Source organism: Sus scrofa, chromosome 2, assembly GCF_054392235.1.
Source record: "Sus scrofa isolate SSC_HxYL_T2T_F1_AM1 chromosome 2, Sscrofa_HxYL_maternal_Yorkshire_Landrace_v2.0, whole genome shotgun sequence".
In the NCBI taxonomy this organism is placed as follows: Eukaryota; Metazoa; Chordata; class Mammalia; order Artiodactyla; family Suidae; genus Sus; species Sus scrofa.
Genome location: NC_139384.1, coordinates 49,456,556 through 49,997,154, shown reverse-complemented (window position 1 = coordinate 49,997,154; position 540,599 = coordinate 49,456,556). Strand labels below are relative to the sequence as shown.

Here is a 540,599-nt window from a genome sequence, read left to right as displayed (position 1 = left end):
TTCATCTGGATCAGCAAGGTACTCCTGGAGAAGGTGGGGCCAACCAGGGCAAAAAATAAGGGGTCTGGACCCAGAGGTGCTCATACAGTTGGTAATGTTTGCCTGAGAAGAGCTAAGAGTCATCAATCCCCCCAGAGTGAGCCATGGTGGGCAGTGGGGTAGCCCAGGAATGCATGTGACAAAAAAAAAAAAAGAATGGAGTCACTCAGAGTTCCCGTGGTGGCTCAGTGGTAGCAAACCTGACTAGAACCCATGAGGATGCAGGTTCGATCCCTGGCCTCACTCAGTGGGTTAAGGCTCTGGCATTGCCATGAGCTGTGGTGTAGGTTGCAAACACAGCTTGGATGGGGCGTTGCTATGGCTGTGGTGTAGGCCAGCAGCTATAGCTCCAGTTGGACCCCTAGCCTGGGGACCACCATATGCCTCAGGTGTGGCCCTAAAAAGACAAAAAAAAAAAAAAAAGGAATGAAGGAATGTATACAAGAGACAAGCTGTAAAGTTGCTCAGTCTTGGACACGGACAAGAGTGTCTGGGCTGCAGAGCAGGGCTGGCCCAGGTAGCACGTGAGGTGCATCCTCAGTCAAGGAGCCCTGGGACTCATGTTCTAGAGCCCGCTCCACCCCTGCAATGCCAAGAGATTTGGGGCAAGTCATGTGGCACCTCCGCTTCTGATGAGTGCCTGCAGGAAATGGATGGGCCGCTCAGGAGTGAGAATTTAATGAAGTCACTGTTTGCAACTCTGGGGACAGGGCCGAGGGAGCTCCAGAGGCAAGGGGAGCCCAGCTGTTGCAGCCTCCTGGGGTACAGAGACAAAGTTTGCAAGCAACCTCCTGGGGTACAGAGACAAAGTTTGCAAGCAGTCCTGGAGGGGTATGCAGGGCCGATTCACTCTGAAAACTTTTCCTCATCCAGAAAAGGAGGAAACGCTATCTGTCCCAGGAGGGTGTGAGGACCAGGCACAAGGGGGACTGGGGAACTTCTGAAAGTCCCTTTCAGCCCTTTGAGCCTAGGATTCTCAGCAAATAAAACCACGACAAGGAGGGACTGAGCAGGGTGCCTGGGACAGAAGAGAAAAGTCTCAGAAGCTTATAGCACTAGTCTGGAGACCCAGCAGAGTTCAAGCTTGAGTTTGTGTGGTTTTTTTTGTTTGTTTGTTTTTTAGCATTTTGTACACAAAGGTTTATTTCTCAATTAAGCATTCCCTTCAAACATAAGGAATTAATTCTAAATCTTCATAAAGATGAATTAAAAATGAAATCCCTCCAGTATAATGCACGTATCACTGTGTTTTTGGTCACTACTGGCGTTTCCTATTTACATCAAAAACAAAGACAGGTTATTTAAAAAATCATGCTACTGGATTTCTAGCTCTTCCTCTATGACCAGTCCACACTGATTGAGTTTGAATTTAAATGGCCACCCCAGATGGCACTAACTTCCGTGGGAGAACAATCAGTATACGGGAAAGGAGCAGTTAAAAGGCCCAGGTTCAAATCTGGCTTTGCTACTTATTAGGTAAGGAACAGTCCTCAAGCCTTCTGGCTTACTATCCTGAACTGTACACATGGGAATAAACTCTCACGACCTTGTTATAAGGATTTCTTTCAAGGAGATGATGTGTCACGGTGCCTGGAACACAGTTTGTTCTCATTAACTAGGAGCTTTTTACTTTCCTTTCTTAAGGACACAGAACCTGGAAGGAAATGACCTGGACTTAGAGTGAAGGAGTGAAAAATGAACGTAAAAAAGCAAGTGAGCTGGGCGCGTCTCAGGAGATGGGTTGCCTATGAAACCGGTTCCCTGAAAGGAGGGCTGGGAAAGATCTGAAAGGAACCGCCCCCCACCCCCCATGCTGTAAGGCAAGTAACATGAGACCACAGAGTGACCTGCTGTGAATGTCCAGAGATGACTCAGCCTCGGAGCAGAACGTGGTCCAAAGCACGTACCAGCCGAAGCCCCAGGTCCCCATGGAGTCCTGGTAACTCGAACTTCTTCAAAGGGCATCCCGTGGCTTCCGGGTGCCCTGTGGTTGGGACAGGCTTGTAGGATAAACCCTGGGGCATGTGCTCTCCTCGGGGTGAGGGGCCAGCTCCTCATTAGTTGAGGGAACGACGTGAACTGGGCGCTGAGGAAGCAGCCCTGGACGCAGAGCTGGCAGTTCTGGATGCAATTCCCCCTCTGCCGCTCTTGTGGCTTCTCCTTGAGTCTCCCTCTCTTATCTGCAGAATGGGAGTGATAATAATCTCCCCTGCACAGAGTTTCCACGAGGACTGCAAAAGACCACATGGAATGTAGAAACGCGCCTGCACCCGAGGGCGCGGCGAGATCAAACGGCAGTGGCCTTGCTCGCTGCTCTTTCCCCGAGGCGACCGTGTGATGGAGAAGTGCCTCTCCCCCATCAAAGGCAGATGAAGGGCTAATTCTTCCGAGCCCCAGGCCAGGAGGGAGCTCACACTGCTTGGGGTGGAGAACACAGACTTCCAGGCCCCAGAACTCTGAGTACCAAGATCACAGGCAGAGAAGCCACTTGGGGACTTGGGGTATTAGCAGGGCAGACCAATTAGACAGAGGTGACCTCCATGGTAACTCAGTCCCCAAGACTGTGCTCCCAGCAAACTGAACCACTGCCAATGCTGAGAATTCCCTGTAGGCCCATGGAAGGGGCAGCCCAGTGAGACTGGGCAGTGAGATCCCAGGCGGGAAATACAGAAGCTGGAAGGAGAGGATGCCTGCCTGAGTCAGAGCAGAAGTAACTCCAGTAATTCTCAGACCTCCACCTAGAATGCACTAGGATGCAGGAGAGACTGGGTAAGGTCCCCATCATAGAGTGTGGGATCAGTCATTCCCAACAAATCCTTCTGTTGGGCTCACAGGAGCTCCAGGTATTGCTGATGAGGAAGCCAACATAGGTAGACTCCACCTATAAGCTTAGTGATGCCAGTTCCCAGGACAGGCAACCAAAGAAGCTCCCCACTTCCTATTCTTTGTTGGGAAGGGAAGATATCTTAGGTAGACTGGCTCCTCTCTGGACATGCTTCCTGAAACACCAGCTCCCAGCACAATTCCTGGCCCCTTGCTGGCACTTGGTAAATGTTCCTGCTTTCATTTCCCTAAGGAATGTACTGCCATCCAGACAGAAAACAATACTCATGGACACTCGTGGGCCCAGTCCACTGGAGAAGAGGTCCTGGAAGCAGTCTGGACCCAATGCCCTAGAAAGCACCAAGGCCCCAGCACAACTTAAATGAGAAAAGGCCAAGCAGCCCAGGCCCAGGATCTCCCGCTGCCTGGACCCAGATAACAAGGGAGACAGCTTTTCCTGTGGTTCCCAAGCATCAAAACTCCTCCAGATGCTGGGCTGGGCTCTAGGGGCCCAAAAAGGTCTAAGACACATCTTTGCCCTCAAAGTCGTTGTCCTGGGACTGGTAAATAGAAGGCACAGAGTAGGGGTAAGTGTTGAAAGAAGGACAGGGGTGGGATCGTGAAGGACCCCAAAAGTCAAGCTATAGGATGGTCCTTGTCCGGCGTTGAGGAACCAGAGAGGGTCTCTAAGTTTCTCTAAGCACAGAAGTGATAAGATCAGACGTGACTGTGCAAGGAGAGGGAAAGAAGGACCCTGCCTGCTCCTGGGCCCACAGTGTGGCCACCAGGGCAGCGCCTATGGGCATGTCAGCTCCTCTGACCCATGCTGTCCAGGTGCCAGGCTGGCTTTGTCCCTGCTGTCTTGCTCACTTGATCCCCAGGCTCCTCACCCTTCTTGCCATCATGATCAGAGGATCTGGATGGTATTTTTGAAGGCCCAGAAGTCTCCAGACTCCACCGTGTAATATAAAAATTAGAGCCTTAGCTTGGAGACAGGCAGGGTTCTAGAACCGAATTTCCTTCTGAATGACCTTGAATAAGACATGATTATATACACAATGGAATACTACCCAGCCATGAAAAAGAACAAAATAATGCCATTTGCAACAAGGAGGATGGAACTAGAGACGCTCATACTGAGTGAAGTAAGTCAAAAAAAGACAAATACCATATGATTATCACTTATATCTGGAATCTAATATATGGCACAAATGAACCTTTCCACAGAAAAGAAAATCATGGACATGGAGAACAGACTTGTGGTTGCCAAGGGGGAGGGGGAGGGAGTGGGATGGACTGGGAATTTGGGGTTAATAGATGCAAACTATTGTTTTTGGAATGGATTAGCAATGAGATCCTGCTGTGTAGCACTGGGAACTATGTCTGGTCACTTATGATGGAGCATGATAATGGGAGAAAAAAGAATGCATACATGTATGTGTACCTGGGTCACCATGCTGTACAGTAGAAAAAAAAAATAATGTACTGGGGGGGAAAAAAAAAACATGATCACTCTCCAAGCTGGGTTCTTTTACTGGAAATCAGCTTTGCTCATTGCTGGGGCGGGGGCGGGGGCTGCCATGAGATCATGGGTGTCGGGGAGCTTGTGTGTGGCCTGAGCACCCAGAAGGAGGTCAATTAACGCTTGCTGGATGTGAACTTCACCAGCAGTTCAGGCTGGGGGCTCTGCAGGAAGAAGCCCAGCCAGGCCCAGCCTTGCAGGAAAAAAGTTCCCTAACTGGGAGAATTCTGGGGATGACCAGTATTCTGAGACCATATCAGGCAGCGCTCTGACCCCTCTGCTGTCCCCGGGGTGGGAGAGGCTGGGGCTCTACTCCAAGTGTTTATAGGCTATTAATAGTTCATAGCAGCAGGGCTGCAGGCCACTGTCCAAGAGACTTCTCTTTTCCCCTCTGCTCTCCGCTGCTCTGCTCTTTAGAACCATTTAGAAAGAGCTCTATTGTTTGGGAAAGAAGCTGGTAGGGGAGAGAGCACGAAACCCTTCCTAGAGAACATCACCACGTTCCCTGAAGTGTGTGTTTCTCAACTCTTGATTTTTTTTTTTTTTTTTTGGTCTTTTTGCCATTTCTTGGGCCGCTCCCTCGGCATATGGAGGTTCCCAGGCAAGGGGTCCAATCGGAGCTGTAACCACCTGCCTACGCCAGAGCCACAGCAACATGGGATCGGAGCCGCGTCTGCAACCTACACCATAGCTCACAGCAACGCTGGATCCTTAACCCACTGAGCAAGGCCAGGGAGCGAACCCGCAACCTCATGGTTCCTAGTCGGATTCGTTAACCACTGCGCCATGACAGGAACTCCTCCCAACTCTTGATGTTTTTATATATATATTTCTAGTCAGATAAATGAAAGCCTTCCTTTTCTGCTCTTTGAGAGGTTTTGTTTGTTTTGAGATTGTCTATAAAGAAGAATTCACGTTGTAAGACACTGCAACATTTTCTCACTTCATCCTTATCCTGGGGGAGGGGCTCCTTTTATCCCCATTTTGCAGCTGAGAAGACTAAGGGTCTGAGAGCTTATGGCATTCAGCCAGAGCTGCAGGGCAGGCAAGGAAGTGCCAGAGACAAGGTCAGGCTTTCTTCCTCCAAGTCCTGCACTCTTTCTAGAGCCCCTCACACCGCCTCTTGCTTCCTTTAGCAATTGCCTTGAATGACTTTTCAGAATTCCTCTCTGAAGAGCGCAGGAGCAGAGAATTCCAGAGTTTGCAAGGACCAGCTGCATTTCCCACACAAGGCAGGAACCCCTGCCACTGTACTCCTGGTGGATGGACGTCCCATTTCTGGGGAGGGGACGGGAGGCGTACCAACACGAACAAGCCACGAAGGAGCGTATCATCTGGGCTTTCTTCACCTAAGAAAACTTAAGTTCTGACTTGTTGAGCCTCAGTCAAAAGGAAAGTTCATCGGAGTTCCCGTCGTGGCACAGTGGTTAACAAATCCGACTAGGAACCATGAGATTGTGGGTTCAATCCCTGGCCGTGCTCAGTGGGTTAAGGATCTGGCGTTGCTGTGAGCTGTGGTGTGGGTCGCAGATGTGGCTCGGATCCCATGTTGCTGTGGCTCTGGCGTAGGCCAGTGGCTACATCTCCAATTAGACCCCCAGCCTGGGAACTCCATAGGCTGCGGGAGTGGCCCTAGAAAAGGCAAAAAGACAAAAAAAAAAAAAAAAAAAAAAAATCATCTATGTAACAAGAATTCCAGGGCAGGTTAATGCAGTGGCTCCATGATGTCATCAAGACCCAGGTTCTTTCTGGCGTTCAGTTCTGCCATCCTCAGGGGTCAGGGTTTCTCCACCTGAGATGAGATGACTTTCTCCGTTCCAGGCCTCTCAGGCAGCTCAACCATAGTCTGTGGAAAAGAGACAGGATTCCCCCCACCGCCGCCCGCCAGGTGTCTTCCTCTTCCTCTTGTTTAAAGCAAAGAAACTTTTCCTGACTTTCCTTAGTGATCTTCCCACACGTCTCCTTGGCCAGGACGGAGCCTCATGGCCACCCTTAAAATGATAACAGGCAAGGAGTTCCCATCGTGGTGCAGTGGAAACGAACCCAACTAGGAACCATGAGGTTGTGGGTTCGATCCCTGGCCTCGATCAGTGAGGTAAGGAACTGGCGATGCTGTGAGCTGTGGTGTAGGTTGCAGAGGCGGCTCGGATCCCGCGTTGCTGTGGCTGTGGTGTAGGCTGGCAGCTGGAGCTCGGATTGGACTCCGAGCTTGGGAACCTCCACATGCTGTGGGTGCAGCCCTAGAAAGACAAAAAAATAATGATCGCAGGCAAAAGGAGTAATATCACCAGAATGACTGGCCTGAATTTGTGAATGTTTATTATGTCTCCCTGAGTCATGGAGAGGAGGCAAGGAGCCCTGAATACAATCCAGGATCTAACAGCAAGGAAAAAGGGGAGAATGATTTGGGGGGAGCTGACCAACCATCTCTGATCTGGGTAGATGCTATTTTCTCTGGCTTTAGGTGAAAAAATTTTTTAAAAATTAAAATTAAAAAAACAACATTGAAAAGAACTCCGTGGCTTGAATCTTGGTCTGTTGGAATGTACCCAGCCTCTCACTCACTTCTGTAACCCCAAGTTTATCTAGAACATAAATGCTTTACACCAACTCACTTTAATGCAACAGGTGTTTGGGGTTACCTACTGCTATGTGCCAAGCAGTTTGTAGGGTGCCGGAGGTACAGAGATAAACGAGGCAGTCTCAACCCTTGAGCTTACAATCAGGTGCCTCTGGGATGTTATTACTTGCATTGTTGTCCTTAGTAACTAACATTTACTTAAGCACATACAATGTACTTTGAATTTTGGAAATACATAACGTGCATGTCAAGATTCAGGGTAATTTTTACCCCGTTTGGCAGATAAGAAAGTGACACTGTGGGACAGGAGGTACCTTGCCTGAGGTCTCAGGGTTTGTGGGCATCAGACCCAAGGACAAACTCAGGCCACCTAACTCAGAGCCCACCCTCCTTCTGTCAGCCACGTTCTCTGTGCCCCTCGCCCTATGAATGTTCTAGCTTACCTGTGGTTAAAAAAAAAAAAAAACTCACGAATAAAAAAATGTATGAAGTTAAACCAGCATGTGGATAGGTAGGTCTCAAAAGTTATTGTCATTGGAATTCCCATCGTGGCGCAGTGGTTAGCGAATCCAACTAGGAACCATGAGGTTTCGGGTTCGGTCCCTGCCCTTGCTCAGTGGGTTAACGATCCGGTGTTGCCGTGAGCTGTGGTGTAGGTTGCAGATGCGGCTCGGATCCTGCATTGCTGTGGCTCTGGCGTAGGCCAGCAGCTATATCTCTGATTAGACCCCTAGCCTGGGAACCTCCCATATGCCGAGTGAGTGGCCCAAGAAATGGCAAAAAGACAAAAAAAAAAAAAAAGTTATTGTCATAAGACCAGTTTTTATTTTGCCTTGTCTTTTTTTCTCTACCTGGTAGGGACTGCCCTTCCCCTTATCAAGAGATGCAAAGTTGAGTGGTTTTGCCATTTTCTTCTTGCTCTTAATGCCTCACATAAAGTCTCCAACAAAATAATTCAAAGACCAAAACATCCCCCCTCCCTCCACCGGAGACCTTGGCCAGGGGAAAATCCACAGTCAGGGACATGGGATGCTTCTCTTTTAGAGAAGAGAGTTTCCTTGGATCAAAATCACTGGTGAGTCATTTCTGGAATCCAGCAGCTCCTTCACTTGAAGGGCAGAGCTTTTTACCACCGGCCTTTTGGTATCTCTGGGCCTTTTGGAGCTGCCTCAGGAAGATCTGAAGGACATGCTCTAAGATGCCACAGGTGACAATGAGAAACATCTGTAGGCCAGCTTTGCTCAGAACTGTCCTTCTTAGGAGCTCCCTTCATGGCCCAGTGGTTAACGAACCTGACTAGGATCCATGAGGATGCAGATTTGATCCCTGGCTTCGCTCAGTGGGTTAAGGATCTGGCGTTGCCATGAGCTGTGGTGTGGGTTGCAGATGCAGCTTGGATCCTGCATTGCCATGGCTATGGTTGTAGGCCAGCAGCTCTAGCTCTGATTCAACCCCTAGCCTGGGAACCTCCATATGCCACAGGTGTAGCTCAAAAAAAATTTTTACCAAATTGATTTTATGTTCATATAATTTAAGTCATTCAGTAGTTGCCCAGGAATCTGACAAAAAAATAAAAAAAAAAAAAAGAACTGTCCTTTTTGACATGTCATGGTTCAGGATCTCACTGGTTCCACTATGAACTCATGCTCCTCTTCTTCACCAGCACACGCTGCTGGATATTACTGAGGTGTACTGTTTACAGTCCGTCTCATTCTCTGGGTTGAGGATGCCTTGGGCCCTAAAACAGATCTGCTGCCATCGTTCTGGGAGCCCAGAATCTGAGGAGGCAATGAGCTACCCATCTAGCCCAGGAAGCCCATTTGAAAGGAATTCTAAGAAACTCCACACACAGGGCTCCCGAAACCCAAGTGCGTCCCACTGCGGGTCTCTCAGCATCCTGGGCCATCATATCTGAAAACTGAACCCCTTAGAGTACATAGATATTTCTATATTGGATGCGCTCAAAAAGATTTTTCCTCTCCCTCCGGGGCAAAGAGGAGTGGGAAACATCTCAGAACACCTCAAGTTCTGTGCCAGTTGCTCAAAGTTCTCCTTCAATAAATGCTTGCTGGGTAAATTTGATTAATATGCATCCACTGGACTCCAAGAGCCAACAAGGTCTTCAGAGTTTGGGCTTGGGGTGAATGTGGACCTGGTGTCTGTCATTTTTATGACACATTCTACCTACCTGCCTCTAACCTTTTCTCATCTGAGTGTCAGTTTTCCCTCTTCTGTTCACCTTAGTTTTTCTTGTCTCAGTCTCTTTTCCTGGAAGCTAAATAAGGAATAAGGCTTTCTTGCTTATGGCCAGTGCTGTAACATAGTGAGAACAAGCAGAGACCTGAGATTCAGACTATAGCCAGGTTCAGATCCAGATACTTCTCCTTACGGCTGTGAGTTCTAAGGTAATGTTCCTGAGACCCAATTTCTTCATTTATAAAATAGGGATGGGCGTTCCCATTGTGGCTCAGCAGGAACAAATCCAACTAGTATCCATGAGGATGCGGGTTCCATCCCCGGCCTCACTCAGTGGGTTAAGGATCTGGCATTGGCGTGAACCATGGTGTAGCTCACAGATGTGGCTCAGATCTGGCGTTGCTATGGCTGTGGTGTAGGCTGGCAGCTGTAGCTCCAATTCAACCCCTAGCCTGGGAACCTCCATATGTCACAGATGCAGCCCCAAAAAGACCAAAAACAAAAACAAACAAACAAACAAAAAAAACAAAAGCAAAAAAAACACAGGTCTGAAAGCCCTAAAAAACAAAAAAATAAAAAATAAAATAGGGATAATAGTTCCTAGCCCAGAGTGCTCTCAATGGATTAAGGGAGATCTTTTGTGTACAGGGTCTGGTACAGAGCCTGGCATGTTGTCAGATACACAGTCCATGTTTGGCAGCCTCACATCATAAGCCCACCTGAAGAGACTCACCAGTGCTCCACACAAGTTTCTTGAACTAACTCGAAATAGACATTTTCCAGATTTCTGGGCTGTCCTGAAAGAGTTTCCTCCACCACCCCATCTCAGTCAAAAAAAAAAAAAAAAAAATCAGAAGCTTGAAAGTTGAGGAGGGACTGGAGAGAGGGCCATGAAGTAAGCAGGATGCTAGAAGCCCAGATTGCCTTTGGCTCAGTCTAGATTTGAGGGAAACCTGGAATTACTGTGATTTCATCACAGCAGCTGGTCCAAGATAAACCTGCCAGCACTGCTCAGAGGCCAGATCTGGATTGCAGTGATAGCTGGGGCCTGCTGAGAAGCAAGGAGAAACTATTTCTCTGACATTTTTTTCCACCCCAACCAAGAATTTTCTTTGGCTCTACATGCCTTCGGGACCGGTTTTCATTTGCATGGAGCTCATTTGAGCATCCGTTGCCTCAGACAGCAGAGACTTCTTAGAAAGACTTCCATTCCCTGGCCTGCCTTCCACATGAGCCTTTCTCCTGATTCAGAAATAATGTTCATCCAGGAAGGTGAACCCCCAGGTCTTATTTGTGCCTGGGTTGTGCCAGAACCTCACAAATAGGTTCTCTCTGATTCGGGTCCACACACAGCCTCTGCAGGCCTGGGCAGCAGCAAGGATGGCCACCAAGGAACATTTGCTCTCCTTCCAAATTGACAGCCTTCGTCTAATTGAACCCATGTTAACCAAAGTGGCACATTTTAATACATTTCACTGTTTCAAGCTGTGGCAGAAAATTAGAGTGTGAATGTTCTTAACAGCTGCTTCTCGAGTGGCTGTCTGCAGTCTCTGCCTCCTTGACTCTCCGGTGCCAACCAAAGAAAGACTAGTCTGTTCATTATCTCTCTTGGAGGTTTTTTAAGACAGTCATGTCTGGATGAAAACGTCACCATTCTTATAATATTATTATGTAGATTCTACACTTTTTCAAATAGGGAGATTTGGGGAGTAGTACAACTATTCCAGGAATAGGCTAGGGAGGTATTTTTTTGAGAAAACAAGCCAGAATGAATCCAATCAGATCAGAGCAGCATTATCTGCTTCCAACCAGTCACTTTATGCCAACAATATTGCCCAGAGCTGCCTTCAGAGCCTAGTGTATGTCTTCAGTTCATTATTATTTGTCAAAGCCGAGTACAAGGATGGTCTTTGCTGCATTGTTGTCACAGTCAAAGATCAGAAACAAAGGTTCCCATGGTGGCTCACTGGTTAACAAACCAGTGAGTTCCCGTTGGAGTTCCCGTTGTGGCGCAGTGGTTAACGAATCTGACTAGGAACCATGAGGTTGTGGGTTCGATCCCTGGCCTTGCTCAATGGGTTAAGGATCCAGCCTTGCTGTGGGCTGTGGTGTGGGTCACAGATGCAGCTCGGATCCTGTGTTGCTGTGGCTCTGGCATAGGCCAGCAGCTACAGCTCCAATTAGACCCCTAGCCTGGGAACCTCCATATGCCAAGGGAGTGGCCCTAGAAAAGGCCAAAAAAAAAAAGACAAAAAACAAACAAACAAACAAAAAACAAACCTGACTATTAACCATGAGGACGTGAGTTTGATCCCTGGCCTTGCTCTGTGGGTAAAGGATCTGGTGTTGCCATGAGCTGTGGTATAGGTTGCAGACGCGGTTTGGAGTCTGAGCTGTTGTGGCTGTGGTGTAGGCTGACAGCTATAGCTCCGATTTGACCCCTAGCCTGGGAACTTCCAAATGCTGCAGGTGTGGCTCTAAAAAGACAAAGACAAAAAAAAAAAAAAAAAAAAAAAGTTCATCGATAGAGGACTGGCTAAATCAATTATGATGCATCCAGTCCATGGAATGCCAAATAATCATTTTAAAAAGGAGTGATATAGTAAGAAAGAACAACAAGTCTTGAAATAGCTGAAATAGATCCTGGCGGTACTGGTTATCTCTGGGGAGGAAGACTAGTGGCAGAGGAGCAAGAGAAGGAGGACGTTTTGTCTTCATCATCTAACCCTTATACACTTTGCATTTTGTTCTTTGTATTACCCATACACACACTAAGAAAAGGATTGATTATTTTCTGAAAGTACCTTTGGCATCTAGTCCAAAACATGGTGATCGAACTAGCTATATAATTCAAAAAATTATAATCACCAGAGTTCTCATTTGCTGAGCACTTAACCTGCATTAGCCTCAATATTAAGGCTCTTTGCAACACGTTTTATCTGATTTTTCTCCTCAGAGCAGCCCTACAAAGTAGATTTTACCATCTTTATTTTAGAAATGAGAACACTATGACTCAAGGAGTTTTTAAAAGATGCCTGAGGTTACACAACCCACACAAGGCAAAACTGGGATTCAAACCTAGCTGGAGCTAACTTTTTCCACCGGGCCCTGGGGGCCTCCTACGATCACTCAGTGCAACTATATCTCCCTCCTCACTCCCATCCCCAGGGCCTGGCAGAATGCTTGGCCCATAGGAGGTGTCTAATACATGCTGAATGAATGACAAACAGAAAGCAAAACGGTGACAGCGAGACTCCACAAGAAATTCCCTAAAAGGAATTTTACACATGTTTGAGCATCTCAGGATCGCAGGATAATATCCCTCTGAGGTTACTTGGAAGACAACAACAACCTTCACTTGGATGGCTCTGCTCTGCTGTGTTTGCTAAAAAAAATAAAAAATAAAAATAAAATAGTCACATTGTGTTTGCTCACACCTCACAAAAGCCTCATTACTTGAAAATGCCTTTCTGGTGGAAGATGATTTCACAACAAGGAGAACCAGAGAATGTGCTTTTCATTAGGTTACTTTTAATAATAACTGCCTGGCAGATGGGATTATGCGAATAAATAGGTATGTCTCTTTTGTTTCTATCTTCTGTTTTTCCTCGTGCGGGTTGGAAAATTCCAACAAGCTCGGCCATTCATTTCAGGGTGAATGTGGGACCCAAACAGTTAAATATCAGCCAAGTTGGCTTCCTTGCTGCCTCCCAGCCAAGGAGATGAATGGAATGCTCATGAGGTCGCTTGGCAGACATCCACATTCCTATGGGAACGTTGCAGCAGGGAGGGCTTTGGGACACGAAGAGGCAAACGTGTGGGAGTTGTGGGGCAAACTGCAAATGATCCGAAGTCTCAGAAAAATGCCTGCAGCGCCCACTGGCAGAAGGATGCTTTGCAGAGGACCAGTGACATCTCCGTCCTTGCTCGAGTCCACGCAGACTCCGTCCTTGCTCGAGTCCACGCAGACAGAAATCGAATGGTACCGCTACTTCCTACAGCCGCCCAGGCGTTGAACCGCCAGGGCCACTTCCCGCATCGCTGCAGCTGAGAGCTCGTTAAAAGAATTTCATCAAGGAGTCCCACTTCTTCAGCGGATCTGTATCCTCATTCCTCTTTCCCTCATCACACTCAAGAAAATGACCTGGGGGCAATGTGCCCAAGCCCCGCTTCCTCACCTTCTCTCGCCTCCACACACAGGGTCTCTGTCCACCTCCAAGAAAGGGACTCAAACCCAGTGCATTGTCATTTTCCTCAAATGCATCCTTGTATCATTTCAAACATACTCTAGGGAGCTCCCGTGGCATCCTAGCAATAACAAATCCGACCAGTTACCCATGAGGACTCGGGTTTGATCCCTGGCCTTGCTCAGTGGGTTAAGGATCCAGCATTGCCGTGAGCTGTGGTGTAGGTTGCAGATGAGGCTCGGATCCCGCATTGCTGTGGCTGTGGCATAGGCCGGGGTCTGCAGCTCTGATTGAACCCCTAGCCTGGGAACCTCCATGTGCGAGGGTACGGCCCTAGAAAAGGCAAAAAGACAAAAAAAAAAAAAAAATAGAAACTATGATATTCATGTTTTCCCCCAAATGGTAGCTCATCAGAAAATGTCTTACCTCACCACAAAAAGGAAGCTTGAGCCCAGAGCTGTGTATTCAGAGACTTCTGCATGTCCCGGCGACATTTCCTGCACCCATCATTCTGAGAAAGGCTCCCCATCCTGAGGAGGGGGCCTTGTGCTCCAATTCTCTGCCCCACTTGGTGGCATTCGTCCCAGGGAGTGGTAAGCACTTGAGAAGAGTTCTCTGTAGTAAGTTGGGGTGTTAAGATAAGACTTTTTTTTTTTTTTTTTTTTAATTCCGGGGCCAACAGGCTAGGATGTGGAGAGAATGGAGACATTCAGAGCTATGGTGTTTATTTATTTATTTTTTCTCTCTGTTCCATCTTATCTCCAGGGTTTGCAAAAGACACCTTTCCAGTTCCTCTGCAAAGGCACAAAGATAAGCCCGTAGGTCCCTGGCTTCATTGCCTGGGCCCTACCTAATTAATGTCCTTGAAGGCAAAATTCTCAGTCTCTCCCAAGGCCAGCAAGCTAGGCTAAAGATTACAAAGAAGGGACTCTGGCAGGGAGAAACAGCAGTTTCTAGGGAGGGAAATAGCATCCTGGCTTTTGGTACCACAGGGCGCCAAAACCTTAGAAGACTTCAGACCCAGAAGAAGAAGAATAAAGGGAATAAAATGGCATGGAAATGACATGAATATAATATAATATTAATGTAATACAATCATCTGCTCAGTTCATAATCCAGCTTTCAGAGAATCTGCATTCCTTTGGTCATAAAAGTAGCCCTTGGCTATAACATTATCTGAACATATGCCCTGCTCCCACCCCCTGGCTAATTAATCAGAGATGGACACCTGACCCAAACCGAACGAATCAGAGTCTCTCTCCAGGAGCTTGGATTTGGGATCCAAAGATGCAAAGTGTCCCAATTTAGTTATTTGAACTGAAGAGATGTCATTTGGTGGCAGTGGGGTAGCCATCTTTCATCCTATAAAAAGCTTAAAAAACTTCTGCAGAGAGAGAAGGAAGGGAATGAACCAACCAGGTAAACAGAAACAGAGACAGACCATGGGGGCGTCGGACAGCCCCTGAAAGACCCTGACCCTGGCTCCTAAGAGCATCTTTGCTCAGGCCTGGTTGCATCCTTGGATTCTACCAAACCCATCTATGCTTACACTAATCCCCCTCCCTCGTTTTCTTTGATTAAGCTGATATGAGTGATTTTCTGTTCCTGATAACCCAAAGGATATTGCCTAAGGCAGAAGCCCAGGATGAAACACAGGCCAAGACAGGAACAGAGGGAATCTAGGTAACATCTGTAAAAAGAAGTGGTAGACCTGGGCATCAGGATGGCACCACAACTGTCCTCACCTCGTCAGGACTGCCCTCGTCCACAAACCTGGAAGGGTTTGTTGTTTTCTTATACAAGTCATATATATATACATATACATATATATACATATTTTTTTTCTCTTATAAAGTTTCAAATAATACAAAAGTCTATAGAGGAGTTCCCGTCGTGGTGCAGTGGAAATAAATCTGACCAGGAATCATGAGGTTGCGGGTTTGATCCCTGGCCTCGCTCAGTGGGTTAAGGATCCGGCATGGCCGTGAGCTGTGGTGTAGGTCACAGATGAGGCTCGGATCTGGCGTTGCTGTGGCATAGGCCGGCGGCAACAGCTCCAATTCGACCCCTAGCCTGGGAACCTCCATATGCCGCGGGTGTGTACCTAAAAGGACAAAAGAGAAAAAAAAAATCCAAAAGTATATAGAATAAATACAGAAGTCTCCATCATGTATTCAATCATAGATCCTACCTGTAAGATTACCTTTGCTTGCGCCTTATTTCATGAAATCTGAAATGCCATCAATTGTCAGATACATGCCCATTACATAGATGTTAAAAGATGAAAGGAGGAATTCCTGCTGTGGCATAGTGGGCTAAGAATCCAAGTGTAGAGGCTCGGATTGCTGCAGAGGCACGGGTTCAATCCCTGGTCCAGCACAGTGGGCTAAAGGATCTGGCGTAGGTTCTGCAGCAGCATAGCTCACAATTATGGCTCAGATTTAGTCCGCAGCTCAGGATGTCATGGGTGTGGCCATAATTTTAATTTTTTAAATTTTTTTTAAAAAAGAATAGAGGGAGTTCCCGTCGTGGTGCAGTGGTTAACAAATCCGACTAGGAACCATGAGGTTGCGGGTTCGGTCCCTGCCCTTGCTCAGTGGGTTAACGATCCGGCGTTGCCGTGAGCTGTGGTGTAGGTTGCAGACTCGGCTCGGATCCCGCGTTGCTGTGACTCTGGCATAGGCCAGTGGCTACAGCTCCGATTCGACCCCTAGCCTGGGAACCTCCATATGCCGCGGCAGTGGCCCAAGAAATAGCAAAAAAAAAAAAAATAAAAAAATAAAAAAATAAAATAAAAAAGAATAGAAATATATTTACCTTACAATTCAATACACATACACACACATCTACTCAAAGCAAGTCTCACTTATCCTTGATATACATGATGCACTCTGATATATTCTATTCCATTTATTTATTTTTTCGAGAGTTGCTCTCACCCCACTAAATTGACTTAACAACCCACTATTAAACTCCTCCCTGTACTATACCAACAACCAGGCATTCCACAGGACACCAGGTAAGTTATGATTTTCTGATTTCACAATAAACTTAGCATTTGTTTTATTTTTAATGGCCACACCCAAAGCATACAGAAGTTCCAGGCCAGGGACAGAATCCAAGCCGTATCTGTGGCAATGCCAGATCCTTTAACCACTGCACCAGGCCAGGGATTGAACCTGCACCTCTTCAGGGACCCAAGCTGCTGCAATCGGATTCTTAACCCACAGCGCCATAGCAGGAACTCCCTGGTTATTAGTTTTTATCATTTATAGATTCATTCTCAGCACATTTTTCTGTAACTGCTTTTTGAATAGTTCTTGGAATATCTTCCTTTTCAGTAAAAGATGTTGTTCTATCCATGACTGTACCTTCAGCTCTAGAACAGTCCCTGAAACATGGTAAGAACTCGAGGAAGAATGAAAGGTTCAAATTGTGAATGATCAGCCTCCTTTGTTCTTCTAATAGCTACACAGTCTTCAATGGTATTTATTCAACTTTTCCCCGTTAAAGTAACCAGGATGGTTATTTTATTCAGAGATGGTTCCTTCTCATTTTTTCGCCTTTACAAATAATGCTACTTACCAATAATACTGAATACCCTGGCTCCACTGTGTTTATATAACAGAAATAATCATCATCATTGAGTTCTCACTATGTCACAGATGCTCTTGTTAGTACTTTACATGCATTAACTTATTTAATATTCTCAACAGCCACCTGAGGTTACTATTATCAGTCCCATTTTTCAGATGGCAAAACTGAGACACAAACAAGTTAGATGACTTGCCCCCAAAATCATTAAGGAATAAGTTAACAGGCAAGGATTTAAGTCCCAGGCAACCTTGCTCCAAAGGCCAGGCTCGTATCACTGAGCTCCGTTGTTTGGATGGTTATCTTGACATTGAATTGTTATGCCTGAAGAAAGAACATTGGAATCCAAAAATGTTGCATCAATTTAATTCCCTCCATCATTGTCTGAGAATACCTGCTTCCCAACACACTTGCCAGTAAGGGACACTATCGGTTTTTAAGTCATTTTAAAAGATAGGTAGGAGTTCCCGTCGTGGCGCAGTGGTCAGCGAATCCGACCAGGAACCATGAGGTTTCGGGTTCGGTCCCTGCCCTTGCTCAGTGGGTTAACGATCCGGTGTTGCCGTGAGCTGTGGTGTAGGTTGCAGATGCGGCTCGGATCCCGCGTTGCTGTGGCTTTGGCGTAGGCCGGTGGCTACAGCTCCGATTCAACCCCTAGCCTGGGAACCTCCATATGCCGTGGGAGCGGCCCAAAGAAATAGCAAAAAAAAAAAAAAAAAAAAGGTAAAAAAATAATATTTCCTCACTCATTTAATTTGTATTTCCAGGTTTTCTGTGACACTGAACTTCTGTCAATTATTGGCCATTTATATTTTTCCTATGAATTGCTTGCTCATTTTCTTCATGTATTTTTCCTATCGGGTTGTCTTTGAGTTACTGATTTTTAGGAACATTGAATATTATTATAAATGTGGCAAAAAGTTTCACCTAGGCTGTTTCTTTGATGTGATACTAGTTTGTCCCACAAAAGTTTTTAAAATCTGATGTCACCAAATGCAATCATTTCTTTCTACATATGGCTTCTGAGTTTCGTGTCCTTTCCCACTCACAATGATAAAGTATTCCATTTTCTTCTTCTAACATTTATTTTTAAGTTTAACTCTATATTCCATCTGGAATCTATTTGGGGATATAACTTGGGCTCTAACTTTTTAAGTGGAGACCCAATGTTCTTATCACTATTCGTTGGTGTGCTATGTTTATCATACATTAAGTTCCATAAATACAAGGGTCTGTTTCTAGACTTTCTGTTTCATTGTTTTATTGGTCTATTCCTAAGCTACAACATACATGTAAAGCACAGAGGCACAGTCAGCACATAATTAATGTCAATTACCTCCTTCAGCTCTTGTTATAGTCCTTCCTGTCCAATATTCTCTTCCTTTCTAGAGTTTATCTATAAATTCATGCCTCTGTTATTTTTAATCTATTTAGAATCTTTCACCCTGAATTTTATACATCTGACTACCCTCATCTCTAATGAAATGAGAGAATGTGGTCCCTTAATCAGATCATTTTTTTTTCTTTTTTAATGATTTTTATTTTTTCCATTATAGTTGATTTACAGTGTTCTGTCCATTTCCACTGTACAGCAAAGTGACCCAGTCATACATATATAATATTCTTTTTCTCACACTATCCTCCATCCAAATCATTCTTACATAGCTTTTAGCTGTAAAGAACGTAGTTTCCTCCCAGTCCTTCATATTAAGCCAACCAATCTCTGCTCATTAATCAGAATAAAAAACTGTTGAATTTCCTCAAGTCGCTTCTTAGAGTTCTTGGAGATGAAGTCATTCACACACAGGCTTGTCAATCATTCTGCTGTTAGGCGAACCTGGGGTTTTGGGAAAGGATCCAGAGAGACAATTCCCCGTCATGGCTGTATGTGCCATTTGTGCCCTTCCTGTTGCAGGGGCAAATGGGATCACTGGATGCTCCTCGTGGCCGTATGACCTGCCACAGAGTCCCACAGGTGTCCTCGCCACCCCCAGGTTCACTGACTCTCACTCCAGCGAGAATCTCACTCTCACATCCTACCCCAAGCCTTTCTCAGAGGGCTGTCTCTGTGAACTGTCACCATTTTCCAGTCCCGCCCCGGTCTCCACAGTGTCAATGCACTGTGAGATCCCTCGCAAACCATGAATAAAAACCTCAATTTTTTTCTGCAAGGTACCTCTTTTCTACACATTGGTGTTTTAATATTTGGAGCCATAATAATCTAATCCCTATTCCAAATTGTTTCTCCATAGAATGCAGCTCAGCATCTAGCTAAGCGCACGACCCCAGAAGCCAGTGGGCTCTGTCTGAAGCCAGCTGCCCCCTCAATCAGCTGTGCAACCTCAAGCCTCTGTCTACCTCAGTTTCCTCATTTATAAAATAGGGGAGATGATGATCATATACCAATCTTATAGAGTTGTTGTGAGACTGAATAAATTAGTGATTTAAAATTACTCAGGAATTCCATTCATGGCTCAGTGGTTAAGCAATCCAACTAGGAACCATTAAGCTGTGGGTTCGATCCCTGGCCTTGCTCAGTGGGTTAGGGATCCATCATTGCCGTGAGTTGTGGTATAGGTCACAGACACAGCTCGGATCCTGCGTTGCTGTGGCTGTAGTGTAGGTGGGCAGCTGTAGCTCTGATCGAACCCCTAGCCTGGGAACCTCTATATGTCGCGGGTGAGCCCCTAGAAAGACAAAAAGACAAAAACAAACAAAACAAACAAAATACTTAAAACAGTGCCTGACATGTAATAAAGCCCTGGAAGTATTTGCTAAAATAAGTTAAATGATCTATAAAGTCTCTCCTACATTTTTATTAATCTCCCCATATCACTCCATCTACTCCATATAAAAATTGGTTTATTTACATTCCTTTCTCCCTAAACATTCATGTGAAAATAGATAATATATATTTTTCCCATCCTCCATACTTGCCCTACAAACTTTTTTCTTTTTCTTTTTTTTTTGGCCATGCCCTTGGCATGCAGAAGTCCCTGGGCCAGGTTTCAAACCCATCCGACAGCAGTGACATCAGGTCCAGGTCCTTAACCTGTTAGGTCATTAGGGAACTCCCCCTACAGATTTCTGAGACTGATAATTGCATAGAAATAATAGCCATAAAAGTAATAACAAAGAAGTTTGCGGAGTTCCCGTCGTGACTCAGCGGTTAATGAATCCGACTAGGAACCACGAGGTTTTGGGTTCGATCCCTGGCCTCACGCATTGGGTTAAGGATCCGGTGTTGCCAAGAACTGTGGTGTAGGTCACAGACGTGGCTCAGATCCCATGTTGCTGTGGCTGTGGTGTAGGCTGGCAGCTACAGCTCCAATTAGACCCCAAGCCTGGAAACCTCCATATGCTGCGGGAGCAGCACTAGAAAAGATAAAAAGACAAAAAAAAAAAAAAAAAAAAAAAAGATTTGCTTGAGTGGGTAGGAAGACTCAGTATCATAAAGCTGTCTATTATCCCTGAGTTAATTTGTGAATTAACAAAAATACCAATGAGTTTTTCAGAACTAGGTAAGGTGATTCTAAAGATTATGTGAATGACGAAAACAAACATACCCTAGAAAATTCTGAAAAAGAAGAGAAATGAAGAGGGAACTGTACTTAGACATTAAAACTTTTTTTTTATAAAGCCTCGTGTGCTCTTGGTGCACGAATTCACAGACTGACCAATAGGACTGACCAATAAGAAATTAGCCTTCAGTGTACAATAAAGAATATATCTCATGTCAGCAGGGAAAGATGAACTATTCAGCAATGGTGCTGGGACAGTCAGTAGCCATCTTGAAAACTGCAGACAGTCAATTCTCATCAGCAGTAGTTATAGTCTATAAAAATGCTGCAAACAATGACAGTGAATGCTGAACCATTTTTGCTAGGAGAAATACAGGGTTAGGGTTCTGCATGCTTTTGGTCACTTTTTCATTAACTGATCAACAGATACCTTGTTTGATGTGTCTTTCTGGTTTTTCTGTTTGTTTGTTTGGGGTGCACTTGCCACATATGGAGGTTCCCATGCTAAGGGTTGGATCAGAGCTACAAGTGCTAGCCTACGTCACAGCCACAGCAACAAGGGCTCTGAGCCGCGTCTGTGACCTACACCACAGCTCACACCAACACCAGATCCTTAACCCACTGATCAAGGCCAGGGATCAAACCCGCATCCTCATGGATCCTATTCCGGTTCGTTAACCACTGAGCCGTGAAGGGAACTCCATTATGTGTCTTTTTGTTTAAAGAAACCTTATTAATATACATTGCTGACTCATTAACATTTAACTGATGACCAACAGTATTATAACTCATGCCTGATCAAAGCTTATCTAACACATGTTTTCTCTGTAAGGCACTATAATTGTAACATTTTGTGCTTGAGAACACGAGACAGTACTTGAGCGCTACAGCTGAGAGTCACTTTGAACAATGAAATTCTCAACAAACAGCATAGAAATGCAAAACGTGGTGCTAAATAGACCTTAAGAGCTGAAACAAGAAGGCAGGTCATCATCACTTTGCTCAACCTCACCTGGGAATGTATGTGGGTCAGGCAATTCAATTTGTCACCACTCTTTGTACGTCCACAAATGACAGCAAAAGCACTGTGAGTAATTTTTTTTGGCCATGCCCATGCATGCAAAAGTTCCTAGGCCAGGGATTGAACCTGTGCCAAAGCCACAACAGTGACAATGCCACATCCATAACCCACTAGGCCACCAGGGAACTCTTTAATTTGGGACTTATAAAGACATTTTAGCAAGTAGGTGAATTTTTAAAGGCAGAATCTGTGAATAATGAGGATAGATATAGTTAGAACCACATCTTACACTGTATACTAGGATAAGTTCTAAAGCATTAAATTTTGAAATGCAGAATAAAATAAAGTATTAGAAAAAATAGCAGATAGTTTTCTTAAAGACTTTTGAATATGGAAGATTCTTCTAATCAAAACACAAATAAAAATCATTAAATTAGAATGTAGTTAAAAAAAACTTTAAGACAAAAATGAACTACTCTAACAGAAGTCAAACTTATTAAACCATCAAAATAGCAAAAGACAAATGACAAATTGGAGAAATATCTGCAATTCTTATAAGAGCTAACTCCCTAGAGTGTAAAATGTCTTAGAGACAAGAAAAAAACTAAATTTAAAAAAAGCTGGAAAAGGAGTTCCCGTCATGGCTCAGTGGTTAACAAACCCGACTAGTACACATGAGGATGTAGGTTCGATCCCTGGCCTCACTCACTGGGTTAAGGATCTGGCATTGCCATGAGCTGTGGTGTAGGTCACAGACACAGCTCAGATCCCGAGTTGCTGTGGCTGTGGCGTAGGCCAGCAGCTGTAGCTTTGATTTGACCCCTAGCCTGGGAAATTCCACATGCCATGGGTGCTGCCCTAAAAAAGCAAAAAACAAAACAAAACACACACAAAAAAAGCTGGAAAAGGATGTGAAAAACTCAAAGAAAAACATATAAACAGCTCATAAAGCATATGAGAAGATGCTCAACTTTATTCCTGATAAAAGAAATGTAAACTAAAGTTATACTTAGATGTTATTTCTCATCAATCAGACTAGCAAAAATCCAAAAGATTTTGGAATGGTGTGATTAAGCTACTTTGAAAAACACGTATTTTCATACACTTACATATTAGGGGTTTTAATGGTATAACATGTATTGAGGGCAAATTGCCAATAATTATTAGAATCCAAATGGATATAACCTCTGACCCAGAAATTCACACTTAAGAATTTATCCTAAACTTAGGCACTTGCAAAATAGCCAATGGACAGGGTTCTTGATTGCAGCATTGCTGGTATTAGCCAAAGATGAGAATGTCAATAAAATAAGGATTAAATACACTATGGTTATTTAAATAATGGAAAACAGCAGCTGTAAAAACACATGGAAAAGCTCTTTACGAATTAATACCAAAAGAGCAAGAAGATATATTGTTAAGTGAAGAGCAAGATGTAGAAAAATATTTATGTTATCCCTTGTGTAAAAAGGAGAAAAGAAAAAAATATGTGCACTGGCTTGCATCTGCATACAAATTCAATGAAAAGATTATTAAGAAACTAATAACAGTGATTACCTACTAAGGGAACTAAACATATACAGGAATAAAGTAGAAAGGAGACTGTTTCAGAATTATTAATATTTGGGCCTTGGAAATGTATACCATATTCAAAAAATTAAATAGAAACTTTTATTTAAAAATGCAAGGTGGATATATTGGATTATAAAATGAAGGCACATTATCCTTTTATTAATACAAAAATAGAATGGCAATTAGAAACTCTGGGAAGAAAACAAACACAAAAGCTATATAAGAAAGTACTGGTCCAAACTGGAAGCAAACAAAATTCACCATGGTTTCTATAAATGATCTGCTATACACAAAATGAGTCCATTTAACCTGGATGCTTGGGACAGTGTCATTCAGGATCTATCAATTCTCTGGATCTCAGAATCGTGAGCAGTGAAATCAGATCAGTGGGTACCAATTTAAATTCAGCCCCACTTGTCATACCCTCAATGAAACTAAGAACAATGACACCCAAAGGAGACATTCTCACGACCAGAAAGTCACTATTTGGCCCAGCTACCTTATTTTTTTGTAAAATTACTAAACTAACCATTAAAATCAACACTAAATCTAACTACTATTTAAAACTTTAAAACTCATACACTTCTCTATTTAAAAAGAAATAATCTAAAAACCCAACTTCACTTTGGTCATTCCACTAGCTCCAACAGGCTCTAGAAAGCAAGATGATTCAAAAAATCATGGATTACATAGCTATAGATTTTCCTCTTGTGATGAGAACTTTTAAGATACACCGTTTTAGCCGCTTTCAAGTACGCAGTAGAGTATTAACTGTAGTTGCCATGTTGTATAGTATATCTTCATGTCTCATTCATTTTATAATTGGAAATTTATACTTTTTGACCACCTTCAATGCTTTCAAAAGAGGTCTGCACCCTGAGGTGTGTGGAATGATTGGCCAATGGGGACCTTCTGGATAGCACAGGGAACTCTACCAGTATTCTGTGATAATCTATGTGGGAAAAGAATCTGAGAATGGATATGTGTATATGTAAGACAGGGTTTCTTCGGTGTACAGCAGAAATAACCACAGCCTTGTAAATTAATTATACTTCAATGAATTTTTTTAAATGGCAAAAAAAAAAAAAAGAATCATGGATTAATATAACTATCTTTGTGAAAACTCCCTGGCCATCACCAGCCCTATTTAGCTTCTCTTTGCAGTCAGGCTATTATATGAAAAGAGTTGTATGCCAGAGAGTGCCATCTCATTTTCTCTCAACTCTTGCTGAAGTTTCAAGAGTTGCCATGCAGACTATGTCTACCTGATTCAGAGAGCTCCTGAGGGATCCATGAGTATAGAGGAAACCTTGGTTTATGGATATAAGTATGTGATGACGTTATTTCATCATGGAATAGACTTAAAAGCAAGGGTCAGCAAACTACAGCTCTCAGACCAAATTTGGCCCACTGCCTTTTTTTTAAAATAAAATTTAATTGGAACATGGCTACACTCATACATTTATGTGTTGTTCATAGCTGCTTTCATGCTACAAGAGCAGACCTGAGTAGTTGCAACAAGAAAACATAAAGCCCACAAGCCAAAAATATTTACTACCTAGCCATTTACAGAAAAATGTCATTGACCCCTGTGCAAGAGTATCTAGGCCTCAGATACTATCAAACTTCCAGGGGAAAACACAGGCAGAAGACTCTTTGGCATAAATCACAGCAACATCTTGTTTGATCCACTTCCTAGAATAATGACAATAAAGACATAAATAAACCTATGGGACCTAATCAAATTCAAAAACTTCTGCACAGCAATAGAAACCATTAAAAAAAACCAAAAAGACCGTCCACAGAATGGGAGAAAATCTTTGCCGATGATGTAATAAACAAGGGCCTAATCTCCAAAAATATACAAACAACTCATGCAACTCAACACCAAAAAACCAAACAACCCAACTGAAAAATGGGCAGGGGACCTAAAGAGACATTTCTCCAAAGAAGACATTTGGATGGCCAACAGGCATACGAAAAAATGCTCTATATCACTAATTATTAGAGAAATGCAAATCAAAACTACAATAAGGTACCACCTCACACCAGTCAGAATGGCCATCATTAATAAGTCAACAAATTACAAATGCTGGAGAGGATGTGGAGAAAAAGGAACCCTCCTCCACTGTTGGTTGGAATGTAAATTGGTACAACCATTATGGAAAACAGTATGGAAGAACCTCAGAAAACTAAATATAGAACTATTATAAGATCCAGCAATTCCACCGCTGGGCACATATCTGGAAAAAATTTTCATTGAAAAAGATACATGCACCCCTATGTTCATAGCAGCACCAGTCACAATAGCCAAGACATGGAAACAACCTAAATGTCCATCGACAGATGAATGGATTAAGAAGATGTGGTGTATATATACACAAAGGAATATTACTCAGCCATAAAAAAACAAAACTAATGCCATTTACAGCAACATGGATGGAACTAGAATCTCTCATACTAATTGAAGTAAGCCAGAAAGAAAAAGACAAATACCATATGGTATCACTTATTTGTGGAATCTAAAATATGACACAGATGATCCTATTTGGTGGGAGCCGGGGGGTGGGGGGCAGAAACAGAACATGGCCAAGGAGAGCAGACTTGGGTTCCCAAGGGGGAAAGGGGAGGGAGGGGGAAGGAGTGGGATGGATGGGCATTTGGGGGGTTTTTTTGGATGCCAACTCTTCTACTGGGAATGGATGAGCAATGAGACCCTACTGTACAGCTCAGGAAAACGTGTGTGATTGGGTCACTTTGCTGTTCAACAGAACTTGACGAAACAGTGTTTATTAACTATACTTTAATTAAGAAAAAAAAGAGCATCTAGGCCTGGCATCCAGCAGATTCCTGCTGACAAAATCAGATGTACATGACAGCACATGAATCGCCTCTAAAAATCTTATTTTGTGAAAGATACATGTACCCCAATGTTCATTGCAGCACTACTTACAATAGCCAAGACATGGAAGCAACCTAAATGTCTATCACCAGACGAATGGATAAAGAAGATGTGGTGTGTATGTGTTGGAGGAGATTACTACTTATCCATAAAAAAATGAAATAATGTCATTTGCAGGAACATGGGTGGACTTCGAGAGTATCATACTAATCAGGGATTGAACCTGATTGAAGTTATCAGAGATAAATTATTATGTGATATTGCTTATATGTTGAGTCTTTAAAACATGATACAAATGAACTTATTTACAAAACAGAAATAGACCCACAGGCATAGAAAGCAAAGTTATGGTTATCAAAGGCGAAAGGGGGTGGAGGAGGGATAAATCAGGAGTTTGAGATTAACGTGCACACTGCTATATGTAAAATAGATAACTAACAAAGACCTACTGTATACACAAAATACTCAATATTTTGTAATAACCTATAAGAGAAAAGAATCTGAAAAAAAAAGCTATACATGTATGTGTACCTAAAAATAACACAATATCATAAATTAAGTGTACTTTAATTATTACAAATCCTGCTTTGGAGATATAGATAAATATCATCATATATAATAAGTATGTATGTATATGTAGACACGTGTATATGTATATATATGTACTTGTGTGTGTGTATATATATATGGTAGCACACTCTCACTCCAAAATAACAGTAAGATCAGGAACAAGATGTTCATTCAAAGCAACTATAATTCTTCTTTCTCACAAGAATCCAGTGTGTTCTACACACCTAAGGGAGGCAGCATAGTTTAATGCAAATAACAGGTGGATCCAGTTAAAATCAACCCTCTTACATTCTGGTACCTTGGGCTCAAACCCTGGGGGTAATATTACCTTCCTTAAAGGGCAGATCAGTGAGACACCACATGTGAAGTGCCTACACACGGTCAACACCCAATAACTGGTGATTATTAGTTTTACTAGATCTATCCTCTTCTAACTGGATCCCAACCTTCTTTTCTAGTTGTTGTTGTTGTTTCATTCCCATTTCCCATGGTCCCATTCATTCCCACGGTCCCATTTCCCCACCACCATTTCCTTTAAGTGCTGACAATATCTTTATCAAAACCCTTTCTCTTATCTGGATTTAGGTACTTATACTTTAACTGCAAATTATTGAAACCTGGAAGCGTCACTAAGTTGCCACTAACTAGTAATCAAAAAGAAGTCATGTAGTTACCTGAAAGATAGGTAAGTGTATATTTTTTAATAGTTAACACTGTGAGAAATAAAGAGAAATCCCCACATCCTAGAAATAAGGAAGAAACTGGAAATCAGAGCAATAAATAGAAGTAACTCTGTGAAGGTCCTTGAGGAAGAAAAGTGATGCTAGTTTCAGTAACCTAGGAATTTGGGTTTCAACACCCATGTAAGGACAGAAAAGCTTTATGCAATGCTCAGAGTTAGAAATGAGATATCTACACAAAGCTTAGCAGGGGGACTATCCATCAGCATGTAAGGATCATAAGAAAGCTTGTCAGTATTTTCTGAGGCTCTGGATTGAAAAAAAAGGGAAAGTATCTTTTGACAATTCAAAATGTGAGCCCGCAATATATATGGGTTTAGACTTTGAATTTACACTTTCCATGTGATCTGAGGACATCAAAGATATCCAATGGCTGAAAACAATTATTTTATATATTTTGTGAGCTTATCTTCTGTGGGTTTTTAATTTGTGGGAATACTGTACAACTGAGAAATTAAGATAATCTGGTAGAAGGAAAAGCAAAACTACCCTGCCTTCAACACTGGCTACCCAGGATTCTGAGAGAAAAAGCCCACTGATGATGAACTCATAATCAAAAACAATGTTAAATATTTGAAAATATAATTCAACATAAGTAAACAAACAGTATGCACCACATAAAATACAACCTGATCATCAAAATCTTAGATACAGTCTGCATCCATAAAATAGATACTTTTGGGGGGGGGGCAGTGGAGGCATATGGAAGTTCCCAGGCTAGGGACTGAATCAGAGCTACTGCTGCCCACCTACACTACAGCCACAGCAATGCAGGATCCAGGCCATCTCTGTGACCTACACCACAGCCCATGGTGATGCCAGGTCCCCTACCCACTGGGAAAGGCCGGGGATCGAACCCACACACATCCTCATGGATACTGGTTGGATTAGTTTCCGTTGTGACGCAATGGGGACTCCCATAAAATAGATACTTTTAAAGTTATTAAAGATAAGAACTTTTACTTTTGGCCAATATGAAGTAATAGAGATGGAATAAGCTCTTCCATCCGAAACAACCTAAAAAAGGACACCATATATGAAACAGACATATGAAAGGACACCACATATGAAACATATATGAAACATATTGGACATCAGGCAGTTCTGGAACAGTCACACTTGGAAGAGAGAGAATATAGAAGATGAGCCAAACAACTGCTTCCACTTACTGCTTAGAGGATATTTCCCTGCCACACAGAGGAAGAGAGAAGGGAAGCAGAGGCTTGCAGTTGCCTTAAGTTGAGAAGAGATATCTGGAAGATAGGGAGGCTAGAGTTCCCCAGGCAGAGACCAAGAGCAGAGAGAGATCAACCAAGACAGAGCTCCTGAGATCATCAGAGCCTCTTGAGTCTTCAGCTGAATACAGATCAGAGCATGCTTGTGAGAAAAGGGGGAGATAATCAATCAAAAAGAGCAAGAGAGACAATCCCCAAAGCTCACATCAAGCCAGGAATAGCTCATTTTCCTGCCTGCCAGCATGAAAAACCTCCTAATTCATGGACTTCAAGTAAATGTCATTCGCAAGGATGTCACTTCATTAGTAAAATCAAGAGTTAGGAGTTCCCGGTCATGGCACAGTAGAAATGAATCCGACTAGGAACCATGAGGAGGCAGGTTCGATCCCTGGCCTCGATCAATGAGGTAAGGAACTGGCGATGCTGTGAGCTGTGGTGTAGGTTGCAGAGGCGGCTCAGATCTGGCGTTGCTGTGGCTGTGGTGTAGGTTGGTTGCTGTACCTCTGATAAGACCCCTAGCCTGGGAACCTCCATATGCCACGGGTGTTGCCCTAAAAAGCAAAAGCAAAACAAAACAAAACAAAACAAAAAAGAGTTAGAACAAAGAATATAGTGCTGGATAAAGAGAGACAATAATAATAAGGGGTCAGTTCATGGAAAGGAAATAATCCTTGACTTGAGGTGTAGCTGAAAGCCCGAGGAGACTGAGGTGACTATCGTTTGCAGGACAGGGTACAAGATAAGACTGAGGATCGTAAAAAGAGAGCTCCAGGATTTGCAGAGTGTCTCCTCGAATATTCAGCTGAGTATAATAAGCACATGTTTGAGAGGAAACTAACCAAGGCTGGGGAAAGAACCACAGAAAATATTTAGAAGTAACAATGCCCAGTGTTCACATAGTTAGGGACGGTGCCTGTTCACATCAAGCAGGCTGGGAAACTTTATGATTCTCAGAGTGGGAGGTAGAATACACAGAAGACTCTTCTATCAATAGCGGGGAATGATTAGTCCTCTACCAAGCACTGTTTTGGTTTTGCCTAATAAATCTTAAAAGCAAATCTCAATAGGCTTCAAGTAACTGGACTGTGTCCCAGATCAAAGGGTGAGAACAAAAATATCCAGTACCCATCAAGGAAAAACTCTCAATGTCAGGGATCCAATCAAAAATTCCCAGATACAAAAAAGGAGGAAAAGATAACCCATAATGAGATAAAAATAAACACATACATTAGAATCAAACCAGAACTGACACAGATATTAGAATCGGCAAACAGTCATTAAAACAGTTACTATAACTATATTTCACATGTTAAAAAATAGTGAAGTGGAGATACTTATGATTTTTAAAAGAGCCAAATAAAATTTCTAGAGAAGAAAATGACAATATGTGAGATTGGGTTAGTGATACTTAACGTTTTGTAGATGAAAAGGTTAATGAACCTGAAGATGGAAAAGTAGAAACTATTCAAAAAAAAAAAGAAAGAAAGAAACATAGAAAGATAATTTTTTGAAAAAAAATTGAGCACAGCATCAGTGAGCTATGGGAAAACTTCAAGTGACCTGATAATATTTGCAACTGGAGTTCCTCAAGGAGAGGACATGTGGGAGCAGAAAAAAATATATCAAGAAATAATGACCATAAGTTTTCAAAATGTGATGAACTCTATAAGCCCACAAGTCCAAGAATCTTAGCAAACCCCAAGCACAACAACTATTAACAAAATTATTCCAATGCCCATCATAACCATTGTTCAAAACCAGTGATTAAAAAAAATTAAAAGTAGCTACTTAAAAAAAAAACCCTAGGAGTTCCCATGGTGGCTCAGTGGTAACAATCTCGACTAGTATCCATGAGGATGTGGGTTAAGGATCCGGTGTTGCCGTGAACTGTGATGTAGGTCACAGATGTGGTTCAGACTCTGCATTGCTGTGGCTGTGGTATAGGCCGGCAGCTGCAGCTCCAGTTAGACCCTTAGCCTGGGAATTTTCATATGCTGTGGGATGGGCTCTAAAAAGACCAAAAAAAAAAAAAACCCAAACCTAAAAAACTAAACTAAGTTTCATCACACTTATGAATTTGAACTTTATTACAAAGCTATAGCCATCAAAAGAGTATGGTACTGGCATAAAAACAGACACATAGGTCAGTGGAACACAATAGAGAGGCCAGAAATAAACCCATGCATATATGGTCAATTTAATTTACAACAAAGGAGCCAATATTAAGGAATGCACAGTCTCTTCAATAAATGCTACTAGGAAAACTAGACGGTCACATGAAAAAAAATAAAACTGGACCACTATCTTACACCACACGCAAATATCAACTCAAAACGGAGAAAGCACTTGAATATAAGACATAAAACCATAAAAGTCCTGAAAATATAGAGAGTAATCTCCTTGACATTGCTCTTGGCAATTATTTTTGGATTTGACACTAAAAGCAAAGGCCGAGTTCCCATTGTAGCTCAGTGGGTCAGGAGCCTGACATAGAGTCCACGAGAATGCAGGTTTGATCCCTAGCCCCACTCATTGGTTTAAGTTTCCGGCATTGCCATGAGCTGTGGTTTGGTTCACAAATGTGGCTCAGATCTGCAGCTGTGGTGTAGGCCAGCAGCTGCAGCTCAATTCGACCCCTCGCCTGGGAACTCCCATATGCTGCAGTTGTGACCCTCAAAAAAAAAGCAAAGGCAATAAAAGCAAAAATAAGTAAGTGGGACTTCATCAAACTAAAAAGCTTTGCACAGCAAAGAAAACCATCAACAAAATGAAAAGTCTACCTCCCTAATGAGAAAAAAAAATTGCAAATTATATATCCAGTAAAAGGTTAATAGCTAAAATACATAAAGAATTCATAAAACTCAACAGAAAAAAAAGCAATCACATAATTTTTTCTGATTAAGAAAAACAATCAGAGGGAAATTCCCATATGGCTCAGTGAGTTAAGTATCCAGCATTGTCACTGCAGTGGCTCCAGGCACTGCTGTGGCAAGGGTTCAATCCCTGACCTGGAATCCTGCAGCCAAAGAGAAAAAAAAAAAAAATCAAACAAACAAACAAAAAACCAGGCAGAGGAAATGAACAGACATTTTTTTTTTCCCCAAGAAGACATACAAATGGCCAACAGGTACATAAAAGGTGTTCCATTATCGCTAATCATCAGAGAAATCCAAGTCAAAACCACAATGATATCACCTCATACCTGTTAGAATCATTATCACCAAAAAGACAAGAGATAACCAGTGTTGGCAAGGATGGGGAGAAAAGGGGACCCTTGTCCACTATTGGTGGGGATGCAAACTGGTGCAGCGACTTTGGAAAACAGTATGGAGTTTTCTCAAAAAATTAAAAATAAAACTAATACAACAATCCCACATCCAGATATATATCCAAAGGAAATGGACCCACACACTTATGGTAAATTAATCTACAACAAGGGAGGCAAAAATATACAGTGGGGAAAAAAATGACACAAATTAACTTGATTACAAAACAGAAACAGACTCACAGACTTCAAAAAAAACTTACAGGAGTTCTCACTGTGGCGCAGAGGAAACCAATGTGACTAGGAACCATGAGGTTCAATCCCTGGTCTTGCTCAGTGGGTTAAGGATCCGGCATTGCCATGAGCTGTGGTGTAGGTCAGAGACATGGCTCAGATCTGGCATTGCTGTGGCTGTGGGGTAGTCTGGCAGCTATAGCTCTGATTCAATCCCTAGCCTGGAACCTCCATATGCCACGGGTGCAGCACTAAAAAGCAAAAAACAAAAACAAAAAACAAACAAAAAAAAAGCCCTTATAGTTACCAAAGGGGAAAGGGAGAAGGAAGGAAGAATTGGGAGAATTGGGAGTTTGGTATGGCATATGCACACTATGATATATGGAATAGATGGTCAATGGGGACCTGCACAGGGAAAACTACTCAATGTTCTGTGATAACCCATATGGAAATGGATATGTGTATGTGTATGGCCGAATCACTTTGCTGTACAGCAGAAATTAATACAATACTGCAAATCAGCTATACTTCAATAAAATTAAACTTAAAAAATACACATTGGAGCAAAGACAGTCTTTTCAATAAATCGTGCTAGGAAAACTGGACTGCTACATGTAAAAGAATGAAATTAGAGTACTTTCTAATACCACATACAAAAATAAACTCAAAATGGGTTAAAGACCTAAATGTAAGACTGAATGCTATAAAACTAGAGGAAAACACAAGAAGAATAGTCTTTGATGAATCACAGCAATATTTTTTTGGATCCTTCTCCAAGTGTATTGGAAATAAAAATGAAAATAAACAAATGGGATCTAATTAAACTCAAAAGCTTTTGCACAGAAAAGAAAACTATTTTTAAAATGAAAAGACAACCTATAGAATGAGAGAAAATATTTGCAAATGATACAAGTGACAAGGGATTAGTTTCCAAAATATACAAACAGTTCATATAGTTCAATATCAAAAAACAAACAACACAATCAAAAAATGGGCAGAAGCTCTAACAGACATTTTCTCCAAAGAGGACATGAAGAGACCAATAGGCACATGAAACAATACTCAACATAGCTAATTATCAGAGAAATGCAAATCAAAACTACAATGAGGTACCACCTCATGTTGTTCAGAATAGCCATCATCAAAAGTCTACAAATAATAAATGCTGGAGAGGGTGTGAAGAAAAAGGAACCCTCCCTACACTGTTGATTGGAATGCAAATTGGTGCAGCCATTATGGAGAACAGCATGGAGGTGCCTTAAAAAATTAAAAATAGGAGTTCCCATGGTGGCATAGTGGTAAGGAACCTGACTAGTAGCCATGAGGATGCAGGTTAGATCCCTGGCCTCACTCAGTGGGTTAAGGATCCAGCACTGCCATGAGCTGTGGTGTAGGTTGCAGATGTGGTTCATATCTGGCCGTCATTGTGGCTGTGATGTAGGCCAGCAGCTACAGCTCAAATTCCACCCCTATCCTGGGAACTTCCATATGCCACAGGTGTAGCCCTGCCCCCCCACCACCCCCGCAAAAAAAAAAAAAAAAAACCTAAAAATAGAATTACCATATTATCCAGCAACCCCCTCCTGGGCATATACCTATTCAACACAATGATTCAAAAGGATACAATGTTCACTGTAGCACTATTTACAAGAGCCAAGACTTGGAAGCAACCTAGGTATCCTTTGACAGATGAATGGATAAAGATGTGGTATAAATACAGAATGGAATTATTACTCAGCCATAAAAAAGAAAGAATGAAATAATGCCATTTGCAGCAACATGGATTGGCCTAGAGATTACCATACTAAGTGACATAAGTCAGACAGAAAGACAAATATTATATATCTCCTATATGTGGAATCTAAAAAAAAAATGATACAAATGAACTTATTTAGAAAACAGAAATATACTCACAGACATAGAAAACAAACTTATGTTTAACAAAGAGGAAAGAGGTGAAGGGATAAACTAGGGGTTCAGGATTAAAATATACACACTACTAGATACAAAAACAGATAACCAACAAAAACTCACTATGTGGCACAGGGAACTCTATTCAGTATTTTGTAATCACCTATAATGGAAAAGAACCTAAAAAAGGATAGATAGATAGATAGAGAGAGAGAGAGAGAGAGAGAGAGAGAGAGAGAGAGAGAGAGAGAGAGAGAGATAAATAGACAGATAAACTGAATCACTTTGCCATATACCTGAAAGTAACATGATATTGTAAGTCAACTACATTTCAATAAACTTTTTAAAAAAAACAAAGGAACTGAAAACAATGTATCAAAGAGATATTGGCACTCCCATATTCATTGCAGCATTATTCAAAATAGCCAAGACACAGAAAAAACCTGTTTCCATCAAGGGTGAATTGGATAAAGACTGATCTATTGTTCAATCAGTAGATGGATGGATGGATAGATACATACATACATACTACATACATACAAACATACATACATACATATATACACTTAATGGAAAATTATTCAATCATAAGAAGGAAATCCTGCCATTTGCAATAATGTAGATAGGACTCAAGGGCATTATGCTAAGTGAAACAAGACAGAAAAAGACAAATACTACATAGCATCATTTATATATATATATTCTTTATTTTTTTGTTTTTTTAAGATTTTTATTTTTCCCATTATAACTGATTTAGTGTTCTGTCAAGTTCTCCTGTACAGCAAAGTGACCCAGTCATACATATTTTTTTTCTCATATTATCCTCCATCATGTTCCATCACAAGTGACTAGATACAGTTCCCTGTGCTTTACAGCAGGATCTCATTGCTTATCCACTCCAAATGCAATAGTTTGCATCTATTAACCCCAAACTCCCAGTCCATTCCACTCCCTCCCCCTCTCCCTTGGCAATCATAAGTCTGTTCTCCAAATCCATGAGTTTCTTTTCTGTAGAAAGGTTGATTTGTGCCATATATTGGATTCCAGATATAAGTGATATCATACGGTATTTGTCTTTCTCTCTCTGACTTATTTCACTTAGTATGAGAGTCTCTAGTTCCATCCCTGTTGCTGCAAATGACATTATTCTGTTCTTTTTTATGGCTGAGTAGATTCCATTGTGTATATATACCACACCTTCCTAATCTATTTATCTGTCAATGGACATTTAGGTTGTTTCCATGGTATCACTTATATGTGTAATCTTAAAAAAAAAAAAAGTCAAAATGATAGAAACAGAGAGTAGGAAAGTGGTTGCCAGGGCTGAGGGTAAGGGAAATATGTAGAGTTTGGTGCATGCATTAAGCTATAAAATGAATAAAGTCTGAAGATCTAATGGCAACTAGATGGTAACTATGGTTGATAACACTGTATTTTATAATCGAATTTTTCTAAAAGAGTAGAATTTAAATGATCTCACCAAAAAAAAAAAGAAAACATGTGAAGCAGTGGATTAATTAACCAGATGGTGAGAATCCCTTCACAATGTATATGTATATCGAATCATCATGATGTACTCTATAAATATCTTACAATTCATTTATCAACTATACCTCAATAAAGCAAAAAAAAAAAAAACTATATGTAACATATGAGGGAACAAAAATAACTTGCCAGAAACAATGCAGATGAGAAGACATCAGACAATTTTAAAATCCTGAAAGAAAATAAACTGTCAGCCTAAAATTCCGTACCCAACAAAAATATCTTTCAAAAACAAAGATGAAATAGACTTTTTTCAGGAGTTCCTGTCATGGCGCAGTGGTTAACGAATCCGACTAGGAACCATGAAGTTGTGGATTTGATCCCTGGCCTCGCTCAGTGGGTTAAGGATCCGGCATTGCCGTGAACTGTGGTGTAGGTCACAGATGCGGCTCAGATCCCATGTTGCTGTGGCTCTGGCGTAGGCCGGTGGCTACAGCTCCAATTAGACCCCTAGCCTGGGAATCTCCATGTGCTGCAGGAGCGGCCCTAGATAAGGCAAAAAGACAAAAAAAAAAAAAAAAAAAAAAAAGAAAAGAAATAGACTTTTTTCAGATACTCAAAAGCTAAAAAATATTTACTACCAGATGACCCACACTACAAGAAATATTAAAAGAGATTTCTCAGGCAGATGCGAAGGGAAATCAGATGATAATATATGGATCTGCACAAAGGAAGAAAGAGTATTGCAAATGGTAATTACATAGGTAAATGTGTAAGATTTCTCTCTTATTATAAAACTTCCTGTAAAGGTAATGACTTTAAAGAAAGACAATAACTGGTTAATGTGGGTTTTATAACATATGCAAAGTGGAACTTATGACAACAACAGCACAAAGTTTAGAAGGAAAGAGATGGAAGCACAATTAACAAGTTCCTATACTGGAGTTCTCATCGTGGTACAGTGGAAACAAATCCGACTAGGAACCATGAGGATGCGGGCTCGATCCCTGGCCTTGCTCGTGGGTTAAGGATCTGGCGTTGCCATGAGCTGTGTGTGGTGTAGGTCACAGGTGCAGCTTGGATCCTGGGTTGCTGTAGCTCTGGTGTAGGCCAGCAGCTGCAGCTCCAATTGGACCCCTAGCCTGGGAATCTCCATGTGCCATTGGGTGTGGCCCTAAAAAGCAAAAAAAAAAAAGTTCCCATACTACACATAAAGTGTTATAATATCACCTGAAGGTGGAATATGATAAGTAAAGACGTACATTATATATCCTAGAGCAACTTTTAAAATAACTTTAAAAAGAGGTAAAAGTAATCATCTAACATAAGATAAAAAATGGAATCACAAAACGTATTCAATTCATCCAGAAAATAGAAAGAGAGGGAAAGGGGAACAGAGGAAGATGGGACAAATAGGAAAAAGAAAAGAAAGATGATAGATTTAAACCTAATTATATCAGTAATCATATTATGTGTAAATGGTCTGATCGCCCCAATCAAAGGCAAAAACTACCAGGTTGAGTTTTTTTTTTTTAACTGAGGCCCAACTGGAGTTCCCGTAGTGGTGCAGTGGTTAACGCATCCGACTAGGAACCATGCGGTTGCGGGTTCGATCCCTGGCCTTGCTCAGTGGGTTAAGGATCCGGCGTTGCCGTGAGCTGTGGTGTAGGTTGCAGACTCGGCTCGGATCCCGTGCTGCTGTGGCTGTGGTGTAGGCCAGCAGCTGTAGCTCCAATTAGACCCCTAGCCTGGGAACCTCCATATTTCGTGGGAAGTGGCCCTAAAAAGGCAAAAAGACAAAAACAAAACAAAACAAAACCTGAGGCCCAACTGTACGCTGCCCATAAGAAACTCATTTCAAATGAAATGAGGTTGACTTTGGTCTTCTTGCCAGAAGGAGAATATTTTCTAGGAGTTTTTGCTGCCCATACCTGTTACAGTTCTACAGCTGGGGCTACCCTGGGGTTAAAGCTGGGAGACAAAGGAGGAAACAAAACCAGGAAATTCATGCCCTTATATTGATGGTTCTTCAAGAGCTGACTTCCCTACCCAATCAGAATATTATTTTTTTATTTTTCAGAGTCTTCAAGTAGTTTTGAAAATTTCTATTCAGAGTTCATCATTGTAATCTGTGGGAAACATCAGCTAGAGTGGACTTTTCATCTTGACAAACATGAGAAGTCTCAGATATCTTTTTAAGGCAGGCAAAGGTTATGAACATAAGTTTCAGCCATTGGTAGAAACCAAAATCTGGAAAACTCATGAAAATATACAGACATTAATTTTATTTATTTATTTATTTATTTATTTATTTATTTTGTCTTTTTGCCATTTCTTGAGCCGCTGCCATGGCATATGGAGGTTCCCAGGTTAGGGGTCTAATTGGAGCTGTAGCCACTGGCCTATGCCACAGCCATAGCAACGCGGGATCTGAGCCGCATCTGCAACCTACAGCACAGCTCACAGCAACGCCGGTTCCTTAACCCACTGAGCAAGACCAGGGATGGAACCTGCAACCTCATGGTTCCTAGTTGGATTCGTTAACCACTGAGCCACGACGGGAACTCCAGATATTAATTTATAATTATGGAAATGAGGGCTAATGTGATACAATTCATACACATCAGTTTGGCAAATTTTTATCATCTGATAATATCAAGAGTGGAAGAAGATTTAAGGAAACAGAAACGCTTTTATATTTTAGGTGGAACTATAAATTGGTAAAAACCAATTTCGTTTTTTAACTTTGATTGAAGGATAGTTAATTTACAAGGTTTTGATAATTTTTGCTGTACAAAAAGTGACCCAGTCATACATATACACATACCCTTCCATATAGCAGAGACCCCTACCCAGTGTTCTGTGATAATCAATGTGGGAAAAGAATCTGAGAGAAATGGATATGTCACACCAATTTCTAACCAAAGACAGAATGGAGATTAAAAGAACTGAGAAAATTACCCATGAAAATGCCATAGGCACAAATTTGAAAATCTATAGATGATAATTTCCTAACAAAATAATAATTGCCAACATTAACCCAAGAAGAAGCAGGAAGTTTGAATAGACCATTATAAAATGACCATTATAAAATGACCACAAAACCTACCACTGAAAATGGCACTAAGCCCAAATGGGTTTAGAATTGAGCTTCATCTAAGCTACAGGACAAATTATCATAATTCTATGAATTATTTCAAGCCACATAAAAATGTAGAAAACTCTAACTTATTTTACTAGCAAACATTTTAATAACCAAAATGGTTAAAGACAGTACAAAATGTATAAGATCAAGGTCACTCATTTACTGAGAAAGAAAAATTTTAAATAAAGTATTAGTAATGCAGCGATGCGGTAAAGATGCAGCAATGTACAATAACACTGTATGACCAACTGAGAGTTATTTATTATTTTTATTTATTTTTATTTTTTTGTCTTTCGAGGGCCACATCTGTGGCCTATGGAGGGAGGTTCCCAGGCTAGGGGTCTAATCAGAGCTGTAGCCACTGCCTACGCCACAGCCACAGCAATATCAGATCCCAGCCACGTCTGCAACCTCCACCACAGCTCAAGGCAACACCAGATCCTTAACCCACTGAGCGAGGCCAGGGATCAAACCCACAACCTCATGGTTCCTAGTCGGATTCGTTAACCACTGAGCCACAATGGGAACTCCATGAGAGTTATTTTAGATATTCAAAGATGATACAATAGGAAAAAATCAACATAATTCATTATATGAAGAAATCAAAGAAAAACTGTATCATCATTGAGTTTAAAGATGTTCAAGACAAGTAAGTATTAAGAAGCAGCGTGGAAAGACAGACCTCCTCATTATCTTTTAGTCTCTAAATTCTGGTTGTGTATGATCAGCACTTCATTTCTCTTTCTCCCTTTAGCTAGTTTGAGTTGGAATGCTGTCACTTACAATTGTGAGTACATATTAATGTAAGCATCCACAGAAAAAGCACTGGGGAGAAAAAGATTATTCAATAAGATAGTCACATACAAAATAAATATTTTAAAGTCAATACAAAACCTTCACACATTGCTGGTGGGAAAGTAAAATAGTGTAGCCATTCTGGAAAATAGTTGGGCAATTTCTCAAAAAGTTAACTATAAAATTACCATACAACCCAATCATTTCATTCCTAAGTATCTACCCAAGAGAAATAAAAATACATCCACCCAAAGATTTCATGCAAATGTTCGTAGCAGCATTATTCATAATGGTCCATAACTGAAAACAATCTAAATGTCCATCGCTGGTGAAGGGAAAAACAAAATGTGCAGTGGAAAAATACTTTTTTTGTGGGGGGGAGGGGTATGGCCGCACCCACAGCATATGGTAGTTCCCAGGCTCAGGGTCAAATCGGAGCTGCAGCTGCTGGCCTACACCATAGCCACAGCAACACGGGATCCGAGCAGCATCTGCACATCTGCGACCTACCCCACAGCTCATGGCAATGCTGGATCCTCAACCCAGTGAGTGAGGCCAGGGATCGAACCCGCATCCTCATGGGTACTAGTCAGGTTCACTGCCCCTGAGCCACGACAGGAACTCCAGTGGAATATTATTTAGCAAAAACAAGAAACAAACTACCAACACAGGCTATGTCATAGATAAACCTCAAAAAAAACACTGTGCTAAATGAAAGATAGACACATGAGACTACATGTTATATGATTTATTTACATGAGTGGTTCAGAAAACTTAGAGAAACAAAATAGATTAGTGTTCACCTGGGGCTTGGGATGAGAACTAGAATTAACTGTAAACAGACATGAAAGATCTTACTGGAGGAAGGAAAATACTCTAAAATTAATTATAGTCACTCAGTAACATTACTAAGAATCACTGAAATGCACACTTGAAATGGGTGAATTCTGTCATACTGTTAAATTTACCTCAATAAAGCTGCTAAAAAAAACCTAAAAATAAAGGTAAGAGATTTCTGATATACAAATAATAATAAAGTAAAATATATGATAGAAGAAACATTCCATTTACAACCTTAGAAAATCATGTTACCTAGTAATAGTATAACAGGAAATGTTTGGGACTTGTTGGAAACCATAAAATTCTACTAAGAGCATTAAATCTTGAAAGAGATATTTTTTAAAAGTAAGTTTCCCTAACATAAATTTTTCCTAACTTAAACTATAAATTCAATATATATGCAATTGAAATCTGAGCATGTTTTTTTAAGAATAAAGAGCTTTTAAAAATAATTCTTAAATTTACCTAAAATTATAAACATGTGAAAATAGCCAGGAGAATCCTTAGACGAAAAGAACAAGAAATGGAAACATGTCACACATTATTATCATAAAGCTACAATCCTTAAAACAGTAAAATAGAATTTATAGATATATCGATGTAATGGAATAAAAGTTAGTAAATCAACAAATAAATATGCAAATTTAATATATTATAAATCAAATTTCAAAGCAAAGGGAGAAATATGGAATATTCAATGCATGGTGTTTGGACTAGTGTCAAGTCACTTGGAAAAACATAAAGTGTGATCCTGACCTCACTTCATATGCCAGAATAAAATCCAGATGGATGCTGTTTCTACAACAGCTGAGTAGAGAAGACGTTTCTAAACGTTTCACAAAAATCACTGTCTATAGAGAAAAGGCTGATAAATTGGATTGCATTTGAGCTAATAGAATTTGAGAGATCACCTTGCACCAGGCACTTTTCTCACCATTTAAAAACCAGTAATGTATTTAATCCACACAACAAACCTATGATAAGGTATCAGTAGTGGCCCTATTAACAATCCTGTTTCATGCATGTCTCCATAGTTTCTCAGCCTCACATCTCCTGGACTCTCAGCCATATGCTCTGCTTCACTCACCACCTCAACCAAACGACTTCATGTAGGCCCTTGTGGTCTTTTTTTTTTTTTCTTTTTTTTATGATTTTTATTTTTTCTATTATAGTTGATTTATAATGTTCTTTTAATTTCTGCTGCATAGCAAAGTGACCCAGTTCTATATATAAAATATATTTTTCCTCACATTATCCTCTATCATGTTCCATCACAAATGACCCAGTTTTATATATATATATATATATATATATATATATATATATATATATATATACTCTTTTTTCTCACATTATCCTCTATCATGTTCCATCACAAACGACTAGATATAGTTCCCTGTGCTCTACAGCAGGACTTCACTGTTTATCCACTCCAAATGCAATAGTTTGCATCTACCAAACCCAAACTTCCGGTCCATTCCACTCCCTCCCCTTGCCCCTCCCCCTTGGCAACCACAAGTCTATACTCTAAGTCCATGAGTTTGTTTCTTTTCTGTAGATAAGTTCATTTGTGCCCTCTGTTAGATTCACTAATTATTAGAGAAATAATCAAAACTCAAAACTACAATGAGGTACCACCTCACACCAGTTGGAATGGCCATCATTAACAAGTCAACAAATAACAAATGCTGGAAAGGATATGGAGAAAAGGGTACCCGCCTTCGCTGTTGGTGGGACTGTAAACTGGTACAACCACAATGGAAAACAGTACGGAGGTACCTCAGAAAACTAAAGATAGAACTATCATGTGATACAGCAATCCCTCTCCTGGGTGTCTATCTTGACAAAACTTTCATTGAAAAAGATACATGCACCCCTACATTCATTGCAGCACTATTCACAATGGCCAATACATGTAAACAACCTAAATATCCATCAACAAATGAATGGATTAAGAAGATGTGGTATATGTATATACAATGGAACACCATTCAGCCATAAAAAAGAACAAAATAATGTCATTTGCAGCAACATGGATGGAACTAGAGACTCTCATACTAAGTGAATAAGTCAGAAAGAGAAAGACAAACGCTGTATGAGGTCCTTGTGGTCTTGATGCCTGAGGCTGGCCAACCACTTACCTGGCATGGATGGCTCCTCCCACAACCTCCAGACTCACAGGAAATGCTGCTCTGCAAGCAGAGTATGGGATATGGCGGCCCACAGCTGCCAAAAAGCCTGGTGATGCAACCCAGAAAAGAGAGAAAATTAACTCCCGGTGGGATAAATGTTGACTCCCAGGGAAAACCAGGAAGCTGAAGGATAGAATCCCTCCCCTTCCTCCTGGCCCCTGACTGTTCTGAGCCACAGGTTGTCATTCAGCCTATCTGGGGGCCTCTTGCAAGGCTGAGTGACTCACCAGCTAAGCCACTGCTTACATCTTTGTAGCTGTCATGAGACAGATGCCAGGGTAGTAAGACACTATCTTGCGTTGCTTCCCATGCTGCCTGGACTCACTTTCCTTTGCATTCCTTCTTATTATCCTGGGGTTACACCTCTCTTATAAAGCCTTAGCACTTAATCCTTGTCCCAGTCTCTGTTGATCAGAGAACCTAGAGAAGGACATCCATCTTTTTCTAATGAGAAAACTCGTAAGAAGGTAAAATTACCTGCCAAAGAACTTCCAGCCAGATATTTACAAAGCTTGGCTTTGAATCCAAGGAAATTCACTAATCTTATAGAGTCTAACTCTAAAGAAAAAAAAAAAAAAAAAGCAGCAAACGCCATCCTTACTGCTGAACTATGGAACACTGTTTTGGGGATTTGGAGTGAGACAAGACACGGCCTTATTCTACTTATTACCCCCTCTGTTCAGCATTACACTGGGAATCCTAGCTAAGCCAAAAAACCAAAAGAAACAGAATTGATATTACTTACAGATGCTATAATTGTATATGTAGAAAAAGTTTGAATCTGTGAATTATTATTTATTTATTTTGCTTTTTAGGGCCACACCCGTGGCATATGGAGGTTCCCAGGCTAGAGCTACAGCTACTGGCCTATGCCACAGCCACAGCCATGCAGGATCTGAGCCATGTCTGTGACCTACATCACAGCTCACAGCAACACCAGATCCTGAGCCCACTGAGCAAGGACAGGGATTGAACCCATAACCTCATGGTTCCTAGTCAGATTCATTTCTGCCACGCCATGACGGGAACTCCTTAATCTACAAATTATTAGAATACACTTGAATTAATAAATTATTGTCCAAGGGCAATATACAAACCTTAATTATGTTTTTTATATCAGCAAAAAACCATAAATACTGCTTTCAATAGCATAAAAAATATCCAGGAATAAGTCTTACAAAAAATGTGCAAGGCACTCTCAAAACCATAAAACATTATCAAGAGAAATTAATAAGAACTCCTGCAAAATGGAGATACATATCACACCAATGAATTATAAGATAATGTTATAATGACGTCATTTCTTCTCAAATTTATTTATAACTTCAATGCGATCTTAAAGTTCTAGCAATGTTTTCATTTTGTAGGTATTTTTGGTGTGTATGATAAATGGATACAAAGGATGAAAAATAACCAAAATGTCTCAAAGATGAATAAATGAAGCAGAACTTGTTCTAACAGAGGCTAAGCTACAGGAATATACTGAATGTGAGTCAATACAGTACTGACACGAAGGTTGACAAATATTGGAAAAGAATAGTACCCCAAATCAAACTCACTCATAAGGAACTATGCCATAATGAATAATATAATCTTGGACTGTTACTTCACACTACACTTAAAATTAATTCTAGGTAGATTAAAGATGTAATGAAAAAGGCAAAACCATATCACTTTTAGAAAATAATATATATCTTCAGGAGTTCCCGTAGTGGTGCAGCAGAAACAAATCTGACTAGGAACCATGAGGTTGCAGGTTCGATCCCTGGCCTCACTCACTCAATGGGTTAAGGATCTGGCATTGCCATGAACTGTGGTGTAGGTGGCAGATGAGCCTTGGATCTGGCGTTGCTATGGCTGTGGTGTTAGCCAGTGGCAACAGCTCCGATTTGACCCCAAGCCTGGGAAGTTCCATATGCTGTGGGTGCTGCCCTAAAAAACAAAATAATAATAATAATAATACAAAAATTTTTTAAAATATCTTCATTATTCCGCAGTAGGAAAGGTTTTCTTATGATGCAAAAAGGAAAAAAAAACATAGAGAAAAAATTAGTCATTTGACTTTATTACAACTTAGAACCTCAGTTATTCAAAGGAATCATAGAGGGGAAAAATCAAGTCAAAAATTGGAAGAAGCTATATGCAGCACATATAACTACCAAAGGTCTTGTACCTAGACTACTGTATTTTTTGTTTTTAAAACATATTCTGTATTTTGCCATCATAGAAATTGGGCACATATCACAGTCAGTGGCAGTTTATAATTTAATTGATAATGTTCTCTTTTTCAATGTAATATGAAATAGCAGTGCATTTTAAAGTCAACAGCATCTTAGGTTTGATGAAAAATCACATTCAAAGAATACTTAACAATCATTAAATATAAGATGAACAACTCAAAAAAAAAAATAGACAGGCATCCCTGGTGGCTCAGTGGGTTAAGGACCACTGTTGCATGCGTTTGATCTCTGGCCGGGGAACTTCTGCATGCCAGGAGCATGGCCCCCTGCAAAAAAAAAAATAGACAAATGACTTGAACAGATATTTTATAAAGAGACAACCAAAATGGTAATTAATTATGTGAAAAACAAACTTAGCCTCATTAGGAATCAGGTAAGTTCAAATTAATACCATGTGAAGAGTTCCTGCTGTTGCTCAGCAGGTTAAGAACCTGACTAGTATTCATGAGGATGCAGTTTCCCTCCCTGGCCTGGCTGTGATATAGGTCAGCAGCTGCAGTTCTGATTTGACCCCTAGCCTGGGAACTCCCATATGCTGCAAGCGCATCCCTAAAAAGCAAAAATAAATAAATAAAAATAAAAAATAAATACCTCAATGAGATTCTACACACAGGCAAAAGTTTTTTAAGTCTAACAAAACCAAGTGTTGGCAAAGAAGTGAAGAAATAGGACAATTTGCAATACTTAATGAAATTAAACATATACAAAAAAATCTATTTCTTAGGTACATATCATAGGAAAACTTTTATACACTTACACCAGGAAATGTATATAAGTTACTTATAATAGCATTATTTATAATATTAAAAAACTAAAAACAAATGTCCACCAACAGTTCAATGGATAAACACATTGACTTACCTCCAGGTAGTGAAATATTATACATCAATGAAAATAAATGAACTCCAGCTACAGGCAACAACACGAATTAATCTAATTAATGAAAGAAAGCAGAATGAAAAAGGCATTCTGTATGATTCCTTCCATATACAGTTCAAAATAGTCAAAAGTAAACAAAATATGCTGTAAAATTTGTTTGTGATGATTGTTGTACACCTATAATTGTAATAAAATACATTAAGTATAAAAAAGTAAACAAAAATGATTTCAGGTTACATAGATATGTGATGCAAGTATGAAGAAAAGCAGGGCAGTAATTGTCACAAAAACCAAGGTCATGGTTTCCTATGGAAGACTGAGACATGCTTGTTATCATGAAGATACACAGCTTCTGAGGTATAAGAAAATTCATATTTAAACCGGGTAGAGGTTGTACTGGTGTACATCTAGTTCTATTTCATTAAAATATTTGGAGTTCCCGTCGTGGCGCAGTGGAAACGAATCCAACGAGGAACCATGAGGTTGAAGGTTCGATCCCTGGCCTCGCTCAGTGGGTTAAGGATCCGGTGTGGTTGTGAGCTGTGGTGTAGGTCGCAGACGCGGCTCAGATCTGGTATTGCTGTGGCTGTGGTGTAGGCCAGCAGCTACAGCTCCAATTAGACCCCAAGCCTGGAACCTCCACATGCTGCAAGTGCGGCCCTAGAAAGACAAAAAATATATATATACATACATAATCATCTGTATGTATGATAACATATCACAATATTTTAAAAAGAAAAAACAAAAAAGCTGATTTTAGAGCAATATGATCTCATTTAATTCTCACTCATACCTGTATATCTTAAGCTCTAATGGATAGAAAAACTCTGGAACACTAATAAACTGCTTCATTTATGAGGTCTGGTCTCTGGGATTCTGGGTTGTAAGTTTCTAAGATAGTCATAGTCTACGTTGTTTGAATTTTTACAATAAGCACATATTACTTTGTCATTAATTATTTTGTAAGTAAAACTATAAAGCAACCAGGAAAAATGTCCCAGGTATTAAGCCGAGCTAACTTTCACCCAAATAACTCAAACTCAAAAGATTGCCACAAGTTGTCATACTCTTTACCACAATGCCTGAGTTGCTAAAAGTCAGATTTCAAAGGTCAATTAAAGCCCTTACAGAAAATTTATTGTACAAGTGCAGCCAAAATTCTGGTGCTAACAATTCTAACTACAATCCCACCATCACATTGTATCACAGCTAGCTTTTTCTGGTATAAATAATACTCAGCTTCTTCAGACACATTCCAGAGCTTTTTCCAAATATAACAAGTGCCAAAGACATTCCAAAATTTACACAAACATCTTGTAGCTTTCCAAAGACGTAGACAGCAGGGCAGTAGCAGGACAGTGGCAGGATGTGGCAAGTGTAACATTTGTAAACATAGATTAAACCTCATGCATCACCTTCAAGTTGTACCAGCTCTAAAATAAAAAAGAATTCCATCGACCCATCTATAACTGTTTAAGATTTTCCAGCCCCTAAAAACTTTTTACCAGTGGAGTTTATTTTAATAGTGTCCAATTTTCACTTCATAACTACATTCTCATCAGTGTTTTCCTTTTTAACTAAAGAACACCTATACTAAACATTGCTATTTGTAAGATACCAAACCCCATTCCTTAGATCCCCTAAGTGTTAGCTATCCCAAACTGCAGTTTTAATCATTACGGTTCTTTTGCTTTTGACCTTGGCTCTGAACCTTGCCCCTTTCCCAGGGATTAAAGCATTGGTGTCCTGATAAATGTTTAGCAACCAGCTTTTGGGAGGGTGGAGGCTGATTTGTAGCATTTGCTGATTTCCATGGTGTAAATACTCCCTGATGGACCATTTCTAACTACACGTGTGATGTCACTAAACAGAGTCAGACAGAGATGCACAGCGGCACACCAGCTACTATCTGGTATTTCTACTATGCAGTGTCAACAGATAGAAACAACTCAAGAGCACAGATAACAGTAAAATGTAGTAAAATAACTAGGAAGTAATCAGTTTCAAGCTTGCAGCATCTTTGGTTTTTGTATAATTTTTTCAATGCATTTTTAGATGTGTAGGTTTCCGTGTAATCACCTCCCAGATCAACATGCAAAACATTTCCTGCAACCCCTGAAAGTTATGTTCATATCATTTCACAGTCAGTTCACCCTCTTAGAGTTAACTAAACTACTATTCTGAGTTTTATCACCATAGATTAGTTTTGTATTCTTGTCCTTTAAATGAAGCGGAATCCTACAATATGAATTGGTTTTAACCTGGTCTCTTTCACTCAATGTAATCTATCTATCTATCTATCATCATTTTTTTTGTGTGCTGCACTCATGGCATATGGAAATTCCTGGGCCGGGGATCCAATCTGAGCCCCAACTGCAACCTATACCACAGCTGCACCAATGATGGAAACTTAACCCACTGTGCCTGACCAGGGATCAAAACCCTGCTGCCACAAAGACAACACTGAATCTAAAGATCCTGCTGTGCCACAGCAGGAACTCCCACAATATAATTTTTTTATCAGAGTATAATTGATTTACAGTGTTGTGTCCATTTCTTCTGTATAGCATAATGACCCAGTAATACATACATCCATATATGTGTGTGTATATATATACATATATATATATATATATATATATTCTTTTTCTCATACCATCTTCCATTGTATTCTACTCTAAGAGATTAGACATAGTTCTCTGTGCTATACAGTAGGACTCCATTGCCTATCCATTCCAAACGTAATAGTTTGCATCTACCAACCCCAAACTCCCCGTCCATCCCACTTCCTACCCTGGCAACCACAAGTCTTCTCTCCCTGTTTGTGATTTGCTTTTGTTTTGTAGATAGGATAATTTGTGCCCTATGTTAGATCCACAAATAAGTGATATCATATGGTATTTGTTTCTCTCTTTCTGACTTAGTATGATAATCTCGAGTTGAATCCATGTTGCTGCAAAGGGCATTACTTTGTCCTTTTTTATGGCTAGGTAGTATTCCATTGTATACATGTACCACATTTTCTTAATCTATTCATCTGTTGATGGACATTTAGGTTGTTTTCATGTCTTGGCTATTGTGAATACTGCTGCATTGAACATAGGGGTGCATGTATCTTTCTTTTTTTTTTTTTTTTTTTGTCTTTTTAGGGCTGCACCTGCAGCACATGAAGGTTTCCAGGCTCAGGGGTTGAATCAGAGCTACAGCTGCTGGCCTACACCATGGCCACAGCAATGCCAGATCTGAGCTGCATCTGCAATCTACATCACAGCTCGTGGCAACACTGGATCCTTTAACCCACTGAGCTAGGCCAAGGATCAAACAAATATCCTCATGATACTAGTCAGATTCTTAATTTACTGAGCCACAAAGGCAACTCCACATGTACCTTTTTGAATGAAAATTTTGTTTGGATATATGCCCGGGAGTGGGATTGCTGGATTGTCTTATAGTTCTACATTTAGTTTTCTTAGCAATCTCCATACTGTTTTCCATAATGGTTGTACCAATTGTTTTCTGCACTATTTTTAATTGTAAGTTTATAAAATTTAATTTTTAATAATGGCTGCATCTAATAACCAGCTCACAGAATTCCTGAAAATTTAATAATCAGCTCTTGTAAGCTGGAACACCACTGGATTCAACCTGTCAAACTTTTTCATGGTTCCAATTTGAACTTAACTTTCCACTGAGACCTCTCTTGGCTCTTTACAGCTGGGAGATGTGCATCCTCCACATTGGACTCCTCAGGGGCTCCCATACCCACACCTTTGCACAGGTACCTGTTTCACTTATCTTTCTTTTTTTTTTTTTTTTTTTCATCTTTTCAGGGCCGCACCCTCAACATTCATAAGTTCCCAGGCCAGAGATCCAATCAGAGCTGTAGCTGCCAGCCTATACCACAGCCACAGCAATGTGGATCCAAGCCGTGTCTGTGACCTACACCACAGCTCATGGCAACAGCGGATCCTCAAGCAAATGAGCGAGGCCAGGGATTGAACCCGCCTCCTCATGGATCCTAGCTGCGTTCATTACCACTGAGCCACAATGGGAACTCCCTGTTTTACTTACCTTTCACCCAGACAGAAAAGTTCCCCAAAGACTTTACACTGTTTACAGCTTTAGTCATTTCCCTCCTTTTCCCTTGAATTAGAAAAAGGGCACAGATGCAGCTCAGATCCCATGTTGCTGTGGCTGTGGTGTAGGCTGGCAGCTGCAGCTATTATTTGACCCCTAGCCTAGGAACTTCCACAAGCCATGGATATGGCCTTAAAAAGCCAAAAAGAAGGAAGGAAGGAAGGAAGGAAGGAAGGAAGGAAGGAAGGAAGGAAGGAAGGAAGGAAGGAAGGGAGGGAGGAAGGAAAAAAGGGAGGGATGCCTACTAAATTAACCCTAAAACTAATTATTTAGAAGATATAAAAATTGGTTATATTGGTTGATAAAAACAGAAATACATGTGTCTTAGTCCTTATTCTACTACTTATAAGCTATAGGATATCATTCAACCTCTTGAGTATCAGTATCCTCCTCAATAACATGGGAATTATAACAACCTCATAGGTGGTTATGAAAATGTAATGAAACAATGTATACAAAACAGCACCATGTCTAGAGTTGAATAAGTGCTCAACACAGAATAACTATTGATATTATCTGTCTTTAAAGGCCAATTTTATTCCAGTACACATGTGATGGAACCTATGAAAGTTTAGAATATCAACTTCTGATTAACTATCTCACTACCATAGTAAAATGCCTTCCAAAAATCACATTATTTCAATAGTCACACTCAAATATTAAAATCAGGAATATATTCATCAGCTACCAAAACATCCAACCTGCTTTTTCATCCTAATGCAATAGAGAGGCACATTCATTCATTAGTCTAGTTTTCTGGGCATGAGAAATACAACATTTAACAAGGTCAATACAATTCTTCCCCCCATGGAATTTAAGGCCTAGTGGGGGACAGGGACATGGAACATAATCACATAAACATATGATTTCACAATGAAATTGAAGATCCAGGAAAAGATGTTATGAGAAATTATTATAATTTGGAGAGTCAGGGGAGCTATCTGTAGAAAAGAGACATTTAAACTAAGATCTAAAGAATGAGTAGGAGTTAACCAGCCCCAGATTAGGGGGAAAAGTTTCATGGTAAGGGATCAGCCTTTGCTGAGGCCTTCAAGTGGGAGAGAGCTTGGCGTGTTCAAGGCACTGAAAGACAGGAGCTACACAGTGTAATAAGCATAAAAGAAAAGTTATATTTGTTATTATTATTATTTGTCTTTATAAGGCCGTAACCATGCCCATGGAGGTTCCCAGGCTAGGGGTCGAATTGGAGCTGTAGCTTCTGGCCTACACCACAGCCACAGCAACACAGGATCCGAGCCATGTCTGCAACCTACACCACAGCTCACAGCAACACATGATCCTAACCCACTGAGCAAGGCCAGGAATCGAAACCACGTCCTCATGGATACTAATGGGGTTTGTTAACAACTGAGCCACAACAGGAACTCCATATTTGCTATTAATATTAACTAAATGTGTTATTTCCCCCTCCCTCACTCTCTACCCCACCACGCCCTCTCTTTCTAAGAGGCTGGATGCTATGCCTAGAGAACTCTGTGTTATATGTTCAACTTTGGAGGTAGAAATTGGAAGCAAGTTGGGATCCAGTTTAGTTGTTCAGCATACGAACAGAATGAGACATTTTAATAGTGATCCAGAGGAAGAACCTGAGAGCCAGCGAGGCAGAATACCATACTGGGGAAGGGGGTTTCAGCTAGTAGGAAAAGCTCACAGAACCAGAGGCTAGAAGGAGGGGAGAAGCCCAGGGTATTGACTCACTATCTTTCTGCCTCCAGCTGGATCTCCAGCAGCAGCAGCTGCACCTTTGCTGTAACTTCAGATCCTGTCAGACAACTCCTTGGTCCCACCTCCCATCAGGAAGGCATGACCATTTCCCTAGGTACCCCCAAGGCACTGAGTTCTAGACTTCAGTAACTCCTCCTCTAGGTGTTCCTTCAACTCCGAGGAAAATTGTGGCTGCCTGCTATTGCTAACATCTGGTTGCCCCTACTTCCTCTATTTCCTTGCTACTCAAAAAGTGGCTCATGGAGTGCCCATCGTGGCACAGCAGAAACGAATCCGACTAGGAGCCATGAGGTTGCAGGTTCGATCCTTGGCCTCGCTCAGTGGGTTAAGGATCCAGTGTTGCTGTGAGCTGTGGTGTAGGTTGCAGACACAGCTTGGATCTGGCATTGCTGTGGCTCTGGCGTAGGTGGCAGCAACAGCTCAAATTCAACCCCTAGCCTGGAAACATCCATATGCCACAGGTGCGGTCCTGAAAAGACAAAACGGAAAAAAAAAAAAAAAAAAAAAAAGTGGCTCATGTACCAGCTGTACTGGCTTTATACGGTTCAGAACATATAACAATTCAGAACATCAGGGAGCTCCCATCATAGCTCAGCAGTAATGAACCCAACTAGGATCCATGAGGATGCAGGCTCAGTCCCTGGCCCTGCTCAGTGGACTAAGGATCTAGCATTGCCACGAGCTGTGGTATAGGTTGCAGACACAGCTCGGATCCCAAGTTGCTGTGACTGGGGTGTAGGCTGGCACCTATAGCTCCGCTTCTACCCCTAGCCCACAAACTTCCATATGCCACAGTAGTGGCCCTAAAAAAAAATCAGAATCTCATTCTCTACCCCAAACCTAATACATTTGAATCCGCATTTTAAAAAGACCCCCAGTGATTTGAACACATTAAAGTTTAAGTAATACCCTTTGTGAGTCTTCAGGAGGACCATTCCCTAAGTAGCAAATAGCCTGTACTAAATTCCCTCTGTTTGAAATGCCTAGATGGTTTCTATTCCTAACATGATCCTCACTGACACAGTTAAGTTTTTACATTCACATGTTTGTCTTCAATGCTGACCACCTATCCTTTTATATTACAATTTAACATTTTGAATTATTTTAGATTCATCGCCCAATTTTTTTTTTTTTTTTTTTTGGCTTTTTGCCATTTCTTGGGCCACTCACTCGGCATATGGAGGTTCCCAGGCTAGGGGTCCAATCGGAGCTGTAGCCGCCGGCCTACGCCAGAGCCACAGCAACGCGGGATCTGAACCGCATCTGCAACCTACACCACAGATCACGGCAACGCCGGATCCTTAACCCACTGAGCAAGGCCAGGGATTGAACCTGAAACTTCACGGTTCCTAGTCGGATTTGTTCCCACTGCACCACGACGGGAACTCCCATTGCTCTCTTAGTTTCTCTGACTGACACTTGTTTCACATTTTTTTTCCCTTCAAAGCTATATAGATATTGCTTTATGGATTTAAGACATTCAATGTTGCCAAAGAGAAGTTTGATTTTTGTTCTTTTGTAGACAAACTGGGTTTTTTGTTTTTGTTTTGGGCATGGATTCTTATTAAAAAAAATTTTTTGTTTGTTTGTTTTTCTTAAAATTTAAAACAAGGTGGAGTTCTCTTTGTGGTGAAGCAGAAACAAATCCAACTAGGAACCATGAGGTGGCCAGTTCGATCCCTGGCCTTGCTCAGTGGGCTAAGGATCCAGCATGGCTGTGGCTGTGGTGTAGGCTGGCAACTATAGCTGGGATTCAACCCCTAGACTGGGAACTTCCATATACCACTAGTGCAGCCCCAAAAAGACAAAACAAGAAAACCCACAAGCCATTGGGAATATATACCAATATCACTTGTGTCAACTAAAAAAATACAACCTGAAATTTGAGAGTTAAGTTTTATTTGGGGTGACATTAGGACTTAAGCCCAAGAGACAGCATCTCAGGTAGCCCTGAGAAACCACTCTGAGCAGGTGAGGTGGGGGGTGCCATGTGAGTTTTGCAACAAAGGGAAGGTAGTAGGAACAAAAGATTTACAGATAACCAGATTGACAGAAAACCAGTTTCTATGGGAAGATGTCAAAGTGTGGGCTTCCTGGAGTTGCTCCTTTGATGTGCACCTCAACTGTGGGCCAGTCTTCTTCGTTTCTTCCCTGAGTTCCCTCAGGGCTCAGTGGCCCGTCCTTGGGAGTGGTTGTGGTTGCAGATGACCATGATATCTTTCGTTTCGTCCTCTAACTACAGCCCATGAGGCAGTATTTCAGATAGGTCTGAAATACCACCCTAAAGAGGAAAGAGGGCTGTATCAATATATAAGTCATAAAGGTGAAGGGGGAGTGCATGCAGCCATGCATATATTTTATAGAAGTCATCATTGAAGGATTTTAGTGTTTTTCTAGATATGCGTAGTGTTTTCCTAGATATACTAGTCACAGACATCAGTCATCATTGAAGGATTTTAGTGTTTTTCTAGATATGAGGAGATGCAAGAATTGGGCTCATAAAAGCTTCTCCAAAAAAATATCTAACTATCTGAAGGCCTGTTCTTCCAGTTTTCCCAGAGCACAGAGAGCCTCACGCCTGGTCTCCACGCTGAGCTCCACTCAGGCAGTGCTGCGGGTCTGCAGCTTCAGTGGCTCATGTTTTACTCCATGCAGAGGCTGATGGCAAGTGCCAGACTTCAGTTCACACCTGGAACATAACAAATAATATTGATCTCTAAACACTGGCCTTTTTTTCCAACTAAAGAATAGTTTCTTCTATTAAAACTTGGATTTGTATCGCTTTTTAAATTTTTTTCTAATTTTTTCTTCAGGAATAACTCAATTTTATAAAATCATATAAAAACAGTGATATAATTAAAAATCTTGTTTTGGGGGTTGACTTGCAAACTCCCTTTTAATATCCAAACCATTGCGGATAAAACTCACTTATCCTTCTTCACAGAGACCATGACTTCTTGCATCTTAACTGGAAATAACAAGCAAATGTCTTCCAAAAACTTTTCTGACTCCTCTCGTAGGTAATTTTTCCTTTTTTGTTTTTCCTTTTTACAATTTTTCCCAGTTTTATTGAAATATAATTGACATGCAGCACTGTATAAATTTAAGGTGGACAACATAATGATTCCACTTACCCACCTCATGAAATGATTACCATGGTAGGTTTAGTGAATACCTATCATCTGATATAGACACAACATTAAATAGAAAAAATATATTTTCTTCATTTTGAAGAGCACACTCTCTTAACAACTTTCATCTATGATAGACACCAGTGTTAATTATCTTTATCATGTTGTACATTCAGCAATTTTTAGACTTAAGATTTTCTTCTGAGCCTAGGGAATAAATTTCCATTCTTCTTATGCTATGGTAATTTTTGCGTGGTTGTTTTTTGGGGTTGTTTTGTTTTGTTTTGTTTGCTTTTGATTATTTTAGGGCCACAGCTGAGGCATATGAAAGTTCCCAGGCTAGGGGTCGAATCAGAGCTACGGTTGCCAGTCTACACCACAGCCACAGCAATGCAGGATCCGAGCCACATCTGTGACCTATACCACAGCTCATAGCAATGCCAGATCCTTAACCCACTGAGCTAGGCCTGGGATTGAACCCACAACCTCATGGTCACTAGTCAGATCTGTTTCCGTTGCGTCACAACAGAAACTCTGTTATGGTAACTTTTAATAGGGTGTCTTTTTTCACTTTTGACTCATCTTTAAACAAAGCTCAACCTTTGCCAACAGGTAGGGCCATGGAATCTCTTTGACTTCTCTCCCTGTGCATTTGGGTGCTGTCATACTCTTCTTTAGGATCTATTTTTAAAGAAGGTGTGGATGTACACGGTCCCTAGTCCTGGGCCAGGCAAGCAATTGACTCCCTTGACTAAGCATGACTGAGGTGAGCTCTCCTCATCCTTTGACTTTGGAGTCACAGATGCACTCAATAGCTCTTTTGTCTAAGTATAAAAGGCTACATCCTTTTTCCTGCTTCTGCCTCCATCAGTGCCTCATCTCTACCGACTACACTATTCCCAGGACTCTATACCGTTTCTGCCAGAATGTTTTTCCTTGGATAGCTACTTATTTCAGGTTGCAAGATATCATGTCCTGAGAATGCTAGCTTCTGTCTGTGTGTGGAATGGAATTTATGGAATTAAGAGGATAGGAGCACTTCTATCAAGTTCAAAAGATAAACCCCAGATGCAGAAGGAATGTAGCTAGCTGCACAGAGTTTGCTCATATTTGGGGTCACTTCAGGCTCCTTCTCCAAAGAGGGTTCCATGCTTTCTAAAAAGAATGAAGTCTAGAATGTTTATCAACAGTACAGCTGCATGAAATTCCCCCTCAGACTTTGGCACATGGCCTTCTTTTTTGCTCCCAGTGTTTGTCTTTTTGCATATCTTCAAGGACATTTTAAAAAGAGGATGTTAGATAGTATACTTGGGTCTAACAATCTGCTGCCATAACAGCAACAACAACAATAAAGACTAACCTTGGTTCAGTGTTTACAATGTGCCAAGCACAGTGCCTAGTATATCGTGTGTGTGACTTCATATTTCATCCTCACAACACTTTGCTGTAGGTATTGGAAGCAACCTCCCTGGCTCTGGCTTCATGTTTCCATGTGGAAGGCTCTCCATTAGAATAAAACTCTTGGCCTCTTGCTCACCTCTTCAGTCTGCATGGGGAGAGTCCCTCACTCCATTGGTTGGTTGGGAAGAAGGAAATAGACATGTTTGCAGCCACATCGAGGACCACTCTTCAAACTGCCTGCTAAAATAAAGGATGTGTTTTGTTTTGCTGAGTCTCTCAATGAGCTCAGTGGAGCAGATCTGCCCCAGGAGAGAGACCTACAGTTTCCATTTCTTCCTGTGCATGGTGCATCTGTTCGATGTTGGGGTCCAGGATTAGGAAGCACATCATTCCTAAAAACGGGTTTTCAAACATGGGCTTATTAATAGCACAGCAACATTTTGATATTCATCCATCTACTTTCTTCCCTTTCAATTATTCAAATCTATATGGGGAAGATGGGAAATTATTTGTCGATCCCTTAAAGTCCCCAAAGTAGGTATTACTAGTATCTCCAATTTAAGTTGTGTAAACACAGCACTGGGCCAGCTTCTCCAAGGTTCTGCAACTCGTCAGTGACAGAGTGTGGATTCCTGCTTAGTTTGGGCTGACTCTAGAGTGGACACTTGACCATCATGCCAAGCTAATCCCCATAACCTCACTGCACCCCACGGCAGATCTTCACAGATCTCATCATATCATAAGACTCCGCGATGGCACCATCTGTGGAAAACCCATCCTGTCCTTCAAGAAACTTCAAAATCGACAGAACATTGTAAATCAACTATAATTTAAAAAAATTTTAAAGAGAAAAGAAGAAAAAAGGAATCTTCTGTAGAGCCTTTCCCAATCCTGGACAGAGTTAGTGAGTCCATTCTCTGTGCTCTTTGTACAGCCTTCTGTGAGAGAGCAGAAGATTCATTCAGTTACTGAATGATTCATTCATTTATCTCTCTAACCTTAGCATCTAGCACAGAGTAACTGCCAATTTGATTTTTGTTAAATGATACTCATAGAAACAGATTAACTAATACCAAATTCTCCAAAGCAACCACTTTAAGCACAAGGTCTCCACAGACTCCAGGATGGATTTAGTTGCACTCTAGCAACATTTCAGTGACAGGGTCTCCCTTTGTTCCATTTAGTGTTGGGGGATGGGTTTTTTTCTTTAATTTCCTTGGACTCTTGCCTTTAGAAATTGTTGGGAGGCGGTAGCCGGCAGCATGGATGATATCCATTAACATTGTTTTACATTTTCTGATTTAATCTCACCCAGAATTACTACAAGAACCCCACATAACTGCGACATTTACAGAACATGAAAGTAATAACTCCCATTTATCAAGCACCTATCATCTGTGAAACACCATGCCACGCAGTTTATACATAGTAGCTCTAACCATCACAAGAAGCCTGTGAGGTAAGAATTATTATTGCCATCTTACAAATGAGCAAACTGAGGCTCAGCCAATGAAGAGATCTGCCCACTGCCATACCCCAGTTAGTGGCAGAGCAGAAATGGAATCAGTGCCGTCTGGCTCCAGAGCTGGATCTCTTTCCCTTTATTCGGTGCCCTCTGGAACATATAGCAGCTGTTGTGATGATTAGAAAAGATAATGGGGAGGAAAGTGCTTGGAAAACTCCACAGAGAACTAAGCATGTAAGAGATTATGAAGACTTGTTGAGAGCTTTGGCAAGGGCACTGTGATAATAGTCCTGGGGAGGGGGAACAAATTGATCTGGCTGGAGTTTAGGGGCATTTCCTATTATGTAATTGCTCTGAAGGCAGTATTTCTGAAGCAGTGGAGAGGCAGACCCTCCTTTCTTTGTGAAACAGTCCTCATCTCTGGGAACAAAGACGGGAGAGGTTAGTTTGGTTTAAACCAGTTATTTTCTTCCAAGACAAATGATAAGGGTGGGGGAGGAGAGGCCATGTTGTCCACTTGCTGTTGGGTCCTAGACATTGATTGGTTCCGGACCCTGCTTTGAGTGAGAGCAGTAACTTACAACACATGCTGAATGTTTTTCCATTTAAAATGCATTTCAAAAACACCATAGGCCTGCGTGTTTATTCTCTGAAATATAGCACAAGAGAACACACAGACTGTTACATATGTTCTCAATGTTTCACCAGACTTCAGAGGCAGAAAAGGGCCTTTTTGTTCTTTCATTCATCCAACAACTATTTATTGAATGATTTCTATGTGTCAGGCATTGTGCTAGGCACTGAGGGCCTAGACAGGGGCCCTGGGGTCACAAAAACTAAGACTAGGGTAGGAGAGAGACACCTATAAAGTAACTTTCAAAATATTGTGCAACAACAGCAGTGCGACAACAGGAGTTCACACAAGATAAGGAAAATATACAACAATGAACAATGTCTGAGCCAACTTTTGATGACGAAAAAGAGGAAGCCCGACCCTATAATGTGCACTGTCCCCCATTATGCATATACATCTGGTGCTTGGAAACACACTAAAATATTTATTATTTTAATAATTACTTTTAAGCACCTAGAACATGCAGAATACTATGTTAATATCTGTGCAGAATGCAAAGAATAAAGTATCATTCTATCTATCTAATCTCTCAAAACAGATTATATTAGAATAGGAAATATAATATACGTTCCAAAACAATAGCAGAATGAACAAGAGTGGGGGAAATATTTGCACAAAGTGGCTACAAAGATCAAGCAGATAAATCACAAATTCTTTTTTTTTTTTTTTTTTTTTGGTCTTTTCAAGGGCTGCTCCCGCGGCATATGGAGGTTCCCAGGCTAGGGGTCTAATGGAGCTGTAGCCACCAGCCTACACCTCAGCCACAGCCATGCCAGATCCGAGCTGTGTCTGCGACCTACACCACAGCTCATGGCAACACTGGATCGTTAACCCGCCTAGCAAGGCCGGGGATCAAACCCACAACCTCATGGTTCGTAGTTGGATTCGTTAACCACTGTGCCACGACGGGAACTCCTAAATTACAAATTCTGAATCAACTCAAAGGCAGAGAATGGAGTCAATGACTTAAGCATAATGAGCAACATAATGTCAACACATTTGATAACTTAGATGAAAAGGACAAATTTCCTGAAAGACTGCAACTTACTCAAACTGCCTCAAGAAGAAATAGAAAATAGACCTTATCTTATGAAAGAGACTGAATTTATACTTAAACACCGCTACGGACAGAATATTTGTCTCTCCCTAAAATTCATAAATTGAAGTCTAACCCCAATGTGATGCTATTTGGAGGTGGGGCCTTTGATGGGGGTGGGGGTGGGGGTGTGATTAGCTCATAAAGTTGAAGCCTTCATGAATGGGATTTGTGTCCTGATAAGGGGTTGAAGAGACCAGAGTTCTCCCTTTCTGCCATGTGAGGACAAAATGTTGACAAGAACTTAAAACAACTGAAACTCCAGAAGTGCTGGCGGGAGTGTAAACTGGTACCATTTTGAAAAACTGCTGGTCAGTTTCTTAAAAAGATAAACGCTTTGCACACAACACAGAAATTCTATTCATAAGGATTTACACAAGAGAAATAAAAACTTATGTCAAACAAAGAAGTGTACAGCAATGGTCACAGCTGCATTTTCCATAATAGATCAAAACTGGAAATCACACAAATGTCTATCAGGAGGAATGGTGGATAAATGAACTGTATACTGACCCAATGGAATACTACTCAGCAATAAAAAGAAGCAAACGCTATCGATATGTAACAACATGGATAACTCTTTTACTTAGCGTAATAAAAAGCATTATGCTAAGTAAAAAAGCCCAAACCCAAAAGTGTACATACTGTATGAGTCCGTTTATATGAAAGTCTAGAGAAGTCCAAACTAATCTATGGTGACAGAAAGCAGGGTAGTGGTTACCTGGGCTGGGGATGGAATTGACCCCAAAGGGGCACAAGGGAACTTTTGAGCATAATGGAAATATTTATACTTTAATTGTGGTGGTGGTTACAAGGGTACATACATTTGTCAAAACTCATCAAACTATACATTCAAAATCAGGGTATTTTATTGTAAATTAATTATATCTAAGTAGCGTTGACTTAGGAAAAAAACAGCATGGAAGTAGATGAAGGAGATAGATTACAGATGGGTGGTCAGACCAATTGGGTTTAAATCTCAGCTCTTGGGCCTCAGAGATGTGACTCTGGACAGATCACTCTACCTCTCAGATCCTCAGTTTCCTCATCTATATAGTGGGAGTACTGACACCTACATCAAATAGTTGTGTTGAGGAATAAGTATATATATGAAGAGTAAGGGTGTGTATATAAAGATACACACACATTAATATATTTATGAATATGGATATTTACATATCGATTCAATATATGATACTTCATAGTGCTCCAAGAATATTAATTCTCTTGTTTTTAACTTCCGGAACCAGAAGGCCATGGTATTTCTTGGAGATATTTAGCCAGCCCTTTGGACCCAAACAGTCCAGAAGAAATTACTGCGCGGAGTCACAGATCAGGCTGGCAGACACTACTCTCTTCCCTGGATAACGAGACAAAGCACAGGAAATTGTGGCTTGGCAGTGGTTCTTAGATAAAAGGAAGGCTTATAGGACAGACCATCCTGAGGGAGGAAGATGGGTAAGAAGCAGGGAAAGTCCAACTGAGGATAATAAGGCTTTTCCTCTCTGCTGCAATTCCAAGCTTTTCTTCAGTTCTATGATTGATGGTGTCTGTAGGTAACAAATAACTACCACGTCCAGTGCAGGGTAGCCTGGTGGAAAGAAACAGGCTTTGAGGTTTTCAGCCCTGAACTTGAGCGCCAACTTTTCCATTCCATGGGTGTGTGATCCTTGGCAGGAGAAGCAGGGTTTCTGAATCGCAGTCTCCTCATATCTATGAGAAGGATAATAAAGGAATCTAGTTCCTAGGCTGTCCTGGATATTAAATACCACAGGCTTCCACTGCAATCTACCAGAGACAGGGTACTCGGAGGCAGGCGTTCTGGAGCAGATTCCCCAGAGGCGGGTCCAGAATGTTCCCTCGGCCTGTTGGTGAAGCACCCTGGCACTGAGGGATGTGAGAGAGCTACTGGAGATTTCGCTGGGTCATGAAAGGCTTTGTCTTCCTCACCGCGTCCTCCCCAAGATCCTCCTGGAGGACCTCGGCTCTGCTCCCTACCACCGTTGAACATCTTGACCCTGAAATCCCCAGAGCAGAATGCTGAGTGTCCTTCCCGTGAGGAAGCACTGCATCACAGCTGCGTTCGGTCTGTGGAGGGTTTGGAAGTGACCCTTCCAAACATCTCCCCGCACCCAAGGCCTCCTTTCCCAGTTGATATGTGCACGTCCCGCCGCAGCCGCTAGGGGGAGCCTGGGCCGGGAGGCTGGGAAGTTGGGCAACTCTACTGAGGTCTTTGTTGCACTAGGAAATCTTTCCGTGCCTACAAGGACCTCACTCTAAATAGACCAGTATTCGCTGAATATTTGAGAAAGGAAAACTGTCCGACACTGAAAGGAAAATATCAGAAAGCCTCCTATTATCTCTGCACTCTCCCTTCACCAGCTTAGAAGCTAGTCTGTGTTTTTCCCATGCATCCTTTCAAAAGTTACTTCAGAAGCCGTTTAGAGAAGTAGGAAGAACAAGGTTCATGGATTCAAGACTGTTCTGGACTCTCACTGGTTATGGGGCCTTGGACATGTCTGTACTTTTCTGAACCTTTTTATTAATACTATTACCATTCATTGGTTCTGTTCCATGGGTCATGCTGCTAAAAAATTACCTCATATCATCCTCACATCAATTATATATGGGAAGTGTTTGTTATCCCCATTTTATGGACTAAGAAACTGAGGCATAAGAAGTCACTTGCCCAAGGTTTTAATCCAGTAGAGTCGTTGAGATCTTTCTGACTCCAGAGTTTATGCTAAAGCACTTTTATCTCCAGTACACACTCTCATTTTTCCAATGAGCCTTAGCAATAATAATTATAAGGTCTTCATCATCTATTTTATCTTCAGACTTTAAAGTTATTCAAATGATTATTTATAGTTGAGATTATATTCAAGGTCACGGAAAGACCCTGTGTTTCAGGGTGAGTAACCTCCACAGAGGGCTGTGTGTGAGTACAAAGAGATCTGTGGAGAGGCCTGAAACTAAGACCATGATCATGAGCACAGCAGAGGCCAGATCAGAGCCGACCTCAGGAACAAATATAATGGCAGTAGGCTTCTCCTTCTGCCTTTGTCTCTGTCTTCATGTACAGGTGCTAAAGCATCTGGAACAGCCTTGTTTCTCCCTGGCCACTCCTTTGCCCCTGGGCAGAGGTCTCCAATCCCCTAATGAAGAGTCTGATGAAACAGCCCCCTCTCCCTGGCGCTGCTATGCGGGCTGACTTTATTCTTCTTTTGAAACCTACTGCATCTCTCTCAAAACATAGCCCTTCCTTCTATCCAAAAGATTCCTCTATTCTCCTTGTCCCCTCAGTCCCTGGTGGCTGCATGGCTTATAATAGCTAAAACCTGGAACAACTTAAATGTCCATTCATAGAAGACTGATAAAATATGTTATGCTACATCCTTATTTTGTTCATTAGTCACCTAAAGTTCAATTGTAGTTGAAATAAACACAACTCAAACTTCCAGAGGCCAAAATCGGGGCTAACTGGCTCATGTAACTAAAAGGCTCAAGGAGATATAGCTTCAGGTCCAGTGGGATCCAGGTATCTGAACAATGTTTCAGGAAACTGCCTCTTTCCATCTCTTATCTCTCCTTTCTTCTTCTGCATATGTTTCATGCTCAGGCAGCAAAGATAGCCAACAGCTGCTCTGGCTTTTACCCCACAAAATTCACTACCCCCAAGGTAAAGAGTATCTCATGCACTAGTTAGAGCTATGGCTGCCCACTTCTGGACTAATCTCTGTGATTCAGACCAAACAAAGTCTTAAGAGATAGATTATATAAAGGTATAGATAAAACATGAAACTTCTAGAAGAAAACATGATAAAATCTTTACAACCTTGGAACAGGCAAAGGTTTTTTTTTTCTTTTTTTTTTTTTAATTACTCAATGAATTTTATTAGGCAAAGGTTTTCTTAAACACCAAAAAAGAACTAGTCATAAAAGGAAAAAAAAAATCATAAATTGGATTTAAGCAAAATTAAAAGCTGTTGTTTGAAAAACACTATTGGAAATTAAAAGGCAAGACTCAAACTGAGAGAGAACAATACATGTCCCTTAAACGTAAAATAATTTTGCTACTGTTAAAAATAAATGATGGAGTTCCTGTCATGGCGCAGCATAGACGAATCCATTAGTAACCATGAGGATGCAGGTTGGATCCCTGGCCTTGCTCAGTGGGTTATGGATCTGGCATTGCCATGAGCTGTGGTGTAGGTAGCAGATGTGGCTCGGATCTGGCATTGCTGTGGCTCTGGTGTAGGCTGGCAGCAACAGCTCGGATTAGACCCCTAGCCTGGGAACCTCCATATGGCATGGGCGCAGCCCTAAAATAAAAGGCCAAAAAAAGACAAAAAAATAAAAATTAAAAAAATTTTAAAAATAATAAAAATAAATGATATATATTTATACGAAAAGATTTTTGGAAATAGAGATTTGCGTTTTGTTCACCACTATGTCTCTAGCATCTAAAATGGTATACAACCAATATTTGTTGAATGAATTAATTGCCAAAATATACCACATAAATGAGATCAGTCAGTACACAGTATTGTTTTTAATTTAGTAATATGTTAAAAAAAATTAAAACCTTCTCAGAGTCACTGAAGAACCCAAAAGTTAGTGAAGAATTGCTGGACCAAGATGCAGGCGAAGACATAACCATGGAGGTATCAGGAACTCAGGTCCCCTTTATTTATTTATTTATTTTTGTTCTTTTTGCTATTTCTTGGGCCGCTTTCACGGCATATGGAGATTCCCAGGCTAGGGGTCCAATCGGAGCTGTAGCCACCGGCCTACACCAGAGCCACAGCAACACGGGATCCAAGCCGCGTCTGCAACCTACACCACAGCTCACGGCAACGCTGGATCTTTAACCCTCTGAGCAAGGGCAGGGACCGAACCCGCAACCTCATGGTTCCTAGTCGGATTCGTTAACCACTGCGCCACGACAGGAACTCCTCAGGGCCCCTTTAACCTGAAGACACTTATCAACTCCAGAAGTGTCTTAGACACCAAAAGCTTCCTCTTTCACAGTTCTGGGAACCCAATTCTGAAGTCAGTTTCACTGGGACAAAAATAAAGATGTCAGCAGGGCCACATTCCTTCCAGAGGCTCTAGGAAAGAAACTGTTCCTGCCTCATCCACCTTCTGGAGGCTGCTAGCATCCCTGGACTAGTGCTAACATCGCTCCAGTCTTCCAGGCCAGCGTTTTCAAACATCTCTCTGCTCCATCTTCATATGCTCTTATCCCGTGTGAGTCTATATCAAATCTCCTCCTGCTTCTGTTATAAGAATTACCTGTGGTGGACTTCCAGATAATCCAGGACAATCCCCTCACCTCTAAATCCCTAACCTAATCATCTTTGCAAAGACACATTCCCAAATTAGATCACATTTACAGGTTTCAGGGATTGGGACCTGACATCATTGAAGGGCCATTTTTTAGCCTTCTAAAAGTAGCATCAAAAACCATCAAGTATCTAGTAATAAATATAGTGAAAGATGTACAACACTTCTATACTGGAAAACCACAAAAGATTACTGAGGGGAATAAAAATAAATCTAAATAAGTGGAAAGATATACCATTTTCATGAATGGAAGACAATATTTTAAAGATATCCATACTCTTCAAATGGATTATAAATTGCATACAATCCTGATCAAAAGGTCAGGAATGTTCTATTGGGAGAAACTGACAAGCTGTTTCTACAATTTACGGGAAAAAGCAAAAGCTGAGATGAGCCAAGACAAACTTGAAAAAGAACAATGCTGGAGGTCTTGAACTACTAGATATCAATAGAAAGTCAACATATAAATGAATTTATATGATGATTGAGTTCTAAATTTTAATGTGTCTAGGGGGACCAGAGAGGCATAACCTTTAAATTACATCTTTCCCACTCACTGACCCCACTTTCCAGAGTAAGCACATCATTGCAGGGAGGGCTTTTGTTTACAATAAACTACTTAGAAGTAGGTACTCAGGAAATAGTCACCGAATTGACTTTCATAACCCAGTTCTCTCTGCAATTTTTAAAATAATACATGTAACATCAGCAAAAGGACTAATATCTTCCCATTCATGTCCATGATTTAGAGAAGTGATAAGTGATATACTAAACTTATATACTGATATTGGATATCAGATGAGTCGGTTTTCTATGAAGGCTTTTTCCCCAATATAATGAGCCACAGACCAAGAGGACAGTGGGACCAGTTCTGTACTTCAGCTGATATCTAGGAAGCACAGGGCTTATTCAGTAATTTCCTCGGGTTAGGTGTGTATTTTGCATCAGTGCCTTTATCTACACAAATGGCCCTGGGACCTCAGCCTATTGTGATTCAGCAAACAGTACCAGGTAGTGATCTGAGATCAGCAGCCTATACCAATAATGGCTCCATTGGACCTTATCTTTCTATTGTGGTTCCTCAAATTAGTATTTCTTTCTGTTATAACAAAAAGAAAAAAAACAACAATAACAACAAAAAAAGAATCTCCATTGATTGCAAAGAGCAATGCCTGATATTATAGCATGATTACTTTCAGAATAAATTGAATCCTATACTTACCAGTAATAATTATCAGGTTAAAGAGACTTCAGTTTGCAAGATAAGAAGAAATCCTGTCAATTAGATAGTAGCCAATAAACCAACACCAAACTGTACTAGTATATTAAACATAATTAGCCTTCGGTTTTTAAAAATATTCAGCGGCAAAGTCAAGCATTTTCTGGGAAGATGTTACAATTGCCAAGGGTGGCTATAATTCACTCCTATATCTGAAGCTTCTGAAGCTGACAGAAGCCCAGAAGAGAGCGTGGTGTTTAAGAATACAGTGTAGGTAACACTTTTACTTTTATTGTTTTATTATTTTATTCATGCTTTATTTTCCTTTGTTCCCACTGTAGCAAGCCTTATTTAGGCCCTTGTCACTAAATATACATATCTTAGCCCATTCAGGCTGCTATAACAAAACACCACAGACCGAGTGACTTACAAATAACAGAAATCTGGAGTTCCCATAGTGGCACAGTGGTTAACAAATCCAACTAGGAACCATGAGGTTTCGCGTTTGATCCCTGGCCTTGCTCAGTGGGTTAAAGATCTGGCATTGCCCGTGAGCTGTGGTGTAGGTCACAGACACGGCTCGGATCCCGAGTTGCTGTGGCTCTGGCGTAGGCCGGCGGCTACAGCTCTGATTAGACCCCTAGCCTGGGAACCTCCATATGCCACGGGAGCGGCCCTAGAAAAGGCAAAAAGACAAAAAAATAAAAAATAACAGAAATCTTATTCTCACAGTTCTGGAGGCAGGATGTTTGGATCAGGGTGTCCACATGGTCAGGCCAGGCTCTAGCGAGCATGGTCTGGCCTCTGCTTCCCAATTCATAAATGGCCATCCTCTCACTGTGTCCTCGTATGATGGAAGGGTCTAAGGAGCTTTGTGGAGGCTCTGTTATAAGAGCACTAATCCCCTTCATGCTGGATCCATCCTCATGACCAGTTCATCTCTAAAAAGCCCCACCACCTAACACCATCACACTAGACATTAGGTTTCAACATATGAATTTTGGGGAGACACAGATATCTAGTCTACAGCAATATGTTTATATCCAGGCTGTGCGTCTACCCCTCTGTGCTGAACATCACAATTAAATCCTCTAAAAAAGCTAAAGCCATCTTTTGCCAACCTGATATTCCTTGCAACAGTAAGGATTGGTTAGGTTATGGTAAGGCAGTACACATCTCCACATTTTAGCTGCTTTATGAAACGAAAGTTTATTTCTTGCTTACAAGGCATGTTCACTGCTGGCTGACAATGGGGCTGTACTCTCTGAAAATTCTCAGATCAGGGCAGAGAAAGGCTGTAATGGGTCATGATCCCCACAGCTGAAGGAAATCACACACTGGCATCTAACTCCTATGCCTAGAAGGGTTATCCATGATGGCCACTCACACTTCTTTGGCCAAGGCAAGACACATGGCTATGTCTAACTTCAAAAGGGGCAGAGAAATGCTATCTGACCATGTGCCTATGGAGAGAAATGGACTATTATGAACAGCCCAAGTAACTCATATGTTTATAATAGGAGAATTTAAATAAAAGAAACATACAACATTATAGGGAAAAGTAAAATGAGGACCACTGAAATTAAAACTTTCAACAAAGAAAACTGATTGCCTCAGCACACCATCAGCATTAGGTTTGTTTCTTGTTTTTTGTTCCTCTGTTTTTTGCTTTTTAGGGCCTGGAAGTTCCCAAGCTAGGGGTTGAACCAGAGCTGCAGCTGCCAGCCTACACCATAGCCACAGTAACACGGGATCCAAGGAATGTCTTATATCTACACCACAGCTCATGGCAACACCAGATCCCTAATCCACTGAGCGAGGCCAGGGATCGAACCCACATCCTCATGGATGCTAGTTGGATTTCACTGCACCACAATATAAGAACTCCAGCATTATTATTATTATTTTTTTAATTTCTTGGGCTGCTGCCATGGCATATGGAGGTTCCCAGGCTAGGGGTCTAATCGGAGCTGTAGCCACTGGCCTATGCCAGAGCCACAGCAACGCTGGATCTGAGCCGCATCTCCTACCTACACCACAGCTCACAGCAACGCCGGATCCTTAACCCACTGAGCAAGGGCAGGGACCGAACCTGCAACCTCATGGTTCCTAGTTGGATTTGTTAACCACTGTGCCACGACAGGAACTCCCAGCATTAGTTTTTTAAGATATGTATTATATTAGCAATAAAGATTCTACATAATTAATTGCCTATTAATATTGTTTTCTCTCTGGAAAATTTAATATTTATCTCCTCAGTAGTTTCAGTACTAGCTGTATATTCATTTTGCTTAGTATATATTATATATGCAGAATATACAAATATACAAATTATATACATATAAGGTATGTGAAAAGGCATTTTTCTACTATTTAGTATTCCATCCAGGTATTCTGTTTTGTCTTATTTTTAACTCCTCATAACAATTGAAAATTCAGATATCTCAATAAGATATATTCATAGTCTAGAATAATATACCTGATTCTATCTTCCACAAGATAGAAAAGATAGTTGAGATAGAAAAAAAAAATCTAGAGTGGTTATTTTCTATTATTTTACCTCTCTGCTCAAAACTTTAAATTTTCCATGTTGTACTTGTTCAAATCCAAATACTAATGTTTAACACGGAATTACTTTAAAAAAAGAAAGAAAGAAACCATACAAAGAGCATGACTGTGTTCCAATAAAAATTTATTTACAAAAAAATTCTAATGTTTGCTTTTGCAGAGATTCCTCTTTCCCCTTTCAGAATGTGGAACTGTCACTGGGAAATAGCTGCCTAGCTCTCCTTGCAGCAGATACAGCTACTGGAATGTGAGCAGGAGTTGTTATTATTATAGATGTTACTATTAGTTAAAAAGCACTTATAAAGTGTATAATACGTACCAGGTATAGATATGTGTTTGTCAAACATTAACTCATTTAATGCACATAACAATCCTACAAAGTAAGTTCTATTATTGCCCCCATTATACAGATGAAGAAACTGAGGTTCAGAGTAGTTGAGTGAGGAACACAGCTAATAAGTCACAGAGATGAAATTCCTGCCCAAGATATCTATTTCCAAAGTCCATTCTCTTAATTAACAATTGCATTATGCTTCCTCTAGGGCCAAGAAGCCTTTTTCTTTTTTCGGGGTCGGGGGGACAGGGTCTCTAAAAGGCAAGTGAGGCTTTCCTATCTATTCTGTGGCCCCAGGGCATGGCAGAGCCACACAATGGAAGGATCCTGGGTTTCTGATGAGCTACAGGGAAGCAAGCTGCCCACTGACCATGAACTCCAACAATGGACTACCATGGGAATAAAAATAAACTTCAACTGAGGCAAGGCACTAAAATTTTGGTTTTGTTTCTTATAGCATCTACTGTTTCCAACTGAAACACATGGCAACCAAGACCCATCACAATGTGTCTTGGTCCAGAGTCAGAGACCTGGATTCCAGCCCCAGCACAGATTCTGACTTACTGTGTGACCTTAAAGAAACATTACTTCTCTCAATGCTACAGTTGAAAGGTAAGAGGGTTGGATTAATTCAAATCTGTGTTTCACTTTCTATCTTAAATATTTGCTTGAATCTTCTTGAAAATAGGATTCCATGGCCAAATAAGGTGGGAAATTTGGGGCTACTACATTCTCCCATTAGAGATACATAAGTATGTACTGAATGAAGGCCTTGAGACATCCTTCTGCAACGACTGTAATAATATTCACTGGATGGAATTAACCACAGAACCTCTTAATTTTTTTTCTTTGGGATAAATTTATTAATATGTTGTAATTACAGTTAATAAAACTGTATTGTATATTTGGAAGTTGCTAAGAGAGCAGATCTTTAAAGTTCTCATCATAAGAAAATGATTTGGGGAGTTCCCACTGCGGCTCAGCGTGTTAAGAACTTGACATAATATTCATGAAGATGCGGGTTCAATCCCTGGCCTCACTCAGTGGGTTAAGGATCTGGCATTGCTTCAAGCTGTGGTGTAGTCTGCAGATGCGGCTCAGATCTGGCATTGCCTTGGCTGTAGCATAGGCCAGCAGCTGTAGCTAGGATCGGACTCCTAGCCTGTGAACTCCCATATGCCACACATGTGGCTATAAAAAGAAAAAATTTTGGGGGTGTCTTTTTAGGGCCAAACCCACAACACATGGAGGTTCCCAGGCTAGAGGTTGAATCTGAGCTGTAGCTGCCAGCCTACGCCACAGCAACAGCAATGCCAGATCCTTAACCCACTGAGCAAGGCCAGGGATCGAACCTGCATCCTCATGGATGCTAGACAGATTCATTTCTGCTGAGTCGCGATGGAAACTCCCAAAAAAAGAAAATAATTTTGTAACTAGGTGTGGTGATAGATATTAATTAGGCTTATTGTGGTAACCATTTTGCAAATGGTACAAATACTGAATCATTAATTTTATATCTGAAACTAATATGTTATATGTTAATTATATCTCAATTAAAACAATACTTAGGAGTTCCCATCGTGGTGCAGCAAGAACAAATCTGACTAGGAACCATGAGGTTGCAGGTTCGATCCCCGGCCTCGCTCAGTGGGTTAAGGATCTGGCGTTGCTGTGAGCTGTGGTGTAGGTCACAGACGAAGCTTGGACCTGATGTTGCTGTGGCTCTGGCGTAGGCCGGCAGCTGTAGCTCCAATTTGACCCCTAGCCTGGGAACCTCCATATGCTGTGGATGCGGCCCTGAAAAGACAAAAGACAAAAAAAAACAAAAAACAAAAAAACCAATACTTAGAGGGAAACTAGTGTAGTAAGAAATGTAGTTTGGAAAATGGTGATGTAAAATTCAAAGTTCTAAAAATGCTCTGCATTTTCAAAGTTCTAAAAATGCTCTGCATGGTTCTCTACCTTACCAAATTAATAGACATGGCTCCAATCAGGTTACCTCCGTATTGCTATACATATGTAGCATACATCTTCACTGAGAGCTGGAACATCTCACATTGTTTCCTGAAGCTGAAATGACCCTTCTCATCTCTCCATCACTCCAAGTCTTTCCTATACTTCAAGGATCAACTTAACACTGTACCTGGTCCATGAAGACCTCACAGTGTGCATCAGCTCATATCTTACTTCTCTCTTACTCAAGACACAATAAACTGTCTGGACCAACCATAGACATTTTTGGCTTGGACTCCCGTAAAATGTTTCTTGAAAGAGGGTGTTTGTAGGGCAAGAAATAACTAAAAGATGAATTCCTCAAACTTTTTTGATGTGCATGGCTTGAACAAAGACAAAAATTAGACTTGAAACATTTACAAACAAGAAACACATGTATTTATTCCTTGGGGGAGAAATGGGAGAACATGCTTCATGGTTCTTAGTCAAGAGAATCTATGAGGATCAAGTGAAGAGTGAGATGCAGTTCTAGTTGGAAATTTCAGATAGTCTGCAGATAAGAGGTTTTGTGTTGGGGTTCTCTACCAAGCTGAACATTGACTGCCTGGGCTTGGCTATATATTCAGTTTGCCTACCCTACATTATGACAGTCTCCTTTGGCACTTTGGAATATCTGATCTATCAGCATAAACACCAGGGTGCCCATTATATTTCATGTATTGCCCCAACACAGTCCAAAATAAAGTTCTGTTTTTAATGAAGTACGGATGCCCAAAATATTAACATATATGAAAGAAAAAACAGACAACTGAAACATAGTAAAAGAGGAAGGAACACTTCTTAACTCATTCTTTGAAGCCAGCATTATCTTGATTCCAAAGCCAGGCAATGAATCCACAAGAAAGGAACTACAGAAAACTATATCCCTTATGAATATAGATGTAAAAATCCTGAACAAGATACCAATAAACCAAATCTAGCAGTGTATAAAAAGGATTATACACCATGACAAAGTAAAATTTATCCCAGTAATTCAAGGGTGATTCAATGGAGGAAAATTAATCAATGTAATACAGCATATTAATAAAATAAAGCACAAAGTCACATTAGCTTCTCAATAGATGCAGAGAAAGTTTAGTCAAAATCCAACACTCTCTTGTGATAAGGACACTTAACAAAGTAGGACTAGATGGGAACTTCCTCCATCTGATTAATGGCATCTATGGAAAAACTCACAGCTAACATCATAGTTAATGAGGAAATACTTTGCCCCTAAGGTCAGGAACAGGACTGGGATATTTATCTCACCACTTCAAATCAACATTGTAGTGGAAGAGCTAGGCAAGGTAAGAAAAAGAAATAAAAGTCATCAGGCTATTGAAACAAAATAGCCTAGAAATAAACCCTCACATATATGGTCAATTAATTTATGACAATAACATACAACATGGAAATGATAGTCTCCTCAATAAATAGGGTTGAGAACACACACACACACACAGAGATGAATATTATACATCCATAAAAAAGAATGAAATTTTGCCATTTACAACATATAGATAGATTTTGAGGGCATTATACTAAGTGAAATAAGTCAGATAAAGACAAATACCAAATGATATCACTTATATGTGGAATCTAAAACAACAACAACAAAAAAAACAAGCTTATAAATAGAAAATAGATTGGTGATTGCCAAAGGTGAGAGGTAGGAGGTGAGAGAAATGAGTGAAGGGGGACAAAAGGTATAAATTTCCAAGAGATTTGGAAATTGCTGAGAGAGTAAATCTTAAAAGTTTGCATCAAAAGAAAAAAATTTTGTAACTATTCATGGTGATGGATATTAACTAGACTTACTGTGGTGATCATTTCACAATGTATACAAATATTAAATCATTATGTTTTAAACTTTAAACTAATATAATACTATATGCCAATTATACATCAACAACAGCAAGAAAAAACAAGTTAAAAAAAGTTTTTATAAGTCATCAGATTGGAAAGGGAAGAGTAAAACTTATCTCTATTCATGGATGACCCACTGAGAAGAAAACTGAACAAAGGAAGACTTGAATATTGAACATCCAACATAGCCAAGAAAAATGAAAGATGGTATAAATAAATGGAAAGACATTCCATGTTCATGGATTGGAAAATTCAACATTATTAAGGCAGGTATACTACCCCAAACTGATCTACATATTCAATACAATCTCTTTCAAAACCAGCTAGTGTAGTTTCAGAAATTGACTATCAGATTCTAAAGTTCATATAGAAATACAAACAATCTTGAAAAAGTAGAACAGCATAAGAAGAATCACACTTCTTCAAAACTTACTAAAAAGTCAGAGATCCTGTTGTGGCTCAGCAATAATAAACCTGACTAGTATCCATGAGGACATGAGTTTGATCCCTGGCCTTGCTCAGTGGGTTAAGTATCAGGCATTGCCATGAGCTGTGGTATATGTTGCAGACCTGGCTAGGATCCTGCATTGCTGTGGCTATGGCATAGGCTGGAATTGCAGCTCCAATTCGAACCCTAGCCTGGGAACTTTCATATGTTGCACATGCAGCCCTAAAAAAAAAGCAAAAAACAAACTTTACTAAAAAGTTACAGTCATTAAAATAGTGTGGTGCTGGCATTAGAATAGACATATAGGAGTTCCCGTTGTGGCGCAGTGGTTAACGAATCCGACTAGGAACCATGAGGTTGCGGGTTCGGTCCCTGCCCTTGCTCAGTGGGTTAAGGATCCGGCGTTGCCGTGAGCTGTGGTGTAGGTTGCAGACGCGGCTCGGATCTCGCATTGCTGTGGCTCTGGCGTAGGCCAGAGACTACAGCTCCGATTGGACCCCTAGCCTGGGAACCTCCATATGCCGCCAGAGCGGCCCAAGAAATAGCAAAAAGACAAAAAAAAAAAAAAAAGAATAGACATATAGATCAATAAAATAGAATTTAAAGTTCAGAAATGAACCCATACATCTATGGTTAATTGATTTTTGACAAGGGCACAAGACCATTTAATGGGAATGGATAATTTCTTTAACAAATAGTGCTCAAACAACTTCATATACAGATGCAAAATAATGAAGCTGGGCCCTTCCCTCACATCATACATAAAAATGAACTCAAAATGGGTCAAAGATCGAAATATCAGAGCTAAAACTGTGAAACTCTTTAAAGAAAATGTAAGGATAAAGCATTATGATCTTATCAGTAGATTCTTAGATATGACACCAAAAGCACAAGTAATAAAAGAAAATACATATATTCTACTTCGTCAAAATTAAAAGCTTTATGTATAAGAGGACATGAAAAGACAAACCACAGAATGGGAGAAAGTATTTTTAAATCGTCTATCTAAGTGTCTAATGTCTAGAATATATAAAGAACACTTACATCCCTACAACAACAAAATAGCAAATAATCCAATTAAAAAGTAGGCAAATAAATTCTTTTCTCAAAAAAAAATTATAAGCATGAAAGACCCAGAACTGCCAAAGCATTTCTGAGGAAAAATAGCAAAGCTGGATCCATAACCCTTCTAGACTTCAGATAATACTACAAAACTACAGTAATGAAAATAGTGTGATATTGGTACAAAAACAGACATATAGATCAACAGAACAGAATAGAGAGCCCAGAAATAAACCCACACAGCTATGGTCAATCTACAACAATGGAGGCAAGAATTTACAGAGAAAAGATAGTCTCTTCAGCAAGTGGTGTTGGGAAAGCTGGACAGCTACATGTAATCTAATTAAATTAGAACATTTCCTCACACTATATACAAAAATGAACTCAAAATGGTTTAAAGACCTAAATATAAGACACAACACCATAAAACTAGAAAAGAAGATAGGCAACTGTCTCAAATATAAATCGTAGCAATATTTTCTTGGGTCAGTTTCCCAAGGCAAAAGAAATAAAAGTAAAAATAAACAAATGGAACCAATTTAAACTTAAAAGCTTTGCACAGCAAAGAAAACAATTAACAAAACAAAAAGACAACAAAATGGGAGGAAATATTTGCAAACTATGTCTGACAAGGGATAAATATCCAAAATTCATAAACAGCTCATAAAATTCAATAACAACAACAAAAATAACCCAATCAAAAATAGGCAGAAGACCTAAACAGACATTTCTCCAAAGAAGACATACAGATGGCCAATAGGCACATAAACAGATGCTTAACATTGCTAATTATTAGAGAAAGGCACCTTCATACCAGTCAGAATGGTTTTCATCAAAAAGTCTACAAACGAATGCTAGAAAGGGTATAGGAAAAGGGGAACCCTCTTACACTCCTGATGGGAATATAAACTAGTACAGTCACTATGGAAAACATGGAGGTCCTAAAAAACCTGAAAATAAAGCTAATGACCTAGCAATCCCACTCCTGAGCACATATCCAGAAAAGATGAAAACCTAATTTAAAAAGATATACATATCAATGTTCATAGCAGCACTATTTACAATAGTCAAGACATGGAAATAGTCCCAAATGCCCATCTACAAATGATTGGTTTAAGATGTGGTATATATAAATGAATCACTTTGCTGTACACCTGAAATTAACAAAATATTATAAATCAACTATACTTCAATTAAAAACCAAGGTAAGTTAGAAAATACTTAGAAAATATTTTGAACTCAATAAAAATAAAAACCTAATACCAAAATTTATGGGATGCAGCTAAAGCAGGGGTTAAGGGGAAAAGGTTACCTCTTAGAGTATTGACAATGAAAACAAAAATAAACAAACGGGACCTAATCAAACTTAAAAAGTTTCTGCACAGAAAAGGAAACCCTAAACAAAACTAAAAGACAACCCACAGAATGGGAGAAAATCTTTGCAAATGAGTCAACTGACAAGGGATTAATCTCCAAAATTTATAAACACCTCTGCAGCTCCATACCAAAAAAACAAACCCCATCAAAAAAATGGGCAGAAGATCTAAACAGACAGTTCTCCAAAGAAGACATACAGACATACAGATGGCCAAAAAACACATGAAAAGATGTTCAACATCACTCATTATTAGAGAAATGCAAATCAAAACCACTATGAGGTATACCACCTTACACCAGCCAGAGTGGCCGTCATCAAAAAGTCTACAAACAATAAGTGCTGGAGAGGGTGTGGAGAAAAAGGAACCCTAGTACACTGTTGGTGGGAATGTAAATTGGTGCAACCATTGTGGAAAGCAGTATGGAGATTCCTCAGAAAACTAAAAATAGAACTACCATTTAATCCAGCAACCCCACTCCTGGGCATCTATCCAGAGAAAACCATGACTCGCAAAGATGCATGTACTCCAATGTTCATTGCAGCACTCTTTTCAACAGCCAAGACATGGAAACAACCTAAATGTTCATTGACAGAGGAGTGGATCCGGAAGATGTGGTACATATACACAATGGAATATTACTCAGCCATTAAAATGAACAAAATACCAGCATTTTTAGCAACATGGATGGACCTAGAAATTATCATGCTAAGTGGAGTCAGCCATACAATGAGACACCAACATCCAATGCTTTCACTGACATGTGGAATCTGAAAAAAGGACAGACTGAACTTCTTTGCAGAACAGATGCTGACTCGCAGACATTGGAAAACTCATGGTCTCCGAAGGAGACAGTTTCGGGGGTGGGAGGGATGTGCTTGGGTTGTGGGACGGAAATCCTGTGAAACTGGACTGTGGTGATCATTATACAACTATAGATGTGATAAATTCATTTGAGTAATAAAAAGAAAAAAGAGGAAAAAAAAGCTGCAGGGACAGCATTAAAAAAGGGGGGAAAGGTTAAAAGGAAAGAATTCAGGTCTGAAAACCATTTGAACTGTATATTTACAATTGGTGAATTTCATGGTATGCAGATTATACCTCAATAAAACTGTTAAAATGTGAAAAAAAAATTATATATACAAGTCACGAACAATCACATGAACAGATGTTCAACATCATTTGTCATTAGAGAAATATAAATCAAATCCACAATTAGATACCACTTCACAACCACTAGGATGACAATCATCAGAAGTCAGATAATAATAAGTGTTGGCAAGGATGTGGAAAAATTGGATTTCTTCTACGTTGCTATTGGGAATGTATAACAGTGCAGCCACTTTGAAAAAGCAATTCCTCAAAAAGTTAACTGTAAACTGATCATATGACTCAGCAATTTTACTCCTAGGTATATATCCAAGAAAATTGAAAACATATATTCACACAAAAATCTGTACACAGACATTCATAAAAATTTTACTCAGCCAAAAAGTGAATCTCCAGCAACTGAAGAATGGATAAACAAAATGTGGTCTGTTCATTCAATGGGTTATTATTGAGTCACAAAAAGAAATTAAATATCAATTTATACTACAACATGAATCAACCTTGATACATCATGTTAAGTGAAAGAACTCAGACACAGAAGGTCATATCCTGTACTGTTCTATTTATACAAAAAAAAATCTAGACAAGGGAAACCCATAAAAATATAAAGCAAATCAGTGATTACCTGGGTCCAAGGGAGGGAGGAATGGGAGTGACTGTTCATGAGTCAGCAGATTCTCTTTGGGGCAATGAAAATTCTCTGGACTTAGACAGTTGCATAGTGGTGATGGTTGCACTTCTCTGTGAATAGAGTAGACTGTATACTTCTAGAGGTGACTTCCATGGTATGTACATTCTTCCTCAAAAAATACATAAATAAATAAATAAAAGCATAACAAGTAGGTTCACTCCTTGGAGAAAATCCCAGCAAAAGGACTTAGGGAAAGGTATTTAGTCTTTTAGGGCACCACTTCTTCATTTGCCAATTAGACACAATACCCTCACCTCCACAAGCTTGTGGCTAAATCAGTCTATGTGTGGTTCTGAGCCCAGTGTCCTTTATCCTGTTTGCATTCTTGAATCTAAGGTGAATCTGAACTTTTCTTCTTTTTTATAGCAATGCCCTCTGTCCAGTCTAGTCAGGTTTTTGGTTTGGTTTGGTTTTTCCTATGTCCTCTCCCCTTCTGAAAGTCCTGGGCAAGGAGAATAAGTAACATTCACTGAGGACCTATTATGCGCCAGACTCTGGTGTGAAATACTACACTTAATTTAGGTCCCCTGACGGTAGCCTGGGTCAGCTGTGTTCATCTCTACTTTAAAGAACAGAAACTGAGGCCTGACTTAAAAATTCTCTCCAAGTCATGCCATTCAGAAGAGTAGAATGTTGGAGTTCCAGTTGTGGCACAGTGGTAATGAACTCGACTAGTATCCATGAGGATGTGGGTTTGATCCCTGGCCCTGATCAATGGGTTAAAGATCTGGCATTGCTGTGAGCTGTGGTGTAAGTCACAAAAGTGGCTAGGATCCTGCATCGCTGTGGCTATGGTGGAGGCTGGCAGCAGTACCTCAAATTCGACCCCTAGCCTGGAAATCTCCATATGCCGCGGTACAGCCCTAAACAGGAAAAAAAAAAAAATAGGAAGAGTAGAATGTTGAATTTAGATGGCCCCCAACTCAAATCTGCCTATATCTTCCATAAATTTTTCCTAGGCCTCCTGATCTTCAGTTTCCTCATCTATAAAACAGGGACCCTGGGAGAATCTCTGCTGTGGAGCGGCTTTGAAAGTTAAATGATATAGAAGATGCACTTAACACAGATCCTGAAATACATGTTAGCTATTGTTCTCTTATGTAAATCTGATTGGTGGCTAAATTTGGATTAGAAACTCTATTTGTGGCATCCAAAGCCTTTTCTCACCCTTCCCCTTCTCTTCTCTATACCTTCCCAGCTACTTACCCTATCAGTTGACAAGCAGAACATGTATGGAAATGTAAGTCAGCAGGGAGCAGGACTAAGAACAAATTATCAAATGGTTAAAAATTATTCAGTTTCCCCCAAACTTGTCAATCACAGTGTTTCTTGCATGGATGTCCCCATGTGCTCATGCTCTCTTTCTCCCTCTTTCTCTCTCTCTCTCACTCAAACACACACACACACACACACACACACAAACACACACACACACAAACACACACACACACACACACACGAGTTCTCTTGCTATTTTTGAGTAGCCAGCCCTAATAGCTTCATGGAAAAACGTATGCAGCTTGATCCAGAATTTCACTGGAACATCCCCAGAAAGTTTCCCATCTTGGCCTTTCACAAAAACTCCAAGACACGATTGAAAATTTGCACCAACCCCTCCACCCCTTTTGTGTCTTCTAGTAAACGAGCTCCTGGCCTCTCACAGCTACATCTGGTCTCAGTGGAATGTACTTATCAATGTTACTACAGGGGAATGAGGCCAACAGCCTGGTGTCCTGGTGACTGAGGAAGCTTGTACAAGCTCGTGACATGTCAGCAACAAGTGGGTTGACATGCGATTTCAATTTTTTATCTTCTTGTAACTTCCATCTGACTCAGAATCCCTCCCCGTATGCACCCACCCTTCCAGATTCATTCTTTTTTTCCGTCTCTCAATCCCACTTGCTTTCCTATTCAGTCTATTAGCATCAGTTGAGTATTAGCTCTTACTATGATCATTATTAACCACTGCTATTGTAGCTTACCGGGGTCACTAGCCCAGTTGGGCTCCCTGGTACAGTACAGCAAAAGGATTTTCCAGTCCCTAGAAGACACCATGGAGTGGGCAGAGGGCTTTGGGTTAGACAGGTCCAGCTTTGCATCCAGCCTTCTTCTGAAAGAACTTGAATACGGTCCTTCTCTTGAACCTGTGTCTTTGTTTGTCAAAGGTACCAATTAATCCCCATCTAGCTAGGTTTTTGCTGGGAAATAAATGAAGAGATGTAACAGGTACCAGACAATTATTAACATTGTCATTGCTGTCACTGTTGTTGCTCTCAGGATTTTTTTTTTTTTTCTTTTTGGCCACACCCAGAGCATATGGAAGTTCCCAGGCTAGGGGTCAAATGGGAGCTACAGCTGAGGCCTCTACCACAGCCACAGCGATGCAGGATCCAAGCCATGTCTGCGACCTACACCACAGCTCATGGCAATGCCAGATCTCCTACCCACTGAGACCAGAGATTGAAGCCACATCTTCATGGACAGTAGTCAGATTCGTTTCCACTGCACCACAACGGAACTCCACTCTCAGGATTCTAAGAACCACCTGACAGGAATCTATTTCAGTTCATACTCTCAGTGCAAACTGTTATGCCACTGTTAAAAAATTAACTGGGAGATGTCTAAACCTCAGGAGTATACATCTCTTTATACCCAGACACCCAACTTCTAGAATTGCGTCTAAAGGAAAAATCGCAGATGTGGGCAGAGATTTAGCTACAAGAATGATCATCACAGAGCGTGCCTATCATGGCTCAGCGGAAACGATTCTAACTAGAAACCATGAGGACTCAGGTTCTATCCCTGGCCTCGGTCAGTGGGTTAAGGATCCGGTGCTGCCATGAGCTGTGGTGTAGGTCGAAAACTTGGCTCAGATCTGGCATTGCTGTGGCTGTGGCGTAGGCCAGCGCCTACAGCACCAATTCGACCCCTAGCCTGAGAACTTCATATGCCATGGGTACAGCCCTGAAAAGACCAAAAAAAAAAAAAAAAAAAAGAATGATCATCACATATTATTGTTTATGACACTGAAAAATCATAAATGATTTTTTGTAACATAAAATGTAAACATGGAAAATGATTTTTCAGCAGGTTCAATGCCTGACCCAGGAACTTCCATATTCTGCTGGTGATGCCAAGAAAGAAAGGAAGGAAAGAAGGAAGGAAGGAAGGGAGGAAGGAAGATAAGAGATGATTTTTTATGTAGATGATGGAACTCCAAGTGGACAGTTAGCAACCCTTTAAATGCAGTAAAAGAATGCTAATGACATGGGAAGGTTGTCGACTGCATAATGGTGAAAGCTGTAAAAAGCAGTTATAAAACAGAATCTAGAATATGGTCCTAATTTTATATGAAGGAAGGGCTAAAAACGACATGAAGAGTGTATAGAGAAAAGGCCAAAAGGATAATGATTAAAATGCTCACAGTGGGTATTCTCTTGCACTACTTATATTTCTATTTTGTATTTTCTTTTTCTTTTTTTTTTGACCACACCCATGACATATGGAAGTTCCTGGGCCAGGGATCCAACCTGATCCTTAGCAGTGACAACACTGAATCCTTAACTGCTAGGCCACCAGAGGATTCTTATTTTGTATTTAAAAATTTTTTTTTTTTTTTTTTTTTTTTTTTTTTTTTTTTTTTTTTTTTTTTTTTTTTGCTTTTTAGGGCCACACCTGCAGCATGTGGAGGTTCCCAGGCTAAGTGTTGCAATGGAGCTACAGCTGCCGGCCACAGCCATAGCCACAGCAATGCAGGATCCAAGCCACATCTGCGACCTACACCACAGCTCACAGTACCGCTGGCTCCTTAACTCTCTGAGCGAGGCCAGGGACTGAACCCACAACCTCGTGGTTCCTAGTTGGAGTCATTTACCACTGCGCCACAATGGGAACTCCGTATTTTCTAAATTTTTGATACTGAAAATATTGAGAAAAAAATAAATTATTTTGGTAAGTTTTATTAAAGCAAATCCATACACACCAAAAACTTGTACAAATCCTAGCACAGCTTGATGGATTTTGATAAAGGAACTCTTCTGTATAATTAGCACCAGCTCATGAAATATAACTTTTACTAGCACCACAGTCATTACTTGACCCCCCAAGGAGAACCACTATTCTGATTTCTAACCATCTAGACCAATTTAGTTTGATTTTAAGTACTTGACAAATGGAATCATTCCATACACTTTCTAAAGTTCAGTTCCTTTCACTTAACATTCTGAGTGTCCATGTTGCTGTATGTAATAGTTCATTCATCCTCAATGCTGTATTCTATTATTTGAACATAAAAACACAATTTAGCTATCTATTCTTCTCTCCATGTACATTTGTATTATGATTTGTTTTGGTACCACGAACAATGCTACTGGGAACTTAGGTACACATGGAATTGCTGGTCAGAGGAAATGTATGTGTATAGTTTAGTAGATACTGTCAAACAGTTTTCCTAAATAGTTATTCTAATATACACTTCCACAAGTGGAGCAAGAAAGTTCTACGTACTCAGCTCGAGTTATGTGTCAACACTTGGTACTGTCTGGTGTTTGCATGAGCCATTTCTTTCTTTTTTTTTTTTTTTTTGCCATGCCTGTGGCACTTGGAAGTCCCCAGTCCCAAGGCCAGGAATCAAATCTGCACCACAGCAGTGACCCAAGCCACTGAAGTGACAATGCCAGATCCTTAACCCACTGAGCCACCAGGCAAGTCCCATTTTAGCCATTTTTAGTGGCATCACTTGAAGCTCTATTTTACATTTTCCAAATAACTAGTGGAATTTAATATTCTTTCAAATATTTATTGCCATGTGGATATTCTCTTTAGTGAAGTACCTGATCAAGTCCTTTGCCTATTTTTCTATTGGGTTATCTGTTTTTTTTCTTATTGACTGGCAAGAATCCGTATGTTCTGCATACAAGTTATAACAGATGCATGTACTGCAAACATCCTTTCCCATTGTGTAGACTTGATTTTTTTTCAATCCCTTAACAGTGTCTTTAATGAAAGTATTAATGCCCTGTAGTTCAGTAGGATCCTTGCTGTGTCTTCTGGCATACGTGAGCCCCTGCTCATCATCCAGAGACAGGAAAGGCAAACCCAGACTCAGAATGTACTATTACCCCACTCGCAGTATTGCTTTTGTTATCTGAGTCCTTGAGAAAGATGCCAAAATGGGATTGAATATGCAATGATTTTCATTTAAGAAATTAGCGAGGGAGCTATAAAAACCTGGGAGGGCCATCAAACCACAAATATAGGAGACTCCAAGTATAGGAGTGAGGGAGGAAAGGTGGGGTGACAGCATCCCAAACTGTCATGGGAGATTTTGCAAGGCTATCAGGAGTCCTTGAGCAGAAGTCAGCTGTCGGACTTCAGAGCTGTCCCCCGTCACCCTGGAATGGGTCTGCCTTCATATCCTCACCATGCTTATTCATTGGCTGACACCAACCAGAGGGAAGCATGGTCTCTGCACAAACACAGTGATGGATTTCAGAGCACAGTGGGCCTTTGGTCAATTACCCTCCCTGTAGTTCGAGTTCTGCTAGGGGTGCTCTCATAGCCACTACACCAAAGGAATATGGAAGAAGTAGTGGTAAGTGGGGAAGGTGACTAATATGTTCATTTTTAAAATACTGAGTTTGGTACATCTTTCTTCTTAGATATTCAGTACTGAATATCTTCAGTAATCTAGGATATTCATCTTAGATATTCTGAATATTCTGAATATACAGAATTCAGCAAGTGGGTCTGGGCTGCTCAGACAGGACCTTAGGGAGTGATGCCTAGAAGAGCTTTGTGAGAAAAGGACTATCAGGTATCTCCTGAAAGGAGATATAACCGCCCAGAGGGAACCCAGGGATTTCCGTGACTTCTCACTCTACCCAAAGCTCTTTCTGCTCAGTTGAGCAGGTGGAGAACAGAGGGGGAAGAAAGAAAAGAGGCCTTGTGTGGTAGGGCCCCTCATTACTAAAACACCTCCCCAAATATGGCAGTCCAAGACTGCTGACATGTTTCTGCTCTGTTTGTTTCAGCAGAGCAAATTGGTTTTTCCTAATTTGAAAGTGAATGTGGCCAAAAGTAATTTGTATCAGTATTTCAATAAGAATTTTAGAGGGAAGCCAATGTGCATTCATTATACGTATGAGTGAGCTTGCACGGATGCTTACACACACACACACACACACACACACATACACATACACGGTGCAAGGAAGTGAGCAGTCGGATGTGGTCAATCACGGAATCTATGGTCTGCAATCTGGGAGAGAGCATGTGGGCCCATGAGTCAGGATTAAACACCATAGCGACCAAGTCACTGAAGCTTGCCGAGTCAGACAGCAATTTCTGCTTAATAGAGCCCTTAGGTCTCAATAATTGCTTTGAAATCCACACATCGGCATGCAATTCTCATACTGGGGAAGCCAGAAATCCAAGTGCGAGGGCAGAACAGACAACCTCTCCTGTGCACATTCAAGATGCTGAAAAGGCCGTTGGTTCTACCTCCTTGTCAGCATCTGTAAGTATGCATCAGAGATTATCATTTTAGTACTGTCCAGTCATCCATGCTCACGTTTGTGAGTTTCACAGCAGATTGAGCTGGTTTGTGGACAAGAGCAAGAAGTGGCCACTGAATTAAAATTCTGTGTTTGCTAACAAAGCTGCCAGTGATCCATACAACCAACAAGAAAAGGACACTCCTTTCTTAAGACAGTATTCTTCTTATGTCTAAAAATTGTCATACTAATTTTGTTAAATGATTTACAGCCACCTCTCAGAAAAATTGTTGTAATCAATATGGAAATTAATGTCTACTTTATGAATGGAAAATGTGGCAGTATACGACATAGACAACAGTACATGGCAGCCGTCTTAGCTTAGTACCCAGAAATTATCCTTCTTCCCTCTGTTTTCACACTGTTGAATTTAACATACTACATTTACATGGCTGCTATTTGTTAGGAAAACAGCTATTCTGGCAGGCTACGTTCTATGCCAGGAATTTCACAGCTGTAGAAACTCATGGTCTATCTGGAATGACAAGCAGATCCTGGGGAGGTGGAGGAGGCAAAGACTTCCAGCATCAGAGCTACTTAAGAAACCTCAACAATCTTGGAGAGCAAGGGAGCCTAGAACACTGTGCTCCAGATGTTTCCAGCCTAGAAGTGCTCTATGCCTGGCTTTCTCCCTTGGCCTTTGTCTTTCTGGCTCTTCCCAACTCTCCCCATTCCAGTTCTCCTCACTCCCGTGGTCCCTGTGCAACATCAAAGGTGGCTGTTTGAACAGAGGAGTCATTGGTTGGGTAGCCAGCACTGAGAAAAGGAGCGCTCTCTCCCCTGCTCTCCTGGACTGGCAACGGTCACTGAGGGCCAAGGCCAACCTGGCCAGAGAGTGTCCAGGGGCAGACACTTTGCAGGACACTGCTCAGGAGCCCCAAGCACAGAGCCTCAGAGCTTTGGAAACTCTGGTCCAGGGTCCTGGAATAAAATTTTAAAATCTTTTCCCCCGATATTTAAAATAATACAAAACTATTATGGAGAAATAACAAAAAGAATAAAGAAGAAAATAACCTTCCCTTAATCTCATTAATCAGAGATAAGTTATCTATTTTTGTTCTGATTACAGAAAGAATATATACAGTTTTTTTGTTTGTTTGTTTGTTTGTTTTGTCTTTTTAGGGCCTCACCTGTGGCATATGGAGGTTCCCAGGCTAGGGGTTGAATCAGAGCTGCAGCTGCTGGCCTACACCACAGCCACAGAAACACGAGATCCGAACCGTGTCTGCAAACTACACCACAGCTCATGGCAATACCAGATCCTTAACTCACTGAGCGAAGCCAGGGATTGAACCTACATCCTCATGGATACTAGTCAGATTTATTTCCACTGAGCCATGATGGGACCTCCATAAATACATATAGTCATTATAGAAAAATATGGGAAAAAAAGAAATAAGGAAAAAACTTTATTGTATGTATCATTCAGTGTCATTTTAGCTTGTTCTTTTCAGTCTTTTCTATGTACATTACTTTAAAAATAAGATGATACCATATATATATATATATATATATTACTGTGAGTTTTTTTCCATTTATTTTTATTCCATAACCTTTTTCCCAGTAATTTTTAAATGTATTTGCCTTTCTTTTTTAATATTGTGTTCACTGTTTTTTTTTGTTTTTGTTTTTTTCTTTTTCAGCTACATTTGTGGCATGTGGAAGTTCCCAGGCAAGGGATCAAATCTCAGCCACAGCTACAATCTATACCACCGCTGTGGCAGTGCCAGTTCCAGCCACAGCTGGAACTCCTCTATCATACATTTAATTTTTTCTTATAAGTTATGAATGGGGTATATATCTACATTGTATAAAATCTGAAAAAATGTGAAAGAACATAAAGTGAACATTCGGTTTCCCCGTCATTCCTATTACCCAAAGAAGTCATTATCATTAACAGTTTTTTATGTCCTTCCTGAGATAGTTTATAGATTTACACACACACATAAACACATGCAGACACACATATTCATAGTGTATTAGTTTCTGCACTACACTTTTTAAATTTCACATACTGAGTTTCCTTTAACACACAGTTCCACAGCAGTCATGAACTAAGTACGCTACCTCATTCTTTTTAACAGCTGCATAGTACACTACTTTTCACAGTTGTGCTATCTTGTATTAACCCAGTGCTCTATTGGCAGACACTTGGGTTGTTTCCAGCTTTTGCCACTAAAACAACACTGTAATAATTCTCCTTGTACATACATCATGAGACACAAATGGAAATGGATTGGCAGGGTAAGTTCCTAAAAGCAGAAGTCCTGGTCCAAAAGTTTGTGCATTTTAATATTTGATAGAAATTGCCAATCATCTTCCAAGAGGGTGTGCAATTTATCTTTCCACCTGAAGAGTCTGTGGGCCTCCTGGATGGCCCCGATAATCCTCATTTGGTATTCATGTCCGAAAGTGTTCTCCTTCCGCATTAAATCAGTTTTTCATGTACTTAAAAGTTTATAGCTACTTCTCTGTGAACTACGTATTTTCCCTAAATACAGTGGACCCTCTGTATCCACTGGGGATTGGTTTCAGGATCCCTATGGAAACCAAAATCCATAAGCGCTCAAGCCTCTTATATAAAATAGGGTAGTATTTCCATATGACCTACACACATCCTCCCGTGCACTGTAAATCATCTTTAAATTATTTAATACAATGTAAATGCTATGTAAATAGTTACAAAAACAACATAAATGCTGTGTAAATGGTTGTAAATACAATATAAATGCTATACAAATAGTTGCAGGTAGATGGCAAACTCAAGTTTAATTTTTTTTCCCCCTTTCCTCTTTTTGGCCATGCTCACAGCATGCAGATGTTTCCAGGCCAGGGACTAAAGCCACACCACATCAGTGACTATGCCAGATCCTTAACCTACCATACCACCATTTTGCTTTTGCTTTTTGGAATTTTCTGGAATTCTTTTTTCACATTTTTTCCATTTGCAGTTGGTTGCAGAACCCACAGACACATGGGGTACAAACTGACTACACGTCATTTTTCACAGAGGCATAATATTCCACTCAATGAGTTTAATGTAACCAACCTAATCATTTGTTTATTATTATTAGACACTGAAGTAAATTTCCATTATTTTTGGTATTCACAATACTGGGATAGGAGTTCCCACTGGGGAGCAATGGGATTGGCAGCATCTCAAGAGCACTGGGACATAGGTTAGATCTCCGCCCAGCACAGTAGGTTAAAAGATCTGGTGATCCTTGGCTCAGGAACTCCATATGACTAGGGGCAGCCAAAACAAACAAACAAATAATAATAATATTGGGATAAATATCACAAATCTGTGTCCATACAGTTGATTATTTCCTGAAAAGAGGTTGTTATAAAGGAACTTACTGGGCCAAAGTGCATTTTCAGACAGTGTAATAGAGCTGTCTTGCAATCTGTCTAGTTTTTAAGCCTCCTTATACAAATTTGGAAACTCCTTCTCATAACAGTACCTGCAGTATCCATCTCATCCGCATCTTTCACCAAAGCCAGTATTTTAAAAAAGGGTTGCTGGAGTTCCCATTGTGGCATAGCAGGTTAAGGATCTGGTGTTTTCTCTGAAGCAGCTCATATCACTTCTGAGACTTGGGTTCCATCCCTGGCCCAGTGCAGCAGGTTAAGGATCCAGCATTACCACATCTATGGCATAGGTAGCAACTGCAGCTCAGATTCAATCCCTGGCCCAGGAACTTCCATATGGAAGTTTTGGTTCTACCAAAACAAACAAACAAACAAACAAACGTTGCTAATCTCAAAGACAAAAAATGCTCTCAACACTGCTTTTGAAAAGCATCCTCTCTGAGAACACTAACTGAAGCTATGGGGGCATCAAGGCATGAGTAGTCAGCAGGGGTGTTTCAGGGCCTCTGGCATCATCACAAATTCCCATTGTCACCTGAATGGCACCTGACATGAACCTACCTTGGACAATAGCTTAAACAAAGGCAACTGTTAGGGTTGTGAGGACCACTGAAGCTGAGATCCTACTGCTTAAAGCTTTGGCCACAATGGATGCCAGATTTCTGGTGCAGCTCTGATTACATACATTCTGGTCATAATCCCACAAGCTCACACATGCTTGTCAGACCTTGTGTCCCCACATGGGGTGTGGAAAATGTGGAAGCAAATCTTATCATATATGCATATCCTTGGCTCACACTCCCCAAGTCCAGAAGAGCCAGGCCAGGCATTTAGGATAATTAGGATGTCCCTAAGAATGAAGTGTGGTTGGAGCCCAGGACCCTGTCAGCTAGCTAAGGGGCAAAGGCTCCCAAAGGGAAAGCCCAGGCCCCCACTGCTGTGAATTTCCCCTTGGTGGAGGTTAAGAATCCTCCAGGACTCAAGAGGTTCTTTGAGAAAACCTCACACCAAGAGAGAGGTCACATGGTAATAGTTAGGCTACAGGCCTCCCTTCCTGCCCAGTGCCAGGCTGTCCCACTGAGCGCTCAGGATCCTTCCCTCTTACCTGACATGCCCCCCCCCCCATCCTGCCCTGAACATTTCCCCAGTCTCACAGCCAGCCCTTGACTTGTTGGCCCTGCTTCCAGCATGTAACAGCCTCCAGTCTCCCTGCCTGCCTTTCTCACTTGAAAACGGTGGATTGCAGGCCTTCCCCAGGACCTTGGGGTAGTAACAGAAGTAGGAAACTAACTGCCTGCTTTCCACACCTGAAGTTAATTCGGACACTTTGGGCCAAGGCACCCAAGAAGTCCCCTAGCAAAGGCTCAGCTTTCCTGAGACACTGGCTGTAAGTCAGGCCCTTCCAGATTCCCATACATGTGGTGACTTTATTATCCAGACGAACTCATCTAACAAAGGACATCTAACAAAGCAGGGTTCTCTCTGATTGTACTACTTCGGAAATTCTCCTAAAGGTAAAAAACTATTTAGTGAGTAGTTTTCAGGTCAAGGAAAGATAGGCTATAAGGGAAAAATTCTCAAAAGGTTAATCTTTGTCTTTTTTTCTTTTGGGGAACTTCCTGAACTTTTATACGATAAGAAAAATCATCCATGTTGGGAAGTTCCCTTGTGGCACAGTGGGTTATGGATCTGGCATTGCCACAGCTGCAGCACAGGTCACAACTGCAGCATAGGTTTGATCCCTGGCCCGGGAGCTTCCGAATGCTGAGGGTATGGCCAAAACAAACAAACAAACAAATCATCCATGTTGTTTTAATAAGTAAAGGTTTTGAGGGGATGGGTTCATAGAGCATTAAATATTAACCCCTATAATTGATGGGGCCAAAAAGCAACTCCATTGTACCCCACCCCAACACACATACACATACACACTAAATACCATTAGCTTTTCCCTCAATCACTCCAAATAAGAACACATTTTAAGTTAAAATTGAACTAATTATGCAAACTCAGCTTCCAGAAAAATTCCCAGTCCCTACTTCCCAGCAAGATTGCTTCCTTTCTAGAAATCCCCTCACTACCCAAGCAGCAAAGCAAGATTGCACAGTTTAGTGAGTTGATTTCCAAAGGGCCAGACATGCACATAGTAGGCCCTCTGCAGTGTTTGTTCTGCCTCATAAACTCATTGAATCTTCCAAGAAACAAAAGGACCTTCAAATATAGGAAGAAACTACCATGTTTTATCTAAATGTTCTCCAGTCTAAATTTCCCAAACCTTTCAACTACATCCATGTGATACCATCTGTTTATTCATTTTTTTATCCATTCATTCATTTGAAAATTGTCTGCCCCAGGCCAAGCACGGGATATCCAACTAACTGAGGTACAGCGTGAATCATGGAATGAGGGAGAAACATGACTTGGTATAGTGGACTTGGCTCCTATATTTCATTAGATAATCACATTGTTTTGCTTTACTTTTTATCTACAACAAATTGAAAGACTGGAACCCTATTTTTGACCTAATGTTTATTATTAGGTTTTTTCCCATATTCCTGGGTTACCTAAGCGGGTCATTAATGAGTTCAAATTCTCTAATATATGACATGTGAAATTATAAATTATTGATCTAACTTTGCCCTGACTCCAGCACATTCCTCAGCTATAATGAAAACCAAAAAAAAAAAAGCCTTGCTTTCTCTTTCTATATATAGATGTTTTCATTTATTTTAAAATTGGTAATAATTTTAAATGGAAATAGAACAAAAAGCTAAAGTAGAGAAATCTCAGGAGTTCCCATCGTAACTCCTCAGAAATGAATCTGACTAGAAACCAAGAGGACTCAGGCTCTATCCCTGGCCTCGCTCAGTGGGTTAAGGATCAGTCGTTGCTGTGAGCTGGGGTGTAGGTCGTAGACATGGCTCAAACGTGGCATTGCTGTGGCTGTGGCATAGGCCAGTGGCTACAGCTCTGATTAGACCCCTAGCCTGGGAACCTCCATATGCCATGGCAGCAGCCCTAGAAAAGGCAAAAAGACCAAAAAAGAAAGAAAGAAAGAAAGAAAGAAAGAAAGAAAGAAAGAAAGAAAGAAAGAACGAAAGAAAGAAAAGAAAGAAAACTCAAAAAGCCCAAAGAAATTACTCCTTTTGGGGCTCTGAGTATTATATAGGCAGTTTTGCAATTCAGAGCAGCATTATTCCAAAATGTCACTTATGGAGTTCCCATTGCGGCTCAGTGGAAACAAATCTGACTAGCATCCATGAGGACACAGGTTTGATCCCTGGCCTTGCTCAGTAGTAGGTTAAGGACCTGGTGTTGCTGAGAGCTATGATGTAGGTTGCAGACCCAGCTCAGATCCCATACTGCTGTGGCTGTGGTATAGGCCAGCAGCTGTAGCTCTGATTTGACCACCAACCTGGGAACCTCCATATGTCGAGGGTGCGGCCCTAAAAAGACAAAAAACAAAAACAAAAAAAACAAAATGCCACTTGTAAATTAGTTGCTTGGAATGCAGATCTTGTTTCCCATAGGCAGAAACAATGGCACACAAAGGGACCCCTCCACCCCTGGAAAATCTAGTGAAGGGAAAAACACAAACTGAAGCCAACATGCTGCACTTTTCCCACTAAATAATGTGAGGAGGCATTCTATGGCTACACACAAAACAGGAAAGCAACAAAATTCATTAAGAAAATTCTTTTTACTGACTGTCTCTTTAGCAAGTGAAAAAGCTAGATAGTCTCATATAAATCCATGAAGTTAGAATATTCCCTTACACTCTACACAAAAATAAATTCAAAATAGCTAAGAGACTTAAACATCAGATACAACAGCATAAAACTCCTGGAAGAGAACATCGGCAAAACAACCTCTGACATAAATTTTAGCAACATTTTCTTAAGTCAGTCTACTGAGGCAATAGAAATACAAGCAAAAATAAACAAATGAGACCTAATCAAACTTAAAGCTTTTGTAATGCAAAGGAAACCATTTAAAAAATGAAAAGACTGGATATGTGCCCAGGAGTGGAACTGCTGGGTCATATGGTAATTCTATATTTAGTTTCCTGAGGAATCTCCATATTGTTTTCCATAGTGGTTGTACCAATTTACATTCAACAGTGAAGGAGGGTATACTTTTCTCCACACCATCTCCAGCACTGGTTATTTGTTGACTTGTTAACGATGGCCATTCTGACTAGTGTGAGGTGGTACCTCATAGTAGTTTTGATTTGCATTTCTCTAAAAATTAGTGATATTGAGCATTTTTTCATGTGCCTGTTGGCCATCTATATGTCTTCTTTGGAGAACTATTTAGGTCTTCTGCCCATTTTTCAATTGGGTTGTATGTTTTCTTATTATTGAGTTGTTTGTGTGTTTTGGAGATTAGGCCCTTGTTTGTTGCATCATTTGCAAAGATTTTCTCCCATTCTGTGGGTCTTCTTCTCATTTTTTCAATGGTTTCCTTTGCTGTGGAAAAGTTTTGAGTTTAATTAGGTCCCACTGGTTTACCTCTGTCTTTTATTGTCATTATTCTAGGAGGTGGATCAAACAAGATATTGCTGTGATTTATGTCAAAAAGCATTCTGCTTATGTTTTTCTCTAGGAGTTTTATATTATCTGGCATTATATTTAGGTCTTTAATCCATTTTGAGTTTATTTTTCAGCAATCCCACTCCTGGGCATATATCTAGACAAAACTTTGATTGAAAAAGATACATCCACCCCTACGTTCATTGCAGAGCTAGTCACAATAGCCAAGACATGGAAACAAACTAAACATCCATCAACAGATGAATAGATCAGTATGTGGTACATATATACAATGGAATACTACTCAGCTATGCAAAAAGATAAACTAATGCCATTTGCAGCAACATGGATGGAACTAAAGATTCACATACAAAGTGAAGTAAGCCAGAAAGAAAAAGACAAATACCATATGATATCACTTATTTGTGGAATATAAAATATGGCACAGATGATCCTATCTACAAAACAGAAACAGATCACAGTAAAGGAGAGCAGACTTCTGGTACCTGGAGGGGGAGGAAGTGGGATGGGTGGGCAATTCGGGGTTTTAGATATAAACTGTTATATTTGGAATGATGGGCAATGGGGCTCTACTATACAGCACAGAGAACTGTGTGTGATTGGGTCACTTTGCTGTACAACAGAAATTGAAGAAACTTTGTAAATCAACTATACTTTCAAAAAATTAAAAATAAAAAATAAATGAAGGAGCTCCCGTCGTGGCTCAGTGGTTAACGAATCCAACTGGGAACCATGAGGTTGCGGGTTCAATCTCTGGCCTTGCTCAGTGAGTTAAGGATATGGCATTGCCGTGAGCTGTGGTGTGTAGGTCACAGAGCAGCTCGGACCTGGCGTTGCTGCGGCTGTGGCATAGGCTGGAGGCTACAGCTCAGATTAGACCCCTAGCCTGGGAACCTCCATATGCCATGGGATATATAAAAGGCAAAAAGACAAAAAAAAAAATTATAATAAAATAAAATAAATGAAAAGACAACCTACAGAATGGGAGAAAATATTTGCAAATGATGCAACCTATAAGAACTTAAATTCCAAAATATACAAAGAGTTCATATAACTGAATATCAAAAAAAAAACCCAAACAACTCAATCCAAAAAATGGGTAGAATGGAGTTCCCACTGTGGCACAACAAGATCAGCAGCATCTTGGGAGTGCTGGATGCAGGTCTGATCCCCTGCCAAGCAAGGTGGGTTAAGGATCTGACATGGCCACAGCTACAACTTGGGCTACAACTATGGCTCAGATCTGATTCCTGGCCTGGAAACTCCATATACTGTAGGGTGGCCAAAAAAGAAGGAAAAAAAAAATGGGTAGAAGGAATTCCCATTGTGGCTCAGTAAGATAAAAACCCAACATAGTGTCCCTGAGGATGCAGGTTTGATAGGTGTCCTTGTTCAGTGGATTAAGGATCTGGTATTGCTGAAAGATACTGCATAGGTCACAGATGAAGCTTGGATCCCACATTGCCATGGCTGTGGTGTAGGCTGGCAGCTGCAGCTCCAATTGGACCCCAGCCTGGGAATTTCCATATGTTGCAGGAGTGGCTCTAAAAAGAGGAGAAAAAAAAAAAAGGCAGAAGATCTAAATAGACATTTCTTCAAAGAAGACATGCAGATGACCAATAGGTGGAAATTCCCATTGTTGCATAGCAGTAACAAGCCTGACTACTATCCAGAAGGTATGTGTTCATCACTGGCCTTGCTCAGTGTGTTAAGGATCTGGCATTGCTGTGAGCTGTGGTGTAGATTGCAGAACTAGCTCAGATCTGGTTTGCTGTGGCTGTGGTGTAGGCTAGCAGCTGTAGCTCAAATTCTACCCCTAGCCTGGGAACTTCCATATGCTGCAGATGAGGCCCTAAAAAAAAAAAAAAAAAGAAAGAAAGAAAAAATCAGGTGACCAATAGGTAAATGAAAAGATCCTCAAGGTCACTAATTATTAGAGAAATGCAAATCAAAACTACTATGAGGTATCGCTTCACACAGGTCAGAATGGCCATCATTAAAAAAGTCTGCAAATAACAAATGCTGGAGCGGGTGTGGAGAAAAGAGAATCCTCCTACACTCTGAATAAGAATATAAATTGCTGTAGTCACTGTGGAAAACAATATAGAGGTTCCTTAAAAAACTGAATATGGAACTACCATATGATCCAGCAATCTCCCTCATTGGCATATATCCAGAGAAAATTCTAATTCAAAAAGATACATATACTCCAAAGTTCAAAGCAACACTATTAACAGTAGCCAAGACATGGAAGCAACCTGAATGTCCATCCACAGAGGAATGGATAAAGATGTGGTACATATATACAATAGAATACTACTCAGGCATAAAAAAGAATGAAATAATGCCATTTGCAGCAAAATGGATGGATCTAGAGATTATCATAATAAGTGAAGTAAGTCAGACAGAGAAAGACAAATATGATACCACTTACATGTGAAATCTAAAACAATGATACGAATGAACTTATTTACAAAACAGAAAAAGACTCACAGACTTTGAAAACAAACTGAGGGTTACCAAAGGGGAAAGGCAGATGAAAGGAAGAAATCAGGAGTTTAACAGATATACACTACTACAATAAAATAATCAACAAGGACATACTGTATAGCACAGGGAACTCTACTCAATATTTATAATAACCTATATAGGAAAAAAAATCTGAAAAAATGATATATATCCAAAGTTCTCATCATGGCTCAGTGGTTAACAAATCTGACTAGCATCCATGAGGATGCAAGTTCAATCCATGGCCTCATTCAGTGAGTTAAGGATCTGGCGTTGCCATGAGCTGTGGTATAGGTCACAGATGTGGCTCGGCCCCTGGATTGCTGTGGAGCAGGCTGGCAGCTACAGCTCCAATTTGACCCCTGGCCTGGGAATCACCATATGCTGCAGGTGAAGCCCTAAAAAGCAAAAAAAGGAATGGATATATATGTGTGTGTGAATATATGTACATATATATGAATAAATGAATTACTTTGCTGTACACCTGAAACTAATACAACATTGTAAATGAACTATAGTCCAATATGAAATAAAAAATAAATTAAGGCGATAGGATTAAGATGGCAGAATAGAAGGGTTAGAGCTCAACTTCTCTCATAAAAACAACAAAATTACAACCAAATGCTGATAAACCTTCAACCAAATGGACTGGAAACTTTCAAAAAGATATCCTACTCCAGAAGACAAAGAGGAAGCCACATCAAGAGGTAGGAGGGGCAATTATGCGATTGATATAAGCAACCCCATACCTGCGGGGTAGGAAGCCCACAGACTGGAAAGTAACTGTATCACAGAGACTCACCTACAGGAGTGAGAGCTCTGAGTCCCATGTCAGGTCTCCATTTCTGGGGATCTGGCATTGGGAGAAAGGGCCCCCAGAGCATCTGGCATTGAAGGCCAGTGGGGCTTGTGCATAGGAGCTCCATGGGATTAGGGGAAACAGAGAACCCATTCTTGAAGGGTGCAGGCAGGATTTTGTGTGCACTGGGTTCTGGGGCAAGGCAGAGGCTCCATGGAAATCTGGGTCGGACCTAACTGCAGTTCTTAGAGGATTTCCTGGGAAAACAGAGGGTGACTGTGGCTTGTGGGGGAAGGACATTGGAAGAAAAGCTCTCGGGAATATTCATCAGCATGTGTTCCTTTGGAGGTGGCCATTTTGGAAAAGTCTGGCCCCACCCATCAGCACTGAGAAACCCCAGGCCAAGCAATGATTGGGATGGGATCACAGCCCTACCCATCAGTAAACAGGTTGCCTAAACACCCCCCAGGCACACAGCACCTCTAATCTCATCCAGAGACAAAGCTCCACCCACCAGAGAGATAGGAATCTGCCCCATCTACCAGTGGGAAGTTCCTCCCATCAGGAAGCCTACAGCAAGCCTCAGTACCAACTTCAGCCACAAGGGGGGCAGACACCAGAAGTAAGAGAAGCTACAACTCGATGGTCTTCAAAAAGGAGACCACACCAAAAACCTAAAAAAAATTGAAAAGGCAGAGAACTATAACTCTAATAAGGGAGCAAGAAAAAAAACCCAGAAAAACAGCTAAGTGATCTGGAGATTATTGGCTTCCAGGAAAAAGACTTTAGATTGATGATGCTGAAGATGATGCAAGACACTGGAAAAAATAAATTAAATTGAAAAAAGTAGATAAACAGCAAGGTCCTACAGTATAGCAATATCATGGAATAAATCACAATTAACAAGAATATGAAAAAGAGTATATATATAATTTACATATAAAATTGAATTACTTTGCTGTATAACATGAACTAACACAACACTGTAAGCTATACATCAATTAAATAAATAATAAAATTATTTTTGCTTGTATTTCTATTCCTTGAGGATAAACATTGTTCATTCATTCCTTCAAAAACCATTTATTAGGATTTATTCAGAAAGATATTTTAAAAACCAGGTTGGTAACATTTGCACAGATTCTAAAAGGAAATTGTGGGCCCTGCAAAGACACTCGGAGAGTTATGCTGCTTCTTTAAATATGACTACTTTCAGAGTTCCCATCATGGGTCAGTGGAAACGAATCTGACTAGCATCCATAGGACACAGGTTCCATCCCTGGCCTTGCTCAGTGGATTAAGGACGCAGTGTTGCCATGAGCTGTGGTATAGGTCATAGACATGGCTCAGATCCCATGTGGCTGTGACTGTGGTGTAGCCTGGCAGCCATAGCTCCAATTCAATCCCTACCCTGGGAACCTCTGTATGCTGTGAGTGTGTCTCTAAAAAGACAAAAGACAAAAAAAAAAAAAAAAAAAAAAAAAAGACTACTTTCATTTTTTTAATGAAACAATGTTTCTCATTCAAACATATTGTTTTTCTTTTTCTTAATATAGGTATACCACTGTCAATATTTATGCACTGACTGCATGAACATGGCCATTTTGGGGGGTTGTCAGGCAAATGGAACCAAGATTATTGTTGAATAGTCCAGAGATAACTAGGCAAGAGCAAGAAAACAATGGGAGGAACTCTAATATCTCACAGGTATGAAACTTAAACTAAAACAATTATAAGTACTGGAAAAGAACTGAAAAGAAGGATATATTAAGTGTCTACTTGTACCAATAAACAAAACAGACATGGTTTTATTTTTTACTTTCTATCTTTTTAGGGTCACACCCGAGGCATATGGAAGTTCCCAGACCAGGGGTCAGATTGGAGCTATAGCTGCTGGCCTTTGCCACAGCCACATCAATGCTGGATCCTTAACCCACTGTATTTGCAGATATATCAATAGAAATTATGCAATCTGAAGAACATAGAAGAAAAACAAAAGAGAAAAAAACAGGGTCTAAAAAATATGAGACATCATTAAATGCACCACCATAATGAGAGTATCAGTGAGGAAGAAAAAAAAATTTCAAAAATTAATGGCTAAAAATTTTCAAACTTTGATAAAAACATTAACCTACACATCAAGAAAGCTCAACAAACTCCAAGATGAACACAAAGAGATACATATCTAGACACATCATAGGCAAAATGTTAAAAGACAAAGAGAAAATCTTGAAAATAGATAGAAGAAAATTGATTGTCATGTATCAGGCAACACCAATGAGATTAACAGTTGACTTCTTATCATGAACAGTGGAGACCATCAAACAATGGAATGATATATTTGAAGTTCTAAAAAAAATGTCAAGAGAAAAAGACTTCTTAATCAAATATCTTATGATTAAAAAACTATCTTTCAAAATTGAAGATGAGGTAGAAAATTCTCATATGAACAAAACCTAAGTATTTTGGTGCTACTAAATATGCCTTACAAGAAATACCAAGGAGAAAGTAAAATTGAAGAAGACTGTCAAATACTATTGTTTCTGGTTTCAGCTTTTCTAAAGGTGAGGCCAGCCCAGATCGGAGTGACTTCATGCAAAATGGTGGAGGAAAAATCTATCAGAGTTGGTCCCTTCACCAATGCAATGGATATGCTGGAAAGAGTTGCTTTAATAAACTATTTTGGAACTCTGAAACCTGACTGGATACTTATACTAACCAGAAGATTGCTTATTTCAGTAAATTAAAAAAAAAAAAAGATACAGTGAACAAGATTATGCTAATGATATTTAAATGAAATTTAAAATACAGCAAACTATATTACCAAAATTGACTCCAAAAGCAATAGAAAACTTGAATAGACTGATGGTTATTTAAGAAATTAAATGAATACGCAAATATCTCTCAAAAAGCACCATGTATTACAAATGAAGTTTACCAAACTTTTAAAAAGGGAGATAACCTTCTTTCATATAAACTTTCAAAAGAAGAGAAAAAGGTGATAAGAACACTCAATTTGTTTTATGAGTCTAATAAAACATTGATACCTAAACTAGACAAGAATGGTACAGGAAAAGAAAATTATGGACATATCTCTTCAAGAAATCTAGATTCCAAAGTCCTAAAAATAATTGGAAAACTGAATACAGATGTTCATAAAAAAATAAATTGTGTAATTTGGATTTATACAAGAAAGCATGATTTCACATCATCAATTAACTTACACCATTAATAGAATTTATAAACCATGTTATTGGCTTCCAATTTAATATATACTAAAAAGCTTCTACCAAGAAAAGTTCAACTTTGTTGCAACAAATACATTAAATAATACCTTTTAATATTTGAAATTTTTATTATTTTAATTGTAAAATATATTCAACATAAAATTTAACATCTTAGCTGTATTTAAATGTAAAGTTCAACAGTGTTAAACACATTTACACTTTGTGCAATCAATCTCCAGAACCCTTTCATCTCTCAAAAATGAAACTCTTTTTATATTTTTGTCTTTTGTCCATTTAGGGCCAAACTCACAGGCTATGGAGGTTCCCAGGCTAGAGGTCTAATGGGAGCTACAGCTGCCAGCCCACACCACAGCCACAGAAACATGGGATCTGAGCCATGTCTGCAACCTACACCACAGTTCATGGCAACACCGGATCCTTAACCCACTGAGCAAGGTCAGGGATTGAACCCAAGTCCTCATGGATACTAGTCATATTTGTTAACCACTGAGCCACAACAGGAACTCCAAAATTGTAACTCTTTATTACACAAGTCTCCACTTCCCACTCCTCTCTCTCTCAGGCCCTGGCAATCACCATTCTACTTTCTGTCTTTATAAATCTGACTATACTAAAGCACTTCATATAAGTACTATGGAATTATACAATATTTGTCTTTTTGTAACTGGCTTATTTCCCACAGCATAATGTCATTAAGGTTTATTTATGTTTTAGCATATGTCAGAATTCCTTTTTAAGGTTGAATATTATTCCATTGTATGCACATAAAACATTTTGTTTTTCTATTCATCTGCTGATGGACACTTGGGTTGCTTTAACCTTTTGGCTATTGTGAATAACACAGCTAGGAATATGGGTGTACAAATATCTCTTTGAGACCTGGCTTTTAATTCTTCTGGATATATACTCAGAAGTAAAACTTCTGGGTTATATGGTAATCCTATGTTCAGTTTTTAGAGTAACCATAATATTGTTTTCCTCAATGGCTGTACAAGTCTATATTTCCATCAACAATGCACAAGAGTTCCAATATCTCTGCATTCTCATCAACATTTGCTATTTTCTGCTTTTTTAATAGTAGCCTTCCTAATGGGTGTGAGATGGTAACTCATTGTGGTTTTTAATTGCATTCTCCTAATGATATCCATGTTGAATATCTTTTCACGTGTTGTTTGGCCATTTATAAATCTTTCAAATTCTATTCGATGATGTCTATTCAAGAAATGTCTATTCCAAGTTCTTTGTTCATTTTCAATCAGGTCGTTTTGTGTTATTGTGAGTTTTAGGAATTCTTTAAATACTCTGGATATCAGATACCCTGTTATCAGATACATGATTTGCAAATGTTTTTCCCATTAGGTTTCTATTACACTGTTGATTGTGTTTTTTGATGCACAGTTTTCAATTTTGGTGTAGTCCATGTAACTACTATTACTTTTGTACCTGCACTGTTGATGTCATTTTAAAAATATATTTAGGGCCACACCCACAGCATATGGAAGTTCCCAGGTTGGAATCTAATCAGAGATACACCTGTTGGCTTATGCCACACCCAGAGGAATGTGGGATCTGAGCTGTGTCTGCAACTTACAACACAGCTCGCAGCAATACCAAATCCTTAACCTATGGAGTGAGGCTAGGGATCAAACCCGCATCCTCATGGATACTAGTTGGGTTCTCAACCCATTGAGCCACAATGGGAACATTGTAAATTTCTTGCATTGTTCAAGAAGTGGCAAAAGTTTTAATTTAAGATAGACCTTAGCAAACAAGGTACATATTGTCATTTATTGTTCTCTGACAACCACTAAATGAATAATAAAAGAACAAATGACTCAAAAGCTGAGAAGAGGGAGTTCCCATAGTGGTGCAGTGGCTAACGAATCTGACTAGGAACCATGAGGTTGCAGGTTCGATCCCTGGCCTTGCTCAGTGGGTTAAGGATCCAGCGTTGCCATGAACTGTGGTGTAGGTTGCAGACATGGCTCGGATCCCGCATTGCTGTGGCTCTGGCATAGGCTGGTGGCTACAGCTCTGATTAGACCCCTAGCCTGGGAACCTCCATATGCCGCAGGTGCAGCCCTAGAAGAGGCAAAAAGACAAAAAAAAAAAAAAGCTGAGAGGGAAAAAAGCAAAAATTAAAAAAAAAATTTGCTAATCCAAAAAAGGGCAAGGAAGGAAAATAAAAGAACAAAGAAATAGAATGAATAAATAGAAAATAAATAAAAGGATGGTAGATTTAAACTCAATTAAATTACTAAGGATATGTTTTATATATAAATGGATGAAAACAGCAATCAAAAGATAAAAACTGGGAGATAGGAGTGAGATGGTGGAGCAGAAGGAATAGAGCTCATCTTCTCTCATAAAAGCAACTAAATTACAACCAAATGCTGAACAATCTTCAACAAAATAGACTGGAAACTATCAAAAAAGATATCCTACTCCAGAGGACGAAAAAGGGGCAACATCAAGATGGCAGGAGGGGCAGTCTCATGATATAAACAATCCCATACCCAACGGGTAGGTGGCCCACAGACTGGAAGTAACTATATTGCAGAGGATTATCCATTGGAGTAAGAGTTCTGAGCCCCATATAATGTTCACATGCCTGAGGATATGGCATTGGGAAGAGGAGCCCCCATAGCATTTGGCATTGAGGGTCAGTGGTGCTTATGCAAAGGAGCTCCACAGGACTGGGGAAATGGAGAGTCCATTCTTGAAAGATTCACACAGGCTTTCATCTGCATGGGGTCCTAGGGCAAAGCAGAGACACCACAGGAATCTGGGTCAGACCTGCCTGAGGTTCTTGGAGGATCTTCTGGGAAAACAGGGGGTGACTGTGGCTCGTTATGAGGGAAAGACATTGGAGCCAAAGGTCACAGGAACAATCAGCAGCATGAACTCCTCTAGAGGTGGCGATTTTTAAAAAATCTGGTCCCACCAATCAGGGCTGAGAAGCCCCACAGCAAACAAAAAATCAGGTGGTAACAGGATGCCTAAAGACCCCTCAGGCACACAGCTGCCTCTAATCACACCCAGAGGCAAAGCCACACCCACCAGAGGGATATGAATCAGTTCCACCTACAAGTGGGCAGGCACTAGGCCCTCCCATCAAGAAGCCTGCAGCAAGGCCCCATACCAACTTCAGCCACAAGGGGGGCAGACATCAGAAGCAAGAGAGGTTACAACACTATTGTCTGTAAAAAGGACACCACACCAAAAATCACACAAAATGAAAAGACAGAGAACTACAACTCAGATAAGGGAACATGAAAAAAAAAAAAAAACAGCTAAGTGATCAGGAGATTACCAACCTCTATGAAAAAGACTTTAGACTAATGATAGCAAAGGTGATTTAAGAACTTGGAAATAAAGTGGAGGCAAAGTTTGATAAATTATAAGAAACACTGAGCAAAGAAATAGAAGATGTAAAGATTAAGCAAGCAGAGATGCAAAACACAATAACTGAAATAAAAAATTCACTAGAGGAGTTCCCATCATGGCACAGCAGAAATGAATCCCCCTAGGAACCATGAGGTTTTGGGTTTGATCCCTGGCCTCGTTCAGTGGGTAAAGGATCCAGCGTTGCCATGAGCTCTGGTGTAGGTTGCAGAAGCGGTTCAGCTCTGGCATTGCTGTGGCTCCAATTATGCCTGGGAACCTCTATATACCACAGGTGCAGCCCTAAAAAGTCAAAAAAAAAATTAATAGAAGGAACCAACAGCAGAACACAGGAAGCAGAAGAACAAATAAGCAAGGTGGAAGACAGACTGGTGGAAATCCCTGATGCAGAACAGAAAAAAAAAAAAGATTGACAAGAAATAAAGACAGTCTAAGAGAACTCTGGGACAATATTAAACACACCAATATAGGTATTATAGGGGTACCAGAGGAGAGGAGAGAGAGAAAGGGCCAGAGAAAATATTTGAAGAGATAATAGCTGAAAACTTCCCAAACATGGGAAAGCAATCATTCACTAAAATCCAGGAAGCACAACAAGTACCATATAAAATACACACAAGGAGGAACACCCCGAGGCACATATTAATCAAACTGACCAAAATCAAATACAAAAGAAAACACTGAAAGCAGCTAGGGAAAAGAAACAAATAATATACAAGAGAAACCTGATAAGGTCATTGGCTGATTTTATGGCAGAAACCCTGCAGGCCAGAAGGGAGTGGCACAATATACTTAAAGTGATGAAAGGAAAATTTAAAAACACCTAGAAGCAAATGACAATGAAGAAGACCCAATAATCCAAAACCTATGGGATGCAGCAAAACAGTTCTAAGAGGGAAGTTTATAGCAATAAAACCTGCCTCAGGAAACAACAAAAAAATCTCAAATAAACAACCTAACCTTTACACCTAAAGCAATTTGAGAAAAAATAACAGACAAGACCTAAAGTTAGCAGAAGGAAAGAAATCATAATGATCAGAGCAGAAATCAATGAAACAGAAACAAAGAAAACCATAGAAAAGATCAATGAAACTAAAAGCTGATTCTTTGAAAAGATCAACAAAATTCATAAACCCTTAGCCAGACTCAACAAGAAAAAAAGGGCTCAAATCGATAAAATTAGAAATGGAGTTCCCATCGTGGCTCAGCAGTTAATGAACCCAACTAGCATCCATGAGGACGTGGGTTCAATCCCTGGCCTCACTCAGTGGGTTAAGGATCCAGCATTGCTATGGCTGTGGTGTAGGCCAGTAGCTACATCTCCGATTGGACCCCTAGCCTGGGAACCTCCATATGCCATGGGTGTGGCCCTAAAAATACAAAAAAATAAAATAAAATAAAAAATAAAACAAATTTAGAAATGAAAAAGGAGCAGTTACAATGGACATTGCAAAAATACAAAGGATCATGAAAGACTACTACAAGCAACTATATGCCAATAAAATGGACAACCCAAAGAAAAGGGACAAATTCTTAGAAAAGTACAATCTTCAAGACTAAACTAAGATGAAATAGAAAAGATGAACAGGGAGTTCCCGTCGTGGCGCAGTGGTTGACGAATCCGACTAGGAACCATGAGGTTGCGGGTTCGGTCCCTGCCCTTGCTCAGTGGGTTAACGATCTGGCGTTGCCCTGAGCTGTGGTGTAGGTTGCAGACGCGGCTCGGATCCCAAGTTGCTGTGGCTCTGGCGTAGGCTGGTAGCTCCAGCTCCGATTTGACCCCTAGCCTGGGAACCTCCATATGCCTCGGGAACGGCCCAAAGAAATAGCAAAAAGACCAAAAAAAAAAAAAAAAAAGAAAAGAAAAGATGAACTGAACAATCACAAGTACTGAAATTTAAAGTGTGATTTTAAAACTTCCAACAAACAAAAGTCCAGGACCAGTTGGCTTCACAGGAGAATTCTATCAAAAATTTAGAGAAGAGATAACACCTATCCTTCTGAAACTATTCCAAAAAATAGCAGAGGAAGGGACACTCCCACATTCTATGAAGCCACCATCACCCTGATACCAAAACCAGAAAAAGACACCACAAAGAAAGAAAATTATAGGCCAATATCACTGATGAACATAGATGCAAATGTCCTGAACAAAATACTCGGTAAACAAATCCAGCAATATATTAAAAGGATTGTACACTGTTATCCAGTGGTATTCATCCCAGGGATGTAAATCAATTGGTGTGATACACCGCATTAACAAACTGAAGAATAAAAACTATATGATCCTCTCAATAGATGCAGAAAAAGCTTTTGATAAAATCTGACACCCATTTCTGATAAAAGCCTTCCAGAAAGTAGGCAGAGAGGGATCCTACCTCAACATAATAAAGGCCATATATGACAAACCCACAGCTAACATCATTCTCAATTGGTGAAAAGCTGAAAGAATTCCCACTAAGATCAGAAACAAGACAAGAATGTCCATTCTCACCACTACTATCCAACATAATTTTGGAAGTCCTAGACATGGCAATCACAGAAGAAAAAGAAATAAAAGGAATCCAAATTGGAAAGGAAGAAGTAAAACCATCACTATTTGAAGATGACATGATACTATACCTAGAAAATCCTAAAGATGCCACCAGAAAACTGTTAAAGCTCATTAATGAATTTGGTAAAGTTGTAGGATACAAAGCTAATACACATAAATTGACTGTTTCTATATATTAACAATGAAATATCAGAAAGAGAAATTAGGGAAACAATCCCATTTACCACTACATCAAATAAATAAATAAATAAATAAATAAACCCTAGAATAAACCTACCTGAAGAGACAAAAGACCTATACTCTGAAAACTGTAAGATGCTGATGAAAGAAATCAAAGATTACACAAACAGATGGAAAGAAACACCATGCTCTTAGATTGCAGGAATCAATATTGTTAAAATGACTGTACCACCCAAAGCAACAAACAGATTCAGTGCAATCCCTATCAAATTACGAATGGCATTCTTCACAGAACTGGAACAAAAAAAAATTTTTAATTTGTATGGAAACACAAAAGACCCAGGATAGTGATAGCCATACTGAGAAAGAAAAAATGGAGCTGGAGGAATCAGGTTCCCTGACTTTGGGCTATACTACAAAGCAACAGTCATCCAAACAGTAAGGTGCTGGCACAAAAACAGAAATACAGATTAGTGGAACAGGCTAGAAGCCCAGAATTAAACCCATACACCTACAGTCTATTAATCTGTAACAAAGAAGGCAAAAATATACAATGGTGAAAAGACAGTCCCTTCAATAAGTGGTGCTGGGAAAATTGGACAGCTACATGTAAAAGAATGAAATTAGACCACTCCCTAACACCATACACAAAAATAAATTCAAAATGGATTAAAGACCTAAATATAAGACCAGATACTATAAAACTCCTAGCGGAAAACATAGGCTGAATGCTCTCTGACATAAACCACAGCAATATCTTCTCAGATCCACATCCTATAGTAATGACAATAAAAATAAAAATAAACAAATGGGACCTAACTAAACTTAAAAGTTTTTTCACAGCAAAGGAAATCCTAAACAAAATGAAAAGAAAACCCACAGAAAGAGAAAATATTTGGAAAGGAAGTGACTGACAAGGGTTAATCTCCAAAAGTTATAAACACCTCCTTAAGCTCAATGCCAAAAAAACAACCCCCCCCCACCAAAAAATAGGCAGAAGGTCTAAACAGACAATTCTCCAAAGAAGACATACAGATGGCCAAAAAACACATGAAAAAATGTTCAACATCACTAATTATTAGAGAAATGCAAGTCCAAACTGTTATGTGGTGCCACCTTACAGCAGCCAGAATGGCCATCATCAACAAGTCTACAAATAATAAATGCTGGAGAGGGTGTGAAGAAAAGGGAACCCTATTACGCTGTTGGTGGGAATGTAAATTGGTGCAACCATTCTGGAAAACAAAATGGAGATTTCTCAAAAAATTAGAAAATATAATTACCATATGATCCAGCAATCCCAGCATCTATCCAGAGAAAACCGTGACTCCAAAAGATACATGTATCCCAATGTTTATTGCAGTACTATATACAATAGCCAAGACATGGAAGCAACCTAAATGTCCATTGACAGAGGACTGGATAAAGAAGAGGTGGTACATATACACAAAATATTAAAAGGAAATATTAAAAGGAAAGAAATAATAGCACTTGCAGCAACATGGATGGACTTAGAAATTATCATGCTAAGTGAAATTAGACAGTGAAACACAAACATCATATACTATCACCTGTATGTGGAATCTTAAAAAAGGATACAATGAACTAATTTGCAGAACAGAAATTGTCCCACAGACTTTGAAAAACTTATGGTTACCAAAGGAGAAAGATTGTGGAGGGTGGGGGTTTGGGATGGAAATGTAAAATTAGGTTGTGGTGATAATTATACAACTATAAATACAATAAAATTCATTGAGTTTTAAAAAGACACTAAAAAAGCAGATATTTTTTAAAAGGCCAATTATAATATGTTTAAACAAAAACAAACACAAAAATATAACATTGAGATAGATTGAGAGAAAAAGAAGGAAAAAGACCTAAGATGCAAGTACTAAGCCAAAGAAAGCATTTATATTTTTGAATCACAGCTGCCTTTTATTGAACACTTTCTCTGTGCCAGGCTTGTGCCACCCTTACCGGTCTCATCTCCAGCATCCCAGAAGGTAGGAACCATCATTATCTCCATTTTACAGGCAGGACGCCAATGCTCCCAGGGTCATGGCACTCAAGGTCATGGCACTCATGGTCATGGCACTGGTGAAAGGTGGTGCTGCACCTGACCTCCACTCCTCTTCTAATACAGACCACTCCCTAACACATATATGGTATAGTGATATGCTCTAATGGTCAGGGGAATACTTGCTGCCTTTATATATCATACCACAAAAGATGCATAAGGACACTCAGGAATCTAAACATAGGATTGGTTAGTTACAAGGTAAAATCTACTGCTCATCTGTGACTGAGATGGCCAGTGTTATAAAGGAGCTCTTTGGACAGAGTTCTAAAAGTTAATTACAATGCTTAGGACAAACAGCGCCATGTCCCCTAGGGGTAGGTAGCACTTATAGCTAATACTGAAAGGACTTCTTCTATCTTACAAAAAACTTTTTTTTTCTACAATTGAAAAATGCAACCTTTAGGACAACAGGGAAAGAACATTTGACATGAAACTTTCTGGATGGCTAAGAAAAATCATTCGGAATAAACAGGAGAAAGGTCCATCTGATGTTGAACTCAAAAGACCAAACAGTTCTTAGTAACCTCCTGTAAGTACTTAAAGTGAAGGAGAAGCATATCCATTCCCAAATCTACCCTTTCATATGGGCCAGCGAGGCCCAATAATCCATATATATATAATCCAGGGGAGGAGGTACTGATATTATTTTCAAGAGGTGAAATGTCCATGGATATGAAGTAAAGCAATGGGGTCTAAATCATGAACCACTTACAACAAAAATATGTAAAATCTTCAGGAGGTAAGGAAATATATCTGAATTCTAAGGAAAATATATTACTAAAGTTTAAAGAGAAAATTTCATGTGATGAAAAGGTAAATAGGAAGATGAAAAATCTCTAAAAATGTATGCACCTAAGAGCATATTTGAAAATATACAAAGCAAAAGTTAATAGAAGTGAAAGAAGAAATACACAAATCCGCAAATATACTTGGAAATTTTAACAGGCCTCTTTCAAGAACTAATAGAATAAGGAGACAAAGACTCAGTAAGAAAATAAAAGCTTTGAAATGTATAATTAACCACATAGACAATATTTATAGGACAGCACACTGAGCCACTGCACAATGTGCACAATTTTCAAATGCAGGTGGAACACCAAAATAGACTATAAGTTGAGTTATAAAGCAAGCCTCAGCACATTTCAAAGGATTGAAATAATATGTAAGTACCTCTTAAACTTTAGTCAGCATAAATATCAACCATGATCTTGACAAAATGTAGATTCTGAATTTTCAACAAGACCCCAAATGATACTGATGTTATTAAGCTCGTGAACCACGTTTTGAATACTAAGAATATAAAATATATTCACTGAACAGAGTTAATTTAAACTAAACATGAATTTTACAAAAGATCATCAGAAAATCTCTAGAGAGTTGGAAGTTAAGCACTCACTTTTTAATAGCCCATGGATCAGAAAAGAGATCACAACGAATGTTAGGAAATATTTTAAATTGAATAATAGCCAAAAATATACTACATATAAAACCTTGTAGGAAACAGCTAAAGCAGTGCTTAGAGAGAAATTTTAAATGTTAAGCATATGTATTACAAAAAAAGAGAGAGTTTGAAAATAAATTATGAAAGCTTCTAATTTTGGAAACTAGAAAAAGAATAGGAAATCAACCTAAATAATATAGAAAATAGGCAATAAAAAGCAGAGATTAATAAAATGGAAAGCCAACATGTAATAGAGAATTATTTTGTAAAAGTCTATGTTTCTTTGAAAAGATTATTAAAATCAAGAAATCCAAAGAAAGAGTGATGGAAAAAAGAGAGACAAAATTATGAATTTCAAGAATTCTATAGATACTGTTACATAAAGATAAGAGGAAATTAGGAATGACTTTACAGCAAAAATTTGATAGCTATAAAACAGACAAATGTTGCACAAACATAAGTTAACAAAATTGAAATAAGAACAAATTGTTTGAATAGTTCCATATGTATAAAAGAAATTCCATTTGTAATTTTTAAATTTTCTCCAGAGAAAATCCCAGGTTAAAATGTTTTCACTCTTGAATTCTTCTAAATGCATAACAAAATATTACCAGTTTTTCCAAAAATTCTTTTTTTTTTTTTTTTGTTTGTCTTTTTGCCTTTTCGAGCTTCCCAGGCTGGGGTCGAATTGGAGCTGTAGCTGCCGGGCGACACCAGAGCCACAGCAACGCCAGATCCAAGCCAAGTCTGTGACCTACACCAGAGCTCACAGCAACGCCAGATCCTTAACCCACTGAGCAAGGCCAGAGATTGAACCCGCAACCTCATGGTTCCTAGTCAGATTCGTTAACCACTGTGCCACGACAGGAACTCCCCAAAAAATTCTTTAAGGTCATAAAAATATGAGAGAACCTTCCAACTCATTTTATGGGTCAGCATAATTTTGATACCAAAACCAGAAGAGGACAAGATAGGAAAAGTATAGCCCACTACCATTCATGAAACTAAATAATAATTCTGTGTAAAATAATAGCAAATTGAATATAGGGGTATGTAAAAAGGATAATCAAGACTCACTGGGCCCGTTTTAGGAATGCAAATATATTAGTTATCAATTGCTGCATTGTGAATTACCTCAGGACTTAATGGCTGAACAAAAAATATTTATTACCTCATAGTATGGATTTGAGAGTTGCTCAGATGGTTCTCAGGGTTTCTCATGAAGTTGAAGTCAAGCTATCAGCTGAGGCTGCAGTCATCTGGAGGTTTGATGGAGACCAGATAATCTGCTTTGAAGATGGCTTACTTACATGGTTGTTGGCAGTAGGCCTCAGTTCTTTGCCATGTGGGAAAGGACACAAAAAGCCACATATTTTATGACTTCATTTTTATAGAATTTCTAGAAATAACAAAATTACACAGACAGAAAGCATTTTAGAGGTTGCCTAGAGTCAGAAATAAGACTAGGAATGAACTGCAAGGGGAAAAATGGAAACATTTGGGGTGAGAGTTTGTTATAGTGGTTGCATAGCAGTGTACATTTCCTAAAACTCATCAAACTGTACATTTAAAACTGATGATTTTAAGTAAATTGTGCTTCACTGAATTTGTTAAAATAGCAACCAAATAATTCACTACACTAACAAAAATAATGAGAATTATGTTTCTCAATAAATGCAGAAAAAGGATTTGATAAAAGGAAACACCTATAAATGACACAATCTTAGCAGATTAGGAATAAAAGAGAACCTCCTTAACCTGATAAAGAGGTTATTTCAAAAAGAAGGAGAAGGAGAGAAGAAAAGGAGGAGGAAGAAAAAGCAAAATTTTAAAAGGCTAGCATCAAATGTTGTGGAGGATACAGAACATTTGGAACTCATATATTACTAGTGGTAATGGAAAACAGCACTACCAGTATGATAAATGGTTTTGAAGTTTCTTACAAAGTTAAACATAGACTTAATCCATTACCCAGCAGTTCCTGTCCTAGGTATTATCCCAACAGAAACTAAAATTTGGGTTCACAAAAGGACTTGAATGAAAATATTTACAGAAGTTTTATTTATAACACCCTCAAACTATAAACAGCTTAAATGTTCATCAAATAGAAGAATAAATACAAATTTATGGCATTTATGGTAAAATGAAAATACTTTGCTGAGCAAGTAAGTCAAATACAAAAGATGTGCTCTAAAATTTCATGTAAGTGAAACGTGAGAACAGACAAAACTAAAACCATGACAGAAATCATAACAATGATTGTCTATATGCTGTATGTAGTGACCAAAGGGGGGCAAGATAAAATTTGGGGGGATTTAAAAAATGTTTTAAATCTTGCAGTTCCTATTGCAACTCAGTGGATTAAGAACCTGACACAGTATCCATGAGGAAGCAGGTTTGATCCCTGTTCTCGCTCAGTGGGTTAAGGATCTTGTGTTGCTGCAAGCTGTGATGTAGGTCAGATGCGGCTCGGATCTGGCATTGCTGTGACTGTGGCACAGGCCAGCAGTTGCAGCTCTGATGTGACCCCTACCCCAGGAACTTGTACATGCTGCAAGTGTAACCAAAAGAAAAAAGAAAAAAAATGTTTTAAATCTTGATTAGGGTACTGGATATATGAGTATATTAAAATTCATTTAATTATATATGACATATGCATTTTTCTCTATACAAATTTTACTTTGATTTAAAACACTTTAAAAACTACAAACATGTGCTACATTCTCAGTCATAAACAATAGTAAATTATTTTACTTGATCATTATTGGTTATTATTTTTAATTGGCCTCTGAGTTTACGATAGCTGATATTAATAACTTTTACAGGCTAAAGGATTTTTTTTTAAGTCATTCTGATTTTTGAATATGTGGGGGACTCCACAAACATCTGTTTTTGAAATTCTACTCATAGGTGAAATATTTAATGCTTTCCCACTGATTTCAGAAATAAATCAAGAATGTCCACTAGCATCACCTTTATTCAGTTTTACACTGGAGATCCTAGAAAATGCAATAAACCAAGAAAAACAAATAAAAATAAATAGTATAAAAGAAGAAAAAAACTAAAATTGTACTTATAGAAACATGATTGAATATATAGGAAATAAAAAAGCATTTACATAAAAACTATTATAATTATTAATGAAATTTAACAAATTGCTGGACATAAAAATCAAAAACATAAAATATATTTCTACATACCAATAACACATTTAGAAAATAAATTAAAGAAGTAATAACACTTACAAATAAAAACATCAAATTCACAAGAATAAATCTAATAATAGTTGTGTATGATCTCTGTGTTGGGAACTATAACACTTCTGAGAGGAATTTAAAACATGTGTAAACGGAGTCAATATTTAAAAAAAAAACAAAATAATCAATGTTTCTAACCACCATATCAACAAGCCCAAGAAGAAAAAAACACATGATGACATCAACTGGTGCAAAAACAAATGTTTGACAAAATCTGTTTCCTGTTTGTAATAAAAACACTGAACAAACTAGGAATAAAGGGGACTTTTCCGATTGTTGACAAAAAGCATCTATGAAAACCTGTCATATTTAACTTTGAAAGACTGAATGCTTTCTCCCTAAATTCAAGAACAAGACAAGAGTATCTATTCTTACCACCCTTGTTCAACAAAGTACTGGAAGGCCTAGCCAACACAATAAGGCAATACAAAAAAATAAAAGGCACACAAATTGGAAAGGAAGAAATAAAACCGTCCCTATTTCCAGATGACATATTATCTATGTAGAAAATTCCAAGGAGGAGTTCCCATCGTGGCGCAGTGGTTAACAAATCCGACTAGCAACAATGAGGTTGCAGGTTCGATTCCCTGCCCTTGCTCAGTGGGTTAACAATCTGGCGTTGCTGTGAGCTGTAGTGTAGGTCACAGACGAGGCTCGGATCCTGCGTTGCTGTGGCTCTGGCGTAGGCCGGTGGCTACAGCTCCGATTCGACCCCTGGCCTGGGAACCTCCATATGCCGTGAGAGAGGCCCAAGAAATAGCAAAAAGACAAAAAAAAAAAAAGACAAAAAAAAGAAAATTCCAAGGAATCTAAAACCAATAACAAAAACAAACAAAAAAAAACTCCTAAATGAATAAGTGATCCAGGAACAAGGCCACAGAAAACAAGATGAAAACACAAAAAGCAATTTTATTTCTAGACACCAGAAATGAACAAGTGGAAAATGAAATTAAAAACACAGTATCAATTACAATCACTCAGAAAGAAAGTATAATAAATTGAAGCTTAAATATTCCCTATCAAAACACAACATTGAGTGAGCAAAAATGCAAGCCAAGAAAATGATCAAGATTATGGAATGAGGACATGAAGCTGACATCCTCCCACAAATACATCAAATATACATCTACATGTGGAACAATTCATACAGAAAATCTACTGAACTCTAGCAAAAGACCTCAAACTTCTGATAGAGCAAGAAAATCTCCATGTAACTGGATAGGACAAAAAAGCAAAGAAAGCAAGAAAGGAATTGGAATAGGACCTGAGCCCCTGGTAGGGAGCTGAGAAAGGAGAAAATTTCCTACAGTCAGAGACGTCCCCCCACAAGTGAGGAGATGGGATGGGACAGAGGGGGAGCTTTAGAGCCTCAGTAGAGAATGAAGCAACTGGTCTGCAGCAGCCACATTGGAGACAGACCTGCACAGTCAGTGCCACTGCCCTGCATTTCCCAGCCTGAGATGCCTGTCCTCTGCTATAGGTGGAAGCTGGGTGCTAAAGCCTGGGCTTTGGAGATCAGATTTGGGGGGATAACTGGGATCAGCTACTTGGAAAGAGCCTGAAGGAATTGGAGTCTAGGGCAACCATATTTGAGGGTGTACACAGAGGAAGCCTGGGCCACCTTGGAGGCCAGGAACCACTGACTGGGGGTGGGTGTGGGAGGGGTGGGTCCTGCCATTACAGCCTGTTCTCTGTGTGTGCTCTCAGGCAGCATGACACTGCCTACACCACCTCCAGGAAAAAAGATAAATTCAAAGTTCTAAAAGGAAAAAACCTCAACCTAGGATACTCTACCCAGCAAAATTATATTTAGAATAGAAGCACAGATAAAGAATATCTCAGACAAGTAAAAATTAAAAGAATATAGCAATACTAAACTATACTAAAGTAAACATTGAAAGGTCTTCTCAAAATAGAAAACAAATATGAATCTATAGGAAAGAAAAAAGTCATAAGTGGAAAGTAAATCACTTATACAAACCAGTACATATATTAAAAAAAAAAAAAAACTTCTGTAAAAGTGATAAGCACAATCAACAGCAAAATGATGAAAATGAAGATATAAAACAGGACATCAAAATCATAAAATGTGAAGGAGGAGTGTAAGAAAATGTAGCTTTTTTTTTCCTAGAATGTGTTTGAAATTATATGACTACCTGTATAAGGCAAGTAGACATAGGAAGGGGTTAAAATACTTGAAAAACAGGGTAACCACAAAATCAAAAACACAAAATAAATTCACAAAAAACAAAAATAAGAAAACATAAGTGTAATACAAGAGAAAATCATCAAACCACAAAAGGAAAACAAAAAGAAAAAGAAAGGGACAAAGAATAAATATAAAACCAATGGAAAAATAAAGTTTAAAATGGCAATAAATACATATCTATCGATAATTACCTTAAATGCCAACAGACTAAATACTCCAATTAAAAAAAAAACAGTGGCAGATTGGATTTAAAAAAAAAGAGCCTACAGGAGTTCCCGCTATGATGCAAAGGGATTGGTGGCATCTCTCGAGCACAGGAACATGTGTTTGATCCCTAACCTGACACCATGGGTTAAACATCTGGTATTGCTGCAGTTGTAGTGTAGGTTGCAACTGTGGCTCAGAACTGATCCATGGCCCAGGAACTCCATATGCCATGGGGTGGCCAAAAAATAGAAAACAAACAAACAAACAAACAAGAGCCTATAATATGCTGCCTTCTAGAGACCCACTTTAGGGCAAAGGATACACACAGACTCAAAGTAAGAAGATGGGAAAATGTATTTCACGCAAATGGAAATGACAAGAAAACAGGGATTGCAATACATGTATCACACAAAACAGACTATAAAGAAAGATTTAAAAGGACACTATATAATGACAAAAGGATCAATATAAAGAAGAGGATTTTATACTCATCAACATATATGCACATACTACAGAAGCACTCAAATACATAAAATAAATACTAACAGAATCAAAGGGAGAAATTGATGGAAACACAATGGTAGATTTAACATCCCACTCACATCACTGGACAGATCTTTTAGACAAAAAAAAAAAAAAAATCAGTAAGGCAACAGAGATCCTAAATGACACAATAGAACAGTTAGACTTTGTTGATATTTTCAGGTTACATCCAAAAGAACAGAATACACATTCTTGTCAAGTGCACATATAACACTCTCTAGGATTGACCTCAGATTAGGGCACCAAACAAGCCTCAACAAATTTAAGAGTATAGAGTTTATCCCAAGCATCTTTCCTGACCACCATGACATAAAACTAGAAATCAACTACAAAAAAAGAAAGGAGAAAAAAATGATTACATGGACACACTAAACATGAAACTAAAAAACCACTGGGTCAATGACAAAATCAAAGACGAAATTTAAAAATACCTTGAGACAAATGACCATGAAAATACAACCATTCAAAATCTATGGGATGCTGCAAAAGCAGTTCTCAGAAGGAAGTTCATAGTGATACACATCTTCCTCAAGAAACAAGAAAAATCTCAATTAAACAATCTAACCTACCACCTAAAAGAATTAGAAAAAGAAGAACAAACAAAACCTAAAGTCAGCAGAAGGAAGGAAATAAAGATCAGAGAGGAAATAAATAGAGATTAAAAAACAATAGAAAAATCAATAAAACCAAGAGTTGGTTTTTCAAAAGGGTAAACAAGATTGCCAAACTATCCAGGCTCACCAAGAAGAAAAGAGAGAGAACGCAAATAAACAAAATAAGAAATAAATAGGAGACATAACAACCAACATCACAGAAATACGAAAAATTATAAGGGAACATTATGAACAATTATACGCCTACAAATTTGACAACCTAGAAAAAAATGGACAGGTTTATAGAAACATACAGCCAACCAAAACTTAATCAGGAAGAAATAGATAATTTGACAGATTGATCACTAGAAGTGAAATAGAATCTCTAATTTAAAACTCCCTACAGAGAGTTCCCTTGTGGTGGAGTAGGTTAAAGATCCAGCATTGTCACTGCAGTGGCTTGGGTCACTACTGTGGCACAGGTTTGACTGTACTGGGAACTTCCACATGCAATGTGTACAGAAAAAACAAACAAACAAACAAACAAAAACTCTGTACAGAGTCCAGGCCCAGATGGCTTCAGAGGTGAATTCTACCAAACATACACAGAATACACTGATTATACCAACCCTTCTCAAATTATTCCAAAAAAACTGAAGAGGAGGGAACACTCCCAAAAACATTCCATGAATCCACCATCACACCAATACCAAAACTAGACAAAGACATCACCAAAAAAGAAAATTACAGGCCAATATCTTTGATGAATATAGATGCAAAAATTCTCAACAAAATATTAGCAAACCAAATCCAACAACACATAAAATATATCATACACCACAACCAATTGGGATTCATCTCAAGTTCACAAGGATGATACAACATACACAAATCAATCAATGTGATACACTACATCAATAAAAGAAAAGACAAAAACAATATGATCATCTCAATAGATGCAGAAAAAGCATTTGACAAAATTCAAATTCCATTCAAATTTTATCATTCATGATAAAAACTCTTACCAAAGTGGGTGTAGTAGAAACATATCTCAACATAATAAAAGCTTTCTATGACAAACCCACAGAAATACATTACTCAATGGTAAAAAACTGCCTTCCTACTAAAATCTTGAACAAGACAAATATGTCCACTCTCACCTTTTCTATTCAACATAGTACTGGAAGTCTTAGCCACAGCAATCAGACAAGAAGAAGTATCCAAATTGCAAAGGGAAGAGGCAAAATTGTCATGATATACAGATGACATGATATTATATATAGAAAATGCTAAAGACCCCCACAAAAACTACTAGAACTGATAAATGAATTTAGCAAGGTAGCAAGATACAAGATTAACATACAGAAATCAGTTGCACTCCTTTACACTCACAATAAAATATCAGAAATGGAATGTAAAAAACCAGTATCTTTTAAATTCCACTGTCCAAAATAAAATACTTAGGAATAAACCTGAGCAAGGATGTGAAAGACTTATACACTGAAAACTATAAAACATTAATAAAGGAAACTGAAGATGACTTAAATAAATGGAAAGATACATCTCATGCTCCTTGATTGGAAGAATAAATGTTGTTAAAATGGCCATACTACCCAAAACAATCTACAGATTTAATGTGATCCCTATCAAATTACCTATGACATTTTTCACAGAACTAGAATAAATAATCCTAAAATTTATAGAGAACCATAAAAGACCCAGAATTGCCAAAGAAATCCTGAGGAAAAACAAAGCAGGAGGCATAAACCTCCCAGAGTTCAGACAATACTACAAAACCACAGTAATCAAAATAGCATGATATTGCCAAGAACAAATATATGGATCAATGGAAGAGAATAGAGAGCCCAGAAATAACCCACATACCTATGGTCAATAATCTTCAACAAAAGAGGCAAGAATATACAGTGGGAAAAAGTCTCTTCAGCAAGTGATACTGGGAAAGTTGGACAGCTGCTTGTAAATCAATGAAGTTAGAACACACCCTCTCACCATACACAAAAATAAACTCAAAATTGCTTAAAGACTTAAGCTTAAGACATAATACCATAAAATTCCCAGAAGAGATCATAGGCAAAACATTTTCTGACATAAATTGTACCAATTTTTTCTTAGGTCAGTTTCCCAAGGCAACAGAAATACAAGCAAAAATAAACAAATGGGACCTAATCAAACTTAAAAGCTTTTGTACAGCAAAGGAAACCATAAATAAAACAAAAAGACAACATATAGAATAGAAGAAAATATTTGCAAACTATGTGACTGACAAGGGATTAATACTCAAAATATACAAACAGTTCATACAGCTCAACAACAAAAAAACCAAACAACCCAATCGACAAACGGGCAGAAGACCTAAATGGACATTTTCCAGAGATGACATACAGGTGGTCAACAAGAACATGAAAAGTATTCAACAGCACTAACCATTAGAGAAACGGAAATCAAAAATACAATGAGGAGGAGTTCCTGTTCTGGCTCAGCGGAAACGAATCCGACTAGGAACCATGAGGTTGCGGTTCAATCCCTGGCCTCTCTCAGTGGGTTGAGGATCCAGCGTTACCGTGAGCTGTGGTGTAGGTCGCAGATGCAGCTCAGATCCTGTGTTGCTGTGGCTCTGGTGTAGGCCAGTGGCTATGGCTCCGATTGTTCCCCTAGCCTGGGAACCTCCATATGCCGTGGGTGCGGCCCTAAAAAAGGACAAAAGACAAAAAAAAAAAAAAAATACAATGAGGAGTTCCGCTTGTGACTCAGTGGTTTGAGAACCTGACATAGTGCATGTCTTACAGCTACAGCTGCCGGCCTCATTTAGTGGGTTAAGGATCTGGTGTTGCCACAGGCTGTAGGTCACAGATGTGGCTCAGATCCAGTGTTGCTGTGGCTATAGCATAGTCTGGCAGCTGCAGCTCTGATTCAACCCCCTAGCCTGGGAACTTCCATGTGCTGCAGGTGTTAAATAAAATAAAACAACAACATTAAAAAATTAAAGTCCAAAGATTAAAAAAATAATAATAATTTTTAAAAATCTACAATGAGGCATCACCTCGCACTGGTGGAATTGCCATCACTAAAAAGTCTACAAATAACAAATGCTGGAGAGGATGTGGAGAAAAGGGAACCCTCCTAAACTCTTGGTAGGAATGTAAGTTGGTACAGCCACTATGGAAAACAGAATGGAGGTTCCTCAGAAAACTAAGGATAGAGTTGCCATACAGCCCAGTAATCCTGCTCCTGGGCATATATCCAAACAAAACTATAACTCAAAAAGATAATGCACCCCAATGTTCATAGCAGCACTATTCACAATAACCAAGACATAGAAATAACCTAAATGTCCATCAGCAAATGAATGGATACAGAAGAAATGGTACGTATATACAATGGGGCATTACTCAGCCATTTAAAAAAGAATGAAATAATGCCATTTGCAGCAACATGGATGGGACCTAGAGTTTATCACACTAAGTGAAGTTAAGTCAGACAAAGACAAATAACATATGATGTTACTTATATGTGGAATCTAAAATATGATACAAATGAACATATCCAAGACAAGGAAAACAGACTTGTGGTTGCCAAGGAGGAGGGGTTTGGGTGAGGGACGGATTGGGAGGTTTGCAGTCAGCAGATGTACGTTATTATACACAGAGGGGATAAACGACAAGGTCCCACTGATAGCACAGAGAACTCTATTCAATGTCCTATGATAAACCATAAGGAAAAAGAATATTTTAAAAAGAGAGTGTGTGTGTGTGTGTGTGTGTGTGTGTGTGTGTGTGTGTGTGTATAGATAAATATATCTGAATCACTTTGCTGTACAGCAGAAATTAACAAAACATTGTGGAATCTAATACATGGCACAAATGAACCTATCTACAGAAAAGAAACAAATTCATGGAGACTTGTGCTTGCCAAGGGGGAGGGAGTGGGATTAGTAGATGCAAACTATTGCATTTGGAGAGGATAAGCAATGAGGTCCTGCTGTACAGCACAGGGAATTATATCCAATCACTTGGGACAGAACATGATGGAAGATAATATGAGAAGAAGGATGTATGTATATGAATATATGTGTGTGTGTGTGTGTGTGTGTGTGTGTGTGTCACTTTGCTGTATGGTGGAAATTGGTGGATCACTGTAAATCAACTTTAATAAAAAATTTTTTAGGAGTTCCCATCATGGCACAGTGGAAACGAATCTGACTAGGAACCATGAGATTGTGGGTTTGATCCCTGGCCTCGCTCAGTGGGTTAAGGATCCGGCATTGCCATGAGCTGTGGTGTAGGTCACAGATGCAGCTCAGATCTGGTGCTGCTGTCGCTGTGATGTAGGCCAGCAGCTGTAGCTCTAATTAGACTCCTAGCCTCGGAACCAACAAATGCCGTGGGTACAGCCCTAAAAAGACAAAAGACAAAAAATTTTTTTTAGAACCACACAACATTGTAAATCAACTATACTTCAATTTTTTAAAAAAAGACAAAAAGTAATGCAAGTCAAAGCCACAGGAAAGATATTTGCAGTGTACATCTCCATCAAATGTCTTATACAGTCATATACTATGTTCCAGCAAATCACTAAATAAAATGAAGATTTCCATAAAAAAGGACCTAAAATTTAAACAAGCATATGACAAAAGAGGATGGCCAAATCACTAATTAAATGGAAGAAAAATTGTACAGTATTATCAATAACCTGGGAAACACAAAACCATAATGAGGAGTCCTATTGTGGCTCAGTGGGTTGAGGCCCTACTGGTGTCTCTGTGAGGATGCATGTTCGATCCCTGGCCTCCATCAGTGGTTTAAGTATCTGGCATTGCTTCAAGCTGCATTGTGGTTCACAGGTGCTGCTCAGTTCCAGTGTTGCTATAACTGTAGAGTAGGCTAGCAACTACAGCTTTGATTGGACCCCTAGCTTGGGAATTTCCATGTGCTGCAGGTGTGTGGCCATTAAAAAAAGGAAAAACACACACACACACACATAATGAGATACTACAACACCCTCATCCTAAAAGACAGAGAATATCAAGTGTTGATGCCATGGTGGAGCAATTGGAATGCTCACACATTTTTGAGGAAGTTTAAATTCTTATAGCCACTATAGAAAACTGTTTGAAAGTGCCTTTTAAATCTGAATAAACTTATACTCAAAGACCTAGCGATTCAATTCCTGAGTATGTACCCAACATAAATAATTGCTTATGTCCATCAAAAACACATCCAGAAATAGTCAAAGCTAGATGACTCACAATGTCCCCAAACTGGAAAGCATACTAATGTGTATCAACAGAAAATAGATCAATAGATTGTGGATTTTCATACAATAGAATTCTGCATGGCAATGAGAAAGCAGTAAATGCAATGAAATGGATACATTTTCAAGACACAATGCTGAGCAGAGACACAGAAGATAAAGTACTGACTGTGATATCCATATATGTGAAACACAGAATAGGAAAAAAATAATGATTGATATCAGTATAGGGTTGCATTTTGAGGGTATTGACAGGGGAGGAGCATAAGATACTCCTCTGGAGTACTGGAAATATTCCATATCCTGGTCTGAGTAGTGGTTAGACAATTTTTATATATAGATCAAACTTAATTTTAGCTGTAAAACTAAGATTTGCATATTTTATGGTATGTAAGTTATAATATGATAGGAAAAAACTATCACACAAATCTATATAAATCTTTAGAAATTTAAACAATTTAGCATTTGTGTGTAATACACAAATAGATCAATGTCCTATGATAAAGAACTCAGAAACAGATTCACAAATATGAAAATTCCTATTACGAAGTGATAGAGACAGGATTAAGATTGTGGCATAGAAGGACTGGAGCTCAACTTCTCTCATAAAAACAACAAAATTACAACCAAATGATGAACAACCTTTAACCAAATGGACTGGAAACTTTCAAAAAGATTCTACTCCAGAAGACAATGAGGAGGCCACAAAAAGAGGTAGGAGGGGTGTTTATGTGATATAAGCAACCCCATACCTGCAGGGTGGGAAGCCCACAGATGAGAAGGTAACTGCATCACAAAGACTCACCTACAGGAGTGAGAGCTTTGAGCTCCACATCAAATCCCCATGCCTGGGGACCTGGCACTGGGAGAAAGAGCCCCCAGAGCATCTGGCATTGAAGGCCAGTGGGCTTGTGCATAGGAGCTCCATAGGACTTGGGGAAACAGAGACCCCATTCTTAAAAGGCGGACACAGACTTTCATGTGCACTGGGTCCCAGGGCAAAGCAAAGGCTCCATAGGAATCCATGTTGGATCTGACTGCAATTCTTGGAGGATCTCCTGGGAAAACAAGGGGTGACTGTGGCTCATTGTGGGGGAAGAACATTGGAGGCAAAGCTCTAGGGAATATTCATCAGCATGCATTTCTCTGGAGGTGGCCATATTGGGAAAATCTGACCCCACCCATCAGATCTGAGAAGCCCCAAGCCAAACAATAATCTAGGTGGGATCACAGCCCCACCCATCAGTAAACAGGCTGCCTAAAGATCCCCCAGGCACACAGCGCCTCTAATCTCACCCAGAGACAAAACTCCCCAACAGAAGGATAGGAATCAGCCCCACCTACAAGTGGGCAGGTACCAGTCCCTCCCATCAGGAAGCCTACAGCAAGCCCCCGAGCCAACTTCAGCCACAAGGGGGGCAGATATCAGAAGTAAGGAGGCTGCAACTCTTTTGTCTGCAAAAAGGTCACCACATCAAAAACCTATAAAAATGAAAAAACAGATAACTTTAACTCAGATGAGGGAGAAAGAAAAAAACCCAGAAAAACAGCTAAGTGATCTGGATATTACCAGGCTCCAGGAAAAAGACTTTACACTGTTGATGCTGAAGATGATGCAAGACATTGGAAATAAACTGAAAGAAAAGATTGATAATTTATAGGAAACAATGAGCAAAAAAATACAAGATTTAAACCTTAAGCAAGCAGAGATGCAAAATACAATTAACTAAAATAAAAAATTCATTAGAAGCAACCAATAGCAGAATACAGGAGGCAGAAAAATGAATAAGTGAGGTGGAGGACAAACTAGTAGAAATCACTGATGCAGAACAGAAAAGAGAAAAAAGATTGAAAAGAAATGAAGAGAGTCTCAGAGAACTCTGGGACAACATTAAACACACCAACATCCATATTATAGGGGTGCTAGAAGGAGAAGAGAGAGAGAGAGAAAAGGGACATATTATAAAGTGATAATTATACATCAGTAAGTTAAGAAATATTTAACTATGTGTTAATGGGATGACAAAGTAGTCATCTAGGCAAAGGATATAAACAATTTTAAGAAAAAGAAATATAGTTAGCTCTAAAACATATCTTTTGCCTATTGTTCTATTGGGTTGTTGGGTTTATATTCTAGTTAACTTGTAGGAGCTTATTATATGTTAGGGAAATTAACCCTTTGTAACAGGATTTGCAAATACATAAGATATTAAGAATTTTGCTGATAAATCCAGTTGATACTGTCTTAGATGAAACAAGTTGCCTAAACTGAAATAAACAAAGAAAATTAAGAACCTCAATGACTGAAGAAAAGATATCAAATTTGGCATAATGATCAATAGAAAACAAAGCATTTGAAAATCTTGATTGTGATACCTTTTAAAATTGTACCACACAAAATCAAATACCTCAGAATACACCTGACCAAAGAGGTAAAGGACCTATATGCCGAGAACTATAAAACCTTAATCAAAGAAACCAAAGAAGATGTAAAGAAATGGAAAGATATTCCATGTTCCTGGATTGGAAAAATCAATATTGTGAAAATGGCCATCCTACCCAAAGCAATCTACAGATTCAATGCAATCCCTATCAAATTACCCATGACATTGTTCACAGAACTAGAACAAACAATCCAAACATTTATATGGAACAACAAAAGACCCAGAATCGCCAAAGCAATCCTGAGAAACAAAAACCAAGCAGGAGGCATCACTCTCCCAGACTTCAAGAAATACTACAAAGCCACAGTCATCAAAACAGTGTGGTACTGGTATCAAAACAGACAGACAGACCAATGGAACAGAATAGAGAATCCGGAAATTAACCCTGACACCTATGGTCAATTCATCTTTGACAAGGGAGGCAAGAACATAAAATGGGAAAAAGAAAGTCTATTCAGCAAGCATTGCTGGGAAACCTGGACAGCTGCATGCAAAGCAATGAAACGAGAACACACCCTCACACCATGCACAAAAATAAACTCCAAATGGCTGAAAGACTTAAATATACGACAGGACACCATCAAACTCCTAGAAGAAAACATAGGCAAAACACTCTCTGACATCAACATCCTGAATATTTTCTCAGGTCAGTCTCCCAAAGCAATAGAAATTAGAGCAAAAATAAACCCATGGGACCTCATCAAACTGAAAAGCTTTTGCACAGCAAAGGAAACCCAAAAGAAAACAAAAAGACAACTTACAGAATGGGAGAAAATAGTTTCAAATGATGCAACTGACAAGGGCTTAATCTCTAGAATATATAAGCAACTTATACAACTCAACAGCAAAAAAACCAATCAATCAATGGAAAAATGGGCAAAAGACCTGAATAGACATTTCTCCAAGGAAGATATACAGATGGCCAACAAACACATGAAAAAATGCTCCACATCGCTGATTATAAGAGAAATGCAAATCAAAACTACCATGAGATACCACCTCACACCAGTCAGAATGGCTATCATTAATAAATCCACAAATAACAAGTGCTGGAGGGGCTGTGGAGAAAAGGGAACCCTCCTGCACTGTTGGTGGGAATGTAAACTGGTACAGCCACTATGGAGAACAGTTTGGAGATACCTTAGAAATCTATACATAGACCTTCCATATGACCCTGCAATCCCACTCCTGGGCATCTATCCGGACAAAGCTCTACTTAAAAGAGACACATGCACCCGCATGTTCATTGCAGCACTATTCACAATAGCCAGGACATGGAAACAATCCAACTGTCCATCGACAGAGGATTGGATTCGGAAGATGTGGTATATATACACGATGGAATACTACTCAGCCATAAAAAAGGATGACATCATGCCATTTGCAGCAACATGGATGGAACTAGAGAATCTCATCCTGAGTGAAATGAGCCAGAAAGACAAAGACAAATACCATATGATATCACTTATAACTGGAATCTAATATCCAGCACAAATGAACATCTCAGAAAAGAAAATCATGGACTTGGAGAAGAGACTTGTGGTTGCCTGATGGGAGGGGGAGGGAGTGGGAGGGATCGGGAGCTTGGGCTTATCAGTCACAACCTAGAATAGATTTACAAGGAGATCCCGCTGAATAGCATTGAGAACTATGTCTAGATAATCATGTTGCAACAGAAGAAATGGTGGGGGAAAAACTGTAATTGTAATGTATACATGTAAGGATAACCTGACCCCCTTGCTGTACAGTGGGAAAATAAAAAAATAAAATTAAAAAAAAAATAAAATAAAATAAAACAGAAAAAAAAAAAAAAGAAAATCTTGATTGTGATAATATTATTAGTGATTTGCTGAAAAGGAGGCAAGAACAAAATATTGTGAAAAATATATAATTATTCATAAGTTGTATATATTTTAGTTTACTAATAAACTAAATATTACAAGCCTGTCAACCAGCTCCCATATATGCACAGCAATAATTAAAATTAAACAATATTTGCTATTTACTGACTTTTTAGTATCAAAAAAGTATAGCTTTATAATTTTTTTTTAGGGCCACACCTGCGGCATATGGAGGTTCCCAGGCTATGAGTAAAATCAGAGCTGTAACTGCTGGCCTACACCACAGCCACAGCAATGAGGGATCTGAGCTGGATCTGCAATCTACACCAAAGCTCACAGCAATGCCAGATCCTTAACCCACTGCACAACGTCAGGGATAGAACCTGTGTCCTTATGATACTAGTCAGATTTGTTTTCTCTGAGCCATGACGGGAACTCTGCTTTATAATTTTTTATAATGAAAATTATTTGTCAGTGTAAGAGGGTAAAACATAGTTTAATAATTTGTTGTCTTGATCTAGATCTTAAATATTTAGACATAAAATGTGTGGGCCTCCATTTGTAATCTATCCCAGGCTATGAAAATGTAAGGAACTGTCTATAAATAAATATGACAAAGTGTTAGCGATTTTCAGTTTTGAGTGGTGGAAACAAAACTATTTGTTACATTAACCTATTTGTTGTATTTTACAGTTTAAAAGTTTTTTTTTTTTCCTCCTCCTGTTTGCCTTTTCTAGGGCCACTCCCGCAGCATATCGAGGTTTCCAGGCTAGGGGTCTAATCAGAGCTATAGTCACCGGCCGACACCACAGCCACAGCAATGCCAGATCTGAGCCACGTCTGCAACCTACACCACAACTCACAGCCAACGCTGGATCCTTAATCCACTGAGCGAGGCCAGGGATGGAACCCGCAACCTCATGGTTCCCAGTTGGATTCATTAACCACTGAGCCACAATGGGAACTCCCAGTTTAAAAGTTTTAAAAAATATCTTTAATTTTATGATTTGGTTCAATGGGTGATACTTATTTTCTTCTTTATATTATTCTTAATTTTCTAAATTTTAATACAATTAATATGTTGTATTTTTGAATCAAAACAAGAAAAAGGTATTCTAAAATCTCAGACTTCCCATTGTGACTTAGCGGGTTAAGAACCCAACTAGGGAGTTCCCGTCGTGGCGCAGTGGTTAACGAATCCGACTAGGAACCATGAGGTTGCGGGTTCGGTCCCTGCCCTTGCTCAGTGGGTTAACGATCCGGCGTTGCTGTGAGCTGTGGTGTAGGTTGCAGACGCGGCTTGGATCCCGCGTTGCTGTGGCTCTGGCGTAGGCCGGTGGCTACAGCTCCGATTCAACCCCTAGCCTGGGAACCTCCATATGCCGAGGGAGCGGCCCAAGAAATAGCAACAACAACAACAACAACAAAAAAAAAAAAAAAAAAAAAAAAAGAACCCAACTAGTATCCATGAAGGCACAGGTTTGATCCCTGGCCTTGCTGAGTGGGTTAAGGATCTGGCATTGCTGCAAGCTGCAGTGTCGGTCACAGACACGCCTAGGATCCCGTGTTGCTGTGGCTGTGGCGTAGGCCAGCAGCTGCAGCTCTGATTTGACCCCTAGCCTGGGAACCTCCAAATGCCATGGGTGTGGCCCTAAACAGAAAAAAAATAAATTTCTATAATCTAAAAGAATAGTAGGGAATGAAGACGATTTTAAGAACACAATACTTGCATGGGCCTATTTATTTTATGCTTTTTAATATCAAAGGAAAAACTGTTCCAACAGGCCTAGTCAGTCATTCACTGACATGCACCAGTAGCAATTAGGACAGGAGCTTGGAATTAAAAGGAGAGAGTTAGTATGGGCCAGGTCAAATCACTGGCCTTATTGGAAAACAACTGTGGTACGATCTAATAGGGATGGAAAGTGGAAGCAATGAGTTAGTTCTTGGGAGACCCATCAAGGATCTTAGGGCATGTGAACGCATCCCCCACCTTATATGATACTATTGTCAAGTACTTTAATTCTAGCCTTATTCCTCACAAACTGGACATTTTAAAAAAATTTTATACAATGTTTACTTAGAGCAACTGACATATTTATAAATATGTTCATCATTCCTTCACGCTCCTCCGATTTCCATATGTGTTCATTTTCCTTTTGGCTGAAGTACAGCCCTTAAAATTTCCTTTAGTGAAGGTCTGTGGGTGGTGTAATCTCTCATATTTGTATCTGTCTGAAGTTCTTTTTATTTCTCAGCCATTCTTGAAATATATGTGTATTATACACAGTTGTATATGGTTTAGAATTGCAGTTTCTTTTCTCTCAGTACAATGAAGACGTGGTGCTAGCTGCCACCAGATCCACTCTTCGGAGGTCAGACATCAATCAATATTGTTCCTCTGTAGGTGATGTGTCATTTGTATCTGGATGCTTTTCAAAATTTTTTTAGTTTTGGTGTTCATCAGTTATCTGATGATGTGTCTAGAGATGTGTTTTGTTTGTATTCGCCTTGTTCAGGATCCATTGGATTTCCTGCACTTAAAAGATGTGTGTATTCCGGGAACTATTTGCCTAACAGTGAATGTGAAGTGTTAATTTGCTACAATTCATAGCATTTGTTGTTCTTTACATGTTGGAAAGAAAAATGTATACAAGTGGTAATTTTATAGCTGAAAGAAGTTGCAAAATATTTGTGGGATATATAATACAACTGAAATAAAAGATATATTTAGAAAAAAAAAGGTGTGTTTTCGACTCTTCTAGAAAATTATCAGTTGTTATATATTTGCTTATTGGCTTTTTCCTATGTATTACTTCTTTTTAAAAAATTCTTTATTGGAGTTCCCATCGAGGCTCAGTGGTTAACAAATCCGACTAGGAACCACAGGGTTGCGGGTCTGATCTCTGGCCTCACTCAGTGGGTTAAGGATCCAGCACTGCTGTGAGCTGTAGTGTAGGTGGCAGATGCAGCTCAGATCCCGCATTGCTACAGGTGTGGTGTAGGCTGGCAGCTGTAGCTCCAATTAGACCCCTAGCCTGGAAACCTTCATATGCTGTGGGTGCAGCCCTAGAAAAGAAAAGGAAAAAAAAGAAAAAGAAAAGAAAAGAAAAAAAAAGAAATAAAAACATCTATATTAAAACATATAATTTCTATACCACAAAATTTACCTGTTTAAAGTGTATGGCTCCTTGGTTTTCAGTATATTTAGAGTTGTGCATCAATACCATAATCTAATTTTAGAACACTTTACCCCCCAAATAATTTTTGTACTTGGAGTTTCTATCGTGGCTCAGTAGAAACGAACCCAACTGGCATCCATGAGGACAGATTCAGTCCCTGGCCTTGCTCAGTAGGTTAAAGATGCAGTGTTGCCGTGAGTTGTGGTGTAGGTCACAGGTGCAGCTTGGATCCCACATTGCTGTGGCTGTGGCATAGGTTGAAGCTGTAGCTCCAATTTGATCCCTAGCCTAGAAATTCCCATATGCCAAAAGTGTGGCCCTAAAAAGCAAAAAAAAAAAAAAAAAAAAAAAAGAAAGAATTCTTGCACTTGTTAACAGTCACTCCCCATCCCTACCCAACCTGCTCCTGCCCAATCCTAGGAAAACACAAATCTGCTTTCTTTTCCTACAGATCTGCCTACTCTGGACATTTCATATATTGGCCTATTCTCAAAATTTCATATAAATAGAATTCTTCAATATGTGATCATTTGTGAGTGCCTTGTTCACTTCCTGTAATGTTTTTGAGATTCATTCATGTTTGGAGTTTATATTTGTATCTCATTCCTTTTTAATGACAAATAATACTGTTTATAGATATACCACATTTGTTTATCCATTCAGCATTTGGGTTGTTTCCACTTTTTGACTATTGTGAATACGCAGCTATGAACATTTGTATCTACGTTTTTGTATGGATGTATGTTTTCATTTCTCCTGTGTAAAATATCTAGCAGTGGAATTTCCAGGTCATATGTTAACTCTACATATAGGATTCTGAAGAACTGCCAAACTATTTTCTAAAGGGGCTGCACCCACCAGCAATGTATGAGGATTCCAATTTTTCCTTCCCCACTTTCTCTTTTTGGAAATATGACTAGACATATGCTAGACCTTCTCACTATATCCACAATTTCTCATTTCCTCTTATATTTTCAATCTTATATTCCATATAAATTTATTCAATTCTATCTTTGGTACCTTCAGTGGTGGAACCCACTTTTCAAGTGGATTACTTTCAATTATTAAATTTTTAATTTTGAGAATTTCTATGTGAACTTTCCTCAAATCTAGCAAGTATTTCATGGTTTTGTTTTGTTTTGTTTTGTTTTGTTTTTGCCTTTTAGGGCCATACCAGAAACATATGGAAGTTCCCAGGCTAGAGTCTAAACAGAGGTGCAGCTGCTGCCCTACACCACAACCACAGCAATGCAGGATCTGAGCCAGGTCTGTGACCTACACCACGGCTCACGGCAATGCTGGGTCCTTAACCCACTGAGCAAGGCCAGGGATTGAACCTGTGTCCTCATGGATACTAGTCAGGTCCACTGCCACTGAGCCACAACAAGAATTCCTCGTGCTCATATTCTAAGCTTATTTTATATTTATATAAACGTATTATATCAGTCAACTTGGGCTGCCATAAAAACCCCATAGGCTGGGTGACTTAAATAACAGAATATTATTTTCTCACAGCCTAGAGGCTAGACATCTGGGATCAGGATACCAGCATGGTCAGGTTCCTGATAAAAGCTCTCTTCCTGGCTTCTGAATGGCACCAAGTCCTCAGACACTGAAAGAGAGCAAGTTTTCTGATGTCTGTTCTTATGAAGACACTAATCCTGTCAGGGATCCACCCTCAGGATCTCGTTGGACCTTAACCATGTCCTTACTCCAAATATTTTCATGTTGGGAATTAGGACTTCCACATATGAATTTTAGGGGGACATGATTTGGTCCATATCACCTATTAAAGTCAAGTTACTTCGAAGTTTATGTCTAGTGTCTATTGCTGTTTCTGTTTCTTCTGCTGGTTCCCATAGATGATACCTTGTTTCTTAGTATGTTTTGTGATTTTGTTTTACAATACATTTCTCATTTGTGTTAGAACTTCATCTGTAGAAATTCTTGGAGACCTGGACCAAGTCTGAATTTTTCCAGGGAGCATTCACATTTGTACCTCTCAGTCAACTACGAACCCAGCAACAGGGCATCACTTTGAATACCATCATCAGCTTGCAGTGCATTTTTCTTTTCTTAAAACTCTGTTAACCCATGGGATGGTCAGTTTGGGGTTAGAAATTTTCAGTTGATTTTTATTTTTTTCCACACTATCCAGCACCAAGGACAAGTATACGAGTTTTTCTTGCTGTCTCCTTTTTTTTTGGTCTTTTTTAGGGCTGCACCCACAGCATATGGAAGTTCCCAGGTTAGGGGTCGAATCAGAGCTGCAGCTGCTGGCCTATACCACAGCCATGGCAACATGGGATCCAAGCCGTGTCTGCAATCCACACCACAGCTCACAGTGATGCCAAATCCCTAACCTACTGAGCGAGGCCAGGGATCAAATCCCCATCCTCATGGATAATAGGTTTGTTCCTGCTGAGCCACGACAGGCACTCCTGATTTCCTTATTTTTGAAACCCTTAGCTTTGCCTTGTATTTTTCATGCACCACGTAACTATTAAAATTGGAGCTCAAGTTCTCCAGTGATGGCAAAAATCTCAGGGAAAAAGACAAAGCTGGGAGTAGCTTGTCTCCCAAGTTTCCTGCTTTTACTTTGTTTAGGGGTCTGTAGATTTTTTAATATTTTTTCCAGTTCAGAGAAACATTTAAATTATGGTTTTAAAAAATATTTTAACTGACATTTTAAGGATCTAATTAGGAAAGTGTGCCAACTTGTCACACTAATGGCCACCAGTGGATTATGTCTCCCTGTGTCGGTGCCCTGCCGCAGTGTACCTTTGTTGCTCTAGATCCTGCCATCAAGAAGTGAGGTCTGTTTCCCTCTCATGGGTCTGGGCTGTCCTGTGAGTTTTCTCTGACTAATAGAATGTGGTGTAATTGATGTTGTATGACTCAAGAGGCCTTTCAGCCTTTTGCTTTCCTGGAACCCTTCCAGAATCATGTAACAGAATCCTAAGTAAAGAACCACATGAGGAGAGACCAAGCCACACCAGCCATCTCAGCTAAGACCTCTGAAATGGGAGTGAGGACGTTTGGGAATAGCCATTGTCCACACAACCCACTAACTGAATGTAGCCACAGGAGCGCGCTCAGGTGAGATAAGCAGAACCTCCCAGTCAATCCAAGAATTGTGAAAGATAATAAATTGTTTTTGTTTTAAAAGCCAGGAAGTTTTGGGGTGGTTTGCCACACATCCATAGGAAACTGATACAATAGGTCACTGGATATCTAATTCACCATCTTGCTGTAACAGGATGTCTCCAGTGCGAAGTATGGGAACTTAAGAAGAGCAAATAAGGGGGAAGGGAGGCAGGAAGTGGTGAAGAGAAATTGTTTACAATAAGGGATTAATCAAGCCATATATTAAGAATAATGGGAGCCAGTTTTCTCACTGTTGGAGAAGGAAGTTACAAATACTGAAAAGAAAACTGGAGGAGTTTCTGTCATGGCGCAGTGGAAATGAATCCAACCAGGAACCATGAGATTGCGGGTTCGATCCCTGGCCTCACTCAGTGGGTTAAGGATCCGGCATTGCTGTGAGCTGTGGTGTAGGTCACAGACGTGGCTTGGATCTGGCATTGCTGTGGCTGTGGCGTAGGTCAGCAGCTATAGCTCTGATTAGACCCCTAGCCTGGGAACCTCCATATGCCTTGGGTGCGGCCCTAAAAACACAAAAGCCAAAAAAAGAAAGAAAAAACTGGAGTGAATTCAAGGGTATTTGACTGGAATTGGAGGTACCAATATAAACTTAAGGTTGTAGATGATAGACAGATAGATAATAGATGTTAAGTATATGTATGAATACATACATGTATTACCTAACTCTGTCCATTAAGATGCACTGAGAGAATTAGCCTCCCAAGAACAATGAGCATACCCAGCTCTCAGATCTTGACATCTAAAAATCATTCTACACTGAAAGGAATCACATGTCTTTGGTGAAATGGCTAATTTGAGAGATAGCCAAGGAAAGTATTAGATGTGTTTGGAACATTTTTTGGGTGCCAGAAAGTTACAAAGTGCTAACAAAAAAAAATGGAGACATGTCAAAAAGACATAGAAGCCAGTTAAAAGGACCCTGACTGACTAAAAATGGAACGATATAATCATCAAAATAAATACTGAGGAGTTCCCGTCGTGGCGCAGTGGTTAATGAATCCGACTAGGAACCATGAGGTTGCGGGTTCGATCCCTGCCCTTGCTCAGTGGGTTAACGATCTGGCGTTGCCGTGAGCTGTGGTGTAGACTGCAGACGCGCCTCGGATCCCGCGTTGCTGTGGCTCTGGCGTAGGCCGGTGGCTACAGCTCCGATTCGACCCCTAGCCTGGGAACCTCCATATGCCGCAGGAGCGGCCCAAGAAATAGCAACAATAACAACAACAACCACCAAAAAGACAAAAGACAAAATAAATAAATAAATAAATAAATACTGATAGTAATGGCTTATAACCAATTGAATAAAATGAGTCCATGCATCTATACATATATAACAAAAATTAATGAATAAAGTGGAAATTTGGTTAGAACAGTAAGTTACCTGATATCAAAGTATCTCCCCACAAATTACTTACTAATTACACCCCCCAAAATAGAGTGGAGAATCCACTCCTAAAAGGGTTTGTTTCCTAAAGAAACATGACAACTAAATGCAATACATAATTTGAAACTGAATCCTTTACCACTAAAGAACACTATTAAATAATTGGGAAAACCTGAATGAGGTTGAGGATTTAGAGGTCAGTGTTAATGTCCTAATTTAGATGCTTGTATAATGTTATATACTGAACGTGTTTTGTTTGGAGGAAAGACACACTGAAGAATTTGGGGGTGATGGGGAATCCTGCCAGCAGTTTTTGCTCATCTTTTCTGAACATTTGAGATTGTTGAAAGAAAAACACATACCTTTTAACACAGAGAAATGATTCAAACTACTTAAAACACAGAGAATTTTATTTATTTATTTTTTGTCTTTTGTCTTTTTTAGGGCAGCACCTGCTACATGTGGAGGTTCTCAGGCTAGGGGTAGAATCAGAGCTGTAGCTGCTGGCCTATACCACAGCCACAGCAACACAGGATCAGAGCCAGATCTGTGACCTACACCACAGCTCTCGGCAACACTGTATCCTTAACCCACTGAGCAAGGCCAGGGATCGAACCTGCGTCCTCATGGATACTAATCGGATTTGTTAACCACTGAGCCACGATGGGAACTCCCCAGATAGAGAATTTTATATCTCAATTCTTTAACTCAGATAATTTTTAGCCCACCTACTTTATAAGAGTCAAAGGGCTTTACACTTGAGGAACACAGAAAATATCAAAAAGAAAAAAATCACCTATAATCTGTAATATTTTGGCATGTAGCTTTCCAGTCCTTTTCTGTGCATACGTGTATACATATACCTTTTATTCTTCCTCTTGTATGTGTGTGTATGTGTGCGGCTGCACCTGTGGCATAGGGAAGTTCCCAAGCCAGGGGTCAAGCCACAGCCACTGTAGAAGCAACACTGTGTAGTTGTGAGCCACAAGGGAAGTCCTACATATACTTTCTGAAAACAAATTATAAACATATCATAACTGTTCATATTTTTATCATGAACTTTTCCTCAGGCCAATAATATTCTTCTACAATATAAAAAGGAGATTACTTACCTTTGCACATCAAGTCAGCAATGAGGCTAAAATCCAGGCCAAGTTTTCCTCCCCCCAAAACCCATACTCTTTCTCCTTGCACCCACTCCCAACCTTCTGACCCCAAACTGGAAAAAAACAGCACAGATTTTCTTCCTACCAAAATGTGTCAATAATGGCATTGCCAGCTGTGCAGCTCTTTGCCGTTCCCAGCACCCCTTCACACCAGTGGTCCCAGAATCTTCCAAAGAGGTGTATTATTTTTAAATTAAAATTTTTATTGAAGTATAAATGTTGTACAATAGTATATACAGGTGTACAACATAGTGAGTCACAATTTTTAAAGGTTACATTCCAATTATAGTTATTATAAAATATGGCTATTTTCCCTGTTGTACAATATATCCTTATAGCTTAGTTTATACATAACAGTTTGTATGTCTTAATTCCCTATCCCTATCTTATCCCTCTGCCCTTCCCACTGCCCACTGGTAACCACTAGTTTGTCCTCTATGAGTACCAGGAAATGAGAATATAGTTCTCTATATCTGTGAGTCTCTTCCTTTTTTGTTATATTCACTAGTTTGGTCTATTTTTTTATGCCACATATAAGTGATATCATATAGTATTTGTCTTCCTCTGACTTGTTTCACTTAGCATAATAGAAGTGTACTATATTTAATGCACCACTGTCAGGGCATTTACATAGCTAATAGCCATCAGTCATCATTTCACAATATTCCCTTCAGAAGATTTACTTAAAATAGTGCTTCATGGTTTACCACTGGCCCCTTTTGAGGTGATGATAGATATGCCAGTATATGAGTCAATCAACCAATATTTGAATATCCACTATGTATAAGACTTTTGGGAGTGCAAAGATGTAAAGGCTAATTCCTTGCTAGAAAGCACACTGAAATTCAACTAGGGAAAGAAAATAAACACACGTACAACAATACACGGTAGCACCAGGCAGTTCTGAGCTCAGTGGTGGGAGTCAGTGAAGCAGATGGGTTTTTATTATCTGAAAGACTTCATTGAGAAGGAAGGACTTGAGCTCAGCCTCCAATAATGGAAGGATGTACATGGAGCGAGTATTTCTGCCAAGACAGATAGTACTAATAAAGCTATAGTTTGGAATGGATAAGGAATGAGATCCTGCTGTATAGTGCTGGGAACTATATCTGGTCACTTGTGATGGAGCATGATGGAGGATAATGTAAGAAAAAGAATGCATGTGTGTGTGTGTGACTGGGTCACTTTGCTGTACAGGAGAAAATTGACAGAACCCTGTAAAGCAACTATAGTGGAAAAAATAAAATCATTTTTTAAAAATTAAAAAAATAAAGATATAGGGGCAGGAATGTTTTAGACCTGTGTGGTGGATGGTGAAGAGATGACTGTGCCTAAAAGGTGACAAAGAGAACAGTGGGTAAAATAAATGAGCCAGGGACTGATGGCAGGGGCAGAGGAGGCTTGAAGGCCATATCCAGAATAAATTGTATTAAATAGGAAGCAGCTGACTTAGATGAAAGCTAGGCTTCAGGTAGGAAATGAAGACATAGAGTCTTTTTGCAGATGGCTCCCAAGAGCCAACTGGCAGGGAAAAGATGATGGGACAGTGGCCTAAAGGGTCAATTAAAGTTAACAATATTGGGTAAGCTGTGCACACTTGGTGAAGAGGGAAAGACAAAGATGGTGGAGAGAGAGAATAATTAGCAAAGCAAGTTCCCCAGCGAGGTGTAGGGCAGAGTACACAATACTTCTGTTGATGGAGAGGTTGACTGAGAGGCTATCTCTAAGAAAGCGAGAATTACATACTCTGAGACAGAAGGGAAGAGACTGGCCTATGTAGAGAGATGGAATGGTTTGAAGCAGAGAGAAGGATAAAGATGTGTTGTCTCAGCAGAATAGCTGCCTAGAGTAGGCTTAGGCTCAGTGGGTTCAGGGCAGCAGATAAGGACTAGTCTGGTTTGGACAGTGCTGGTGATTATTTAAAGTGTAATGGATAGATATCTCAGAGGATAGCTGGAGAAGAGACATAGAGACTGGTGAGAGATCACAGACCTGCAGATGCAAATCCACACCCAGAGCCCCATGATTAAGGGCCATTTCCCTCAGATGAGCTGCAGCCTTCTTTGGGATGGATAAATTCCTCAAGCCTTTGGTTTCATCTTTTCCCAGGGCCTAGGAATTCTCTGGGGCTAGGATTACCCATGTTCTCTGGCAGCTCTGTTCAGTAGAATTTTCTGTGATAATACAAATGTTCTATTATTTGCACATTCCAGTATGATAGTCTTTGGCCACATGTGGCTTCTGAGCTCTTAAAAGGTGGTTAGTGCAACTGAGGAACTGAATTTTAAAACTTGATCTAATTTTAACTAATTTAAAATACTGCAAATGACTAATGGCCACTTCTTGGACAGAGATGTTGCCAAATGTCTCCTTTCTCCTTGGTAAAGAAGGAGAGAAGACCTCACACGGGAGTGGAGGGATGCAGGAGATCAGATAGGAGATTCTGCTATTGAGAGCCACTATTTCTCCCAGTGACTTCTCCATGTGACTCTCCCAAGAGTGGATTCGTAGTTTTAGAAAGTCCAAATTCTCTTATTTTTGCTTATGACAAGCAAACTTAAAATTTTCAATTATTGTGATCAATTATTTTGATCCTTGACTGGATTCTGCATATTTTCTCACTTTAAGCACAATCTGTCCTTAAATTCTTATACCCAGGAAGCTGAATTAGCTCTCCCAAGGCTTCTTGATGAGAAAATGGAGGAACAGAGGAGATAATTTCACTCAGGCCAGAGTAATTTCTTTGCCTCTTTTGTGGTCATAGGGAGAAATTCTGGAGTCCCAGAAGTAGTTCTGGCTTACCAGCAGAGAGATGTGGATTCGAACTTTGGTACTTGAACAAACTATCCAATCATTTTGACTCCACATCTTTAAAGTGGAAAGAATGATACCTACCTAAAAGAACAGTTGCAGGTATTAACATAAATCAATAAATTAACTCATATTTATTCCACATTGATTGCCAGAAAATGTGCTAGGTGCTAGGAATAGAATCAATGTGAAGTAGATACAATTCTTGTTTCACTAGCTTATTCCACTAACTTGTTTTAGGTGGGAAGATAGGCGTTAATCAAATAGTCACTGTATATACACAGACTGTGGCAAGTCCAGGAAGGAAGAGTATACATGAGGTGATTTTAAAAATATGTCTGCAGATTTTTTTTTTTTTTTTTTTTTTTTACATTTTCCCTCCCAATGGAGAATCTAATTCTCCTCTCATTGGATATGGGCCAATCACGGTGACTCACTTCCAACAAACAGAACATGGCAGAAGCGATATTGTGTGGCTTCCGAAGTTAGTCATAAAAAGCAGCTTTTTGCTTGCACAAGCTCCCTCCCTCTCTCTTTCTCTCACTCCTTTAATCCCTCCTCCTCTTCAATTCCCTCTTTCTTCTTCTCTCCCTGTCTTCTTCTCAATACCTACCTCTGAGTTCAAGCCACCATCTTGTGAGGAAACCCAAGAAATACGAAGAGATCCATGTAAAGAGAAAGTGAGTCTGTTTGCCAAGAGCCAACACCAATTTGGCAGCCACATGAGTGAACAATCTAAAGTGGAAACTCTAATCCCAGCAAACCTTCAGATAACTGCATTCCTAACTCACATCTGACTACAATCTCATGACAGATCACAAGCCATTCCCAAGTATCTGGCCCAGAGAAAGCATGAAATAAATGATTATTACTGTTTTAATACATTGTTTTAGAGAGATCTGTACCCAGCATTAGATAAATAATACAATAGGAAACTATGTGATAAAGCCTAGAGGATCATGAAAGACTCACTTGATGAAATAACATTTGAGCAAAAAACAGGAGAGGGATGAATTAGATAAAGAGGAAGGAAAAATGCTCCAAAGAGCTGTACTAACACAAACAAGGACCCTGCTGGGCAAAGGATAAATTTGAGGAACTTAAAGGTTTTCCAGTGTGCCCACGGATACACAGTTGGGAGCAAGAGATTCAAGATGCTTGAAAAAGTAGGGAGAGGCTGGATCATGCAGGGCCTTAGAATGACTTTTCTTAAATGTGGAAGAACACTCACAAAGGGGATTCAGCAGGTAGGAATGTATCAAGCCCACCATCTATATTTCTGATGTTTTTCCCAGAGATGCGAAACACCTGATCAGGACCATATTCATAGTGGAAGATCATAATTTTGGAAAGGTTGTTTGACCAATTTTTGAGATGCCCAGATGATGTTGTTGGGCAGAAAAATGTGTGTATGCATATATACAAATACACATACATCTAAGAGTTCCAAGGAGACATGTGGATATGCATGTTTGAAAGACTACAGCAAATAAATAGTAACTGAAACCAATTCCAGCTGGACTCAGCTGGAGACAGAATATAAAGTGAAAATAAAAGAAAAGCTAGAACCCAGAACTATAAGATTTAATAGCTAGAGGAGAATAGATCAGCAAAGGAAAATGAGAAAGGGCAACCTGATAAGCAGGAGGAAATCTAGGAGATCGTGCCAGAGAGAGAGAGCAATTGTTTCAGAGAGGTGACGGTGGATCAATAATGTCAAATGATCCAAGATGGGCAGATGAAAGGTCCATTGAGCTAGCTACACTGAATCATGAGGGCTAGTAGGATACTTGTTTTGATGGAGTAAGTAATGAAGGCAGAAGCCCAACTGGAGAGAATAGAGGAGTAGTAGGGGGTAAAGAAAGGGAGGTGATGAGGTCAGATAATTCCTTTTGGGTGTTTAGCTGTGAAAGTGAGGAGAGAGGTCAGTAGGAGGGGATGAGGTTAGAGCAATAGGTTATTGTCTGTTGTTTTTAAGATGGGAGGGAGCTTAGTGTACATTTAAATGCTGATGGAAAGGATAGAGGGAAGCTGAAAGTCTGAAAGACAGGGAATTAAGTATTCTGAAAGGATTATGGGAATGTGAGAAGGGATAGGATTCAGAACAAAGCCAAGCCTTGGACACAAGGGAGGTATTTGAATATTGACAGGACTCTAACTTTTTTCTTTCTTTCTTTCTTTTTTTTTCTTTTTAGGGACACACCTGCAGCATATGGAAATCCCCAGGCTAGGGGTCCAACTGGAGCTGCAGCTGTCGGCCTATGCCACAGCCACAGCAATGCCAGATCCGAGCCTCACCACAGCTCACCACAATGCCAGATCCTTAACCCACTGAGCGAGGCCAGGGATCGAACCCAGGTCCTTCTGGATGCTAGTCAGGTTCCTTTCCACTGTACCACAATAAGAACTCCTCTAACTTTCATTGTTAATGTTTAGATACTGTGAAATATGGTCACCAAGATGGTGACACAGGTTGTTTGTGACTTGCTCTCTATCATGAGAGGAACAACTAACAACTTTTCCAAAACAAGACACAACTGAGAGAATCCCAGAACACAGGGGTAAGGCTAAAGCACCTCCTGCAACACAGTAGATGTCATTAGAAGGTAGGAGAAACAGCTACATCTTAGCTGCACTGCACACCTCCTCCTCCAGACCAGCACCAGCACCATGAACAAAGGTCTCCCCTGAGCCTCTGGTTTTCTCATTGGGAAAAGAGAAATCCAGAGAGAGCAACCATGATCCCCCAGCATTGTGGGTTGCTCTGTGGGAACCCCTGTTCTCTCATTCCCTAGAACTACAGGACATCTGACTGTGAAGAGAAGAGGGGAGGGGCTTGCAACAACCAGCAAATGGATCTGGGTAGATTGAGTTTATACTGTGCAGTGCCCAGATAGTAATCCCAACTAGAGCTTTGATCATCTGCAGAACTGACATGGGTGGCACCCTCTCACTAGGGAACTCGGCGTAGTGCAGATCTGTCTGATATAGTCTTCAAACAAGGAGTTTTGCTGGCCCTAGACCCTGGTATGCCCAGGTAAGCAGCTGAATCACAGTCCTACCCCTGGCCCCACTGCTGTAGAGGAGTGTCTTCTGGCCCCATCTGACCAGAATGGCTGGCAACAACTCTTGAAAGCAAAGTGGCCCAGCAGTGCTCAAGCCAAGAGGTGGGCAGGCAGAGGTTATTGCTCCCAGAGCAAAGCCAGTAGGGAACATGGAATGTTCCATGCTACACACAAGCAAGAGAATTAACTGACAGCCAAGGATGCTGGTACCTCCCAGCCCTTCCCCGAAGAGAGGGAAGTTGAAAATTACCTAGAGCAGTCTCTCTCCCTCTTGTCAAGGGAAGGAAGCTATTACATAACTCCACCCACTGTGGAGAGTGCCTTTCAGCCTTATCTGACCAGAAGGGCTATACGAAACTCCTGGAAACTAGCACAGCCCTACTTAAACAGAGAGGCTGATGGGCAGACTTGACAGTTTGCAGAACATAGCCAGTGGCCTTATTCAGTCAAGGAACTTGGGGTGCGGATCAGCTTGAGTTAAGAGAACAAACATAGAATTTTACCAGCTTTAGAACTGTTTCTCCCACTGTGCCTGGGCAGGAAATCTAATTTGTAGTTCTGCTCATCGCAGAACACAGCTGTCAGCCTGTCTGACCAGGAACCTAACCAGAATATATGGGAAATGTGCCCATTCAACAGTGGTACGTGAACAGAGAGCACAGCCTCTGGCTTTTCCCTTTTGCAGAGTAAAACTGGTGGCCCCACTTGGCCAGGGAATCCAGCGCATAGTCTGTCCTGATTCAGGTCCCCAAATAGCAAATGTACAAGCAGGGGTCCTGTCTCACTGCCCTGCCAGGGCAGGGATGCTAATTCATAGTCCGATCTACTACTGAATATAGCACCCAGTCCCGATCAGAGAACCATGGGGAGGCAACCATGGACCCCATCCTAGAGCCTCATGTGGGTAGGGAACAATGCCAGCAGTCCTATCCAACTGTTCTCAGCCAGTGGGACATGCTCTCCACCCATGTCCTCACAGCTTAAACAGTTGCCTTGCCCTAAAATAAACCATAATTCCAGGCCCCACCTGCTGAAGGACATTACCAGCAGACACACCCAGAAACCCAACTAAACTGACTGGTGAACAACTGTTTCCCCCAAAGAAAACCTGTAAAATCTGGAAGAGAAACCCTATTTCTCAAATGTGCAAATGCCAACATAAAGAATCAAGGATTATGAAAATCAGGTAAAGGAGTTCCTGTTGTGGCACAGTGGTTAATGAATCCAACTAGGAACCATGAGGTTGCGGGTTCGATCCCTGGCCTTGCTCAGTGGGTTAAGGATCCAGCGTTGCCGTGAGCTGTGGTGTAGGTTGCAGACACAGCTCGGATCCCGCGTTGCTGTGGCTCTGGCATAGGCCAGTGGCTAAGCTCCGATTAGTCCCCTAGCCTGGGAACCTCCATGTGCCAAGGGAGTGGACCCAGAAAAGGCAAAAAAACAAAAAACAAACAAACAAAAAGTTGCTTCAGGAACAAAGGAGGGATACAGACTTTCCGAAACAGACAAAAGCTGAGAAAGTTCATTACCACCAGACCCGCCTTATGGGAAATGTTAAAGAGTTCTTTGAGTAGAACTAAAATAATGATAACTAATATTATAAAAACATTAAAAAAAGTAGTGTAAAACTCACTGGTAATGGTAAATATATAGTCACAGTTAGATTCTGCAAAATGGTAATAGCAGTGCATAATTCACTTACAACTCCAGTTAAAAATTTTTTAAAGTAATAAAAATAGCCATGACTACTCAGCCATAAAAAGGAAAAAAAATAATGCCATTCACAGCAACATGGATGCAACTAGAGATTATCATACTAAGTGAAGTAAGTCAGAAAGAAAAGGAAAAATGCTAATGATATTGTTTATATGTGGAATCTAAAATACGGCACAAATGAACCTGTCTATAAAACAGAGAATAGAGAATAGACTTGTGGCTGCCAAGGGGAAGGAGGGAGGGAGTGACATGGACTAGAAGTTTGGGGTTAGTAGATGCAAATTATTATATTTAGAATGGATAAACAGCAAGGTTTGAACTGCCTAGGATAGAACATGATGGAAAATAATATTTTAAAAAATGAATATATATATATATGTCAATTTGCTGTACAGTAGAAATTAGCACAACATTGTAAATCAACTATAATTTTTTATATGCCATAATTACAATAATTTGTTATTAGTTACATAATATCGAAAATATGTAAACTGAAACAGCAAAAACCTAAAATGTGCAAAAGTTTATAAATTCTATTGAAGCTAGGTTGGTATCAGTTTAAAATACAGTGTAATAAGTTTAAGATTATTTTGGAGCTCCCTTATGGTGCAGTGGGTTAAGGATCCAGTGCTGTCACTATGGCAGCTTGGGTCACTGCTGTGGTGTGGGTTCTATCCTTGCCTGGGAATTTCCACATGCCACAGGCACAGCCAAAAAAAAAAGATATTTTATATAAGCCTCATGGTATCTACAAGGGAAAATCTTCTAGTAATTACACAAAAGCACATGATAAAGAAATTAAAGCATCCTGATACCAAAAGACATCAAAACCCCGAAAAACCCACACCAGCTTAAAAAAACCAGGAACAACAGATCTATAAAACATCCAGAAAACAATTTAAAAAATGGTAATAATAAGCCCTTATCAGTAAATACTTTACATATACATAGATTAATTTTTTAAAAGATTTAGAATGGATAAATCAATAAAAAACAAACCATGATCCAACAATATGCTGCCTGTAAGAGACTCACTTTAGCCTTAAAGATACACATAAACCAAGAATGAAGGGGTAGAAAAAGACATTTCAAGTAAATGGTAACTAAAGAAAGCAGGGATAGCTATACTTATATCAGTCAAAATTGGCTTAAAACTAAAAATAGTGAAAAGATACAAAGAAAGTCATTAAATAATGATAAAGGGGGTGTTCCCTTGATGGCTCAGAGGATTAAGGATCTGGTGTTGTGGTATTGTCACTGCTGGGGTTCTGGTTACACTGTGGTGTGGGTTCAATCACTGGTCCAAGAACTTTCGCATGCTGTGTGTGGCCAATAAAAAGGGGGTAGGGAGGCAATACATGAGGAAGATATAACAATTGAAATTATTTATACAACCACTAAATATATAAAGCAAAAACTAACAGAACTAAAAGGAGAAATAAACAGTAATACAATAATAGTTGGGGACTTTAATACCCCACTCTCAACAATGGATAGATCATCCAGAGAATACATAAGGAAACTATTTGAACCAAACAGACGTAACAGGTATGTACAGAATATCCTATAAAACAATAGCAGAATATTTTCTTCTCAAGTGCATTTGGAACATTTTCTAGGGTAGATCATATGGTAGGCCATAAAACAAGTCTTAGCTGATTTAAGAAGACTGAATCATACCACGTATTTTCTCTGACCATAATCTCATGAAACTAGAAATCAGTAACACTACTCAAAGCAATCTACAGATTCAATGCAATCCCTATCAAATTACCCATGACATTTTTCACAGAACTAGAACAAACAATCCAAACATTTATATGGAACAACAAAAGACCCAGAATCGCCAAAGCAATCCTGAGAAACAAAAACCAAGCAGGAGGCATCACTCTCCCAGACTTCAAGAAATACTACAAAGCCACAGTCATCAAAACAGTGTGGTACTGGTATCAAAACAGACAGACAGACCAATGGAACAGAATAGAGAATCCGGAAATTAACCCTGACACCTATGGTCAATTAATCTTTGACAAGGGAGGCAAGAACATAAAATGGGAAAAAGAAAGTCTATTCAGCAAGCATTGCTGGGAAACCTGGACAGCTGCATGCAAAGCAATGAAACGAGAACACACCCTCACACCATGCACAAAAATCAACTCCAAATGGCTGAAAGACTTAAATATATGACAGGACACCATCAAACTCCTAGAAGAAAACATAGGCAAAACACTCTCTGACATCAGCATCACGAATATTTTCTCAGGTCAGTCTCCGAAAGCAATAGAAATTAGAGCAAAAATAAACCCATGGGACCTCATCAAACTGACAAGCTTTTGCACAGCAAAGGAAACCCAAAAGAAAACAAAAAGAAAACTTACAGAATGGGAGAAAATAGTTTCAAATGATGCAACCGACAAGGGCTTAATCTCTAGAATATATAAACAACTTATACAATCTAACAGCAAAAAAGCCAATCAAGCAATGGAAAAATGGGCAAAAGACCTGAATAGATATTTCTCCAAAGAAGATATACAGATGGCCAGCAAACACATGAAAAAATGCTCAACATCACTGATTATAAGAGAAATGAAAATCAAAACTACCATGAGATACCACCTCACACCAGTCAGAATGGCCATCATTAATAAGTCCACAAATAACAAGTGCTGGAGGGGCTGTGGAGAAAAGGGAACCCTCCTGCACTGTTGGTGGGAATGTAAACTGGTACAGCCACTATGGAGAACAGTTTGGAGATACCTTAGAAATCTGTACATAGAACTTCCATATGACCCTGCAATCCCACTCTTGGGCATCTATCCGGACAAAACTCTACTTAAAAGAGACACATGCACCCGCATGTTCATTGCAGCACTATTCACAATAGCCAAGACATGGAAACAACCCAAATGTCCATCGACAGATGATTGGATTCGGAAGAGGTGGTATATATACACAATGGAATACTACTCAGCCATAAAAAAGGATGACATAATGCCATTTACAGCAACATGGATGGAACTAGAGAATCTCATCCTGAGTGAAATGAGCCAGAAAGACAAAGACAAATACCATATGATATCACTTATAACTGGAATCTAATATCCAGCACAAATGAACATCTCCTCAGAAAAGAATCATGGACTTGGAGAAGAGACTTGTGGCTGCCAGATGGGAGGGGGAGGGAGTGGGAGGGATTGGGAGCTTGGGCTTATCAGACACAACTTAGAATAGATTTACAAGATCCTGCTGAATAGCATTGAGAACTATGTCTAGATAATCATGTTGCAACAGAACAAAGGGTGGGGGGAAAAATGTAATTGTAGTGTATACATGTAAGGATAACTTGATCCCCTTGCTGTACAGTGGGAAAATAAAAAAAAAAAATCAGTAACAGAAGAAAAACTGGACAATTCATAACCATCAGAAATTAAATACTCTCCAGAACAAGTGGATCAAAGAAGAAATTAAAGGGGAAATAAAAACGTTTCTTGAGAAAAAAAATGGAAAATCAACACATCAGAACTTGTGAAATGCAGCAAAAGCAGTTTTAAGAAGAAATTCATAGAAATAAACACTTACATGAAAAAGCAAGAATGATCCCAAATAAACAACCTAACTCTTTACTTTAAGGAACTAGTAAAAGAGAAACAAATCTGAGCCCAAACTTAGTAGAAGAAAGAAAACAGTAAAGATTAGACTGGAAATAAAAAGAGAACAGAAAAATAATAGAAATGATTAACCAAACTAAGAGTTGGTTCTTTGAGTAGATAAACAAAATTGACAAACCCTCAGCTAGACTAACCAAGGAAAAAAGAGAAAGGACCCAAGTCAACAAAATTATAGCTGAAAAAGAAAACATTACAATTGATACCACAGAAATTCAAAGGATCACAGACAGCTACTATAAACAACTAAATACCAACAAACCAGACAACCTAAAAAAAAATGTAAAGATTCTTAGAAATATATAACTAACTTAAACTGAATCAGGAAGAAATAGAAAATCTGAAGACCAACTGCTAGAAAGGAGATTGAATCAGAAATCAAAAATCTCCAAATAATGAAAAGCCCAGGAACAGATGGCTTCAGTAGTAAATTTTTACCAAACATTTAAAGATGACACCAGTTCTCAAACTCTTCCAACAAAATCAAAGAGAGCCAAAACCATCTTGAGATAGAAAAGTGAAACTGGAGGAAGCAGGCTTCCTGGATTCAGACTATGCTACAAAGCTACAGTCATCAAAACAATATGGTACTGGCACCAAAACAGAAATAAAGATCAACAGAACCAGATAGAAAGTCCAGAAATAAACCCACAGACCTATGGTCAACTACTCTGTGATAAAGAAGGCAAGAATATACAATGAAGAAAAGAGTCTCTTCAATAAGTGGTGCTGGGAAAACTGCACAGCTCCAAATAAAAGAATGAAATTTGAACATTCTTTAACACCATGCACAAAAATAAACTCAAAATGGCTTACAGATCTAAATGTACAAAACTCTTAGAGGAAAACATAGTCAGAACATGCTCTGACATAAATTGCAGCAATATATTTTTTGATCCACGTTAGAGTAATGAAAATAAAAAGAAAAATAAACAAATCATATCTAATTAAACTTAAAATCTTTTGCACAGCAAGGGAAACCATAAACAAAATAAAAATACAACCCATGGAATGGGAGAAAATATTTGCAAAGTGACCAATAAAGGATTGATCTTCAAAATATACAAACAACTTATGTAGCTCAATATTAAAAAAACAATCAACCCAATCAAAAAATGGGCAGAAGATTTAAACAGACATTCTCCAAAGAAGACAGATGGATGAAAAGATGCTCATCATTACTAATTATTTGAGAAATGCAAATCAAAACTACAATGAGGTATCACCTCCCTTTGGTCAGAAAGGCCATCATCCCAAAGTCTACAAACAATAAATGCTGGAGAGGGTGTGGAGAAAAGGGCACCCTCTTACACTGTTGGTGGGCATGTAAGCTGGTGCAACCACTATCAAGAACAGTATGGAAGTTCCTCAAAAAACTAAATATAGAACTATCATATGATCCAGCAAACCCACTCCTGAACATCTATCTGGAGAAAACCATAATTCGAAAATACATGCACCCAATGTTCACTGTAGTACTATTTACTATAGCCAAGGCAAGAAACAACATAAATGTCCATTGACAGAGGGATGGATAAAGACGATGTGGTATATATATGCTATGGAATATTACTCAGCCATTAAAAAGACGGAAATAATGCTGTTTGCAGCAACATGAATGGACATAGAGATCATCATACTAAGTGAAGTAAGTCAAACAGAGAAAGACAAATACTATATAATATCATTTTTTATGTGGACTCTAAAAAAAAAAATACAGAAGTTCCTGTCATGGTTCAGAAGATTAAGAACACGACATAGTATCTGTAAGGATGCAGGTTCAGTGTCTGGCACTCAGTGGGTTGAGGATCCAGCATTGCCACAAGCTGTGGTGTAGGTCGCAGGTGTGGCTTGGATCCCAGTATTGCTGTGGCTGTGGTGTAGGACAGCAGCTGTAACTCCAACTCAATCCCCAGCCTGGGAACATCCATATGCCACAGGTGTGGCTTTAAAAAATAAAATAAACAAATGAACTTATTTACAAAACAGAAATAGACTTATAGACTTATGGGGGAAAGATAAGGGGTAGGGGTGGATTGGGGGTTTGGGACTGGCATATGCACACTATTACATAAGGAATTGATGTTGAATAGGGACCTGCTGTATAGTACAGGTAACTCTACTCAATATTGATAACCTATATGGAAAAAAATCTGAAAAAGAATGGATATGTGTATAAGTATAATTGAATCACTTTATGGTGTAGCAGAAATTAATACAACATTGTAAATCGACTATACTTCAATAAAACTTTATAAAATGGGGAGTTCCCGTCGTGGCACAGTGGTTAACGAATCCGACTAAGAACCATGAGGTTGCGGGTTCGGTCCCTGCCCCTTGCTCAGTGGGTTAACGATCCGGCGTTGCCGTGAGCTGTGGTGTAGGTTGCAGACGCGGCTCGGATCCCGCGTTGCTGTGGCTCTGGCGTAGGCCGGTGGCTATGGCTCTGATTCGACCCCTAGCCTGGGAACCTCCATATGCCGCGGGAGCGGCCCAAGAAATAGCAACAATAACAACAACAACAACAAAAAAAGACAAAAGACAAAAAAAAAAAAAAAACTTTATAAAATGAAAAAAAGTCAAATAGTAGGAAGCACTCCCAAACTCAATTTTACTAGCCATTATTATCATGATACCAAAGCTAGAAAAGGACACTACTAGAAAACTATAGGCCAATATCCCTGGTGAACACTGATACAAAATTTTTCTATAAAATTGCAGAAACTGAATTCAGCAGCACCATATACCATGATGAATGGGATTTAACCCTGGGATGCAATGATGGCTCAACATGGGCAAATCAATGTGATACATCACATTCATAGAATAAAGGAATTATATGATCATCTCAATATATTCAGGAAAAGCATTTGACAAATTTCAACATCCATTCATGATAAATACCCCTAATACATTAAGCATAGAAAGAATATATCTTAACATAATAAAGGCCATATATGACAAACCCATGGGTAACATCATTTTCAAAGGTTAAAGATTGAAAGATTTTTCTCCAAGATCAGAAAGAAGACACAAGAGTGCCCACTCTCATCGCTCCTATTCAGTATATTGGTAGAAGTCCTAGCTAGAGCAATCAGGCAAGAAAAAAATAAATGGTATTAGAATTGGAACCGAAGAAGTAAAATTGTCTCTATTTGCAAATGACATGATTTTATATATAGATAATCCTAAAGGCTCAATCGAAAAACTGTTAGATCTATGTAACAAATTCAGTAAAGTAGCGGGATATAAAATTAGCATACAATAATCAGTAGTGTTTCTATACACTATTAATGAATTTTCTGAAAAGGAAACAAATTGATTCCATTTACAATAGCATTTGTAAATAAAATATTTACAAATAAATTTAGGTAAGAGAGTGAAAGATCTTTACTCTGAAAACTATAACACCTTGAGCAAAGAAAGCAAAGAAGATACAAATAAATGGAAAGGTATCCCATGTACATCAATTGGAAGAATTATCATTGTTAAAATGTTAATAATACCACCAAAAGCCATCTATAAACTCAATGCAACCGCTACCGAGATGCCAATGGCACATTTTTTTTAACAAAAATAGAAAGAAAAAAAAATACCTAAAATTTATATGAAACCATAAGACTTCAAATCGGCCAAAGAAATCCTGATAGAGAAGAACAACGCAGGAGGTATCAAGCTATACTGTGCAGCTATGGGCTTGAAAACGATACAGTATTGGCATAAAAACAGACAAATAAACCAATAGAAGAGAACCTAGAGCTCAGAAATACAATCAAGCATATATGATCACCAATATTTGATAAGGGAGCCAAGAATACTCAGTACAGAAAAGACACCTTTCAGTGTTGTTGGGATAATTAGATATTCACAGGTAAAGTAATAAAAATGAACCCATATACCACCCATTTAAAGTAACTTAAAATGGGTTAATGACTTAAATTTAAGACCTGAAACCATGAAACTCCTAGAAGAAAACATAGGAAGAGAGGTCCTTCACATGGGTCTTGGTATTGATTTTTTGGGTATGACACCTAAAATACATGCAGCAAAATTAAAAATAAACAGCTGGAACTACATCAAACTAAGAAGTTTCTTCACAGCAAGAGAAACCATCAATAAAGTGAAAAGATAAAATATAGAATGGGAAAAAATATTTGCAAACCATATGTCTAAGGAGTGGATATTTAAAATACACAAAAAACTCATAACTCAATAGCAACAACCCAAATAACCCAATTAACCAAATGAGCAAAGGACCTGAACAGACCCTTCGCTGGAGACCACAGGTACACGAAAAGATCCTCAATGTCATTAGTCTTAGGGAACTGCAAATTAAAGCCACAATGAGATCTCACTTCATGTCTGTCAGAATGTGCACAATCAAAAAGATAAGAGAAAACAAATACTGTCATGGCTGTGGAGAATAGGGAAACCTGTGCACTGTTGGTGGGATTGTAAATTAATATAAACACTATAGAAAATGGTATGGAGGATCATCAAAAAATTAAACATAGAACTACCATATGATCCAGCAATTCCACTTCTGGCAATACATCTCAAGGAATCAAAAACACTAACTTGAAACGTTATCTGCACCCCCATGTTCACAACAGCATTATTTATAATAGCCAAGACATGGAAGCAAACTAAGAGTCCATCAGTGGATGAACAGATAAAGAGGTTGTGATATACACACACAGAGGACTATCATGCAGCCATAAAAGTGGAAATTCTACCATTTGTTACAATGTGAATTATGCTAAGTGAAATATGTCACACAGAGAAAGACAAATACTATGTGATCTCACTTATATGTGGAATCTTAAACAAACAAATGAACTCAATAGCCATAGAAAGAGAGATCAGAATTGTGGCTACCAAAATTGTAGGAAATGAGAGGAAAGTGATCAAAAGGTACAAACTTTAAGTAATGAGATAAATATTAGGAATGTAACATAACATTAGGAATGTAGTATAGCTAACACTACTGTATGTTATAAAGGAAAGAACACTAAAAGAGCAAATCCTAGGAGTTATCACAAGGAAAAAATTGCTTCCTTCTTTCTTTTCTGTTTATTCTATCTATAGGAGAAGATGGATGTTAGCTGAACCTATTTATATAAGTCAAATCATCATGCTGTGTGCCTTAAACTTACACAGGGATGCATGTCAATTATTTCTCAATAAAACTTGAACCAAATTATGAAATGCAACAGATAAGTAGAAAAAGTGCTTAAAATAAATACATAGCTTAATAAATCATTGTAACAAATATCCACATAACCAGACAATAATATAACATTGCTGTACTCCAGAAGCCTCCTTTCCCATGATTTCTCTTTGTCCCAACATCATATCATCAGTGATAACTGCTACCCCAGATTTATTGGTAATTACTTCATGTTCTTCTATCTAGAACCCCACTTCTAGTTCTGTTACATAATTTTATACCTCTAATCAATGCTGTTAAATTTTGCGTATTTTTGAACTTTATGTAAACACAATTGTACTGCATGGATTCTTTCATTTCACACCTCACTCAATATTACATTTTTAGCATTTATCCATGTTGTTGCATATAGCTGAACTTCATTCATTTCAACCCTGTATAGTATTCCATTGTATGATTATATCACGATTCATTTATCCTTTCTACTATTAGTGGGCATTTGGGTTGTTTCTTGTTTGAGGTTATTACAAAAATGCCCAAAGAACATTCTTATACATGTGTCCTGGTGCACACGTACCTGAGTTTCTCTTGGCTGTATTCCTAAGGGGAACTTCTGGCTCGTAGAGTATGTATAACTTCAACTCTAATAGCTGATACCAAACTTCTCCAACAAAGTTGTACAAATTTATACTCCTATAAGAATAGCGGGTCAATGTCATTAGAAATGAGACAAATTGTATCATTACCATTAATCATACATTTTTATTTTTCTTCCATAGCAATATCTTCCCGAGCCGGGTGCTTGCTTAGGGTAAATTCTAATTCAGTGACTTTCCTTTTTATTTTCAGGCTACTCAGAGTTTCTGCCTCAGCAGAATTGTTACCACTAAGTGGATCCCTGTTTCTCTCATACCTTACCAGTTAGATTCTTCAAAGGTAAAACCTAAAGGTAACAAATTCTTTTATCATAGGTGATATATATAATTGTTACATTTTAGGGTGGGTCATTCTCTGCAGGTGGTTGATCCTTTGTGTTCAGTATTCTACTGCCTTTGAGCTGTTGAGTGGAAGGTTAAGAGCTGGACTGCCTAAGTTTGAATCCTCACTTTGTACTTTCTAGCTGTACATTATTTCACCTCTTTGTCTCCCAGTTTGCTCATTTATAAAAAGAGAATAAATAAAAACACCTACCTCATAGGGTGACTACAGGGATTAAATGAGGTAATACATAGGAAGTACTCAGAACATTATTCTATTGTTTTGACATATACCATTTCAGTTTTGCGAGCAGTAGAGGAGTTATGAACATGGGCTGAAGTCAGAAGGTATTCAGGCTCTGGCTCTATACTTTGCTGATAGTGGGACTGTAATCAAGTCGTATAACCTCCCTCTACCCCATTTCCTCCCCTGTATAAACTTAGCTAATAATCGCTAAATTGCTGCCTTGTCTGGGTGCCATGAGGATAAACTGAGATGGCAAATGCAAAATACCAAGGGTTAAGTATTAGTGTAGAACATGGTAGTTGCCATCATTTTAGCAGGTGGCAACTACTTTTCCTGCCTTCAGATACTGGGGATGAAGAGCTCCTGGGCCCTAAATCCTTAGCTCCTCTGCACTGATCAATGAGTGGCTAAAAATAATGAGAACATGTGGAAGTTAGGGTGGAGAGACCATGAAAGTGACTGCTATTTATGTGTAGGTCCTGGGCAGTGTACACTTAGCTAAATGATACCCAGTCCACTTTCTAGAGGCTCAGATATGGGGCATCCCCTCCACCCCAAGCTGGAAACTAATATGATACAAGTGTTTGGAGCAAGGAGTTTTGCAGGTCCTAGGGAGGAAATCTATGCAAGCAGTCTTTATGGAAGAAAAGGTTTTTGATATGAGTCTCAAAAAAATGCATGTAGATGGGTGAAACTGGAGAAACTTCCGGTCAGGAAGTATGTCATGAAGAGCTGAATCCCAGGCCAAAGAATTTTTCCTTAATTCAGTAAGGATTGGGAGACCTTGCATTGCCAGGTGGCTGTGAGATGAGAGCTAGTATTTGAAAGGCACACAGGTGTACTGGGCTAATAAACAGTAGTTTAGAAACCCTACTGCCTGACACTGCCGTCAGATCCTAGCTGACATATTTAGGAGAGATATGCCTAGTACAGTTTTAATACCAAATTTGGTGTTTTCCTAACAAATTTCCAAAAACCAGAGTTAAGGGAGCTCATCATTATTGTAAGTCTCATTGTATCACCTTATTATCGGAAATTAGTTAAAACACATCAGTACTGACTGTGGTGGTGGATACCTATACAGGTGAGGAAATTGTATAAAACGAAATACAGGTGCACACAAATGAGTACAAATAACACTTGGGAAATTTGAATAAGATGTGGTGGATTGTATCAATGTCAATATCCCGACTGTGATATTATAGTTAGGACATTACCATTGGTGAGAAATAGGCAAAGTGAACAAAAGATTTCTCTGCATCATTTTTTTTACAACTGCATGTGAATATTCAATTTTTTCAACACAAATTTCAATTAAAATGCATTAGTTAAAGCTATTCTTTGTAGAAAACGTGCCATCACATTCCATTTCCTTCATATTTAGGGGATTCCTGGGTCACACAAAACAGGAGGCTGAAAAAAGGCGGCATTATTGATCCTGGGGTCCCAACTGGAAAGGAGAGCAAAATGCCCCAAGGAAAGGGGTTAACAGCACAGGGATCGCTTTGCTACTTGGATCTAAGTGAAACTGCCAGTTACAATTACTCCAAACCTAGTTGCTTTCTGATTTACCCACAGTGTCTACTATGTCACTTTACTGTCACTACCTCCAAAGATACAGTTAAAGTTAGTCTAGGTGTAAGCGAAGTTTACCCACAAAGCAAAAAGAAAAAAAAAAAAAAAGAAAAAGAAAAAAAAGTGACGTGAAGGTGCAGGATGCAGCATTAAAGAGTTAGGGATTTTTACCTGACTCATTGCTTTCGAAAAGCACAATTCGCAGGGATTAGTCAACTTGATTTCTTGAGCGACTTGGAGGAGACCGTGTTAGCGGGGCAGGATTATTACAAACCCAGCAATTATCTTTTCCCCCCCGCTATGCTAAAGGTTTCCCTTCTCAACAGTAGGGCTGACTTCGACTTGAGCGAGAGCCCTGAACTTTTATAAAGTGAAAAAGAGGGAAAGCAATTGCAGGCTGGGAATCCGGCCCCGGGAAGGCGTCCACCGTGCTAGAGAACAACGTAAATTTCCAGAAGAGAAACTTCTCTTCCCCACCCTTGCAGACTTCCGCGAGACCAGGAGCGCTGTAGGCAGCAGCCCAACCTTCCGCGTCCCGGAGGAGGGAAACTGAGGCACTGCAGGAGCTTCGAGCGCAGCTCGGACCTCATCGCCCGCCCCACGGAGGGAACCTAGGTTTCCACAGTTTTCCGCGCAGCGCTGGCACAGCCAAGGCGCCCTCCCCCAGTCCGCCCCGCCCAGCTCGGGACAAAGCCCGGAGCCCGCTCCCGGAGGGGGCAGGGCGGCTCCCGCGCGCGCCCGGCTCCCCCGTGGGCGCGAGACTCCGCCCCGCCGCTCCTCCGGGGGGAGCCCGCGCCCCAACGGCTAGGCGGCGGAGCCGGGCCCGCCCCGAATCCCCATGACGTCACCGGCGGCGGCAGGCCCCGCCCCCGGCCCCGGGCGGCAGGCCGCATGACGTCACCGAGGCCCCACCCCTCCGGAGCGAGTTCGGTCCTGGCGTTCATTTCATTCCTGTCCTCATTCCGAACATTCTTAGCATCGCTCGCGCCTTGCCGCGCCGCCCGAGCCGAGCCGAGCCTCTGCAGCCGCCGCCGCGGCCCCGCCGCCCGCCGCGGGCGCCCACCAAGCACTTTGCAGACTCGCTTCCACCCTGCGGGCCAGTCCGCGCGGCGGGGCCCGGGCCCGGGGCGGCCGCGTCCGGGGACAGGCCATGCAGTGAAGCCCCCCCACCCCGTCCACCTTTGCCCGGAGCCGCGGGCAGCAGCCCCGTACGCCCAGCCGGCCCCGGGGCAGGAGCAGTGCTAACAGGGGTGGGGTGGCCCAGCCCGGGGACTGGGAGCCGGGGAGGGAGCCGGGCTCCGAGCTGAAAGCGAGGGAAGCAGCGCCGAAGTTTGCCTCGGACTCGCCGGGCGCTGCGGCGGCTCCCTTCGCCGAGGTAAGTTGGCGCGCGGGGCTGATGCTGGGTGCGGGGGGTGCGCCGGGCGTCGGGGCGGGGGGACGGCGGCGTCCGGCTCGGGCCGCTTTTTCTCTCGGGGCTCTGCTTTGTGTGCGGCGGGTGAGCGGGCACGCGGAGGACTGGGGCCGGGCCCCCGCGCCCTCCTCCCCGCGCCCCTTCAAGGTGAGCGGCTCGGCGCCGCGGCGCGAGTTCCCGGGACGCCAAGTTGGGCCGCGCGCTGAGGAACCCGCGCGGCAACAGGCGGCCCCGCCAGCGGCCAGGGAGGCGCCGGGGCGGCCGCGCCGCGCCCCCCGCGCCCCCCTCTCGCGCCTGTCCGCCAGCCCGCGCGCACACGCACACACCCTCGGGCAGTTTACACGTTCTTCTGGGAGAAGTCAGAAGTTCGGAGCGAGCGCGGGCGGGGAGAGCCGCCGGCGCCGCCTGGGAGCCCCAAGCCGGCCCGACTCCCCCCACCGCGTCTCCCTGGCCGCCCCAGGCGCCGGGGCCCCCGAGGCCCGCCCGGGGTCTGAGCCGACTTGCGCTGCTGGCGGAGGTTTCGTTCCTTCTCAAAGATGAAAGGAGGCACGGTCGTCTTTGCCGCTTCTCCAGGACTGTTGCTACCGCCGCCGCTGCTTCATTGCACATTCAAGTGGAAAATTTTCAGGAGTCAGCAGAAACATTGTGTCCAAAAAAGACTGAGTCGCAGTTACCACCAAACCCTGGAGGAGACTCTCCTTGGAAAACTTCCCTTTGGTAGGAAATACTGGGGGATTTGTTTGTTTATTGGAAGAGAAATGATTCCCCAGGAGGGGAGAAAATCAGGGTGCACTTCTAGTCTTTGTTCGTAGCAGCAACATTTGTTTTGTTCAGAAGTGCAGAGGCCCGCTTTAAAGAAAGTTCAACTTGTATGAGTTTCCTTTTTTTTCTTTTAAAATGTGTTTTTTAAAAACCGAAGAAGCATTTTAAATGAGTTGAAAACAATGGAGGGCTCACACCTTCCTTATTTTCCTCCTACGAAAATAAATAAAATCCAGATCATTATTTTCTTTTGCTTTTTAATTCTTTCTTTTTAAAGATTTATTTAAAGTTGAATGGTGTCACTGTATAAAAATATTTATGGAACAATGAAATACCAGCCACCAGCATTTCTCAGGAGGCTTGTTAACGTTTCAGAAGCAAGTGGCTGCCTGTGATTTGCAGAAATGAAAATTGACCTCAGTGAGCACTGGAAACTTAGAGACAGATGATGTTCCAGGAGCGGGTAATGTAAAAGGCCGTGTTTTAAAAACAGTGCCTTGGAGGAAGCCCAGGTCCTGGGACAGAAAGGTCTGCAAAACCTATCAGATTTCAAAACAGTTCAAAAAATATTTGTATTAAAAATGCTACAGACATTGCAAAGTGTCAGCTCAGGACAACGACATGTTTTTTTCTTCTCCACCCTTCATCCTGATTTTTTTCTGGAAGTTTAGGTGGTCTGATCACTTGTGGTGTGGTGGGTACCTGCAGGTGGTTCCCTGAATAGATTCCTGCAGGAAGACTCGGTCTGGATTCATTGTCAGAGCAGGGAGTGGGCTCCCTTCTCTGCTGCTTGCAGTGAATCTTGGCTGGTGTCTCATTCCCCCGGGGGGGGGGGGGGTTTCTCTGCCAGGGTACTGTGAAGTAGTGGTTGGGGAACAGACGTCAGCCTGTCCTTTCACTGTTGGGTTTGTGCCCTTATGTAAATAGCAGGATCTTTGAGCCCAAACATATCTGAATGCCTGTAAGGGCCAAACTTAGATCCAACTTTGGTAAGAATCTTTCCTTTTTAGAAGGAAATAGTAGAACTAATTACAAAGTGACTCAGGAAAGACAAATGGATTAGCTGAACCTTTGTCAGCAGTGAGGTTTTGAATTGTTGATTGTTTTTTTGGGGAAAGGCTTATTTTTCTAATCTCATTATTCCCATAAATGGTCACAGATATTTTTGTTTAGTATTTCTTTGTATGTGCAACTCTCTGTTGGACTCTCAGGTTTCAGGTTTTAAACAGAGTTTACAATTCTTTTATTTGCTCTTGTTGTAAAAAATGAACTGATAAGCTGTATCCATTACCGGTTCTTGCCGATGGTGTAAAAGTGCCAATGCAGACCATTTTATTTTTACTTTAATGATAAGTATTATTTCATTTGCAGTTTTAGGAGAATATCAGACCACCTCTTCCTTTCTTTCTTCCTTTTCTTTCTTTCCTCTTTCTTCAACTTTGAAACAAAACTAATGTGACACTTTGCCCTGACAGTAAGAGTAAAAAAATATTAAAGAATTTTTGTGTAGATTTCTCCTCTGTGTAACCTTTTCTAAAGTAACAAATAGAACTCCATCCAGGGAACATGACTGAGAAAGGTTATTGAAGGTTTTTTGTTTTGTTTTGTTTTTCTTTTTTTCCCCCAAAACATAAGCCAGGACTTACCATGGCATATACTTAATGAAATTTAATTTAAAGGAGGAGGGCATGCTAGCTTAGTTTGAGCCGGACTGAGCTGAATTTCTCACCAAGAGGTGCTTCTTTGCATTGTGGTACTGAGTGTGCCTAGGCCCCAGCAGCAAACTAATTATATATAAGGGCCTGTGGGGTCCGAGCGGACACGGGAGGGTGGGAGGGCGCAAGGGGGTCAGGCTGGGGAAAGTCTGCTTCCTCCTCTCTTCCGCTCTGCCTTTCTCCCTTTCTTTTGCTTTATATGGCAAGAATTATATATTCATATACTTACTTTAGGCACTGGTAACCCCACTTTTTTTTTTTTTTTTTAAGAAAAAAGTCAGGCAAGCCATAAGGAAAAAAAAAGTTCAGGTTTTTTGCTGCTTGAGTTTCAGTCATTTATAAATAATTTTGAATTTTGCTGGCTCTGACAACATAGGACTGCAGGTATAAGAGGGCATTTCTTAATGGGAAGATTTGGAGGAATATGCTTGTAGTCTTATCAGTGAGGGTCTAGATCATATCTGTTGTCACATTTTCAGTAGAAAAATGTGTAACGTGGACAGTTAGAGAATGCAGATCCCAAATGTTAGACAGGTCTTTGAAGGAATGAGCTGTGCCATTTATGGTATTTTAAGGTTTCTTGCTTCAGAAATGGATTGATCTGTCATCCATGGCAGTCAGACAATAGTTTGTGCATCTGTGGGATTACTCTTCTCTCTAATCTCTCGCCTTATTATGTGTTTAATTGTGAATGTAATTATACTGCCTGCAAATGAAAATCGTGGTGTCTCATCACTCAAAATGTTGGTGCAAATAACTGTGACTCTGATCCCATGTACGTAAAGTGACCGGGATCGCATATAGACAGGAGGTAGATAACACTTTGAAGCTTGTATTTTTAGGCACTTTATCTTGTTTCCTATAGAGAGACTGTGAAAGGACGGAAAAATATTGCGGAGTGAAGGTAGTTCTTAGAGGTTGGGTCTGTTGAGGGGTAACACTCTTGGGGGCTATTTTTTCCCAAAGACTGAAGAATACGGGACGGAACAAGTGTTGGGCTCTGTAGACTTGAAGGAAAATCAGAGCCCACCTTTCTGTTAGTAACTGCGGGCATTCCAGCTTCCTGTTTCAAGTTCAGTGACTGGAACTGCAGAGTGCTAATGTCCTACTTCTGAACTCGGCAAGAAAAGTGTATTGTAAGCCTACTGCCCTTTGACAGACTTAGACTGTGCTGCTGGGCTATTGGGGACCGACCAATGACTGGAGTAATCTCTTACAGCTGCGTGGCGCTTTTTCTTATTTTATCTGTAGAAGCCGCAGATTACCCTGTGGTATTTAAATTAGAGCCCAAGTCATGTTTGAACGATATCAGTGATATATTTTATTTTCTAGTTGGTGAAGGTGATACAATCAAATGCTTCAGGTCCACCCTAAGCATTTACTGTTTCAGGGTTGGGCTTTTGGACCAATACCAATTTTGATCCCCTTGTATCGCAATTACTGAATACTTCTGAAATCAGGGGATTTTGGGGTCTTCCCTCTTCTGACATAGTTTATGGCGTGCTATAGTGTTTGGCTCTAAATATCGGGAGTGTTTTTGTGTGGGTTTTCATGTTGTTTTGTTTCAAAGCTGTGAGCAGCTGAGAGTTTGCAGTCTAAGGTTGTCATCCTAAGCTTCTTCGGCACTCTCCCCTGTTTGAACTCAGAGTTGAAATCCATCGACTTCCTCAGCTACATTTGAGCTTTGTGGTGGTGCAGCATAAGAGAATTTTGAAGTAAGTATTTTTATTTTAGAGATGCTCCGAAGAAGAGTGGGTTTTCAGGACAGTGTTTCTTACTGGGTGGGTCGCTTTCAGCTCTGAAGTTCTCCTTTTGTCCACTGGCTTTTTGCATGGTTGGGAGGATTCTCAGAAAATAGTTTCCATAGTCTGGGAGTCCTGCCTGGCTAACTGTGAAACCACTGGTCTCTCTTCTGATTGGGTAAGGGTTGGGGTGGGGGGGCGGTTGTTCCTAAGAGGCTGTCTTTTCTACTTTTGTGGCAGGCCAAAGGAAGAAGGCTCTGTCCTGGCTGTATCCCCACCCCCTGTATTTACTATCCCAATGCAGTGCCTTCTGCGCTTCTCCCATTAGTTTTTAAGGCTCCGTTTTAGGATTTCATCAGCAGTTTTAGTTTGAGGAGCCAGGCGCGGCATTGGAAACAGGGGCTTAAAGGAAAGAGCCAGTTTATTGATGCACAAGTTAAGCACCACCTTTGTCTCCATTGGGAAATTCTAGTTGCTTTGAGGCATCTGACAGGTTTAGATGTGTGTGTAAAGTGACTGAAACACTACTGAAGATACAACAATGGCGAGTGCTGTTGTTTTTACTGATACATAAACTGAAAAACGGCTGCTAATGGTGGGAAATGTTAATTATGTGAGAACATATTGAACTTATATTCTCTGGCATGAACTTTTTAAAAAAAATGCATGAACTGCACTGCTTTTTTATAGGCACAGCTTTCTAATTATCATAATTCAGTTCAGCTCCGCTCTTGGATGGAGTTCAAGTGCAATCTCAATTTAACTTGAAAGGAGATTTTTTTTTTTTTTTTAACTGAGAATGTTTAAGAAAATTTGAAAAGTTCATCCAGGAATGTTGTCTACTTAGGTGTGGTTAATTGGGGGGATGAAATGAGTGACTTTTTGTAATAGTGAACTAGATCTGAATATTGGGAAAGAGACTTTTTTCTTTCTTTTTTTTTTTTTTTTTTTGCTTTGTAGTGTATCCAAACCTACGTCTTGTACATTTTTTTTTTTTTTTGCATAACCAGATGCTGTGTGTTGCTGAGTTCACTTTGAAAACTTGTTTTTTTTCCCTGATAGTAAACTAAATAGATATTTTATTACCATCAATGATACAATCTTCTGCAAAAAAAGGAACCTCTTTTAAGAGAGTAGAAAGAAAGAAATGCAGAAATCTTGTGAATTCATTTGACAAAAATCACTATTACTCTTTTATACTGACCAAGCCTGTAGAAGGTACTGTCTTATCTGGTCATACTTGATGGCATTTTGTGAAGGGAATTATCTTTGTCAGCATTCATTCCAGTGTTCAGTGTCCCTTACATTTTCTGTGACCTTAGTGTCTCTCCCCCCCCCATCCCTCCCCCCAAAATAATGAAGCCCGGGCGCCAAATCCTCTGTGGAATCAATTTTAATTGGAAGAAAGAATAACTTCAGCTGGACTTTCCGACTTTCGTCCAGTCTGACTTCTGCTGCTAAAATGCAAAGGGAGCCCGCGGAAACCAAATGACTTCATTTGCTCTGGCACTTAAGAGCTGAATTCACTTCCATGGTGGTGAAATAAAAGGAGCCAAGTGTTTTAAATAGCCACTCCCCGAGGCCCGCCCGCCTGAGTGTTTTGAGAAAAGCGCATTGTCTGCTTGCAGCTCTAGCTGGGAGCCTGCCTGGCTCTCCCTCCCCCACCAGGCAGCTCTGTTTCTGAAGTTGACATCTGGTTTTCTCTCCATTCACCTGATGTATACCCACACACGCGCACACATGCAGCGTGCACGCATGTGTCCTGCAGGTAACTTGGTTCTTTGACATTGAATGTGTGTGTGTTTCAAGTCACTCCTGGGACAGGGGAAGGCACACAGCTAATAGCACAAAATAAAATGTAAACACAGTAGCTGCCGCACATGCCGCTGCTGCTGGGTTTCTGTCCGATGGTGTTTTCTGGGTAGGCGTGCCTATTGTTGTGGCAGCAACAGGCGGCAGAAGTTGGGGCAGCATATGGCGGATGTGGGCCTCAGATAAGCTGTCTGGTAATTTAGCTCATCAATAGCATTTTGATATGCTTCATTTTCAGATCACCCATCACTGGCCGGGGGTGTCTTGAGGGCTAACTGATTCTGAAACCATTGAAACCTCTGTGTGCTGATGCTTCCTTTGGTGGAATCTCTTTCAACCCTTTCTTCCTTGCTGCCTCTTTTTTTTCAAAGCTTTTGGGAGACAATGGTGGTTAGAGTTAGAATGCCACATCAGCTGAGGGAACCGTCAACCCTGTCTTGAAATCTGGGATGCTTAGAAGACTTCATCAGGTATTTTCACTGACAGAAAAACGGAAAACAAGTTATTGAATAGCATTTGTCCTGGAAGAGCCAAGAAATTCTCATACTTCAAAATTTGCTTTTGTTTTAAATACTGGGGGAAAATAAGGCCAATATGGTTCTTAATTTTGATAAAATGTTTCTAGTTTTGTTGCATTAAAAATACCTCCTTAATTTTCTTCCACCTTTGAGTCTTACCTTAATCATCAAGAGCAAAAATGATTAGCATGTATATAACTGGAAATCAAAGGAAGTGTTATCTGTGATTTGGAGGCAGAAAGCTTCCTTTATGGACTAATTCTTGAAGAGGGAAATGCTTCAAGAACATCTGTACTCAGACATCTGAGTAGATGTCCAATGAAGTTGAAACAAAACTAAAATCTCTGCCCCTGGTAAATTGATAGGGGGACTCCTACCAACTCAGGGATTCTGCATTCAGTGGGTGGCTCAGTGGAGATTTCATGATGTGCACGACCACATGCTCATCAGCCACGTGACTCTCATTCTTCGGCAGACCTTCTGTCCCCCCCACCCCCTGCACACTCCTCTTTTTCTCCTTTTCAGGCCCCTTACCTTTCCCCACCTTTTGACTTTCGGGCTTCTAATTCTCAGCTCACAGATCTGTTTCATCACTAGCTAATTCCAAATGGTTCTCACTCAAACCCAGAGCAGCCTCCTTCCACTCCTGCCTGTCTCAGGGAGCCTCTGCCTCACCAGTGGATCCCCCCTGAGCATGTGCTTCATAGCCTCTATAGAGCTTTCCACAGACTGGATATCAGCCCCGAAGGAGGGCTGGCGTAGGTGCGGTGTTTCTAAGAGGTCCCATAGTGGTGTCCACCTCTTATTGGGAATTATTGCTCTAGGCATTCTAACTTTTAACCTCAGATGGAGTCAGACTAGATTTGGCCATCCCTCCTACCTCTAAATGGGATTTTTCCTATATTTGTGAGGTGATGTACCTAGGAACATATAGCAACTAAGAAATTCACTGAGATGTTTTTGGTTGGTTTTGAAGATACGCAGCACAAAAACAGGTTGTACTGTTCTGTGCAGGAGAAGCAATTCGATGAACAGAACCACCTTCTCTGTGCTCAGGACACATCTGTTACCTTTTGGGAAGATGGAGGTAGTTTGTTTCCAGAGAGGCAAGCATCAGGCTTGCTGGTGAGGGTTTTGAGGCCTGATTCTTGCCTCGCTGCCTGCAGAGGTAGTTTTACTTTTTGAGTTCATAGGGGTTCTCATGTCCTACACCTTGATATTACAGTGTGAGGGTTAAGAAGGATGATCTGACAGCATCTTGAAGATGAGCATGATTTTGCTGCGGATAAACCACGTTTGGGGGAGTTCTAGTTGTGGCTCAGCAAAAACTAATCTGACTAGTATACATGAGGATGCAGGTTTGATCCCTGGCCTCGCTCGGTAGGTTAAGGATCCATAGTTGCCATGAGCTGTGGTGTAGGTTGAAGACGTGGCTCAGATCCAGAGTTGCTGTGACTGTGGCGTAGGCTGGCAGCTGTATTCCGATTTGACCCCTAGTCTGGTAACCTCCATATGCAGCGGGCGTGGCCCTGAAAAGACAAAAAACCCATGTTTGGCTTTTCATTCTTTCCTTTCTTCTCCCTTCCCCCCATCTTGGACTCTTTGAAATCCATATGTCTCAGTTTTACATAGAATTGCTGCCTTCCTCTGGATATTTGAACATTTGCAAGTGCTACTGTGTGTCAGGGATTTTGGGATCAGCCAGAGGTGGTCAATGACTGGCCATCAGTAAAACATCGTGCAGAGTTCCCAGTTTAGCAAGGAAAAGAGGCACGTAAAGAGATCATCACTATCCGTGGGGAAGCCGTGCATTTCGTATTTCATGATTTCCAAGATGCAGGGTTTTTTTTTTTCCATATTTGAGCATTTTCAAAATTGGGATGTGTCCTGCAGTTATGGCTGACCGGGTGGTGTTTATGACCCAACGATGTGGTTGTGTTCACTCAACCTGCAGAACAAATGCAGTGGAGAGGAGGAAGATCCTGGAGGCAGTCACCACGCATTCCTAAGAATGCTCTTGATGTTGCCAGTGTACCTGTTGGCACGGAGGGCCATGGTGTGTGGAAAAGCATGGATATTGATCTCTTTGAGTAGTTTTAGATCTTACCCAGTTTTGTTTGCTTATAGTTTCCTTTTTTTTTGTATGCATAAGATTGACATTTGATACAGTTTCAATATGTATAAAATATGATTTCTAAGTGATGAGGCAGTGTTCTGGCATGGTGTTTTGCAACAGTGTATTTGTTAAAAATAAAATCATGCTGCATTTTACAATCACTGGTGTCTTAGGGTTGATGAAATGTTGATGAAATGTGTTTGCATCTCTACCCAAAAGGATCTGAGAGATTATACATTATTAACAGGGTTGCTTTGAGGGAGTGGATTGGGAAGGGGGAGGGGCTTTCATTTTTTACACATTTGTAATTTTTGGGAGCACGAATTTTGTCATGTAATGTCAGAACAAAAGAATAAAAAAACATCAGTGGGGGCAAGTGTTTGTGATATATTCAAAGAGCTGTCTGACCCAGTGGTGGGGATGGAGGAGACCTTTGCAGAGAAGGTGATATTGGAATTGGCCCTTGAAGGGAAAAGCGTTTTTATAATTTTACTGTTGTTTTTTTTTTTTTTTTTTTTTTTTTTCCGGATGCCATTTTGGAATTAGAGTGGGACTAAGTTGTTAAACAAATGAACAACCCCTCCCCCCGTGAAATACCCTCCAGAGTAATGAACTGGACCTTCAAATAGCCATAAAGAAGATTCATTGCCAGTCTTGAGCTGCTATAGATCTAAAACTTGGCTATGAGCAATTAATGAAAGAAGCAAAAGGGAGGGATGGGACTGGTTGTAGAGAGCTGGAAGCTTCCTGATTCTGGTTTGGAAAATGGCCGGATAGTAACACAGGTTTATAGACACAGGTTGGGAGTTGGGCACACCTTAGTTGGCTCTTGGCTCAGCCACATTTGTTCTGTGTCCTTGGACAAATTACTTCCTCTCCAAGCCTTGGTATACCCATCTGTACATTTTAATAGAATGCCTCCTGTGTGTCTGACACATAATAAATGCTCAGTAAACAGCAACTTCACATGCTATCTTGTACACCAGGTCTTTCCGGATTTCCTGCCAGGTCAGCCTGGACATTGACTCTTAAAAGAGCACCCAAGCCAAGGCTAAAGCAGCTGCTTAGAAGAGACAGACTTCTGGTCTCAGGCAAATGGATTGAAATCTAGGAGGGGCTGAGGCATCCCATAAAGTCTGAGATCATTAATCTCTTTGAACCACACTTCCCCTATTCATAAAGTAGAGGAAATCAATCAGTAAACACAGCATTTGAGGTCATTCCTTGCCAAATGGTAAGTGCAAGTTAGATGGAAATGCTTCCCAAGGTGGGTAGCGTAGTGCTCCTTCATCCTCTTGAAAGGAAACCGCTCTCTTAGGTTCTTGCTTGGATGCCACTCTCCTAATTTTAGGATTGAGTTCTAAAAGTTCTTCTCCAAAGTGGGTGTATGGAACTCATCTCTTCATAGAGAAGCTGTGTTTAAGGCCCTGGACCTGCTGGCAAAGCCATTGAGGGCATCACCTCTGGGTGTGAGAGAAAAAAAAAAAAAAAAGGCACAGAGGTAACTTCCTCTACCTTTGCTGCCCTCATTGCACCTCTTAACCTCTTCAGAGGCAGGCTGCTTATCTTCTCTGTGCCCTCAGTTTCCTCATCTGAAAGATGGGCTGATGTTACCTAGTTTGAAGGGCTGTGGTAATAATGTAGATAAGAGCTAGCTCAGTAGGCTAGAGCTGCAGGTGTGACTGCTGTCAGACTTGTCCTTTTCCTCTGCATACTCCAAGCTCTTGAGTTAAATCTGCTCCTCTCATCAGATTCCTTTCTCTGGGCCTTAGATATAAATCAAATAATAATTTATACTCATTTGTGAATGACAGCCCCTCCCTTTGCCAGTATAGTTGTATATTTAAGAGAATGTTAATCCAGAATGCTTCCTGGGTAGGTGAGCAGAATCCTTTCTGGGAGCTGGTGGGGAGAAACCTGTGGTTTTTTTTTTTTTTTTTTCTTAACGGCTGTGCCCAAAGCACACATAGAAGTTCCCAGGCTAGGGTCGAATCGAGCTGCAGTTTGCCAGCTTACACCACAGCCACAGCAATGCCAGATCTGAGCGGCACCTGTGACCTGCACCACAGCTTGCGGCAATGACAGATCTTAACCCACTGAGTGACCAGGGATTGAACCCGCATCCTCATGGATACTCATGAGATTCTTAACCTGCTGAGCCACAATGGGAACTCTGAAACCTGTGTTTTCAAAGCCAGATGCCCGAAGCTCCACTTGATACCCAGCTACACTTCGGGGTGTGTCAGTGTCTCCATGTTTTCACACTGGGCCACTCCCAGTGACTGGGAGCAGTTAAGATGGCTTTGTGTGAACCTGGCCTGAGGACCACCTGCATTTTTACTGGTGTCTTCTCCTGTGGCTTCTTAACCAGGGTATATAGAACTGTGTGCTTTAAAAGTTTAAAGTTAAAAATTAAGAGTTGGCCCAACGTTGTAAATTAACTATACTTTAATAAAAAAAATTTTTTAAATTAATGGAGATGAGTAGACTTGTTGAGAAAAAAGGTTTTCAGAGGCAGGCAGACTGACAGTTGAAGAGGGGAGAAAGGTAGATTTAAAAGCAATGATTCACAACCTGTGAATCTACTAAAAGTCACTGAATTATAAAGTGTGAATTTTATGGGTTGTGAATTTATTTATCATTGAAGAAACAAAGCACAGTACTCCTGTTATTCCTCACAATGTGTTTTGCTGGTCAAGTGATTAAGATTGATATTTAGAGCAATGACTTAATGAGAGTTTATATCTCTGCTAGTTTACTGGTTTTAGTGAGGAGCCTACAGGTATCCATTAGAAGTATCTACAGTGAAAGTTTTCTTAAGAAAGAATAACTTCAGTAATGTGAGATGACTTATTTTTTTGTTCTCCTTTTTTGTTTGTTTTTTGTTTTTTGTTTTGTTTTGTTTTGTTTTTGTTTTTGTTTTTTAGGGCCCAACCCACAGCATATGGAGGTTCCCAGGCTAGGGGTTGAATCAGAGCTGCAGCTACTGGCCTACCACAGCCACAGCAGATCCGGGCCGCGTCTGAAACCTACACCATAGTTCATGGTAACGCTGGATCCTTAGCCCGCTGAGTGAGGCCAGGGAATGAACCTGCATACTCATGGATGCTAGTCAGGTTCGTTAGCACGGAGCCATAAACTCCAGTGACTTCCTTTTTAGTGATAAATGTTGACCGCCTTAACTACCCATACGGTTTACACTTTAAACAGTCCATGAACTAAATCATAAAGGATAAGTAAACCAGGAGATCATGTGGGAGAGAGACCTGGAAGACACACGATGCCACAAATCAAGTAACGAATTTGATTTGTAAGTAATTTAAGAGAGGAAAAATTGACCCCAGCATAGGTTAATTTATACTTTGAGTTTCAGGCTCTGCTCTCCCCATTTTTTAAATTTTAACTTGGGCTTTCGCGTTCCTGTGTCCTCCTACGAGATGCTCACTGTCTTCCTCATAATAACTGTTTGTGGTAGTTTTTATCCATTTTTAAAGGATTATTCTCTACTGTTCCTTGTGGCTGTGTAACTCCTTGCTTGGTGCAGTCCTGGTTTGTGGTTGTCATGGTGCAATCCTTAAAAATACCTTCTTTTACTCTCAAAATATCCTAGTTTGGACAATACACCTGTATGGTCATCCTACTAATAGGAACTGTTGAGGAAACTGGCTGACTCCCTTTAAATCAAGCAGAATAGAGAGAAAAATCTCCAGTGAGAGAATTTGGGGGTGGCCTAGTGTAGCATGTGTAGCAGTGTTATTCATGAAGGAGTGTCTCAGGCTGTTTCTGAGGCCAGAGTTTCAATAGGGGAAATTCAGAGAACGACTTTTCCTATAAACCTGTGCTAGTTTCACCCAAAGTATTTCAAACCTTCTGCTGTTCTGTGGATCAATTCATAATGAATTTTTTTGAAGTGTCTCATCATTCATTAGAATGATTCAGCATTGGTTCATTTCCTTTTAGACTTGCACATTTAATTTAGAAGTTTTTCCTAGTGGAATTCTGAAAGGTGTGTATTGTGTGAAGTTTGGGGATTTCAGATTACGGATTTTAGAGCCTGTAGTCTTGACATTCTTAGGTTTCAAACTTGCTTATCCTTGTTCTTTGGGAGACTGTATAAATATGTCCTATGATGTATGGAAATACAGTGGACCTTGTATCCACAGGGAGTCGGTTCCAGCACCTCTGCAGATGACAAAATCCTCAGATGCACAAGTCTCTTATTTAAAATGGTGTAGTATTTGCACATAAGCTACACACATCCTCCAGTATACTTTAACTATCTCTATAGATTACTTGCAAAACTAAATACAATGTAAATGCTGCGTAAATAGTTGTAACTGTGGGGTAAATACTGGATGTGGATAGTTACCATCTTGCAGCAAATACAAGTTTTGGTTACTTTTGAACTTTCTGGAATTTTTTTTGCAAGTATTTTTGATTTGAGGTTGGTTGAATTTGGATTTGGGACCTGCAGATGCAGAGGGAATGTGGAATGGAATCTCAGAAATTTAAGAAATTTTAGTACTTTGCCTAAAACCAAAAATAACTGTAATGACACTTCTCAATTCCAGGTGGTTATTTTAACACCATTGTTCATGTAGTTATTTTATCATGTGCTTTAGGCAGTAAACTTGGGCAGGTGTTCAGTTGGAAAGAATGGCTCTGGCCTTTGCTTTTGAGAATTGGGAGAGCTGTTCGGGGCAGTTTCTCAGGAGAAGGTATTTGAGGGTCCTCTCCAGGGCTGGGAATTTTGGCCCTTCCACTTCCAGCTGTATCAAAGGATGGCTTGGTTGGAGAGCCTCTGCTACTGGTTCTCTCTGTGACCTTGGGCAAAGTCTCTTAAAAATCCTTGCTTTCTCTTTTTGGGAAGATGCTCTAGGCTGCTTTCAAGCTGAGCTTTAGAGTAAGGAGATAAAATGTGAGAGCTTTAGGCAGAAGGGTCCTAGAGAGCTGTATTATCCGAGTCATCTTGTCTTCAGCCCCACACTTTCTTCCCAAAGCTCGAATTAGTAGAGGAGGAACCATACTGAGTTCACTCCATAACTTAACTTTCAGTTTGTGCTGATTTCCAGACCACTCCAGGAGAATTTGGATAAGAAAGGAAGCCTGGGAGCTCCCATCATGGCTCATCCATGACTAGTATCCATGTTAGATCCCTGTCCTTGCTCAGCGGGTTAAGGATCTGGCATTGTGGTGAGCTGTGGTGTAGGTTGCAGACGTGGCTCAGATCCTGTGTTGCTGTGGCTCTGTCTCTGGCCGGCAGCTGTAGCTCCAGTTCGACGCCTAGCCTGGGAACTTACATATGCTTTGGGTGTGGCCCTAAAAAAGACCAAAAAAAAAAAAAAAAAGAAAGAAGAAAGGAAGCCTGACAAGCCAGTTTCTGTCTTTAAGCCCATTCTTCAGTGTTACCTCATTTAAACCTGAGAGCTTTATTTGTGGTTGAAGAAAGTGAATCTCTTTCAGAGAGGTTTAGTAACCTGCCCAAGGTCACACAGCCAGTGTAAAAAGGCCAAAATTTGAAGCCAGTTCCTACATCTGTGTGCCTCTTTTGGTGTAGAAAAGGCAAAGTACTTACTACTTTGTTTTCAAAACAAGCATGTAGCTAAGGTCCTAAAATGTTGAGTTTGCCCAAGTCATTCTTCTAAAGAGGGGGCAAGATTCACTTCTCCGTTTTGGTATCAGTCTTCAAAGAGGGGACCCAGTATCCCTCACCTCTCAGACTGGTTATACTAGCGAGAGTAAGGCTACCTGGGGGCTGGGTTGATCTAAACTGCGCCATAGGTATGTGTTGGAGGAGGGGGGTTGCTGATCTGGTTTGGAAGCCTGGAACCGGACCTGCCAGTTTATCTGGTTTTTCTTTGGAATGTGCTTCTGTTAGCCAGCTGAGTGAGTTAGACCCCTCTACCACCCTAAAGGCCTGGATGTGGAAATGGTCGCCTGCTGTAGGAGGGTAGGGTTTAGGCAGATGACCTTAACTTCACTCCTTGATGGTGGGAGTGTTTGGGAACTTGAGAGATGGTGTGGATTTCTCCCCTCCGCACCCAGGTGACCAGCTGGAAAATATATCTTAAGCTGCAATATGTGATGAGCAGGGGCAGAGGGGACAAAGGAGTTAACTGTGCTCTGTTCAGTGCCCTTAATAATCAGGCTGCTGAGTTAACCTGACTAGCATCCGTGAGGACGTGGGTTTGATGCCTGGCCTCACTCAGTGGGTTAAGGATCTGGCATTGCTGTGAGCTGTGATGTGATCGCAAACACACCTTGGATCTTGCGTTGCTGTGGCTGTGGCATAGCGCAGTGGCTACAGCTCCGATTAGATCCCTAGCCTGAGAACTTCCATATGCCTCAGGTGCGGTCCTAAAAAGACAAAATAAAATAAAATAAAATAAAATCAGCCTGCTGAAAAAGACATTAGGGACTTCGAAATAGGATTGCTAATGAGGTTACTACCCATCTTTGATGGCTTGGTTGGTTTTTGGTGAAAGGTTGTGGGCTGGTTGATACTGTCTGCTCCTGTTCAGCTGATTCTGGTGACTGTGCTAAAAGAGTTTGGGGCCACTGATGGCCAGTTTCTAGGACTAGTGCTCCTGTCTTCCCCTCATTCCTTGTACTGGCTTGCCTCCTTCTTAGAGCCTTCATACATTTCCCAGTGCTTTTTGGGTACTTTGCTGTTGGCCATTTTGGTGTTGCTCCAACTTTGTGTAGATTTCTCTAGTGCTCTTTTTCCCATTTTATTTATTTATTATTATTATTTATTTATTTTTTTTGGTCTTTTTTTTTGCTATTTCTTGGGCTGCTCCCGCGGCATATGGAGGTTCCCAGGCTAGGGGTTGAATCAGAGCTGCAGCCACTGGCCTACGCCATAGCCACAGCAACGCTGGATCCAAGCCATGTCTGCAACCTACACCACAGCTCATGGCAACGCCGGATCGTTAACCCACTGAGCAAGGGCAGGGACCGAACTTGCAACCTCATGGTTCCTAGTCGGATTCGTTAACCACTGCGCCACGATGGGAACTCCCCCATTTTATTTTTTAAAGGTCTATAATGATTTTTATTTTTTCCATCATAGCTGGTTTACAGTGTGTACAGCAGGGTGACCCAGTCACACATACATGTATACATTCTTTTTTCTCACATTATCAGGCTCCATCATGAGTGACTAGTTATAGTTCCCAGTGCTGTACAGCAGGATCTCATTGCTTATCCATTCCAAAGACAATAGTTTGCATCTGTTAACCCCAAATTCCCAGTGATCTCTCTAGTGCTTTATATATTTAGTGGAGCAGCCTCAAAACATGGCTTTGAAGTCAGGCTCAGGTTCTCCTTACTGGCTGTGAGGTCTTAGGGAAAATTAATCTCTCTGGGCTTCCATCTCCTCATCTGAAAAATGAAAATAATAAGATAAAGTGAAATATGATGGAACATGGTGAATAGCCCCATAGTAAGCTTCTCTGTTGGTTCCCTCAACCCATTCTGAAGTCTCCTGCTTCTTCTGTCCTGTTCTCTGTCCAAGATCCTGAGGGTTTTGTCCCAACCAGAGTGGACCAGTCTGACAGGCACTCATTTATTTGCTTTTCCATCTTCCTCCTTTGGGTTTTAGTTTTAAGCTTTTTTCCAGCTTCCTCTCTTGCTGGATTTCCTGCTCTGTTGTTTTTCTCTCTTCAGACAATTTCCCTTTTGCTTTCATATTTTCTCACAGACACACACACCATCCACTTTTCACCCTTTCTCCTCTGCTCTTATCATTTGAGATCTTAAAGAGACTTTTGAAGTTTCCCATGTTTCATCAAACATGTTCATCAGCAACACACCACTTCTCAGTTCTGCTGTCTCTCATTCTGGAGCACATTGAATCTCTTGGCTTGGGGGTTACGGGCACTCTTTAAAAGTTACTCTTTTGAAAAGACATAAATCGTTCTGATTCCCATTATGTTTATGAATTTGTGGAATTACACACATTTCTTCTACATATCTATTTGACCTTGGGCCATGTCTTTATTCTTTTTGAACCCCAGATTTTCACCTGTAAAATGGACATAGTAGTGCCTTCCTCGTGGGTTATCACAGCTGATTATAATTATGACTATGATAACCATCACCCAGTGGCCATGAATTAGAGTGCCAAGTATCTGTTTAGCACCTTTCTCTCTTTTTGAGGGAGGGGGACAGAAACAGTGTCTTATTTTAGATTTTTAAAAATTTTTTATCATGAACAGTTCAGTGTAGTTGAGGGTAGTGAATCTCGCTATACATACTATCGTCACTTAGCAACAGTCATCAATCCACAGCCATCCTTGTTTCTTCTAAATTCCTAGTTCCTTTACCACTAGATTATTTTGAAGTAATCCCAGATGTCATTACCATTTCATCTGTAAAGTTTCAAGTATGTATTTTAAAAATAGGACCCTTTTAAAAAACACCAACTGTAATATCACACAGTTGTGATATTACACAGCTTAATAATAATTCCTTAGTATGAAACATCTAGTTAGCGGTAGATTTCTTTAATTGTCTTATCAGTGTTTTCCCATAATTGGTTTGTTTAAATCAGATCAAAAGTTATCTTTGGTTGTTGTGTTTCTTAAAATTCTTTAAACATCTCTTCCCTCCATCCCCCGCCTTGCAATTGATTTGTGATGAAAGCCTTGTTTCTCCTGTAGAGTTCCCCTCATTCTGGATTTTGCTGTTGTATTCTCTTAGTGCTGTTTATCATGTGCTCCTGTCCTCTGGATCTCTTATAAATGCGAATTTAGGTCTGGAAGCTTGACCTGATACAGGTGTAATTTTTTTTTTATGTAAACAGGAATATTTCATAACTTGTATACCACCACGAGGCATGTGATGTCCACTTGCCTCTTTCTTTGTCATGTAAGTTATTCATTTATGATCTCTGCCTATATCTGTTACCTGTGGGTTTTGTAAACTGGTCATATTCCATCCTCTCACTGCTGCTTCATTTGTTAGCCAGAATACTTTTATAGAAACTTTCTCTTGTCAATTATTTGGTTAACCTGGCATAGAGTTGTACAGAAAAGCCGGGTTTATGGTCATTTTTTTCTTGAATATTGCTATGCATTTGTCGTTTTAAAATTATCAGATGCTTTTGAATCTGTTGTAGCTTCCTCTTATTGATGCTCAAATTGTACCATCTTTGGTCATTGGGAGTTTCTTTAGTTGGCCCCTGTGTCCTTTTGATGTGACCCTAATAGTTTTTGATAGCTTCCTTGCTATCCTATCTTTTTTGTGTATTCTTGGGTTTAGAATGAATCATTGCTGCAGAGTTTTGGTTGCTTTTAGTGGGAAATGGTATTTCAGAGCTAAACTTGGATACTTGGGTCTCTTTCTCCCACCTCCCCCTTCAGAAATGGATCCTACCTACCATGTCAACTTTTTCATCCATGAGTAAAAACTTTTCCTTCCACACTTGTCTCACGCGTGGCCGCTTTGGTTCTGATTTTGCTACTTCCATGCTTGTGTTTGTCATCTTGTCCTTTTCTCTTTCGAGGAAAAGTCCAGACTGAAGAATTCCCCTAGGACAGTTCATGGTTTGAGTCTCATCTTGCAGGCCAGAGCTCACATTAATTTAGGTTTCAGAAAAAACTTTAATCATTGCCTTCAGTCCTGTCTCCCTGATGGTTTGTTCTGTGTCTTGTTTAAATAAGCGGAAGGTGAGAGATTCCTTATCTTATTACCACTCTGAGCCATTCAGACCTCAAGCTGTATTTTGATGATATTGTTGGGGTCAATTTACACACATCTGTTTGAATAAAATACTCGTTGAATTAAGTTTTGTACCTTCCTCTCTCAAAGTGTTTAAAACAGAGTACATTTAATCTACCAGTCATTTAAAGAATTTATCACTAATACTTTATTTTTTAGAAGGTAAAAAATGTTAAGCTCTGTGGTTGTAGGCAGGTTTATGCATTGGAGTCCTATGCATTGGTTGTGGGAACACAACAGTAAGCCTCTAAGTCTAAAATGAATGTTTTTTTGTTTAATAGGTCTTGTATTAGATTTAATTTTGGTAATTTCTATTTTTGCTTTTTGGAAATTGTTTTATGCCATTGTTGGTGAATCACAGAATATGCACTTAGGCCAAAAAAAACAAAACGAAACAAAACAAAAACACCTCATTTTAAACATATCTACAGTGTTCTCTTCAGAGGTTCCCGTCAGGTCTGGAGTTTCAGCTTCAGTAATACTTTTTTGTTTTGTTGGTGAAACAAAGCCGAATGCGTTCACAGTCCAGCCAACACAGCCTCACACCAGAATGAATGAATAGTCCTGAAATTATCATCATCCAAGACATCCCTGAGAAATTAACTAGCATCCTGGCCTTTGAAATTTTGGATACTCATTTAACATACCCCCCCACTCCCGCCTTTTCTCTCTCCCTCTCTTTTCCCCTCTTTTTTTAAAGGCAGCAAGCTTCATGTAATGATTCCTCTGCATTAAGAAAAGTACAGTAGACCAGGGGTTTATTCCCTTCCCTTTCCTCCAGGGGCACAGGGAGAGGTTAAGGAACCCTGTAATTCACAGGCAGGCCTCTTGCCCTGAAGTTAAACTCATTTCATAAAGGGAATTTTCCTTGTGGTCCTGTGGCTCCCTAACACAGTAGAGGCTTCAGGAGGCAAGTGGTAAAAGCTACCAAAGAAAAAGCTGGACTGGAGCCACTGACGTCATGTCAGTAAATCTGCTGGAGGAACCCAGCCGGGCAGTGCCTGCCAGGCAGCCCTTGCACTTTGGCCTTGCCTGGTCAACTGGTCTTTCTGCTTCCTCCATCCCCCTTCTCTCTCCAGACCAGCCTGCCACTTTTGTTTTCTCTTCCCCCTTTCCCTCTGTGTGACTGAACTTGTATTAAAACTGGTAAACACTTTGAAGCCACCTCTGAAACTGGTTCTGTGCTTAATAGCCTGTATTGGGGGGAGGAGGCAGGGAAAACCCAGGGAATGGGGGGCCAGGGAGGCTTGAAAATTTCCCTAGTGGGATTTTTTTTTTTCTTCTTCTTTAGGGCCACATTCATGGCATATGGAGGTTCCTAGGCTAAGGGTCGAATCGGAGCTACAGCTTCCAGCCTACACCACAGCCACAGCAACACCAGATCTGAGCCTCATCTGGGACATACACCACAGCTCACAGCAACGCTGGATCCTTAACCCACTGAGTGAGCCCAGAAATCGAACCCACATCCTCATGGATACTAGTCAAGTTTGTAACCCTCTGAGCCACAACAGGAACTCCCCTAATGGGACTTCTTGGTGATGAATGAATCTATGAGGACAATATGGGGAGCAGCCAGAGGTGCCAGCGCCAGTCTCTGAACTTTTATTTAGAGGTTTGCTTTTCAGGACTGGGTGTGTGTGTGTGTATGGTGGGGGAAAGAGAAGACTGGTCAGAAGATGGGTGGAAATACTGGATTGCGTTTTTCTCATAGAGGGTGATTTAAGAAAACGAGTTCCATGAGTCTTTTATTACCCATTAGTCATTGGTCAGCTAACCCTGAACTCTCCCTGGTTTGCAACTGTAGCAGTTAAATCTAGAGCTGCATGCTACTTTCTGTCTTAGGTATTTAGAGTCACAACCCCACATGCGCCTGAATTAAAATATTACTGTGCTAAATCTATTTTTACATGGAGGGGAATGACATCTAAAAATAAACTTATCCCACCTGTTACTCACTTTTGGGAAATTTGGGACGCTGTCAAGTCACAGCCCATGGATTAAGCTCTTGATCATGTCTTCAAATGTGATATCCACATTCTACTTTTCCTGCTTTTGGTGTGATGTTTTCATTGTTTCATTAACCATTGTCCTCCTGTGTATTTTGCTGTGAATATTCTTTTGCAAATAAGAGGGAAGCATGGGTTCAGATTGGTTTTGAAGTTCCTGAGTCTTAGGGTCAGAAACTTATTCAAAGCAGTATCTTATCCATGAATCATTAGATGAGTCAGTTCCTGAAACCACTACAACCCTCATAGTTCTTGGCTACAAGCAAAAGCAGGAAATCCAGGCTTCAATAACTTCCTTTCCCAGTCCTGGCTATAGTCGAGTTGGTGGTTAGGTTCTGCTGCCTGCCTTTGTAAGCCGTAAGAAGATGTATGTCTGAGGAACAAAGGCACTCGAGTCAATTTATTGAAACTGTTTATAATTTGTGGCCTTGATCCGAATATTAGGCTGCATTGGCATACCCTGCTTTGCTGTCCAGTCCCGCACAACTCAGCCAGGAAAGGCGGCTGGTTGAGTCGCCGCTGAGATGCCCCTGCAAGTGCATGGGAAGTTTTTCACGGAGCTTTGAGTTCGGTTCCAGTGAATCCTAAAACTTGAGGGTGTGCACACAGACCTTAGGGGCAGAAAGCTCTGGAGTCCATATGTACAGCTAAAGTATCAACTTCTTTTGTTTTGTTTGCCCAGTGGAGAGAGAAAGAAAGACAGGGAGGGAGGGGAGGAGGGAGGGAGGGGAGGGAGGACACAGGAGTGCCAGCCCGCCGAGCTCTGGCCTGTGTCTTGCTCTTGCTTTTGCTTGTGTTTTACTTCCTTATACACAGGCTCTTTTTGTTGTTCCTTTTGCACTGTTATCAGGCCAGTCTTACTGATGTCAAAATCAGTTTGATAATTTTTATTAAATATTTTTAAAAGTGAGGGAAAAATGTGAAGTGCTTTCTCCTGAAGTCATGGGTCTCTGCACCCTGTGTGTGTGTGTGTGTGTGTATTCTTTCTTATGAGCTGTCTCCCCTCACCTGCTCCTAAGTCGACTTGGTTTCTCCACCTGTATGGAGTTGGTGCTCTGCTGCTTTCACACTTTGCTTGTGAATGTATGGACTTTTTCGATCTTGAAAAAAAATTAAAATTGAGTGTGATACGTTTTCATTTATCAGCTCTAATGTTCTTCTCTGACTCTAATTGGTGTTGGCTAGCTGGGGGATTTGAGAACGTGGGACTGAAGCTAGACTTTTTTTCCACTAGGTTTATATGGTGTCATTAGAAGTTCTGATAGGAGTCTAAAGATAGAGGGGATAGACAGACCCCGTGAAAAAGATGAGGAAAGAGAAGGAAAAAAAATGAAATGATGAGCAGTTGCATATTGATGCCTTTTAAATTGAGCTTGTTTCCGATTCATAGCTGGCTCAGAAAGGTCCAATTCTATTTCAGCCTTTGTAAAGGATAAAATAAAAGCAAATGCAAAAGTTTGCCTGCCTTCTTAATGAAGCCTGGCTGATTCAGAGCACGGCCAGGCTGGTGGGTGCCACTTTGTTCTTCCTTGTCATTTGTACTTGTATTTGGGTAATTCTGTGTTCAACTTCAGTCTGAGCTAAGAGGTTCTGACGAGCTTTTGAGAAAGTTAGACTCATTTTGATTTCAGAGGTTGGACTGAGAGTCACAATATCTGACATTTGGTTTTCCAGATGTCAGGTTTGTCAAAAAAAAAAAAAAAAACCTCTTTGTCCTAGGTGAGTTTGTTAGGAAATCACTGAAAAGATATTTCTATTATTAATGTGTGAAAAGTAACTCTCTAAACTTGGGAAAGATTTTGTCTTATGTGGTGAGAGATGACAAACCCAATTATTTTTATTTGTCCTGCATTGATCTAAGAGTTAACTTCTTTTTAATGCAGCTTTCAGGCTAGGAGTGCAGACTGAATCTTGAATTGCTTACGGTCTCTGGACTGAGTTGTTCGGGGCCAGGGATTGATTCATTAATTAAAATCAATGTAAATGGATTTGTAAAGCCTCCTGTAACAGATTATCTTATTAGCAACCACACAGAGCAGCCCATGATCTGGGAGGAATGTGTTTGTTGCTCTAGGTGAAACAGACCCCCACTGATGGACTCTTTGGGGCTACTTTATGAAAAACCCAGTGGCTTTTGTACGGAAAGAGCCTTACTTAACCTTTACACTGAACAGATTCTTTCTACAGAAAAATATTTTTAGTACACCTGCCCTAGAAGGCTTTAGTTCTGTGTGTTTGTGTGTGTGTGCGTGTGTCTACCTTGACTGTATCTCTCTCCCACCTTTGCATTCATGATTCAAGGACATTTTCCTGTGTTGGCCAGGTTCTGCCTGTTTCTAGGCAAGATTCCCACCGAAAACCCTTCTGTAAAGAGAAAGGAGGAACCAGAAATAAATTCCTGTTTGATAACAACAAAATGGTTTTTTTCGCTGACCCAAGCAACCAACAGGCAAACTACAAAGAAGACATTTATCTGTTATTTGAGGATCTGGCTGTACAGCTGTGCTTCCTTGGAGTGATGATAAGAAAAGACGGTACCTTTTGAAAACCTTGTGGCTTTAACAAAGGTCAGAGTTCATTAAGCTGCTGTCATGTTGTTGTTTTTTGCAATTGTGCTGGACAGGTAGATATCTTCTACAGTCAGACCACCTCACCCACCTCCTCTCTGATGTTTGGATCAAAGGGGGGCATCTGACCCAAGCTGAGTTGAATGTTCTCTCCTGAATATTTTGGGATTGAGACAGCAATCCTAATTGGTCTTTGATGTTCATGCTGCAGTTTAGGGAAAAGCTAACTGGGGGAGTAGCTGTTTGACCTGTGGGTAGAGAGGAGCAAAGAATGAAAACTGCTTTGCAGGGAGAAAAGAACAAAGCAGTTGTGCAGAGGAGGAGATGGGAGACCTTGGGAATAGTCTCATTTCCGGATGGTTTTCCATTTCCGGGTTTCCGTTTCCCATAAGGGCAGGCTGCGTTGCGGTTCCTGATTCGGGGTCATCTGATAGACCCCTTGGCCTTATAATGAACCCATGTTCCCCTCCTCTTCTTTTTTTTCCCTTAGGTTAGTGGGAGTGGGTTTTTGTTAATTGAAACCAAATGATCTTTGGCTGACGAGTTTGCTGGGAAAGAAGCTGTGTGGTGTTCTGGAGAGGCCCTCTTCCGTGGGTTCACACACGGCCTCTGCTTGGTCTGCAAGGCAGGGCTGCTCTCCTGGACCTTGTTCTCCAGTGTGGATTCAGTCTGAGGGAACAAACTAGGTAGTAATAATAAGTGTTACTCCCCTAGCCTGTGTTTCAGGCTGGCACATTTCAAGACTTGAGGTGGGCCTTTCTGCTACCTGATTTCCCTTTGTGGATTTAGGTCCCGTGGTGGCTTCATTCAAACATGGCAGGTGAGGAATTTTCCCAGTCCTACCCTGGGGCACAGAGGAGTTCTGGTTGGCTGAGCACCTGGGAAGAGGCAAGTCAGGTGTGTCATTAGATCTGGGTGTCCTGCCTGTTGGCGCCACTCCTCACTTCCTCCTCTCCCTTCTCTGATCAATGCGGAAAGCATGCTCCCAGTGGCCTTTGGCAAATGCTTGCTGATGATAAATCCAGTGTGTATATTGTGCATGTGCTTTCAGTTTCAATTGATTTTTATTAGCAAATGGATTAAATAGCAAATGCTTCTCTTGAGGAGACCGATAAGATGTGTGTGTGCCCCTGGGTATGGTGTCAACAACAAAAGGCCTGCTTCATCCACTGCTCTCCACATTGGGGGGTGAAGGGGGTGGCAGTGTAAATGAGCAGGGAGGAGGATTTAGATGAGACTTAACATTTAGAAATAACTGAGTAGAAGTTGTTAAAGAAGATGAAATTTGTTTTGGAAAACCCTTACCATGTGTATTGGGAGACATATGCAGTATTTGTTGGTTGGCATTTTTTATGTGTTTTGAAGCCATTTTTAGTTTAGGCTTGATATGACATGTTCTACCTGTTTTTGTTTCTTTAATGAGAAAGTTGGAGAATTTTTTTTCCTCTTTTGATTGATGTGTAGTTGATGTGCAGTATTATATAAGTTACAGGTATACAGTACAGTGATTCACAATTTTTAAACATTATACTCCATTTATTTATATTATATAAAATGTATATATTCTATATACTCCATTTTTGTACAAATCTTAATAGCTTATTTTATATATAATAGGTTGTACCTCTTCATTTCCTACCCTATATTGTTCCTTTCCCTGCCTTCATCCCCACTGGTAACCACTAGTTTTTCTCTGTATCTGTGAGTCTCTTCTCTATTAGTCACTAGTTTGTTATATTTTTTAGATTCCACATATAAGTGATATCATACAGTATTTGTCTTACTCTGTCTGACTTATTTTACTTAGCATAATACCCTCTAAGTATGTTATTGTCCGTGGCAAAATTTTCGTTCTTTTTTATGGCTGAGTAGTATTCCACTGTGTGTGTATATGTGTGTGTGTGTGGTATATATGTATATATACATGTATATATATGCGTGTGTGTGTTTACCACATCTTTATCCAGTCACTTTTTTTTTTTTTTTTTTTTTTTTGGTCTTTTTAAGGCTACACCACGGCATATGGAAGTTCCCAGGCTAGGGGTAGAATTGGAACTCTAGCTGCTGACCTATACCACAGCTACAGCAACTTGGGATCTGAGCCTCATCTGTGACCTATACCATAGCTCGTGGCAATGCGAGATCCTTAACTCCCTGAGTAAGGCCAGGGATTGAACCATCCTCATGGATACTCTTCGGATTTGTTACTGCTGAGCCACGACAAGAACTCCCAGCCATCTGTTGATAGATACTTAGGTTGCTTCCATATGTTGGCAGTTGTAAATAGTGCTGCTATGAACATCAGGGTTTGTGTAACATTGGGGTGCATGTATCTTTTCCAGTTAGTCTTTTTATGTTTTTTGGATACACACCCCAGGGTGGATGTTGCTGGGTCATATAGTAGTTCTGTTTTTAGTTTTATGTTCTGCCTGTTTAGTTTGTATATTTAGAAAATGGAAACCTGGAGAGTTTTTCCCCTTAAATTGAGAATGGATAGGAAAGAGGGACAATATAGAAATTTACTGGGACGTGGGTGTGAGGTATTCAGACCCAGATGTCACAGATCTATTAAAAAACAACTAATGTATACATGACGCTTTTTACAATTTACTTAGTACTTCAGTAGGTTAGCTCATTTAAAGCCTCACAACAACTTGGTTTGTGTAAGTGAGGAAATGGAGATTAGGAGGCTTGCCCAGAATCACACAGCCAATATGTGGTTAAACAGTGACCAGGTAAACCATCCCAGAGTTGCCACTTAAGCATGCTTGTGGGCCTCCTTTGCTGTGGTCCCTCAATTTCGTCAGCCTTTGTTGTGAAAGGAAATGTGTTAGGACAAGGCTGCAGAAAGGTGGGAGAGGGAGTTCTGGGGGTGGGAAAGGAATGGTTTTTTAAAACTTCCAGCTCAGACAGGTCTCTGCATTATTCAGAGCACAGACAGAGTAGGAAGGGACTCAGATGATCTTGTCCATTGGATTTCAAACCAGGCTGAATAGCTTTGCCACCCAAGGAGTTAAATAAAACCAAAAATACTGATGTTCACCTTGGAGCTTCTAAATCAGAATGTCCAGTGATGAAGCTTGGACAAAGGTTCTGCAGCCTTTTTAAGTGATTCTTGCTGAGGTATCTGAGCACCACTCAGTTCTAGCCCCATGTCTCTTTAGGTAGAACAGTTCTGGAAAATGTAGCTACTTGGCATTCCTGGAGGCTTGTTAGAGATGCAGAATCTGAGGGAACCCCCACCCCGACACCCACTCTGCTCCAGGCCTGCCAAGTTGGAGTTCTGATTTTAACTAGACTCCAGGTGAATATTACTCATGTTAAAATTTGAGAAGCACTGCTAATGTCTCAGCAGAACTTCAGCGGACTGTGGGGTGAGGTAATTGCTCATATGTTTTCTTAGTTTGTTCATTTGCCTTTTGACTTTCCCTGTTACATAACTTTCCCAGGTAGAAATTATTTTTACATCAGATTTATCATCTCTTCCTCTATGGTTTCTAAGGTTTTTCATTGGATGCAAAACTCTATCTTACTGTGAAATTGCTGGGAAAAAGTCTTCTGCTTAAAAAAAAGACAAAGTCATAATATACTTTACATAGTTGAATACGTCTGTAATTTGGTACGGTAGAAAGAGTGAGGTGGGGATCCGTCTCTTTTAACTTAATGCTTGGCTTGTCCTAACACAATTCATTGAATCTTTTCTCCATAGACCCATAAACTAAATTCAAAAGTGCTTCATTATTATCCCTGAGGCTTTAATTACCATAGCTCTGTGAGGGGTTTTGCTGTCTAATTCAGCAACTCGTTTTTCCTTGCTTTCCTTTTTAAGACTTTTTCCCCCTGGCTTTTTTCACAAGTTTGTTTGTCTATTTATCCTTTTAGAAACACTTTGTCTAGTTCAAAAAAATTTTCAGAAACTGTCTTTATTGGGGTTCCACTAAGTGAGTTTAGCCTCATTCTAATTTTCTTTTTTTTTTGGCCATGTGGAAGTTCCCGGGCCAGGGATCAAATCTGTGCCACAGCAGTGCCCTGAACCACAGCATTGCCCATGCTGAAAGTGAGAATATCACATCCTTAACCACTTGGCCACAGGGAACTCCAACTTCATTCTATTTTTAAACATTTTCATCTTTTCTAAATTACAGATACTAGTTATCCAGAACATTTTTTCAGTAACAGTCACACCAAGATTTGTAACAGGTGTTTTGAAGGTTATAAGAATGTATCTTCTGTAGGATTTTGTCTTCAGAGAGACTCTAACCAGCCATCCATTCCAGTGGATACCATCCTCTCTTCTCTCCCAGCTGCCTGTTACCTGAATCATGTTCATCTCCCCCAATAGAATTTGTTTGTTAATGTTCTGATTCACCTGCTAGATTGTAAGCCCTGCAAGGGGAGGTTCCATGTCTGTTTTATTTGCCAGAGTAATTGCTCAGTGTTTAGAAAATCCCTGGCAGTTGGTACTCAATAAATATTTCTTAAATGAGTTGGAATGAATGAAATCCCGGTAACCAGAGCTTCTGGCCCTCTAGTTGAAGATTAGCTTCATGGGAGAGTGTCCGGACTTAGATCCCAGTTTGAGTTCAGCCCACAGTTTGAGAAATTATTCCAATGAGTTAAAGTGAATGTGTGGTTTTGGGGAGGGAAGGAAGCAGTAGTTATCTACCAATTGAATCAAGAACTGGCCTGCAGTGTTTTAATCTATGAAAGTTAACAAAGTGATATGAATTCATGGTGAAGTGAGGAGATTGATGCCTATTGATAGCTTGTGCAGGCCTTGTCACCCGGCCGGTCCTTTGGTAAATAATGCTCTGGGTCACATTCTACAACTGTGGGTTTAGCAGCATCTCCCTTTTAGATTATTTTGCTTAGGTTAATTAATTAATTTTGTTAACTAGCGAAAATAAAATATCACTACAAAGAACTTGGGGCCTTTTTTCTATTACTAAAAGTCCCTTATTGAAATTTGCATCGCCTTTTTATTAAACTCTTTCATTTTGGGGATAGATATCCAACTTGTGAGCACCTTATGGACAGGAACAGAATTTTCATTTATTTTTATAACTGTTAAAATTCAGGTGCTTGATAAAAGCTCAAGTAGTGAGAAAAAAATCAAACTCTAAGCCATATATTTTAAAATTGTCCCATCGTGGCTCAGCGGTGAGTGAATCCAGGTTCGATCTCTGGCCTCGTTCAGTGGGTTAAGGATCCGGTGTTGTGGTGAGCTGTGCTGTAGGTCATAGACACGGCTCTGATCCTGTGTTCTGTGGCTGTGGTGTAGGCCGGCGGCTACAGCTCTGATTGGACCCCTAGCCTGGAAACCTCCATTTTCTGCGGGTGTGGCCCTAAAGAGACAAAAAGACCAAAAAAAAAAAAAATTGTTACAAAAGTGATGTTTTATCTGTAGAGTGCAGTAGAAATAAGTTTTGCATAGGTTTTGGTGCTACTAGCTTTTTCTTTGGCCACTCCCAAGGCATGTAGACATTGCTATGCCAGAGATCAAACTTGAGCGGCAATTGTGACCTCTACCATAGCTGCTGCAATGCCGGATCCTTAATCCCTGGCAACTGTTAGCTTTCTTAAAAGTCGCACTGATCTTAAAAACTTCCCTTCATGTGATGGAAGAATTTCTAGAAATTGTGTTTCTTGACCCTTGCTTATTTTCCCCTCGCTCTGAAACGAGAAATGTGGGATATTTGGATGGGAGTTGTTCAGTCATTTAGAACACTGCTGCTTTTGCTCTGGAGTTTGTGATTTCAGGTCTATATTTGGAATAAATTTGAACGACAGTGGTCTTGGAGGCCTTTAACACATCTGGTGCCAAGGGGCTTGGTTTTGTCAATTATAAGTAGTTCAATTGATTGTTTCTTTAATAAAAATTATTTTGAAAATTATTAGAGTAGTTCTAGCACATGATTCTCTGTGGTCTTCCTCTTGAGCTCCCCTTGAAATACCTGGAGAAAGACAGACCAAGTCTGTCTCCAGCACATGCCTGTCTTATAGTTCAGTTTTTGAGCGAAAAATCATAGCAGTCCCCCACTGGTAACCCTGTTGTTCTACCCCCTTTGAATTTGTGTTTGCTTCTTTGTGTGTACAGTGTACACTATTTGAAGAGTATGTGTAAGCCTGTGTGTTTCCCTTAATAAAACTGCATTTATCCTTGTGTAGACAGATTGTGTTCTTTGAGTCTAAATTCTTAGAGAACACTGGGAACTGTTTACTTAGATCTTCTTCTTTATTTCTTTAAATAAAGCTCTTCCTCTAGTTTATCAACTTTAAGATTGTTAAAAGTCAGCTGAAAAAGTTGGTTGAGGGGAGAGGGCGCTCTTCTGGAGCAGCTTGAATGTAGTAACTGTATTTAGGAGCCATAAGGGCTTTTGCTTTTCCGGAACCTGTCTCAAACGAAACGAAACTATGCAATAAAATGCAAGCTAAGATCACAAATCTACATGAGGCCTTTCTTTTGATCTGGGAAATCAGGTTTTTGGAAAATCAGATAGGAGGTTTGAGGACCTGAGGTGCTGCTGCGTTAGAAGTCTTTTTTGAGTAAGGGGCAGAGTGGGGTAATTGAAGCAGATTCTGCTTGTGGGTTCTCACTGCCTCTGGGTTCCAAAAGATGGGGTGAAATTTCAATTCATTATATGCCTGGGTCTCTGTTGGGTGGTGGGGATTCAGAGAAGGATGAGGACTCTGGGCTAGTTGAGGGAACTGCAGGAAACTCCAGGGTGGTGGGAGAGACAGGGTTAAGGAAAACTTTCCAGTCTTCTGTGGTGAGTGATGTGATGGGGAGATGCAGGGTCTGCCAGAGAAGAGACTCAGGGCTAGGGTTCCCGAGTTCCTACCGAAGCCAAAATAAAGAGAATTTACAAAGGGAACACGAGCTGCTGATCTTTCTGGTCTCCTGGACTATATAGGCTGCACTAAACATGAAAAAGAGGAGTTTCGGTCAGAAATCCTATCCTACAAGTGACAAGATAATGCAGGAAATGTAAACAAACACTTGGCTATAATGGAAGGGTAACTGCTGGAGGGCTGCCTGCCGCAGCCATCTCTGGCTGGCTCCAGACCTCTTCTTTTGATCCGCTTACAGGCTTTATAGCTGGAGAGCTGGAGGAGGTAGAGCCAGCTGGTTTTTCTGTCATCTTCTTTTCTTCCTGGTGTGCTCTGGAATGGTGAATCTTGCTGTCAGCAGTGGGGGTCTGTCCCTTGAACCAGGCCTTTTGTGTGTCCTAGTCTCAGTGCTGTGGCAGCCTTGGCTATCACTGGTCCTGGGCTGGTACCAGCCTGTAACTGTGCAGGGCAAGGATGTTGGAATTGACCCTCAATCTTACTATCTGGGAACATCATGGACAAGGTTGAGGAGAGTTTATCTTTCCCTGGGCTCATTCCCCAGACTAGTCCCTCGTCACAGCTCCCTCTTTTGACTCATGCCTCCCATCTGTACAGAGCTTTATGTCTTATTGTCCTGTGGCCAAGTCCACTGTCCTCTTGGCTCCTTATAACAATGCTGAGAGTAGAAAGGATAAGGATTGTTGGCTCTGTTTTAGAGATGGAAGATTTGAGGCTCAGGGGAGTGCACCTGGGGGTGTAAGGATCCGAGTTCAGCAAGGAGTCTTTGCCTAGTGCATTTGTGGCTGAGCAGGCCCTCCAGCAGCACTTTCTCCCACGCTGCAAGCCTCTCTTCCCCTTCCGAATTCTCTCATCTCTCAGATCTTTACTTCTTTCCATTCCTCCTGAAGCTGCTTGTGGGTTCTCACTGCCTCTGGGTTCCAAAAGATGGGGTGAAATTTCAATTCATTATATGCCTGGGTCTCTGTTGGGTGGCATCCTCTCTTGTCTGGATTACTCTAGTCATCTCTTGGATAATCTCCTAACCTCAGGGTGTCTCATCTAATTAATTAAGTGGCTGCTTCATCATCACCATCATTATCCAAAGGCACTTCTGCAGCAGTTATTGTGGGTGGTATTATTCTTATTGTTTTTCAGTTCATTTAGTATTACAGTAATTCTGTGAAGTAGGTAGTATTTTCATCCCTATATGTAGACGAGGAAGTAGAGGCACCCAGAAATTGAAGACTTGTCCAAAGTTACGCACCTAGTAGGCGTCAGATCTGGGACTTAAACCCAGACCTGCTGAGCCCAGTGGCTCTTAGCAGCTCTACCTGAATCTAGACTCTCATTTCTCAAAAGCCTCCTCTTCCCTATGTCCCTTGTCACCCAGTCACAAGTGCATTCTCCTAGGCCTGGTAGATCAGGCCCCTGCCATGTGGTCCCAGTGTATCTTTCTAGCCAGGTGTCCTGCAGGGTGTACTGCCTACAAATTGGATTCTTATCCTATCCCAAATGGTCTGTACTCTTGCCATTCCCTCTATGAGAAAGGCTTCCCTTAGCGGAGAACAAGGGCCTTGATTCTTGGCTCTGTCACTCATGAATCTTGTGGCATTTGCTGGCTGAGTCCGGGTTTCTGTGTCCAGTCCATGGGATAATGGCACCTGGCAGACTGGTTTGTTGTGGGATTGAAGTGATGCATGGCAAGTGCTCAAAAAGAGGGCTACCTTTTCCATTCATTTTGCCTGTCAGAACTTTCTCGATTTCCCTGCTGCCTCCTTCAGGAAGACTCTTCCTTCTTGACCAGAAGGGATCTTCACTTTCTTTGGCCCATCGATATCTTAATGGCACTTTCACCATCCAGCCTGTTGTACTGGTTTTTATAAGTATCCGTCATTCTAAACTGTAAGCTCTTTCAGGGTTCTCCATGGTACTTTACATGTGATAGGCATTTAGAATGTATCTGCGGAGTGGGTGAATTGGGGGCCTCTGGGATTCAGCAACTGCATCTCTTGAGAGCTGGGTGAGCAGTGCCCAGCATGGGTTTACCTGTAAGAGGAGCTTTCAATTGCATGGGCTCTGGCTTCTGCTTTTTATTAAAATTCTCCCCTGGTATAGCTGAGATACCTTTCCTCCATTTCAACCCAGGCTCATGAGACAGAGCAGATTTGCACAGCCATCTTACAAGCAAATTGGCTAATCCCCCAAATCCTCTGGAAGGAGAGTGGCCTTGGACATGCTTTTAAAAAGCTGCATGGATTTTAGAGCATGGAAAGAGTTATGTTAGAGGAACTCAACTGCTGCCAAGTCAGAGACATGTATTATATTTGTCTTCTGTTATGGCTGAGTCAGCATTGTGGTTGGATATTTTAAGGGGGAGCTCCCCTCCATGTACCTAGACCAGAGGAAGATGATGTATGTATTGGACAAGCCTCCTGCCAACCACAGGAAGACTACAGCATGACCACTCAGTTTGGTATGTGGGGTTTGCTGGAGGAGCCACTCTTTCCACTTTACAGATGATTGAGGTGTCTGAGACCAGGCGACTTGAATCATAATAACCCTGCTGATGAGAAAGCCCTTGGTACTCTCTCCCAGCCTCCTGGCCAGCCACTCCCATCCAGTATTCTCTATTTCAGCCACACTCAACTCTCTCTTCTGCATCCATGCCTTGTCTTCCACCTGCATCTACCTCAGATACATTCCTGCTGTTGTTCAGCTCTTGCTTCTCTCTCTAAAGAGAAGAATGTACATCATCTCACAGAAGCCTTCCCAGCTCGTGAAGAATAATATAACTGAGACTTCATCCTTCCCCTAGAACCCCATACTGTTACTCTGCATTAGCATTAATCACATTGTCCTCTATATGTTGGATTTACTCTACTCTCTCCATCCGAGCCCCTTGAGGGCAGGAACTGGGTCTTATCTGTGTCTGCTGCCTGGTACGCAGCAGCTCAAAACATGCTTGCACACGTCAGAGTATTTGGATATGATAGTAATAGTTAACATTTGCAAGTGCCGAAACTGGTTACCAGAAGTGAGTTCTGGTTCAGGTGATGGTCACTTATTTGGGGTATCTTCAGGTTACCTTTAAGGGCTGAGGAACTAGGGGTTCCATCGTGGCTCAGTGGGATCCAGCATGGTCACTGCTGTGGCTCTGGCTTCAGCTGTGGTGCAGGTTCAATCCCTGGCCTGGAAACTTCTGCATGCCATGGGTGTGCCTTGCCCCCTCCCCTGTAGGGTACTGAGGAACTCTCCAAAATAAAATATAATTCAATTTATGTTAATGAACACATACACCATGTATATGCCTTGCGAAGTAGACATCCAGTGGATGTCTGTGGAATGACTAGATTAACCAGTAAGAGGGAGGATGAGTGGAAGGAGAAAAGGTGGGATGGACTGCACGTCTGCACTGCTCTTGAAGCTGCACTTGGGGGTTGCTTAGCTTGAGGGCTGAGGCAGGAGCTGAGCTGGCAGAAGCTCTCTGGGAATCCACATTTCTTCTTCCTAGTCATTTCTCTTTTTGAGAACCAGCAGGTCTTCTGTATCTCCTCACATGTTCCTAGATCCCAAGGTTTTGCCCCATTAGAATTGCATCACCAGGTTTCAACCTGACGTGGAACATGCACTTGTAGCGTCATAGTCCTGACCCCCTCACCCCACCATCCTCTGTGAAAGTAGGTAGTGTCATCATGGTCAGTGCAGTTCAGAGAAGAACCTGTGGTTAATAAAGTTCCAGGGCTGGATTACACATGCTCTTAAGATCCAATCATTGGAGGTGTGGATTGTGTAGTTGTCGTCATTTTGCTTGCATTTGTATGTGTTTATATAGGCAACTGTGAGAAAGACCAATTTTTCAAGTATCTGACACATACAGAAGTGAGGAAAATTTCATCTTATATTGTGAGAACAGTGGCAGCAAAAATTGCCATAATGCTGGTGTATACACCAGCTATTGCCAAATGTTGTGTGTTGTGTATACAAAATTCTACTTATTCAGTAGATAACCTTTTAGAATGATGCTGCATGTGTAATATACAATTTGGACATTATTCTGAGTTATTGTCTTTTCATTTTTAGGAGTGATTTGTAATGACATGGGAGTTTGCTTTTTCATACTACAACAATAATAGGAGCTGCTTTTTCATATTGTAGTTTCTTGACCTCAAGGAAAGGTTGAGCTATGGATATTTCAAATGAGTTGATAAATCACTTTTTTTACATTGGCTGAGAAACTCCATTGCGTAAATCTCTCAAAGATAATTTGATACCCTCACTTGTATATCTTGCTGAAACTTCTGCAATAAATTGAATAAACTCCATTAGGCAATATGGTCTTGTGTTCTCACCACGTGTATTTACAAAGGCTTGGTAGAGTGTCAGTGACGAAACTGAAACTTAGTTTGAACTTGGTGTAAGAAACAAAATAAATTTGACTCTTGAAATTTTGCATAAATATCTGTCAGAGCCTGGTACCGAGTATCTGGGGATTTTTAGAGCTGACCTCATTGGACATTGAATTATGTTTTAAGATACGTTTTAACAGTGCTTTCTTCCACAAATAAAAGCTCAAACCGGCCAGTGAAACCATTCTTCAACTCCTTCTGAACTGAACATTTCCTAGTAAGAAATATTATCCAATTGGAAATAAAAATTTCATATTGTCCTGCATTTAGGTTTCTGGTTAGTTTAATTGAATGGATTCCTGATGCTGCGAAGTAAAAGGTTAAATGGATACTTTTACATGATTTGTGAATCAGGATTTTCTGTACACTATAGAAAAAATAAAAGGGAAATACATTAGATGCTTCATTTGTAATTTTAGGTTTATGAGAACAGCCTTATTGTATTTATAATAAGTAAATACTAAAATTATATAATTAATATATTCAGATACCACTTTTTATCAGTTTTATATATTGGGGTCATATATAAGGTTTCCTTTGACAGAGGGTGATTCTGCTGTTAAAAATCATCGTCAGGATAGCTCTAAAGCTGACAGTGGAGCTTCTGGGCTGCAGCCTGCCGTGCTGAATTGGAAACTTGTCACTGAGCCCCTTTCCTGCTTAGTGTCTTCTAGGACTCTCAAGATCCTCTGATGCATCTGGACCAGATGTGACTCTCTTCATGCACATGTCCTGCAGTTCATGAATGCTCCAGGCTTGAATGGGAGGGACAGTCTGGCTGACCCCATCACAGTACTGGTGGTTGCAGTTTACCTGCTCACACTCTACTCCACCGTGGTCCTTTTTTTTTTTTCCTGGAGAAGAGAAAGTGTCATTCCATTTCACAGTGATGGGAAAACTAAGCTGAGAAAGGGCATGTGATTGGCCCAAAGTCGTCTCTTGACCTTGACCCTTTCACTCTTTTCACCATGCCATGCGACACTAGTAGACCTCAGTGGCTGTGCCTGGGAGGAGAGTTTTGGTTTGTAAAATATGTTGGCTCCACATTGCTGGCTAGTTGGAGACTTTCCAGAAAGCTTAAGTAAGGGAAAGCAATAACGTTTTTGACACTTTTTTTTTTTTTTTTTTTTAAAGCAGAAGCATACCAGAGAAGAGCTGTTTACTTGTGGTGCTGACCTATGTGCCTGGATGTTCCTCTCACTTTGTGTGGAGGAAAGCAGTTGATGTGTTCCTTCAAAAACACTGGACCCATGACCTTAGGATCACCCTTCTTCTCCTCTTCATGCTTTTTCCTTTGGTGGCCAACCAGCTGCCTGCCTCTATGTGTCAAAAACAAGTCCCTCCTCACAAGGACATGATAGAGCTATCCGCAAGCCATTTTTAAGGCACACATTCATTGTAATGATGGCTCTTGAATGAGTTTCCGCAGTCTTTGCGCCAGTCCCTCACTCACGAGGGACTTTCCCAAGCTTAGCTGTATCACTCAGAGGTGATTTCTGTTCTCTCCCTGTTTGTTCTTAATGTATTCACAATTCTAACCTGCTTAATTTCTGCTTCCCACAGCATGAATGGCTGGAGGAAATTATTTATGGCTCTAAAGTAGAGAAGGGGACATCTGCTAGGGAGAGAGACTGATAGCTGATAATATGAAAAGAGACAAACACAGTAGTAGGCACATTGAAAGGGTATATTAAACTGGGGTTCTTTAGCCTTCATTGCCCTGTTGTTTTGAGTGGTCAGCACCCCTGTGGGTGTTCATAATATGGCTGTGATCCTTAAGAAGAAGCATTGCGTCTGTCCAGTGAACTCTTTAAGAAGACAGGGAAGAATTGTAGATATATTCTTCAAAAAATAAAAAGTTGTGATGCTTAAAGTGTTGATCAGTATTCATACTGAAAGTATATTAGCAAGAACAGTTTTTCCTGGGGGATACTGGCTGGCAGCCTAAAACCTTGTGCTATACTGGTTGGTTGCAGTGGGTTTTATTTTGAAGAACTTTCTTTCCTGTTGTTAGAACATGTGCCCTTGGCCCTAGGTCTGCAGTGGCAGTTCCCTGAGTCCCTTAGAGGACAAGAATGATGGGTGGGGATTTTGACACACTTGCTGCATGGACTGCTCCTTCATAGAAGTGTGTCTTGTGGAAGCTACAGGCTCTCTATCTGTTGACAGGGGATCCTACCTGTGATCACTTTGCTTTGTGGTCAGAGCCTGGAGCTAAGGACCTCTCTGGAATAATGGTCTTCACTTGAGGTCTGTGCGGTTATGTGTGCCTCTAGTGCAGCCCAGGGTTGACCTTGCTAAGGTTCTTGAACCCTAGAACCATGCCTGCATTTGTTGAAGAGGCAGAATTAGTGAGGTGACTATGGATTAGTGCCAAGGATCAGAGAATTTATCCTCCTGAAGGTGTTAACCTCATTGATGAAAAACACCCTTGAGGGAGTTCCCATTGTGGTGCAGCAGAAGCGAATCCGACTAGTATCCATGTGGATGTGGGTTCGATCCCTGTCCTTGCTCAGTGTGTTAAGTATCTGGTGTTGTCATGAGCTGTTTTTTTAAGTTCCTCTCCAGCAAGAGGTGGAAACAGACATGTCATGAAGAACATGATCCATGCGATCCATGTGATGATCCATAGGTCACACACACAGCTTGGATCCCACATTTCTGTGGCTGTGGTGTAGGTTGGCAGCTGTAGCTCCAATTCGACCCCTAGCCTGGGAGCTTCCATATGCCACAGGTGTGGCCCTAAAAAGCAAAAAACAGAACAAAACAAAACCAAAAAAACCCATCCTTGAATGAGCTGGGGGTTGGGGGAATTTTATGTATTACTGGCAGGAGTCTACCTTGTGTAGATTTTCTGGAGGGAGTTTTGACCACAGGAATTAAAAGGTCAAATGTGCATGCTCTGTGACCTGGCCATTGAACTTCACAGAAGGTATCCTAAGGAAAGAACTGCATTAAGAATGTTCCTCACCACACAGTTGAATGTACTGTCAAACTAGGACTTTAAAACATTCATTGCTAAAGAATAGTTGAATAAATTCTGGTGAAACCATGTAGTAAATGTTATAAAGCATTTGAAATTATTGAGGTCAGCTTGTGTATTGTTATGGGAAGATGGCAAAGAATGTATGTGAGGAAGTTAGAGGTCGGTATGTACAGTGTGATCCCATTTTCAGTGTGTATATGTGTGTATGTGTATAAAATGAGTGCATATTATATAATTTTATATGCATTAATTTTGGTGGGGGAGATAATATATATCCAGTGCAAATAGTGATCACTTATTTAGGATTTAGAATTATGTAAGGACTCTCGTTTTCTACCTCATATACTTTGTGTTGTTTAAACTCTTAAGTGGAAAGCCAAAAAAATTAGATAATTAATTTTTATTATTTATTTATTTTGTCTTTTGTCTTTTTGAGGGCCACACCCTCGGCACATGGAGGTTCCCAGGGGTCTAATTGGAGCTGCAGCTGCTGGCCAATGCCAGGGCCGCAGCAATGCAGGATCCGAGCCACGTCTGTGACCTACACCACAGCTCACGGCAACGCCGGATCCTCAATCCACTGAGCAGGGCTAGGAATCAAACGTGTACCCTCATGGTTCCTAGTCACATTCGGTTCCTCCGCACCATGATGGGAACTCCTATTATTTATTTATTTATTTATTTATTTATTTTTTCTGTGTTAATATCTTTTTTTTTTTTTTTTTTTTTTTATTTTCCCACTGTACAGCAAGGGGGTCAGGTTATCCTTAGATGTATACATTGCAGTTACAGTTTTTTCCCCCTTGACATATCAACTTATTATATTAGTTTCAGGTATACATCATAGGGATTCAGTATTTTTATGGATTACATTCCATTTAGAGATAGCTAATTTTTAAGAAGCCAACCAGCATGGACCTTTTCTTGAGGTCTTTGAGTTTTTGGATTTCCTGGTTTCCCTTTTGAAAAGTGAGCTTTTTATGCCTTTTTAAGAATCCAACACTACAACACATCTTTTTTTTTTTTTTTTGAGTCCAGTAGTGCAGCACATCTTTCCCTCCCACTTCCTAAATTTGTGCAACAGGAATGAACAAAGAAACAAGTATTAATAATTCTCTAAATGAAAAGGAACAGAATTGTGTCTGTGTCATTTGTGAAAATTATGTGGCAAACAGTGGGTGTCCACTGTGTCATGTGTCTGGAATGCAAAAGGTTGTTCTCTGAAGAGTTGGCATGATTAGAAGTTGGATGGTAGGTGCTATCAGAAAGCATCACGGTGCACACAGTGGGGATGCAGTGTCTAGCAATTCATTTATTAGTAAAGAGTTAGAACCTTGTCTGGTCGGGCGCTGTGGTAGGCACTGAGGACAGAACCAGAGAGAGGCAGGTAGGATCCCATCTCATGGAGTTCCTCTCCAGCAAGAGATGGAAACAGACATGTCATGAAGAGCTTGATCTGTGCGATGACAGAGACAATGACAGGCGAGGCATCATTGTGCCACATGAGTTAGGAATCAGTAGCCCTTAGGGAGGAGGAATGATGGTGAGCCAAGGAGAGGGCTGCTGTTAGCGGCGAGGACGAGTATGGAGGAGATGGGATGGCATTTCAGGGAGAGGTTTGAGCTGGTACAAAGGCACAGAGAGAGGAAAAGCTTTTATTAGGGAAACTGCAGCTATTGCGGATGAACCCCAGGATGGTATCTATTGGGAACTAGCTGGCCTGCAGAATTTAAAGCTGGGAAGAGTTGTGATTGGATTGGAGGTTGAGAAAGTGTCCTCTCACGTTGAGGCTGGATCACAAGGGAAAGAGACACTGGGGTATGATCACTGGGGAGGCCACTGCAGTGGCTTCAGAGGAGGTAGTTTGACTGTGACAGACGGTGGAAGGAAAAGAAAAGTAGTAGACTGTGCAGGACTAGTGATTATAAGCAGCAGGAATCATGAGCAGAACAGGAGTTGGAAGAGATTGCTGTAGTTATGAAATAATCAGTATATGTTCATTTGAGTTTAGCTTTGTCTGAGGCTATCTCAGAAGTCACCAGTTGTTGCCACAGCTGTGGTGTAGGTTGCAACTGTGGCTAGGATCTGATCCTTGGCCCAGGAACTCCATATGCCGTGGGAGATGGCCAAAAAAAAAAAAAGTGCCAGTGACCCCCAAGGCTCACCCCTGCACTTTTCCCCATTTAGCTTCTCCCTGTCCTGTGGGATATTGTATACCATAAACCACCTCAGGACCCAAATAAGTCCCTTGCCCAGGGGCCCAGGCTGGCAGTGCTGAGGCTGAAGGCTACACCAGCCCTCTGCTGATACCCACTTTATTCCTTTAGTGTCCTTCCTCATGTCCAGAAGGGTGTGTGATACAGCTCCTTGCTTCCTCTTTTCCTTGTCCCCTAAAGAGTGCAAACTGGCCCCTTTACTCTCTCAGGCTTTACTGAGAATCGTTATAAGGAAACCGTTGAAGAGGCAAAGGTAACAAAGTTACAAAGGTAAAGTAAAAAAGATGAAAAAAGCAAGGTAACAAATTATCAATAGTAACAATGTAGTGAGCATGGGGTCTGTTTCTACAAAACCATTGTCCCTGACTCCTAGTCAGGCCACATCAGGTTTCCTGGTCTCATCTCTCACTCCCTAGGATTGCCCATGCCAACCTTCCTGTCTTCTCAGCTCCTCTGTCCACATCTTCCCAACGTCTTTCTTCACCAAGCCCCTCAGCCCAATGCTGGGCTACAGGTGTGATTAAGGTGCCCTAGGCTTGACGTTCCCATCGTGGCTCAGCAGTAATGAATGTGATTAGGATCCATGAGGATGCAGGTTCAATCCCTGGCCCTGCTCAGTGGGTCAGGGATCCAGCATTACAATGAGCTGTGGTGTAAGTTGCAGATGCAGCTTGGATCTGGTGTTGCTGTGGCTGTGGTATAGGCTGGCAGCTGTAGCTCTGATTCGACCCCTAACCTGGGAACTTCCATATGCTGCAGGTGTGGCCCTAAAAAGACCAAAAAAAAAAAAAAAAAAAAAAAAAAGACAAGGTGCCCTGGGCTAAATGTGGAGTGTCCATTTTCAGGTCCACTGGGGCTGTTTGCATCTTTTGAGGGAAACTCTGTGTAAAAGCCTTAAACAGGGGAAGTCTTCTTAAATTATTTCTTCGTGGAATCAGCATTGTCCTCAAAAATCATCCTCCCATCCATTTACCCTTTCATTCTTCTCCCGCCCTTTCTCCAATAATTCGAGCTCCTCATTGGAGCAAATCACTTCTAGCCCTCAGATGTAACAATATCAAAGGCCCTCAGATCTGGCCATTTTGCCTCTGGAACTGTTGCTGGCCCTGCCTCCTGCCATGAGGCCCATTCACAGTTGTGCTCCCCACACAGCTTCAGTTGATGCTTATGTGTGGGTGACTCTCATCCCAGCACTGCTCCTTACTTGCCTTGTGGCCTCAGGCAAGTTATCTAAACTCTGTCTCACCATCCACTTTTGGCAAAAAGCGGGAAGATAACGGGAATGATAATATACTTAAATGTTGCTTTGAAGATGAAATTAAAATAATGCATGTAAAAAATACTTTGCACATCAGTTGGAATATATCGTGTGCTGAAATGTTACCCCACCACCACCATTAGTATTGCTGCTGTCACCACTGTCCTTTCTGCCCTTGGGAAAGATATCAATCACACGGGAGTGCTAGGGAAAAAGTAAAAATGAAAAAACAAGGTTTTTATCTGGAAGAGAATAAATCAAATCTATTGTGTTTGGCATTGGCTATGCAAGCAAGCATCAGAAGGCAATTTTGTTGGAGTTTTTTTGTTTTTTTGTTTTTGCCCGTGCTTGTGATATGTGGAAGTTCCCAGGGATTGAACCCATGCCACAACAGTAACCAGAGCCACAGCAGTGACAACTCTGGATCCTTAACCCCGGGAACTCTGAGAGGGAAGTTTTAAAAAAAGTTTTATTGAAGTATAGTTGGCTTATAAGATTGTTAAAATTTCTGCTGTACAACAAAATGAATGAGTCACACATTGATCCATTCTCTTTGTGTACACACATCCATTCTCTTTCAGATTCTTTTCCTACATAGATTATCACAGAATATTGGGTAGAGTTCTCTGTGATATACAGCAGGTTCCCACTGGTCTATCATTCCATATACCTCAATATGCACATGCCAACCCCCAACCCCAGTCCCTCCTTCTCCCTGCCACCTGTCCCCTTTGGTAACCACAAGTGTCTCAAAGTCTGTGAGTCTGTTTCTCTTCTGCAAGTAAGTTCATTTGTGTCTTCTTTTTGGAGTCCGCATATTAGTGATATCATGGTGTTTGTCTAACTTAGTGTGATAGTTTCTGGTCCATCCATGTTGCTGCAAATAGTGTTTGCATTCTTTTTTTTTTACTATGGAGTAATGTTCCATTGTATATGTGTACCACATCTTCTTTATCCATTGCTCTGTCAATAGACACTTAGATTGCTTCCATGTCTTGGCTATTGTAGATAGTGTCGCACTGAACATTGGGGTACATGTATCTTTTTGAATTACGTTTTTTTCTGGGTGGATGCCCAGGAGTGGGATTGCTGGATCGTGTGGTAGTTCTATTTTTCAGCTTTTTAGGAACCTCCATACTATTTTCCATAGCGGTTGCACCAATTTACATTCCTACCAACAACATAAGAGGGTTCCCTTTGAGAGGGCAATTTTGAATTGACCACAATTGAGTGTCCCATTGGGTAGACTTGACTGGAGGAAGTGGATCTTAAATAGTACTTGGACCTGAATTGACAAGGAGAAGCATAAAGTATGGATCCAGACTGAATTGGAAAGGCCTTTGGCCTTCTGTGTAGTTAGGGCATGTGTATACAGGCATAAGTTGGGGGCCAGATATGTCTTAGGGGTGGGTGGAAAGGGCTGTGCAGTTAATGTGATAGTCTTCAAATCCGTTTGCCCAGTAAGACATGTCCACAGGCTCATTTAATGCTATGTATTGTCTAAAATTATGCCTGCGTGTTTTTAGGTATCTTTAGATAGAGTTAGATGTCTAAAATGCAAATTCACTTAAAAACATTACCAGAAGATGCAGTAGTTTACTGGGTCTGAGATATTGGATACTAAAAGTAGGATTGCTGTTAGATCTGTGTTGTGTAGAGTGTTTTGATGTTAAAAGGGATTCCCAAACTTGAAAAAGTCAGGAAGCACAGATTTTTGTCTGATAAAACCAGAAAGTTGATACTGGTAGCATTCTGTCTCATGTAATGCAGCTATAGTCTTTGGACTACAGGTAATAGCCAAAGCAACTCAAAATGGCTTTGTAGTAAGGAGATCTTTAATCTTTAATCTGGACTAGAAGTCCAGAGGTATGGCGATCTTAGGGTGTGTTAGTTCAGCAGTTCAGTGACCTCATCAAAGCTGGTTCTTTGCATTTTTCACTCTTTCATCCTTTGCATGTCAGCTCCTACCTCTTATGTCTGCAGGAGGCTGCAGCAGCTCCAGGCATCACATCACCACACTAATGCCAAGAAGAATCAGTAAAGATAGATGGTACAGAGAGGAAGCCAGTAGAAAGCTCTCAAGCACTCACATCTGAGGGCTGTTCTGTCATTCTCTATGCAAGAGAACAAAATCCTCCTGAGCAGCTGGCCCCAGAGAGGCCCAGGGAGCCAGGAGGAGAAGTGGGAAGGTCTGTCTGGAGAGTGGGATGGCAGAAATCATACCCATGTCCTGGGTCCCAGTCCACCTCCAGACGGTGCTCTGGAGAGAGTGGCTGTGGCTTTAGCGTTTTTTTTTAAAATGCGAGTGTCCTGTGTATACAGGCATAAATACCAGAGATCAAAGGGAGGACAAGACAGGCAGGGACACATCCCTCTTGCATTCACTTGGGTATTCCTTCATCCCCGTGGTGCTTCCTCAGGGCTGCCCTAGCAAAAGACCACAGACTGGGTGGCTTAAATAACAGAAACTTATTTTCTCCTTGTTCTGGAGGCTGGTGGTTCAAGATCAAGGTGTTGGTAGGTTAGGTTCCTTCTGAGGCCTCTCTCCTTGGGTTCTTTTGTCCTTACATGGTCTTTCCTCTGGCTGTGAGCACCCCAGATGTCTCTGTGTATCCAGATCTCCTCATATAAGGACTCCAGTTGTATTATATTAGGGCCCTCCTCATGACCTCATTTTACCTTAATTACCTCATCTCCAAGTACCATCACGTCCTGAGGTACTGGGCTTTAGGGCTTCAGTGTATGAATTTTGAGGAGACACACTTCAGCTGCTAACAGTCTCTGCCATGTGGAGCTTGTCTTGGGATGGGGAACTGAGTAGTTCTCAGTTACTGACTCTGGCTTCTCTTTAATACCATCTAACCCAGTATGATTTCAGCACTTCCCTCGCCCCCAGGCTCCTTTTTTACTGTGAATTCCATATGCCCTGGAGTCATTCTTTCTTCAGAGACACAGGGGTGGGAACACCTTGTGACCTAGTATGACTAGCAGAACAGATGTGAGAGAGAAGACATCTTTTCTGGTTTAAAGGGGCTTCTTGAAGGGTCAGAGGATGGAGTCTGGGCTGGGGGCTTGGGAAGGTGAGGGTGTGGGTGTCGGGTTCAGGTGGTTGTTGGTAAAGGGGAGACGTGGGTGATTGCATTCCCCTCAGTTGGGTGCTGGGCACAGGTGCTCTGCTCCTGGGGAAGCTTGTTTCTGGAAGTTGCAGCAGACCAGCCCCCACACTGGAGATGAAGCAGGGCTCCTGGAGACAGAGCCTGCCACACAGGGCAGAAAGGGCTGGGGACAAGGAGTCACCTCCTCTGAATGTAGGGTTCCTAGATAAAATACAGGGTGCTCTGTTAAATTTGAGTATCAGAAACAGTCAGTACTTACTTAGTAATAAATCTGTCTCATGATTTGAATTTCAGAGAAGCAATATTTGGGACAAAGTTATAATAAAAAAATGACTCGTTGTTTGTCTGAAATTCAAATTTAACTGGGCATCCTGTATTTTATTTCTCAATCTGGCAACCCCATCTCTAAGAGTTATCAGCTCAACAGAGGTGGTGAGAAAGATGGGGGAAGGAGGAGAAGGATAATCCTAACTCAGCCGGTTTCAAACAAACAAACAAAAACCCTTAAAAGCTTGACAAAGGAATACAGTGCCCACTTCCTAGTTCACCCCAAACTGAGACTGTAATTTTCCTCCTTTCCACTAAGAAACATCACAAAGAGGTTATAGCTTAGTGACTTGGGCTGGTTCTCAGCTCCGGTGAGAACTCCAGCTGGTTCCCTCTGCCCTGCCCTTCTTTTCTGGTGCATTGGAGCAGCAGGACAAGCAGAATCACCAGGCCCCCATCCAGCCTCATTTTCTCTCTGAGAAAAAGTGGGTGTCTGAGGGGGTGTGTGTGGGGGAAATGTGGCTGGAAATGCACAGGTTTTTCCAGCTGTCTTTGGGCCACCTGTGTCCTGCTGATGGCCATCCCCTCCCATGGGGGACCATTGGTCTTTGCTGCTCAATCCCTGGACGAGAACCGTTGATGAAGTGACCGACCATTTGTGTTTTCTCCCTGGACTCCTTTTTTTAGGTTTTGTCTTATTCCTAGCAGTGCTTTTATTTAAGTCAGAGGCCAACAGACTTTTTCTGTAAAAGGACAGATAGTAAATATTTTTGACTTTGTAAACTGTATGGTCTGTCTCCACTGCTCAGCAATGCAGTTAGGGCCTGAAAGCAGCCATAGGCAATGTGCAAACCAATGGGTGTGACTGTGTCCCAATGAAATTTGCCTTATAGATGCAGAAATGTGAATGCTATTAGTTTACTCTTCTTTCAATTTTTCTCCAACTATTGAAAATATGAAAAACATTGTTTTTTAAAATTTTATCGGAATATAGTTGACTCAAAAAGTTGTGTTACTCTCAGGTATACAGCAGAGTAAATCAGTTATACATATAATAAACGCATTCCTTTTCAGATTTTTTCCCCACACAAGCTACCACACAGTACTGAGTAAATTTTGCTGTGCTTTTCAGAAGGTCCCCATTCCCCGTCTGTTCCATATATAGCAGTGTGTGTATATCATTCCCAACCTCATAATTTATCCCCCCCACCACCCCCAGCGTGTTTACCCTTTGGTAGACAGAAGTTTGGTTTCGAAATCTTTGGGTCTGTTTCTGTTACAAAAAAAAATTCTTAATGTGCAGGCCGTGCAGCAACAGATGGCAGGCCAGATTTGCCAACCCTGTTCTAAGTCGGCAGCAGAGAACATCACAGATCCGAAGCCTGGCTCTCGTCTTCCACTTACAGGCTGAATGGTTTCTCGCTCTGAGGTTACAGCTGCTGCTGCTGCTGCTGCTACCAAGTGACTGACTGGACCAGGGTCTTAAGCAGTGTGTTTTCCTTTGAGCATTCTGCAATGCAGGTACAGACCCACATCCCATAGTTTGCTGTACGGAAAAGGTTCCTATATGTGTTTGTAAACCTCTTTTAGAGAATAAGCCAGTAATGGTCAAGTCTGGCCATGGAGTCATTATCACAGTGAATGTACAGGCGTACCTCATTTTATGGTGCTTAGCTTTATTGTGCTTTATAGATGCTGCCTTTTTTTTTTTAATGGAAGTTTGTGACAACCCTGCTTTTATTTTTCTCTTGGTGCTGTTCTTCCAACAGCATTTGTTCATTTTGTGTCTGTGTCTCATTTTGATAATTCCTGTGATATTTGAAACTTTTTTATTATTTGCTGTGTTTGCAGTATTTCATTCTGTTTGCTATGGTGATCTAATCAGTGATCTTTGATGTTACTGTTGTGATTGTTTTAGAGCCCCATGGACCATGCCCATTTAAGACAGTGAACTTAATAAATGTGTGTGTTCTGACCGCTCCCCCATTTCTCTCCTCCTCAGGCCTCCCTGTTCCCTGAGACACACCAGTATTGAAATTAGGCCAATTAATAACCCTGCAATGGCCTCTCAGTGTTCAAGTGAAAGGAACAGTCATGTGTCTCTTGCTTTAAATCAAAAACTAGAAATGATTAAGCTTAGTGAGGAAGGCATGTCAAAAACCAAGGTAGGCCCCCAAACTAGGCCTCTTGTGCCAGACAGCTAGCCAAGTTTTGAATGCAAAGGAAAAGTTCTTGAGGGAAATTAAAAGTGCTGCTCCAGTGAGCACACAAATGATAAGAAAGGGATGATATCAGCTTTGTTGCTGATACGGAGAAAGCTTTAGTGGTCTGGATAGAAGATCAAACCAGCCACAAACATTCCCTTCAGCCAAAGCCTAATCCAGAGCAAGACCCTAACTCTCTTCAATTCTGTGAAGGCTGAGAGAGGGGAGGAACCTGCAGAAGAAAGGTCTGAAGCTAGCAGAGATTGGTTCATGAAGTTTAAGGAACAAAGCAGTCTCCATAACATAAAACTACAAAGCGAAGCAGCAAGTGTTGGTGCAGAAGCGTACCAAGTTCTCCAGAAGATCTCGCTGAGATAATTAACGAAGGTGGTTACACCAAACAACAGGTTTTCAGGTAGACAAAACAGCCTTATATTGGAAGAAGGCCACCTAGGTCTTTCATAGCTAGAGAGGAGAAGTCCGTGAATGCATGGCTTCCAAGCTTCAAGGATGGAGCTAATGCAGCTGGTGATTTGAAGTTGAAGCCAATTCCCATTTACTGTTCTGAAAATCCTAGGACCTTTAAGAGTTATGCTAAATCAATTCTGCCTGTGTTCTTTAAATAGACTAGCAAAGCTGGATGACAGCATACCTGGTGACAAGATGGTTTGCTGAATATTTTAAGTCCACTGTTGAGACTTAGTGCTCAGAAAAAAGCTTCTTTTCCAAATATGACTGTCCAATGACAATGCAACTAGCCACCCAAGAGCTCTGAGGGAGGTGTGTAATGAGATTTTCATGCCTGCTAACACACCATCCATTCTGCAGCTTTATGGATCCAGTAATTTTGATTTTCAAGTTTTATTATCTAAGATATGTATTTTGTAAGGTTATAGCTGCATTAAACAGCAATTCCTCTGATGGATCTGGGCAAAGTAATTTGAAAACATTATGAAAAGGATTCACCATTCTAGTTGTCATGAAGAACATTTGTGGTTCATTGGAAGAGGTCAGATATTCACATTAATGGATGACTTTGGGGGGTTCAAAACTTCAGTGGAGGAACCAGCTGCAGATGTAGTGGAATTAGCAAGGGGACTATTATTAGAAGTGGAAGCCGAAGATGTGACTGAATTGCTACAATCTCACGGTAAAACCCCATAGATGAGGAGTTACTTCTTCTGGATGAGCAAAGTGGTTTCTTGAGCTGGAGTCTACTGGTGAAGATGCTGTGAAGATCAATGAAATGACAACAAAGTATTTGGAATTATACAATCTGAGTTGATAAAGCAGTGGCACGGTTGAGAGAAAATAGACTCCAAATTGGAAAGAAGTTCTGCTGTGGGAGAGTGCTGTTACCTAACAGCATTGCATGCTACAGAGAAATTGTTTATGAGGGAGAGAGTCAGTTGACATGGCAGACTTCATTGTCTTATTTTTAAGAAATTGCTTCAGCCACCTCAAGCCTTCAGCGGCCTGATCAGTCAGCAGACATCAATGTTGAAGCAAGAGAAGTTCCCTTTGTGGCTCAGCGGTAATGAACCCGACTAGGACATGAGGATAAGGGTTCAATCCCTGGCCTTGCTCAGTGGGTTGAGCATCCAGCGTTGCCATGAGCTGTTGGTGTAGGTTTCAGACGTGGCTCAGATCCTGAGTTTCTGTGGCTGTGGCATAGGCCAGCAGCTACAGCTCCAATTCGACCCTTAGCCTGGAAACTTCCATGTGCTTTGGGTGTGGCCCTAAAAAGACCCAAAAAAAAAAAAAAAAAAAAAAAAGACAAAAAAGAAAAAAATAGTAAAACAAAAAAAATATTGAAGCAAGATCCTTCATCAGCAAAAAGCTAATGACTTGCTGAAGGCTCAGATAATGGTTAACATTTTTTTAGCTACCAAGTATTTTTAAATTAGGGTATGCATATTGTCTTTAGACATAGTACTATTGTATACTTAATGAACTGCATTCCAGTGTAAGCATTACTTTTTCATGCACCAGGACCCCAAAACATTTGTGTGACTTGCTTTATTTTTTTTTTTATTTTTATTTTTTTTGTTATTGTTGTTGTTTGTTGTTGTTGTTGTTGCTATTTCTTGGGCCGCTCCTGCGGCATATGGAGGTTCCCAGGCTAGGGGTTGAATCGGAGCTGTAGCCACCGGCCTACGCCAGAGCCACAGCAACGCTGGATCCGAGCCACGTCTGCAACCTACACCACAGCTCACGGCAACGCCGGATCGTTAACCCACTGAGCAAGGCCAGGGACTGAACCCGCAACCTCATGGTTCCTAGTCGGATTCGTTAACCACTGCGCCACGATGGGAACTCCTGACTTGCTTTATTGTAATACTTTATTCTGGTGGTCTAGGACTAAACCCTCAATGTCTTCGAGGTATGCCTGTGGTTTATAGTGATCACAGGCTACGATATTGGGAGTAATTTGGGGCTAATAAATAAATAAGCAACAGAATTGAATGTGGAACAATTATATGTCTCTGTTATAATGCTGCCTTCTACATACAGCTGTGTATGTGTTTGGTATTGTGTTTCTAAATGGAAAGATCGCATTAGGTTTGACTTTCTGTCACCAGATGGAGTCTCGCTGTACCTGAAACACAGATTAGGAGGCAGGGCCTTTCATTCCTGGGTGTCCTGACTGATGGAGGTCTCATGTTTTATGGATATAAGATGTGCTGGGTGAGGTGGACAATGGAATTACACTTCCCACAGAAATCACTCCTGGACTGAGAATCAAGTTTGCATGTGTGCCCTGTAGCATTCACTCTTGCCGAATGCTGGGAGATGGGTGGTTATTAGGTTATGTCAAAGTGGTGTTTGCCTTAATACACGATCCTCCTGCAGTAACTCAATAATGGGAGGTTAAAGGAGGGAGGAAGGGAGGGAATGTGGTGACCTGCATATTTCTGAAACATGGAGCATCTGGAAGCTTGGTGTGGTGATGTCAGGGAGCTGTTAGGGACCTGTACCATGGCAGGTCTGAATCCCCTAACACTGGCACCTCTTGTGAGGCAGTATGGCTTGGTGGTCAAAGAACAACATTTGGGTTCAGACTGCCTGGCTCCTGGCCCACCAGTTTCCAGCTTTTTGCCTTTGGGCAAATTACTTAACCTTGCTGTTTATGGAATTATACAATAGGGGTATTAATAGGAGTTCCTACCTCATGGAGCTGTTGTAAGATTAAAATGAGTTAATGTAGGTGAAATGCTTAGAATCGTGCCTGGCTCATGCATAAGATGAAAGAGGATGAAGTGACTTTCTTTCTGTGTAACCTCATGCTGTGAGGTGGGGTAAGTATAGCTTTGGTAGAAAGAGCTCAAAACAGTCTCATAACTCCACTCCTCCTCCCAGCATCTCTCCAGCAGCAATGCATGAACATCCCTGGAAAAGATCCTGGGTGTTCTTTGTGAGTAGTGGTTCATGAATGATGCTTGGCCCTGACATGACCCAAGGCTCACCTGCTAAACCTGTCACTTGCTGGCTCTGGGACCTTCAGCAGATTGCCTCCCTCTCAGAGCATGACACAGAGATAAGTAGGCATCCTTACTGCCCTCACAGGACTGTCTTGGGGGCATTAAAGAAGATAATGAAAAAGAAAGGGCTTTGTAAGCTGTGAAGTTCCTCTTGAGAGGGAAGGCATCATTGCTGTTAGCATCTTTCTTACCATCATCTTGCATACCCCTGGCTTCCCTGTACCCCCCTCACCTGTCCCCTCAACCCTTATGGGGCAGGAACTTTGAGATCATGTTTATATAGAACGATGTGATTCTTCTGTAAGGATTTTTTTTTTTTTTGGTCTTTTTTGTCCTTTTAGGGCTGTACCTGTGGCATAGGGAAGTTCCCAGGCTAGGGGTCAAATCAGAGCTGTAGCCACCAGCCAATGCCAGAGCCACAGCAACGCGGTATCTGAGCCGCATCTGCAACCTACACCACAGCTCACGGCAACGCTGGATCCTTAACCCACTGAGCGAGGCCAGGGATGGAATCCGCAACCTCATGGTTCCTGGTCGGATTCGTTTCCACTGTGCCATGACGGGAACTCCTTCTGTAAGGATTTTGATGTCCCATGCTTTTTTTTTTTTTTTTTTGTGGAATTATTGACATAATTCAAGTTTGAAGTGGTATGAGAATTAACATTGTGATTTTGCGTAAGGGCATTTCTGAATCCAGTTCCTGCCATTCCTTTTCACTTCTTTAAATTATGTTCTTGTCTTATCCCTGCAGGATTCCTGAGTGTAGTCCAAGGCAAGTCTACAGGCAGATAACTTTTTACATTAGTTTTACTGTGATCCAGGCTTTTTTAAAAAGGAGAAATGCCATCAAATTCCAAAAACCTCCATCCTAATGTTACCTTAAGTATCTTCCTCTACCCTAATTTGGGCTGAGTAGTATACATTTCACTCCCATATGCTTTACATGTCTCACTGTATTCATTTAAGGGCAGTTCTTTGAAGCATAGGGAAACTTTGCTCTAGAGTATTCTTATGGGGGAAAAGGGGTGGCGTCCAAGAGTCTTTGAACAACCATGGCTGAATTGTGGTTGCTTTCTGGAATTCCCAGTGCTTGGGAGGGTATCTCTTGGACAGTGACATTTCCAGGAACCAGGAAAGGGCTCCTGTCTTTCCTCAGGGTCTCTGAAAGAACAGCAGCCCCTGTTTGCTCACCCCCAACAGAGTAGAAGGAGAGCAGTTTGAGGAGGTGATAGAAGGTGCCTTGTGTGTGTGGGGGGGTCTTTGACTCTGCCCAGGGGGTCACCATGCTGCACCATGCCCTGGAGGAATGTCCTCGTCCCATGGAGAGAGAAGGAGAGAGCCCCCCACCTACCACTCACATTAGCAAGGGTAGGGTGCAATCCCATGAGTTCCCTGAGACCTGGGAGGAGACACCACTGGTGAGTCAGTCTCATGCCTTGCCGAGTCACCTCATGGTGCTCTGCTCGACCTCTAAGACTCTGCCTTGTGTGCCTGATTTCAGAGGGCTTCTCAGCATGTCTCCATCCCTTTCCCTCCCCCCTTCCACTTTTTTGGTCAAAAGGCCAGGCTAGGGACGAGGATCATTTTGCACTGAAAAGGACAAGCAGTGCTGAGATAAATCTTGGCAGCCTTTGCAGAATTTGATCTGGGAGAAACCCTGGGTTGGAGGTGGGGTGGGGGTAATGGTTTAAAGAGCAAGAGCTTGACCAGCTATGCCAGTCTTGAGCTGTGAGCCCTGAGACTCTGTGACTTGAAAATTATGCTTTGGGGAAGGCTGGGCTGGAAGAACATTTGCCCAATAACACCATCCATAATGAAAATTCGAACCCCTCTGCTCTGCTTTGAAGCTCAGGGTGTTTTGGTGGGTGGAACAGGCTGTGGTTTCCCTAATCTGTGAACTCCTTAAAGCATGAAGAGTCTTTGCTTCCCCTGAGCCTATTGTTGCATAAATAGTTACTGAGGTGATTTGGATTATAGATTTCTTTTCTTTGGGAAGAATGTTTGAGATCTAACTTGTTCATTCTGCAGAGGCCCAGACAGGCTAGGTGACCTTCCAGATCCCAGCCTGTAGCTGACCGAGGTGGAGCTCCATTCCCCAGGCCTCTCTTTCTAGGGAGGGACATATCTCATCATATCATGTTGCTCTTCTAATTAAATTGTGGATAATGTCTATGGCATGCTTAATTTCTAATTAGATGACTTTATGGATCAATTTGCATTTAATGTTAAATCTAATGTGGAAATCATTAAAAAGTTAGCTCCCTGAGGAAAAGAATAGGCACTCCTGTGCCTATTAAAAATAACAAGTATATGTCCTGTGTTAATACGTGAAGCTTTTTATGTGGAATGGGAAAAATTAGCAGAGAATGCAGACTATATAGGTAGTATGTGTGCTTGTGAATTGGGGAAATGTCTAGTGTTCAGATTTTACAGTGCTTGTAGTGACTGTTGTAATAGGTACCACTTACTACAGCTTTACTGCATGCCAGCCCATTAAGGGCATTGTTTTACTTAACCCTCAAAACAACTTTCTGAGGTGAGCATTATTATCTCCCTTTGTATATGAGGAATCCAAGGCTTGAGAGATGATGGTCTTGCCGTCAGTAAGTGGTGAAGGCAGGATTTGAATCCAGGCCAGTTTGATTTCACAGTTGGTCTTGACTCTACACGGGGGAGTGCTCCTGTGGGGGCTCAATGATTAGAACTGACAGAGCCCTGCAAGAGGTCTTGAGTGAAAAGTCCAATGGATTCTAAAATGTTTGCAGCTGATGGTGGTTCGAGGCAGCATCAGTGCTACTACCATTACTGCTTTATGAAAGAGAGATGGGTCCAGCTGAGGCTCTCACAACATCCACAGGCTAAAGAGTTCCTAGCAAGGGGGATGCCCTGTCCACAGCTTGTGAGGTTGGCCTAGGTGCCTCCTCTAGGAAACCTCTCCAAGTTAACGCCACACCTTTGGATGTGTGGGTATAGTGGGTTTCCTTTGGATAATGGGTCCTCTATGGGACATTCTTTTAGACTTCCATATTTTTAAATCTTCTTATTTTTCATTCTTGACTACCATGTATTGAGTTAGAACTGCAGAGAACATGGTTCTGCGTCCAGAGTCTCTTAATGCTAAAGTCTTGGGGGTGAACCACTTAGTCCTACCGAGCTGGTAGTCTCCTTGATGTCTTGCCTTGCGGACATGTGAGTGTGGAAGCACCCAGCCCAGGGCATGGTGTGCACTTGGGAAAGAAGTTCCCTGCTCCCTTCTCTTACAGGAACAGTGTCCATTTATTGATGAGATGACTGGATCCAGGAGCCCTCATGTTTTTTCTGGCTCCTGCTGCTGCCTACTATTCATTTACTCAACCACTATTTATCCCTGTGCATAAGAATTGCCTGGGCGACTGGTTAAATTCAGATTCAGATGCTACATTGATACAGTGTACAACATTCCAGTGCACAGCATTCCAGGCCCTGTCCTAGCAGCTGGGGACCCAGTGCCACTGTGCAGAAAAGGAGGGATGATCTGCACCCCATCCCCATGCCAGGGGCCTTTCCCAGGTGTGGGGCAGACAAGCGAGCAAGCAAAAGAAACACTAAGTCAAGTTGGATGTAGATACTGCCACACTCATAGCTCATTCCTTCATTCATTCCGTTGTGTTCTCAACATGTTTTCTGAACACCTGTTTTGTTCCCAGCACTGTGCTCAATACGGGCATGTGAAATTGGATATCTGGAGCCCAGGAATTATTTCACCAGAAAAAAAGTATCTGAGAAACATGAATCACTCTCTTGGGTTCTTCCATCTCAAACATTTCAACTCTTTGAGGTTAAATGCTCATTTGAGCAAGTTCACATTTCTAAATCCACCCTCCCATCACCCACTTCTAGCAGACTTTCTTGTGTTGGAGGAGAGGGACTCGAGTTTGGGTGTCTGGATTTGGCAGATGTTTGCATTATTCTTAACTAGTGGTCCTCCAATATCCCTGTGTGTAAGAATTGCCTGGGCGGCTGGTTAAATTCAAATTCAGATGCTACACTGATACAGATCTTTTTTGACTTCTGATGGGGTTACATCACTATTCCTTAATTTACACATTCTTTAAATGTAAACATGTACTTTCCTCCTTTTTTTTTTTTTTTTCCAAATCACTCCTTCAGCCAGGTAAAGAAAGTTCTGTAACACTTCCTCCATTTCTGATGAGGTTACATCTGATTAACCCATCCTATATTGAAAGTATTGAAGTTGAAAATTCATTTAATACACCTAATCTACCAAACATTATACGACTTAGCCTAACCTACCTTAAATGTGCTTAGAATACTTATATTAACCTTCAGTTGGGGCAAAATCATCTAACTTAAAGCCTCTTTTATAATAGTGTTGAATGTCTCATGTAGTTGATTGAATACCATGGTAATTGAATCATGAAATAATGAAAGTGAAACAGACTAATTGTATGGATGCATAGGGGTTGTAAGTGTATCAGCCGCTTCTCCTTGTGATTGCTGCTCAGCATCATGAGAAAGTATGGTACCAAATACCACTAGTCCAAGAAGAGATCAAAGTTCAAATTTTGAAGTACAGTTTCTACTGAGTGCATATCACATTTGAACTTTGAAAGTTTGAAAACTCCATTAAGTCAAACCATCGAGTCTGTATTTTGATTTACCAGGTCTGGGTTGGGACCAAGCATCTCAGCTTTAACCTGCTGTGCAGGTGAGCTGGATGCAAGTGTCTGTGAACCACCTGTGGATGGCTCCACACAGTGCTGGAAGAAAGTTTATCCTCGTCATTTTATTAAGGAGGAAATGATTTCCCAGAGATGGAAGGGATCTTGGAACTAGTGGCAGTAGTTCATGGGATGGGCAGGGACTTTGGAGCAGAAGCCATGTGGAGTCTCATTCTGTCTCTGTCATTGGTAGCCTCATACAGCCTTGGGTAGGTCATCCACCTGCCTCACTGGCTGAGAGACCTGATTGGAGGGACCCAGGCAAAGCATTGGGTAGAGACCCCAGTGCCAGGGATTGTACCACACCCCGAATTAGAATATTGTTTCCCAGATTTCTGATTTATCCTTTGAACGTGAGTTGAGCTGCTGCATATACGCCCCGTGATTTCTCTTTATTTCACAAAATAAAATGCTGTAACCACAAAAAAGGAAATGAAACAAGAGAAAAAAAGTTCACCCACAAACTTACTCTCCTCTCACAACTGTTTTCATTTTTCCTTTTAGCCCTTGTCTGTATGCAGACATATTTCTATAAAGCTGTAATCATATATAGACTCAATTTTGTATTCTGCTCTTTTCAGTAAACCTTAAGCAAATGTTTTCCAAATGGTTGCATAGTTGTCAGGATGATTTTTAGTGGTCTTACAGTCTGTCATCCCACAGGCTGAGTTTATTTAATCATTCATCTATTATTGGACATTAGATTTTCTTCCCTATGGTTTTGGGCTATTATAAATAATACTTGGAAATACAGCTTCATCCTTATTGTTCATTAGTTCCTTAGGGTAAATTTCTAAGAGCAGGATTTCTGGGTCAAAGAGCACAAACATTTTTTTGGCTCCCCATGCATATTGCTACATTGCTTTTCAGAGGCTTGTAGCAGTCCTCAGTGCCATCAGCAGTGCAGTAAGGTACCAGTTTCAACATCTTGGCCTGCATTAGATAGGACCTTTTTTTATAAAGGTTTGGCTCAGTGGTGCCTCCTTGTTTACTTGGTATCTCTTTGTTTATGGTAAGGTTGAATATGGCTTTACTACTATTATTATTATCTTTAATTTCTTTGTTTTTGTTGTAGCTAGGGCCTAGCCATGTGAAGTCAGAGTTTTCGTTCAGAATTTTTTAGATTCTTGGATTTTACAGTTAAAAAAAAAAAAAAAAAGAAAAAGAAACCAAACTACCAGTATTCAAACCCAGAGCCCATCTGTCTATTAAATATTTTGGACATATTTCACAGTTGGGTCAGCTGGTGATATTACCGTCCCGGCAGGTCACTGATTAATAGGATGATACCTGGGGAGGACTGGGGCTCTTCCTCTTCTCCCTAGAGTCTGCTCTGTTCTCTCTTTCCACTGTCCCCCTGCTTCTTGTCCCCCTCCTCCCCCTCTAAGCACTATTTTTGTCTCTTCAGAGATAAAACATAAAAGGATCGGCTTTTCGGTCATGCTCCTTCAACTTAGAAAATGCAGGTTGCCTAAATTATGTTGTACAGAGCCAGGATAAAGAAAATCACAGCACTGTAGCAAATTGCCTTTAACTGCACTGCAAAAGCAACCACCTCAGAATTGTAGAAAGGTGTGTTTGAGGGTGTAATCTTAGCTTGTGGTGAAGGGGAGTCTGACTTGTTTTTCAAGTCCATCTTGAATAACTTTGTTCTTTCTGGAATGCTCACCATCCTCAGCGTGACAGAGTTTGCTTGATGACAAACTCTTTCGCCCTGCTGTACATACCAGGGCTGCTGAACTGGTTTGTTTATTTGCCTGGGGTAAATGATTGAAACACCTCCCTTTTGCAGCAGAATAGGAGACTCCCGTCCCCCAGGTGCCCTTCACTGGCCCCAGGAGTCATACCGTTCCCTTCCCCCAAACAAGGACCACTTAAGGGCTAAAGGACACACAGTCCCCTGGGGCAGGAGACAGAGTTTCTCAGCATGTGGATGATCTCCTTGGATAGAGCTGCCCCAGATGGGCGGCAGCCTGATGTTGGCCGAATAGCCGGGCGTCTGTATATACGAGAATGGTCACGGCTCTATTGCAGTTTAATTTGTTAATGAAACAAGACGGAGCACATTTTCCCCTCCCGCACACCTCCCAGGCTGTTTGAGATGAGGCACAATTAATTTATTTGTACTGTCTGTGGAGGCGGATGCCAGCTAATGTAGTGCAAGAGCTTTTATCTTTCTGTTTGTAATGAAGAGGGGCAGGCTGCTGGCAAATTGACAAGGATTACTGATGACTCATTCTCAGACTGCAAAGTGCTTTCTTCTGAAATAATAAAATGCGTGTACACGCCACACACACACACACACACACCCGCGTGTGCGTACACACACATCCATGCAAACCTAGTTCCTGTTTGAAATGGGCAGAACTAGTTTGGGAAAGGTCAGGCGCCCCTGAAATACTGTGGGAGAACCAAAGAAAAAGCCGATGAAGCTCTCTCTCCAGCTCCTTGGCTTGGCCTGACTGAGGAGGATAGGATCCCTTGCTCAGTGGGGTCCCTGCCCTTCTCAGACAGAAACTCCCAGTCCAGCCTCGGAAGGCTGGCTCCTTTGCGCTCCGGTAGACAGCCTTCCCCCATGGCCACCTCCCAGTGGGGCCAGACAGCCATGCCTGGTTTACCTGGGAGAGCCTGTGCTGGGACTGCTTCCTCCCTGACATGCAGGCAGCACCTAGGCAGCTTGGCTTTGCAGGACCATGCGTTCTGGGCCTCTTTGCTGTGAGCCAGGGAGTGTGCTGGGTTCCTTCTGGCCTTTCCCTGTGTTCCTCAGGCCTGGGCCGTGGCCGTGACTGTGTTCGTGGTAGACTGCGCTGTCACCCCACTTTGATGTGCTTCAGAAAAAATAGTTTCTATAGTAGCTTACATTTGCTTGGCCCTTCTCAGTTTGTACATTGTGGTGTTTCAACAGCTCTGTGAGTTGGTTATATAGTTATCCTTGTTTTATGGATAAGGAGATTAAGGTTCAGAGAGCTTAAATAACATGTTCATGACCGAGCGGCTAGCTGATAAAACGGCAGTGGCAATGAAAACCAAGTCGTTGGAGTCCAAAACCTGACCTTGTGATCTTTTAATGACATTCATATTTAAGAACAAAATTAAACATTTTCTGTGTCAGAACTATGTAATGATTGGCCAGGGAGGCTCTTCAAGATTTACATGAGAAAATACAGACATTGCTGTAGTTCTGTGGAATAGCAAGAGGTTCACAGGGTACTTTCCGAAGCCCTGAAAACAATTTATTTTACCCCATTTTGCGCTGGCCCAGAGAAATAACCTCTCAAGTGCAGTCAGCATGTTCCTTCCTGTGTCAGATGGCTGGTTGAGCTGGTTGTGCAATATGGGCTCAGTGTATGTGTCCTATTCAGTCCTGTGACCTGGGGCAAGCAACACAAGTCACTGTATGGCGTTGTTGACTTTCCGAGATGGAAAGAACCATGGAGATTTTACAGACGAGGAAACTATGGCCTAGAGAGAGAGATTCTGTGGTAGGAGGAATTCCATTCATTTATCCAAGCATCCGTCCGTGCATCTGGCAAATATTTATTGAGCCTGTGCTGGGCTGGGAGATAAGGCTTGAGCTATGAATGAAACAGACGTAGTCTTGTTTCAGGGAACATACAATAGTGGGTAACACAGCTGAGCAGGCACTCGCAGTATGGGGTTAGTGCTGTGATGTGTGAAGTCAGGGTGTTCTGTTGGAGGTGATAGTCAGGGGATGCTTCCCTAAAGGAGTGGTACCTACAGTGAGTTTTGAAGGATGAGGGTGAAAGTCATTGAAACCTGGAGAACCTAGGTTGACTGAAAACTGGGCCTTCCAAAATGCAAATCAAATCACAGTCAGTGTCCCTGAAAAGGGTTTATATGCTTGGAAAAGCCTTTCTGTGTAAGGCCCTGTGAGACTCAAGGCTGTGGAAGAAATGCTCTCTCTGAGTATGGTACAGTAGCCTGTATGGTACAGTAGCCTCCAGCCATGTATGCTGTTCACCAGAATAGAGGTGATCCATCAGTGTATAGAGGGCACTGGACTTGGCAGACTTAGTATGAAAAGAGAATGCAAAATACCTCATTGGCAGGTTTTTAATATTGATCACAGGTTGAAATAATATTTGGGTGTGTTGAGTTAATAGCAGTTGTTGTAATTTATGCTTTTTTCTTTTTTTTCTTTTTTTTTTTTGTGAGGCTACTAGGGAAGTGTATGATGACATGTGTGGCTTGTGTTGCATCTGTGTCTGGCCGTGATGCTAGGTGGAGAGAGAGGCCTGGGAGAGGAAGTGGCTTGATGATGAGAACACGGGATCTAGAGTGAAGAGGTGTGAGTTGGGTCCCGGGGCACAGCCTGTGGCAGGCCTGCACATCTCTGCAACTCCCTGCCCTTCTCTCTAATGTGGCACTAAGAGCCTTCCAGCTGGGGCTGAGAATGAAGGCAAGAATGCCTATGAGAAGCACACCCCATTATGAGCTGTGGTTCTCCTTGTAATAAAACAGTTTAGGTTGGAGACAAGATACACCATACAGTTGATACTGTTATTTTAAAAGATGAGAAATTTGACCAAATGCAGAGTAAGAGGTTGGTGTGTGGTAAATGCATTCAACCCACGATGAATTACAGACTGGGGGTGGATCTGTGTGAGATGCCATGGATAAAGAAAATTCCATTTCTGTTGCACTTGGCTTGCTCTACTCCAGGAATTCCCTCACTCCTCACTTCGGAGTTTGGATCCAGACTTCCATAGTCTTTGTTCCCTGTTTGATTTTTGTCTCCGAAGGCCAACCAGGGCTAACCACTTCTTTATTTCTATTTTATCCTCAAGCATTTAGTATTATAATCCTAAAATTCAACGCTCATTAGATACTTGATGAATGATTTGCCGTTCTGTCAGTATTTACTGAAGACCTGGATGTGTCAGGTTATCTGCTGGTCTCCAGAGATGCTGTGCTGCAGGGAGCCCCTGCCCTTAAGATGCTCACTGTGGGGAAGGAGTCGGTTACCTGGTTAAGGTAGAGAAGACTGCAGGGGGTAGGGAAAGCATTCCTAATTGCTAAATCTTGTGACCTAAAGGATAACTTGATTAAGGATAGCAATGGAGAGAGCTTGGAGACAGTCATAGCTGACTAGAGTATACTTTCTTTCTCTTTTCTCTCTCTCTCTTTTTTTCTTTTCTTTTCTTTTTTTTTTTTTTTTTTTTTTTGACTGAACCTGAGGTGTGCGGAGGGATCCCAGGCCAGGGATCGAATGTATACCACAGCAGCAACCTGAGCCACAACAGTGACAACGCCAGATCCTTAACTGCTAGGCCACCAGGGAACTCCACGGAATATACTTCCTTATAATTGCCTTTTGGAGCATGAAATTCAAGAGCTGAGTTTGTCTGGGATCCTAACAGCCCCTGAGGGTTTCCAGCACTGTGGCAATGTTCAGTATTAATGTTGTGTTTGTGTATTAATTACACTTTTACTGTCAGTGTACTGAACCCAAAGATGGTACAGAACACGTGGAGCAAGCAGATACCCCTCCCCATTGGGAGTGACCTGGACTAATTAGAAGCCTGTCACAGGACCGGGGTGGGGCGGGGGGGGTGGGCAGTTTAGCAGGGCCAAGCTGGGGGTATATGGGGGCAGAAGTAGATGTGACCTGGCATGGAGGTGGCAGGCAGGCAGACAGTCATTTCAGTGGGAGATAGCATCTGATCCTCATCCCTTCGGGCTAGTCTTATAATAGCGGCAGATAAATAAGCTGCCTCTAGTATGTTCCCAGAATATCTCTGTCTGCAAAATGTCTTTGAGGGGATGTTTGACTTGTGAGCATGTGGTTGATAAAATAAATACATTAAAAAAATATATAACCCTCTCTGTGAGAGGTTTTAGTCTCTTCTCTCCCCCGGGAAAAATAAGGCCCTTCTTGAACCCTTTTCTTCCCTCACTGTAGAATTCCTGCCATGCTTTATAAGAAGAAATATTTTTGGAATGTAGCACCTGCAGATTTATAAAGGGGCTCTGCCCAAACCACTGGGCTGTGGCTATTGTGTGGGTGGGTTCTTGGTGCATTGTGAAGAGATATCAGCCCTGACACCTGCAAAGCATTTGAGGAGCTGGGCCAGGGTTGGAGAAGCTGGAATTCAGAGGCACTTCAGTTGTTGTTATCTGGCTTTTGTGGGCAGGCAACTGGAATGGGCCCTTCTCCCTAGTGTTAGAGGATCCTTAGCATTCAATTACACCTTGACTAGAACAGGACTTGGTGCCTAGAAAAGTGTCTGGCATGACATAGGAACTTAATATACAGCTGCTGAGTGAGTGAACAGATGAGGCCCTTTTCTGGGCTTTGACAGTCTTGTTGGATGAGTATGCCTCTGGCTCTTGCTTTTCGAGGGTAGTCTGTTGACCAGCAGTAGCAGCCTCACTTTGTTAGCATAGGAATCACTTGGGGATCTTTTTTTTTTCTTTTTCTTTTTTCTTTTTTTTTTTTTTAGGGCTGCACCTGTGGCATATGAAGTTCCCAGGCTAGGGGTCGAATCAGAGCTGCAGTTGTTGGCCTGCACCACAGCCACAGCAACACCAAATCTGAGAGCTGTGTCTGTGACCTACACTGCAGCTTGCAGCAGTACCAGATCCTTAACCCACTGAGTGAGGCCAGGGATGGAACCCACATCCTCGTGGATACTAGTCAGATTCTTAACATGCTGAGGCACAATGGGAGCTCCTCACTTAGGGATCTTTTTAAAATGTAGGTTCTGGAGTTCCCGTTGCGGCTTAGCAGTAACGAACCTGACTAGGATCCATGAAGACACGGTTCGATCCCTGGCCTCACTCAGTGGGTTAAGGATCCGGCACTGCTGTGACTGTGGTGTAGGCTGGCAACTGAAGTTCTGGCCCCTAGCCTGGGAATTTCCATAGGCCACACCTGTGGCCTTAAAAAGGCAACCCCCCCCCCAAAAAAAAACCCAAAAATCAAAAACAGGTTCTGATTTAGTGTAGCTGGGACTTGGCTTGAGGATCTGCATTTTAACCCATTTCCAAATGATGGCAATGGTGCTTTTCCATAGGCTGTACTTTTTTTTTTTTTTTTTTTTTTTTTTTTTTTAAGGCTTTTAACCTTTTAAGTAGGGGTTCTCTTAGGATTCAATGAAATCATCTATATGTCTTTCATGAGTTTGCAGCAACACTAGAGGAAAAGATGGAAGCCTTGGTCCTGGACTCAAAAAAATGTAATCATAGTGAAAAATCAAGACTCATCCTTAGACGCTGAAGAAAAAGGAGAAGTGATCAGGGGAAAGCTGAAAGAGTGAAGGACCTTTTTGTGGAGATGGTATTATCATATGATCTTGGAATTAAAGTTTTCTACTTCCAGTGGAATAGGATCCCTATAATTGCCCATCCGACTTCTGCTTAAATGCTCTCATGACAGGAATATCTCATCTTTTGCTTATGCAGCACTTTGTTGTTTATAAAGCAGCCTCACAGGCTTTATTTTGAAATGTTAGCAGAACCTTGTGAGTTTTACTGCCATTTTACAAATGGGTAAACTGAGGATTCTAGGGATTAAGTGACTTGTCTAAAGTCATATTCTTTGCCACCAGAAAAGAATGCTGGGACTTGAACTTTTTGATTTTCAGTTGAATGTTCCTTTAACTGTAATATGTTTGGGCTCTGATTTGGTGAGAGAGCAGAGTAGATCCTAAAAGCTTGATTGAAGATTTGAACTTAGAGCAAAATGGAAGTATTATGGATTTTGGAGCAGGGATAGCTTGAGCAGTGTTGAAGAGTCTATAGATTTTGGAGAAGCTAATAACCCTGTACTCCATGGGGGATTTTCCTGCAGTAATTCTCTCAGGGCATCCCAGAGGCACACTCTTTTGATGGGGACCTCGCTGCAACAAAAGCTGTTTATTTCACTAACAGACCATTCTCTTTAATTGAGCTCAGATAGAGTCTCCTAGAATCTTTACCCATTAGTCCCAATCCCTCCTTTCCTGCTGAAGGCACAAGCCTATTTCCTCTTTTTCATATGCTAGCCTGTTTAGATATTTTCTTTTGAAAAATCTGAAATAATTTTTCTTCCCAGATTTGCAGCATATGTCCATTATGAACCATTGAGAATTTATGGAGAAGCAAGATATAGAGAAGCAAAAAGGAAAATTTAAAACTGTCAATAATTTTAAAACTGTCAATAACCATTCATAGATAATTAGTTGCGAGCTTCACACCACGTGGTCTCCCAGAGGTTCCTTGGTAGTGCAGCAGGTTAAGGATCCAGCATTGTCACTGCTGTGGCTTGGGTTCGATTTCCTGGTCCAGGATCTTCTGCATGCCATGGGCGTGGCCAAAAAAAGTCTTCCAGACGTTTTTAATGCAGTTTTTGATGTGGGTGTATGTTGTTTTTATTAAACTAATTAAACCCTTTGTGCTCAGGATTTTGTAACTTTCTTTTTCTTAGAATTGTATTACTACCATTTCAATAACTCCTGTTGCAATTGGTAACATTATTTCAAAATGAGATAGGTAGTTTCGTCTGTTTTATCATATATTCTGTCTGTTCCCTCTCATTTTAAACATCTTGCTGTAACACTCTTGTAGGCTGATGTCCGTTCCTTTCTAGTTTAGCTCAACTTCATCTCTGTTATCTATTCCTGGGAGTGGAATGGTAAAGCACAAGACTGGTTTGAAGATGACTCTCCTGGCCCAGTGAGTTGTTCTTTCTCCAGCCTCCTGATCCTCATTCCTGTTTGGATGTGGCTTTGCATTCCTGTCAGCTCTCTGAAATTTGCTCACTTTTTTTTTTTTTTTAACCATTTATCCCTCTGTGGTCACTGCAACCCAGATTTGACTTCGCTCCTTCTTTCCTTCTTCCCTCCCTTCCCTGCCCCCTTTCGTTCTTTCTTTTGCCACTCTTGAAGCATGTAGATGTTCTCAGGCCAGGGCTCGAACCTGCTCCACAGCAGCAACTCAAGCCACTGCAGTGACAATACCAGGTCCTTAACCCTCTGCCACAAGGGAACTCCTGAGATCTCACTTTCCTTATTCTGAAAGCAGCATTCTAATCAGGGCAGCCTGGTTTTGCATTAGCTTTTATAGGAGCCTCATTACACTGAGTCATTGAACTTGTGGGCAACCCAGTCCCTTAAGACTTTCTCATGTGATCTTCTCTCTCCTATACTTGTGAGCTTTTTTTTTTCCTTTGGACCTAAGTGCATGACTTGACATTTATCCTTATTAAATTTCCACCTTGTTAAAGTCAGCCAGTCATCATATCCCTTGCGATAGTATCAGGGGCAGACTCTATCATCCTTCACAGTCACTGTCCTTTCCAACTCCCAGTCATTGGCAAATTCCAGTGTCAAATGATTCAGCAAATCTCAGCAATCATTTATGCTTCTGTCTTCCTCACTGGATTGTGAGTTGTTTGGGGCCAAGACCATGTGGTATTATTTCTCTTAAAAAATCCAATCCTGGAGTTCCTGTCGTGGCACAGAGGAAACGAATCTGACAGGTATCCATGAGGATGCGGGTTCAATCCCTGGCCTCACTCAGCGGGTTGGGGATTTGGCGTTGCTGTGAGCTGTGGTGTAGGTTACAGATGTGGCTCAGATCTGGTGTTGCTGTGGCTGTGGTGTCGGCCAGCAGCTGTAGCTCCGATTTGACCCCTAGCCTGGGAACTACCAGCAAAAAAAGAAAAAAAGTCCAATCCCTACTTCTGTTTTATGTGTTCTAGCAGATACCCAGAAAATGTTGCCATGTGAATATTTGTTTTGATTTCACTGCAGGGATGAAGGCATGGTAGTAGTGGTGGTATCACAGTGGTGAGAGATATAAAGTCTAGGCTGGGTCTCTGGGAGAGGAGCTTACAATGGGTTGAAGAGGCAAAAAGCTGAGTGTCGGCTACAGTAAAGGTAAGTGCAGATACTTCTGAGGTTGGTCACCTCTTGCCTGTTGAGGCTTCAGTTAATTGTTGAGAAGGCTCTTGATGTCTTCCAGGAAGGCAGGCAGTGGAGGGATTCCTCAGGGCACAGTGAGTGAATGCCTAAGGCTGCAGAAACCTAGATTAGGAGCCACAGAAATGGCAGGCGGGTCATGGTATTTGCTGGGAGAGCTGATGATGATGAAAAACTCCCACCCCACCTTTAAGAATTGGGTTGAATGATGATTGTAGAGAGGGTTCTTATCTGGCTCTGTCCTGTGAGATGTAGAACAAAAGCTGGCCTCTCTTTTTCTTTTTAGTCATTGAGGCTTAACGTTCAGGCTCATCACTTAAGCTGAAGGTAAGATCTATTCACCACTGAGAACCTAGGGGCTCAGAGTCTTCTCCCTCAGCCAGTGGTCCTGATGTGATGGCGGCCTGTGGCTCCTCCATTTACCCACTTAAGGGTCTGCCTTTGGTCCCATCACCATTTCTGAATCTCTGACCCTCACCTGTGAAAGGAAGCAACCCCCCCCCCCCACCTTTGGGGTTGTCACAGTCCTGTGACAGGTGAGCTCTGAGTGCTGAGCTTTGGATACACTGCTTCTAAGTTAAAGGCCTCTTGTGTTGGATGGCAGTGAACTTTGCAGCATTTCTTAAGCTCAGGAGACTTAAGGGGTAGCAACCTGATGTGGCGGTGGTCTTTTCCAGGCATGAAGGCAGTTCCTTGCTTTCCACCTCCCAAATATTTCAGCTCTCCTGATAGGAGCAAAAGCCCTTGTTTTTGCTTTCCCCAGGCAGGGGAAGAGGTTCTTTCCCAGCTGGGCCCAGTCACAAGCAGTTCTAGCACTTCCAGGCCTGCCCCAGTGGTCCTCTTGGACATTTCAGGGCTTCTTCATTGCATGGGACTTTAGTTATTGGTGCAGGGTGAGGTTGCAGGAGTCTGGAATAGACACTTGGTTTACCTCGGCTGCTGCCTCTGCCTCTGTGCTGCTGTCTGTCACACTTCCCTCAACTACCAGAAGGTTAATTTCTATTTGTACACAGATGCATACCTACTTAACACACATACATGTGTGGATGTTCTTATGTATATAAACACATAAACAAATGTGCATTCCTCACTCCATGTACCGAAATACACAAGCACATTCCCATTTTTTTGAAAAAAAGATGAAAGATCTAAGATTGTATTTATGCTTGGTTTAGTCTTTCTTTTGTGTTGATCAAAATGTGAATATGCTGCAGTTATTTTAATTTAGTAAAGGAAGTGCAAACAGGGAAATGGGAAGAAAATAACTCCAACTAATTGACAAGAATCTGAGACAGTCCAGAAAAGCATTCTGACCAGAAGAAGTTGAAATGTTTTAGGTATCTAGTTTAGGAGTTTTTTTGATTTTTTTTTTTTTTTTTTTCCCTTTTCCAGTTTAGAACTACTGATGGCTTCCATTCCAAAGGATGGCCATCTTGTTGGTTTTTTTTTTTTTTATAGTTATCCAGAGGGTTCTCTTTCCCTCTCCCTTCCTCCCAATTTTCTCAGAGTCTTGTCTGTGTCGACCTTTGGGAAAGGGGTTTTTGCAGGAAGAATTAGAACAGGGAGAGAAATGGAGTTCCTGTTGTGGCTCAGTGGAAATGAATCTGACTAGCATCCATGAGGATGCAGGTTCCATCCCTGGCCTTGCTCAGTGGGTTAAGAATCCAGCATTGCCATGAGCTGTGGTGTAGGTCACAGATATGGCTCAGATCTGGTGTTGCTGTGGCTGTGGTGTAGGCTGCAGCTACAGCTCCTATTCAGCCCCTAGCCTGGGAATCTTCAAATGCTGTGGGTGCAGCCCTAAAAAGCAAAAAAATAAAAAAAAATTTTAAAAATAAAGAAAAAAGAAAGAAAGAATAGGGAGAGAAAGAACTAGGGAGAAAAAAAAAATCTCCTCCAGCAGTGGTTCTATGCCAGTTCTGGTCCATGCTCCAGACCAGGGGTAGCTGTGGTAAAGATGGGGTTAACCCATTTGCCATTCCAGGCATTTCCATGTATGTTAGCTCATCACTACCCTGGGAGGGAGCACATGAGGACACTGGGGCGTGGCAACGTTAAATGCATCGCCTGGGTACACAGCCGCAGTGGTGGAGTGTGCATTCCAGCCCAGCCCTCCAAGTAAGAGTCAGGCTCCCCACCGAACTCCAGACACCTACCTGAGCAGATCTTTGCCTGCCCTCTGGGGCTCCTTCACGTGCTTTATTTATTTATTTATTTATTGAGCACCTACTATGTGCTACGTGCAAAGCTGATGTGTCTGCCTCTCACTGAACTGTGAGATCTTTGTGGGAGGCATGTGTTTGTTACTCATCTTTCTCTCTTCAGCACAGAGCCTGGTTTAAAGTTGGCTGCATGCCTGTTTAAGGCTAATTGTACAAATGCTTGTGTGTGTTTTATGACACCCAACTAAATTATGAGCAATCCAGGACCTACCACTTCTGTGTCTCAGCCCTGTGGAAGTAGCATATAGTTAGTTAGCCATTCTTCATCCACACATCTAGAGGAGGGAATGAGGCCATCTGAAGCACTTTATTAGTATGTGTGAATTGTGAACAAAAATCTTCTTTAAAATTTGATGTGAGGAGTTCCCGCCCTGGCTCAGCGGAAACAATCTGACTGGCATCCATGAGAACACAGGTTTGATCCCTGGTCTCACTCAGTGGGTTAAGGATCCAGTGTTGCCCTGAACTGTGGTGTAGGTCGCAGATGGGGCTCGGATCCTGCTTTGCTGTGGCTGTGGTGTAGGCCAGCATCTACAGCTCCTATTCGACCCCTAGCCTGGGAACCTCCATATGCTGTGGGTGCGGCCCTAAAAAGACCAAAAAAAAAAAAAAATTTAATATGATATTTGTTCATTCTGGCAAATCGCTTGCTTCTCAGATTTCTCTCTGTGAATCAGCATGTAATTATCTGAAATTCAAAATGTCTTTTTTTCTTTGGTTTTACTATTTTCTTTCAAAACTGGAATGTGTGAACAGTTTTAGCCTATTAAGATCAAAGAGCTAATTTTTTTCTAACCTTTTTTGGTAGGGGGGAGGGTCATTGTCCCACCTAGAACAAACTTTTCAGGGAACACAGGTTTACATGGTAGAAATGTATCTTAAAATAAAAATGAGTTCAGCTCAAATAAGGGATATGGAATTGGAAATATTATTTGCGTTTAGGGTTTTAGATATCTTGTTGAATTCAACAAGTTGTGAAACTGGATAGAAGTGACCTCATCTCACTTTCTTTGAAGATACAATTTATCAATGATTGCTCCTAAACCTAAAAAAAACCTCCGTGTCTATGAATATTCACTGTATGAGTTTCAGATGAAGATATAATCCTCAAAGCTTATTGAATGGTGCTTGAACTTTTTTCTTAAAAGATTTTGAAAAGCTTTTAAAAACAGTCATGCAGAATTATGAACATCATCTTTTATTACTTTGTCAGAAGTAGTCTTCAGAAGCAAAAGCGCTGTCAGAATATGCATATATCCAGCGTTGCCATGAGCTGTGGTGTGGGTCACAGATGCGGTTCGGATCTGGCGTTGCTGTGGCTGTGGGTAGGCTGGCAGCTATAGCTCCGATTCCACCCCTGGCTGGAGACCTCCATGTGCCATGGGTGTGGCCCTAAAAAGACAAAAGACAAAAAAAAAAAAAAAAAGAATGTGCATATATATATATATGTGTATGCACACCTATATACATACATGTACACACACACACACACCCCACACACATCTATAAATGATATGGTCAGTAATATTTTAGGGGACTTTAAAATGATTTAAGTGTTGGACAGTCCAGCAGCATGAAGGCCAGAAGTCTCTCTGTTCTGTGGACAGCTGAGGGGAGTAGAAATAGCACCTGACTTTTGAGAGCTGTTTAAAATCCTGTTTCATTTTCCTTGTTTATAGATGAGGAAACTGAGGCTCAGGTTGGGGAGAAAAAGAAAGAATTGTTAAAGGTTGTATTATTGCTCAGTCGCATCTTATCCAGCAGAATTCAAGCTCCTCAGAGTCAGATGGTGTGTTGACCCATCTCTGTTCTCATAATTCACGTTTTATAATAGGGATGGTTTGACCAAATAGAAGGTTAAGCAAGAAAAGAAAGGGGGAAAAAAAGGAAAAGAATAATCACGTTGTCCATTTGAAAATGTCCTCTAGGAGTTCCCGTCGTGGCACAGTGCAAACGATTCCGACTAGGAACCATGAGGTTTCGGGGTCGATCCCTGGCCTTGCTCAGTGGGCTAAGGATCCAGCATTGCGGTGAGCTATGGTGTAGGTCACAGACGCAGCTGGGATCTGGCATTGCTGTGGCTGTGGTGTGGGCCGGCAGCAACAGCTCCAATTAGACCCCCTAGTCTGGGAACCTCCATGTGCCACGAGTGTGGCCTTAAAAAGACAAAAGACAAAAAAAAAAAGGAAATGTCCTCTGAGTGTCACCTCCTCTATTACAGATCCTCAAATATCCTTTGCCTATGATTTTTTGGTGAATGGGTAAGAATTCAAAACCAAAGGTTTGTGTGAGGACTTTGCTGACTGATTGAGGGTTTCCAGAAACTAACAGGCCAGTGTATGTCTTACCTGGACAGTCTTTCTTTGTCCCCTCAAAGGACCTCTTTGGAGTTGTACGTAACTCAAATGTGTGCCTGTGCTCTAAAGTCAACTCAAGTCCTGTTGAAAGTTATTTGTACCCTTCAGTGGGGTCCTCTGTGCTCTGCATGGTGGGGTTCAGTGTGGGTGAGCCTAGCTTGCCTCTTGCCACCATTCCTACAGTTTGCTCAGTTAAGTAGAGGAGGAATAAAGGAAGCATACTCTGTTCCGTAGCAAATCCAAAAATCTGTTCTCCTCTGTTTCCTCTGTAGCTTTCAGCTACACCAAGAGTTGACTTGGAGGTGTGTGCAGCAGAACAGCTTTGGGGTGACAGTGTAATTATATGGCAGGAACACATCCAAGAGGAAATTCAGTACAGGTACCAGCTGTCCTCAAGAATGGAAAATGGACTAGACAAAGAACAGCAACTGCCAACCCTTCCTGCTGAGCTGACCCCTCAGTATTGATAAAGATTTAGCAGACTTGAAGAATGTTTTCTTATTTCAGCCTGAAGAATAGGTGCCTGACAAAATTGATCAAACTCCAATTTAAACTTTTGTTCCTGCAAAGAGGAAAATTCTCCCTTGACCTCAAGAGATTTTGAAGTGGTGGTGTGTTTAAGCCCCTGTTCTGCGCCTGGCACCTGGGTCTCATCTTGGGTATTGGAAGATGGGCACGGAACTGTAACCCTGGGGAGGGGGGCGGTGTAGATTCTAGAAATCAGCTGTTCACAAAAAATCCCCGTTTTTCTAATAAAGGAAGCAGTGGGACCCTGTCTGAGATTCCTCTGCTGTTAGATCCCCCCTCCCCCACTCCTTTCTGATTAAAGTTTCTATCTTTGGCTTTTCTGTCCCTTGGTATCTGCAGGAGGTGGTTCTGGGAGCCCCTGTGAACACTGAAATCTGTGGATGCTCAGGTCCCTTATGTAACACGGCTGACTGTGTTCAGCCCACTGTGTCAACCGGTTCCATTTCCTAGGGATAACCACTCCTTAAGTGCAGAAGCTGTGACAGTCCGAGCAGTGTTCTAGCCCCTCCTTTCCCCAGCAGTTAATTAATTAGTACTTATTGAGGGAATGTTTGTTGAGCCAGGTCTTGTGGACACATCCAAGCAAGACGAGGGTGCAGCCTTCATAGAGCTTGACACTGTGGGGATAGACCTGTTGACAGGCAGTTAGGAAGGGGCTCTAGTATAAGAGTATGACAGTATGGGGGCATGGAGTGGCCCCTTAAGACTGGACTTGGGGATCCAGGAAGGCTCCCTGGAGGAAGTAATATCCCTGCTGAGAGGGGGAAGAGTCTTGAAAAGATACATGCAACATCTCTATATGCCAGCACTGCTGTGTGGATTCCAGCATAGATATAATTTGATTTGGTCTGATTTCTTTGTTTTTGTGGTCCTGTTTTATGTTTTCATCTATCTACCTATTTATTTATAATTTAAGTAAAATTCTATAATTTAAAATGTACAAACATAAATGTACTATTGTAACCATTTTTAAAAATTTTATTGACGTTTAGTTGATTTACAATGTGTTAATTTCTGCTATATAGCAAAGTGACTCAGTTATACATGTATATTCTTTTTCATTATGGTTTATCACAGGATATTGAATATAGTTTTCTGTGCTATGCAGTGGAACCTTGTTATTTATCTATCTTATATGTAATAGTTTGCATCTGCTAATCCCAAACTTTGAATCCTTTCCTCCCCACCCCCTTGGCAACCACAGATCTGTCCTCTTTATCTATGAGTCTGTTACTGTTTCGTAGATATGTTCATTTGTGTTGTATTTTGGAGTCTGCACATAAATGATATCATACGGTATTTGAATTTTCCTTTTTGACTTACTTTGCTTAGCATGATAATCTCTAAGTCCATCCATGTTGCGGCAAATTACATTTCATCCCTTTTTATGGCTGAGTAGTATTTCTCTGTGTGTGTGTGTGTGTGTGTGTGTGTGTGTGTGTGTGTGTGTGTGTGTGTGTGACCTCATCATCTTTATCCATTCATCTGTTGATGGACATTTAGGTTGCTTACATGGCTTTGTGTAGATAGTGCTTCTGTGAACATAGGAGTGTATGTATCTTTGTGAATTATGGTTTTGACTTTAGGAGTGGGATTGCTGGATTTTATGGTAACTGTTTTTACAGGAACCTCCATACTGTTTTCCATAGTGGCTGCACCAGTTTACATTCCTACTAACAGTGTAGTTGGGTTCCCTTTTCTCCACATCTCCTCCAGCATCTGTTATTTGTAGACTTTTTAATGATGGCCATTCTGACCAGTGTGAGGTGGTACCTCATTATAGCTTTGATTTGCATTTTTTCTAACAATTAGTGATGTTGAATATCTTTTCATATGCCTGTTGACCATCTGTATGTCTTCTTTGGAGAAATATCTATTTAAGTCTTCTGCCCATTTATTTATTTATTTATTTATTTATTTTTTGCTATTGAGTTATATGAGTTGTTTGTACTATCTGAACCTTTTTTTCTTTTTTTTTCTTCTTTTTTTGGTCTTTTGTCTTTTTAGGGCTAAACCCATGGCATATGGAGGTTTCCAGGCTAGGGATCGAATTGGAGCTGTAGCTGCTGGCCTATGCCACAGCCACAGCAACATGGGATCCAAGCCACATCTGTGACCTACACCACAGTTCATGGCGATGCCGGATCCTTGACCCACTGAGCGAGGCCAGGGCTCGAACCCACATCCTCATGGATGCTAGTCAGGTTCGTTAACCATTGAGCCATGATGGGAACTCCTAAACCATTTTTAAGTGTACAGTTCAGTGGCATTTAAATAGCTACATTGTTTTGTACCCATTATCACTATCCATCTCCAGAACTGTTCTCATTGGGAAAACTGAAACTGTGCCCAGTAAACAATAACTTCCCATTTCTTTCTCCCTGAGCCCCTGGTAAGCACCATTCTACTTTCTGTCTCAATGAATGTGATTACTCTAGGGACCTCATATACATCAAACCATACTGTATTTGAACTGTTGTGACCGACTTACTTCACTTAGCATAATGTCCTCAAGGTTTATCCTGGTTGTAGTGGATTTCTGTCCACTGCAGATGGAAAGAGTGAATGCTCTTCAAGGTTCCATTTTATTTTAACCCCAGGCACATGTGAAATACTCACGGCCAATATGTGAATTAGTTCTTTAGTCCCTTTACTGAGAACCCCTTCATGCTTTTGTCCAGCAACTCATCCTTCTTCCCTCCCTTTTCCCTTGATTACATGTTATCTACCAGACAGTGGGCTATTGACTGGATATACAAAGACTGCTTCTATCCCCTCCCCACCCCAAACTTGTGGTCTACTGGGAAGATAAACTCAATTATTAAGCAGTATCAGTGAACCGGTAGCTGTGTGTTTAAAGTTCCTTGAGATGCCAGTGGCAACACAGCGAATCTGCATGAGAGCCAGGGAAGTCTCTGCTGAAGAGGGAGCACTTGAATTGGCCTCTGAAGTATGCATGGCAGCTTTATAGGTGGCTAAGGGGAGGAGAGATTTCACAAAAGAGGATCAGCAGAACAGCTGCTGGGAGACTTGTCTCTACAGCTAGGCGGTCTAGTTGGGTGTTACCAATGTAGACTCAAGTCAGACTGTTCAGATCCTGGCTTTGCAACCTCTCGGAGCCTTGTGGGGAATTTACTTTCTCTTTTTGTGTCTTAGATTCTTTGTTTCTGAATGGGGATAATGATAGTACTTTTCTCATAGGGTTGCTGTGAGGGACATGGTAAGTGCTTAGAATAGGGCCAGGTACAGAGTATACACCCTATAAAGTGTCGGCTGTAATCATTGCTACCAAAATGTTTCAAAGAACCTTAATTTGTTAGGTTTACCTAAAATAGGCTGTCATCTGTGCATGTGTGTCTGCATTTGAAGATTGTGACTGGATATGATGTTGGGGATTGATTGGGTAGATCCTGGTGATAAAGAGGATTAAAGTATCCGCGGATGTCTGACCTCTGAGCTTTTCTGTTGTGTTCAAGGGCTCAGATAACTCACCTTGTATCTGTGTTGACTTAAATGTCTTTTTAAAAAAAAAAGTCAGAATAATTTCTTAAAAATTGCAGAAACAGTGGAACATGAAGTATAAAAGGAAAACCTGTAATGTCACCCCACTAATGGAGTAACTGTTTCCTTCTTTCACTTACTTTATTTCCGTGGAGATACGCATAAAGCCAGTTATAATTATATACATATATACATACAGTATATATTATATACATATATACACATACATTTTATAATATATGCATATATACAAATATGCAATTTCGTATTTTGCTTTTTATTTATTTATTTTTTATTGAATTGTTTTGGTTGTACTCATGGCATGTGGAAGTTCCTGGGCCAGGGATTGAATCCATGCCACAGCTGTGGCATCCTGCTGTGCCACATGGGAACTTCCTGTATTTTGCTTTTTAAAAAATGAATATTTTGGAGAAACTTTCCCTATTTCAGTCTTTTTAATTTTTCTTATAAATGGATGCACTTTGCATTCAAGTATTTCTTATACTTGAAAAAATAGTATTATTTTCTTATACTATACTGTGTTCTATAATGTAGATCTTGGTGCTTCTAATTTTTTTCTATGGGATTCTCTCTCTCTCTGGCCACACCTGCAGCATGCTGAAGTTCCCAGGCCAGGGATTGAACTTGAGCCACAGCAATGACAACAAGTCACAGCAGTCACCATGCTGAATCCTTAATCACTAGGCCACCAGGGAATTCCCAGGATTTTCTCTTTTTGTTAAGTTTCTAGGGTTAGGATCACTAGATCAAAGGATTTCAGCCTTTTGAGACTCTCAGTAAGTCTAGCCATTTGAATCTTCATATCCCCAACACCACTAGCATAGTTCCTGTGTTATATTCACTCCAGATGTTACCATTATCTTTTAAGGTTTGCTGAGTAGGAGGTTTAAAACGACACCTTAAGCTTGCTTGAATTTGCCATTCTTTCCCTCTCCTAGTGAGGATGTGTATTTTGTTGTATGCTTATTCTTCTCTGTGACTTATCTCTTCATTTCCTTTTCTGGTTGTGTTCTTGGTATTTTCCAATACAAGTTTGAATTGGTAATTCACCATAAATATTAGCTTTGTGTTGAAAAAGAAAAATCCCGGTGCAAGGACAAGAACTCTTTCCCTGCCCTGCAGTTGTGAAGCTCTCATCTTTGCTATTGTGTTTCTGGAGAGGGAGAAAGAAGCACCAGAGCCTACCGTGTGCCAGCCCTGCTGGGATCACAGTGGCCAAGAGTCTGGACTCTCCACTGGCATTGCTTTTCAGCTGCCCTTTATTGGGAGCAGAAAAGTAGAACAGCTATCCATTGTCTTAGCTCTAACAATGTGCTCACTTCATACACACGGTCTCTCCTACTCCTCACATCCTATACACGCCTGGTACAATGCCACCATATAGTAGGTGATTTGTTCTCATCTGTCATAGATGAGGGATTGGAATGGACCCTCCCTGGCATTCTTCTCCTTACTCTAGTCCCCTTCATAGAGTCCCTGTTAAGAGTTGGCTCAGCTATTTCTTGATTGCCTCCAGAGATGGGAGGTTCACTATCTTACAAAGACAGACCTTGGCTCAAGCTGAGATAGATTTGGGTTTGAATTTCCATTTGACAAGTGGACAAAAGACTCACTGTTTCTAAACTTTAATTTCTTCATTATCTGAAGAATGGATATAGTAGTATTGAATCTCTACCTAACATAGTTGTAATGAGGATTAGAAGAAATAATACAAGTAGAATCTTGACTCTTGTTCCTCATACACGGTAGTGTTGAATAAATGGTAGCTGTGAATATTTTTTCTATTTACTACTATGAGGTGTTTCCTTAAGCTTTTGCCGTTTGATTTCATGAGTCAAAAAATATTTTTTTATATCCATTAATTGGAATTTTGTTGATTTGACAAAGAAGCTGCAGCTGCTCTAGTGACCTGGAGTTTGGAGTATATTCTTTCATCATGGAGGTGTGGATGGGCATTGTCTTTGAGCTGATTCCATCTTGGGACATGATCCAAGCCACTGGGCTGGACAGTGATGTGATGCATCCAGGCTGACCTTGGTTTTCAGAGTTTGATTTTGCAGACCCCTTCTTTGTTCTTCTTCCTTTTCCTGGCTGGTGTTCCTGCCCTGGCATCCCCAGCAGAGGATGAACAAAAACATTTAGAGGAAATGAAACTCTCTTCCACTTACTAGTTATCTGGTCTCTTCTACAGAAAACAGTTTAGCTTAGCAAAGAGAAGGATAAGGTAGAGGTCATGCTTCCAGGTGCATAGTACTATGCCCAGCCCCAGATGTTGCTTTGTTGGCATTAAAGTGTGAGCCAGTACCAGGTGTGTCTGGGCTGTGCTGACTCTTCTTTCTTATCTCTAGATTTTAGCATTTCAGTATTTTGGCTTTCTCTTGCTGAGACTATAGTTGATCATCTGAGAGCTCCTCAAAGTCTCATGTGATTTAAGCAGATAGCTTTCATCCTTGGGGAACGAGTATCACCAGTGTTCATATCTTATGATTATGAGGTTCTTTTTTGTCTAACCCAACTCACTGTGCTTTGTAGAGAATCGGAACCTCCCCCTGCCCCCGGTCCCCACTGCCACAGGCATCTTGGTAAGTTGTTCCTATTGTTCATTTCAGTTTTTAAAATAAAACATTAGGGAATTTAATGTATTTAAGAAACCGTTCTGATGTGATGGTAATTAAGAGTTTAAACAGTGGTCTGTAAGGAGCTAGTTAAGGGTGAAGATTAACAAAATGTAAAAAAGCAAATCTTGACTTATAAGTTGTATGTAAAGAGGAGTGATATTTAAAATATTTAACAGATAGTGCAGACATCGCATCTAGTGAGCTTGGGCCACTGAGTCTTTGACAGCTTCTATAGGTAAAGAGTGTTTCAGCTTTTTCAACAGTGTGGCTATACCAGTGGAGGGTGGTGGCCGTGTGGGAGATGAGAGCAGCATCAGAATTGCTTTTAGCAGGCGTTCAGGGATGTTAGATCAGTTTCTTGCTTTTCTTCCTTTATCTCCATGCTGGAGGGACTTTGGTGGTGCTGGGCCCAAGGACCTCTTGGTGGGCGGTTGGAAAGTGTCGCATTTGAATTTAGGGTTGTCTGTTTGGAAAGTACCAAGACATGTGCCTTTGTTTAGAAAACATTGTAGTGTGACTGGCACCATCTCTCTCTTCACAGGGTTCCCAGTCTGCACCAGTGGCTTCAAGTTTTTCCTCTTCCCAGACTTAGGGAATCTGTCCATAAGCAGTCATTACAAGGATGTGTGCTCTACAGTGAATAGTTGGGCAAAATCTAAAGGTCCAACTGTAGGGAAATAGTCAAATAACAGTATATCCATGACGTGGATACTGTGCCTTTTAAAATTCATGAAGACACAATATTTCAGGATTCAGGAAAATGCTGAATGTGAAATGTTAGGTGGACAATAAATGAACCCCAAACTATAGGGAAGAGTAATAATAATAGTTATTAGTACAAGAACATACATTAAAAAATATTGTTAGCACTGACTATTGTTTGGTATAGGCCTGTGAGTAAAGTTAATGTTTTCCTATGTATCTTTCCACTCCCTAATACCCACTCATCCGTGCATATTAACTTGATGATTAGAAGTGTTCCGTTTAAGTATTGCATTTCTAAAATCCACTTTAGAATTTAAAAGTTATTTGTATAATCAGCGACTGAGTATGTTGAATTTGAACTTGGAGAAACACTTTTGGCGCTTGTGTTTATTGCCTGTAAAGGAAGCTGCTGACTTGGTGGAATAAAAATAAGAGCCTAGGTCAGCCGCTGATGCCGGTGCCTGGCCTTCAGACTGCAAGGGCTCCCAGAGGCCCTAATGGGCTTGTTGAAAGGCTCTCCTTGGCTTCTTATTAATGCCCCTCGCCGAGCCGGGCTCGGCTGTGCTGGCTAACCTTGTCAGAAGGTTACCGTGGCTCTCCAGGGCTCGGCTAATTTTAAACCTGGTGTGCTGGCCAGTGCAGTGGCGTGGCCCTGCACGGCGGGGACGCAAACGCACCTTGGGAGACACGGCTGAGGAAAGATGAGCCGCGTCCCTGGGTTTTTCTCGTCCTCCTGTAAGTGACCAGGCACGCTGAACAAGCAAAGACAGCTGGGATAATAATGAGAGCTTTTATGGTAAAAATCAGGATTCTTAAAGACCTTTTCGCCATGGCCTTGCTGGTTGATAATTGCACGGTGTGATGTGTCCCGCATGAGCTGTGTGAATTCTGACCGCACAAGCAGGAGTGAGGTGGATAAGGTTCTCTCTTCCGGGAACTAGACTTGGACTGTTTTTTAGAGTAGAATGGAACTGCCTCTCCTTGCACTATTTATATGGAGTTCTAAATTTATAGAGCTCAAAATCTGCTGGTAATTGGTTCCTTCTCTGAAATTTTTATTGATTTGATTGGAAGAGAGCTATTTCTTAAAAGTTGAAAAATAAAGCACACAGAATCTGCCTGTCTGCATGTCTGTCAGCTGCTGTTGGCTGCCACTAAGGTTGTCATTTCAAAGCTCCCTCCATCCCCCTTTCTAAGCATTTGCAAGAGAGTCCTCTTTAGAACACTGCTGTGCTATCTTAATACTCTGATATTTTAATAGGAAACATAAATCAGTAACTATAAAGTAATGTGACATTGGGGAACCTTTCTCCATCAAAATACACTTTTACCAGAAAAAAAAACCAAAAAAACAAAAACATAGAGAATCCCCTCCCTATTTTTTTTTTTTTTTTTTTTTTTTTTGTCTTTTTGCTATTTCTTTGGGCCGCTCCTGCGGCATATGGAGGTTCCCAGGCTAGGGGTCGAATCGGAGCTGTAGCCACCGGCCTACGCCAGAGCCACAGCAACGCGGGATCTGAGCTGCGTCTGCAACCTGCACCACAGCTCACGGCAATGCCGGATCGTCAACCCACTGAGCAAGGGCAGGGACTGAACCCGCAACCTCATGGTTCCTAGTCGGATTCGTTAACCACCGCGCCATGACGGGAACTCCCCCCTGTTTTTTATTTGAGGTTTTTTTTGTTTGTTTTTTTTTTTGGTCTTTTTGTCTATTTGTCTATTTGTCTTTTTAGGGCTGTACCCGCAGCACATGCAGGTTCCCAGGCTAGGAGTCTAATCAGAGCTGTAGCCTCTGGCCTACGCCACAGCCACAGCAATGGCAGATCGGAGCCACATCTGTGACCTACACCACAGCCAACAGCAGTGCCGGATCCTTAACCCACTGAGTGAAGCCAGGGATCGAACCTTTGTCCTCACGAATGCTAGTCAGGTTCGTTAACTGCTGAGCTGCAATGGGAACTCTGAAAAAAAAAATTTTTTTTTTTTTTGTCTTTCTTCCCTTTCAACACCTTCAGGCTGGGAATCTAGGGCATTCACAGCATCTTTCACACATAAAGGATTACAGTGAGAACCCTCACCCACCTGGTACACTGCCTGGCCTGGGGTTTACCTGCCCACTGGAAGAAGGGCATCTTTCCTTGTAGCTGGGTCAGTACTCACCCTCTTTTAAAACAGTTGCAAGGAGCCAATTAAAGAGGCATGGTGTGCAGAGTAAACCAAGATGAAAGCACGGTGGATAGAGATTCAGTAAACCTGCTAACTCCCTGCAGTGATTGAAGTTAACTTTGAAGTCCCCAGGCCAGGTCAGACCACATCAAGCCCGGCAGTGTTCCTGCACGAGGGTAGCGTAGGAGTGAACTGTGATTTTATTTTAGGAAAAGAAAAATGCATAAATGCTTTTTATTGGCCTTTTCTTTTTTGAAAATATGTCCTTCCTTCACTCAGCCTAATGAGCTCTGTCATGTTTGGATTTAGTTTTCAGAAAAATGAAGCTGAGAAATATCAGGAATTTGTTGAATGGGAAGACTTGTTGAAATCTTCATTGACCCACATCTGACTTTTATAAATAGTATTAAATAAGCAAACTTAAAAAAAAAAATTCCATCCTCCTCTTGCCTTAAACTAATGTTTTTAAAAGCATGTTCAAAGTAGTTAAGTATAATATAAATATAAGCTACTCTGAATTGGATACTAAATGAATGAGTTATTGCAGGGGCTGTAGTGGTGATGTTAAGAGTGTACTTATGAATTTAAAGTGCATTTTGTAAAACCCAGTTCCTCTTTGACTCAAACTCAAATGTCTGCTCTTTTCCCCCTGGTTTTCTCTTTCTCACCTTTTCCCTTCTGAGCTTGGCCTGGTGTAGGCCCTCTGTTATTTCTGTGGTAACCTGACACTTTGGCCAGCGACTTGCAGCCCCCAGGCCCCTGGGGGGTGAACTGGCTGTGAGCTGAAAAGGCAGGCTCCAGTCTCAGGCAGAGCAGCTGCTGCAGTAGGGCTAGAGGCCAGCAGGGCTGGGGGGCCGCGGGCTCGGGGCTGGGATGCCACAGTCTGGGGAGGAGGGGTGTGTGTCATCAGTTCAGACCTCAGCGACTGTGGCTTATTAGGTGACAGGCCCTACCCTGAGGTGGGGGCCAGCTGGTCAAGGGTTTTTGAAGACTGGAAGAGGTTTCAAAGCTACCGAGTTTTTAATTTCATTCTGCAGATCTGGTATGCCTGAGGCTGTCTTTGTGATTTCCGAGACAAAGATGAATTTCTTAATAGTCATGAAGATTGTATTAATATTTTATATTAATATTTTAATGTTAAACGAAATCGAACAATTTTATTGAGCTGGGGTGGGAATGAGGCACAGAAATGAATGGGACAGAGCCCCTGTCTTTGAAAATCTTCAGTGTAGCAGGAACAACAGATATATAAGCAGTAGTTATTAAGAGTTGTATATGTTGATTCAACAATTATTTGAGAAGCTGAAGTATGTTAGACACAGTTCTCAGGCATGTGTGTGCACACATACCCACTGATCTGAATCAGTAATGTATATAATGACTGACTACTGATGACTGAGACATCTGTACTTACAGGGATCATCTCATTTAACCTTTCAACAGGTAGATAATATTAACTCCCATTGTGCATGCGTGCATGCACACACACACACACACACACACACACACACACACACACATCTTGAGATGCAGCCAACAAGTGGAGAGCTCAAAATTAAAACCCCTGGGATTCTAAAATCTTATGTACTCTTTATATTTAAACATTTTAAACTGGCCATATAGCTGTGCATCAGATGCACAATGTACTCCCTGGAATTGTAGAGGTCCCCACAAAAGAAAGCATTTAGGCAAATACAAACATTTTTTGAGTTCCAGCAACTTGTGTGATATTGAGAGATGTTAAACATAGGAATGCCAACGAACTTACTGATTAGCTGGGAGACAGTATCTTAAGAGAAATTGCAGTGAAGCCTACCACATATGATGTTAAAGTTTGTTTAAGGTGCTCTGAGGACATAAGAAGTGACTTCTCCTAGCAGAGAAATCTGCCAAGGTTTCCTGGAAGAGAGATTGGTGGCTTTGGCCTTGAAAGGACCAGTAGACATTTATTAGATGGAGTTGGAGGTGAGAAAAGCATCTGTGCAGAGAGTCCCAGGTAGCTGAGGGGGTGAAGCAGGCAGCCTGCTATGTGGGGGCACCTTGGAGTGGTCCCTGGCTGGAATGGAGGGGACTGCACAGGTGCCTGAGAAGCAGGCTGGGGTCAGGTGGTTAAGGCCATGGGCATCTGGGTCCTGGAAGGTGTGGGCCTCTTCTGAAAGATTTTAAATGAGTGTGTTTTGATAAAAACCATATTTGCACTTTAGGGAAACGTCTCTGGCTAAAGAATAGCATGGAAGAAGCTGACTAAAAATATATCTGGGGATTCTAATTCAGTACTTTGGGCATCAAGGCTGAGGTCTGTATTTTTAAGAGGCCAGCTATGTCGTCTGGATGTACATACAGGGTTGACAACCTGGGGCAGGGTCAAGTCCTTGGTAGTGGCATTGTTGTGGGGGCTTAAGGGACAGCCCAGCTCAGAGAGAGGAGCTGAGGTCCTGCCTGAGAGACAGGAGCAAAGTCTTCTTGGTGATTGGAGAAGCTTGAGATGGCCCTCCTTTGGGTGCTGAGTCAGCCAGGTTCTCTGAGTAGCAGAAGCCCTCAGAAGGGGCTGAGGGCTTGGATTTCCTCACCCAAGGCCTGGAACATCCTTTTTGGATTTTCTTGGTGCTTTTAGACACAGATCCTTAATATAGAGAGGATACTTTGAAGGTATCAGTGCCCAGTATGCCAGGTCTGTGTGTATGTGAGGGTTTGGGTGACTTGGCCTCACCCTGTAAGTAGAGTCATCAATAGTCAGTTGGACTAAGGGGAAGTCAGTACCACGAATGTCTGGGAGAGGGAGGGCCTTAGTGGCATTTGGTAGGTATAATCGGAAATGGGTGTATTTTGATTAGAGAGAGGAGAGCCTTGCTCCTTTTCCAGGGTTAACAGAATCTGTAGAAGGAAGAGATCCTGGAGGAAATAAAAATCCCTCCCCTTTATTTTTATTTTTTCTAAAGCGACTCTGTGTGTGTGTGTGTGCGTGTGTGTGTGTGTGTTTTCAAGTGTGTCCAAGGATGCGTAAATGCTACAGGACTTCAGAACTATTGACTGAATCAGGTTGTGGCCTTTTGTCTTTTTTGTGTGATAGAAATAACTGGGGTGGGAGGTGTCTGGGGGAGGGAGGAGGAGTCCGGTGGCTGGTCTTATGGTCAAGGTCAGCTCTCCTTCAGAGCACCTTGGGCCCTAAGGAAATGGAGCAGACCTTAGGCTTGATTTCTGAATTGGATACCTCAGGCTCTCTGTCCATGACTGTCTTTGCCTGGGTGTCTTTGCCCTGCTGTGTGCCCTTGACGTGCTTATGGACTGCTTCGAGCTGGTCTTGTGCACACAGTAGGTGCTCAAGTAATTGTTAATTGGAGTGACTGGTGTATTGTCTAAAGAGGAACAGTACTTATTCTGCCCCAGCCAATTTTCAGCCCAAGTGTTGAGATTCTTTCTCCTGCTGAAGTTGCACTGGGTATAAACCAAGGAGCGAGTTTCAATTTGAAGGAGGGGGATGGGGGCGAGGGTGAGGCCTTAATTGGCTGGTGAATTTACATCTCTCTCAGTGTAAGACCTGTTTTACAGCTGTTCCATCTCTGTGTCATCATTAAATGGCAGATGTATGTCTCATTGGACGGGTGGGGACTTAATTGTTATTAGTGCAGACATTCATGAACAAGCAGTGTCACATATTTTTGGTTCATTTATACACTTGCTCATGTCGGCATTAGCTGGCATTCGCACGTTGGCCCTTTGCACATGTGTGTGTCAGTGTGTGGACATAGCAGTCTGATTCCCATGCTGGGTTCGAGACGACTGCACTGTCAGCTCAGGCCTTTTTAGAGACCAGGGAGATACGTGGAGTGTCCCACCACCAAGTCTGAGAGCCTTTGTTGGAAGAGCTGAGTGACTGGACAACTGAGCAGAGTTAATCCTGTGACCCTGGGCTGTTTACACAAGCACACCTGTATAAACTGTCACTGTCTTTTCATGGATTAAAACGCCTTTACAAATTTGGAATGCTTAAGGGATATGCCACCTTATAACACTTGAATGTGTTTAGAGAACTCTTTTGGCTTTGGACCACACTAAAGTGCTTTTGATGAAAAAATTTGGATTCCAAATGGATAAAATTGCTGTTGTTCATCCTTTATCTCTCCCCACCCCCAAATACACACACTAACACACACACAATCCCTTTAGGAGTTGCTTGCACACTCCTGGTATTGGTGGAGTTCTTGTTGCCTTTATATGAAACAACCCATACTTTTTCTTGCTGTGTGTGTGGCCCCTCATGATCTGGCTCAGCTTATTTATCTTCTGCTCCAACCTTTCTCTTTTCTTGCTTTGTCCTTTCTTGGCCACATCCCCTCCACAGGTACCCTTCTCTGCACAGGCCTCCCTGAGCTTTCTCATAATTGGCCCAGTAAGTTCTATTCAGGCTTTAAGACCAGGCTAAGCATCACCTCCCATGAGGCCCCTGTTGACCCAAGAGACAGAATCAGCCCCTGTTTCTGTGCTCCAACAGTACTTGGTTTATTAGTTTTTGGCATCTTATATTCAAGCACTTGTTCATTCATTTATTCACCGATGGGCTTGTTATTCTAGGCATCTGTTGGGTCATTATTTTTGGGGATCATTGACTGTGTGCCAGACTTTCATTAAATGCCAAGGGTAGGACAGTGACTAGATAATGGCTCTAAGCCTTAAAGATCTCACAAGCCCACAAAGTTGATAGCCGCAGAGACAGATCATTCCTATGCAGTGAGTGAGAGGGTTCATTTGTCCCGGAGAGCGAAAGTGCTCCCTGAAGGAAGGTGGAGGGCCGGCTTCCCATCCTGAAGGATAGTGCACTCACTTCCAGTTTTCCTGCTGGAAGGCTTCTCCTTGAGGGCAGGGAGGGTAGCAGGTTTATTTCCACCTCTCTGGTGCCTGGCACATGGGGAGACATGGGATGGGGAGTTTCAATAAATCTTTTACTGTATTGAATTGAAACGGATAATAAACAGAAAACAGAAATCATTTCCCCTTGGTAATCCTACACTTTTTTCAGAATGAATTAAAGGTAGCTTTAATGAATTAAAGCCTGTGAAATAGCATAAATTTCAAAGTAGGGAAAAGAAGGGGGTTGAGGTAAGGACCTAAAGTGGGTTTGGGAATGAAACCAAACTTACTGAGCACATAAGGTCTGTGCTTTCCCAGCCAGCTCAGTGCTCTTTGGCAGCCTGTGAGGAAGTCCAGTTGGGTGAGCACGAGGTGAGAAGCACGTGGTGTTTTGTTGGTTATCGAACTTTCCTTTGGGACCTTTGTAAAGAGCAGTCTGTGTGATGTGATGAAGGACATACTCGACTTCTTGGAGTACATCCAGTGACTAATTCATGGGATGTTTCTGAATATGCTGATGGCATCACGTAAAAGCATAATTCAATAAAAGCGGTTTGTCCAGAGCTTCTGGAATACACTTTCTTTAAGATGACTGTAGCATCATGAAGGGGCTGGAATAAACGGATAGTTCTACCTGCTGTTCTGTCTCATTCCTCTTTTATCTGGTGTCCTAATGCTACATGCCACTGCCTTCAGTCCTAGAGGTCACACAAGCTCTCTTTTCCCAAGGAGTTTTATGAGCGTGTGTTGGAAATCAAAAAATACGCATGTGTGATACAGGGTCAGGATCTATATGATCAGACCCATTAGAAATGGGTATGTAAAGTAAGAGAGGCCAGACCAACAAAAAATGCCAAGTCCTGATTTGTGATGCTCGAGAGGAAGGAAAGGAACAAAATCTGTTGTTGTGTGTTGTGTTCTTGGTCATCCTAGGTTGGCAGGAAAGAGGAGGGTTTTTTCCTTCTGAGCATGTTGGCACCTAGATTTTGGATCCTGGATGTGGTGCTGATGGTATTCACGTGGATCCACTGGATCTTCAGAGAGCATTTGAATGCCATTGTACCTGCTTGAAGAACTAGAACAGAGCTTGGACTTCACAGCTCGGCACTTTCAAATGTCATCTTGTTCCAGTTTTCCTTTTTGATTGGCTTATGACCCAGTCACAAGTGAACTGTGGATTTATCCGTTGTTGCTGTCCCCCAGCATGCTGTGTAATAATCCAGGGTAGATGAAGGCCTGGCCAGGATGGGAGAAACATCATAAATCATCGAAACTGGAGAAGGCAGCCCAGGACCATTCCTCTTTGTAGAGCAGGAAGTGCGGCTCCTGATGCAGCAGAGTTAGGGTTTCTCATCAGCCAAAGGAACAGCATCTGGGTAGGTCAGTTGCTGGGACTCAGAGTCACTCCAGAGCCAACATGTTATTAAGTTGGCTGGAAATGAGCTGGTGTAAAATTGAGTCTCCACCAGCTGGTGTGAGAAGGATGACACCCCAGGCATGACTTACAGACTCGCCACCCAGGGAACAGCACCTTGATTGCATGGAGGCCCATCTGTAGACATTCTCTGTGGTGTGGGGCTGAGACGGACCCTTTTGAAATGCTTGTCTTAGGGTTTCACCAAAGGCAGCACGTGTATGTATCTGGTTGATATCTTTTAAAATATGAACTGTCTACTTTTGATTTTTAATTTGTACTCATTTAAAATGCTGGGGCATCTTGATAGTCTGATGGTGAATCTTACTAATTAAAGAAGGTAACATTATTACCATAACTTCATGATTACGGAGTATTACTTTCCTGGTATTTGTTTTCTTTGTTTTTAGTAAGCATTAGGATCGGGTGAGTCTCCCTTAAATGTATGTTCCATCCTCAGACCTGTCGGAATTGAGAACTTAGTCTGGAGGTTTTCTTTGACTGTTACTCCTGGGAAAGGGCTCGTGAGTTTTTCTTTTGAATGGCTTACTGACAGCTACTTCCTGCTAACTCTTGTGGCTGTTATTTTTTTGTAACTCTTAGAGCATTAAAAAAGCTTCTGTTTCTGGCTTTGAAAAGTATCTCTCAAGGTTAAACAGCCCACCTTGCAGGGATCCATGCCTCAGGTGGAGATCATGTCATCCAGCTCATGCTCCCCTTGCAAGTGCACTGTGTGGATGGCAGATCTTTGCTTGGAATGGTCAGATGGAATAGGCTGCCTGGACCTGAGTGTGTGGCCTTGGCTTTTTGAAGGAGCCTACTGATGAAGGGGAGCAGTGATTAGCCCGCCTGGTGGTGAAGGGGAAAGGGAGAGGCGGGCATTTGCGTTCTCAGTGGCTAACAGATTCATTAAGGGCATGGGCCAGATGATTCCCTTAAAGGCTGGTAATATAGAACCACATAGCATGAAATCAATCAGAGCCTTTCTTGAGCTGTCACCTGGGCAAGTACTTAGGGCTGATGGAGCGGAGAATTAATCAGGGACTCTCAGGAGGGAAAAGCTAAGCCCTCTAATGGGGTGCTCAGCATCGGGGTCTTAGTGAAGAGGTATCGGCTTGTTGATGGATCCTGTTGATTTAGAAGTGATTTTTTGAAAATGATAAGGAGTAATTACTCCTTCCTGCTGAAATTAGAGGGAACCTATTGGGAACTGGAGCTTATGACACTGAGGCTTACTGGCTGCCACTGGCTACACACAGTGTGGCCTCATTTCTCAAGTGTCAGCAGTCCTTGGAAGTTGTGCTGTCTCTGACAGTGCCTTAATGATCTGTAGTTCCATCTCCGGAGGCAGCCTTCAAAATCCAGCCTGCCGACCTTCACCTGAATTTCTCAGGCCACTTGTGAGCACGTTTGGGTAGTGTCTGGAATGGTGGGAAAATAACTCATCCCATTTGCATATGCAAAAGTGATTAACCAACATTAGTGCCTGACATTCCTCCCAAGTACCCAAGGAGGTGAATCAATGTCATAACTATCCATTAGGCATTAATTAAACTGTGTTTGATTGTGTCAGTCATGGACCAACCTGAGAATTCAGCTCTGCCTACATTCTCTCTTTTGGAATCCAGCCTCCAGTGCACTGTCTCGCGAGGGTGTAGTTTGAGTCTGATATTCCTGTGAAATGTGCATTCTATCTGGAGCAGTGACTCTGCTAAGCATATATGACTTTGGTCTAACTAAATAAGATCCTGCAGGTGAAAGCTTCTAGCCTTGTGCGAAACCTGGTTCATTAAGAGAAGGTTGGCTTTGGATTTGTGGTACCAATTTACTTCAGAAGTGAAGCACCTTCTTTCCTAGCAGAGCAGCTTTTCTCTTTGGAGAGAAATTTGGGCTTTTATTAAGATCACAGTAACCTTCACACCATCAAATACCTGGTTGAGTTGTCTGCTACAAATATTGTTCCCAGTACGTGATTCTTTTTCTAAACCCTAAAATGGCTCTCACCTGTGCTTCCTTCCACATTCTTCTGAGCTCTTAGTAAATTTTTTCTCTCCTCTCAGTTCCACTTCTTATATGTCGCTTTTTTCATTCACTTATTCCCTCGAATTTGCGTTGCTGCCATTTTTTGCCTCTTCAGATTTCTTCCTTGCCCATCTCTTTTCGATTCCGGTCTTTACACCCTCCCTACATTGCCTCCTTTATAGCTTTTTCTTACAGCTGTCACCTTCTGGTTCTCATCTCCTCCAGTGGCCAAACGAAAAGGGACAGAGAGAAAGTGAAATATTTCATCTCAGAAATTACCATACCACTCAAAATCGTGGTACAAGTTTACCTGGAAGAAGCCCCAGACCACATTTGTCCCTTTGACACAGAATGACTCTTGGTAAATTAAAAAAAAGAAAAGAAAAAAAGAAATTGGATCACAGCCAACTCTTGGTTATCCAAGCTATGCCTGGAATAAGTCTGTCCTCTCACATCTTCCTGGTGTGCTGATTTCCTTTGGGGCTCTTAATAATCATTAAAACTTTGGCCAGAGTCAAGAGTGAGGAATGAGAAAGGAGCTGAATCTCTACTCTTCTTGTAGAGAGCTTGGGGATAAATTTAGTCAAAGAATGTTCACGTCATTTGGTTGTTGGTTCATTCTTTCTTTCTTTCTTTGAGTATTTATTATGGCAGGTACGGTGCTAGCACAGGGGATACGGTGGTGACTGCAGCAGCCCCTGCCCTCAAGGACATTGGGAAGTGGCGGGGGTAGGGGGTGGGATCAATAACAAACCACCTTGCACTAAATTCTATTATAGGTAGTCTGTGGGAGCACAGGGTAAAAATGACTGATGAAGTTGGATCTCCTTCAGATGGAAACTATGGCATGTGGGGGGCTGTAAGTCCTATGTCATCCTGGGTTACTCAGGTGAGGACAGAGTCTTCTCATCCAGCTCTTTTCTTGCTGCTTTAAAGAGTATGAAGACATTGACTAAAATAAGCTGTATGGATTTTTTTTTTCTTTTTTCTTTTTGGTCTTTTTAGGGCTGCACCCGGGGCATATGGAGGTTTCCAGGCTAGGGGGCGAATCAGAGCTGTAGCCGCCTACGCCATAGCCACAGCAACTCGGGATCCGAGCCACGTCTGCAACCTACACCATGGCTCATGGCAATGCCAGATCCTTAACCTACTGAGCGAGGCCAGGAATCGAACCCACAAGCTCTTGGTTCCTAGTTGGATTTGTTAACCACTGAGCCACAATGGGAACTCCCAAATGAATTTTTTTTTTTTTTTAGATTCTCACATTCATGACATTTATTAATTATGAGGATTAGTTAAAACGAACCCTTTAATTTAAGAGCTCTTAAATCACCCATAAGTGGGTGAGATGCTTACACAATGAGAGACCCATAGGAATTAAGATGAAGGGAGCAGCTGATTGTTGTCATACCACCTGTGCACACATCCCTTGAATAAAGTTGGTGTCGGAAGCACCTGCATTTGACTGTCTTCCCCGAGACTTTTCTTCTTCCCCTAGACTTTTGTATTAATATATGTACAGGTTGGAAGTTCCTGTTGTGGCTCAGTGGTAACAAACCCCACTAGTATCCGTGAGGATGCGGGTTCCCTCCCTGGCCTCACCAGTGTGTTGAGGATCCAGCGTTGCTGTGAGCTGTGGTGTAGGTTGCAGACTCGGCTCGTATCTGGCGTGGCTGTAGCTGCGGTGTAGGGCAACAGCTGTTGCTTCAATTCCACCCCTAGCCTGGGAACTTTCACATGCCACAGGTGCAGCCCTAGAAAAACCAAATGATAGTAATATTAATAATAAAAATATGCATAGGTTGACTATGTTAATGATGTCATTGCCATGGGCTCATGTTACCCGTCTTGAAGTGTCAATGAGTAATTGTGAGAGAATGATCCTTTTAGGGAGTGTGGCTCTTGGGACAGTTGGCAGGAATATTGGGGTCACTGGTGACATTTATTTTTGGAGTTTATTCTGGTGTGACTGGAAAGAGTTTCAGGGAAAAAAAAAAGCTTTTAGAAAAGTGTTAATGATGGAAACTGAGGCATATGGAGGCTGCTGGAATGATACACAGAATATTTTCAGCAAATAAGAGTTCCTTTCACACTTTGCTTTTAGGCATTCATTTTGGTTTAGGATTATTTCTCTGCGCCAGACCTCCCAGAAGAATATGAAAACTATTGAACATGAGCATTCAAAGTAGAGGTGTTTGTTACCAATTAAAATTTTCCTTTTAGGCCTCTGAATACTTTAAGGAAGAGGATCCTTTAAATTTAAAGTTCTCTAAAAACTTTAAGAAAGACGACCCCTTTGTTTATTTCCCAAGGGAACCATTAGGGAAGCTCCTTCATTTCTTTACCTTCTTATCATCAATGGGTGTTTGGACATCCCCAGGTAGGTAGGTACTGCTCCAGAGATGATAGACTTGAAAACATCATCATTCATGGTTTTACAGATGACAGAGCAGCTTCTCTCAGTATCTCACTGAATGTTCAGGGCAACTCGGTGGGGTAGAGGCCCTCCACCCTATAATGATTTTTCTATATGGGGATTGCATTTAATTTATAATTTCCATTTTATAAATTAAAACCTGAGCTTTTTCAGGCTAATTTAGTCTGGGCTGCCAGACTAAATTAATAGGTGAGCTAAGTTTGGAACCCAGATCAGTTTGACTCTTAATACCACACCCCTATCCCCACCTCCCCAATGTTGTGTTCTTCTTCATTACTGAAGTGAGTGAAAGTTGACTCCCTTGCTTAAAGGATGTATGAGGAGGTAAGAACATCACTTCTCCAGGCACAGATATTCTATGTACAGTTCACTTGATTAGCTCTTGTGGTTGGTTATGATCAGGTGCTTGTTACTATACCTTCTTCAGAAGCTGGGTAGATTAGGTGGTAGTTAACCAATTCTACACATTTTTTAGGATACTCCTAATGTGTGGCTGATTCTCTCAGAGCCACTAGGTTTCCAGGATGAGCTGGATTTTGAGCCGGCCTGTATTGAATGCCAGAATGGTTATTTCGGTATCCAGTATGGGCAACTTTTCTCAGCCAGCCCCAGTCTTGTGATTGGAAAAACTCTGCCCATACAGAGCCTCATCTTACAGTTGGGTTGTAAAACCAAGGGCCTGTATAAATCTGTGGGTTATGTATCTGGTAGCTTCTGGGGTTGTGTCCTGGCCCCTGTCCAGAGTAGGTAATTCCATCCTGCTGAGCTCCAGTAGACCAATCTTAAGAACCTGGACACTCAGTTCTTCCCTTTGCAGTAAATGAAGCAAGACATGAGCATTTAGAATAGCACCTGTGCTTCCTGAGTGAGTGGATCAGTTAATGCTAGTTAACATTGCATTCCCCAAACAATCGAGATTCGACCCTTAGCTTTAGAGGTAACTTGAAGGGGTGGTCTGCAAGATTCCGCTGCCTGTTCTTATAAGGCAGTCTACTACTTGTTGAACAATTCAGCTAGCAGGGAGATTTTCCTCACAGTGAGCCACAATTTTTGAAACGTCCACTGAGCGGGTCTAACGCCCTCTGCATGTGTAACCCCTTCAGAAGTTGGTGTCTGGAGTTCCCGTCGTGGCGCAGTGGTTAACGAATCCGACTAGGAACCATGAGGTTGCGGGTTCGATCCCTGCCCTTGCTCAGTGGGTTAAGGATCCGGTGATGCCGTGAGCTGTGCTGTAGGTTGCAGACGCGGCTCGGATCCTGCGTTGCTGTGCCTGTGGCATAGGCTGGCAGCTACAGCTCCGATTAGACCCCTAGCCTGGGAACCTCCATACGCTGTGGGAGCGGCCCAAGAAATGGCAAAAAGACAAAAAAAGAAAAAAGAAGTTGGTGTCTGAGGACACTAAGCTTGGCAATTATGATTTAGAAAGTTTTTTTTTTTTTTTTTTTAACCAGTTTTGAGCCACAGGCTAAGGCTAAAAATAATGGACTTTAATTGAGTAAATACAAATTCCTGATTTTAGCTTCTAAACCAATTGTTTCAAGAGTTGAAATTCAGAAACAGCACTTGGAAGGTGGGGGCTTAGAGGTTTTGTGGATTATAGTCCACCTCTGAGAGTCATTTGTGGAAGGTTGTGGACACACTGGGCTGGGGAAGAGGGATGATGTGAATTGTGTCTAGTCTGTAACAAGGTCAGGAGACCAGGGGGCTGCTCTGGTCATACCTAAATGGGTGTCTTGGGGAAGATTTGCTTCCCCAAGTGATGGGTAGAACTCAAGGATGGATAGAAGTTAACCGAGAGATGCGTTTTACCTAATAGATGGAAGAATTTAAACATGTTAGTACAAAGGAGGTGGCATTAGGAAGGCAGTGGGTCCTTGTTTGGTGATGTTTAAGCCTTAGGACCAGTTGATGAGAAGTGTCCAGAGGGACTTTTCAGCCATTGGATTCGGGGTGTTTTGGTGTTTTGGTCTCGAGGTGCTGAGGCTTTCAATTACGTGGTAATGTTCTTTTTAGTTGAATAAGGATTCTTGGTACCCTGGATTCCATCCCGCTGCCATAGTGGTTGAGCGCTGGACACATCTGCAGTTTAATCTTAAAAAGTGGCTTCCTGGGCGAGTTCATCCTGCTGTGAGCTGTCGGGAGTTGAAGAACTGCCCTCTGGTTTTGTTTGTTTTGTTTTGTTTAATTTTGGGGTAAAGTGGAGAAGGAGAAGGTGGCCAGCTAGCCACTGCTCAAAGAGTTCACTGGCATTCTCATAATTTCTCTAATAAACTACTTCGGAGCTAGAACAGACTCTACAGTAGCGTACAGTACAGGTCTAATTTTATAAGACTCTTAGATCTCAACAACAACAAAAAAACTGCAATAATTTGAGAATTCAAAAGGCCCACGCTGCAGGCATTGTAGCGTTCATCTTGGGGGTCAGTCACACAACCGTTCCTTGTGGCATAATTTATACCTTTAACATTTGGCAATTTTTAAAGTCCTATGTCATTGTGCATGTGTCAGTAAGAAGCAGTATTTTCTTTGAAAGATGGATCCATGGCAGCGTTTTAAGTCAGACAACCTAAGGGTTTCTTTTATCCAGGTGCTGCCAAATCTAAAAAGCTGTCAGGGTCCAGAGCCAGAAGCACCCACTAGTTATACCATTTATTGTGTAATGTCCTTGTCCTTCATAGTTTCTGCAGCTGGGAATCTGTTGATACAAACAGGTGAGGAAGGGCAGGCGAAAGGGGTGCTGTTGGGAGAGGGAGGGAATGGAGACCGGCCGCTTGCTCTCAGGGGTGACTGCACTGGTGTATGGAACAGTGCCTGGTGCCTAGTGGGGCCACCCGAATCAGCTTCCCTGCTGGCTGCATTGCATGATTTTTTGTAATGTTGCCAGGACTTGAGGAGGCAGGAGGAGGTAGAATGGTGGTTACACCCTGTGCCTTCTGTCTTCCAGTCAGTCCCCAGGAGTAGTTCATATCCCCCTTTTGGGGAAGGCTTTGAATTGGTGATCTGATGCCTTTTCAACAAAGGAATATTGATATGTTAGTGTGCAGACAGCAGGGGGTACTGGATTAGATCATTTTCACATTGGCGTGTGTGTGCCAGTTTGACATTTGTTTGGAGAGCTTATCCTTTTATGACCATAGGTTACATGCATAATTTAAGGAGAATGAATCTTTGAGAAAGATTTCTGTTGATTCTGTAATCTTCAGTGCTGCAGGAAAATAAATGAAAGCCTCCCCCACAGTTTTCATGTGATCAGGAATTCCAAGGAGGCTACCACATGAAGTGCCCCATGTGGGTGTGAAACATTTCTGCACATGTGCTGGCCACTCCTGGGAGTTGTTGCAGGGAAGGCAGGAATGGGGACAGAGGTGGTCCTTGCTTCTAGAAGCTGAGAGTGGCAAAGTGACCTGACTGTTCAGGGTAAAAAGCCCTGAGGATAAATGCTTTAGAACAGCAGGTCCAGGTCAGCTGATATTGCTGTCTGTAGAATGAGTATTTGTCGTAACAAAACAATCTCCCTTCTTCCGCCCTCCATTCTGCCACTGTCTTGCATCTTGGGGATCCCAGTGACAGATTCTGGGGCGGTTTGACATTTCAGAGATATACCAGTTGCCACAGTAAGGCAGACATTTTTTTGTTTTACTCTAGTTGCTTTTAAACAACTTGTTCTGCTCCAGAGATTTGATTATCATCAAGCAAAGTGCTCCTGGAAGATAGTAGGTACTTAGCAAGTGGTTTTGCATGATTCAACTTGCAACTCTGAGTACTATTCTCAGGTGAAAATTTCCTGTCATCTGTAACCCCGCATCTGCCTGCCATTGCACTTCTGTATGAGCATCTAGCGTGACCCATAACAAAAGCCACTTGGACCTCAAAATTCCGTATTCTCTCCTAGGAATTACTCTTCACCTGAAGTTAGCGGCTGAAGACTATGCAGCAGAACCAGCGAGAGCAGTACATTGATGGTATCTTTTGATTTCTCTCTTAGGTTTATTTTCTTGAAAAGGCTCCAGGCTTCGGCTTGGAAAATCCGGCCGCCAAAATTGAGCCCAGCAGCTGGAGCGGCAGTGAGAGCCCTGCCGAAAATATGGAAAGGATGAGTGACTCTGCAGATAAGCCCATTGACAATGATGCAGAAGGGGTCTGGAGCCCCGACATTGAGCAGAGCTTTCAGGAAGCCTTGGCTATCTATCCACCATGTGGGAGGAGGAAAATCATCTTATCAGATGAAGGCAAGATGTATGGTAAGTGATCTGAAATGCTCCCTTGAAATGCTGTGACCTGCTTTTGTGGTAAGGGATCATTGTAGCTAGCCTCCTACTGAGATCCATTCCTTGTATTGGGTTGCATGATCTTGGTAGAATTTTAGTTGGCTGTCCAGGGGACAAATCTCAGCTGAAGAGGAGAGTCAGTAAAGGACCACTGGGAAATCATTCCTTGGTTTTTCTTCTTTACATCAAAAGCTCTCAAGGATTAGGTAGGTCTTTGCAGTGGCGTATGCAGACACCAAACGTGGAGGCTAGTTCTTCCGAGTATAAGCCCTTGCTAGAGGAAGCCCCAGATAACGATGGGGGCTCCATAGAAATGGGGCTTGGTACTGTCAGATCGAGCAAGCTAGATTTTTATATATGAAATCTACTCATGTTTAAAAGCCAGAACATTTTTTTTTTTTTTAATTTTAACCCTGTATAGGCCAGATAAAACATGTCCCATGGACTTGATCAGACCTTGGACCCACCAGTTCACTGCTTTGTTGCCAGTTTGCAGCTGAATGGCCACACAAGGCAGTGACCTCCAGATTATTCTCACCAGTCCCCTCTTTACATGGTGGCCCCTCAAAGTGTGTTCTAAACCCCAAGATTGCCCAAGAGGATGAGACCAGTTGACCAGATGGCTGGGGATTCCAAAGATGGCAGCATGCACCCATCCAATAGCCTGGGGTTTGGCCATTGGGTTTGGATGTGCCCTGCACCTTCTACAAAGGCTTCCAGCTGCTGACCTGTACTTTTTGGCACCTTACCTTTTGGGAGGCAGATGGCAGGTGGTTGTGTGTACATTCTCCTTGTCTAATTGGGCACATTGAGTTGACAGAGTTTGCACTGTGGCTGAGTCTAAAGAGATGCAAACAAATAACCTAAACTCAAAGAGAACTGGCTCAGCAGCCTACCAGAGGTTGTTAACTTATCATGGGAGTGATTTATTTCTAAATAATTTGAAAGCTCTTCCATAATAGGGTGTTGTACCTTTAATACTGCACTTCCTCTACCAGGAGCTGTAGGAGGCTGCAGTGCAAACTAGCACACGCTGCTAAGGGGAAAGCAGATGGTGGTGCAGCTGCCACCAGCTGTGTCCCCCCACCCTGCCCTCCCCCCTCTCCAACTTGGATGATGTAATGGAAACAAGGAAAATTTTGCTTTCTGCAGCATCGGAGTCTCTCTCTCTCTTGGCCAGTTGGTGTCACACACAGGGGAGAGAGAGAGAACCCAAACCTTCAGTATTTGTTTTATGCTCTCATGTGATCCTTTGTAGCCAAAGAAGCTTCTTCGTGTCTAGTAAAATGGACTCAGGATGAAACATCTCAGCTGCTGTGGGTAGAAGGTTTCAGGGCCTTCCATTTTCTGTGTGCTTCTATCTTTCCTGGGCTACCCTTCCTCAGCTTGTCTCTTTGCTTTCAGAGTCTTGGTTTCATACCAAAAAAATACAACATCCTGATTTTAAAGGCAGAGTAAAGCACTTTAATCTTTGAGCCTTCTTTGAAGCTGACTTTACTAGGATTAGTGAAGGTGGCTTCGGGCCACTCTACCTTGTACTCCCTTTTGTTTATCCAGCAATTGTTTTAATCTAAAATACTGCCCTAGTGTTGGACACGCTGGTTGAGAATAACTGATGCCTTTCATTTCTCACTGGGAATACTGGGAAAGGCACTGGCTCTTTAGGAACCAGATTTTCAGACTAATGATAAGAACAGAATTCCAAGCAAAAGTTAATTTTTTTCAACTCCAATTTGGATTTTTTTCTCCGTTGATTTTACTTTTGGGGTAGCAGCCATGGTAGATTGGAGCAGTTTGCCTAGAACTGCATTACAAGAATAATTTGTAAAAGTAGTTGTGTAAGAGCCACTGTTGGTAATTGAGAGTCAGAGGCAGCAGGCTAGGAAGAAGACCTGTGAGAAGGTTTGGATTTGAGTGGTCTACCACCAGTGAACTTGAGCAGTCCTAGCTTCAGTCCGTGTCTGGCTTTTCTCCCCCCTGTACAAAAAGAGGGTAAAAGTAGATGATGTCCATGGTCCTTGGGACGTGCGCACTTTATGATGCTGTGATTTTGTGACTTGTACCTCAGTGAGAATGGTCAATCTGTTGACAAATATGGCTCTAGTTGTAGAGCATGTCTTTAATACCGAGAGTAAGCAGGTCCTGAGACCACACATTCTCAATGTACAAATTCTTCTTTCCCTGAAATCTCCATTATGTTTACTAGCTGTGTTGGTGTCCAGCTTAATTAGGGGCCATTGTTTTGAGCAAGCAGCAATAGGAATTATAATTAGAAGATTGTGTGTCCTGATTGGGATACAGGAGATGCATTTGCTGCAGTGGCACTGAAGCCACCTGCCTCTCCAGGCCTCTTCCGTTCTTTGGTCAGAGTGGTAGAGCTTTGCTTCTGCTGCTGCTTTGGAAAGGAAACATGGTAGTTATCAGGTCTGTGGGTGATGGAGACTAGAACTCTTAAGGGGAGCTGTCCCACATGCCTGGGAACCGTCTGTGACCTGCCTGAAATTTTAAGGACAGAGGGTTGATTTGGGAGCCTCCACAGTGAGATCCTAGGCCTCAGAAAATTGAGTCATGTGAGCAGTGTGGGGCCAGAGCTACTGTTCCTTGGCTTCTGGCCTGTTCCCCATCTTACCACACATGAATCAGGACACAATCCAGACCAGGAGTCATCTCTGAAAGTCCTAAGAGCATGCTTTTTCTCTTAAACATTTTGAAAATGAAAACATAGAAAACATTTTGGGTTCCAAGGAGTAAAATCAAAATAATTTAATACCTTTTAGTGAAATACCAAGTGTATTTGACTTGAGGGGGTTATTCCGATCTTTCTGAGGGCCTGTAGAGTATTGTGATGTCACTAATCCGGAGCCTTTGGAGAAGCAAGGTCAAGTGCAGTGCTGATTTATTTTGGTAATGAAATCTCCTCTGTGGTTGGCAGTAGGGCAAATGCAGTCTTATAGAGGGGAAAAATGGAAAGCCCTCTTTATGATGAGGTTTGGACCTTTAGAAGAGATGGCTTAATTTTCTCTCTGCTATGTGGGTCTTTGGAGAAGCTGAGCCTTTATGTGGTTGGTCTCCATGTGGACAGGTTATTTCTGCCTGCGGCACCCTATGAGCAGGAAGTTGTTCTTAGGGATAATTAGAAAGAGGGGGCAACGTCTTGACTGTTCCTGAGAGTTTGCAAGCTCCCTCCCTCCCTTTCTCAGTGTTTTCTTTTTCCTTTTTCTTATTTTTACATAGCTGTATGTCTCTTTTGTTGGTAGATGGTTGTGGAGGAGATAGTGGGACGACAAGACGGCAGAGAAGTTTTTGATCAGCAAGGTTGCCTGGAATTGAATTTCACAGGAGCAGGCCACAGCTTAAAATAAGACAGAACAAAACAGTGAACCATGGGACTGTCTGAATCTGTTTGTTTCTGTCTGTCTGTCTTTTTAAGGCCATACTCGAGGTATATGGAGATTACCAGGCTAAGGGTCCAATCGGAGCTATAGCCTCTGGCCTACGCCACAGCCACAGCAATGCCAGATCCTTAACCCACTGAGTGAGGCCAGGAATTGAACCTGCGTTCTCATGGATACTGGTCAGATTCGTTTCTGCTGAGCCACAGTGTAAACTCTTGGGTATCTTTCTATTGCACCTGAAAACCCTAGTCTAGTCAAATATCTCCTGTAATCAAATTAAGGAGAGGTTAACTCCCAATTCATTGATTGCTTGCTTTATAGACAAGCAAGTGTGGCACCTAAAATTTGTATCTTCCATCTCATGCTCACAGAACATTTTGAGGTGGATATTGTGATCTGCACTTTGTATATGAGGAAGCTAAGAGGGATAAAGGGGCTTGTGCATGATCACTATAAATGGTATAGCTGGATGTTTTCAAAACCAGGTCTGGGAGTTCCCATCGTGGCTCAGCGGTTAGTGAACCCGACTAGAAACCATGAGGATGCCAGTTCGATCCCTCGCTTTGCTCAGTGGGTTAAGGATCTGGCATTGCCTTGAGCTGTGGTGTAGGTCACAGACTCAGCTTGGATCCCGCATTGCTGTGGCTCTGGCATAGGCCAGCGGCTGCAGCTCCGATTAGACCCCTAGCCTGGGAACCTCTATGTGCTGTGGGTGTGGCCCTAAAAAGACAAAAAACAAAACAAAACAAAACAAAAAACCCATTTCTCCCTGACTCCCAAACCTGGGCTCTTTCCACTACGCTTTCATTCCTTCCTTGCTGGAGGTCATCATAAGTTAATTTAACAAATTGGTATTGAGCACTGCCTACATTCTAGCCCCGTATGAGGGGTTGTCAGGGATATAGCAGTGAGCCAGACAGACATGGTCCCTGCCCGCATGGAGCAAGTTCATTTGCAGGAAACACTGACCTGAGGTCAGGGCTGCGTGCCAGAGCTTTCTGGGAAGTCTGAGAGCCCTTTGAAGATGGTCACCTTCCACTTAGCCTTTTGAAGCCTGTTCTTGGCCACTAGTATCCAGGGCACCTGGCCCAATGCTGGCAGGAAGAAAGTGTCTCAAATATCGCAGTGGGGAGGATCCTAGATCACAAGGCTGGCCTTGGTGGTGGCCAGGAAGATGTCTGGAAGATTCTGGTGCTGTAGGATCCTACAGGCAGCCAGGGCACAGCAATTGCTGGACAATGACTGTCTCTTTATGAGTAGGTGTCTTCAGGGACTTTGGTCAGGTTGGCTCCGGGGCTGCCCCCTTTCTTGTTGGGATGCCATGCCTGCTGGTCAGCTATCACAGAGCTGAGTTGTGTCGAATAGAAAAGATGAGGAGGAAGACATCTCTTGGCCAGGCCTCCCCAATTGCTGACCTGAGCCGTCCTGGCCAGGAGAGCACAGGAGTTGGACTTGCCTCTTTGCTTACTTCATAGAAGCACAAGGCAGAAGAGAGAAGGGGCCCTTTCAGTGAGGTGGTGGCAGAACTGACAAAGGGGCATCAGAAGGAGTGCATGCAAGCAGATAGGAGTGTGCACCAGTTAATCAGAGCAGGCAAACAGGCTGACATCTGAGGTCCCTAGGCTCCTCCTAATTTGGAGGACAGGTCAAGGAAATGCAACGCCATTCCTTTCTAAGACAGTGGGCTTTCTGTGAGCTCCAGGAAGGTGGTCTGTGTCTGTGGAAATGACTATAGAATCGAAGCCTTGTAGTATCCCCAGGCCTTGGAGGAAGGAGCCTTGAGGACTGAGCTGAACCTGTTCTTTCCGGTTCTTAATCTGAGCATCATTTAGCATCTTTGATTTCTTTTTTCTGTCTGACCTGTGATTCAGGATATTATTTCAAGTGAATTAGCTAGGAACGTGCAGTACAAAGAGCTGTGCCCTTAGAACAGGCCAGAAGCTCCATAAGGCTGAGACCCCACCATGACTGTCTTGCTGGACGTAGAAGGTGTCAGTGATGTTTGTTGAATGTACACATATGTGAACTATTGTTTAAAACAAAGAAAGGGGAGTCAATAGGCCTCTGAGCCTTGAGAGGAACTGGCTAGAAAGGAAGGGCGAAAGCAGGAAAAAAAAAAAATGAGAGAGAAAAAGATGTTTGTATATTTAATAGTCTCTTAGTCTGAGAAGGAAGAAATGCTATTTTTTTGTGTGTGATGTGTATTGACAAATGCTAGTTCCAGAGGCAGGAAGGATTTCTGTCCAAATAGGCAGAGTAGTGGAACAAGGGTTAATTCAGGGATCCTCAGAACAGATGAGTAATGGGAGATTTTGAAATAGTTTGGTTCCTGTGAGAGTAGCAAAGTCAGAGTCATCAGTGTTTGGATTGGGAAGCTTAACATATTGGCAGCGGTGGTGGGGGAGGGGGTTGGCAGAGGTTGGGCCTACCAGGGTTTATGCACAAGGTGTGAGCCCTTATGTAATCCAGGTTTAAAAAAAGCTGATTAGGATGGCTCAAGAACTGGTCATAAGCAGAGATAAAAAAGATAATGTTAAATTATCACTGAGTTGGAAAGTTATGCTTTCCAACAGCTTTCCGTGGCAGTGCATGAGCACTGGGATTCAGGAAGACATGGGTTCATAAATTGTTGAGTGAAAGCCTGTACTGTGCTTTGACTGTGAGTGGGGACTATAGGTATAAAGCAATTAAGATAGCTGACCTGTTTGACCACTTACTGTGTGCTAGGCACTTTCTCATTGCTTTAGAATATGTTATCTTGCTTATTCCTCAGAGCAACCCAGTGACAGGGGTTACCATGATTACCCCCAATTTACAGCTGAGGAAGCTGAGGCCCACCAAGGTCAAGTTATTTGCTCAAGGTCACAGTAAATAAGTGGTGGGGTTGACATTTGAAAGTCAGCTTAATACAACAAGCCAGCTAGTATGACTAACTGCAGTATTGATAGGGAAGGAAGTCTATATACTAGGGATATATACAGCTCAGTGGTATGGCAGCAGAAAGTGGGATTACTTATGATTGGGGAATGCATGTGTCCATATTTAAAAATGCAGGGAAGTAGAAGAGTTAGAGTCTGAGAGGCAGACTTAGATGGGCTAGCTTTGTTCAGTGGGAAAAAGGCCACTTAAGTGTTTTTTTGTATTTTTTTTATTTTTAGCGTGTGTTTTTGTTTTTAAACTTACTTTGGATGGCAGACCCCCTTTGAGAATCTATAGAAAGTTGTGGATCTCCAAAAAAAACAAAATGCTTATTTGTGCATAGTTATGGAATTGTTGCATATAACTTCAGATGATTTCTGAAGCCTAGGTCAAACCTGCTACTGTGGGGAGAGAGGGAAAGGAAGGGCACTTAGGCCTAAGGGAACAGCGTGATAAAGGCACAAAGTCCTTAGAGGGCACAGCTCTGGTGCTCTTAGAACTGAAGGTGTGTCCTGGGGGGGTGGTATGGTGAATGAGCCTGGAAATGTGGGCTGGCACTGCATCATGGAGGGCCCTGAGTGCCTGGTGGCCATCCTGGAACAAAGGAAAGCCATTGCATCTTTTTAGGAGAGATGATGTGACTTTGCCTGTGTTTGACAACGCCAACTCTGGAGGTATGAAGACAAATTAGATGGCTATTGCAGTAGGTCAGTCGGAGAGGATGAGCCAAAAGTACCTAATGTCAGTGCTGGCAGAGAAGTTTTGGTGGTAAAACCAATAGGACTGGTTGACAGAATGGGATTTGTGCATGAGAAGGAGGGGTTGAAGATGATTCTAGGATTTGTTGCTGGGTGATGAGGAAGATGGCAGGACTGTGAACTGCATGGGGAGTGGAGATGAAAGAGGCAATTTATAGAGAGGAGAGGGATGGGGAGTTGAATTTTGTCATGTGCTGGAGGCACAGAGTGCCATCCGGATGAAGATGATCTGTGAGGTTTAGAAATTCCTGCCTGGAGGTCAGGCAGGTTGGAGTTGCTGGGACAGTTTCGTGGCTCACATGCAGAGAGGTAATGAGAATAGGGAAAAACCCAGGCTCACGGTGTTATGGTAAAAGTGGCATGGATTTTTTTTTTTTTTTTTTTTTTTTTTTTTGTCTTTTTGCCATTTCTTGGGCTGCTCCCACGGCATATGAAAGTTCCCAGGCTAGGGGTCCAATTGGAGCTGTAGCCACTGGCCTATGCCAGAGCCACAGCAACGGGGGATCCGAGCCGCGTCTGCAGCCTATACCACAGCTCACGGCGACGCCAGATCCTTAACCCACTGAGCAAGGCCAGGGATCGAACCCGCAACCTCATGGTTCCTAGTCAGATTCATTAACCACTGTGCCACAACGGGAACTCCAAAAGTGGCATGGATTTTAAATGGAGTGTCTGTAGTAGTGGGAGAGTAGAGACATTGTCTTTTTAAGAAAAAGGGAAACCCCAACAGTGCTTCCCAAGCCTGACCAGCATCAGCAGAAGCACTTGAGAAGCTTAAAAAAAAGAGACATAATAAAAACTAACTCAATCCAGTTGAATCAGAATCTCTGGGAGTGTGGTCTGGGAATCTGTGCTTTTAAAAGTTCCCTGGGTAATCTGGATGGTCAGCCAGGTTTGAGAACCCTTACAGCCTGGGCCCAAGAGAATGGGGCCACATTTTTAGAGTTGGTAAAAGCAAAGAATGAGCAGAGAATGAGACTAACATTTGCAACAGTCCTTACAAAGTTTGAGTGTGGGAAATGAACCGCATCATTCGGCATATGTTTCCTCTGTATGGAGCGAGAACTTTATCATGGCCCATATTTGCTGTGCACAGAGGAAGGAGCAATGAGATGGTATCTTAAAGGGCATAAAAAGTCAAAGGAACACTTATTTTAGGACAGGCAAGAGACTTGTCCGTTTAGTTAGTAGGGGAGAAAAAAATTATGTCATTAAGGATATATTTGATGGAACACAACCAGGAAGAGAATTTAAAAGGAGTAGGTCCTTTGCCCATCTTTCAATTGGGTTGTTGGCTTTTTTGCTGTTGAGCTGTATAAGTTGATGATGTATTTTAGAGATTAGTCCCTTGTCAGTTGCATCATTTGAAACTATTTTCTCCCATTCTGTTAGTTGTCTTTTTGTTTTCTTTTTGGTTTCCTTTGCTGTGTGAAAGCTTGTCAGTTTGATTAGGTCCCATTGGTTTATTTTTGCTCTTATTTCTGCTGCTTTGGGAGACTGACCTGAGAAAACATTTGTAAGGTCGATGTCAGAGAATGTTTACAGATGGCCAACAAGCACATGAAACAATGCTCAACATCACTGATTATTAGAGAAATGCAAATCAAAACTACCATGAGATACCACCTCACACCAGTCAGAATGGTCATCATTAATAAGTCCACAAATAACAAATGCTGGAGGGGGTTTGGAGAAAAGGGAACCCTCCTGCCCTGTTGGTGGGAATGGAAGCTGGTACAACCACTTTGGAGAACAGTATGGAGATACCTTAGAAAACTATACATAGAAGTACCATATGACCCAGCAATCCCACTCTTGGGCATATATCTGGACAAAACTTTCCTTAAAAAAGACACATGGACTCTCATGTTCATTGCAGCACTATTCACAATAGCCAAGACATGGAATCAACCCAATGTCCACTGATAGATGATTGGATTAGGAAGATGTGGTATATATACACAATGGAATACTACTCGGCCATAAAAAGAACAAAATAATGTCATTTGCAGCAACATGGATGGAACTAGAGACTCTCATTCTGAGTGAAGTAAGTCAGAAAGAGAAAGACAAATACCATATGATATCACTTATATTTGGAATATAATATGTGGCACAAAGGAACCTTTCCACAGAAAAGAAAATCATGGACTTGGAGAACAGACCTGTGGTTGCCAAGGGGGAGGGGGACAGAGCGAGAGGGACTAGGAGCTTGGGGTAAACAGATGCAGAATGTTGCCTTTGGGATGGATTAGCAATGGGATCCTGCTGTGTAGCACTGGAAACTCTGTCTAGTCAATTATGATGGAACATGTAATGTGAGAAAAAAGAATGCATACATGTATGTGTAACTGGGTCACCATGCTGTGCAGTAGAAAAATTATATATAGGAGTTCCCGTCATGGTGCAGTGGTTAACGAATCTGACTAGGAACCATGAGGTTGCGGGTTAGATCCCTGGCCTTGCTCAGCGGGTTAAGGATCCGGGGTTACCGTGAACTGTGGTGTAGGTCACAGACATGGCTCGGATCCCCCGTTGCTGTGGCTCTGTTGTAGGCTGGTGGCTACAGCTCTGATTAGACCCCTAGCCTGGGAACCTCCATATGCCGCGAGTGCAGCCCTAGAAAAGGTAAAAAGTCAAAAAAAAAAAAAAAAAGAAAAGAAAGAATGAAAAAGAAAAATTATATATATAAAGAAATAAAAAATAAAATAAAAGGATGCATAATGGCAAGAGAAGGTCTAGGTAGAGGGTCCAAGGATGGCACGGTGATTGCTTTCTTCAGATGAGGAGTACGGCCTTGCGGGCTGAGGTGGGTTATGTATGTATGGGCTTTTGAAAAATAGAGCAGACTTAGTAGAGGTATTGTGGGGAAACGGGATATAGAGGGACAGGGTTGAGTGAAAGAATTGCTTTGAGCAGTGGAGGGAGGGCCTGAGTGAAGTTGGAGAGCATTGCTTTTTATTGAGATAATTGTGGATTCACATGCAGTTGTAAGTAATGCAAAGATCCTTTGTACACTTTATCCATTTTCTCCCAGTGGTTGAATTTTGCAAAACTGTAGTATACTTTCACAACCAGAATGTTAATGTGGATATAATCCATTGATACTCAGATTTCTCCAATTCTTGCAGTCATTTGTGTTTGTGCGTTTTATTAAGTTCTGTACAATGTTATCACCTGTATGTTTCTGTATCCGCCATCACAGTGATGATAGCCAACCGTCCTAACACCACAAGGATCTCTGGCGTTGCCCTTTTATAACCACGCCTAACTCAGTCCTGCTCCCCCCAACTTTATCCCTAACTCTTGTCAACCATTAGTTATTCTCTATTTCTAAAATGTTGTCATTTCTGGATGTTATCTAGTGGAGTCATGCTGATACTGGATATAACCTTTTGGGACTGACTTTTTCCTCATTCATCAAAATTCCCCAGAGATTCATCTAGGTTGTTTTGTGTATCAGTAGTTGATTCCTTTGTTGAGTGGTGATATTCCCTGGTCTGTATGTACCACAGTGTTTTTTTGGGTTTTTTGTTTGTTTGTTTGTTTGCTTTTTAACATTAGAATCCGAGTTTTTTTATTTTATTTATTTGTTTATTTTTGCTTTTGCTTTTTATTTTTTCCATTATAGTTGGTTTACAGTGTTCTGTTAATTTCTGCCATACAGCAAAGTAACCCAGTCACCCAAACATATATACATTCTTTTTCTCACATTATCCTCCATCATAAGTGACAAGATATAGTTCCCAGTGCTATACAGCAGGATACCATTGCTTATGCATTCCAGAGACAATGGTTTGCATCTGTTAACCCCACATTCCCAATCCATCCCATTCCCTCCTGCCCCTTAGCACCCACAACTCTGTGCTCCATGTCCATGAGATACCACAGTGTGTTTAACCATTCACCTGTTCGGGGGCATCTGGGTTGATTCTAGTTTTTGACTGTTACAAATAAAGCTACTTTGACCATTTATATACAGGTTTTTGTGTGAACGTAAGTTTTCTTCTCTGTGGATTAAAATGCTTTGCTGGATCATACGGCAGATGTTCCTTTATTTTATTTTATTTTATTTGTTTGTTTTTAAACTGTTAACCATCTCCAGAGGAGCTGTACCATTTGACATTCTCACCTGCAAGCCTAGGTTCTCTGCATCCTCTCTAGCATTTGGTGTTATCACTATTGTTTGTTTTAGCCATTCTGATAGGTGTGGGTGATAACTTGCGTGGTTTTAAATTGCATTTCCCTAATGACTAATGATGTGGAACATCTTTTCATGGGCTCATTTGCCATCTGTATATTCTCCTCATTGAAATGTCTGTTAACATCTTTTGTCCCTTTTCTAATTGGATTATTTACATTTATACTGTAGTGTTTTGGGAGTTCTTTACTTTAGATATGAGTCCTTTGTCAGATACATGGTTTGTAAATATAGTCTCCTTGTCTGGGGCATATATTTTCATCTTCTTCTCATGGGCTCCCACAGAGTTAACATTTTTAATTTTGATAGTCTCCCTTTTGTGGACTGGCACTTTTGATGTCAAGTCTCAGAACTCTTGCCTAGCCCTAGATCCTGAAGATTATCTTCTGTATTTTGTTCCAAAAGGTTTATGGCTTTATGTTTTTATATTCAAGTCTGTGACCCTTTTTGGTTTAACTTTTTTGTAAAGTGGAGAATGTTACTTTTGGAGGAACCCACTGGCATGGTGATGTGATGTGTATTTTTTCGCACAGGGGATTATTGATTTATCCATGTTCTGACATTGTCAGGGCTTGGGACCTGAGACACCAAGGTGCTTGTGAGTGCATGGTTGCACCAATCTAGTCAGGGAGAGGGACAAGGGGAAGCTGGAGGGACTGACAGGTCGTGATGGGTGCTGATCAGAGACTCTGCAGATGGTGGGGAAGGTGGCTGGAGAGGAAGCCACTGAGATTAGAGATGGAGCAATTTCAGGTGATGAGTTTCGAGGTGTGGCTGCAAATGTGGTCCACTAATATGACCGTGGGCGATAGCCACTAGAGATGAGGAAGTGAGATGCAGTGAGACTCATCAGCATTGGGTTAGTTAATCATGTTGATGTCAATGTCCACAGCAGTGAAGTGTGAATTTGTAAATCAGCCTCCCAGAGTACCAGGTCTTAGGGGGATTTCTATTCATGAGGAGGACATGAATAGAAATATTGAGATAAATGAATAGCACCTTGTAAAAAGCAAGTGGCAGAACATCAAGGCCGAAAGAACAGTGGACTCACATGAAAATGCTAACATTTTCTGCCTCCCTCCTCCCAAAATCTTTGGCTGCTCTAAAACTATACCTGTTTGTGATGTATCTGTGCCTTGCTGCCATCGTCTGTAGAGTGGGGTGAAGAAATCAACATATTTCTGCCTGTCTCTCAGCAGTGTTGAGAGGCAGTGCAATTATGTAAGAGAAAATATTTTGAACTAAATTCTAAAAATACTGCTTTTCTGAGGTGATGCTGGTTCATGGCCTGTTGGAAAGGTAGGAAAGACTATATTGAAGCAGTCACTAAGGATTGTGCTGCCCAGCCTAGGTAGAGGGGGTTTGGGTTAAGGGAGGAATTGAACTGAGCCTTCCTTTTCAGAGTTTCTGCCAAACTTGGCTAGCTCAGAGTCACAGGTGGGAGCCTGTTGCCTGGCAGAGGCTAGGCAGCCCCATAGCAGTGGTTTCTGCTGCACTGAAGGGGAGAAGGGATTAGACAATCTCCCCACATGCTGGCTCTTAGCTGCATAGCTCCCAGGTCCAAGTTCCGACACCTTCTCTCTGTTCTACCCCGGCTGGCCTCCACTTTAGGAGCTTCATTTTCTCTCTCCTCTGTAGCATTTGACTTGAGGGTTTGTCTTGATTTCTTACTACCGTTGTTATGTGTTCCGTTCGCTGAACAGTGTTTAAATTGGTTATTTTACAAATTATCATTGTTCTTATGATAGTGTTCTGTTGATCTCTGTAGTAAAGGGCCTGTCATAGAGAATACTCAAGTACATTGCAATATGTAAGTGTGTTGTGTGTTTAGAATCATAGAAAAAAATGTGAAGGAATGTACAACATATGAATAGCAGTTGCTGCAGGGGGTGGGATTATAGGGAACTCATTCCTTTTCTATTATATATTTCTATATTAATGGAGTCTTTTTTTTTTAATAGTGAACATATGTTACTTTCTGAATTAGTGGAAAAAATAATTATATCACCCCCCCAACCCGACTCTCTGTTAGAAAAACTCATTAAAGAAAAATGTGGAAAATACCAAGAATTAGAAGCAAACCATCTTGTTGGGGTTGACATTGATGTGATGCTCACCAGCGCAGGGGGAGGGGTGGCGGCGGCACTGCAAGGTCCTGGTGGGCAAGTGAGTGGTATTAAGAGAGGGACTGGTGCCAACAAGCTGTCCCTTCTGTGTGTACATGGCCAAGCCCCTGGTCTCGGGGGGAGAGGTGGTCTGAGAGGGTGGTGCTGAAGCCAGGAAGCAGGAGGGCTATTCTTCTTAGATGTTTTAGGACCATAGGTTCGGGAGTTCAGCAAGTGCCCAGTCAGTTGGATCTGTCAGTCAGCTGTCCAGGCTGACAGAGGCATTATTCTGACATTCATGTTTTATTATAAAATGATGATTGGAGACCAAGAGAAGAGCGTTCTTGCTACACCAGAATGCACAGCATCCACATCTCTGCTGAGCCAGTATTTATCCTTTAGCTTGTACTTTAGAGTGGACGTGCTTTCTTCCTGGAGGGCTGCGGGCCTCTCTTTTAAACATGTCGGTAGTCTTTTTGATGACCATGTTATTCTTTGTAACAGATTCCTGGCAGGTAATCTTGTGCTTGCATTGCCTTTGGGCAGAGGTGGGTGGCTTTTAGAGTATGAAAACACTCTGGAGACTTTACAGAGTGCTGTAAATCCTCATTTGATTCTAATCATTTGATTTAATCGCAAGTATATTTCATTTGTTTGATTTACCTGCTGTGCACTTACTGCAGATTATTCCATCTGCCCACCTTCCCTTCTCTCAAATGCTTCAGTTCTAGGTAAAGAATAAAATCAAATCATTCTTTAAAGCCCATACGGATATTATTTCTTTAAAGCTTCTTCCCATATCAGTAGATACCCCTTTCCTTTTTACCCTTTTAGACCGCAGTCTACAAGGTGTGAGAGTGAAATTTCCTCCCCAGGACATTCAATTTATTTTTTTAAAAAATTATGTAGTGTTGCAGATCCCCCGCTGCCCCCACCAGACATAAATTGGTCATTAGCAGAAACTTTCCATAGACATTGTTCTTTTTGCAAAAGCTGGAACTTTTTAGGTTACTTTAAAAGCTATGCTCTGGGGTTTATGTAATTGATCACCCAAAGCTTTGCAGCATCCAGAGTAATATTGAACATATTCATAAGCTGAGTTGTTTTTGTTTTTTTTCCAGCCATATACGAAGGTCCCAATTACTCACTCTGTGCCTTGCTTCTTCCCTGGGTCTGCCTCTGTGCTCAGTGACTTCCTTGCTATTGTGTTGAGACGGGCTTTGGCAACTGTCTCTTAGATGAATGGATCTATTACAAACACAGTAGCTTCTGTGACAGCTTAAAAGAGATGGCTGTTTATGACTGCTTTTATTGAGAGAGGTTTGGTGCACGTTAATGTCCTGATAAAGACATTTGTATCTATAAAGTAGCCACAGCCTTAAATATATTTGATTGTGAGTAAGGTATTGGGGCTGATGACATGCCAGATGTGAGGTATCGGATTGCATGTTTATTCAACTGTTACTGCAGTCTCTGTACTCTGGATGTGCCTTTGTATTTGCTGTCTCACAGCAACACACAGAATGCGACGGTGATACGATCCTGATTATGGAAGATGCTATTTGGGTTACTTGGATCGTAAGCCTCATGTATTAGGAGGCATTCTCTCAGTCCCCGTGTGTCCTGAGACAGCAGTCAGGAACAGTTGTTAGGGGAAGGGAATTGCCAGGTGAGGTAACCATATGCATTGGGATAGAGGCCTTCCGAGATGGAGAAATCTTGGTCAGGCCTGGACTGACCGGGGCTGGTGTTGTGATGGGAAGTCAAAATTAACAACAATAATAATAGGGATTCAAAACAATAACAGTAGTAGTAGAGGTGATAATAATAATATAGTATTTGTCCAGTGCTTGCAATACTAATAATAATAGTATCCACTGCTTGCAGTGGTGATAATGATGATAGAATATCCAGTGCTTGCATTGTGCCAGGTACTGTTCTAAACACTTAACATTAACTCATTTAAGCCTCATTACAAATCTTAACAGCTGCTATTATTATTCTCATATTGCAGAAGAGGGTCTCAGGGCCTAGAGAGGTTAAGTAAATTGCCCAGGATCATACAACAAGGAACTGTTAGAGCCGAGATATGAAGCCCTATCAGTGTGGCTCTCTTGACCGAGCACTTCACCACTACTTTCTGCTGCCTCTGAGTTGTGACAGGACAGGAACCTAAAATTCCCCAGACTCAGTGTCCCTACCTTGTTGTCTTGCCACGTGGAAGAGGGTTTTGATTCCAAGTAAACAATGAAAAGGGGAGAATGGGCTTTCCTGGTGTCTAGGATATGCTATCCTGTTTTCTGTCTGGTAAACTCCCACTGGTACTTCTAACGTCTATGAAAAATACCCTCTCCTCTCTGAAGCCTTCCTTAATCTCCATGGCAGAGCTAGTTACTCCCTCCTTGGTGTTTCCACAGCATGTTATTTGACTGCCTGACAAAGCACTTTTCAGACTCAGTTTTAATGTGCATGTCTGGAACTCCAGCCCCTAGCATGGTGCCTGGCACACATTAGGCCTTCAGGAGAAATAATTTGAATTAGTGAAAGTTTCCTGTGATAATAATGCCATTTTTTTCTTTATAAGGTGTTATTTGCCATATTCTTATCAAAATTATCCTATTTACAACATTCTAATGAAATAACGAGGGCAAGGGTTATAATTTCACAGATAAGAAACTGAGGCACAGAGGCTGTGATGTTTTCCGTTAGAGCATCTTATCTTGAGGAACCTCTTGGTGAAGAAGAACCAAGAGCACCTCACTCCCCTATTTTTACTCTTCTGTTATAACCTGTGCCTGAGATGCTGCAAATGTGAACAGTTTTAGTTGATATTTTATGTCAGTGTCACAATGGTTTTGTCCAAATGGGACATTCAGTGCCTGTAAAGGATCGCCGAGCTTGGTTTTGCTTATTGCAGTGACTGAATCTACCCACTTCCCATTTTTGATTTTTTTATAGCAGTCAGAAATTATATCCCTAGAAAGCTAGTCTTTGATGGTTATTTTTCTTAGTACATACCTGACACAGTATGTTTGTAGGCTTGTCTAAGATGTCTCCAAATGGTGTGTGTGTGTGTGTGTGTGTGTGCACACGCGCTAATGTATACACACATGCACATTTCTTTTTCCAGGTTGACTCTGGGTTTAGTTTTAGCTGTCTGAACATTACTTCTACCACTGATTATTGTAAGAAGACACTGTTGATCCTGAATGATTCACTGAGTGGAACAATGAACAAAGTAAGCTAAGCGATCACTGCGGAGTTCAGAAGGATGTCAAGTTAAGGCAGGTTACTAGACCTTTGTGACCAGGTCACAAAATCTGGTTAGTGTAGACTTAACCTGCCACTAATCTAGTTAGTGTCTGATTTGTGTGAGGGCTTGTCATTTAGCTCAAGGGAGTAAGTTCTTCATGGTGATTAAGGGCATAGGGTCAGGAATGTAGGCTGTCTGGGTTTAAAACTTGGCTCTGCCACTTCACTGGTTATGTAACCATGGGCAGGTTAATCCTGAACCTCCATTTCCTCATCTGATAAATAGGGCAGAATGCTAGTGCCCATCTCCTATGTTTGATGAGATAATGCATAAATAAGATAATTCATGAAAATGTCTTGCACGCCCAAGTCATTTGAGAGCAGTGCTCATCCTGAGAATAAAACCAAAGGCTTTACAGGAAAACTTTAGACCAAAACCTCTTATGAAAATAGATACAAAAGCTGTCAACAAAATACCCACACACTGTTTCCTGTAACATATAAAAAGGATTACACACCATGACCAATTGTGATGTCTCTCAGGAAGGGAGAGGTTAGTTTAAATAATTGAAATTAGTAAGTGTAATCCATCATATCAATAAAGAACAAAAATCACATTATCATCTCAGTAGGTACAGAAAAACATTTGACAGAAACCTAACTCCTCTTTGTGATATTAACACACAACAAACTAGAAATAAAAGAGAACTTCCTCACCTAATAAAGGTCATTTAGGAAAAACTCACCACTGGCGTACTTAAAAAGACATTCTATGTTCCTGAATTAGAAGACAATATTGTTAAGGTGGCAGTAATCACCAAATTGATCTATAGATTCATCATAATTCCTATCAAAACCCCAACTAACTTTGTACAAATTGACAAGCTGATCCAAAAATTCATATGGAAATTAATGGGGCCCAAAATAGCCAAAGTAATCTTGAAAAAGAAGAAAAAAAAGTTGGAGGGTTCACACTTCTTGGTTTCATAACTTCACAAAGCTACAGTCTTAAGCTGATAGGTTCTGGTATCAAGTTAGGCACACACATCATGGAATAGAATCAAGAGTTCAAAGGAGTTCCTGTTGTGGCTCAGCAGTTAGGAACCTGACTGGTATCCTTGAGGACGCCAGTTCGATCCCTGGCCTCACTCAGTGGGGTAAGGATACAGCATTGCCATGAGCTGCAGTGTCGGTCACAGATGTGGCCCGGATCTGGCATTGCTTTGCTGTGGCATAGGCCAGCAGCTACAACTCTGATTCGACCCCTAGCCTGGGAACTTCTGTGTGCCACAGGTGCAGCCCTAAAAAGAGAGAGAGAAAAATATATAAGAATCAAGAGTCCAGAAATAAACCCTCACACTTATGGTCAGTTGATTTGCAACAACTGTGTCAAGGCAATTTTAAGAGGGGAATAGTAGTCTTTTCATCAAAGGGCCCTAGGACTATTGGAAATCCACATGCAAAGAATGAAATTGGACCCCTTTCTCATATTATACACACTAATTAACTAAAAATCAATCATAGACAGAAATGTGAGAGCTAAAACTGTAAAACTTCAGAAGAAAATATTAGAGTAAGTCTTTTTGATCTTGGGTTCACCTTCTTGGATATGATACCAAAAGCATAGTAATGAAAATAGGTTAACTGATACTTCAAGATTACAAACTTTTGTGCTTCAATAAGACAACCCAGAGAATAGGAGAATGAAGAATGTTTCAATTATAAATCCGATCGGGGATTTGTATCTAGAATATATAAAGAACTCTTAAAATTCTAATAAAGAGACAGTTAACCCGAGTAAAGAACAGGGAGATGATTTAAATAGACATTTCTCAAAGAAGGTGTACACATGGTTAGTAAGCATATGCAAAGATGCTCAACATCATTAGGCATCAGAGAAAAGCAAATCGAAACCACAGTTACCACTTCATGACCACTAGGATGGCTATAGTCAAAAAAGATTGGCAGTAAGTATTGGCAGATGGATGTGAAGAAATGTGAACCCTCAGACGTTACTGGTGAAAATGTGAAATGATACATCACACCACTCTGGAAAACAATCTGGCAGTTCTTCAGAAGGTGCATCATAAAATTGTCATATGACCCAGCAATTCCACTCCAAGGTATGTAACTAAGAGAAGTGAAAACAGATGTCCCTGCAAAACTTGTACCTCAGTACTCATGGCAGTGTTATTTGTAATAGCCAAAAACTGGTGTCCCAAATGTCCATCAGCTGTTGACTACGTAACTAAGATGCGGTATATCCATACAGTGGATTATTATTTGGTAATTAAAAGGAATGAAGTACTAATACATACTGCAATACGAACAACTCTTGAGAACATTATGCTAAGTGAAAGAAGACAGTGGTAAGACTACATATGATGTGATTCCATTATTGTGTGACATGTCCAGAATAGGCCAATCTATAGATAGGAAGTAGTTAAGTTGTTTTTTAGAACTGGGGTTTTGAGAGAAATTGGGAAGTAGCTGCTAATGGGTTTGGGATTTCTTTCTGGGATGATTAATATGTTCTAAATTGCTTGTGGTAATGCTTACACGAGTCTGTGAGTATACCAAAAAATCATTGAATTGTGCACTTTCAGTGAGTGAATTATTTGGTATGTGAATCATATCTCAATAATACTAGCCTGTGTGTATATCTATATGCTTAGCATTGTATGTGGCCCATTGAAAGTGGTCAATACATGTTAGCTATCATTGTAGTAAAACTCGCTTCCTTCACTTTTCTGGTAATAAAGATGGAATGAGAGGAGGATGCTGAAAAAGTAGGTGAACATACCAGCTCATTCAGATAGAAGAAGACTGAATCTGGTAGCATTAGGACAGGAGCCGAACACTGATTCTAGCGAACTAATATACAGGTTAATTGGAGTTATGTGGTACAGGTGCTTGGCACATGGTAGGCACTATGAACTGTTACATTTGAATTTAGCTACCCTCAATATGTGGTTGAACTTGCGTCTCAGGATCCAGAAGTCACAAAACCAGACACTCTTCACAAAAGAATAATCACCATGAGTGTGATAAAGGCCAGGGGTTTTGTGTTCAGGAGTCACTAAACCAGATGTGTGTGTTTTCCTTTTAAATCACAGTGAGTATGACAAAGACCAGGGTTTTAGTTCTGGTGCTCTGTTTTTTTCACAGGCAGTATCTGGGAAAACTCAGTTTCTCGTAGTTGCTCCAAGGTGAACAGCTTTGCTCTTTGTAGGATGCCTTTGGGCTTATGCGTTCAAACCCCTCTAGAAGAGATGGGCAGAAACCCCAGCCCTCACACTCTGAAAGTTAGTTCCTACAGAAGCTTTGCATGAGCACCACAGATGGCTTGTGCTGGTTACCAGGGGTTCCTCTTTTAGAGCTTGGAAAACATGCGCCGGCTCGGCAAGAAGGTTCTCCGCTAAGTTGTATTTGCTAACTCATCTCACAGTATTTTTTCCAAGGATCTGCCTGTGGAGAGAATCTCCTATTTCTGTGTTGGTACAAACTGAGTGAGGTGCTTTTCTGATGTTTGGGCCACACACTGGCACCCAAGGTCACGTGGTTGGGGGATGAGGCCAGGACTGAGAAACCTCCCAGGTCTGTGTGATTGCCAAGATAGTTTGCTCTTCGTCTTAGCTACTAAGCTGGACTGCCTTTCAGGGATGGACTAAGTAGAAGAGGAAGGAAGAGGGTTGAAGGTAGGATGAAAACAAACATTTTCTCAGGAACACTAAGGGATCTGATAGAGCTAGAGTGTGGGGTGCCTAGAAGGATGGATCAAGTGGAGTGGCTTGTGAGCTGGGGAAGGCAGGATGAGAGATAATGGAGTAATGGGCCAGGCAATTGCTTTTGGGCACTGAAATTCAACTTTTCTGCCTAAGCAGCACATTCCTGGATGCATTGGGGGTTAGAAGCCATTGTTGTAGCATATTCAGCTATGTTTCAGGAGAGCTATTCTGGAGGCCTGATGACCCATAAGGAGGCTACTGCTGTACTGGCAGAAGGGCTGAAACTGGGTCAGAGGCTATGGGAGTGACAAGGAGGGCCTAGGGTGGGAAAGGTATTTCAGATCAGTGATTCATATTAGTGATCAGGTACTAGATTAGAGCTATTACAGATCTGAAGGCTCAGTAAGTTTATTGCAAGAGAAGGGATGGTGTTTCATCTGTGTGGGCAGCTGTGCATTTTATAGAGACAGCATGGAAGGACAGTCTTATGGGGTAGAATTGGAGTTAGGACTTTGAATTGAATGGAATTTGCAGGGCTTTGGGGCTCTCCATGGAGAGGGAGCCAGCAGGAAGATATTCTGCATTCTGAGTTGAGAACAGTTTGGAAGCTAACCTCTCATGATTTGGAGCAGAAATTTTGGAGACTCTCTAGGAGACAGAGAAAAGGCAAAGAGGAAGGAAGACTAAGAAGAGAACCCATTTGAAGCATTGAGTCAATATCTCAAGCACCAACTCAGTGCTCCTGTAAACATCTTCGTAAGCGTCTCGCCTGTCAGATGACACCCTGCAAGTGCTGGTACAAGGGAGCCTGAATTCCCACATTTTTACTGTACTAAGTATAAGCCGAAGTATTTAAGTTTGGCATGCTGATGGAAACGCACATGATTTTTTTTGTAGATTAACAGAATGCTGACTGTCTTGGCATGCTCTAGTCAGTGGCTCCCTAGGGTGTTAATGGGGTTGAACCCCAATCCAGCGTGGCTCCTTCCTTTTCCTCATGCCAACTCTGGTCTGGGCCCAAAGTGTTATTTCCTTCCTCCCAGGATGCTTGGGAGTGTTGCTGAGTTTCCTTCGGCAGTGTGCATTGTGAGGCATCAGCCACCCAGTTAACTGCAGCTCCTACCGCTGAGAAGTGCAGACTTGCAGTGTGCTGTGGATAACAATGACAAGCTGCCCAAAGCCCCTGGCAGGCGTTCAGGGTGTAGGGGAGCCTTGGGGGCAGAGGGGACGGGGGTCAGCTCTCTTTCAATATCTGATTCAATTTGCTCTCTTGGGGCCAGCCTGAGGGTCTAGAAGACTGGAGAAAGCCCAGAGGCAGTAGGTGTGACCTGTAAGAAGAAGCAGGGCCTGCCCTCTCTTTGTGTCAGATCAAAGACTGACTTTTCAGTTACTTCACACCTTAATGTGAGGATGCTTCTGAGCCAGTGCTGGGCTCCTGGTGGCCTATGCCTGGGAATTGGGGGGGACGTGTGGGCCTGCATATGTGCTGTGCAGGCCCAGTGTGGGGTGGGTAGGACAAGAGCCTCTCCCAGCTGCTCTTTCAGCATTCAGAGCTGGAGGGATCTGGAGAAATGATCCCTGTCTGCTCAGTTTTCATTTTGGGAGCCTCTGCCCACTGGTGCCCTGTCCCCAGTTCCACTGCTGGGGAAGAGCTGGCCTGGTTTGATCCCAGCTGCTCCTACATGACTCTTCCCTCCTGTCCCATAGATCCTGGGCTTTAGGGCACCAAGGTCATCCCCAGTTTGGCCTGTACCTAGGGTGACCATATAACTTAATGTCTAAATGAAGACACTTAGGAGAATAAAATAGAGCAATGTTAATAATAACCCCAGAAAACAGAAATAAACTGGGATCCTTAACTCACCCAGCGAGGCCATGGATTGAACCTACCACCTCATGGTTCCTTGTCAGATTCCTTTCCCATGCACTACGATGGGAACTCCTGTATTTGCACTTTTGGCTTAGTTCTTATCCCCACCTCAGGTGGTCCTTCCCCACCCCCTTTCCCCAGATCCCATGACCCACCTGACTTTGGATGCCAGAAACTTACAGATCCCATCCCGGTCCTTTGACATTTGGTCTACAGCGTAGAAACCTTGGGGCTGTCCCACGTTGGAAAGCTCAGGAGATGGGAAGCTGGGAAATAACTATGGGACGCATACCTTTGAAAATCCATGACTATTCAGAATGTCAATATGCATAGTATGGGTATTCATAATTTACGAACTTATTTTTATTCTAAGCTCTAAACTGTTTTCACCTAAATTCCACCTTTCTCTCACCTGTTACAGAAAGTGGTGTACAGGTATGTACAGATAACAAGAGAAACATCCTGTTCTGGGACCATATAGCCCTGGATAGAGCTCAGAAACAGGCACAGAGTCTTCTCACCCAGGAGTGTGAGGGGAGCTGGGGAATTAGGGACTTGTTTATGCTCTGGCTGTGTCGTTTCTACGGTCACAGAGGTGGGGGGGGAACTTGAGCATCTGGGCTTCTCTGTGACCAGGCCAAATGGGGATTTAGGAAAAGAAGGTGTTCCTTTTTGAGAGCAGAGGAGGCAGAGATGAGAGCTCTGCCTGGTGGCTCTCTCAGCCTGCACAGGCCCATTTTTCCACCCAGAGCTGGCAGAACCCGGGTCACCAGAGACCCGGATGAAGAGAGTCTGAAGAGAGGAAATGGCTTCTCGCTTGGTCCTTTGTGTGCTCGAACTTCTGCCTTACCCAGTGGCCCGAGTGGCCTGGATTTGACCTTTCTGCAGTGGGACTAAGGGTGTCGGATTTAGGAAATAGAAAATTGAATTGCAGATAAAGAATGATTTTTCATGCACATATCCCATGCCATAGGTGTATTTTTTATGACAACCCTAGTTGGTAGGGCTTGGCCAGATTTTGCTTTCCCCTGGAGCACACTGTAACCAGTCATAGTAGGACTTCACTCAACAGGTATTTATTTATTTATTCATTTATTTTTTTGTCTTCTGTCTTTTTAGGGCCACACCCACTGCATATGGAGGGTCCCAGGCTAGGGGTCCAGTCAGAGCTGTAGCTGCCAGCCTACACCACAGCCACAACAATGCGGGATCCGAGCCACATCTGCGACCTACACCACGGCTCACGGCAACGCCGGATCCTTAACCCGCTGAGCGAGGCCAGGGGTTGAAGCCACGTCCTCCTGGATGCTAGTCGGGTTCATTAACCACTGAGCCACAACAGGGACTCCTCCACAGGTATTTATTGAGTGCCAGCTGTGTACTGCTCTAGGCACTGGGGATAGGGCCGTGAGCAGAATGCAACAGGAGTTCCTGACCTCACATCTCGTGGGTGGGGGTGATAGACAATGAGAGAGATAGTTAGGCTGTGAAAGAGAGAAAAAAGAAATGAAGGCATGAAAAGGAGATGGGAAGTTTCACACCTGAAGGAGGGTAGGGGTCAAGCAGACATTTGGGGAAGAGCATTCTAGGCAGAGGGAGAGTACACACACTGCAAAGCCCTGGCGTGCCTAGTGGGCTTGAGGAGCCTGAGCGCCAGTGTGGCCGGAGTGGTCAGCAAGGGGGAAAGTGTAGGAGATGAGCCAGCGAGGTTATGAGGAAAGCGTTTGTAGAGCCCTGGAGGCCTCTGTAATGATTTTGGCTTTCGTTGTAGGACGGGGTGGGGGTGGAGTGATAATCGGATTAGGAGAGCAGACCCAAAGCCATCTGGGGTCCTGGACCCCCACCCTGTCCTCAGGGGTGAACTTTGGGACCCAACACACCTGCATGTCATTTGGAATAAAGGATATTGCTCCCTGGACACAGCAGCACTTTATAGGATCTTGAATTTCTGCCCTCCTAACTTTCCCAACTTTCCTCCTCATTTGAACGGAATGTTCCTAGTGAAGAAGGGGGGACATGTTATCATTACCTGTCCATTTCTGCCAACCACTGTGTGACATACCTGGTTTGAGAGACAAGTCCTTAATGTCTCCTGTTAAACTGGAGAGGAAGGATTAGTGACATGCTAGGTACATATCTGGAGTTTCCAGAGCCAGAATGATGATTCAGTAAATATCAATTTTTTGTTGGTATGAGAAGATGTTTATCTTTGTACTAATTGTTTAGATTTAAATTGTTTGAGAGCTGAAGGGCTTGAAAGCTTGCCTGTCATTTCCAGTCTTTGAAAAAAAGAAGAGTCAGATGGTCTGACTTAAAAATTTCGAACTTTACGATAGTGCGAAAGGAAGCGATATGCATTCAGTGGAAGCCATTCTTCTAATTTTGAGTTTTGATCTTTTCTTGGGCTTAGCTAGATACAATGCTCTCTCTCCATGCTGGGTAGCAACAGCTGCCACAATTCCGAGGCAGCCACACACCATCACAAGGGTAAACAATCCACACGCTTAGATCCATTCTGCACCTGTGCAACTAGTCTATTTGTCACTTTCAGTGTAGCATTCAATCAGTTACCTGAGCTGTTCAACACTGTTATAAAGGAGGCTTTCTATTAGATGATTTTGTCCAACTGTAGGCTAATGTCAGTGTTTTGAGCGCTTTTAAGGTCGACTTGGCTAAGCTGTGATTCAGTTCAGTAGGTTAGGTGTATTAAATGTATTTTCGACTTAATGATATTTCTAACTTATAATGGGTTTACCAGAAGGTATCTCCACTGTAAGTCAAGGAAGATCTGTGGTATAGAATTTTCTCTGCTTTACCTTGCTGTAGTAGTCTTAATTTTTTTTTTTTCGAAAAGGCAACGTATTTCATATTTCCAGTTAACAAATGTAAAAATTAAGGAATATATGCATTTTATTTTCTAAACTAATTCTTTGGAGAAAGCTACTGAGGCTATGAAAGCTTGGAGTTCTGGTAAATAGGATTATTTTAAATGTCAGCCACATGTGATGATGAGAGTTATAATTTTAAAGGATGTGGCAAATATTTTCCAAATAACCTTTGATAAGACTATTGGCTTAGAGATGGCGTACTGGTAAATTAGCTTGGATGAGTAACAATATTAATGAATATTTAAATTTTCACATATTTCTGTAGAATTTATTTGAGAAAATGCAAAAATGAAACAATTTTTAAAAATATATAGTGCAGACATTGCGCATGTGAAAATGACATATTTCACCAGAGCTATAAAGAATGTAAGACTGAATCAGTATTTAAGCAGAGTTTTTCAAGGGACTCTCCTTTGCTAGTTTATGTGCTGGGCACTAAGAATACAGAATTGCTGGAGTGACTACTGTAAAAAAACAAAACAAAACATCAAACAAAGTGTACTGTGTGCTAAAACACAAGAATATGTTATTAAAGAAGGGGGCATTTTAGATTAAGCCTATTTTAGTAATTTTAGCTGTTTTCTTGAACAGGGGCTAAAATGCACTGAAAACCACTTTAATGTAATTGAGACCCTAGTCAGGATAAATTGAGATTTTTGCCACCTCACTTTGGAATTGCAAGGTAAATGTGCATTCATTTTAGAATTAGAAGGATATAGCATCACCGCTTCTAGCTGGTTGGCCTCAATTTCTCTTAGCTTTGGTTTCTTCTCTGTGAAATGGGGATAATGAAACCTAATTGTGCCAATTAAATGAGGTGACTCCCATTGGGTCCTCAGTGCTGGCACACGGTAAGGTCTCTTTGCCTGGTAATCCAAGTCATTCTTTTTTTTTTTTTTTTTTTTTGTCTTTTTGCTATTTCTTTGGGCCGCTCCTGCGGCATATGGAGGTTCCCAGGCTAGGGGTCCAATCGGAGCTGCAGCCACCGGCCTACGCCAGAGCCACAGCAACATGGGATCCGAGCCGCGTCTGCAACCTACACCACAGCTCACGGCAACGCCGGATCGTTAACCCACTAAGCAAGGGCAGGGACCGAACCCGCAACCTCATGGTTCCTAGTCGGATTCGTTAACCACTGCGCCACGACGGGAACTCCTCCAGTCATTCTTATTTTATTTTTATTTTTATCTTTTGCTTTTTAGGGCTGCGCCTGTGGCATATGGAAGTTCCTAGGCTAGGGGTCTAATTGGAGCTGCAGCTGCCAGCTTACACCACAGCCACAGCAACTCGGGATCCGAGCTGTGTCTGTGACCTACTCCACACCTCACAGCAATGCTGGATCCTTAACCCGCTGATTTGGGCCCGGGATCGAACCCCCCATTCTCATGGATACTGGTCGGGTTCATTACCACTGAGCCACAACTGGAACTCCAAGTCTGAGTCATTCTTATTGGTGCTGTTTTTTGAATTTCCTGATGGAGACAATACAATTTATATTATTTAATGATTTCCAAGGGCACTCAGCTTCAAGTATGCAGCTAGCATCTCTTGAATGCCTTGGGAGAGGGGATGCAGACAGGAGGGAGTTTGGCTCAGGAATAGGTGGGAGGTGGAACCCAGGGTCCTGATGAATGTGCCGTTACACTTGGCATCGCCTTCCAGTTGGCTCTTCATCCAGGTTGATAATTAGCTTCAACAGACGCAAGCTGAGAGTCTCCTGGGCTGCTCTTCTACAATGGGGATGTGTAGCAAGAGGAGGACATGGCATCAGGAGGCCCAAGCCTGGTTGGGGTGTTCAGCCAGGCTCAGCTGGGCCTGGGGAGGCATTGCCGCGAGTTGGGCCCACCTGGGTCTCAGCTGGTGCACAGACACTGCCCTTTGCCCAGCTGACTCAAAGGAGCAGATGTACCCCTGTGTGGCGCTGCAGCTTCCAGCCGCTCTGCTCTCTCTTTGGGGCCAGGGCTCTACAAGCTTCTGCTCTGCTATTTAAATCCATCATCGCTGGTGACTGCCTCCAGCCTAAGCAGAGGCAGTGTGTGCGCGCTACAGGTTTCAGCTTATTACCTCTGCGGGGGTCCTGTCTGGCTACAGGGTGCAGGCAAGGTCAGCACTGTAGCTCCCTGTGCCAGTCCTGATCCCTCAGAGGCAGTTGCTGAGCCCAGGACCAGCGTAGCTCACAGAGGCTCTGTAGTGTCTGCTCTTCCTTTAGTGGACCTTTCTCTGCAGCAGAGCCAGAACCTGGAGTTTTGTTTTCTCCCAGCCTGAAGGGACTGTGTGACACTCGGGCTTGGGCAAGATCTGGACTCTGCAATATCTTTACCTCTTGGGATTTGTTTCTTCTATTAATAGGCAGTAAATTTTTTGAGGGCTAGTCACATGTTTTTTTCACTTCCATGTCCCTTGGTCATACTGGCTTCTCAGTATACAGTAATTTGGGAATACCCATCATGGCTCAGTGGAAACAAATCCGACTAATATCCATGAGGATGCAGCTTCGATCCCTGGCCTCACGCAATGGGTTAAATATCCGGCGTTGTTGTGAGCTGTGGTATAGGTTGTAGACGTGACTTGGATGTGGCGTGGCTGTGGCATGGGCAAGCAGCTGTAGCTCTGATTGGACTCCTAGCCTGGGAACTTCCATATACCTTGGGAGTGGCCCTTAAAAAAAAAAAGTAAACTAGCTTAAATTTGAGAAGTGGAGATGATGTTGCCCACATCCCTGAGTTGTGCTGAGGAGGAGAGACAATTTTTGCAGTTCTGTTAAACTCTGGCAAAGTGGAATTTCCCTGATTATGCTCCTTCCATGTCCCCAAAATCAAAGAACCTCAGACATCCAGAATATACAAAAAATCCCATTTGCGTATCTTCATTTACTGATTCAAACTTGTACTGAATTTGCCAATGGATCATAATAGATGTGTCTTCCGAGAAGGCACATAAATGAGCAAAGAGCACATAAAAAGACCCTCAAAGTCATTAGCCATTAGGGAAGTACAAATTAAAGCCACAATGGGATATCTCTTCACATCTGCTAGGGTGACTCCAGTTGAAATGACAAACACTAACAAGTGTTGCTGAGGATGGGGAACCCTTGGAACCCTCAGACACTGCTGGTGGGAATTTAAAATGGTTCCGTCTCTTTGAAAACAGCCTGGCAGTTCCTCAAAATGTTAAACATAGAATAACCACTTCTAGGTATCTACCCAAGAGAAATGAAAACATGTCTTTACGCAAAGACTTGTATGCAAATATTCCAAGCAGCTTATTCTCATAGACTATTATGAATACCTGGCTTCTGTTATAGGCTGGGTGTTGGGACATCCTATAGCAAAGATTTTCCAGGGATGGCTGCTCTCCTGTTGGGACAGTTTGTGTGTCTCATGCCTAGGAAATCCCTAGCTTTGGCTTTCATCATTTATAACTTTCAGAGAACAGTCCAAGTTTAGTCTGTGTTTAGGAACACACATCCAGAGTCTTTAAGGGCTTCTGTAGAAACCCTTATCAACTGAAGGTATCTCCTATCTCCCAGACTTTGGTCTCCTGAATTCCTTGTAATCAGTATGGGACAACCCCTTCTTATGATGTGAGTTGCTCTCAACACTTTGAAGATGAATTCCTGGTCTGATAGAAGATTCTGGCAGTAATGAGATATCTCTGAAAAGTACTGATAAGAGCCTTGTCAGTTTCAAGAGTGGGCAGGTCTTCTTATAGAGGTTTTTTATGACCCGATCAGCAGGCTCTTTCCTGGCTCCAACCAGTGATGTATTCGAGGTGGGTGGGCGTGGGAGTGGAACATCTTACCTAGGTCTACAGACATATTTAGGAGTCCGTGAGTATCAGCCTGGAGGATTGAGGCAGTTGTCCAGGCAGTTATTTTCTTGCCTTTGAGATAGGTTTTTTTCTTCAATGAAATTGTAATGGAACAGGGGGAAAATGCTTCCTTTATAACAGACAGAATAAAGTTAGATGACTATAGGGCAACCATCAAAAGCACAAGGCAGATGGCCTTATTTATTTGGAGAACATAGGTGAAATATTTATTATAGGCAAAGCAAGTTAAACCAAAACTTTCTCCATGAACCACAGCGTATAATGGCAGAAACCTAAAGATAGATGAATAACAAGAATACCACAGGAACATGTGAGCCAGACATAGACTCTGATGATTCCTGAAACTAAGGATGGGTGGGCACTTTCGAGGTATCCCCCTCAATGAGGGGGTCAGGATGCAGAGTGATAGATGTTGGGCAGGTGCCCATGGCTCTGCTCCATGTGCATGGGGGACACTTTGAGATCACCTTACTGATTGGAAAGATGTTTGGTGAGTACAGAAATAGGACAAAAGTGAGTGAGTGCTTGTGAGGGAGATTTCCACTAAGCTTTGTTTGATAGATAAGGCCCTATCATGCCTCTCTGCTCTGGGGTGTTTTGTCTCTAGGCAACTGCCATTGACCCCTCAAATGCTTGGATGGGGGTGGGGGTTCTAAGGATATCATAAGAGTAACCATAAAAGGAAAATAAGGGGAAAAATATTTAAGTGTACTATATAGTAGTATGGAAAAGTTTTGACCTAGATAAAAATTAGTGGCAAATCTGAAAACTTGTTCTTTCTTTGTTAGTTTGCCTTCTTTGACGTAATTTGGTTTATATTCACGTTCTTGTGGCGGTCCTGAAATGGAAATATAGACTTGTTCTCAAGACCCCCACTGCATCACTCTTTAGACCAATCTCCTGGTTTAGAACAGCCCTGGGGGAGTTCCCATCGTAGCGCAGTGGTTAACAAATCGGAGTAGGAACCACGAGGTTGCAGGTTCGGTCCCTGGCCTTGCTCAGTGGGTTAAGGATCCGTCGTTGCCATGAGCTATGGTGTAGGTTGCAGACGCGGCTTGGATCCCACGTTGCTGTGGCTGTGGCACAGGCTGGTGGCTACAGCTCCGATTATACCCTTAGCCTGGAAACCTCCATATGCCGCAGGAGCGGCCCTAGAAAAAGCAAAAAGACGACAAAAAAAAAAAAAAAAAAAAGGACAGACAGTTTAGCAGCTCTGGGCAAGTTTTGCAGCTTCTCTTTATCTTTAAAGAGGGCCTCCTCTATGGAACACATATGGTTGCTGTGAAGATAAAATAAAACCTATGTAAATCTAGTAAAATGCCAGGAACATGGTAAATGCTCCATGTAGGTTCATTATGTATAATTTATTACAGTGAGTTATTGGGGATAATATTTAGACATAAAGTACATACTCAAATTTATGGTTTTCCCTCTGATTATAACATTAGAAATAATTGAACAATATAAATAAATGAAAATCAAACTCAAATGAAAATTAACTTATTTGGACATTCATCACTTTCATACTTTATGTATTTAGTCAGATTTTTCTCTGCCTAAAAACATTTTACATAATTGAACATTGGAATCACAATTTAGGTTTTTGCAGTATCGTTGAAAATCTATGAAGTTTTTTTTTTTAAAAATTACCTACAGGAGTTCCCATCGTGGCTCAGTGGTTAATGAATCCAACTAGGAACCAAGAGGTTTCAGGTTCGATCCCTGGCCTCGCTCAGTGGGTTAAGGATCTGGCGTTGCCTTGAGCTGTGGTGTAGGTTGCAGACGCGGCTTGGGTTCCATGTTGCTGTGGCTCTGGCATAAGCTGGCAGCTACGGCTCTGATTAGACCCCTAGCCTGGGAACCTCCATATGCCGCAGGAGCGGCCCTAGAAATGGCAAAAAAAGACCAAAAAAAAAAAAAAAAAAAAAAGATGAAGAAGAAAATAAAAAAAAAAAATTACCTACAATTGTAACTGTAGAACCAGTTGCCCTTTTTTAGAGCAATTAAAGCAGTTTTTCTCTTCCACAAGTAACTATAGTGAACACTCTGGAGTGATATACCTTGTTATTTCTTGAGGACAATTCCAAGAGGTGGAATGGCATGGTTAAAGGGTAGATTATTTTCTTTAAAAGCTATGATAATATTGTCAAATTACCCCTGTGCACCCCACTAAAAAAGTAATGAGATTGCTCATTCCTGAGTCCATGATTAACGCTGGGTATTTAATTTTTAAATGTCTTTGTTATTTTAATAGATACAAAATATGATTGTTAATTTGATTTGTATTTCTGTGGTTACGAGTGAGCTTAAATAATTGTATATGTTTATTATGTATTTGTGTCTCTTTCATGAATTATCTACTTAGTCTTTTTCCCAGTTTACCCATTAGAGAATTGTCTGATTAATTGTAAAACGTTGGCCCTCTTCATTTATGTGTACAGAGTTTGGCGTTTCACTCTTCTTTTTTGAAAGTGTTTTAGGTACCCTCTGACATGGTGAGGGAAGACTTTGTTAGGAAAAGGGCATGCAGGACGTGGAACATAAGCCCCAGAGAGCTGTCCTGGGGACTTCCTGATCGTTGGCGCCCAGGCGTGTCTGTGGTGCAGCAGGCCAGGTGGGGTCTTGCTGAGCTGCTGACTTCTAGAGCTCCTGTTCTCATGGTGATATCAGTGCAGCTCTTCAAATGTCCTTCCTCCCTGGGAAAGTCAGGCCCCGGGCTGTTCCTTGAGGACCTCCCAGCGGTATCTGCAGTGCTTTGCTTTGAAGAATCAGTTTTGAATCACTCTAGAGGATAATGAAAGCAGACATTTCATTCTTACGGCTCTGAAATAAAATGACCATGACTTTTGGTCTACCCTAACCCCCTGAAATTTTTTCTTTTGGCTGTGCCCACTGCCTGTGAATGTTCCCGGGCCAGGAATCGAACCATGCTACTGTAGCGCTGGATCTTTAACCTGCTGTACCACAAGAGAACTCCCTAACCCACCTTAAATTTTGTTCACTTGACTAAATAAATCTGTTGGGAAACAGCTGGGGGATGATGAAAAGGGCTTGGAACCAGCAGTTCAAACCCTACCCCTTCTACCAATCACTTCAGAGATGATGCAATGTCACTTAGTCTCAGTTTCCTGGGTTTGCTGTGTTGGTAAAGTGAATGATATATGTGATCCACTTGGCATGGCCTAAGCACCCAGTAAATGCTTGGCAATTATTTTTTCTCTTCCCACTGGACCACGAACTTCTCCAGGCCTGATCTCCACCACATCCATCTCTGTATCCTCTATCCTCGTGCATGTAGTAGTCGCTGTGTGATTATCTGATGGCTGAATGAATGAGGCCGAGGGCAGCGGCTTATATAGGAGCAGGTGCTCTCTGAAAAGTGAGAATCAACTTGAAAACATCTGTGTGTATTACTCTTATATATATACAAAAGAATAAAAAACACTTCATGGTGTGGGTGACTTCTGGGTAATTGGGGTACACTGATTTGGGAGTGTCCTGTATAAATTGGCACTCAGAATCCTCCCTTTAGGACTCGTGATATCCCCTCTCGCGGTTAGGGCCAAGGCTGATGTGAGGTGCTGATTGTTCCTCTCAGGAGGGCCCTTGAACCTTGGGTTTCCCTCTGTGCAGCTGGTAGGCTGCCTGTCAGAACCTACTGGGCCAGAATGGGCCGCCAGGACCCAGCCGGGCTTGTAATTGTTCACACTCATGACAGAGCAGAGCTGCTCCTACGACCCACTGGGAGCACCTGAGTGGGTGTGCAGACACATAATGGGCCTTGCTGCCTTGGCTGCCGCCTTGAACACCCCCTGAGAAGCCAGGTGCCAAAACACCTCTCTGAGCAGTTACTTTTCCTTGAAAGGGGATGCTTATCATCTGTTGCTTTTGCCTAATACTTGTACCAAGGAAAAGAAATTTGTCCTGCACTGATCAGCAGGACTGGCACCATCCCCTTGAGCTGATTCAGTCTTGCAGCAGCCCAGCAAGGGAGGTGTCAGTGCCTTGTCATATCAGCTTACTAGGGCTTAAATCACAGAAATGCATTGTCTCTCACTTCGGAGGCTAGAGTATGAAACTGAGGCATTGGCATGGCCATGCTCTCTCATGGCTCTCGGGGAGCATCTGTTTCATGCCTTCCTTCTAAGCTTCTGGTGTCACCATCAGCCCTTGGCTCTCCTTGTCTCGAAGCTGCATCTCTTCAGTCTTTGCCTCTGTTGTCACATAATGTTCAGTTCCTGTGTGTCTTTGTACTGCCTTCATCCTTTTTTTTTTTTTTTTTTGGCTGTGCCCATGGCATACAGAAGTTCTTGGGCCAGGGATGGAACCCAAGCCACAGCAGTAGCACTGTCGAGTCCTTAACCACTAGGCCACCAGGAAACTCCTGCACTGCCTTCTTTTAAGGATACCCATCATCTTGCCTTCAGGGCTCATGCTACTCCCATATGTCATCGACTAACTTAACTAATTACATCTTAATGATTCTGTTTCTAAACATGGTCAGATTCTGAGGTTCCGAGGGTTAGGATTTCACCGTATCTTTTTTTTTTTTTTTTAATGGGGCGGCACAATTCAGTCTGTCATACTCATGTGGTATACAGGGATGCAGGTTTAGGGAGGATTAGTAATTCAGTCACAGTCACAGCTACAAAGTGGTGGGGCCAGGATTGTAATCCAAGTTTGTCCCCAAAGCCAGTTAATTCTCTTTCTACTAAACTTTGTTGTGTCAGAATCACCTGGAGAGCTAATAAAAAACACAGAAGTCTAGGCTCTACAGCACTGCTCCTCCAACTGAGATCCATGGACCAGGGGCATCCCATCACCTGGGAGCTGGTTGGAAATGCAGGTTGGTGAAGCACCTGCCTTGGGGGTACTGCTTCTCTACCCTGACTGTGTATTACAAGTATTTGAGGAGTTCCCCTTGTGGCTCAGCAGCAATGAGCCCGACTAGTATCCAGGAGGAGGCAGGTTTGATCCCTGACCTTACTCAGTGGGTTAAGGATTCCGGGTTGCTGTGAGCTGAGGTATAGATCACAGATGTGGCTCGGATCCTGTGTTGCTGTGGCTGTGGTGTAGGCCAGTAGTTACAGCTCCAATTTGACCCCTAGCCTGGGAACTTCCATATGCTGCAGGTGGGACCCTAAAAAGCAAAAAAGAAAGGAAGGAAGGAAGGAAGAAAGAAAAGAAAGGACGAAAGAAAGAAAAAGACTTGAGAAACTCTAGAACAAAGAAAAGCAATGGCAGCAGCCTGACCCCGAGCCAGCTGAATCAGATCTCTGACATGGTGGCCAGCATTTTTTTTTTTTTTTTTTCCTAAAGCCTTGACTGCCATTCTGATTCAATGCTGGAGTCTGGAACCACTGGGGGCCTGGGGTGCTCATTTTTGCTGGAGTGTGGAGACTGTTCAGTACCAAGCCTGAGAATTCTGTCTGCACAGGATTGTCTTTTTTATTTCCACAGTAGTTACAGAAACTGGGGTGGTGGGGGGAGTGAGTTTCATGGAGGACGGGATAGCTGAGCAAGGAAAATCACACTACATTTCTTCTCTGACTTTTTATCTCTTACAAATACTAACTGAAGGGTGGCAACCTGTTTATTGAGACTACAGCCTTGTTGGGGAAGATGACAGGTGTTATGGAGATAGCACACAGCAGGCCCTCGGTGTTTATTGCATTAAATTGGGGAACAACAACAACAAAAAAGACAGCGTGGTTTGTCTCACTGAGTTTGTTATTTATGGAGAAACCTTTGTATGACCTTGGGGTATAAGGAAAGGTTGTTATGGGAAGTTTTCTTTTTCAGGGTCTGGGGTTTTATAGCTTATCTTCACTCACGTACTGCATGGCACTGCCTTGCACATAGTAGGAAGTTGGTGCCTTACGGTCAAATAAATGCACGAGGAGAAATGGAACTGTGATGAGTATATTTATTTAAATGTGTAAACTAAGAATGCCTTATGGTGTGTATGCCAAGCTATAACGTTGTCATCTGTAATTACCAATGAAAAACACCTTGTATTTACAGTGGAGGTTGGCACCAGATCAGCACTGGTTTCTCTTTCTTTGGTACAAATGTTGTAAAACCTTGACTGCTCCATTTCTGTGGAGGGAACATGAACATCTCTGGAGGTAGTGATTTCGTGTTGATGTCTGGAGGCAGTGCTATCCCACTTAGGAGGCAGGCGCCAGCCAGTTCGGGTGATCTAGGCTCAGTCTGTGAATTGGTTTTGCCTTTTCTCTCCCTCCCTTGACCTCCCACTCAATAAAGAAGGAAAATGTAGCATTCTGCGTGCTGATACCAGAATAAAACAGGAAGATCGGAGTGTTTGTGTCTGTTCACTTGTTCAGGTGAAGTTTGAGGTGTCAGAATAGGCCTCCCTCGTCTGAAGGGGAGTTAAAATCTGAATGAATAAGTGTCATAGAAAAGAGGAATACAAACTTATCTTCTGTTTCTTTGCTTGTTTATTTACCTACCTACCTACTTAGCCATCAAATTAGAAATGTGCCCGGCACTGATCTAAGTGCTTTGCGAATATGAACTCATTTAAATTTCATAACACCCCCATGACATGGATACTCTCATTATCCTCACTTCGCAGATAAGGAATCTGCGTGGTTTGAGGGACCCACTAACAAGCATACACCTAGATCAGGGCTATTATTTTTTTTTTTTTCACAAGACTCTTAGAAATTACCACTTTTCATATTTCTTGTAACAATTGTTCAGTTAACTAAATGTCTGTTATTCCCAATAAGCTATCTAGTCTTAGGGCTTTTTTTTTTTTTTTTTTTTTTTTTTTTTTTGTCTTTTTGCCTTTTCTAGGGCTGCTCCCATGGCATATGGAGGTTTCCAGGCTAGGGGTCTAATTGAAGCTGTAGCCGCCAGCCACAGCCACAGCAATGTGGGATCTGAGCCACGTCTACAACCTACACCATAGCTCACTGCAACGCCAGATCCTTAACCCATTGAGCAAGGCCAGGGAGCGAACCTGCAACCTCATGGTTCCCAGTCAGATTCGTTAACCACTGAGCCACTATGGGAACTCCGTAGTCTTAGGGCTTTTTATCTCCTTAAGTCATTGTGATTCCTTCTTATGATAATAGCTGTACTTGGTGTTTTCTCTAAGATTGGCAACAGCTGTGTGTGTATCTGTATTTTAACACCTACTGAAAAAAATCTCCTCCAGTGCCTTACAGTTTATAAGTGCTTTTTCAGATGTTATCTCCCTTAGTCCAACAACCCTGGTAAGAGGAGTTATTATTAATTTCCATTTAACAAATGAAATAAGTGGCTTAGGGAGGTTAAGAGACTGGACTGTGGCCTTAACATGATTAGTACATTGGAATTTGAACCCAAGTCCTCTTAATTCTTTGCTCTTCCCACACTAATAATCTTGTAACTTGGAAAGTTCTCTAGTCTCTATTTGTTTTCCTTGACATGCTTTGCTTTTTTAACCTGGATCGAAAATGGTGTTTTTAATCCATATCCGAGGTCTCTATGGCCGAAGGTTGAAAGTAGGGGGATTGAGAATGGATTCTTTCTGAAAGAGAGGAGATTATGAGGTGTCACAAGGAATTTTTGCTGATTTAAGATTGAAAGTTTTGCAGGGTTTTCCTTGATATTTTCGGCACCCCAGGGAATATGTGCATAAATACTAATAATTACATACAGTTTCCACTATGGGAGTGTTCTCATTTCTTCCTGCCCAGGCCTACAAAGTAGGGTGAGAGAACCCATTTGTTATGTAAATACCCAAGTCTGAAGATGATTACTTCTTGTGCTTCTGGCACGAAATAGTCCCCTCTAGGAAGATCCTGCAGTCACCCCCGTGCAGAATGGGTCAGAGCTCTGGGTTCCAATTCAGTTCTACCACTTAGCTCTGTGATCTTGCCTAAATCACTCACATGCTCTCAACCTCAGTTCTGTTGAGTGTGGCCAGCTTTTCCGGAGCAGCTCTATGCCAAGCACCATGGCAAGTGCTTCCAATCAAAGTCTCTACTCTTAGCTTTTAGGCCATTGGGGGAGACTGCCAAGAAACACAGTGATGGCCCTGTTGTTCTAGAGATAGAACAACAGCTAGAGATCGGGCCCAGGGGCTGAGGGGAGGCAGCAAGCCATGCTGTAGAGCTGGGCATCCAATTGGAATGTCCCCTAGTGTGCAACCTTCTTCCTCTCCCCACCCCCACCTCTCCCTTCATTTCCCGACTCCCTGCTCAGCTTAATACAGGACACCAGTGGGTGTGATGAAAGCGAATGGTGGCACAAAGAGGAAGAAGAGCCTCAGGAGCCACATCTGCTCCTCTGGGGATACTGTGATGGGGCATCTGATCTCCCCTTGCCCTCATCTGTGCTCCCAAGGACCACAGGGCAAATCTGTGCTAATCTTGGGTCTAACTGTACTGCACTGGCCTAAGAACGCCCCTCTGATGGAGTCGGTTCCATCTTTGTATCCTGAGCATCAGCAGGCACCTGGCACAAAGGTGGTGGCTGGTAAATTCTGTTGTGTGTGTGTGGATGATGGATGCATGGACGGTGGATGGGGACTGCTGAATGCCAGCCTGGAAGGAACAGAGGAAAGTGACTGAAATGAGAAGAGGTGAGATGCCCTTGGGCAGTGACTGATGACATTTAGCCCAGCCAGGGAGGAATCAGGGCTGGAAGACTTAGGGAAAAACTGCCATCTGCAAAACAAGAATTTAAGTCCTTGGTTTCACAAGAAAGGACTGAGTTTATCCTAGAAACAGGCTGGATTTGTTAGTGAAGCCTGCAGTCTGTGCTGTAGGGAAGACTTGTCAAGTTCTGGCTGGTGATTGGTGTGGATGGGATATTATGGACAGAAGAGGCTTCGTGGTGAGTGGCAGGGGTCCCAACTCAGCCTGCAAGTCCTCTCCTTTTTTCTTATCATGAGTTTGACTGTGCAGGTGAAAAATAGGGCCACCAATAGTTTTGCCCCTTTTTAAAGAAAAGTAGTATATCACTGGAGGCTTTAATATCCACGATACCTCGAGTACCTGCCATAGGCAAGGAACCTGAGTAAACACTTTCACTCGCTGAAATTGTTGCAGTAACTTCCTGAGGTGTGGGTATTAGTGTCCTTGTTTTGCAGACATGTAGTCAGAAGCCCAGAGAGGTCCATATTGCAGCCCTCGTTCAAATCCAGGCCTGTTTGCTTCCAAAGCTCATGCTCTTAAATGAATTTCAGTGCTGCCTCATCATTGGACAGAGTCCAATTGAGAATCACATTGTTATGTTTCATCCAGGATCATAACATGCTTTAATCCAGATTCTGTCTCAATAATGAAGGTGGGTGGCTCACAGGCTATATTGATTACTGCTTCTTAGAATTTTTTTTTTTTTTTTTTAAGTTGTTCTGTGCCAGTAGAAGGGATCACACTGTAGCCTGGTCGGGTTTGACCTTTACTGAATGTGGATATACTTAGCGTAAGCCGAAGCAGGCCCTCTCGGGGTGCTGTGGCGTGAGCAGAGGTAGTTATATGCCCAGCTCTTTTCCCACTTCCCACTTGAGATTAACTGTTTGTGAAGGGAGCAGAGCTCTTTGGTTTTAACTGGATGTAGCTCAAAGGTCAGCCCTTCAGAACAGATCATTTCAGTCTCAGGGCACCGATTTTAACCTCCAGAGATGAGACCATGTTCCAGGCAGCTGGGTCAGCGTGGGCCGGTGTCAGAGGAGAAAATCCATCAGTGATAAGTCAAGAGTACAAGTAGAGTTTTTTGTTATTATTTATCGAGTGTCCACAATGTGTGGGGCTTAGAGATAGGAAATGATTATGAATTTGGTTGTTTGAGAAATAACCAGTTACTTTTTCCCCCACAAGGAAGAATTTGTTCTCCTTTGAGTTTATAAGTTTTATTTTTTTCTTTAAAAATGCATGTCAAAAAAAAAAAAAAGATATCATTTAAAACAGTTATATGTTTCTCCCTCTAACCCTTTCTTTAGATAGTTCGGTTTTGCCTCTGATGGCAAAGAAGATACTATTTATGGAAGTGCCTGGCACACGGTCGATGACATGTGGGTGCCAGTGAATCTTTACTCCCCTGTGCAGCTTGCTTCCCCCCGAGGTACTGGTGGCCAGGTGCCGTTCGCCCAGGTTGGGATAAAGAAAATGCACTCTGGTCATTTCCTCAGGCACGCAGCAGACCCAGCCGGGGCTCAGGTATTCCAGATATGAGCGGTGTGCCGATGGCGCAGGCCTGGGAGCATTGCTCACTCAGAGATACAGAGGCCTGCCTGCCCCGAGCCCTTTGTTCTCCTGGTTGAAAGCAGTTAATTAGCAACTGTCTCCATAGCAACTACCTCGTAGTCCAAAAACATTGTCTAGTTTTTCAGTTTAGCTTATCACACTGTTTACCTGAAGGGCTTTTCACTGCTCTGAGTCTCATTTGAGTTGGCGGCGTGCCTGTCGGGGAAGTGAATTGTCAAGATAGAAAAAACACCATGGTAGCGAGAAGCCGGGCAGCCTTCTCCCTAACAGGACCAGCTCTGGATTCTGCGAAAACAAAAGTTGCAAGGGCCTAACATTTTCACCTTTTTTTTTTTTTTTTTTTTTTTTGGTTGCTGTTGAGCAAAAAACTGCCGTTCTCCCCACCAAGCTCTGAATTATGAGGATTCCACCCGCCCCCTGCCCCTTCCCCTGAGAGGTTTTCTAAGCTCTTCAGTATTCCCTGTTTATGGTACATTTCCATTATTAGTCATCTCGAAATCCCGGGTGTTCTCAGCCACTGTATGTTTGAGGAAATTTCACTTCCCCGAGGGTCTTGGCATTTTTGAAGGCCCTTGGATGAGGGATTTCGGGTTTGCATGTGAATTAGTCAGCATGGCTTTTGTTTTTCCTTATAATGAGGAAGGGTTCTTACCTGTGGCTTAAGTGATTTAGGCTGACTGTGTGTGAGAGAAGGGCAACTTTGGGTGTCTTGTTGATAAATAGAAGTGGAACTATGGCTTTTCATAAGCCATGCAACAAAGATAACAGTTTCCATGGCTTTTGCTGATGGAGTGCCAACTGTGTGTGCCTTTATGCTGGGATTTTTAGGAGCTGCTAGGGAAAGGGGAGGTGGAAGATGAAAGGGAAAGAAGATTGCATTTCCTGACCGCCTACCATGTCCCAGTCACTGAGCCGGGTGTTTCACAGAGTGGGGTCTCCTGGTCCCTTCTCAGCAACCCTGAAAACTGGGCTCTACTATCTGCATTTTAAGGATAGGAAGTTGGTGGTCTAAGGAGTTGCTAGCTGCTCGGGATCTCGGAATGCAGTCCAGGTCTGTTGGTGTACAGGCACAACTCTTGTCCTGCTGTCACGTGGCATGATGGCCTTCGGTCAGGATTTGGTGGCAGGGTTTTGCCATCCCTGGTGAAGGGTTGGGTGAGGAGGTGTGTAGCAGTGCTCTGGGAGGCTTTGGTTCGAGGGGCTACATAGACTTTGGTGGTATACACGTATCATCAGACCCTCAAGTTATATCCAGGAAAATGACAAAGCCTAGGTGTTTTGTGAGGTTTTTTGGGGTGCATTGATAAGGTATTGAAATTTAATTTTGAGGCACACATAGAATTTAGGTATCTAAGTTAATGTTTTTTTCAAGGTATTAACCTGAAAAGACTGTGCCTTGTGATATTTCCGTTCTTCAAAGCTTTAAAGGCTCTCCGTGGGGGGAAGTGCTTTCCAAGTTTGCAACATACAACTTTTCCCCCCCCGCCATGCTCAAGGCATGTACAAGCTTCCAGGCCAGGTATTGAACTCACGCCACAGTAGTGACTGTGACCCAGGCTGCTGCAGTGACAATGCTAGATCCTTAACCCGCTGAGCCACAGGGGAACTCCTGTGACATATGGCTTTAAGTTCAGTTCAGTAGACCATTCTTGGACATTTAACTCCTGTAACTGGGCTGAAAAGTGTGACACTGCCCCAGTGGCAGTCAGTTGGACCTTGCATGGATTCGCACAGAATAGCTTATACCACGTGAGCTTCATTTCTTTCTTTGAAAATTTTATTAGTAGACTCATAGAATAGAAGTGGTTGATGTAGAGGATAAGGTATTTGTTACTTTTTTTTTTTTTTTTTTTTTATTGGCTGCACCTGTGGCATGTAGAAATTCTCGGGCCAGGGGTTGAATTGGAACTGCAGTTGCTAGCCTATGCCGTGGCCACAGCAACACTGGATCCAAGCTGTGTCTGCAACCTACACCACAGCTTGTGGCAACACTGGATCCTTAACCCACTGAGCAAGGCCAGGGATCAAATCCTTATCTTCACAGAGACTACTGTGGGTCCTTAACCTGCTGAGCCACAACAAGAGCTCTGATAGAATTTTTAGTCATATTTACTTTGCCAAAAGTGGAGACATACTCAGCGGCTGAATGCAAAGGACTGTGATTCTGAACTGCAGCTGGTTTAATGCCTGAGGGTGATGAGCAGGTGATAAAATGGGAGATCAGGAGTTCCCGTTGTGGCGCAGTGGTTAACGAATCCGACTAGGAACCATGAGGTTGCGGGTTCGGTCCCTGCCCTTGCTCAGTGGGTTATGGATTCGGCGTTGCCGTGAGCTGTGGTGTAGGTTGCAGACGCAGCTCGGATCCCGTGTTGCTGTGGCTCTGGTGTAGGCCAGCAGCTACGGCTCCAATTAGACCCCTAGCCTGGGAATCTCCATATGCCGTGGGAGCGGCCCAAGAAATAGCAAAAAGACAAAAACCAAACGAACAAAAATAAATAAAAAAATAAAATAAAATTGGAGATCATTTCCTGGTGGCTACCGCGGTATCTTGTGCCCTGGCCAACATCTGTATGGTGTCCTGGTTGAGATAACATGAAGTCTGGAGAAGGTAGGGGCCTGATTGAGAGCCCAAACCTTTGCCCATGCTGGAAGGATGGGTTCATCTGAGGAAGAGGATATTTTAAAGGGATGAAAGTACCCAGAAGACTCACAGTAGATTGTAATGATGTGACTTGGCGGTACTATGTGAGTTTTGTTAAGTGTGAGTTAAGATTATAATTGTGGCTTCTACAGAAATGAATGTCATCTTGGGCTGCTTTGATGAAGAGAGGAGGACGATGGCCATATTAGAACAAGCATGGACGACACAGGTTAAAATTTTAGAAAAAGGCAGAGAAAAGAAAAAGAATCCATTGTAATCCCACTGCTGAAAGAGAACCACCATGAACATTTAGCTTTACATGGTTCTTGACTTGTGCTTACTTTTTTCCCTCTTCAGTATATAAATGTCAGATGCAGCGATGCAGGGGAATGAGCCTTAAGTTAGATGAAGTGGTTCATTTTATACCTTAAAAGGCACAATCTATGATGAAAACAAAATAATTCTTTATATGTTACATAGTCAGATAACAAAGAAAGAAAACTATTACGGACATGGGCATATGAAAAAAATATTTTTCAATTAGCAAGGAAAGCATAGAAATTGGCTATCAATTTTGAGTGGAAAAAAAATAAATTCACCACTTGGGGAAAAAAAAAAGAAATTCAAAAAACCCAAAAAACAAACAAAAAAACCATGCTTAGAGCTGGGTGTTCTGTTTTCTTCCTGTTTTTCTCCCTCCTGCCAATATACTTTGTTTGTGCCAGGTAATTTTCTGTGTGTTAAGGATCCAAGTGTGGTCAGAAGAAAACCCCCTTTAAAGAGAATGTAGCTTTTATGGAGCTTGTTCAGAGGAAAACAACCCAGATGATAAAGAGAACAAGAAACTATGTGCTACACAAAATCACAGAAGGGACTGGGAGACATTTGGCCCAGCTTAGAAAAGGCCCTGCAAAGACATGAGAGTTGTTTTAAAATAAGTATAAGATGCTCATGGCTCAAGAGGAAGCTGATTTGTCCTGTGGGACCTGGGTCTAGTGGAAGCAGTCAAATTTTGGCTTACTTATAAGAGAGATTCTTTCCTTTCCTTTCCTTCTTTCTTTCTTTCTTTCTTTTTTTTTTTTTTTTTTTGACTACTGTGCATGCAGAAATTCCCAGGCCAGAAATCAAACCTGCACTACAGTAGTGACCATGCTGGATAGGGCTTAATTCCCCCACCAGGGAGCTCTGAGACTATTTTCTAGTAGTCCTACAAAGGTGGAGTAGGCTTCTGTTTGGGGATAGAGTGAGAAATGTGTAAGCACGGGGCCAAATGACCATTTGGTGTTGGCTGTGCAGATCAAACCATATAATGAATCTCCTTTAAAATTTCTAGTCATAGAAATTCTATCACCAAGCAGGCACGTATGTCATCTGTCTGGAAGACAAGTGCAAGTCATGAAGGAAGGTGTGTGTCATGATTAACATGACTGCTTTAAAATTATTTATCTCCTGGAGGAGAGAGCTGAATATGATCAATTTAGAGATGTTAGGTCATTTGTAACTGTAGTTTATGAAATGGGCAGTTTTTGCTACAGGAGAATCACAGCACAGGTTCATTTCACTCTAGCTGTCATGGCATAATTACATACTGGGGGTGTCTAATTCCTTTTGAGCCTGGAAGTAAAGATCAAGTCGTAACATATATTCTTGCCCTGGTAAATGCATTATGGTTATTATAAAAACTATCTCTAATGTAGAACCACTCAAGTTGGGATCTTAGGTCTACTCATAAGTACTACCAAAGGAATTTGTCTTTTTTATTTTCAAAATGCTTGATCCTAAAGATGGCACAGATTTCCATGAGTGACGGACGTAATAGTGATCTCTTTGCTTTGGATAGTCCTGTATCATAATTTTAAGACAACTCATGGCATTTTAGAAATTGAGGTCGTCTCTCCAAACTCAGGTATTGAGTGATTAGATAAAGATAAGTAATTACAGAAACTTGGTGTGGTATTGATTGATATGCTTCATACCTTCTGAAGAATTGATTTAAATCAGGTGAGTTTCCCAGCTCTTTTACATTGTGTCTTTAGGTTGATTAGATAATTTTATAAAGTTTCTTTTATTTTTTTTCCCCAGGAGTTTTGCTGAGTGTTTTTTAATGCCAAAATCGACAAGCTGCTTTAAAAATGTTGAAGGTCTGTGTGAGCCTCTCATTTGTCTATTTCAATGGCAGCACCTTCATGTTTGAATATGGCCAGACCTGCCCTTAATATTTATGATGCCTGAAGCAAGGTATCTGTCTAAATATTTTAAAGTCATAGGTCAAGGTAATATTATAAAGCAGGATAACAAAACTGTTGAATAATATTTTCTAACCACCTCCTTTGACAAACCTTCATAATAATCTGGAACCACCTTCAGATTTAGGGGCCTGCCCCCATCTCTTCCCACTCCTGGTTGCATCTCATAACATGTATGTATAGATGTCCCACTTTCCATAAGCAAACTCCTCCTCGACTCCCTACATCCCCAAAGCTGCCCCTTGGTCACTTGTTGCACCTAAGGGTACACACCAGTGACAAAAGTGTCTTTTTGAGAACAGACTCGGGGAAATGACCTCTGCAGGTAGAAATGGAATGAGATTCTTGAGCCGGGAATGTTGAAGCCTCAGGGCCTTGGTTCATGGTCTGAAAGGTAAGGGGGGTCCTTCAGTGGGCTGTCCCCTTGACCTTCAAAGACTCCTCACCAGTAGAGAAGAAGTATGGCCAAAAGAGGACCAGAGCTGGGCCTTCTAAAGCCTAGGGTTCGAGTTGGGCCCTCTGGCCTGGGTCTGAGGACAACATGGGTTAAAAAATAAAAACATGACCAATTTTCTACTAGCTTTCAAGCTTCTGAGATTTCCACTGCCTACGTAACTTTGGTCATGTAACTTTGTAAATTATCCAAATATCATGGTCCGAGTGTTGAGTAAAAAATAGGTGATGATCAGGACAGGTTTGAATCCTCTCATTTTTTAGTGTGTAGACTTGCAGACATGCACTATGAAATCCCTATAACTGTGAAATCGCCTGTAAAAATTGTGGGTTGTGCTGAATGATCAAACAATTGGTAGATTGGCTCCCCTAGGCAAAATCCTGGAGCTGTTTGGGGAAAAAACAATTACAAAATATAACTGGTAATAAGCGGGTCGCAATAAGAATCAAATATAATACACTTTTCTGGGGAAGCAAATTGCATTGTGGGTTGTTTTAAAGAATGATGTGAAAATACTAAGCATAACAGCACAGATAGACGTGTTATGCTGGTTTTCGCAGTAAAATCTGCGAATGTGAAAGCTTTTATTTTCGCAGAGGTATTTGGAAGCAGTAATGTTTTCACGTACAGTTGAGTTGATCACAGTAAGATACCTTTTGGTCCTATGGATTTTTTTTTTCTAAGCAAAGTGCAACTGGTCAACCTTTAGTGTTTGCTTTGCCACAGGTAGATTTCTGTTTCTATAATCTCCACACACAGTCTTTATGAAGACTAATTCCCCATAAGATACTTGAAAATGTCTTTGTGTGTAGCACATGATTGAAAACAGTGTAGCATAATGGCTTGGTATGTTACTGTGAGCTCTGAAATCACAGTCCTGGTCATCATACTCTTGGTTCTGCTGCATTCTGGCTACCTGTGTGACCTTGAGCAAATTACTTAACCTGTCTCCAGGTGTCAGTTTTCCCATCTGTAAAGTGGATTGGATGAGAGCACCTGGGATATATGGTGGCAGTAAGGTGTTTAAAAATACAAGTATAGAGCTTAGCACATAGTAACTGTTGACAACAGTTAATTAACAGATTAACAAATGGAAACAATCATCATTAGCTCACTCATGAAAGAAAAGTCTAAGAGTTTCTGTAAAGGCAGCATTTTAGAATGAAAGGACCTTTCTGTGAGAACCTAGGAAAACGCCAATGGGAGGTGATTGGCCTACTCTTGGAATTTACCTGGTAAGGTGAAGTAAGAGTAGGCTGGGCTTGGAAGTGTTGGCAGTGATCAGTCCTGGACAAATGCTAGAGAGCTTGGTGCTCCCTATAGTTGCAGTGTCCCTACCCCTAAACACACACACACACACACACACACACACTCTCACACTCATTCAGTCACTCACTCCCCTGTCCTGGATGGCAGATTGTAGTTCTTACCCACCCAGGAAGAATCCTAAGTAGCCAGAGCCCTAGATCTATGTGGTTTATTGCTTTTCCACAACGTGGTTTTGAAGAATATGATTTTTCCTCTTTGAATATGAAATGGAAGAGAATGAAGGAAAAGCTAGAGGTTTCTTCTAAGTGAATACAGTACACAGCCTCAGAAAATAGAGGGAAAGGATGAGAAAGAAAATTATTTTTGTTTCTAAATGCACTATTCATCCCACTTCCAAGTAACTTGCGGCTGTCATTATTTTTAGTGATTTATGCTGAAATAGTCTCTCTCGGGAATAATCAAATACTGGCTTCAAATATAGACAAGGAAATTACAGGTCACAGCAGGCTCATAAAATAGTGCCTAGAGTGACCTTGAGATTGGGCGTGGAATGGGCAGCAGACTACTATCATTCCTGTGTCCTCAGCTCTGCAAAGGCTCCTGGAGCCTCCTTCAGTAGAGGCCAGATGGCTCACATGGAGTGTCACCACTTAATTGGTTTTCACCAGCTCCAGTGAATGCACCTCTCTTGCTCCATCCTCTTTTTTAAGCCTCAGTTTTCTCCTTTGTAAGAAGGGAGACAGGTACCCAACTTACCTGTCTCTGAGATTGTGCTCTGAGATTGAAAAAGGTCACCTAGCATGAACTGCCCAGAGTGCTAGCTTAGCTAATTCCTTCTCTTTTGTTTGCGGAAAGCTGTCTGCTTGCACTGGTCACCAAAGCCTCTCTTCTTTGAGATACTAGGGAGAACGCCGCGTGATTCGTGGAATTTCCTGAACAGGCGCAATTGAAAATTTTCTACCCTTACTTGTCTCCACACACATACTTTAAAGTTGTCAGCAACTCTGTTTTCTTGTTCTCTGTTTCTTGATGCACCAAGTTTCATTTTTTTCATCTGTCAAGTGAGGAGTGTCTTCTCACTAAGTGGCTGTGAAGGTGGAACGGTACCGATGAAAGACTGTATGACTCCAATAAATGTGGGCAGCATTGCTAGAAGAGGAGGAAGGGAGCTGTGAAATAATCCTGATTTGAACTGGAGGTTTTAATTCTGAGCCTATGTAATGAAAAGGATCGAGACCCATCCCCAAGTGGAAACCGAAAGCCCTGTTGGATATGGCGTAAGCAGTGGTTTTCCTAATGAGGTGGTAATGACTAGAGTTACATTCTTCCCAGCCCAGCAAGAGCGAATGAATCGGAGGCTCCCAAGGATCCACGAGGGGACAGGCTTAGAAGGCAGAACAGGAGTTCCCGTCGTGGCTCAGTGGTTAACGAATCCGACTAGGAACCATGAGGTTGCGGGTTCGGTCCCTGCCCTTGCTTAGTGGGTTGACGATCCGGCGTTGCCGTGAGCTGTGGTGTAGGTTGCAGACGCGGTTCGGATCCCGCGTTGCTGTGGCTCTGGTGTAGGCTGGTGGCTACGGCTCCAATTAGACCCCTAGCCTGGGAATCTCCATATGCCGCGGGAGCGGCCCAAGAAATAGCAAAAAAAAAAAAAAAAAAAAAGGCAGAACAGTGGACCTCAGTGATGGACCCTCCCACAGTCCAGCCCTGACCCCACCAGATTCCATAGGGCAGTGTAACCTTAGGATATTTATGTCTTCAGTTTGCCGCTTCTGCTGCTGCTTCTTTTTTGGCTGCCCCCACAGTATGTGGAAGTTCTGGGCTAGGGATCAAACTCTCGCCATAGATATAACCACACCCACAGCAGTGACAATGCCAGATCCTTAACCTGATGAGCCACAAGGGAACTCTCCTGCTTCTTCATAGTGAACTCCTAGCCTTTCCCTTTGCTCTGTGGAAGAGCCTTAAATTCCACTCTGCATGGAGGCACATGGAATCTGGAAGATTCGAACCCACCACTCTCCCCACTGACAGGCAGAGTGTCCCACTTACCACCGGCCCAGTTTCTGAACCCAGCCTAGTATCTAGCAGTCGTTCAAGATGTGCCACTGGAGGAGTTTCACCAATGTGGTTGATGTCCTTGTGTTCCTGTCCCCAGCTCTTGATCTGGAAATAGGGACCTTCCCCATCCCCGGCAGCCTTTTTTCACCTCAAGGGATCCCCCCTTCTTTGCAGCAGGCATAAACTGACAGTGCTGCAACTTAATTCTAAGGGGGGGTGCTGCCAGAATCCACCTTCCTATGCTTTACCCTGGGGGTGGGTGGGCAGGGGTGAGACCTGTGGAGACTTCTGTACCCAAGAGAGGTTGAGGAAAACGCTCTGCATCAGCTCTAACTCCAGTTACAGGAACCAGGCTATCCTGTACCGTGTGTACCCTGGGCCCTGTCCTGACCAGCCAGCAATGTCTAAATGCCCCAAAGGCAGAAGGGCTTCTTCAGACTCACAGACAGGGAAGAATAAAGCCAAAAAAAAGTCTTATTAATCCTAAGTAACTAATAACAGGTGAAGGCTTTTTATTAGTAAAGGAGCTGGGCATTTAGAGGCAAGTGTGCAGAAGCTGGAGCATGTTCTCCACTGGGGGTTAAGCCAGGGGAAATGGCCACAGTGTATTAGAGACATTTCCCCATTTTCTCATGTGAAGCTGTGCTGGGAAAACTCCGGGCTCCCTGCTCACAGGATTGCTGAGGACAATTTTGTCCTGACTGCTCTGGCTGAGGCACATTTGCCTCCCTCTTCACGTCCCCTCAGTCTTCTGAGTATCTTTGTAGACTCAGGATTTCTAATGCCTGATGGGCCCCTTGCTTTTTGTGTGACTGGGAGCTGTGCTGCATTTCCTTGGGTCTGGTGGTGTCAGCAGCAGGGGTTGAAGGCTGGCACTGTGCCCTTCAAGTCAGTGTCACCCATCGGGGTTCCTCATGGTGAAGCTTTTGCCATTGCTTTGGCCATGGAGGCTCAGGCTGTTCTGTATCTCTCATGAAGCTCTCTCCTTGTCCTTGCCCCTGAGATAAGTTCTTCCTCACCCCGTTGCCGCCTTGCAGTTAACGCTTCTTTCCCTGGACTGGGCTGCTTTCAGTGCATCCTGTGCAGCACTGGTACTTAACACTCTCCAGCTGTAGGACATTTGGAAGCCCCCTCGGTAACCATTCTCCTCTCCTCATGAAAAGCACACAGGCTAGCCTTCCGCCTTGTCCTCTGGGAGGCGTTGACCTCTCTTACCACCACAGCGGCGGGCCGTGACTATCCAAAGCCAAACAGCTTAAGTCCATGGTGATTGGTTACCCAGTCAGAGCCAGTGAGGTAGAGGAGGTTTTGTTCTGGGGCTTTTGGAAAGTAACACTTTCTTGTGCAGAAGCTTTTGGAAGAGACTCTCACAGCCAGTGGGTGGTGTGGTGTGAGGACATGCGGTTTGTAACTATGGTAGCTGTTTGCTGTTATAAGGAACCTACACAGGTACAGGTTTGGTCACTGTGGAGCCTATAGCTCACCTCGTGGGAAGGCAGATTTGTGATGATGTTATCTGAGCTGCTAGAATAAGACTTCTTATTTAAATGAGCCAGTGAGGCCCCCCTGCCATCCTTCACTTAAAAGCCAGTTTTATTGTTTTGGGAAAGTAGTACTCTGACGTGAAGATGCTCCCCATTCAGAATTTGTTGAGGAACTTGCAACAAGGTCTCCTCCACGTCCTTATCGTGGCTGGGTGTCACCCATGGGGCCTGGTACCTTCCCTCCCTTCAGCTGTGGTGGGTGGGTTCAGAGCACACCTCCCACTTCCTCTCAAGGGGGCCCAGGGCCAGAGAAGGGTGTCCGTGATTCCTGGCGAAAGCCTAGGTGGAACCCAGAAGCCCACAGCACCAGAGAGCAACAGTAGGTTGGGAGAGATCAGTGGAAGGTCTTAGATGGGTAGGAGGGAGTGCCCCCAAATCCACTGAAGATACCAGCATGGATCATTATATAGTATAGTGCCGTTATAAATGTGCACCAGAAGTGAACACTAAGATAAGCTATGGGTGGACCATAATGATGTATCACTCACTGTAGGCTTATTAATTATAGCAAGATGTGCCACTCTGGTGGGGGATATCGATTATGGAGGAGGGTATGCACGTGTGGGGTAGGGGATGTAGGGGAAATCGCTGTACCTTCTGCTTAATACTGCTGTAAACTTATAACTGCTCTTAAAAAAGATCTATTAAAAGAAAGTTCCTAGGATGGAGATATAGGTTCTCAGTTATTATAGACTATGGCATGGGGTGGAGGTGAGAGTGGGTAGAAGTCCGAATCGATCATGCTTAGGAAGTCTGGGGTGTTATAGATGTAACTTCTCCTCACTGAGCTCTGCTTATGTTTATTTTGTGAAGCTCTTGCCCCTATCCTGAAAGAAGACTCTCCAAGCCTATGGTTGGATAGATTATCTTGCACACAGCAGTCATACTCCAGCCAGAGCTAACTAACCACAGGGCCAGGGCCATGCACAGAAATGCTGTCTTTATGATGCACGTGGGCCTTTGAGCTTGTGGCTTTGGGCTTGTGGTTGTGGATTGAGAAAATTGCTTCCTGGGTTTACAGGGAAGGTAGGGGAAATGACCCTCTTGCCACCACTTATTCAGTGATGGCTTCCTGGCGTGAGCACTTGGGATGGATGTGAGTGAAAGACAAGACTTCAAGGTTTTGCAGAGAGGTGCTTGGGTACAGAGTGGAATAGTACACAGGGCTCATCCCTATCTGCTGTTCTCTCATTGTTAGATTTCCAAAGAGGAGCCAGTTAAAAGATGTAATGTCTGCCAGTCCCTGGGAGGATGGAAATAATGAAGGTATTTGTCTCTATCCCAGGGATCTAGTTCTCAGCCTTACCTGGGCAACCGATCTGTAATAAACAGGATCCATGACCATAGAGGAAATTTACCCTGGCACAGGATCTTTTAAAAATTTTTTAAAAATAAAATTCTGAATTACTACTGGTATCCAGTCTTCTTTCCAATGTAGTATCTAATATGAGACTTACTAAATTTATCAAGAGAAAACTTAACATCTTGGAGGTGCTAGGAACCCACGATTTTTCTCGAATTCCTCTTGGTATGCATGAACTTTCTTCATTCAGGGAGTTGCAGGGGGGATCAGCCACATGTCTTCACTGCGTTGGTCCCTTTGGGGAGGTGGTGGCTGAGCCCTCTTCCAGTTCAGGACACTGAGCTAGAGAATCACCCCTAATGAGCTTCAGAGCAGGTCCTCGCTATACCCAGTGAGACAATTCAATAGCATGATGCCTTTTTAAAGGCAATTGGCCTGGCAGGGAAGAAAGGGCAGGTGCCCAGTATAAAGAAAAGGTTAGTGACCGTGATGTTGGGCACCCAGAATCAGGGCACAGGGGCTGTCGGAATGCAGTGTGGATGGGCAGAGTCACTGGTGTTCAAAAGCTGGTCCTGTGTCAGTGGGTCCTGTGGGACAAACAAGACTCAGGAGGAGCAGCTGAGATGGCCAGCTTAGAGCCGGCCTGGAGCTGGAAGGGAGGAGTTCAGTCCTGGTGAGGGCACTCACCGGCCTGAGGGGTTGGAGCTGTAAGGCAGGGAAGGTGAGCAGGGGTCCTTGGGATTCCTGACAGTAGCTTCTACCACTTTGAATGCTTGAGAGATGGAAGGAGACCAGAGGAGGCTGTTAAGTGTTACTTTTCCCTTCTGAAATTATAGAAGTGTCGCCTTTCAATCAACCATTGAGGAAGCCACCTTTAAGAAGGAAAAGAGCTGCTGAGCTGAAACATGCACCGCGGGTCCCATTCTGCCCTTTTGGCAGCCCATACTATACACCCAAATTTGGGCCTGGGAAAATAACATTTCCCATTCTGCCTGTGTGTGTGTGTGTGTGTGTGTGTGTGTGTGTGAGCGTATGCATGTATGCACACACTTCATTCTTTACAGCAGTGCTCTTGATGAGCAGTGTTATGTTAAAGCCAAGGCTTTGGTTTTCATTTCTGGGAATGAAACTTGAGGATCCCCGAGGCCTCCCTAGAAGATAAGAGCTGTGTGACTTTGTGGAAGCTACCTAACGTCTCTGAGCTTCAGTCTTCTCCTTTGTAAGCGTGTGGAAGGACTCAATGCCATGATACCTGGTCCTTCCCTTCTTCAGGGAGGGTAGTGGTGCTGTAGGGCAGCATGCCGAAGTTGCAAGTTCACCTGGAATCTCCACATTTCCATTGGATTTAGCTGGGGTGCTGGTGTCCCCACCTCCTGCAGGCAGCGAGTGTCTTGGTCACTGCCCACAGTGGAGGAGAGAGGGAGGGGTCCAGCCTGAGCCTGGCTCTCTTGGGCACAGCTGGGAGGTGCCAACCACAAGTCTGTGGCCCTGCAGAAGTGCTACAAGGAGGGTGTTTCTTTCCCCATTGGCACAGTGTCCAGGCTCTCGACAGTTGGACACAAACAAACTGTTCTGGTGGCTGCTTCTCGTTCTCCTTTGCCTCCTGCTTGCTGCCCACCACCCTCGCTGGTCACCGGGGCTGACGTGTAGGGAGGAGAGGTAACTGGCCTTGCGGACACTGCCCGCCATTGTTTGCTCCCTGCGCAAAGAGGCCATTTGGCCAAGGCCAGAGACCACACTCTGGCTGTCGAGGCCAGTCCTGAGGCTACAGGGGGGCCCTGGGTACCCCAAGAGTGCGTATGAACTTCTGTCTTCAGAGGACAGTGTTCTGGACCATTGGTCCTGTGTTCAAATGCTGGTTCCGCTTTTGAAGAGAGTCTGTTCCCCTTAGAGACAGATATGTGTGTAGCCAAGGGCACCTCTGGAACTGATGGAAGGCTGTGACCCTAAAGAGGTGGGGTTGAGGTTTGAGGTCTGTGACTGCCCCTTAATCCCCTGCTGTCCTGGCTGGAGAACTTGCCTGGAAGAGGGGGACCTTAGACCTGGGCCAGGAAGGGTACTTTGGGTTTCAGGGAGGGTGAGAGACTTGTCCTTGTCAAGAATGGCAGGGTCTGTAACAGAGGGAAAGTCCAGATCAGAAGTGATTCAGAGGTCAAATAAGTGAATCATATAACACACCTGAGACTCTCTCCTGTGTCATCTCTTGTCCTTCCCCCAACAGCAGGAAGGGTGTGGAGATTTAGACAGGTTAGGACATTTGTCACATAGTGAGGGAGCTGATCTCAAGTCTCGCTACCCTCCAACTGTCCTAAAGCGTCTGCCCACCCATCCGCCCATCAGTGGGTGCTCTTCCACGTGGGCCAGGCACATGCTTTTTCCTTTTATTATTCTCAGGAACAGACGCCCAGTGCAGACGTGGGCCCCGTAATGACGCTGACTAAGTGCTTAATGGAGATGTTGCTGCTGATAAGCCACAGTTGAAAAGGGAAAGAGGCAAGCAAGCTGGCCAACATCAAAGCCCGTTTTTGTTTATAGATAAGAATAGGTTTCACTCTGTGGGCTCCAGAGCTCCTGTCCCTCAGTCCTCAGAGAGGACCAGTTTTAAAATGGAAGCTGTGTTGCTTTCTCCCAGAGCGCTGGAAGACAGGCCTGCCAGGGCCAGGAGGCCTCCCTCCTTTCCTTCCCAGACAAACCAGGCCACTGCCCTCCTTGGCAGCAGAGGCCCCTGGGGACCAGCGAGGGCTCCCAGCTGCCTCTGGGATCAACAGTGCCATCCCCACCCTAGTGGTTTCCATTTGGTTTTGGTTCTTTAAAACTCTTCATTTCTACTTGAACAAAACATTTACAATAATATAGAAAATATGGATAGTGAACAGGAATGTAGAGAAGAGCAAATTAATGGGCTCAAGCTGCAAAAAATGTAAAAAACATACTCTGTGACTGTGTGTGCAGGGACCGTGCTCCTTTTTAAAAACTTAACGTGGCTGTGATGTCATGTCTCTGGTGACAGGTGTTCCAGGCAAAAATTTTAGCCAAATGTAACTAAGTAATCAGTAGTTTCAACAACAAGGTGATGATTGGACTAGATTTTAGTCTAAGCTGAAGCAGGGATTTGACGGTTTTAGGGAGTGTTTGCATTAGGGATGTGTGTCTGTGTTTGTGTGTTGCTTATGTGTTCTTCAGAACATAGATGGAGCCAAAGGAGAAATGGGTGTTTTCAGCATTGGGGCACATAAGAGGGCAGGTGCTGGCCACCCCAACACATGTTAAGGTTCTGCCTGCCTTAGAGGATGATGAATTCCTTTCTCTTACTTCCTTGGCTCAGGGAGAAAAGGAAGGCAGCAAGTCAGGATGATAAATATGGCACAAACCCAATCCTTTTAAATTATTTTTACAGTGCTTCTGTTTTTATTTGACCCTGACTGAAGTCCCTTTCCCTTTTTAGAAGATAGGCCTTTCTTAGGAGCCTAGGGCAGACTTCTTTTAAGGCTGAGTAAGCTGGGGACTGCTCTGCCCTCCCTTAGTTGCGAGCCACTGTCATGCTGATCTGAAGTGTCTCATGAGCCATCCCTTTGGGCACCAGGCCTGCATCTGGGTGGTTTTCTGTCGCATTAGTACCCCTGCACCCGTGGTCCCATCTGGGGCTGGATGGGGATCAGACTGCCTCCCTTGCTGTCACCTTCTCATTCTAGTACCTGTGCGACCGTATTCCCACTAAGCCCTCTAGAAAGCCCCAAAGGGTTTCGGAAAAGCATTCTAGTGGTGGTCCAAGTTTCAGGACCCTGGGAGCCTCTCTTCTCTGCATGTTTGTTTTCCAGGGGACTTCAGGGTTGGTTCAGCAGTTGAACTCACCTCGCCCTTTTCTGGTGTTTCTGGTGGCTTACAAACCCTAAAATAATGGGAAGCATTCGCTGGCTTACTTGGGGTATTTTGCTTTGGACCTTTCTTTTCAAAGATTAGGAAGATGCCCTTTTCGGTGATTTTTTTTTCCCCCTCTTGGTAATGCTATGAATCAGTGCAAGAAAGAGAAAGTGTAGTTTGTACACGAGAGCCAGATGCAGGATTCCCAGAGTGGGAGGGAGTCTATACCCCGTGGCTATTCATTTACCACATCTTTTGTGCAAATCTCTGTTGCTAGGGAAAGGGGTACCAAGAAGAATAAGACCTGGTTTTTCCTCTTGAGAGGCTCACGGTTTAGTGGCAGAGACCTCGTTGGACACAGATCACTACACTGTCATAACGCGAAAGTGGGGGACTGTGAACAGCGGGGTTCCTCCCTGTTCCTCACTGAAGATGCCTTCTCTGGGCAGCATGGCGGGAGGCCTTGCTGGCTTGGAATATTGTTTGTTCCCGTAAGTGAAGAAGGGTTCCTGTCTTTGGTGGTGCAGCCTTTGTGAAGTTTACGCACCCTGCACAACTAATGAGAAAAGTCCCCTGTGCTCACTAGCTGCCAAATCAGCAGAACCTCACACCGTGGACGCAAACAAGCCAGGAGACTCTTGTTTTTTCAGGCCAACTGTTAATGCTCTCGGTTGGAATAAAAGGTGCTTCAGAACAGGGATAGGTTGAAATGATTCTTCTATTATCTAGAAATTAACAAAGTTGACTTTTTGAAAGAGCGGGTGGGGGATAAACGTGGTAGTCCGCCAGAAGAGGTATAAATTGCCAGCATTTGGGGTTTTTCTGTCCTTCTTTACAGAGAGAGAGAGACTGCCGTGGACTTAATTCTCAACGTATTGAAAGGTTGTACCCTGTCGTAATCATTTTGCCAGGTTTAAACATTTTTCTTCTTTTATGAACACAGTGTATTTACTCCCTCGCTCACAATTATTGTATTCTGTGCATGTGAGTGCTGGCCTCTTCAAAACTGTCGACTTCATCATCCATGTGCCTTCTAGAAATGAGATCTTGATGCCCCCCCACCCCATGAATTATGAAAAGCTTTTCATAGTAATATAATTGATCCACTGTTGGCCACACTTATAAAAAAAAATCAATGTAACGTGTTAATATTTCATGAGTGCCCACATTGCCAGCTTCTTGCAATAGGACCAAACTATAAAGAATGAGAATTGTTTCACAATAGCCCAGCACATGGACAGAGTGCCAGGAAAGAGACTTTGGGGTTGACTTGGAAGTTTGAAGTGCAACAGGGCCATTGAAAAACAGTCCTCTGACTCATGTCAGATTGTTATAATTATTTAATGCCCACAATGCAGCCTTGTCCCCACGGATTTATACTGGAGAGGTTTCTTACCCACACATTGTGGTTATTAGCTGCAAAGAAAGCGGCGTTTGTTTATAGTGATATGGGATATATCTTCATGGCAAAGAAAACACTGCAGATTCTGTCTCCTTACAAAGGAGGCAAGAATTTGGCAGACAACCTTTAGGAAATTGGGAGACATGTTCTCATTACTTTTCATATATGTGGGCGGTCGCACCTCATAACCATTAAACACCTTTTATTTTTAACCTTTGTCCTAAACTCTTGAGAGAAGGAAAGCGTGTGTGTACTTTGCATCATAGGATATTTTATAGCTGATGCGCTCCAGACTGTAACTAGACTTATAATTGGTCTGCCTCCATCAAATGTGGGGTCACCAGCATTGTCTGTGGAACCACTATTAACGTTTGTTACAGTGTGGATGGGTTTTGAACAGTCCTCACATGACCAGACCTCATTAAACTCTCTTCCAAAGGACATGGCATTTTTTTTAAGTCAAGAAATAAAAGTTGAGGGAGTAGTGCTTTGGAGCCTCTCTGGGGACATGTTGGTTTGGAGATCAGTGCTGGTGCTAATGACCCAGAGTCAGGGCGCCCGGCTCCTTGGGAGATGAAAGCCCTGTGAGTCCAGCAGGGTCAGTCAAGTCCAGCTCCTCAGAACTGCCCTTCTGTCTGTGCCTTCGTTGGCCCTCCCCTCTCCCCTCACACAAAACTCTCATAATTGCCTTTGCTGTCAAAGGAGATTCAGTATCAATGGGTTTCTCAAGCTTAGAGGGCGGCAGGGAGACACTGAACCAGAGGAGTGTGAAATTGTCCTGAGGCACTCGCAGGCTGGGGTGTGCAGATGCAATTTATAATTGTACCGGAAATGCTTGTAACCTTTATCACGCTTCGTGGTGGAAATGAGAAAAATCTATGTGAGTCAGCTTAGGACTGGCTTGGGACCCATATGAAGTGACTGAATGCTCTTAGGTTTTGCAAGAGAACTAGAAACAGAAAGCAGGAACAGAAAATAGACTAGGATAACAGTAAATAGACTTTTGAACCCCAAACTAGGGCTTGTGGTATGTTCAAGGTTTTTGATGACATGTCTGGCTCAACAGAAGGTCCTGGAGATCTGTAGGAATTTGAGGCGCTTTGGGTGATTTATGGAGGCCAGAGAACCTACATTTTGGAATTGGGATTTTCCTGGAAAATGTAGCGTATATGTTGACTGAAACACAGACGGTAGGGTGTTAAGAGTGATGCCAGTGATGAGTCAATCATAAGAAAGATTTGTAATTCAGCATCTTCCCTTCCTACTGGTGATGGAGGCTGTATGATGGCATCGTCACTGGTAGGAAGCTCTGAGGTGCTCGTGCAGAGATTTTTTTCAGTTAAAAATAATTGCATCGTCTGTATGAGTATTCACTTTGTCATACTCATATCTATGTTGTATGTACTTTTATGTGCGTATCTTATACATTAGGAAAAAATGTATAGGAGCCAATCTTATATTGTAATATATCAGTCCAGTTTTAAACTCTTTGAAATGATGGGTTAAAAACATGTTTTGCAGATAACCAAATGGCTTACTGATTTTCATATGATAAACATATGCTCAAAACCTTTGTTTTCTTACCCTGATGGTGAGCTCTTTGAGGGTAGGGTCCTGCTTGGGGTTGGAGGTGGAGGTCTGAATGAGCAGAGTGGTCAGCTGGGCAAGGACTTGGTGGTTGGAGCTCAGGGCCTGTGTAGGGAGGGGAGGGGAGGAGGGAGAAGGCTGGGGGCGGGCAGAGTGGCAGGTCTTGGAGGGCACTGTGTGCCGTGCCGTGGAGTATAAACTTCTCCATTAGAGCAGAGCCAGATGGCAAAGTGTGACATGATGCGGTTTGAATGGAATACGCTCAGGGCTCTTGCCCTGCAGTAAATTTTCTGCAACCCACCAGGCACTGCTGTTTTGGGGGCTGGAGAGCGGCTTCATCCCTAAGGCAACTCCATGGCCGTAACTCTGGAGCCATAGGCGCCCCCTGTTCCTACTCACCCATGGGGGCGTTTAAAGCCTCCGTCTCTAATAGCACTTTGTCTCCTGAGAAGAAAGGCACAGTTGTTCCTCCCTTCTTCCCTCCTTCCGCCCCCAAAGCGTTCTCCTTCTCACCCAAACCATGATCTCAGACCTTAGGAGTTACAAGTCAGACATGTCACGGAGCTTCTTTGAGATCAGTTGTCTGCACTGGTGATGAAATCAAAGTGCCCTAAAAGGAGCCTTTGGAGTAGGAACTTGCCAGGGTCATTAGACATGCTCGGGTTGAGGGAGGAAATGTGATTGTATGGGGAAAAAAAGTGGAATACAAAGTAGTGCCTGTGCCATGGTCATGGCTACTGTTTCAGGGGATGAGGACCAGAAGGAAACCCAGACAGATGTTGACTTGTGAGGGCTGATTTCCCAAATTAAGTTCATTATTATAATGATTTTGTTGCCACTGATACACATTAATTTAAAGAAGTCAAAATGTGAGCAATGATAAGATGGCAAGAGTGGGTCTGAAAACCAAGCTAGGAACCCAGGAAGATAAACTGGTGTCTATTGGTGTCTATCCAAGGCTGATGGTGGAAAGGGCTCGGAGGTAAGGGAAGTGTTTGCAGCCATTGGGAAGCTTTGTACCTCTCTGCATGCTTTGTTCAGTCTTTGCCTCGGCCTCCCCTATAGCCCAGCTGCCCTCAGCGTGAGGAAGTGAACCACTGCTGGTATCCAGGGCTTCTGGAAGCAGAGCCCCTGTTCTCCAGTTTATTCTCCAGTTCGTCTCTCCTCAAAGCCAAGATCTTTGTGGGAGGACTTTCTTCTAGGCCCAGTGTGATGAGCCATAACACGCAGTCCTTTTGTAGTAGGTGGTATGTTCAGATCAGTGATTTGCCTTCCTTATGTGAAAACAAGGAGTCCAGATAGGAGTTCTAGTCGCAGTTCCTGCACTTTCTTGCCGTGCGACCTAGTCTAATCCTGAAACCTTTCTGAGCCTTAATCTTAGGGGGAAAAAAACCCAAACAAACCTTAATTGGATCATATGAAATGATACATGTGAAAGTATTTAGGGGAAAAAAAAAGTTCCTGTCATGGCTCAGTGGAAATTGAATCTGACTAGCATCCTTGAGGACGCAGGTTCGATCAGTGGGTGAGCTGTGGTGTAGGTCGCAGACGTGGCTCGGATCTGGTGTTGCTGTGGCTGTGGTGTAGGTCAGTGGCTACAGCTCAGATTCGACCCCTGGTCTGGGGACTTCCGTATGCCATGGGTGCAGCCCTAAAAAGACCAAAAATAAAAATAAAAAATAAAAGAAAAATTAGAGATTGTGAAAGTTGTTTGCACCCACAAGGGGATATTTTTATTCATAATTATATCATAACAATAATGATTTACCTCTTCAGTAAAATGGGAAGATAATTGAGGCCTTCTTTGGGAGTTCCCTCCGCAGGCAAATGGGAATTTAGAACTTCATCTATCCAGCTCTGAGGTAGTTAGAATATCTTTGGGATGAAAGTAGGTTGACTTCTGTTTTGTGAGGCATCGAAGGTATATGGGTAGTGATGGGTTTAGAGCAGTCATCTGCCTCCTATGATAGTGTGACCTCTAAAGGGGTTGACCACTGCAGCTCATTCACAGCTTACCTCATTGGATTCCATTTGGCCACGTGGGTTGGAATTGTAGTTATGAGTGAGTAATTTTCCGTGTAGAGTCTAAACTGTGTCACTAAAGACAGAAAGTAAGTAAACAGTGTAGGAATCCCAGCATGTGAGCTGGGGAGCGTTGATACTGCAGATCTCTAGTCAAGGCTGAGTTAGATTCACATAACAGGAAATCCCTGTTTCACGAGGAGCAGAGGTAACACAATGCTGGGGGTGCCGCTCAGGACCCAGAACCCTGGCTCTCATCTGCGTTTCTAAAAAGCTGTACCTTTTTAGACTATCTCTTAAAAATACATTGGAATTTAACACATCGATGTGTGGTTTCATTTAGGATAGGTGCCCTCCAGGTCTCTCCATGTTGCTACAGATGGCAAAATTTCACTCTTTTTTGTGGATGTATAGTATTCCAGAGTAGTGTGTGTGCCTGTGTGTGTGTGTTTGTGTGTGTATTACATATTCTTTATCCATTCATCTGTTGATGGACACTTAGGTTGCTTCCATGTCTTGGCTGTTGTAAATAATGCTGCTGTGAACATTGAGGTGCATATATCTTTTCGAAGTAGAATAACATTTTTATAACTCTTGCTTTATATAGAGAATTTGTCTTAATCCTCATAACTACCTCATAAGATAAGTATTGTCATGTTCCTCTTTAATAGATTGGGGAACCTGAGGGACAATGGTGGTCAAGTCCAAAGCTAGTAAATGAAACACTGGGATTTGATCCTAGGCAGTCTGGCACCTCCTCTTAACTACTATTCCAGCCTGGTTGAAGTTAGCCCCAGATATACTGGGTACGAAATTCTTCCCTTGATTCCCGTTCATTTGGCAACATGCAGAATTTGTATGCTGCAGTGAAAGTAAATGAGGGCCCCAAGTTAAAGAGTTCCATGGTCAGTGGACTCTCTCAGTGCTCTGAGGAGCATGTGTTATTGGCTGTCCTCCTGAGCTCTCCCAAGTGATGTGCTGAGCCTCATGGACTGGATGTTTAGGTACATTCTTGTGGACCTCATGCTCTCTGGGGTTTGAGGAACTGTGTCTTTGTGTACTGGGAGCATCACAGATCGCAGTTAATACTCCTTTGTCTTAACTGAGATGCAGGCTGTCTCCTATTCTAGGCAACATGTAGGTTCTAGCTCCTGGCTCTTCCAGTATATACCTCCTGCTCCACACCCCACCGAAACCTTTCTTGCGAATTACAGCAAATAATCCGTAACCATAAACAGTCCTTCTGGAGGGTCATGACTTTTGGCTTTTGACTTCATGGTGCTAAGGACATTATAGATGCTCAATTGAAGCTTATTGGAAAAGTGCAAAATGGCTTTTTAGAAAATGCCCCAATCCGTTTTCATGTCCTTTTAAACTATTGATCAACCTGTGTGGGACCTGTAGCCAGATACTGATCGGCTGAGCAATGGAAAATGTCGCATGGAGCACACCTGAGTGAGTGCCACCCACTACCTCCCCACCCTCTCCTCCACCTGCTCTGTTGTCTTCCTTCCTTCTTTATACTTCATCCTCCTTTTTCTCTTTCTCTTCTTAACCTCTCTGCCTCACCTATAAGGAATCTAGGTCTCAATTCTTACATTCGGGTCCTCTGTCAATGAAAATATAGAGCAGCCCTCTCAGAAGTGTAGAGCAATTACTGGAGTAATTACTTTGAAGGGACCATTATGTATGTGGTACACACACCCATTACCAGATGTAGTCCAGGGTGAGGGGGAGCAAGTCTATTCTGTCACATCCTCCTAGGCTGAGAGCTCAGATAATTTATCCTAAGCTTTCTGTCCTCAGCTTCTCCACCAGAGTCTGGTGGGAGATGGGGCAGTGGAGGCCTTGCCTGTCAAGTAAACATGGAGCTGGAGAAGGCCAGTGCTTGTTCCAGGGACCACAGCAGATGGCTGTCCTTGTGCTCACCTTCTCTGCCTCTCCCAGCGAAGCCGAGGTCTTGGAGCTCCCCTCAGGCTTGCCGCCTTGCAGAATGGGGTGCAGTGGAGCTCTGCTGAAGGAACCTCCATTTCAGGAGTGCCCGCATTTTGCTATCAGTGTGGTTGCAGAGATAAAATTAACCTCTGTATTAGTAACACCCAACCCCAAGAACCATGCAATTATCTGATGATTTTATTTAATGACTGTGCTCTTTTCAAAGCTTATTGGGGGTAATCTTCAGAGCATGTCCTGATTACATGTTGTGTAGTCTGTATAACAAGTAGACTAAAAACACAATTCAAACCTAGCTCCAATGTAATTTGTAGTTTTTATATTTCAGGACAACATTCTGGAGTTCCTATTGTGGCTCAGTGGTTAACAAATTTGACTAGTATCCATGAGGATGCGGGTTCCATCCCCGGCTTTACTCAGCGGGTTAAGGATCCGGCGTTGCCGTGAGCTGTGGGATAGGTCACTGATGAGACTTGGGTCCCAAGTTGATGTGGCTGTTGTGTAGGCCATCAGCTACAGCTCCAATTAGACCCCTAGCCTGGGAACCTCCATGTGCTGCAGGTGTGCCCTAAAAAAGATCCCCCTCCAAAAAAGACAACATTCTTAGTAGGTAATTTTTCAGCATTTTTTAAATATGTATTTGGATACATCAATTTGTACTTGTTTAACAGTTTCCATTCCCCTTGCACATCTCATCTTTGAGTGACTGTGGAAGAGGAGAGAACAGCTGTCCTGGTTCTCCTTCACCTTGCTGATTTAGTGACTAATAAGACCTTACAGGACTTGTGTGTGGAACCTTGGGGTCTTTTCTAAATGGAAGGCTAAATTGCAGCTGTGTGATCTCGGGCATGTTACTTGACTTCTGAGCTCTGATAACCTTTGCCTGTAAATTGTTTCCAGCCTGCTTCACAAGGTTGTCCATGGAAAGCCTTTAAGTCCTTTCCCAGGAGCAGGGCAGATGCTGATGCTGCCCAGGCTGCTGCCCCGAGAGGGATGCTGGGATCTTCAAGGAGCCCTTGGCTACTTCACCTTTGCAGCCAGAGATGCCTTCTCTAGTTGGGAAATGCAGGAGGGCAGGGAGAGCAGTGCTTCCTTGATAATTTCTTCCTCTGGGATAATTTCTTCTTTCTGCCTGTTCTGATGGTAGACCAAGCTGTGTGTGGAAAGGCATGAGGCGGGCACATGCACATTGTATAATGTGCTAGTGTTATGTGACAAAGTTCTAGCTATGACGGGATCTTTCCAGTATCACATTTTCTGGGCCACAATACCATTACCAGAGGAAGGAGAAGGAAATGTTTATGTGACACCTATTGTATTTCAGGCACAGGGGCTACAAAGGTGAGAGGGATATTTGGGGGTGGAGGGTGGGCAGAGGGTGTGAGGGGGGCGCTAAAGTGTTAATGTGCAGGAAGTGTGCATGTGTAAATGGAGGAGAGCAAAGGGCACCCTAAATGCTGCAAATTTCCCTCTGCTTGCCCCACCCCATATGAATAGTCTGGTCCTTGGAGAAGCTAAGAGATTTTGCCTTTTCACCCCTCTGAGATAACTGGACCATGAGGACGTCTATAAAATTGGAGAAATGACCTCTGGTTCTACCCACACTCTGTTTTTTTCCCCTCTCTCTCTCTGGTTAGATTTTAAATCCTTGCTAGTGGGTCTTCTATTTATTTATTTATTTTTATTTTCTATGAAATCCCCACTTGAAATATATGGTCTATGTACTCATACGTTCGTCCTTCCTTATCAGATTTATCTCAGGGTGTGATAGAACGTGTATATTACAAATAACTACGATATAGTCTGGGCACTGGGTTCTATTACATTAGGTATTACATTAGGTATTCTATTACATTAGGTATTCAGCCACAGTCTGCAGGCTGGTCTGAGAGTGTAAACAGTGGTTACCCTGGGCAGGTGCAGTGATGCAGGCTGGAAGTCATGTGCAGGACAGAGTGAAGGTGTGTCAGAGCCAGCAGTTCAGCCCAGCAGTTGGATTCTGAAGCCCCATCTGTGCCTCTTGCTGGGTCTCCTAAACATTCAGCTTTCAGAGCAAACGAGGTCTTTGGAACCAGTGTGCTCTTTCAGACCGTGCTGCATGGTGCCTGATAGTTTCCATTCCGGAACCAAGTTGCTGTTGTGGTTTTAAGAAATCTGCCTGTTTTGTTAAGAAACTGTTGTGTGAAAAGTGTTGAATGAGAGCTCCCACAGGAGGCTCCCTCTCTTCCAGACCCCTGCCCAGTTCATCCCCAGCTGGCTCACACACGATGGGGAAAGGGTTTGGGCCAGACTGCTAGAGTCCCCTTCCCCTAGGCCCTTCCAGTCCTGGACACCGGGGAGAGTGGGGGGTGGAGAGAGTTGGTGGGACTGGGCCTGCGAGCAATGCTGATCTGGACGCTGTCAGCAGCTGGCAGTGATGGCACCTTCTCCAGACTGGGCTGCCCCCGTGTGCCCTCCCTTAGGTCACCTTCTCTCCATTCACACAGTCATGACAGGAGACTGTGTTGCTTTTTCAGATACTTAGTTGTTAGTAACCATATGTTTTATATACTCGATGACAGTTTTGGTTCTCTGTTCCTAATTTTAAAACACACATTAATTTTTTTTAAGTTTGTATATTTTTCATTTGTGTGCGATCATCGTCAACAGTATAAGAAAATATTTAGCCAGCTCTGTTTCATAAAGTCTTGAGGAAAGACTAGCTCGAGTAGACTATTTTGTGCAAATTATGAATATGGCTTCTTCCTAAGACTGGGAGCAAGGCAGAGATGTCCATTCTTGCCACTTTTATTAAAAAGTATACTGCAGGTTAAGTCATTAAAGACATCCAGATTGTAAAGAAAAAAGCAAAACTCTCTTTATTTGCAGGTGTATAGAGCCCATATGTAGCAAACCTTGAACATACACACAAAGACACACACACATACCACAAACCTATTAGAACTACTAAGTTCGGCAAGCTTATGGGAATCATATAAAAAAATTAGGGCGTTCCCACTGTGGTATAGCAGAAATGACTCCAACTAGTATCCATGAGGATGTGGATTTGATCCCTGGCCTCACTCAGTGGGTCAGGGATCTGGCATTGCCATGACCTGTGGTGTAGGTAGCATACACAGCTTGGATTCCTCATTGCTGTGGCTGTGGCATAGGATGGCAGCTGCAGCTCCAATTTGACTCCTAGCCTGGGAACTTACATATGCTGCAAGTGTGGCCCTAAAAGCAAAAAAAAAAAAAAAAAGAAAAAGAAAAAAAGAAAAAAAATCATTGTATAGTCTAGGAAAAATGTCTGAAAATGAAATTTATAAAACAGTGGGGAGAAAAATTAAAGAAGTGCTAAACAAATTGAGCAATACTTTATGTCCATGGATTGCAAGACTCAATATTTGTTAATTCTCCCCAAATTGGTTTACAGTTTTTATACAATTCCTATAAAAATCCCAGCATGCTTTTTTTTTTGGTAGATATTGCAAGCTGTTTCCTAATTTTTTATAGAAATACAGAGGATCCAGAATAAAGAATACAAGTTTCAAAAGAAGATCATTTGAGGATTATTATATTTTTGGCCTCAAAACTTACTAAAAAGCTGCAGTAATCAAGGCAGTGTGTTATTGGTGTAAGGGTAGATCAATGGTACTGAGTTGAGAGTTTAGAAATAAACCATTATATTTATTGTCAATTGGTTTTTCTACAAAGGCGCCAAAGCAATTTAGTAGCAAAAAAATAGTTTATTTAAGGAATAATGCTAGGACAATTGGACCTTTTTTTTTTTTGCATATAAAAAAAAAGATCAGTTTAAACCCTTACCTCACACCATACACAGAAATTAACTCAAAATGGCTTGTAGACCTAAGTGTAAAAGGCAAATGTAAAAGCTAATATTAAACTTCCAGAATGTAACATAGCAAAAAACTTCATGACCTTAGGTTAGGCAAAGTGTTTTTAAGATATGAAACTAGAGAAAGTTCCTGTTGTGGCTCAGCGGTAATGAGCCCAACTAGTATCCATGAGGATACGAGTTCAATCCCTGGCCTTGCTCAGTGGGTTAAGGGTCCAGTGTTGCCGTGAGCTACGGTGTAGGTTGCAAATGCAGCTCGGATCTGGGGTTGCTGTGGCTGTGCCCGTGGCGTAGACCAGCAGCTGTTGCTCTGATTCGACTCCTTGCCTGGGAACTTCCACATGCTGCACGTACAGCTTTAAAAAAATACATATATGTATTTTATATATATATATATATATATATATATATATATATATATATATATATATAATTAAACTAGAAATACAGCATGCCAGACTACTTTGTAGAAGGTTTGTTAGCAATGCATATGAGATAATCTCAATCAGTATACTTTTGCTAGCATTGAAAATTATCTTTTATAAAATATTTACTCATTTGTTGGGTAAAAAGTGAACACATTACTTAACTATATTCTCTTGTTCATAGTAAGATTGATTTTTTTTAAAAATGTCTATTAACCACTCAAAATTATGAAAACTTTCTGAGCTCTTCTAGATTTCTGCCCTGTCTTTTCCTGACTGACCAGACCTTTCAGGAGAAATATTTCCTTGGAAAAGAACATAAGTTTGTGGGGCCTTTGTACCTTGGATTATACTTTTCCTTGTCAACTGTGGTTCTAATGGGTCTCCAGGGTAGAGTTATAGGGTCTTTTGTCCTTCTGCAAAGAATATAGTGTGAGCAACTTGTTTTCAAGAAAGCAACAACAGAGTGGAAAATGGACCTGCAGTAATCAGGCGTGATGAGGAATGGTATGGGGTTTGAAATCCACGTGCTTGGGTTCAAATCATAGTTTTTACTCCTTACCAGCTGTGCAAACCCTGGGACAGTTCCTTAACCTTATCAAGTCCTTACCTTCATTCACCTGCAAAATGGAGACCTGATAATTATTTCTCTCTTAGAATGCTTTAAGCCTCAAATGCAATTTTTATATATCTAAAGATTTAGCACTGTACCTAGCCTATAGGAACCCATTATTAATGAATATTGCTTGAGTTTAGATTTTTGGTTCCTGGGCTTGGAGCTTCCAGGAGGAGGTCCTTCCAGGATTTCCATGCAGTCTTCAGTTCTTTTTAAAGTACAGTTTAATGGAAAGCCTGGGAGCCGGTCTTTCTCTCACTCTAGAGATTTCCCTTGGGGCCATGCTCCCTATGGTTTGAATTCATAGAGTGACTGAAGGGCAGGAGGGAATTCCTCTCAACTCTGTCTCTGAGAATCCCTCTGAGTGTTGCTGAGATGCTTCTCATCGGTTCTGTTGTTATTGTTTTTAGGGCTCTAAGCCTTCTGGGTAGAACCCAGTGGATTTTCTTGAGTGCAGAAGAATTAAGTCAGATGAGGGGAAAGCATTTAGACTTTATTATCTCCAGTGAACCATGCCTAATCTTGCTTTAGCCCTAAACGTACATATCCTGCCTCTAACTAGCCCGTGAATTCTTCACAGACAGAAAGACTGAACCTTTTAATTCTATGCATCTCCTAGGCACCTGCTTCCATGCTGAGCAAACAGTAAGTTTTCATGTGATGCTGGGATTGTGCCTGGCATTTTCTGAGTTTCCAGATAGACAAAGTTAAGGAATTATATTCACATCAAATTACATTCATCTGCATAATCTCATTTCGTTCTCTTAATAACCCTTCGGGGGAAAGTCATGAGAATGAGAACACTTATATCCTATTTTCCAAACAGAAAAATTAAGAGCCAGATGAGTTAATGACTTGCCAAACCTGATTCAGCTCTTAGGAGGGAGAGCAGAGATTTGAACTCAGACCTACTGACTCCAGGTCTTAAGGTCTTTATGTTGCTTATGCTGAAGACTGTCAGGTGCATTAGATGCTGCCAGATCGGTAGGTTTTGTCTGAGTGACAGACCACACATCCCACTTGCCTATTTTCAGATTTGCAGGAGAAGGAAAACAGTTTTTTGTTTGTTTTTTTTTCCCATTTGGTAAGTCAGGCAATGGGAAAAATCCTGGGACCAAAGGTATTTACTCCAGGTCTCCCCCTTCCCCCAACTCTCTGGATGAATGTTTATGGATTTGATATCATGTTTTGCCCTCTTTGTGTCAGGACAGTGCAAATGGATGCTTTTGTCATCACCCCTCCCTCTTTGGCAGGAGTTATGTATCCCTGGCCAATGAGAAAATGAGTGAGAGAAAATGATATTTCCTGGTAATGGAAAGTAACAGTTGGTGAAACTTTAGAAGTGTGTGTGTGTGTTTGTTTTAGCGAGTAAGAAATGGCCACAGTGGAGCAAGTTGTTGGTTTACTGGGGCTGAAGAATGTATTTGCTTGCATCATGATTGTCAATAACGATCTTTAAAAACCCCAGCTTGGCTCCGGGGGGCCGCGGGTGCTGCCTGCCGCTGCTCCAGGATGGAGATCTCTTCCTGGTGGACACTTGATTCACAAGTACACTAATTATGCCTTCCTCATCATGCAGCCTGCTGAAACAATTGCCCCGCTTGTTTGGTGCACAGTGTGGTGCTGGACAGCAGGCCTTTTTATGGAACTGATGGCCCTGTATGTTCATATTGTTCTTTATGTACTTATTTTATAGCTTAGGCAGCAGACATTCGAGTCAATTAGCTTCTTGTCTTGCAAACTGGGCACTGCTGTTCTAGAAGCAAGTTAGAAGGGTGTGTCGGAGGGCAACCCGGCTGACCTCCCTCCTTTCTTTTTGTGCCTTGTGGGTTGGTTTCAAATTACAGCATTTTTATTGGCTCTTCTGTGCTGAACCTTGGTTTCAAAAGCTGGCGTTTGTGAGTTGAATTTTTTTAAAGGCGTAGCTCTCCTTTTTACAGAGTTGAAGTTGAACAATACACATGGCCCACTCCAGGGCAGGGTGATGAATTTAAAAAAAAGAAAAACAAAAAAAACCCTATATATAAAATACATACTTTATAGTACAAACTAATCAAAAGTATGAGCAGATAGTTTCTGTACTCACAGTTCCTTCACTGGTGTTGGTAGCATCAGCGCAGGCTTCCCTAGATAGAGTCCTTGTTTTTTTCTTGCTTTGCATTTTTTGGTATAATCTTACACCTGTCTTATTTATTTTTTACTCATATGTCCAAATTGTTTTCTTCACCTTATAAGTTTTGGAACCTGCCTCAAACCCTTCTTGAGAACAAGTTGGCGTATAAATTAGATTGTGTTCATGTATGTCCCACAAATAATTTCTGCAGATGATCATGTTTATGGGGCAGAGATTCAGTGTTTTGAGCTGGTGAGGCTTTTTAGATATGGGAAGGAAAACTTACCCTAAAGGAAAGAAAGGGAGAAAAGGAGAAGGAAATTTGTATGCTTCCTCTTTCTGTCTCCTTTTCCATGTTTTAGCTCCCTGACCTGCCTAATGTGTGCAGTGATGGGGGACATGGAGGCATGGTATCTGCGGAACTTCCACTAGACCTGAGTGCAGGAGACAGGATTTATACCCAGTGACTCTGCCCATGTAGACCATACGGTTCTGCATGCAGAGACCCATGTTTATCCCTGAATCTTCTTCCATGTTGCCTAGCCCAAGACAGAACATACACGTGAGAGAATGAACGGGCAAGTGAGCCCACCCACGCAACTGTTCTCTCCCTCTGTGGCCATCCCTTAAGCTTCACCCAAACCAGAGAACCTTCACCCAGCCCATTCGGCTGTGCTGCATAGCTGTGGTCACCAAGAGACCCTGGGGGTGCCTTGGGGAGCAGTTGGATTCTTTGTAGCAGTCAGTGCCAACTGTGATTAAAGCAGGAAACATTGCTTACCCTGACATGTGTCTTTAGAAGAAAAATCTAAGCCAAAGAAAAGGGTCTCGAATTTGTTCCTTATTCTTGCTGACTTTGAACATGGACTGATAATGCTCATACTGACCCTCTAGCCACACAGTTTTCTTCCTTTATCCATGTATTTATTGAGCATCTTTTACATTCGAGGCTCCAGTGTTAGCACAGGAGACAGAGAAACAAGATTGTGGTGTGTCTCAGCTGGCCCCTTCTTACCCAGTTGTAGAGATTATGCATGAACTTGGGGGTTTACAGAAACTTATCACGAAGCTACAAGCATTAAGCATGTATTGAACACATGTTCTATCCTGAAGGCAATGCCTGGTGCCTTACTTTGTAATCTCTTAGGTATTTCTTGAGACAGGACACATGTGTTAGCATCGTGAGCCTGTCGAGGCTGTCAGTATTTCTTCCTAACCCTTTCATGAGACATTATAGGCTTTTTAATAGAAGCGTTAGGAGGGCAAGGGCTCATAGCTGTCTGTAGAACAGGGCAAGGGCATTTCTAATTGAGAGGCTCAGAGAAGTTTGTTGAGGGGAACTTGGGAGAAAAAAAACTGAGGGAGGCCAGGGGCATCAGAGAAAGGACCCGGGGCAAGTGTATGGGAGCAGTGGCTGTGGCATTAAGAAGTAGAGAGGCTTGGGCTTAGTGAAATGGGAGGCGAGAACTGAGAGAGATGTGGTAGTTGAGGGTGATGATGACTGAATAAAGAGAAAGAACATCTGGGAGACCAAAAAGTACCACGCCTCACAGGGCAGGTGAGGGCAGAGGATGGCCTGCCCTGCAGCAATCACAGAAGCTTTCAGAGGACGTTAATATTAACTTCTGAATCCCTGAGTGAAGTCAGTGCTGTTTCTCTATCTGCATCGCATTTATCTTGGCAGAAAGTGGGCAGCCTCCTCTGGGTTGGCTGGCCTACCTTGTTCATTGGGCTGCCTGGGCAGTTTGCTGGTGCCACAGCCCCTGAGTCCTGGGCAAGCCTGGCCACCCGTTCAGGCAGCCTGAGAATTGGCTTCTCCGCACTGCAAGCTCAGTCACCTCCAAGCATGGAGTGCCTTTTACGCAGAGGTGGGCAAGGAGTGGTGGCTCCATATCATCTGGGCGAATGCTGCCTCTCCAGTAACACAGCCCAGCCTCTTTGTACTCAGGTGTCTACTGCCTGTGTGCATTTAATAAACATGACCTATGACATGTTCATTCTTTTAAAAAAATCTGTTAGTGCATGTGTGATACACATAAATATATACACGTTTCACACATTAATTGGAATGTGTATATTGAATATATATTATATTTATTGGTACACTATATGTACACACAGACATATACTGTGAAATATATATATACTTCTGAGCCCATCTCAAATATCACTTCTTTCATGGATTTTTTTTCCTGCAGACACTGCCCTTCCTCAGGCCCCTCTGCCACCTAAAGGCTTTCCCCTGAATTCCCTCAGTGCCCTCATCTTAGAGCTGCTTTGTTTACCATTAACAAGGTGCACGTTCCCTTCAAACTCCTTGAGGGCAGATGCCCTGTCTCATTATCTTGAGTCTTAAAAATCTTGCTCTTGGATAGTCAAGAAATACTTGCTTGAATAAATTTTTTTTTTAATTGTAAGATTCTGGGGAGAATTTTTTTTTTTCAAGTAAAAGCAAACAATTGCAGTCTCTGTAAATAACTACTTCTGTAGGCTTTATATATTTGTTTCATAGTGTACTTATTCTTTACTTACTGAGATACGCTACTTCGTTTTAAATAGGAAGGAAACATTTGCACTTCTAATTAATATACTGGGCTGGAAATTTACTGCTTCCAACAGGTATAGGAAGCAGGAAACCTCGCCCTCACCCCCACCCCCCATAGCACATGGTATAACTGATCCTAGAGCAGGATGTGACTCCCTAGAGTCACGTAATGGGGGAGCCACAGGTCCCAGATTCTCATCTACATCTCCGATTTTTTTCCAGCGAATCACACTGCTTCCCTGTAATGATTTAGCTGGTTCCTGTGGACACACAAAATGCATTAGGTTGCAAGTTTTATTTGTTTACAATTCCAAGCTCTTTTTATGAGTGTTGGATCTTCATAATTTAGGGGCATATGAAGGATTGTCTATCCCTAAATGCAAAGCAAGAAAACTTAACAAATACCAAGATGGAACATTGTGGGAGATAGTCATTCAGTTAATCTAGGCACTGAACAAAGGTTATAAATATAAAATAGACGACTGGGGAAAAAATAATCAAATTTTTTGGTAAATTGTCCTCAAAGCCAGATTGCTTCTAGTAAAATAAAAGTAGGAATGTTCCCAAGGCTGTGTTTAATCTATAAATTCTTGGTAAGACTTTCTCTCCGCCCCCCCCGCTTTCCATCGAGTTTAAGGTTTCCTTCTGGTTCTTGCACTAATCACTAATAACTATACTGTTGTCACAGCTCAAAACTTTCCTATTGACACTTCAATCATTTTTAAAGATCTTGAATGTTCAACCTTTATAAAGCTAACCTTTTGCACTCTATTAAAATTTAAGAACCGCTTGATTCTCAGTGAATGCCCCAGCTACTGGATCATGAAAGCATTACCTTGTGCCAAGGGCATGATGCAGTACACTCATTCCTTTTTAACAAATAATAAGAAGTTTGACTTTTCATTTACACATCCTGCCAATTGCTAACAAGTTTCCATCTCGTTCAAACACCAGATTGATCCTAAGAAATTGAAAATATTGATTTAACCCTCTGTCTGATTTGTACTGCAGGCACCTGCTAGTACAGCCTTAGCACATTACAATTGCTTGGCTCTAATTCCTCAGGGGACCACTAATAACTACCACATCTGTCTTTTCATCTTCTGAAATTATGCTAGCAGTTGTCCAAGTCAATTGTGATTCATTTGATACTGCTCTCCTTCAAGACATATTGCAACCAAATAGACTTGCTCACCAGTAATATATCTGATGACATAGTTAGTTCTCGTTAATTGACAGAATGATTCAGGCTTTTATGGATGGCATTAATTGGTCCCTTGTGTCTGTGCAATAATTGACCAGACAGAAGAAGCAGCATTAGCTTTCACCCAGTCCAGGAGAGTTTTGAGATGAGGTAAATGTAGTAAGGATGACAAAATGTCTATATTTTTTAATCAAAACTTTATCAATGAATTGGGAATAAGATTTGGGGGGAATTCAGATCATCTGAATTACAAATATTGCATTCCAGCCTGTAGAGATATGCTGAAATGCTGGTCTGCCTTCCCCTGGCCTTCTTGTGCTAAGATGTTTTAATACAGGGTTCAGGTTGAATCTAATATGTACAGAGCAGGAGAGGACTATACCTGAATAAGATAATGAAAAAGGAGAAACATAAGTATCTTTTTGATATCCATCATTAGTAACCTCAACAAACTAGGCATGTAAAATCTGTACATATGGAATTTGTCTTGCCTCTCCCTTACAGAGTAAGTCATACTCCCAGAAATATTTGAATAAGTTGTCTCATCTTGCTGCACCCTAAAATTACTCTTGTCCCTATCCTGCTGAGAAAAGCTTTGGATCCCTTTTTCCTACAGGATACAATTTTTCATGTATAAACATTTTCACAACCTATCACCACTGTTTATTCCCCCTACTCTTTTAGTCACACAGAATTACTTGTTATTTTCAAGGTCTAATACCTTTTAGCCATTTTAGAAATTCCCACTCATTCTTCAAGAAGCCTCTCAGGTGTCTCCTCTGAATTTCTCAAACTGGATTAACTGCCGCCTCCTTGGTGCTCAGACATTTGGTTCCTTGCTTCCCCAACTAGACTTTAAGCTAGCCTTGGTCAAGGACTGGATCTTTGTGCTTGACACATGTAATTATGTAAGGACTTAATAAATATTTGTTGAATGGAGTTGCAATAGTTACATCTTGAGGAATGAGAATTTAAAGTTTGTATTCAAGGAAGATTACTAAGATAAAATCAGATGTCAAGCAATATGTATTATAGCCAGTGTCAACAAGTGGCTGGCAAACAGTGTTGGGGAATAATTATAGTTTGGTATAAAACAAGCCATTTGAGGTGTGAAAGATAAATTACTCAGCTCACATTTGGAGGGGGGAGGGGGAGGTATGTGTTAGGCAAAATAGATTTCCTAGTGTTTGATTTACTTAGACTATTTATCCTTTTAAGGTCATCTGTTACTAGGCTGGACAGTGGCTGGAACAGATATCCATGGAAGCTTTGGACTTGCGAACATAGGATGCAACCTCCTTTTAAGGGCAGTGCACTCTGACAGATCTGGGCTCACATCCCAGCATGGCCATCTGTTAGCTTTGTGCTTTGAATGAACTCTAGCTGGTCTAAGGCTCAGCTTTTTCATCTGTGAATTGGGAATAATAGTAGGGCCTGTCTTATAGAACTTTGGTGGTAATGGGGAGAAGTACTGGGGAAATGTGCTGCTGGCTGGCACACAGTAGGCACTCAATAAGTGATACCTGTTATTGACTAGAGATCATGTTTTAACGCTTCCTTCTGAGGCTTTGGGAAGGTGGAGAAAAGAAGATGTATGTAGAGAAAATGCTTTATGGGGTTTTATGATTTTTACCCTGCCTCTAATTCTCTGGTTGCATGAAATTGCTATTCTCTCTGTGAGATTATGTCACTTCCATAGGACTCAGAGCACGGTGGGATCGGAGTGAGGCAGAGGGAGGGCAGAAGCTGATGTGCCAACACACCAGCAGCAAGTATATGTAGTCTCAAACCTTGGACTTCCTTCCTTCCTTCCTTCCTTCCTTCCTTCCTTCCTTCCTTCCTTCCTCTTTTACTAGAAAGTAGCAGATCTGCCATTGTGATAGACAGTGTTCTATTTTCACTGATTTGGGATAAATTCCTGGTGATGCCAATAATTTATTACCTCGTCTAGGTCTAGCATTTTATACTTAGAACATTTCCATATTTGCAGGAGAATAAATTTGTTTGGTAATGTGCTTTTAAATGATGATGGTGGCTGGATAGATGCATAGAATGGATGAATGAATGCATGAATGGATGAATGAATGAATGCCTTAATGCAGCTTGTTGGAGTTTTATTTGAAAGTCATAATAGTCTTTTTTAAAAATGTTACTGTTCCTGCAATGACAAATGAAGGACACTGAGTGCAGTGTAAACGAGATCAGAGTGATTTCTTCTAAGTGGGATCATTACATTGAGGGAATGAGGATTTAACTTGGAGCGGAGAAAGGACTTAGTAATTCTGGAACCTAGTGAACTTTATAGGGTAGAGTATATGGGACCTGGGAAAAAGGTAATGAATAGGATTTGGGAAAGAAGTAAAGCGGGGAAAAGAGGATGGCAGAAAACAATCATTACTTCTTAATAGATCTGGGAAAAGTGGATGATGACTCCCTCTTCTGTTTAGCACCATGGGAAAATACACAAGTCGTCATTGTCAGTCGAGTTGGATAGAAAGACTCTTCTTGGATTTTTAAGGTCACCAAGATTTTGTGGATGCTCTCAAGCCCGGACTCTGCATATTGTTTCTTCAGGGACAGTTTATGCCACCTTTCAATTTCTGACCTCAAGCTGTGGAAAACAACCCGTTCTCAGGCTGAGTACTAGTTTCTGCGCCTTGAGTGTTATTTTGATAAGCCTTTGCCATGTCGTGGACATGGCAGGGTAAAGGCGGAACAGAAAGCCTCCTTTGTCATAAGAACAAGTAGATCTCTTTTTCTTTGGCAAAGATGACCTCTGAAAAGTATTGTATTATAAAGTGCAGTTTCCTTAAATACAACCAGCTCAGCCCTAATGTGTGCTTTTTTTATGTTCAGCAGCTAAGCCCAAGTTAATTAATGCTGCACATCCCATAGTGACTCTCAAGCCAGGCACACTTGCATATACCCTAGTGCATAAAGGCAAACAACTTAATTAACTTACTCTCCATCCATAATTCTCTTGAAATTAACTATTTATAATGTCTAGGAGTTTACACTGCAAGCATACTTTCAAAACTGTTTGGAATAAAAAGAACGATACGGTCGCTTACTCTTTCATTCCTCTCTCTCTGCCAACGTCACTGTTAATATGAAACGTAGCCACTTCTGTCACACTCTAGGGCTGCATGCTTGAAATTACTATTAATTTCTGCAAACACTCAAGTTTTCTTCTTTGTTACTGCTTTTTTCAAGATGTGTTAGTTTTTTGTTCAGCCCCTATGCTGTTCCAGGTCCTGGGCCCTCCATAGTGGACAAGGTGAGTTGGCTGCTGCCCTCAGCGCATCTCTCTGGAAGCTACAGACACGTTGTGTTGGTCTGCTAAGGCTGCTGTAACAAAAGACCACAGATGGAGTGGCTTAAAGGACAGAAATTTATTTTCTCATAGTTCTGGAGGCTGGAAGTCCAGTCAAGGTGCCAGCAGGTTTGGTTTCTCCCGAGGCCTCTCTTGGTGGCTTGCGGTGCCCTTCTCCTCTCCCTGGGTCCTCATGTGGTCTCTTCTCTCTGTGCAAGCAGCCTTGCTGTCTTTTCCTTTTCTTAACCACCAGTCATATTGGATGCACTCCTTGACCTCGTTTAACCATAATTACCTGTTTGAAGGACTCTGTCTCCAAATACAGTCACATTGGGGGTGAGGGCTATAACATGAATTTTGAGGAGACACAACTTAGTCTATAACACATGTGAAGAGTTACTGACGTGGATAGGGGGTGGTCTCTGCAATTGACCCCAGCCTTGGTCAGCACAGACTTACTAGAGGAGAGGGCTGCCTAAGATGGGAATTGACATAGACATAGGAGTTGGGCGGGAAGAGAAGGAGGGAGAAATGTCTTAGGCTATGTGTTTGAAGGTTCAGAGGACATGGGAGAGAATGTAGTGGGCAAGTGTGTATGACTGGATTTGGAACTAGCTTGCTTTTTTTCAGTCTGCATTTGAATGCCATGTACACATGAATTGTAGTCTTGAGTTATGTCAGCTCTATAGAACTTGGTGTATTTTGCCCTGGGGTTGGTGAGCAGTATTTGGTGGGAAGATGGGATAAAATGCAGTCACCTTTTTATCTGTGGAGAGTCAGGGTTATGAAAGGGGCTTGACAGAGCAGCCTTCTCCCCATGTTCTTGTCTTTCTCTGGTTGAGTTCATCATCCATCACCTGCATGTGCTGCCTCTGTGCAGGTGATGTGTTTGGCAGGGGGGGTGCAGGGCTGAGAGGGATTGCCTTAAACAAAATCAGGAGTAAAGATGGTTAATTCCTATCACCCAGAGCCAACCACATTTTGATGTATTTCCCTCATATGACTTTATTTTTATTGTCCAAAGTCGTGACCATCCTGTATTATGTTTTATCCTGCTTTCTTAACGTGTAGCATAAATCTTCCCCATTAAATATAGTTTTTTGGGGTTTTTTTTTTCGGCTTTCCCGAGGCATATGGAGTTCCCGGGCCAGAGATCAGATCCGAGCCACAGTTGCAACCTAAGCTGCAGCTGCAGCAACGCTGGATCCTTAACCCACTGTGCTGGGCCAGGGATCAAACACATATCCCAGCTCCCAAGACACTGTGCCACAGCAGGAACTCCAAAATTTTAATGCCTATCTGTGTTCTATTCAGAAGGAGTTTATTGAACAATACCTTGTATTTGATTTAGTTGGTCTCCCCACCACCCAAGAAAACTATGACAGACATCTCTTCGCAACTTCCTTCTCTGCTCCAATATGCCAGATACTATCCCTACATTAGGAACAAAGGTTATTTTCAAGGCTTTTGATCCATATAAGCAAACTGCTATCCAAAAGGGTTGAATCAATGTATTTATACCCCCAACAGCAATATTTGCTCCTAGGAACATGAGAAAATAAGTATAGGCAAAAGTGAGTATTTTATTGTTGCTCTGCATTGCATTGTCCTGCCTGTATGTGAGGATGGACCTTTTCTCATTGTATCAAAGCATTTATGTTTCTTCTTTTGTGAATTAGCCGATCTTTCCATAGGTGCAGTGATGCTTTGAGGGAGACAAAAAGTTGCAGAGGTACGAGCATTCTCTTTTCCCTTAGCTAACTGGCAGTGATGAATGTTGGACGAGTGTGGGCCTGTTTCTGTTAGACTGAGGGAGTAATTGCATTCAGATTACATGTATAATAATGTGGATGAGAAATTATAATAGTGATGAGAAATGAATTTATTTATAGCTAATTTGGGGATTTAGTTAATGTGTACAGAGTGTTTGATATGTGCTGGGACCATGCCAGCTAATTTCATAGAAATGTTCTTTTCTCATCCTCAGGACAGTTCTCTGAGGGAGTTTTAGACCCTTTTTACATATTAGAAAACTGAGGTTCAGACAGAATCAGATTGGAATTTGAACTAGATCACCAGACACCCAGGCCAAGGACCCTTCCTTCTAAACAATCAAGTCTGCCTAATAAGACCTGGTATCTGTGTTTTTATACAAGTATCTAGTCCAGTTGTTTTGTGTTGCCCCCCCTGTAATACTGTGCCCTGTATTGCGCTGCTCCTGCAGGAGGATGTTAACAGATGAGCACACTTGCTAGCCATGAAAATGATCCTGGGGGTGGCCTATGAGTGGACCAAAGACACTAGACCCCTTCCGTCTGAAAGAAGAAATTTGAAGGGAGACAAAAAGAAAACTTAAGGAGTTCCAGTCGTTGCTCAGTGGTTAACGAACCTAACTAGTATCCATGAGGACATGGATTCGATCCTTGGCCTTGCCTAGTGGGTTAAGGATCTGGCATTGCCATGAGCTGTGGTGCAGATCGCAGATGCGGCTCAGATCCCAAGTGGCTATAGCTGTGGCAAAGGCCGGCCATTACAGCTCCGATTAGACCCTTACCCTAGGAACCTCTGTATGCAGTAGGTGCAGCCCTAAAAAAACAAAAGACAAAAAGAAAAAAGAAAGCTTAAAATCATAAAGGGTAAATGTAGATTTATCCAGTATTTTCCTCAGTACTTCCGTGTAGATGCATTTAGAAATTGCAAAGAAGGATTTTTAGGACAGAGGGTTATACAATACATTTCCAGCTTTATAATGTCTTAACAGCTGAGGTTTAATTGGCTCAGCCATTCTGTGGATGAAGGAATGGTCCATAGAGAATGATTCAGAGAAGCAGTGTAGTTGGAGAGAGTTTTTAAGCTTAAACTTATGGATGGAGGACCAGAATGCCCCCCATCCCCCACCAGCAGAATATTGAAGGTGCCCACCTGGGATACACCGGCCGAGGATGGACAGGTGGAATGAACCATCACCACCCTCGTAGACAACTCTTCAGGGCTAAAGCAAGGACTCAAATGACAGCATATGTCATCTTTTAAGTCTGTGGATTTGCTCAAAATTAGTCTTTTCCCCTCTTCTTACATCTACCATGTTATCAATCCAGTTTAAAAGGTATTTCATTCTCTCTCTTCAAAGGCTATGGGATTTTGAAGGAGTTCCCTGGTACCACAGTAGGTTAATAAGGGCCCAGCGTTGTCACTGCTATGGTAAGAGTTGCTGCTGTGGCGAGGGTTTGGTCCCTGGAGCAGGAACTTGTGCCTCCTACAGGTGTGCCCCCCAAAAAAAGCTATGTGATTTTTGCAAACAATACTGTTGCCTCATGACATACAACATGTCCTTGTGAATCCTACTAACAGAAGAAGTTTTTTGGGTTCTATGTGAATATGGGACCTCCTTTTGTGAAACTTTGAATATATTCAGGAGGAATGTGTGACAGACAGGATTCCACTGCCTCGGGCCATCAGGACACCATATTGTCCTCGGATAATATTGAATGTAGACAACACTATGCAGCCTCCAAGAACATTACAGGGCCACTGATGCTTTCGGGGGGAACCAACCCTTAGTTTTTGATTATGTCATTGTGATCAGAATAGACTCTGGGATGTAATTCTAGGTATATCCGGATTAACTTTCTCTCGTTAAGAAGAATTTTGGATTTAAATCCTATTGTAAGCAAAGTTAAGGAAGGGCCTTTTTAATGCATTTACTGAATATTAATGATGAAGTGGACTCTAAAGATAAATTTTAACATGTGAGTAAAAAATCTACACAAAACAAAGGTTTAGCATAGAGTGATTCTAAGAGAGTTCCTATAAGTCCAGGCGTTATGGTTACGAAATGTTTTCATTGTTTTTGATTGGTTTTCATGATAATATTTTGTCATTATGAGGAACCACACGCATGCCATGAAAGGGTGTCTCAACAGAAAATCTCTGTGGCTCAAACTTAGAAAACAGGCTTATAAATTTCTCTTGAAAAACACATCACTACACAAGCAACTCATGAAAGACCTCTGAGCATTGCTTTTCATAGACATAGGAAAATTCCCAAATAATATTTTTTTTCAAAATAATTTTTTCCTTTCAACTTATTTATTTAAAAAATTTTTAATACTGTACACTTGAAAAAGAAGTACTGTCCATCCTCTGTGCACATTTCTGATCCATTCATTCAGTCAGTATTTCTTGATCATCTCCTGTGTGCTAGGTGGTATCCTGGGGGCTGGGGATTAGAGGAGTTATGGAAAAAAGCTCCTGCCATCAAAGACTAGTAGAGAATGTAGTTATGAGAACAGGGAAGTGTGAGGAGCCTGGGTCTTAGAAGGGTGTTTATTGAAAGATGAATAGAAGTGTGCAGGTAGCAACAAGAGTTGTCATTCTTGGTAGGGGACTGCATGATAGAAAGTCCAGGCATAGGAAGATGACATTGAGGTGATATGATAGGACTTGTCATTATAAATAGGATCTCTTTGGTTGTAGCCTTAAGGAAAGTGAGAACGGGGAGGGGGTAGATGGCTGATAAGGAAAGCAGGAGCCTACTTCAAAAGATCCAAAGGAAAAGGCAGGGAAGGTAGGAGGTGTGGGTGGGTCTGTGAGATGAATGTTTATGCAGTTGAATGATTGCATAAGGATTGCATAAGAATTGGGAGCCAGAACGGGAAGCCGCACATGATTGTGGGGTTTCTAATTTGTGGGAATTGGTCAGAGTACCCTTGAGAAACTTGTTGGCAGGGGACTAATCTCTGTATCCTCAAATGTGCCATCTCTTGCTGATTTGGGAACCTGCTGCTCCTTCAGTGAAAGTTCAGCAGCAATGACTGAAATTAAGAGGTGGTAGCAAGTGATGTAGTAGTAAATATTTTAAACTACACACACACACAATATGTGTTGACTAAAATTTTGACTACTATAAAATATGTGGAGCACACACTTTATACATTCTAATAAAATATACATGCCTTATTGTAAATGACATATAACTAATTTTCTCATAGAATATTTTCACTGATGCTCTCTTGTATTCATAGCCACACTGTGATTGCAGTTGACAGGGGAGTGTAATGACCCTGCAGCCCCCAGGCTTTGCATAGGTCTGGGAAAGTGCCTTACCTCCTTTACTCTCTACCAAAGCTGGACACTAGCCCCACTCTGTCCACACCCTCTCCCAGACCGCACACTGTTCAGTAACTGCTTTTAGATATGTTTCCATGTATTCGCTCACCTCCTGGGTCACTGGCCAGAGTCTAGGCATATGAGACCATGTGAGGCATGTAAAATCTCGAAGGGTTCATCATTCTTAGAACCCCACTTGAGAACCCTTATCTCAGAACGTGATTCAGCCTAGATCAAACTGATCGGTGCGCAGCACATCTAACCATGACTACTTTGGCACGTGAGGATGTTTAGGATAGCATTCTTTGGCGGTACCCTTGGCCTCTGAAAATTCTCAGGCCAGGGATTTAATCTGAGCTACAGCTGCGACCCACCCTGGATCCTTAACCCACTGCATGGGGATGGGCGTCAAACCCAAGCTGTCACAGAGACAACACCTGAGCCATAACCCACTGTGCCATGGAAGGAAGTCCTAGGATAGGCTTTAAGAGATGTAATGTGGAGCTACCGTCGTGGTTCAGTGGTTAACGAATCCGATGAGATTGCGGGTTTGACCCCTGGCCTCGCTCAATGGGTTGGGGATCCGGCGTTGCCGTGAGCTGTGGTGTGGGTTGCAGACGTGGCTTGGATCCCGTGTTGCTGTGGCTCTGGCGTAGGCTGGAGGCTGCAGCTCTGATTGGACCTCTAGCCTGGGAACCTGCATGTGCCGCAAGTGTGGCCCTAGAAAAGACCAAAAAAAAGAGAGAGAGATGTGATGTGTGTCCCATAACATATCCTCAGAGGTCTCATCCCCCTTGACCTTTCTCTAGCACTTTAAATGGTTGATTTTTTTTAGTGCTGTTCTTTTTTCAAAGTCATCTCTCCTTGTCTTCCAGGATATCAGTGGACCAAGTGCATCTCTCCTTTTTGTTTCTCTGCCTCCTCTACTAATTCCTTTTCCTTTTTTTCACCACCGAGTCCCTCCTCAGCCACCCTTCCCTATTACATGCCTTGCCTGGCTATGATTCCTTGCTCGCAGGGCTCAGGGACCAGCACACCAAGCTCTAGACTGCTGGTCCTGTGTCTCCTGCTCAGCCTAAGACTCTTGATCTCGAGCCCTGCACATCCACCTACGCACCGGATGGCTCCACATGGGCACTCTTTTGTGGCCTCAAATTAAAATACTCAAAATGAAACTTGTTGCCTCCCTTGCTCCAGTCTCCTGATTTTCCCATATTCCTTGTTTCTAAGATGTTACTACCATCTTGGAATGAAGAACAGCTGCCATGGAAATCCTTTCTTTCCATCCACACCAGGTAGGTCAAGAAGACCTGGCAGTTTTCTTCATTTTGACTCCGTCTTCTCTCCCACCTTTGTCAGGTTTACCCCCCAAATTTAGGTCTGCATCACCTCTCACCTGAACTTTTTTTGCTCTGCTCTCTGTCTGCCTCCCTGCCTCCAGTTAGCCCCTCCATTCTAGTTTTCATCCCATAGCTAAATTTCTAGCCTTCATTCCATAGCTGGATTTCACTTGTCGAGAAAGGTCAGTCAGAAGTCACGTAATGGGGATGAGTAAAGGTCTTTCTCTCTCTACTTTTACTTACATCCATATTCATGATACGAATGACCATCTATTAGCCTTGATGCCTGGGTCTGGGGTTCAGCTAAAGTCATCATGAGTGTCCTGCGTGCTCTCTTCACCTAACTTGGGAGTGCTCTATACATTATAGGTACACAGCTCTATGCATTTCTCCTCTCAAGCAGAGCAGGGCCCCGTTCACACCAGAAATCTCATTTTCCTCTGAGATAGAGAAATGAGATACAAGCTCAATATAAAGGGAGTTTATACATACATGACAGCTCCCTGCATGTGACCTCATGAGTGGAATGGAATTAGATATGCAGTGGCTTTTAGAGTTCTGGTAGACGTTTGATTGCTCCCCCTGGATGGTATCCTTATGGCTTTTACAGGGAGAGTTGTACTGGAAATTTACCCTCTCTGTCCTTCAGCTGGTTTGTCCCCAAGCCAGACCTGTCTGAAAATTGAAATGGAATACTTTTTGTCTTCTCAAGTTATCAGTTGGAGCTGTCAGGAATTTGTTCCTGTCTGCTAAAGCCTTTTAGCATGGTAACATGCTGAAAGTGGTGCATGTGTAGGAAGTTACTTTCATAGGTGGGTGCAGAGAGGGACTTCAAATTAGAATAATCCTCTGTGAAAGGGGGGAAAAAAGAACAGAATTAAAAAGGAAAACCCTTAAAAACATATGACCACTTGTGGATCTGCCTTTTCTTCCTGCTTTCATCTATTGCACACCGTGAGGTGGGTAGACCGTAAGCTGTTTGGGTACAAAAGTGCTGCTTTTTGTCCCCTTTCCATACTCTTATCTGTCTGCCCACAAGTCGTACCCATAATGGGTGCTTAGAAGCCACTAGCTTGAGAGAGTGTCTCCCTCCTCCTAGCACAGCCCTTGCGATGGCAGGTGTGGATGGATGCTTGTTAAGAAGTGTATTCCCAGAGTTCCTGTCGTGGCTCAGTGATTAACGAACCCGACTAGCATCCATGAGGACACAGGTTCGGTCCCTGGCCTCGCTCAGTGGGTTATGGATCCAGTGTTGCCATGAGCTGTGGTGTAGGTCGCAGACGCAGCTTGGATCTGATGTTGCTGTGGCGTAGGCCAGTGGCTGTAGCTCTGATTTGACCCCTGGCCTGGGAACCTCCATATTCCGCGGGTGTGGCCCTCAAAAACAAACAAAAAAAAAAAGTGTGTTCTCTACCGTAGCACACAGACCGTACTTATTCTCCTTGATCATTTCTCCCCAAGAGGAACTCTGTGGTGTGTGTTAGTTCTGCATTGTTCTTGGGGGGTTTGGTTTAGAACGCTTTTGGGCTTTTGCAAGAATCCTTCCACACCTCTCCTTCTCCTGTCACTGTGCTCATAGCAGCCCTTCTTTTAATGACTCGGATTTATTGCGAAGTATGCCATCTTCCTTTTGTCTGGACCTAGGAGACTCAGCTCTTTTAAGGTTCAGAGGGAAATGGGAGGTGGAGGATCAGAGGACACGTGCTTTCTGGTGTTCTCTGATTGCTTGTGTTTGGAAAGAATATAAAAATAGTGAGATCTTGGGGTCCCCGTAGTGGCTCAGCGGTTAGTGAACCCGATCGGCATCCATGAGGACACGGGTTCGATCCCTGGCCTCTCGCAGTGGGTTAAAGATCCGGCATTGCTGTCATCTGTGGTGTAGGTCGCAGACACAGCTTGTATCCCGAATTGCTGTGGCTGTGGCATAGGCCAGAAGCTACAGCTCCAATTCAGTACCTAGCCTGGGAACCTCCATGTGCCACGGGTGCGACCCTAAAAAAGACAAAAGACCAAAATAAATAAGTAAATAAAAATAGTGAGATCTCATCATTGTGGTATATCAACATTATAAGGTATTAGGCCTTTGGGGAAACCGAGGCTCGAAAAGGTTAATAAGCGTCCCTAAAGTCAGTGACTTGTTGATAGCAGGGTTCTAGAATCTGCACCATATTTCCCCGTCCATTTGGAAGGTTCTGGAGAGGTCTCCTTTGAAATTGTACCATGACATTGTGACTTTGAGGTTACATATGTTAAAGAAATGCCATCACTTTTCCTCAGGTGCCAAATTCTGGTGAGCAATCTGATCCTAACCTCTCAAATCATTTCTACAGAGCAAAGAAAAAGCAGTCAGACTAATGTTAATCATGGGAGCCTATTATAATGATATATAGCTTGTCATAACACATTATAATATTACAGCAAATATATTTAACTCATGGAACATTCTCAAGGGGCTCTTAACTCCCTTTAAAATCATGTTCCACGCCTCTGTTACAGCAAGATGGAGCTGCAGAGTTCTGTCTGTGATGCTGCCACGCTGCTTTTGCTAAGCCAGTGTCATGAGAATCTCTTGTGAAAACCCTTGCACTGTTTCCCGGGCTTAAAAGTATGTTTGGTTTTGTCAGCACCTGGAAACGGGAAGTTGAAATTTGAGGAGAAACCTTTGGTGGTTCTGCTCGAAGCTTGCTGGAGAGGTGGAGTCTCTGTTGCTATGGAAACCACACTGCTGCCTCATTTATTAATGGAGGCTTGGTGTACTTCCAGATGTATTCCTGCCCTGTCCTGTAAATTCATTCTAGAGAAATGCAGTTTGACTTTTCAGATACGTCTCTGTCATTTCTTAGGCATTCCCTCTTGGGTCCTCACGAATTCCAGAAAATTGCTTGTATGCTGTTTCAGAACTACTGATTTTTATCTGGCAAGTGTATGTGAAGACCTTACCCCTCTTTCATGCTTAAATCATGTTTATGCCTGCCTGCCGTGTTCAATAAGTGAATTTTTTTATTATGCAGCCTTTAAGAATTATATGGATTTAAAATAAGGGAATGGAAAAATTAAGTCATCAAATGCACTGAAAATCTTGATACTGGCTTTAAGGGAGTTAAACGTTTTTAAGCCTTTCCTACCTTTCAAAATTCTAAACTTGATTTTTTTATCCAAAACGAATGGTTTGTTTCTTCCCACTCCAGAAAGACACTTTTAGAAAATGGCTCAGACAAATATTCTTAATGTAAGTCTATTTCACTAAACTAACTCTCCCCTGCTAGGCATATTAGCAGTATTAGAAGTTGCCTTTAGGAAGAAAAAAAAAAAATTTTTTTTTTCATCTAAATCTTTATCTGGGAGGATGCAAATAGTAGTTCTAAGCCTTTAAGTCATCCATCATGCCTGGCAGCTTCTATTGTCTCATTGTTGAGTTTGAGCCAAGTGAGAGTCTTTCTTGGTCTTGGGAGGGAGGTACATAAATCTGGCTTTGCCAAATCTGTGCTCTAGGGAAGTCCAAGCCTTGCTCTAAGGGTAGGCAATGTAGTCAGACCCATGGGTCCACTAGGATCGAGAAGTATCTTGGGCTCCCATTTTCTGATGTCATATTTACATAGGAACTAACTCTCTGTTCACAGTGGAAGTGATGGGACTTGCTCCCGCAGTTCTTCCAGTGTCTCTGAATTACTGTTAGTTTTTAAATGCATTTTTGTGGATGTAATAAAATACTGTTTATAGTCAGCTACAAAGTAAGTAATTACAATGCGGCAAATGAAATTCAATATAGCTTTGTTGGGGTGTTTAGAATTTTAATCAAGCCAGTCTTAGAGTAAATTATAAAATGCCATTGCTTTTGTTGTGCTAAGTAACATTGACAAAATATTAATCTAATGGATTGTTATTCACAGATGTTAAATGTCTTCTTTAGTCTGCAGATTTTGGATGTTTGCTTTTTGTCTTAATTTTCAGTATATGCTTTCAAAAATCTAAAGAAAAGAAAGATTTAAAGCCACATGAATTAAAAACTATACATAGAGTTTTTAATTCATTGATATCTTGCCAGCTACAATTGTGCATGTCTCATGTATAGCACTGAAAACTTTTTTTATTTTTTTTAAAACAGATGTCTCTGTGGTCACTTTTTTAGTGTTGTTAAAACTGGAGCTGAGATACATAACCAACTGTTGACTGCAAAGGCTAATATTAAAGAAATAATCAGCTAGTGTTCCTATTAGATCATTTTACTTTGTAAATACCTCGTGCTGTTGCTTAAAAATGGCATTTTGTTAGTTGTGGAGCCCCTTTGTAGCTAAACAATCTAAGTTATTTTCTTTGGAGATTCTTTTAATTTAGATTTATATAATCTATAAAGAATATATATTTTTTTCAATGTATTAAAAATTCAAAAGCTAATTTTTCTGTCAGTTTATTTGCTTCCCTCCACCACGGCTCAGAGCTCTTCTTTGGTTTAACATTCTGATGTTTCAAATGAATGCGAAGAATTTAATTACCAGGTCTTCCCATTAGTCCTGCAATAGTTTTTAATAACATGAATTTCAATCCAAGGGTAAAGTCTTTACATGTTGTTTCCTTTTTCTCTTCAAAGCTGACCTAAAATCCAAAGGTTGCAGTGAAATCAATTTCACCCCATAGCTTTTTCTGTCAAGGTGTTAGAAATCCCCCCTTTGAAAAGTAGAGCCAGTTTCTCTTTGTGTGTGTGTGTGTGTGTGTGTGTGTGTGTGTGTGTGTGTGTTTGGGAAGGGGTGTGGATGGTAAAATCACATTATTTAGTTAGTTTCCACATATGATTGTTGCTTGTAATTTTTTTAATCTGGGGATTGTTGCCACTACCACTATTGTCAGCTCATGGGGGGCAAGGGTGGAGAAGGTGCGAGACTGTTCGTTGTAGAGACTCAAATATGACAGCAGAATAATCTCTGCAACAATATGGCAGTGGAGCATTTGCTGACTTCAGAGTGCCAGATCAACCCCAATATTTTTTTCAGGGATGCTAAACCTCTTGTAACTGCTAAATTGGATTTGTCACTGAATGAAGTATCAGCTGCTGTTGGACAAGGCCATAAAAGCCAGCCGGCTGGCCCTTTGTAGGCAGGGCTTACCCAACGATTGATATGTTTTAGCACTTTTGGGATTATTGTGATTAAGAGGAAACCGTTCTGAATGAGAGAGAAAAAAGGGGGTAAGGACGCAGAGCCCACAGCTGGTGAGCAGCATGTGTTTACTGCTGAGGAAGTCACCATTATGGCTTTCTCCAGGCTCCTGCCCTGATGGATGGGTATGAAATCTTTCTATGAGGAAGCGATGCCCTTGTTTCCTCCAGTTGCAACTCTCCCTGCAGGGCAATAGGCGTTTGGAATGTTGTGGACTTGAGAATTTTGAATTCTTTTCAAGCGCTCAGGCACGCATGCGTGCACACACACACAGTGGCTAAATGCCTTCGGCTGCACACACAAGTTAATTGAGCTAACATGTGGGGATTTTGGTACTAACAGAGTGTCTGCTTTCATTTCCCAAACTCAAAGTCCTGTAACATGCGTTAGATAGATACCTCCGTAGTTTGCCTCTGAGTCTCTTGTATGTGTGTGGTGGCTAAAGGGAAGCTGCACAGCCTGTGGATTTATACATTCGAGCACCTGGCCGCGGAATTATCAAGTACGGGAACCTTGCTGTCTTCTTAGACCAGGTTTGTTTTCGAGAACCACCTGCTCCTGGGAGTGGGCAAGGTTTTGCACAGATCTTGTGCCGGCCCCAAAGCAAGCTTCTCCCAAGAGGCAGCTTGTTGAGTAGGCTGGAGTTTGAAGCTGCCCGATTCTTGCAGATGCACTTGGAATTGGTCGCCTTTCTGTCCATCCCAAGAGGCTGTGCCTGATTCTTGCTCAGAGTTTGCTCAGCACACCGCACAGGAAAGAGGCTTGCTTGCCAAGGTCCTGCAGAGAGTCTTTCCAAGCCTGTGAAAAGCAGGAATCATCCAGCAGCAGAGCATGCTTACAGCTGGCCCTTTGCTAGCTTTGATCTGCGAATCAGGCCGCACCATGAATGCCCTTATTGTCATGTTATGTGTACACAGTGTGTGAATTATTGAAAATAGGGAGGCCTGAGCCTCATCTGGTAGAGATTACAGTGCAGGCATGCTGGGCGAAGGTCTGTAATTGAAAATCCCCAGATGCTGTTTATTTGGCCTTTGTCACATGACCTGCTGCAGGAAGATTGTCTGAACAAAATGTTGCCTGCGTGGAGAGTGGCGCCTTCCCTCCCCCACCCCCCAGAGCCTTCCTAGGCTCAGTCTGTACACAGCTTAAACACCTGCCGGAAGGATTTTTAAAGGCTTAAAATAGATTCGCTCATAGCATTTAAATAGAGGGCATCTTGCTTGTTGGTTTAAACTGCTTAAGCGGCTGTTGACTTGTAGAACCTTCTATCCACCAAGGGTTTGCTGGATAATTTCACTCTGAGATATCTTTGCAAAGCAACCTTCAGAGCTGGAGCCAGGAGAAGTAGTTTCGGCTCTGCCTTTTCTTAAAAAATCAAACTTGCGTAATGGTGAATGAAATTGCAGACGAAGCCACATCGACTGTATGTATTCCCCGTCTTTAAAAAATTCCGTGGCTACTCTGAATGCAGCCCTGACTGAACTGGTTTGTCTGCATTTTGTCCAGTTCATTTTAACTTGTTCTGGCTGTTTCTTAGAAAATTTGTTTTTCTCAAATACTGAGTATTGTTCTCTGTGAGGGCAGCAAATTGAGGCAGGATGCTGAATCTGAAATTGTTGAAGATCACAAAAATTAAAATCAGAATGGATTGGGCTAATTTTGAAGAAGGAAAGACTCTAAGTTTCCTAGGTTCTCTCCACTAGGGAATGAAACAGCCACCCACTGTCCTTCGTGGCCCTCCACGCCCCCCCCCCCCCCCGTGTCTCCTTTATAATTGTGGTGCCTCTTCTGTTCCTTGGAGCTTATGAGGAGGAGAGGTGCACAGATATCTCGGCATCCTGTGCACCTTCAGCTGGACTGTGAGTTCCTCGAACTCTGTTGTGTTCTTCTTTCTATCCCAGTCCTGCCAGCTCAGTGCTTTTTCTGTTTTTCCTGTTCCTTTTCCCGCCTTGTCTTCCTGCCTCTTTAAAGAAATCATTGTCACCACCTCCTGTGTGCCATGATGTCACCTCTTCAAATTTTTTTTTTTTCCGGAAGGAGCTAAAATCAGCAGCAGTGCTGTCATTAAGTAGCAGGCTCCCAGGACAGTGCTAGGAGTTAGAGGAGGAGGACATTATGGGAGCAGGATGTGGGCCCCACCTTCAACAAGCTCCTCAAAGAAAAGAAGCAAAAACTCCACAGGAAGAGTGTATGGGCAGCCCCATGTTAGAGCTGTGCATGAGGGGTGTGAGCTGAAGGGGCAGAGCAAACAACTGCCCAGGGAGGCTGGGGGAGCGCCTTTTGACATTCAGATGGGTCTTGACCGCTCCAAAAGAAGACTTCAGTGAGGGAGTTCCTGTCTTGGTGAGGCGGAAAGTAGCCTGGGAACTTCCATGTGCCACTGGTGCGGCCCTTAAAAAAAAAAAAAAAAAAAAAAAGTGGATTTGGGTGGAATCCTGAGGAGAGGGAGGGGTGAGGGCGGGTCATCCACACAAAAGGAATGGCACCCAACTTCACAGGTTCTATAGAGAGTGGCAGGAGAAAGGGCAAAAAAAACCCAAAAAACAAAAATGGGTTTGTTGGTGTAACTTTTTTTTTTTTAATGGAGACTGTATTGCATATTACCCGGATGTAACCAGAAATTTAGAAGGGAAATAAAAATGGTTAACTCTCCTGAATCTAAAACTCAACCAAAAGAGCTCTTCTGTTTAGTTTGCCTGATCACCCTCTAAAATGAAAGCCCATTTCATAGGCCACGGCTTTCTCCTTAATGACAGTGTTGCCTTTGGCTCCTCTTGATTTTAAGACTAGTCAATGTGGCCAGAGTGGTTGAGTATATGACAGAGAACATGGGAGCCATAAGAGGAACCATCTCTGGACTTTGATCTCAGACCCTTTCCAGTATGTTTCCTCTCCTCCTTCTAAACATTCTGCCTTTCATTACAATGGTGTGACTTCTTGCCTCAGGCTCCTGGGGCGGGGAGAATTTATTTATGATTCCAGTGTGTACCTCCCCCAGTGCCTGCTGCAATGCCTTATTTATTTATTTATTTATTTATTTAGTCTTTTTAGGGCCATACCCATGGCATATGGAGGTTCCCAGGCTAGCGGTTGAATTGGAGCTATAGCTGCCGGCCTATGCCACAGCCACAGCAACACAGGATCCTTAACCCACTGAGTGAGGCCAGGGATCGAACCTGTGTCCTCATGGATACTAGTCAGATTGTTTCTGCTGGGCCACGACGGGAACTCCTGCAATGCCTTTTTTATAGAAAATATTAACAGATGCTATTGAACAGGCGAGGGGGTTTGCCTTGGGCCAGATTCTGAAAGTCCTGAAGGCATGAAGAGGAATTGAGGTGTTATCTGGTATTGTAGGTGTAAATGGACTTTTTTAAATGGTACGTATGTAATTCAGTCCACTTCATGGTGGGTTGGGCCCCCTTCTAAGATTTTGTTTTCGTTAAGCATTTATGGTCTTGTGAGAAGTTAACTTTTTATAGAGGCTGTTTTCAGAGCAATTGGTCAGAAGTTAAGCATAATGAGCTTAGAAGACAAAGCTGGGCTCAAATATCAACTTTTCCACTGAGCTTGTTTGGGAACTTGGGCAAGTTTCTTCTTTGAACTTCAGGTTCAGCATTAATAAAATGGGAATAAGTGGAAGTGCAGGTTAAATGTATTGTGTGTGAGTACAGTCCTTTGACTGGTGTTGACATGGTAGCTAGTCAGCACATGTCACTGTGCAGTTTTCTGCTATCTCACTTCGTCCCTGTCATCCAACATTATTTCACTTAGCTTAATCCCCCCCTGTTCTAGTCTCATAGATATGAGTGCATTTTTTTCCCATTTTTAAAAAATTATAGTTGATTTACAGTGTTGTGCCAATTCGTGCTCTACAGCAAAGTGACCCAGTCATGTGCACATTCCCATTGTTATGTTATCTTCCATCATGTTCTATCCCAAGAGACTGGGTATAGTTCCCTGTGCTATACAGTAGGACCTCAATGCTTATCTATTCTGAATGTAATAGTTTGCATCCACTAATCCCAAACGCCCTGTCCATCCCACTCCCCTCCCCTTGGGAACCTCTTTGTCTGTGAATCTGTTTTTATTTTGTAGATAGGTTCATTTGTGCCATATTTTAGATTCCATATATAGGTGATAGCATATGGTATTTCTTTCTCTTTCTGACTTCTCTTACCATGACCCTAGTTCCATCCATGTGGCTGCAAATAACATTATTTTGTTCTTTGTTAGTGGCTGAGTAGTATTCCAATGTGTGTGTACATGAGTGCACACGTCCATGCATGTGTATCATATCTTAATTCATTCATCTGTTGATCACCATTTAGGTTGTTTCCATGTCTTAGCTATTGTGAATAGTGCTGCTGTGAACATACAGATGCGTGTATATTTTTGAATGTTAGTTTTGTCTAGATATATACCCAGGAGTGAGATTGCTGAATCATATGGTACTTCTGAGGGACCTCCACACTGTTCTCCATAGTAGAGTACATATTTTTTAAATGTCCTTTATAATCATGGTTTTCATATTATTTTTATTATTTGTATGGCCACACTGTGACATATGGAGGTTCCCAGGCCACAATTAAAACAGAGTTGCAGCTGGGGCCTATGCCTCAGCCATAGCAAAGCTGGGTCCTTAACCCCCTGAGCCACAATGGGAACTTCTCCATATTATTTTTAAAAGAGTTACTACATGCCAAGACATTTAGAATTTTTCTTACTGTGTTTTCTAAGCAGCAGGTAATGCCATGTGAGTGTTGTTTTGATTTAATACTTGCATAACTCACTTTTGTATAGCAAGTTCTGTATAGCTTCAGAAGTTGATGCCTAATTCTTCTATGATAGTTGTGTTTTTATACTGAGAGCTAAAGTCTGGAAATCGAGTGGGGGACATGCTGTTTAATGCAATGCCTGCAGCCTATTTATAGAGACAATTTTACAGTCTGCCACAAATTGTAAGAACTTTGGCCGCACTTGGCCCTTAGCAAAAACCTAATTCCTGCTCTTTTATTCAAGGAAGTATCTATTCTAAATTAAAAGATTATTGTAGCAAGTAAGTAGTTTGCATGATACCCTGTTAATCTTCACATATCACAATAAAGGGCACCTTTTACTTGAAAACAAGTTTTATGGCCATATCATTTAGACAGTTTAGTGTAATGCAGAGCTTTTGAGAACATTTCCACTGTAGCATGGAAAAGATGTTAAATTTCAATAACATTAAAAGTAGAAGCATTGTAGGTTTTTGTTAGATACCATGTGGTATGATGTCCTGCAAAGAAACGGTATATAACAGTCCAAGGAATGAAGAAGTCCAGAGGAGTAAAGCAAGTTTCCCATGTTTGCATGGCTAATAAGCACACATTGACATTCTCTAGAAAAGATGGAGATGATCACACATCTGAATCCTCCCCACTCCCACTCTCCCCCACCCCCTGCAGAAGAAAAAAATTGCAGCATTGCCACCATTACAGATTCTCCATTAAAGACCTGTAGTTTTTAGCACTTCAAATGTGTGGATTTCACACTTCTCTAAGGCCAAATAAACAGAGGGTTCTTAGCAAAGTTTTTCATTAACATGACTCTCTGGAGTTAATGTTGAGATTATCTTTTTTTTGGACCAGGTCCATATTACTGTGGCATGTGGAGGTCAGCAGTGGGGGCTGGGGAGGGGAAGGAGGGGTGAGGAGGAAAAAGAGTGTTGTTGGTCACACTTGTGCCATGCTAAGAGAGCAGAATCAGGGTCTGGAGTATTGCACTGCCCGTCACTAAAATCATTGTAACCATAAAAGGGCCTGCAGAGTTCAGGTGAGAGTGGCAGTACTGCTATCTAATTGACATACTCCTCTAGGTCTTTTTTTTTTTTTTTTTTTTTTTTTTCTGATTTTCTTCATATGGACAATGAGAGCTCATTTTTTTATTTGTTTTGATTGAAAACACTTATTAAGAACCTATTTAATAGGTGGCATATCTGGAGTCAGAACCAGAAGGGCTCTGTCCATGGAGCAATCACTATTCTAAGAGGGGACTACAGGTTAGTAATGGCAGTGTGGCAGCAGCAGGGCTGTGCGCTCAGTACGTGAGTGTATGAATGAAGAAGAAATGACTGAGTTTGCATGGCTCCTGGAAGACTTTAGGGGAGGAAATGCTTTGGATGGGGCTCATAGGGATGAATAGGAGTTTTGCAGGCAAAGAAAAAGAAGAAGAATATTTAAGGACAGATGGTTGCACAAAGGCATAGAATTTTTTTTTTTTTCTTTTTTTCTTTTTGTCTTTTTGCCTTTGCGTGAGCCACTCCCACAGCATATGGAGGTTCCCAGGCTAGGGGTCTAATCAGAGCTGTAGCTGCTGGCCTATGCCAGAGCCACAGCAACTCGGGATCCGAGCCGCGTCTGCAATCTACACCACAGCTCACGGCAACGCCGGATCCATAACCCACTGAGCAAGGGTAGGGACCGAACCCGCCACCTCATGGTTCCTAGTCGGATTCGTTAACCACTGCGCCATGATGGGAACTCCAGAATATTTAAGGACAGATAGTAGCACAAAGACATATGGAAAAGCATGACAATGGCTTTGGGAAACTCTATGAAGCTTTTACAGCAGTGCAGGTATGGGCTGTTAACCTTAGCTAACAAGCTAAAAAGTGTGTTTTGCTTATAGTGAACAGGGACCCGTTGATGTAGGGAAGCAGCATAATCAGATGCGGACAGGAAAGAAGGTGAAGGCCCACAAGATGAGTGGCAGGAACTGTCAGGACTGAACACTCCCCTAAAGGCGCGCGCGCGCGCGTGTGTGTGTGTGTGTGTGTGTCAGGCGGGGTGGGTCCTACTTAGGTTGGCACTGGGGGCAACAGGCTTAGATTCTGTTAAATCTCATATACACCTTGAGTGTGTGGGATGCAGAGATGCTGAAGACATAGACCCTAGCTTTCAGGAGCTTACAGTCTGTTACACAAGGAACTCTTCCTAGTGCAGAATGTGGGCAGTGCCCTGATCCATGCAGAATTAAAGAAAGCACTGTGGGCCCAGGGTAGCGTCTGTGCTACTTTCCCAGCCAGAGTCAAGCCATCCCTTCCCTCATAGATACTAGGCAATCTGTTTTAATTCACAGTTTGCTTTGATTTCAGTTTGCTTTGTAATGTTTTGGTCTTTCCCAACCACTGATCTGTGAGGTGAGCTCCAGGTGCCTAACTCCTACTCCTCTTCACACATTCCAAACCTAGTGTGTATTTCAGGCCCTTCTTGGTGTCTTCCTGGAGGAGACACAGTCTGAGCTGGACCTGGAAGGCTTTTGGTTGGTGGTCTTAAGGGGTATTCCAACTGTGAGCTAAATCTTAGAATGGCATGGTTCAGAGAACTGAAAGCTCTCTGAACTTTCAGTTCTGCTGGTGGTAAAGTGGATTAAGGTGGTAATGGTATGTCATGAAAAAAAAAAAAGGGCCAGATGGTGAGACTGCACTGAATACTACACTAAAGCAGTCTGACCTTTAGACTGTAGGCAGAAGGTCTTGAAGCAGTAGAATGACTAAACCAGAGCTGTGTTTTAGTAGCTATGTATGAGATGAATTAGGAAGAAGAATGCCTAGCGGCGTAAAGTATTAAGGCTAGTTAAATGATCATTAGAGGAAAAAAAAGGTATAGCATCTCTTTATTACTTCTTAAAGTACGAGGCTAAAGAACTTCATATTTATTTTCCTTCTAGAAATGAGTACAACAAAAAGAATTTCTCATTAACATAGAGGGATTGTTTGCATTCAGTCCATAATATTAGACATTTTTACTTGTTCTCGTCTCTCTCACCCTTGTAGTCTAATGCAAATGTGTAGTTTAAGCTGTTCTGTTAAGATGAAGGAGAACATGGTGTTTTATGGGGCCATCACTTGATAGTGTTACCAGTGCCGTTGAGTGATAGGAACTTGGAGAAGGTGGGTTATTGCCAAGTGTTTTGAAGGGATGTGCAGAATGCTATCTGACTAGCCAGAGTTAACATAGTCTTCCGCTCTGCGTATTCTTCTTAAGCTGTTCCTTGTAAGCCTCTGGGTAAGTGCAGACACAGGATATTTATTTCAGGGACTTAGCAGTGTTCACCTCCTGAAGGCCACCAGTTCATTTTGTAAACCTTTAGATCGAGAACAAGAAGTATCAGCCCCTGGCAACTCAGAACGGCCCACTTGGTCCATTCCAGTGATTTTCCACATTGGTTGGTGCTGATTTTTAGTCAATGATTTATATTTGGGATTAACCGAGACATGGGTATCTAAACTTCCTCATTGGCAACACTCTGGGACTGTTTCAAATGCTCTTTTCCACGAGCCTTCCTTTACCCCCAACCTAAGATTTGTACCCCTCTCCCACTCTGGTTCTCCACCTGTCTCAGTCAGTCATTCATTCCATCAGTGTGTCCTTTCTGAGGACCTGCTATATTCTTGGCACCGGGGGTACAGCGATAAACAAAAACCCAAGGTCTGTGTTTCTCTGGAAATTCCTCTCTGTAGCAGGGGCAGCAGTTCATCATGCAGTTGTTCAGATAGTAGAATTTGGCAGCTGTGATGTGTGCCATGAATGAGAAGCATGGGGAGGGATAGGGTGACATGACCTTGCTCTCACAGGTGAGAGTCCCTCATAGAAGTAAGTTCCCCAAGGCAGAGACGGTGTTTTACACCCTCAGGATCCTAGTCTGTCGCTTGTGCCCTGTAGGTGCAGTGGGTGTCTGACTCTAGCCCATGACAGGTCAGCTTTGGCAGTCCTCCTTTCCTTTCCTGTGTTGCTGGGAAAATGCAGCAGTGTGGAAGAAATGGTTAATTTTGAACTTGTCACAGGTCAGTGAATACTCTCTACTGCCTCCTCTGGCAGTAGCCATAGATAGGGCCTCCCCAGGTCTTCAGCAGGAGAGGGCCATTAAACAGCCAGTACTAAGACCACCCCCTAGCCAATGACAGCTGGTTCCTGCAGTGTACCCTATACCTGTGTTCTTTGGTAGTGGTCTTTCATATTCTAAGACAGTTTTTTTTTTTGTTTTTTTGTTTTTTTGTTTTTTTTTCCGACCATACCCTCAGCATGCAGAAGTTCCCAGGCCAGGAATTGAAGCCACACTGTAGCAGTGACAATGCTGGATCCTTAAGCCACTGAGCCACCATATCTTTTTTCCTTTATATGAACTTCAGGTCGTACAGAAGTGTCCACAGCTAGAAAATATTTTTAATACCATCTCATGGAATCTTGCCCCAGAAAGTCTTTCATAAATTGCTCTCTTTTTGGGGCATTGCTGCTGGTGTTGGAGGTCAGAGCCATGCTTTGTGGTGTTGTCACCTCATTGAAGGCATCTTTCTTTGTTTCTTCCCACTGGGACATCATTTTCCACTCTATGCTGATGATTCAGTGTCAATCTGGGTTGTAGGAATGTAGCCCCTTTTCTGCCTCTAACAACAATTTTATTCCATAAACATTGAGCTGCCTAGGAAGGGGAGATAGAGAAAAGATGAATGTCATTGGTTCTTATTCTCAATGGCTTTATGATCTCATTGGACCTATGACATGTGCCAAAATGATCCAGTATAATGCAGAGAAGATACAAGCCAGCAGTGAAGAGGTCAAGGTCAAGGGCTGTGGATGTTTAGGGAGAGGGGAACTCTCTTCCAGCTGGAAGGTTCATGGAGCACAATGAATTTGAAAGGTAGGCAGAATCCAGACATGCAGGGATGGGCAAGGAGATGCAGGCCATGAACACAATTGTGTGTTCAGGTACAGAGCTCAGACAGCTCAGGGAACAGCCTAATAGTGCCATTGGGCCAAGTTAGGGTTTGCTGTGGGGTGTGAAAGACTCTCTGGCAACAACCATAGCATAGATGCCTGTTTAGATATAAGTTTGGTCTATCAGTCAGGAGAAGCTTGAGTTTTCTTTCTGATTCTCATTCTTGGGAAAATGTTGTGGGGGAACCCTTCCTTGTCCCTGCTAGTGAAGGGAGGGCCAAGCAGAGGTTTCCTTAGAAAGCCCCTATCCCAGTCCAGGGTATGAGTTTGCCTTTGGACTGGCTGCAGTCAGAGAACAAGAGGTTCCATTTGTTACTTCTTCCTTTGTGGCTCCCTGACTCCATTCAATTACAAAGTGGCTCTTAAACTGTTAAAGCCCATTATCTCTGGGCTACAATTTCTAGCCACAGACCCTGCATTTGCTGTGCCTCAAACATGACCTTGAGGCCACATCCCATTACACACAAGCCCACAACAACGTTAACCAGTCGTCTGTCTGGGTAAGGCAAGCACAGAGCAACCTCCACGCCTTTCTACTGGCATCCCTCTCTCTATTGCCCCTTTAGCAGGAAATTTCACGGCATTCTGGGAGGCAAGTGAAGCCAATGATGGGCTCACTTTCTGCTATGTTATGTTATTTAGGAGACAGGAAAATGAAAATAAAAACTGGATCACAGCGCCCAGTGAGGATCCTAGTATAAAAGTGACCATTTAGCCTGTGTTTGTCCTTGCTGTTGCCTCTTGCTTATGGGAAAAGCAAGGGAAACTGCAGCTCCAGAATCTCAGATTTAAAGAAGTGATAGGGAGTTCCCGTCGTGGCGCAGTGGTTAACGAATCCGACTAGGAACCATGAGGTTGCGGGTTCGGTCCCTGCCCTTGCTCAGTGGGTTAACGATCCGGCGTTGCCGTGAGCTGTGGTGTAGGTTGCAGACATGGTTCGGATCCCGCGTTGCTGTGGCTCTGGCATAGGCCGGTGGCTACAGCTCCGATTAGACCCCTAGCCTGGGAACCTCCATATGCTGCGGAAGCGGCCCAAAGAAATAGCAAAAAGACAAAAAAAAAAAAAAAAAAGAAGAAGTGATAGAGTGGAAGTTCCCTTGTGGCACAGCGGGTAGGGACCTGGCACTGCCACAGCTATGGTGCAGGTTGCAGCTGCAGCGTGGGTTCAATCTCTGGCCCAGGAACGTCCACATGCCAGCCAAATAAAGAAATAAAATAAAGAAGCGACAGGGTGTGTATCTTAAAGGACTTGGTTAGCCCCAGCGAAGCTATAATGCAATGACACTTGGTGGTGAAGGGTGACATTGCCACTCATCTCTACAAGCTGTTACAGGTATTGGAGAATAATACCTGTAACATAAGAGAAGAATGAAGGTGATGAATCATGGACGCTGTGAGTGTAGAACCTGGAGACTTCTGGGCTCAGGAGAGAGTGTGCAGTGATTTAGGCAACTTGAAGGTCAGCCCCAAGAGCCCTAGTTTTCCCATATGTATACACAGGAAACTGGAGCTTTTATATATATATATTTCTCTGTGTGTGTGTGTGTGTGTATTTTTTTTTCTCTGTGTGTGTGTGTGTGTATTTTTTTTTTTTTTTCGTCTTTTTGCTATTTCTTTGGGCCGCTTCCGCGGCATATGGAGATTCCCAGGCTAGGGGTCCAATCGGAGCTGTAGCCACCGGCCTACACCAGAGCCACAGCAACTCGGGATCCAAGCCGCGTCTGCAACCTACACCACAGCTCACGGCAACGCCAGATCGTTAACCCACTGAGCAAGGGCAGGGACCGAACCCGCAACCTCATGGTTCCTAGTCGGATTCGTTAACCACTGCGCCACGACGGGAACTCCATGTGTGTGTATTTTTTAAAAATTCTGCTTCCTCTGGCTGAAAGGGTTTTCAACCTCCCTCCCTCCATTCTGCCTATCAAAATCAGTCTGATCACTCTAGTTGATGATATGGACACCGAAGTGTTTAGGGATGTTATGCTTGGCACTCATTTTGAAATGCAACAACAACAACAACAACAAAATGAGATGGCTTGGTGGATGGATACAGGAAGGGATAGATGGAGGGACCTGTGATAAAGCAAATATAGAGAAAGGGTACTGGTAGGATCTAGGTAGTAGGTATATAAGGTTCGCTGTGAGGTTCTTTCTGTAAACAACTTTTTCTGTTTGTTAGAAATCTCTTATAATAAAATGCTGGAGAAAATGTAATCTATCGTTAAAAGCCTAGTTTATATTCCATTACTTTGGGAAAGGCTTTCTAGATTTTTGGAATTTTTTGTGGCCAGTTGCCCATGTGTTTTCCTAGAACCTCTTTCAGTTGTTGTCTGACATGTAGAACTGATTTGCTCTATCTTAGTGCTTGTGTTAGACAGTGAAATCCTTCCTGTGGACAGTAGGCTGGGCTGTCTTTCCACCCCTGATATGGCATCTCGGCATCGTGTAAGCCACAAGGGGGGAGATGATCCCCACCTGATGGTAGGAATAGTTTAGCAATGCCATAATTAACTTTAAATTTAATGTTGTTGAAAGTTATTTTTGTAATGTAAGGTTTACTAGAGCAAGCACCACCACGTGAGTATATGTGTGTGTTTTTTGGGGGAAGAGTTAGAGAAATGAGTGTTAACATTTCTAACACATTCCTTTTTTTTTTTTTTTTTTTTTTTTTTTTGTGTGTGTGTGTGTGTGTGTGTGTGTCTTTTTAGGGCCGCACCCTCAGCATTCGGAGGTTCCCAGGCAAGGGGTTGAATTGGAGCTACAGCTGCCAGCCTATACCGCAGCCCACGGCAACACTGGTTCCTTAACCCACTAAGCGAGGCTAGGGATCGAACCTGAGTCCCCATGGATCCTAGTCAGATTTGTTTCTGCTGAGCCATGACAGAAACTCTTCTAATACATTCTTCATGGCTGTAAAACAAGGCTGAGTTGTATGGACCAGAGCCCTACTGCTGGTTACGTCAGGGATATTTCATGCCCCTGAGTTCCCCGACCCTGGTTGGAGAAGTCTGTACCTTAGTACCATGATTCAAATCCAGGGCTTTGAACTAATATGGATCCACCCCTTTTGGAGGGCCATGCTATAGAGTTACAAATAGGGCTCAGAACGTTCTATCAAGGCTAACAAAAATGCATTTTAAACCTAGCAAAGTACATATAACCCCAAGTACCCAAAAAGATATTCCAAAACCATTTGGAATAAGGTAATTGTTTCCTTAAAGGGTTAAGCGTATTGTAATTCTAAGAAGATTTAGAATTGAATATAGAGGTTTTTAATAGAATCAAAGCCATCATATTAATTTTTTTTTTTTTTTTTTTTGGTCTTTTTGCTATTTCTTGGGCCACTCCCGCGGCATATGGAGATTCCCAGGCTAGGGGTCTAATCTGAGCTGTAGCCACCGGCCTACACTACAGCCACAGCAACGCTGGATCTGAGCCGCGTCTGCGATCTACACCACAGCTCACGGCAACGCCGGATCGTTAACCCACTGAGCAAGGGCAGGGACAGAACCCGCAACCTTATGGTTCCTAGTTGGATTCGTTAACCACTGCGCCACGACGGGAACTCCCATATTAATATTTTTTCTTTAAAGGATTTATGCACATAAGTTCTTAAGGTAATTTATGTAAAATAATTTGGCCCACATAACAGATTAGCCTATATTTCCAAATTAAAATGTTCAGTGAAGTAATTGATTTAGACTTGATTTGGAGGAGGGTTGAAGTTTTAACCAGATTTGTAAGCAATACTGGAGCACTTAAAGAGATCTTAGTAGGTTTCTAAGCATTTAAGGGAAGGTTTTGTAAGTTAAATCAAACAATTCTAATGTCTTTAAAAAATAAATCATAGATTAAATACATAGTTTAAATGCTTAAAGAAGTTTGTTTAATTAGACTTGTAAAATGGACCAAACCTTAATCCAGTGTCCCTTTGAATGTGATTATAAAAATTATAAGATGTGCAAGTTGAAAACTTAAAGATGAACTAGGGCATTTAAGTTTGTTTTTTTAAATAACTAAACAAATGAAATAAACATTTTTGAAACCAAGTGAACATGAATAATATTTTCTGTGCACAAAGCCACCCTATAATCATTAAAAAATTCATATAAAATAGAGTGATTAACACTGTGGTTTGAGGTCATGGTTGATGCTTAGTGTTAGTGGAATTTGAATTTATATTTCGAGTCCTCGGTATTCCTTATGGCGAGGCAAGAAGAAACACAGAGCAATATCAAGTTAATTACTCTTCATGGCTTGAAACATGGTATGAAAGAAAGAACACGGGCTTTTGAAAGGTAACCTTGTTCGTGGAAAGAACTGGGACATGAGAGTCATGACAAGCTTTCAGTGAAATGATGTAGCTTAGTGCTTGGCACAGAGTAGATGCTCAGTGAGGGCCTCTTGCAGAAGTAATTCTTTTTAATCAGAGTATGAGTTGACATTGTTTATGCCATTGCAGAAACCACAGGGTGTTCAGTTAGGTGTGACTGACCCGGGTATTGATCTCATCCATTCAACCAAATGCCACAAGAAATTAAAAATTAGTTCTATAGGTTATATGTCACTCGTATCAAGCTATTCTGTCTGCTTTCATAGAAAATAAGCAAGTGTGGGGGCAGGAGACGTTTTTGCCATCTGGGCAAGTTTCAGATGAAATTGCATGTAATTCAGAGTCCTGGATTTATTTCATCCTGGCCACTCAGCCCTGAACAGGGTGCACAGTGAGGCCCTGAGCTGAAGGATGCTTGGCTCCTCTGCAGACATTGTCATTCAGGTCTGGCTTCTGGTAATTAGGCACTCCTAGCTGGGCTCTGCTGTCAGCCAGCCTTTGAGACAAATTGCAAAATCTGTACAACCATCTGAGAGATGGAGAAGTAGACCCGATGATACTACAGGGGATATTGGTAGTTCTCAAAAGTTTGAAAGAGAATGCTTAGAGAAGCAATACTCCAAAGGGAATTTAGCAGTCCTTTTCCTGTGGTTAAAGGGTAAGTTCAGTCACAGAATCAGGATCTGAGACTCAAAGGCTGGAATGATAGGCTTAATCTAATGGGATGAAATGCAGTAGAAATAAATGTAGCATTCAATATTTGCATCTGAAAATCCCAACTATTCATGAAAAGACCAGAAATGGGGGTAGGGGCTTCTCTGAGGAGTAGCTCCTAAAAAGACCTAGGAGTTCATATTGCCATCAGTTGACAGTTTTTTGTGGTTTCCTCAAATCTAGTGCAGTGTTAGGCTGCATTAACAAAGGTGGAAAGTTTAGAACCAGGGAGGTGACTATAGTTCTGGACTCCATGCTATGAAAGGAAAATAGACAAAAGGATGGTCACAGGATGGATGTGGGAGTGTTCCAAAGCTTGTCACAGATAACAAAGGAACGGGGGGGGGGGGGGGGGCGGGGAGGTTTAGCCTGCATACAGCTGCAGGAGGACCTGAAATCTGTCATTAATATCTGAAAGGCAGTCATGTGCATAAGGGACTAGGCTTGTTCTTGTTAAGAGGAACAAAAAGAATCTGGGGATGAAAGTTGTAGGAAACCAAAAATAAGGAGGGTCTTTTTATCCTTCAGTAGTTTTACAATAGAATAGGGTGCTTCCTTAATTCTGCAAGTGCTGGCTTATGTTAGGACTTAGAATTTTAGGGGCATGAAAAGGGGATTCAGAAGTACTTTCCACCCTCAAGTTTCCACGATTCCCTTGCCTTCCAGTGATGGCAGGTCCCAACACAGGCAGTAGAGCCATCATGGAGGGAACAGTCTATGCAGCAATGGGTGAGTTTTTAGAATTCTCAGGCAAGAGTTCCATAAAGACACTCTTACCAGGGTTGCCAATTCTTTACCCTGCTGAGGAGGTCTGGGACATGCGATTGTTCTCTTTCATCAGAGGCCATGTTAATTGCTCATTTATTCTTTCTGGGTGCCTGGCAGTGTGATACGTGCTGGGGAGACATTGAGGAATAAGACAAAAATCTCTCTCTCTTCAGCTGTACAGTATGTGGCAGAAGTAAGACAGCAAACACAGATGAGATCATTAGCTCTACAGTTATGACTCTTATTAACAGCTTGGACCTATATGAGTGTATTTGTATTTCACGTAGTGTTAGTAACACATTTCCCCACTTGGCTTCAGGGATATATTTTCCCATTATTTTATTTATTTATGTATGTATGTATTTATTTATTTATTTATTTTTGCCTTTTTAGGGCCACACCTGTGGCATATGGAGGTTCCCAGGCTAGGGGTCGAATTGGAGTTATAGCTGCTGGCCTACACCACAGCCACAGCAACACAGGATCCGAGCTGCATTTGCAACCTACACCACAGCTCACAGCAACGCCAGATCCTTAACCCACTGGGTGAGGCCAGGGATTGAACCTGTCCCCATAGATGCTAGTCAGATTTGTTTCCACTGAGCCACAATCAGAACTCTTCCCATTACCTTATAGTTCTTCAAAATCAGGTTATCTGTTTGAGACTTCTCAGTCTCCTCGTGGAGTAGGGACAAGGAAGTATTTGTTTATACTTTAAGGCATTTTCTCTTCCCTAGAGGTCATAAAGCTTGGAAAAAGTTCAGTCCCCCCGACCCCGGTTTGTTCCTGGTGTAGTGACTACCTTTGTGGGTAAGGGTGGTCTGCTTTCCTACTGTAGCTTCTTTTCATTGTGTTTCTGTGGCCTTAAGCCGTCCATTCTCCTATGGTTATAATGACTCTAGTTGGAGTTAACTATAAGTAGAAACCTGGGTGAGAAGGAATGGATATGAAAAATAAAACCAGAACAGAACCAGGTCTATGTACCCCCACACTAATCCCTGTATTTGTTGTCTCTACAAGAGACCATCCATTTAGGGACAGGCATGGGAACAAACACAAAGGCACATTTTAAAAAGACATATTTCTCTCCTCAATTGCTGATTGCAGTTCATAATTTAAATTCCCCTTTTCCTAATTCTCCTCGTCAATATTTTTTGCAAGAAAAATGTACTTTTTTTTTTTGTCTTTTTGTCTTTTCTAGGGCTGCGGCACATGGAGGTTCCCAGGCTAGGGGTCTAAGCAGAGCTGGAGCCGCCAGCCTACACCAGAGCCACAGCATCAAGGGATCCGAGCCACATCTTCGACCTGCACCACAGCTCAAGGCAACACTGGGTTAAGCACTGAGCGAGGCCAGGGATCGAACCCTGAAACCTCATGGTTCCTGGTCGGATTCGTTAACCACTGAGCCACGACGGGAACTCCAAGAAAAATGTACTTTTAATTTTTTTTTAACTTTAATAAACTTACAGGTGCAACTTAAAAATTCTTGATTCCGAATTCTCTTCTTGGCTTTCAAAGGCTTTTATTTTTTTTTAACTCCCAAATAACCTACTTTCTTATAAATTCTTTCTTTCAGGTAGGAATGAATTAATAGCCAGATACATCAAACTCAGGACAGGGAAGACGAGGACCAGAAAACAGGTAAAATAACCTGCCTGGAAACTGTGCATGTCAGCGAATGGCCCAAAAGGGCATTTTGGCTGCAGTGGCTGTCTGTGCTTTGGCTCCTAGGAGCCCCCAATTGGAGTTCCCTGTAAGGACGTCACTGTTATAGATGTTTGAAATTGGCTCAGTTTTCACTGTTCATCATTTCAGTGACCCTTTATTATGTGGTCCAGAGTTCCTTCTACACACAAATGGGAAAGTGTCGCTGCTTAGGACAGTGTATGAACTGCTCCTGTACTGTATTGTAAAACTTAAAATTTCTTTCCGAAACTGTGCATCTGCAAACATTGCAAAAGCTGCAGGTGCAGATGTACTTTGCAAGTCATGAAATTTTGAGATTTTGCGCATTGTAAAATCCTGGAACAATTACATATTAGTCATCATTTCAATGAAAAAGTAACACTAGCAGCCATGAGTATTGGCTGGAATATAAGACTGAATGATGTGCGTCCAGGGAACTGTTGCTCCTTAAGCTATGGCTTTTTGTCAGTAGCTGCTGTGACTGAAATGAAGTTACAACTTAAATACTTTTGTGCAGAGCAGGGTCAGGAATTTTCCTTTGCCCTCTCTCGGGGCTGTGGTGCTTCTCGTTCCTTCTAATGTAAAGCAGCCCAAATCTTTGACCCAGTTCAGAACTGGAATGAATAAAAAATTTAGTGTTTAACAACAACAACAACAAAAAAAAACAGAAAAAGTCATGGAAAGGGGGGAAAAATCAAACCAACCTTATGGGTGAGTTTTTCACAGAAAAAAAAAAATGTTATCTATTTTAATGTTGACCTATGCTGACTGATCTGGCATGAATTTTAAAAACTATAATCAAGCCAAAAGGCGAGCTCCACGGTGGTCTCATTAAGCCTGAGCAGCGGATTCCAGTCCTCTGGTCAGCGATGAGTAGTTTGCATGAGTGTTTATGACGGGGGAGAGAGCTTTTCCCCAGGAATGCTCCCTGCATCCCAGCCGGAGCCTGCTGCTGAGTCAGCACAAAGGGAGGTGGCCTCCCGCCAGTGCTCAGAGGCAGGGCACTGTCAGTTCGGGGGATGTTCTCCCCAACCCCCACCCCAGACTGTGACCCTCATCAAGTCAGAGAATCACATCAGAACAAAATTTCGGGTGAAAACAAGTAAAAGCAGGAGCCGGATGGAGGGGTGAAGAGGATGGGGGAGTTCCTGCTTCTCTGTACTTAAAAAAAAAATCCAGAAGCAAATTGGAAAAAAAAAAATAATAACTTAAACTCCAAGTTAGAGATAAGAGGATCATGTATGATCATAAATCCTGTCTTTAGGGTTGCTCGAGTGATTGAAATGAAGAAATGGCCTCATGGTCCAAGTTACTGAACTTCTAAATGATAGGGTCTAACTTTCCCAAACAGACAAACCTAATTCCCAACATACTGAAAGTGCTGGACCTGGGCTGTCTGCTGGTCTGTGAGCTCTGGTCATGTGCCCAAACCCTTCGCTGAGGGGGGCGCTCTTCTAAATTTAACCAAGTCTCGCTGAAAGAGATGCAAATTTGTTTACCCAGTGGAATCATTGTGTTTCCGAAGCCGGGCTTGGCTTGGTTTCTACACCCCGGCATCCTGGAGATGTTTTTAGGCAGCAGTTGGTGATACCTCTCCAATGTGAATTTGTTGTTCAGCAAATCCGTGTGGTTTTTCAACCCAGATTTTTAACAGGATGGCTGGCTGGCTGTATTCACACTTTTCGCTTTGTAATAATATGCAAATCCACTTGGCGCCCAGTCAATACCCAAAAGAGTGGAAGGATTAAAGATATTTATAAGGGGGGGGAGCTCTGCTAACTGGGTCTTTCCATTTCTCTTTGAGATCTAATTTACATGTCAGTATTATTTTAACATTTGCTACAGAATCCAGAGCTCTTAATGAGATCAGAATACAACCGACAGCTTCAGCTTTTTGATTCTGCAGAATGTGCTAATTTATGGATAGTCTCTTCTAAATTGAGAAAAAGGGATTTTCCCTCCTGATACTGAGAAGCTATAAATATTTCCATTTACCTCTACCCCCACCTTTTTAATTTTATAAAGAAACAACCCCCCTCTCCCCCTCTCATCCCGTGCCCCATGATTTCTCCCGGGTGAGAAAACTAAGATTAGATTCAACTTTCATCCTGAATCCAGTCACTGCAGTGATGACCCAGTCTGAAAAGCTTAGAGCAGCGCTGGGGGCTTGGTGTCTGGCTGGGACTGTGTATTCCTAACTGCAGAGCTTTGTTGAGATGCAAATAACCTCCCCCCCACCCCCCACCCCAAAACCCTCCCAAGGAGTAGCGATTTTATATTTGATTTCCTTTTTTTGTTTTGTTTTGTTTTGTTTTGTTTCCCCTCATAAACCCGAACAATGTAGGTGTCTAGTCATATACAGGTCTTAGCAAGAAAGAAAGTTCGAGAAATTCAAGCCGCCATTAAGGTACGTCTGGCTTGCCCAGTTGTAGGGGGCTTTTCATCTCCATGGTTACAGGCTTTTCCTTTGTTTTCCTCCCTTCCCCTACCCTGCAGGTGTCTAGTCACATTCAGGTTCTTGCCAGAAGGAAATCTCGTGATTTTCATTCCAAGCTAAAGGTATGCGCTTTCCTGCTTTTTGGCTTGTGGTTGCTATGCATCTCACTTCCTGTTTTCCATGGTGACTGGTGAATGCCTGGTGCTGGGATTCTGGTAACCTAGTTTCCTGCATGTGAGAGCTGTTTACATTTCTTTGTGTCTAATCTCTCTGTTTCTGTACTAGCCTCACATTAAGCTCAGTGTGTGTGTGCGTGTGTGTGCGCGCGTGAGTGTGTGTGTGTGTCCCTAATAACAATGCAAATGCAGCAGAGAGCTGGTCTTGATAACTTTTCAGCACAGAAACATGATTTTTTTTTTAAAACCTTTGAATATCTACCAAGCAGCCCTGACCTAGGAGAGGGAAAAGAATTCTAAGAGATATAAAGTTGATAGAGTAATTATAAATGAATCATTTCCAAGTGGTCCCCATGAAAAAACTTTTAAAAATTTAGAAATTGTTTTAACTCGTGCTTTTGATGTATTTTCAAGAATACTTATGAAAATACATCTTTTTCATGTGTTCTTACAACAGAGTATTGTCTGTCAGATTTCCTCCACATTGCTTAATAGTGTCTTTTAAGTGTATGGCTCTGTTAATTAAAAGAGAAATTTGAGATGAGATCTTTTAAAAAAAAAAAAAAAAGACCTTAGAGATGGGAAAGCTCTTGATCAAATCTATTTTGCCATTCCGTTTATGCTTGAGTTTAATTTTTTGGTACATGTGCTTCATTTTCTGGTCTTTTAAAATATATTTCATAGAAAATACAGAGCCGTGGACAATTTAAAAATGCAAGTTTTCCCTAGTTTCTCCCCTTCCAAAATTTATGTTAAAGCACGCATCACTTTTTTTCCCCCATGATGCCCAGTTTTAGAAATGCAAAAGCATTATCGTTTGCATGGAGGGCTTTGCTTTATAATAAAAATGGTATATAGTTCTGTTCTGATTTTTTCCCCCCATACATTAAGTAAATTTGTGTTTTTGTTCTAAAGAACAAAATGTAATTTCATAGCCTGGAGTGGTGAACACTGGGACCCTTCCCCAAAGTCCTCCAACCTTTTTTATGCAAACAAGACTGGCTGTGGAATAGGACTAGTGACCAGGAAGGAGCATTTGGTGTGCCCTCTGCAGTGGGCGGCATGCTGGCTCGCTCGCACGTGTGGCTGATGGTGGCTGGCTTTTAGCTGCACTGGCTGAGCAGTTGGAAGACTAAAATAACTTCATAGCTCCTGCTTTTTAACCAAAGATGCAGTCCTCTCTATGTGGATGTAACTACCCCAGTGTTTGCTCAAGTTCTCACTCTGTTTCTAGTTTCTCTGAGCTAACGGATTAATGATGTACAAAGAAGTTGACAGACATCAATTTTGTGTTTCCATCTGCAATGTTATGACTTGCTCTTTTTCCGCACTGTGTGGTTCCTGTATGCTCACCAGGGCACTCGGCCCTGGACCAAAGCCCTGTCAATGGTGGATAAAACTGTCCCGGTCAGAGGGGATGCCCAGGGGATTCTACAAACACTCTTTCTCTCTTGGTGACTTTAAGAATCTTCCTCAGTGGAAACAATTTCGCCCTTACCTTATACATACCCAGATAAACCGATCCACAGTTGTATTTGTGTTAGCGCTTAAAAAAAGAAAACTGCCCCTTACTCTCGGCCAACCCTGGACCACTCTCTCCTGGGGCAGGCAAGAGGAGGCGGAGGCAGAACCAGAGGCAGTGGGGTAGCAACTGGCTTGGCCTTTCAGCTCCAAGAACCACCTCCGTCTTCGTACAGTTCCTTTCCTGCCTTCCTACCTCATTATTCTGGGGAAAATGGAGGCCTTTGTTCTTCCCATCAGCTAATACCAGTTGAGTGTTCCAGGCATGGCGATCATCACGGTGGGCAGTTAACAACCAATCCCCTATTCACAGAGCTGGCTGTGGAAATGGGAATGTGAAATATAGGGCACTGTGGGATAAGTGTTCACAGAAAGAGCCAAAATTAAATGTGCGGGGAATCCCGGGGACGAGCTGCTTAGAGACGGTGCTGCAGAGTCTGGGGATGGGAGCCTGGCGTTCGTGCCACACAAAGCCCCCTATGGCTTTTCCCGCGTCAGCTCACTGCAAAGTGAGTTCTGGTCCTCAGATTGTGAGGAATAATACGTAGGAAACCAGGGCTCACCCAAAGCCACCCAGCTTAGGGATGGGTGAAATCAGAATTTGAACTCAGATCTTTCTGCATTCTAAACCAGAGCTCTTTGAGACTGGGTTTCATCTAGTGGAGGCTGCTGTGGTTTTCAGGCAGCAGGTTTCACATCAGAAAACAGTATGGGTAACCTGTCACAAGCCCTCACTCCCCTTGGAACTGGGCATGCAGCCCTTATTTCCCGGCCTTCCCTCAACCCCCACACGTTAGAAGTAGGATGACTCTTTAACATTGAGCCTTTGGTCAAGGTGTGGACTTTTAAACTGCGATCAATGCTGTGATGCCGGTAACTCAGGGGCTGAGGTGGTGCTGGCTGCGGAGTGGCTGCGTTGCCCCTCAGAGGGAGTTAAAAGATAGTCGAGGAGAATACGGTGACTGTCACCTGCCTGCAGAGATGCTGCTGCCTTCACCTTCTGCGGGCATTTGGGTTAAAGATGCTCTCCTGTACCTTCCCACCTAGCCATTACCAGGCTCAGGACCGTCAGCCTTGTAGGAAGGGCAGATCTCGCCGTTCCATCTGCACTTTCTTGTTCAGCTCTGGAGACTGACATCCATGGGAGGCGGGGATGAGCATGCTCGCTGGATTCCTTGTGGGGTCAGGCTGATAGCCTTGGACTTCTTGGCCTCCTACACTGGCTAAGGAGATAAACTCACTACAGAAAGTTGACGTCATCCCAGCAGACCACAGAGAGAACTTCTGGGCAAGGGGTGGGGGTGGCAGGAAGTGTCTGCACTCACAAGAAGTGCTGTGCTTTGTCTGAGAGGATGTAGTAAGGCTTCCTGGAGGAGGTGGCTACTGACTGGCCTTCTCAGGGATCGTCCTTGCCATGCCTGCCCCAGCTGGGCTACTCACCACTGCTCCACATGCTCAGAAGTCAAAGGATTTCTGTTCTCTAGGGTGGACAAAGGCCTGTGGCCCTCCTCTGAAGACTGAAGCCAAGCTTTATTTCCTTGTCCTCCCTCTGAGTTTGAAAGAGTGAATTGCTCACACCTGGGGCCAGTGCCAGGTGTGGGGCCTGTGGGGCCCTCTTGGCTCTGAGCCTCTGAGCCTCTCTTCACTTCCTGGGGATTCACTTCTAGTAGAATTCTTTAGGCTAGTGGTTTTTCAGCCTTTTTTTTTAAGCATTGAGACTCATATTTCAGATTGAAATCTTATTTGAAAATGTCAATACATAAAAGAGGAAAAGCTGTTTTAATTAAAGCTTAGACTCTCTCATCCTTAGCAGTGGCCTCTTTGGCTGGTTATGTTGTATAAGGTTTGGAAACCCACACTGCTTTAGGCAGAAGGAAGAGGAAACGATCGCCTCTCAGCCCCCCCCACCCCCCGAGCCTTTATAGGCCAGGTCAGGGGTCCTCTTTAAAAGCCCATGTTTTCTACGTTCCATAGCCTATTCTGCCTAATGTTTCTGAAGTAAACAGACTCCAAAGAGAGTGGTTATTCTCCTGTCACGGTAACAGATGAGTCATCCTAGCTGCAGAAGTCATGCTCCTGAAATTCTGTTAGGATAAGTTTCAAAGGTCAGCTTTATACTTCTGCTAAGTGCAGTGTTTCTTACAGTGCTTGTGTGTGAGCCAAGTCACCTCCGAATGTGTAGACTTTAATTTTTGTTAAAAAAAATTATTTTTAGTAAGAACTTATGATTTCTATGTAGATTTGAACTTTAAAAGTGCAGAAATGATTCCTGAATTCAGTAACTTTCCATTGAGAATCCGTGTGTTCTAGATCCTTTAGTAGATGTTGGGCATATACATTTGAATAAGTAGAGTCTCTGTTCCTGAGGATCACTCCTTCTTTCTGTTGTTTTTGGCTACATTTTGTAGAAAATACAAGATTTTCAGTACATTGTCCCCACATAGGACATAGGAGGCTCTGTTTAAATTTTTTTTTTTTTTTTTTTTTTTTGCTTTTTAGGGCTACGCTTTGAGGCATATGGAAGTTTCCAGGCTAGGGGGTCTAATCAGAGCTGCAGCTGCTGGCCTGCACCACAGTCACAGCAACGCAGGATCCGAGCCACATCTGCGACTACACCGCAGCTCACAGCAATACCAGATCCTTAATCCAATGAGTGGGACCAGGCATCAAACCTGCATCCTCATGAATTCTAGACAGGTTCACAACCCGCTGAGCCACAATGGGAACTCCCGGGGCTCTGTTTAACAGAATAGTGCAAAGACCACACAGTGAAAAGAATGATTAATTTTGAGTGCGGGAGAATTAAAGAAAGCCCCGTGGAGGAGGTGCCTTAGAGCTCAGCATAGAGAAGGTAGAGAATTTCCACAGAGAAGGAACCTTGAAGGCCATCATCTGGCTGGAGGCCTGAGATGGGAGATGAGATGGGGAACCAAACAGGCAGCAAATCATCCCACAGAGCAGTGAGGTGCATCTGGGGGCGTGGGGACCACACAGGGATCATTCACATTTATACTTTAGAAAGATCCCTCCAGGAGTTCCTGTTGTGGTGCAGTGGTTAAAGAATCCGACTAGGAACCATGAGGTTTCGGATTCGATCCCTGGCCTCATTCAGTGGGTTAGGAGTCCAATGTTGCCGTGAGCTGTGGCATAGGTTGCAGATGCGGCTCGGATCCTATGTTGCTGTGGCTCTGGCGTAGGCCAGCAGCTACAGCTCCGATTAGACCCCTAGCCTGGGAACCTCTATATGCTGTGGGAGCAGCCCTAGGAAAGGCACAAAGACAAAAAAAAGAAAGATCCCTCCAACCATTTTCAGAGGATAGCTGAGAATGAGGCAAAGCTGGGAGGGAGCAAGACCACTTTAGGGCTGCTATGGGAGCTGGAGGGAGAGAGGTGTGAGCCCAGTCCAGGGGCTGGCCACCACCACCATCACCACCCACCCCTGGGCCCCCACTCTGTGGCACTTACCCGTCCTTGGTATCATCCTCAGCTGGCTCCTCACTCCAGTACACTCTGACTGCTGTGTACTCTTTCTTCCTCCGTGTTTTCAAAGTGTAAACTATGTTTAAAAGTTCTGTCCTGAAGTTCCCATTGTGGCTCAGTGGTTAACGAACCCAACTAGTATCCATGAGGATGCGAGTTCAATCCCTGGCCTCGCTCAGTGGGTTAAGGATCTGGCATTGCCTGAGCTGTGGTGTAGATCACAGAATGCAGCTCGGATCCCGTGTGGCTGTGGCTGTGGCATAGGCCAGCGGCTACAGCTCCGATTCGACCCCTAGCCTGGGAACCTCCATGTGCCTGGGTGCGGCCCTAAAAAAACAAAAAAAAGAGAGAGAAGTTCTGTCCTTATTAAGTCTGAAAAGTATACATCGATATTTCATTAGCAACATTTAAAACCTAGGTTTTTAAAGGCTGAGTTCTCTTCAAGTAATGACAGTTAAATGAGCCTGTACATCAGGATTAACTATGAAGTTTTTGTTGCCAATTTTGAATAGAACCAAAAGTTAATCAAGAATGACATAGTCAACCTTCATGTTTGTACTATGCAAAAATGATGATTTTCATTGTATTTCCTTTAATTTTTTTTTCAGTGAAGGAACACAAATGGCAAAACATTATTCTTTTTCTAATTTTGTCTACCCACTCTTCTTCCCCAACCCACCTCAATCTCCGTCTCCCTCCCCTCCACCATCAGGGGCTTTCCTTGCCATTTACTATTTCCCTGAGAAAACCACATCTGCTGAGAACTGTCTCTTCTCCCTTTGCCCTTATCCTAAAACCATTCTAGTTTTAAATTCATTCTACTATGAATTTGTGCTGAAGTTGTTGGCATCAACATGAGACTTTTCCTCTACAGTTTATCCTGGCTTGAGCCAGGATAGATTTGACCAATCATTTGGGAAGGCCTTGGACACAGACTGCAAAGCACTAGGAGAGAGATGCAAGGGGCAAGAAAAACTAGGGGATGGTTGAAGAGGTCAGGTAGTCGTGTGAGGAGACCAAGAACCAGGAGCAGAGAGACTGGGGCAGTAGGGAGAAGGGGTAAAGGGGCCAGCAGAGTACAGGTGACATTCAGAAGCCCTGCAGTGGATCAGAAGTGCAAGGCCTTCCTGGCCAAAGTGCCAGAAATTTGGACATCAGATGTATAGTTTCAGGGGTTTTTTTGTTTCTTGATTTGGCTTTGGTTTTACATCTTTTTGGCTAAAGTGTCTAAAAGACAAGTCAGAGTGTGATGACTGCTGGTCTAGAAGGGAGTCCTTTCTTGGTGATGGAAGGACCACATATTTGGCCCTGGTGCCTGTTTCTAGTTGTAAAGTAGAAGATGGGTCTGTGTAATTGGAGTGTGCAGGTGGCTTGTAGGTCTATGGAACATGCATTGAGGAATTCCACGGGTGCTGACTCAGAGATCTCCCTTGAACCTGTGTCCCCAGCTGCATCTACAGCAGTGTCACCCACACCAGCTTCATTTACTGTCTTCCATCCCCCGCTTTGCCCGAGGGTAGCCCCTCATTGGAATCTCCGATTGAGTAGTGAGAGACAGCAGCCCACCTTAGGAGACTGTGTGGTTTGGTCTGAGGACTGGCCTTCAACCTTAACAGTGATTCTCTACTCTGAATGATTTCTCTCATTATTAATTCATTAAAGGATCATTAACTGTTTTTTGTAAGTTCCAATGATGTATTATCCCAACATGTAGAAAGACGGCAGAAGTATTCTCCATGTGTTAAGCAGTCTTTTCTTTGCTACTCAGAGTTCTCACTTAGAGTTTCCTGTTCTGAGTCTCTATATGTTTGTTTGTCCTAAGAGGTTGTCCAGCCCCTGCCCAGAGGCCTCCTTTCCCTGAGAGCAGCAGAAAGGCGGCCCTTTATTTGCTGCCTTCCAAGGCTGGGGTGAGCTGTAGCCGAGCTCTGCAAACCGCCACCGCACAGTGAACTGTCCTCATCTTCCTGTGAAGGTGGACCACGCCACTTCTGGGTTCAGGTCTGGGGTGTGTTTCAGTGAGCGCATGACTCCAGACAGTGCTGAGAGGAAAAGAAGTCTTCATTCTGCCCTAACCTCAGCAGGAATACATCTTGGGCACTAGATAGATTCACGTCAAGCTCTGGAGTGTATTGAAGAAAAGCCTGTGCTTGCTGACATTGCATCATCCCAGTAGAGCAGAAAAAGGCCTGAGCTTCTCGGATTGTGTCCAGTCGTTGGTGACTAATTTATGAGCCCCATGTGCTCCCCGGGGCCATTTTCTTCATTCTCACCCTGGTGGCCTTTGCGATTTGATTTCTGAAGAGGCCGTTCTTTCCAATCTACCATTCCTTCCAATAAGCAGAGAGCTTAAAGTTCAAATTGTTGATTTAATTCTCTTGAGGAGGTCAGGAACTTTGCTGAATCTTTGCTGCATCCACACTGCTGAATCCTGGCTGTGTCACCCCTGATTCCATCCAGAAATGGGCCTGTCCACAGGGAAGACATGCTTCACTTCATCCAGTGATGCTCCCCTCGGCCCTCTGAGCCACTTTGCTCCTTCAAGCGTTGGCTGTCAGCAGTACACAAGGCAAAAGAAGCCTGAAACAACCACCTCCTTTGTCTCCGGGCCAGCACCAGGGCGGTTGGCCTTGTCGCAGGATTTGGGAAATGATACACCGCCTTTCCTGGCATCTCCCAATCTTCAGGGGGTTCTTTTGCATTCATGATGTGTACCCTCTCTCCTCAATGATATTTTCATTACCTTGTTTTTAATTTAACTGGGTTAAAACCAAGACTGGAGACGGTTAGTTTCTTGTGCTTGGATGTGATGGAATTAGAACCTCTCATCAACGGTGCAATGATGCAGAGCTTACAGTGTAAACTGGAGGGGTGAATACATTTACTTTTCTATGTGAACTGAGCCAGCTCTGGATTTGCTCTTTAAGGGCAACAGAAACAGCCTCCCTCTACGTTTTTATCCCTTCCTGGAGAAATCCCATCGTTACCTGACCTCCAGTATACCCAGTGCCTGAGAGTCACATTGAGCCCAGAGATTATGGACTCAGGACCACGGCGCCTTAGCATTTCTGGTCTCGAGCAGACTTGAGCCTGGACTGTCGGTCACATGTGCTGCGTAGACTGCAAGTCCACCCAGTGGCACAGCTGCAGGCAATGTGTGCTCTGAGTGAAGCAATTCACAAAGCACGTCCAGAGGTGGACATGTTGTCCTCACTTTGCAAATGAGGATGCAGAGTCTGGAAATGACCAAGGGGCTCACCCAGGGTCACAAGTCTGAATTGGATCCCAAGGCTGACCTCCTCCACAGCCCAAGCAGTTCACGTGATATCACACTGCCTTTGTACCGAGGGCCTGCTGGTCAAGGATGCCAGCTCATTGCCCCCATTCCATGTGGTTTGGCCGTAATTCTCTCAACCAAGCCCTATTTCCTTTCTGCCTATTTGAATTAAACAGAGAATATGAGTGGTGGGAGCTGGTACTCTGGTTTTTCAGGGGAGATTTGCTTCCTGCCTCTTGCTGTCACCTCCCTGGGGAAAGGGGCTAGGATCAGAAGGGTGCCTTTTCCCCTACACACAGACCTGGCATTAACTGACCTAAATGCCAGGCTTCCTGGTAGAGAGGGTCATCCAGCACCCTTACAAATCACCTGGATCCTTCTTTGCAATCCTTTATGATGTTACACCTCACATCAGAATTAAAGGAAACACGATTGACAGTTATCAAATACTAAATATAGTCCAGTCCATTTAAAAATGGACAATGGTAAAAGCCTTGAAAATGTTTTCTTTGATGTGAATGGAGCCTTTGGCATTTGGAAATACAATAAGATGAATTAATTGCTACTCATTACATGGCAAGTCAGGAGAAGTATGAATGTGCCTTCTCTCTCCAGTATTAGCCATTGCCTGACTGAAACAGGCCCTTTTGTATTTACTCCTGCTTTCTCTAATAAAAAGCAAATTAGAGATCATGGCTAGAAAAATTCAAGTGCCCTCCATCCTTTCTCCAAAACCATCATAGACTTTTGTGATGTTTATCTACTCAGGGGCTACTGCTCATAATTGTCGGGGTCATGTGAATCCACATAGTGCAAGATTAGAAACAACATCTGCAAAATTACTCCTTAGGAAAGTATTCTGTGTTTTTGTCTTTTTCTGCAAAAGCAATTTTGCAAGGGAATTGCTATCTTTCCTCTCATGCACTATATATATTGCTGAGAGAGGTATATTTGGAGTAAAACACTTAGGAGCTGTAAAGAGTTTAGAATCCATGGTCTTTTTTTTTTAGACTTATTTTTCCTGAGGTATTGGTGGACTTCCATATGAATAAACTAGATTGGAGTCTTTAAATTCTGAAATAATGGCCTCTGAATAAGCAGGAATAGATTGATTAATGTGCTGTTCATTCACATTTCATGCCTGGCCACTATAATGTATGTGCAAGCATGTACCCTTTTTTATTATCCTTAAAATTTGTTTATGGTTAATGCCTAAAAATTATGAGATAACCAATACCCCAGAATAATCAAAAACTGGGGAGACAGAGCAGGGACAAGGGTCCCAAAACTCTCCAGAGAAGGATTCATAACATGTCCTTGTAGTTAGTTTGAGGAGCACACCACGCTAGCCATGTGCGTCTGTGATAGGCTGCCTTCCTGTCATGGATATTGCATGAAAACATTTTCCAAACCCTGTGTACAGAAGAAGGAGGCAGTCCGCTGAACCCGGAAATGTAGTGGCAGCCTTGCTCTGCTTCATGAATTATGAAAACCTGTTTACTTCAGTTTGAAAGGCTGCAGGCTGAGGAGTTTACAGTGCCACAGCCCGCTGGACCCCAGGCGGCCGAGGTGGGAAGCCTGTTGACAGCATTGTGCGCCAGGAATTGGGCAGAGGGAGAGCCAAAGGAGACGTGCATGCACCCCACGTTGGAGGGCTTCATCTGCCCTCATGCTCAGGTCATAAGGGCCGTGTGTTCTTAGCACTCCATCAACAGTCTTAGACCCGTGTTTCCTGCGCCATAAATATTTCCACTTTCCAGGTGGTGGGCTTCAGTTAGGGTTTGTTCGAAAAAGGGAGATTTGCCTTTTCTTTTCCCACTTCAGCATGCCGTGGCCTCATTCTTTGTCATCTTAGGGCCAGAGGGGCTTAAGATCAGTAAAAAGGAGTCAGTGCAATTTTTTCCTCTTGCATGCTCATGCTCATGTGCATGTGCAGACACTCAAGAGTATTTCCTGCAATCTAAGACCTCATAGATAATAATAGCTCAGTATAGACAGTAACAGTTTCTCAAGATAAAACAGTGTTCCTCTATAAATCTCCACATCTCAGAAATGTTAGTGTGAAAACATCATAGAATAAAATTAATGTGCTGTACAAGTGTATCATACATTTTTGACTTCACTTCAGCTAACTGTTGTTTGGATGTATTAGCAACTCCCGCCACCCCTCTATTTTGGGGGTGAGTGGTGATGATGGAGTGGAATGTTTAAAAGTCCAGGATATTCCACTAGAATGACACAGAAAAGCAATCTACTCAGGTCTGACACTGAGAGTTATAATTTCTTCAAAGCCAGGCATGTATTTCTCGGCTTAAAACGACAATGCTTCCATTGAAATCTCTCAGCTCGGTGTCTTTCTGTCCTGTCATTTCAGAATACGTAGGTCTACAACCAAGCTCTCAGTTCTGATTTCAAGATATCCCTGATGGTGCTTATTATCTGCATGGTTACTTTAGATTTTAAACAAAAAAAAATTTTAATCATCTTAATTTTCCAGTGTATATCGTTGATACAGGGGAGATGTTATGAAATTAAATGAGTAGAGTGTCTCCACTACAAAAAGTAGGAAATCACTGGTATAGATATTTTAGTCCATTTGTAGAAAATTGCCTATTCTCAAATAGGTAGGTCAAGTGCAGAAAGAACCTCTACTTGAGATAAAATTTCCTCTCTGCACTTGGCTTTCTCTCTATTAGGACAGGCGACCAAGAGCTGCCCAGATTTTAACATCCTGCTATGTTTTCACTAGTGATTTTTCTGGCTGTAGGTATTAAGATGTATTTGATTATGATGGAACTCAAACTCATAGGTACAAATGCTTTTAGGACTGGAAGACCTTTAAAGAATAAACTGCAACTTTTCCCCTTGTAGATGAAGAAAATTAGAGTGTTAAGTGATTTGCCCAATGTAATACAGTCGTTAATGTCAGGTGGAGGGCAGTTTGGAACCAGGTCTCCAGACTCCCCAGCAGGTATGCTTTTTATTGGCATAGAGCAAGTTGGTGTGATAGAAGCAAGGGATTTACTCTACTGCCCTTGAACTTCTGTTTTCATTTGGGTACCTGGTGGAATGCCAAGTAATAAGAGAGTCAAACCTGGCTTTATTTAACAAAAGAAAAAGACCATATTCTAATGCTGTGTGTATGAAGCTGTGTAACATAAACAGCATAGGTGGTGACTTTTCTCCTTCCCTCATTGACTGATTGTTAAAAAAGGAAAGTATCAAACTTCCGTGAATGTTTTGAAGAACCCTTCAATCAGCCTAGCAGAGGGAAGCATCTCAAGCAGCTCTAATAGAATAAGTGGATTATGGAGAGGTAGGGACTTATTTCTCTTCGGACCTGGACTTAGTGATTCCTGGTCACTCCACCCAAGTGTGCACAAACACACTCTGTATTTGGGTGAGCAGACCTGCCTCTGTCATCAGCATTTCATAAACACAGAACTCAGGTCTGAGGGAGGCCTCATGACATACTTTAGGAATAGAGCCAAGCCCACAGCTCTTTTATAGTTATTCCTCAGAGTGTGCATGTGTGCATCGGCCAGGCAGGCAAGAAGCCTGGGCTGCCAATTTCTTGGCTCCCCAAACCTGGGCCCTGGAGAGGTTGTATGGCTTGTAGCTGGTTGGGGAAGGAACCTGTCGTTATATCTCTGCCCTTCCTTCAGTTTCAGAAATCACCTTGAGGGTGTTGATAACCTCTTATGAGGGGTTAAATGGCTTGGGAATTAGCGTCAAAAATGACCGGTGCAGAGAATCCCACAAGCTTGTATTGATGTCAGGTTGCTCTTGACAGGGAAGAAAAAGTGTGACTGAGCCAGATTTTCTGTTCATTATACCCGGATCACCCTCTGAGGGGATGGCAGGGCAGGTGGAACACCAGACCAGCTCAGGGTAGACTGAAGAGCACTGAGACCCTACAGGCATGAGGCTCAGTTTGGCTGTAGGGCGTTTGTACACACACATAGTCTGTTTAATCATAAAATTCCACTGACTTCAAAATGTGTCTTTTTTTCTGGCATTTCCATGTCCGAAATATTTTGGGTCTTTGAAAAACAGTTACCAGAAGAAGCTAGCCTTAGTTTAGAACATTCAGCAGATTCGCAAATAGAGCTTCAGTTCTAAATGCCGTCTGACCAGTGGCAGCAAAGGCAGCACTTTAGTCACTGGAGGCCAGCAATCTGCAGGCATCCGGGGCCCTCGTGGTGTCGTTCAGCTACAGCACACGCCCTTACAGATCCTCTTAATGACTATGTGTATCCCTGAATAGCTGTAAGATGAGGCTCGTTATTTTTTGGTGGAGAGCCAGAGAATCATATGAAATAAAACATTTGATGTAAGGGTAGGCTCTTTTTTCAAGGATTAATGCAAGCTTTTTGTAAATTCACATGGTGTTTCTGCAAGTTATGGGGCAAAGTAGTGTCTGTACCTTGGGCGCACCAGATTGATGTTCCTTAGAACCCCTCTAGTGCTTGTAGGCTTTTCCTATTCCTTTTGACCTTGCCTTTGGCACTTCAGCATGTTTATTCATCACCTTTGGGTAAATCTATAAACAAGGAGGCCACCTCTTAGCTGGTACTGGTGTCTTAGCCTGAAGCTTCCCTTCACCTTCACTCAGTGTCAACTCTGAATGGCAACTGTGGAGAGGGCTCTTTTTCCTTTGATGTCACCCTTTTGCCTCTGCTTTGCTGGTGTAGATTGTATAGACCTGCGCTCAGCTAGGAACCTCGACATGTTTACTGAACGTGAATCCCTGCCTGCTCCATCAAGGCTTGTTCCACACCAGGGCTCTGACCGTTTCTCCATCTGTACTGGGGAAGTGACAGAACCAGCTCAAAGGAGTTGGGAGTTGGGGTTGTTGGTCATTGCCCTTCTGGAGAGTTATCTGGGTCACATATTTCTCCTAAAATGTGGGGGAAAAATAACAACCCAAAAAACCCCCGCACACTCCTGCACATTTTATTGTACCCAAGTATCATGTGTTTGTATACATTATGTATTTTTTAACTAAGAAGAAAAATAACCCTGCCTTTGTACGCAATCCTTTTAACAAATTGTTTATTGTTGTATCCAGGTAACAAGCATGGTAAGTATTTTCACCGAATTTAGTATTCTGTACTTTAGCTGTGCTTGGCAGACTTTTTGGCTAGCTTTGTGTTATCAGCCTTGGCTCTTCTAGAAAAGACCCATTTAGGAGAAGGAGAACCCACGTCCCCAGTAGTGTCCCCTGTGTCCTTGGCTATAGAAAGAACCCGTCTGGCCATCAGCACAGTCGGAGATACCTGAGAAAGCATGCCCCACCCCGCCGCCAGCATGCTGCTTGTCCCTTCCGTCATCGCCCCCCCCACTGCTTCTGAGCCTCCTCACCACGTGTCTGCAGGGCTCCCGGGCTGCGCATGACTTCAGTGGCTCCTGAGACTGTGGCCCTAGACAGCGCACAGGGCTGGGCCTCCTCGAGTTCTACCAGCGACCTACTCCAGACCCACCACCACACCTCTTCTCTCACCCCTCCTCCCATCTGTGTGCTTGAAAGCAGGGCCTTTTTTTTTTTTTTTTTTTTTTTCTTTCCTCGAGTATGTGAAGTAATAGGAGGCCTCTCCTTTCGGAAGCTGGAAAAATAAATATATTGTCCACTCTTCTCAGAGGCTTCCCATTCTGTTGGAAAATGGATTAAAAAAATTTTTTTTTAAAAAACCTTGCCACTGGGTGTACTCAGTAAATGTTCAGAGTTAAACGGTAGGTTGAGTGTGTTTTAGCCTTCTGGCTGTGTTTATTTATCCGTGCATGTTTGCTTTTCCGGCCTCTTTTGTGGCTCCGTATTTTAGTCCATGTGCTCGTGGCTGTGCCTGTTTAAGCTGCCCGGTAGCCATGCATTGTGTATTAAGTCTGTGTGTCGCTGTCACCTTCAAGGATCAGACTGCGAAGGATAAGGCCCTGCAGCACATGGCCGCCATGTCATCAGCCCAGATCGTCTCGGCCACTGCCATTCACAACAAGCTGGGGCTGCCCGGGATTCCACGCCCCACCTTCCCAGGGGCGCCGGGGGTAAGTCACAGGTTGGAGCCAATAATGATGGCCCCCGGGCACATGGAGTCCACGAGGCTGAGCGTCAAGCCATCCACCTGGCACTTGTTGATTGGCTCAGGTGTAAGAGAGGGGAAAGGCCACCTTGGGATACACGGATGCTGGGTGCAAAATGATGAAAGAAAGCGGGAGTTCCCATCATGGCTCAGTGGTTAACGAACCTGAGTAGTATCCAGATGGACACGGGTTCAATCCCTGGCCTTACTCAGTGGGTTAAGGATCTGGCGTTGCCCTGAGCTGTGACGTAGGTCGCAGACACGTCTCGGATCCTGCATTGCTGTGGCTATGGTATAGGCTGGTGGCTACAGCTCTCATTCAACCCCTAGCCTGGGAACCTCCACATACCACAGTGTGGCCCTAAAAAAAAGACAAAAAGACAAAAAAAAAAAAAAAAAAAAGTAGTGGAAGAAAGCAGGGAGCTGGGGAGAGGAAGAGAGGGAGAGGGAGGGGGTTTTAGTCCCTGAGGCATGCAGTTTAGTATCATTTTTATGGCACCCTTTCAGGTTGTGATCTGCCTCTCTGGCTCTTTTTCCTGCCCCTTGGTCTCTGTTGCTGTGTCCTTGGGGTTGCTTTATGGCAACTAACCCCTCAAGGGACAAATGTATACTAGTACTGTTTTCATTTCACAGCTGCCACAGGCTGAGAAGCTGGCTTAATGTTATGATCTCATTTAATCCTCATCTTAATCTTAAATGCTTCTTAACCATTATTGCCATTTTACAGATGAGAAAACTGAAGTTAATTAGTAACAAAATAGGAGTTGGGATAACTGGATCTTAATCACATGGATAGCCATGCCAGGGCTGCCTGGCTCCCTTTATATCATATTGCCTTTTCAGCAGGCAGGCAGCAGGCACCAAAAGCCTCAGGAAAGCTCGCAGCCTAAGAGGTGTCTGTGTTGCTGTCCAGAGCTCCTGGGCAGAACAGAGCCTTGTCCTCTCCCCATGCTTTGAGCTGTGGAGGCAGAGTGACAGACAGGAAGCTTTTCAGAATGGAGGGAGGAAGAGAAAGATGAGTGTTTCCAGGTTTCCTCTGCCATGCACCCAGATTTCTTTTGGAAGTTAGAAGAACACTGAAAAGCTGCCGCCTGGTCCCTACCCTCAAGGAGGTTTTCCAGCAGATGAGCTAAAGCAAGCTGTAGGTTGCCATCTTGTGCACAGCAGCCAATGTATCTGCATTTAGGGAAAGCCACTTTGCAGCTGGTGGATGATCCGAACCCACTGTCTTTAGCAGGGATTGCAGTGCATAGACGTCCTGAACAGTGCTTTGAGGTGAACTCATAACCCTGAAGCTTTTTGCCTTTTGCCTTCCAGTTCTGGCCGGGAATGATACAAACAGGGCAGCCTGGATCCTCACAAGAGTAAGTCTGAGGAGGGGCCAACACTGCCAGCAAGGGTCTGGTCACAGCCCACCCCACCCCAGGTTGAGGTTTTCTGGCCCCAGACCACCTGGGGGCTGGGAGGCGAAGAGATTGAACCTGAGATCACCAACGTCATCCCCCACTGTTGTCTGCTGAGGCAATAGCAGCAAAGAGACTGTGCAAATCCAGGAGATCTGTAAACACCTCACTCCCACCTTAAGTACTAGTAGGCATGCAGCTAGCAACAGGTGGAGGGTCTCCGTCCCTTCAAGGCCTTGGAGGTAGAGCCTGGGGTCCTTCTAGAGAGGGCAGCAGAGGTGATCCTACAGCCCATTTTATTCCGGCCTTCCCTGTGGTGGGAGCAGCTCATAGGAAATTCTGCTGATGCCTGGTAGGCCAGGGAAGCAAGCTCAGTAAGCTGGAAGGTAAGGGCTGTCTGGGGATAGAAGCTGAATGGAAATCTTGCCTGAGTATTCTCAAAAGAACTGGAGCTATTTAGCTAGAAAAGGAGAGCCTGAGACACGTCCCCAGCCTTGCCTGGAAATGGTGACCGCTTGACCTCAGTCTCTGCAGGGATGAGAAGAATGGTTCATACGTAGCCTATCACAGCATGTGGAGTTGGGCTGACCGGTCCAGCTGGTCCCATTGAATTGGCATGAGGCTTGGTGGTTTGGTCCCCAGTGCCCTCACAGTTCAACAATGTAACTGTCTGTCTTGGCAGTGCTCTACTGGGCTGTGAATCACCTGCAGGCAGGAAACCCTACAGTGGGGAGGACCCCAGGTGAGGCCCCAGCCCTGGAAGGCTAGGGCCAGGCCTGGGAAGTAGCTGCCACTCCTCCGTGGTTTTTGACTCTCTCCATCCTATCTCCAGCGTCAAGCCCTTCGTGCAGCAGGCCTACCCCATCCAGCCGGCGGTCACGGCCCCCATTCCAGGTGAGTCTCTGTAGGACCCTTGGGCCCTGTCCCACAGCCACACATACCCCCTACTTGCAGAGCCTTGGGTGCCCCTGTCTTCCCACCACCCTCCTTAGGGCAGAATGAACCCAGAGCTCAGGGGAGTCATAGGGGTGTCCCCTCCCAGGCCCTGATTCCTCTCAGTCCTCTCCCAGGAGCTCTTCTCATGGGTTTTAGAGAAACAGAAAGCCTGATGACTTTCACTCAGGACCTGGGTCACCCTCAGAAGGGGAAGTGGCTAAAGTTCCTTCCCCATCATAAACAGGCCACATGGGGCAATCTCAGTCTGGAAGGAAGATTCACCCCTTTTTCACCCTTTCTTAGATAAGTATATTTCAGTTCCTAGTACTGTTCTTTAAAGGAATGCTTACAGGGAAGCCCAACTAGAAAACACACACCTGGCCAGCCCGCCTCCTACCATGCACGTGAACAGACTCAGTGGGACTCTCTTCATCAAAGACCCCCCAGATTGCAGTGCAATCACATGCGGCCCTCTGCTCCAGTACCATGGAATGTTCCAAGAGGACTTCTGCAGCACTGGTGACTGCAGCCTTTGGAAGGGAGAGGGACGAGCCCAAGGACTGCCCGCGCATCCCTGTCTCACAGGAGGTCTCTGCCAGCCGCCACTTCTTCTCTTCCATCACCCTTGCTGAGGTCCCCAGCAAAGCCCCGTGGCCGAGGACTAGGTGTCCTCATACCACGGCCCTTGACCTGAGCCGGGCCAGCCTTATGGGGAGCCATGTGCGTTGTGCTTCTCTGGCTGGCCACACCTCTGGTTTCCGTGGCCAGAACCTACCATGCCTGGCACTGCTGGACTCTGGCAGAGGGCCCTATTGGCCTTTCCTTCTGAGTCGTCTGTTTTGTAGGGCTCTGCCCCAAGGTTAGCCTGGGTCCGAGGGGAGGCAAGCAGCCAGGTTTAAGGTGATGATGGATTGGTCTTTCAGGGTTTGAGCCAGCGTCAGCCCCAGCTCCCTCGGTCCCAGCCTGGCAGGGCCGCTCCATTGGCACAACCAAACTTCGCCTGGTGGAATTCTCAGCTTTCCTCGAACAGCAGCGAGACCCGGACTCGGTGAGTGTGCTCAGAGAGGTGTGTCTTGAACCCAAGATTTGCTCCTCTTCCCCTGCCCTTGGGCCTGATGAGTAGCCTGCCTGAAAACAGTCCTGAGAAGAATAGCAGAGCAGCCCTTCAACAAAGTAAAAAGACATTTCTGTTGACAAAGATGTAGAACTTTAGACCTGAATGGTTATGGAGGCTCCGGACCTCAAACTCCAGGGATTATTGGAGCTGAACAGAAGGACCTTAGCAGGCTCTTGCAACTGGTAAAATGTAATGCTTATTGAGCCCTACCCTGTAGCGGGCGTTGAGCAAAGCGATTTCAATCACATTTTACCTTTACAAAACCTCTTAATAGTAGGTGCTGTCTGATGCATGAGGAAACAGACAGGTTAAGTAATTTCCCTATAGTGACACAGTTGATATCTGGTGGATTAGAGATTCAAAGTCATATCTTTAAAACTCAGGCCTAAACATGTAGCTGTTATGCTATACTTCTTTTCCAAGCTGTTTTTTTTCTCAAGATGGCAAGTTGTTATTTTCTGAAAGAAAATCCACAGTAATAGTACGTTAGCAGTTTGACGTAGAATGCTATGCACTAGAATACCATAAATACCGATAACATCAAAATCTGGATTCTGTTTGTCTCTTCTCTTCTTTGCCATCCCCCTGCCCCATCTCATGCCTGTCATCCCACAGCTTCTCAGCCAGGCCCACCGTTTCCCCCACATATGTGAGCCTTGCTTCTCCCCCATCCCACAAGCCCGAGACCCTTTCCTCACTCCCACTCCTTGCCTGTGAGTGTGAGCCTTGCACCAAGGCAGAAACGAAGAAATCATGTTTGTCTTGGGGATCTTCACGAACTCCTCTCCATGCTCTCTCCCTCACCCCACCCCACCCATCTCGGGGGCTACCGAGAGCGCACAGGTGCCATGCTCTCTGGGTGGTGGCCACCTCGCTGTCAGGCTACTACCATCGAAAAGTGTCATGAATGCGTGCACTGTGTATAAATAGTTCAGGTACCGAATGACCGGAGGTGAGCTATCCGAGGAAGTGTCTGATGGTAGATGGGGGCGATACCATGGGCAGAGGGACTTCCATCAGCCATCACCAGTGTGGACACGCGAAGACCCTGGCATTTCTGTCTGGGAATCGTGAAGGCGGGGAGCTGGTGGAAGAATAGAGCCTGTTCCCGAATTAGGCTGTCGAGGCAGGTAAAGGAAAAGGAGATCATTGAGAACAGGGATGAGAAGGCCATCGGGATCACCCAGGTGTCTGAGTGGCTTTATAAGAAGGGCGATGGGGAGAGCTTAAATACCTGTCTGTGGGAGCCCTGAAATAAACAAGCAGAAAGACCATCATCCTGATTCTTCTTTTTTCTGAGAAGTATAGATGGTTCTTTGGCCGAAGGCTGGGCCTTAGCCTCGTTAGTGTTTTTGCTTTCTGTAACTCAGAGTACTTTGTCATTGGTTATTTCATTTTGCCCTCAAACTGCTTGTGAAGTAGTTTCTGTTTTCCTCATTTTTCAGGTAAAGAAACTGAGGCCCAGACACATTAAAATGACTTAGGATTTTTAGCCAATAAGCAGAAGGACCAGGAGCCAAGATCCTCTGTTTCAGGATACTCGTTTCACTACTGTAAACCACCACCAGTGGTGAAGGTCTCTTGAATTGTGTGTTAGTTTGCGTATCTCCTGTGTGAGGGAATCTCTTTCTTTGCTTGGAATAGGACTCCAAGACACTGGGAAGCAAAATCCCAAGCTGTTAGCTGTTATCCTTATTAAAATACTCAATATAGGAGTTCCTGCTCTGGTGCTGACTGCAGCAGCTCGGGTCACTGCAGGGCAAGGGTTCAATCTCTAGCCCAGCACAGTGGGCTAAAGGATCCAGCATTGCTGCAGCTGTGGTGTAGGTTGCAGCTGTAGCTCAGATTCAGTCCTAGCCCAGGGACTCCCATGTCGTGAGGGTGCTGCCGTTAAAAGAAATTTTTTTTTAAAGACAAAATATAATGTTTTACCACAGTTAATTTTTTTTTTTTTTTTTTAAATTGGAGAAGCCTGTGGCAGCCTATGACTGTCCTCTTCACTTATGGACCTTTTAGGGCCCCGAATGTCCAGTTCCTCTTTTTGTTGTTGTTAGTATCAGTTGGGTTTCACACTGAGTCACTGCTAGATTCATTCAGTCCATTCTGTTTATGTGCACTTGGATGTTGATCATTCAGTCCATTCTGTTTATGTGCACTTGGATGTTGAAGGCCCTCCGTCTGCCGGGGAGAGGCTCAGTGCTGCACAGACAACCGCTGACGCTGCTTTTGTGGAAGGTGATGTCTGGTGACAAGGCACACGAAGCAGTTGTCACACATGAGGTCCCTGTGAAGCGTGGTGACTGCTGGGCAGGAAGGATACTGGACGCTGGGAGTGATGGTTGGATGATTGGGACTGGGCAGGCTTCTTTAAAGACGTAGCCCCTACCCTGAGAGGTGGAGGATCGATGCGGGCCAGGGAGGAGTAAGGGAGAAGAGCTTTCCAGAGGCTGATGCTGATGTCTATAAAGCAATGAGGGAAAGCTGGTGAATGGTCTAGAAAGGCAGGGCCTCCCGGGTCCTCAGAGGAGAGTCCAGAGAGAGAGATGCTTCATGCACCTTCAGGATTACACCTAAGATCTGAACGGTTCAACTAGACTTGACCTTGTACTGATGAAAGAAAAGGTTTGTCTCTTTAGGTGGGACTCCAATACGTGACCTCCGTGGTGACAGTGGTAACAAATGTGGTCCACTAGAGAGTGAATTTCCAGGGTAGCCGGGACTAGGGGAGGCCACCCTGGACCAAGGACTAGGTGGACTAGGCAAACTAGGTTCTCGTCTTGGCTTCGTTGCTCCCCAAGTGTGCCTCCGTGCCCTGTGTCCTCTTGGGAGCCAGTTCAGGCAGAGAAGGGTTCAGAGGTGGCCACAGCCAGTGACTGGCTGTGAGATAGCAATCTCGCCAGGCCCCTTCCGTAGAAAGAAATAGAGTTATCTACCTCATGGGGATGTGAAAAGGATGAAGGAAGTCACCAATGAAAGGTAGTTCACACTGCACCCAGGTCGTTGATGCATTTTCTTTGGTTTTTGCGAGCTCTGCCCATGGCCGCATGATTCCAGTGAGCCTCAGCCATCACAGAGGAGTAGGATCTGAAGAATCCAAAGTTGAGTTTGTTTAGGAGCCTCATTAGTTATCTGTAAGCTGTTGGTTTCTTTATCAAATTAACATGCTTAATGTTTGATGTTGAATTTGAAAAACAGTATATCCAAATGTGCTTAAATGTACTGGCTGAATTTATTTTAGATAGTTTTAAATTGTCCTATAGTTGGAAGTCTGAGAGTCAAGGAAACCATTCACATACTACAAGTTTTTTTCAGTGTGACCTTTGACCTCAAGGGCCTTGACCTTGGACCTCAAGGGCCTTTACCTGTTCATTGTAACAGCACCTTGTGTTTGTAAAATAAAGCGTATATTAAATAATTTGAGAAGTTGGCGTTTGAGACTTGTCAGAATGCTTTGAATAATTTTGTTATTTCTCCCCCATTTCAATTAGTCACCTCTCTTAGTCCCAGTCATTCTGAAATTCACTCTTCCGATACCACATGTCGCCATTGCCACCATAAGGATTCTCCACGCTTCTGCCACCCCTCCAGTAGAGGTAACCGATAGTGGTGCTAGCCAACACTCTGCATTATCTTACTTAGCCCTATGACATAGCTGCCCAGTGTTAGCTGGGCAGCTATGTCCAGCTGACTTTGGAAATGGGATTCAGATCTAGGTCTGTTGACTCCACATCCTGAAACTGTAACTGAAGGTTACCTGGTCCATATGTATCTGATGAAAAATAAAAATCTGACGGTCCATATGTTCTTCGTAGTCTGTAGCCCACCATATCTCTAAGGAATGAAGGGAAGAATACTCTGGGGGATGAGCGCCCCCTGCTGGCCCTGCTGCATCCTGTGTAAACCAGACATTTCCCCAAGTCAGTGGTTGTTGTTATTGGTGGAGAACCAGCAAGTCAGTCCCTCTGTTACCTTTGGCTCCACTAGAAGCTAAGAGAAAAACAGCAGAGGGTGAAGAAAGGAAGATCTGAAAAACAAAGCCTATTTTAGAAGTGTTAGTAATGCTTGAAAATACACTTTCTACATGATTTCAGTGTTGCACATCAAAGGACTTTGAGTGTTAAGTGCGTGCAAGATCCTCCACCCAGGGTGGGCTTTTTAAAAGAGCCTCTCCTGTAATCAGGGCTCAGTTCCTGGAGACCTGAGTTGGGCAGCTGTTGCTTTAGAAAGATGAAAACCCAGCATTGGTGAGCTGTAAGCTGAATCCTGTGTGTGCATGGGAAGTGATTTTCCTGATCAAGCCTAGTGGGGAAACCTCTACCCCCCTCAAAGGCAGGTCAGGTTCTAGTACCACCAATACCCTGCCCACCCCCCACCCCCAGCTCAGCCACATCCTGCTCTGTAGCTGGCAAACTGCTGGTTCAGACTTCCCAGGCAGAGGTTGTGCCGTTTAATGCCTGTCATGGTTTGGATGCCAGAACAAGCAGGGCTATGAGCAAGAAGAGAGTGTGTGAGGGTTTGGTGAGGTAGGAGTTACACGCTAGAGAAGGGCAAGCTTGGAGATGGAGAGGGTAGGTGGGACAGGAGATCCTTCTCTTTAGATTTTGAAGAGGCACTGTCTTGGGGAAGACAAAAAGTTCCATGTTTGGTACAGAAAAAAACCTGAGCAGGGAGGGCACACCTCAGCTCACGTAGGAAACACTGTCACGATTTATGGCAGCACGATAACTGCCTGCGCTTGCTGAGCTGTGTTACGAGCACCACATGCCAAGCATTTGACACAAGCACTGTTCTTATGTCCAGTCTGCCAGGCTCAGGACCATTAAGGTGCATTGTCAAGTTCCACTGCCAAGGAGATTTCTGTGCCAAGGTTTGGCTTCACTTTGTATTCTTACCCATGTTGGTGTAATTTTGAAGAAATTAAAAAAATTACTCAAATGCAAAAACAGCTACCCAGACAAACATAGGCTGGGTGTAGAGGGCTCTTCACACTGGGCAGCCCATGAAGGAAGGTGGTCAGGACATTTGGAGAAAGGAAAGTACAGACACTTGATTTGGGCTCCACGGGAGGAGAGAATTCCAGAATGGTGCCCAGGCTTGGATAATGGCAAGTCTTCAACCAGAAGGCAAAGAGTTTTGCTACCTGGAGTGTCCTAGGCCCCTTTATTTCTAAGTGGCTGGAACAGCTAGAAGCGTGGGACCTCCTGGGCGTGAGGGGGTGAGTCAGCGATCTTCACAGCCCCAGGAAGCCCAAGTTCTCCCCTCCAGGGGGAGCCTGCGCTAAAGTTCTGTAGATACATTCTGCACATAGCCTGATTCTTTTCCATACGGGCAGCTGGTCAGGTGTGGGCCCGAGGATGGTTTGATTTTCATGTTTTTATAGCTTCATTTCAAAGGCCTAAATTCACAGAGCAACTAAAGTTCCTTTGTCAGATCACAGATCCTGACTTTGGTTTGTGAAATGTGACCACTGCAACTCTCAGGAAATACGACATTGGTGAGTGAGGCCCGTGACAGAAAGAAGGGCTGGGAGGTCTGTGAGGGGATTCGATTGGAGAAATAAGATCAGAAGCCAGGTTTCACTTCCAGATTGCCTGGAGGGTCCTTGCCTGTATCCTGTTCAGAGTGGTGCTGAACAAGTTTTCTCTGGAGTAGCTTCTAAGCCCTGTAGTGCCTGCTAAGGTGGTCGCTACATCTCAGAGCAGAGTCACGTACTCATGGGGAACAGCTCTTGGGGATTTGATTTCTGATGCTTCAGAAAAAAATCCTCTTTTCCTCAGTTCATGGCTTGTGTGCAGTTCTCATTAATAGGTAACCTGCGTGCCAGCATCTATGTAGCTCCCTAAGGTTCACACAGAACTGTCAGGTTTCTTGTTTCATTTGACCTTCACGCTGACCCTGGAGATGAGCAGACCCAGTATCATCTCTGTTTGGATGATGACATTGAGACCCAGAAAGGTTAAGTAATTTGCCTCAGGCCACACAGCTCAGAAAGAGCAGAGCCTGGATTCTAACCCATGCGTTGTTAATGTACGCATCATGTGCTTTGAATAAATGCTCAGAAGCCCACTTGGCTTTCCAGGTTCTCAGAGGAAGACTGCATGCAGCAGGTCTGACTGGTGACTGTGCCCAGTGTTTATGCTTCTCCTAGGTTTTTCTGATGTGTTTTATTCCATGTGGTCTTTCAGTAGGACATGGGAGATGGAGTGTCTTCCAGGGCTGGAGGTGATGGCTCCTGGGGTGTGGTGTGGCCTTTCCCACCCTGTCTTGCAAGACTGCCAAGGTGTCCTGTCAGCTCACCCCACCCCAAGCTGTGCCCTCTTGTAGCCACAGTGGGTGGCTCCCTCTCCATGTCTGAGCTTCTCTGGACACTCAACCCGCTTTCTTCATGACCGTTTAGGGATGAGGCAGTTGAAAGCATCTGGAAATCTGGGTTTTATACACATTTCACAGAGGCCCGTCCAGGCTTCATCTGCTTTCCTTGGCAGGTCAGCACCCTACCCGCCTGTCTTCCTGGTCGCAGTCCCTGTACTCAGCCAGTGGGCTTAAGCAGCTGTACTTCTCTCTTCTGTGGGGAAGACACACGTCTTTCTAGGAAAACAGCAGCCCTTCTGTGGAGATGGTGGTGAAAGCAGGAGGTGGGAGTGAGGGTGGTGCAGCCTCCTGTGAGATCCAGGAAGGAAGGACTTATTGACTCCTGGTTTCTTGTTCCCAGTGGTGCATCTTTCAGCAAGGGAAGGGAGGAAGCAGCACTGGGGGGTCAAGTAGCTAGAACAGAGGTGGTGCCTCTGAGCAGATGGCCAAGAAGAGAGCCTGCTAGAGTGTGAACCCTGGAAGGCCCCTCCCCTAGGGGCTGACTGTGCAGGTCCCTCTCCTTGGCATGTCCTGCAACCACTCCCACCCACTCGGCTAGGGTGTCTGAGCAGAGTGTCCAGGCAGGAACATAACAGGAAGCAAATGTAGGTGATTTGTCCTTGTTCTGTTTCAACTTGTACATTAGCCTTCCCCTGACATGAGTTATTTGTCTTGCTTTCTTTAAATTCCTAAGTGGATTATAATTTTTCTTCTGGTATTATTTGACAGCAGTCATTTTTCAAGGTTTTACTGCGTTCTTCAAATACCTGGAATTTTTGGAAGACGTTTAGGGAAAGACTGCCATCTTCAGGTCAGACAGTGTAGTGCAGAGCTGGGGCGTGTTCCTAGGGAGCTGCTCAGATGCCCAGGACCAGATTCCCAGGGCTTTTGCCTTTCCTCTTCCATAAACAGTGAACTGCTGTGTCACTTCACTCTGAAATAGAGTGGAACTCATGAGACTCTGGGCAGCCCTTTCAAAAAAAAAAAGAGAAAAGAAAATTAAACCCCAGTGGCCACTTTGAGAGTTGTTCTCATCTGTCTCATCTGCAGTAATGGACACTCTCTCAGGCTGCTCCAGCCTTACTATGAGGAAAGACTTCACTGACACGCCTGAGGGAAATCCAGGGGACAGATCCCTGAGGGCCTTGTGTGCGTGTCACCCCCACCTCAGCCACCCTGCGTTACAATACCTAACAGCAGTTTCAGAACAGTAGGAACACCCTAATGTGTCTGAAACTTCCTCTCTTAATTTCTGCTTTAAATTGTAGTGTTTCCATTTCATTGCTGTCAGAGAAAAAGCCATAATTTCATGCCATTCCACTCGAAGTGCAGAAACATTGTGATGGAAATAATAATAGCAGTAATCATAATATCAAATTATGTGCTAGGCACAGCATTGTGTATTTTCCATGTGTATCTCATTGTAGCCTCGTAGCACTCCTTCTAGGTAGGTACTATTGTTAGCCATGGCCGTGGAAGCTGCAGCAGAGCAGGCTGTGAGCGCCCCTCCCAGATGACTCAGCTGGGAAATGGTGTCGGCGCCAGGATTCAGACCCAGACCCGGAGTCTGGTGCCCAGCCCTCCTCCCTACAGCCTCCCTATGCACCAGAGAGAAGGAAAGCCAGAGACCAGGAAAGAAAGTGACCTCTTAGAAGTTCCTGTCGTGGCTCAGCAGTTAATGAACCCAACTAGCACCCATGAGGTTGTGGATTTGATCCCTGGCCTTGCTCAGTGGGTTAAGGGTCCGGCATTGCCGTGAGCTGTGGTGTAGGTCACAGACATGGCATGGATCTGGCACTGCTGTGGCATAGGTTGGCAGCTGTATCTCCGATTGGACCCCTAGCCTGGGAAGCTCCATATGCCACAGGTGCAGCCCTAAAAAGACCAAAAAAAAAAAGAGAAAGTGACCTCTTAGAGCAGCTTTCGGTGGGAGGACCGTCCTTTCTTATTCCCCCAGGGGAATAACCCACTGCAAGTCACTTTTCGACACTTTTAGGATTACATTTACCTTTATCACTGTTTATGACTGCTGTGAGGAATAATGGGAGGGATTATAGCAATGAAAAGAGAAAAATGGGCATTTCCCCAAGTCCAAAGAGAAACCTGTGGGCTAAGATTGTGTTGGGGGCTGCTGAGCTGCAGGATGTCTCAGTCCAGGCAGGATTTTGCTGGTGCAACATCAGTCTTTTTGGTGAACCCAGCAGGAAGACAAGGGTCCAGGCTCCTGCTCAGTCATCCTGAGTATTTGAGTCACAGGAAGGCTCTGCGATCTGACCTAGTTCCTTTCGGGTCCAGGGAACTTCGGGTCCAACCAAAACAGACATCCTGAAGCAGGACTCAATATTGTTTCCCTTTGTACTTCCTTGCTTTCATCACAAAACTCTATGATGGTTCAGGGTAGTTTTCGATTGGTTGTTTAATTTAACAAAGTTATAGATATGCTTTGTGTTGCCAGCTAAAAATTGTCACTTGCCATCTGGTTCTACAAGGATGAAGTCACTAGCCATGGCAGTCGTTGACCTTCAGTACACCTTGAAAGGGTTCAGGGTGGAGATCAGGAATGAGGCCCTCTGTGCTCTGGGAAAACTGGCAGAACAGGCCTTCAGATAGCTAGATATTTTCAGGAGTAGATTTTACGAGCCTAAATTCTTAACATCTCCTCCTATCTAGAAAAGCACTAAAATCATTATCGGTGATATCTACTCCTCATGACTAGCAGCAGCCCTCTGCCAAAACGTGTGCTCGACTGCACGTATCCGCCTTCACCAAAATCATACATAACACTGACCTCTCCCCTAGTTCTTTGGAGCAGTTCCTCAGGGCTCCCTGAGAGGCTGTCTCCCGGGCTATAGTCCTCATTTTTCCCCCGATAAAACTTAAGTCACAACTCTCACATTGTACATTTTTTCCACCCACAGTTTATAAGCCATATCAGACCCCATGTGGGACCTATTAAGAAAAGCAGCCATTTCTGCACCCCCCCCACCCCATCTCCCACCCCTCTAGTCCTACTCCTTAGGGACAGCTGCTTGAAGCCTTTCAGCCCTTGCTTTTTTTCTTTTTTCTTTTCTTTTCTTTTTTCCCGTCTTTCGAGGGGCATACCCACGGTATATGGAAGGGCCCAGGCTAAGGGTTGAATTGGAGCTGCAGCTGCCGGCCTATGCCACAGTCACAGCAACCCAGGATCCAAGCTGTGTCTGAGACCTATACCACAGTTCACGGCAGCATTGGATCCTTAATCCACTGAGCGAGACCAGGGATCGAACCTGCGTCAGACTCGTTTCCACTGAGCCACGACGGGAACTCCCCAGCCCTTGCTTTGTATATTACCTCCATATTTCTGAGCAACATGCTTATACTCTGTATTTTGATCCATTGATTTTTAGATGCTCTTTATTGACTTCTTACTGTGGAAGACCTGAACTTAGCTCTCTGGATTTAGCACATGAAACCCCCTCCCCCCAAAAACCTCCAGTATACTTATATCACAATTTTTTGGTTTAATTAACACTCAGTATTTATATTACAAACCTGTGTGAATTTTGTACATAGCATGGTTAATGTGCGATATATGAGAACCATTTTCTTGATTGTAAAACTTTTTTGTGAGGTTTGTCATTGCCCTTTTTTATTTCTTCAGTTTTCATAGACTTCCACAATTGATCCTCCATATTTCTAACAGAATTCTCAAACCCTTCTCCAGATGGTCAGACAAGTCAGGGCTCTGAGGTCTTTTGTCCCCTTGGCGACATCCCCCAGGAGCCTTCCACTCCTCGTCCACACTGCGCTGGCTGCTGTCCAGGGCAGCAGCCTAGCTCTTGGCCCGTGTGTTCCTCTAGCCTCTCTTCTGGGTTAGTCCCTCATCTCCCTTCTTTTTTGATTTACTCCCTCATTTTATAAGAACATATCCTACTGCTACCTGAGAATAGTTGCAAGGAAGGTCAGTTTTCTGAAACCTTACAAATCTGAGAGTGTGTTCTCTTCTCACATGTGATGGGTAACTTGGTTTTCATCTTAAGCTTATGAAGTTTCATTCACATTTTCAAGGTGGATTCCACATATGTTTTCCTTGCTCATGGAAATAACACTGTGTTTAGTACTAGAGAATAAGGATATCCATATTAAAAGAGCAGGTGAATACTGACTCAAATCGTGGGATTTAAGTCATGTGAAGGGGATGTTGACAGTCCTTACCCCCAACTCTCTCTGTAGGGACCTCTGAGAACATATATTTAATGGGCATGTTCCTGAACACAGGTTTTGCTGCTCGCCATTCAAAAATCAATACAGGGGAGAAAGAGAGAGAAATCATAATGCCAACAATCTGGAGAGGTGGTGGATGCAATGAATCTGAAGATTCTGCTCAGCCATGAAGATTTTTAAAGGGAAAAGGGGAAGACATCTCAGTTAACCATTGAGCCAGGGGATCAGACTCCACTGTGCACAGGCTGGTCGGCTTATGATTTTTTCCCTTAGATGCTCTCTTGTTCACCCAGTTTGTTCACGAAAGGGGAGGCTAGGAAAGCAATCTGGTCATCTGCTAATGACTTATTCTTCCTTTCTGCTTCTTTGATCTGTGGAAAGAACCCAGCAGATTAGGCAAAGTATTGTGTGATCAAAAGATGTGAAAGGTGTGCTGGGGCTGGAAATGAGTAGAGCATGAGGTCCCTGGCTTAAGGTTAGTGACAAGATAAAAGAGAGCCTCCTGCAGAGAGCTCTTCCTGCCAAAAGCTGCGTCCAGGCAGCACATGAGTCTGTCTATAGAGGCTGAGCTCTGTACAGTCACTCCGTAGCCTCTGGGAAGAGAGGGACTTTGTCCTCTTAGCTCATGGATTTCCTGTGCCCAGCACAGTGCCTGCCATGTAATGAACCTTGAGTGTGCTGACTTATTCTGCTGAAATCCCTACAAGGCACACGCAGAATACCTTTTCTGCTGTTGTCATTGATATATTGATAGCACATCTACTGAGTGCCTAGGAGACTTTTTTTGTGATTGAACAAGCCAATGCTATTTTGAATATCAAGGAAATACAATCTTAGGCCTTGGTGTATGTGATTCAGTGGCATTCCCTCTGTTCCTGCTTGCATGTTCCCCCAAATCCTTGGGATTTTCTTTCTTTCTTTCTTTTTTTTTTTTTTTTTTTTTGTTATTGTTTTTGCAGGTAATTTGTTTTCTGCCCTATAGAATAAAACTGTGCTTTTTTGACTGTTCCATCTTTAGCTTGGGGGAAACCACCACAACTGGGAAGAGAATAGGATTTAATTGGGAAGGAAAAAGAGAAGTGAGGGAGCCACCCTAGCCTTCTTCCCTTATTAGGAGAACTGGGAGGAAGGGAAGTAAAGCCTCAGCAAATGCGCTTTAGAGTTTTAATTTCATTAACACTTGAACCCAGGCACATCAGGTAGATTTCTTCTTTTTAGCTTTTAGGATTTGGGGGCAGAAGGCTTCCCGACCTACCCAAACTGAATTTAGGAGAGAGGGAGGTCTGTTTGTCCTACTGATGTGGCCTCCAGGATACCTTCTTTTAGTCCTTTGTATTCTTAGAAACAAAGTCACCTCTTGGCAGGGATGAAGGCACTCAGATGCCAACAGTCAGGGTCTGGTTTCAAGTCACCAGCCTTAGAGAGGCAGTGCCCGATTTCCTTTGGCAAAGATAGCCTGCCCGTTCTCAATTCATTTCAGCCTCTTGGGCACAGAGGTAACTTCCTCAAAATAGAAACCTTTGAAGACTATCTGATGCATCTGTGAATCATTATGTTTGTCCCGAATTCTAATTTCACTTCTCAGAACTGTGAAAACACTATTGAGCTTTTTTTCTTTTTTCTCAAATCAACTTTCAGAAAAAGTCGATCTGCGTTAGAAGTATCTAGGCTTTTATATTTTCTTCTGGAGACAGTGCGGTTGATGTTTGCAGCAAATGCATGGGCTAAGGTGTTGACAGATCCAAGCTTTAGTCTTAACTCCAGGACTATTCCTGGATGTGTGACCTCAGGCAAGTCTGTTCATCTCTGAGCTTCTATTTCCTCATCTGTTTAAAAAAAAAAAAAAAATTAAGAAAATCCACCTACAGTGTCGTTGGGAGGCAAAGAATACCCGAGGTCACTAATAAAGAAAGCACATTGTATGTAACACTGAATGGACACAGTTCTCTTTCTTCTTTCAGGCACAGGTGAGAGGCCCACACCGAGAGCAGCTTGTAGTGAATGGGCCATAATCAAGGATTTGAACCGCTGAACTTGCTCTTGGCTTATTTGTGTTTATTTTTTCTTTGCTAAGCAGGAGGGTTGGCTGAAGCAAGGAAGTTCTTTTCCTTCTACCCCAGGATCTAGTTAATCTCACGTAATAATAAATTACAGTAATAGTAATCTTAGCAGCTATGATTTATTAAACATTTCTCGTTTGCTAGGCCCTGTGCCACACACGCACTGTGCATTATTTCCTTTCATCTTCGAACTTCTTCTGTATGACAGTCCTGTATCCCCATTGCACATAGGAGGAAAGAGATCTCAGGTTCTTGTCTGGCTCCAGAGTGCAACGCACTCAGCACCTTGATTTTCAGCTATATGTTGCCCTGTTGAAGAATGGCAAATTTTACCCTCCATTCACCTTCTTGATCTCTTAATACCTGGAGGTCCCGACTGTGGTTCCTCAATTTCAGCAGTTTTGACCTCACCCCGTGGACCCTTGCCTATGTCCCCAGCTTTCTCTCCACTGAAATTAAGGTGTTGTTCTAAGAATTACATTTGTTGCAAATTGTTTTTTCTCTCACCAGGAACTACACATAAGTCCTTTCTTTTGACGCAGTCGAAGAGCTGAGAGGTGCTCAGTGAGAGACTGATTCAACCTCACAGGTGTCCTCAAGGCTCTGCTTGTATTCTATTTTTTCCCCCCATAAATTTGCTGCCTGCAAGTGGCACAAGAAATCAGAGAAATGGTGCCTCCCAGAGCTGGGTAGGGCTGAGAGCTTGCTGCAGGTGGAGGTTGGTCTAAGTGTTGGGCAGATGGACATGCAGACAGCCAATAATAATGGCTGGATAGGAGTTCCCATCGTAGCACAGTGGAAACGAATCCAACTAGGAACCATGAGGTTGCGGGTTCGGTCCCTGCCATTGCTCAGTGGGTTGAGGATCTGGCGTTGCCATGAGCTGTGGTGTGGGTTGCAGACGCGGCTTGGATCCTGCATTGCTGTGGCTGTGGCATAGGCTGGCGCTACAGCTCCAATTCGACCCCTTGCCTGGGAACCTCCATATGCCGTGGTTGCGGCCCTAGAAAAGACAAAATAAATTAATTAATTAATAATAATGGCTGGATAATGAAGGAACACCTTTTGCCCTCTGTTCTTGCATGGGTGGGTGACTAGGGGACAGACAGAGGACCAGACCTGAGGCCTGCCCTCATGTACCTCCTCATCTCTGAGGGCCTTGCACCAGTGTCTGCTCCCAACCTCACCTGTGTTATTTTTGTCCTCCTTTTAACCCACTGATGAGACTGGATGTGCCTTAGCAGCAGTGCCTCATACATTTCTGGGGGCTTGAGTTTGCCTATAATTAAAAAGTTGATGTGACAACGTTTGAGAAAATTTACAAAAAGATCAGAGGCACTCCACCTCACCCTATAACCTCACCTCCCTAACATGACAGTAGCTTCCACTTTATTTTAAAAATCCTCTTCTGGCGAAGCACATCCTATTTCTGCCTGGCAGCGTGTGGGTCTCAGTCCATCCTGAAATCTACTAGGCAGCTGGAACACAGGCTGGATCCACGTGGAGCTCACAGTTCCTCTTTTTCATTTCACCTGATACCTTTTAGGGGGTTTAAAGCCTTGGTAAAGATAGCACTTTGCCATTGAGCAGGAGAAGGGCTTAGCCCTCTCCCAGAAGGTGCTGGGCCCTTGCCACACTTCCTGTATGTGAGTTCTGTGGACAGCTGGCGTCAAATGGGGCACTGGGCCTCCTGCCCTTCATCATTGTGGCCGGAGAACCACAGCATGGATAACAGGTCATGGATGTAAACCAGCACTTCCTCAGGGTTCATTTACAGGGTTTTATGTCCAAATGAGTTTGGGAAGCTTTGGGTTATGGAAAGTTAAACAGTGTTTCTCTACTGCAATGCTTTTAACATGCGAATGTCCACCATGAACCTCAAAGAAGAGAGGTTTTATAAGAAATAATAGTGTCTACTCTTTGTTCAATGTGGTAAGTAAGCTCTTAATATGCACTACTGCATTTATTTATTTATTGAGTCTTTTTAGGGCCACACCGGCAGCATATGGAAGTTCCCCAGCTAGGCGTCAAATAGAAGCTGCAGCTGCCACCTTACACCACAGCCACAGCCATGCCAGATCTGAGCCGGGTCTGCGACCTACACCACAGCTCACAGCAACACCAGATCCTTAACCCACTGAGCTAGGCCAAGGGATCAAACCTGTGTCAGATTCGTTTCCACTGAGCCACAGTGGGAACTCTGGGAGTACCTCATTTAAACCCCATAGCACCCTTAGCAGGTAGGGTGTCCCTGTGTTTAGAGACTGGGGAGACTTAACCAATACCATAGTCAGTCTGCAGTGGGCACAAAGTTGGAGCAGCCTTCTTTTACTTGGGACTTCTCTCACTCCCTGTGGGACTAATACTCAGAAGGACTCTAGTTGGAAAAATGCCAGTGTAAACTTGAAAAGTGAATAGGGACAGCAGGGTGAATAGTGACATAGGTTTCTCTCATGAACCCTATGGGGCTCTGGGCTCCCTGGTATCCCTACACCCCAGATCCTTGTCTGCATCATATTAGGCTGGTGTTATTGTCCCTTCATCAAGAGAGACAGTCATGGAGTGTCTGGAGTACAGAGTCCAGGCCAGCTGTTCTCCAGTTTGGCTCCATATTAGAATTCATCTAAGAAGCGTTAAAAATTACTGATGCCCAGTCTCATTCTCAGGGATGCCCATTTAGTGTGGGTAGGACCTAGACATTGCTGATTTTTCAAATGTGATTCTGCTGCAGCCTGGGTGAGAACCAACTGGTTTGGCACACTTCTTTGTGGTCCAGTTATCATATCTTATACCAAAAGTCAAGAGAAGAAAGGGTTTCCTTTGTAAGTTAAATGACTTAAGAGGGTTTTGATTTGTTTGTTTCTTTCTTTTGTTTTCTTTTCTTTTCTTTCTTTCCTCTGCTATTCTTTGTTTACTGGTCCTGTATAGCCATGTACCATGAATCCTTCCCATGAAGTATACGCTCGACCCTAACTTTGCACTGACAGTCATGTGTTGACCAGCCCTTATGCAGAAGTTTTAGATTGATTACTAGGGGAACTCATGAGGAAAACACTCAGATTTCTTATTCCTACTGGAAGAGGTAGGTGGGTAGGGAGCTAGAGTGACAAGTGCATTCTGGAGGACGTGTTAGCTGTCCACACCCATACTTCTTACTGGGCTTACACTGTGACTGATGGGCTCAAAGGGCGTCACTGTCATGTTCAGTTAAGTCACATGAAACTGGGTAACGGAATTGTTTGTTGCTTTCATAGATGGGTAACTTATAACTTAAGCTGTTGTTCCCTGCTGTGTCTACAGAAAGCCTTTTTAGGCATTTGGGAAAATATATGCTCTTGGCAATAATAGACAATGATTGTTTTCACCCTAAGCTGTAATGGCTCTTCTGAATATCTTCATCTTTTTGAAGGCACAGACCTGAGGCTCTCCAAGGCAGAATTCTGGGATTTCAAGGCTACCACTCTTTATCCAGCTCAAGATGCACATGTCCCAGGTCGATCAAAGGGTTTGTAATGGGAATGTTTCTGTTGGTTTCTTACAGTACAACAAACACCTCTTCGTGCACATTGGGCATGCCAACCATTCTTACAGTGACCCATTGCTCGAGTCAGTGGACATTCGTCAGATTTATGACAAATTTCCTGAAAAGAAAGGTGGCTTAAAGGAACTGTTTGGAAAGGGCCCTCAAAATGCCTTCTTCCTCGTAAAATTCTGGGTGAGTAAGACCTTGCTGTGATTTCAGTGATTTTTGTCTGAATGGTCGCGTGCTGTGCACTGGCTGTGGATTCACACTGACTGATCTGCAGCATCGCCAAGCCATCACAGACTCAACAACCCCAGGCCATCTTCGTGCTGGCTTGTGGCACATCCACGTGGTGACCCAGGTGGCATTCGCTGTCCCTGCCAAAGAGAGACATGTGGCCCCTTGGGCTTCAGAGTTCACATGTGAGGATGACAAGGAACTTTGCACATGGCTGGAGTCACAGTGGCAGTCGTAAGGCACTAGACCACTCTTTCTATTTGTTCTCACTCCATGAAGCAAAGCGACCTATGCATTTCATGGAGCACAGGACCTGAGGCAAAGAAGGGGCTTGGCGGAAGAAGAAGACATGCTTCAAGATTTTGTAAGTGTCAGAGAAGATACAAAATGGCTTTGCCCAGTAAGGGCCTCATTTGTGCTCTAAAACACCAAGAGCACATCTCCCCAGCTGCTGGGGCTTATTTGTGTCCCCACCGGCCTCTGAGAAGAGCTTTGCTGTCCCTTCTTCACAAGGCAGGCTCAAGCCAAGGGACTCTCAGGTCAGGGATGTTACAGCAGGCATAAGATAAGGTGCATGTGTGGAGGGCTCAGAACAGAGGACCTCCTGGTACTGAAGGTTTATAACTCCTCAGTCAAGGGGAGCATAAAAAGAAAGTGGCTGCATGTGTGTGCACTTCCTCACATCGCACTTAAGCCCCTAAACAAGCTAGTTCCAGGTGTTTTCCTGCCAGTCCACCCTTTGCCTGGCCCCTGTGTGTGTCTGGATGTACTTCTTCCCCTTTTCCTCCTTTCCCACCAGGTCAGCAGCCCCTCCTTCCTTTAAGACCATGGCCCCTTTATTATAGCACCAGCCTCACTTAAACAGACCATTGATTCTTCATAGTCGCATCGCATTTCGCAGTTACTCACTTCCCACCCCATGTCATAATTACTTGCATGTGTATCCCACTCCTCTCTGGGCTCGGCTATCTCCAGGCGCCTTATTCAGAGCAGTGGCTACTGCTGATTGCCCGCTGTGGGCTGAGAGCTGCGCATATGCTTTACATGCATTTTATCCAGCCCTCCTAGTGTTAAGTGGAATTTGCCTCATATCCAACCGAGAAAACAGAGACTCAGAGATTACAAAGGACTGGCCGCACTAGGGTGGGGATCTGGGGCTTGAAATCAGATCAGTTTGACTAAAGTGCCTCTAATCTGTCTCCTGGCTGCTTCATGCCTGTGGACCCTGGCCACACAGTCTGTCAGTCCATATCTTCGAAACTAAGCAAGTGCCTTACACAAAAAAAGCTCAGCAAATGGGGGAACAAACAGATGAATTAAGGAAAAAGTCATGTCTTAAATTCCTTGGGAGGAAATTTACAGATTACATTTAATGTGTTTAGTTTTTTTTGTTTGTTTTTTTTTTCCTTTTTCATCCTTGCATGGTACCTGGGTTTTATTTTTCATACTTCCGTATTGAATTTGGATTGTGGAAGTAGCCTTCTACTTAATATTCTCAGGAACGTGTGGACAACCTGAGAACCCACTAACAGTCACCTCCTTTTTCTAAATTGGTGCTGCCACCTAGTGATTGGGGGTGGCTGGGGTCAGCTGCTATATGGTAACAAAGCAGTTTCCAAAGTGTGGCCTGCAGGCCCCTAGGAGGTTCCTCGGTATCCTTTCAGTGGGCCAACCATGTCAAAACTGCTTTCCTTATGACACTGAGACATTATTTTCCTTTTGGGCTCTGGGGATAGGTACACTGGTGGTTCAAACGCAATAGGGTAAAACTGCTAAAGCCTTGGATCAATTGGGCTGGTTTGTATGCACACTTAAAAAAAAGAATCAGGAGTTCCTGATTCGCAGTGGTTAATGAATCCGACTAGGAATCATGAGGTTGCAGGTTTGATTCCTGGCCTCGCTCAGTGGGTTAAGGATCTAGCATTGCCATGAGCTGTGGTGTAGGTCACGGACACTGCTCGGATCCCCCGTTGCTGTGGCTGTGGCGTAGGCCGGTGGCTACAGCTCCGATTAGACCCCTAGCCTGGGAACCTCCATATGCCATGGGTGCAGCCCTAGAAAAGCCAAAAAAAAAAGAAAAGAAAAAAAGAATCAGTCACACCAAGAATGTCCTTTATGAGGTTTATTCCATCTTGAATCTGGAGTACATAATGAAATTTAAAATGAATGCAATGAGACTGCTGACTACATCAAGTAAACAGCTGACAGTGTTTGCTGCCAAAAATAAAATTTGAGCTTTCAAGTAAAAATAAGAATTTTGGAAAACTTGGATCCTCTTTGGTAAACTCGATAGCTCCCCAGTACTTAAAAGACTTTCCTAATGAGATCCACAGTCATATTAACAAAGGTGATTTTATTGATACTGTGCGATATAAACCAGTGGATTTTATTTATTTTTTATTTTATCTTATTTTTTGTCCTTTAAAGGCCACACCCACAGCATATGGAGGTTCCCAGGCTTGGGTCCAGTTGGCGCTATAACCACTGGCCTATTCCACAGCCACCAAGGCAGAATCAGAGCCACGTCTGCAACCTACACCACAGCTCACAACAGTGCTGGATCCTTAACCCACTGAGCAAGGCCAGGGATAGAACCCACGTCCTCATGGATGCTGGTCGGGTTCATTAACCGCTGAGCCATGATGGGAATTCCAAAACAGTGGATTTTAATGTAACAGAGTATGAAAAGTTCATTGATATCATTTCAGACTCCACACTGCAGCTAGTGTTTAAAAACTACTGCTTGTCAAAGATTGAGTGTCAAAGAAAAATGACCACAGTTATCTGAAGAGTCAGTTTAAATATTCTTTCCTTTTCTAGTCATATGTTTATATGAGACTGAATTTTCTTCATGTACTTCAACAAAAACATACATTATGACAAACAATGTAGAAATAGAAATGAGAATCTAGATATTTTCTTTTTTTTTTTTTTTTTTGTCTTTTTGTCTTTTGTCTTTTGTTGTTGTTGCTATTTCTTGGGCCGCTCCCGCGGCATATGGAGGTTCCCAGGTTAGGGGTCTAATCGGAGCTGTAGCCACCGGCCTACGCCAGAGCCACAGCAACGCGGGATCCGAGCCGTGTCTGCAACCTACACCACAGTTCATGGCAACACCGGATCGTTAACCCACTGAGCAATGGCAGGGACCGAACCCACAACCTCATGGTTCCTAGTCGGATTCGTTAACCACTGCGCCATGGCGGGAACTCCTAGATATTTTCTCTTAGGCCACACATTAAATAGATGTGCAAAATATGAGAGTGCTACTCTCTTCACTAAATTTTTTTGTTTTTGAAAATATAGATATATCTAATTTTGAAAAGATGTCTCTCTGTTAACATATCTTTAATTAGGTCATAAGTGTTTAATTAATAGTTTTCTCAGTTTATATTTCTAATGCAGAAAAATACATAAAGCTATAATCTACAGAAACAAAAGCTCTTTGAGGTCTCCAGTAAATTTCAGAGTGGAAAAGGGGTCCCAAGATCAAAAAGTTTGAGATCTGCTTTGTGAAGGATATTAAAAGAGGATGTTCTACCCAAATTAATTAAAATCAATCAAGAATTGTAGGACATGATAAAAATAAATCATTCTCAGTGCTCTCAAACAGTGTTGGTTTTTAATGATAATGAGATTTCTTATAATTAGCAGGTTGTTTGAATATAAAGTGGAATGGAAAATGTCAGAAAGTCGTTTCATTTTTGCTTCCAGAATTTTCCATTTTACACATGGGATGATTTTAATCAGTGCTTTCAGTGATAGGGCCCTTCAGTCATGAATCGCCAAACAACGAGTCTAGTTTGTGCAGATGTTTAGAGCATGGTGGCGAGTATGAGATGTGCACATTTAGAAACAACACTCTAAGATTAGATATTAGTTTATCAAATTAAGATTTGCAGAATTAAAATTGAGCTCTTCTGTGACTATGGTAGAAGATATCACTCCTTCAGTATAATTGTTAGCAATACTTAACCTTTATAAAGAAATTCAGTCCAAACTATGGTAGAATGAATGACACCCTTTGAATTAGGTTTACAGTGTGCCACAACTTGAAATCTCATTGGCTTCCGCTAACGGCTTGGAAAGCATGAATTACACTTAACCTATCTATCCTTGAATATCTGTGAGTGTTTCTTAAATTGGCTTAACCTTCCCTTTGAAATACCTTTTGTATGAGCAGTTTGCTTCATGGATTTTCATTTTTGTGTAAATTCAGTACATTTCAGCAGAGATCCTATCCTCACGTCTCCTGTCTCCTGTCTCCTGCTCCCTTTTTCCTCTTTCTCGAAGCGCCTGAAATCTCCAGGTTGTCACCGTCAGGCTGATTCTTCGTTTGTTCATGTGATTGCTCCTGGAATTCTGTTTGCAGGAACATGGGCCTTGTCCAACCTGGACTCGCTTTGGCTGGACCAGCTCAGGAGTTTGCTGTGAGAAATACCAAGTCCACCTAAAGTACCAGCACTTATGCCCAAGCCGTGTGCCCCCAGGTAGACACTGTGAGGTGAATGGAATGCTGGTGAGCCACATAGCACCCAGTCCACTGGCCTCAGGGTGGAAGACTCCGACTGGCCCCCAGAACTTGGGCCTGAAACACACACAAAAGGCAGGCCATGCTTGCCATTGTGGCTGCCACTCCACCCTGTTGGCCTTACCATCTCATGTCTTAATGGTGGGGGCACCAAAGACCCCTGTGAATGCCTGTGCTTCTGGTGAGATCTTTTTTTTTTAAAGAGCCTTATGGAGGTGTCATTTACGTATCCTACAATGTCCTCATTTTCACTGTACAATTCAATGATATTTAGAAAACGCAGGTTTGTGGCCATCACTGCTCGTAAATTTTAGAATTTTTTTTTTCATTCCAGAAAGATGCTCTGTGCCCATGTGTAATCTGGCTCTATCCCCACTCCCAGCCCCAGGCAACCACCCGCGCACTTTCTGCCTGCACAGATGTGCCTCTTCTTCCTTATCCAGGGCCCTTCTCTGTAGCTGGATGTCATTATATTCCTAATTGCAATTTTAATGACTACTTAATATCCTCTTTACTGGGTATATTGTAATTTAACTAGTCTTATTAAGAATTGATAATAGGCTTTTAATGTGTGTGTGTGTGTGTGTGTGTGTGTGTGTGGAGAGATACGTGAGTTCATGTCTGTGTGTAAATCACCAAGTTGTTTTCTAAAGGCATCAGGTAGTTAGTTTACCAGGCGTTCGTCAGGCTTGCATAGTTTAAATGGAATCATTCAACGTGTGGGTGTTGGGATCTGTCTTCTTTATGTGTCTAAGGGGCGCCTGAGTTGTAGCCTGAATCAGTAGTTCGTTCCTTTGCGTGGCTGACTACAGTGCCACTGTATGGATGTACTGCATTTTACTTCTCCGTACACTAGCTGATAGACTCGTGGATTGTTTCCACTGTAGACTTTTATAAATAATTTTACTACAAGGTCTCTGTGGACAAGTCTTTGTGTGGACCTATGGTTTTATTTTTCTTGGGTAGCTATGCAGGAGTGGAGTGGCTGGGCCATATGGTCACTCCGTGTCTGGCATTGTAAGAAATTGCCAAAACCGTTTTCTAAGGTGGTTATACACATTACAGCCCCACAGGTGAGATATTAGGGGCTCTCCTCCTTTGACCATTATGTCTACAAGTATTCGGAAAGGGAGGGATGGCAGTGAATATTATAGATGAGGGGCTGCTGAGAAAAGGGACATGTACGGCTAGTTCAGGTGCATCAAGGTGCTTTGCAACTGGGTCTTCACTGGTATGTGAAACACAGATGTGTGGAAAAATGAGAAAAGACAGGAACCAGGGTTCCTTTGTAACAATGGTAAGGAGCAGTCAGTGGTTTTAACAATTTTTGAGCTGAGAGAGTAATGGGATCCTTTGTCGTGGCACAGCAGTTTTCTCTGCATTTTGCCTTTTTCATTGTTATTTAACTTTTCCCTCTCATGACAGTCTCCTGTTTCTTCCCTTTCTCTAACAATTTAGTTCTACTGCATGCATCATTACAAACAGAGGAAAGTGAATTTGCTGTAATAGGAGGGAAGGGGCTTCACTCTTTTGCAGCAGCAGCATATGACTGTGGCCATTCATGAGATGCTCCGTTGAGCCAGGCAGAACCACAAACTTGGTGTTATTTAATCCCTGTGAGGTACAATTCTTCCTACTTTCCACATAGAGAAACTGAGTCAGGGAGAGGCAAAGTGACTTCTGCACACAGCTAATCTATGCCAGATCTTCTGGACTCTAGAATCCCTGTGCTTTCTATAGCATCTGTGCACAGAAGCCAGTATGGCAGTTGAAGTGAAACAGCATAGCTTCTCTGGGAAGGCCTGTCATTTTAGGATCTTCGAGTGTCCGTTTACTTGGGCACCAAGGTGAGTTGACTACTGTTACCAAGAGGTTCAGGTTGGATCCTAAGTCTTACCCAGGTAGCTGCCTGGGGAGTGAACAGCCCCATAGTTTTCACATGTTTAGAAAGCTATATCAATCTTCTGTACAGTCTTGGCAATACGTTAATTCTTAATTCACTCTTAAATACAACATGAATATAGCCTAATGTGATACTTGTTAATGTAGTTTCAACAAAGGAATGCATTAAATCTGGCACCCTGCTTTTCTTCCTTATCCAGAGCCCTTCTCTGTTCCTGGATGTCATTATGTTCCTAATTGCAATTTTAATGACTACTTAATATCCTCTTTACCGGGTATATCATAATTTAACTAGTATTATTAGGAATTGATAATAGGCTTTGTGTGTGTGTGTGTGTGTGTGTAGATACGTGAGTTTGTGTGTAAATCACCAAGTTGTTTTCTAAAAGAGTCAAGTAGTGAGTTTACCAAGCATTCATCAGCATTACATAGTGTAACACAAACATAGTTTAAAACAAAACAACCTTCTCTTGTCACTTTGATTTTTGGATTCCTTTACATCTGCAGTTATTTTTTTTTTTTCTTTCCACTCAATGTTTAAACCTTTCTCATTCCCTATAGAAGCAACTATTAATAAGATTAAATACACTGTATTCCCTCAATTCTAAGACATATGCTTGTTCCCATTTCAGCAGTTCTAGAAGTGGCTCAGGGGGTTACAAACCCAACTGGTATCTGTGAGGACACGGGTTCAATCCCTGGCCTTGCTTAGTGGGTTAAGGATCTGGTGTTGCCCTGAACTGTGGTGTAGGTCTCAGACACAGTTGAGATATGGCTTTGCTTTGGCTGTGGCATAGGCAGGCAGCTGCAGCTCTGATTGGACTACTAGCCTGGGAACTTCCTTATGCTACAAGTGCAGCCCTAAAAAGAAAATGAAGGGGAAAAAAAAAAAAAAAAAAAGAATAAGCTCCTTGCCTACCCTGATAACAGAGGGGCAAGTCATGATATGGTTATTATTACCTGCCCTTGTGACCCTATGCAATGCAGAAGGCATCTCACCACCTCCGTGTCACCTTAGTTATTTGTACTATATTGTAACCTTCAACTGTACTTATTAACTTAAATTGAATCCCTAATTAAAATGTCTCAGAAAAATTATAGCTCGATGCAGCACTGAAATTGTTAATTATGATTGAGGAGGAGTATAGAACCAGATTTGCGATAAGTGAGGCCGACATTTTGCACTGGCAGAAAATCATACTTCTTATTTTCCTTATAAAACAACCATCAGATGCTGTGTAGGCTCTAGGAAGGGAAGATGTCCACCCACAAGTGGACAGCCGTGCTGCATTTCAGTATTGAGATCCGTGCAGATGGTTGCCAGTCATATGGCAGACAGTGCAGCTAATTTAAAGTAAAATGTCAACCGTCTTAGAAATTGATGGTATGGAATCGCCAAAGCTAGAAGAGGTGGGCATGATTCAATCATGTACCCAAGTATAGCTTGCAGCTCACTTGCAGAAGAAGTTTGTTTCCAGCCACCTGTAGTTTATTTGAGGGAGTAAACAAAATGATGGGTTTAAGTGCAGTGAAACGAGTATTTTTGGAGGGGCATCAAAATTCTACTCTCTGTCCTAATAGTGCTCAGGAATGTCAAGCTTGGGACACTGGTTCAAAGAAAGCCACGTGTTACTAACATGTTACTTATAAACGTGACACCAAAACTGTTCAGAAGAATCATTAGGGTGATGGAGGCTTACTCTCAAAGTTTGGAATAATAAAGTTATGAAAAAGAAACCGAATGGAGCTGTATAATGTTGTCAAGAAACAAATCCATCTTTTTGGCATGCGGAAGTTCCCAAGCCAGAGCAGTAACAATGCCAAATCCTGCACTGCTAGGCCACCAGGGAATGCCAAGAAACAAATTCCTAATGTATAATTATAATATTTCTTTTTTTCTCTCAAATCATTACTAAATTAGTGGCATCTTCGACATGAGGACAGGAGTCTGCTGGTGGCTCAGTGGGTTGAGGATCCAGCATTGTTCCTGCTGTGGCTGAGGTCACTGCTCTGGTGCAGGTTCAGTCCCTGGCCCGGGAACCTCCACATGCCACAGACACAGCCAAAAAAGAAATCAAGATATATCCCATGTTACCCTATGGCTATTTATTTATGCTTTGCTTTTTAAAATGCATAGAATTATGATCATGCAGTGTAAACAATTAACAGTATATTCATAGTCATTCAACTTACTTTCGTAACCTATTTTTCTAGGGGAAGACAAAGTAAGGCTAGTTTTACCAACAAGAGCAGATGTGAGAAGATATTATACAACATAAATGGGAAGCGAGTTATCTGGAAAGAAGGCAGCTTTTAGAAGATGCTTTTATCTTGGTAGGAACGAAATCGCATTTGTTGGACAAAATGACAGGCACTATAAATAAAACAACTGGGCTTTATTTAAGGAGAAGAAACTGGATGCACATGTAAACTGGCTGAATGGACCCCCTCCGGAGGTTTAGCCTGTTTCTAATTGGATTCTGCGTGATTTAGGCTGGAATTGTAGACTTGCGTCTGTCATTTGGAACCACACGTCCCTGTTGCTATGCACGGAAGAGGACGTTAGCAAAATGGAATAATTTGCTCCCCACGTGTTTTAAACTGCTATCAATAAGGAAAGGGCTTTTCAGTTCAGCAAATTTTCCATTTCTTTCTGCCTCTAGCTCATCTCACAATGGGGTGAAGTTCTGAAATTCCATGAACGATAGGAAGTGATGGAATGATGTCATGGAAGGAAGATTAGCAAGAAATACCAGCATATTCAGAGATAATAAATTTTCTTTGGTAGATTGTGACTAAATGACTTTCTTCACTGGGAGTCAGTTTTTTGGAAAAGTCATCTCTGGATAGCAGGTTCTGATATTTCATGTAGAAGGATTGGGGGCAGGGTGGTCCATGACCTTGTATATCCATCCATTTTGGTTTGGTTTCATGAGAAAAATATCTGGAACTTGTCAGTGCACTTCCTGCATGGACAGCTGTCTGTTATTGCTTCCTTCCTGTTTTCCCAATCCCCTGCCCTAAGCCTTTCCTAGGGAGCAAGCATCCTATCTATAGCATGTGTTTATCCAGCACTGTAAAGCATATAGCATTTATGGCATTTACAGGAGTGTAAAGCATATAGTGTGAAAAGTGTATAGCAGATTTTCAACAGGTTTTTGTTTGGGGTTTTTTTTTTTTTTTTTTTTTTTTTTTTTTTTGCTTTTTTTAGGACCGCACCCAAGGCATGTGGAGGTTCCCAGGCTAGGGGTTGAATCAGAGCTGTAGCTGCTGGCTTATGCCACAGTCACAGCAACGCCAGATCCAAGCTGCATCTTCAACCTACATGGTAGTTTGTGGCAACACCGGATCCTTAATCTATTGAGCGAGGCCAAGGATCAAACCCACATCCTCATGGATACTAGTTGGATTCGTTTCCACTCAGCCACGACAGGAACTCCCTCAACTTTTTAAATTTGTTAGATGAAGAGTTATTTTATTTCTTTACAGTACACCTAGAGAAATTGCTGTACGTGGTATCCTATAACTGCCACTAGGCCAGCTCTGGTATTGTAGGCAGATATTGTAGACAACTGGCAGCTTGTTGAATAATGTTTCTCAAGGAATTTACTGAACAACGGTTGGAGGACACCTCAGGAAAGTCATACAAAAGCTTTTCCAGGCTCTCTTCTGAAGTTATTAGGTTCTTACAGAAATAATTTAATCATTTGCATTAGCAGTGAATATACACATCACTAGCCATTCAGCAAATATTGACTGAACTCTCCTTTGCTCCTAGAGAGCTAGGAAACAGACATGATTAAGAGGCAGACCTTAGGGTCTGGTGAGGGATGGCAGACACACAAGCAGGTGAATGACAGTGCCGTGGGATTGGAGCTATAATAGAAAAGTGGAAGCTCAGGCGTAGAAGAAGGAGCCCTTTCTGCCTGAGAACATTCGGAAGGCCTCACAAAGACGTGGCATTTGAGCTGAATATTGAAAGAATTTCATCAGTGCAAGAGGAGTGGGGAGGAGTTTTCAGGGGAGGTGGATGCTTGTACAGAGACCAGGAATCCTACTGGGAGTTGGCAGAGGGTCCTCGTAGCTGCTGAGCCTTACAGAACCTGGAGAATGGTGAGAGGTGAGGGTGAAGATGTTGATCTCCATGGCTGTCACTTTTATTTAGAGAGGAGCCTTTCCGAATCCCCTGAAAACATAAAGCAGAACAGGACAGCTTGGAATATGGGAGCGGAAGCTCAATCTGCTTTTCCCTTCAATCCCTTAACCTCAATGTCACCACAAATTCCTTTTTTTTTTTTTTTTTTTTTTCTTTTTAACCTTGAACTCTTCAAGGATATCTAGGCACAATCTAAATTGGGAGTTCCCTTAACCTCGTGGGAGAATCCATCTGACAGCTGTTCCTCTAATGCTTTCTGTCCTGGGTCATCTGGCTCAGTGGTTGCTAACAAAGCCAAGGTCAGGGGTCCATTCTTTCCTGCATGGGGCTGTTTAACTCTGCTCCCTGCCCTGGTTACAGGCTGAGATGCTAAGCCACTGTGTCCCTAAGAGCTGCTGCTAACCAGCGGTCCAGGTCCAGGGGAAAGCGACACAGGTGGTGCAGCTGTACCTCCTGGCTTTTATCCTGTTCCTGGAGGCACAGTTAGCTTCACACTGTAACCATCACCAAGAAAAGCCTGGGAAGGAAAGAAGCAGCACAATTGGAGGTGGCTGCTTATTTCCAGACCCAGTTTTGTGAGGAATAAGTGGATTACTTGGACGTAGTCATAAACCACCCTCACCCCAGGATCTTGGTCAGTTGTCTACATACATAGACCCCTGCTGGTGTGTGGAGTTCCCTCTCCGTGTCGGTGGAGAGCCAAGATATATCCTCCCCATTCGCTCCCATTTTAATTGACTGTTTACATTACACAAGCAAGAGAGGCTTATTAAATAGCATTTCCAAAGACTATAAAAAAGTGAGATCCCTGGCCCCCAGCAGCCCTGTATCTTTCATGACTTTTTATACACATCTACCAGCATTGTACACACATCATTTGTTTTTCCAAAAAAAGTATTATGCTCCATGTGCCATTCGGCAGCTTCATTTTTTTCCCCCACTCAAAAATATTTTGAGCATAAGATGGCTCCTTGCAGCAATGAAAATTTGAGGTTAAGTCCCAGTTTTTTGTTACTCTTTTTGGTAAAGGTGAATTGTTAGAAGAGTTGCCAGATTTAACAAATAAAACTACGAGCCACCCAGTTAAATTTGAATTTCAGGTAAGCAACGTAGACTTTTGTAGTGTCCGTCTGTCCCATGCCATCTTTGGGACATACGGATACTGCCAAAAGTATGTTGTTTATCTAAAAATCAATTTTAACCAGGCGGCCTGTATTTTATTTGGCAGCTCTACACTTGTTCATTGATTGATTTGTTGTTGTTCTGTGAGTGACTTTTCATACACAAAACCTCCAGACCAGAAAACAGCGCTGTTTTCTGGTCTGGAAAGGGTGGTCGATGGCCGTGTTTGCACACCTGATGAATGTGCTGGGTTGGGGGCCAGCTCAGCTGGGCGCCCAGGGCTCATTAACTGCCTCCCTTGGTGAGAACCGATGGTTCCGTGCAGCTGCTGTGGACTAGGGGCCGAGACCTTGGCTCTTTCATCCCAGCTACTGTGTGAAATTACCAGTGACGGTTACCTGAAGTTGTATGGGTGATATTAATTGAATTTTTTTTTTAATGAGTGCCGTTATTTGTAGGAATTTGCAATGCAAACAGCCTCCCTTTCAAAAGGTACATATTGTAATTAGAGCAAGCTTTTAAGATTCTTTGAAGTACTAAATGTTGATGAAATTCAAATGGGGTGCCGATCTGCACTATAAAGGGGCTCTTGATGGTTTTGTACAATCTTCTATTTTGTAGATGTAAATATATGCCATAATTAGTGGGAAGTAACTTGAAGAGTGGGGCTGGGTTTATTCCCATTATTATTTGAAACAGCTGTGGATGGAGCACTACTGTGTCCTATTGTTGTGTTGGGCAGGGGCACGAGGGCCCAAAGTGAACACACTCAAAGTCTCCCATCCCTTTGGGCAGCTTTCTTGCACGGTTATCCCAGCTTCCAGCACTCCAAGCCACTGATGCCATTGATGGTGGCTTCAGGGGTCGTGGCCAGGGGACAGATGCATGCAAATGAGGCAGGTGGGAGAGTTGAGGAGCAGCCAGCAACCTCAAGACCCCCCTCCCTGGGCCACCTCATGGGGCACGTCCCCCTGAGGGCTCTCGGCCCAGGGCAGAGTGATTGTCCTTTGGCTCCTGGGGGAGCAGCTGCAGGGCCCGTGTGGTGCCCTCCCTGGCTGAGCCTCACCATGTGGCAGGCCTGGACGGCCGCCCACGACAGGGCCCAGCTCCCAGTGCCGCCTGCCAAGGAGCCAGATGCTGCCATTGGAAAAAATTGCTTCACAATTTGAAATCTTGGTCCTTTGATCATTGCTCAGAAAGGATGAAGACGAGAGGTTCAAAGTGGTGGTTTGAAAATGCCAGCGTCTCCTTGCATCCATCAGTGCCTATTATACTGTCTCTTGTCAGGGACAATCCTCTTGATGTTTTCATTTTTGCAACCAAGTAATTCCTGCCCAGCCCTTCCAAGCCCTCTGGGTGGAGGGAGTGTCTGCAGCCTGCTGCTCCTTTCCTGACCCAGTGCCCCAGCCCTCCCCTGTCTTTGGGGTGATCCTCTTCCTCTTGCTTTTGCAGGCCTTTTCCCTCTGAAGCCGGTGACAGAGTCACTGTCATTAGCCAAATGCTGCCTCTGCATGAGCCACGAATTCCATTCTGCACTGGGTAACCCCATCAGGCACGTCCCTGTCCTTGGGCTGCCTGGAGCCAGGTTTCCAGAGGCCTGAGATTTGGCAGAATCCATGTCCCAGCCCAGCCCTCTACTCAGAGTACTCAGGATCCTACGTAACTGAGCTAGGCCTCGTTTTTTCTCACCTATGAAATGGGATGAATCATTCTTTGAAGAAAATTGTTTTTAATTTTTTTTAAAAAACTTCAGAAGTTCCCTTCATGACTCAGTGGTTAACGAACCCACATAGGATCCATGAGGATGAAGGTTCAATTTCTGGACCCCCTCAGTGTGTTAAGGATCTGGCATTGCCGTGAGCTATGGTGGAGGTCGCAGATGCAGCTCAGATCCAGCATGCCTGTGGCTGTGGCTGTGGCTGGCAGCTGTAGCTCCAATTCGACCCCTAGCCTGGAAATTTCCATAATCTGAAATTAAACAGTGGAACACATTGTAAAAAAAAAATGGTCTTACTGAATGAGAGGCAGTAGAGGGAAAACCAGGCTGAAGTCTTGACTGGTTACTTGCATGTTTCAGCTGCAGGGGTAAAGTAACACATGGGAGGGAAGGATTATTTAGGGACATTTGATGTTTCACTTTTTTGTTTCCTGGTTGTCTGGTGCAGTCAGCTTTCTCTGCCTGACATTGTAACCTGCTTCTACTTCGACCTTATACTGCTTTCCAAGTCTTGCCCACAAATAGATCCCCAAGTCTTTCATTCATTCCACACACATTTATTAGTGATGGCCTTTTTTAATCTCCAAACACAATTTTATAGCATCTCTGATCATATGTTTGTGGGAAAGACGGTAGTTTTATATCTGTCTCAGCACTTAGGCCTAAAACCTAAGGCTTGTTAAAAATTCACAAATAGGAAAATGCACTGATCAGATCTTTCTGTTTTTGAAAAACGCCATTGCTGCTTCAGTGCTGTACACCTGGTAAGTGTGGATTGGGACTCAGTCTGACTGTGGCTAAAAAGGTTTTATCTTGTTTGTTGATTATGAACCACCATCTACTTTGTTTATTAATTTATTTTTGCTTTTTAGGGCCGCACCCGAGGCGTATGGAGGTTCCCAGGCTAGAGGTCTAATCGGAGCTGCAGCTGCCGGCCTACACCACAGCCACAGCAACGCCAGATCCTTAACCCACTGAGCAAGGCCAGGGCTCAAACCCGAAAGCTCATGGTTCCTCATCAGATTCATTTCCACTGCGCCACAATGGGAACTCCAACCACCATCTACTTTAAATCGTGTTTCTGTATATGTGACTTGAGGCTCTGTCTTTGCCTCTGTCCTGGTCTGTGTTGAAGTCCATGAGTTGATAGGAGTGGCTGTCGTTTATGTGGCACACGTGTCATTATTCAGATGCGTCTCATATGTGTTCTCTCCTTATTGCCATGGTGGCCCTTGGAAAAGGGTCTTCTCTGAGGTTAGAGACGAGGAGAGTGAGACTCAGAGGAGCGGCCACTGTCCACAAACCACAGTGCCCGTCAGGTGTCTGAGATGAGATGACGACAGATGAAGAGTCAGAACTCTCAAGTCTCTGGACTAGATGGGAGGGAGGTCTGAAGTCAGGTTGGAGCTTAATAAAAATAAATGTTGAAATTGGGTCCTAGGAAGCAGGTAGGACCCAAAGAACGTTGTGAGGGAGAAGCAGGAGTGGAAAGATGAGACAGAGAGGGAAGTCAAAGAATTGCAGCTGTGCGATTCCAGGAGGCAGAACCCCAGGTCCAGGTGGGAGCTCTGGGAAGCCCACTGCGACTTAACGGGTATGGGAGGCAGTCCAAGTCCTTACGACGGTGTCGGAGATGTGTTACATCACGTGGAAAGGGGAAGTTGAGGTTGCCAATAGCAGATAGGGAAATATCTTGGGTTATGTGCATGGGCCCAGGGTGATACAGGGTTCTTAAAAGTGGCTGAGGAAGGCAAAAGAACTCCAGAGAGATGACAGCTGGCAGTGTGAGGACTCAGCCTGGCTGGCTTTGAAAATGGAGAAAAAGACTAAGAGGTGTGGAATGGGGAAGCTGGAGGAGGCAAAGAATCAGCTCCTCAGAGCCTGCAGAAGGAATGCAGCTCTGCCAGTACCTTGATCTTAGCCTGGTGACACCATCTGGATGTCCAGCCTACAGAAATAGAAGATCATAAATCAGTGGTAGTTTGTTAAAGCAGCATGAAAAAACTAGCCTAACAGGAAGAGAACTAACAATTCGGTCTTCCTGGGGCACGGTAAATATTTTAAAGTACTGATTTTCCTGTATCTGAAGGTGTTTAGCCAGAAGGCACCACAGATCAGGAGATGGCAGGAAGGATTTCTGCATGGGGTGTTAGGAGGGAGAGCTGGCCCCCGAATCCAGTTCATTTTGCCAGTATTTTTGTTTGTTTGTTTCATTTTAGAACATGGCCTATGACCTGCTAGGGAAGGGAGATTTTCCCTCTACAGCCCTCTTGAGTTCTTGTGGCTGGACTAATAATGAAGTTGACACAGGACAGATTAACAGGAGAAAAACACGTTTTTCATTCATGGCAAGTGGCAGTCACAGAGAAGTGGGGCCTAAACAGTGGTCAAAGCAGGCAGCTTTTATACTTTTTAGACAAACAAATTTGGGAGGAGTTGACAAGACAAAGAAACTTAGGCTTTGGGTGCTTCATTAGTGAAGAATCTAAACAGAGTTTGGGCTTGGGGTAGTAAATTTAGAAAGTAACAAGGCTTGTTTAATATGCTTCCAGGCCCCAAATCCCCTATCTCTGACGATAAGGGTGTCCTTCTACCTCCAGATGCAAAGAGTATATATTTCACATGAGAGACTCATTTCCTGCTTTCTGGCAGACAGAGGGAAGGGTCCAAGTGTCCCTTTTCCATTCGCTGTTTCTAAGTAACTTTAATTCAAAATATCCAGTATTGCCCTTGAGACACTTTTTGGGACACCCTGCCCTGGGCCTCAACAGCTGGCTTGTCCCCAAAGGATAGGATATAGTTTGAATTTGCAATTTGTTGGGAAGATAAGACTGCTGGGTTTTAGTTGTTTCTTGGATGTTTATGTTTATTTGCATTTAGAAAATATTCTGTGTACAGATGCAAGCTGATTGGGCAAAAATAGTTTGTATGTCTGATACTAGCCCTTTTTTTTTCCTCTCATTTTCTTGCCTTCAGAACTACATGAAATAGGCTTGCCTTGAGTTATCAGTTGAGAAAAATGAGTCGAGAGGGTGGGTAATGAACTCAGCACAAATCCTAGACTCGTTTCAGAGGTTGCCTTCTCTGTTGTTGATTTCATGCTAGCATTCTTCTTTGATATTACCTTTGCTCCACAGGAGTTTGGTGACCACATTTCTTTGTGGAATAATCATAATATCATCAGCTGACAGATAATTACTTTTCGCATCAATACCTCCTCCTAGAAAATTCCCAAGGAACAGCTGTGATATGGTTGGATGGCCACATAATTATTTTCCATGTTCAAAAGTAATTGCAAAGCACTTGTAATAGTAAATTACTTATGTACTGTTAGTTGAGAAATAAAATCTTTTAAAATCTAATCTATTAAAATACATACTAATAATTAAATACAAAATTTTCTCAAAGCTTTTTCTTTTTTTTTTTCCTTTTAGAGCCACACCCATGGCATATGGAGGTTCCCAGGCTAGGGGTTGAATCAGAGCTGAAGCCAATGGCCTACACCACAGCCACAGCCACACCAGATCCGAGCCATGTCTGTGACCTACGCCACAGCTCACAGCAACAGTGGATCCTTAACCCACTGAGTGAGTCCAGGGATTGAACCCGCATCCTCATGGATACTAGTCGGGTTTGTTAACCTCTGAGCCATAACGGGAGCACCTCAAAAAAATTTTTTTAAAAGCAAGGTCATTCAAAAATCATCTGTTCCTCATATCTAAATGAATGCTGAAAATGCACACAGATCTCATAACCAGCAATTCTGCTTCTGGGAACACCCAGCAGGAGTGCATATGTGTGTTCATCAAAAGGATATTCCAGGAATTCCCATTGTGGCTCAGTGGAAATGAATCCAGCTAGTATCCATGAGGATGCCAGTTCCATCCCTGGCCTTGCTCAGTGGGTCGGGGATCCTGCGTTGCCGTGAGCTGTGGTGTAGGTCTCAAGACGCAGCTCAGATCCTGAGTTGCTATGGCTGTGATATTGGCCGCAGCTGTAGCTCCGATTCAACCCCTAGCCAGGGAACTCCCAGGCCCTAAAAAGAAAAAAACAAAAAAACTAACCCCTAGCCTGGAAACTTCCATATAATGCAGGTGCAGCCCTAAAAAGCAAAAAAAAAAAAAAAAAAAAAAAAAAAAAATTATGGTGAATGCCATTCCAAACATGAGTAACATTTTGAAAATGTGTATTCTTTTGTATGTTTCTGTGCTTGATTTATATTTTGTATTTTAAGGGTACTAGTTTCTTTACACTGTTAAGTCTTTTGCTTGTCAAAAATAATGCCACTGCATTGTGCCAAGTGAAATAAGTCAGAGAAAGAAGAATACTGTATGATATCACTTATCTGTGGCATCAAAAAATACAAGTGACTATAACAGAAAAGAAGCAGACTCACAGATGCAGATATCAAACTAGTGGTCACCAGTTTGTGTGTATGGGGGTGGGGGAGGGCAAAATATAGGGGTGGGAGGTACAGACCACGGGCTGTAGGATAGGCCCTGGGATGCTTTGCACAACACGGGGAATGTAGCCAATATTTTATAGTAACTGTAAATGGAAAGTAACCTTTAAAATTTGTATAGTAATAATAATAGTAATGCTGAAATGAATAAAGTGAAAAATGGAGCATTAAAGAAATGAAAGAGAAGACCACAGTGTGCCTAGGAAGTTGCGGTGTAGCTCTTAAGAAACCTCTCTCCTGGTTAAGTCACTGATATGAATTGAGACTGATAGTTTTTTAAAAATGACCCAACTTCATATACTCCCGTGTTGACTCCCCCGCCCATTGCTCATTTCCCCGTGTTCCTTCCCAAACTCCACTCCTTACACCACACGCCAAACAGGTTTTGTTTGTTCGCCAGTCTTTCACAATGCCTTGATTAGATCAAAATAATGAGTTTGTTAAAATTGCCGTATTAGTTAACAGTGTATAGCCCATTAATTCTCATTTTCAAAGATGGAAATTTTTAAAAGTTGAATGAAGAGGAAAGAAAAAGTAATTTGTCATGTACCCTTTCTGCTCCACCTAACTCATTGCATTATTGTTGGGAGGCATCCTATATATTCATCAGTTGAGCATGTGTTACATTCTGGTGCATCTGTGTAATAGAATCGTATGCCGCCACTAAAACGTGTAGATCTTCAGTTTTTTAAAGGGCCATTCTTTTAAAAACTGGGATTCTGCATCAGTACTATATGAGCCCTAAGAAATAGAAATTTTTTTTTTTTTAATCTTTTTAGGGCCGAACCCACGGCATATGGAGGTTCCCAGGATAGGGGTTGAATTGGAGCCATAGCTGCCAGCCTGCACCACAGCTACAGCCACGTAGGATCCGAGCCACATCTTTGACCTATACCACAGCTCATGGCAATGCCGGATCCTTAACCCACTGAGTGAGGTCAGACATCGAACCCACATCCTCATGGACACTAGTTGGGTTCACTAACCACTGATGGGAACTCTCTAGAACTTCTTAAATACATATATTTAAAGCCAGGTTTAGAAGAATGCTACAGTTTGTGCAGAAAAGAGGCAATGTGTATGCTTGAACATATACCGCTATCTCTGAAAGGATACTAGAGAAACAGATAATGCTAGTCACCTAGGGAGGCTGGAAAGTTCAGAGTAGAAATAAAATGTGTACTCTTTTTACATTTTTTTTACTTACCACATGCATGTTTTTATTTAAAGAAAAAAAAAAGCTTTTTTACAAAACTAAACCTTGTTGGCACAAACTACATCATAAAAGTAAGAGCACCAGTCCCACAAAGAACATCACTGAATCCTACCCCCACAAAACACATGGGCCACTTCTCAGAGCCTGTGTTCTCAGCTGGTGGCAGAACCAGCTCCAAGTTCTTGAGGCCCATATTTAGTTCACAACAGGTGGCCACTTTTGGAAGGCTGGATGATAGCTTTGTCAGAGCTCCCGTGTGCCTAGGGTATATTGGTATCTTTCTTCTCTCTCTCTCTCTCTCTTTTTTTTTTTTTTTTTTTTTTTTTTAATTTTAAGGCCACACCTGCGGCATATGGAGGTTCCCAGGCTAGGGGTCAAATCAGAGCTGTAGCTGCCAGCCTACACCACAGCTCATGGAAGCGCCCAATCCTTAACCCACTGAGTGAGGCCAGGGATGGAACCTGCATCTATGTGGATGCTAGTCAGATTCGTTTCCACTGTGCCATGACAGGTATCTTTTTCCACTCTGGGCTGGAGCCCAGATAGACCCAGGGACCTCCTCAGCCTTGAGTAGCTCAGGTACAGAGCTCAGTGTAAGACCTCCACTGTTCCCCCCTAAACTGCTCTTTCATGGAGTCAAGTGTCAAACCTTTGAATGTGAGAAAAAGGCATATCCGGGCATTTTTAATTATTTGCAGTTTATGCCCCAAAATTCCAAAAACCAAAATGTGAGGACACGTTACTAAATTTATAGATAATAAAAAACTGGACAAGTACAAGTAAAAGCAGATTGGATTCCAATAACTAGAGCTGGACACTGGTTGTTAGGAGCTATTAGAAGTACCCAGGGAAAGTTAATTACTATAATCGAACACTTAATTTAGCTTTGAATTTCCCTTGGCACATAAGAAAAGTGGATATAAAGTATATGGTCCTTTTCATGTGAAGCCAGGAGATCTGAAGTTGTGCCTAAGGAAATGGACATTTTCCTGATAATTCAAGAAGGAAATTCAAATGTTGATCCTTATTTAAAATATATATAGGATGACTCAAGCCTTCATGGTGCTTAGCGCCTGTCAAGGTATTAAAAAATAGCTAGTCAAGGGGTTCCCGCCGTGGCACAGTGGAAATGAATCCAACTGGGAACCATGAGGTTGCAGGTTCCATCCCTGGTCTCGCCTAGCAGGCTAAGGATCTAGCATTGCCATGAGCTGTGGCGTAGGTCACAGATGTGGCTCGGATCGTGCGTTGCTGTGGCTGTGGTGTAGGCCAGCAGCTGTATGTAGCTCCTATTAGACCCCTAGTCTGGGAACCTCCATATGCCGTGGGTTTGGCCTTAAAAAGCAAAAAAAAAAAAAAGAAAATTAGCTAATCAAAATGTGCCAGCCCCCACAAAATGTAGTCTTACTATGTATCAAATCCACTTCTCTTTCTGCAGCCACCCCAGTAGTCCAGGCATCATGTCTCATTTAGATTGCTTCAAGCCTCCTGGTCCACCGCTGTGGTCACAGGGGTGCCTTTCTGAATTGCAAATCACTGACCCTATCCTATGTACTTAAAAACTCCTAGGTCTCCTGGTTTGAGGATATAAGACCCAAGCCCTTCCACCTCCCCACCCACCCTCTGTCCCTTGCTGTCTCTATTCCAGCCTTGTTTTAGTCCTTGTTTCTGGCTATGCACCTTTGCCCACCCTTGCTTAAGCCAGGATCCACCTGCTCTTCTTCCTTTGGACCTGAGTGGCATCATTCTTGGAAGCTTCCCTGACCCCAGGGACTCCCTCCCCACTATCTGTTCTCCTGTTTCACTGTGCCTGTCTCAGGAGTGCTTGTTCCTGTTGTAATGTCTTCCCTCCTAACTCATAAGTTACGTGACAGCAGGGACTGGCTCATGTTCACTCGATCCCCAGCTCCATACCCAGTACCTGGTGTGCAGAAAAGAGCCAGTAGATATTTGAGGGGAGGGAACCATTCATCAGGGCCCAGGCTGCTGTAGCAGCCCCCCAGCCTCCCTCTGCAATGGACCCTATTCCATACTGAGACGTATCTCCTTAAATTGCAGCTCTGATTGCATCATTGCCTTGTGCACACTTTTCAGGGGTCCCCATTTCCAACAGGATTCAGTCCATGCCCTTTATTTAGCCCTCCCCAGGCTGAGCCCTTGTTGCATTTCCAAACTCGGTCCTCGCCTTCTCCTTAGTCCTTTCAGTATAGCCAGAGTGAAGCACCCCTGGCTACTTCTGGGTACAATATTCCCTCAACCCTTCTCTGAATGTTCAAATCTTAACCATCCTGAAAGTAAATACCCCTGGTTGAAAATAATGCCTTCCATTGTCTGAACTCCAAGTACCTTTGACATGGTATTTATTTTCTGTTTGGGTTAGAGCTGTTTTCTTTACCCATATTTCTTTCTGGTCCTATACAGTGTCTAGCATGAGCTTCACATAATAGGCAGTCATAAAAATATGTTAAATGAGTAGGAACTTGTACTAATTTTTTTGGCGTCTTTGTCAGCCCGTCTTTAATAGGAACCATTTCTCCTCTGGGTGCTGTCATTTGTAATGCAGTTTCTTTTTACATATATAGCAAATGGCCGGTCAGCAACACATTGTCCTATTCTTTTAAATAGATCTGCAGGTTAGTGAGTATGAATCCGATTTCTATGCTGCTTTCTGCACATATTTCAAAGACCTTATGAATCTTTTATTACAAGGATACACTGCATTATTCTATACTGAAGGCAAGAAAGTAAAATGAAATAGATACATGTAGCATGTCATTATTTCAAGGGAAGACTGCCCAAATTGGCACTGGCTTCAGAAAATAACCATAGAACTTGTTTCCAGCTGAGCATCACTCCCCACCTCTCCGAGCCACCCTGGCCCTCCACTGCCCTCCAGCCAGAATGGTGGAAGTCTCACCCTGATGATTCCTGCTTGTTGCCATGACTCCTGCTATGAGAGGTAACCCCCACCTCCATTTCATTTCCAACAGGCCGATTTAAACTGCAATATTCAAGATGATGCCGGGGCTTTTTATGGTGTAACGAGTCAATATGAGAGTTCTGAAAATATGACAGTCACGTGTTCCACCAAAGTTTGCTCCTTTGGGAAGCAAGTAGTAGAAAAAGTAGAGGTAAGTTGGCCTCTGTATACGGGAACCTTTGTTCAAGGCAGCCTCTTGCCTGCCTTTAAACCTAAACTGGGGCAGAGAATTTTACCTTTTTGGGTGTCTTCTTTTTCTCCCCCCTCTTTCTCCTGCAATTCACCCCTATTACGTCCAGGAATTTTCCTGGAGAAAATGCTATGGCACAGAGTTTTATAATTAAGCCTTTAATCCATTTGGCATATATTTCTGCATTTGTTGTGAAATAGGAGTCTGCTTATATTTTCTTCCAGATGATAGGCAGTTGTGTCCAAACTGTTTATTAAATGATTCACCCTTTTCCAACTGAGACACTCTGTCCCCTTTAAGTTACTGCGTATTCTGGGAGCTGTTACTGGAGTCTGTTCTGTCCCAGGATCGTGTTGATTTGATTACAGTGACTTTATAGCATGTACTGGTATCTGTTGGAGCAAGTCAATCTCACTACTCCTCTTTTTCATGTATTTTCTAGACGAATAACCAAATAGGTATTTGGTCCAAGTATGTACTGAAATATATTTAAAATAATTAAGATGGAGTGAAAATGGAAAAAGCAAAACCAAACTCAAGGCTTTAGGGTTTTGAAAGGCGGGTGCCAATCAGCTGAGGACCACCTTGGTTGTTATCAAGATGCCTGGCAGTGCCCTTGGACTTGGGGCAGGAGGGGCATCATGGGATGGGCAGCAGGGCCTATCTCTACCAGCTTCCAAATTATAAGATCACTTTTAAAATGCAAAGAAAAAAATCTTGTTTGAGCAACCAAATTGTAATTGCATTAGACTTAGCTGTTATTTGGGGATAGACTAATATATTAGTGTAATTAAATCTTTACAATTAAAAATCTTATCTACTTTAATAAGATTTTACAGTTTCCATATGTGGATTTATCCCTTTCTTGTTAAATATATCTCTAAATATTAATTATATAATTTAGTACAATTTCCAGTTTCTAGATTTTAATTATTAGAATAGAGGAAAGCTCTTGGTTTTTGCAAATCTGCATTATACCTCTGGTGGTCTGCCGCCCCACTCCCAAGAGATTCTTGGGTTTCCTCTGTATATACATTTAGGGATAGCAAAAAGGAAAGACTTTATTTTATCTCTTCTTTTCCAATGTTTGTGCCACCTTTATTATTATTTTCTCACCTTCTTTTCATTTGCTAAATCCTCCAATACATTTGTAAAAAGAAGTAAAAGAAATAGTGATGGTGAGTATCCTTGTATTGTCACCGATGTTAGTAGAAATAGCTTTGATGTCTTGACATTTAGAATTAAATCTATAAGTAGTTTTATAAGTGGTCTTTATTTTATATTTAAGTGCTTGCTTTCTAATCCTATTTTACCTAAAGAAGTTTTTATTAGTTAAGAGCTACAATATTTTATCAAATGCCTTTTCAGCAACTCTGACTATATGACGTTTCTCCATTTTGTTGACTTGATGAGTTAACACGTCTTGTGTATGAACCACCACAACATTCCCAAAGAAAGTCCTATTTTACATAAAATGTTTGCATCTCATAAGTGATATTAGTCTATGCTTTTCTTTTTACAATCTATCAAATTTCAGTATTGAATGTACATCAATTTAATAAAAATAGTTGTAATACCTACCTTTTTCTGTGGTATGGTGTAATTCAAGTAACATTGGAAATCACTGTTATTTAAAAATTACATGAAACTTGGCTGTGAAATCATTTGGTCTTTGGACCTTTTTCAGTGGTAGATTTCTAAACAGTTTTCAGAGTAATTCCACAGTAATTGACCTTTTGGAATTTTCTACTTATTTCAATTAGTAATTTGTATTTTGCTGGGAAATCATCCTGTCCTGTTTTCTTTGCTTTAATTGATTGACTGCCATAGAGTTACATGAAGTTAACCTTCTAAATCTTCTAATCAATAATGTAATTGTAGTTTTATCCCTTTTCTTTCTTCTTCTTAAGCTTGTGAAGGGTTTTTTTTAATTTCGTCTTTTTAAGGCACTAGTTTTTATATTGTCTGCATTTTCAATATCCTTTGCATTGATTTGAACTTTTATCTTTATTAATTTCTTATTCCTGGTTTTCTTTGGTTTCTTTGTGCCTTTGGTTGATTTTGTGGGGTTTATTAATTTTTAAGGTATGTATTAAATTCTGTAACTTTTCATCTTTAAAGATGAAGACATGAAGCTGCTTTCCTCCAGGTTATAGCTTCATTGAGTCCCGTGAGGTTAATGTAAATGTCTTTTTTTCCATTATTCTTTAGATAGTTTGTAATTTCTTTTTAAGTTCTTCTTTCTAAAGTATCTAAGAATGTCTTTCTTATTTTGAGTGCTTCAGTGGGATCCTCAAACTTCATGTACATATTAAAAAAATCTTAAAAAAAATTAAAGACATAAATAACTGGCAGTCAAGGGCTCATGATCAGTATGAAATATTTTTTCCTAAATCAAAGAAATTAGCTGCATTGATTGTTGGCCTGTGAGGTCTTGTCACAGTAAAGAAGAAGTATGTTCTTTGGGCTCTTTGAAGAATGTGACTAGCTGGGCTTGCTCTCACAGATTTCCAGGTAGAAAAATCGCTCAGTAGACAGTTATATTTTTTTTTTCTGACCTTCACTGAAAAACATCTATATAACTTTTCTTTAAAGCTATAATCTTTCCTGCTTTTGAAAATTTTTCCAGAAATATAATGGATTCTGAGTATGATGTTAAGTTTGGTGTTAGAAATTTTTTTTAAATTAAGTGAACCACGTAAGTAGTACAACATACAGCAGGTGATTCATGTTGCAAAAATAAGATGGTTTTACAGGCAATAATATCCTTTTCATCTATTTTGAAGTCACACGTTTGAGAATGCTCAACTCCTTTTTCCCTCACAGACGGAATACGCGAGGTTTGAGAATGGCCGATTTGTATACCGAATAAACCGCTCCCCGATGTGTGAATATATGATCAACTTCATCCACAAGCTCAAACACTTACCAGAGAAATATATGATGAACAGTGTTTTGGAAAACTTCACAATTTTATTGGTAACTGCTTTGTCTCTTTCCTGTTTTGTCAGACTCAGCCATGAGGCCAGAGCGGAAGGTGGCCTGGGAGGTGCTGGGATCTGGGCCAAGGGAATGGACTAGACTGTTGGGTTGGGCCCCAGGTGGGCAGTGAGCAGTAGAGTTCACACATCCACAGGGCAAACATGGCTTGGCTCGAGTCTGTGGAAGAGAAGGGGTCTCATCTGGCTGGGCTTTCTAAGCTTGGCAGAATTGGGATTTGGGAAGGGAAGGTGGAGGTAATAAAACCAGATTCTCAATTCTGGCTGCACAGTAGCAAGACCAGGGGAACATCTAAAAATCCCGATATCAAGATATCAAGGCTGGATCCCAGAGCAATTAAATCAGGATCTCAGACGATAGGACCCAGACATGTATTTTTTAAAGTTCCCTGGATAACTCCAGTGTTAACTATGTTTGAGTCTCAGCAGCACTGTGGTGTTCAAATCATAAATGAGGCAAAAGCTGAGTCTGCAGGTTTGCACCTCAAATATACCTAAACTCATCTCATGATGGATTTATAAGGCCTTATTATAAGTAACATACATTCATACAACAAAACATAAACTCTCAATACCAGGAGAAATATAAACTAGGATACAATGGCATAACCAGGAGTGGAGGGAGAATATTTATGGGCTAAAAAGTATGATCAAAACTTAATGGGCAGCTAAAGGGCAAGGAAAAAACAATGGTACACAAGGTCCATGATGGAAACATTTTCTAGTTCCCCTGGGCAATGCTCTCTGTGTGTGTTTTCCCCCTAATATTTAATGTTTCACACGGGAGTTTCATTTGGCGACTTAGGAAAGATAATAAAAAACAGTGCTCTCCTCAAAATCTACCTATAAAGTATGTAGTAATGGATTTCATAAGGCTCATTTAGAAAAAAAATTCCTTGATTAAACCAAGGCAAAATGTCAAAACAAAATTTGGCAGGAACAATTTTGCAAAAAAGGGGCAGAAGGACAATAATTGTGGTTAAGTATTCAGCACTCTAAAGGCCTGCTTACCAGAACTAGAATACTTAGAGCAGGAATTCCTGACCTGAACTTTTTAGATCCAGTGAGTGATTCTCAATCAGTGATGTGCTGATTTAAAAAAAAAAAAAAAAAAAGACTAGCTTCTTCAAAACCCTAATTTAGAGCTTTTGCCCATTTCTATGGTGTAAATATACTTCCCATGAGCAATTTCAGACTACCAATGGTTGTTTAGGTCATGAAATTCCTTTATATGTAACAATATCTTCAAAGCTAGTAGGAGCCAGCTCCTGTATACTACCGTAAAAAATAAAAATTAAAAAAATTAAAAACCTTCAGCATATCAGTTTCATTCAGGAAGATTTTTAAAATTCTGAAGGATGGGGACCAGCGTCATAGTTTTCGTTTATTTTTACTGCTCCCTGGGTGGTTTTGGTGTGCAGTCAGGTTGAGACCCATTGCTGTAGGGGGCTGGTAAGTGAGCCACAGGGAGGTTCAGAGTTCACAGACACATGATCACGGGCCTACAATTGGCAGACAGATAATTTTGCATATAATTTTCATTTGTTCCAAGGAGATTCTCAGTGGCTTCTCATATGTATCCATGTCCCTTTGAAACTTAGAAACTAGCAGCCTTGAAGAAAGTTTGGAAAGCATGTTCTTTAATAACTATTCATTAGTTATTAAATTTTTCTATAATGGTCTTCAGTGAAAATTGAGCAGTTCAAGGTGCTGGCAGCTACTTGTCATATAGGTGCTGTCTGTTGCTATTTAAGAAGAGACGGGTTGGAGTTCCGATTGTGGCTCAGTGGTAACCTGACTAGTATCCGCAAGGACGAGGGTTTGATCCCCAGCCTCACTCAGTGGGTTAAGGATCCGGCGTTGCCGTGAGCTGTGGTGTGGGTCGCAGATGCAGCTTGGATCCCGTGTTGCTGTGGCTATGGCACAGGCTGGTGGCTACAGGTCTAATTCAACCTCTAGCCTGGGAACTTCCATATGCAGTGGGTGGGGCCCTAAAAAGACAAAAAGAAAAAAAAGAAAGATGGGTCACCTTTATGCTCAGAGGAGCAGAAGGTGAGTGTGACATCTTGGTGGGGCCACCCTCCCTCTCTTGGAGGAAGTCCTAGCTGTTTCTTAAAAACCACTGAGACTGTTTTAGCACATTAAGGAATATGTCCTCAGTCCCTAAAACCTTACCTCAACAGCACAGCCAAGGTGAATATGACCTGGAAAAATCATAAGTATCTATTACCCACAAAATCCATGTTACCGTATTGGAAATGCTCTTTTGGAACATGTGACTTCATCCAGAGAACTTACCAGGTCAAATTTATTTTAAAACGTATCATTAAGCAACTATATAAACCTCTTTAATATGGAGAATTAGTAGCTTTCAATAGATATCTGCTAGAAAGAATTCAAAAAGTTGAAATTAAACTGGTACTCCTGGGTCATGAAAATGAAGACATCTCACTGATAAACAGGAAAAATAGTATTTTTCAGCACTTCCTCAGGGGTGGGTGTAGGAACTTCGCCAGGATGACAGCTGCTGGACCCAGTTGAAGGTGTTTTACTAGGTACATTGAATACAAAACCTGTGTCTTCAAGACCAGTTCCAGGCCTTCCTGGCTAATGGGCTAGACTCTGGTTTCATCAGGATGATTCAGGAATTGAGGTGATCCTATAAGTTTGGGGCCTTAATGATGGCGGTCAGACTGAGGAAGACAGCAGCTGAACTGTGGGCCAAGGATTCTATTCATCTTTTGAAGGCATGTTCACACATACAGGTTGCTAGAAATATTTTGTTCTTCTTTCCTTCTTCATCTCAAGCATGAAGCCTAACTAGGACATATTCCTTTATAGAAGGTTTGCTCAAAGCTAAGATAGATTAGAGGTCCCGGGCGCAGTGCTGAATACTTTGTAAATATGTTACAGAATTCTCATTTGCAGAACTTTAAGGTCATCTGTATTCCCATTTTATGGATAGGGAACATTAGGCCTCCCCGAGGTCACAACAGCCAGTGATAGACACAAATTAAGATTTCAGCTGATGAAGAAGACACTTTTTCAGGGTAGGTCATGGTCATGGAATGCGAAGACTCGGGTTTAGGACCCAGCTTTACTTTAGGACCTTGGGTAAGTCATTTAAAGTCTCCAGACCTCAGTTTCCTCAGTTTACAAATAGAGTGTTTGCGTCTGCCCTCTCCACCTCAAAGGTTATTGAGAATGTTTTCATTCATTCAGCTAAAGTATGGAAGAGTTATATAAGCTGCTGGAACACCTTGCAAATAAAACACAGTGCCTGTCCTCCGGGGGAAGCTGGGCCTGGTAGGGGGAACAAGGCAGGTAAACAGACAGTGACACTACAGGGTCATCATGGCTGTGGTGTTCTAGTAAAACAGACATCACGGACGCACAGAGCAGTTGAGCTGCCTGTAGCAGACACCTGTCGTTGAAGTGAGGTGGGGAATTCTCAAGGATGTTAAAAGAGGATGTTGAAGTTGCCTTGATGGATAAACAGGTATCTTTCAGATTTACCGATGGAGTTCCCGTTGTGGCACAGTGGTTAACGAATCCGACTCTGAACCATGAGGTTGTGGGTTTGATCCCTGCCCTTGCTCAGTGGGTTAAGGATCCGGCATTGCTGTGAGCTATGGTGTGGGTCACAGACGCAGCTCGGATCCCGTGTTGCTGTGGCTCTGGCATAGGCAGGTGGCTACAGCTCTGATTAGACCCCTAGCCTGGGAACCTCCATATGCTGCGGGAGCGGCTCAAGAAAAAAGGCAAAAAAAAAAAAAGATTTACTGAGAAAAGGTCCACTCGGTGGGTGCGGGGCTGTGATGAACTAGACCGGGGTGGGGGTGGGGCGGTCATCCTGGAGTCTGGTGAGGGAGGCAGGCATTCTCCAAGCCCAGGTAGTCACCAAATGAGTGGAACTGGATTGTGGTTGATGGCTGGTGGAAGAAGGTACATAGTGCCAAGAGAATGTGCAGTAGGAGGTCAGGGGTGGCTTCCCCGAGAAAGACCATTGAGAGGTGTCTGCCAGATGGATAGGCAGAGAGAGTAGGGCAGAGGACTGCATAGAGGTGGGGGAGTAGAATAGGAGGACTGGAAGCAGAGTGGTGACTGGTGTGGGAAGAAGGAGGGGGGCCAGCAGCAGTGTGCTGGCCAGGCAGGACCGGCCAGACTGGGCACAGTTTCCTTGGGTTTTAGGATGAGAATAGGTTTTCTCTTCCTCCTCAGGTTTTAAAGAGGCCATTCAGCTTTTAAGCAGGAATGTGTTGTCAGATGTACATTTTTTTCTACCAGGTTATTGTGACTGCTGTGTGCAGGGGGTACTGGTGCCTAGCACGGGTAGGGAGGAGGAGTCCAAGTCAGGTTTGCTGCTACCTTGGGCTGTGGTGGTGAAAAGGGAGAGGGATTCAAGAACTATTCAGGAGGTCAAAGCTTCAAGACATCATGTTTGGATATGGGGATGAGGGAGAGAGATGTTTCACGGATGGAGGGCCTGCATGCTTGGAGTATTTGATCTGCGTGGGAAGGGCAGGGAGTGAGATGAGAAAAGCAGGTGGGTGCCAGTATTGAAAGAAATCTTTATTACCTGGGGGAGGAGATAAATTCACCACTGTATCAGTTCATTTGTCTAGAACAGCATGGCATAATGGTTAAGCAAAAGGTCTTTGGATTCAGAAGATCTGGGTTTTGTTGACATTAGTATAACCTTAAACGAATTAACCCCAAGCTTCCTCCCTTGTTAAAGGGGGAGTGATGGAGCACCTGTTCCTAGAGGTGTAATATTATAGGAGATACCTTCTGTAAAGCATTTAAGACCAAGTAGATGTACAGTAAGCAGTCGATAGATGGTGGCTATTATTCTGAGTTTCTATCCATTCAGCAAATGTAGTGGACCCTAAACAACATAGGTCTGAACTGTTTGGGTCCACTTACCCGCAGATTGTTTTCACTAGTAAATATTAGAGTACCACACAGTCTGCAGTTGGTTGAATCTGCAGGTGCAGAACCGCAGGCAGCGTGGGGACTGTCTTCAGGTGGGACTTGAGCATCTTTGGATTTTGGCATCTGTGGCAGATCCTAGAACCAATTCCCGCAGATATTGGGAGACGCTTGCTTTATTAAATAACGGTTGTGTGCCAAACACTAAGCTAGTTACTGGGAAACGTAGTCCCTGGTCTTCAAGAACTTAGAGTCCACCAGATGAGATGGACATTAAAAAAAAAAAATTGCACAAATGTACATGTACTTACAAACAGAACATCACGCTAGGTGGGGGAAATTACAAGTACTGTGAGACTTTATTCCCTAGTCAGGCACCATAAATGTGGATGCCTTAAGGGTAAGGGAAGCAGGATGGGAGAAGCAGCCTGATACATGGGGGTTGGGGGTGGGGAGCGAGGCCCATGACGAACTGGACTAGGCTCTGAAATTCAAAATTAAGAGAGCCCCGAGGTGGCTGACAGCACACTCAAATAGCCGAGAGTCATTGAAGCATTTGAGGAGGGGAGTTGGGTTAGGTTTGCTTTTAGAAAGTTCCTTCTGCGGATGGCTTGGGGAGTTGAGTCTGAGTGAGGAGAGGAAGAGACAGGGTCCAGTGGGGAGGGGATTGCAGCAATCAGGGCCAGTGAGCTCAAAATATGAACACAGGCTGAGGCTGCAGGCAGGAGAGAGATGGATGGATTCAAGCCACTGCTCTCGAGAGAGGAAGCAGATGAGTGTTTCAGAATACACTTTGGAAGGTAAAGCCTATACATGTGAAAGGAAGAATCATTTGACAGGATTCTAAAGGAACATGAGTCTTCTCTTACCCGGCATATATTTCACTGAGTCCAGGCACTGTGTGTTGATATAGACGTGAGCAAGGGACTTGCCCCAGAGCTTATGTCTCCCACTGGCTACTGTGAAACAAAGTTTAGTAGAGGTTTAGGAATAAGATAGGAGACAATTCATAGAATAAATGACTGTTCCATGTGACAGAATTATAGAAAATTCTCTGTGTTACACAGAAATCATACCACCCCACAAAAAAAAAAAAAAAAACCTACACTAGGAATTCCTGTCTTGGCTCAGCAGAAACTAATCTGACTAGCATGTACGAGGACACATGTTCAATCCCTAGCCTCGCTCAGTGGGTTAAGGATCTGGCATGGCCATGAGCTGCGGTGTAGGTTGCAGACACGGCTTGGATCTGGCATTGGTATGGCTATGGTGTAGGCTGGCAGCTATGGCTGCGATTCGACCGCTAGCCTGGGAACCTCCATGTACTGGGGGTGTGGCCCTAAAAAAACGAAAGGAAAAAAAAAAAAAAACCACCATGTTAATTCTTGTAATGTCTTCTCAGGCCCAGATGCTGGGTGGACTGCGTCTATAAGAGCTTTCTTACACAGGGCAACTAAGCTTAGGTAGGATTTAAGTCAGACCTGTAGTATCCTGAGTTTGTGCTGGAGGGGGCAGAGTGAGGCTGGACAGATCTCTAATAACCCACTTTTTGGACATTAGACTCCATCTTCCTCTCCAAGTAAATCATAGTTGTCACAGCACGAATGGAATACGTTTTCGTTCATGTGGTGTTTGATATAGATGTATATGCATACACATATTTTCTTGTTTTTTTTAACAGGTGGTAACAAACAGGGATACACAAGAAACTCTCCTGTGCATGGCCTGTGTATTTGAAGTTTCAAATAGTGAACATGGAGCACAGCATCACATTTACAGGCTTGTAAAGGACTAACCATGGTTATTTATATATATAGATATCTGTATATATACACACACACATATGTGCGCACACACACACACACTCTCCATGATCCAACGACTGACTGTAAACCTCACCACGCAGGGGTGCTGCCCTGGCCCTGAGGTCACCCCAACTTTTCTAAATCCTGTTTGAGTGAAGTCATTTTTTCATGTGTTCATACTATCATTCTAGCTGTGAAGTTCTGGTACAGTTGTAAAAAGAGAAATTGAGTTGTTTCTGTGTGTTCTTCAGATCCACAGCCCACAGTTCCTCAGAAGGGTGAACCGTGAGAACCCAGGTCTCTGTCTGCAGAGAGCTGTGTCTCATTGTGGTAGGAAAAAAAAAAAAAAATTGAGACAGAGCATTTACCATTGGACATTTACAGCCTTTATATAAATGTATTTAGTGGGTTTTTTTTTCCAACATAAAATTCTTGTTTTAAGATACAAGTAAAATTAATCTTTAAATATAAATGTAAATTAGTACACAAAACTAAGAATCTTTAGACTTATCTTTGTAACTAATTAGGGTGGAAGTTATGAAAGAATGTAATTCACTAAATTATTTTTTAAATGAAACTTTCCTTTCTTTTTGAAACCAAATGTTAAAATATAGCCTTAAGAAATGCTTGGTAGAAATATCCTAATGAGACAAATTTGTACTTTTTTCCTCAAGGTTAAAACTAATCTCCTAATCCATTAAACTCTTGAAACAGGTATTACAGAGGAAGAAAACTTCACCCCTTATCCTTAACATATATAGTATATTTAAAAAATATAAAATTGTATTGTACTAATGTGATGATTATTTAATGAAAAAGAAAAGATGGCTCTTTTGCAATAAGTAGATAAATAATGAAAATCTAAACTTACAATGTTTATAGTCTTGTGTGTGCAGTTATATTTTATATGGACAACCAAATTTTTTATTAAGATGAGTAAATATTTGAACCACTGAAATTTAATAACAAAAATTTAAAATTGGCATGGATACTGCACTGTGAGCTGCAAATTCTAGAAAACTCTGTGGCTGGGAGAAATTTCATCCACCAAACTCGTAAAAGGCTCATCAGTTTTAGGATCTCTGCTCCCCAGAAAAATGACAAGCATCCTCACCAGCCTATGGATAAATTATTTCTGGTGATCCAGTATGCATATGAATCTGTGACTCTATGTGTGTGTGTGTATTTGTGTATACATATCTACACATATACATATAGTTATTTGACACATATTTATTGAACATCTATTCAGTGTCACTCAGTTTGCTAGGTGCTGATACGTGTGTGTTTCTCAACCTGTGTCTATAGATCTAGGTGTATTCTCTAAGGACACCCACCCTCTTGACATCTCCAGTCATAAGACTCGTTTGACTAAGATCAAAGAGGCTCAGCTGTCTATCTCTGCCCTTTCAGACAAGCTCATTGGGGAGGTTCTCTTCCTAGGAAAAAGTCACCTTTCCAACCCTAATATTCCAAAGTGTTGCCCAGGCAGAGGTGGTTTGATGTGGCTACATGTCTTGGGTTAGTTCCATAAGTGCTTCATTGGGAAGGGGACAGGGATTCCCTCTCCCCCCTGCCACCCTAACTTCCTGGAGGGAAGTGACATTGTTATAATTGTTGGGAATATGTTAACACAATAGAACATGAAATGTTTTGTAAGTTGTGAAACATCACAACTTTTATATCAAGCCAGAAATTAAAAACTTGGTTCTGTCACATTCAAGTTACAGACATACCCCCTTCCCTGTCCCACCACCTGCTCTGACCCAGCTTATCTACTGGTTAGCATCTGGTGGTCACGAACCTGAAGGTGTGGCTGGCTTGTGGCCAACAAAAGAATGCTGGACCAGGCGAAAGTACAGAACTTGCCCTTTTTGGAATTCTCACCCCTCACATACGCCAGTAGGATGGTGTGCATCTTCCCTCTAAGGAGACTACAGTTTGTTCCCTGATTCCAAGTGGGCCTTTGAGGAGTAGCCCAGTTGACCACCCTTCCATCTGGTCTTCAGCCCACACATTAAACTTCTGCCATGGTCATCATATTTATAACTTCTCTTGGTTACCCCTCTTAAGGACGTTTCTTTTGCTCCTGTCTCCTGTGTCTTTACTCAAGGGAACCCCCAGTCTCTCAGGACCAAGGGGTGTAGATGATCTTATGTGACTAAAAGCTAGTCTGTCCCAGAACATCAGGCAAAGAAATATCTGGTTCATTTTCTTGCCCAAGATTGGGGCTCTTCTGTGCTACCAGAAGGGCTCTTGAGATTTACCTTTTTCAAAGCACAAATAAATTGAGACCCAAAAACACTAGCTAGAGGGTGGTTCTGTTGGCTGCAGAGAAGGGCATACCCTGGTCCACCAAACTCAGAGTCAAGCTGGACCCATGGATGTGTGTCCTCTTCCTCTGCATGCGTTTGTAGTTGAGTTTGGGGGCTTACATGGATGACTGTGAAGATTGCTTTTTGCTCTTAAGTCAAATTTATTTCTTGCCTTGTTCTTCTAAAAATTTTTTCAGGGCAGATATTTTTCCTGTCTTAACCACAGGTACCCTAAGTCTTGGCCCCCTCTCTGCCTCTCCCAAATTACCCCTGGGATGAGCTTTGTGTTATGACATCTAATCCATGTCCATCTTTGGTCTTTCACCCTTTAAGACAGTCCTCTCCCTTTGTAAAGCTTTCTGAACCATGAAGAAGCCTTTCCAAAGCTCTGTCCTCACTGCTCTCTTCCGGGTGCTCTATCTCCTGGTGGACCCTCTGCTACCAGGATCGATTCAGGGACATCTTGTGCTTTCAGTGGAGAGTCTGGAGGCCAGTTTCCACAACCTAAGTAGGGAGAAGCTGAAGAACCGGGCTTTGGTCTCTTGCCATTTATTGCCACCTTAGCAAGAGACCTAAATGAAATCGGAGCTTTTTCAGAACATGTCCTAGAATCTCAGATCGTCTAAGCTGCAGTAGAACAGGGCTTCTCAACCTGAACCCTGTTGATATTTGGACCAGATAATTCTCTGTGGTACGGGGTTGTCCTGCATTGTAGAAGGTTTAGCAATATCCTGGGCATCTGCCCAGTAGATATACCCTTTCCTCAGCTGTCACAATCCCAAATGTCCCCAGACTTTCCCTAATGCCCCATGGGATACAGAATCACCTCTGGTTGAGAACTGCTGCCCTACGTCTGACAGGTGACAAATGCCGTATTTGAGATTTTTTTTTCCTTCCATTTGACTCTGAGAAAGCTTCTCTCCTGGGAGCCTTTCAGGCCATCTAGAGGCTGGTAGGAATAGAACTCAAATGACATTGTATCAATTCTTTTTTCTGTGTCAGAACTTCCATTTCACAACAGCCTCTCTCTGCTACAAGTGTTCTTTCCTTCATCCCTGGGGAAGTCGGGAACAGCTGGTCACTATCACCCCTGTAATCAACTCACACCTATTTAAAGTGCTTTTCTAATTTGCTCTTCATTCCTTATTTTACCAAGTTTAAAAAAAAAAAAAAGCCTATTTTCATTATTTATCATAAGCTTTTGGTTCTCATCAAACCTTTAATCATTTCAGTAAATTCCCTCTGGTGTTCTGCTGTTTAGCCTTACACTCAGTGTTTTGTAGAATTTATAGAAACCTCTGGGACAGTTCATCATTTAGCTATGGAGGAGAGGGATTCATTTTGGAAGAGGGCCGATAGAATTTTTCCTTATTCAGTCATAAGAGAGCACAGTCTACAGGCATACCTCACCTTAGAGATGGTGCAGGCTCAGTTCCAGAGTGCCACAGTAAAGCAGATACTGTGAGAAAGCGAGTACATGAATTATTTGGTTTCCCAGTGCAACTTTATAAAGTTCTATTTCCCCTATATTGTAGTTTATTAAGTGTGCAATAGCATTCAGTCTAAAAAAAAAAATCAGTGCACGTACAAAAAAATACTCTATTGCTTAAAAATGCCAAAACAATTACAGTAGTAACGTAAAGACTACAGATGACCATGAAAAATATAAAAATAATGAAAAAGTTGAAATTTTGCAAAAAATACTAGAATATGACGCAGAGACAAGCAGTGAGCAGATGCTCTTGGAAAAACAAGGCCAGCAGGCTCCTTTGACACAGAGTCGCCACAAACCTTCACTTTGTAAAAAAAAAATGCAGTATCTGTGACGCACAATAAAATGAGGTATGCCTGTGCCCACCTTCGTTTTGTAGATGGGAAGGTGAAGGCCCAGAGGAGAGATGATTTGCTCAGAGTCCCCCAGCTGCTTAGTGACAGAAATAAGAGTAGGCTGTGGGACTCCTCCCACTCCTCCCACTCTTGGCGGGGTGGTTCCTCTTCGGTGCTCATGCTTCAGTGGTCCCTGCAAGCATGCGAACAGGGTCAGTGCGGGAGAGAGAGGGAGGTTAAGACCCCCTCCCTCTGCCGGGGCAGCAGCATCACCCGATGCCGATGATGTTTCTCTCACCAGCATTGCCTGTCTGGGAGGCATCCATGAGCAGATATGAAAGCTGATGAGCCTTTTCCTTACCCTGAGGACAGTTCACCTGCCACAGGCTCTGAGTCCAATTTCTCTTGGCAAAGCATCCCGCCAGCAGAGTCCTACACTCGGACCAGCCAAAAACCCAGCCCCCCATTTCCCAGCACTTGGTGTTACAAACAAACCCAAGTCTCCTCAACGTCTCAGTACACTAGTGGCTTTTGCAGTTTGTTTTTATACAAACATAAATTGTTGAAACCACACAAGACGACAGTCAGTTTTTCACACCAGGTACAGATCATTTGTATGATTTTGTCTCTACTCTGGTACACTATACCTGTCCCAAGGAAGGGTAGAACCAATGTTATGTGTTGGTATTCACACCTGTGACATTAAGAGGATACGTCTGCATTGCTTCTTTCTTTCTGTTGATGTTTCTGTGGCAAAACCCTGCACATGTCATTTCTGAAAAGCCTTAAATCGTTGCGATGTTGCGTGTGGGGTTTGCAGTGCAGAAGGCTGCCTCGTAACTGTGAGCCCTTTTGTAAGCTGGAAGCATTTCTCTTACTACTGTTACTTTTGTAGGAAGTTTTAAATTCAGAGCTGCCAAAGCGTTCCGGTAAGCAGTGCCTTAGTGATACCTTAGTCGTGCCGCCAGCCTTTTCTCACACCAGTTCTCCATGTCCCTTTACTGATTGGCCTGGTTTTTAAACAGAGCAAGCAGTCATTGTTTTCATTTTTGTCTCGTCAGCCCATTTTTCTCCAGTTCTAAAGGAAACTGACTCCTTGATCTGAAATCTGAAGTGGACAGAAGTCAGTTCATTGACCACACTGTCAAATGTCTATACCAAAACGGAAGGTTTTGCAGTGTCGTAGTTTACTATGAAAAGCAAATGGTACACTTTTAATGTTGCCTTTTAAATTCACGACCAAATACTTAGCTATTTGTGGATCTTCTGCACTCCAGCATGAAAGTGCCTTTGGTTTGAGATTCCAGCTTAGAAAAGTGCTGCCATAATCACGATAATTTGTAGAGAGACCAAAAATATTTTGAGATCACCGTAATGCCTTTGGTTTACTGGGATGAGTAACCAACCACAGGCCTCTGTTCAAAAGAGCACGACGCGGACCCCACCTGCCGCACGGCTGTCTGTCTGCGTGAGGGGAGCCCCCACCCCCACCCCCACCCCCGACTCCCAAGTAGCACACAGCGGCGGGGGCAGGACCAGGAATGGGTGTGTTTGTGTGCCAATGACCCAGTGCGCCATCTCAGCTCGTCACCCGGCCCTGCGTCCGCCTGAGGGAACTTGCACACAATCCCCAGAAGGTCCGGCCAAGTGGACAGATTTCCTTCTCCTTCTGCCCGTGCTCAGTCTCCGCGGAGGCTGGCCTGCCTGCTCAGATGACAGCGTGCGCTTCTCTGGTTTAAGCAGTGATACCATTTTGAAAGTTGGAAGCCTCAAACTGAGATGACAGTGCAGAACAAAAATGGGTTAGGGTCATTACAATTGAAGTGTTCTTCTTAGGGCGAAAATGTTGACTCTGAGTGTTGTCTGAATGTGCTATGAGAAACTTCCAAAGAGCACCACTCACAATTTGGAATGTTCAGAGAAGGTTCCAGCCCTCCAAAGGGCAACTCTTTAGAGTAGTCCGTGTTGGCTTTTATCAAAACCTTGTATAAATTGGGAAAACTGATAGAGGGGAGGAAGAGGCGTGAAAAGGACGAGAAGGCAAAAACACCAGCCAAACAAAAGCCAGGACAAAAAAAGATTTTTCTTAACCAATATAGACTTTAAAATGACATCAGACGTAAAAGTTAGCCTCTGAACACTTAATGCATGTGGTCCATCTGTCTCTGCCTGGTGTCTTTACGAATACCCTCTTTGGGCTCTGAAATTTCAAGAGTGATTTCTGTCCACACCAAGTTGTGAGTATTCTTAGAAATTTCTACAAGAAAAAAAAAAATCAAATGAAAAGGAAAATTGCTCAACACAAGTTACGGATAGCTGCTCGAATTCAGCCCCTCCCTGTCGTGTCAGGACCACACCACAACTTGGAAGAAATTAGTCAAATATTTGTTTTCCTGCTTCCCTTTTCAACTGTTACTGTGCTTTGTTTGGCAATAGTTTTCTCTGATTAACTCATTGCTTATATTGTGAAGAATGAAGGTTTTGTGTTTCAAATATATTGCATTGCAAAGATAGTTTCACTGAAGTCATGCACCATTAAATAAGATGAAATATTTGTATTTATTGTCCTACTTCCTAAGCTGTTAACTTGTTTTATTCTCTGTGAATTTGCATTGAGTCTGTCCCGTGCCCTGTATTCCAAATGGCGTTTGTGTTTCCTCTCGTTCATCATTAAATGGGGACAGATTCCAGGAGATTCCACCTTTATCAAGTTGACTCTCCTTTGTCTGCCTTCCATTATGAGATTGTTTTTCCTTCCCCTTTCCCTAAGAGGCTGACAGATCTAGGTGTAAATCAAGTGGAGACCTGTCTCTGGTCTGTCTTCCTCCCTTCCTTCCCTCCCTCCCTTTCTTTCCTCTTTTTCCATGCTTAGTTTCACTGTGTAAATTAGGTATTAACTGCACTTCTTTTAAAAAAAAAAAATCTCCCTGTTACCTCCTTGAAAGAGTCACTTCTATAGGCCTTTTTCAATAGGCTCATGACTGCAGATAAGGAAAAAACAAGTAAAAACAAAACTACGTGCCTAAAAAAATGACAAAAAAAAAATTTTGTAACCTTTAAAAAAGAAACCTGAATAGCCTTTAATTCTTGAATATGCTTAAATTGTATGTAAATCGGTTTTTGCCACGTATGTTTGTTCACATTCTAAGTGACTTAATGGGATCCTCACAGTCTGTGTCTTTGTGTCACGTGTATAAGATGGGCTTGTGATGTAAGCGTTTCATCTGGTCAGTGGTTCCTTTGATATTGTACTGCTGCTGGGAGTGGGCTGGGGAGCCTGCCTTTGGGCAGTAAGGTTCCTCTTGGGTAGGTAGGAGAGATGGGGGCGGTGGGGGGCAAATTCTCACATACGTTTTCCTAACCTATTTGCAGAAACTTTCAAAGGCATTTGGTTAAACCTCTTGGCAGTACAGTATTCTTGTATTTGTTAACGTCTGTGTTTAGGTACTGGTACCTTTTGTTTAAAAATGTTCTAAGTGTTGGCTTTAAAGTGAATTTATCTTTAGTATGATAGTTATATGAAAATTATAGGGTTTGTGTGCAGAGAATTTTTTTATAAAGTGCTTTGTAAAAAAAAAAAAAATGTATTCTAGCTTTCGCGGTACATATGTGTGATAACTGTAATATCCATGACAGTTAAGTGCAATTATTTCATCACTCTAAAAATGCTATTTTTGTGTCAGTTCCTGCAGGTGTTTTCATGTCTTTGCAAAGTGACACATTTTGATGCCTTCTTGATAAAGTGGTAGACATTTTGTAGCTTTCTAGAAACTTTGTATTCATACGGTATCAATGAAAAATAAAGAAAATGAAAGTGTGGGTCACCTTTTTTATCTGCAAAAGTGTGTGTTGTTGCAAACGGAAGGTGCATTGTGTGTTGTGGGTGAATCTAAGAAGGACAGAGTTGAGGAGGCTGAAGCCGGCATCCTTTGGATGGTGTCCACCAAGCTGAGCTGTGACCGCCGCCCATCCTCAGGTGGGTGTCCCGCACACATGCACCAGAGCCTTGGGTCACGAAATGTAGTGCGTGCTATAAACTTTACTGGGCCGTGACCGTGTGCTGGTACAGTGTGTGATTCTCACAGCCGTCCCAATGACGGTGACGTTATTACTCTCCAACCCGTGCTCGGGAAGTGTAGGTCATCAGGCTCGTGACTGGTGCGTGGTGCAGCCTTAAATCAGTCACGCTGGCTCTGAAGCCTTGACGCCTGGCCCCTGCCTTTTGGCTCACTGTGACTCCATGAAGGCAGCTCACGGGCAGGAGAGAAACCTGGAGGCTAGGAGGCTTTCTTAAACAGCAGTGACCTTGGGCTTCTGACAGCAAGACCCGATGTACCCAGGGGTCCTTGGGTTTGAACTAGACCTGAGGAGGTTTGCTTCTCCCCATTTCTTTGAAATCTGAGGTAAAGCCTGCTCAAATCCTAAAAGGCCCTGTGGGAGTGGGAACAGAAAAAATTAGATTCCACCTTCTTTTAAAGAGGCTTATTTTTAGCAAGTTACAATTTGAGAGGAAGGCAGTTGTCCAGTGAGCTGCTCGGGGGCAGATGGAAGGGAGCTGTGGGGCTTTTTCTTGAGGCCTGTTATGTGTCAGGAGCCTTTCTCATTACAGTTGCCCTTAACCCACATCCTCTTAAATACAGAAATCATTTCCAGTTTTCCAGTGAGGAAACTGAAGCCCAAAGAAGCGAAATCCTTGTGAAGATCACAAACGCTAGTGAGTGGCAGGAATTTGGAGGTAGGCAAACCTCCTCCCTTGCAGTCCTGGCTCTGTGGCACTTTTGCCCTCCATCTCCTCCTCTAAAACAAGGTACTTTCATACATCAAAAACATCCTTTATCAGTGCCCACAGTTCTAGTCCACCTGAGTTCAGCGAAGAGAGTGGCATGCTAGGTAGAGGAATTGAAGGCACGCAGGGGAGGGTAAATAAGACTTCTCGTGAGATCAGGGAACAAGAAACTTCGCCTTGAACCCCTGATCTTTCTTCCTGCTCTACCTCTGAAAGGACTCTTCGCTACTGTGTATTGAAAGCCAAATTAGCTGCTCTTGTTAAGTAATCAGGGGGCAATGGATACAACTCCAATTCAAAAAGCACAGTGTTGGAGTTCCCGTCGTGGTGCAGTGGTTAACGAATCCGACTAGGAACCATGAGGTTGTGGGTTCGGTCCCTGCCCCTTGCTCAGTGGGTTAACAATCCGGCGTTGCCGTGAGCTGTGGTGTAGGTTGCAGACGCGGCTCGGATCCCGCGTTGCTGTGGCTCTGGCGTAGGCTGGTGGCTGCAGCTCCAATTGGACCCCTAGCCTGGGAACCTCCATATGCCGCGGGAGCTGCCCAAGAAATAACAACAACAACAACAAAAAAAAAGACAAGAAAGCCAAAAAAAAAAAAAAAAAAAAAAAAAAAAAAAGCACAGTGTTGCGTAAACCTTTAAAACCTTAAGAGTTTTTAAAAATGCCTTTGAAGACACGTGTTCTGTTTAATGCCTGTGTCAGATTTATCTAGGTGGCTGTAACTAGCGATGAGTTGGGCTGCTAGAAGCACTGATATGAGGTGGGGCAGATCTTGGGGTGGCAAGCCCTTCATCTTTGGAGGCACCTGTTTCATATGAAGTTGCAGAGGAAGTGGGCCCCCAGCCCAAAGGGTCCAGAGACGTGGGTTCAGAGCTCTCAGTGTTTTCCACCCAGATGTTCCTACTCCACCGTTCAGAGCCCCCCTCCTTTCCTATTAGGGCCTGACAGGAGACTTGTGAAGGCTGTAAATTCACCTTTATTTGTAATTTCTGATTTGATTTTTAGCACATTCTGCCCTTCAGCTGCATGAGCTAGAGATATCTTCAAATGCTGCCAGGGAGATCTTTTACACCATGCCCTGAGGTGAGCCTGCCACTTTCTTCCTTCCATGCCCAATTGCACTTGGAACAACCAAGCTATTAGTACCACCTGCCAGCCATAATGAACAGCACCCCTTCTCTCTAACATGCTAGAGATTATGTAAGGTAGTACCTCTCTTCTTCGGGGACCAGTTTACGACAGGAGACGGTCTTGGTTATCATGGTGCTACAGCATCCAGCAGACCAGATCTTCATTTAGTGTTCCCCAGAAGCGGACCCCGAAAAAAGACTTGAGTGCAAACAGTTTAATTGAGAGTCTTCATAAAGGTGTCCGTTCACGTGATGAAAAGTTAAATTGGCTGTGAAGAAGAGATCATTGTAAGGTAATATACTCTTAATAAAACTACCTTAACTCTTAAGAAATGAGAGAATTGCAAGAAAAAAGACAATCAGGCATCCCTTCCTATAGTTGATGGAACAAGCAGACAAATTCCACAAAGTATGTAGAAAAATTGAAGTACTGGAGTTCTCTTGTGGCACATTGGGTTAAGGATCTGGCCTTGTCACTACAGTAGCTTGGGTTGCTGCTGTGGCATGGTTCGATCAGGAACATCCACATGCTGCAGGTGCAGCCCCCCACCCTAAAAAAATTGAAATAGTGATTGTGTGTGTGTGTGTGTGTGTGTGTGTGCGTGCACGCTCTGTATCCCCACGTTGTCATTCATGTTTTTGCAATCACATGAAATAGTATGAAAACCACATACCTGCAAGTTAAGCAAGTCTCAGTATATTCCAAAGGATTGCTGTGATACTGCACAATATTCTCTGACCCGAAAGCAATTAAGGTAGAGTTGATTTTAAGAAGATCTTGAGAAAACTCCCATTTATTTAGAAATTAAGAAGCATTTCTAATTAGCCCATAAGAAAAGTCACAAATCAGATATTGAAAACTGTAAAAGAAATACCACCTACTAAAATATATGGAATGCAGCTAAAGCAGTATTTAGACGCTACTGGACTAGCATGGAGAATTGTGCATGTTAGATAAGAGAGACTAAAAACTAATGAGCTAGGCACTGAATTCATAAAGTTAAAAGACCAAAATAAGCATGTGCACACAGATACACAAGGAAAGGAACTTATAAAGAACAAAGTAACAGAAAACAGAAGATCAAGAAAGTCAAAAATTGCTTTTTTGGAAATAACAAAGTCTATCAACTAATAAGACTGATAAAAGAGAAAGAGAGAGGAGTTCCCATCATGGCACAGCAGAAACAAATGTGACTAGGAACCATGAGGTTGAGGGTTCAGTCCCTGCCCTTGCTCAGTGGGTTAAGGATCCAGCATTGCCATGAGCGGTGGTGTAGATAAAGGATGTGGCTTGGATCTGATGTGGCTGTGGCTGTGGCCAGCAGCTGTAGCTCTGATTGGACCCCTAGCCTGGGAACCTCTATATGCTGTGGGTGTGGCTCTAAAAAAGAAAAAAAAAAATGAACCAACTAAACAGTAACAGAAATGAAAATAGAGGTATCACTATAGACCCTACAGATATTAATGACAGTGTAATAAAGTAGTTAATAAAGATATACTGCTATAAACGCTATGCCAATCACTTGCCAAGGGATAAATTCTTAGAAAACTATAATAAAATTGCCTCATAAAGTAGAAAAGTTGATTAGTCTTACAACCATTAAAGAAGATGAAACAGTAGTTCCCAATATTTTTTTCTTTTTCTTTTTTCTTTTTTTTGTCTTTTTGCCTTTTCTAGGGCCACTCCCAAGGCATATGGTGGTTCCCAGGCTAGGAGTCTAATTGGAGCTGTAGCCGCTAGCCCATGCCAGAGCCACAGTAATGCCAGATCCAAGCCATGTCTGTGACCTAGACCACAGCTCACCACAACACCGGATCCTTAACCCACCGAGCAAGAACAGGGATCGAACTCACAACCTCATGGTTCCTGGTCAGATTCGTTAACCACTGAGCCACAACGGGAACTCCCCCCAATATTTCTTTATACTACATTTTTTTCTGTTCAGGAACATGTATGATTTCTGTGACTGATAGCAATATTTATTATAAAACCCTAGTAAATAGATCTGTGTGGTAATAGTGTAGAATTAGACAAACTAACCAATAGAGTAGAGAATAGGGAGATCAGAAAAAGGCCCAAGCACATAGAAAACAGGACAGGGATGGCCCTGCAAGTTCATGGGGTAAGTCTTTTTCAGACTCTTCTGTCTTTAACTGAAACACTCTGTGTCTGTTTTGTGTTTGTGTGGTCAGGGGTCAGCCAGGAATGTGGACAGATAGAATTTGAAGATCCTCTCTCTGGCCTTTCCCTTCCAGGAATCCATCTCCTTCCTTTGGGCAGCTGTAGTTGCCCTGGACTCAATCTTTTTTCGTGGACCAGAAAGATGGCTGCTTTTCCACCAGCCCCACCACGAGCCTGCACAACACACCCTGTGCCTGCCCCACTGGGGCCAAAAACAAATGGGGAGCTCACTCCCTAGCCTTATCTCTCCATACATGAACTTCCTACCCAAATTCACTTGCTTCTGGTCCCTTCCCAGTGTTCCCAGTGTTTCTAGTGCTTCCATTTTTGTTGATGTCCATCCCATAAAATCATATTCAATCATTCCCATAAGCAGAAGTCTAGCTGTAATATTTTAGGAGCAAGTAAAATTACGTATGTATGTATGTATGTATTTGGTCTCTTTAGGGCTGTACCTGCGGCACATGGAGGTTCCCAGGCTAGGGGTCAAATTGGAGCTGTAGCTGCTGGCCTCACACCACAGCCACAGCAACACCAGATCCAAGCCGCATCTGTGCCCTGCACCACAGCTCATGGCAGCGCTGGATCCTTAACCTACTGAGCAAGGCCAGGGATCGAACCTGCATTCTCATGGATACTAGTGGGGTTTGTTAACCACTGAGCCACGACGGGACCTCTGGGGCAAGTAGAATATAAAGATCCTTCTTTCTCTGCAGGTTCTGAGCCCCTGCAAAGTTTTCCCAACCCTGCTGTGAAGTCAATATGACATTTAGCGGCTTGGTAAAGAAAGTTTGGACTGATTTTAATCAGTTACATCTAGATTTGGGGCTTCCTAGGTGTGAAGGTGAGGATGTGGCCAGTGGTTATATGTTTGAATAATTGATTTTTAAGAAATGGTTACTGGAAAACAACAGCAACTAGTACCTAGCAGACTTCACTCTCCTCAGGAAAAGAGACAGGAAAGAAAGATGAAGTGAGGGATAGGGATGGGGAAGGAAAGGAAGAGGATGGAGGAGAAGGGAGAAAAAGGAGAAGCTTGGAGTGATCAGAAGGATCCAAGTTGAGGAGAAGGGAGAAGGGGCTGGTGTGGGCCAAAGATGCTCCGGGAAGAGGAAGCAAGACAGCCTAGAGTGAGGAAGTCAGGGATAGAAAGAGAATGAGAGAATAGCAGGAAATGTGGTTTGTAAAGTGGTCCAGCTTGGGAAAGACCTTTTTATGTCTTGGGGCAGAATTTCTATTTTATCTAACAGATGCTAACGATATGCAGTCCTCTGAGTTTGTAACCATCAAGGGAGCCTCTGCCCCAGGCCTTGTCCGTGCTCAGATCCATTCCTGGCCTTTTCCTTTAAACTGCAACCGGATCTGTTGTCTTATCCAGCAGCTGCCCTTCAGCTGGAGTGTGGCCAAAGGAAGTTCCTGGTAGGAGGGGAGGAAGGGAGAAGCTGGTGGGTGTAGTGCTTCCCTTCTTTCCCTTTTAGGTGGTGCCTCCAGCAGCGGCTATATTTCCTTCATGGGTCCAGCTCCTGCCTGAGGAACCCACAAGGGCTCCAGCTTGGATTGGTGATCCGGCTGGGGATCTGGGACCACCACCTCACCCCTTTGCTCCGTCATCCTAAAAGTGGCAGTGACTTTTCTGTTCCTGCTCTTCTTGGAGTTTAGCTTTTCAGCACCCACCCCCACCCCGACCAGCTTCCTGCTTATTGTAAATACTGAAGTGGGTTCTGTTTTCCTAGTTAGTCCCCCACTAACACTAGTTAGGGGAGCACTTTCTCTCCTCTACCCTGGTTTCCATAGAGAAGGGCTTTTCTCTGATCACTCTTGACATCTTGCTCTACTCTTTACTTCCACCCATGGAAGCACATACAAAAATGATCTGTTTAGTGGGTGACAGCAGTTGGTCCACATGCTCGTTTGGGTGGATCTCTCCTGGTGGAATTGGAGAGTGAATTTTTTTTTTTTTTTGTCTTTTTAGGGCCACACCTGTGGCATATGGAGGTTCCCAGGTTAGGGGTAAAATTAGAGCTGTAGCTGCCAGCTTATGCCACAGCCACAGCACCATGGGATCCGAGCCACGTCTGTAACCTACATCCCAGCTCACGGCTGGATCCTTGCACTGAGTGAGGTCAGGGGTCAAACCTAAGTCCTCATGGATGCTAGTCGGGTTCGCTAACCACTGAGCCACAATGGGAACTCCTGGAGAGTGAATATTAGCACAGGTTTTGGTCTACCTTCCAGTAGAACCTAATAAATAAAGTCGATTAAAAAAAAAACAAAACTCTCTAATCCCTAAGTCTGAATTGGCTCCCAAGGCCAATTCAGGTATGCTATTTTTTTTTTTTTTAAGCTTCATCAAACTCTAAGAGTAGGCAGGAGGAGATAAGATTTGTGCTACAGCTATATTCTAGCCAAGAGAAACTTACCCCCCACCACCACCACTACCCGAGTCTGGCTTATTAGGGGAGACCCTTTCCCCACCTTCTCTCCCCAAACATGTTCCACTAAATTTCAGTTCCTTAGAAAACTATGAAGACTATGACATAGATCCAGAAGTTCCAGATCGGAAGCAGGTAATAACAAGGCATGCCAGCTGTATGGGCATGTCACACATGGAAATGCACAGGGCCCTGTCCTCCAAAGGGCCCATTGCCTGGTTTAATACCTTGTTGTCCTCATCTTGACACTCTTAATTCTCTGACAAGATGACTTGCATTTTTCGCTGAACCCCTCAAATTATGTAGCCATTCTAGGTACTTATACCTCCCCACCCCTCCCCCGTGCCTCTTGTGGTGCACCTTTTGGAAGGGTTGAACAAGTCCTGGGCGTTCCAGTCTTCTTGGGATTTTGAGGCTGGCAGCACTGCCAAAAGCTTCTCGAGAGTTTTCCAGATAGACAGCAGAGGGCAGCAAACTGCCACTTAAAGGCTTCTCGCCCAGGAGGACTAGGGTTTGAAGCCAACTTTCCTGAATGTTTATGGGCAACAGGGCTGTGTGTGCTGTCAATTGTTTGTCTGCTTGTTTTTATCACTGAAAACCAGAAACTGTATGCCCTTGAGCCCCACCTCATTGGCTCCTCCTGTAAAGGCTGTCTGTACTGAGTGAGAGATGCTCCTTCTACCTTGAAAGCACAAGCCCAGTGGCTGGGTGAGCAGTGCCCTGTGCCATGCTGCTCCTGCTAAGGCCAGACCTGCTCCAAACTGCCTTCCAGGGGGTCCAGCAGGAGATCTCCTAGGAACTGCTTCTAGTCCTCAGAGCACACCAGCTAGGCCTGTATTTTCATCTGCATTTACTGGTGGGAAACTGGACTAAAAATGTAACCTGAGGAGTTCCCGTCATGGTGCAGCAGAAGCAAATCTGACTGGGAACCATGAGGTTGCCGGATCAATCCCTGGTCTTGCTCAGTAGGTTAAGGATCTGGCATTGCTGTGAACTGTGTTGTAGGTCACAGATGATGCTCGGATCTGGCATTGCTGTGGCTGTGGTGTAGGCTGGTGGCAACAGCTCTGATTTGACCCCTAGCCTGGGAACCTCCATATGCCATAGGTGCAGCCCTAGAGAGCAAAAAAAAAAAAAAAAAAAAAAAAAAAGAAAGAAAAAAAGAAAGAAGGAAAGAAAGAAAGAAAATACAAAAAATAAGAAAATAATATATTTTCATTATTCCACAGTAGGAAAGGTTTTCTTAAGATGCAAGAAGGAAAAAGAAAAAAAGAAAAAATTAGCTGTTTGACTGTATTAAAACTTAGAACCTCAGTTAATCAAAGGAATCATAAAGAGAGGGGTAAAATCAAGCCAAAAATTAGAAGAAGCTATATGCAGCATATATAACTAGACTATATGTACCTAGACTACTGCATTTTTTGTTTTTAAAACATTTTCCGTATTTTGTCATCATAGAAATTGGGCACATATCACAGTCAGTGGCAGCTTATAATTTAATTGATAATGTTCTTTCTTTCAATGTAATATGAAATAGCAGTGCATTTTAAAGTCAACAGCATCTTAGGTTTGATGAAAAATTGCATTCAAAGAATACTTAACAATCATTAAATATAAGATGAACAACTCAAAAAAAATAGGCGTCTCTGGTGGCTCAGTGGGTTAAGGATCTGGCATTGCCCTGAGCTGTTGTGTAGGTCGCAGACGTGTTGGCTCGGATCCTGAGTTGCTGTGGCTCTGGCGTAGGCCGGCAGCTACAGCTCTGATTAGACCCCTAGCCTGGGAGCCTTCATATGCTGCAAGTGCCCTAAAAAAAAAAAAGGCAAAAAGACAAAAAAAAAAAAAAATGTAACTTGATATAATGTGTCCACAGTTGCACAGCTATGAAGTGAAAGAATGTGGATTTGAACCCTGATCTACCTGGGTTCAAAAAGGCGCACTCTTTTCACAAACTGATTCTGCCTCTACAAAATTTAAAAAAGGAAAATTATTTCTCGCCTTTGCTTTTTTGTGGAACAAGTTCGCTTGGGCTACTCCCTAGCCTTGTTCCAGGCACAGGGAAGGCATGCAGACAGAAAAACTCATCCACCCAAGTTTTATGGCCTGATTGCATCTCTCATGGAGCAAAGAAAGGACTTTTTTTTTATCCTTCCCCCTACTTTTTTTTTTTTTTTTTTCCCTTCTTCTTTTTAGGCCACACCTGTAACATGGAAGTTCCTGGACTAGGGGTCAAATCAGAGCTATAGCTGCAGACCTACACCATAGCCACAAGCAGCACCAGATTGGAGCCACATCTGTGATCTATACCATGGCTGTCGGTAACACCGGACCCTCAACCCACTCAGCAAGGCCAGGGATCAAACCCACATCCTCATGGATTTAATTAGTTGGGTTCTTAACTCGCTGAGCCACAATGGGAACTTTGACCCTCCCCCCTTTAAAAAAAAAAAAAAAAAAAAACCAACAATAATCCAATGGGTCACTCTGCTCTCTCCTAGAGCCCTGTTGTTCTTAGCTCAGTGTTGATTCAGCCCAATGAAAACTGTCTTTGGTGAACACTTTTCCATATTTCCAATCAGCTTCTAACTGTTTTGTATAAACAGATTACATTTAAAAGCTACTTAGAGGACTTTGCAGCCTCATAAGACTGGCCCCAAAGCACACAGGTGTCAAGACAAAACAGAGCTGCAATTTTTCATGGTCAATGGAAAATTGTTGTGGTCCAGGGATTCCCAGCTGAAATACATACCAGGAGCATTTGGCAATCCTAAATGAGGACAGCATGTCGGATGTGAGGGCCCGTGCATGCCTCATTGATGGGCTTTCACAATAAAACAACAAAACAAAACAAAAAACCATAGCTGTGCTCCTTAGCCCATTTTTTTGTTTGTTTGTTTGTTTGTCTTTTTAGGGCTGCACCCAAGGCATATGGAGGTTCCCAGGCTAGGGGTTGAATCAGAACTACAGCTGCCAGCCTACACCACAGCCACAGCCATGCCAGATCCAAGCCACATCTGCAGCCTACACCACAGCTCACCGCAACGCAGATCCTTAACCCACTGAACGAGGCCACGATTGAACCCGCAGCCTCATGGATACTAGTCGGGTTCATTAACCACTGAGCCACGATGGGAATGCCAGTTGCATTTTATTTTTAAATAACTTCTCCTGGGTCATGTTTTTTCTAAGCCCTTTTGGATGTTTTCAGGGGAAAAAAAAAAAAAGTGTATGTTTTTAAATTTATAAACAACAGCAAAATAGAAAAAAAAAAAATTTGCCTCCTTTTGCGTCCCCATTGCTTACTCTTTAGCCCTGTGGGTGGGGAGAGGGCAGATCTGGCCCTGCATTCGTGGCAGAAAGAGAAGGCCCTTACCCCAGGGAGGAGCTGCTAGGAAACTTTCCTGAGTTTTACAGAGGAGATACCAGAGAGGCAAGTCCTGTTGTAAACCCCCAAAGCAACCTCTGTGAATGTGGGAAAGGGCTTCTGCTAAGTTCCCACAGCAGAGGAGCCCCCAAGAATGGGACCCCACCCAGCAAGCCCTCCAAGGACAATGCCAGACCTGTCCCTGATGAGCTGGGCAGCTGCCAAGAGGCCTTTTAGCAAAAGATTACGGTCCAGGAGTTCCCGTCATGGCTCAGTGGTTAATGAACCTGACTAGTATCCATGAGGAAGCAGGTTCAATCCCTGGCCTGGTTAAGATCCGGTGTTGCTGTGAGCTGTGGTGTAGGTCTCAGACACAGCTCGGATCTGGCGTTGCTGTGGCTGTGGCTGTGGCATTGGCTGGTAGCTACAGCTCCGATTCGACCCCTAACCTGAGAACCTGCATTTGCCATGGGTGCAGCCTTAAAAATGTAAAAGACGGAGTTCCCGTCGTGGCGCAGTGGTTAACGAATCTGACTAGGAACCATGAGGTTGCGGGTTCGGTCCCTGCCCTTGCTCAGTGGGTTAACGATCCGGCGTTGCCGTGAGCTGTGGTGTAGGTTGCAGACGGGGCTCGGATCCCGAGTTGCTGTGGCTCTGGCGTAGGCCGGTGGCTACAGCTCCGATTCAGCCCCTAGCCTGGGAACCTCCATATGCCGCGGGAGCGGCCCAAGAAATGGCAACAACAACAACAACAACAACAAAAAGACAAAAAAAAAAAAAAGATTACAGTCCAGCTCAGAGTAATTGACTCCTTTTGGAGAGGACACAAGTGTGGCTTGTCAAAAGTCTGAGTTGGCAAGATTTGGGGCACTTCAGGGGCTTCTGGAAGAGAAGGAATCCCTCTTCCTCCCAATGCCCCTTGGTTTGAACAAAATACCTCTCTCCAACACCACTTTTGCCCCTCTTTCTTCTCTGCAGTTAACAAAGAAAATCAAGGACCTCACATCCTGGACGTCCCAAACCCTGAATCCAAACCAGAATCAGCCCCATGCTGGGGTGGGGGTGGTGGGCACTTTTGAGGAAGCCCAGGATTTCAACAGCTCTGACATGCAGCAGACTGAGGTCACACACAGCACGAGGGTTCTATAACCAGGGTACCCAATACCGTCTGAAACTTCTTGGGGGTACTAAGTAGAGGCACCTACTTTAAAACTTGTAGCCAGATGACAAAGGTGCTTTCTTTGTTATTCTAGCATTAAACTAGAAAGCTCATCTATATTTGGTAGCTCTGCGTCTAGTTTGTGATGGGGCGTGGGGAGGGAAAAGCCAGATTTATCAAAGGAGTTATCACATGGAAACTTTAGAAGCTGCCTCCAATCCTTTTTGGAATGAGGCTGGGTATGAAAATCAGTAGATAAGTGTAATTAAAATATTATCATGAAAATGTAGATCAGTATCAACCAGATCTTTTGAAAGAATCTTTGAAAGGAGATGGATGCAGAGGAAGGCGAGCTGTGTGATCCCTGATCCCGGGACGCTCAGCCACGGATTTCGAGATTGGGAGGTGAGATATGTAAAGTACTGGGTTGGGTCTTGAATGCATCCCCCTCAAGCTATAATCTGGGCGTCGCTGTCGGTGGGTGGCCTGGGGCCGACTGGGAACCTGAGGAGGTCAAATCTGTGGTGGGAAGGGGGATGTTCAGGGGGACTGAGTCTCCCCTGAGGAGAGTCTGCTAGTCTCACGGACAGCAAAGGAGAACTTGAGAACTTGACCCATGACTCTTCCTGCTCTTTCTCCTTTGGCCTCTTTCCCCTCCCCCACCCTCTTCGACATTCCAAAGGGGTTTGAGTGGCATTCATGCCCCTTGCTTCTTCAGCCTGTGGGCTCAGTTTGTGGGCTCCTTTCTTCTCTCTCTCTCTCTTTTTTTTTTTTTTTTTTTTTTTGCCTTTTGTCTTTTTAGGGCTGCACCTGCAGCATATGGAGGTTCCCAGGCTAGGGGTCGAATCAGAGCTGCAGCTGCCGGCATATGCCACAGCCCCAGCAACTTGCAATCCGAGCCGCATCTGTGACCTCCACCACAGCTCACGGCAATGCCGGATCCTTAACCCACTGAGCGAGGCCAGGGATCGAACCTGCAACCTCATGGTTCCTAGTCAGATTCGTTTCCACTACGCCACGACGGGAACTCGTCCTTTCTTCTCTCTTGCCGTGCTCATTGCACCCCCTCTCTCACCTCTAATGTAATCACTGTTTCCTCCTTTAATAAATATTTTCTGAATTCCTATACCATGAGTACCCCCCCCCTTTTTTTTTGCCTTTTTTTCTTTTTTGCTTTTTAGGGCTGCACTTGTGGCATTTGGAGGTTCCCAGGCTAGGGGTCGAATCAGGGCTACAGCTGCCGGCCTGCACCACAGCCGCAGTAACAGCAACACTGGATCCGAGCTGCATCTGTGACCTACACCACAGCTCACAGCTGGATCCCCAACTCACTGAGCGAGGCCAGGGATTGAACCCGCAACCCCATGAGTACTCTTTTAAACTTGCACCTGTCTGCAGAACAGCCAAACCTGAGAATTCTTGGTGATTGATCGACTCAGATGACGTCCCTTAATGTGGAGTCTTGACCTTCCCATTCTTGCTGCCTTATTACTGCCTTCGTTTAAGGCCTCCCAGCTTACCTCTAATACCACTCTGGGAGGCTGATTATTTTTTTAAACTCCAGAAGAGAATGGCCATTTATTGAGCACTTACTATAGGGATCAGACTCTGCAGCCTCCATGGAGGCATTGTCCTCACTGTATAGGATGTCTCAGGTGTAGGACTTGAGGACATGGATTTTTAAAAAGCAAAGGCAATCATTGCAATAGAGGTAGGAGGGGGCCTGTCACCTTAGCTTTTGGCCCCCGGCTGCTTTGGAGGCACCTTGAGGAGAAGGAGGCCTGCTGAGTTGGCTGGGAGTTTGGGGCATGTCATTGCTGCCCTGTCAGCCCTTCCTAGGTGGACTTCCTCCAAGAAGTCCTCCACCTGGAGCCTGGGCTGCAGCACCTCCACCCTCCACCCCCTGTGATCCCATCCAACCGGGAATGATGATCCAGAGGGTAATTTACAAGCTGACTCCCCTGACATGGGCTCTGGCAAGTCCTGGCGGGCGTCTGTGGCTTGGGGTGGGGGAACAGCCCTTGCTGGTGCAGCCACAGAACACCTGCAAGCCCCAAAATTGTCCCCAGCCCACCCTCTCCTGCAATCTCATCCTGGATCTCGCGTTCCAGCTCAGATGAAGGGGAGAGAGATCAGACATAAAATTCTGGGGGGGCTGAAAATTCCTCCCACAAGGACATTCTCACCCCCGTCTCTTTCCAATGCTGCAGAAAGTTTAACTCTTCGGGGCAAATTTTCAAAGCTGAGTAAATACCTATCACACCCTTAAATCCTGTTATTTGTTAACAGTTTTTGAATAAGTAACTTCCATTGCTTTGAAAATGTATCTTTTAATACGTGAGCTTGGGCAATTAGAGATGAAAAGTACCTGTGCCATGCCTCCTGCGATGCCAGAGGCTGTTGGAGACTGGCATTCGTAGGCTGGTGAAAATGACTTTCTTTAGAAGAATGTAGAAGGAGGGTGGCTTGTGGGGGGAAGGGTGGGAAAAAGGAGATCCATGCCACCGGAAATATTTGGGGACCGCGTGCTGACCACTCTGTGCCTGTTCAAGGACTCATTCTGTGATCAGCAGTTTCAGACGCAGACAAGTGTCACACTCTGCCCCTGGATTTTCTGGGCTGTTAGAGAAGCAGGCCTAGGCTTTCAAGGTAGAACAGGGGGTCGGCTGAAAGAAAAAGTTCAGGAAAGTTCCTGCCATGGCACAGCGGAAATGAATCTGACTAGGATCCATAAGGTTGAGGGTTCGATCCCTGGCCTCACTCAGTGGGTTAAGGATCTGATGTTGCCGTGAGCTGTGGTGTAGGTCACAGATGAGGCTTGGATCTGGCATTGCTGTGGCTGTGGTGCAGGCTGGCAGCTGGAGCTCTGATTTGACCCCTAGCCTGGGAACCTCCATGTGCCGCAGGTGCGGCCCTAAAAAAACAAAAAACAAAACAAAAAAAAACCCGAAAGAAAGAAAAGGTTCGGAAAGTGCCCTGGGGGCTCTCCCCCTTGATCACTCTTGCAGAAGGCGGCCTTCCCACTGTCATGTCCTATAACCACCCCCCCACCCCCCTGCCGCTGCCCACTCCCCTGTGCAAAGCTTGGCTGTAGAAACCCTGGAACATAGGAGTTCCCTGATGGCCTAGTGGTTAAGGACTTGGTGTTGTCACTGCTGTGGCTCGGGTTCAATCCCTGGCCTGAAAATGTCCACATGCCGCAGGTGTGGCCAATAGGAAAAAAAAAAGGGAAGAAATGCTGGAACAAATGGGTGTCTTTGGTGATGCCCAAGACCCTCCAAAATGGACACTTTCTGGAATTCCCATTGTGGTGCAGCGGAAAACGAATCTGACTAGGAGCCATGAGGCTTCGGGTTCGATCCCTGGCCTCCCTCAGTGGGTTAAGGATCTGGCGTTGCCGTGAGCTGTGTTGTAGGTCGCAGACTGCGTTGCTGTGGCTGTGGTGCAGACTGGCAGCTGTAGCTCCAATTCAACCCCTAGCCTGGGAACCTCCATATGCCGCAAAAAAAAAAAAAAAAAAAAAATTAAATACATTAATTAAATTAAATAAAAGGACGCTTCCAGGCACCCTGCACTCCTACATCCCAGATGAGGACTGCAAAACCATCCATGGAGGAGAGGTGTTCACAGCAGCCAAAGAACAAGGCCAGGGAGCTCGTGGCCTACCTGGGACCCACCAGGCTCTGAGCCCAGCTCAGAGCAAGAGGTAAGACAGCGCTGGTCAGTGGGCTTTCCAAACTGGCTGCATAAGAGAATCAGGTGGGGTTTTTTTGTTTGTTTTTAATCCTGATGCTCAGCTCGCCTGCTCCCTGCCACCACCGCTCACACATTCCTCATACCCACTGAATCAGAATCTCTGGAGGCAGGACCCAAACATCGTCATTTTTCAACTTTTTCAGGCAATTCTAACAAGCAGCCAAGTTTGAGGACCCATGATGTCAAGTGGTTGAGATGATTCTGAGAAGAAGGCTTATCAGCTTCTGTTTGGAAAAGGAAGTAAATGCTCAAGCAGAGAAGATTCAGAATCCTTCCTTTCCTGTGAAAGCTGTGACTGTCTTTTGAGAGTAGAAATATTTCTCCTTCCTCCTTTGGAAGGTGAACTCCATGGCTTTACTAGCTTAATTTTTTAAAAAGTAAACTTGACTTTGGATATCAAAAGGTTTTATAAAACTTTAAAAAATGTTTTGGAAATAATTTCAAATGTGCAAAGACATTTCAAGAGTAATGCATATAACCCTTGTAAACTCTTAATCCAGAAACACTAATTGTTAACATTTTGCAGTATTTGTTCATGTGTGTGCGTGTGTGTGTGTGTGTGTACTCAGATATGTGTGTGTATGAATATAGAACATTTTGCAGTGTTCATATATATGTGAGTGTATTCATATGTGTGTGTGTATATTCAGATGTTTATATGCACATACTATATACATCTCTTTATATACCCAGGCACACATATGCAATCTATGTATATGTACATACTATGTATTTTTTCTGAACCATTGTATCCCTTTATCTATAATACTCCAGTGTTATTTCCTGAGAACATGGATACTATTATCTTATATAAACACAATGCAGCTGTAAAATTCAGGAAATTAAACATCGCTACAGTACTATTACTTAATCAACACTCCATATTACAATATTGCCAAGTGTTTCACTAACATCTTGGTTTTTGTTTTTTGGGTTTTTTCTTTTTTTTTTTTTTGTCTTTTCAGGGCTGCACCCACAGCATATGGAGGTTCTCAGACTAGGGGTCCAATCGGACCTACAGCTGCTGGCCTACACCACAGCCACAGTGACGCCAGATCCCAGCTGCATCTGCGACCTGCACCACAGCTCACGACAATGCGGGATCCTTAACCCACTGAGCGAGGCCAGGGATCAAACCCCAAACCTCACAGTTCCTAGTTGGATTCATTTCCACTGCACCACGATGGGAACTCCTCACTAACATCTTTTATAGATTTTTTTTTTTCCTCTTCAGAGGCCAATCTAGGATCATACATTGCGTCTGTTTACAGCTTAAACTTCCTGGTACAGAAGAGATAGTTATATTAAAATTTTTTTACTGAATACTATAACAGCATAAGGAAGATATAGTTCTCGGACCTTAAACATATCACTTTTCATTCCCCAAATTCATAAGCCAAAAGGTTTTCATTAAAAATTTCCTCAAAAGTTAAAATGAAAAAAAAAATTCTCATGATTTTTCAAACCTTTAGATCTTGAAGAACTCATAAGATATTACCACATTTAATATTTTCTCTCATAGCATGGACACAGCATTACAGTTTAAAGGAAGTCTCTCATAATCACTTTGAGAAGCATCGTCCCTGGCAAGAGGTGCTAAGAGATACTTGTTCAGTGAAGGAATGAATGATCTCTTGCTTGGATTATTGCAATAGACTCCTCACTGGTTTTTTGCTTACATCTTTCCCCGTTTGCTTGTTCGTTTCTCAATCCAGCAATCAGAATGATCCTTTTATTTTATTTTTCTTTTATAGCCGCACCTGTGGCATGTGGAAGTTCCTGGGCTAGGGGTTGAATCAGAGCTGCAGCTGCCATTCTACACCACAGCCACAGAAACGCGGAATCCAAGCTGCATCTGCAACCTACGCTGCAGCTTGCAGCAATGCTGGATCCTTAACCCACTGAGCAAGGCCAGAGATCGAACCTGCATCCTCACAGAGAAGTGTCTGATCCTTATTCCACTGAGCCACAGTGGGAACTTCCACAATGATACTTTTAAAAACATGAATGTGCCCCCGTTCACACTTTCAACACGCTCTATGCCTTCCCAGCTCATTCAGAATAAGAGCCAGCATCTTCAAAATTACCTACAAGGCCCTGTGTGACTTACTCCCCAGACCCCCCAGGCCCATCTGCCCTCCCACCCTGATGTCATCTCTGACTATCCCTCTGCTCCTTGGTCCCTCTGCTCCAGCCAGGCTGGCATCCTTGTGGTTTCTTGAAGGTACAAGGAGCATTCCTGCCTCAGGGCCTTTGCACTTGCTTATAATTCTGTTCTTCCCCGTTTATCTACCTAGCTTGTCCTTCACTTTGTTCATGTCTTTTCAAATATTAACCTTGTCACCCCTGTCCCGACTCTGTTCTCTAGGAGGTTACTCCTTATACATTTATCACCCTCCTCCATATCCAAATGGGCTTTGGGGCTGCACAGCATTTTTAGCCCATTTATAGTTTATAAAGTGTTGGGGATTCAAATTTCTAACTTCTGTCTTTAATTTCTGTCTGCAAACCAGCCAACAGTTTTGGAACTCATATCTATTGATGTGTCTTGTCAAATGCAGTCAATGGCAAGTTTTTTGGAGCAAAACTGTGCTCCATTTGTTTACATATTACCTATGGCTGTTTTCATGCCACAATGATAGTAGCCTTGAGTAGTTGCAAAAGAGATGATATGGTCCATAAAGCTAAAAAGATTATTATTTAGCTCTTTACAGAAAAATTCAGTGACCCCTGCCTTAGACTTACAAGTTCAGTCAGCTCATGGTCTGCTTTCCAAGTTACTGCATGCCCAGTTTTACTCAACCTTTTGCTACCACATCACGGATTTCCTTCCCTCCCGCTTGAGTGACATCTTAAATTTCTTTTTTTTTTTTTTAGGGCTGCACCCACAGCATATGGAGGTTCCCAGGTTAGGGGTCAAATCAGAGCTGCAGCTTCCAGCCACAGCTCATGGCAATGCTGGAACCTTAACCCACTTAGCAAGGCTAGGGATTGAACCCACAACCTCATGGGTCCTGGTCTGTCTGGTTCCTTAACCACTGAGCTTCAAAAGGAACTCCTTAAATTTCTTTGTTATGGTGATATTCCACTCCTGGTGCTGGTCAGGATAGTTGACAACAGCCAATACACTGAAATCTCAGAGGTTTAACCTAACGAAGTTTACTTCTTGCTCATGTAAAGTCTGAAGTCTGAAAATGAACAACCATCTCCATCTTGCAGCTCCACTATCTGGAAGGCATAACCTCCAAAGTCACTCAGCAGTTCCCCCACCTTTCCTTTGAGAGCTAATTCATTTTATTCATGCTTTAATCATTAGATAGTTCTTCCTTTAACTGAGCTAAAACTTTCTTCCTACAGTTGTCACACATTGGTATGAATTTTCTTTTTTTTTTAATTTTGTTGGAATATTGTGGACTTATAATCTTGTGTTAATTTCAGGTGTACAGCAAAGTGCATCAGTTATACATATACATATATCCATTCTTTTTCAGATTCTTTTCCCATATATGGTTATTGCAGAAAGTTGAGTAGATTTCCCTGTGCTGTACAGAAGCTCAAAGAGAGGTGGATGAAAAATTCTGTTCTCAACTGCCTTTCCTTTCATTGGCCAGACTAGTTGCAAAACCCCAATCTCAACACAAGGGGCATTGAGATATTTAGAGGACCATTTGAATGACTGATGAGTTCTAATCAGTCTTTGTAAGTTTGATCCTTTATTTCCAAGCAAGATTGGATCTATACCCATTCCCATAGCGCTTCTTGGAGAATCCCACAGAATGGGAATCCAAGTCTATTCCAGAGGGCCTGGAAGTCTTTCTTCATATCCACCTCAAGCAAGGAGATTCTTTATCTCGAGATCTCCCAATGCATAGGAAGAAATAAATTCATTAAAAGGAAAGCAATGCATGTGAAGGAAGGGGAGAAGTGGAGAAAAGGCCTTGTGAGAAAGAAAGGGCTACGTGAAGTCCAAAAGACGGGGCAGCCAAAATGACTGACAGTCTTTAGAAGCCTGTGAACTGCAGTGTTTTTCAGAGGACAGGCACCATTGAAATCCAAGCTATCATTATGAGTACAAAGCTATTTACTGATTTCAATGTTATTATTTAATAGAGTGAATCAAGCATTTTATAACTTGAAGTAACTTCAAAAATAAATTTTGGTTTTCTCAAGTCATTGAAGAAGGGTTCAGGGTTCATTTCTGCTTAATAGATCAAGGTAGCCAGTTGCATCTTCTATCAAAAGAAAATGTTTAGAGAGCTTCAGGGGAGGGCTGGGTCTTTAGCCTGAGAGATAGGAATGTGGGCTGTGTGCCCAGCTCTTTTTCTGACGCTGTTCATGACCCTAAGAAGTCATATAACCTTCTTAGAACCTCAGTTTCTTCCTCTGAAGCAACCATCGCTTGCCTCCTTGGGCATGTTGGATGATTAATAATGACACAGTGTTAGCAAAGTTCCTTTGAGGTCTTTGGATGAAAGACAGCCTATAAATTCTGCTGGAGATTTATGGTCTTATTAAAGGAACGGCAGCATATAGTACTGCACTCATAAATGTTGACAGAAGTAAACGTTCTCCATTCATCCTGACAAGGGCAGGCTATTCATCTATTGAAAGTATGATGAGAGAGGGTGTGGTCCAAAGTTATACAATTTCATATTAACATTGCCCAGAAAGATAGTTTGGATCTATTTCTACATTATTGTCTGGAGTATTATCTAATAGAACCAACCATCTAGACTTATAGTTAGATCACAACTAATAATGAATACAACAGATTGGTATGTAGCATAGCTTTGTCCCTTGGCTTGGGTATGAAAGGAATAACAAAATTTACTACCCCCAAAGTTAAAACCAGAATTCTGGTAAAATATGAAAAAATTATGAGAGAAATATGGAGCATTGAGTGAGGATTGCTTTTGCTGAGCATCCTGAAAAATTAGATTGTTGCTCACACAGGGAGGTTATAGAGAGATTACAGAGCCGCTATTAATTCCCAATACCCAGATTTCTCATCACCCCAGACAATCTATGGAGGCCTGAACACACTCATGACCAAGTTACTTGAGCATTATAGGTGATTTTTCTGGTTATTTAGCTCTGCCACTAATTGTGCAAACTTGAGCAAACTATTTTTTGGCCTCAGATGCCTAATCTGTAAGATGAAGATGTTGAACTAATAATAAAACTACCATTCACTGAACACATACTAAGTACCAGGCCTTTGCTCAATACTGTATATGCCTTATCTTATTTAATCCTCTGAGGTAAGGGCTATTACTGTCACTAAACAGATGAAACTGTGGCCCAAAGAGGTTGCAAAGTACTTTATACACAGGTATCTATCTGATAAATATTTACTAGATGTCTCCTGTATATCAGTTATCAAGAGTCAGGGAGGAGTTCCCGTCATGGTGAAGTGGAAACAAATCTGACTAGGACCATGAGGTTGTGGGTTTGATCCCTGGTCTCGCTCAGTGGGTTAAGGAGCCAGCATTGCCATGAGCTGTGGTATAAGTAACAGACATGGTTCAGATCTGGCATTGCAGTGGCTGTGGTGTAGGTCAGCAGCTGTAGCTCCTGTTAGACCCCTAGCCTGGGAACCTCCACATGCCTCAGGTGTGGCCCTAAAAAGCAAATAAATAAATAAATAAATAAACCTCTTTTTTTTAAAAAAAGAGTCAGGAAAAGACATTTTTTCCTCAACCTTGATGAGTTCAGTCTCTGGAAGAGCCTCCAAATGCCTGTCTTCATTTGTTCAGGCTGCTATGACAAAGTGCTGTAGACTAGCAGGCTTGAACAACAGAAATGTATTGCTCACAGTTCTGGAGGTTGGAAGTCCAAGATCAGGGTGCTGGCATGATCTGGTTCTGATGAGAACCCTCTTGCAGATTGAAGACTTCAGACTTGCCACTGCATCTTCACATGGCAGAGAGCAGAGAGGCAGAGCAAATGCTTGTGTGACTCTTATAAGGGTACTAATCCCATTTCTGGGGGATCCACCCTCATGACCACATCTAATCCTAATTACCTCCCAAAGGCTCCACCTCCTGGTACCATCATATGGGGCGGGGTAGGATTTCAGCATGTGAATTTTCTAGAGGGACACAAACATCCAGTCCATCACAGAGTGACAAGGAGATGAAAGACTGGAGATTTGAGTTTAAGTCTAAGGTCTTAGTCTTTCCAATGACTAGATCAGTAGACACACACGCTGGTATTTCCCTCATCTTAACAAATGAACTAATGAACAAACGAACAATCAAATGCCTTCTCTTGATCCCATGTCACTCATCAGCTACTTCCTCATCTTTTTATTCTCCTTACAACACTTCTTTAATGAGTTGTCTGTACTTTTGTCTCGAAAGCCAGTTTTCTTTTTCTCTTTATACTCTCCCACCCAAGCTTTTACCCCCACCAAGCCACCGAAGTCTCATCATGGTGATCAAGGATCTCCACATGCAATGACCTTGTTCCATATCTATCTTCTCCACTGGCCTATGTGCTTCCCCACATTAAGTCCAATGGGCAGTTCTCACTCCTCAGTGTACTTGACTTGGTAGCAGCATTTGACACAGGACATGCTCCGTCCTCCTTGATATATTTTAACTTGGCTTCCAGGACTCTCTTGTCTCTTGGTTTTTGTTCTCCTTGGTTGCTCTTTCTCAGTTCCGTTAGTGCGTGCTTTTCTCCCCAGATTTTTAGTGGGGCAATATTCCAGGACTCAGACCTTGGGCCTCTTCTCCATCTCCACTCTCTCCCTTGGTGGTAACACTCAGTTTCAAGGATTTTCATACGTCTTTATGAAGATGATGCCCAAACTTACGTCTTTGGTCCAAACCTCTCAGATTTCAAGTTTGAGAAACCAACACCCCCTTGACATCTCCACTTGGATGGGTCATGGACACCCCCCATCAACATGTTCAAACTCACACACACCCTGATCTTTGCACCGAAACCTGTTCTACAGGCAGCTTTCTCCATCTCGGATGATTATAACTTTTCCCTTCCAGTTTCCTAAGCCAAAAGCCTTGACTCATTCTTTACTCCACTCTTGTTTGCAGACTTCACATTCAACTCATTAGGAAATCCATTTTGCTTTACCTTCAAAATGTATCTGGAAATTGACCAGTTCTCACTACTCCCACTGCTACTACCCTGCTCCAAGCCACCACTGAATCTTGTGTGGGCATCTTCTCTCTGCTAGACTCTGTGCAAGATGCCAGGGATATAGATGAATTGGACATAGTCCTTGCCCACAGAAAGCGCATAGTCTAGTGGGGGAAGAAATATATGGACCCAGGTCATTGCAATGGAAGTTTAGATGGGGGAATACAATCTCTATATCCCCTTCCAGCTCAGATGTTAGAGCTGCTCACATTAGCCTTATATCTTTAAACTGACCCACACCATGCAAGTCATCCTAAAACCAATTAAAACAAACTTGGGTTCCATCCATGGCTACTAGACACATTTACTTATAATACTCCAACACCTATTGCCCACCTTTAATCTCTGACTTCTGTTCTCTGTATCACACTGACCCATGAGCTTAGAGGCAGAATTCAGAATTTCCCAATGTCAACATTTGGTGTGTGTTCCCAAGGATGTAGCCTACACTGACCTTCTTTCTCCTGGCAACTGTGACTAATTGCTCACTGGACCAGCTCTGGCCCCAGTGTCCTGGCTGGAGCTGGGTGCCCAGAATACGGCAATATTCTGACAATATTTCAAATTCCCATTGAACGGGTATTTAATTAAGACCAGCTGGCCTTGGTACCCTGAGTAGGAGTAATGTCTGTTCATCCATCCTTTCTATTTGCTTTTCTCTGCTCTCCTTTAACCCAGGCTCACTAGTTTCTCTCCTTTCCTCCATTCTCTCCCAGCCAACCTCGTACATGACTTCCACTTACTTATTCTTAAGCCACTGCCTTGGGTATATCTTTCCAAGCTAAAAGCCTCCAAAGACTCTTCATTACCTACTCAAAATAGTTCAGAGCCATTGGCAGTCAAGTTCCTCCATACTTGGCCTCAAACTCCTCCCATCTTATCTCCCAGCCATGCTTCTACATAACCATGACCTGCCTTCTCTTAGAGAACTTACTAGGTGTGTGCTTTCTCACTTTCATGCCTCCTCTTAAGCTCTCCCTTCTGTCAGGAAGGTGCTTCTCCCCTTCTCCACTGAGACAATATTGTCAAGTCCTAAATCAAGTTTCTCCTCCCAGACCCTCTGAAGTCATAACCTCTTGCCTATCTTACCAGCAACTCCTCATGTCCTTGCTTCCTTAAAATATCTCTTGCAATATAATTTTTGTTGTTTTATTTTTGTCCTCATATTGCATTGAGCCTTTTGCTGGTTATGTTTTCTCTCTGGCTCTGCCGTGAACCCTCAGCAAGCCACAGTGGGAGAGCATAGACTTCAGAGTCTGATAGACATGGGTGTAAAGCCAGTTCTCTTATTGACTAGAGATGCGACTTTGAGCAAGTCACTTAATCTGGAGCCTCAGCCTCCTTATGTGTCAGCTGGGGATAATAACAGTCTCCTAAGATTACTGTCAGAATCAAATAAGACAGTGTACATGTAACTGCCTAAGAGGGCATGGCTCACTGTATTTTCTCCCGCTTTGTGTCCCACATGGAGATTTATACATAACACATCTTGAAAATGTATTGATTTTCTTTTGAAACATGTATACTGTGAATTGTGAATAATTAGAGAAGTCATAGACTAAATATAGACACCCATTTATGTGGTACACTTTTGCAAAGAGGAAAAGAAAAAGGAAGGGCAGTCTCAGGGCCCCCAAATGGAGTGGAAGCTGAAAAAAAGAGTTGCAAGTAGTACCTGATACCTTGGCTGTTCTTGGGGGCAGAGCTGTCAAGTTTGAGTTTTATTGCCCATTCAGGGATAGGGGCAAGAATTTAAACTGAGACTCCTGCATAGAGTCAATACCTTTTAAAGGCACGTTCTGGAAAGTCCCACTCACCAGTCAAAGGTTCTGGGTAAGAAAAAAAAATTTCCCTTCGGAGAAATTTTAACCAGAAACCAATTGTAATTAAAGGGGTTTACCCATAGGGGTTATTCGAATTTCACAGGTTCAAACTTACAGGTGGGGGAGTCCTTATTAATTCGACGTGAGAAATTAATAAGCTGTTCCTAAGGTGGTAACAAGACTGGCAGAAGCAAATGCAAAAACCTCTTTGAAGACACACTTAAAATCCAGGCTCCACAGAAATCCCACAGGTAAACACTTCTGAACATCAGCCCAAGATCCAAGATTATGAAACATACAAGGAAACAGCAGAAATAAACAACAAAGCAACATCAAAAGCAGCAGAATAAACCCCCAGGTTAGCAGTATTTCCTGCAATTATTAGACCTGGGCCTCTCTTCAAAGAGCATCCCATCAGCCAGGGGGGCACTTCATTAACAGTGTAAGGCAATGCAGACAAATCCCAATTTAAAAATGGTTTGTATTCCACAAGGTAATTGGAATACGATACTCAGCTAGCAGAATATCAGTTCCTTAGAAAATGTTGTTTTACCTAGTAGATCACAAAAGCTTTTGGAATCTATAAGCCAGAAACTCTTGAAGACACAAAGCACAATTTTTAGTACACACTTCTGCTCAATAAACACTGGTGAAACGGATTTATAAAGGAATGAATGGCGCAGCTAGAGATGACCAGGACTGCAGCACCCAGGACCTGGGTGTTGCTTTGTTTGTTTGTTTCTGCTGTTTCCTGTGAGATGGTTTCCTTGTGTGTCTCAGAATCTCTTGAAGAAGATTCTTTTCAAGGTACAAGCTAGAGGTACAGCTTACAGGAGGCACTCTTCCATCTCCCCCCTCTGGCTTCTGGAGCTTTCCTCCCTGGCCCTAAACCAAGGGCTGCATGGACTCATCATGGCCATCCTGTTCTCAAATGCCTTTCTGCCCTTAATGCCCATCTTTTCAGTGTCAGGGAATCTTAGCTCCCTGTCCTTGGGAAGCACTCAGACTGGGCCCCGGAAAGATAATGAATGAAGAGCCGTTAACCCCCTGGAGATGGTTGTATTTCTAACAGATGCTTGGTTCCCCAAGTGGGTCTCTAACTGGGATGATGAAGTGAGACGAATGCATCCCAGCCATGTGGTCAGGCTGGGGCTGGAAACCTTTGCCAGGATCACCTTCCTAAGAGCCTACCTTTGGGTGGGCATCTTCATTCATTCAACAAATATTTATTGAGTGCCTTCTTCTTCTTCTTTTTTTTTTTTTTTTTTTTTTGGTCTTTTTAGGGCTGAACCCGCAGCATATGGAGGTTCCCAGGCTAGGGGTCAAATCAGAGCCTTAGCCGCTGGCCATAGCCACAACAATGCCAGATCTGAGCTGCATCTGTGACCTACACCACAGCTCACAGCAATGCCAGATCCTTAACCCACTGAGTGAGGCCGGGGATCAAACCTGTGTCCTCATGGATGCTAGTCAGATTTGCTTCCGCTGAGCCACAATGGGAACTCCTGAGTGCCTACTTCTGTTCAAGGCCCTAGAGATGCAGTGACGAACAGGATTGAATGTAGCCATGTTCCCATGGAGTGTTCACGTTAGGTGAGGAGGCAGATAATAATAAAAATAAATACATGGACAAGAATAGCAGAGAGTGAAAATGCTATTTCAAAAACAAAAGAGGAAGAAGTGGAGTTCCCATCGTGGCTCAGTGGATTCGTTTCTGCTGCACCACAATGGGAACTCCTCAAGTATTTTTTTTAACATTCATAGTCTTTTAATTAAAGTATGGTTGATTTAGGAGTTTCTGTCGTGGTGCAGTGGGAAACGAATCTGACTAGGACCCATGAGGTTGCAGGTTCGATCCCTGGCCTCACTCAGTGGGTTAAGGATCCAGCATTGCCGTGAGCTGTAGTGTGGGTTGCAGACATGGCTCGGATCCCACGTTGCTGTGGCTCTGGCGTAGACCGGCAGCTACAGCTCCAATTCGACCCCTAGCCTGGGAACCTCCATATGCCATGGGCACGGCCCTAAAACGCAATAAATAAATAAATAAATAAAGTATAGTTGATTTATAATTTGTGCCAGTTTCTGCTATACAGTAAGTGACCCAGTCATTCATACACACACACACACACACACACACACACACACACACATTCTTTTTCTCATATTATCTAAAGTAATTTGTTTTAAGCTTCAGTTTCTTTTGAGCTGCCTGTCTTGGTAGCTGGGTCTGTCTCAAGGGCCCAGCAGGAAGAGAGTGAGCATATGAGTTTATGGAGGTGTCAAATGTTGAAGTATCTTGATTGAGGAATGGTAACTGCTATCCCTCTATCTGATTCCTCTCTGGTTCACTCATTCTTTCTCTCTGTGAGTTTTCAGGTTCTGCTCATTAATGGACACTCTCTGCCTGACTGTTAATTTCAACCTAGAAAGGGAAGTTGTCCCACAGGTAACCTTTGGAAACAAAGGCGACACAGGAGTGGTGAACAAGGCAATGATTAAGCGATCACAAATAGAATGTGAGCTTGCATTCATTTCTGCCCTAGCAGCCTGGGCTGCTTCCTGGAGACTGTGGACAAAGGAACTTGAAAAGGCAAGAAATCCCTTTAAATACAAAGAGGATGCTCTGAAGTGTGGGGATAACATTCTGCGGGTGATGGACAGCAGATCACTCTCCTTGGGGTCTAGGATTAGAGACAGCTCAATCCTCCCACAGACCTCTGATGCTGGAGCTGCTGAAAGAGCCCTGAAAGGAGCCTCCTACTCACTCCCCATCCCTGCCCCTCAGGATCGTCTCCTAAAGAAGCTACCATGCGCTTAGGGAGCTTTCCTCAAACTCCTTATCATCTTGGGTGCCTGGCAGCTCTGGGGGGGCAGAATCCTCAGTTGAACCAAGAGCTCTTGTTGCAGCCAGAGCCTACTCCCCTCTTACCCAGATCTCAGCAGCTCACAAATCTCAACACCCTGGAAGAAGATCTTTTATACTTGAAAACTCATAGTGAGTTTTGAGTTAAACTTAAAGTTTCCCCCTGTGCAGAAAAGAAAAGAAAATCCAATTTTAAAAAAGGCTTTTCATTTAGATTCTTTTGATGTGTTATTTCCAGGTCTTGTCCTAGATCTTTCTTGAAAAAAAATAAAAAGAAAAAAAGAACCAACAAATCAGTTTACTTTGTGCCAGGACCACTTCTCCCCGTCTCCATCCATCTCTCCCTCTGCGTCTTTCTGTCCCTATCTATCTATGTCTCTCTTACACACACCCTTTGTTGAACCCACACGTTTTCTGCCAATTTTATCTTATGTCTTGTTCCCTCCTCTCCACCTCACATCCCTGCCCAGCTCCACTCTCACCGCCTCCCACCAGGACTAGTGCAAAAGACCCCTAATAAATATCCAGCTCTATGATCTTGCATCATTTTATTTTTATGGAGGGGAAATGTGGATGATCGAGTTTCAAATGATTTCTAATTTTGTTGTTGTTGTTGTTGCTATTTCTTGGGCCGCTCCCGTGGCATATGGAGGTTCCCAGGCTAGGGGTCCAATCGGAGCTGTAGCCACAGGCCTACACCAGAGCCACAGCAACGCGGGATCCGAGCCGCGTCTGCAACCTACACCACAGCTCACGGCAACGCCGGATCGTTAACCCACTGAGCAAGGGCAGGGACCGAACCCGCAACCTCATGGTTCCTAGTCGGATTCGTTAACCACTGCGCCACGATGGGAACTCCTGATTTCTAATTTTTCTCGAAAGGGATTTGGGGTATGTGATGAGGAAATTTTGATGACTGAGAGTGGCCAAAATTTAAGAACTATGAAAAATGCATAAACCATTGGGTGTCATTTGATCAAAACCTTTTGCATCCATGATTATTCACCTACAGTAATAGATGAATGCTGTCAGAAACAATTACAATGCAAGCTCATGTGGGCATATACAGAAAACTCCTTATTAATTATATAGGTATGTACTGTAATGATGGGAAATAGAAATTGTTTATATTTAATTTTATACTCTATTTTTTAAATGGAGAAGGGCTTCTGTCACAATCATCATTTATTGTTTATTATATGTAGGGCGATTGTGCAAGAATAAATAAATTGTTATAATGTCTTTTAAAAAATTAAACGCACACACAAAAAAGAAAGAGTTTCTGTCGTGGCTCAGTGGAAACAAACCCGACTAGTATCCATGAGGATGTGTGTTCGATCCTTGGCCTCACTCAGTGGGTTGAAGGATCCGACATTGCTGTGAGCTGTGGTGTGGGTCACAGACATGGCTGGGATCTGGCGTTGCTGTGGCCATGGCATAGACTGGCAGCTGTAGCTCCAATTCAACCCCTAGCCTGGGAACTTCCATATGTCATGGGTGTGGCCCTGAAAAAAAAAAAAAGAAAAAAAAGAAAAATATAAAAAAATAAAGAAAAAGAAAATGGAGCTCCCATTGTGGCTCAGCAGGTTAAGAACGTGCACAGTATCTGAGGATGTGGGTTCGATCCCTGGCCTCATTCAGTGGGTCAAGGATCCGGAAATGCTGGAAGCTGTGGTGTGGGTCTCAGATGCAGCTCAGATCCTACCTTGCAGTGGCTATGATGTAGGCCTCAGCTGCAACTCCAATTTGATCCCTAGCCCTGGAACTTCCTTATGCCACAGGAGCAGCCCTAAAGAGAAAAAAGAAAAAGAAAGTTAAACACAGATTTTTTTTTTTTTTTGGCTTTTTTTTTTTTTTTTTTAAGGCTGCACTGGCGGTATATGGAGGTTCCCAGGCTAGGGGTCTAATTGGAGCTGCAGCCGCCGGCCTACACCACAGCCACAGCAACGTGGGATCCAAGCGATGTCTGTGACCTACACCACAGCTCACGGCAATGCCAGATCCTTAACCCACTGAGTGAGGCCAGGGATCGAACCTGCAACTTCATGGTTCCTAGTCAGATTCGTTTCCACTGTGCCATGACGGGAACTCCCTAAACACAGATTTTTTAAAAAGGCAGGATCACATGGCAACTTTTAGATCTATAAACAATACTAATTTGGAGTTCCTGCTGTGGCACGGTGGGTTAGTGATCCAGCTTGCCTCTGTGGATGTGCAGGTTCAATCCCAAGCCCAGTGCAGTAGGTTAAGGATCCAGTGTTGCTGTTGCTGTGGTGTAGGTTGCAGCTCCAGCTTGGATTTGATTCCTGGCCCAGGAACTTTTATAAGCCAAGGGTGTGGCTGAAAAAGAAAAAACAAAACCAAAAAATAATACTGATTTGATTTCATTTGGTTCTCATCCTTGCGGGTGCACGAATCAATAATTCCTTTTTATTGCTACAACACAGCCAGATCCTTAACCCGATGAGTGAGGCCAGGGATTGAACCTGCGTCCTTATGGATGCTAGTCAGCTTTGTTTCTGCTGAGCCATGGTGGGAACTCCCTATTTAAATGTTTTCAAGTGCTGCATTGTACTCTCTGATTTTTTGCACTTGCTGTGTCCTTTGTCCTGCTTTCCAGGTGAGTTCTTGCTTATTTCTCAAGACCCAGATTAGAAAGGGAATTTTGAGAAAGGCATTAGGATTCCTTGCTTGCATTATTACTGTAATATTATATTATGTATCTATTTCTGCATAACAAATTGCCTGCAGATTTAGTGGCTTAAAACAACAAATATTTATTAGCCCCTAGTTTTTGCAGGTCGGGAATTTGGGAGTGGTTTAGCTGAGTGGTTCTGGTGCACAGTATCTCTTAATGTTGCAGGCAGAATGTCAGTAGGGACTGCAGTCGTCTGGAGGCTTGACTGAGGCTGGAAGATCCACTTCCAAGCTTACTCATGTGGCTTCGCAAGAGGCCTTAGTTCCTTGTGGGCTGCTGGCTGGAAGCCTCAATTTCTTATCAGCTGGACCTTTTCTCACATGGCAGCCACCTTCCCCAGAGGGAATGATGAGAGAGAGAGAGAGAGGGAGGTAGAAACCACAAGTCTTTTTTGACCTAGACTTAGAGGTGCCCTGCCATCATTTCTACCATATTCTGTCAGTCACACAGACAGTGGGGAACGTGAACCACACAGGGTACCAATACCAGGAGGCCAGGCTCATTGGGAATCAGCTTGGAAACTGGCTACCCCAAGAAGTAACTAAGAGTATAGACCCCAAATTCATAAGAACCAGGTTCAAATCCTGGCTCTGCCACGTGTTAGCTGTGTTACCACATGAAAGTTACTGAACCTCTCTGAGCCCTGATTTCCAATTCTGTAAAATGTGTATGATAGTATTATGGGATTTATTTTGGACCCCCCAAAAGATGACTTACAAAAAGTACCTGATTCATGGTAAGCATTTAATGAATGTTAACTTTTTTATTATTATTATTATTATTATTTTGGTCTTTTTGCCTTTTCTTGAGCCTCTCCTGTGGCATATGGAGGTTCCCAGGCTGGGGGTCTGATTGGAGGTATAGCCACCAGCCTACGTGGGATCCGAGAAGCGTCTGCAACCCACACCACAGCTCACGGCAACGTCAGATCCTTAATCCACTGAGCAAGCGCAGGGACTGAACCTGCAACCTCATGGTTCTTTGTCGGATTCGTTAACCACTGTGCCACGACGGGAACTCCGAGAAATGTTAACTCTTATTAAGGTGATCCCAGTTCATATTCTCCTCAAGCCAGTGGCCCCAAGGGTGCTCCCACATAGCTCTCTCATGTCCTTGCCTGGCTTCTTCGCCTGGGTATCACTCGCAGAGACAGGTGTGTTTGGGTCTCTCTGCCCATCCCCTTCCTCCACTATTTTGCTTTGAACAGTTTCAGTCTTTTCTAAAATATTAAACCATAATCCCATTCCCCCACCTCCAAAGATGTGAGTGAAATGTGTGTATCCTTAGGTTAAAACCTCAAGTTTGGCTGCTTACCTTTACCCCATGTGTGGCTACCTGCTCCACACCTCTGGGCCTCTCCCTCATTCACATTATTTCCATGTCACTTTTATTCATTTAAGCAGCCTCGAGTGACTGCTCATGGCGAGGCCTGGGCTTGGTGCCCAGATTCCAAGATCAGAAAGACAGGGAGAACCTGGCCTTTGGAACCACACTGTCATCTCATATCATCATTATCCTATTTTCTTTGGGTGTATTTTCCCCTCTTCCTTCCTTGGACTATAGTTTTATTAGTCACAACCACTAATTTTTGAGCACTATCTTTGTGCCGGGTTCTATGTTTACGTCACCCTCTGCCAATCTATCACCCCAAGAAGCAATGAGCCTGCTAATTGGGATCCTAAACCTTCCGTTTCCCACCTAGGACTTCTAGGTTATACGAGATTCCTTCCAGATTTCTTCTGTCTGAATTATTCTTTCTCTGTGTTGGTCACTCCCCCCACCCACCCCTCACTGCAAGCCCACGATCTGCCTTCCTTTGCCCTGCTCTGGGCTCTGGGAGACTAACCCCTCTGGAAAGCATCACTGCAGCCCTTTTGCCTTCTGGGTCCCCTTGGGGTTCAGACAAAGGGAGGGTTTGGCTAGAGATCCAAGGGCAGCAGGAGATGAGACTGGAGCACTTCTTTCAGATTCATCTCCACCTTGCTACTCCGGCCATAGCCCTGTCCCTCCATGGCCATAGCTCCTGGATGGGAGGGAGGCGTCTTCTCCGAGTCTCTAGCTCTCACTCGAGTCAGACATATCCTTTCTTCCTCACACCCTTTCAGGCCCAGGAGTGGTAATGCCTTCCAGTTGTTGCACATTATGGCTGATACTAAACTATTGCCTTGACTCTGTGAACTTGCAAAATGCACTATTCGCCGTCACGGTTTCCCCCATTGCACTACTTCCAATCAAGGAATACATTTCATAGCAAAAGAAGGGAGACAATGGGTCCTTGTCCATGGGATCTACCAGCCTTACCTTGTAAGAAGCAGCAGCCCAGGTGGGTGGTAAAGTGGAAGAGCCTACTGAAGACTTTCTGTGGAACCAGTCGAGAGACAACACCATAAAAATCTAGGGTACTGTTTTTGTTTGTTTGTTTGTTGTTTTGTTTTTGTCTTTTTGCCTTTTCTAGGGCTGCACCCACAGCATATGGAGGTGTCCAGGCTAGGGGTCGAATCAGAGCTGTAGTCACCAGCCTACATCACAGCCACACAGCAACACGGGATCCAAGTCATGTCTGCAACCTACACCACAGCTCATGGCAACGCCGGACCCTTAACCCACTGAGTGAGGCCAGGGATCGAACCCACAACTTCATGGTTCCTAGTCAGATTCATTAACCACTGAGCCACGACATGAACTTCCTCTAGGGTTTTGATTTACAGGATGCAGAATACACTCTGAACTATCAACCAATGTATATTTCTGTTTTTCCAGAAATAGGCACAGGTGTCAAGGGGTGGAAGCACTTTATTCACTCACAGAACTTTGTTCTGATGTGTCGGAGGTCTGAGTACCCAAGGAAAAAATGCTTCCATCAGAGGACACAACAGGTTCCACTGAAGGGAACCAACACAGGCTCATTGGGTCACAAGACTAAAAGGCAAAGAAGGGCGTTGCGGGAGTTCCTGTTGTGGCTCAGTGGTTAACGAATCCGACTAGGAATCGTGAGGTTGCGTGTGGGTTAAGGATCCGGCGTTGCCGTGAGCTGTGGTGTAGGTCACAGACGCAGCTCGGATACAGAGTTGCTGTGGCTGTGGTGTAGGCCTGTGGCTACAGCTCCGATTTGACCCTTAGCCTGGGAATCTCCATATGTCACGGGAGCAGCCCTAGAAAAGGCAAAAAGATAAAAAAAAAAAAAAAAAAAAAAAAGGAGTTGCCCTCCCTGCTGGGGTGGCAGGTTCTGACTGTCAAGGAGAAGTCGTATGGGAATACCTGTCATGGCTCAGCGGAAACAAATCCATGAGGACGCAGGTTCGATTCCCGGCCTCGCTCAGTGAGTTAAGGATCTGGTGTTGCCATGAGCTGTGGTGTAGGTCACAGAGGCGGCTTGGATCTGATGTTGCTGTGGCTGTGGCTGTGGTCAGCAGCTACAGCTCTGATTCCACCTCTAGCCTGGGAACCTCCGTGTGTCGTGGGTATGGCCCTTAAAATACAAAATAATAAAAATTAAAAAGAATTTGGATGGCTGCCACACAAGGGTGACATGGAGGACTTGTCTGGAACCTAGGGATCCTTGGAGGCACCTCTTAGCACTTCCATGTCCAATAGTAATACTTTACAGAAAAACAGGCAGAACCACTGAAGATTCAGACCCTTTAGAAATGAAAGTTGGGATCATTCTAGCAGGTAAAGAACCCACACCAGATGACATGTTAGCTGAGGGCAAAGGAAGGAAACATGGAATGAGTAACAGAGGAAGGAAGTTATACGTTTCAATCCTGCCTGGTGATGAGCTACAGAAGCAAGGACTGTCACCCCATGCATGTTTTTTTACTTACATGTTGCACACATGCATACTTAACACACATTTCTTCTCTTTCTCTCTCTCCCTTCATTTGCCATTTATTTATTTATTTATTTATTGTCTTTTGTTCTTTTAGGGCTGCATCCACAGCATATGGAGGTTCCCAGGCTAGGGGGCTAATTGGAGCTGTAGCCACTGGCCCACACCACAACCATAGCAACGCCAGATCCGAGCTGAGTCTGCAACCTACACCACAGCTCATGGCAACGCCAGATTCTTAACCCACTGCACAAGGCCAGGGATCGAATCCTCATGGTTCCCATTGGGATTCGTTTCTGCTGCGCCACAACGGGAACTCCTCCCTTTAAATTTACAATGTATGAGACTCTCAGTAGCTGTGGTAAACTTTAAAACTTAATCTTTGGGGAGTTCCCAGTGTGGCACAGTGGGTTAATGATGCAGCTTGTCTCTGTGGCATTGCCAGTTGGATTCCCCACCCAGGGCACAGTGGGTTAAGGATCCAGCGTTGTCGAAGCTCTGGTGTTAAGTCGCGGATAGAGCTTGGATTCGATCCCTGGCCCAGGAACTTCCATATGCCACGAGTGTGGTAGAAAAAGGAAAAAAAAAATTTTTTTGGTTACAGAACATTCAGATGGGACTGATAGTCATCTCACCCAGAGACAGACACCCTTACTTACGGGATTTTGTGTTTTTCCTCTCTGGGAAAGGGAAGAGAGTCTTCATTTGTACAAAGAATAGCTGCATTTTGTTAGGCAGAACTATAAAACTCCATTATTTTACAGAAGCGCAAGCATTTATAAATGGATGTACATGAATGGTGAGTGGACAAGGGGTGGGCTGGGCTGGTTACTCAGCTCTGATTTCTCTGTTCCAAACCCATCTTCCTAGTCTCAGCATATTCATTCTGGGGCTGGGACCCATCACTACATGACTCCTTTGCCACTGGATACCTGTTCCTTTCTGTCAATAATGGGCACTGGGAGTTCCCCTTGTGGCTCAGCAAAAACACATCTGACTAGTATATTCATGAGAACACAGGTTCGATCCCTGCTTCACTCAGTGGGTTAAGGATCCAACGTTGCCGTGAGCTATGGTGTAGTCACAGACAAGTCTCAGATCTGGTGTTGCTATGGCTGTGGCACAGTCTGGCAGCTGCAGCTCCGATTCGAACCCTGGTCTGGGAAACTCCATATGCAGAGGGTGCGGCCCTAAAAAGACAATAAAGGGGGGGTGGGGGCACGGAAAGGCAGGAAGAGGAAGAAAGGTCTTGTGTCTTTCAATGTCGACTTCCTGCTCCTGTCAGTGACATCTAAGCAATAGTTTGTCACCCTGCAGTGGCCCTTGGTTCCAGGTTTCAAGTTTTTTTTTTTCACATTCCCAGAATCAGTCTCACTGTGCCTTCCCATAACCAGCACCCCCTAAGAGCACTCTCTTCTTGCAGCTGTGGGAGCCCCTCTGTGGCGTCCAGGCTCTCTGCTCTGGAGCTTTCGGGGCCAGATGAACAGGTCCATCAGGTAGGCAGCACTTCCCACAGGGTCCCAGGTCTACAGGGTTCTTGCTAATAAATCATCCCAATCTCTTCCCTGTGTTTTTCCCAGCTCTAAGTGTAGCATTGTTAGCAACCTTCCTCAGTTCGTCCCCAACAAGAGATCTCCTGCCACAGGCTGCTTGCACCAATATAACAAGACCAAGATCAAGATCACTTCAGAAGCAAAGGAGAGCTTTGTCCTTTGATCAAAGGATGGGGAGGGGCAAGTTCAGGCTCTGGACCATAAGCTCCCCTGGCTCCCCGCTTCCCCCCACCCCTGTGCCGTCCCCTGGTGGGGCTGCTTTATAGGGTTCTCCTTGGTGGGGCTGGGAGGGGGCGGAGCTCTCACAGGCCACACCCAGATGTCCTGGTCGCAGCGTCTCTGCGCATGGCCGGCTGTGGCCGCCATCTTGAATTGCTGGGTTGTGCGTGGAGCAGTCTGCACGGGAGCGGAGGTGAGATGTCAGCACGGCCGCTTTGCACTGGATACCCTGGTCTGCAGTGCGGAGGTCGAGGTCTCTGCATGCCGTATCCTGTGAGCAAGTGACCCGAAATGAAGCACAGAGGAAAAAAGGTTAGACTTTATTTTATTACCCAGATTCTATTTTTATTTCCCAGGAATTGTTGGTGGGCCTTGCCAGTGAGAAACCCCTCCTCTGCCTTCCGTGGGGCACCGAGGGGCGCAGGGCTGACATCTGCACCTGCTCTGGACTGTTTAGTGCGTCCTCATAACCGGGCTGATGTGCTTGGTTGTCCTCACACCTCTGTCCCGACTGTTCGCATCCCTGATTCCCCACCAGTTGGAGTTTTATAAATTAACCTTTGGGAGACAAAGGTCACCAGCCATTCAGGATGCGTGGCCCAATGTTAGTCATGGTCATGTGTTGAATTTTTCCTAGAAATGCAGGCGTCTAGGCCTCTTGCCTGTGGGCGCAAGTGTGCCCTGATGTGAGGCTCACTGCCGGCTGAATATCTCTGGTCACACTTTTGTGGTTTTTTGGAAGAGAAACCATGGGTCAGAGAGGGGTTCACAGGTACAGTCAGGGGGCCCGTTGCCCCAGGTTGTCTCTCTGGAGGTTGTGGCGCTGGGGCCTCTTCACTGGAGTGTGATGTGTCCAGGGAGTGACCCACACAGTTTCAGGGCAGGATGGATGCTTAGGATCACTGAGTGGGGTCCAGGCCTCCTAGGAGGGATCTGACCTTGCAGCTGTTTAGGTTCACCTGGTCTCCTGGGTGGAAGGGGTGGAGGGCCAGGCAGGTGGGTGCAAGCAGCATCTGGTTACTGTTTTCTATGAGGGCTTTTGTGGCTTCTCCTACCTGGATGGTGTGCTTGAGTTGTTTCATATCGAGGGGGCTAAGGTGACCCTTCTCTCAGGCTTGGGGAATGGGTCTAGCATGCGCTTAATTTTATCTCTTGGAGCTAACTGTATGCAGAGCAGGGCAGTCTGGACTATTTTAATGCACTTTTCTTGAATCTCCTGGTATAGCTTGGCTAAATTTCGTTTAAATTCTGATTGGATCTCTCTACTTCCCTTGATGACTAGGGTCTCCATACTGAGTGTAAGATCCATTTTATTCTCGGGGCACTTGAGACACAAATGCCAGGCCATTATTACTTTGTAGGGATCCTGGGGCCCGAACCTGAGGATTATCTTTTTCAATAATACTTTAGTCACTGTAGCTGCTGTTTAAGTTCTAGTGGGGAACGCTTCTGTTCATCCTGAAATTATGTCCAGTAACGCCAGAGACACCTGAAATTGCCTAATGCTCTCGCCATGACAGTGAAATTCACCTGCCACTTTTCCCCACGATATGTCTGGTCTGAATGGGGTTTATTGGGGGGTGGGGATGAAGGGGTGGGTGCTAGCGTTGGGGTTGTCGATTGTGTAGCTGGGGCATGTCGCAACTATCCAACTGATTATAATTTTCTCTTACCATGACCTCAACTAACCAATTATCCAGGGCTTCCCTCCTGTAGTAAGTTCCTTGATGAGCCTCCCTGATGGCTTGACAAGCTGCAATTTGGGGAAAGAAGTGTTGCCCACGTTCCTTAACTAGCCACGCATGGCCTCCTAGGTCTCTACTGAAGCCCCATTCTGGGTTTTGGCAAATTCTTCCTTTATGTAGATTGGGGAATAATTGGATGGATCTGGCCTGCAAGGTATGAGGAGTGATTGCCAAGTTGCTAGTTCCAGGGCCTTTTAGTGTCCTGTTGCGTCTGCCTTGTTTCTCTTTATACCTCTGCATCCCTCTTCTGGTGATCCCTACAGTGAATCATTACTACTTTTTTTCAGCAGCTGCACTGCTTCTAGGAGTCGCAATAGGTTTAAGCCAGGTTTCACCTGTTTATTCTCTGCTGCAAGTGCATTGCTTTCCATCCACATAGCTTCAGGTGTGTGTAAGACGGCATATGCACACCGGGAGTCTGAGTAAACATTTAAGATTTTCCCGGAGTTCCCGTCATGGCGCAGTGGTTAATGAATCCGACTAGGAACCACGAGGTTGCGGGTTCGATCCCTGCCCTTGCTCAGTGGGTTGACGATCCAGCATTGCTGTGAGCTGTGGTGTATTGAAGACGTGGATCCCGAGTTGCTGTGGCTCTGGTGTAGGCCAGTGGCTACAGCTCTGATTAGACCCCCTAGCCTGGGAACCTCCATATGCCGCGGGAGTGGCCCAAGAAAAAGGCAAAAAGACAAAAAAAAAAAAAAAAGACATTTAGGATCTTCCCTGTCCTGAGTTCTGAGGCTCAGGTGAGGGCTATCAGCTTGGCCTTTTTGGCCGAAGTCCCTGAAGGTGAGCCTTATGCCTCTGAGACTTGGATCCGGAGGACACTGCATACCCAGCTGGCCTTTTTCCCTCTCATAAAACTGCTCCTGTTTGTGAACCATTCCTCTTTGGCAGGTGGAAGAGGCTCACGTCCTAGGTTGGGGTGATTGGAATAGATCATGCTCATGATTCCTAAATAATCATACTCCAGGGGCCCATTTCTGTCGGTAGCAGGGTGGCAAGATTCAGTGTGTGACAGGTTTGTCTGTTCATGTTGAGGTACAGTTAATGTACAATATTATGTAAGTTTCAGGTATACAATATAATGATTCTCAACTTTAAAAGGTCTTATTCATTTATAGTTATGATAAAATATTTGCTGTAATCCCCACGTTGTTTAATATACCCTTGTAGCTTATTTTATATGTAATAGTTTGTACATCTTAATACCCACCCCATCTCGTTCCTTTCCTCTTCCCTCTCCCCACCCGTAACCACTCATTTGTTCTCTGTATCTGTGAGTTTGTTTCCTCTTTGTTATATTCCATGGTTTTTTTTTTAGATTCCACATATAAGTGATATAGAGGATTTATCTTTCTCTGTCTGACTTATTTCACTTAGCATAGTGCCCTCCAAGTTCATCCATGTTGTTGCACATGGCAACATTTCATTCTTTTTAATGGTTAATACTCTGTTGCGTGTGTAGCACACTGTCTTTATCCATTCATCTGTTGATGGACACTTAGGTTATTTCCATATCTTCGCTATTGTAAAAGTGCTGCTATGAGCATTGGGGGGGGGGCATGTATCTTTTTGGACTAGTGTTTTCATTTTTTTCAGTTAAATGCCCAGGAGTGGAATTGATGGGTCATATGGTAGTTTAACATGTGACAGGTTTTTGTGGTAACCACTGGACGTTTTAAAAACATAACCTGTGAACTCGAATCAGTCTTCCTTACTCTTTCTAGTGTGGAGTCCATAGAGTGATTGGTTGATCAAATGTTAACTTTGCAGCCTCCTTTAGCAGAGTTGTTGTAGCTGCTACTGCCCGTAGGCAAAGAGGGTCCTCCCTTAGTGATCTGATCTAATTGTTTAGAAATGTTCTCTTTTGCCCTTTGTATCTTTCAATATCTGGTTAATCAATCCATTATACTGAATTCTTTCTGTTCATACACTGGCATGGTTTCTGTTTCAGCTTTTATTTTTCTGCTGGACTTGGATACAATCACATTCTAGGGCTTGACTGTCCCTCTCTTGCTCCCTTAACTTGGCTTTGTAAATAGTCCCTTTGTTAAGGACTCTACAATTTGAGCTAATTGGAGTGAATTATTTTAGTGGCTGGACCCAGACTCAAGAACAAGTGGATCACCCAAAAGGGCTTGTACTGATCAGGGGGCTTGGTGGGTCTTGGTGTTGTGATCAGAAGACCAAAGCTGAAGCTTAGATTTGTCAGTCATTGGTTCTGTGACCTCAGGCTACTCAGCCATTCTAAATCCTTGGGTCTGTTTCTGCAAAGAGGGAAAATAAAGCCTCATGTTCAGGGATGTAGTGGAGATTAAATGCAAATTTATGTATGTGGCAGAGGATCTAGCACATAGTAAGCTCTCAAGAGGTGGTTGCTATTATGATAAGAAAATGTATCCTGATGTTTGAACAACCAGACTAAAAATGTCTCCCTCACAGGATCATGGGGATTCGATTATATATATGATGGCGGCAAAGTGCCTTAGCCCTGAGTTTTACAGTTGTTAAGGATCCAATATGCACTAGCTCTAAATCTCTTTTTTTAATAAAACCTTTTCAATAAAATTTGTTTGTTGGTTATTTTAAAAATAATCGCAGTAATAAGGAATTAACTTGGTACCAAATTTAGGCAAGAACATATTTCATTTATGGACTAGATCTTTTTTTTTTGTCCTTTATTTATTTTATTTAAAAAATTTTTTTATTATAATTGATTTACAATGTTCTTTCAATTTCTGCTGTACAGCAAAGTGACCCAGTTATACACACACACAAACGTGTATATATATGTATATATATATGTATATATATATATATATATATCTTCTTTTTCTTCTCCATTTTAAGTGAATTCTGTATCGAGAACCAAATAAATTTTAGAATGTTTTTAATAGTCATGGTATAGAACCTTGTCATTTTCTCTTAAAAGCTCAAATAATCTCTGTCCACTTTTTCTACTTTTTTCCTTATTATACTTTACCCCTCTGCCACCCTTTTTCCCCCTCAGAAACACAATTGGCATAGATCCTCAAATTGGTCTGGTGTCAGGAACAGAGTTTGGGTCAGAGAGCCAAAGAAGGGAACTTTAAGACTCGCCGCTGACAAGTACAAAGCTCAGACTCTGAGCGGTGAGGTGACTTGCCCAGGATTACTGAGTGGAGGAGGTGCAGAGTCAGGAGTGGAAGACAGAACTTTGATTGCTGGCCTAGTGCCCTCCTATATGGCTCTCTCTCCCTCCCACAGTGTCAGGCCACCCTGGTTCTGAGATTTTTTTTTTCTTTTCTTCTCTGAGATAATTCCATGGCTGTACTTCCCATTGGCTCCTCTAGAGGGCACTCTCATGGATAGCGATCACCTGGGCAATGTGCCCGGCCCCCTGACTAGGGGCTGGTGAGAAAGCAAAGATAATCCCAAAACATTTCTAGTAAGTTCTTTCAAAATTTCCTAGTTCAAGCCTCCTTGTCTTCTCCAGTCAAAGATCCCTTCCTAGACAATGAAAAATTCTAGGTACTCTTCAGATGAGGAAATAAGAAACTTGGCTCAGATCTTCTGAATCCATGATTTGCACTAATTTCTGTTGCATCAGTCATTCATTCATGTATTCCTTATTGGCTGCCTTCTATGACCAGATCCAGGTTCTCTCCTTCTGCCTATGTTGAAACCCCATGTGAGGACCACTGTCTATGCAGCCATCAGGCATGTCACTTCCTGTTCTGTCCACCAGCCAGCTAAGGGATATGCATAATGAAAATGTCTTCAAAGCAGCAACTAGAAGGTGGCTTCTCTGCCTGCTAGTTTGCCATTCTCTCTCCTGGTGTTCCTGTTTCTTCAGAGCCAGAAAACTGACCATTTCTCACTGCTTGTTCCTGTGCCACACTGTATGCTTTGGTAGAAAGACGCTGTGAACCAGTCGGTGCAGAGGCATGTCAACTGGTTCCTCTTGAGCGAGTCACTCCAGAGGGTGACATTCATGTACTTGTGTGTCAGTGTGAGTGTGATAAAGGAGGTTGGTCTGCTACCCCAGCACTTTCCATATACAAGTGCACTGGTCATTTCAGGGCCCAAACTTCTCACCTGCCTTGGTTCATTATTCACCTCCAGTAGACTGCATTTGACCACTTGACATCTAGTTTTCTCAGATACACACTACCAATGCCAACTCATCTTTATGCAAAACCATTTCTCCCAACACATTTGAGTTTACAAACTTTATAGCTAGACTCTCTGATGCCCCTGCCCTTCTTCCTAGGAAACCTCTAGAACTGGCTGTGGTGTCAGCATGCAGAGGTGTAAAATATGTGGCCCATGGGCTGCCACTCTCCCCTTTGGCAAGCTTGCCAGACATTCCTACCATCTTTCCTTTCTCGGCCTGGGTGAGGCCGCAGTTTTCCTAGCACTAGATTCAGGAGGTCCCTGTTACTTGGAGCTGGCAAATCTATTGCCCAGCACAGCCATGAAAGGAAAGGTCTTTGGAACGGCTCCCACCTAAGTTTGAATCTCAACCCTACAACTTGCCCAACCCTTTATTTTTAGAGGGAACACCTACTTCCTGTCAGGTGGCTATGTGAATATCTGTAAGACATCTAGTACTGCTCTTAGCCCATGAAATGTGGGTTCCTTTGTCTCTTCTCCCCAAAGTGGGGCATTTCTTTGAAGACTCGATGAGCATTTTCCTATGTAATTGTAGGGTTAGGGATAGATGACAAAATCCTCCCCCAAAAGATCAGACCAATGTTTGGGTGAGGGAGATGGCATGTATAGATAAAAACTACAGTATTTTCAGAGTTTACACAGGAAGAACCTACCGAATCTGAAAGTGCTAGCTGTCAAGGAAGCCCCAAAAGGTAAGACGGGGCATTGGGGCTGTGCTTTTGAAAGATAAGAAGAGGTAATAGGAGAGAATTATTAAGAAATGAAAATGCATGGCAGGCTTTGAAGAAAATGGCAAAGCAGCATCCTAAGCTGCTCATAAACTAAGTATAAATTGAAGTCTTCAGTGAGGTCCTCACGCCTTCCCCCAACTATTTAAATCTTCTTTTTAATGAATCATCGGGGCCCATAATACAAGAGTGGCCATAAAGCAAGGAGATTGATGGCCAGAAGGAAAATAAGCAAACAGAAGAAAAATCAGTTTTAATACTTTAAAGCACACCCAATTAGGGCTTAGCTAATAAGGAAAATTAACGTCTTATTTGTTGTTGCCAAACTCACCACACACATGCTCCAAGTGACTAGGAATATAAAAAGAAAATGGCCTGGAACTGGAAGGTGATGCTCTTAACGATCCATGTTGTATCCATGGGTCCTAGTTTCCTCATCTGTAAAACGAAGGACCAATGCTGTATCAGTTCAAATGTTTCTGGGTCTAAGTAACAGAAAAGCTAGCTCATGCTGGATTAAATTATAAAGGGAATTTACTGGCTCTTAGAATTGAAATGCCCAAAAAGATCTGAAAAGCTGCAGCGCTAGCTCAAACGACCTAACCAGGAACCGATTTCCACCTCGCCATTTCTTGGCACTGCCTCCTTGGTGTTGTAGAACTCCACAGATGCTTTGGCTGCAAAACGGCTTCCAGCTGTTTCCGGGGGTGACACGCCCTCCTTCATGAATCACCCCAGAGAAAAATCTGGGTGCCAGTGTTATCAGCAGAAGTTCTGAGATTTGCTCTAACCACATTCTCTGAACCATTCACTGTTTCAGGGGTTGAAATGTGATGATTGGCCAGCCCAAGGTCACGTGGTACCAGGTCCATTCCCACTGCTGAGGGTGGCTTTCACCTCCCCTATAGCTGCATTGACTGCCGTTGTGGAACTGGAATGGTTGGGAATCAGGAAGGAGAGAAGGAAAGGTGCAGAGTGAAGCAACACATTTTCATGGTTAGTGGATGGATTTTAACCTTTTTGGGGGAATGGGGCCCCAATATAAAATAAACACACGTGGAACTTCACTAGCAGATAAGAATGGGGTTTTAGATCCCTGTCTGCTCTGGTGACAAAAAGACCTGCCTAGAAACCTAGTGCCCCAGGAAACAGGGATAAAACAAATGTCTTTGGGTCCATCCAGCTTTCTTCTTTGCAGTTGCTTAATAGGCAAATACCTACTGGACAATGTATGTTCATATCTGTCTCCAGGCAGAAATTGTGCTTTTTATTTTGTGCATGGCTCTGTGAACTAGTGAGACTAATTTTATTAAGAATATACTTTGTGGAGTTCCTGTCGTGGCTCAGTGGTTAACGAATCTGACTAGGAACCATGAGGTTGAGGGTTCGATCCCCGGCCTCGCCCAGTGTTAAGGATCTGGCTTGCCGTGAGCTGTGGTGTAGGTCGAAGACGTGACTTGGATCCCGCGTTGCTGTGGCTCTGGTGTAGGCTGGCAGCTACACTCCGATTCAACCCCTAGCCTGGGAATCTCCATATGCCGTGGGAGTGGCCCTAGAAAAGGCCCTAGAAAAGAAAAGACCAAAAAAAAAAAAAAAAAAAAAGAATATACTTTGTAGTCACAGGATTTTCTTTTTTTTTTTCTTCTAATGTTCCCAGGCCAGGGATTGAATCTGAGCTGCAGCTGTGGCAAAGCTGCAGCGGATCCTTTAACCCACTGCACCAGGCCAGGGATCAGACCCACACCTCTGTAGCGAACCAAGCCACTGCAGTTGGATTTTTATCCTCTCGCCAAAGCAGAAACTCCAGTCACAGGCTTGTCAACATAAAGACTTAGTACCCAGCTATCATTTTTCAAGCCTACAAAAGCTTGCAACTGTTTACTTAAGTTTCTCATAAAAACTGGAGAAATAAAGCCACAAATTAGCATACATTGCTAACAAAGCTGTAATACATGGAGCTGGGGAGAAAGGGTAAGGAGGAAGAAAGGAAAACAAAGGTTCTTTTCAAAAGGACAGTGTTTAGAAATGTAGTTTCCTGAAAGATGCAGGGAAATAACAAAATATTGTATTTACCCTGAAAGTCATGTAGAAAAGTATTTTACAACAAGGTTCCCTTAATGAGAGCTTTGACTTAAAAATCTGAAATACTTATTAAAAGGTACAGTTATTTTAAAGTGTGGTGACACGTATGTAACAAAATTTACCATCTTACTATTTTTAAGTATGCAGTTCATTGGCATTAAGTGCATTTACACTGTTGTGCAGTTATCACCATCTCCAGAACTCTTTTCATCTCAAAAAACTGAAACTTCATATCCATAAAACAATGATTCTACAATCCCTCTTTCCCTTAGTCCTGGTAAGCACCATTCTAATTTCTGTCTCTATCATTTGGCTCTTATGTACCTTATATTAGTGGAATCGTACAGTATTTATCTTTTTTATGACTGGCTTATTTCACTTAGCATAATAATACCCTCAAAATACTCAGAATTTCTTTCCTTTTAAGGCTGAATTGTATGTATACACCACGTTTTACTTATCCATTTGCCTGTCGAGGGACATTTGGGTTGCTTCCACCTCTGGCTATTGTAAAAAATGCTGCTCTGACTATGGGTGTGCAGATACCTTTTCAAGACCCTGCTTTCAATTCTTTGGGGTATAAACACACTGAGAAGTGGAATGGCTGAATCACACAGATGAAATACTTTTCATGACACAATTTTGTAAAACTCTTTAACGTGTAGTCTAAGGCAGCACTCACTCACTGTGAGTGAGTGAAAAATACTCCTTTTTCTAGTTTAACAAGAGATAAAGAAGAGAAAGCAACCAGACCATCTTGTGTAGGATCAAGTGGCCTCTTTCTTTTCTTGGAGATTTTAGCGCTTAAGGGTTCAATTATATGCTAGGTTTGCATTTGTGTAGGTCTCCCGCTCACAAAATCGAGTGTAAGGGATCCATAGTTTAACCCAGGTTTAACTCAGAGCCCTGGTCCAAGAAAACAACGCTCTGCTTCAGGAGTGAAACAAAGAGGAGCTTCTTCAGCAAGCAGGGAGAGGCTGCTGGGTTACCCAGATGTAACCTATTTTTGCTTATCTAGCCCACAACCTTTCTTTTTTAATCCGGGCGAACAGGACGCTCTGACAATAGAAACATGTCTCCATTTCTTCCTCAGTGGGGAAAAGAACATCTCCTTGGGAAGATAGTTTCCTTGTCTCAAAGTTAATTGTCTCAAAAGTTCTATTTAATCACATTTAATGTCTTCCAAATATTTCTTAAAGGGAGGTGCCAAGTTCCACGCTGTTCACACCAGCTGCTAAAACAATCACGCTTTCAAACCAAGGCATGTGGTATTGAAACTTCTCCCAACTCCATCAACTTCATTGAGAAAAGAAAGCTAGCATTTTGCTCACATGAAATAGCAGTAACTCAAGTACAGGCTTCATATTGTGTCCTGGGTGGTGAGCAGCTGACACAATAATTTGGTGTTGGGCAATTGGAGAGAACGAGTTTGTATCTCTCTACAATGAAGAAAGGCCACACTTTGGGTCAGGACTATTCTACTCTGAAAAAGCTGGGGAATGTTTCAGATGTGGCAACGAAGACACAGTCTCGTTCACACACACTCATTAATAGTATCACCTTTCATTAACTGGGCAACAACGATAAAGAAAATTAGTCACACAAAACCCCTTTTGACATAGTCTTCAGTGGTGATGTCATAGACCATTGAACAGACGAGGCCTTTTGCTCGAGAGACTTCTCTCTGACTGTTAAGTGCTGTACATTCCCAGGGTGATTTGTGAATCAGGAACTAGTTTGGTTTTGTTGGAAACAAAGACTTGGAATGCTAACTCTCTTCCAGAATGTCTTTTGGATGACTGAAATCATTGCTCCCTCAGACTCTCTTCCCTAAATATTTCTATGTTATCATCTTGTAACCTAGGCTTCCACCAAAGATACAAGATCACGGAGGATATGGAATGAGCAGCCCTCCCCTCCCCTACTCTGTCCTCTCTCTTCCCTTCTCCTTCTCAGGGGCATCTCTTTCTTACCTGTCTTATGTTGCTGTGTACGTCTGTCATTTATATATCATATCATCTCTAGGGCTGAGATGGCAAAAGAGAATTCTTGCTAAGAGCCTTCTTGTCTGCAGTTCTTTCCTCCTTCTGCCCTTGGGATCAACCTTTAGTGTGCATAACGAAGGAATTCCCATCATGGCTCAGAAGGTTAAGAACCCGACTAGTATCCATGAGGATGTGGGTTTGGTCCCTGGCCTCTCTCAGTGGGTTAAGAATCCGGCCTTATTGCAATACAGCGTAGATGCTGCATAGGTTGCATATGCAGCTCAGTCTGGTATTGCTGTGGCTGTGGTGTAGGCTGACAGATGAAGCTCCGATTCAACCCCTAGCCCAGGACCGTCCCTATGCCACAGGTACAGTCCTAAAAAGAGAAAAAACAAAAACAAACAAACAAAAAAAAAACAAAAAAGAGAGAAAAGAATTATTAGGGGAGATGGCTTTACATGCAAATGGGGGGCCAGCCTTCAGAGATTTTGATACACTATCCAGAGTAGGGCCCAGGCATCTGCGTTTTAATAAGCACCACAGGCGATTCTAGGCAGGTGGCCCACTGATCTCAGTTTAAGAGGCCATGTCCCTGAGGATGTCCCCAGACAGACGCTCAGTCTGATCAAGAATGGGTTCTCTGGATGGATATGGAAGTTCCCAAATTGCCTTCAATGCACTTGGGAGCAGTCAAGTGTTTCTGTAAACATAATTTGCCGCAGTTAATCATTAAGAGAGACTGATTCAGGCAGTAAGGTCCAGTCACACTTCTGCACGCCTCAATATAATTAAGGGAGGAGGTTCCTGTTTTGGGTGTTCCACTGCTGCCATGAACTGCTACTGACAGATTAGACAGGTAGAAACTAAACAAAACACCAGCTCCCATAGAGCTCCATGAGCTGGGAAATCTGGCCAGCCCCTTCCTCATGGCCTCAGTTTCCTCATGGGCAAGGGAGCTATGTCTTCCCTCTCATAGGTGTTAGGAAGATAATTGCCTGAAAAACCCTGGTGTCAGATGGCACACCACTCTTGAGATCCAACATGACAACGTTTAGCAAAGGACTCTGCCACCACTGTAGAAGCTTCCCCAGAAGAGTAAGAAAAGTTCTGTTACATACTTTAAACCAGGTACTCGACTAAATTCCCCCGCAGCCAGTGGCACACTTAATCTTCACACCCAGGGATGAAGTAGTGCATTCCTTCAGAGTACACAGGACACAGTTTCCACTTCTTCTTGGTCTGTGTCCACAGAAAGGAGACACCTTTCTAAATGAGCACCAGAACTTAGTGATTTCCTTTCAGTTTTAAAGTGAGCCCTTTCAGTTTTAAAAATCCTATGCCTTAATTGCAAAAGTAAGTAATGCATGACTAAATTCCTGTAAAATCATTGCAGATGAAGCTAAATTCCTCATTTATTCTCTCCTTCGGCAAATGACTTGTTCTTCCAGGAGGGATTCACTGCTTTGAGTTCGGCAAATATCCTTGAGCCCTTGCTCTGTGTGCACACATAGAGATATCTGTACCCTGGGAAACACACAAGGTGATTTTACGTTTACGTAAATGTGTTCTGTGTACATTTTTAAAAAATATAATTGGATATCATCATAAACATCACTCTGAAACTTGCCTTTTGTACTAAATGCCTTTGGGAGGTATGTTATTACTGAATTCTTTCTTTTTTGCCTTTTTTTTTTTTTTTTTTTTAGTACCAAAAGAGGTTTATTTTTTTATACTGACAAAATTGTGTTAATTTTAGGCATACAGCCAAGTAAATCATTTATATGTACACAAATATCCATTCCTTTTCAGATGCTTTTCCCATATGTTACTACCCAGTACTGAATAAACTTCCCTGTGCGGTATAGTAGGTCCCCATTACCTATCTATTCTCTAGATAGTAGTGTGTATATATCAATCCCAATTCTATAATTTATCCCTCCCCCCACCCCACATTTCCCCTTTGGTAAATGTAAGAATGGTTTCAAAATCCTGAGTCTGTTTCTATTTTGTAAGTTCTTTTGCATCATTTCTATTAGATAAACATATTAGTGATCTCATATGATATTTATCTGATTTCACTTAGTCTGATAATTTCTCAGTCCATCCGTATTGCTGCAAATGGCATTATTTCATGCTTTTTTTTTTTTTTTTTTTTTTACAGCTGAGTAACATTCCTTTGTATAAAGGTACCACATCTTCTTTAGCCAATTCTCCTTTGATGGACATTTAGCTTGCTTCCATGTCTTGGCAATTGTAAACAGTGCTGCCGAGAACAGTATGGTACTTGCACAAAAACAGACATATAGATCAGTGGAACAGGATAGACAGCCCAGAGATAAACCTACATGCATATGGTCAATTAATCTATGCAAAGGAGGCAAGAATATACAAGAAAAGACAGTCTCTTCAATAAGTGGTACTGGGAAAACTGGACAGCTACATGAAATTAGAACACCCTCTACACCATACACAAAAATAAACTCAAAAAGGATTAAAGACCTGAATGCTAGACCAGATACTTTAAATTTTCCAGAGGAAAACATAGGCAGAACACTCTTTGACATAAATGGCAGTGGTATCTTTTTTGATCCACCTCCTTGAAGTAATGAAAGTAAAAACAAAAATAGACAAATAAGACCTGATTAAACTAGATTCTTATAAATCTACCTTACTGGCTGTCACTGCTGCCAAGCCTTCTAAATTATGGGTGTCCCCAATCTATTCAGTCAGTCCCTTATTAGTAGATACTTTGATTATATCCATTGTTCTGCTAAAACAAAGTGGTTTAGAATGCAACCCTGTACAGGCCTCATTGAGCCGTCTAAAGTAGATTCTAAGAAGTCAAATAGGACATAGAGTACACATGTTTTAATTTTTAAGGGATATTACCAAATTTCTCCAAAATAGATCTATCACCTTGTCCAGTGATGTTATTGTCAATTTTTAAATGTTGCCAACTTGTTAGCAACAAAAGGGCATCTGGTTTCACTTCCATTTACATTTTGCTGATGTGTTTGTTGGCTATTTATGTTTCCTCTTTTGTGATCTACCTCGAATCTCTCCTTCATCTGTTTTACATCATGTAGCATGACTTTTTTTTTTTTTTTTTTTTTGTCTTTTTGCTATTTCTTGGGCTGCTCCCACGGCATATGGAGGTTCCCAGGCTAGGGGTCGAATCGGAGCTGTAGCCGCCAGCCTACGCCAGAGCCACAGTGACGCAGGATCTGAGCCGCGTCTGCAACCTACACCACAGCTCACGGCAACACCGGATCGTTAACCCACTGAGCAAGGGCAGGGACTGAACCCGCAACGTCATGGTTCCTAGTCGGATTCGTTAACCACTGCGCCACGACGGGAACCCCGCATGACTTTTTTTTAAACCAAAACTTGGGAGTTCCTCATACATCATGAATCCTAATCTTTTGGTATCTATGCTATAAATAGTTTTTTTCTGGGTTATGATTTGACTTAGTGTAATTTATGGTTTTTTACTGTATGTTATTTATAGTATAATTTATGTATAGTAATATATATATGTAAAATCCTCGTGAGTTTTTTTGTTTTGTTTTTTTTTTTCTTTTTCCTTTTTAGGCTGCACCCAGGGCATATGGAGGTTCTTGGGCTAGGGACTGAATTGGAGCTGCAGCTGCAGGCCTGCACCACAGCCACAGCAAGGCAGGATCCGAGCCATATCTGTGGACTACACCACAGCTCACAGCAACACTGGATCCTTAACCCATTGTGCCAGGCCAAGGATCGAACCTGCATCCCAGAACTCCCAAGATGCTGATCCCATTGCACCACAGCAGGAACTCTTCCTTGTGTATTTACCATTCAGAAGTTTCAGATTTTTATTGTGTCATATTTATTGATCTTTTCTTTTATGAATTTAGCTTTTTGAGGCCCTGCCCCCAGGTCATATGTATATTTTTGTATATATTCTCCTATTGTGAAGCCTGTGTATTTTCTGGCTCAGAAAATACCTTCTGAATCTTCCCCAAGGATCAGGGCTGGTAGGTGAGCAAGGGTGCTGAAGCCCTGTCTGGGAGGCAACCTCTTATACTTTGACTTTCACTTGGATCCAACTGTAGGGTTAGTCTCAGGAACATGCTTGTTAGGCTGCCTAAGGGGAGTAGCTTAGGTTGTAATAGGAAGCTTTCCAGAAGGACATAATAAAACAAGAAGAAACATTCAAACTACAAATCCCAGAAAAGGTATGCAGTGGCTTTCCCTGGAGATGGCCATAACCCAGGCAGACCTGACTTTGTTTAGGATATTTAAGATAAATAACTCCACACTGGGAGAGGCTCAAACAATTTGCTCCAAGTGAATGGCCTTTTCACAGGCAGTATAGCCTAATGGAAATATAATATGAGCCACATAAATACTTTAAAGTTTCTGGTAGCCACATTAAAAAATAAGTAAGGGAGTTTCCTAGAGGTCTAGTGATCCAGATTTGGTGCTTTCACTGCTGAGGCCAGGTTCAATCTCTGGTCTGGGAACTGAGATCCCATGTCAAGCTGCTGCATGCCAAGGCCAAAAAAAAAAAAAAAAAAAGAAAGTAAAAAGAGGAGTTTCCACTGTAGCTCAGCAGGTTAAGAACCCAACATAGTGCCCATGAGGATTCAGGTTCAGTCCCTGGCCTCTCTCAGTAGGTTAAGAATCTGGCATTGCTACAAGCTGCAGCATAGGTCACAGATGCATCATGGATCTGGTGGTGGTGTGGCTGTGGCGTAGGCTGGTAGTTGCAGCTCTGATTTGACCCCCAGCTTGGGAACTTCCATATGTCACAGGTAAGGCCCTAAAAAGAAAAAAAAAACAAAATAAAAAGAAACAAGTAAAATAAATTCAGTGATTTAATCTGATTAATTACTTTATTTAATTCCAAAATAACATCACTTCAACATGTAGTCAATATTGAATATTTTTAATGAGTTATTAAAAATATTTTATGCTAGAAGTTCCCTTGTGGCTCAGCAAATTAAAAATCCAGTGTTGCCACTGCTGCTGTGGCTTAGGCTGCAACTGCCGTGTGCGTTCAGTCCATGGCGTGGGAACTTCCACATGCCTCAGGTGTGGCCAAAAAAGAATTTTGTGCTGAGTCTTTGACATCTAATGTATATTTTATACTCATAGCACATCTCAATTCAGCTAACCACATTTAAAGTTTTCAATAGCCACATTATGTCCAGTGGCTACTCTATTGGATATTGCAGACCTGAGATTTAAGACCAGAAATGTTCACGATGTGCTGGGAGGCATTTTCTCAGTTTGTGTTTAAATGACAACAGTCTGCATTTTTTTTTTTTTTTTAATGAGGGCTGCACGTGTGACATGTGGAAGTTCTCTGGCTAGGCATCAAATGGGAGCTACAGCTGCCAGCCTACACCACAACCACAGCAATGCCAGATCTGAGCCACATCTGTGACCTACCCCACAGCTCACAGCAACCCCAGACCCTTAACCCACTGAGTGAGGCCAGAGATCAAACCCGCGTCCTTGTGGATATTAGCTGGGTTCGTTACCGCTGAGCCATGACAGGAACTCCCAGTCTGCATTTTTCAGTCCCCTCATCACCCATCCCCACAGCCCGTTGTTCTGAAGGAAAGTATACCATAACTTCAATTGATCCTACCTCCTAATATAGATTAATCTTCCTAAAGCACGGCTCCGTTTGGATTATTTCCTGGAGAGGATGTCCTTGTGACTGAAGACTTTTAGGAAGAGGTGAGAGTTAAGGTGAAACTAGAAGGGTGGGTAGGAATTAGCTGGGTTGGGGGGGGTGCTCCGAGGAGAGTGTGAACAAGGGCCTGGCTAGGGTCCCCAGGGCAAGAGTGAAGTAGACATCGGATCCTGAGGGGTATCTAGGCTCTGTGAGGAGGTTGGACTTGATTTTTGAAGATAAGGAGAAGTCATCAAACATTTGTCAGTAGGGAGTATGGGAGAAAGGCAAGACCAGAGACAAGAAAACTAGCATGAAAGTTCCCTGGTAGTCCAGAGGGTTAAGGATCTGGCATTGTCACAGATATGGCACAGGTTCGATCCCTGGCTCTGGAACTTCCTTGTGTCACAAACATGGCTAAAGGAAAAAAAAAAAAAAAAAAAAAGTAAAAGAAAGAAGAAAAATAGCGTGGAGGAAAGTGTGGTGGGATCCAGGTAAGAAATGATGAGGGCCTATGGGAATTGCCGTTATCGCTTAGCTAGTTACCAACCCGACTAGTATCCATGATGGCTCCAGGTTTGATCCCTGGCCTCGCTCAGTGGGTTAAGGATCCGGCATTGCCACAAGCTGTGGCATAGGTCACAGTTGCAGCTTGGATCCTGCCTAGCTGTGGCTGTGGCTGTGGTGCAGGCTGGCAGCTGCAGCTGTGATTCTACTCCTCACCTAAGAACTTCCATATGCAGGAGGCGTGGCCCTAAAGTGCCAAAAAAAAAGTTAAAATAATGATAAAGTTGAATTAAAAAAATAATGAAGGCCTAAGCTAAGGCAATTTCTTTCCGATTCATTCACTCATGTATTCATTCCACAAACACTGAATCCCTGCTGTGTGCTAACCAACATCCTGGGCACTGGAGAGAAAGCAGAAACCAACCCCTGCCTTATGGAACTCCATTATCTGTGGGGAAAGGAGGTAGACGGTGAGTGATGCAGGGGGATCCTTAGGTTCCATATCTCATTTGGAGAATGATGGGGCCATTCTCCGAGAGACAGAGGTTTAGGAGGCAGAACTGGTTTGGGAAGAAAGGTGATAAATTCAGCTTATTGTTTCGACACATGTTTGGGGTGTAGCGGGGACACCTAAGTGGAGCCATGTGGCAAGCAGATGCATGCACATATTTGGGGACGAGGAGATCAGGAAGGGATGCCTAGATTTGAGAGCCATATGACGTAGTCATAGTATTAAGTGCCTGGAAGTGAATGAGATAATCCTGGGAGGATGTGTAGCAGCAGGAGTCACAAACTCAAATGTCTACAGTGATCAGGTGATGTTGTGAATGTAGGTGAACTGGGTCATTTAAGAGACACAGGAAATGTTGGGTTCACAGCCATCTGGAAATGGTGTGCTTCATCTAAGACAGACAGAAAATTGGCCTATGGGACTCCTGTTACAACATACAGATTTTTAGAACTTCTCTCTGCTTCATCTCCCCTCCCTCCCTTCCATCCATCCATCTCTCCCTCTCTCCCTCCTTCTTTTCTTCCTTTTCTTTTTATAGTGACACCTGCAGCATATGGAAGTTCCCGGGCTAGGGGTCAAATTGGAGCTACAGCTGCCAGCCTATACCACGGCAACACTGGATCCAAGCCACATTTGCGACCTGCACCGCAGCTTGCAGCAACACCAGGTCCTTAGCCCACTAAGTGAGGCCAGGGATTGAACCCACATCCTGACGGAGACTATGTCAGTTCATAACCGGCTGAGGCACAGCGGGAACTCCTCATCTCCCATTTCTTATAAAGATTCTTCAGGCATCTATTTAGCTATTCATAAACATCCAGTTCATCTTCTTTTGAGACACTCACTACATTTCCCAGCCCTTCTCTTGCCATTAGGAGTGGCCATGTGTCTGGGTTCTAGCCAGTGGGATATGAGTGGAAGCAGTGGGCTCCATTTCCTGGCCAAGACCTTGAAGCAAAGGACAGGTTTCCTTACTCCTCTCTTTTTCCTCTGGCTAGATGATGGGGTCTAGGGGACTTTGGAGCCATGAGAAAGAAGGAACCAGGGTCCCTGTATCATTGTCTGGAATAAAGCCACCTATACACCAAGATGCCTGCTTTTGACTCTTATGTCATAGAAAAATAAACCTTCGTTATGTTGGAGTCATTATATGTTTGGTCTGTTTGTTACTACAGCCTAGCCTAATCTAACAAATATATGTCTAATTAAGCAAATAACAAATTTGTCCTGACTGTGAGGGTAGGGACTAGGCCTGTCTAATTCACTGCAGTATCCCCCAGCTTGGATAGGTATGACAAATTTGTGGATAAAGCTAGCTATATTTTATTGAGCATTTGTTTTATGCCAGACATGCTGAATTTTGTAAGTGTTGTACATTATTTCATTTCATGTTCATGACAGTTCTCTAAGGAAGATTTTATTCTTTTTTTTTTTCCAGATGAGGAAATTAAAGCTTAGAAAGCTTATAGCTAGTATTCAGATGTTGGCAGCGTGGCCCCAGAACCTGCACTCTAAGACTTTGGTGTGTAACCATGTGCATGAATACCTTAACATTTTAACTATGTAATCCTCCCACCAAGAATACCCTCAACCCCTTCTCATCACTTAATAAATCTCTGCCTTCTTCAGCATTCCCAGGACCTTTTGATCACTCTACCCTTTCATTGTCCCAGCAGGAATATCACATATTACATTCCTACAACAGGGATTTCATGTATCTGTCTGCCACTAAAAAGAAATTATGATAACATTGAGGGTAGCAAAATATCCTAGATATTATTCATCTTAGTGTTCCTTACAGTATTAAGATCTAGGGCCTACTGTATGCCAGGTACTAGGGACCAAAATGTAAATAAGATAGTTAATTCGGTCTTTTGACAAGCCCTTAATTTTTCTTGTGGGAAAAACAGACATGGGAAGAGTGTCACAACACGAAGTAACCTGTTCATCAAGAGAGATAGAAGAGGCAAAAGGAGCCAGTTCATCTTGGAGGAGGAAAGAAAGAATTTCTACAGCACATGATGTTTGAGCTGAGCTGAAAGACAAGTAGGAATTTTTCAGTTGTTTAAGAGGGATCCTAATTAGCAGGGAGAGCATGTACACAAGCATGGATACATCAAGATGTAGGTGCTGCTCTGAATGAGTGAGATGTTGACTTGCTAGAATGTAGGACTCATTGGAATGTAGGACTCATTCATTTGTCCATTTATTTTTCTCTTTTTTTAAATTATAGTCGATTTTACAGTATTCTGCCAATTTCTGCTGTACAGCAAAGTGACCCAGTCATTCATACATTCTTATTCTCATATTATCTTCTATCCCAAGAGATTGGATATAGTTCCCTGTGCTGCACAGTAGGACCTCACTGCTTATCTATTCTAAATGTAATAGCTTGTATCTGCTAACCCCAAACATTCATTTATTTATTCATCAGATACCTTTGTAAACCTAGAATGTGCCAGACATTGTGCTAAATGCAGAGGATTTAAAAGTGAGCAAAACAGATATGATTCTTACCTTTTTGGAGTTTAAAATCTAGTAGGGATGGCAGCTGATAACAAAGATCTGACAGTCATGTGTGAGTGGGGAGGAAGGCATAAGAGGGAGGACTGAGGGGAGTGGCCTGGGGCAGATTAAAAGGGACCCCCAGTACCATGCTTCAGAGATGGAGATTCCCCCTTGAATCCATTACCACGTCCTGCCTCTCCTACCTCCCTGGCAACTCTCAATTTTGTCTGGTCCTCTCACCACCACTATTCTCAGTGCAGGCTACCACCTCCTCTTTGAATGAATGTGACAGTTTTCTAAAGGGACCCCATTCCCTTCACCCCCACCCATCAGCACCAGTGCAGACAGTGCATTTTTCAAAATGAGAATGATCACATCAGGCTCTCTGGTAGACAGAAATCCAAGATGGCCCCATGATTGCCATCACCCTTTTGTTACTCTGGTGATTATCTTACACAGCAAAAGGGAATTTGCAGTTATAGTTAAGTCTACTAATCAAATGGCCTTTAAGACAGGGAAATTATCCAGGTGGCTCTACCTAACAAAATGAGCCTTTTATAAAAGCAGAGTTTTCTAGGAGTTCCTGCTGCGGTTCCTGCTGCGGCACAACCGGTTAAGGCTCTGGCATTGTTTCTGCAGCAGCTTGGGTCACTGCTGAAGTGTGGGTTTGATCCCCAGCCCAGTGCAGTGGGTCAAGGATAGGGCATTGATGCAGCTGTGACATAGGTGGCACCTGTGGCTTAGATTCAGTCCCTGGCCCAGGAACTTCCATACACCTCAGGTGTAGCCAAAATAATAAAGCAGAGTTTTCTCCAGCAGGTAGCAGGAGGAGAAGTCACAGAGATTCCAAGCCAAGGAGGAGTCAAAGGATTTGACATGCTATTGTTGTCCTGGAGATGAAGGGGGAAGGGGAATTACATGGAAAGTAGCTGAGGGAGGCTTCTAGGAGTTGAGAGTAATCCCCGCCCCCAGTCAATAACTAGCAAAGAAACAAGGACCTCACTTCTACAACTGCAAGGAAGTGGATTCTGCCAACAACCAGAATGAGCTTGGAAATAGATTCTTTCCCAGAGCCCCCAGATGAACACTCAACCTGGCCAACACCTTGCCTTTAGGCTTGAGACACCACGAGCAAAAAACCCAGCCATGCCATGCTGAACTTAGTTATTTTAAGCCACTACGTTTATGGTAATTTGTTATACAACAATGGAAAACTAATACCCCCCCCCCAATTTCTAACTCTCCAATAAAACTTCTGTTGTGGACTTACCAGGTCTAAGCATTTAATCCTCATAATAGTCCTATTGGGCAGTTGTTTTTATTATCACCATTTCATAGGTGAAGCTCCGAGAGATGAAATACTTTTCCTAAGGTCACAGAGCTATTAAGTTACAGGGCTGAGATTTTTATTCAGGCAATCTGACCTCAGAATCCACATTCCATGGCTTCTTATGCTCCTTAGAATAGAAGGTCCAAATACTGACACATGGAATTAAAGACACTTCTAGATCTGGCTCCTGCTCACCCATCCAACCTCATTCTTAGCTGTCTCACTCACATAAACTCCTTGAGCCCCAGTAACTGCCTTGCTCTTCGGATTCCTTGACTTTGAACATGGGGTTTCTTGCTTGGGATGCTGCCTGCCTCCGCCCCTCTATTTTTTATTTTTTCCTTTGACAAAAATGGTGCTTTCAGTCTGCCCTAAGATACCACTTCCCCTGGGAAGCCTTCCTTGACTCTTCTGGACTGGGTAGGATGCTACTCCGGCATTCCTCTGGTGTCTAATCCTCTCCCTTGTCAGAGCACAGAAGACTCTGTGTTGGACACTTTAAAACCTGTGTTAAACACCTGGATGGCAGAGGGTACCCTAATACTTATGGAGTGCATGAATGAATGAATAAAAGTACTTTATTGAGGAGGCAGTGAGGAGCCATCCAAGGTCTGAAGCAAAGAAGTGACCTTATCAGTCTGTGCTCCCAGGTTCAAGCTGGGGGCAAGCCTTGCCCACAATGGACCATTCTCATCAGCATCAGAAGATGAAAAAAGTTCAGTTGCATTGCGGTTGTGGATTTCTTGAGCTGTGCATCTTGGCTTTTATCTCCTCTTGACCACATCTGGATGCAGGATAATGCCAGAAACTGTCACAGTAATGACTAGGTTTCTCTTTATGGAGGTGGGATGTGGAAAAGAGCTTATGACTTGGGTCTGGGCCCGGAACTCCCACAAGAATCAGGAGTTCCCCCTGCCAAGAAGGCTGTGTGAAGCCAAGGCGATGTGGGGAGCCACAGACATGACCTTGCCCGGGACCAGGAGCAGCCTCTGAACATCCTCCTCAAGCCTAGTCCTCACTCTATTTACACTTGCTCAGGGCGCACACTGCCCCGTCTTGTTCTCCTTGAATATGTAAATATTGCTTCCAGACTAGGAAGACTGGAAAGACATACGTGTTTTAGGTGGCTTTTACAGATCCCAGCTGGAGGTCATGCAAGGCGGTTAGAGAATCTCCGTTAGATGCGCGAAGAGGCTTGGTTTCTCTTCGCTCCTGGACTCATCAGACCACTCTGCCTTATTAAGGGACCAGGAAACGCCTCTGGGGGCGCCGGAGAAGGTGTGAAAGTCCAATCAAAGGTACAATTAACTCCAGAATGAAGGAGGGAGCCTGTGGGGCAAGGGAGCTCCAGAGCTGATCCCCGCTTAGGCACTGGCTCCTGGCGTGCGGTGGAGGGGGTCCCCGAGTTCCCCTCTGGAGCCCACGCGCAGCCCAGTCCCTACGAGGGCGGCGCGGGAGGTGGAGCGGACTGGGCGCAAGGGGCGCGGCCTGGGTTCCGAGCCTCCTGCTACCAGGCCTCAGCTCCGGGAGCTGGGGGCGGGAAGGGGAGGAGCCAGGTGGGGAGGAGCAAAACCCGGAGGTCCCGGGAACATTGGGCAGAGCCAGAGCGGCGGGAGCCGGGGCGCGCTGTCTTGGGAGCGTGCCGTCCGGGCCAAGCACCGCGGCCTCCAGCCGCTCTTTGCCTTCAGTGAACAGCGGGGAGAAGGGCTGGTGCTGAGGGGGGCGAAGGTACCGAGCCCCAATACCTAAACTAGAGTTGTCGGGCTGCCTGCAGCCCCCGCAGCCCCCTGGGGTGCTCGGCCTGACCCACCACCCGCGTCTGGGTTACGCCATGGATCCTTCGGAAAAGAAGATATCGGTGTGGATTTGCCAGGAGGAAAAACTAGTCTCCGGTCTCTCCCGCCGCACCACTTGCTCGGACGTAGTGCGAGTACTCTTGGAGGACGGCTGCCGGCGGCGACGGCGGCAGCGGCGGGGCAGGCGGCGAGGGGCAGCCGGCGACCCGCCAGGCCCAGCGGAGCTGACGGAAGCCCTGGACGAGGACGACGAGGATGATGACGAGGGGCTGCCTGAGAGCATGCTGTGCGGGCCCCCGCAGTGCTACTGCATCGTGGAGAAGTGGCGTGGCTTTGAACGCATCCTGCCCAACAAGACGCGCATCTTGCGCCTCTGGGCAGCCTGGGGTGAAGAGCAAGAGAACGTACGCTTTGTGCTAGTGCGCAGCGAAGCGTCTTTGCCCAATGCGGGCCCCCGCAGTGCAGAGGCACGCGTTGTGCTCAGTCGTGAGCGCCCGTGCTTGGCCCGGGGGGTCCCGGCGCGGCCCAGCCTGGCCTTGACCCAGGAGAAGCAGCGGCGGGTGGTGCGCAAGGCCTTCCGCAAGCTGGCCAAACTCAACCGGCGGCGCCAGCAGCAGCCATCGTCACCGTGTTCGTCCACTTCGTCGTCCACCACCTCGTCCTGCTCGTCGTCGCCGCGGGCCACCGAAAGTGCATCGGTGGAGCGCATGGAGACGCTGGTGCATTTGGTACTCTCCCAGGACCACACGATCCGTCAGCAGGTGCAGCGGCTCCGGGAGCTGGACCGTGAAATCGATCGCTATGAGGCCAAAGTGCACCTGGACCGCATGCGGCGGCACGGAGTCAACTACGTTCAGGATACTTACTTGGTGGGCGCAGGCATCGAGCTTGACGGGCCGGGCCCTGGAGAGGAGCCGGAGGAGGCGGCAGCGACGATGGCGACGCCGCCTCTGGATGGCGAGGCGCAGGCAGTCGCGTTGGAGGAACTAGCCCAGCGCTGCGACGACCTGTTGCGACTGCAGGAGCAGCGGGCCCAGCAGGAGGAGTTGCTCGAGCGCCTCTCAGCAGAAATCCAGGAGGAGCTGAACCAGAGGTGGATGCGGAGGCGCCAGGAGGAGCTTTCAGCGCGGGAGGAGCCCCCAGAGCCTGATGGCGGACTCGACGGCGAGTTGCTGCTGGAGCAGGAGCGAGTCAGGACGCAGCTCAGCACCAGCCTCTACATCGGGCTCCGGCTCAACACGGACTTGGAGGCGGTCAAGTCTGACTTGGATTACAGCCAGCAGCAGTGGGACAGCAAGGAACGCGAGTTACAAGGCCTTCTCCAGACTTTGCACACGTTGGAGCTGACCGTGGCTCCAGATGGGACCCCGGTCTCGGGCGGACCCTCGCGGGAACCCGGACCTCAGGCGTGCGCCGAGGTGTGGGTGGATCAGGCCCGCGGACTGGCCAAGAGCTGTCCTGGCAACGACGAGGACTCGGATACCGGGCTGAGCTCTATGCACAGCCAGGACTCAGACTCGGTGCCCGTGTGCGAATCCCTTGTGTAGGAGGAGCAGGGTGGGAGAGGGAGATGGTCGCGTCTTTCTTTTCTGTAGAAATCACCGGCTTGGCCGGCTCAGGGACTTGAAACCAGGCGGGTGTGTGTGTGTGGTGGGGGTGGGAGGTAGGCTTGGAGCTCCTGAGGAGCAGCAGTGAGTGCTCGGGGCGGGGGGAGGGCTGGGGACGCCTCCCCCGCAGCGGCGCTCCTCTGGCTAGGGAGTGAATGTGGAGAGGGTTCGGTGCAAGGAAGATGGCTTTCCCTTACTAGCTCTTTCAGGAGAAGGAAGGAGGGAGGAGGTGAGAACCCCCTATATTGGAAAACAAAGGCCTCAGAATATTGACGTGGTCCGAGCCCATTTTCAAAAAAGAAAAAAAGTATTATGGAGATGTCACCCATCTTCTGTATGGGAAGGACTGATGGCAGCTAGTTTGTGGCATAAAGTGCTTTTTAAAGAAACACTTGGATGAAAAGGAAATTCCTTCGATGTTAATTGTGACTGTGAACGTGTTAAAACTAGCCAAAGAGGACGCACTGGTGTTGGTCTCAGCCTTACTTATATCTTTGATAAAACTCATAGGCACCAAAATCTTGGCTGTTTACATTTCTGCAGATTTGGGCATTACCCATCTGCTAAACCCTTTGCCTTTTATTTTCTTTCAAAGACTAACTCTGTATTTCCTCCTAGTAAATACAGTGTATGTTAAAACGGGGTCGTTTTCCCCAAATCACCTTTTATTATTACAATAGCCAAACCCAACCCTTTGAGATACAGAACCCTGGTAGTTTTAACCCCTGGTTAAAATTTAATCCAGGCCCTTTGCGATTTGCTCCTGCAAAGGTATGTGTGTTTTCCTTTTATTTTTGTTGCCACTTCATCCCTTCAGTCACTATTAGAAAAAACAGAAGTTGCAGGATTCAAGTACAAACTACATTTGCTGTTCAGTGAGCACTCCAATTGAAACTAAGCCTTGAAAGCAAAGATCTTTGTTGGTTTTCGGCTTTTAAAGTAAGCTGCATGATTAAAATCAACTATGACCTCAACAGATTTTACCGAACAAACCCAGGTCTAACTTCAGTATCTTTAGTCAGAGATTAGTTACTTGTCCAAACCTAAACTGAGATAGTGTAAATATCAAGGTTTGCTAGATAAGACCTGAAAAGAAAACATAAAATAAAACAATCTAATAGCACACCTTGGGTGAAGAATTTGGTTAACAACGGCACGTAGCCATAGATAAAAGCATATAAAATTGAGCTAAAGACTTGGCTTACATTACTTTTGTCTGGCTCACACCTTTGCAGACATCGCAGCATGCAAGCACAACGCCTTTTTCTTAATAGCTAGTGACAGAGCCCTGTGGGGACTCAATGTAATTGTTCCAGTTATTTCAATGAAAACTTATCAGTTGTAGCTAGTTGTTGCCCTGATGGAAGGAGCCTGCTGGCAGTGTTCCCTCCGGAGCTCAGAACTTCTGAGGAATGCGGGATCTAATCTGTCCTGAGGAGGTATTATTAACAATGGGCTATGTGTGCGGTGCCAGCCTCATATCAACGTAACTGTGCAGGGGCTGGCTCCAGTTTCAGCACTACATGGGAAGATAACTTAGAGGTCTCTCTTTACAGAGAAATTGCTTTCCTTGCAGAGAGCCTTTGCTTGTTTCCAAGAGGGGCCTGCTCACCTGACCTCCTCAAACATTTGAGCTGTCTCCTTTTTAGAGACAGCCCTGCCCCACCCTCCACTATGCCATGCTATTACAACCTGTGTAGATATTTTCAGATTTTCAAGTAAAATGAGAATTAAAAGGCCGTTTTTTCTTAATTGATGTTTTCCAAAGGCATTAGCTGGCATAATTATGGTTTTTTAGTTTAGTCTGATGCAGAAAACATCTATGCATTTGGTTGTGAGCATGATTAAAATGAGGAAGGGACCAAAAGAAACCCACTGTCCCTAGACAATCATTTGATCCCATAAACACAAAGCCTAATGATAGCTTACTTTTGGAGGCAGAGGTAAAATCCTCATTAGAGTGCGACAATGCTACGTGTCTGAATGGTTTATGCTGGCAGTGGACTGACCTGGTGGTTTTAAAATTACTGTGCTTCGTGCCCCCCCCCCACAGGGTGGTAGGGGAGGTGGTTCTTGGACTTTTATTAACTCAAAAGAGAACACAGAAAGTTGGCAGAACAGGACTGCCTGACGGAAAATGGCTGTTTTCCTTTTCACTAATATTATTTTAAACTTTGACGGTCTGCTGACGTCAGCAAATATGCCTGAAGCCTGTAAAACAAATAAGCCACATTATAGGAAGAAGGCCTGTGGGATTTTCTGGTGCCTTCTTTTCAGAACCTTCTCATACTAGCCACCTGAAGATGCTTCTCTTATGAACGCTTCAGGCAATGAAGTTGTTCATAACAAAGGGAGGCTCCGACTGCCCATTTTTCCTTTCTTCCAAATCCATTTTATCCCCCAAAGGCACTTTGTGTGTGGATAAAAGGAAGAACAGGGGTGGTGGTGGGGGTGCTGGGGGGGTTGGCAAGGTAAAAGAAAGGACATAATGGTTCCTTTTACTAAGAACTTTTGCAAGCCTGAGAAAGCTGAACTATGAAAATTAGCAAGTACCAAAATAGTGCCCAGAAAGTGCCTCATAAATGCTAGAGAGCCTTAAAATTTCATTCACATTAAAAATAATCCTCATAGCCCTAAGAATGAGAATGAATGCATCACAGTGAATGCAAGAGCACTGAGATTTCAGTGCTTCTGGGAAAACTACCTCCTCTCCTGTTCCCCAAGCCCAGCAGAAATCCTGGGTGGGGGGGAACCAGCCATCCTGTGGAGGAGCGTCTGAGGTGGAATAGGCTCCTCACCAACCAGCTCCATCCTTTTTAGGATCTGATAGAATTGATTGTGTCTTTGATTTTTAATGACCCCATTCTTTGCCATCTTCCAAACCAAAATGATTTTATCTGGCATCTCTATGTTTACTTCCTTACAAAACATGGTGATGATGATTTGCTAATTAGAAAAGGTATACTCTGTAGTCTTTATGATGGGCCTGAAAATAATATAAATAAGAAGATAAGTCACTCAAAATCTGATCACCAAAAGCTCATCACTACCAAAGTTTGGTTTATTTCCTTCCAGACCTTTTGAATCATCAAGATTTCATATTTTGCTCCCCCATCCCGTTTTTTTTTAAAACACAATTTTAATGAGATTGTATGCTTTTTAGGCTCAGATTTTGACAGACACCTTGTAAATGGCTCCATCTATCTGTTGAATGCACCATACATAGTGCATGTAACCATTCTCATGTTAACAGGTTGTTCCCCAATTTTTTTTTTTTTTTTTTTACTATTATCTGTTTCCCTAATTAGACATCACTCCCCACCAGTAAGATAAATTCCCTGAAAGGGAATTCCCAGGTCAAAGAGCACAAGCATTTAAAGGTTTGATACTTCATTGCCAAATGGCTTTTGAAAAATTTGGTCTAATTATAGTCTGCCAGTGCATAACAGGGGCTGTTTCACTACACCCTGGTTTTCATTAGATAGTATATTTTATGGAGAAAAGTAGTTTAGCCAAAATTAATTAATTAATCTGTGTGGCCTCTGGAACCCAGGGCTGGCAACCACCGACTTATAATATCCTAGTAACCTGAAGGGCAGATCATCTGACCAGAAGTATTAAGAGGATGTGGTACTTTTTCTTCTTCCCACTTCCTTATCTCCCCTGAACCCTGCTGATTAATAGCGATCTTGTCTCATATCAGAGCTGGACAATGATCCATCTGAGCAGGAGGGCCAGAAACTCCACATGAGCGAGATTAAGGGGATTAACAAATAGAATCGTTTATAAAAAAAATATTCATTATCTTTTCTCATCTCGAGTCTAGTAGAAAAGGTTATCTATAGAAGGGGCTATCATAAAATGTATTTGGTTTTGTGCTTCTTCCTGCTCGCCCCTATCAAGAATTAAATCAAAATAAAGTACATACATAAGCCCGTTTGTTTATTAACAGCCTCTGTTAATAGTTTAGATTTTTCTAGGTATATCTTTCTACATATTACAGTGCACCTGCATTCACCCTTAAAGTCTTGACAAGGGGAAAATTTGATCCTCATAAATTTGTGAAATTTTCAGTGTGAAGATGCTTGTGAAAAGTGTTCTCCTACATAGAAATAAGGGGATGGGAGGAGTTGTTTTGTTTTGTTTTGTTTTGTTTTTGGTTGTGTCCAGGGCTAGCAGAAGTTCCCAAGCTGGGGATCTTACCCCTTGCCATGGCGGTGACCTGAGCCACAGCAGTGACAGTGCCAGATCTTTAACCACTAGGCCACCAGGGAACTCAGTGAACTATCTTTTCTTAAGTACTTTCCAAATGCCAGGGCCTCATGCTCAGTATTTTCACATACATTTTCCCTGCATTCATTTTGTGAGACAGAACTTTTTAACTTCCAATTTTTGTACATAAAGAAGCTAAAGCCACCTAATTGATAAGTAGCAGACACAAGATTCTGACCCCAGCCTAACTAATTCCTGTACCTATTTTGCCCTCATCACACATGGCATGTTACACCCATGAAATGTTTTGCACACTCAGAAAAAAGATTCTTGGAGTTCCCGTCGTGGCTCAGTGGTTAACGAATCCAACTAGGAACCATGAGGTTGCAGGTTCTATCCCTGCCCTTGCTCAGTGGGTTAAGGATCTGGTGTTGCCGCAAGCTGTGGTGTAGGCTGCAGACGCAGCTCAGATCTGGCGTTGCTGTGGCTGTGGCATAGGCCGTCAGCTACAGCTCCTATTAGACCCCCTAGCCTGGGAACTTCCATATGCCGTGGGAGCGACCCAAGCAATGGCAAAAAAGAAAAGAAAAAAAAAAGATTCTTCACAGGCCCCACAGTTTGGCATTGGGTGTGGGGGTGGAGGAGTGCTCAGAGATTATCAGTTCTTGTCCAAATATTTCCATCAGGCAGGTGGAGTGATTTTTTCAAAATCATAGGGCCAGTAAATATCTACCAGGTGAAGATTTAGAAAAAGACAAAGGAGGAGAAATTCCTATGTAAAAGTCTGGACATCTGTCTAAGAGAAATGAAGTTTTTGCCAATGAAAAAAAATTTTTCACCGAAAATATCCCCTATATCAGCATGAATGCCCCAAGGACACAAATGCATAGTTGGTCAGCAACCTGGTGTCTTTGGCCATCAGGGCAGACAGCTGCCTTCTATTCACAGGAAGATGGTACCAACCATGACTGTGCTGGGGCTGTCCCCAGTACTTTTAACCAGGTCTTGTTCCTGATTGAGCATCAGGATTAGGGAAGTGTAAAGGGAGGGATTGCTGGGCTCTCAAAGATCCCTGTGCCCGTGGAGTCAGGCATGCACACCTGATGTGGGGCATCTATGTGTCCATGCTGACTTGAGTGTGCATGTGGGCACTTAGCATGGATTGCTTTAAAGGACCGTTGTCCCAGCCTCTGCCCCTCTCATCCAATCCCATGCAGATTTTTCCTGTGTTAGAACTTCCAGGATTCCCCATAGCTTTCAGGATAAAATCCACACGTCTTAGTGGGATTTATAAGGTTGTTGGTTATCCAGCTCAAGGGCCGTCTTTGAGGTCCATCCTTTTCCGCCTTATGACCACAGCATCCTGTTTCTTCTTTTAGGTCACACTGCCATCCTCCATTTGTGCAAGGTCCCTCTTCTGTCTTATTTTACGTCATGTTCCCCTTCCTCCCCCATTCCCACTCTCATTCCCCTTCTTCCTCACGCCATCGACACCTATTCTAGTGTGTTTAAACTATGACTTTCCAAAACCATCTTACATATTCAGGGCTATCATGCTGCACACCTCCAGGGGGCACCATTTATGCTGTGTTCTGGAATCGTGCAGCAGAGGGCACCGTTCACCTAGGAAACTGAATGGTAATCCTGGAGTTGAGCAATGTGCTGGCACAATCCATTTGCTTGTGTATTTATATGTATCCTTGAAAAGTAGAATGAAGTAGTCTGTGTGCTTCTGTTTTATGTTATCTTTATTGAGCTATAAATATGAAGCTCATTCTTTTTCTTTTTTTACATGGCATTATGTTTGTGCGGGCACTCCACACTGCAAAATGGAAATCTAGTTTGCTATTTTCTGATCTGCATGGGATTCCATCCTTTTAATTTGAATATTTCCCTAGTGGGGGTAGGTTGTTATCATGTCCTCAAAAAATGTTGCAGTGAATACAGACAGAGATCAGTGGCTATATGTGAGAATTTGAGGTTTAAAACCCAAATGTTTGAGTGCTGAATGACTTGTTTGCTCTTCAGAATGGCTATACCAGATCAAGTCCTTACTAATGGTGAAGATTCCCATTTTCCCCATAGCCTCACCAGCACTTGATAATATTCAACTTTCTACCATTTACAGGTTTGCTTTGATTTGCATTTCTTTGAATTCTGGTGAAACTGACTTTCTTATATTCATTATCTTTTGCGTTCCCCTTCTTTTCACAGCCTGTCATTATTAACCATTTTTCTTTTGGGTCTCCCCTTTTTAGCAGACTTAGGAGTTTCTTACATCTTCTGACTGTTACTTTCTTGTTAACCTTAGAACAAGTATAAATATCGTACTCTAATTTGTCTTCCATCTTTAACCAGTATCTGTTGTTGGAAAAATGTCTTTAATTTTAATATTGTTATATTTAGCACCCTCACTCCTGCCTTGTGGTTCGTGACTTAGGGTTCTTTTTTTAAGAAATGAAGCCACAAAGATTTGATTCTATATTTTCTTCTATTAGCCTCATTCTCTCTTTCTCTTTCTTTGTCTTTTTTTAATTTAAATAAAAAAAATTTATTTTTATGGTTTGGTTTTTAGGGCTGCACCTGCAGCATGTGAAAGTTCCCAGGCTAGGGGTTGAATCAGAGCTGCAGCTGCTGGCCTATGCCACAGCCACAGCAACGCCAGATCTGAGCTGAGTCTGTGACCCACAGCAGGATCTTTAACTGACTGAGGGAGGCCAGGGATCGAACCTCTCTTTCTTCTTTTGTGTTGTCTCTCTCTTTTTCTTTCCTTCTCTTACTCCTCTCTCTCCCTCCCTCATTCCTTTGTCATTGATGATGGAGTACTTTTTTTTTTTTTTTTTTTAGCTAGAATACGTCTAAAGATTCTTCCTTTTATCAAGTGTCACCCTGAAGGATAGTTTAAATTCTGATTATCCTGAAATATGGGATAACCTTTATTACCTTACCCTTTATTTTTATTTACCAGTGTTCAAAATAATGTGATTCTTCCCTAGCATTTTCCAGAGATGACTAATGAACTTTTTTCCTTCTTTGTTCATCTTTTTGGGAATCATTATGAAATTTCGAATTTAATATATTTAATGTGTTTCAAACCACTGTAGTTTTGGTCCCGTATTTGGCTAAGGTGGGGGAGCTTCTTCAGTGTTAGTTCCTAAATCCTTTTTCGTACATTTTTCTTAGTCTTTGATAGCTTCCTTTGCACTTTGGTTTGTCAAGATGTTCCAGGCTCACTATACGTTTTCTGACTCAGATCTGAAATCAGCCCTCGCTGTAAGGAGCCCTGATTCCTTTCAATGGGCAAAGATATTTAGAACCCACAGCCTGGACATTAGGGTACTGATTGCCATTGGAGTGGTGATTACTGTTAGGAATTTTTAGTGGAAAGAGCTAGGAAATACATTGTTCTTGTTTTCTTTTAATTTTTTTTTATTGTGGTAAAATATAACAAAATTTACCATTTTAACTCTTTTTAAGTGTACAATTCAGGGGTATTAAGTACATTCACAACGTACTTAAAAACACAGCTATCTGTTTCCAGAACTTTTCTATCATCCCAAGCAGAAACTTTGTAACCATTAAATAATAACTTTCTATTCTCTCCTCTCCTCTCTTCCAAGTTTTTTCTTTACAAAAGAATTTCATGGATAGGCAATGAGAGGATGTTTTTTCCAGTCCTTCCATTCCATTTATTGCCTTTGTTTGTTTGTTTTTCCATTTATTGCCTTTGTTGATGGTGTCTTTGGTGCACAAAATATTTTAAAATGTTCAAGTTCAGCTTACCTATTTTTTCTTTTGTTGCCTTTGCTTTTGGTGTTAATAGCTGAGAAATCCTTAAAAATCCAAGGCCATGAAGCTTTTTTCTCTATTTTCTTCTAAGACTTTTATAGTTTTAACTTTTCCATTTAAGTCTTTTGTTCTTGTTGTTAGTATTCTTATTACTTCTTTTGGCAAGTGGCCTTTTGGCAATCTTCTCTGCCATTCCCATTTAAGTCACAAGGTTTTTTTTTTTTTTCTTTTCTTTTTTTCTTTTGTTAGATGGATAGAATTTTCTTTAGCTGATTTAAAATTATACATTTAATTTTGCTCTCCTATTTCTCCAAACTTGCTAAGAGCCATGCTTTTGCTTGTTTTCTCTGACCACTCTATAAACTTGCAAACACTGTGTTTGCCCCCAAGCAAGACAGGAATCTTAACATACAACTCTCACCTCTCTGGTCTTTCTCCCTTTTCATTTTAGTATGATCTACAAATTTAGTTATAGAATATCTTCTGTAGCTAATGATAACCTTTCTCATTATATTTCATTGGGATCATCTTATACTGATATCTTTATGATCTTTATCAGTCATTCTGTCCAAGAATACAATAATAATAAAGTTCAACAAATCACTTACAAATTCAGTGTGGCTTGAAATAATAATAATTTATTCTCAGGCATCTGTGAGTCAGCTGGGGGTCAGTTGATCTGGGCTAGGCTCTGCTTAAGTTAACTTGGCTTCAATCCGTGGATTGGGCTTACGCCTACTTCTTCTTTTTTTGGTCTTTTTGCCATTTCTTGGGTTGCTCCCGCAGCATGTGGAGGTTCCCAGGCTAGGGATCAAATCGGAGCTGTAGCCACCGGCCTATGCCAGAGCCACAGCAACGTGGGATCCGAGCTCCGTCTGCAACCTACACCACAGCTCATGGCAACACCGGATCCTTAACCCACTGAGCAAGGGCAGGGATTGAACCCGCAACCTCATCGTTCCTAGTTGGATTCGTTAACCACCAAGCCACGATGGGAACTCCTATGCCTACTTCTTGAGTCTGTCATACTCTTGTGACCAGAGGCATAAAACTTTCCCAAAGTTCCCTTAAACAGAGGTGTTAGCCTAGAATTTTTCTTTTGTGCATCTTCTTCTGTGGGGCCTGGCTTTCTCAATCCAAGGCAACACACAAATACTGAGTTCCTGCTATGTACCTGACTTGCAAAAGGGATCGGCAAAACAGGTGGCATTAAATCATTAAAAATACTCTCTAAGACACAGGTATTGGGATTTTATATTTATTAAGGCCTTTGGATTTACACTTTTCTTAAAGAGCAAACTGGTTAAACTATGTTATAATCATATGATTTAATTAGATCTGCATTGCTGGTGAGGAAAAACATTTATAATATATTGTTAAATAAACAAGCAAGGAAGTGGATAGTTTAAACTTATTACTTTTTTATAGCTCTAAAAATTACACAATTCTTAGCTTTGTCCACAGAAAAGATCTGGGATCAATTATTGCCCTGTAGTAATGAGTACTGCTAGCACCCATATTGTGATATTTAAATATTATTTTCTATTAAAAAGATAAAGCCTCCTTGAAGTAATGGCTGATTCTAAATACATGGCAAGAAATAGGTTAGATGGACTTGCTGCATCTTATGTGCTAGAAAGCAAGGATCCTCTTAAAGACTGTGATTGTATATAAACACAGGGGCAACCTGGAGGGGCTCCAATGTTGAAAGAGAGGAAGATACTGAGTTTCAATGAGAATAATAATTGCAATGGGTCAAAACACATCAAAAATATAAAAATCTAGGGGTTCACAATGATACTACAAAAATATTAATCTGCTAATCATCTTTGATTAATATGAGCTTGCTAGGGTACCAAGTTGTTATTCTGGAAATTAGCAATAAAAGAGCATTTATTCTGCCTTTCTTGTACACATTGTGTTTCTAAGTCATCAAACACAGTGTGTGCAAGAAAGGTAGAAAAACTGTTTTTCTTTCCATTGAGGGAAAGTTTTTTCTTTACAAAAGAATTTCATGGATAGGCAATGAGGTCCTATTGTGTAGCACAGGGAACTATATTCTCTGGGGATAGACCATGATGGACGATAATATAAGAAGAGGAATGTGTATATATGTATGACTGGGTCCCTTTGCTATACAACAGAAATTGGCACAACATTGTCAGTCAATTATACTTTAAATTTAAAAATGTAAAAAAAAAATCAGCTAACAAGTGTAGAAAGAATGATAGAATTAGAAAATTACCTTTCTGTAAGCCCTAATGATTTAATGCATCTAGATAGTGATCATTGATGGATACTAGAATAAGCAGGTGTCAGGTTAGTGAGAAACTTTATAGTGGTTGGATCAGTTGACAATACTGACATCCAGTCATGATGTACCTCCTGCTATGATAAAATAGAAAGCACTTAGTCCCATCTACCAAATACTCCACCCCAAATAACTGAATCTGAATCTAATCAAGAATCTAATTGTGTTGAAGAGGTTGTAGGAAACAGAAGAGAAGAACATGTGGAATGATAGTCTGAGTGTGTAATAAACAAGTCCAGGCTGTGAGAAATTTTATAGGACAAAAGCCCACGTATAAATAGCTTGGAAAAGTGAGTGGATCTATAACTATTATAGGTTAAAGAAGACTAAGAGACGTATAAACAAGTTACAGACTTTACTTGGATAGTAATTCCAACAAATCAAAAAATTCAGGACAATCAGGAAAAATAGAAATAGACTATTTATTGAGAGGTGGTTATTATTTTTATTTTATTTATCTCTCTCTCTCTCTCTCTCTTTTTTTTTTTTTTTTTTTTTTTTTTTTTGCTTTTTAGGGTCTCACGTAAGGCATATGGAAGTTCCCAGGCTATGGGTCCCATTGGAGCTTCAGCTGCCAGCCTCTGCCACAGCCATGGCAATGAGGGATCTTAGCCATGTCTGCGACCTGCACCACAGTTCACAGCAACTCTGGATCCTCAACCCACTGAGCAAGGCCGGGGATCAAACCTGCGTCCTTATGAATACTAGTCAGGTTTGTTACCACTGAGCCATGACAGGAATCCTCGGTTATTATTTTTAGATATGGTGATGGTAAAAAATGATTGTTTCTAAAATATTTTACTTGTTAGAAATATAAAAAAAATACTGTGGTGAAATAATGTGATGTCTGAGAGTGCTAAAAATTTTCAGAGAAAAAAGTTGGATGTGAAGGAGAGATAAAACAAAATTGGCAAATTGTAATATTTGTTGAAGCTGGGTGTTAGGTACGTGGGGATTCATGGTGCTGTTCTCTGTGTTTATCTATCTGAGGATTTTCATAATAGGAAGTGAACATTGCAAAAGAGAAAAAGAGAAGAAAAAGTCATGGTGCAGAACAGTATATACGGTATTTTTTTCTTTTCATTAAACAAAACAACAAAACACTATGTTGTACTATTATCGGTGATTATCTTTGGGAAACAAGATTAGAGAGTAACATGAAAAACTGCCGTTTTTATTTTATAAACTTACATGTCACTTGACTTTTTAAATACGTACGTACAACTTAATAACAACAATGAAAGAATAAATAGTGTCATAATTAAGGTATGAGCGAAGTACCAAGGGAGATTGTTTTCTTATGTCCTGGTTGAACGTAGCTGTTGAAAATAGGAACTAAAGCTTTTAGAGTGAAGGTTGCACTTGAGTCATTGGAGTAGGTTCAGCATGACCTCAAACAAACCAACCTGCATGCCTTGAGGATAGCAAAGTGATTCATGGTCTCAGGGGGAAAGATGGTCTTCTCATCTCACCATGAGGCAGCAAAGTAGGCTTTACAGTAGAGTCCATGATTCGTTGCTTAAAGGAAAGTAATCTATTCCTTGTCTGTAAAATACAGATTCTTATAGTTTTGAACTAGTTGCTTAGTGCCTAAATAGAAATACTTAGTTGTGAAGGTGTCACTAGTTACTGTGTCTGCCTTCTAAGTCAATGAGTTTCCTGAGTTGGTCCAGATCCAGAGGGAAGGGTAGCTGAGAGGCATAAAAGGCTATGGTAGGTAGAATTAGTGAGTCTAAACCCCTGGCTCCTAGGGGCACTGTGAAGTCTTTATGGGTCCACAAACCCATACCCATTGCAGGCACTCTGTGGTCATAGTAAACCATCTTTCACATTCGTGTACTGCTGCCTTGTGAATCTTTGTAGTTGGCATGGTAATGAGTACAATCAGACTCATACAATCCTTACTGAAGCTAGAGGAGTTTTAGGGTTTTCTACATCAATACTATTACATGGAGATATCTAAACTTTTTGATACTAGAAGGGGTCCTCATATGGAAAGAGGATGGGAACCACCAGTCTAGAGTCATGAATTATTCTGAAGCTGATCTTCAGGGTTGGAAGTTGGGGTGCTCTTTCCATTTGCTGTCTTTCAAAAAGTTAACATCCCAGGCATATTTCTGCCATGTGAGACATCTTGAAGTGGCCGTTGGCTCCCTTCTCCTTGCTCCCAGGGCACCTTATGCATAGCTCCATTAAGGTTCTTATACTGTGATATGTGCTGGCTGTTCTACTGGTGTCTCCCCTACTATAGTAGGGGAGGTTAGGAGAGGTGAAGGTAAGGACTCATTGACTCAACAAACTCATGAGCATCCACTGGCTCAAGAACTAGAGGCAAAAAGATGAACAGGATACACTCCTGGCCCTCAGATCACTAAATAAGGGGTATGGGGCAATGGACAGACGAACAAGCAGACAGTTACAATATATTGTGCGTAGTGCTATGGTTCCTATGGGGAAATGAAGGCAGCATCTAACTCAGATTGTGGACGCTAGAGACGCTGGGAGCAGATGATGCCTGAACTGACATTTGAAGGACTGGTTGGAATTGACCACGTTGACATGGGGGAGGGGAGGGATCAGTGCAAAGTGCAGAATAGGACAGTAAAAACCTAGAGTTGAGAGGTAGAAAGCAGGGAGATAGGAGGCTGGTGAGGTGGGTAGGGACTTTCACATGATGGGTTTTATGTGTTGTGATGTATAATTTAGATTTAATTTTGAGACGAATGAGAAGACACTGGAGGTTCAAAGGCAGAAAACTGACATGAGCAGATTTATCAATTTGAATCATGAGTTGGGCTAGAGTGTAGGTGATGGCTTGTATGTGCAAGATCAGAAAGTGGAGAGATGTATGAGGAAGCTGATTCCTAGTGCAGCTAAGATCCAGGTGAAGGCCAGAATAAAGGCAGTAGTTGTTGGAATGGAGAGATAAGACTCAAGAGGCACTGAGGAGGTGGAATAGACTGGCTTGATGCTGAGTTGGATGTATAGTTGGAGCACTCAGAAATGATGACTAGGTCATCTGGTCTGGGAAATGGGTGGCTATTCACAGATGTAGGGAATACGGGAGGAAGAGGAGATTTGAGGGAAGGTGGTGCAGGAAATCAAACCATTTGGGTGATGTTTTATCTATATCAGCCTTTCTAGGAGATGACTGGCTGCCAAAATCAGCAAGGAAGTGGGAGTCTCAAGATACAGAGCAGCACACAGTTCTTCTTGCCTTTGGTACTAGGGTCATTATGTGAACATATACACCAGGTCTGAAGTGTCCACCTGAGGTGGTACATGATCACATGAGCACACATTCTTTGGAGCAGCGACAATGAAGACAGACCTTTGGGCTTCGAGGAAATGAATACAATTCATTGTCTGAGGGCAAAAATGTGTTTTTTGTGTATTTTTGTTTTGACCGCACCTGTGGCATGTGGAAGTTCCCAGGTCAGGGATCAAGCCCTCACCACAGCAGTAACCAGAACCATAGCAGTGGCAGTGCTGGATCCTTAACCCAGTGAGCCATCATGGAGCTCCAAAAATGTATTATTTAAAAACAGTGCCACTGAGCAGAGTAGATAATTAGTTTGGCTGATCCCAGATTTTTGGTAAGACCTAAAAATAATGCCAGTGCTGAGAAAAACTCTAAGATTTGGTGAAAAGTTTAAGATTTGGAGCCATAGGTTCAAATGTAGGCTTTTCCACTTGCTCATCCTTTAACATTAATTCTATGGTTTTCATCAAATTATTGAACTCCAGAGGTTAGGAATGATAAATACAGTTGTGCAAGTGATTTGTACATTTTAATACTTTGAACATATTATTTTGAACTAGGCAATGCCAAATGTCCCATTTATTCCTTCTTTTATTCACATATTCACATGTTTATTCACAGTCACAAATGCCTACTCTAAGAACACCCTTTTGTGCCAGCTACTATGGCAGACCTAGAGGAAAAGAAATTGAACAAGACATAGTCTAGTGAGGACAAGAGGTAGAAAACAAATGCAAGGAGCATAATAATCAGGTGGTCCAAAAATTTGGAAGAGAGATGAGGAAGGTCTGAACCAGGAGATGGTGGAAAGCAGGGATCTGAGACCTTTAGAATCTGACCTTGCTCATGTGTGGTGATTAACCATTGGTAGAGGAGGAGGGAGAAGGAGGAACCTAGAATGACTCCCAGGTTTCCAGTTCGGGCAAAGGGGAAGATAAGGCTGGGTGCTCTTCTTGAATGGTGGGAGTGGGAGGTGGTCAGCTCCTTTTGGAATATGTTGAGTTGAGGTGCCTGTGGGTTCCATCTGATGAGGGATTCAGTCATAGACGGGGATTCAGATGCTCAAAGAAGAGTATAGAGAGGAATATATGGTACTGGACAGAGAGCTCTGGAGAAGACTGAGATTTGCATAGTAGATAGAGGAAGAGGAATTCACAGAGGCTAAGAGAGAACAGAGAAGTAGGAGAAAGAGAAAGTAACATCGTGGAAATCATGTTTGGGGGAGTGATTGTCAACACAAGGGTGGCCACCTGCACCCATTTTATTTGGCAACTGATAACTATAACCTTGGAGAGAGGAGTTTCAGAAGATTGGTGGCAGCTAACGTCACATTTAGTGGCTCGAGGAGTGAGTGGGAAGTGGAAAAGTGGGGACAGCAAGTAATGAGAATTCATCTCAGAAGTCTGATGTGATGAGGGTGGGGATATGAGTGTCACTGTGAAAGGATGAAGGGCCAAGGAAGAAGGGAAGGTGAGAGGGACTGTAGCCAAGATGAGATTGGAGAAGTAGGCAGGGGTTAGAACATGTAGAGTCCGGGGGCCACAGGTAGAAGAAGTTTGGATTTTCTATTTTTCAGTGCCCTGGGAATCCCTGAAGAGCTTTAAGCAAGGGAATGACTTGATTGGATTCTTCCGCTTGCTCAATGGATGGCAACTGACAGAGAAAGTCTAAACATTTTAGCGCTGTCCTGCACAGTACATCGTAACAGCCTCATCTCCCTCTTCTAGGCATTCCTAGCCTCACTGAACCACTTGAGATTTTCTGTTCATGCATCTCTCCCTTTGCACACACTGTTCTTCCCATCTCAAATGTGAGTCCTTCTCCTCACTCTTACAGGAACCTCTGTAACTTAGTTCAAATGTCATGCTTCTAGAGACTCTTGGTCAAATGCCCCAGCCATTCAGGGAGCCAATATTTATTGACCATCTACCTTGTGCCAGGCTCTGAACAAGGCACATAATCATTTGGTCCCTCCTTTGAGCCACCACATCCAAGCTTTCTAGGTCTGCGAGCAGAATAGAGACTGGCTCAGTGTCAGATCTCCCGGACCTGACTCAATAATCACCAAACCAGAGAGCCAGACTCCACTGGAATTTCATCAACAGGAAGGGATGGGCAGGTTTCTTCTCATTTCCTTACCTTAATCCCAACCTCAGCAGCTTGTGCAGCTATAAACAACAAAGGATACTTAATATGTGAGATGTACTGGCCTGTAAAGCAGTGTTCCTGATTCATTAGGAAGTTATGGTCAGGTTTGATTGCAAAACATGTTTTCTATCTTGATTTCTTGGCACCTGTGAGCCCTGCCAGCATCTAGATAAAAGATGATTTTTCACCAACGTCATTTGATGTAAATGGAATGGAAATAACTAAGAGAGTTTCTTTGGGGGGTTATTCCTGTGGTAGAGACTACACATTGGGTGGCATAAGTGCCTAATCAGAGGCCAGTATTTAGACAATAAATACCTCTTGAGGTGAGTACTGTGCCAGGTTCTGGGCACACAACAAAGATCAACTTGCTTCCAGCCCCATAGGAGCATAGGAGCTGCTGTTCTTCTCTCTACAGCAGTGCTCTTTCTCCCTTGGCCCAGCCACTCCTACTTATCTTTCAGCTGTCAGCCTAAGCCTCTCTTCTGGAAAGCCTTATGTAAACCCCGGTCTCTCCAATACTACATTTCCCTATTTCTTATGAATAAATCCTGGTTATAGTCTGGATATCATTGCATACAGCTGATGAATTGCTTTTCCAAATCTCCCTTACATTTAGGGGTGACTATTAAAATCTAAGAGGAAGACATTAGTGAGATTACTGGCAAATTTCCTTAAAGGGGACTGACCTAACTGGGAGGTACCCCTTATTTACCCTCCTATTTTCTTTCTTCATTTTTGAACCTCAGATGTAATGGCTGGAGCTCTTGCAGTAACCTCGAGTCATGAGGCAATCCTGAACATGTAAGACACATTAAGAATGGCAGAGAAGAAAGATAAAGACTGATGATCATCAAACTATTCTAAAAGCTCTGAATTTCATCATTTCAGAGAAACAAACACCTTATATTAAGCCATTCTTATTTATTTTGCCTGTTCAGTGCAATTGAAATCAATCCTAAGCCGTCCCAACCAATACCCCCCGACTGTTTCATACCCCCCATCATGATTGATTTTTCTTCATAGAACTTACCACTATCTGACATTTTTATTGGTCTCTATAGAACAGAAGGTTCATGAAAAAAGTGTTTTCTTGTGGCCTACAATAGATGTTTATCAGCCAAAACAATCTTAAGAAAAACAAAGCTGGAGGTATTATGTGCCCTGATTTTAAACTACAATACACAGCTATAGTAATCAAAATAGTATGGTACTGGTACAAAAATAGATACGTAGCTCAGTGGAACAGAATAGAGAACCCAGAAATAAACCCACACTTTTTTTTTTAATTTATTTTTTTTTTATTTTCCCACTGTACAGCAAGGGGATCAAGTTATCCTTACATGTATACATTAAAATTGCATTTTTTTCCCCACCCTTTCTTCTGTTGCAACATGAGTGTCTGGACATAGTTCTCAATGCTATTCAGCAGGATCTCCTTGTAAATCTATTCTAAGTTGTGTCTGATAAGCCCAAGCTCCCGATCCCTCCCACTCCCTCCCCCTCTCATCAGGCAGCCACAAGTCTTTTCTCCAAGTCTATGATTTTCTTTTCTGAGGAGATGTTCATTTGTGCTGGATATTAGATTCCAGTTATAAGTGATATCATATGGTATTTGTCTTTGTCTTTCTGGCTCATTTCACTCAGAATGAGATTCTCTAGTTCCGTCCATGTTGCTGCAAATGGCATTATGTCGTTCTTTTTTATGGCTGAGTAGTATTCCATTGTGTATATATACCACCTCTTCCGAATCCAATCATCTGTCGATGGACATTTCGGTTGTTTCACGTCCTGGCTATTGTGAATAGTGCTATAATGAACATGCGGGTGCATGTGTCTCTTTTAAGTAGAGTTTTGTCTGGATAGATGCCCAAGAGTGGGATTGCTGGGTCATATGGAAGTTCTATGTATAGATTTCTAAGGTATCTCCAAACTGTTCTCCATAGTGGCTGTACCAGTTTCCATTCCCACCAACAGTGCAGGAGGGTTCCCTTTTCTCCACACCCCCTCCAGCACTTGTTATTTGTGGATTTATTAATGATGGCCATTCTGACTGGTGTGAGGTGGTATCTCGTGGTAGTTTTGATTTGCATTTCTCTTATAATCAGCGATGTTGAGCATTTTTTCATGTGTTTGCTGGCCATCTGTATATCTTCTTTGGAGAAATGTCTATTCAGGTCTTTTGCCCATTTTTCCATTGCTTGATTGGCTTTTTTGCTGTTGGGTTGTATAAGTTGTTTATATATTTTAGAGATTAAGCCCTTGTCGGTTGTATCATTTGAAACTATTTTCTCCCATTCTGAAAGTTGTCCTTTTGTTTTCTTTTGGGTTTCCTTTGCTGTGCAAAAGCTTTTCAGTTTGATGAGGTCCCATGGGTTTATTTTTGCTCTAATTTCTATTGCTTTGGGAGACTGACCTGAGAAAATATTCATGATGTTGATGTCAGAGAGTGTTTTGCCTATGTTTTCTTCTAGGAGTTTGATGGTGTCCTGTCGTATATTTAAGTCTTTCAGCCATTTGGAGTTTATTTTTGTGCATGGTGTGAGGGTGTGTTCTCGTTTCATTGCTTTGCATGCAGCTGTCCAGGTTTCCCAGCAATGCTTGCTGAATAGACTTTCTTTTTCCCATTTTATGTTCTTGCCTCCCTTGTCAAAGATGAATTGACCATAGGTGTCAGGGTTTATTTCCGGGTTCTCTATTCTGTTCCATTTGTCTGTCTGTTTTGATACCAGTACCACACTGTTTTGATGACTGTGGCTTTGTAGTATTTCTTGAAGTCTGGGAGGGTTATGCCTCCTGCTTGGTTTTTGTTTCTCAGGATTGCTTTGGCGATTCTGGGTCTTCTGTTGTTCCATATAAATGTTTGGATTGTTTGTTCTAGTTCTGTGAAAAATGTCATGGGTAATTTGATAGGGATTGCATTGAATCTGTAGATTGCTTTGGGTAGTATGGCCATTTTTACAATATTGATTTTCCCAATCCAGGAGCATGGAATATCTTTCCATTTCTTTACATCTTCTTTGATTTCTTTGATTAAAGTTTTATAGTTCTCGGCATATAGATCCTTTACCTCTTTGGTCAGGTGTATTCCGAGGTATTTGATTTTGTGAGGTGCAATTTTAAAAGGTATCGTATTTTTGTATTCCTTTTCTAATATTTCATTGCTGGTATACAGAAATGTGACTGACTTCTGAATGTTAATCTTATATCCTGCTACTTTGCTGAATTTATTAATCAGTTCAAGTAGTTTTGGGGTTGAGTCCTTAGGGTTTTCTATGTATAGCAGCATGTCGTCTGCATACAGTGACAGTTTTACCTCTTCTCTTCCTATATGGATGCCTTTTATTTCTTTTGTTTGTCTAATTGCTGTGGCTAGGACTTCCAAAACTATGTTGAAGAGCAGTGGTGAGAGTGGGCATCCCTGTCTTGTTCCAGATTTGAGTGAGAAGTCTTTCAGTTTTTCTCCATTGAGTAACCCACACTTCTATAGTCAATTAATTTAAGACAAAGGAGCAAGCCAAGAATTCACATTGGGAAAAGACAGTCTCTTTAATACATGGTGTTGGGAAAACTGGACAACCACATGCAAAACAATGAAACTGGGCTAATTTTTTTTACATCATATATAAAAATAAACTCAAAATGAATTAAAGACTTAAATGTAAGACTGAAAACCCTGAAACTCTTAGAAGAAAACATAGGCAGTATTTTCTTTGATATTGGTCTTAATATTTTTTTGGATCTAGCTCCTCAGGGAAGGGAAATAAAAGCAAAAATAAACAAGTGGGACCAGATTAAACTAAAGAGCTTTTGTACACCAAACAAAATTATCAATAAAACAGAAAAGCAATGAGATCCTGCTGTGTAGCACAGGGAATTATGTCTAGTCACTTACGATGGAGCATGATAATGTGAGAAAAAAAGAATATATACTTGTGGGAGTTCCCGCCGTGGCGCAGTGGTTAACGAATCCGACTAGGAACCATGAGGTTGTGGGTTCGGTCCCTGCCCTTGCTCAGTGGGTTAACGATCCGGCGTTGCCGTGAGCTGTGGTGTAGGTTGCAGACGGGGCTCGGATCCCGCGTTGCTGTGGCTCTGGCGTAGGCCGGTGGCTACAGCTCCGATTGGACCCCTAGCCTGGGAACCTCCATATGCCGCGGGAGCGGCCCAAGAAATAGCAACAACAACAACAACAAAAGACACACACACACACCCAAAAAAAAAAAAAAAAAAAAAAAAAAAAGAATATATACTTGTATGTGTAACTGGGTCACCATGCTGTACAGTAGAAAATTGACAGAACACTGTAAACCAGCTATAATGGAAAAAAATAAAAATCATTATATTAAAAAAAAAACCCAGAAATGTAACCTACTGAATTGGAGAAGATACTTGAAAATGATATATCTGATATAAGGTTAATATCCAAAATACATAAAGAACTAACACAATTTAAAGCCAGAAAACCCAAACAATTCTTTGAAAAATGGGCAGAGGACCTGAATAGACATTTTTCTAAGGAAGAAATAAGGATGGCCAAGAGATACATGAAAAGATGCTCAATATCACTAACCATCAGGATAATGCAAATCAAAACCCCAATGAAATATCACCTCACACCTTTCAGAATGGCTATCGCCTAAAAGACAAATAACGAAAGGTAGAAAGGATATGGAGAAAAGGGAACACTCATGCACTGTTGGTAGGTTTGTAAATTGTGTAGCCACTGTGGAAAACATATGAATGTTCCTCAGAAAATTAAAAATAGCACTACCATATAATCCAACAATTCTATGTCTGGGTATTTGTCTGAAGAAAACAAAAACACTGATTTGAAAAGATAGGTGCAACTCTGTGATCATTGCAGCATTATTTATAATAATCAAGATGTGGAAACAACTTAAACATCCATTGACAGAAGAATGAATAAAGAAGGTATGATATATGTACACATGATGGAATATTACTCAGCCATAAAAAGAATGAAATCTTGCCATTTACAGCAATGTAGATAGACCTAGAGGGTATTATGCTAAGTGAAATAGATATAAAAAATATATACTGCGTAATTTCACTTATATGTGGGAACTGAAAAACAAAACAAGATAGAAGTAGGTGCACAGAGAATAAATTTGTGGATAATGGGGGGGGCAAAATAGGTGAACGGGATTAAGAGGTATAAAATCCCTCTTATAAAATAAATAAGTCACAGGGATATAATGTATAGCATAGGAAATAGAGTCAGCAATGTAATAACTGTATAGTGACAAATGCTTACTAGACTTGGGATCAATTTGTATTGTGTATAAATGTCGAATCACTTGTAGTACACCTGAAGCTAAAAATATTATATATCAACTGTATTTCAATAGAAATAAATAAATAAAAGATCCCAAGAAAGTTGCAGCACTTGTTACTGTTACATATGCCCTTCTGTCAAACTACTCATTATCCTGGCAACCACACACTTAACATCTCTCTCTCCACCAGACTCTATACCCATATATACAGGGGACAGATCTGCCTTGCTCTCTGTTGTATCATTAGCAGCTAAGCTAAGGCTAGCAAATAATATGATTTCATCTGTGCTCTAGAACATTAACACTTACACCCAAAAAAGGATGGATCGAAAGGATGAATTCCTGTCAGGAGACTGGTGCAACTGTTGAGGGTAATGATCATTATTTCTTATTAGCATTTGACCATCTACATCTCATTTCTCAGATTTGTTAATGATTCCCCAAAGCCTTGAGAAATAGGCTTTAATAATAATTACCCAGGTTTTAGGGTGGGGAAAACCAACACACTGACAGTCTAGATAGGTACAGAAATCTCACAGTGAGAGAGAAAATGTGTAGAAGATGTGTGCTTGGACTCTGGTGCAGACTTTCTCCCTTTGAATGGGCAGTTCCATTTCCTCTCTGGGTGACAAGTGACTTAACTTTGGTCTCAACCTCTCAATCCATAACATGGGGATAAGGACAATAACTACTCTTTGTGTTGCAGGGATTAAATGAGTGTCAGAAAAATGCCCATCACAAGCCTGTGTTAAATGATGCTGTTAGTAAGAATTGTTTTGGAGTTCCCGTCGTGGTGCAGTGGTTAATGAATCCGACTAGGAACCATCCTTAACCCTGGCCTTGCTCAGTGGGTTTAGGATCCGGTGTTGCCATGAGCTGTGGTGTGGGTCCCAGACGTGGCTGGGATCCTGCGTTGCTGTGGCTCTGGCGTAGACCAGTGGCTACAGCTCCAATTAGACCCCTAGACTGGGAGTCTCCATTAAAAAAAAAAAAAAAAAAATTGTTTTGAGAGATGTGATCGCTAATTTTTTGTGTCAACTTGACTGGGTCGTAAGGTGCCCAGGTAATTGGCTAAAAGTTTTTTGCGGGTATGTTTGTGAAGGTGTTTCTGGGTGAAATTAGCATTTGAACTGGAGAATTCAGTAAAGCAGTTTGCCCTCCCCACTGTGGCTGGGCATCATCCAACCTCTTGAGGGCTTGAACAGAACAAAAAGTTGGAGGAAGGAAGAAACCCTCCCTCTTGCTGAGCTGGGACATCAAACTAGTCCCGCCCTCAGTGCTCCTGGTTCTCTGGCTTTTGGACTTGGACTGAGTTACACCACAGTCTTCAGTGTGTAGACAGCAGTTTAGGGAACTTCTTGGCCTCCAGAATAATGTGAACCAATTCCTTATAACAAAGCGCTTCCTATATGGAGAACCTACTGGTTCTGTTTTTCTGGAGAATCCTGGCTAATATAAGAGGACCTTTATAAACGGCTATAGAACCACAGAGAAAGATGTGACTCCGCCTGCAAGGATTTGGAAAAGCAGAGGAGATTGGACTTAAAAGATGTATGTGGATGTGATAGGTGAGGAAGAAAGGGAAAGGCATTCCAGACAAGGGGAACAGAGTGTGCGAAGGCATGAAGACCATGGCATGTAGGGGCGGGTGAAGAGTTTGAAGCATAGGGTAGGCATGGAAGACAGTGGTGAGGACAAGATGTTAGCACATGATGTTAGCATGATAGATTGGGGCTAGTTCTGAAGATCCTAGAGTTGGAGTGTGTAACGTCATCAGATTTGTTGTGTCAAAAGATAGCTGTTATGGCTATGTGTAAAAGGAAGAAACTGTCTTCAAAGATCAGGGAGAAGGTTAGCAACTAGGGCAGTATTTATAGATGTGGAGAGTAGAAAACAGATGTGAGGCATTTCTGATTTGGGACAGACAGAGCTTAGTGCCTGGATGTGGGCAGTGAAGAAATGAGAATTGAGGAGTGAAAGATGACAGCATTCATTTAGACAAAGAATTGAGGAGTTTCTTTTATGGTGCAGTGAGTTAAGGATCTGGCTTTTTCACTACAGCAGCTCGGGTCACTGCTGTAGTGGTGCAGGTTTGATCCCTCACCCAGGAACATTCCACATGCTATGGGTATGGCCAAAAAAAAAAAAAAAAAGACAAAGAATTAAGTGTTTAGCCTGGGAGATAAGATCATAGACTGGGCTCCGTACATGCTGGGTATGAGATGCTTTTCAGACATCCAGATGGTGGAGGTGTGCAGAAGGCAATGGCAAAATGAGTTTGAGGTTTGAAAAGCAAAGTGGGAGGGCAATGCTCATTGGGGAGCCAATCATTAAACAGCAGCTCAAGCTATGGTATTGGAAGATCTTGCCAAGGAAATACGTGTGATGAGGAGAGGGTAGCAAACTTCCCACAACAGGTCATAATTTCTTAATTTGGCTCACTCACTAAAATGCATATCCAGGATGGGAATATGGAACTCAGCCAGTATTTTTGTAACTTTCAGTATACAGAGAGAAGGAGCTGGGGTTAAAATAGGTTTGGGTTTTAACTAAAGAGGTCCGAAAACCAAGGTGCCTAGTTTTGAATATCCAAGGGAATGAATAGCAGTAAATGATCATTATACTCATACTCAGTAATAGCTGGCATTTAGCAAGCACCTCTTTCCAGACACCATGAATCTTCATAGAAAGTTTGGGAGGTCTGGAAGAGGTAGGGGAGATTATATTAACTTCTAGCATGTAGGAAAAATAGGGTTTGAGAAGACCAGAAAGTTCTCTTTGAGCGCAGAGCCAGAGGGTGTTATGGACAGACATCCTGGCTCCAAGCATCTCCTAGTGACCAGCAGTCTGACCTGTCTCCTTGTCTAGTTCAGATAACACAATCTTGTGCACTTCTGGCATCGCCATCCTCAATCAAATCCCATCTCAAGTCAGCCCATCCACGGGGTATGCATGTGTTCCAGAGGAGGACTTGATTGCCACAGGGCATTCATTCCCTCCTGGAGAAAGTAGAGAATTTAGAGTCAGACAAGTCTGAGTCCAAGGGCCACCATTGCTCCTTACTAGCTGTGTGATGCTGGGCTGTTTATTTTTTATCCCTGGACCTCGGTTTCCCTAGCCTCAAAATGAAGATAATATTAGCTACCTGAAGAGGTGTTCATTCAACAAATGTTTACTGAGCATCTACTCTGTGCCAGGTATTGTTCTTTGGGGATGTAACAGGAAACAAAACAAAGATCTGTGCGCTTAGGCTCTTAATTTCCTAGGGGTGAGGGGTGGGAGGGGAGGAAAGACAGATGATAAACAAATAATAGAGAAGCAAATTATCTGGTATGTTAGACAGTGATAATCTCGGGGAAAAGGAGATATGCAATGTATCTGGTACTTAAACACTCTCTGGCTGGCACATAGTAGGCACTCTGGGAATCTGTGCTGCTATTCCCATAATTCAAAAAAAGATGAAGAGCCTGAGGCAAAATAACAGGCTGTAAAATTTTATGAAAATGTGTCTATCTCTTAAACTTCAATCAGGAGTAAGCAGAAAAGTTGCCAGGAAAGGATAAAGGTAGAAGATTACAAAGTGAAAAAAAAAAATCAACCTGAAATGCTTTTAAGTGAGGTGTAATCAGCTGCATCTATTCTAATGACCACTAATTAAGCCGTCTCTTGCAGGCTCCCCGAGAAAATCACTTGCCCAAACAGGTAGACTGAAATGCACATTATAAGACCTTCAGTATTTAAACTGAGCTTGATTTTTACTGTAACTCGGGAAGCAGTTTAGAACGATTAGGCTATTTTCTCCTAATAGGTGTGTTTCACAAATGACCATTTAAAATATCCATGTTTTTAGCTGTATTTTTGAGCAAAGCTAACATTCTGCCAATGACATTTCCTCCTACATTTCATTCGTAATGCCTCCTTCAGTCAGCATGAAGGGGTTGTGGTTGGTTTGGGTCATTCATTTATTAATTTGGCTAACAAACATCTGTGCCATTAATAATAAAAATGAGAATAAAAAAATCCTTCCAGGGAGTTCCTGCTGTGGTGCAGTTGGTTAAGGATCTGGCATTGTCTCTGCAGCTTAGGTTGCTGCTGAAGCGTGCATGTGATCCCTGGCCTGATGCATTGGGTTAAGGATCTGGTGTTGCCACAGCTGTGGCATAAGTCGTAGCTGTAGCTCAGACATAAACAAAAAAAAATCCTTCAGTATGGGTCAGTTACCACATCAAACATTTATGTGCAGTACTTAATTTAAATTTTCTCAACTGTTAAGGTAAATGTCTTTTAGATGAGGAAACTGAGGCTTATGGAGATTAATTAACTTCATGTGGTTAAAAAGAGTAAGATGTAGTTATGATTTGAACCCAGATCTGACTGATTACTTAGTGCTCATATTTGATCACTATAATATATGACAAACCCCATGCTGAATAAAATAAGGTGTGGTTCTGGCCTTGTAGAACCTAGTTATTCAATGGAAGAAAAAGATAAGTTGACAAATAATTTTAAGACAACAGGCAAGTGCTAAACTAAATGTAATAGACATCCTCTGGGAACCCAGAAAAAAAAAAAAGACTGTCTACTCAGATTAATTGCATTGGAGAAAATTTTCCAGAAGTGTTATTAAAGGTGGGTGTTGATGGATGAGTAGGAGTTTGTCTGGAAGCACAAGGCAGGGCAGGAAGGAAAGAGCATATGGAGCAAGATTGCTCTATCTCCAAAGCCCTTGTTTTAAACCCTAGGCTAAACTACATCCATTCATCTCATAATTAGTCAGATTTCATTGAGTATTTTCTTGTATACTCAGGTCTTTTAGAGAGATACAAAGGAAAAGTAGAAACTGAGTTAGGGAGTTCCCTGGTGGTCTTGCGGTTAGGGCTCAGTGCTTTTACCACTGTGGCCCAGTTCCATTCCCTGGTCTGGGAACTGAGATTGTATATCAAGCAGCTGCATGATACAGCCACACACACACACAAACACACACACACCAAGGAAAAACTGAGTTGAATTAATATTGATAATCAACCCAGATAATTTCAGTCTTACAAACACATGTTTTCCTTGCAGACTTTTGCTCCAAGGCTTTGGAAATGAGACTTGAACTGTACACAAGAAAATGAGAAAGCTCTGATAGGCAGCTCTGTGCACAGTGCAGTGGGTTCTTGTCTGTACATCCCCAAACTGCTCACCCTGGGCTCCAACCTCGAAGTTTCTAAGTGAGGTTCCTGGCAAACTCCTGAGAAACACAAAGTTATCATTCAGGGAACAGTTGACAACAGAGTGGGTGCAGAAATCTCAGAACAAATGATCAGTGGGAATATCACTTGTTTTCTGGACTTGTCGTTGTCTATAAGTATGATTGCTGTGGCAATTGTTTAGTCTCATCTACTGAAGGAGGTGGCTTATTATAGTACGAGTTTTTCTGTCCTATGAGAAGTGAAAATGTGTTTGCAGTCCCACTGAATCTCACTTATCACATAGTAGAGCTGGGCTCAGTTAAGGATGTTCCTGTACTAAGGGCTGTAATCAAAATGAAAGCCATAATGTAAACTTGGAAGCAGTTGGGCTTGAGAAGTGGAAGCCAAACGAGGGAACTATAACATCTAATACAGACCTGGGAACACAGCTGGTATTCTACAGGTGTTTGCTGAATTAAATAAACTATTCAAGAAGTACATAAGAAATAAATGCATTTATTTGATCTTCCCTCAATGTGGACATTTTCATTAAATGTTTAGGTTATTTCAGATTACAAAGGAAAAAAGGATCAAGCGTTTGAAGCAAGAAGAACAGCAGGTGTACTACCTCTCAACAGAGGGCCATGATCCTCAGGAACTGAAAGTCCTCTAGGGTGGCTGGAGGGCGGGGGAGGGATCTGGTGCCCAGTGAGGCAGGGGACAGTGGGATATCCAGATCCTTATGAGTTGAGAACTGTGGATGGGTTTTAGGTAAGTGATGATTTATGCCTTTACTGGACCACTCTGGCTATGTGGAGAATGGGTTGTAGGGATCAGTAATTGCTGCCAGGAGAGCTGGTTGGGCAACCCTGGCAGGCCTTCAGGGAGTGACAGTGGACTGGGGAGTGGCAGGGAAGGTGAGAAGATGGGATCGATCAGAGAGCAGACAGGTAAGACCAGCAGGCCTTGAGGGAAAGGGAAAAATCCTCACTGACTCCTGGGATTTTCACCTAGCAACTAGTGGATGATGGTGTCATGGGCCAAGAGAAGAAACAATAGAAAGATGAGAATGTCTGAAGGCAAAGAGGAAAAGTTTGGCTTTGGAGTCCATAGGTCTTTTGATCACTTGAGTGACATCCAAATGGAGATTTCAAGCATTGAATATGAGTATAGAGCCCAGGAGCAATGAGTATAGATGTGTCTGTGTGTATGTTTGAATATACATACGTATATTATACAAAAATAGATTATAGTATTAAACCCCACAGCAACCTATTTTGTTTTGTTTTTGTATTTGTTCTTGTTTTTGTTTTTGTAATGATGCCCTCCTCCCTTTGGCTGGAAATTACTTTTATGGGAACCTGTGGGGTGGTTTGCACACTGGTGAGTAAGGTTAAAGTTTAAGGGGATGGGGGATGCACCTTAGAGGCAGATGGCAGAAGGTGGAGTTTAGGAGACCAAGTTTGGGTTTGGAGAGTCCTAGTCTGGGATACTCAGGTGGGTTTGTGGGAAGTCAAGAAGGGGTGGTGGGTGGCCTCCACAGGGTACCCCGACTGGCCTTGCACCTATACCCCAGCTCTGCACCCCCAGTCACAAGTGGCTAACGCCTGTGTAGAAGTTGGCTTTGGAAGTTCTGACTTCCAAACATGGCCCATGGTTTGGGGAGAGATGAGGGAAAAGAGGCAGTCAAGAGGAGCCCTCACCTGACCATGACCTTTCCCCCGCCCCCGGATCTGGCTTCCATTCCTACCTGGGCCAATGTGAGAAACCTAGTTTTTTTTTTTTTTTTTTTTTTATTTTCCCACTGTACAGCAAGGGGGTCAGGTCATCCTTAGATGTATACATTGCAGTTACAGTTTTTTCCCCCACCCTTTCTTCTGTTGCGACATGAGTATCTAGACATAGTTCTCAATGCTATTCAGCAGGATCTCCTTATAAATCTATTCTAGGTTGTGTCTGATAAGCCCAAGCTCCCGATCCCTCCCACTCCCTCCCCCTCCCATCAGGCAACCACAAGTCTCTTCTCCAAGTCCATGATTTTCTTTTCTGAGGAGATGTTCATTTGTGCTGGATATTAGATTCCAGTTATAAGTGATATCATATGGTATTTGTCTTTGTCTTTCTGGCTCATTTCACTCAGGATGAGATTCTCTAGTTCCATCCATGTTGCTGCAAATGGCATTATGTCATCCTTTTTTATGGCTGAGTAGTATTCCATTGTGTATATATACCACATCTTCTGAATCCAATCATCTGTCGATGGACATTTGGATTGAGAAACCTAGTTTTTTGATGTAAAATATTCCTTGTACACAGTTCTCTCTCTCTCTCTTTTTTTTTTTTTTTTTTTTTTTTTTGGTCTTTTAGGGCCACACCCTTGGCGTACAGAGGGGGCCAAATGGGAGCTGTAGCTGCCGGCCTACACCACAGCCACAGTAACGCAGGATCCAAGCTGCATCTGCGACCTACACCGCAGCTCATGACAACGCCAGATCCTTAACCCACTGAGTGAGGCCAGGGATCGAACCTGCAGCCTCGTGGATACTAGTCAGATTTGTTTCCACTGAGCCACATTAGGAACTCTGTACGTATTTTTCTGATAACCTATACACCTTCCTTATTCTTTTGAATGATGCACAATACTCTATCACAGGGACGGATTACTGTTTTCTAATTTAAGATTTTAAATTGTGAAATATGGAGTTTCCATCGCGGCTCAGTGGTTAACGAATCCGATTAGGAACCATGAGGTTGCGGGTTTGATCCCTGGCCTCGCTCAGTGAGTTAAGGATCCGGCATTGCCATGAGGTGTGGTGTAGGTTGCAGACGCAGCTTAAATCCTGCATTGCTGTGGCTGTAGTATAGGCCGGTGGCTACAGCTACGATTAGATCCCTAGCCTGGGAACCTCTATATACTGTGGATGCCACCCTAGAAAAGACAAAAAGACAAAAAAAAAAAAAAAAAAAAAGTGAAATATTTGAAAAAGTATAGAACATATGACCAATATCCACATACCTGTCACCTAGGTTTAATACATGCTAACATTTTGACGTTAGTCTTCGATTTCTTTATTTTAGATTTAAAGAAAAAGTAATTCTCAAATACAGGTGGGGCCTTGCTGCCATCCCACTCCTCCCTTCCTTCATGTCTTCATCCTTCTGCAGAACTAACTGTCCATCCTGAAGTTGGCATTCATGATTTCTGGACATGTTTTTGCACCTTATGACATGTATTTGGTTCTGTAAATATATAATACAGCTGTCTCTAGGTATCCATGGAGGATTGATTCTAAGACCCTCCAGATACCAAAATCCATGGATGCTCAAGTCATTTATACAAATGGCATGGAATGTGAATATAATTTATGCATATCCTCTGTATACTTTAAATCATCTTTAGATTACTTATAATTCCTAATACAAAGTAAATGCTATGTACAGAGTTGCTAAAATGTGGCAAATTCAAGTTTTGCTTTTTGGAACTTTCTGGAATTTTTTTATGAATGGTTTCTATACACAGTTGCTTTTTTATGAATGGTTTCTATACACAGTTGCTTGAATCCAGGGATGCAGAACCCATGGATATATAGGGCTGTTTAGTGTTATTTTCTTTCTTTCCTTCTTCCTTCCTTCCTTTTTTTTTTTTTTTTTTTTTTGTCTTTTTTAGGGCCACTGAAGTTCCTGGGTTATGAGTCCAATCAGAGCTACAGCTGCCAGCCTACACCACAGCCACAGAAATTCAACTTGAGAGTTTTGTTTTTTGTTTTTTTGAGTATTTTTGGTCTTTTTAGGGCTGTACCCGTGGCATATGGCAGTTCCCAGGCTAGGGGTTAAATCAGAGCTTTGGCCACCAGCTTACACCACAGCCACAGCAATGCAGGATCAGAGCCACGTCTGTGATCTACACCACAGCTCACAGCAATGCTGGATCCTTAACCCACTGAGCAAGGCCAGGGATTGAACCTGCGTCCTCATGGATCCTAGCTGGGTTTGTTACTGCTGAGTCATGACGGGAACTCCTAGTCTTTTTTCAAAAGTCATATAAATCGCTTCATACAGCTGCATAGTCTTTTGCAGCTACTCTTTCCACTTATCATTCTATGCATGATATTTATCCATATTAAAAGAAATTCTCAAGAGTTTTCGTCATGGCTCAGTGGAAATGAATCTGATTAGCATCCACCAGGACGCAGGTTCAATCTCTGGCCTCCTTAAGGATCCGGCGTTGCCGTGAGCTGTGGTGTAGGTTGCAGACATGGCTTGGATCTGGTGTTGCATGGCTCTGGAGTAGGCTGGCAGCTGTAGCTCCAATTCGACCCCTTGCCTGGGAACCTGCATATGCTGTGGGTGCTGCCCTAAAAAGCCAAAAAAGAAAAAAATTCTCTCATGTTGGATTTCTGTTGTTGTTACTGAATGAATTCTAAGATGGTAGAAGAGAAATTCTGCAGAACTCAGCGAGAGGAAATAAATGATTCAAATGGGAAAAAATTTAAAAAGTTCTCACCTAGTGGACACTTTAATTTTATTTTTAATCTGTATTACTCCAACATGAATATAGGGTGGCTTACACAGATACATCCTTGGGAACATAAGCCTGAAATGCTCTTCAACCCAGGGCCATCTGTGAACACTGGCATGAAATCCACTCCAAGTTTCCTTCCTGAGCCTAACCCTGGAGTGCCAGCCCTGGATATTAACCCATGGCACCCGCAGCAGGCCATACAGAGCAGGTGTTATGTAATGTGACATTCTGCTAAGAATGCTCTCAAAGCTGCTTTGTCATCACATCAGTTCAGAACAGGAATGGAGCTGTTGAATGAGAGGGGCGGAGCAGAGCCAGGCTGTTTCTTCTGGGCCAGGCGCTGATGGAGCTGCTTGCTTGCCTTGCCCCATTCTTCATCGTGGCCCTCTTAAACCTTTCTTAATTGCTGGGCTCTGGAGCCAACCAGCCAGTTCTTACAGCAAACACTCATCCTATGTGCACAGGACTTCTCTCCTCTTCCTCCTTCTTTTTTCTTTCTCTTTTTCATGTACACCCAGCACTTCCTAGCTTTAAAAAAAAAATAAAAGCACACTTCTGCATGCTTTCAGCCTCAAACAAAGCTTTATAGATTTGCTGGCAGGAAATTCAGAATGGAATTTGCCACTAAACATTGTAGTAAAGCAACTCTTCAAACAAGGTGTACTGAACAATCAAACACTTTTAAATGTCAGTCCCCAACAAAGGCAGGCATTGTCCCTGGAGAACCCCTAGTGGCACTAACCTTAGAGTGGGAAGAGTTTATAGAAATATAACCTATTTCATCTCACAAGTTGCATGCTGTACGGAACTTTCCACAGTCCTTCAAATGTAAGGCCTCCTGATAGGATGTTTTAACTCAAGGAGCTCCATAATGGACAAGTTTTGCTCTTAGAAAAAAGTGACAGCTTTTTTTTCAACTGAGAAAGTTTTTCATAACGAGAAATTCAAATAGTGTAGTTTTGCTCTAACTCTCATACTTCTCAGGTTGTGCAACATAGTTGCTAATACTTATTGAGCACGTATTGTGTCCCAGGGGCTATTACCTGAAGGAAGCCCTACAACAATTCTGTGAGATAGGTATTGCCACTATCCCCACTTTCCAGATAAGGAAACTGGGCATAGCAAATTTAATGAATGTGTTCAAGGTCATAGGGCTTATAAAAGAGGAAAGCTAGATTTATTTATTTATTTTTTTGACTTTTAGGGCCACACCTGCAGCATATGGAGCTTCCCAGGCTAGGGGTCTAATCAGAGCTGTAGCCACCAGCCTACACCACAGCCACAGCAACACCAGATCCAAGCCATGTCTGTGACCTACACCACAGCTCACGGCAATGCCAGATCCTTGACCTGCTGAGTGAGGCCAGGGATCGAACCTTCAACCTCATGGTTCCTAGTCAGATTCATTTCTGCTGCGCCACATTGGGAACTCCTAGATTTATTTATTTTTTAAACATTTTTAAAAAATTTAAATGATTTCTATGTTTTCCATTATAGCTGGTTTACAGTGTTCTGTCAACTTTGTACTGTACAGCAAGGTGACCCAGTCACACATACATGTATACATTCTTTTTCTTACATTATCAGGCTCCGTCATAAGTGACTAAGTATAGTTCCCAGTACTACACAGCAGGTCTCATTGCTTATCCATTCCAAAGGGAAAGCTAGATTTAAGCCTATGGAGTTGGACGAAGCTTGTATTCCAAAGTTGCTGTACTGATGTAGTGAATTTTGAGAAAGCTTCAAATTTTCTCCATGATAAGAAAGAGGACTAACTAGTAATGAGCACCACTGGGAGCCAATATTGTACACATGCTTTCTTTTTTATGTCTCCCAATACCGTTATGAGCGCTGTTTCTTCCCTTATTTATGTATGAAGAGATGGCCTCTCCCAGGGCTCACTGGCAGAGGACAAGTGGTTGGCTTAGGATCTGGACCCAGGTGCACTAGAAAAAGCTGAACCATCCTGCTTCCCTAGAAAAGGATGGAGCACATAGAAGGCCTTCAATAATGCTTTGGATTTTATAGGTCTACACTCTCTTTTGCTCCCTCTGTCTAATGCAAGGGATACTCATATGATTCAGTGGGAGAGGAATGTCTGACTCTTGGAGCTTGTAAATTTGTTTAAATAAAGTATTAATTTATAACCCAGATTTAGGACTTGCAAATAAATCAAAATGTCTTCTAAAAGATATTAAAGAGAGCAGCCAGTGGGGAAGACCTTCTGTGACTCTGATGATTTCCCCACCACAACTGTCTATTGCTTCAAAGCTGCCAGAAGTGGCTTTCTATCATACACATCCATGGCATATGTATGATAGACTTCATTCAGAGAGACAAGCATGTGCAAAACCACCCTGCTCTCATTTAACCCTACCCCCTAGCAATTAGGGTTCTTGTGTCTCTTATTTAGGATATTCTTCAGCATACTCTCATAAATCCCCAAACATACACATTCAGAGGCCTCCCAAAGAGTTATTTGGCACATGAGCCAAAGTTACGTAAAGTTAACGATAAAACAGAAGAAAGACACCGTGTGAAACTAGGTGACTGGAGATGACTCAACTAATGTCAGAGCCACTGGCCTTCGGAGGCTGGTTGGGCTCCAGCGCAGGGGAGGAGGGTGGCAGTTCCCCACCTTTGTTCTCATCAGACTCCCCGGGGCAGTTGCCAAGACAACTCAGTCAAGGGAATTCTGATCAACCCAACCTGTAGGGAAGGCCCTGACCCCTGGTGAGGACTGGGGTGACCTCTCTGGGAAAGGAGGTCCCTGAGGTGGTGGGTGGGGCAGCCAAGGAGAGGCCACAGCCTCCTCTGTCATCAGCAGGGTGGATGTGTCATTTGTAGGTGCAGTCTCCAGGGTTAGTACAGCCCTCAGGAGGGGAGAGGGGAAAGGAGGGGCCGATGAAGGAAAGAATTTGTTCCAGCTGCAGAACTGGCTAGGAAACGTTGCTAGAAATGCAAACAGAGGGAGTTTTTTGCACTAAAGAGTACTTTCATTGCTTTTAAAGGTGTGCATATATTCATGATAAAAATACTCAGGGAAAGAAGGGGTCCTGAGCGGAGTGTCCACACTGCTGGGGAAACAAAGCCCTCAACCGCTTCCATTCTCTTCACCTCCAAGAATGGTACCCAGCATCAGGTGACTTGGCAGAAGTTTTTTTAAAGGATACAGAGCCTCAGAGTACACTTGACTTTCTCTGAGGTGTAGTGCATTATATTCCCTGTTTATCCCCCACACAAGAGCTGAATGCAAAATAGAATTCCAACAGAGAAGTCTTGTTAAGGGCTTTGAACAGAGTGAGAACCACTAATGGGCAGGGCATTTGGACCGCACAGAAAAGCTAAGCTGACCCAATTCTAAGATTCTAATTTTGCCAAGAACAGACTTAAAAGTCTCCCTATTCTCGTGTAGCCACATGGTACTTAAGACAGAAACCTTTTAAAGCAACCAGGCTCAAGACCCTTTCACTTCTCAGGAGGTGAGAGTTTCTACTTTTTAAAATTTGACCCAAAAAAGCAAAAAGTCCGATTGCTCCTTGAATTATTAAGTCAAACTTTTCAGTAGTCAAGGAAGACTCAGCCTGGGCACCTTGTGGTTATTAGAGAAAACTCTCTTATTTCTTTAGTTTCCCTCAGGAAAATTCCTGTTGACCAGGTATCCTAGAAAGCTGCAGGCTTCAAGCAAGGTGAGGTCTTAGGAGAAAATGTTGGCACTTCTTGGCCCCTAGGCTGTGTCTTGTAAGTGTTTATAGAGTTGCAAACATACGGAAGAGTAGCCACAGCTACTCGTGGGATAAGGCAGGGCACCTCACAGTGTTTCCTTCATCCCAGTGAGTTCTCTCAGGGGCAAGAAGAGTATTTTTCCTTTATTTCTATATCTCCTTACTGGAGTCCCTAGCACATGCTAGGGACTGAGGTAGTGATTCCTAAATGAATGAAAGATCACTTTCAAGTTGACTTTGGATAACTTGCTTCATAGTTGCTATGCCCCAGCAAAGGACAGGCCAGCCATCTGAACCCACAGATCAACCTCAGCATCGCCAAGAATGGGGCAGTCGGTGCTGTTGCCTCCTGATGTGGTCCAGTGTGAAGCACACGGCACCACCTCAATCAGTGCCAAAAACCTGAAGCCAATCAAATGTGAAAAGCCAACTTCTAGTTTACAGGAATTACAGGGGGAGAGAGAGCAAGTTAAATTTCATCACAAGGAAACAAACTAATCTAGAATGAAGGATGTTCTCAGGACAATGAATCTAGTTCCCCCAAAGAACTGGCACCAAAAGCAAGGGGCGGGCGTAGGAGAGAGAAGCTCCCTTTCTTAGAAAAATTTTAAGAGACAGAACCACCAAATGCCATGTGTGGGTCTGGCATTGTGATTCAAACAAACTAAGTATAAAAGGAAGGAAGGGAGATGGGGTAGAGAGAGAGAGAGAGTAAAAGAAAGAAAAGGAAAGAAAGAAAGAGAAAGGAAGGAAGGAAGGAAGAAAATAGAAAAAGAAAAAAGAGAAATTTGAATATAGACTTAGTATTAGGTGATCAATAAATACTAGTTTCCTAATACCAGGAGATTGGTGTCAAGCCTGTTAGGTGTAAAAATAATCCCTTGGCTAAGTTAAAAAAAAAATCCATTAAAAAATTCATGCTGAAGTGGGGAGTGTGAAATGACAGGAAGTTAGGAATTACATTACAAAAAAAAAGAGAGATGAAGCTAATGCAGCAAAATCTTGCTAATTGTTGGGTACATGGGTTCATTATACTAGCTTCTCTACTAGGTTATTATACAATTATACCACTGTAATTGTATGTTCAAAATTTTTCATTAAAATGCCAAGAAATTTTTAAAAAGACAGAGCATACACAGCAAAAGATTCAGTTTTGCCCTCTATCCTTTTCCAGCTGTGGTAAATTTGGGCATCTCCGCTCTCCAAAGCCTTTCTCTCATGCCAAAACTAGATGGTGAATTTCCCTTGCTCAGTGATAATTTACTAGTCTTTTAAGATTTCCCTTTATTCTCTTTTTTATATATTGGGTCTGAAAATAACTAAAATGCAGCCTTTAAACCTTCTAATCATGGTGCAGAACACCCTCATCAGGTCAGGGAGGGGCAGGGGGAAGAAGGGGAGGCAGTAGTTCTGGTGGGGGGAGCTGTTAGGAGGGATGAGAAGAAAGCCAATCTTCTGGCCCTAGTGGGGCTTACACAGGTTCCTCTAGGCAATGTCTTAGAGACTCGCCTAATAGATCCACACTATTGCCTTTGGAATGGATAAGCGATGAGATCCTGCTGAGTAGCACTGAGAACTATTATCTAGTCCCTTGTGATGGAGACTGATAATGTGAGAAAAAGAATGTATACATGTATGTGTGACTGGATCACCTTGCTGTACAGTAGAAAGTTGACAGAACACTGTAAACCAGCTGTAATGGAAAAAAATAAAAATCATTAAAAAATAGAAATATAAATATAATTTAACAAATAAAACCGCTTAAGAGGCGAGAAACAGCAAAACAAAACAGAAGACAAAATTAAACCGGGCACCTGGGAGAGAGTGGAAAGACACTGATGTTGGAAGGGAGAGTTGGCTTGGAGTTTCATCTGTATCTTAACAGCTGGATGACTTAACCTCCCTCAGTTTCAGGTCCTTTGCTGGTAAAGACAGGGTGACACCACCCCATTTCCAGTGTCGCTGTGAGGCGTAGTTGGGGTGACCTGGGTGAAAATCCAGAGCGTGGGGCTGGACAGCTACTCAGAGAAGAGATGTTGGATCTGAATTTAGGAAACTAGTATTTATGGAGCACCTCCTGGGTGCAAGGTATTGTTATAGGTCTATAGGATGTGGGAGCATGATTAATAAAGTTATTGCCATTAAGACACTCTTATTTTTGCATGTATCTGGGGGTGACAGTGAGCAAGGCTATAAATATGAACTAAAAAATAAATGAGCATTTGTGCAGAGCCTGCTCAGCTCTACATTTTACCTATGTTATTTTATCCTCCCGAGAACACTCCACTTTACAAAGGAAGAGACTGGCTCAGAGACACTCACTGCATTTGCCAAGGTGACACAACTAGTAGGTGACCAGCTTAGAATGTGAAACTTCAAATCTCCAGTCCTCTTTCCTTTTCCATGGTTACAGGGCAGTTGTCAGAAACTTTCTCATCTTAATTGAAGCTAAATCCTAGACCTGTCTGTACCATCCCTTCTCCTAGTCTTTTCTCTCCTATGTGATGGAGAAAGTGTGCTTCTGGGTATCTCATGGATTCCAGATCCCATTGTGTTTTGTGGGCTTTGCTGTGTAGATTATTTTCTCTCAACTCTTGCAACTCCAGCTGGGCCTTTCCCACTGGATCCTGCTCATCAGCATTCGACACTCTAGCTCTCCTACATGAGCAAAGCCTACTCCAGCCCTCCCCTGCCTCTTTATCTTTCACTCCATCTCTCAACTTCCCTTACCTGGCAGCTCCTTGGAAGAGTTGTCTGCACTGCAAATGAACTCTGCTTCCGCACCTCCCATTCCTCTGGCTCAGTCCAGTCTGCTTTCTGCCTTTATTGCTTCACTAAAGCTGCTCCTACTCAGGTCACAAATGGCCTCCGTGCTTCCTAATTCATCCTTGTGTGTACCAGTTTTATTTATTTTTTAAAAATTGCTCTTTATACAGATAACTCAAACTGCTAAATATTTTTTTGCTACCCAGGTATTTTAAATAAAGAACACTAGACTTTTAAAACCATCTTTATTGAGATATCATTCACATACCATTTTAAAGCACGTAGTTCGGGAGTTCCCATTGTGGCTCAGTGGTAATGAATCCAACTAGTATCCATGAAGATATGGGTTCGATCCCTGGCCTCACTCTTTGGGTTAAGGATCCAGCATTGCCGTGAGCTGTGGTGTAGGTTGCAGACACAGCCCGGATCCAGTGTTGCTGTGGCTGTGGTGTAGGCCGCCAGCTGTAGCTCTGATTTGACCCCCTAGCCTGGGAACTTCCATATACCTCAGGCACAGCCCTAAAAAACAAATAAATAAAGTATACAGTTCAATGGTTTTTAGTATATTCATGGAATTGTGCAATCATCACCACAACTAAAGTTTAGACATTCTTAACACCCCCAATAAACCCTTTATCCATTAGCATTCTCTGCTCTCCTCTCCTAGACCAGTCACTACTCTGCTTTCTGCCCATGTAGATTTGCCTGTTCTAGACATTTCATGTACATGTAGTCCTTTGTGTCTGGCTTTTTTCATTAATGTTTTCAAGATTTATCCATGTGGCAGCATGTATCAGTACTTTATTCTTTTCCATCATCAAATAATAAATAACCCACTACGTGGATATATCACATTTTGTTTATCTATTCATCAGTTCATGAACGTTTGCCTTTTATCTACTTTTTTGGCTATCATGAATAATACTGTTATGAATATTCGTGTACAAGTTTTTATATGGCTGTATGTTTTTTCGTTTCACTTGGGTGTCTATGTAGGAATGGAATTGCTCAGTCATATGGTAACTCAATGTTTAAAATCTGAGGTGTTGCCAGACTGTTTTCCAAAATAGCTGCACCGTTTTATATTCTACCAACCATGTATTAGAGTTCCTTTTTTTTTTTTTTTTTTTTTTTTTTTTGTCTTTTTGTCTTTTCAGGGTTGCACTCACGGCATATAGAGGTTCCCAGTCTAAGGGTCGAATCAGAGCTACAGCTGCTGGCCTATGCCACAGCTCAAGGCAACACCAGATCCTTAACCCACTGAGTGAGCCCAGGGATCAAACCCATGTCCTCATGGATGCTAGTCCAGTTAGTTAACTGCTAGCCACGATGGGAACACATTTTAGAGTTCCAATTTCTGCACATCCTCCCTAACATTTTGCTATTGTCCGCCTCTGGTCTTTGGCCTTCTTCGTCTACAGCTTTTCTTTGACTTTTATGACATTAACTGATAGTTTTGAAGGTTTCCCCCTTTCTCCTCCTTGGTTGATATGATGGTCTTCATGTTCGGTTTATCTGATGCTTCCTCATGATCAAATTCAGATTATACATTCTTGGCCAGAACACTGCATAGGTAATATTGTGTCCTCGGGGTGTCACACCTGGAAACTCATGGTGTCCACCTGTCCCTCTTGGTGATGTCCATTTTGATTACCCCATCAAAGTGCTGTTGGATCCCTCCACTCTACAGTTACTAGTTTTTTCCTTCCTTGTACCTAATAAACAGTCTGTGGGGGAGACACTTTGAGATGGTCCAAGTATTTTGCTCTTAGCCAAAATTTCCTCCTAGATTTTGTTTGCGTTTACAGTTCTTGCTTCATTCTAATCTTTATCATGATGGTTGCAAAATGAGTATTTTCCAACTACAGGACTCTCCACATTTACCAGCCAGTTTTCTGCATTTTACTGTAAGCAAGAGTTCTCCCTTCTCCATTCATTCATTCATTCGTTATCTATATCTATCATCTATCTATCTACTTATCTGTCTAATCATTATTGGTCAGGATGTACAAATTCTTTTTTTTCCAGTGCTTTATAATTTATTAGTGGACTTAATTGATTTGGTTAGAGGGAGTCCCTTTAATCTGATTCCCATGTCCTTGTGACATGCCCCAGTTTTTCTCTTTCTCCTTCTGTAGCATCCTTGGCATAATAAAATATTCTAGGCTCATTTTGTCCCTACCTGACCTGACCTCAACTCCAGAATCAGCCATTTCTCTGAGAAACCTGTTTTCTCTAAGTGGGGAATGGTATTAGAGACCAAGATTGGAGCAATAGATGTGCTCATTGCTGTGTGGAGAGGGACGGTTTACTTCTTGACCCTTTTAGTAGACAGATCTAGGGAATATGTGCATTTATATAAATATAAATACACATTCCTACATACGTGCACATAAAACATGTGTATTCACATACATTTACCTGTCTTAGAGATCATGACTTAAATGTCTCTATTTCCATCCCCATGGAATTCTTGTTTGCCTTCTCCTAATCTGCATTTTTTTCTTTTCATTTGTATTGAGGTATAATTGATGCACAAAATTATAAAATTCTTGATTTGTACTTCCTGGTGACTTGATGTACATTATGAAAGGATTCTCTAACACATCAGTGCCTCACATGTTTATCAATTCATATTTGTATGTCCCTTCTTCCCTAGTGGACCCCCTAGTGGATCTCAACATTTATTTATATTCATTCACTTTTCAGTGCTATAATATATATAAAATAGCTTCAGAATTGCTTCACCCTACTGGGGAGGGATGGGCAATGGGGCCCTGCTGTATAGCACAGGGAAATGGCATGTGATTGGGTCACTTTCTGTATAGCAGAACTTGAAGAAACATGGTAAATCCACTATACTTTAATTTAAAAAAAGAAGAAAAAAGAATTGCCTCACTTGTGCTCCTACAATAAACAAATCTGCTAAAATGGCTTTGGTATTAGCTTATAACTTTTAAAATTCATAAATGTTTTAGTGGGTAAAAATAAGAAATTTGAAAAACATCTTGGGGACTCCTAAACCCTTGATAGAAATCTGTCATAAATTTGAAATATAAGTTCATTTCTCAGCTTGGAGTTGGATTTTTGGATATTTTCTTTCTAGGGTGGAAAGGCAGCTGCAGTTTCCTGAGAGCAGCCTTTAATTGAAAACATGTTTGCCGATCCACTGTGTGATCCCAGAATTCATTCAAATAGACATTTATGCTCAATATGTCTCGAGTTTGGCCTTGTTGGAGCATGCCAACAGACAGCAGAACCACCAGCTACATTTTCTTAAGATAGACCGTGCCAAACAGATAACAGTCGCAGACCTCCCTGACAGCCCAAGGAAACAACTCCCTGCTCTTTCAGGTGAGACTGAAATCCACCTGCCTCCTCCTCTCTTCAAACAAACCATAGAAGCATTAAAAAATGTCTTAAAATAGGCCCAGGCCAGTCTGGAGATGAGCTCAGTCTTTATCTACCCTGCCCCACCTTGACTCACCTCATTTATCATAAACCCCTCCACATTTGTTGATTCCTAGCCTTGATGGCAGGCATGCTTAGCAACAAAGAAAGCACTCAGAGCTGTGGAATAGAAGCGGATAAGACAGATTTTAGTGCAGGTGAGAGCTCAAGGGCCTTTCCTTTTTCCCACTCATGTCATCTACCCATTGAGCAGATGAGAGTCACTGACCAAATCGAGGCTGGAGTATATCATGGATACTACATGGCACCATCCACATCCCCTTTCAGGAATGGACTCATTCCTCAGCAGCAGGGAGGCTTCCGGATCACCCTCAGCTGACCACCCTCTCTGGGGATTGTCTTGGCTGAAGAAAACTGTCTCACCCATGGTCACACCTTCCAGAGGCAGCGTGCCTCCCATACGTGGTGTGACCTGGGATTACTTACAAAGGCCTGGCCCACTCGCCGCTATCTGACAGGTGGGGTTGCTGAGGCCCCTGTCGGGACTGCGCTGTTGCTCAACTTCTCCCTCTACCCAATCTGCTTTCTCCCCCTCCCTTCCATAGGGTATCAATCCTAAGGATTTCCTACATTCCGGTCTCAGAATTTGCCTCCCAAGGAATCCAGCATGGGACCCATCCATTCAGGGAGTGAATCTTGAAAGGAGGTTCCATTTGGCTGAGTTTTGGAGACTAAAAATGAGACAGGCAAACAGTATGGGATGCATTCCAGGGATCAACATGAGTGCAAGCCCAGAAAACTTAAAGACCTTAAAGACCTTCGCTGTCCCATCCAGGACCTGGTCATGGAGACTGATGTAGTCTTGGTTAAATGAATCAATAAGGATAAGTGAGATTTTCCTTTTTATTTCAGATTGTGGGTTATATTTATTTGTTTTTTTACAACAAAAGTACAGGAACAAACCATACTTAACAGGAACAATCATGGCTATTACTGTGCTCCTACTATGTGCCAAGCACTGTGTTAAGTGCATTGTATATATTCTTTTATTTAGTGTGCATAATGATTCTATGAGGCAGATGTGATTGTTAGTCTGATTTTATAGGTAAGAAGACTGAGGCTTAGCTAAGAAAGTTTCCTGTGGTCAGATATCCTCTGAGACTCTTGGCCACACAAACTACAGACCCCCTCAGACAAAGAATAACGAGAGCGCATAGGTGAGCATTTCCAGAGGCACAGGAAGTTGTGACCTCTCTCAGATGTCCACTGAGGCCTGGCCTCACGATGGGCCTGCCTGGGACAGCTTGAGGCTGAGACCCACCACTGGACTGCAGCATGGCTTCTGCCTCTCCTCTGCCTCAAGGAAGTGGTGTTCAGCTGAAAGGGCGCAGCTGCTCTTGAGAGAACCATGGTTCTGCAGCTGGGGACAGGTGAATCTGCTCAATCTAAGAGAAACTTGATAGACGGGTTTTTCTTGCCTTTGGAAAAGAGGGTGCCAGCAGAAGGGCAATGCTTTGAGATCATTCAGAGATTTTTTTTTTTTTTTTTTAGGAAACATTATGTGTTGAAGGAGGGAGTGGGGCTGGCAGGATCTAAGGGGGGACCTTTAAAAAGAGGCCTGTGGGTAGGTTTCCCTTGCAGATGAGGTTCTGTGCACACAAGATGTGGCATGCCTCTGGGTTCTTTTGCTTTTCCATCCAATCATTTGTTCAAAAATATCTATTGGGTGCTTACTATGTGCCAGACACAGTTCAAGACACTGGGTACAGCAGTAAATAAGACATTCAAGGTCCCAGCTCTCAGAGAGGTTTTACACTAGTGGGAAAGGTTAGATCTACCTGGGTCCCAGCTGTCTGTGGCCTTTTTAGCTCCTGCTAAGCCCAGTTGGAGAACATGGATGGTCCCATTGCTTGCTCAAGGGGTGGTACCTGGGGCTCTGCATGATCATGGTCAAGGACAGGCAGGGGGTGGAAGTGTCTCTTGTCACTCCCATCACAACCTCCTTGTATTGGGAAGACTGTATTGCATTGTGCTTTCTTCATGGAAAGGGCTAATGCCAAAGCCACTAGTGTGGGCTTTGTGAGTCAGAGGACCCAGCCAAACCAGCCTTAGACCTCTCTATCTCACCCCTGGCAGGAGTAGTGAGATTGGTCCAGATTGTCCCTCTACATGCATCAGAAACTACTTTGGAGCTGGTTTGCTAACAAACCCAGAGACCTGGGAACCTGCTGGGCTGGCACCTGTCACAGGATGGGGCCTCCAGGCCCTGCTTAACGAAGCCGAGTTCTCACCTCTCCACATCAAGGACTTCCTCTTGATTGGGCAAGTCTGCTCACTTTAGGATCCCTCTTCTTCTTCTTCTTCTTTTTTTTTGTCTTTTTGCCATTTCTTGAGCTGCTCCCATGGCATATGGAGGTTCCCAGGCTAGGGGTCTAATCAGAGCTGTAGCCACTGGCCTACAGCAGAGCCACAGCAACGTGGGATCTGAGCCACGTCTGCAACCCACACCGCAGCTCACAGCAACACCGGATCCTTAACCCACTGAGCAAGGCCAGAAATTGAACCCCCAATCTCATGGTTCCTAGTGGGATTCGTTAACCACTGAGCCACGACGGGAACTCCAGGATCCCTCTTCTTTAAGGCAAGAACTACCCCTAGAGAAGCAGCTGTGGTGCAGAGACTAGCACTGTGCTCCAAAGCAGGAGGAGAGCATGTCCTAATTCCAGGATGACCACCTTCTAGCTGAGTGAGTGGGCCAGTCACCTGACCTTTCTGAATCAGTGTTTTCTCCTCTGTAAACCCGAGAATATCCTACAGTTCATCATTCCCAGTGTTGTTGTGAAGACTAAATAAGAGAATGTATGAGAAAGGCTCAGGCTTATTGCAAACACTGAATAAACACTGGTGAGATACCAAATATAATTGGATGCAAAGTGATTGACCTCAAATCAAATTGATAATTTTTCTGCTAGGCTCTGAGGCAAGTGAAGGAAGTAGAGCTGGCACCCCCTCTCCATGTGTGTGGTGCCCTCACATACAGCGGACCATTGTACTCTGCCACTTTATATAATGGACTTAAGTTTCCTTGGATTTTGGCATCTGTGGGGTGCGGGGGGGTCGGGTGGTCCTGGAACCAATCCCTCATGGATACAGATGAACAACTATATAAATCAACATCCCTGTCCTTAAGGAATTTTTTTTGTAGAGTTGGATTATACTCTTGTACCATTTTCTAATGATAATATTGAGTCCTCGGAATTGCTGATAATGAACACAGTGATAAACATGCACGTGTAACAACAGGTTTCATCTTACACATGCAGAGTGAATTTCAGAACTAAGCAGGGAAAAAGCATTGAGGAGGCAAGTGGGGGATTTGGAGTCCCCATGCGGCACCCAGCAGGACAGCTGGTAGTGGGGCAAAGTATTCAGAGTAAAAACTTGTGGCTAATGGGAGGGAGGCGCAGAGGCCCCCAGCCCCGGAGCTGTCGTTTCCATCAGAAGTTAAATAGAGGGCTGTGCTCATCATCCCTGATGACGAGCATTCACTGATCTTTGGCAATAGGTTCTGGACCAAGTGGGTTTTCAATGGAGGAGAAGTACGGTTGACACATGAGTTTGTTGTACAAATAGAAACAAAAATGGGAGTGGCCGGAGGTATGGATGATGAAGACTCTGCAGGTAGAATGGCTCAGAGCTCACTGATGATTATTATTTCAGCTCTGAAAGGATGGGCCGGGATCACAGTGCAGCGTGGCCCCACACAGCATACCCAAGGAGCTTGGTGGAAGAAACACAAGAAAAACTAAAGAAAGAAAGCTAGAACAAAAATAGGGAAGAGACTGCCATTGTCCCTGTGGCTGGTCCTAGCGGGGAGGGACAGGGAGTCCACACTGGACTCATGTTGTTTGAATCATGTTATTTTTCTCCTGCTGTCAAGGAAAAAAATCACCTGTCCTATGAAAGAAATGGAAAGTTTTATTCAGGCCACATGGGGGATTAGAACCCAGGAACAGCCTCTCTGAAAGCTCTGAGGAATATTTTTGCCCATTAGAGGGCAAAGCACAGTTATAAGTTTTTGAGAGAGGGGGCTGTACTTTAAATGACCCGTGTTGACAGTTTGCACAGTCCTGATTTACGCTTACAAAGTAGTGGATCATGGGCCCTCTCGGCCCATTACAAGATTAAGATGGGATGTTATCTTGTCCTGCTGATGCTTGGAGAATGTCGCTCTTTATGGGTAAACAGGTATTTCTGCTGATGGGGAGGCTTGGTCAATGCATAAGACAGATACATGATGCACAGTAGAGGGGAGAGAGGAGGGCAGAGAAAAAAATTGCATGTTGAAATTTTCCTTGACTTGCCTTAGAATAAGAATTTTTATTTCATCACTCTGCCAAATATATTCATGCATACATTTACTAACGTACGTGTGGTTCATCATATGTTGTGGGCTTGGTCATTTTAAACACACCGTTTTGCTAACATAACCCCTACAGGTATTGCCAATGAGTGGGAATGAATGGGCAGGTCTCCTTGGAAGGCACCTGGTGCCCACCGTGGGCAGAGGAGCTGAGCTACTCCCTAGAGCACAGCTCTGACCAAGGGCCTGGTGTGTGTGCCTCTCCCTAAAGTGGAGAAGAAATAAGTGCTGGAGGAATCCACCACTTGGCCCACTCCTTCCGCATTTTCTACAGTCGTGAAAGTCAGCCTCTTTGTGTGTGTGTGTTGGGGAGGGGGGGGTTTAGGAATGTGACCTGTCCAACCCCACAACAACTGAATGCTGGTTTTTTAAAATACTGCTAAGATTTTTGACAAGTGATTTCATGGTTCCTTTATTCCTGTGTGTCAGAAGCAGAGTATTAACTTCAAGCTATAACTTGGAAGCATGGAGAAAAATACACTTTATTTTTCCTACATTGAATACAGACTTCCTCCCAAGCCCACAGCCAATGGGTTAGAAAAGAAAAAAAAAAAAAATACAAGTGTTCAAATTAAAGCCTAACTCAATATTAAACCTCATATTAAAGTTTTACATTAAACTCTCTTGGATAAAACTGCTCAGTCTTACAGATGAAGTTCTCGTCTTGTCCCTCTTTTGTTCCCAATGATGTGTCCAGACGTGTGTGTGTGGCGGGGGGAGGTGGTGGCTTACGCAACCGCTAGGCTATGGCTGGGGGAAAGATTCAGGGCCTTTGTGCCAATGCGCCCTGCTTCCTCTGATCTCTGCAGAAGTGTGACTTGTGATCTGGCCTCGCTCAGCTTGTTCAGGGCCTTCTTGCTTCCTTGGGCTGACTCACCCTGACCTTGGCCTTCTCGGCTATCAGAATCTCCTCTGCTGTGAGACTCCCATTTTGCTTGGACTTGAGTGTCTCCCTCAGTAGCCCTGGCTTCTTAGATCCCTCCTTCTTGCCATGTGGTGCTCCTTCTGGCAAACTCCTCTGGACTCTCAGGTATTTCTGAAGCCTGTCTCTACCACACTGGAACCAAAGATGACTCAGGAAACTTGCGCTGCAGGCCTGCCTGTGCCTGACTCTGCTGAACCACCAAGGTGAGGAGGTGGACCCCAGCTCAGAGTGTGGACAGCCTAAGAACTAGCCTCCTCCTCTCAGTCTTCAGTGGGTTGCAGAACAGAGCCTCCAGCCTTCTTGGCGCTTCTAGACTTAACTAACACATCTCCTGCTGAGTCTGCCGGGAGATAGCCAGCATGACCCACTGCATGGGTCTTGTTTCTCTGGGTTCCATGTGCTCCTTCTGTCTCCTGCTATTCCCTGGGCTAGGAAGCAGAGAGCCTGTCTTTTGCTTCTGCTCCATTTCTTCTCATGTATAGTGCACCTGGCTTCCATTAGGGCAAGGGTATCTTCGCCACACCTTAGAAGTACTCTCTGAGCCAGGTCTTCCAGGCTTGGACCCGGATACCTAAAGAGAAAGACAAAAGCATTTGGAAAACCACATCTCAAGACAGTAGCTGTGGGTGTAGACTCTGACCCTGAAATCTAAATTGTGATTGCCAGAACTAATTAATACCTTGGTCATTCTTTTTACATTCTTTCTCTCACAAAATCTAATCTTCCTAAGACATTCTCTGATAAAGGTTATGTATTGGGAAGGTTAAAAAAAAGAGCAAGTTTAAAGAATCCAAAATATTAAATACTCATCTTAGACTTTCCTCTCTGGCACACAGCAGCACTGTGCAATGAGAATACTTCCAACTGGGACACATCTTTGCCCTTGTTAGGAATAAACCTTGGTCCCATCCACAGATGGGATGACAACGGCTTTAGCTAGTGACAGAGAGACATAAGAGTCTCTGAAAGGATGGAGTTCCCGTCGTGGCTCAGTGGTTAACAAATCTGACTAGGAACCATGAGGTTTCGGGTTTGATCCCTGCCCTTGCTCAGTGGGTTAAGAATCCGGCGTTGCCCATGAGCTGTGGTATAGGTTGCAGAGGCGGCTCAGATCCCATGTTACTGTGGCTCTGGTGTAGACCAGCGGCTGCAGCTCCAATTCGACCCCTAGCCTGGGAACCTCCATATGCCGCAGGAGCAGCCCAAGAAATAGCAAAAAGACAAAAAGACAAAAAAAAAAAAAAAAGAGTCCCTGAGAGGAAAAAATGGGAGGGAAAGGTAACTCAGCCAAAGCGCATCTTGAAGGGGGTAAAAAAGAACTTCAGGAAGCATAGTACATAAAGAGCTGAAATGGAGTTTGATCAAATAAGAACTACTTAGCTCTCTACTCAAGAAATAAACAGGTGACCAGCAGTCACACTTCATTTAATAGGTATATTTCAATAACATCTCATCTTTTTTTTTTTTTTTTGACTGTTTTTTTTTTTTTCTTTTTAGGGCCACACGTATGGCATATGGAGGTTCCCAGGCTAAGGGTCTAATCGGAGATACAGCTGCTGGCCTACACCACAGCCACAGTGACACCAGATCTGAGCTGCATCTGCGACCTACACCACAGCTCACGGTAATGCTTGATCCTTAACCCATTGAGTGAGGCCAGGGATCAAACCTGCAACCTCATGGTTTCTAGTCGGATTCATTTCCGCTGCATCACAACGGGAGCTCCCAATAACATCTTGTCTTAACTAGAACTTTCTTCTCCACCTTCCCTAAACACAACCTCCTCGTAATAGTTATTTTTACGTATTTGGATGGTTTTCACTGCTGTACCTTATAGGATATCACCTGAGTGAGTGAGGTGTCCTCTCTTCTCTAGGTGGACTGTTTAAGGAATTGCATATTGCCTGTTGTTATTCATCAAGCTTACTGGCATGATCCCAGAAACCCAATGATGAGTCTAAGTTTCTGGAGGTTCCTGATTGCAGGAAAATTCACAATTCAGAAGATTAATAGAGTCCTTTACCACTTTCCATATTGGGTAGTAGATTTGCAACTGGCCCCTGGAAGAATCTCTGTCTGCTTTCTTTCATGGGAATCTTGAGGATCAGCTATCAAGCGCCTGTGGCTGGGACTTTCTTTCTCTTCCCCGTTTCCTCAGCAGGTTGTGGTCTTGACTGGGTAAATACAATACCATATCTCCTGGTAACAAGGACACCTAAGACTTCAAAACCATAAGAAGGGATAAAACCTAAATCGCTCAGTAAAAGTTTTCTGAGGTCTCTGATGTAACATATGTGTACTCTGCACCTGTTATGTGCTAGGCACCATGCTCAGCATTGGAGGTGCATAGTATGCAAGACAGACACAGTCTCTGAAGCTTATAGGCTAGTGGAGGATACAGCCACTGTTAAAATATTTACTACAACAAATCTATAATTGCAAGTGGTGATGACGGTGTGGAAGAAGATACAAGAAGCTGAGAGTGAGAAGAGCTGGCCTAGCTTGGAGGAAGAAAGGAATAGAAAAGTCTGCCTAAGGAGAATGAATTTTTAAGATTGAGAGAAGGAAGGCCTTGGATAGGCAATTGGGAACTTGTGGACAGTATATAGAAAAGACTTGAAGCAAGATGAGTGTAGCTTGTTCCAGGGATTGAACAAATGCCAATGTTATGGATTAAATTTTGTCTCCCTCAAAAAATATATATATAGAATTTGGAGCTTTATCCTTAAAGCACAGGGACAGTATTGAGGAATGTAAGTGGGAGAGTGATATTCAACTTATACTGTAAGCAGATCACTGCAGGGAGCAGAAAGGGTGGAGAGATAAGAAGTGTTGCAGGTTGAGTTCTCCAGGAGGACTCACGGAGAAAGCCTCAGTGACAAATGCTCAGCCAACTTGCTAGGAAGCTCTGGAGTACTGTGAATCAAAGTTGTCCCACATCAGTCTGGGAAATGACCAAGCTTCTGTACTTCCTACTGTGGCCAGTCACCTGTCTTGGATGCCCTGGGAAGGGCCTGACCCCAGGTGAGGTGGGTGTCTGCAGCTGCAGCAGACTCTGCAAGAGCTAACAGTTGGAGCTAACATAGGTGGCAGTAAGTCTTCCTTTGAAGGGGGATCTGGGCTGTATCTCTCCTTTTCTACTGTAAGAGGTTAGAGGGACCCAGTTAATTAGTAGTCAAGAGGAGAGACAATGGTGGTTTGAGCCAGTGTGGTGACATCGGGGAGGTCTCTATGGAGATAGAGAAAAGTCACCTGGATCATGGACAGTGTAATAGTTGAAATAGTACAGGATTTGATGGCTTGAACATGGAGAGGGTGGAGCTGTTGGGGGGAAAAGGAAGAATCAAGGACAGCCCTGGGTTTCTGCCATTGCCCAAGTGGATGGATAGTCGGTACCATTCACCAAGATAAGGAATTTTGGGAAAGACCAAATATGAGAAAGTAGAAGATCATGAGTTTGCTTTTGGACATGAAATATTGTTGAATGAACTGGATACCCTGGAGAGTAAAAATCCTAAGTAAAAAGATACGTATGTGTACACACACACACACACACACGATTTGTTTCCAAGAAGAGTCCTCCATGCTTACATTTCACTCTTAGAAGTGCCCTCTCTTATTGTAATACTGTGGATTGTACCTTCTTTTGCTGTAAGTTAAATCAGTAATTCTAACTTACACAATAAACACACTGAAAAACTTTAGTGCAGAAAGATCTGAAAAGGAACTCAGGGCATCTGAGGAGTGAGGACAAGCCCACGCATTGCACAGGAAATAATTAATCAACATCCCAATCAGCTGTACTACCCTCAGATGGTATCATTCACTAATAAAGGATTGAAGTAGCTCCAGAAGTGATGGTGGTAGGCTTGGGAGGTGAAAAGCAACGGCGGGATGGAAGCCTGAAGATTAATTTAAAACAGGATAAGAGTTTTCACCATAAAATCTGTGCTAAGCAAAATCTGCCAACAAGCCCAAGCAGATCTTTTGATCCAGTCTAAGTTTATCAGCTAAATTGGGGCTCTTCTAATAATGCTCCCTCTTGCCACTACCAGGGTCCACCTCTTGTATCATCCCTTTGAAATGTTGATTTTCTCATAAATATGTTCATCGCCTTTGACTCAATGGGTCCAAACTTTGAATATCCAGTAAAAAGAAGGCTCTAGAGGCATAATGATGTTCACTAGTATATTTTCTATGATATAGATATATTAGAAAACTCTCTTCATGACAAGAATGCACATCTACTTAGTGAAGCGTATTAACTCGGCCCACTATGAAAACTATGTTGCAACATAGAAAAAAATGGGAGACTCTTCTCTTTCTGGAGCTGCCACCATGCAAAGCATTGTGTTGCATTTGAACACGAAACTATATCAGGATATAGAACATAAACCATAGAGATGATAAGTAACTTTTGTAAGGTCACATAGTAAGAGAGAGAGCTGAGATTTGAATCTAGCTCTCTATAAAACCCATCCATTCATTCGTACATTTGATCAATAATTTTCGAGTCTCTATTATATACGAAGAATTGATGATATCATACTGCCTGAAAAGAAAAGTGAAAATGCAGCTTTTTATATCCAGATACAACTTCTTATCAGAAGATTACAACAGGAAGAGCAAGACTTAGTTGTTTTAGAGGTGTCACAGTTTTTAGAAATTCACGGTCTTCTCTATCCTCCCTCTGTTTACACCCTACCCATCTTCATGCCTTCCTTCAAACTCCCTTCCCTATTTCCTCTAGCTATACCTGGTCTGTCTGTTCATCAGTTCCCTTTGCCACACTATTTATATCTTATTAGATATTGCTAAATACTGGTTGTCAACACTAAATATTCACTCTTTGGTATATACTGTCTTGCTCTTTAATTGATACGTGATTATGTGTGTGTATGTTTTCGTTCCGACAAGGTTGTAAACACCTCCGTTATTTGCCAATTGTTAAGGCTATGAATTCTCGTATTAATAGACTTTGCAGTGCTCTTGCCCCACCAAAGCCATTCCCATGTTCAAATTAAATATTTTGTTTGTAATTTTTTTGTTTTCAACCCAGCAACATCAGGCCCACAAAGACTTAAAAATTAACACAGACCTTTAAAAAAAATCTCATCTAATTATTTCAACAACCTATCAGTTTAATATCACCCAGAAATTTGTGTCAGTAAGTTTGGTTATGCTGTAGTAACAAATAAGCCCTTAATCTTAGTTGCTTAAAACAAAACAAAACAAAATGTTTATTTCTTTAGGTAACTGAGGGCTCTGTTGTCCTTCATACCTACCCAGAGACCCAGGTGGTAAAGACTTCACCTCTGGAACATTGCTAATCTTTAGGGTTAGAGAAGAAATAGTGGCAAGCCCTACATAAGCTTAAACACTTTCATATTTCACTGAATAAAGTCAAATGTATGACCATGCCGCAAATCAAGGGAGAAGTGAAGTACAGGATAATCAGAAATATTCAATGAAGAGCATTAATAATTACCGTGTTATTATTTTTATTTCTCCCTTTTAACTTTTAAAATAAAACTAAACTCAGATGGATTTAACAATTTATCCCAGGTCATACATTTTAACCATAGAAGACCTAGGTTTGAACTGAAACCCATCTTATGGTGGGGTATATGCTCCTTTCTCTCTACCACACTGCTTTTTTCAGAGCTGCTTTCCAGAAAGGATGTCTTGCATGTTCTTTGGGTTCTGACTGGCCTCACTTGTATTATTATTCCCATTAAGGCACTTAACTTGCTAGTCTTCAACCTTGGATCCATTTCAATGTATCTTTCCCAGATATCACATCTATTTGCTATTCCATTAGTCCATTCATTATTATTATTATTTTAAACACCTATTATGTTTTTTTTAAACATAGTAGGTGTTTGTAATATCAACGTGAGTAATACTTAGTCTTAGTTTCTAAGGGTTTCATCTTCTAGTGGGGCAGTCAGTAAAAATAATAGCAAATGATTCCCAAAGCAAGGTGACAAGCCCTATAGTGAAGATCTGTCCAGTCAGTCTTTGGAAAAAGGATATCTCCTGAAATGAAATTAGAAAGACAGTCATGGCCAAATGTGAGTAACTACACAAATGTGAGTTACTAGAGGTAACCCAAGTTAAGTCTACAAATAGAAGACTTCAAAGATTTGGAGACGTACAAATTCAGCCAGGACGAGTTCTCCCCCTTTTTTCTTTCTTTCTTTTTTTTTTGCAAGTAAGAAAGCTGAGAGGTAAACAAGTGCATTATATTGTACTATGTAGGAGAAGATCACTAACAAAATTTGAGTGAGATTTCAAAAAGGGAGGTATTACTGATGTTACTGTATGAAATGAGTGATTTCAGTCATCACAGAAAAATATACCCTGGGGAAACAGAGTTCAGAGAGGACTATTGATTTGCCCCAAATCACAGAATAGAGTAAATGGCAACGCTGGGATTTTACCCCAAGGCTGTCTTCCCTAAAAGCCTAATACCCACACATGTTCTGTGTTACCAC

General features: G+C 42.6%; 2 protein-coding genes and 1 long non-coding RNA gene across 11 annotated transcripts; 2 read left to right on the top strand and 1 right to left on the bottom strand.

The window, feature by feature from the left end:
• Positions 1-53,254: 53,254 nt before the first annotated feature.
• LOC102164222 (uncharacterized) lies at positions 53,255-152,960 on the bottom strand. 4 transcript variants are annotated; one of them, XR_014837275.1, is made up of 6 exons: positions 152,459-152,960; positions 150,066-150,181; positions 108,977-109,141; positions 77,046-77,216; positions 56,041-56,144; positions 53,255-54,061 (listed from the first exon to the last, which is right to left on the bottom strand). It is a non-coding gene; the product is annotated as an uncharacterized LOC102164222 (long non-coding RNA). The 4 variants fall into 4 exon arrangements; XR_014837276.1 differs by having other exon boundaries at positions 56,041-56,141; XR_001304559.3 differs by lacking the exon at positions 77,046-77,216.
• A 286-nt stretch (positions 152,961-153,246) lies between these two features.
• On the top strand, positions 153,247-428,380 carry TEAD1 (TEA domain transcription factor 1). Of its 6 annotated transcripts, none has more exon segments than NM_001142669.2 (14): positions 153,247-153,662; positions 246,897-247,152; positions 351,501-351,565; positions 353,955-354,017; positions 354,107-354,169; positions 367,570-367,581; positions 368,406-368,540; positions 369,893-369,939; positions 370,811-370,872; positions 371,838-371,962; positions 388,187-388,360; positions 410,499-410,639; positions 413,505-413,657; positions 420,291-428,380. In NM_001142669.2, coding segments are annotated over 13 exon segments (1,311 nt in total). In that variant the 5' UTR covers positions 153,247-153,662; positions 246,897-246,995; the 3' UTR covers positions 420,405-428,380.
• Positions 428,381-486,321: 57,941 nt separating this feature from the next.
• RASSF10 (Ras association domain family member 10) lies at positions 486,322-492,063 on the top strand. Its single transcript, XM_021083310.2, has one exon. The coding sequence runs from the start codon at positions 486,560-486,562 to the stop codon at positions 488,069-488,071; it is 1,512 nt and encodes a 503-aa protein (XP_020938969.1). The 5' UTR covers positions 486,322-486,559; the 3' UTR covers positions 488,072-492,063.
• The last annotated feature ends 48,536 nt before the right edge of the window (positions 492,064-540,599 follow it).

Bases quoted from the DNA above. Each gene is read 5' to 3' on its own strand.
- RASSF10 (XM_021083310.2), top strand. From the start codon at position 486,560: ATGGATCCTTCGGAAAAGAAGATATCGGTGTGGATTTGCCAGGAGGAA.